Source organism: Typopeltis vanoorti, chromosome 1 (genome assembly GCF_054136105.1).
Source record: "Typopeltis vanoorti isolate ZY-2024b chromosome 1, IOZ_Tvanoo_1.0, whole genome shotgun sequence".
Taxonomy (NCBI): Eukaryota; Metazoa; Arthropoda; class Arachnida; order Uropygi; family Thelyphonidae; genus Typopeltis; species Typopeltis vanoorti.
In genome coordinates, this window is record NC_143549.1 from 75,777,355 (window position 1) to 76,354,070 (window position 576,716).

Consider the following 576,716-nt stretch of genomic DNA (forward strand, 5'->3'; position numbering starts at 1 on the left):
TCATTAATCCCTGACATCGGCACACTCAAAAAGGAAAAAAAAAAAAAAAACTAGGGTTCATTCATCAGAGTACTGCCGGTGACACAATGACTTTGGGGTTTATTTTGTCATGTTACATGTCTATATACATATCTTCTTAAAAAACAATATGCTCAGTTTCTTTATAATAATAATTGTTGCAGAATTTTTTGAACAGACTTCATGTGTCTGTGTGTATCACTTTGGTGCCCCATTGCTTGAAACAACTCTTTCTTCATTCCCCCCCCCCCCCCCCACACACACAATGTTCCCAGCATTTAATCTACCTTTAGTATCAGTGTATTATAGGTTCTACAATCTTTTATTTGTGGGATTGCTGCTTAAAGAAAGAAAGCCACAAATATACACTCTTCTCAAGGACTACTAAAAAAAAGGAAAGATGTAATTATAAATCCTATAAATTATAAAAAAAGTTAGATGAAGGCTATAAATTCAAGTTATTATGAAGTTAAGTGTAGTAGTTTATAATGTTTAATGCAAAAGATGACAATTTTAATGCCATTGGATGGTACTTGAAAGATTTTTTATTTTTTAATCATAATTCTCAAAAGTTACAGAATGCTGTGAATAATATCTGTGGTGTTTGCATTTGTGCTTGTACCTTCAGAGAGCATTTGTTGAGAAATGCATGATGTTTTGAATTACAGACTTTAATAATTCTTTGTTTTTAGTGGTTTAAAGCCTGTTTTGCTGACCTTTCCCGATTTGACTTAGAATGGGAAAGGAAAGGTTAGCAAAACAGGTGTTTGATGCTAGGGAAAAGAGCTGGAGGAAAATAAATAAGATCTAGGCAGATTGATGCAGTTAGAAGACTGCAATATAAGATCTAGGCAGATTGATGCAGTTAGAAGACTGCAATATAAGATCTGACAGATAACAGTAATTTGGAGGAATACAGTCAATAGTATTATATGAAAGTTTACATTATTACTATCACAGTATCCCATATGTCACTTGAAGATACATATATCAGGAATTTGTCCCATATGTCCCTTGAAGATATATATCAGGAATTTGATAATGAATTACTTGCTTTCAAATGAAGAAAAAACAAACATTTTAACTAAGTAAACATGGGTAAAATTTCACTTTATTTCACCTTTCCATATTATTTTTGGTTTATGTAGTTTACAGCATTCTTATCAAAGAAAGATAAGTTTTTTAAGTTACAAATGGAGAAAAAGTAGTTACTATTGTTAAATTTAAAAAAAAATTATAAATTTTATTTTGTCTTAAACAGATGCTTGACAAAACAACAATGAACAATTAAAAGAATACTGTATAAAATTTCAAGAAAAACAAAATTAATTTGGATGTCTTTTGAAGTGACAAAATGAAACAGAGTAAAAAGAACAAAAAATGCTCTTGATGATAAACTGCATACACATTGTATCATATGCATAAGTACAAATAGTTAAAAAAATAATAATAATAAAGGAATGTTAAGGAAGAACTACAGTATTCAGTAATGAATAGTATAGCGACATAACTGCATCACAAAATAAATGTAATCTTCCAGATGTGGCACAGTCTGATGAACACAAATATGGAGGATTTGCACATTTTTGATATATAAGATAACTATCATATGCAATAGTGAAATTACAGATCTGTTATATCACTCATGGGGAAGAATTATGAATGACAATAGGCTTCACTAAACTTTTCTCATTTTTATCCCCTAAATAAAAGTTTCTTGGCACAGGCTGAGCTACTGGGGATCAGTACTCGAAATATCTTTACAAACTGTACATAAAGTCATTGTTTTATAAATTTACCATACTAATAATGGTAGAGATAATGATGGTTTTGTGTGTATGTATACATATATATAACAAATTACCATGTCTTCTAAATGCAGTTCTTGGCCGTTGGTTATAAAACATTTGAAGAAACAAAGCTTTTCATGTCTTAATTGCTCAACACAGATGTAATGACTGTTCACTTTTGTCACAAAAACAGCTGCACTGCTACAGTCATTACCATTATAAATAAATTTGTTCTGGTAATATAATGTTGATGTTATTTCATATGGCTGGACAAGTTTGTAACATTATCACAGTTAACTTCATCAATTCAATATAGAACAACAGGAATTTTATATATGCCACTTTTCTAGACAAGCATTTCCACATTTACGCCATTCATCAAGTGTTACACATACTTCATCAAAACCATCAGTAGAAGCAAGCTGACATGCACCAAGATAGGCCATGTGGTATCGATATGGAGATGCATGAACCTATGTAGAAAATAAAATGAAACTGTGTTAGAAGAAAAGCTTGCAGTTAACATAACATATATATAAGATAATATTAAAGAATATGCAATTAATAATATACCATGAGATAATTGTTGTCACAACATTGCTAAATGCAACATATATTAAAAAAATAATCCAAGTTTAACAACCAAGTAAAACTTGGATTATTGATTTTTGAACAGATCTTTGCACTAACGAATGAAGCTGAATTCATGCCACTTTCTCATGCTACACAGTTAACCATAGATTACTGTAATAATTTAATTTACACTTAATAAATACTGATCAAATAGCTTTTTTTTCACAGTTATTTTGTACAGGCAACTCTCACTATAGCAAACTCATAAGGAATACACAACTAGTTTGCCATAGTGAAATTCTTTTAGTAGAACATTGTACCCATGAGTCTCTGGTAGGGACTTTTCAGTAGTTGGTTATTGTGCACAAGTTTGTTGTAGTGGTATTGGCTATAATGAAAATAAACTGTATTTCTACACATAATCATGGTAATGATTCATGATTATGAAATAATTCCTTGAATAAAGTGAGCTATGAATTTTCCCTCACTCTAGTTTCTTTTCTTTAAGAAAGCCCCTTAATTCTGCCACTTTCAAATCACTTTTTTTTGTTGCTGTTAGGTATGTTTTATGACAATGTTTAAGCAATTGTGATTTGTGTTCTGGCTGGATAAGATTTAATGAAATTTGAAATTTTCACTCATAACTAAACTTTGTAGATGCATTGCAATCTTGGTTTAAATGGAGTCATTATTGAAAGTTTATTGAAAATAATTCATTATTAGTATCCAAACAGTTCAAAATAGGTTACAAATTGATGAATGAAATGAACTCTCATTTCTGTAATCTCTAGCTTTTAACAATGTTATTTCTAACTCAACTCTCAAATTCATGAGTCAAAATTGGAACACTATATTATATACTGCTAGTTTAGTGTTTTGATTACTTTCTTTCTTACTTCACACAAATTTGTTTGACTGGTTCTCCATCATATCATCTTTGCTCATTCTGTTGTGCATTTCCATAAATTATTTGCCACCCTCACTAAAAATTTTGTATATAACTAATTATTTTTTACTTGTTCTACAGACTTCTGCCAAATTTCTTTAAGAGTATAACATCTGAATAAAATAAAGAACTGAGTTTAATGTTTTCAACTTTAATATTAGGTTTAATGTCACTTTCCTTCATAATGAAATTTATGCAGATGATGAATGAGAGAGTGAAGATAGTGTGCACCCTTGTCCAATATCTGATTTGACATCATACCATCTTCCTATACCTTCATTTCTAAACTGCTGATCTGCAACTTAAGTATAGATTATAATTTCCCATTTACACAACACATTGTATGTAAATTATTATATTCTTATGAATACGTGTATCTAATAAACTTTAATATGCCATAAGTGTCATTAAAAACTCATGAGATGAATGTTCAGGACTACTATTTTATATAATAGCAGTCTTTTGAATGACATTTCTCTTGGTATATTGTCACATGCTTTGTCTTATTATAGCCCTTGATTCCTCAACTGTATATCTTAAAGTAAAAATCTGATCCTGATAACCTCTATAGGCCTGAATCATGTGTTCTTCCACAATTTTTCACAGCATCTTTTCAGGTATGGTTGCATAATGTTATCTGGAACACACACACTAGAAGAATTCCTCTTAATTCTCACATTTGTTTCCTTTTTATAAATTGAAATTATAAGGCATGTTTCCATGGTGTCTGGAAAGGTGCCTTTCCAGACACCTTGGTAACAGGCCTACCCAACAGTAATGAGAAAGTTTGGCATTATCCAAACTTTCTCATCACCCTCCTGTCTCTCAACAATATGGTATCATTAAAACAATAACCAACAGAGTCTATAACTTTTGTTCCAGTGAATCCTCTCTTACATCAAAACTTAATCATATACACCTCACCTTCTTATCTGATGGCTACAGTTTCCAAAGTATCAAAAAAATAACCAATCCTTCCCCTTTCCCTGATCTTCTCTTCAGAAAGATTTTAATAATGCTATCATCATTCCATATGTCCGAGGCACTTCAGAAAAAATAGCCACAATCTTAAAGAAATACATGCTCTGTATGGCTTTCAAGCCTGACTGAAGGCATCCTCCTCTCTCTCTCTCTGTGCCTGGAGTATATAAAGTGCCCTGTTCCTGCAAGTTGACCTACTATGGATAGACAGGGAGATCAGCCAACATCCACTTGGAAGAACACAAAAAAATACATCTACAGTCATGACTATGGTCAATTGCACATCATGCTCCATTGCAGTAAATTTAGAAAGAAAGACTATTTTTGGAATCTGCAGCTGCTCTCACAAATCAGTCTAATCTAAATAAATATGATTGCATTAAACTTACTAAAATATGGGAAACACTAATACTTCGAGATCCCAGGTGCCCAAAGAAGATGCCCCACCTAGTTAGGACTCTTGTCTTTCGTTCATGTGTTTCGCTTAGTTTTTGTTGCCTTTGCCTTTGTGTGTGTTACAAGTCTCATGTTGTAATTCCCAACAATGTCTCGGTGACTGAGATGAAATATTAGAAGAATTAAATAACATTTTTAATCCTTATTACTGTCTCACTCCATTAAGCTTCTTACATGAATATATATACTAGTTAGTTGGAAATGGGTGCCCAGACCTGGCATTATCCAATTCTTTCTCTGATCAGTAGTTATACTTCTCAAGCAGAAAAATACTTTGCCAATGATGAGGAAATTAAGATTGGATGCAATGCTGCAAATGTTTTGCCTCCAAAATCGAATCTGAGCTTGTTAAGAAGTTGTACAAAAATATGACATATGTTGTTGAATATACAGTTGAACTTCATTATAATGAGACTAGGGAACCAACAAAAGTTCCTTGTTATAACCATTACTTCACTATATCAGTGATGAATTAAATCCAACTCCTATTTTTTTTTTAATTTTCAATAAGTCGATAAAAAATAGATAAAAACAAAAGTAGTATTAGAGAGGAATAAATAATAATATAATTACATACCTAGATATTATATGTACAAATATGCATGTATAAACTATAGTAGACTTAATATTAAACAATTTATTTGTCCATAATTTTAAAACCATATGCTTAATACTAAACATGGTTTACTTCTCTCTAATTAAAAATGATACTAATTAATTCATATTTAAGAATTTAGGGACACAAAACACACGTGTTGCAATGATTATTTTACTAATTATTAATAAAATAACACTTTATTATTTGTGATTAAAATAACAAAATAAAATAAGTGTTATTTTATTAATAATTAGTAAAATAATCATTTCAACATGTGTGTTTTGTGTCCCTAAATTCTTAAATATGAATGCTGATCACCATGTAACCTTAAAAGAAAGAGATACTAATTAATAATAAACACAATTTCAATTATCCAGCCAACTGTTATTACATACAAAATCATCATGAGCAAATTTTTCTGTTTGAGCCTTCAAGATCATGACTGTCTATTGAAACCATACTTCATTGATGTTTATAAGCTCACACTTTCTAAATTTTGTTTCAGTTATGTTGTTTTTGAGTGCCAATATGTAAACATTTTCATTCTTTCACAATGTCTAAACACTGTTGAAGATAAAGAAAACTTTTTACACACTTCAACATTTTTTGGTGCACCACATTTTAATTCATGAATAATTTTACCTTTTTTTGCGAACCAAGAGAGACTTTTTTTTTTTAGTAGGTTTCCAATAGAAGAGTTCATTTTTAAATGATTTTAGTTATCTGTGTGGTACACTTGTTATAAAAGTGAGAAATTGTATGGGAATATATAAATTAAAATCATGTTTTTTTTGCTCATTACAGCTGTGATCTCATTATTTCTATGCTCGTTACAACAGTCTGACTATGTATACTTTTGAAAAAAATAGGTAGCAGAGGAATTATCATGTTGATATAGCTGGTGTTACTGAGACAAAGAAGATAGATTACATACTTGTAAATAATAGTGATATGATTTGTTCATGCAATAGTGATCATGGAAAGGAAGGCAGGACTAGTATTCAACAAAAAAACATGAAGGTAAAATTGTTGAATGACAGGTAATGAATTCCAGTAGAGTGATGTACACAAATTTCAAAATGGGATATTAAAAAATGCAACTTCTTTGTCAATTAGAAAAGACAGTTGAAAAAAAAAAAGCTGGCTCTTGTTGGAAACCTAAAAGGTAGAATAGGAAATGAATTGCAAACTGTATAGTTTCTAGAAAGATTATGGAAAATTTGGAGAAAACAATTAGGAATAATAATAAAGGTAGTTCAGTACATGGATTATTGATTACTAACACAATGTTTTAACATAAAGATATGATAAATTAACATGGAAAGAACACACAAGAATAAGTCTAATCTTGTTCATAATAACAACATTTTATAACGTTATGGTTGAGTTGCATGCTTCTGGGCTTTGCTAAGGCTTTTGACAGGATACAGCATGGATGGCTGCTACATCACTTGTAGGATGTGGAATCAAATTATAAACTCTCTTGGATGTTGAAAAGCACGCTAACAGAGATATGGAAGTTATTATCCCTCTTTGTAAGGCCATGATTTGACTACTGTGCACAGATTTGGTCACTTTGGTTTCTTGGGGGACAATCAGGTTGTTGAGAATTCAGAGATGAGTGACCAAGATGGTGATAGGTCTGTGGAATACTCCCCTGCAAGGATAGGTTGAAAATTTGTGGGTTACAAAGTTTGGTTGATAGTTGGTGGAGAGGACATGATAGGAGTTTTATAAAATTGATACAAGGGAAATTTTTCAATACATGACAAGTAGAGAACCAGGGGCCATCCATGGAAGTTGTGTAAGAGAGTGGTTAGTAGGTGTGTGCAGACCAGATTTTTTGCATGGTGAGTGAATGGAATGGATTCAAGAAGAGGTATGATAGGATTTGTGTGTATGATGGTTGATTTAGGTCTCCTGCGATGAGTCTCCAGACTCCATGGAGATAATGTAAAATAATAATAATATTAGCTTAGATAAGACAATGGCTAACTGACATATCAAAAAGTGGATTTGACAGGAGACATCTAGCTATTTACTGATGATGCTGAGACAGGTAATCAGGAATGCAACTGACATACAACATACATTTGCAGAACGATTTGAATAAGCTGGAACTGTATGCAAACTTAAGTTTCTGTGGTTTATCAGTTCTGTGGGAAGTTTTCAGTATTGGATCCACATTATGATGTAAACGAGTTCAATAAAAATATTCAATTAAAACCCAACAACAAGTTTCATAAGTCATAAGACTTGCATCATCGGGGGGGGGGGGGGGAGGTACTGGTGCAGAAAAGTTTAATACAACAAAAGCCTATTAACAATTAATTACACAGATGTTTTGATAACTTCACAACTGTTAATATAATTGATAAACCAGAACACAAATGGTAAATTCCTTATAGAAAGTTTTTTAACTTGGGTATATTATGTATTCAAGATACCAAGTAATTTTATATAAACTTGGTTTTAATCCTATTTCCCAAGTAAGCAAACAGACAAGAAAGTTAAGTTTGCACCTGCAAGTAGTGCAAGTCCAAGGCAACTCATGGTAGTGCCAGTCAAGGCAACTTGTGGTAAAGGTGGATAAAGATCTGATCACTTTTCTTAGTATTTCTCCTTAATGTAAAGCACATCCCCTTGCGGAGATGTATGATGCTAAACATTAAAGGCAATGATCACTACCCATACTGGTTTCGACCAGAAGTAAATTCATTACTATATGCATGTTGGAACACTACTATTTGTTGCTATCATGTTCTGGTATCATGCATGTTATATCCAAGGTCCGCGGCAGTTAAATGTTTGATGAAAGCAGACCATACTTGATGTAAAATTAAGCCTTGATATTTATTGTATTGTGTAGGGGATCCTAAACATTTGCAGGGCTTCTTTAAACTTTCTTGTAAAAGTTATGATCAATATATGACATTTTTGTTTGTTGCCAAAGTACCTGTTGGCCAGTAGTGGTTGTGTGGAATGCCAGGCCTGATTTATGCCCTCTTCTTTTTTTTGACGTGTTCAGACATACAGATCTCTTCCTGTCTGGCCAACATAACAAATGCCACAAGAGCAATGAATCTCATAAACACTGGTTTTTTTCATGGGGTTATGTGGAGGAGGAGGCTTTGGCAGATGTAAAAATCTTGAGATTTTTTGTAAAGGTAAAAAAGCCACTTTTACATTGTATTTGCAGAGTAATGTAAAAGTTGCTTATTTTTATTAAACTTGTTGTTGACATCAATAATAGAAAAAATTAGAAAACAACAACTGAGATGGTTTGGACACACTGTACGCATGGACGCAGACAGACTTCCTAATGTCCTAATTAACACTTTTCCAACTGAAAAAAGAAGACCTGGAAGACCAAGAATTACCTGGCTGAAATTAATAAAGAACATCTCGGGATGCAGAACATATAAGGAACTTTTTCGAGCAGCAAGGAATAGAGAAGACTGGAAGATCCTGCTCAAGAGAAGACTCAACCCGTCTTAGACAGAAGAGAAGAAGAAGTTGACATCATAATGTGGTCTCGATACTGAAAACTTCCCACAAGCTGGAACTGTGCACATGAAAATGATTGGCGGTGTAAAGTTATGATGCATCTAATGGTGTATTATATTAGCAGGATTATTATGATATAAGAAACTGATCGGGACAGGGATCTTGAAGTTGTTTTAGTAAGTAGGAAGTTGAAGTTTAAGGGTCACATAGTAGTAGTACTCTGAGAATAATTCCAATACTTAAACAAATACTGTAATCAAAGTTGAATAGCTTTCCGATGTGAAGTATATGTTCAAAATATCCAAATTTTTTGGAGAAAAAAAATAATAAAAGTGAACCAGTTCTAAAACAAGAACCGGCAAAATATGAAATCATGTCAAATGTTCTCAAGACTATTGAAAAAGATTAAAAATGGAGGACAATTACCACAAAAGAAATCAGAGATGATGAAAATGACTGCAGATAAGGATATTTTAAATGTTAGGAGTAATTACTGTGAAAAATTATGAAATGAAATAAGCAGCAAGAACAGTGATAATAAATATCCAGGAAGAATGGTAATATCAACACTGTTATTAGAAAAATTGGAAATGTTCCATACATTTACATAAAAAATAAAATTAAAAAAATTTTTTTATGTCACCTCCAACCTTCAAAAGGTTGTAAACTTATAGTACATTAGTGCTGTGAGTAGGTCAAGAATATTTTATTTTTGATTTCCAATATTTTAAATGTTTATTTATTTACAGTCTAAAAACTCCATTCTAGAGACCAAGTTTGGAAACTTTTTCAAGTCACTTCAGGGATTCATTAAATGGGATGACAGTGGTCTCTCACTGGGTGGTGATTTAATCCAGTATGTCAAAGACTACATCCTGTCACTCATAATTCTGATATCTACTCATGACTAACCAATCCGATATACAATAACTAAAAGACTAAGTACATAGGTACATCAAATACAGTAATGTGTTGGTCCTTTATGCTCAGCAGAGCAGAAAAGACCAAAAAGGACCAACACATTACTGTATTTGATGTACCTATGTTACCATTTTCTTTATGAAATTAACAAACAAATAGGATTATGATCGTTATGGTTGAATTTTTTTTAAATCTGATCACTTTGTTGAAAAAAATGCTTGTTTCTTAAACTACATACTTTCAATTTATGTAAAACTAATATATTCAAACAGGATACCTTAGGAGTGACCTTTGAAGGGGTAAGTTTGTCAAGTTCTTTCTCCAGCCTTTCTTGAAGACCAGGCAATAGGGTTACACCACCACTCAGATAGATACTGTGAGTCATTTCTTTTCTAATGTCAATACTGCACTCCTGAATGGCACAGTAGACTAATTTATGTAATCCAGGGTTGTCCAGACCCCAAAGATCTGGGGAGAAGAGTCCTTCAGGAACCTGAAACCTACTACAGTCCAGTATGACTTCTCTGTAAACAGAAAGAAATTGAAATGTTTGATGTAAAACAATTTTTCTGATGCTTAAAAATTAATCTATTTTTGTGTTTTGTATTATGTATTACCTATATACCTCATGTTTTTTTTTCTGTATTATGTCAGAGAGAGAGGAATTACAGAAATATCATGAAGACATACATAGTGTGTCTCCATGTTATTTCTGCAATTTAACACTGACATTTACATATCCAAGATCACCATGGAATATATATTTTTTATAGTGGTAATGTTGAAAAACACATTAATAAGTAAAGACAGGGAGGTTATTATGTTATTATCTCTCTTAAAGGAATGCTATGATTCAGTCACATATTGACTAGTGTGCACAGATCTGGTCATGTGGGTTTCTTGGGGATGCAGGAAGTTGTGAAAGGATCCAGAGACAAGTGACCAAACTAGTGACAGGACTTTGAAACGGAATGTCTTCTATGAAGACAGACTGAAGGTGTGGATTGCAAAGTTTAGTTGATAGCCAGAAAAGAGGTGGATATGATAGAAACGTATAAGTTACTAAACCAGGGGTGAATTCTCTATGCTTGCTGCACAAGCTCATTAATTGAGAAAGAAGTAATATTTATTTGTTAATAAATGCATGCATTTATAAGCATTCCATTTAGGCTTTTATTTTTGTAGACAGAAGATGTAAGCTTGCTTGACAATAATTGAGCTTTGCGTTGTGTATCGAAGTCTGATGCTTGCTCGTCTAGTCAAAGCTGCCTTGGCTTGCTCGGTTGTAGGAGCTTCCAGGTCCTCGCTGCAGCACTGTGATTTCATGCACGCATGCACGCATAGCCATTTCCGCTCCTTTCACGTCGTCTTAAACACAAGGCCATATGTAGTCAAAGTAGCTCCAGCCAGTGAGCTTCAGCCAGCCTTTACAAGTGTGTGTGTTGCTTGGGAAAATTAAGTTACAACCAACTTTTTATGACGATGTTATTGACCAGTTCATAAAGAAGAACCGTAGGGTAGAATTTGTATTCAAGTAGGTAAATTGAAAAAGATAGAATATCATTTGTAAACTAAATATTGTATTTGTATGATTAAATGTACATAAATTTCTAAATATATAGTTTTAAATGGTCATAATTCATTATTCCGCTAATCAGACTTCAATCACACCTCTCACTGAATGATAACAAGAGCAAGCGTGAATTTCAAGACAAGCATTCGCCCCTGTACTAAACAGTTCTATAATATTGACACAAAAGGTATTTTTCAATACATAACAAATAGTGGGTTGCCTCTGGAAGTTGTCTAAGAGTGTGGTTAGGGAGGGTGTGCAGACTATATTTCTTGCTTGGAGAGTGGTGAATGAGTGGGATGAATTGCCAGAAGTAGTGAATATCCTGACAGTGAATAAGTTTAAGGAGAAGTATAATAGGCGTTATGTATATAAAGGTTAATGTGGGTCTCTTCTGCAATGAATCTTCTGACTCCATGCAGATACCTCTATAATAATAATAATAATAATTAATCAATCACACACACAAGAGGTTATTCAATTATAGTTTGAGGACAGGAAGAATATGAGAAGAAAGAAAAAACTTATTAACACTGGATTTAAAGATTCACAGTTGCATTTGTTAGATACATAAAAAATGCATGTAGCAGAAATCAAATGTCTGTAAGAAAGAGAGAGAGAGAGAGTGATTCTAATCATAGGCTGGTTATTAATGTGTAACTGATTAATTATGTTAATTGGACAACACAGTTTCTTCCTAAGAATCAAAGAATTTTAGGGAATTCTTATGGATACCACGGTAAATGTGAGAACAATATTCAATGAATGATTGAAAAAATTTATATCATCACCTTCAATTTCCTGATATGTACCCTCAAGGAGCACACAGAATACTATGACAGCACTACATGATTAACTTTATGTTATTACTAATCTAATTTTCCTCCAAATAAGTATTACTTATAAGCACTCCAATAGTGTGATGTCTAACAGGGTTGACACTGGGGAGTTCTTTCGCTTGGTTGAAGCAGGAAGGAGTGATGACAAGAGGTCATCCCTGGAAGTTATGAAAGGAAACTGTTTGCAAGAGGGTGAGGAGTGGTTTCTTTGCATGGAGGGTGGTTGAAAACCATGGAATGCATTGTCTGATGGAGTGGTGAGAGTGGTCAATGAGTTTAGGGAGTGGTGTGATAGACTTTGTGTTACTCGGGGGGGGGCGACCTCTCCTTGATGAGTCTTGATAGGCTTTGTGTTTCTTAGGAAGGACCTCCCATGATGAGTCTTTTGACTCCATGGGGGCCTGAATAATAATAATAATATTTCCATCTTCTACAGCACTTCTGACTAAATCAATCTACCTAAATCTTGGACTTTGTTTCCCATCAGCTTAGCATCCCTGTTTTTCTAACCTTTCCTGTCCCTCCTATTCTTTTTAAGTGACATATATTAGCTCTGCTCACATATTCTTGAATCCTAATATCTTTATTTATATAATATGATTCTAACACTGGTGTCATCTGTTTCCTGTCCTAATTTTCTTGGAACTGTATGTCTATAATCAAGTGCATTATTTCTACTCCAACTCTTAGGTCCATAACTTAAAACGGTTTGAACACCGTCTTGTATATTCTTATTGTAGTTTAGTGTTTTGGCTTATTTCTCTCTCATTCTATATAAATTTATTCAACTAGCAACCAGTGTCAGTTATTCTGTTGTCTATTTCCATATTTAATTTGCCATCTTCACTAAAACCTGTGCCTAAATAGCTGAATATTTTACTTGTTCAATAGATTCTCCATTAAAAATGCAGACTGAAGTTTTCTATATTCCTGCCTATTTTCGTAGTTTTGATCTTTTTTATTGTTGATTTTCATGCCAAATTTGTTACAGCTGTCATTCGGTATAGCTAGTGAATCCTGGAGAACTGTACTGAATTTGTTTAGGAGTAAAGCATCTGCACAAAGCAAAGAGCTAAGGTTGAGATCTCCGATTCTAATATCAGGTTTAGTCCCACTTTCTTCCTTAATGCAATCCATATAGATGATAAATAAGAGCAGATAAAGTACATCCTATCATCTTCCTGTATTTCTTTCAATTCTAACTGCTGACTTATAACTATGTATTGTTCTGTATAATGTGCCATTTATCCCATATAATAGTAGCATCTTGAAAAGATTTCTCTGGGCATCTACAAAAATATAAGCACAGATTCTTGTTATATTCCCACAATTTCTCAACTATTCATCATAAAGTGAAAATCTGATCTTAATGACTTATATTTGACCTGAACTCAACTTCTTCTTCTCCAAGTTTCTCTTCCACAATTTTTCTTAACCTCTTCTCAACTATGCTTACATAAATCTTATGTGGAATACTTAGTAGGAAATTCCTCTTTAATTTTCACATTCAGTTTTATTCCCCCTCATTTTATAGGTACCTATGAGAGCTGTACTCCAATCACATGGAATTTGACCTTCTAACCAGGCTTTCTGAATTATGTAGTAAAGCCACTGCAAAACTTTGATACTTCCATATTTGGGCATTTCTGGTCAAAAATATCACATACTCCAGCTGCCTTTCCATATTTCAGGCTTTTAATAGATTTTTCAAGCAGAAGAGTAATGTAGGCAAGTTTACAAATGGAAGAAGAAAATGAGAAAGAAGGAACACAGGGTGGACAGGGAGACAGTGTGTGAGAAGTGTATATGATGGTTTCAGGAGTAGATGTATGAGCATGCAACAAAGGATTAAAATAGTGTAAGGTGTGCAATGGCATTTAGGTCTGGGGGAGGAATGTAATATCAGTGATGATAAAGAGGAATGGATGTGTGTTGGGGGGGGGGGGGGGTTAAGGAGTTATATCCAAGAAGCAGGATCAGTGAGACTTGTTATAGAAACAGATATGAGCTAGAGTGTGGTGTCTTTACAAATGCTAGAGAATTCAAAACAAGGGGAAGGAAACTAGCATTGATAGAGTTCGTTCGTCCAAAAATTGTTAAAATAAGTGAGACATAGTTAAACGAGGATGAAAATCTGACAGAAATATTGAGATATAACAGTTTTGCAGTAGCTGCACTGTATAATTCAGAAGATCGAATTCCAGATGATTGGTGTAGAGCTTTCATAGGTACCATCTATAAAAAGGGAATAAAATTGAATGTGAAAATTACTGAGGAATTTCTCTACTAAGTGTTCAACATAAGTATGCAAGCATACTTGAGAAGAAACTAAAAAAATTCTGGAAGAGAGACATAGAAAAGAACAGGCTACTATGCCAAAGAGAGGTTATTAGGATCAAATTTTCACTTTACAATATATATACAGGGTGTTCGGGATAAATTTGACATATTTATAATTAATTATATTTTTCCGTAAGTTACATGTATTAACACACACTTCTCTTCATTTAAAAGTTTGGACCCTTCTTCATTCATATAGAAGATGTCAGAAAGGATGGATAGCTGGAACCCACCTGAATCATGGAAGAGAATAACTTGTATCATGATGATTCGTGCCCGCCATCAAAATAAGGATATTACGACTGCTGCCCAATGCTCCCTGAATACAGTAAAAACAATCAGGCATGAACTAGAGACTTGCAATGGTGACTACGAGGATGTAGCAAGAAGAAAGATCCCTAGCAGACGATCTGATTGCGTTCGTACAGCAGAATTCCTCGCAAATCTGTAGGAACAGGTGTTGAAGAACCCTGGCATTGGAATTCGGGCTTTGTTCGTGGAGTTGCTAACTGTAGTCAAGCCCTGGATAACAAGGGTAGCCAATGGTAGGCCGTATGTATGGCAGCAGGATTCGACCCCTTGCCACACCTCTGGGAAAAGTCAAAAATGGTTGTCTGAAAATTTCTACGACTTCACCAGTCCAAATGTTTGGCCTCCAAACTCCCCAGACCTTAACCCCATGGATTATTTTGTATGGGGCGCAGTTGAAAAAGACACCAATCGCACTTCCAGTAATACAAAAGCCCAGTTAATGGATAAAATTAAAACAGTTTTTGCGGCCCTTCCCAGGGAGACTGTAGCATCAGCTTGTTCGAGGTTCCGAAGCAGAATTGAAGCTGTGATCGATGCTAATGGTGGTTATTTTGAGTAAATCTTGTTGATAGTATTGTAATTAACTCTGCCTGTAATGTTTTTTTGTCAATTCATTAAATTTAATAGATACAAAGAAGATTTTCTTTTTCCTTACGAAACTGTCAAATTTATCCCGAACACCCTGTAGTTGAGAAATCCTGGGAATATAACATACTTGAGTTTTGTAGATCTGGAGAAAAAAGCATAGGACAATATACCAAGGGAATAGCTGTTCAGAAAGCTTCATTTATATGAAGTAAGTGGATCATTATACACATCAATACATAAGCTATATTTACATTGTAAATCAGCAGTAAGAATTGAAAGAAATATAGGAAGGTGTTTCTGGTGTAAAATCAGGAGAAAGACAAGAGTGCAATCTATCTTCTCTTATTCAGTCTATAGGGATTACATCATCATAATCATCAAATTCCTGACATGTACCCTCAAGGGGTGTACAGGATATGATAGTACTACATGAAAAATTTACATCATTACTAACTTCCTATCTACAAATTTCCTATCCAAATCAGTCTGTTACTTGTCAAGACTCCAATATTATCATTATCAGATCTTATATTTCTATCGTCTAAAGTACAAAGTGCTTTAGACGATAGAAATATGTATCAAAGAGAATAGACTCTGTATCAATCCACCTATATCTTGGTCTTCCTCTGGGTCGTTTTCCTGCCAACCTGGCAGAGAACACTTGTTTTGCTAATCTTTCCTTGCCCATTCTGTTTAAGTGACCATACCACCTGAGATTAACTCTGCTAACGCATTCCTGAATGCCGACAATGTCAAGTTCTTTCCTAATATCCTCATTTTTAATATGATATTGATATTTTAATATGATATTATTTAATATGACATCTGTTCACGCCACTAATCTTTCTCAGGACTCTCATATCTGTGGTCTCAAGTCTTTGGTCAAGTGTTTAATTTCTGACCCAGCTCTCAGATCTATAAGTTAAAACTGGTTTGAACACTATCTTGTATACAGCTAATTTAGTGTTCTGGCTAATTTCTCTCATATTCCATATGAATTTATTCAATTGACTTCCCACCATACCAGCTTTGTTGATTCTGTTGTCTATTTCCATATTTAATTTACCATCTTCAGTAAAAATCGTACCTAAGCAGCTGAAATGTTTTACTTGTTCCACAGGTTCCCCGTTCACAACACAGTTGACATTTTCAACAATTCTGCCTATTTTTATTGTCTTTGTCTTTTTAATGCTGACCTTCAAATGTATCTCAATTTAGTCAGGGAATCGTGCAAACTTGTAGCGGATTTATTTAAAAGTATAACATCGTCTGCATAAAGCAAAAGCTGACATTAACATCTCCAATTTTAATATCATGTTTAATACCACTTTCCTTCATAATGTGATCCATATAGATAATGAATAACAGAGGGGATAATGTACATCCTTGTCTCACACCAGATTTAACATTAAACCATCTTTCTGTACTTCTTTCAATTCTAACTGCCGACTTACAACTCAAATACAGACTAAGTATTGCTTGATATAATGCCCCATTGACACCATATGACTGTAGCATATTGAATAGCTTCTCTCTTGGCACCTTATCATATGCCTTTTCCAGATCGACAAAACTTAAATAGATCTCTTTGTTATATTCCCATGCTTTCTCAACTATTTGTCGTAAAGTGAAGATCTGATCCTGACAGCCTCTATTTGGCCTGAATCCAGCTTGTTCTTCACCAAGCTTTTCTTCCACAATTCTTCTCAACCATTTCTCAAGTATGCTTGCATAGATCTTGCCAGGAACACTCAGTAGGGAAATACCTCTGTAATTCTCACATTCAGTTTTATTTCCCTTTTTATATATGGGCACTATTAGAGCTCTACTCCAATCATTGGGAATTCATCCCTCTGTCCAGGCTTTCTGAACTATGCAGTGCAGCCACTGTAAGACTTTTATACCACCATACTTCAGCATTTCTGGTCGAATATCATCTAGTCCTGCTGCCTTTCCACATTTCAAGCCTTTGATGGCCTTTTCTACTTCAAGTATGGATATGTATTCCTGACTGTATGCCTGTTGAGTGTTTTATACCACTGTGCTATCACTGCTTGTTTCATTTAGCAATTTTTTGAAGTAATTACTCCATAATTCAAGGAAATCTTTTTTCTCCTGTTTTCATGTCACCTTGATCATCTCTAACTCCTTTTACAGCACTCTTTCGTCCATTTGTAAGCTTCTTCAACAACCACCAGAATATCTTACCACCTTCTTGATATTTATTTTCTATGTTCTTGCCAAAATCCTCCCATGGCTTTTGTTTAGCTAGTTTTACACAGTGTTTTGCTTTCTTACATTTGTCTCTGTATTCTCTAAGAGCAAAAGCTGACTTATTTGCCAGGAACTTTTGATATGCTTTCTTCTTTTCCTTCACTGCCTCTTTAACTTCCTGTGTCCATGGAGTTCTGATTTTTCTATCCTTGCAGACAACCTCACCACATGTCTCTCTGGCTGAATCAATCAGGGTTTTCTTCAAGGCTTGCCCATGAATCTCCAAGGTTTGGTTCCTGTTCTCAAACTCTTTCATTTTTTCTTCATAATCTTTGTGTATTTTAGTGTGCAGTTCACATCTGAGAACTGCTCAACTTTTATTCGCTTTAAAACTTTCTTGCATGTTATTCTTTTCAGTATGAAATTCAATTTTATCCTGCTCAAGACTAAATAGTGATCGCTTCCAATTTCAAATCCTCTGTACACTCTGGTGTCCTGCACCAGGGAGAAAACATCACTATCAACAATAACATAGTCAATGAGACTTTTCTTATTCCTTGCCTCTTCTCTCCATGTGAATTTGTGCACATTTTTATGTTGGAACATGGTGTTAGTAATAACCAGTCCATGTCCTGAGTAGAAATCCAACAGGTATTTGCCATTATTATTTAGCTTTGCTCTTTTCTCCAAATTTTCCCAAAATATTTTTCTATGTGTCTGACAATCATTTCCTACTCTGCTATTTAGATCCCCAACAAGGACCAACTTTTCCTTTTTCATTCTGTCAGTTGCTTTTTCTGAAGCATCAAAAAATTCCTCCACTTCTACCTTAGTAGAACCTAGTAGTAGGGATTACATTATGAAAAAAAATACATTAAACCTCAGAATTAGAGATAATGAAACCCAGCTCTATGCTTTATGAGATGATGTTGTACTCCAAAACAAATCCAGTGCAGGTCTCTAGCATTCTTCAACTAAACTGAATATTAGCTGTAACAAAGTTGAAATGAAAATTAACAATAAAAAGTTACAATTTCAATGGCATTTCAATGGAAAACCCACAGAACAAATAATACATTTCCGCTATTTAGGCACATTTTTTAGTGGAGATGGCAAATTAAATATGGAAATAGACAATGGAATAAGCAGAGCCAGTGTGGTGAGGAGACAGTCGAATACATTTATATGGAATAAGAAAGAAATTAACTGAAACATTAAACTAGCAGTATAGAAGACAATGTTAAATCCAGTTCTAAATTACAGATCTGAGAGTTGGGTTAGAAATTAAACTGTTGATCAAAGAATAGAAACCACTGATATGAGAGTATGGTGGAATGAACAAATGGCTTCGATGGCAGAATTATATTAAAAATGAAGGTATTAGGAGGGAATTTGACACAGCATTCAAGAATGTGTGAGCAGTGTTAATCTAAGATGGTATGTATGGTCTGGGAAAGGAAAAGTTTGCAAAATAGGTGTTTGGTGCCCGATGATTAGATGGTAGGGAAAAGACTAGAGGAAGACCAACATCTAGGCAGACTGATATAGTCAGAAATTCCCTAGAAGACAGAAATATAAGATATGACCATATTGGAGTGCTGAAAGACTAATTTGGAGGACCATGATTGACAAGAGAGTAGTAATAATGTAAAGTTAATCATGTGGTAGTGTCTCAAAGCACCCTTATAGGTATCAGCCAATTAATGATGTATATTAAAAGAGAGAGAGAGATGAGCATTTCATTCCACATTCCTATATTTCTTTCAATTCTAACTGCTGATTTACAATGTAAATATAGCTTATGTATTGCTGTGTATATAATGATCCACTTACTTCATATAAATGAAGCTTTCTGAACAGCTATTCCCTTGGTACATTGTCATATGCTTTTTTCTCCAGATCTGCAAAACTTATGTTATATTCCCAGGATTTCTCAACTATATATATTGTAAAGTGAAAATCTGATCCTAATAACTTCTCTTTGGCATAGTAGCCTGTTCTTTTCTATGTCTCTCTTCCACAATTTTTTTTAGTTTCTTCTCAAGTATGCGTGCATACTTATGTTGAACACTTAGTAGAGAAATTCCTCAGTAATTTTCACATTCAGTTTTATTCCCTTTTTATAGATGGTACCTATAAAAGCTCTACACCAATCATCTGGAATTCGATCTTCTGAATTATACAGTGCAGCCACTGCAAAACTGTTATATCTCAATATCTCAATAAAGAGCACAATAAATGCTCTTTGTACCTATAAGAACTGTAATGGTAATGCATTTGGTACAAATGCTTGCATCAAAAGACTGGAAACGATATTCAAGCTGATGATCATCCATCCAAGAATGCAGAAATATTACAAAGATAAATCTATTTGGCATTCTTATACTGAGAGACATCTGAAGATGAGAGTCGCTGTATGAATGCTGCTCCGTGAGAAATGTGATCAACTCTACATTGATCTGAATTACTTAGCACAAGAAATGCCTAAAAAATATTTAGCAGTGTTGAACTGCATGAGACTGTTAGAGAAAGTAAAATACCTTGTTAGTGCTACTTGCTGAATCAGTGCAGTTAGATAACAAAATAATACAACCTTTGAAATGTAAATGTATAGCACATTAATATCATACCCTGCAGTAGAATTTAAATCCACAGGCAAGCAGCTGGGAAGGGCGAAATGAGTGGTGATTGAAAAAGCTGAAAGCTGTTTAAAATTAGAAAAAGTAAGTGTGGCTTTAAATTGGGAGATGGAAATGGCCATCATTAAGGTTGTGATTAATACACATATATTTATGAAACAGATCTGTCAAGTTTTGGGAGATTTGCCTTTTCTACATGTAATCTGTTTACTTGTCTTTCATGGTTGCTTTTTAAAGTAAGTTAAGATTGGGAGGAACATGAAATATATATGTAGTAATGATTTCTTTACTAAGTTATATACTTGAAGAATATCACCCAATTCCTTTACAAACTGTGGATTCAGCAGTGTCTTCCCCCATATCAATTGCCTTTAGGTGGGAGATGAATTTCATCACTCTATGTAAGACCACCACCACCCCACTTATTGGAAGCCCAAAGTGTCTTGGAAAAGTTGTATGTTTGGTCTCTAAAGCAGGGTTTCTAGATCAGGTAAAAAATAATAAAAAATACAAAATAAAAAGAAAAATTAATTTTAAAAAATACAGAAAAAAAATCTTTAGCCTTCTCACTGTATTATAGGTTAAAAACCTTTTGTCGGATACTCATAAAAATAAAACAAAAATATGCCACTGCTTGGACTCCTTTGGCACACCTAGCAGAATTTAAAGCTGTATGCTTGAGGTAAACATGACTCATACTGAGGAAATGGAAGAAAGGTAAACAAGGATTTTCCTCTGGAATTTAAACATGACTTCTGGCCACTTCAAACAACATTTTTTTATTACACTAAATAATAAAACTCATCTACTATCCATTAGTGGCCAGTGCTATAAAAGCCTGGAGGGTATGGATGCTGCATCTTGCCCACTACCTGTATTGATTCACTTCTAGATAGCTTCCTCCAGACTGATGGCTTAATGCCAATTGGGTGTGTGTGTGTGGGGGGGGGAATGGTCCTATTACCCCTATCAACATGAAGGTACATGCAGAAGATTTGTTTACTGCAGGCTCACCAGACTTCATTGAAGTTAACATATGCCATGATTTTGGTATGCTCACATTGATTTTATCAGCATTTTAGACTTCTAAGGTTTAGCACAGTTAGCTAAGATAGAATGCACAATTCAATCATGATATAAAGTACCTATATCATGCTCCCTTTTATGCTTTGTTGATTTGTATAATATGAGCACTGGTTGATTTCAATGTATCTTAAGTTTTAGTAACAGCAGAGAGAGAGAGAGAGAGAGATAACAGTGGCATAACTAGTGAGGGAGGTAAGTTGATGAATTTAATTTAAGATAGTGTGACTAGAGATGTAACAGTTTCGATGAATGACACTGGTGAATACTGAATGAAGGCAGAATGTTTGGAGAGAAGGTGTGAGCAGTGAAGATTGATTTAAGAAGGGTTAAAAAAAGAGAGCAGGAGATTCATGAGGTTAAGTGGTGTGAGGCAAACAAGAATAGAAGGGAAAGAAAGTTATAAAACTAAGAGAAGAAGACAAAAGAATGGGAAAACAAGAAGAGAGGAAGCTAAGAGAAATGCAGGATAACAAGAACAAAGCAAAAAATGTTTCAGAAGAGAGGGAGAGGGAGGAATGCCAGAAAAAAACAGAACCATAAGGAGTGTGATATATGGATAGTCAATCTGCAGTGAGGAGATAGAATATTTGCCTGAATGAACAATGGAGAGTGAGACTATGGCAAAGGAGAGGTGAAGGTGAAGATTCTTGTCCAGAGAGCACATGTGATGTGAAGATTCTCTAGGATAAGAATTACAGTGTATTAGTGGATTAAAGATAACACTGTACTTAATGATTGTTTATCCTTCCAAAATACAACAGATCTTGGACAATAAATCTTCTGCTAACAGCACTTCAGAGATCAAGAGAATACCCACTTTGATGCCTTATATCAAAGGCATCTTAGAATATCTCTCTAGGGTTCTAAAAATAATTGATTTCCAGATTACCCTACAAGCCAGTGATCAAGACCTCTTTTATTCTTCCTTTCATTAAAGATAAATTCCTCTTAAATTATCCCAGAGTACATCAGATTCCTTGTTTCTGCATTCTTTATTATTTTAGCCAGACCAGTGTCTGTGCTTTACAGACATCCAATGATCTGAACATAAGGATTACAACCTTTTTTGCTATCTGCTGTAACTTGTTTGTAAATGATATATCGTGCAGACTGACTGGGCATCTTCAGTTATTTGTGAATGATATAAAGTTGGGTAGCACTGCTGATGTTAATTCCTTTCAGGGAGATTTGAATAGACTTTTTTTTCTTTCGGACAAAAGAGTGTGGTTGTACTGTTAATATTAATAAGTGCAAGGTGTTGTGCATTTTGGAGTGCAGAAATATAAACCTGTGTACTATACTGATGGTGCTGTACTGCAGGAAGTGGATGAGATTCAAGATCTGGGAATGATGGTCGACAGCAGAACTGAGACGATGATTCTTATTTTTCGAGGTACCTGTGGCATAGTATAATTATTAAAGAACACGTAGGTCCACAGTAATAACTTTTTATTAATAAAAAGATCTGGGAGACTTTTATTTTATGTAATCATTAAAAAAAACAATTATCTTAAATATTAATTATTTATTAATTTCTTTCATTTCCTAGCTAGCGACAACAATGTATTTTAATAGGTGATCCACCAAATGTTCGTTACTTTTCCATTCCTATCTGTTTGTAACACTGAAGATGTGCTATTAGTTTTAGTATGAAATATCTGTACCTTATTTATTAATTAAAAGTTATTACTGTGGACCTACGTGTTCTTTAATAACAGAACTGAGGTTTAGAGGGAATATTGCAAGGGTTGCAAAGACTGCACATCATAGCGCTTCTATGATAAGTACACTAACATGTAGGGATAAGGAGGTGGCTGTATAAAGCATGGTCAGACCACAGTTGGACTAATATGCTCAGATTTGGTCACCTGGTTTTCATTGATGCAGAAACACTGGTGAGGGTCCAAAGACAAGTGACTAAAACTTTGGGGATCTGAAATGTTGGCTATGAAGAGAGAGAGGTTAAAGAAATGTGGATTGCAGAGTTTGATGGATAGGAGAAAAAAAGAGGTGATGCGATACAGATTTTTAAGTTTAGTGAGGAGATTTTATCTGATTAATCCAGAGGGAATTATAAAAAGAGTAGAAAGCAACAGGGGAGGAACCAGAAATCATCTCTGGAAGTTATGCAAGAATGAATGTGATGTAGAGGGGTGTGGAGAGTAGATTTTTTACATGGAAAATTGTGGATGAATGGAATGCATTACCAGAATATGTTGTTACTGCATGGAGTGTTAAAGATTTTAAGATTCAGTATGATAAATATGTTGTCAGTTCAATGAACCTCCTATGATAAGTTTGCTGACTTCGTGGAAGGAATAATAATAATAATAAGTATTATTATTATTATTATTATACTACTAATAATAAAATATATAATATAATAATAATTATTATTATACTGCTGGCCTCACAGTGGTAAAAAGGATGCATTTATAATTTTTTTTTGTTTTTGTTTTCAGTTCCGTTCTCTCTCTCTCTCTCTCATCATGTAACAGTCCAATTGTTGTATGTTCAGGCTGAAGATACTCATCCCAAAACATAACTATTTTCATATTTCTTCTTCTTCTTCACTTCAAGTATTAGGCCTAGTGGCCTGTTACAGAGCTATCCTTAGATCTTCTAAGCCATATCCGTTCCCGTCTCGAGGATAAGGTGGCTAGCCCTATGCCTCCTGGTATGTCCTATGTCTGTAGAGGCGTGTGTTCATGGGGCTGGTTTGCCTGCTTGCGGGAGGAAAAACCCCCAGATAAACTGAGGAGAAAAATCCTGCTATCCACCCCCAAGACCAGTTAACTTGGTTGTCTGAGAAAGATCCTTAAGCTCCTCACATTGGCGACGGGAATCGAATCCAGGACACTCCTTTCCCAGGCATATGGTTGCAAAGCGCATAGCCACTCGGCTAACTGCATGGACTATTTTCATATTAAATACTTTATTTTCCATTACATAATTGCCCATGTCTACTATTCATTGTTTTTAATTACATTAATTTCATGTTGGAGGCTTAATGGATTGTATACAGCACTCAGAACGGATTAAAACAGAATGTAATACTTCCTATATTTCGTCTCAGTCACTGAGACATCTTCAGGGATTACAAAAAAACCAATGTAACATATATACAAATAATACACAATACTAAGCCCAACCACGTGGGTGACACTAAAGTCCTATCTAGGGGGGGAGAGCCCTCTAAGGGTGTTTGTAGGTGGCCTGGAATATAAAGGGGGACCTCTGGTGATAACAGTTTCCCAAATCTTAGGAAGCTTAATGCAATCATATTTGTTAAGATTTCGTTGATTCCTGAGAGCTGCTGCTGATTCTAAGAATAGTCTCTCTTTTTTTGAATTTGCTGTGGTGGAGCATGGTGGTTTTTTTCCATGAGATCCTGTGGGTTGTATCAGGCCTGACCATAGCATGACTATGGTCAGGCCTGACTGACCATAGTCGTGGTCGCAGATGCATGACTTGTGTTCCTCCAGATGGATGGTTGCTGATCTGCCCAAAGAACGCCAGTTTACAGGAACAGGGTACTTTATAGACTCCAGGCACTGAGAGAAGAGGGTGCTGATCTTTTGTAGAGCGGATAAGGGTAGCAAGCTTGCGGTGTGCTTAAATGCTGTGTGTAAATTGTACTTTTTTAAATTCTTGGCTATTTTTTCGGATGTAGGGTATGGGGATGGCATTTCTAAACTCTTTCTAAAGAGAAGATCGGGGAATGGGGGAGGACCTGATTATTTTTTTAATACTGTGATCGTTGTTGCCATTGGAGAGGAAAGTGTTGTGTATGTGGTCAAACTCAGTTGTAAGGGCGGTTCCACTGGAACAAAGATTGTGGGCTCTCTTGGTAAGAGTTTTAATAATGCCATATTGTTGAGCGGGGTGGTGGTGGGAGAGTTTGTGAATGTATCTGCCTGTGTGCATGGGTTTTCTATGTACAGTGAAGGAAATGTACCGTTGGGAAGGCATGTAACTAAGGTGTCTAGGAAGGGTAAACAATTGTTCTTTTCCTTTTCCATCATAAACTGGATTCTTGGATGTAGGCTGTTGAGGTGACTGAGGAAGTCTAATGTGTCTGGGCCATGAGGCCAAACAGAGAACACATCATCTACATATCTTAGCCAGGTAGAAGGCTCTTTTTTCAAAATCTTCCATATAAAAAGTGGAATTACATTAATTAACTAATTAATTAATTACATTAATTAGCATTAACAAGCAAATAATATATAGCCTGACTATCCCTGTGGCCTTATCACATTCATGCTATTGATTTTTTTTTTCAAGTTTGTTTTCAATTAATTTTTAAAATACTATTAAATTCATGGTAATTGTGCAATAAATTATTACCAGTTTCATTTATGAATAATATCTCTACTTATGGATATTGGCATAGTAAAATGTTGCTGTTACTGAGATGAATGGGGAGGATGAATTGGTTTTTAACAATGCATATACAATAAAACTGGTGTATTAAAATAATTGTTTGTAAAAAATACTGATATCTTTACTTACTACTTAGTGGCTTAAAGCCTTGTTCAATCTAATTTTCTGCTTCTGAGATCCTTCTCTTCACAATACTACTACTATTTTTTCAGATCTTTCTCGCATTCACCATTCTGGTTGTTTTATCTTATACATATTTTTGGTTGTAAAATGTTAAAAAATAAAGACTTATTTATAAACTGACCATAGATATTTAATTCGTACGAATTAAATATCTATAGTCAGTTTATAAATAAGTCTTTATTTTTTTATTTTGGTTATTTATTAAGCATTTTCCATCTTTCTGGTGAAGCCACCTAATTCTTATCTCTTGACATCTGTAACCAAATTGGTTAAGATCTGCTAATGCTTGAAAAATCAAGAGTCAGCAGATATTTATTCTTTAGATCTCATATTTATTTATTTATTTATTTATTTATTTTTATCAACTTTTTTCAGACATTAAGTACTCCATCATCTCTCTCTTTCGTGAAATATGTTTCTGCTCATGAATTAGTATAGGATTGATAATTATTTGGTGTTTCAGTGTTCTGAGAAACTAAGTAGGTAAAAAATTATTATTTAGTATCTATGTATTACCTTTAGTATTTATTAGTATTTTGCTCATTGCTAGTGATAATCATATATTTATAGTGTTTCATCTACTTCCAATTGTCTAAATCTTCTTTCTAACATAGCTGCTGTCCTATTTGACCATGAGATTGGCATAAGCTAAATACAATGTATAGTCATATTCAGAATTGCATCTCTTCTGTTTAGTGCAATTTGGCAAGTGAATTTTTAGACTAACATTGAATAGTAATGTAGATAAAATATTTCTTTGCCAGAAGCTTCAACTGTAAATTACTGAGGTAAACATTCCTTAGATTTTTACCTCAGGATTTTGCCAGAATGTCAAACTCTCTCGCACAACTGTACAGTTTATCCTTGTGGATATTGTGAAATGACTTTTCAGAGAACAATACAGTGAACTTATATTCATAACATTTTTCGATTAGGTTTCAGATACTAAAAATTAGGGCTATAGATGATCTGTTCATTCAAAAAGTTGCATTGTAAATGAATTATCTCCTCTACATGTGAATGAATGATATCTTCTCTGCAGTGTAGAGAAAGTAATGCATAAGTTGTTCCTAATGTGTAATCAACAAAACATTAAGTTTTAAGCAACAATATATTTTAAAATTAAATATGTACAAAATTAATAAGCTCATTTTTTTCTTATGAGAAATATAAAACTTACTCCCATGGGCAGTCTTCTTGGAAAAACTGCTGAATGGAAAGAGAAGCTTCCAGACTATCAGGATCTTGTCTAAATCTGGAAAGTTCATCCTTGTAATCTTCTGCAATATAACACAGATGTTCAAGGATGTACCTCACCAAATATGATTCCACATCACTTAACAAGCTGGAAAAAAAATGAAATTTAATATTATTAATTTGAAAAAATGTTATTGCTGAAGACACTGTCATTCCAATATCTTTTAAAAAAATTTTTCAGTGTGTGTCTACCCACATTAGATCTCTTATTTTATATATCTCTAATATGTGTCTATTATACATTTTTAGTCAACCTTTAAGTCAATATTGATATGGCTTCTATCTCCATCTACTCAGACCAATTAATTATTCTCGTTGGAGTAAAGGCCTTCATTTCCACCCAAACTTCCAAACCATTATCCAAGCATTAGTCCTCCAACAAGTGTGACAAGCAGTCCAAGAAAAAAGTCAGCATGTCATGTGGTTTGAGACCAAAACTCCAACTTTGCACTCAACCTATACTGCAACTTGCAACAACTGTAAAAAAACAATTGACAAATCCAAATCTGATTTTGAAAGGACCAATTGCAGAAAATACACCTCTTGTTTAAATAATATTCAAGATTTCAGATCTTTCATGAAGGCCACTTTCATGGAACTTTTCCCCATCTATGTTTATACCCTCTTTCCCATCCAGATGATGCTATTGTAATGTCACCAAAAGAAAGGGCTGACCTACTGGCATCATTTTCTCCTCCAACTTCTGCATGGATAATTAAGGCTAGTATCTCTCACACACACATTTTACCAAGAAATTAGATTCATAAAAATCCTGAACAGCTTAAATACAAAAAAAAAAAAAAAAAAGTCATCTAGTCCTGATGACATCCCTCCTATCACTAAAAACTTAGGCTAAATAATTAACACCAGTTTTATACTGCCTTTTCAGTCTTTACTGAAACAAGCATAGGTTTAGCCCATTTCACACACACACACACACACACACAAACCCAAGTTGATACTTAGGTTTGTGTGTGTGTGAAATGGGCTAAACTTTAGTTTAGCCCATTTCTTCTTCTTACTTTAGTTCTCTCATTGAGATCAACTGCCAACTTCTTCACCAACTGGAGACCTATCAGCTAATTAGTAGCCAGCAATGCAGATTTTAATCAATCCAAAGCCACGGCACTGTTGATATTTCTAGAGCATTTGATTGGATCTGGTACAGTATCCAGAACTTGATAGAACATTAGTTCATTTTCAGTTGCAATCTGAATTGTTTTTGCTATAATCTGGTTGAATGTTTGCCCTCAGGATGCTGGTGAGAAATCCAACAAAATATCTGAGTCTCAATAAATTACTTATAGCATGTAGCATTGCTATGAACAATCACCAACACCTAAGCCCTTCATTATGTTCCCTGGCTGGTTTCTCTGTTTTGCAGGAGGAAAACACTCACCACCTCCATAACTTGCTTTCAGTTGAAAAACTTATGGATATTCTTTGCATCTTAAATGGGATTAAAAAGGCTTTTCCAACCAAAATATATCATTCTAATTATGGAAGTGTTATCATTTATATATATATATATATATATATATATATATATATACATATATATATATACAAGGGATGTCCAGAAAGCAAGTTCCGATGGGCTGTCAGAGAAACAAAAATATACTTACAAAAAAAATATTTATTGGAAATTAAAGTAGACATCTTTCACTACTTTTCTACATAATTTCTGCCATCGTTCTGGCACTTATCATAATGGGGTACCAAGAGTTGTATACCTTCATCATAGAAGGTTGCCGCCTGTGATGCAAACCACGTATTAGAACTTGCGCCTGTGATGCAAAATTAGAACTTGCTTCACTACGTTTCCAAAACTTCGCTCCATACTAAGTAAACCTAAAGTGAAACATCTCCCTACTCAGTATCCAGGAGTCTACAAGATTTTGTGTGAATGTGAAAAACCATATTATGGCCAGACAGCTAAATCCATCCTTTTGCATATGGAAGAACACCAGAGAGACATTTCCTACGATAGGACCAGTCAGTGCTCTCTCTCTCTCTCTCTCTCTCTCTAGCCACGTTCTCTTTTCTATTAACTCGGATGAAGGTTGCCACACCTCGTAGACTGGCCAAAAACTTCTAATATCCATGTGTGTTATGATGAACTCGAAAGAAAGATCATCGCATCTAGAGAAATTTCACTAGATTCATCCCATATTAACAACAGCCTTAGTTTCAATCTCTCTGATGCACACATTGCCTCTGTTCAGTATTGGCGCACTCATGGCAGCTCATGCACGTAGTCAACTTTAATTTAGAACTCAAGCTCGCATTCCTGTTTTTAAAATGTACTATTGTCTTTTATACTAGATCTGTTGATGTAATTTTATCATGTCTCTGTCATTTTTTATATAATTCTTTGCCTGTGATACCTGAAGAAGTTGAATCATTCAATGAAACTACTAGTTGTATCTTAATATTAAACCTTGTTGTTTTTTCATTGAAACTAATTTTTTATAATATTTTCTACCAAGTAAAGATGAACAATAATATATATATATATATATATATATATATATATATGTAGAAAGTATTTTACCTTGGGTATAATAAATGTTAAAGATACCAAGCTATTTTAAACCTGGTTTTACTCCATTTCCCAAGTAAGCAAACAGACAAACAAGTCAAGTTTGCAAGTCTAACTGACCCCCGCACGAAGTGCAAGACCAAGGCAACTCATAGTAAAAGTAGAATAAGCTCTGATCACTAATCTTAATATTTACCCTTAATGCAAAGCCCATCTCCTGGAGGAGATACCTTGGGTATAATAAATGTTAAAGATACCAAGCTATTTTAGCAAGTTATGGAGTAAAACCAGGGTTTAAAATAGCTTGGTATCTTTAACACACACACACACACACACACACACACACACACACACACACACACACACACACACATATATATATATATATCTGAATACACTGAAATCAACATACCTGATATGTTTTTGAGCTAAAGCATGTTTAAGATGATGGACTATCCTTTGACCTCCATAAGGTAGTCGAGTGACTCCGTTCTCCACAATGTACCCTAAAAAAAAAGAACCAAATTTATATATTAGTTTCTGGTGAAACTACTTAAGAATAATGCTGTCTTCGAACAAATTACTTTTGTCACAAAAAAGAATGGTAAACCCAACTAATTTTTCACAGTTGTGAACGAATCATGGATTTTCCATTGATTATAGTTTAGTCAAACATCTGAGCAATAATTCCTCAATACTTATCATCATTTCCTTATATGTTTCCTGTAGGAATACAGTATAATATGACAGAGCCATATAATTTAATATAACTTAGTTTTCTAGTATCACGTCATCCCAAAGATAATGTAATTTCTATAGAATTCAAGAGGTTTGGAGGCAAACAAGTTGTATAGGCTTGATTTCAGTGCCTCATGTTGTATCATATTGTTTTTCATTAACGAAATGTTGCAAACATTGAAATAAGTGGTGCAAGATCAGGAGAATATGGAGGATGTGGAAGTTTTTCCCAGCCAAGTTCCTCAATCTTGGTACAGGCGATTCTTGTACTATGAAGGCATGTGTTATCATGGTGAAAAATAATGCTCATTAGATTGACCAGAGAACACCTCTTTTCTTTCAGTTTTTCATTCAATCGATCGAGTTGTTCACAGTGTGCTTCAGCTATGATTGTTTGGTTTTGCGGCACGAGTTCAAAGCATATAATACCAGTCATATCCCACCAAATGCTTAAGGAAGCCTTCTGAGGGTGAAGGTCTTGTTTTGGTTCAGCTTTAGCCTGTTCCCCTGAATGAATCCACTGCCTTCAGCAATTAACATTCTTGTAAAGTATCCACTTTCCATCACCGGTGACTACATGACTCAAAACAGAGATTGAACCCCTCAATAATGTAAGCAGTGCAGATGTTGATGTGCAATTAACATTCTTGTAAAGTATTGTTATAGCTCTGATTTCTCTCAGTTTTTGTGTTTTTGTTTTTAAGTTTTGTTTTATCCTTTTATCCTTTATCTTTTAATTCTATCTTTTGTTTTATGTTATTATCAGTTATTTCGTTTGCAGACAAATTTATATTATTTTATGACTGTGCCAGCCGGCAACAGAATTCTGATATACTATCCTAGAATGCAGGGATCAAGAAGTTTGCAGTCGTGGTCCCGTTTCTTTAGTAACTAATGGATTTCCCTCTGATACACGGTTCGTGGTTTTTCAAGCGGTAATTCAATCCACAGAAACATGACAAACTCATTTGGTTTACATATAAGAAATACATTTATTTTGACACAAACATATAGATACATTTTAGTTAAAACTTTCAATTCTAAAAGAGTCTGAGTTCCCTCCCTTTTCTTAAATTAACACATCCAAAAAGGGTTCCACACTATAATTTCTTATACTGACAAAATCTTACACTTCCTTATATATCTATTCTTAGACTCTGTTAATTTATACTAAATTACCCATTACTATCACACATATAAAATACATATATATACAGGCTTATTCTACATTTCTGGCATAGATTTCATGAGATAACATTCTTTCTTATATTCAAACTTTCTCTCCCCCCCCCCCCCCCCAAGAATTTTAGCTAGCATTCAATTTAAATTTTAACATGATGACATTAAATTTCCTTCTCTCGACACAAACAGCCCGAAGCCTCAGTTTCCTATTAGGCTCAAGCCTAAGATGCCTCTTATTCCTTAGGTGTAGACAAAATGTCCAAATGCAGACAGTTCCTTAAACACAACACAGAAATTGGCTGTTTTCTCAACGCTCAGTTTCTCTTTCCTCTCTGGTTACTCTAACTTAATACAAAAAGGTTTCGGCTTACCATTCTTGCTTTATCTGGTAGATTTAGGACCTTCTTATCTAGATTCTCGGATCTCCTCACCGTGCTTTCTTTCAATGGCGTCTTCACTATTCTTTTATTCCACTCGAAAAGGAACACTCTTTCACTGACTTGTACACTGGTGTTAATTCACCAGCGGCCCTTTCTTCTAGAACTCTGGTTGCATTATAGCTGCAGCTTTGAACCACTTGGCACGTATAGCAAGGGGAAATTCTTGCTATGCATGGCGGCAAGTTTTCACAGCTACTCAGCTCTCTGCTCAGGAAACCAGGGACCGACGAAAAAAGAGGAGAAGAGAGTGATTCAAATCCCTACTGAAACTTATATACCACAAAACCACGCCCTCACTCGGTGTTGTCGTCATGCGTACGGTGGCAGCCGATTGGTTACTGTGGCTCCGAACTGTCTTTGACATGGCCTAAAACTTATATTAACTTATACACATCTTTTTAGCAATTTTACATGATTTTCTATCTCAATTAAATTCACAAACACTCTCTGTTCCGTTTATGGGCTTCTTTAACATTTCTTAAAATTTACAAACTGAATATATACATTTCCTACGTCATTAATAGGCACATTTTCTATCTGGAGGCATAAGTATGTCCTTATCCATCCCTTCTGAGGTTACCTTATGTTGGGTCGGAAAAAGGATGACTCATCAAAGGTGAATCAGCACTTTTTCCGACACAACAGTATCCACTTTTCATCACCAGTGACTACACCACTCAAAAATGGAGATTGAACCTCTTGATAATGAAGAGAGCAGTGCAGATGTTGATGTGCTCTCTTTGATTGTTGTTTGTCAGTTTGTGAGGAAACCACTTGCTGAGCTTAGACACTATTCCAAGTTCTTACAAATAGCGATGGATGGTCAATGACGATGAATTAAGATCTTTTGCTAAATCTTCAACAGTTACATTGGCATTTCTTGCAATAGTGGCTTCCAGCATATCATTATCGAGAGAGACAGGGTGCCCAGACTAAGGGGAGTCTTTAAGCTAAAGTCCCATTATCTAAAATTTTGGAACCATTGCTGATACTTTCTCACATTCAAAACATTATCTTCATACACTTCTTGAACATTTTTTACAGTGTTAGCAGCATTGTTGCCTTTTTTTTTTTTTTTTTTTGAACTCATAAAGCATGATGTGCCAAATGTGCTCTTCAGTGACCTCCATAGTAATAAAGACATATTTAAACAATAGCTTATGTATGATGTTCTTGCATCATGGAATTCCTTACAATGAGGCCGCCTCAGCTTGGCGATACTTATAAAGCTTTAAAAATTCATGTTTAGACAAGCTGAGACATGTTTGAACAAGTATAGTATAAAAAACGACATTACTTTTGGGATGATAGCACTTTTTACTTAACTAGATGATATCATTCAGCCAAATTTCAAAAGTTTCCATGCTTATGAGAAAACAACCTTATATGAGTACTGTCTTAGTAATGTGCTTTCATGCTGAAATCCCAGACAGTCCCATTGCTTTATTGACATCCAAGTTACTTAGTATTTGAAACACGCTCTCCTCTTGCACTTCAAAACCTCAAACACTCCCCATCCCTCTACTATTAAAACCTAATATTAAAATCTAGTGTTAGATTTTAGTAGTAGGATGAAATATCAGATTTAATATCAAACCATCTTCCTGTACTTCCTTTAATTCTAACCGCTGACTTGCAACTCAAATAAAGACTAAGTATTGGTTGATATAATGCTCCATTTGACACCATATAACTGTAGTGTTTTGAATATCTTTTCTCTTGGCACTTTGTCATACACCTTATGCAGATCCACAAAACTTAACTACAGATCTTTGTTATATTCCCATGATTTCTCAACTATTTGTTGTAAAGTAACAATCTGATACTGACACCCTGTATTTGGCATGAATCCAGCTTGTTCTTCACCAAGCTTCCCTTCCACAGTCCTTCTCAACCATTTCTCAAGTATACTTGCATAATCTTACCATTAACACTCAGTATGGAATAATAAATTTAGTTTAATCCTTTATCCAAGTGTAAGCAAATAAAATTTGTGCCTGAAAATATATTCAGGACTGAGGTAAGGTGGTACATCCCTTAGCAACTCGTAGCAAAGGTGGATCAAGTTCTCATCACTCCTTGTCTCAGCATCTCCCATAATGCAAAGCACATCTCCTTGCGGACATGTATACTGCTATGCATTAAGGAAAGTGCCACTACCCAGACCGGTTTTGACCTTTATTGAGGTCTTGTCAGTGGGAGGCAGACCCAGAGTGGTGATACTAAGCCAGAAGCAATGGAGAGGTCATATTTACCTATACGAGTTAACCATCCTTATTATTAAATTATTCTGGATTAAGAGAAAGATGTTGGAAGTTTATTTTGCACTTGGTTAGACTATAATACCACCTTACCTTCAGTCCTGAAGATATTTTCAGGCACAAATTTTGTTTGCTTACACTTGGATAAAGGATTAAACTAAATTTATTATAGTCTAACCGAGTGCAAAATAAACTTCCAACTCAGTAGGGAAATACCTTTGTAATTCTCACATTCAATTTTATTTCCCTTTTTGCAGATGGTACTACGAGGGCTCTACTTCAGTCATCTGGAATTTGTCCCTCTGTCCAGTATAAAAGTCCACTGCAAGACTTTTATACCTCCATACTTGAGGATTTCTGATCAAACATCAGCCTCCCACTGCCTTTTTTTGACTTCAAGAATGGATATGTATTCCTGATTGCATGCTTGTTGAGTGTTTTTTACCACTGTACGTACTGTCACTGTTTGTTTCATTTAGCAATTTTTCGAAGTAATTGCTCCATACATCAAGGATATCTTTTTCCTCCAGTTTTCATATCATCTCTAATTCCTTTTAGAGCACTTTTCCTTCATTTCTAAGCTTTTTCAAAACAGCCTTCAGAATATTTTGCCACCTTCCTCATATTTATTTTCAAATCCTCTGTTCACTATAGTGTCTTGCATAGTGAGAAAACATCATTATCAACAATAACATAGTCAATGAGACTTTCCTTATTCCTTGCCTCTTCTCTCCATGTGTTATGCACATTTTTATGTTGGAACATTGTGTTAGTACTAATCAGTCTATGTCCTGAGCAGAAATCCAACAGGTATTTGCCATTATTATTAGCTTTGCTCTTTTCTCCATATTTTCCCAAAATATTTCTGTCTGACAATCATTTCCTACTCTGCCATTTAGATCCCCAACAAGGACCAACTTTTTCTTTTTTCATTCTGTCAGTTGCTTTCTCTAAAGCCTAAAAAAATTCCTCCACTTCTACCTTAGTAGAACCTTCTGTGGGACCATAAGCACAAATAAGTCTCATTGTCAGTTCCCCATTCTGATATATTTCAACATCACTCTACTTGATATTGCCTGCCATTCAAGATTTGCCTCGTATTTAGTGTTGAATACTATAGCTACTCCTTCATTTCCCTGATTGTTATTGCCTTAATCTAACATTTTGTATTTATTGCTTAGAAAGATCTCACCAGTTTTTGTCTTTTTTGTTTCGGTCATCTCTATTATGTCAATCTGATACTTATTCAATTCTTCTGCTAGTTCCATTTCTTTGCCATTCAGGCTTCTTATGTTGATAGTACCAATCTTAAACACTGGTGATGTTGAGTTGGGATGTGTTTCAGGATTTGTTCCAGTATCTGACTTTTTGCTTTTCACTCTGGTTCCCTGGTGAAAACAACAGGGGCTTTGTTTAACTGGGAAACGCCCCAGCTGGCATGAAATTCTGTCATGTTGTACCTTCATTTTACATTATGGTTCAAGTCAATAAGAATACAATTTGGTCAGCTAAATTGCAATTACCAACCCAATCTTTGTTTGTTCAATATCCAGGTAGATACTTAACAAGGTGCAACATGAGAAAGTGAGGATTGGACATTAGGTCAGAAGTTCTGGTTGGTTCTTCACATTCCTTTAAAGGCTATGTGGAGATCTCCTCTTAGTTATACAACTCTGACTCTTAAGCACCCCTTTAGTCTCGTCAAAATATTCAAGAATAAATTCTGTTCGTAAAAATTATGAATACGGAAAGAGGAAACATAACCTCAGTATTATGATGCAGGAGTAGTGCCCAGTGTTAGCAATAAATTGAATGAGACTAAAGGTTATAGTTTTAGGAAAGCAAACAATTATTAGTGTAGCTAATGATAATTTCTGCAATTGCATAGAACTATAAGAGAAATAGTGAACTGCAAAATGAACAGGAATTGCCAGTATTAGATTGAAATTGGTTAATGGATAATAGATCATCTCCTAGAACAACACAGCCAATTGGAAACAATAATGTTATCAGTTATTTGAATGCTAATTATTGTTATGTTTCTCAGTGCCGGCCGGCTCAGACGTTGGTTTTTATAGCTCATATGGGCCCCGCACTTTCAAATTTCTAAGAAAATTTGATAATAGAATTTTTGATTTTTCATAGATGTATTGATATGAGAAATATTTCAGTATATAACTATATGTATTTAATGTTTGTAAATTATGTTTAATAAAACTATATGATTTTTTGATAAAAAAATTCTTTTTTGCAAATAGTTTGGGACACCACTAATAACTGTTTCCTGAAATCCTCCAGCCAGCCCTGATGTTTCTATTAACAATGAATACAATTTTCTACACAAATCATTCTATAGTTTAAATATAGGAATATTAGTGTCTTTCAATGTGTTCTGTGACTCTAGTCAGGCAGACCTGAAAATAATACTGATGCTACAATGATTTTACTATGTTGTGTTTTAACATTCTGAAATTACAGAGAAGATGGAAGAACACTATAGTTATAAAAAATGTAACAATATCATTGAAAGAATATGTAATAAATACATTACTTTTTTATAGCCAAGTAGTAAAACAGTTTGCCTTTGAAATTTAAACATTTCTGAAAGTGACTAAGAGATTTATGATAATACTTACTTACGATCTGGCTGTCCGATAGGTATTAGAGAGTTGTGTATGGTGGGGCAGTTTCAAGGAGGCAGAGGGTTACAAGTGGGGTCCCACAGGGCTCAGTACTGGGACCTATATTGTTTAACCTTTATATCAATGACGTTGTCACTGGATTGCAGGGGATATTCAGTTGTTTGTGGAAGATGTGAAGCTGGGAAGGGTTATTAGTAATAGTGTAGATGTGGTAGTCATGCAAGAGGATTTTAATAAGCTAGACAGATGGGCAAATGAATGGAGGCATCTGTTTAATGCAGCAAAATGTAAGGTCTTGAGGTTTGGGACACATTGATGTTTTTGGGACACACTCTATTGGAGGAGATATACTGGAGGAAGTAGGGGAGACTAGAGATCTGGGGTTGATGATTGATAGAAACCTGAAATTCAATGGACATATTGCAAAGGTGGTGAAGGTAACACAGAGGATTGCTGCAATAATGAGAAGGACGCTAACCTGCAGAGATAAAAGAGTTATCATTCCATTGTATAAGACCCTGATCGGACCGCACCTAGACTATTGTTCTCAGATTTGGTCACCAGGATTTGTAGCGGATAAATTAACAGTGGAATAGGGTACAAAGGCTGATAACAAAGACAGTTTCAGGACTGCACAATGTTTGTTATGAGGATCGGCTGAGGGAATGTGGACCGCAGAGTTTGGTGGATAGAAGAAGGAGAGGTGATATGATTGAGACTTTTAAACTGTTGAGAGGTGGTTACAGGGTTGACACTGGGGAGTTCTTTCACTTGGTTGAACAGCGGGAAGGAGTGATGACAAGGGGCCATTCCTGAAAGTAAGCAAGAGGGTGAGGAGTGGTTTCTTTGCATGGAATGTGGTTGAACCATGGAATGCATTGCCTGATAGAGTGGGAAGAGTGAGAACGGTCAATGAGTTTAAGGAGTGATATGATAGACTTTGTGTTTCCTAGGAGGGACCTCCCTCGATGAGTCTTGATAGACTTTGTGTTTCTTAGGAAGGACCTCCTCGATGAGTCTTTTGACTCCTTGGAGGCCTGAATAATAATAATAATAATAATAATAATAATAATACAATTTTCAGATAGTTGCCTTGATACTGCACTGCATAAAACCAAGGCAAACTGAAGCAAATATTATTTTGTTACTTAATTATTAAAAATAATAATAGATATTTATTATCTTTTCTTTTTATCTGGTTTTGATTATCTGACAGTATTTTGTTGTAGATTTACATGCAACTGATAATGAAGTAAAAAAAAAAAACTAATTCCCAAAACAAACAAACTGCTATGTTATATTTAAGAAGATGCCTTACAACCAGTCTAATATAGTGGACTCAAATAAAAAATAAATCAGTGCCCTTTCAATTATCAGTTATATTTATATATATTTTATATATTTACATAGTTAAGCAATATGCTACACAAATTAATTTCTTTAAAAAAGATCTGTATTTTAGCACTTACCACCAGTAATTGGCAAGATATCTAGTCTATCACCAATATCTACTACAATACCAGAGGAAGCATTGTATGCATAAAGGGAAAGAATAGCTTGGTGAGTTAAATTGATAGCTTTAACTCCAAAATCTTTTAAGAGTACCCTTGCCACTTTTATTTGGGTTTGTAAGCTGAAACTTCGAGGAACACACATCTGTACCTATCAGTTTAAAAAGAAAATCTTTAAGAATTGTATATTACTGTATTTGGTTGATATGGTAATATTATAGAAATCTTAATATCATCATCATTCTTAAATGAATATAATATAATGGCAAATCCATATTCTTAAGGATCCACTCAATAAATTAGTGATTTTTTTTTTTTAATATGTAGCATGGAAAAGAAGAATGTCAGCAATAGTTAATTCCAAATTAAAATATCAAAACATGAAATGGAATTTTAAAAAAAATCACATTGTAGTACATACTTCTTTGTTCTGTGGTTATTCAAATAATGGTGGGCAAAAATGTGTTTTTGAAATTATCATTGTTACCATTATTATTTTTTTTTTATTACATGAAAATTCCATGGCATACAGAACTCATTGTAGGACTGCTCAACCCTACATGATCTACAATCTACATTACACTATGCTACCCTGTGTAGCATCTGGGGAAGTATCTGCACTATATCCTCTACTTACAAATATTTTTCTGTGTTAACTCTTCTCTGATCAGTTTGTCTGTTCCAAGAGAGGATAAAGAATTCTACTGCCACCTTCGTTGGAGGGGAATTAACTCATCTTCTACTGAAAAAGCTCATGTAAAGATTATTCTGACAAGAATCTAACATTTGTCTTTTCCCAATTAATGTGCATGTCTTGTCATTTTTATTTCTACATTACAATGCTTCTGTAGAAGAGTTAGAATTAAAAAAATAAAAGAAGTTGCATATTACGAACAAATCCCAAAAATCAAAAGAAAGAAAGAATAAAAAAAGACAGAAGGTGATGGTTAGCATATTCAGATTTAATAAAATATTAATGAACAGAAGCCTTTACAGAATTCACAAACTTAGAACAACTGTATGGAGATTTTTCACTTAGTCAGAAAATAAATTATAGTAGACAAATTAAATTATTGTTTTTTATCATTCACAAGCATAAAAGTCTACAGGTGAGGTATGTTCACAACTAAGCTATTTCTGTATAGAAAGTGTTGAGACTTCAGATCCCTTCGTAAGCAATCGAGTTTGTTTCCTTACGTTTGGATAAAGGACAAAAACAAGAATGTAATTTATTGTCAAGTATGAAAAATAATCACTGCTAATTCATACAGAAATAAAATAATTCAATAGGCACATTATCTGTGATAAGTTTAGTCATAATAGCAAAAGAATTTATGAGGTACATGCAGCTGTTTTTTTTTTTTTTTAAATGTACAAAACCATTTTTTCAGATGAAAAATACACTTGACAAATAAATTAATATATTTTAGAATTTCAGATACAGTCTAACTTCATTATTTTCCATTATTCTGCTACATTCTACTATGAAAAAAAAAAAATATATATATAATATATATATATATATTTTTATATATATAATAAATATATATATATACACTCAACAAAAATATTGAGTGTTGTATGGTGACTCGTTATTAAGAGGAGTGATAGATGAGAGTTTAACTAAATCGTACTTACTGGGAGCGAAATTTAAGGATGTAAGTGAGAGTATTAGAGCACAAAAACAGAGGGTGAAAGAATTGATAGTTGTGGCAGGTACGAATGAATTGAAAGGAGATAAATTTTTTATGAGAGAGGACTTTAAAGTATTGTTAAAGGTAGCAAAAAGAAAAGAGTGACAGAGTTAAGATGGAGTTTAGAAGGAGGGCCATAATCGCAAATGACTTTATGTGCAGGTTATGCAGACGGTGTGCTGTGGAATTCGTGGACGTGTGGAATGAGTTTGATGGGCGAAAGGATTTATACAAGATAGATTGCCTGCATTTGAATGGATTTGGTGTGCGGAGACTGGAAAAAATGTTGATGAATGAAGTGAAAATGGATGTGCAGAACCAGGGAAACTAGAACTACCAAGGAGGGGGGGGAGTAGATATGCGAACATCAGTGAGACAGTTGAGTGTAAGAATGTATATAATGTACCCGAGCCAGTACTAAGGACAAGAAATCGAAATGGGATAGTTAGAATAAAGCATCAAGATGGGGGTGGGACAAAGGGACCTCTGCATTTCATGTATACTAATGCCAGGAGTATTAGGAACAAGAAGGAAGAATTTTTGGCCTTGATTGGTTCTTCCTGGCCACAGGTTATTGGCATTAGTGAAACATGGCTGACAGAAGATGATATAGTTAGTGGGATAGAATGTGTAGGTTATAGTGTGTTTAGGAGGGACAGAGAGAATAAAATGGGGGGGGGGGGGGAGTGTTGTTATTGATGATGAACTGCAGCCAAGAAGAATTGAAGTTGAATTGCAGGATAGTGAAAAGAGCTCATTTGAGGCTATTTGGTGTGAGATTGAGACTGGCAGAACAAAATATACAGTTGAGTGCTGCTATAGACCAGGTGACGGAATAGATGGTGGAGATAGTATGCATAAACAAATTGATGAAATGAGTGGAAGGAGGGTAATTATTATGGGGGGATTTCAACTATCGTAACATTGATTGGAAGGAGGAGAGGACACAAGTGAGGAAGGAAATGGATTTTATTCAATTATTAAGGGATAACTATCTGAGACAGCATGTAAGTGAAAATACTAAGGGTTTGAGAGTGCTTGACCTGGTAATAGCATCTGAGAATTTGACTGTAATGAATATGACCATGTTGTCACCTATTGGTGAGAGAGTGATCATAAGGTCTTGACCTGGGAGGTGGCTAAAGGTGTGGAATTTTCGATTAAGACAGGTATAGGTGGAATTACCATTCTGGCAAGTATGACAAGCTTAGGAGATTGCTTGGATCAGTGCCATGGCATGTACAACTGCAAGGGCTGGACGTCGATAGAGCATGGGAAGTGGTCAAGGAGAATTTACAGAAGGTTATGGCTGATTATATATGGCTGACCTAGGGTCCGAATAGTAAAACAAGAAGGGGTTAAATGGATGAATAATACCATTAAGTTTGAGCTGCAAAAAAAAGAAACAACTGTGAAGTGAATTTAAAGAGAAAGGTGACCTGCAGGCACATGAACAGTATAAAATGCAGGCCAGAAGGGTAATGAGTGTGGTCAAAAAAGCAAAATTATTATGAAAGGAAACTAGCTATGCAAGCTAAAGAGAATCCCAAACAGTTCTTTCAATATGCTGCAAGCAAAAAAAAAACTGTACACGGCAGAAGGATTTTAAGGAATGAGGATGTTAAGGAGGTCACGGAATCAGTCGATATAGTGGAATTACTGAGTGAGCACTTTACAAGAGTATATCATCCAGGTGGTGACATTGAAAAAATGAAGGAACCATTAGTTTATATGGGAATTGTAATGAATGAAGTGGAGGTGAATAGTCTATTACAGAACCTTAATGTGAATGCATCTGTGGGATTAGATGGTATACTGGCACGGGTCTTATGTGAAGCAGCTAAAGAATTATCAGTGCCCTTGACAATGTTGTTTAATCTGAGTCTTGGGTCTTGTTTAGTCCCGAAGGTGTGGAAAGAGGGGAAAATAGTTCCACACCATAAAGGAGGATCCAAGACTACTGTTGCAAATTACTGACCGATCAGCATATCAGGAGTCGTTGTCAAGGTCTTGGAGAAAGTAGTCAAGGGAAAAATACAGGAATGGATTGTTGATAATGAGATACTGTACGGGGGACAGCATGACTTTGTGACGGATACATCATGCCTCAGTAACTTGCTCAAGTTTAATAACACAGTGATGGCTGAACTGGATAAGATTAATGGGTTTAGAGTGATACTGCTGGACCTGGCTAAGGCATTTGACAGGATATCACATGGAATTCTAATCCATAAACTACAACATATTGGAATGGATATAGGGTTGGTGAGATGGATAGGTGGGTGGTTGATGGAGAGATATCAGAGAGTAGAGTCCAAAAGACGGCCTGTGACTAGTGGTGTGCCGCAGGGTTCTGTTCTTGGACCACTGCTGTTTAATTTGTTCATTAACGACATAGGGAGAGATCTAAGAGGAACAGTTCATTTGTTCACTAATGATGCAAAGTTAGGTAGGGCAATAGTAAATGCAGAATACATCAAAATCTTGCAGGAAGACTTGGATAGATTGGAGTTCTCGGCTAAGGAGAATGGATGTCAATTTTATGTGACAAAATGTAAGGTTATGCATTTTGGGGTGAAAAGATTAGCAGCAGTATACCACATTGGTGGAACTGTGCTCCAGGAGATTGATGAGGCCAGGGACTTGGGAGTGTTGGTGGACAGGGAGATGAAGTTTAGGGGGCATATTGCAAAAGTGGCTAAATCAGCTCATCAAATAACTTGGATGTTGAAGAATACTTTGACGAGCAGAGACAAGCTAGTTATTGTTCCTCTGTATTGAGCCTTGATAAGACCCCCATCTCGACTAATGTGCCCAGATTTGGTCACCGAGGTTTCTTCTTGATGGGGAGGAGGTGGAGAGGATCCAGAGGCGAGTGACCAAGATGATAGCAGATCTATGGAATGAACCTTATGAGAACAGGTTGAAGAATTGTGGGTTGCAGAAATTAGTTGATAGACACAAAAGGGGAGATATGATTGAGACATTCAAATTGTTAAAGGGTTTCTATAGGATTAATTCAGAGGATATTTTTGAGATCAGGACTGGTGGTGGGAGAACTAGGGGACATCTATGGAAGCTGGGCAAGAGTGTGGTTAGCAGGGGTGTTAGAGCTGGGTTCTTTACTTTTAGAGTGGTAAATGAATGGAATAAGCTGCCAGAGTCTGTTGTGGGTGCTATGACAGTGAATGAGTTCAAGGCAAGGTATGATAGATAGTGTGAGAATGTCGAATAGTTGTGTGGACATGATGTTTAGGGCCTCCCTCGATGAGTCTAAGGACTCCCTGGAGTCGCCTGCAATAATAATAATAATAATATAATACCCACTCCCTATACTTTCTATGCCTTTGGTAATGCACATGACTGTCAGATTGGGTCCTTGAAGTTTTGCCATGCTGGTACTGGATTAAGTGGCATTGCAAATAAAATAAAACAATAATGATGTAACAAGTTTTTTCACTTGGTTATAAATTAAACTTGCCAAGAAATTATATTCTTGTTTAATCCTTGATCCAAATGTAAGCAAACAAAGTTTACATGGGAAGCATCTTCACAACTAGGCTACAGATGTTCATCAGTGAGTAGGTAGACCTAGTTAATACCAAGTTTGTAGCGAGTATAACTTAGATCCCTTCTATGAGAATTGCCAAGAGGTGTCCTATTAAATTATTAATAATAATGAAGAGCCAAAGGCTTCAATTTGGCGACATGAACTTATTTAAGTTAAGGGATATTATATCCCATATTGTTTCTTAGTCGAATAAGAAACTCAAAGAGTTTCATGCCGAATATAGAAACTATATAAAGAGCCTTTGGCTCTTCATTATTATTAATAATTTAATAGGACACCTCTTGGCAATTCTCATAGAAGGGATCTAAGTTCTGTTTGCTACAAACTTGGTATTAACTAGGTCTGATGAGACCTCAAAAAAGGTCGAAACCGGTCTGGGTAGTGACCTTCTCTCATAATATTGAACAAAATACAGCTCCTAGGAGTTAAGTTCACATTATGGGTAAATATCAAGAATAGTGATCGGAGCTTGCTCCACCTTTTACACGAGTTGCCTCAGCTTGCACTACCTTCAAGGTTCAGTTGCTGCACTATCCAGGTATTTGCTTACACTTGGAATCGCCGAACTTTATTTATATTTATATAGTTTCTATATTTGGCATGAAACTCTTTGAGTTTCTTATTCGGCTAAGAAACAATATGGGATATAATATCCCTTAACTTAAAAAAAAAAATTGTTATAAAATATGAGCAAACTGCTAAAACAGCATTCCTTCGGTAAACCCATTCCTTACAGAATATAGCTTCTCTCTACCCATCATGTATGTTCTAAACAGGAGTGGCACTGCGGAACTGCAGCATCCCCAATTTTTCTCGATATATAAATATATTTATTAATTTATTTATTTGCTTGTAATATTTAATTTTATCATCAACAATCCTATACAATTTTCTGCTTTTGTATAAAAAATAATAAAAATCCATCTTGTAACACTTAGGAGGGCGAAGGATGCTAGCAACATTTTGTTTACCACAGTGTCATATCACTACGCGGGCAAGCATATGCACAGTATAGTGAGATGCGAGCTATTAGAGTAATGCAGCACTGTCCATCGTGCAGTTCCACTGTTGTTTATATGCAGTTTACACCAGTAGTAGAGTGTTTGTAGTGCTTATCGTGTTTACTCCGTCTCTTTAAATATTTGGACATTACAATTAAAGACATAACATTTGTTATAGTTTTTATTTTAGAACATTATTGGGGTTATGATAATGGATTTTATTTTAAAGTAATTTTGAATTATACTAAACTGTATAATTTTATTGATAATAAACAATATTTTTTCATGTTTAATGTTTTTTTAAATTTTTACCATAATTTTGATATTTTATCCAAATATGTATACACTGTACTTACAGTGTGTATGTATATTTCGAAAGTTGCAGCAGCCCCATGATTTCAAGCTACGAGCCACCACTGGTTCTAAACCAACTTCTCTAAAATCTTTTAGCATGCTAAATGTATATTTAATATACTTTAAATTGGACATACTAGGAGAAATAAAAATTTAGAAAATCAAAACTACATCAGAGATCCTGATAGGTCAGTAATTAGACACATCAGTTTTTGCACCACCCTTGTACAATAGAACTATCATACATTCCTTCCATTCCTGTGGTATCTTTTCTGAGCTGAGAATCAAGTTGTACAAACTGTCAAAGTCCTAGCCAATTTGGCTATACATGCATTTAGCATATTTGCCAATGTCCCATCTAACCCTATTCAGCAATAGAGTAGATGGAATATTGGCACATAACTGTTCATCCAATGTAGTAGCACTGTGCACCATGTTACATACACCAGCTTGATATATCTTAGCAAAGTGAACACTCATTAATTGAACATTGTCATTAGCTTTTGACACTAGAGTACCACTGCATTCAGTAAAGTTATTCTTCCACATTCATTCTTTCTTTTGCTTGCAGTAATTTTGAATTATACTAAACTTTTGACACTAGAGTACCATCTGCATTCAGTAAAGTTATTCTTCCACATTCATTCTTTCTTTTACTTGCAGTAGAATAATAAATTCTTTTGTATTGCTACGAGCCAATTTCTTTTCATATCCTAATTTAGCTTTCACACAATGCTTGTTACTTTTCTGGCCTGAACTTTATATATTTCATACCTCCTCTCTTTCTCTCTCTCTCTCTCTTATTCTCATTATATTCCTTCCACATAATCTTCTTATGGATCTCTTGCTTAATAATATTGACAGCCATTTCACTCCCATGCTATTTATTCCTCAAACTCTAGGGACACATTCAGATAATACCTCATTTAAGCACTTTTTCAAAGATTTCCATATTGCTGATATCTTTCCCATGGGACCAAAGATAGTACTTTCCTAAATTGATCATAATTTCCATCTTTGTAGTTCAGCATTTAATGTCTTAATTGGAACATCAATATAATTAGCTACTTCCCAAGAAAGCATGGCGTGATCACCATCACCAACTGGTGGTAAAATAGTCATATTCTTAACAGAAACCCTTTCTGATGCTATGAACAAATCTAACACACTTTGACCTTGAGTTCCTTCTTTCACATGCTGCTTGAGAAAAATGTCTCACAACAACAACTCAATAAATTCTTCTTCATTATTATCATGAGATTTCTCTTCTACCCAATCAATGTTTAGATAATTAAAATCACCCATAATGATCACTCGTTTTGCACCTATCAGGATAAATTGTCAATGAACTTCATCATCCCCTGCAGCTGATCCGCCTGGTCTGTAGCAACACCCATCCATATATTTCATCCCATTAGCCTCCACTTACACCAGATAGCCTCAAACTCACTGCTAGATTGGATATTATTGCCATTACTATTTTCATGCATTTCTACCCTAATTGGAATTAAGTCTTCTGATATCATTAGTAGTACTGTCTCTCCCGTTTACTATATCTTCTGTCATTCCTAAAAATACTATACCCTTAACACTCGATCTCAGTTACAATATCAAATTCTGATAGCAGGTTTCACTAATAGCAACAATCGTATGCCAAAGCATGAATAAAGCTATGAACTCAACCCCCTTTGTTTCTGATGCTCCTGGCATTTGTATATATATAGATATAACAAATTACCACCTAGCCTTTTCTTATAATTAGATATGTGATCTGTTTGGCTTTGTAGACCTTTCTCTTTCTCCTCCCCAGACACACTCAACAGGTCCAAATCCAAAGCATACATTTCTATCCATTCACCAGATGCATTATGTTCAAAACTATTCCTATCTTTATGGACAAACTGGAAGATCTGCCAACATCCATCTTGAAGAACACAAGAAATATATCCACTGCCACAGTTATGGTCAGTCAAGTCTAAGTGACCATGCTGTATGCGGGAATCTATATTAGATCTGCTGCATTTGTTTTTATCATTTTGTTTCAGAGGCAGATTTTATAGCTTCGTTTTTCTCTACCAAACTAGGATTCGGTCTCTGAAGATTTATAGGCTCAATAATGCTGAAGATATTCAATCCATATCTTGATTATTCATGGTTTTATGAGGAGGTTTTAGCATTTCTCCCACAGAGTTAAGTTTGCTTGATAGACAGTTGGCTACAGCATGCCATTGTTGATATTATTACATTTGCCATCCAAATGATAGGTAACCCTGTGGGAAGTTTTTGGTATTGAGACTACATTATTATGTAATTAAAGAGTTTAATAAAAATAAGCAATTAAAAACGAAACAAGTTTCGTAAGTCGTAAGACTAACATCATCAGGAGTACTGGTACATCAAAAACATCTAATATGTGTAATTAATTGTTAATAGGCTTTTGTTGTGTAAAACTTTTATGTACCAATACCCCTGATGATGTAAGTGTTACAACTTATGTAATTTAATAAAAATAAGCAATTAAAAACGAAACAACTTTCGTAAGTCGTAAGACTAACATCATCAGGAGTACTGGTACATCAAAAACATCTAATATGTGTAATTAATTGTTAATAGGCTTTTGTTGTGTAAAACTTTTATGTACCAATACCCCCTGATGATGTAAGTGTTACAACTTATGTAACTTGTCAGGCTTTAATTACTTATTTGTATTAAACTCTTTAATTACATAATAATGTAGTCTCAATACCGAAAACTTCCCACAGAACTGCTAAACCCCAGAACCTTTTGCATGATAGGTAATCCTGCCTCTGTTCCTATTTAGCCTGTGTTCCACTACCTTGGAATGTCTAATCAACCAAGTAATCAGCTGTCTCTACCATGGGAGTAGGGAATACAGATGCCAATGAAAAATTGCTTTAGAATGTGCTACTACCATCATATTTCAATACATTTTGAAACATGCAAGCCCCTTCTCCATGTCAAGATGATGAATCCTGCAAAAGATCTGTATGATGATCATCACCATCATCCTTTCAGGGATTTAGGCCCAGTGGCCTGTTCCAGTCTCTTTCCATGTTTTTCCTTGGTCATCCCTGACTTCTATATCGTTCAAATGAGTGGTGTCAGAGTATTTTTTGGGGTAGTCTTGAGCTGTCCATTCTTTCGATATCTTCAATCCACTTCTTTCGGTATTCATATACCTTGTCCAATACCGAATCTATTTTTAGTTCTTTACGTATTTCCTTGCTTCTTCTTTTGTCCTGGAGAGTATAGCCTTTTCTCCAGTTTTTATTCTTTTTTCTTAAGCAGTTTTTATGGTCCATAATTCATAAGGTCCATATGATAACAAATTATTATTTCATAATATTTTTAAACTAATATCTACTATATAATATTATATAAGTAGTGAGCTGCCTGTCTAATATTTATCTTAGCTAGGAAAAATTTAATGTGGCATAAAATTTTTGGAAAAGAAAACGAATTCCTAGTGTTCCCAAATATATGCTAAAAATAAATAAAAATAGACAAGTGGCAATGATAGCAAAATAAAATAATGCTAAAAAAGATAACTTACTTTGTAATGCATTGGGTTGACGTTTAATTCCTGGAACACTTTCTTTAGCAGTTCTGGCAGTGCATCAACATCCATGGTATACTAAACATGAAACAAAAAGTCACTGAATGCTGTTATTTAATTCAATAATAATAAGTAAAATGTCATACACGAGACAGAAAAATATATCCTGTACCATGTACCATAGTTCAAGAATTGTTCTGCTTTTGAATAAAAGCAAGACCATAATAGATTTAGTTTAATCCTTTATCCCAGTGAGAGCAAACAAAGTTTGCGCCTGAAAATATAAAGGATTAAACTAAATCTATTATAGTCTAACCTAGTGATAAATAAATTTTCAACATCTTTCTCTAAATCCAGAGTAATTTTTAAAAAAGGTGATAAACCTTTTGGCAACTCCCATAGGCACAGATGACTTGCTACTGCTTCTGCCTGGTATCTCCAGCTCTGGGCCTGGCTCCCACTGAAGAGACCTCAATAAAGGTCGAAACTAGTCTGGGTAGATGGCCAATCCCTTTAATGCATAACAGTATACATATCCACATAGGAAATGTGTTTTGCATTATGGGAGATACTGGGTTAGAAGTGCCTGGTAGCTTGCTCCACCTTTGACACGAGTTGCCTTGGTGTTGCACTACTTACTGGATAAGATAGCACAACACTATATTTAGTCCTGAAGATATTTTCAGGTGCAAACTTTGTTTGCTCTCACTGGGATAAAGGATTAAACTAAATCTATTATAGTCTAACCTAGTGATAAATAAATTTTCAACAAAAGCAAGACCTAGTAAAGCAGAATATTCTGTTTTGATATGATGATTCAATCTCATCCCACAAACCTAATTTCATGAGATACACAAAAAAGTAAAGTACCATCCTTCTTAAAGGATGAATCTAATTCCTAGGATGATGAATGCTGATGTAAACCAGAAAGGCGTTAACCAATTCTTTTGTCATATGGTCAAATGTAAAGATGACATCCACACCAAATTCTCTGATGATTCAATTTAGCAGGAGAGAAATAAGAAACTCATAGTAGTCTATTTGTTTGCAAAATATTCTTTGTCAAATGAAATATATAGAAATAGAATAAAGAATTATGCCAGCCTGGCTAGCTAAGTGGTTATATTTGCTCTCTAACCAGCAGGCTTTGGCTTCAAATCCTACCATAGACATAGATGTTTGTGATTGTCTTTAGGTGAGACTTTCATCACCTGGTGCAAAACCACTGTTCCCACTTATTAGAGGCTTGAAGTGGCCTTGAAAAAGTTCCATATTTGGTCTCTAGTGCAGGACTTCTGAACTATGTAAAATTTTTATTTTATTTTTTATTTTTTCCTGTTGAACCTAATATAATCTCAATACACAAGTTTTCATAATCTCAATACACATGAGGTTGGTTAATCAACCTACACTACATTAGTACCATGTATAGGTAGTAAGAAGGTGGGAAAGTAGAAACTTGTTTAAATTTGATTTAAAAGTCTGTATAATGTATTCCTTGGGGAAACACATAAGGAGGAAGACTGTTTCCACAATACAACAGTAGCAGGAATGAAAAAATAAAATTACATAAAAATATATAAAATTAATAAAAATAGTATAGAAAAAAACCTTAGCCCACTCATCTTACTAAAGAACTTCAGGTTTACAAAAAACCTTTTGCTAATGGGAGTTGCATTAAAAAAAAAAGAATGCAACAAACAATGAGATTAAATAACTCAAGTGATGTCTTAAAAAAAGTCTTCGACTTTGTTTTTTAATATTGAAGGCTACTAACTTGAATATGTGTTCCCTAAATATCCACCACAACAAAAATTATAGGAAGCATACATTTTCCATTATGATGTATTCAAGAATCTTCCTCAGTATGTGAATAAACCTTCAATGGCTGGTATCTTTAAATGTTTACCTACTTATAAGGGAAGAACATATGCAGTGACAGAAACAAAAGACTAAGAAATAGCAATTAATCGCAATGTGATAAAGGATAAAATATACAGCTGGTTGTTGCTATAGGGGCAGGTGGAAGTACAGGTCAAGTAATAATTATGAATTTCAACTATGGGGGACATTGACTGAAAGGAGGTAAGATCAAATATCTGGAATGAAATTAAATTAATTAATTTAATAAATTTACTTTAAACAGCATGTGAATGGAATAGATTCAGGGTTCAAGAGTGCTGGACCTGATCAGAGCATCTTGAGATCTGTCCACAACCAAGGTAGAAACACATAAGGAGGAAGACTGGTATACCAGGTCCCTTGCAGCTGCAAATTGTCCTACTTTGGCCAAACAGGCAGAACAACAAATATCAGGATTTCAGAACACCAAGACTACATCCGGTTTCACCAGTACAGCTGCTCTGGGCTGGCAGGCCATGCCTTAGATACCCACCATAAAATTCGTTGGAAGAAAACAAAAATAATTTATCGCAGCAAGCTTAAATACGAAAGATTATTTAAAGAATCTTCAGCAGCTCTAAAAAACGTTCCTAACCTCAACAAATTTGGGTGCATGAAACTACCCCAAATTTGGGAGACTTACATTATGAGAACTTCAGCCCAACTGCCAAGACTACCAAATCAGCCGCAAGAGGGCACCATTAGGACTTTAGGAACAATATTAATTTCTTGCTTTCTTCCTCATTTGCTTTGTATTAGTGCCTGCGTGCACATACCATATCTTTATGTTCCTGAAGATGGCAATGTGACGTTGCCGAAATATAGAAGTTATTCATTAAAGTTAACTTTAATTAATATAATTTATATGCGTTGGTAATTCCGTAAACTAATTACCAGTTATGTCTGACCAACGTATAAGCCTTGCTACTAGAATCGTGATCATCCACGGAGATGCTATCGCACGAAAGGCCCTTCAATACGGCAAATTGAGGTTGAAGATATCGAGGCAAATAAATCGTCTGACGTTCCTAAAACGCTGCCGGGATAACAAAGTAATCCCTAATTGTGTTAAATTGAAGCACCGTTTTACTTCCGAGAAAGCTCTGCGCATTTATAATCGCACTAGCTTCGCCCTCTTAAGAGAACAAATCACCACGACGCGCGTTCTCCTTGCCGACAAAAACAAAACCTTACGGGCGCTAGAGGAAGAGCTTTCGGATACACTCGGCCGTAATCTTATGATGTCTCATGCGCATCGGCAAAAAAAGAATTCAAAAAAATACGAAGTCGGCACTTGAAAAAATACGAAAACCTGACAAAGAATTCTACTTCCTTACCACAGCCACCGCTCAACACTGTAGTCAACCTCTCGTCAGCAGTTTTAAAGCCTGAAGCACTCACCTCCAAAAAGAATACCTGCCGAAGAAATCATGATCCAGATAGAACGTGGGATTTGCAACCTGCCTAACCATATCGCCAACAACGTTAGACTGGATGTAGTCAGTGTTCTCACTAAAGCCAAACCTCCAAAAACCAACTTATCCAAAAACGAATATGCAGCCCTACAAGAATTGAAAAACAACGAAAAAATAGTAATCACCAAGGCGGATAAGGGAAACGCCACTGTGGTGCTCAATCAAAAAGACTACAAAGGTAAGCTAACTGCTTTAGTACTAGACCGTACGACTTACCTCCCCATTGAATATAATCCGACCAGCTCTCAGATTAGAACTCTCCACAGACTCCTTAAGAAGGTCACTTCTTGGCCTGTGGAAGTCACCCAAACTAAAACCTTATAACTCTAGATCCCCCCAATTATATGGACTCCCAAAAATACATAAACAAAATGTGCCATTGTGTCCCATAGTGGATGGCATTGATTCCCCCACATATAAATTAGCCAAACATTCAGCTAAAACGCTCGCACACTATACTGGCAACACACCATCACACATAAAAAACTCAGCCCACTTTAAAGCCAGTATAGAAAACCTCACACTCCAACACACTGACATAATGGTCAGTTTTGACATCTCCTCCCTATTCACTAATGTCCCACTCAAAGAAACCCTAGAGCTCATCCAAGCCAAGTTTCTTCCCGATATCTCAGCCCTATTTCAGTTCACAATGAACTCAGGCTATTGCGTTTGGCAAGGAAAGTTCTACAAACAGATAGAGGGGACAGCCATGGGTTCACTGCTTTCCCCACCCTTGGCCAATTTCTTTATGGAGCAGTTTGAAGAGAAAGCCTTAAACTCCGCCCCACAAAAACCCACTATTTGGCTTCGTTATGTGGATGATGTGTTTGCTATTTGGCCACATGGCTCAGACACACTCCACGCCTTCCTAACACACTTAAACAACCAACACCCCAGAGTCCAGTTCACCTTAGAAAAAGAGGAAAACAACACCCTCCCCTTCCTAGACACTTTAATCACCCGCCAGCTTGATGGATCTTTGGTTTTCTCTGTTCACAGAAAACCCACCCATACTGGTAGATACATTCACCAGCAGTCCCCCCCCCCCCACAACAATATGAGGTTATAAAAACACTATATAACAGGGCAAAATTAATCTGCTCAGATGACAAGGCCCTAACTGCTGAACTAAACCACATCCTCAACACTTTCTTAGCCAATGGCTATGACCCCAAAAAAATCCAAAAAATACTAAAACTAGTAAACCACAACCCCCCTCCCCCCCTCCACAATAAAGATTACACCAAGTCTATCACCATCCCCTACATCCAGGGCACCTCTGAGAAAATAACTAATATCCTCAAAAAATATGACCTTACTTCCTGTTACAAACCATATAAAAAGTTGGCATCCCTTATCTGCTCTACCAAAGACCAACCACTTCCCCTAGACCTACCTGGTGTATACCATGTCCCTTGCAGCTGCAAATTGTCCTACTCTGGCCAAACAGGCAGAACAACAAATATCAGGATTTCAGAACACCAAGACTACATCCGGTTTCACCAGTACAGCCGCTCTGGGCTGGCAGACCATGCCTTAGATACCCACCATAAAATTCGTTGGAAGAAAGCAAAAATAATTCATCGCAGCAAGTTTAAATACGAAAGATTATTCAAAGAATCTTCAGCAGCTCTAAAAAACGTTCCTAACCTCAACAAATTTGGGTGCATGAAACTACCCCAAATTTGGGAGACTTACATTATGAGAACTTCAGCCCAACTGCCAAGACTACCAAATTAGCCTGTAAGAGGGCACCATTAGGACTTTAGGAACAATATTAATTTCTTGCTTTCTTCCTCATTTGCTTTGTATTAGTGCCTGCATGCACATACCATATCTTTATGTTCCTGAAGATGGCAATGTGACATTGCCAAAATATAGAAGTTATTCATTAAAGTTACCTTTAATTAATATACTTTATATGCATTGTTAATTCCGTAAACTAATTACCAGTTAAGGAGGAAGACTGTTTCTACAATACAACAGTAGCAGGAATGAAAAAATAAAATTACATAAAAATATATAAAATTAATAAAAATAGTATAGAAAAAACCTTAGCCCACTCATCTTGCCTCAATTGGGAAGAGTGATCATGCAGTTCGGACTTGGGAGATTGCCATACATATCAATCTTATGAAGGGGTGTATGGAACTACAGGAAATTATGACAAACTTAAAACGCTCACACACTATACAGAGGCAACTTGAAGCAGTACCATAGTATCAGAATCTGTAATGGAAGGATGTTAGTGGTGCATGGGAGATGACCAAAAGGTATCTGAAGGAAGAAATATCAAACTGTATACTGAAGGTCATGTGGATAAATAAAGTAGAAGTTACATGGATGAGTAGTAACATTAAGCTGGAGCTTTAAGCAAGCTTTAACATTAAGCAATAGCTTCATTTGCTACTTGTCAAATAAGGAAGAAGACTGACAGTGAAGGGAAAACTTTAATGAGTGCTGATCATAGCAAGGTGATGAAAGCAGACAAAATAGTTGTGTTACTGAATGACTACTTTGCAATGGTCTATCATCCAAGTGAGGATATTTCTGTGACAAATGCAACAAGGAACTGATCTGAGAAGAGAGGCTGATGAACTGGAAGTACATAGGATATTACATAATCTCAATTCAAATATGCATTGAGATTAGACAAATAGACAATCAAATTTAAATCTACTATAGTGTAACATCTTCGTCTGATTCCAATGAACTCTATGTCTAGTGTCGATGGTATAAGAAGCAAGATCTGAAACCCTCTGATTCTAGAAATCTATAACAGCCAGTCTGCCCTAAAATAGCAAAGTCAACATGAACATGGTACTTGATAGACATTAGATAAAGATAGTGGAGAAAATTTATCTTTAGTAGATGGCAGGAAAGAAGATAACTTCCATGCTGGTTTGAAAGCACCATACAAATTGTATTTGCAGAGAATCCTTGCTATCTGTTCAGAAGTCCCTTTAAGATAGGATATGGAAATCTTCTTAACATCAGATTGTAGTCTGGCAGAAGGATGATAATTATTAATTACTTTCTGGTTGTGGTTTCTTTATATCCATTAGACGACAACGTGATTATTTTATTTAATTCTTGTAATAGAGGGAGTCTGTGTGACAAATTCTGCATACTCTGTGCACAAGACTTTGATAATACCTATCTTTTATGAAGAATGATGGAATAAAGCTGGTTAGATATACCTATCAGTGAAGGAAGGCTTGCAGTAGATGGAAAATTCAATATTGCATGTAGAATTATGGATTATTAAGGTATCTAGAACTTGATGCAGGAGTTTACTGTGTCCAAAAAATGAAATAATTCTCATTCAAAGTGAGACCTGAAATATCCTGCATTGGTGGTAAATTTAAACAATTTAGCAATGTCCTCAGGGAAATCATCCTGTAAAAACAGAAGTTTCTTGGAGTGGTATGTTTGTAAATAGAGAAATCACATAAAAAAAAAAACCATAATTTCAGAGTCCAGAAAATGAATATTTTTGATTTTTTCCTGGAAGTCAAAACTATTTTTGATAGAACTGGTTTGGCCAGTGAGGTTTTGAAGAGGATTGGAAAGATATTTGGCTAAATATTCATGACTTATTTTTCACGGTATTAACAATACCACAAACACTTTTATCAACAAATATGTTTTATTAACGCTCATGTTTCGCTGATTTTCAACTCGGCATCATCAGAGCACAACGCAAATGTAGAGCATAAGCGTTAATAAAACATCTTTGTTGATAAAAGTGTTTGTGGTGTTGTTAATACTGTGAAAAATAAGTCATGAATAACCATCAACACCTAAGCTTATCTGTTAGATTTGGCTAAATAATAAGTAAGAGAGCTGATGCAACTGACTACTGGATGTAATGGATAACCAGAAAAACCATTTTGGACAGACTAGCTGTTTTGCTAAGATTAGAATTGAAGAACACCAAGATTATACGATTTTTAGATCAAAGGTTTCAGGCTTTGCTTCTCATGTCATCAATGCATAGAAGTCAGCAGATTTAAATTCGATTGTCTATTCCTTGAAACATGTGAAACATTACACCACCACCTTTTCCAAATCTTAATCAAACAGGCCACATGCCTATCTTCAAGTGCTGGGAAGTGATAGCAATAAATTGTACTTTTTTTTTCTTCATTTATTATTTATTCTCATTATTATTATTGTTGTTGCACACTCCATGGAGTCAGCAGACTCATCATGGGAGGCTCATTCAACTGACAACATATTTATCATATTGAATATTAAAATCCTTAATACTCCTTGCATTAACAACACATTCTGGTAATGCATCCCATTCACTGACAATTCTCCATGTAAAATATCTACTCCTCACATTCTTGTTTACCACATTCTTACAAAACTCCCAGGGATGGCCTCTGGTTCTTCCCCCTCTCTCTTTCTACTCTTTTTATAATCCCATCTGGATTAATTCAATAAATTCCTCTCACTAACTTATATGTCTCTATCATATCACCTCTTTTTCTCTTCTCCACCAAACTCTGCAATCCACATTTCTTCAACCTCTCTCTCTCCACAAATAAGACAAAATTTGATATATGAAGAGCCAAAGGCTTGAATTCGGCAACATATGACTTGTCATATGTCGCCGAATTGAAGCCTTTGGCTCTTCATATATCTAATAATTTATTAGGACACCTCTCGGCAATACTCATAGAAAGGTTGTAAGTTCTGTTCGCTACAAACTTGGTATTAACTTGGTCTACCTACTCACTGATGAGACCTCAATAAAGGTTGAAACCGGTCTGGGTAGTGACCTTCTCTCATAATGTAGAACGGTAATACAGCTCCTAGGAGCTAAGTTCACATTATGGGTAAATATCAAGAATAGTGATCAGAGCTTGCTCCACCTTTGACATGAGTTGCCTCAGCTTGCACTACCTTAAGGGTCAGTTGCTGCAGTATCCAGGTATTTGCTTATGCTTGGAATCGCCGAACTTTATATAGTTTCTACTATATTCGGCATGAAACTCTTTGAGTTTCTTATTCAGCTAAGAAACGATATGGGATGTAATATCCCTTAACTTAAACAAAATTTGATATTGTCTTAATCAATCCTCTCCAATGTTTCCACATCACACTGAAAACCAGGTGACCAAATTTGAGCACAGTAGTCCAAGTGTAGTCTGACCAGTTCTTTATACAGTGGCACAACCATTTCCTTATCCCTACATGTTAGAGTACTTCTTATTATAGCAGCACTACGACGTGCAGTCTTTGTAACACTTGCAATATGCCCTCTAAACTTCAGTCTACTGTCAACCATCACTCCCAAATCTAGAATCTGATCCACTACCTGCAGTATGGTACTGTCAATATAGTACACAGCTTTATACATATTTCTGCACTCCAAAATGCAACACTTGCACTTATTAATATTAAAACTACAACCCCACTCCTTTGTCTAAGTCAAAAGTCTATTCAGATCTTCCTGAAGGGAAATGACATCAGCAGTGCTACTTATTGCTACTTAAACTAGTTAAAAGAGACAAGAATAACTGGTTAGAAGAAAATGCAAAATGGCAGAAAAGCTATCAAAAGAAAATAACCTTCATGGATTATATAAACAAATAGATCAAATTAGTAAGACATGGACAACAAAAATTATAATGATCAAAAACAAAGAGGGACAACTAATTGAAAGTAAAACAAAAAGAATGGCCAGATGAGAAGAATACTTCAAAGATTTATATAATAAAAACAGCTCCCAGGATATTATGATTCCAGCCACTGAAATGGAAGAGGAAACAAATATCTTTACCAAAGAAATAATAGCATAGAAAAACTCAAAACTAAGAAAGCACCTGGCACTGATCAAATATATGCAGAATTCTTAAAAGCAAGAAAGGAACAATTAAAACATTATTTGAAAGGATCTACAAAAACGAAGCAGTGCCTACTGATTGGACCAAATCATTCATAACTCCCATATACAAAAAATGAGATAAAACAGAATGCAATAATTACAGAGGCATTAGCCTCCTCAGTATTCCAAGTAAGGTTTTTACAAAAGTACTCCAAAAACAAATTCAGCCATATATAGAACTGGCACTAGAAGAAGAACAAGCAGGTTTCAGACCAGGGCGAAGCACAATTGATCAACTATTCACCTTAAGACAGCTAATAGAAAAGACATAAAGTACAACCAAAGTTGCTACATAAATTTCATAGACTTTCGTCAGGCATTTGATTCAATCCGTAGAAGAGAACTATAGAAAACTATAGAAGAATATGGAATTCCCAACAAAATCATAAGAATAATAAAGAATCTGTATGAGAAATCTGAAAGTGCAGTATGAATGGAGGACACCTTAACCAACTGGTTCCACACAGAGAGCGGAGTAAGACAGGGTGCAATCTGTCACCAGACCTGTTCGATCTAACACTGGAAGAAGCAACCAATAAGGCCTTAAACAATGAAGACTCCGGAATCAAAATATATGAGAAAATTGTGACAAATTTAAAATTCGCAGACGACATTGCATTACTTGCAAGCACAGAAGAAAATCTACAGCGAATTTCTGATAAAATAAAGGAGGAGTGTATAAAATCTGGATTAAACATAAATATAGACAAAACAAAAATTATGTCAATAGGAAAAAGAAGCACCAATCTGAAAATTGAAATTGATAGTAAGAATCTAGAGCAGGTAGAAAACTTCACCCACCTTGGAGGAGTTATTGAGTACAATGGTGAAATTATAAAAGATATAAACAGACAAATCAGTCAAGCATCCCAAACTTTTGGACGACTTAATAAAATATGGAAGTCAAGAGACATCAAACAAATAACAAAAGTAAGAATCTATGAAACAATGGTCCTCCCAATACTCCTCTATGGAAGTGAATGCTGGAATCTCAAAAAGGCTGAAGAGAAAACTTTATTAGTTACTGAAATGGGTTGGCTATGAAGATTACTTGGAGTATCTCTGCTGAATCGACTAAGAAACAAAGACATAAGGAAATGACTAAAACAAGAAATAACAATAATAGACAAAATCCAAGAAAGAAGACTGCAATGGTTTGGCCATGTGACCAGAATGGGAACAGAAAGACTACCATCTAAAGCCCTGAATAGAATGATGGAAGGTAAAAGATCCAAAATGATCTACGGCAACATATATTGGAAAATACCAGGGGGCAGAGAGTGCTGGACCTAGTAATTGCAACCGAGAATGTGGCTGTAACGAACATGACCATGTTGCCACCAATTGGTGAGAGTGACCATAAGGTCATGACTTGGGAGGTGGCTAAAGGAGTCGAATTTACAATTAAGACAGGGTACATGTGGAATTACCGAGCTGGTAAGTATGACAAGCTTAGGTATGTGCTTGGCTCAATGCCATGGCATGTAAAACTGCAAGGGCTGGATGTTGATAGTGCATGGGAGGTGGTTAAGAACTGTTTGCAGGAGGCAATGGTTGACTGTATACCAAGACTTCGAATAATAAATCAAGTACGGGTTAAATGGATGAATAACACTATTAAGCTTGAGCTGCAAAAAAAGAAACAATTGTGGAGGGAATTTAAGGAGAAGGATGACCATCAGGTGCAGGAACAGTATAAAGCTCAGGCCAGGATGGTAACAAGGGTGGTAAGAAAAGCAAAAGCAGATTACGAAACGAAATTGGCCACGCAGGCTAAAGAGAATCCCAAACAGTTTTTTCAATATGTTGCAAGTAAAAGAAAAAATGCTCATGGTAGATTGATCTTAAAAAAAGCTGAGGGTAGGGAGGTAACCGAATCAGTCGATATTGTGGAATTACTGAGCGAGCATTTTACAAGAGTATATCATCCAGGTGGTGACTTTGCAGGAATGGAAGAACCAACAGCTTATACTGGAATTGTGATGAATGAAGTAGAGGTAACTAGTCTATTACAGAACCTCAATGTCAATACATCTGTGGGATTGGATGGTATACCAGCTCGTGTTGTAAGTGAAGCGGCCAAAGAATTGTCAGTGCCCTTGACCATTTTGTTTAATTTGAGCCTCAGGAATGGGTCAGTCCCAAGGGGGTGGAAAGAGGGGAAAATAGTTCCACTGCACAAAGGTGGTTCCAAGGCTGCTGTTGAAAATTACCGGCCAATCAGCATAACAGGAATCATTATCAAGGTCTTAGAGAAAATAGTCAAGAGGAAAATACAAGATTGGATAGAAGAAAATGGGATACTGTATCGGGGACAGCATGGTTTTGTGAAGGGTAGGTCATGCCTCAGTAACTTGCTCACGTATTATAACACAGTGACGGCTGAACTGGATAAGGGTAATGGGTTTACAGTGATTCTACTGGACCTTGCTAAGGCCTTTGACAGGATACCACATGGAATTCTAATCAGTAAATTGCAGCATATGGGAATGGACATAGGGTTGGTGAGATGGATAGGAGGGTGGTTGATGGAGAGATATCAGAGAGTGGTTCATTCAGGAGTAGAGTCCAAAAGATGGCCTGTGACTAGTGGTGTGCCGCAGGATTCTGTTCTTGGACTACTGCTGTTTAATTTGTTCATAAATGATATAGGAAAGGATCTGAGAGGAACAGTTCATTTGTTTGTGGATGATGCGAAGTTGGGTAGGGCAATAGTGAATGCAGATGAAGTCAAAATTTTGCAGGATGATTTGGATAGATTGGAGGTCTGGGCTAAGGAGAATGGATGTCAATTTAATGTGGCAAAATGTAAGGTTATGCATTTTGGGGTGAAAAGATGGGAGACAGTTTACTGCATTGGTGGAACCGTGCTCCAGGAAATTGATGAGGCACGAGATTTAGGAGTGTTGGTGGATAAGGAATTGAAATTTAGGGGACACATTGCAAAAGTGGCCAAATCAGCTCATCAAATCACTTGGTTGCTGAAGAATACGTTGACAAGCAGAGACAAGCAGGTTATTGTTCCTCTGTATCGAGCCTTGATAAGACCCCATCTAGACTACTGTGCTCAGATTTGGTCACCTAGGTTTCTTCTTGATGGGGAGGAGGTGGAGAGGATCCAGAGGCAAGTGACCAAGATGATAGCAGGTTTGTGGAATGAACCGTATGAGAACAGGTTGAGGATTTGTGGGTTGCAAAAATTGGTTGATAGGCAGAGGAGGGGAGATATGATTGAGACATTCAAATTACTGAAGGGTTTCTATAAAATTAATTCAGAAGATATTTTTGAGAACAGGGCTGGTTGTGGGAGGACTAGGGGACATCCATGGAAACTGGGCAAAAGTGTGGTTAGTAAAGGTGTTAGAGCTGGGTTCTTTACTTTTAGAGTAGTGAATGAGTGGAATGCGCTCTCTCAGTCTGTGGTGGATGCTGTGACAGTGAATGAGTTTAAGGCGAGGTATGATAGATACTGTATGAATGTCAAATAGTTGTGATGAATATGATTTGGGGCCTCCCTCGATGAGTCTAATGACTCCCTGGAGTTGCCCGTAATAATAGTAATAGTAATAAATGACGGCCCAGAATTAGATGGATAGATAAAATAAAAGAGGACCTGAAAACCAAATCACAACAAGCAACACCAAACTGGACAGAATTGTTCGGACTCTCCCGGGATAGACAGAAGTGGAAAGAGTTCATTTGGCCTCATCATCATCCACATAGATGATGGAAGAGAGAAGAAAAAGGAGAAGAAGAAGTGCTACTTATAATTTTCCCCAACTTTGCATCATCAGCAAACTTCTGAAGATCTCCAGTCAGTCCACATGATATGTCATTTACAAACAATTTAAATAACAGGGGCCCAAGAACAGAACCCTGGGGAATGCCACTGGTTACTACTATTATTATTATTATTGATTTTTAGTTAATTTTAAATTACACAACTATACCTGCTTCCTTGAAACTTTAATAGTGTTTTCTCCTATTCACTCAGCCACAACTGAGACATGTGGAAGTATACTTGTGCTGTTTGACTCAGTTGCATTAATATTTTAATGTTTGTCAATATTTTGAATGTTATAACCAGGACTGTGGAGTCGGTACATAAAACCCTCAACTCCGACTCCTAAATTTATGATACGTTCCAAGTTTTGTAGCCAATTCTCCATTTAAGCCTTAAAAAGGCATTGTGAAAAAAAGGATAGAGGTACACACTATTCTTCACTGCCATTTCAATTATGTAGTTTTTAAACTTTTTGGGCATCACTGGTACAATAACTTTGCCACATGTAAAGAATCTTGGTAATTGTGTTTGGCAATCAGTAGATTTCTGATCTTTCTTTAGCTAAAGTAGAGGGAATGTTTTTATTGCTGTCAATAAAGCTGTCAATCACAGCTTCTAACACTTTAGGATGAAAATGCTGCAAGTGTCTGAAAAATACAAATTTTTGCATCACATGCTTTTTCACAATCACCATCTTCTATAGCACACTGACATACATTATATTTCCCATCTGTTGTTATTGTAAAGTGTTTACAAACAGCAAACTTTGTTGATACTTTTTTCCATTGTGAATTTTTTCATGGGATGCCACTTTCACTAATATATAAATTATCATAAAAAATAGATTATTTTGAAATTTGAAAACAACCTTGAAATTAAAATATATCCTGAAAATATGATCTGAAAAAAAAAAAAGGTTAATCAAAGTATTATCTAAAATAGGAAATTTTAACATATAATTTATATCATCATCAAATTCCTGACATGTACCCTCAAGAGGTGTACAGGATATGACAGCACTACATGAAAAAAAATACATCATTACTAACTTCCTATCTACAATTTTCCTCCAATCAATCTGTTTCCTGTCAAGACTAAAACATTATGATCTTATATTTCTCTCTTCTAAGACACTTTTTTACTCTATCAATCCACCTACATCTTGGTCTGGTTCTTTTTCATGGCAACCTGACAGAGAATGCTTATTTTGCTAATCTCTCCTCTCTCATTCTGTTTAAGTGATCATTCCACCTGAGATTAACTCTGTTAACAATGTCAAGTTATTTCCTAATATCCTCATTTTTTAATGCGATAATGCCATCTGTTCACTCCACTAACCTTTCTCAGAACTCTCATGCCAGAGGTCTTCAGTCTTTGATAAAGCATTTTATTTTTAACCAAGCTCTCAGATCCATAAGTTAAAATTGGTTTGAACACTGTCTTGTATACAGCTAATTTAGTCTTTTTGACTAATTTCTCTCTTATTCCATATAAATTTATTCAGTTCACTTCCTACCATACCAGCTTTGTTGATTCAGTTGTCTATTTCCATATTTAATTTGCCATCTTCACTAAAAATTGTGCCAAAGTAGCTGAAATGTTTTACTTGTTCTATAGGTTCTCCATTCACGATGCAGTTGATATTTTCAATGTTTCTGCCTATTTTCATTGACTTTGTCTTGTTATTGCTGATTTTCATACCAAATTATTATAACAGTTATTCAATTTAGTCAGGCAATCTTGCAAACTTGTACTGGATTTATTTAAAAGTATAACATCATCTTTGTAAAGTAAAGAGCTGATATTAACATCTGCAATTTTGATATCAGTTTAATACCACTTTCCTTCATAATGCGATCCATATAGATAATGTACATCCTTGTCTCATACCAGATTTAATATCAAACCATCTTCACTTCTAACTACTGACTTACAACTCAAATAGAGACTAAGTATTGCTTGATATAATGCCCCATTGACACCATATAACTGTAGCATTTTGAATAGCTTTTCTCTTGGCACTTTATCATATACCTTTTCCAGATCTACAAAACTTAAATACAGATCTTTGTTATGTTCCCATGATTTCTCACCTATTTGTCATAAAGTGAAAATCTGATCCTGAAACCTCTATTTGCCCAGAATCCAGCTTGTTCCTCACCAAGCTTCCCTTCCACAATCCTTTTCAACCGTTTCTCAAGCATACTTGCATAAATCTTACCAAGAACACTCAGTTGGGAAATATCTCTGTAATTCTCAGATTCATTTTTTTTCTCTTTTATATATATGGATACTTATGAGAGCTCTACTTCAACATCTGGAATTCGTCCCTCTGTCCAAGCCTTCTGAACTATGCAGTGAAGCCACTGTAAATTTTATACCCATAGTTGTGCATTTCTGTCCAAATATCATCTACTCCAGCTACCTTTTCACATTTCAGGCTTTTGATCGCTTTTTCTACTTCAAAAATGGATATATATATATATATATTCCTGATTGCATGCTTGTTGAATGTTTTTTACCACTATTTGTTTCATTTAACAATTTTTCGAAGTAATTACTCCATACATCAAGGATACCTTTTACTTCAGTTTTCATGTTACCTTTATCATCTCTAATTCCTTTTACAACACTCTTTCCTCCATTTTTGAGCTTTTCCACAGTGTCCAGAATATCTTGCCACCATCCAGATATTTATTTTATATGTTGTTACCAAAGTCTTCCCATGACTTTTGTTTAGTTAATTTTACACAGTGTTTAGCTTTTTTTACATTTGTTCCTGTATTCTCTAAGAGCACAAGCTGACTTATTCATCAAGAACTTTATATATGCTTTCTTCTTTTCCTTCACTGCCTCTTTAACTTCCTGTGTCCACCATGGAGTTCTGATGTTTCTATCCTTGCAGACAACCCCACCACATGCCTCTCTGGCTGAATCAATCAATGAATGTTTTCTTCAGGGCTTGAAACTTAATCTCCAACGTTTGGTTCCTGTTTTCAAACTTTTGTTTTTTTCTTGAATAACGTTTGTGTATTTTAGTCTACAGTTCACATCTGGAGCTGCTCAACTTTTATTGACTTTAAAACTTTCTTACATGTTCTTCTTTTCAATTTGAAATTCAATTTTGTCCTGCTCAAGACTAAATGGTGATCACTTCCAATTTCAAATCCTCTGTACACTCTAGTGTCCTGCACCAGCGAGAAAACATCAGTTATTCAACATGGTCAATGAGACTCTTCTTATTCCTTGCCTTCTCTCTCGATGTGAATTTATGCTCATTTTTATGTTGGAACATTTTGTTAGTAATAGCCAGTCCATGTCATGAGCAGAAATCCAACAGGTATTTGCCATTATTATTAGCTTTACTCTTTTCTCCAAATGTTCCCAAAATATTTTTGCATGTCTGACAATCATTTCCTACACTGCTATTTAGATCCCCAAAATGTTATATCATTTATATTACAATTTAAATTGATTAGAAGTCAGAGTCGGTACATTTTTCCCATGCAACTCCAACTCTGACTCCAGTAAACCAAGAATTGCTTCTAACTCTTACTCCATGACTGTCACTCGCCAGCTCTGGTTATAATCAATTCATTTATTGGCACATGTAATCCAAAACATGTGTCTTGTACAGAGCTTTGCACTGAGTGTGGCACAGAAGTATTATGGTTGCCCACACACGGCACATTTATTTGCTGCAGGTCCCTCTATCTCTCATGTGTGAGAACAATATAAAAATAAAATAAAAATTCTTTTGCTTTCTCCCTGAATGATGCTAACATTACAGTGAGTAAGATATACAGGCGATTTTAATAAATTCAAATTTCTCTTGCATGTGTTAAATCATTTTTTCAGGCAGTATTACAGTAGCAAAGGTATTGGAAAAGTTGGTCAGAGACAGAATTCAGAATGGGTGTATAAGAATATGATACTCTATGGGGGATTAGCATGGCTTTGGTGGTCATGTCTTAGCAATTAGCTAACTTTTTATAATAAAGGCTGAGCTGAAATGGAATGATATATGGAACTAGGTTCACAAATTGGAACAGATGTGATATGAAGCTGGTGATATGGATATAAAGCTGGCTAATGGACAGATACCAAAGAGTAGTACATAGAGGATCAGAATCAAGGAGAAAGAATCATGGTGACTAGTAGAGCAACACAAGGCTTTGTGTTGGACTGCTGCTACTGTTTAATTTATATATAAATGATTTGAAGGGAAATATTTAGTTGTTTGGTGCTGATGATGATGAAAATTGGGTAGCATAATAGTTAATCAAGGCAATGTACAGAGTTTACAGGATGATTTAAATAGGCTGACAGTATATGCAAAAAATAATAGATGCCCATTTCATGTGGAAAAGTGTCAAGTTATACATTTTGGGATGAAAAGATTATAAACTGTATACCACAAACTATACTCCAGGAAGTTAGGCATGTTGGTGGAGATGGAGTTGAAGCTCAGAAGACATATTGCTAAGGTGGCAGAATAGCTCATAAGATTATTTGGCTATTTAAGAACACAGTAACAAATAATCTTTTTAGCTATTCTGGCCATTTAAGAACACAGTAACAAACAGAGATAAGGAAGTTATCATTCCTCTTATAAGACTTTGATATGGCTACATATGGATTACTGTGCACAGGTCTAGTTACCTGGGAGTCTGAGGGATGATGTAGAGTGAATCCAGAGCTAAGTGACCAAGATGTGAGTGGCCTGTGGAATGCTCCCAACGATGATAAATTGAGGGAGTGTGCAGAATGCTTCCTATGATGATAGAATCAGGTTTGTGGTTGTAAAAGTTGACTGATAGGTGGAAAAGAGGGAATATGATAGGGACATTTAAATTAATTAAAAAGGTTTGCAGAGGAAATTTTTCAGCACTTGGCTAGAGGGAGCAAAACAAGTAGTCATCTCTCTGGAAATTGTGTAAGAGAGTGGTTAGTAAAGGTATGGAAAGTAAATTTTTCACTTTGAGGGTCGTGAATGAATGAAATGGTTTGCAAAGTCTGTTGTATTTTATCAGTTGATGCATTCAATGAGAGATATGATAGATATTGTGTAGATAGTGTGGTTCTCTTACAATGGGGTCTTTGGACTCCATGTAGGCTCCTGTGCAATAACAGTAATAATAAAAATAACGATTACACTGTACAGCACCGAAATTTGTTTTTTGACAAAAGTAGGTGATTCTATTATAAAAATGGCATCCACATTGTTTCATCAATTGCAGTTTTTTCAGAAAACAACTTTCGTTCAGCAAAAGTAAGCAGTGTTGAATTACAGTGAATTAGTTCATGATGGACATTTACATTCTCCAGTGCATGTAGATGTTCAAGTATTACGTCACCACATCATGCATTATGTGCATGCCATGTCACTGTAAATGAAAACGACATTCATATTGGCAGATCATACCCATAAAGAGTAAAAGCAGGTAGATGTTTAGCTACAGGGCACCATATCTGGTTTTGTGCTAATGTGATTTAGTATTTGCATTCTCTTCATTGGTGTTATTATGCACTTAAAACGAGTGCATTTGTCTAGTGCAATTTGGCATAGCTGCTCAATTCATTTCTTCAAATATGCACAAACTGCATATTGAAGTTACAGATGCATGATGTTTCCTTCTCTGTGGAGAAGTTTCATTAAAATCTGCAAAACTTCTATTTGCTCTTCAGATCAAGAGAATATATGAATCCTTCTCTCCATTGGTGTTATTATGCACTTAAAACGAGTGCATTTGTCTAGTGCAATTTGGCATAGCTGCTCAATTCATTTCTTCAAATATGCACAAACTGCATATTGAAGTTACAGATGCATGATGTTTCCTTCTCTGTGGAGAAGTTTCATTAAAATCTGCAAAACTTCTATTTGCTCTTCAGATCAAGAGAATATATGAATCCTTCTGATGTAAAATAGAAGATCAGAACTGGCCCTGAGCTTCTTCATATGTTTCAGCAGGCATGTATAGTACTTAAAAAGATAGTTAAAGGATTAGACATTAATCAATGCCATTTGCTATCCCAGTGGTATAGAAGGAACACTGATGTTAAACTAAAGTAGCAATGGCTGCTACTTCAGTTTAACAAACATCTTCAGCTTTTCTGCAAAGTTGAAGCATGTAATAAATTATCCAAATTTGATGAAATGTACAGATGAAGACAACTCTATGAAGGAGTTTTCAGCAAGAAAAATCCTATCAATTCTGTATGAGACCAGCTAATTCGGCTTAGTTAAAAGGCCCTTATAAAGGCTCCACAGATGGGATTCAAACCCAGTATTTTCTATCCAAAATGCAAATATTATCATGACTGCATTATAGAGGCACTCATGAATAAGAGATTGTGACAATACTCTGCAATTCCTCTTTCTCGTTCCAGAAACCTTCAGATACACAAACAGGTTCTCAAGAATATCTACAACCAAGTATTTTCATTCCTCTTTCTTGCTGCAGAAATTCTCAACTGTATAAACAGACAAGTTCTCAAAAATATCTACAAACAAAATCTCAAATACTAAATCTTCATACTATTTTTCAGTGGGAAAACTTAGTTGACTTATATCCCTTAAAATTCAATATTTTCTTATTTCTTGCAAAAATTATTTCAAGCAGTATTACAGTGGCAAAGGTATTGGAAAAGTTAGTCAGAGACAGAATTCAGAATGGGTGTATAAGAATATGATACTCTATTGGGGGTTAGCATGGCTTTGGTGGTCATGTCTTAGTAATTAGCTAACTTTTTATAATAAAGGCTGAGCTGAAATGGAATGATATATGGAACTAGGTTCACAAATTGGAACAGATGGGATATGAAGCTGGTGATAAGGATATAAGGCTGGCTAATGGACAGATACCACTTGATCTTACTTTTGATATCACTCAAGTACTCAATTAAAAAAAAAAAAAAAAAAGAGAAGAGAGAGAGATTTCCACTCTTTAAACAACAATAATCTTAGTCTTCTCTTTGCATAAGAAACATCAATAATTTTATATATATTTATTAGGACTTAATGGATAAGAAAAACACACAGATAAGAAAAAAGGAAAATAATTAAAATGTATTTCAAAACTTTACAGTTAATATTTCCCTGGCATCACTAGCATTGTCACAACAGAGACTAAAGGTAAACAATTAATAACAAACTGAATCAGCTAAAATATTATCTTCAAATTGAAAATGATCTCTGTTTTTTTTTAAGTAATAACAATGAGAAGAATATTAAATTATTCTTATCGATTTTAAATATTGATAATACTGAAAGTAATCTGTGAGATGTTTTAAATAAAGAACTTTTTAATACTGTTTACACTGTCCAATAATTCAGCTATTTTGTGTGCCTTATAAATTAAAAAAATTATAAAGTGGGGGTTGATTAAGAGTCGACGCTATATAACTGGAAGGAGACAATAACACTGCACTTCTCTTTCTTATTTGGCAGGCCTTGCACCATACAAATCACTAAAACTTCCAGAATATCAATTACTACAATCATAAAATCTAATCTCTGAAAAATTCATCAGTAAGATTCTGATAAGTATGTTAATTTCTATGCTAGTAAAACTGAATAGTCTAGTTTTATTTCTTGCAAAACATAGACGATTTCTTATAGTTTTACTTTTGACAACACCCAAATCTCTAGATAAGATGAAATTTTTTTTCTTCGAATTAATTTGACCTCATATTTCTCTTGGCATAAACATATTTATAAATATTGCTTATTCAGTAATCCACGAATTGTTTCTTTTTTTTTCTTTTTTTTTTCCCAATGTGTTACTTTACCTCAGCAACATACAAATTACAAATCCATCTAACAATCAGTACTGTTTCCCATTTGGGATGTCCTTAAGAGCTCCATAAAAATACTTGATATAGTAAAGAGTGCAATTAGGTTGATTAAAGACCCACTTCTTATGAGTTTAATTCGGTCCACTCTCATGCAGACAGTTTCTGCTATTTACATTTTCTACAAATATTTCTGCAAGCATGTTCATCAGAACTGGCATCAGTAATTCCTACCCACTCTCACTATTAAATCTGTTAAATCACATACAGCAGCCCTTCACCACCACATCACAGTTTGACTTCAAACTCACAGAACAAGGAAATTATTTCATACATTATCTGATCAAAAGTATACAGACACCTACTCGAAACTGTAATCAGACTTTACCTGTGACACATTCTCCATTAGTGGACATTAATATGGGGTGGGCCCACCCTTTGCTTCTATGACAGCTCTAATTCTGCCTGGGAGACTTTCTACTAGGTGTTGGAACGTCTCTGGAGGAATGACAGCCCATTCTTCCTGAAGAGCTGTAGCCAGAGCAGTTTGTGATGTGGGTGGTTGGGGTCTGGAGCAAAGTCGGCGTTCTAATTCATCCCAAAGATGTTCTATGGGATTCAGGTCGGGGCTCTCAAATCGTGTAAGAGGCCTCTGAACTTTTTTTGAAAGCATATCCATATTTAAAACTGTTTCTATAGAGAAGGATCATTGTTTTAGAGTCATTTCAATACTGTGTTGTGCAAGACCTGATTTGAGGTTTAAGCTTCATTGTAGCACTGATGTTCACTAATCCTTTTTTTTTTGGGTTTTTTCCCACAGGATGGCCTGTCTGTCCAAATATGTTAGCTTACACTTATAAAGAATTTTGTTCAGCTAGAAATAGAAGCAAAGTTTGTTTTTTTGCAGTTGAGAAGGGGTTACAAATTTTGTTGACTAGAAGGTATGTGGGCACCAGGCAAAACTTCAAGATTCAGCCAATAAGTTTAGAAACACCTTAAATATACATGGGATTAAAACACTGCATCAAAACATTGCTGTATCCTTGAACGTAGAATATTAATGCTTGCCTTTGAGAAGCTTTCATTGTAAAGATGAAGGAGATGAACAAATATTATGTGTTCTGTTAACTAAAGATTTGACAACTCTTGATTTTTTTGGAGGCAACGGCTACAATTCTCACCAAAAAAAAAAAAAAATCACTCTCTCCCCCTCTCCAATCCATGACCTTCAGAAGGATTTTAGTAATGCTATCACTATTTGCCACATCCAATTACATCAGAAAAAAATACCCAGAATCTTTAAGAAATAAAACCTCTGTACAGCTTTCAAGCTCCAGTTGAAACTAGCAACCCTAATCCACTTCCCTAAGGACCAACTCCCTCCTCTCTCAGTTCTTGGAGTGTACAGAGTCTCCTGTTCCTGCAGGCTAGCTAACTACAGACAGACAGGAAGATCAACCACCATCTGCATAGAAGAACATAAAAAGTTCATATGCAGTCATGACTATGGTCAATCAGGTCTTGCAGACCATGCTTTGGATACAGCTCATAGAATCAAGTGGAAAAATACCACCATGCTCTATTGCAGTGAATTTAGAGGAGAAAGACTGTTTTTAGAATCTACAGCTGCTCTCAAAAATCAACCTAACTTGAATAAATATGGCTGCATAAAACTTCTCAAAAGATGGGAAACACTAATACTTCAAGATCCTAATTTACATCCTGGGCTGGCAGTTGATGCTCCATCTAGTTAGGACTCTAGTCTTCCATCCACATGTTTCATGTTGTGTGCGTGTGTTATTATTATTATTGACATTTGACCTCCATAGAGTCAAAGACTCATCGTAGGAGGTACACACACTACTGTACACAATGTTCATCCAACTGTGCCTTAAACTCATTCAATGTGTCTACACTCACAACACACTAAGGTAACGCATTCCACTCACCAACCACTCTCCATGCAAAGAACCTACTCCTCTGCTCACATCCTCTTTATACAGTTTCCAGCAATGACTTCTTGTCCTAGCCCCTCTCCCATTCTATCAAAAATCTCCTCCATGTCAACACGATAACAACCCCAGACTATGTCTCAATCAGTGGCAGCTTATCCATAAAGGCTGCATTGAATGCAGCTCCAGTGTTGAATATACTAGCGAGTAGTACTGGCTAGTATACTCAATGCAGCCCTGCAGCCCTTATGGACAAGTCACCACTGGTCTCAATCATACCCCCACCCTCCTCTCTTCATTAGATTACTTAATTAAACATTATTCTAATTAATATATAGTATACATTGTAACTTTCTTAAGTAATATTATTATGAATAATCAATTATAAGCCTTGCTACCTGAACCTTACATTTGCCCTTGGATACAAATGGGATTGGCACAGGCCACTCTGAAAGCATTAACATTGTTATTGAGATTAAAAAAATGATTTATTAACTCTAAAAAATGTAAACATTTAAAATATTAAATAAAGTAAATACTGCAAAGAACTCTTACTTTAGTAACTTTGGCAGAAGGAAGAACTGGAAACGAGAGTGATGAATTCCATCGAACTTCAGGTTGCAGTGCTTCAACACCAAATGTTTGCTTATTACTGAAATACAAAGGCATTGTCACCCTTATCTCTAATGAAAATATTAGACATTAAAAAGAAATTGCATATACTTATAAATGCACCCAGGTATTATTCACAATTGTTTGTCTAAAGTAGTGAGATAAAAGAATTTGAATGTTAGTCACTCTCATCGTTGCCTGTGTAGTTTCTCAACTAAAGTCCAATTAATGAAAGAACTAAAATACTTGAAAATAATAAAAGATGGCCAAAGGGGGAAAAAAACTTTCCTTTTTCCCCTACTCTTTCACAAATACCTCTACAGGACATATCATTCAACCAGTTTCAACCAAATTTGGAACGAGTTGTTTCTTACACTGTTTAAGATCCCCTAAGCTCACAGCATGGATTCTCAGCAATCTGATTGAAAATAAATAAATAATTAAAAGGAGTGTGGTATTGGGTAGGAGTCACTTTCTCTGCAGATGACTCTACACAACACATCATTCAACTGATTTTGACCAAATTTGGAAAATACGGTATTCAATATTACAGCCAGAAAAAAAGTACCAGAATTCTGCAATGTGGAAATACAGCTTAAGTAGGTGATATTAAATCAAAAATACTCAAGTATGATGTAAAATTTTACAGTGGCAACATTGCATAATGCAGAAGGTAGAATTTCAGATGATAGAGTACCCAAAAAGGGAAATAAAACTGAATATGAGAATCTCATCTCATCTCATCCCATCTTCCTTTTTCCCTCTTTTAACTTGCGGTGTCAAGGATTAATTAATCATCGGACCTCAAACCATTCACAGGATAAGGTGGTCAGCCCTACGCCCTGGTATATCCTATGTCCGTAATGTTGAGTTCTCAAGGCTGGTTTGCGGAATGAAAAACCCCAGGATGAACTGGGGGAAAAAACCTACCATCCATGCCCAAGACCGGATAACTTGGCTATGGCTGAGGAAGATCCTTCAGCTCCTCATGTCACCGACGGGAATCGAACCTAGGACACTCCTTCCCCAGGCATATGGTTGCGAAGCACACAGCCACTAGGCTAACTGTGCAGACGAATATGAGAATTACAGAGGAATTTTCCTATTTTAACAGATTTTCTGGGTAAGATTTAAGATTTATGTAAGTACACAAAGAAAATTAGCAAAACATACTTGGGAAGGAACAAGCTGGATTCAGGCAACCAAACAGGAGTTGTCAGGACAACATTTTTATTTTAAGACAAACAGTCAAGAAATCACAAGAATATATATAATAAAGATCTGAATTTAAGTTTTGAAGATTTGGAAGAGACATATAGGTGTGAAGAGAAAAATTCCACAAACTGCTACAATTTATATGGTTCAAATGAGACATTATGCAGAGCATTATTATCATCATCTGACCTCCATGGAATCAGAGATTCATTGTGGGAGGTACACGCTATTGCACACAATGCTCATCCAACCACATCTTAAACTGATTCAATGCATCTACATTCACAACACATTCAGGAAATGCATTCCACTCATCAACCACTCTCCATGCAAATAACCTTCTGCTCATACCCTCCTTATACAGTTTCAGCGATGGCCTCTTGTTCTATCTCTTCCTCCCCCCTCCCATTCTATGAAAAATCTCTTCCATGTCAACCTGATAACAACCACCGACCAGCTTATATATCTCAATTATATTCTTCCTCTTCCTCCTATTCATGAGACTTTGCAACTTACATTCTCACAATTTGTCCTTGTACTCTACATTTCAAAGACTGCAGACCAACTTTGTGAATTTCTCTGGACCCTTTCCAACATATCCTCATCACCATGAAAACCTGGCGACCAAATCTGTGCACAATAATCCATATGAGGCCTGATCAAGGCCTTATACAATACAATAGAGGTTATTACATCATAACCCCTCTATTTCTGCAAGTCAGGGTCCTCTGCATCATTGCCATTATCTGATGTGACGTCTTCACAGCTTGTGTGATGTGGCCCTTGTCCACCATCACTCCTAGATCTCCTTTAAACTTTCTCCACCAAGTGTATACTTTGCATCCCATCATTGCTCACCAAATCTCAAAACCTTACACTTTGCAATAATGAACTGATGGTTTCACTTACCTGCCCATTTTTGCATTCTATTCAAGTCCTCTGGTAAGGCATTAATATCAGCCTGACTGTGCATTGCTTTTCCCAGTTTTTCATTATCTGCAAACAGCTGCATATCCCTAGTTAAACCCATCCCAATATCATTAACATACAAATTGAACAACAATGGTGCCCCAAAATTGACTCCTGCAGTACACCACTAGTGACCTTCCTATTTTGAGATACTGCGCCTCCATATACAACTTTCTGATAGATATCTGACAGCCAGTCACTGATCCAACTCAGAAATCTGTTATCCAATCCCATCTGTTTCAATTTATTTAAGAGCTTGTCATGTGGCAGTCTATCAAAAGCTTTTGCAAAATCCAAGTACACAACTGCATATGCATCTCCCATGTTCAATGTATTTGTCACCTTGTTATAGTACATAAGTAAGTTAGTAGAACATGATCTCCCTTTAACAAACCCATGCTGATAACCACAGAGAATTCTGTTGTTATCAACCCATTACTATATCCCACTTCTCCCCAATCTCTCCAGTACCTTCACCACAACTCCAGATATACAGATTGGCCTATAATTTGAAGCTACAGCCTTATCACCACCTTTATGCAGTTTAACAGTATTACCCCTCCTTCCACTCCCTTGGAACCTGTGCTGTTGTAAGACTCTTTTTAAACAGGCATGCCGATGCTACTGCCATTTCCCTGGAACATTCCCTTAAGATGTATGGTGATATGTCCTTGAATCCTACCGTCTTATTGACATCAAGATTATTTATTTCCCCAAATACCTCCTGCTCACTCTAAGCCATTCTCTCCTATGTCCTCTACACTTAAGTTCCTCATGATTCCACTCTGATCAGGTTGAAACACCCTTATAAATTGATCACTGAATATCTCAACAATGTCTTCTGCAGCAGTTACCATTCTACCATTTTCATCCATTAACATCATTTTACCATGATCATTCTTCCTTCTAGTTGCCACATATCTAAAAAATTCTCTGGGGTTTTTCTTTGCCTGATTTGTCAATTTCTGCTAATAGAGCACTTTTGTTTTTTGTACTAACTGAGTCACTCTCCTGTCTTGTTCTTTATACTCTTCATGTAACTAATTATCATCATTATTCATCTTGTACTACCTTGAAAGTACCTTCTTGTTCCAGATTTCGTGCTTAAGCTCCTCATTCATCTATTTTATACCTACCTTATTCAGCCTTTTGGTCTTTGGAATATATCACACACTGATGCTGTCATGTATTTCTCTATCAGTTCCCAAGCAGCATTTATTTCCTTACTGCTCAACTCCTCATTCCATGCTATAGCTCCAAGTTATCTAATAAGCTTGTCATGATCACCAGCCTTATAATTCCACATATATCCTTTCTCACAAAAGTCTGCTTATGGCTAGCCACAACCCAGGTCATCACTTCATGATCACTCTCATCAAATGGTTTCAATCAGTGAAACCCCACTCGTAATTACATCATCTGATGAAATGATCAGATCTAAAACTCTCAATCTTCACGTACCATCCTTTATGTGATACCTGAGATAGTTATCTCTCAAGAACTCGAGAAATTCCTTTTCCTTATTCCCAAATGCTATCTCTTCATTACAATCTGTATTGCCATAATTAAAATCACCCATAATAATTATCCTTCCTTTATTTATACATTTCCAGGCATATAGCAACATCCACCTATATATGTGTTCCTGTCAACCTCCACGTCACACCACACTGCCTCATAACCATTGCCACTATTTCCCTCTTTCATGTCTACCTTATGTGGACATAATAGCCGACATAGCCGGCCTGGTTAGCGTATCCACTCTCCAGCCAAAAGGCTGTGGGTTCGAATCCCACCAGGGTCAAGAATGTTTGTGAAAATAGTGGTGGTGATGGTCGGCAGTAGATGCCATTGGTGTAGATGATGAAGGTAGTAGCGGTTGGTGGAGACAGAGAGTTGTAGAATAGGTGCCCTCCCTTGATGAGTCTTTGGACTCCCTGGAAGTGCTATGTAATAATAATAATCATAATAATAATTCCCCTGCTATCATCAGCAGCACTCTCCCCTCCCTTCTTGTCCTTTCTGTCCTTGCAAAAAATACTGTATCCTTCCTTTATCCAAGTGTAAGCAAACAAAGTTTGCTTACACTTTGTCTGAAGTATTTTCAGGACCGGGGCAACTTGTGGTATGACTTTACATCACTTGCCTTAGTATCCCATAATGCAAAGCACATCTCCTTGCAGACATCTATAGTGCTATGCATTATAGGAAGGGTCACTACCCAGACTGGTTTCCCTTTTCAAGTGCCGGGTTACCAAAAACTCGTGTGATCACTCAGATTATCCAACAATGAGCAACCCAAGTGATCATTTAACTCAGCGTTGGCTCCCCCAACCACTGAGCAGAGCCATAATTTCGGCAGTGGACCCACTCAGCGACAAGCAAAGACGTACCCCCAAGCAGAGCCACTCATATCTCAGGGAAAGCACCGCCCTTTCTGCACAAAAGCACATCCATGAGAGCCAGAATTGGAAACAGCAATAGCCGAGCCTCAGTTAAAACTTCATTGGTTACAGCCTTGCCACAACCACTTCTGCACAAAAGCACATGTGAGAGCCAGACCCGGAAACAGCAAAGCCGAGCCTCAGTTAAAACTTCATTGGTTACAGCCTTGCCACAACTACTTCTGCACAAAAGCACATCAGTGGGAGCCAGACCCGGAGGTGATACTAAACCATTTTTTTTTACCATTAACATTACTGACAGAATGGGTGAAGCATTAGTGCTTTTCATATTCCCCTTTATCTGTAATGAGAGTTGTTTGGGAATGGGAGATTTGTGAGCAATTAAGCTTGCCCTCTGAGGGCAGTTGTGTCAGTTATGATCAGTTGAGAGAAGAATAGCCTTCGGTCTTTTGTGTTTGTAGTAATCAGTCTCATTGTAATTGACAGCTTGTACAATTAGTGGTTTTGAATGTGAACTTGACTTCACGAAGAATTTTTCTGCGAGATTACGAAGAAAGGAGGAGATGTATGGAATGCCGGTTTCTCGGTGAATCTGTGAATTTCTGATGAACCACGGTGCATCCAGGATCATCCTAAGGCATTTGTTTTGGATTCTCTGTAATTTCGAAATGTTTGATCTTGAAGTGTGACTCCATGCTGGTGAGGTGTAGGTTATGACTGGACGTATTACCATCCGGTAAAGAAGCAATTTATTGCTTAGGTGCAATTTGCTCTTGCGGTTGATCAATGGGTAGAGCTGTGCTATTACTTTGGAAGATTTGGAGCCAATGAGATTGATGTGCTTGTTAAAAAAGGTGATACTAAAGTTGAAGTAATGCAGAACTCATGTTTTCCTATACCAGTTGCCAAAAGGTGTCACACCTTATTATTAAATTACTCTGGATTAGAGAAAGGTTGTTGGAAGTTTTTTTCACTTGGTAACACTATAAATTAAAGATATCAAGCAATTATATACTTGGTTTAATCCTTTATCCTTAAGTATTTTCAGGACTGGCACAACTCGTGGTGAAGATGGTATGACTTCGCATCACTTGGATAAAGGACTAAACCAAGTATATAATCTTGGTATCTTTAATTTATAGTATAATCAAGTGAAAAAACTTCCAACAACTTTTCTCTAATCCAGAGTAATTTAATAATAAGGTGTGACACCTTTTGGCAACTGTATAGGAAAATATGACTTCTGCATTACTTCATCCTTAGTATCACATCTGGGTCTGGCTTCCAGTGAAGAGACCTCGATAAAGGTCAAAACCAGTCTGGGTAGTGACCCTTTCCCATAATGCATAGCATTATACATGTCTGCAAGAAGCTGTGCTATACTAAAGCAAGTGCTGTGAAGTCATACTACCTTTACCATGAGTTGCCCCGGTCCTGAAAATACTTTGGGTGCAAACTTTGTTTGCTTACACTTGGATAAAAGATTAAACCAAGTATATATAATTGCTTGGTATCTTTAATTTATAGTATAACCAAGTGAAAAAACTTCCAACAACTGTATCCTTCCATTTCTATTTCCATTAGAATATCATTTTCATTCAACCATGTTTCACTTATTCCAATGATTTCAGGGTGAATATACTCAATTAGTGAAACCATTTCATCTCCCTTATTTCTGATACTTCTGGCTTTGTAAACAAACACAGTAATTCATTTTTAGGTCTAAAATCAGTCCTATCCAAGCTACTTGTTGGTTGTGATTTCCCACCACACTTGTCCAATCACCTTTATCACCACTTATTACATATATCTGCTCAGTCTCAACTTCCCCACCCATATCGTAATATACTCCATCTTTACACACATTCACTGCCACTTTCAACATCCACTCTCCCTGGGCACCCCCCCTCCATTTCCCAGTTCCTCTTGAATTCCATTCTCCTTCATCTCTCACACTACTACTGTTTTCACCACCAAGCACTTCTGTCTTTTCAATATCCCCTTTTCTGATTTTCCATTTCATCTCTTGCTTCTGATCTGTTGCATGTGACAAAGATTGTGAGAGCTCTATAGAATACTCCCAATGAGAATAGACTGAGTGTGATTTTGAGGCAGTATTGTGTGAGATAGAGGTGAATAGAATAAAATATTTGGCTAGATGTTGCTATAGACCTGGTAATGAGGAGGGTAGTGATCAGGGAATGTATAAGCAAACTGGCCAAGCAAATGGGAAAAGGTGATCATTATGAGTAATTTTAATTATGACAATATAGACTGGGATGACGAGATAGTAAACAGAAGTAAAGAGAATGATTTTATTGAGTTTTTGAGGGACAACTACTTTAGGCATTATGTAACAGGGTACATCAGGATTGAGGGTCTTGGATTTGATCATCTGATCAGAGGATGTTATTATACCAGAAGATGTCATCCTCTGGTGTCAAATCTCCCTCCAGTTGGTAAGAGTGACCATGAAACTATTAGCTGGGTGTTTGTCAGCCATGTAAGGACTTCTGTGAGGAAATTCTGTGGGTATCTATGGAATCACAAGGCTGGTGATTATGAGAAGCTCAGCACACAGCTTGGAGCTGTAACATGGAATGAGGAGTCGGGTGGTAAGGAGATCAATGCTGCTTGGGTAATATTTTTTGAAAGCAATGTATCACAAAGATCAAAAGGATAAATAAGGTAGGTGTGAAATGGATGAATGAAGAGATTAAGAATACAATACAATACAAAGAAAAAAGGTATTATGGAGGCAACATAAGAGGAATGGTAATAATCAATTCCATGAAGAATACAAAGAACTGGCAACGAGGATGACTAAGTTGGTAAGGGTAAGGAAAATGCAGTATGAGCAGCAGTTGCTGGCCTGGTTGGGTGAGTGGTTAGCATACCACTCTCCAACCAACAGGCTGCAGGTTCAAATCCTGCCGTGGGCATGGATGTTTATGATTGTCTTTAGGTGGGAGATTAATGTCATCACCCAGTTTCAGCACATCCCTGCTTATTGGAGGCCTGAAGTGGCTTGAAAAAGTTCCATATTTGGTCTCTAGAGCAGGATTTCCATATTATGTAAAAAAATAAATGAAAAATACAAAAAAAAAGGAAAAAATCCCTAGCCACGGTACAAAATGTACTATAAGTTTACAAAGAACCTTCCATAGGTGGGAGCAACATAAAAAAAAAAAGTTATCTAATGAAGCCAAAAAAAAAGTCTCAGGGAGTTTTTTTGATATGTAGCCAGCAAAAATAAGAACTATGAGATTAGGATGACACTGATTGGAGAAAATAGCATAAGGACAACTGGTGCAGAGGATATAGTTAAAATATTCAATGAGCAGTTAGTCTTTCATCCTTGTAAATGTGACATCATGGGAGAGTTTGAGAGCAGTGGATGAGGGCAGACTGACTGTGAGTGAACAAATGCTATATGGGGAATTAAGCAAACTCGGTGTTAATAAGACTTGATTATATATCACTATGTATTTTAAAGGAATGTTCCAGAGAGTTGACATCTTTTAGCCATGACATATTTGTTTAATATGAGTCTTACTTTGGATCAAGTTCCAAAGGAATGGAAGGAAGGCAAGATGGTACCACTCGATAAAAGAGGTGACAGACTTCAAGCATCAAATTATAGGCTAATCTGTGTCAGGTGTTGTGGTTAAAGTATTGGAACTGCTGAGAATAAGGATCCAGAATTGAATTGATAACAATGGTATTATCTTTGATGGACAGCACGGATTTGCTAAAAGGAAGTCATGTTTTAGTAATCTACTTACTTATTACAATAAAGTAACAGCAGAAGCATTGGATGTGGGAGATGGATACACAGCAGTATACTTAGACTTTGCAAAGCTTTTGATAGATTAGCACATAGGGTTGGATATTAACTAGTGCATTGGATTAGAGGTTGGCTGGCTGAGAGGTATTAACAAGTTGTGTATGGGGGGAGCAATATCCCAGAAGAGAAAAGTCATTAGTGGTGTGCCTCAGGGACACACTACTAGTGTTTTAGGGCCATTGCTGTTTAACCTGTATGTAAATGATATTGGGGAAGATATTGTTATGTGAATATACAGCTGTTTGCAGATGATGCAAAGTTGGGACAAACTATGATGAGTAGAGCAGATGTTGTAGCCCTACAAGAAGACTTGAATAGACTGAGTGAATGGGTATGGGAGTGAGAATAACAGTTCGATGCTGCAAAATGTAAGGTTTTAAGATTTGGTAAACAAGAGAGTCTATGGCCCTCCTTCTATACGCTCCACTCTCATATACCGCGGCAACAAACTCACTCCCATCATCCCTGGAAGCTTTTTAAGGAGGATGTGAGCAAGGGAGTAAGAACCAGGATTTTTGCATGGAGAGTTGTGAATAATTGATTGGAATGCATTGCCTGAGAGCATGGTGTCTACAGAGAATTTGAATGGATATAGAATTTACTGTTGGTGTGGGTTATTGTTGGAGGCGGAGAAAAAACGAGATCTTGGGGTAATGCCAGATAAGAATCTAAAATTTAGAGGACACACTGCCAAAATTGTGAAGACAATACAATGAAATGGTAATGATGCAGAGGAAACTGACATGTAGAAGTAATGGGATTCTGGTTCCATTGTATAAGGCCTTGTTTAAGCCACATATGGACTAATGTGCACAGATTTGAGCACCCTGGTTTTCAAATGGATGAAGAGATGTCAGAATGGCCTAGAGGTGATTGACTAAAGTAGTTTTTGATTTGCACAGATTTGAGCACCCTGGTTTTCAAATGGATGAAGAGATGTCAGAATGGCCTAGAGGTGATTGACTAAAGTAGCATCTTCTCAACCTGTCTTCATTTTCAGGTTGAAAATGAAGACAGGTTGAGAAGATGCAATTTGCAGAGTCTAGTGAATAGGAGGAAGAAGAAGGAGTACTAAGATAGAGACATATAAGTTAGTAAGGGATTGTTATAGGATTAACATTGAAGAGGTTTTTCAAAGAATGATGGGAAATTGGGGGAGAACAAGAGGTCATCCCTGGAAGTTTTATAAGGAGGATGTGTGAGCAAGAGAATAAGAACCAGGATTTCTGCATGGAGAGTTCTGAATACTCAATTGGAATGCAGTGCCTGAGCGCATGGTGTCTGCAGAGAATTTGAAAGTGTTTAAGGTGCAGTATAATTGGTAAATTTGCTTGAATCTTACATAGTATTATTTACTTTTCTTATCTTAGTGTGTCTGGGTGATTTTTGTGTGTTTTCTGAGTATTTTAATTTTTTCTGAGTATTTTTAGTTAATTGATAGATACGATTATTTGTGCACATGGCCCCCCATGAAGAGAAATACAAAGATGGCATCCAGGTCATCATCTTTGTCGAAAAAGTTTAATTTAAAGGATTTGATTCAGTGTACCGTTTCCGAAATGTAGCATTGAGGCGAGCGGTTGGAGTCTCGTTAAACAACAAAAGTGGAGTAAATGTGTACAGAAAGTGTAAGGAACGTGAGGATTTAAAGAGTGTTTCAGGTTGTGAGGGTGATATCGTTGTTGAAAGTGAGAATGTAGAAAATAGTGATATGCTGGTATGAATGCGAGTCATATTTGCGAGGTAGTACCAGATAGTTGTGAGAGTAGCGTCGAAAGTGAGAATGAAGGTAAACATACAGAACGAATGAATGAATTAACGGAAAATAAAAATGATGACACTGATGCAACGAGTGAGATCGCACGGTTATGCAGAGCGATACACAGGGCAAATCAGCAGCTGGAGCGTTGGCAAAAATGTTTACTGAGCGTACCAACTAATAAACGGTATTAGTACGATAAGAAAAACGGTAAAAGTATGATAGGAAAAATAAGAGTATGATAGTGAGTGTAAACAAAATGAAAGAGCGAGTGTTGTACGGAGATTCTTTAGTAAGAGGTGTGATAGTTGAGAGTTTAACAAAATCGTACCAACCTGGTGTGGAAGTTAAGGATGCAAGCGAGTCAATTAGAATGCAAAAGCAAGTGAAAGAACTGATAGTAGTAGCAGGTACAAATGATTTGAAAGGAGACAAAATGGCTCTGAGAGAGGATTTGAAGGAATTGCTTAAGGTAGCAAAAGAGAAGAGTGAGAGAGTTAGGATGGTGAGTCTGCTGGTGCGGTATGACAGTGAAGAGTATAGAAGGAGGGCCATAATTGCAAATGACATTATGAGTGAATTATGCAGGAGGAGTGGTGTGGAATTTGTGGATGTGTGGAGTGAGTTTGATGGGCGAAAGAATTTATATAAGATGGGTGGTTTACATTCGAATGGATTTGGTGTACGGAGACTTGAAAAGGTGTTGAATGTAGTGGAAGTGGATGTGCAGAATCAGGGAAACTAGAGTTATTAGGGGGGGGAGTAGATATGGAGACTTTAGGGAGACAGTTGAGTGTAGGAATGTGTGTAATATGCCTGAGCGAATACGAAGGACAACAAATCAGAATGGGATAGTTAGTATAAGGCATCAAAATAGGGATGGGACAAATGGGCTTCTGCAATTCATGTATACTAATGACAGAAGTATTAGGAACAAGAAGGAAGAATTTTTGGCCTTGGTTGGCACTTCCAGGCCACAGGTTATTGGCATTAGTGAAACATGGCTGACAGAAGATGATATAGCTAGTGGGATTGAATGTGAGGGGTATGGTGTGTTCAGGAGTGACAGGAAGAATAAAATGGGGGGAGGAGTGTTATTGATGATAGCTGATGAGCTACAGCCAAGGAGGCTAGATGGTGGAGATAGTATGCATAAGAAAATAGAAGAAATGAGTGGAAGCAGGGTAATTATTATGGGAGATTTCAACTATGGTAACATTGATTGCAAGGAGGAGAGGACACACGGGAAGAAGGAATTGGATTTTATGCGGTTATTAAGGGATAACTATCTGCGACAGCATGTAATGGAAAATACTAGGGGTCAGAGAGTGCTTGACCTAATAATTGCATCTGAGAATTTGGCTGTAACAAATATGACCACGTTGCTACCAATTGGTGAGAGTGACTTGGGAGGTGGCTAAAGGTGTGGAATTTACAATTAAGACAGGGTACATGTCGAATTATCAGGCTAGTAAGTATGACAAGCTTAAGAGTTTGATTGGTTCAGTGCCATGGCATGTAAAACTGCAAGGACTAGATGTTGATAGTGCATGGGAGGCAGTTAAGAAGTGTTTGCATGAGGCAATGGCTGTTTGATTGGTTCAGTGCCATGGTATGTAAAACTGCAAGGACTAGCTGTTGATAGTGCATGGGAGGCAGTTAAGAAGTATTTGCATGAGGCAATGGCTGACTGTATACCTATGCAGGTATACAGTCAGCCATTGAAGGGTAATGAGTGTGGTAAGAAAAGCAAAAAAGGATTATGAAAGAACATTAGCCATGCAGGCTAAAGAGAATCCCAAACAGTTTTTTCGATATGTTGCAAGTAAAAGAAAAAATGTATATGGCAGAATGATTTTAAAGAATGCTGATGGTAGGGAGGTAACTGAATCAGTTGATATAGTTGAATTACTGAGCTAGCACTTTGCAAGAGTATATCATCCAGGTGGTGAATTGCAGGAATGAATGAACTAATAGATTATACGGGAATTGTGGTGAATGAAGTGGAGGTGAATAGTCTATTACAAAACCTCAATGTCAATACATCTGTGGGATTGGATGGTATACCAGCTCATGTCTTATGTGAAGCGGCTAAAGAATTGTCAGTGCCCTTGACCATTTTGTTTAATTCGAGTCTCGGGTCTGGGTTAGTCCCGAGGGGGGGGGGGGAAGAGGCGAAAATAGTTCCACTGCATAAAGGTTCCAAGACTGCAGTTGTAAATTACCGACCGATTAGCATTTCAGGAATCGTTGTCAAGGTCTTGGAGAAATTAGTCAAGAGAAAAATACGAGATTGGATAGATGAAAAGGGGATACTGTATGGGGGACAACATGGTTTTGTGAAGGATAGATCATGCCTCAGTAACTTGATCACATTTCATAACACAGTGACGGCTGAACTGGATAAGGGTAATGGGTTTACAGTGATTCTACTGGACCTTGCTAAGGCCTTTGACAGGATACCACATGGAATTCTAATCAGTAAATTGCAGCATATGAGGATGGATATAGGGTTGGTGAGATGCAGTGGCAGCCGGTAAAAATTTTAAGTGCAGGTGCTGCATATACAAAATAAAAAAAAATTATTTTTTTCCTAATCAGTAGCCAATTTATTAATAAATAAATTTACAAATTAAAAAAAATTGCTTTATTAAAAATATTTCACCCTCACCACGAACAAAAATCAATAATAAAAGTTTCGTACCTCACAGAAATAATGCTCGCATGCATACAATTTATCTGTAAGTGACACTGCCCAAACGAGCAGTGTTGGAATCACTTGTAAAATGCAATGACAAGCGCAAATGAAAATCGGCGAGTATAGCTGCAATTGGCAGAATGTGATAATTCCGACACTGCATTAGATAGCAGTGCATTTGTTTCGTACTTTAAAGCATTAATCGAACAATTCCAATTATTAACTATTCAATCAATGTCAAAACATAAGCTGTAACCTTTATCATGTTGTATTGCATTTATATAATGTCGTAAGCATTTGTTATTATTTATAAACACAAACAATTTTTTTTTCATTTCTTATTTGGGGGTGCTGCAGTGCTCATGTACGAGCCGCCACTGATGAGATGGATATGAGGGGGTGGTTGATGGAGAGATATCAGAGAGTGGTTTATTCAGGAGGTAGAGTCCAAAATACAGCCCTGTGACTAGTGGTGTGCCGCAGGGTTCTGTTCTTGAACCACTACTTTTCAATTTGTTCATTAATGATATAAGAAAGGATCTGAGAGGAAGTGTTCACTTGTTTGCTGATGATGCAAAGTTGGGTAGAGCAATAGTGAGTGCACAGAATGTCAAAATTTTGCAAGATGATTTGGATAGTTTGGAGGACTGGGCTAAGGAAAATGGATGTCAATTTAATGTGGCAAAGTGTAAGGTTATGCATTTTGGGGTGAAAAGATTATCAGCAGTATATCACATTGGTGAAACCGTACTCCAGGAGATTGATGAGGCCAGGGATTGGGGAGTGTTGGTGGATAGAGAGTTGAAGCTTAGGGGGGCACATTGCAAAAGTGGCTAAATCAGCTCATCAAATCACTTGGATGTTGAAAAATACTTTGACGAGCAGAGACAAACAGGTTATTGTTCCTTTGTATCAAGTCTTGATAAGACCCCATCTAGACTACTGTGCCCAGATTTGGTCAGCAAGGTTTCTTCTTGATGGGGAGGAGGTTGAGAGGATCCAGAGATGAGTGACGAAGATGATAGCAGGTCTGTGGAATGAACCTTATGAGAACAGGTTGAAGATTTGTGGGTTGCAGAAATTGGTTGATAGGCGGAAAAGGGGTGATATGATTGAGACATTCAAATTACTGAAGGATTTCTATAAGATTAATTCAGAAAATATTTTTGAGAATAGGACTGCTGGTGGGAGGACTAGGGGACATACATGGAAGCTGGGCAAGAATGTGGTTAGCAAGGGTGTTAGAGCTAGGGTTTTTTACTTGGAGAGTGGTGAATGAGTGGAATAAGCTGCCAGAGTCTGTTGTGGGTGCATGACTGTGAATGAGTTCAAGGCGAGGTATGATAGATACTGTGTGAATGTCGAATAGTTGTTCTTGACATGATGTTAAGGCCTCCCTCGATTAGTCTGTCGACTCCCTGGAGTTGCCCGTAATAATAATAATAATAATGAGCTATGTGCATGACAAAAGGGAACTCATAGATAAGTTTGTGACTACATGGGATCTTAGGATAATAATAATAATAACAAGACAAAGCTTAATGGGCATTTTTCAACTGTGTGTGATTAAGTCAATTTCATATAGAAGAAGCAGAACTTTTTTTCCTGGAAATTTAAAGTTTTCAACCTGCATGCAGGTAATTTGCCAATGAATCCAACAGACAATAAGACTATTAGTGGAGGTGACAGATTGGCATAGTGTGTAAATAGTGGACAATGGTGTAGTGTTTAAATTGAGGATGAAATTGTGTGAATAGCGAACTGTGTTGTGTAGTTTAGATGGTCTTTCATTAAGTCTGTGAATTAATTCCTTGGAGATGTCACAAAATAACAATAATAACTTAACATATATTAAACTTGTCATTGCTTTGATGTTTAGATTATTAGTGAAAGAATCATACCTTTCTCTGTCTCTTGCACACACAGTAGGAAAAAACACTTGTGGAAGAGAAGCTGCAAAAAAAAAAAAAAACTTTTAGAATGTAGTGCATAAATAAGAAAACTAAACACTTTTCTTTTTATCTAAGATAAACTACATAAGTTGTCATAATTGCATTAAATTAGAAATTGAAAAAAAAAAAAAAACTTATGTGAAAATTCCTCTAGAAGGTTGCTAGGCACCAGGCTGTTGGAAACAGGTGTGGAAAAGCTAAGTATTATTTTGTATGATAATTCATGATATGGACTGCATTTTAGTAAAATTTTGTTTATTTTTAATAGTTTAGCTTAACTGTGTGGTTGTGGAGCTTTGTTAAGGTTTTAAAACTGATGTTTACTCAATTTTTGTAGCTTGTGTTGGAAAATGAAATGATATCATGTGAATGAGATCTATACTTTGTGTGGCATAAAGATTAAATGTATTTAATGGCATGTGTAGATTTTTTTTAGAATGGTTTGTTGTGAGTGCAGAAGGTATGCATTGCAAAATGTGGAAGATGTGTTTGTAGAGAGAGAGACCGAACAGGACAAAAGAGAAGGTATGGATCTGTACAACGTACAATCTTTTGTTGGACTACAAGTTATCAATGAATATTGAAACAAACTGATGGAATGAAAGGTAATTTAATTGTGAGCGCAAAAAAGCTGTGTGAATTACAGAACAAAAGTGAGTAAGGCTGTGGAAGTGAAAAACAGGATGAATGAGGAACTAAACACAAGCAAGAATGTGGGAACAAAAGGAAACAATTACAAAATGAGAGGAGTGAGACTGAAGGAGTGACAGAGAGAGAGAGAGAGAGAGAGAGAGAGTGTGGGTGTAACTGCTGGAATGCAAGATATAAAGAATGAGTTAATCAGAATAAGAAATGAAATGAGGAATATGCACAGTGAGATTAGACATTTGATGGATTGGAATGAAAGGGTAAAAAAGGACAGAATGAAAGAAAGTAGAGAAAGAGAAGTGATGAATCACTTTAAAGTAGCGATGTATAGATATTTCATTATTAAAAGTGTAATAATGAGAGGACCCACAAGGTCTGTTTTCCAGAATTGAGGATGAGCAAGATAACTGATGCTTTGGATATCAGAAGGAAATGAGCAAAGAGAATTAATGGCGGTTGTGGGAATAAATGTTTTGGATGAACATAAGGAGAATGTGAGGATGGATATCAAGTGGTTATTGAGGAGGGTGAAAACTGTGATTAGATAATGTCAGTGTGTTGCCAAGGTATAACACTGATAAGTTGACATGGAGAGCAATAATCATGAATGATATGTTGGCAGAACTGTGAGAGGAGAAGAGAGTGTAGTTTTTAAATGCATGGGATGTATTTAAGGGTGGGAGGAAGGATAAAAGTGCCAGACTGCATTTAAATGGACTTGGTGTGAGTCAACTGTTTCTAGAAGGAAGTGAAATAAGATGTGAGCAAGGATCAGAGAAAGCAATATGTGAAGCAAAAAGATCAAGAGAGTGTAACAGGTGAGAAAGTACTGTAGTAGTAATAGTGTGAGAGATGATGAGAATACAAGTGCAAAATGGACAAGGAAACGGGGGGGGGGGGGCAGGGTGGACAGGGAGACATAGCATAAGGAGAATGGATGTTAGAAGCAGTTGTGCTTCTAACATCTATTATGCAGTTGTGACTGTGTAATAGTGATGTTCAATGTATGAATGGGATGACCTGGGATATAAAGGGAGTAGATTAGTCTAAAGAGATATATGGGATAAATGGTGATAAACATAATTGGGCATGGGCAGATGTAGGAAATCACAATCAACAGGTGGCATGGGTAGGACTAGTTATGAGATAAAAGTGAACTTGTGTGTTTACTTCTGAATTCCAGAAGCATCAGAAATAAGGGAGATGAAAATGTTTCACTGGTTGAGTTTATTTGCCCAAAAAAGGGACAAGAAGGAGGAGTGCTATGATAATAGCAGGCAAATTTCTCTCTTTCAACTCCACCTTTCATAGTGGAGATGCAAGAGAGAAATAGTGGCAATGGTTTTGAAACAGTATGGTGTGGTTGAAAGGAATAGATATTTAGCTGGATGATGTTATAGATGTCAGGGAATATGGAGAGTAGTGATGAAGAAGAAATGTATAAGCAACTTGGAAACAAGGGAATGATGATCGTTATGGATATGATCATTTTAATTATGGTAATATCAAATGAAATGAAGAGACAGCATATGGGAATGAAGAAAATGAATTTCTTGAGTTGTTAAGAAACAACAATCTTAGGAATGTAAAGGAGGAGATGTGAGGATTGAAAGTTTTTAGATCTGATCACTTCATCAGATGATGTGACTGTGAATGCAGTGTCACATTTTTCTCCAGTTTGTGAGAGTGATCATGAAGTGATCACCTGAGTTGTGGCAGCCATATGAAAACTCCTGTAAGGAAAGGATGTACAGTATGTCAAACTACAAGATTGGTGATTATGTAAAGCGTAGGAAACAGCTTGAAGCTTCTCATTCCGTAGAATGAGGAGTTAAGCAGGAAGGAGATAAATGCTGCTTCAACACTGTCCAAGAGCTATTTTTCAGCATCCTTTTATCAGATCCTCTAACAGCATCATTGTGTGAATATATTCTGAATATCAAAATGCTGAATACGGTAGGTGTCAAGTGGATGAATGAAGAGATTAAGCATGAAATCTTGAAGAAGAAGAAGGCAACACAGGAAGAATAATGGTCAAATTTAGTTGTATAAAGAGCAGGCAAGGAAGGTGACTCAGTTGGTATGGATAGCAAAAGTGCAGTTTGAGCAAATCAGGACAAGAAAAATCCTAGGTAGGTTTTTCGAAATGTGGGAAGTAGATGGAAGAGTGATCATGTTAAGATGATATTAATGGATGAAAATGTAGATTGGTAGCTGCATCAGAGGACCTGGTTGAAGTATTCAGTGAGCAATTCATCAGGATGTTTCATCATCAGTGTGGAATCATGAGAAGTGCAAGTGCAGAGAGAGTGAGAGAAGATGGCTTACTGGTGCATGGTCAACAGATATACAAGGGATTAACAAAGCTTGATGCCAATAAGGCCATAGGGCATTGACATAACACTGTGTCTTAAGGAAATGTTCCCTTAAGTATATTAATTCTTAATATTAATATACATCATCATCATCATCATCAAATTCCTGCCATGTACCCTCAAGGGGGTATACAGGATATGATAAGTACTACATGAAAAATTTACATCATTACTAACTTCCTATCTACAATTTTCCTCTAAATCAGCCTGTTACTTGTCAAAACTCCAACATTATCAGATCTTATATTTCTATCGTCTAAGGCACTTTGTACTGTATCAATCCACCTATATCTTGGTCTTCCTCTGGGTCATTTTCCTGCCAACCTGGCAGAGAACACTTGTTTGGCTAATCTTTCCTCACCCATTCTGTTTAAGTGACCATACCACCTGAGGTTAGCTCTGCTAACACATTCCTGGATGCTGACAATGTCAAGCTCATTCCTAATATCCTCGTTTTTAATATGATATTTCCATTGATTCAATCTGTTCACGCCTCTAATCTTTCTCAGCACTCTCATATCTGTGGTCTCTAGTCTTTGGTCAAGTGTTTTACGTCTGACCCAGCTCTCAGATCCATAAGTTAAAATTGGTTTGAACACTGCCTTGTATACAGCTAATTTAGTGTTCCGACTAATTTCTCTCTTATTCCATATGAATTTATTCAATTGACTTCCTACTATACCAGCTTTGTTGATTCTGTTGTCTATTTCCCTATTTAATTTACCATCTTCACTAAAAATCGTGCCCAATTAATGAAATGTTTTACTTGTTCCACAGGTTCCCGTTCACAACACTGTTGACATTTTCAACAATTCTGCCTATTGCCATTGTCTTTTTAATGCTGACCTTCATACCATATTACAACAGTTATTCAATTTAGTCAAGGAATCTTGCAAACTTGTAGCAGATTCATTTAGAAGTATAACATCATCAGCATAAGAGCTGACATTAACATATCAATTTTGATATCAGGTTTAATACCCTTTCCTTCATTATGTGATCCATATAGATAATGAATAACACAGGAGATAATGTACATCCTTGTCTGACACCAGATTTAACATCAAACCACCTTCCTGTACTTCCTTCAATTCTAACTGCTGACTTACAACTCAAATAAAGACTAAGTATTGCTTGATATAATGCTCCATTGACACCGTATAACTGTAACGTATTGAATAGCTTCTGCTCTGGCACCTTATCATATGCCTTTTCTAAATCGACAAAAGTTGAATACAAATCTTTGTAATATTCCCATGATTTTTCAACTATTTGTCATAAAGTGAAGATCTGATCCTGACAGTCTCTATTTGACCTGAATCCAGCTTGTTCTTCACCAAGCTTTTCTTCCACAATTCTTCTCAACCGTTTCTCAAGTATGCTTGCATAAATCTTACCAGGCACACTCAGTAGGGAAATACTCCTGTAATTCTCACATTCAGTTTTATTTCCCTTTTTACATATGGGTACTATTAGAGTTCTACTCCAATCATTGGGAATTCGTCCCTCTGCCCAGACTTTCAGAACTATGCAGTGCAGCCACTGTAAGACTTTTATACCACCATACTTCAGCATTTCTGGTTGAAAATCATCTACTCCTGCTGCCTTTCCACATTTCAAGGCTTTGATGGTTTTTTCTACTTCAAGTATGGATATGTATTCCTGACTGTATGCCTCTTGAATGTTTTTACCATTGTGCTATCACTGCTTGTTTCATTTAGCAATTTTTCGAAGTAATTACTCCATACTTCAAGGACATCTTTTTTTCTCCCGTTTTCATGTCACCTTCATCATCTCTAAGTCCTTTTACAGCACTCTTTCCTCCATGTCTAAGCTCCTTCAACAACCTCCAGAATATTTTGCCAACTTCTTGATATTTATTTTCTATGTTCTTGCCAAAATCCTCCCATGACTTTTGTTTAGCCAGTTTTACACAGTGTTTAGCTTTCTTACATTTGTCTCTGTATTCTCTAAGAGCACAAGCTGACTTATTTGTCAGGAACTTTTGATATGCTTTCTTCTTTTCCCTTCACTGCCTCTTTGACTTCCTGTATCCACCATGGAGTTCTGATTTTTCTATCCTTGCAGACAACCTCACCACATGCCTCTCTGGCTGAATCAATCAGGGTTTTCTTGAAGGCTTGCCACTGAATCTCCAAGGTTTGGTTCCTGTTCTAAAACTCTTTCATTTTTTTTTCAATAATATTTCCGTATTTCAGTCTACAGTTCACATCTGAGAGCTGCTCAACTTTTATTCACTTTTAAACTTTCTTACACGTTATTCTTTTCAATATGAAATTCAATTTTATCCTGCTCAAGACTAAATAGTGATCACTTCCAATTTCAAATCCTCTGTACGCTCTGGTGACCTGCACCAGGGAGAAAACATCACTATCAACAATAACATAGTCAATGAGACTTTTATTATTCCTTGCCTCCTCTCTCCATGTGAATTTGTGCACATTTTTATGTTGGAACATGGTGTTAGCAATAACTAGTGCAAGTTCTGAGCAGAAATCCAACAAGTATTTGCCATTATTATTAGCTTTGCTCTTTTCTACAAATTTTTCCAAAATATTTTTGTATGTCTGACAATCATTTCCTACTCTGCTATTTAGATCCCCAACAAGGACCAACTTTTCCTTTTTCATTGTGTCAGGTGTCAGTTGTTTTCTAAAAGTCTCAAAAAATTCCTCCACGTCTACCTTAGTAGACCCTTCTGTGGGACCATAGGCACAAATAAGTCTCATTGTCCAGTTCCCCATTCTGATGAAAATTTATTTTTCACTTGGTCAGACTATAATAAATTTAGTTTAATCCTTTATCCTAATGTGTGCAAACAACGTTTGCGCCTGAAAGTATCTTCAGGACTGGGATAAAGTGGTACAACACCGGGCGACTCCTTGCAAAGGTGGAGCAAGATACCAACACTCCTATCTCAGTATCTCCCATAATGCAAAACACATCTCCTTGCGGATATGTATAATGTTATGCATTAAGGGAGGGGCCACTACCTAGACTGGTTTCGACCTTTATTAAGGTCTCTTCAGTGGGAGCCAGGCCCAAGTGGAGATACCAAGGCAGAAGTATTAGCAAGGTCATCTCCTCCTATAGTAGCTGCCAAACGGTGTGCCACCTTTTTATTAAATTACTCTTGCTTGCTCCACCTTTGCAAGCAGTCGCCCGGTGTTGTACCACTTTACCCAAGTCCTGAAGATACTTTCAGGCGCAAACTTTGTTTGCACACACTTGGATAAAGGATTAAACTAAATTTATTATAGTCTGACCAAGTGAAAAATAAACTTTCAATATCTTTCTCTAAATCCAGAGTAATTTAAAAAAAAGGTGGCACACCGTTTGGCAGCTCCTATAGGAGGAGATGACCTTGCTAATGCTTCTGCCTTGGTATCTCCATTTGGGCCTGGCTCCCACTGAAGAGACCTCAATAAAGGTCAAAACTAGTCTGAGTAGTGTCTCCTCCCTTAAAGCATGACATTATACATATCCGCAAGGAGATGTGTTTTGCATTATGGGAGATACTGAGATAGGAGTGTTGGTAGCTTGCTCCACCTTTGCAAGGAGTCGCCCAGTGTTGTACCACTTTACCCCAGTCCTGAAGATACTTTGAGGTGTAAACTTTGTTTGCACACACTTGGATAAAGGATTAAACTAAATTTAGTATATCCCCATTCTGATATTTGCCCACATCACTCTACTTGAGACTGCATGCCATTCAAGAAGATTAGCCTCGTATTTAGTGTTGAATACTATGGCTACTCCTTCTTTTCCTTGATTGTCATTGCCTGAATATAACATTTTGTATTTATTGCTCAGAAAGATCTCACCAATTTTTGTCTTTTTTGTTTCAGTCACCCCTATTATGTCGATCTGGTACTTATCTAATTCCTCAGCTAGCTCCATGTCTTTGCCATTCAGGCTTCTTATGTTGATAGTCAGCTACCAGAACAAATCAGCTACCAGAACAGATTTGTTCTGGTAGCTGACTTTTTGCTGTTTGCCCTGGTTCCCTGGCAAAAACAACGGAGGGCTTGTTTAACCAGGCGACACCCCACCAAGCATGAAATTTTGTCATGTTTACTAATATTTATATATTAAGTATATATCTAGAGTTGTAGTTAAGGTGTTATCACTATTACATGACACCTCCAAGGAGTCTGACTCATTGTAGAAGGGCACTCCACTCATTTCACCATTCTCACACCAAATAGCCTCAAATGAGCTCTTTTCACTATCCTGCAATACAACTTCAATTCTCCTTGGCTGCAGTTCATCAGCTGTCATCAATAACACTCCTCCTCCCATTTTATTCTCTCTGTCCCTCCTAAAAACTATAACCTACACATTCTATCCCACTTACTATATCATCTTCTGTCAGCCATGTTTCACTAATGCCAATAGCCTGTCACCAGGAAGAGCCAATCAAGGCAAAAAATTCTTCCTTCTTGTTCCTAATACTCCTGGCTTTAGTATACATGAAATGCAGAGGTCCCTTTGTCCCACCCCTATCTTGATGCTTTATTCTAACTATCCCATTCCAATTTCTTCTCCTTAGTACTGGCTCGGGTACAGTATACACAATCTTACACTCAACTGTCTCACTGATGTCCGCATATCCACTTCGCACCCTCCTTGGTAGTTCTAGTTTCCCTGGTTCTGCACATCCATTTTGACTTCATTCAGCAACACTTTTTCCGGTCTCCGCACACCAAATCAATTCAAATGCAGGCCATCCATCTTGTATAAATCCTTTCGCCCATCAAACTCATTCCACACGTCCATGATTCCACACCACACCGTCTGCATAACCTGTGAATATAGTCATTTGCGATTATGGCCCTCCTAAACTCCTCTCTGTCGTACCGCGGCAACAGACTCACCATCCGAACTCTGTCACTCTTTTCTTTTGCTACCTTTAACAATACTTTCAAGTCCTTGTATAGTCCAAGATTTGTATATATATTATAACCTGTATATTATTGATATTGGGATGGGTTTAACAGGAGATGTGGAACTTAGTAGGCGATACAAAACTAGGAGAATGATGAGAGTCAAGCAAACGGCCATATAGGAGGACTTGAATAGATTGTATGAGTGGGTAAATGAAAGGTACTCAGTTCAACATTGCAAAGTGTAAGGTTCTTAAATTTGGTAAGCAATGATGGGATGTGAAGTACACACTTTGTGGGGAAATTTTGAAGGAGGTATAGGAGATGAGAGATTTGGCAGTGGAGGTAGACAAGGACCTGAAGCTCAAGGGTCATATTGGACAAGCTGTGAAATCATCATATCAGTTTATGGCAATGATGAAGAGATCCGTGACATGAAGAAATAAGGAGATTATAGTTCCTTCCTTTGTATAAGATCTTGACCATGTCCCGTATGGATTATTATTATTATGATGATGATGATGATTCAGGCTTCCATGGAATCACAAGCCTCGTCGTGGGAGGTCTATACTAGAAAACATAGTCTATCATACCACTCCATGAACTCATTGACCGCTCGTGCTCCCACCACTCTATCAGGCAATGTATTCTATGGTTCAACCATCCTCCATATAAAGAAACCACTCCCCATCCTCTTGCTCACAGCCTCTTTTCATAACTTCCAGGGATGGCCCCTTGTCCTTGCTCCTTCCCTCTGTTCCACCAAGCGAAAGAACTCCCCCCCCCCCAATGTCAATCCTATAGCTACTTCTCAACAGTTTAAGAATCTTGATCATATCACCTCTCCTTCTTCTATCCACCAAACTGCAGTCTACATTCCCTCAGCCTGTCTTCATAACTAACATTGTACAGTCCTGATACCATTTTTGTTATCTGCCTTTGCACCGTTTCTACAGTTAATTTATCCCCTTCAAATCCTACGGACAAAATCTGAGAACAATAGTCCAAGTGTTGTCTGATCAGGACTTTATACAATGGAATGACAACTCTTATATCTCTGCAGATCAGCATCCTTTCTCAGTACTGCAGCAATCCTCTGGGTTACCTTCACTGCCTTTGCAACATGTTCCCTGAATTTCAGGTTTCTATCAATCATCACCTCCCAGATCTCTTGCCTCCCCTACTTCTTCCAGTAGAGTTCCTCCAACAGAGTATGCAGTTTCTCATCAGTGTATCTCAAACTTCAAGACTTGACATTTAGTTGCATTAAACTGAAATCCCAATACATTTGCCCATCTCCAGTTTATTCAAATCCTCTTGCAATGCTGCCACATCTGCACTATTACTAATATCCCTTCTTAGCTTCACATCATCTGCAAACAACTGAATATCCCCTTGCAATCTACTGACAATGTCACTGATATAAAGGTTAAACAATACAGGTCCCAGTACTGAGCCCTGTGGGACCCCACTTGTAACCTTCTGCCTCCTTGATATTGCCCCACCATACACAACTCTCTCTCTCTCTGATACCTATCAGATAGTCAATCCTAAATCAAGTTGACTAACCTGACATCTAAATCCATGTGATGCAACTTAAATATCAGCTTTATATGCCTTTCTCTCATTAACCACTCTTGTCATGTTATTATAAAATGCAATCATATTACTAAAGCAAGAGCATTCCCTTAACAAATCCATGTTGACTCTCATGGATAATATTACCCTCATCTGCACATCACTGTGTATGGGCCCTCATTAATTTCTCCAAGATCTTAACAACTACTGACGAAACACCAACTGGTCTATAATTTGACGGTTCCAGTCTGCTACTGCCTTTATGCAATGGCAATATCTTGCCTTCCTTCCATTCGTTGGATACCTTTCCCATAGCAAGACTTTCATTGAAAAGCCAGGTCAATGGAGCTGTTAGCACTTTAGCACATTCTCTCAAAACCCATGGCGAAATTCCATCCAGTCCCACAGCTTTATTGACATCCAGAGTACTCAGTATTTGAAACACACACACTCTCCTCTTGCACCTCTAAACCTCAAACCTGACTTATCCGTCTAGTATTAAAACCTACTTCTCCAGAATGAAATACTCCAATAAAGTGTTCATTGAACAACTCCATTATATCCTCTGCATCAGTCATTCTATTCCCTTTTTATCCAACAATTCTTCCACAATCATTTCTCCTCCTACTGGCCATATAGCTAAAAAATTCCCTAGGATTTTCTTTGGATCTTAGGGCTAATCTCTTCTCATATTCCAGTTTTGCCTTCCTTATCATACTAGTCACTCTCCTGGCCTAAGTATTATATTTTTCATGCATCTTCCCCCCCCCCTTCTTATATCTCTTCCATAACCTCTTTTTCACCTGCAGTTCCTGTTTGATATTGTTTCTCATCCACTTTACACCAAACTGTGTCCTATTCTTCACTCGTGGAATACAGCTTACTATTGCTGCTAAAAATATTCTTTCATCATTTCCAAAGCAATAATGATATCTCGCCCTTCCAATTCCTCCCTCCATGGAGCTGCCCCAAGTTGATATCTAAGATTATTACAATCATCTGCCTTATAATTCCACATATATTCTCTTCTCTTTGATGCTCCTGCATGTCTATTCATCTTCCAAATCAAAACCACATGGTCACTCTCTCTATCTCTCCAACTGGGAGAAGAGATGCCATCTCAGTTATAATCAGCTCTTCAGATGCTATGACTAAATCCAAAACTCTTGAACCTCGTGTACCAAATCCAAAACTCTTGAACCTCATGTACCAAATCCAAAACTCCTGAACCTTGTGTACCAAATCCAAAACTCTTGAACCTCATGTACCAAATCCAAAACTCCTGAACTTTGTGTACCAAATCCAAAACTCTTGAACCTTGTGTTCCTTCTATTACATGTTGCCTAAAACATTTGTCCCTCAAGAATTCTATAAAGTCCATTCCCTTATTACTGCATGCATTTCCTCTTCCCAATTTATACTGCCGCAGTTAAAATCTCCCATAATAATCATTCTTCTTGCACTTGTCAAGCTCAACTATCTAAACATCTCCTGGTTCCTACCCTCTGTGCTCCTTGGTTTGTAGCAACACCCCACTAAATATCCTGTCTTTCCCACCTCTACTTCACACCATATGCTTCCAAAATCATTAGTGTCACTGCTCTCCAAAGCCTCCACTCTGAGAGGACATAAGTCATCACTGATCATAAGCAGTTCTCCACCACTGCATTTTCCCTTCCTATTCTTTCAAAAAATGCTGTACCCTGCTACTTCTATTCCTATTATTATATCATCTTCCGTCAACCAACCACGTCCCAATAATCTTCAGATAGGCTGATGCTATCAGCACCACTAATTCATCTCCTTTATTCCAGATACTCCTGGCATTAGTACAAAGCATAAAAATGGCACTGTTTCTATATCTGTCCTTATCCCCCTCCTGACTCCATTGGACTCAGCATTACCCGATGTATTTCCCCTTCTCCCAAGCACCTATTCCCACAAGAGGTTGCCCCTGCTAACATCCATCCTAGTACTTTTAGTTTCCCTGCATTGACACACTGACTCATTCAGAGAACAGCAATCTCTCCAGATGCCTACATCCTTCTCATTCAAATGCAAATGGTCTCTTGCATACAGTTCCTTTCTGTCCTCAAATGCCCTCCAAGCACCACGAATTCCAAGCCACTCTCTTCTGACATATTCTGGTTATCATACTATTCATTATTAATGCTCTTCTACTCAGCTCATCATTACTGTGCATAGATTTAGACATCTGGTTTTCATGGTGATGAGGGTACATCAGGAAGGGTCCAGAGAAGACTGAAAAGGTAGTAAGTGATCTTTGGAATCTGGGATATGAAGACAGACTGAGGGAATGCAATTTTCAGACTCATGATTAGAAAGAGGAGGAGAGAGGATATGATTCCAATTCAGACATATAAGTTGATAAGGGATTGTTACCAGTTTAATGCAGAGGAGATTTTTCATAGAATAGAAGAAGGGATAGAACAAGAGGCCATCCCTGGAAAGTGATAAGGAAGGTGTGATGCTGAGCAATGGATTGAGAAACAATATGGGGCATGGTCAGAGTGGCTGGCAAGTGGAATGCATTGCCTGACAGTTTGGTGAATGCAGACATGTTGAATGAGTTTGAAGCACAGTTTGATGAGCTTTGTACGTGTGACAGTGAATGTCTTTTGTGATGAGTCTTAACTTCACGGAGGTCCGTGTTAATAATAATAATAATAACCATTTTAATTATGCAAAATGTTCACCATAGTATCAAAAGGCATCTTCAGTACAATGACAATGGGAAATAAAACAGGGTTAAAATACAAAAGAACAGAAGCATTTCAAAAAGTGCCTCTTGTAGAAAGGCTTATACACTGGTTAAACATGATAATTAACACTTAAGGAATTGACAGCGTACAATAGAAATATAAATTAAATCAACTTTAATATATACTTTCCGATATTTTGGCAACGTCACGTTGCCATCTTCATAGGAACTTAAGATAAAGACATGTGCACGCAAGTAATACATAACAGCAAATGAGAAACGAAACGAGGAAGCTACTGTTTTCCTAAAGTCCTGATGGTATCCCCCTGGTGGGCTATATTAGGTGTTCTTGGCCTTTGGGATGAAGTTCTTTTGATGTATGTTTCCCAAATTTGGGCTTAAGACACTATTCAACAGGGCTAAACTAATCTGTTCAAATGACCAAGCCCTAACCACTGAACTAAATCACATCCTTAACACTTTCTCAGCCAATGGCTACTCTCCCCCCAAAAAAATTCAAAAAATACTAAAACAAGATATCTACAACCCACCTCCTCCCCCTTCACAAAAAAAGATTACTCTAAATCCATCACCATTCACTACATCCAAGGCACCTTGCAAAAAATCAACAAAATCCTAAAAAAACATGACTTGACCACTTGTTACAGACCATACAGAAAATTGGCATCCCCTACCTGCTCCACTAAAGACCAACCACTTCCCCTAGACCTACCTGGTGTATACCAGGTCCCTTGCAGCTGTAAACTGTTCTACTTTGGCCAAACAGGTAGGACAGCAAATATCAGAATATCAGAACACAAGGACCACATCTGATTTCACCAGTACAGCCACTCTGGAAACTTGAACTTCAGCCCAAAGGCCAAGAACACCTAATATAGCCCACCAGGGGTCAACATCAGGACTTTAGGAAAATGGCAGCTTCCTCACTTCGTTTCTCATTTGCTCGATGGCAACATGATGTTGCCGAAATATCGGAAAGTATACATTAAAGTTGATTTAATTTATATTTCTATTGTACGCTGTCAATTCCTTAAGTATTAATTTTCAAAAAGTGCCATCAGAGTATAAGACAAAAAATCAGTCAATAAAATTAATTTAAAAATAGTGTATATATTATTATTATTATTCAAGACCTCCATGGAGTCACAAGACTCATCATGGGAGGTCCATGATGAGTCTTGCGACAACAGTCTAGAAACACAAAATGTTTCTAGACTGTTGTCGCAAGTCGTCATTTAGTTCAGTTTGGTTAAACCCATGTGCAGTAACTTAAATATCATTTTATCGTGTGATGTCCTGTTATTTGTCTTTGTAAAATCCAAAAAAAAAAGGGGGGGGCAGAATATGCCTTTCCCTCATTGACTGCTCTTGTCACTTTATTATAAAAGGCAATCAAATTACTAAAACAAGAGCACCCCTTAACAAATCCATACAAACTCTCACCAGTAGCATTACCCTCATCTGTCCAATGCTGTAAATGATCCCTCACTAATTTCTCCAAAATCTTAAAAATTACTGTTGAAATACAAACTGGTCTATAGCTTGCGACTTCCAGTCTACTACCACCCTTATGCAATGACATTTGTTCAATGAACATTATCTTACCCTCCTTGGACACCTTTCCTGTGGCCAGACTTTCATTGAAAAGCCAGGTCAATGGAGCTGTCAGTTCTTTAGCACATTCTTTCAAAACCTGTGACAAAATCCCATCCAGTCCCATTGCTTTATTGACATCCAGAGTACTGAGTATTTGAAACACACTCTCTTCTTGCACTTCTAAACCTTCAACTCACTCCATCCCTTTAGTATTAAAACCTACTTCTCCAGGATAAAATATCCCAATAAAGTGTTCATTGAACAACTCCACCATGTCCTTTACCAGCAATCTAAAGAAATATAGCTGTGGGCATTCTTTTTCTCTCAATTCAAAATTATGTCTTGTCTGACCTATGCAGGTTAAACCATGGGATGTTATAAACCCCTGGAAAAGAGAACACTGTCCTTCAGAAATCTGAGGAGGCTACAAATTGTCTGTATCATCTTGAATGCTACTCATATGTTATGATCCTTAAGTCAGGCAGCAATCTTGATGGACAAATTATGAATATATGGAATGAAAATCAAATCCCTACTGGATATTCAATGTCATTACTTGAAACAGCACATAACTGAAGGGACACGTGGTGTGAAAGTGTTGGACCTGGTTATTGGTTCAGAGGATATATGCATAAGTAAGGTGTCCTCGTTATCTCCAATTGGTGAAAGTGATCATGTGGTATTGACTTGGGAGGTTGCAAAATCTATGGATTTTTCTGTTAAGAAGGGGGTATATAGCTTCACATCATCTGCAAACAACTGAATATCCCCTTGCAATCTACTGACAATGTCACTGATATAAAGGTTAAACAATACAGGTCCCAGTACTGAGCCCTGTGGGACCCCACTTGTAACCTTCTGCCTCCTTGATATTGCCCCACCATACACAACTCTCTCTCTCTCTGATACCTATCAGATAGTCAATCCTAAATCAAGTTGACTAACCTGACATCTAAATCCATGTGATGCAACTTAAATATCAGCTTTATATGCCTTTCTCTCATTAACCACTCTTGTCATGTTATTATAAAATGCAATCATATTACTAAAGCAAGAGCATTCCCTTAACAAATCCATGTTGACTCTCATGGATAATATTACCCTCATCTGCACATCACTGTGTATGGGCCCTCATTAATTTCTCCAAGATCTTAACAACTACTGACGAAACACCAACTGGTCTATAATTTGACGGTTCCAGTCTGCTACTGCCTTTATGCAATGGCAATATCTTGCCTTAAATAAATAAATAAAAATTCTTTTTTTTCTAATCAGTAACCAATTTATTAATAAATAAATTTACATATTAAAAATTGCTTTATTACAAATATTTCACCCTCACCACTAACAAACACCAATAATAAAAGTTTCGTATCTCACAGAAATAACGCCGCAAGCATACGATACACTTTTTTACGATACCATTTTTTACGACACAGTGTCGTAAAAAATATAGTAAAAAATTGCTTTATTAAAAATATTTCACCCTCGCCACGAACAAACATCAATAATAAAAGTTTTGTACCTCACAGAAATAACGCTCGCATGCATACAATTTATCTGTAAGCGACACTGCCCAAATGAGCAGTGTTGGAATCACTTGTAACGTGCAAGACTGGCTGCAATTGGTCGAACGTGATAAATCGACACTGCGTTAGATCGCAGTGTATTTGTTTCGTAATCTAAAGCATTAATCAAACAATTCCAATTAACATGTTGTATTGCATTCATATAATGCTGTAAGTATTGTTATTATTTATAAACACACACAAAATTAAAATTTTTCATTTTTTTCTTGGGGGTGCTGCAGTGCCGCAGTGCTTATGTACGGGCCGCCACTGTTGCTAAGGCTTTTGACAGGATACCCCATGGAACACTGTTAAGCAAATTGGAGCAGATGGGAATGGATACTAAATTGGTGATATGGATAGGAGAATGGCTCAGGGAGAGATACCAGAAGGTGGTGTATGGAGGAGCCGAGTCCAGGATGAGGCAGGTGACCAGTGGTGTGCCTTAGGGCTCTGTGCTTGGGCCATTGTTGTTTAATTTGTATATAAATGATATAGGAAATGGCTTAAAGGGAGATATACAGTTGTTCGATGCAAATTTGGGTAGAGCAATAAAAAAATCAAGCTGATGTTGAAAGATTTGCAGGATGATTTAAATAAGCTGGTAGAATGGGCAAAAGGTAATGGATGTCAGTTCAATGTGGAAAAGTGTAAAGTCATGCATTTTGGGATTAAAAGATTACCAGCTGTGTACTACATTCATGGAACAGTATTCCAAGAGATCGATGAGGCTAGTGAATTAGGGGTGTTGGTAGATAGGGAGATGAAGTTCAGGGGGACACATTGCTAAGGTGTCCAAGATTGCACATAGGATTACTTGGTTGTTGAGGAACACACTGATATCCAGAGATAAAGAGGTTATTATTCCCCTTTATAAAGCATTGATACTTCCAAATTTGGATTACTGTGCTCAGGTCTGGTCACCTGGATTGGATTCCTTGGAGATGAAGAGGCTGTGGAGAGGGTTCAGAGAAGAGTGACCAAGTTGGTGAGTGATGTAAAAAATGCTCCATACATTGACAGATTGAGAGCTTGTGGATTGCAGAGGTTGGTTGATAGGCGGAGAAGAGGGGATATGATAGAGACATTTAAATTACTGAAAGGTTTTTATAGGATTGATGCAGGGGAAATGTTTCAGCTGTGTGATAGTGATGGAAGAACAATCAACTGTGTGATAGTGATGGAAGAGGTCATCCCTGGAAATTAAAGAAAAGTGTGGTTAACAAGGGTGTGAGAACAAGGTTTTTTGCTTGGAGGGTGGTGAATGAGTGGAATTCATTGTCTGACTCAGTTGTAAGCTCTTCATCTGTAAATGAATTCAAGAAGAGATATGACAGATATTGTTTTGCTAGTTTGGGTCTCCCGCAATGAGTCTACTGACTCCATGGAGATACCTGTAATAATAATAATATTCCAATTTTAGTGAGGAGGATTATCCAAAAATATCTGTCTGGCTGTGTTTTTAGAGTATCCATCAAAAACAAAAACAAAAAAATGGATAAGAGTTTGAAGTTCTATAAGTTTTCATTATTGTCTTCATATATGTTATATATGTCTTCATTATTTAGAGATCTCTCACCTCTTAAGAGTATGGATTATGCATGGTTTTGGGGGAGGATGGTGAAGGGACAAAGCATAAAAATAGCATCCTGTGTGGGAGTAAGTTTGCAGATTTGCAGAAATCTCTGTGAAATACCCAGAAAAATCTGATTTTTCATGACTAAAACATCCATAAAAGATAGTTTACCTTCATTCTCCAACTCTAATCCAAAATGAAATGTATATTAGGTGGTAGGAATGAAGGAAATGCTGCAAAGTAGATAAGTTATGCTTCCAAATGATTAATATGTCATCAATATACCTCCAACATATAGTAAACTTTGGTGTATATTGAGCTAGAAAACTTTTCTCAAAATATTACATGAAGAGATCAGTGGAAGGGAGATAAGAGATTATGCATTGTTAATCCAAACTGTTGTCCATAAATATCATTGTTCTATCAAAAGAAATTAGACCGAAGATAATGTCTGAAAACAGTGTTAATATATATTGAATGGAGAACTTCTTGACAAGTTATTCATTCAGGATCTAACATTTCATGTTAGATCCTGAATGAATAAATGGAGCTCCTTTCCAACACTACACATCTTATGGCCCTCTAGAGGCCCCTAGATAGTGGAAACTCAGGACCCTCCCTCGCAAATTATCTCCTAATACGTTTTTAATTTTACTAACCAACAATTTTAATAACCCAATTTTATTACACAAAACATATTTTTTATACATAAATACAGTTTAATAACATTAAAAATTATTAATGTTATTAAACAAATAAACTTATTGTTATTAAACAATAATTATTTTTTATCTTTTGGAAACAATTTAAGAAAGCTTGATTGTAATTTTTTTTCAAAATCAAATCAATATTATTTTGATCCGGTGTCTCGGAGCCCATAGGCCAGTGCCTACTCTGCCTATTTGGTAATCTGACATTGCCTCTAGCGGTTGTACCACATAAAAATGAAAAAAAAAAAAAAATGCAAACATTTTGTAAAATAATCCTTAGCTCACCCATGGTATGAATGTACTATAGGTTTATAGAAACCTTTTGTGGTGGGAACCACATAAAAAAAAAATTATTTTTAAATATATATATATATATATATATATTATATATAGTTATATATATATATATATATATATATATATATATAGTTATATATATATATTATATAACTAAGATATAAAAGTATGTGTGAGAATTAGAAAGTTAAAAGGATACCTTTTGGAAAAATAATAAAATAAAAATATGTGCAATTTTGAATATGAACTGGCTGATTGATATGAAAGTAATCATGATATCAGTTGAAAAAGTAATCATGATATCTCACCATTGAAAGCCATTTGAAATTCAGATAGAAGTGCTCCCTGTGTAGTTTGCATAAACGGACATGGACTATTCTGGTTGGTTGTGAGTTTTGCATTCATTTTCATGTGATGAAGTTGCCAAACCTCTGAAATGATGTAGAGGCAGTGAATGTTAACGGCCTAACAATTTGTCTTGAAAGCTACCTATTCAAATATTCACAATTTAGTTTTCATTGTTTTGGAAGATTCAGTGTTCAGTGGCATGAGCAGCATCAGGGTGCTCCAGAAAATACAAAGCTTGCTTATATATTCTTGCTTGTTAAGATTTAAAAAAAAAAAAAATCTTACCCATACTATAAATAACTTATGCTTTCAAGAAATAACTACTCGCTGCAACTTCAGTGATAATATGGTACAAAATATGCTTGAATTATATGACTTAGAATTTAGAGATATAGTGGTTATTCTGATTATATTCTGTTTCCCCAATTATGTTATTCCAGCATTATTTGCTAGCCTTGTTAATCTTGCAGAAAGCATCTCTAGTCCCTAAGTAGGCTGTAGATTTGATTCTTCTTTCTGATATGGATATTTGTGAATATATTTCAATGGTAGGTGAATTTCACTGCCTAGCTTGAGACCATGATGCCTCTGTAAGCAGCATCATGGTTTCAAGCTATAAATTGGCTTGAGAAGTATCATATCTTGTTTCTAGAGCAATCTTTCTAGCTTATCTAAACACTTAACTCACCCACAACAGTACTAATGTATTCTGAGTTTACAGTCTTTCATCAGTAGGATTATAATAGAAAAATGTTTGTATGATACATTATCATTATGGTAAGAGAGAGAGAGAGTATTTATTTTCTCTTAATAAACCAAATAAATATGGGAACATATTTATTTGGTTTATTAAGTCCTTTATTAAGTTAATTGTCCTTCCTATTGCTGACAGGACAGCAATGGGAAGGACAAATAATTGTGAATCATATTTGTGAAGCATGTGTAGGCAGGAAAGGAATGGGATGACCAGGAATCAAGAGGAAACAGTTGGAATTGAAAAGGGTTCTAAAATGAAGAAGCAGAAAGGGAAATGGCCCCAGTCTAGCATGGAGAGATCACATCGAGTGAGTGGTATCAGTGGAACTAGCTGTAGATTCAGAAATGAGCTGTTGTATTTGTATACCAATGCTAGAAGTATAAAAAACAAGGCAGATGAAATGGTTGCACTAATTGCGTCTGTTCACCCAAAGATTATTGGAAGAGGATGACATCCTGACAGGAATAGAGATGGAAGGGTATGATGTGTTTCATGAGGATAGAAGGGTTAAAAAGGGAGGGGGGGTGAGAGTTATGTCCATACAAAGTATGGATGCAAGAAGGAAATAGTGCCAGTGGTTTTGAGGCAGTATGGTGTGAGATAGAGGTGAATGGAATCAAATACTTGGTGGGATTTTGTTATAGACCAGGTAATGTGGATGGTGGTGATAGCGAAATGTATAGTCAAATTAGCCAAGCAAATAAGAAAAGGGTGATCATTATGGGTGATTTTAATTATGGCAATATAGACTGGAATGATGAGATAGCAACTGGAAGTAAAGAAAATGAGTTTCTTGAGTTTTTGAGGGATGATTATGGGGGGGGGGGGTGATTATGAAGAGCTCAGGAGACAGCTTGTGGGTGTAGCATGGAATGAAGTGTTAGCTGGAAAAGAGATCAATGCAGCTTGGGGGATTTTCAAAAACTATTTAGTAGATGCAATGTCTAAATGTATTCCAAAGGTGAGAAGGTTAAATAAGGTGGGTGTAAGATGGATGAATAAAGAGATCAAGCATGTGATACAAAGGGCTAGTCTCTCCAAAGGTTTATTAGCTGCCACGTGTTGTTCGGGTCATCCTTCATCTTGTGGCACACAAATCAAGTAATGTCTGTTGCTACGAGCTTTCTCCGCTCGCTCGGGTGGGTTGTTCAATGTTTGGCACCATTCTGCATGAGCTGTTGATTCTCGTACAGATCTGTGTGGAATATCTCTCAGCGCAGGTCATCAATACGGCCGGCTGTCGTCGACATAACACCCTCGGCTTGTCCTATCTTCACTCACTCTTTGAGAGTCCTCGATCTCCAAAATCCCCGAAGAAAACAGGAAAAAAAAGGCCTTGAGCTTGGCATGTATTGCCTTAAATACTTTTTCTCAGCGCCCTCTTTTCTGTATTGTTTTTTCGCACAATCGATAGCTTACATCACCCTTAGGTTGATACCCCTTGCTTTCCCTCCTTGCTATTAGGTGTTGTTTTCTAGAAAAGCGCTTACGTCAGCCTTCCCTGTAAGCTACAGCCTTCGGCGTTACGACAGGTAGTTGAGGCTTAGACGTGACCATTGATCCTATTAGTCATTTCTTACCTAGCGACTTACGATTTTATGCATATAATAATACATAAATTAAGCTATTATTCCTTTATATGAAATGCTAATCTGACATTATTCTTGATTTTTAGCTTTCCGTTTTACAATAAATAAAGTCCAATATATTACTCATACTGATACATACTTTCATATACAACAACTTAGGTGTTTCTCACCTTCCTCTGGTAAGCAGGTATTATACAAAATTTCTTTGTAATTTTGTAAAGCTTACATGGATTCCTTGATCAGACCTCGTATGGATTACTGTACACAGATCTGGCTGCCAGGTTTACGTGGTGATGAGGATATGTTCAAAAGGCTCCAGAGAAGATTCACAAAGGTGGTCAGTGGTGTTTGGAATGTGGATTATGAGGAGAGATTGAGAGAATGTAAATTGCAAAGCCTCATGAATAGGAGGAAGGGGGGGGGGAGATATGATTGAGACATATAAGCTAGTCAGGGGTTGTTATCAGGTTGATGTGGAAGAGTATTTTCATGAAATGGGAGGGGGGGGGGTGTAGAACAAGAAGCCATTGCTGGAAACTGTATAAACAGGGTGTAAGAGCAGGTTCTTTGCATGGAGAGTGGTTAGTGAGTGGAATGCCTGCCTGAATGTGTTGTGCATGCAGACACACTGAATCATTCTAAGGCACAGTTGGATGAGCATTATGTGCAATAGTGTGTACCTCCCACAATGAGTCTCTGACTCCATGGAGGTCAGATGTTAATAATAATAATAATAATATTTTACATAGTTCAGAGACCCTGCTCTATAGATCAAACATGGAACTTTTTAAAGTGACTTCAGGCTTCCAATAAACAGACAGGCCTCACACCAAGCAATGAAATTCATCTCCCACCTAAAGACAATCACAAACATTCATGCCCACAGTGGAATTCAAATCCACAGCCTGTTGGTTGGAAAGTGGATATGCTAACCACTTGGCCAACCAGGCCAGCTTTAATATAAAATATTGGATTTATACATTACTTTATATATTGGAATTTATTCATCACTTTTCATATCTTGGGTTTTATTCTTGACTGTTTTATATCTCAAATTTTATTTATTACTTTCATAATTTGATTTTTAATTCACTACTTTTACATCTTGAATTTTATTAATTAATTTTCTATACCTCTGGGTTTTTAATTCAGTACTTCTATATCTCAATTTTTATGCATCACTCTTTCGTCTTATTTTATATCATGGGTTTTATTCATTACTGTTTCATATTTCTAGTTTGAATTCTCAACACATTTATCATTAATTTTTAAAGCTAATTTGTATTACACAGTTAATCTAGTTTTCACATGTTTCTGTATACCTAGAGCTTTACACTACCAAGGTAGGTCTTAGATATCAGCATTTTCACTAATCATTGAAACAGATGCCTTCTTTTCAGTAATATAGTTCCAATCACATTTCATGGCATAAAACAACCATAGCCAAAAATAGTTAAAGTAGGATGCTTCATAAAATAAAAATCTTGCTTATATATATATTCTTATATTTAAACTTCTAGTAGTAATCTGAACCTAAGGTTTAGAATATTACTCAATAACCTCAAGTGATTTTCTATTAATTGTATTTTAAAAATCTTACTTACGACTGTCCATAAGAATGCCTGCACGGACTGAACAGCTCCCAAGGTCTATGACAATTACATCCTAGGAAAAGAAAATTTTTAAAATATGTAATGCTGTGATTAATTTTGCTATTTTTATTGATTATTAGGTAGTACTGCTAATTAAAGATGTGTTTTCATTATTAGTATAAACTCATCAACGATTATTTTTGCTCTGTACATCAAAAAGGTGGTCTCTTTAAGTATTCTTTTTAAAATGTTTTCCATAATACCAAACATAAATTTGGATTTTTTTTAAGTTAAATTTTGCTTTTGTTTTCTTATTCAGTTTACATTTTCATCTGAAAATTTGCATGGGAAGGTTCCCGAGTACTGATTTTCAAATAAAATCTCAAACACCTCCATTGGAAGAAAAATAGGACACTATGCCCTATGACTGGAAAAGACCTGAGTATAGTTCTCATTGTGATGAGAGGAATATTTAAATGGCTTTTTGAATTGAATATGAGTTAGCTGACCTAATATGTTGATACAGGGGTTTTTCTCCTGGAAATTTGGGTTTTTCTTCCTGCATACATGTAATTTACAGACAAAAAACACTATTAATGGCATTGTATATAAATGGTGAATAGTATCACTGTGTATATTATTATTATTATTCAGGCCTCCATGGAGTCAAAAGAAGTTTAAATCGTGGGAGGTCCTTCCTAGGAAATACAAAGTCTATCCAGACTCATCGTAGGAGGTCCCTCCTAGGAAACACAAAGTCTATCATACCACTCCTTAAACTCGTTGACCGTTCTCGCTCTCTCACCACTCTATCAGGCAATGCACTCCACGGTTCAACCATCCTCCATGCAAAGAAACCACTTCTCACCCCCTTGCTCACAGCTTCCTTACGTAACTTCCAGGGATGGCCCCTTGTCATCACTTCTTCCCGCTGTTCAACCAAGCGAAAGAACTCCCCAGTGTGAACCCTGTAACCACCTCTCGACAGTTTAAAAGTCTCAATCATATCACCTCTTCTTCTATCTACCAAACTCTGCAGTCTACATTCCCTCAGCCGATCCTCATAACTAACATTGTACAGTCCTGAAACTGTCTTTGTTATCAGCCTCTGTACCCTATTCCACTGTTAATTTATCTGCTACAAATCCTGGTGACCAAATCTGAGAACAATAGTCTAAGTGTGGTCCAATCAGGGTCTTATACAACGGAATGATAACTCTTTTATCTCTGCAGGTCAGCGTCCTTCTCATTATTGCAGTAATCCTCTGTGTTACCTTCACTACCTTTGCAATATGTCCCCTGAATTTCAGGTTTCTATCAATCATCAATCCCAGATCTATTGTCTCCCCTACTTCCTCCAGTATAACTCCTCGAATAGAGTATGAAGTGTCCCAAACCTCAAGAACTAGCATTTTGCTGCATTAAACAGAAATCCCCCATTCATTTGCCCATCTGTCCAGCCCATTCAAATCCTCTTGCAGGGCTACCACATCTGCACTATTACTAATAACCCGAGTTTCCAGAGAAAAACTCTGCTACCTCCATATGAGATTGGCTAACTCAACTTCAACTGAAAAAACCCATATAAGGATTCCCCTCATCAGGACAAGAATTCATATGACCTTTGTACGGTTTCCAAGGATGACCTTGTGTTCTCCCATCACCTATTATCCTGTACAATAATTCCCTTGTATATATCTGATAGACTCATCTCATCAAGTTATGTCTTAATTGTAACACCTCTCCTCCTCCTCCTATTTATCGAGCTTTACAGACCACATTCCTTTAATCTGTCCATATTCCCTTATACTCAACATTCCAGAGTCCTGATGTAGTCTTAGTTATTTGCCTCTTTTCTCTCTCTCTCTCGCTCGCTCTTATGCTTTCTTGTCATCGATATAACCAGACGATGTGATCTATGCACAGAAATCCAGGTTCTTTGTAATACAGAAGTAGCAATTTTCTGGGTAACCTTTACAACTTTTACAATGTGTCTGGAACTTCAGTTCCACATCCACCAAGCTCTCCAGATCCTTCACCACCTGGAGCAAAGTTTCCCTAATATGATAAACTTATTCCCTCTTCTATGGCCAAAAAGTCCATGACTTTGCACTTAGTAAAGAAGCTATATCTCCATTCTTCATCCCAAAACATGAGCCTATTCAAATCATCTTGCAACAACAACATCATGTTAAAATTTCCTGACATTCTCTTTCGAATTTAGCATCGTTAGCAAAAAGTGATGGTCCCAGAACACTGTGTTGCTTCATGCCTTCTTTTTTCAGGATACTTCACACCATATGCATCTTACTGGCTCTTATCAGTCAATCATCTCAACCAACAAGCTACCAACTGACTATCAGTCTCGATCTGCTCAATTTCAACAGTAGTTTATGATGCAGTACTCTATCAAATGCTTTAGCAAAATCCAGAAAAATCACTGTGTAAGCATTTCCTCTGTCCAATATAGTAATCACCCCATTATAAAATGTAACCAAGTTTCTGAAGCAAGACCTCCCTTTAACAAACTCATTTAGCTCTCTTTTTCAAATGATCTCCATCTTCATCAATCCAAGTTTGCATACTCTGTCTAGCCAGTGTCTTTAACACCATCACCACTGGAAGTTGTTACTACACCTGATATGCACACTAGCCTATCATTCACTTCTCTCCACTTTCCTGGGACTGTTTCTGTTGCCAGACTCTCATTAAACAACTAAGTCAAGGGCACTTAATATTATTATTATTATTATTATTACGGGCGACTCCAAGGAATCCTTAGACTCATCGAGGGAGGCCCTAAACATTATGTCCATCACAACTATTCGACATTCACATAGTATCTATCATACTTTGTCTTGAACTCATTCACTGTCATAGCACCCACAACAGACTCTGGCAGCTTATTCCACTCATTCACCACTCTAAAAGTAAAAAAACCCAGCTCTAACACCCTTACTAACCACACTCTTGCCCAGCTTCCATGGATATCCCCTAGTCCTCCCACCACCAGTCCTGTTCCCAAAAATATCCTCTGAATTAATCCTATAGAAACCCTTCAGCAATTTGAATGTCTCAATCATATCTCCCCTGTTCCACCTATCAACCAATTTCTGCAACCCACAAATCTTCAACCTGTTTTCATAAGGTTCATTCCATAGACCTGCTACCATCTTGGTCACTCGTCTCTGGATCCTCTCAACCTCCTCCCCATCAAGAAGAAACGTCCAAGATAGTGGTACTGTATCCTTATAATTTTCATCTGTTGGACAGCTATATTTTTCACAAGTGGTCTTGGATTATGGACTGCAATTTGCAATCAACTCTTATTATAACAAAAGTACTACAGTAAACTTACTTATCATATTTCCATATTTAAATTTCTATAGTTGTTGAAATCACTCACATTGAAGTTTTCTGGAAAAATATCTATGCAGAACGCCAATGAAATAAATAATTTAATGACTAAATATTTATTCAATGTTTTGCTAGCACAAGCTGGCATCTAAAGACTTGAAAGACACATATGCAACAAAGACAGAAAATGAAATGGTGTAGAGAAAGAGGAGAAATATAAATTTGACTAAAGATCTCAGTATTGTTTTATTTGATTTGATTACTTCGTGACACCTCCAAGGAGTCCAAAGACTCATCGAGGGAGGACACATACTCTACAACTCTTCATCTCTATCATCTACACCAACCATCTACTACTCACCACCACAACTAGTATTTTTTCTCTATAAATTGTGTTTGTCCTAAAGGCCGATTTGTCTGTATGCAGGATGAAAAACCCAAGTTTCTGGGAGGAAAAAATCCTGCTACCTCACATCACCTTCAATTGAAAAAACCCATATAAAGATTCCTCCTGTCACAACGAGAATCGAACTTATGCCTTTTCCAATCAAAGGTCGCAACATACCGTCATTCTTGGAATTGCGGTATGGAGGCACTGTTCTTATTAAGAAATAAGAGAAATAAAACTGCTGAGAGGTACCCCTCAGTAGTATGAGGAGTATAACATGCTGGCTAGAAAAGGTGACAAGTGTAGTGAGGAAAGAGAAATTTGCATATGAGAGGAGATTGGCTGAAGCAGTAAAGCAAAACCCAGGAGAATTCTACAATTATGGTGATAGTTGAAGAAAGGGTGAATATGGAAGACTAACTTTAGTTACCAAAGATGGAGTACAAATCACATTTGCTTAAGATAAAGTGGAAATGTTCAATGAGTATTTTGTTATTAGTGTATTGCATGTAGGAGTGTTAGGATTAGGGTTAAATATCAATAGGAAGAAGGACAGATGACTGAAAGTACAAGAATGGGAAGTGTTTAGAATACTAAGCAACCTTGGTGTTTAATAAGACTGGATGGGATATAACCATGCATATTATGGGAATGTGCAAAAGAGCTAGAAGAAGTCTTAACTTGCTTGCTTAAAATAAATATAGCAACAAGAAAAGTCCCAGAAGATTGGAAAAAAGGGAAAATAGTGCCTCTGCACAAGGGAAAATCCAAGTCAGTAGTGTCAAACTGTAGACTAGTGTATATCTAGTGATAAAGGTGTTAGAAAGACTGGTTAAAGGCAGATTGTAAACCCAGATTGATGAGAATGGAAATCTTTTGAGAAAGCAGCACAAGCTTTTTAAGGAGAGGTCATGCATTAATAACTTGGTTAAATTTTATAATAGAGTGACTAGTGTATTAGAAAGAGGAGATGCATATATATATATATATATATACAGTGATTTATCTGAATTTTAATAATGGAACACGTATAGACCACAGTAATAACTTTAATTAAATAAAGGTACAAATATTTCGTACTGAAAGTAACAGTACATCCTCAGTGTAGAACAAACAGTTAAAGGAATGGAATACAAAGTACAGAACAGTATTTTATTTGGTGGATCACCAAATAAAATTGTTGCTGCATGCCAGAAGATTAATTACTAAAATATTATTAAATAATTCCTTAAAGATAATTATTTCATTGATGGTTGCATAAAATAATAATAGTCTCCCAAACTTGGAGAGAGAGAGAGTCATTTTGATTTAAATTTGGCCGATGTAAGATGGCTACGCAACTTTCTTTAAAAAAGGCGCTCATATTTAAACCTGCATCTGTGGAGAAGACAAGCTTTATCCCACTGGATATTATCATTAGTGTCAATGCTATGTTGTGCTAGACCAGACTTATGAGGTTTCATGTATTCGATATAATATTGATGTTCCTTCATTCTTTTTTCCACAGAACGCGGCCTGTTTGTCCAAAATATGACAAATTGCATTCACATGGTATCTGGTAAACACCAGCCAATGATAGAGGTCTTTTGTAGATGGCAACAAGCTAGAAATTTTGTTGATAGGAAAATATGTGGGAATAAGATGATACTTCTTCAAAATTCTGCCTACAGGTTCTGAGATGCCTGAAATGTAAGGGATTGGAACTCTGCAGTCTGTTGAAGAATCCTGATGTGTTGGAAAATAGGAGTCAATTATCTGTTGGATTTGATTAGGGTTGTAACCATTAGATTCTATTAACTTTTTTATAGTGAAAAGTTCTTGTTGTAAGCTTGATGGAGAGGTGCATACTTTATGTGCTCTATTAATTAAAGATTTGATAATGCCAATTTTTTGAGAGGTGTGATGAGCAGACTTTTGATGAATGTATCTGCCAGTAAAAGTAGGTTTTCGATAGACACTTGTAGACAAAGTACCAGAGGATGTGCATGTAAGGAGGATGTCCAAGAATGGTAAACTACCAGACTTTTCTTTTTCCATGATGAACTGAATACGTGGGTGAAGGCTATTTATCTGTTGTAGAAATGTGGTAAGTTCCTCTTAGCATATGGCCAAATAGCAAAAACATCATCGACATAACAAAACCAAAGAGAGGATTGGGGATGAATGGATGAGAACAAGGTGTCTTCCAGATGTTTCAAAAAATAGTTTGCCAAAGGTGGAGACAGAGGGCTACCCATGTAGATCTTGTTTTTCCAGCTGAAATAACCTGATGTATAACGAATTCAAAAATCTTTGCAATATTCGGAGGGTAATCATCATATAGTAAATTGACTGTGTCAGCTAATAGAATATTGGTAAAAAGGGAAACAATATCAAAACTGATTAGTAAGTCAGACTCTTTGATTTGAACATACTTGATTTTTTCAAGAAAATGTGTCGAATTTTTGATGAAAGATCTAGAATGTCCAGTGAGGGCAGATCATCATCGCAGCAACAATTTTATTTGGTGATCCACCAAATAAAATACTGTTCTGTACTTTGTATTCCATTCCTTTAACTGTTTGTTCTACACTGAGGATGTACTGTTACTTTCAGTATGAAATATTTGTACCTTTATTTAATTAAAGTTATTACTGTGGTCTATATGTGTTCCATTATTAATTTATTATGCCACAGGTACCTCTAAAGATCAGACTTATCTGAATTTTGCTAAAGCATTTGATCAAGGACCACGTGATAAACCACTGTTGAAAATTAGCATAATGGAGACGGACAGTCATTTGGTAGCTTGGTTACAGGGATGATTGACTGATAGGAGCCACCAGAGAATTGTGTATAGGAGTGAAGCATCAAAAAAAAAAAAGGAAGGTGACAAGTGGGATACCACAGAATTAGGTTCTAAGACCACTGGTGTTTAATTTATATACTGTAGATTCAGTTATTTGTTGATGATGTTAAATTAAAAAGAGCAATGTCAGGAAGTTCTGATGTGATGTTGTTACAAGAAGATTTGAATAGGTCTTGGGCTGAAGAATAGAGATATATCATTTCATGTTGCTATTCTTCAACCCAAGACACCAACCTATTCAAATCCTCACATCACATCAGAACTTCCTTACATTGCTCTTCCTAATTGCCAGAGATGGAAGAGTTTGTAAAGTTATTCAATTTGACCAGAGAAGATGGAATTCAGTTTTTCATATTGAAGGAACTTTGCTTCAGGAGGTGGAGGAAACAAGGGATCTGAGGATCATTGTTGATAGATAATTGAAGTTCAGAGGACATATCACAAAAGATGTAAGAGTTACCAAGAAAATTGCTGCTATAATGCAAAAAACACTGATATGTATGGATAAGGAGGCAATAGTTCTGCTGTATAAGGGGCACCAAATGTAATGTAGAAGTTGATGAGAGGTGCCTATCAGTAAATATAGGGGAATAATTGCATAGGATAATGGGTGGTGTAAGGATGAAAGATCATTTCTGGAAATGGTACAAAGGTCATGTGGATAAGGAAATGAAAAGGAGCTTTTTTGTTTGGCAGATGGGAAATGGGGGGAATGCACTGCGAGAGTGGGTGATGAGTGCTTCAATACTGACTGTATACAGGGCCGGTCCGAGAGTATCTGATGCCCCTAGGCGAAGAAAATATATATATATATTTTGCCATACTCACACAAGCACACGTACACCTACACATGTGGATATTTATAAAAATAATATCATTATGAACATTAAAAAAATGTATTAATCAAAACCAACACATTTGTATACACATATGATTACTCCTAATATCTGTATAGGAAGAAAATTATTACATCTTAAATACAAAAATTATGAAAAATTAATCTTTGTGGCTTTTGCTTTGGCAAAGTTTTGAATTAATTCATCTATATTGATTGTAAATGCAATCTATAGATATTATTGATATTATAGATATTATTGCTCTATAGATATTATTGCTAGACCAGTGAGTCGTTCCTGAGCCATCGTAGAGCGAGTGTGATTTTTGTAAGTTTTAATTTCGAGAAACTCCTTTCTGAACTTGCTACCGATACTGGCAATGTCGAACAAATTCTCAGAGCAATAAACACATTTGGAAAACACTATTTTCTAAATTATTTTTGCTTATGTATGACAGGACACCTAATACTATTACTTACATAAATACTGCTCTATGGAAAACACTGGCTATTTTGGCCACAAACATTCTACAGCCGCTGCAAGAATGTTAGATACACAAGTACCAAAACTATTAGCCATCAGACTCAACTGTCACCTACGAAAAAGCTTGACTGAACTAATCTGAAATCAGTAGAAGAATGCCAGAGTTGGGATGGTGACAAATAAAGGGAACGAAGAGAAAGACCAATCAGAGGTCTTATTTCACGAATACTACCAATCAGAATCCCTGCCACTGCAATTCTATGAAAATTCCCACGGCATTCTTATACTGATTTAGAATAAACTGAACTGAATTAATAAGACGATTCTGTGAGAAAATGAATGACGTAATTTCAACTTCTCAGAGAGCTTGCAAAAACAGGGCTTAATCTAAAAATCAACATAATTAAGTCTATAGGGAATGAAGATAAGAAGTGAGAACAGTCGGTTAGTCGCGACCACTGATTGTTAGTTTGAGGGATATCCTGGAACTTCCCCGCTCATCTTGGGACAGATGCCAGAAGGAGGAAAAATCTCTGCACTTGAGGTTAAGTATACAAAGAGCAGGGGAATGGAAGAAATAGAGAAAGGCGAAAATAATGTAGGATCATCAGCGAGCACCAGGATGGCTTGACTTATTTCAGTTTTTTATTATTAATCAATGTTTTACTAATTTTTTTCGAAGGTTGTAATTTTTATTAATATTGTTATTATTCGTGACACCTCCAAGGAGTCCGAAGACTCATTGCAGGAGGACACCTATTGTACAACTCTCCCTCCACCACTACACCGAATCTCTACTACCAATCATCATCATCATCAGCGCCATCTACTGCCCACCACCACAGCTAGAATTTTTTTTTGTCTGTAAATTGCATGTGTTCTGAAGGGCCGATTTGTCTGTATGCAGGATGAAAAACCCGAGTTTCCGGGAAAAAAAAACCTGCTACCTCTGTATGAGATCAGCTAACTCACCTTCAATTGAAAAAGTCCATATAACGATTCCTCCCATCACGACGAGAATTGAACTTAGGTCTTTTCCAATCGAAGGACGCAACGTACCGTTGTTCTTCCAATTGAGCTACGAAGGTGCTCAAAAAGTACTGAATAACTACCACGATATATATATATATATATATATATGTGTGTGTGTGTGTGTGTGTGTGTGTGTTATGGAGTAAATGGGTGTCAAAGTTCAATCACAAACATCCATGCCCTAGGCGGGCTGCGAACCCGCAGCCTTTTGGCTGGAGAGCGGATACACTAACTACTTAGTCAACCAGGCCAGGCCTTTTTCCCCCAACTATGTAGCAAAATCTGGCACCCCGAAGTCTTAGTGTCCCTAGACAATTGCCTAGGTTCGCCTAATGATAAAACTGGCCCTGACTGTATTCAATGCAAGGTATGGACATTGACCATTCAACAATGAGTCTTCAGACTCCATGGAGGAGGAAGTAACAATAATACTCATATTTGTTAAAATAGTTGTGAAATCACTATAAGATTTGCAACTGAAAGAAAGTGCTCTTTCTTTCAGTTGCAAAACTGTAGAAAGCATATTGATTTAACAAGAGACATAATTATTTATATTAATTTTAAAGAGACAATTAAGTCCACACGGTTAGCCTAGTGGCTGTGTGCTTCACAACCATATGCCTGGGGAAGGAGTGCTCTAGATGCAATTCCCGTTGGCGACATGAGGAGCTGAAGGATCTTCCTCAGCCACAGCTAAGTTAGCCAGTCTTGGGCATGGACAGTGGGTTTTTCCCATTTATCCTGGGGGGGAAACCCTACTGTGGTTTTTCATCCCGCAAAGCAGGCAAACCGGCCTTGAGAACTCAACACTACAGGACATAGGATACACCGGGACGTGAGGTTGACCACCTTATCCTGAGAACGGTTTGAGGTCTGATGATTAATAAACTCTCGACACCGCAAGGTAAAAGAGGGTAAAAGGAAGATGAGATGAGAAGAGACAATTATTTATATTAATTTTACAAGAGATAATTATTTATATTAATTTTATAAGAGATAATTATTTATATTAATTTTAAAGACAATTATTTATATGTAAAACATATATCACACATATGGGTATATGCTTGCTGATATTTCAGCATAGTCAATGATGTCAATTTATTATTGAATTTGACTTCCACTACAATGTAGGCACTGACATCATAGTGATGGAGGTATATCACAGTTCAAATAACCGTTTTAATAAGCATGTTCATATAACACTAGACTTAATTGCCATTTTAAGTTCACTCCAACTGATTTCCTGAAAATTATTATAGTCCACAACTTTAGTTTTAATTCTAACTATAAAGTTAAATAACAAAGAATAATCACCTTATTACTCTTTAATGGAAAATGTACTGGATGGATGTATGTCATAGTAAAATTTTCATGGCAATGTGACTGCAAAGCTTCAGTCCACAAATTAGCTTCTTGAGTATCTGCACATTTCACAACTACATAATGTCCTTTCTGGAAACAAAAACATAAGATAATTGGCAGGTACCATTAGAAAAATTATACTAAATTCTGAAATTTTTTAATATACAAAATTTGATCAAAAATTCATAGCCGAATTCTAATTTTTCTAAGAACAACTTCTAATTTGAAGCTGAAATGCATTTCATATCAGTCCTTCAAAACTGTAATTACATAAATTACAAAGAATTTTTTTTTTGCTTTATTAAATTATTTTCTACAGTTTATTATCATCATTACCAACACCAGCCCTCTACAGAGTCAAAAGATTCATTATGGCAAGTCCTCATTATGAAAAAAAAAATTCTCATCAAATCATGCCTTAAATTTGCTCACTGCTACAATGATCATATTCTCAGGTAAACAATGCATTCTGCTCACCTTTCATTCTCTAAGTAAAAATATGTGCTCTCAATCCCCCTACTCATGCCTTCCTATCGTCTAAGGTTCACTCCCTGTTCTATTTGTTCTATTCTTGTCTCCCTCAACTATGAATATTCTCTTCTGCATTAATCTGTTGAAAGCCTTGTATCAAATTATGTATCTAAATCATAGCCCCAATCATATCAACCAGGCTCTGCAGATGGCATTCCTTCAATATGTCTTCATATACCAAAAATTGCAGAAACCTGACACTATCTTAGTTGCTTTTTTTTACGAATCTTTTATAAAAACTTCATAATCTCTTTGAAAATCAGCTAACCAAATCAGCAGACAGATTCCATATATAGCCTGATCAGTCTCTTTATATGTCAATGTATTCCCTTCATTACTGCATAATCCATTGCACTAATATCACAATTATAGATATTGAATTTTCTCAATTCTAGTAACATGTAATTTCACCTTGCTCCAATACATTCCCACCAACTGTATGCATTCCATCCTTGCTTTCCATATGTCAGATCTTACACTCTGCAACATTGAAACAACAGTTCTACTCATGTGCCCACACAGCCAGTTAGTTCAAATCTTCCTAGAGAAACACAATAACCCTTTCACTCCTCATAGCTATCCCAAACTTTGCATCATCTACAAACAACTACATATCTCCATTTAAACCACTTTTAATATCATTAATATATAAGTTAAACAACAATGGTCCTTAGACCCATGTGGCACACTTCTAGTGACTTTCTTCTATGATACTTCTCCCTCATACACAGCTTGTGAGTAGTATTGCTAATACTATCAGACTGCCAATTTCCTATCTCTCTCTCACTAATTTATTATATAACTTCATCCATGCAAATTTAAATAACTTATCATATGACAGTACATTAAAAACCTTAAGTCGAAATCATAATATATGTGCTGCTCAACCTACTCAACCCTTACCCAATATATCTGTCATCCTGTTGCAATATGTAAATAAACTGCTAAAACATAACCACTCCCTAACAAACCCCAATGCTGATCTCTACAGAAAAGTACACTGTTAATTAACTCAATCCTGAATCCTAGCCCTCACCAACTTCTATTAATATCTTAACCACAACTTCAAAAACACACAGATTTGGCTTGTATTTGAAGTCTTGACATCACCATTTGTGTAGTGGAACAATTTTACTCTTTTATGACTCTTCTCAGACCTACCTAGTTTAAAGGTGTTAGTTACACAAGGAGAAAGTTCCCAGCCATTAACTTTTGTTAACTTCTTGGACCATTCACCTAAAACATGCAGTGAAAACCTGCTGTGAATCACTTGGAGAGACTGCTGCTGGAAGGTAGAGAAGGAGAAAGGGGGGGGGGGGGGGAGATGACCTTCAAATCCAGCTGCTTTACCTTGAAAGCAGTTAAGCATGGAGAAGTCACATCAAATAAGTGGTATCAGTGGAACTAGCTATAGATCCAGGAATGAGTTCTATGTTTGGATACAAATGCTAGAAGTATAAGAAACAAGACAAATGAAATGATTGCATTAATTGAGTCTGTTCAACCAAGAATTGTAGGAATAAGTGAGACATGGTTGGATGAGGATGACATCCTGCCAGGAATACAGATGGAAGGTACGATGTGTTTCGTGAAGATAGAAAGGGTAAAAAAGGGAAGGGGGGGGTGTTCAACCAAGAATTGTTGGAATAAGTGAGACATGGTTGAATGAGGATGACATCCTGCCAGGAATACAGATGGAAGGTATGATGTGTTTCGTGAAGATAGAAAGGGTAAAAAAGGGAAGGGGCGGGGGTGTTGCTATTGATGATAGAGAAAGAGTTATGTCCATACAAAGCAGAGATGAAAGTGAGAAATAGTGCCAGTAGTTTTGAGGCAGTATGGTGTGAGATAGAAGTAAATAGAATGAAATGCTTAGTCAGATGTTGTTATAGACCTGGTAACGTAGATGGTAGTGACTGAAATGTATAATCAAATTAGCCAAGCAAATAAGAAACAGGTGATCATTATGGACAATTTTAATTATGGCAATATAGACTGGGATGATGAGATAGCAACTGGAAATAAATAAAATGAGTTTTTGAGGGACTACTACCTCAAGCAGTATGTAACAGAAGGCACACGAGGATTGAGGGTCTTGGATTTGATCATCTCATCAGAGGATATAATTATAAATGAGATGTCAAATCACCCTCCAGTTGGTGAGAGTGACCATGAAGTGATTACCTGGGTGGTTGCCAGCAGTGCAAGGACCTCTGTGAAAAAAAGAGTATATGTGGAACTACAAGTTCCACAAGTACTGGTGATTATGAGGAGCTCAGGAGACAGCTTGCAGGTGTAGCGTGGAATGAGGAGTTAGCTGGAAAAGAGATCAATGCAGCTTGGGGGATTTTCAAAACTATCTAGTAGATGCAATGTCTAAATGTATTCCAAGGGTGAGAAGGTTAAATAAGGTAGGTGTCAGATGGATGAATAAAGAGATTAAGCATGCGATACAGAGGGGAAAAGGCATTATGGAGGCAGCATAAGAGAAGTGGTAATAATCAATTCCATGAAGATTACAAAGAGGTTGACTTGGTTGGTAAGGATAGCAAAAGTAATTAATGAAGCCAAAAAGAATCCTAAGGAGTTCTTTTGATATGTAGCAAGCAAAAGAAAGAATGATTATGGGAGGATGACAGTGATTGGAGAAAATGGTATAAAGACAGTTGTTGCAGAAGATATAGTGGAAATACTTAATGAGCAGTTCATAAAGGTCTTTCATTCTTGTGAATGTGATATCATGGAGAGTTTGAGAGCAGTTGATGATAAGGAGGAGAGACTGAATGTAAGTGAACAAGAGGTATATGGAGAATTGAGCAAGCTTGATGTTAATAAGGCTTTGGGACTTGACCACATATCATCACATATTTTGAAGGAATATGCCAAGGAGTTGGCATCTGCCTTGATATATTTTTTTAATATAAGTCTTCCACTGGGTTTAGTTCCAAAGGAGTGGAAGGAGGGCAAGATTGTGCCACTTCATAAGGGAGGTGATAGAACTCAAGCATCATATTATAGGCCTATCTGTGTATCACATGTTGTGGTTAAGATGTTGGAGAAGCTAGTGAGAACTAGGATCCAGAATTGGGTTGACAACAATGGTATATCATCTTTGATGAACAGCATGGATTTGCTAAAGGGAGGTAATGTTTTAGTAATCTACTTATTTATTACAATAAGGTGACGGCTTCTTTGGACTGAGGAGAGGGATACACAGTAGTATACTTTGAATTTGCATTGGCTTTTGATAGATTACCACATAAGTTGATAGTCAAACTAAAGCAGATGGGGCTGTATATTAGATTAGTGCATTTAATCGGAGACTGAGTATCTGACAGGTATCAGCAATTTGTGTATGGGAGAGCAATATCCCAGAAGAGGAAAGTCACTGGTGGTATGCCTCAGTGGTCTGTTTTAGGGCAATTGCTGTTTAACCTGTATGTTAATGATATTGGCGAAGATTTGGATGGGAATATTCAGTTGTTTGCCAATGATGCAAAGTTGGGACGAACGATGAAGAGTAGAGAAGATGTGGCCTTACAAGACTTGAATAGAATGAGTGAATGGCATGGGAATGGGGCTACCAGTTCAATGTTGCAAAATGTAAGGTTTTAAAATTTGGGAAACAAAGATGGGGGTGCAGAATTTATGCTTGGTAGGGATATATTGGTGGAGAAGTATGTGCAGTTAGCCTAGTGGCTGTGTGCTTTGCAACCATATGACTGGAGAAGGAGTGTCCCAGGTTCAATTCCCGTCAAAGACGTGAGGAATTTGAGGATCTTCCTCAGCCATAGCCAAGTTAGCCAGTCTTGGGCATGGACAGTAGCATTTTTTCTGCCAGTTTATCTGGCATTTTTCATCCCGCAAGCAGGCAAACCGGCTCCGTGAACACACACGGATCTACAGCCATAAATACTTAACCCCCCCTCTCCCCCCCATGAGGGGGCTCAACTCACCCCAATAGGGACAGGAGAGAAAAAGGGAGGGAACTCCATACAAATAAATAAATAAATTGGTGGAGAAAATAAAAGATCTTGGGGTGATAATGGATAAGGATCTGAAATTTAGGGGACACATTGCCAAAATTGTGAGGACAACACAACGAATTCTTGTGTTGATGAGGAGGTCACTGACTTGTAGAAGTAAGGAGATACTTGTTCCATTGTATAAGGTTCTGGTTAGGCCACACATGGACTATGGTGCACAGATTTGGTCACGTGGTTCTCAAAAGGACGAAGATATATTGGAAAGGGTCCAGAGGCAATTGACTAATGGTTTCTGATATCTGGAATATTTAATATGAGGAAAGGTTGAGAAGATACAATTTACAGAGTCTAGTGGATAGGAGGAAGAGGGGGGGGGGTGTATGATAGAAGCCTATAAGTTAGTAAAGGGTTGTTATAGGATCAATATTGAAGAGGTTTTACAGAAAACAGTGGGAGAACCAGAGGTCATCTCTGGAAGCTGTATAAGGAGGGTGTGAGCAGGGGAGTGAGAAGCAGGGTTTTTTTTGCATGTAGAGTTGTGAATGCCTTGCCTGAGAGGGTGGTGTCTGCAGAGAATCTGAGTGTGTTTAAGGTGCCATATGATGATGTGTGTATAACAATAAGACCTCATAGATGAATCTTTGACTCTATGGGATCTTAGGATAATAATAATATGACATAATTCATAAGACATATCACCGCAGTTTATTCAGTTTACTTAAATTCTCATATATCTCCTGCTCACTCACTACCAGCTAGTACCCCTTCATCATTCTCTCCTCACTGAAGTCATGTGATATACTGCACTCTATATGTGATATACATACTGGGATGAAATGGATGAATGAATTGGCTGATAAATTGCTCATTAAATACGAGGTGTGATAATTTAATTCCTGAATTCGTAGTGTCGCCTGTGTGGTGATTTGGTTGGAGTCACATAAGTAATCGTCTTTGTACATTTTTTAAGTAATGCATGAGTAAACCTCAAACTGATAGAGCCATTTACTAGTTGAATATTGCAAAAACAATAGAAATCTGCATGTAAACTGCAGCATAAAATTTTTTGATCAAAATTTGGAGCAGCGTGTTAACATCAAATTTTGTGTGAAAATTGGCAAAACTGATACCTAAATGTTAAAGCTGATCAAAGTGGCATATTGTGTGGATGCTCTGAAAAAGTCAAGTGTCTTTGAGTGGCATAAGAGATTCAAAGGTAGGCAAGGAGATGTGAACAATCACCCCAGAAGTGGGCAGCAAAAAACAAAAATGAAAATGTGAACAGAGGGCGAAATTTGGTATGGTCTGACAAACAATTAAGTATGCAATTAATGGATGAATTGCAAATGAATCGAGAAAGTTAGGGTAATTTTAACTGAAGAACTGGGTATGCAAAAGATTGCTGTGAAGTTTGTGCCTCGGATCTTCACAAATGAACAGAAGCAGCAGCAGCTTCAAGTTGCGACCGATCTGATCGTTCTGCAAATAAGCACATGTTTCCGTGAGTAATTACAGGTGATGAAACCTGGTGCTTCCAGTATGATCCCCGAAACAAAGCAAAGCGCAGGAGCATGCAGTAGAAAACCCTGAGTTCGCCACGACCAAAAAAAGCATGCATATCACGGTCGCAGTTCAAGCCCATGCTGGTGTGTTTCTTTGATCACAAGCGGATAATCCACTATAAATTCATTGAACCAGGACAAATGGTCAACCAACAATGCTATTTAGAGGTTCTGTAAAGATTATGAGATTCTGTTCAGAGAAAAAGGCCTGAATTGTGGCCTGACAAGTGGATTATCCATCACGACAATGCGGCAAGCAATAGGGCACTCATTGTGAGAGAGAGTTTCTGACCAAAAAAAATTGATTACCAAATTAGATCATCCTGCTTATTCAGCTGACATAGCTCCCTGTGATTTCTGGCTGGTTCCAAAATTAAATACTGCGCTAAAAGGACAAAGATTTTCTGAAATCGCTGATATCCAACATAATGTGATAAAGGAACTCAAGAGTATTCTGGATAAAGAGTTCCAGGCCTGTTTCCAAAAATGAGAACACTGTCGAAACCAGTGTATAAATGCACAAGGGGACTCCACTCCTTTGAAGGCGACAGTAGCCACTAATGTATAGTTTCGAACATAGGTTTTTTTTTTTTTCAGGTACATTCCGGGAATTAAATTGTCACACCCCCTTACATTAGATATTATACATTCTACATCATCCACAGTGGTTATATGTTTACCATTTCCATCAACCAATTCTCCCATAAAACAGTTCAAAGACTACAGATATGAGAGTTCTTACAAAAATTAAAGGAGTGAACAGATACCATCAGTGGCAGAATATTTAAAATAAACATTATTATTATCGATGGGCAAAAGGATTTATATAAGATGGATGGTTTACATTTAAAAAGATTTGGGGTAAGGAGACTTGAAAAGATGTTGTTGAATGAAGTGGAAGTGGATGTGCAGAATCAGGTAAACTACAGTTACTGAGGGGGGGGGGAGTAGATATGCAGACTTAAGGGAGACAGTAGAGTGTGTGAATGTGTGTAATATGCCCGAGCGAGTACGAAGGACAACAAATCAGAATGGAATAGTTAGTATAAGGCATCAAAATAGGGATGGGACAAATGGGCTTCTGCAATTCATGTATACTAATGCCAGAAGTATTAGGAACAAGAAGGAAGAATTTTTGGCCTTGGTTGGAACTTCCAGACCACAGGTTATTGGCATTAGTAAAACATGGCTGACAGAAGATGATATAGCTAGTGGGATTGAATGTGAGGGGTATGGTGTGTTCAGGAGTGACAGAGAGAATAAAATGGGGGGGGGGGGGAGTGTTATTGATGATAGCTGATGAGCTGCAGCCAAGGAGAATAGAAGTGGAACTGCAGGATAGGGAAAAGAGCATATTTGAAGCTATTTGGTGTGAGATTGAGACTAGCAGAACAAAATATACAGTTGGGTGCTGCTATAGACCAGGTGATGGAATAGATGGTGGAGATAGTATGCATAAGCAAATAGAAGAAATGAGTGGAAGGAGGGTAATTATTATGGGAGATTTCAACTATGGTAACACTGATTGGAAGGAGGAGAGGACACGTGGGAGGAAGGAACTGGATTTTATGCTCTGCGATAGCATGTAATGGAAAATACTAGGGATCAGAGAGTGCTTGAACTAGTAATTGCATCTGAGAATTTGGCTGTAACGAATATGACCACGTTGCAACCAATTGGTGAGAGTGATCATAGGGTCTTGACTTGGGAGGTGGCTAAAGGTGTGGAATTTACAATTAAAACAGGGTACATGTGGAATTATCAGGCTGGAAGGTATGACAAGCTTAGGAGTTTAATTGGTTCAGTTCCATGGCATGTAAAACTGCAAGGGCTGGATGTTGATAGTGCATGGGAAACGGTTAAGAAGTGTTTGCAGGAGGCAATGGCTGACTGTATACCTAGAGTCCGAATAATAAATCAAGTAGGGGTTAAATGGATGAATAACACCATTAAGCTTGAACTGCAAAAAAAGAAACAACTGTGGAGGGAATTTAAGGAGAAATGTGACCGTCAGGCACATGAACGGTATAAAGCACAGGCCAGAAGGGTAACGAGTGTGGTAAGAAAAGCAAAAGCGGATTATGAAAGAACATTAGCCATGCAGGCTAAAGAGAATCCCAAACAGTTTTTTCGATATGTTGCAAGTAAAAGAAAAAATGTATATGGCAGAATGATTTTAAAGAATGCTGATGGTAGGGAGGTAACCAAATCAGTTGATATAGTGGAATAACTGAGCGAGCACTTTGCAAGAGTATATCATCCAGGTGGTGACATTGCAGGAATGAATGAACCAATAGCTTATACGGGAATTGTGGTGAATGAAGTAAAGGTGAATAGTCTATTACAAAACCTCAATGTCAATACATCTGTGGGATTGGATGGTATACCAACTCGTGTCATACGCAAAGTGGCTAAAGAATTGTCAATGCCCTTGACAATTTTGTTTAATTTGAGTCTTGGGTCTGGGTTAGTCCCGAGGGGGTGGAAAGAGGGGAAATTAGTTCCACTGCATAAAGGAGGTTCCAAGACTGCTGTTGTAAATTAATGACATCAGCATATCAGGAATTGTTATCAAAGTCTTGGAAAAAATAGTCAAGAGCAAAATAAAGGATTGGATAGATGAAAATGGGATACTGTATGGGGGAACAGCATGGTTTTATGAAGGGGTGGATCATGCCTCAGTAACTTGCTCATGTTTTATAACACAGTGACGGCTGAACTGGATAAGGGTGATGGGTTTACAGTGATTCTACTGGACTATGCTATGGCCTTTGACAGGATACCACATGGAATTCTAATCAGTAAACTGCAGCATATGGGGATGGATATAGGGTTGGTGAGATGGATAGGAGGGTGGCTGATGGAAAGATATCAGAGAGTGGTTTATTCAGGAGTAGAGTCCAAAAGACGGCCTGTGACTAGTGGTGTGCCACAGGGTTCTGTTCTTGGACGACTACTGTTCAATTTGTTCATTAACAATATAGGAAAGGATCTGAGAGGAAGTGTTCGTTTGTTTGCTGATGATGCAAAGTTGGGTAGAGCAATAGTGAGTGCACAGGATGTCAATATTTTGCAGGATGATTTGGACAGTTTGGAGGACTGGGCTAAGGAGAATGGATGTCAATTTAATGTGGCAAAGTGTAAGGTTATGCATTTTGGAGTAAAAAGATTAGCCACAGTATATCACATTGGTGGAACTGTACTTCAGGAGACTGACGAGGCCAGGGATTGGGGAGTGTTGGTGGATAGGGAGTTGAGGTTTAGGGGGCACATCGCAAAAGTGGCTAAATCAGCTCATCAAATCACTTGGTTGCTGAAAAATACTTTAACAAGCAGAGACAAACAGGTTATTGTTCCTCTGTATCTGCTTGTATCAGACTACTGTGTCCAGATATGGGCATGATGGGGAGGAGGTAGAGAGGATCCAGAGATGAGTGACCAAGATGATAGCAGGTCTATGGAATGAACCTTATGAGAACAGGTTGAAGATTTGTGGGTTGCAGAAATTGGTTGATAGGCAGAAAAGGGGTGATATGATTGAGACATTCAAATTACTGAAGGGTTTCTATAAGATTACTTCAGAAGATATTTTTGAGAATAGGACTGCTGGTGGGAGAACTAGGGGGCCATACATGGAAGCTGGGCAAGAGTGTGGTTAGCAAGGGTGTTAGAGCTAGGTTTTTTAACTGGAGAGTGGTGAATGAGTGGAATAAGCTGCCAGAGTCTGTGCCATGACTGTGAATGAGTTCAAGGCGAGGTATGATAGATACTGTGTGAATTTCGAATAGTTGTTCTTGACATGATGTTAGGGCCTCCCTCGACGAGTCTGACTACTTGGAGTTGCTGTAATAATAATAATAATAATAATTATTATTATTTTCTTGACCTGCATGGAGTTACAATACTCATCATGTGAAGTCAACACTATTAGGAAGAAACCTGACATTGTTAGCATGCATGAATGTATGAATAAATTGGCAGTGTGGGCAAAGAACAATGGTTGTCAATTTAATGTTGTAAAATGTAAGGTAATGCACTTTGGGATGAAATAGTGAGTGCACTTTGTAATCTAGTACCATTAATATCATACTTTGTATCATATTAATGGTGCTGGATTACAGGAAATTGATGAGGCTGGGGATCTGGGAGTGATGGTGGATACAGATTTGATATTCAGAGGACATATTGCAAGCGTTGACAGAATAGCTCAGATGATTACTTTGGTGTTGAAGAACACATTTAGTCACATGCATTTCTAGGGGACCATGAGGTGGTGGAGAAGATTCAGAGACGAGTGACCAAGCTTGTGACAGATCATAGGAACATTCTGTATGATGACAGAATCACGATATGTGGATTACAGAGTTTAGCTGACAGATAGAGGAGAGGGGATATGATATGATTTTTCAATACATGTTGAGTAGGGGGAAAACAAGGGTCAACTGGAAGTTGCTTAGGAATGTGGTTATTAAGTGTGTGCACACTAAGTTCTTTACTTGGAGAGTGGTAAATGAGTGGGATAATTGTCAGAGGTGGTTGTGAGCATCAAAAGTGAATAAATTTAAGAAGATGTATGATAGATAATGTGTTAATAGATTGTGGGCATCCTACGTCTTTTGACTCCATAGAGTATCCATATAAATTAATAATAATAATAATAATGGCTACTAAGCAGAATGGGAGAGTAACGATTAGTAAACCTGGTGTTTGATGGTAGGAAAAAAAAAACAAAGGTAAACTAAGGTGCAGGTGGACTGATGCAATTAAAAGTGCATTAGAAGACCAAAATATAAGATCTGGCAATATTAGAGTCCTAAGATTGGAAAAAATTTACCAATACAGCTTAACAAATTTACTAACAAATATATATATATATATATATATATATATATATATATATACAGGGTGTTCGGGATAAATTTGACAGTTTCGTAAGGAAAAAGAAAATCTTCTTTGTATCTATTAAATTTAATGAATTGACAAAAAAACATTACAGGCAGAGTTAATTACAATACTATCAACAAGATTTACTCAAAATAACCACCATTAGCATCGATCACAGCTTCAATTCTGCTTCGGAACCTCGAACAAGCTGATGCTACAGTCTCCCTGGGAAGGGCCGCAAAAACTGTTTTAATTTTATCCATTAACTGGGCTTTTGTATTACTGGAAGTGCGATTGGTGTCTTTTTCAACTGTGCCCCATACAAAATAATCCATGGGGTTAAGGTCTGGGGAGTTTGGAGGCCAAACATTTGGACTGGTGAAGTCGTAGAAATTTTCAGACAACCATTTTTGACTTTTCCCAGAGGTGTGGCAAGGGGCCGAATCCTGCTGCCATACATACGGCCTACCATTGCCTACCCTTGTTATCCAGGGCTTGACTACAGTTAGCAACTCCACGAACAAAGCCCGAATTCCAATGCCAGGGTTCTTCAACACCTGTTCCTGCAGATTTGCGAGGAATTCTGCTGTACGAACGCAATCAGATCGTCTGCTAGGGATCTTTCTTCTTGCTACATCCTCGTAGTCACCATTGCAAGTCTCTAGTTCATGCCTGATTGTTTTTACTGTATTCAGGGAGCATTGGGCAGCAGTCGTAATATCCTTATTTTGATGGCAGGCACGAATCATCATGATACAAGTTATTCTCTTCCATGATTCAGGTGGGTTCCAGCTATCCATCCTTTCTGACATCTTGTATGTGAATGAAGAAGGGTCCAAACTTTTAAATGAAGAGAAGTGTGTGTTAATACATGTAACTTACGGAAAAATATAATTAATTATAAATATGTCAAATTTATCCCGAACACCCTGTATATATATATATATATATATACAACACACACACAGTCGGGTCTCTTTTTATGTAGTAGATACGTTCCACAGTAAACCGCATATAAAAAATCACACAAAAAAGACCTACCTTACGTTGAAAAATTATGGATACATTCCGTGCTTTTCTAAAACCGCATAAAACCGAAGCACTGAATTAAAATAAACCTAAAATCACATAAAAAAGTTTATAAAAATTCAAGAAAATAAGAATGCCTAAATTTGTTTTAAAGCTTTATTCATTTAATTTTATTGAAAAGTAACAATTTTTTTTTTCTTTTTTACATTTTGTCATTAGAATTATCGTCGCTATTAGACAATATTCGGCAACGTTTCAGAACTGGTGCAAAATCACTTTCATCACCAGAAGAGATAGTTAGCGCATCAGATTTGTATGGTAAAAAGCAATGGTTCTTCACAAACAGAATAAGCTTCACCCTCGTTCTGTGCTGATTTTTTTCTTCTGACAATGTAATCAGTAATTTTCTAATTTTTTATACAGCTCAAGATATCCAGATATACAGTTCTTCAGCTCACGTTGAAATTTAAAGGCTCGTTCAGAATTTGTGTCATTAACAAGAAAACGATTTTCCAATTTATTACACAGTTCAAGACCTTCTAGAATTATATTTGCAGTGAGAGGGGACAGGTTTTTCTTCCGCTTCACTACCATTTTCTGGATCTTCGACGATATCTAAAATCGATATCCAATAATATCACATCACTTAAGGCATTATCCACAAGCAATTCGCCTACATCATTCTGGCTAAATGTATCAAAACTTTCTCCATCAATTTCCTGTGCCAAAGTAATGATTTCCGCTGATAATGTAGATGTTTGCATGGTGCAATATTTGCAACACATCCAGGCCAAGCTGCTTTCCAGCAGGCATTTAAAGTTTGTGTTCTTATTTCAGTGATGTTGGACCGAAAGTACGGAAACAAAGAAGGATGAATGAGAGTGAAAGTGAGAAGAGAGGTTCGAGAGTTAGAAAGATTGAATGATAGAGAGAATGTGTCGCGAGATTCGGAAGTTGAATTGGATTGGATGATGCAAGAAATGAAATGGATGCGGAATGAAATTAAGAGAATTCAGGTCAAAACTATTAAAATAAATCATGATGGCATGAAAGAGTTAACAAAAGATGAGTGAGTGGCATTGTATGGCAACTCCATTATTAAAGGTATGCTAGAGGATAGAATGCACAAGGTATGTTTTCCAGGCGGTAAAATGAGTAGAGTGATTGAGGCATTGGATATGATGTGGGAGCGAGCAAAAGAGTTAATAGTATTAATTGATACAAATGATTTGAGAGAGGACAAAGAGCATGTCAGAATGGATATCAGGAGGCTGCTTAGAAGGATAAAAGAGAATAGTGTGACACGAAGGGTATAGTCAGTGTGTTGCCTAGGTATGACTGTGGTGAAATGAGGTGGAGAGCAAGGATTATGAATGATATGCTGGCTGAAATGTGTGAGGAGATGGGAGTACAGTTTGTTAATGTGTGGAATGAGAGTTTGAGGGACGAAGTGAGCTGTATGGGAGTGATGGACTGCATTTGAGTGGTTATGGTGTGAGTCGCTTGGAGAGACTGCTGCTGGAAGGTAGAGAAGTGATAGAGAGAATAAATCAGATCGAGAGGGGAGTGATGTGGAAGAGCAGGAGAGTAAGACAGGAGAGATTGAAGAAGTGGGTATGAATGGGGAAGTGAGTGGTATGAGTATAGAAAATGAGACAATGAGTGTGCAATATGCAATATGATGCTCCAAGAGGAGGTGAGAGCATGTGTAGATAGGAAAGGAAGGGGATGACCAGAGATCAAGAGGAAACAGTTGGAATTGAAAAGGGTTCTAAAATGAAGAAGCAGAAAGGGAAATGGCCCCAGTCTAGCATGGAAAGATCACATCGGGTGAGTGGTATCAGTGGAACTAGCTGTAGATCCAGAAATGAGCTGTTGTGTTTGTATACCAATGCTAGAAGTATAAGAAACAAGGCAGATGAAATGGTTGGACTAATTGCGTCTGTTCACCCAAAGATTGTCGGAATAAGTGAGACATGGTTGGAAGAGGATGACATCCTGACAGGAATAGAGATGGAAGGGTATGATGTGTTTCATGAGGATAGAAGGAGTAAAAAGGGAGGTGGAGTGTTATTGATGATATAGAAAGAGTTATGTCCATACAAAGTACAGATGCAAGACAGAAATAGTGCCAGTGGTTTTGAGGGAGTATGGTGTGAGATAGAGGTGAATGGAACCAAATACTTGGTGGGATTTGTTATAGACCAGGTAATGTGGATGGTGGTGATAGTGAAATGTACAATCAAATTAGCCAAGCAAATAAGAAAAAAGGTGATCATTATGGGTGATTTTAATTATGGCAATATAGACTAGAATGATGAGATAGCAACAGGAAGTAAAGAAAATGCGTTTCTTGAGTTTTTGAGGGATAACTACCTCAGAAAGTATGTAACAGAGGGCACACGAGAATTAAGAGTCTTGGATTTGGACATCTCATTAGAGGATGTAATTATAAGCTTGAGCTGCAATAAAAGAAACAACTGTGGAGGAAATTTAAAGAAAGAGGTGACCTTCAGGCACACGAACGGTATAAAGTGAAGGCCAGAAGGGTAATAACGAGTGTGGTAAAAACAGCAAAAGCCGATTATGAAAGGAAACTAGCTATGCAAGCAAAAGAGAATCCCAAACAGTTCTTTCAATATGCTGCAAGCAGGAAAAAAAACTGTACATGGCAAAATGATTTTAAGGAATGACGATGGTAAGGAGGTCACTGAACCAGTCAATATAGTGGAGTTACTGAGCGCGCACTTTGCAAAAGTATATCATCCAGGTGGTGACATTGAAAAAATGAAGGAACCATTAGTTTATACGGGAATTGTGATGAATGAAGTGGAGGTGAATAGTCTATTACAGAACCTTAATGTGAATACATCTGTGGGATTGGATGGTATACCGCCACGGGTCTTGCGTTAAGCGGCTAAGGAATTATCAGTGCCCTTGACCATGTTGTTTAATCTGAGTCTCAGGTCTGGTTTAGTCCCGAAGGCATTGAAAGAGGGGAAAACAGTTTCATTGCATAAAGGAGGATCCAAGACTATGGTGGCAAATTACCGACCGATCAGCATATCAGGAGTTGTTGTCAAGGTCTTGGAGAAAGTAGTCAAGGGAAAAATACAGGAATCGATTGATGAAAATGAGATACAGTACAGGGGACAGCATGGCTTTGTGAAGGGTAGATCATTAATAACTTGCTCAAGATAGTAACTTGCTCAAGTTTTATAACAAGGTGACGGCAGAACTGGATAAGGGAAATGGGTTTACAGTGATACTGCTGGACCTGGCAAAAGCGTTTGACAGGATACCACATGAATTCTAATCCGTAAACTACAACATATGGGAATGGATATAGGGTTGGTGAGATGGATAGGTGGGTGGTTGATGGAGAGATATCAAAGAGTAGTTTATTCAGGAGTAGAGTCCAAAAGACGGCCTGTGACTAGTGGTGTGCCGCAGAGTTCTGTTCTTGGACCACTGCTGTTTAATCTGTTCATTAATGATATAGGGAAGGATCTAAGTGGAACAGTTCATTTGTTCGCTGATGATGCAAAGTGAATGCAGAAGATGTCAAAGTCTTGTTGGAGTTCTGGGTTAAAGAGAATGGATGTCAATTTAATGTGACAAAATGTAAGGTTATGCATTTTGGGGTGAAAAGATTAGCAGCAGTATACCACATTGGTGGAACTGTACTCCAAGAGATTGATGAGGCCAGGGACTTGGGAGTGTTGGTGGATAGGGAGATGAAGTTTAGGGGGCACATTGCAAAAGTAGCTAAATCAGCTCATCAACTCACTTGGCTGTTGAAAAATACCTTGACAAGCAGAGACAAGCAAGTTATTGTACTTCTGTACCCAGCCCTGATAAGACCTCATCTCGACTACTGTGCCCAGATTTGGTCACCTCGGTTCCTTCTTGATGGGGAGGAGGTGGAGAGGATCCAGAGGCAAGTGACTAAGATGATAACAGGTCTATGGAATGAACCATATGAGAACAGGTTGAAGATTTGTGGATTGCAGAAACTAGTTGATAGGCGGAAAAGGGGAGATATGATTGAGACATTCAAATTGCTAAAAGGATTCTATAGAATTAATTCAGAGGATATTTTTGAGATCAGGACTGGTGGTGGGAGAACTAGGGGATACGTATGGAAGCTGGGCAAGAGTGTGGTTAGCAGGGGTGTTAGAGCTAAGTTCTTTACTTTTAGAGTGGTAAATGAGTGGAATAAGCTGCCGGAGTCTGTTGTAGGTGCTATGACAATGAGCAAGTTCAAGGCAAGGAATGATAGATACTGTGAGAATATCGAATAGTTTTGTAAACATGATGTTTAGGGCCTCCCTCGATGAGTCTAAGGACTTCCTGGAGTAGGCCGAAATAATAATAATAATAATAATAATAATAAATGAGGTGTCAAATCATCCACCAATTGGTGAGAGAGTGACCATGAGGTGATTACCTGGGTGGTTGCCAGCAGTGCGAAGACCCCTGTGAGAAAAGAGTATATGGTGAACTACAAAGGGGAGGGTGATTATGAAGAGCTCAGGAGACAGCTTGCGGGTGTAGCGTGGAATGAGGATTTAGTTGGAAAAGAGATCAATGCAGCTTGGGGGATTTTCAAAAACTATTTAGTAGATGCAATGTCTAAATGTATTCCAAGGGTGAGAAGGTTAAATAAGGTAGGTGTGAGATGGATGAATAAAGAGATTAAGCATGCGATACAGAGAAAAAGGGCATTGTGAAGGCAGCATAAGAGAAGTGGAAAGAACCAATTTCATGAGGTCTACAAAAACCAGGCAAGGAGGGTGACTTGGTTGGTCAGAGTAGCTAAAGAGAGGTATGAACAACAGGTAGCTAATGAAGCCAAAAAAAATCCTAGGGAGTTCTTTTGATATGCAGCCAGCAAAAGAAAGAATGATTATGGAAGGATGACATTGACTGGAGAAAATGGTATAAAGACAGCTGATGCAGAATGCATGGTGGAGATACTTAATGAGCAGTTCATAAAGATCTTTCAATCTTGTGAATGTGACTTCATGGAGAGATTGAGAGCAGTTGATGATGGGGAGGAGAGACTGACTGTAAGTGAGCAAGAGGTATTTGGGGAGTTGAGTAAACTAGATGTAAATAAGGCTGTGGGACTTGATAATAAATCACCACATATGCTGAAGGAATGTGCCAGGGAGTTGACACCTGCTTTGACATATTTTTTAATACGAGTCTTACACTTGGTCAAGTTCCTAAGGAGTGGAAGGAGGGCAAGATTGTGCCACTTCATAAAAGAGGTGATCAAACTCAAGCATCAAACTATAGGCCTATCTGTGCATCAGGTGTTGTGGTTAAGTTGTTGAAGAAGCTTGTGAGAACTAGAATCCAGAGTTGGGTTGACAACAATGGTATTATCTTTGATGAACAGAATGGATTTGCTAAAGGCAGGTCATGTTTTAGTAATCTACTTACTTATTACAATAAAGTGGCTGCTTCCTTGGACAGAGGAGAGGAATACACAGTGATATACTTGGATTTCGCAAAGGCTTTTGATAGAGTACCTCATGATAAGTTGACAGTCAAACTAGAGCAGATGGGGTTGGATATTAGATTAGTGCATTGGATTGGAGACTGGCTATCTGATAGGTGTCAACAAGTTGTGTATGGGGGTGCGATATCCAGGAAAAGGAAAGTCACTAGCGGAGTGCCTCAGGGGTCTGTTTTAAGTCCATTACTGTTTAACTTGTATATTAATGATATTGGTGAAGATTTGGATGGAGATATTCAGTTGTTTGCAGATGATGCAAAGTTAGGACGAACCATAAAGAGTAGTGAAGATGTTGTGGTCTTGCAAGAAGACTTGAATAAATTGAGTGATTGGGCACGGAAATGGAGATGTGAGTTCAATGTTGCAAAATGTAAGGTTTTAAAATTTGGAAAACAAAGATGAGATACAGAATTTATGCTTGGTGAGAATATATTGTTGGAGGTAGAGGAAATAAGAGATCTGAAGGTGATAGTGGATAAGGATCTAAAATTTAGGGGACACATCACCAAAATTGTGAAGACAACACAAAGGCTTCTGGAAATGATGCCGAGGACACTGACGTGTAGAAGTAGGGAGATTCTTGTTCCGTTGTATGAGGCTTTGATTAGGCCACACATGGATTATTGTGCCCAGATTTGGTCACCGGGTTTTCAGAAGGATGAAGAGATGTTGGAAAGGGTCCAAAGGCGACTGACTAAGGTAGTTTCTGACCTCTGGAATGTTGAGTATGAGGAAAGATTGAGAAGATGTAATCTGCAGAGTCTGGTGGACAGGAGGAAGAGGGGAGATATGATAGAGACCTACAAGTTGGTAAGGGGTTGTTATAAGATCAATAGTGGAGAAGTTGTACAGAGAATAGTGGGAGATCAGGGGAGACCAGTCATCCCTGGAAACTGTATAAAGAGGGTGTGAGTAGGGGAGTGAGAGGCAGGTGATTTTCATGCAGAGTTGTGAATGATTGGAATTCCTTGCCTGAGAGTGTGGTGTCTGCAAGGAGTTTGAGTATGTTTAAGACACGGTACGTTGAGATGTGTGTGTGTGTGATAAAAGGACCTCCCAGATGAGTCTTTGACTCCATGAGGTCTTGGGGTAATAATAATAATAATAGCAGATGCAACATGATTTAAGCAGTCCAAAATAGAAATTTTTTTCCAAACGTCAGTTACTGTTAATGATTCATTTTCTAGTTTATCCAATATAAATTGAAAAGTGCGCTTAACGTAACATTTTTTAAAAGTAGCAATTATGCCTTGATCTAATGGCTAAATAATGCTTGTCATATTGGGTGGAAAAAACACTACCTGCACATTTGAATGTTCTAAATGTGGATGAATTGGTGCATTGTCAACAATTAATAAAACTTTAAAATCGAGAGCTTTTTGCTTCATATATGTTTCCACTTCTGGTACAAAGCAGTTATTGAACCATTCAGTAAATACAGCAGTTGTTACCCAGGCCTTTGTATTAGCCTTCCAATGTACTGGTAGCTGTTTTAGATCTTTGCCCTTTTAGAGCACGTGGTCTTAGAGATTGATTTACTGGGGTGGTGGTGGGGGGGGTTCAACGTTCGATTTCCTGATGCATTGTTGCAAAGTAACAATGTTACTCGATCTTTGCTTGATTTAAGCCCACTTGCTCTTTTCTCAGATTTTGCGATGTAAATGCATTTCTTCCAAAACAATCCTGTTTCGTCAGTGTTAAACACTTGATCAGGACAATATCCACCATCTTCAATAATTTTGGCTAACTTCTCTTGAAAATTTTTGGCTGCTTCTTCATTTGCTGCTGCAACCTCGCCTGTAATCTTCACATTATGAAGTGCATTCCTTTTCAAAAACCAGGTTAACCATCCTTTGCTAGCCGAAAATTCTTTATCAGCCTGGGAAGCGGAAGTAGGCAGCTCCAAGTGCTTCATCTGTTCATAAAACCGAAGAGCTTTTTGTCTAATTAAATAACCACTAATAGGAATTCTTCTTTGAGTTAATTCTTCAACCCAAATTACGAGCGCTCATTCCGTTTTTTCTAATAAAGCATTTCTTGAGTACAATGATAATTTTGAACTTAGTTTTGTCCCAGAAATGACAGATTTTCTTATTGCGACTTCATTCTTTTTAATTGCTCTTATAGTAGATTCGCCTAAATTAAAATGTTTACCAATCGCCGTAGATCCCTCTCCTTTCGCTAAGCGATCTAAAATTGCAATTTTCATTTCCAAAGAAATTGCTTTTCTTTGGTGCTTTTTTTTCATCCATTGGGCCAAATTAAATCTTTAAAATAAAAATTAGCAAAATAGACTTTTGATAATGAAAAAACAAACACTTACACACATGCAAAATTAAACTTCACAGACACTCACTGCTTACACATTATGCCAGAATGTGCTGCAACACGCTGTTCATTATATACGATGGTACATAAGTTTTGAAGTTATGCGGTGCATAACTTCAAATCCACATAAAAAGAGACCTGTGTGTGTGTGTGTGTGTGTGTGTGTGTGTGTGTGTGTGTGTGTGTGTGTGTGTGTGTGTGTGTGTGTGTAAAATATACGAGGGGGGGGTCTGAAAAGTTCTCATAAATACCTAGAAGAAAAATGATATTAAAGCAACTGATATAACTGACATGGCATCTCTTCCCCAGTTGGAAAGAGTGACCATGTGGCTTGGAAGATGTTTAGATGTGCAGGAGTATCAAAGAGAAAGGAATGTGTGTGCAGGTCATTATAATACTCTTAGGTATCCACATGGGGCAGTTCCATGGAGGGAGAAATTTGAAGGGCAAGATATCATTAGTGCTTGGGAATTTGTGAAAGAATATTTATTAGCAGCAATAGCAAGCTGTATACTGCAAGTGAAGAAGACAACACAATGAAAGAGATATAAGTATAAGGAGAGGGGTGGAGAGCAGATGCATAGAGAATATAAGACTCGGGCTAGGAGAGTGACTAGTACAGTAAGGAAGGCAAAACTGGAATATGAGAAGAGATTGCTCCTGAGATCCAAAGAAAATCCTAAGGAATTTTTTGCTACGTGGCCAGTAGGAGGAGAAATGATTATGGAAGAATTAGATAAAAGAATTGAATAGAATTGGATAGCTGTTGGATAAAAATGGGAATAGAGTGACTGATGCAAAGGACATAGTGGAGTTGCTCAGTGAACACTTTATTGAGGTGTTTCATCCTGGAGAAGTAGGTTTTAATACTAGAGGGATAGGGCAGGTTTGAGATTTAGAAATGTAAGAGGAGAGTGTGTTTCAAATACTGAGTACTCTGGGTGTCAATAAAACAGAGACTAGATGGAATTTTGCCATGAGTTTTGAGAGGTGCTAAAGAACTGACAGCTCTGGGGCATATCCTTTAGTAATATGATTGCCTTTTATAATAAAGTGACAAGAGTGGTCGATGAGGGAAAGGCATATTCTGCTTTTTTTTTTCTTTTTTTTTTTGGATTTTACAGAGGCATTTGAAGGATACCACATGATAAGGTATTTAAGTTGCAGCACATGGATTTAGATGTCAGGTTAATGAACTGGATTCAGGACCATTATCTGACAGGTATCAGAGAGCTGTGTATGGGGGGAGCAATGTCAAAGAGGCAGAAGGTTACAAGTGGGGGGCGAAGAAAGTGGAAATCAAAGGAAAACTGAAAAACTACTTTACTGAAACAAAGCATTTAATGAAACTATTTTTTGACACAAAAACAATATAAAAACAAAAACATAAAATACACTCTGAAAATAAACTACTGTATTGAATAAACTAATTACGCTTATGGAACATATCAATATTGCAAAATATATCAAGAAACTAATTAAAACTAAACAATAACAATGAATCTAAAAATTAATAGCTTCCTTGGGCCTGCATTGTAGAGCAAAGCTTTTCATATGATGGTGATACATTGGAAATTGACACTTAGTTCTCTTTCTTCTTCTCATGGAAAGGCTTAGACATTGGTTATGCATTTTTTACTAAATAATTTAAGGAAATTACAATGTAAACTAGGATATACATTAAAATAAATTTTAATATACTTCAATATTTCGGCAACTTCACGTTGCCATTTTCAAGGAACTTAAGAACAAGACACGTGCACGCAGGCACAACAAACAGTAAGTGAAGAAGAAGCAGGAAGCTATTATTTCTCCTAGAATCAAATTCACCCTGAAAGAGGAAAAAAACAACTGTCTTCCTTTCTTAGGCACACTAGTCACCCGCCAGCCTGATGGAACCTTGGTTTTCTCGGTCTATAGAAAACCCACCCATACAGGCAGATACATTCACCAACAATCCCATCACCCCTCCTCGCAACAATGTGGAGTCATTAAGACACTACACAACAGGGCTAAACTTATCTGTTCAAATGACAATGCCCTAACCACAGAACTAAACCACATTCTCAACACTTTCTCAGCCAATGGCTACCCCCCCCCCAAAAAAATCCAAAAAATATTGAAAACAGTAACCCCCCCCCTCACAACAAGGATTACTCTAAATCCATCACCATACCCTATATTCGAGGCACCTTGGAAAAAATTACAAAGAACCTAAAAAACATAACTTAACTTCTTGTTACAGACCATATAAAAAATTGGCATCCCTTATCCGCTCTACTAAAGATCAACCTCCCCCCCCCCCTAGACCTAACGTGTATACCAGGTCCCTTGCAGCTGTAAGCTGTTCTACTCTGGCCAAACAGGCAGGACAGCAAATATCAGAATTTCAGAACACAAGGACTACGTCCAGTTTCACCAATACAGCCACTCTGGTCTTGCTGACCATGCGGTGGATACCTGCCATAGAATACGGTAGAAGAAAGCCACGATAATACACCGCAGTAAATACAAATATGAAAGGCTTTTCATGGAATCAGCTTCAGCCCTAAGAAACAATCCAAATCTCAACAAATTTAGCTGCATGAGACTGCCTCAAATATGGGAAACCTACATCAGAAGACGTTCAGCCCAATCACCCAAGTGATTGGGCTGAACGCCAATTTTCAACATTGCCCACTAAGGGGCACCATCAGGACTTTAGGAGAAATAATAGCTTCCTGCTTCTTCCTCACTTACTGTTTGTTGTGCCTGCATGCACGTGTTTTGTTCTTAAGTTCCTTGAAAATGGCAACATGAGGTTGCCGAAATATTGAAGTATATTAAAATTTATTTTAATGTATATCCTAGTTTACATTGTAATTTCCTTAAATTATTTAGTAAAAAAGTTCTCTTTCTATATTTAACTGAGATCTATATTTTGTTTTTAAGGCAGCCACTGCAGAAAACCCAATTTCACAAAGATAAGATGTTCAAAATGGCAAAAGTGCATGAAAAGCTCTTGACTTCAGTGCAGAAAATTCATCATCAACACCAGGTCAAAATTCAAACAGTGATTTAGATGCAAATTGCTTTTGATTTCACCACTTCAGTAAAACTTTCTCAAAGCATAGTTTCCACAATATCAATCATAGCTGGCAGAATCAGGTCTTCTCCGATAGTGTGGGGCTTTTTGCACTTAGCTATTTTATATGCAACTTTGTAAGAAGCTAGTCAAGCTTTTTTATTTACAAACAAAGCTTTTTTAATGCTATATTTCTGCTTTTGAAAACATTACAGTTTGACAGCAAAGACCTCTCGAGGTTTGTTAACATACTACTTATGAAGTGTTTCCAAATATCTTTTAAGTTTATTCAGTTTCATGCTAACAGTCGCCAAAATTTCTGAACAATAACAAACAGTGGTCTTTCTTCATCGTTTGCTTCAGCCTTTGCAAAACCGAAATCTAAATATTCTGCTGCATACTTTCTTGATTTTACTTTCGGAGTGATATTCTGTGAACCTGAATTTGTTGACATCAATGCTCCACAGTCGTCAGATGCCTGCTTATGTCCAATTAAAAATTTATCCATTTTTCTACACTAGAAAATACGATTTTTATACCATGTATCACAGTCGTTGGGAATAGGAGTAAAATAACGCCGACCATCGACTTCTCACTGTTGATCACTGTTGCAGTATTACTGTTGTGTAGCCATTTCAATCCTTATTTATACTTGCAAAAAACATTTCCAAAACATTTCCAGAACATTCGAGACTTCCCATGATGAAATCACGAATGTTTCTGAAAGGCAAATACGATTCAATGGTCTGTGTAGTGATTTTTCTTTTAAATGTTGGGCACATATACGAGAGGTTGGCTGATCAACCTATAGCACTTTAGTACTGTATATGGGTAACCATATACGTGATGCCAGCTCTATACAATTTTTGAAAGATTTGATGATGTATTTAAATTTGTATGAATATTTAAAAATTTTAATTAATTCCTAGTTTTTTTTTGTTTTTTGTTTTGCTAACTTTTATGGGTTTTGTCAGTGTCTCAACACAAGAATTGCAAGGGGGAGGTGGTGGGACACAAAAACTAATATTAAAAAATGGGGCACACATGAAAGAAGGTTGAGAAACACTGTATTAAGGACAGACTGATGGAATGCCATCTGCAATCAGGCAGATAGGAAGTAAAGTAGTGATATGGCAGAAGCATATAAGTTGGTGAAATGTTTTTATAAGTTTAACATGGAGATTATTCATAGAATAGATGGAAAATAAACAGAAGAAAACAAAGGTTATTCCAGGAATTTGTGAGCAAAAGAATGATGGGTACATTTTAACTGAAAAGCAGTGGGTGAGCAGAATATAGTGAGTCTCATAACTCCATGGAGGAGGATTAATTATATACTAGGCACATTTATTTAGGAATATACTGCAATTCTGAATATTGAAAACTTACCATATCATCAATTCCAATCATGCTATTATCTAAAGTTGAAATACTTCCTCCCATAAGTAAAACTGATATCATTGGTTTGTCTGAATGACTATTCTAAAACAAAAAAATAAGAAGAAATAAATAAATATACAATAAGAATGGAAAAAAATATGTAATTACTTTAATGATATTTCTAAAGCTTTTGTAACATTTTGTGTTTTATATATATATATATATATAAAACAGAAAGAAATCCAATATTAATAGCTTTAATGGAACATGTGTACTAGGCATATTAAAGCTCTTCGCTCCCTACACCAGAACACCAAATTGTCATCATGAAGGCTGATAAAGGTAATGCCACTGGTGTCATGAATAATGCCAATATAATCATAAAATTAATATCTTATTAAGAGATAGATTGACCCCTACAGTGTTATCAGCAGGATCCAACAAAAAGTCATATGAATAAATTAAATAAATAATTAGACAATGTACAATTGTGGAATGCCACTACTGTTGAGAAGTTACGAATTCATCATGCCCATCTGCCTCATCTCTATGATCTTCCTAAAATACATAAGGAAGGCAATCCACTATGCCCAATAGTGGACTGTATTGACTCTCCAACTTAGTATCTTAAAAAACATGTCTCTTGTCATCTTTAGAATCTCATTGGTCATACTAGCTCTTATACCAAAAACAGTTCTTCATTTCAATGAGAAAATAAAGGATCTACATTTGTCTAATAATGAGATTATGGTTTCTTTTGATGTAGTCTCCCTATTCACCACATAGCATTACAAGAGCCTTATCAGTGTTTACAATCTGATTTCCCAGAAGACATTGTCAACCTTTTTAAATTTACCATCAATGTAGGCTATTTTACTATTTTTATTATATTATATAATTATTATGTAATATTTATATAATAATTATATAATATTATATATTATATTTATTATTTTTACTATTGTATTTTATTATAATGGTATATAATAAGTTGTTTAAACAAATGAAAGGAACAGCAATGGGCAGTCCTATCTCACCAGCCTTAGATGATTATTTCATGCAGCATCTAGAAAAATAACTTTTTGACACTATATTCCCTCAGCCTTGTATATGGTAATTGTGTTTTGTTGATGATATATTTGCAATCTAGTCCCATGCTAATTCAGAATTGTTTCAATTCCTAGAGAAAATAAACTCCTTGCACTCCTGTATCAAGTTCACTACTGAACGTGAATCCAATAACCAACTACCCTTTTTTGGATACCATAATAATTATTATTATTATTATCAGACACCTCCACGGAGTCCAAAGACTCATTGAGGGAGGGTACCTACTTTGCAACTCTCTGTCTCCACCATTCAACCTCATCCACCAATAGCATCATCTACACTAACGCCATCTACTGTCCATCACTACCACTAGTATTTTCACAGACAATCACAAACATCCATGCCCATGGTGGGATTTGAACCCGCAGCCTTTTGGCTGGAGAGCAGATACACTAACCACTCAAACAACTAGACCGGCATAATAATTCATAATCCCACAGGTCATGTTGAATTTTCAGTTTATTGGAAGTCATCCTTTACTGGTAGATACATTCACTCATCCTCCCACCTCATTCATCACAAAAAATGAGTATTATCAAGAGTCTTGTACACAGAGCTCACATGATTTGCTCTTCTTTGATCCCCCTTTAGTTAGATGAACTGAATAAAATTAAAAGTAATCTGATATGTAATGGATACAACAAAACGTTTCAAAAAATTATTGATAATAATTATCATCCTACTACCAGACTACAATCCGATGTGAAAAGAATTTCGATACTCTACCTTAAAGGAACCTCAGAACAAATAGCAAGGATCCTTTAAATTCATCTATACGTTTCCTTCAAACCAGCTCAGAGACGGTCTTCCTTCCTTCCTACCATCAACAAAGGATACATTACCACCTCTTTTTTTACCAGGTGTTGATCAACTACCCTGCTCATTTCATCTTTCCTGTTTTGGACAGACTGGCCATTCTGTGTTGATTAGAATTGAAGAACATCAAGAGTATATTAACATTTTATTATATTAGACTATATTATTCATTTACAGAATCTGAAGTCTGGCCTTACTTCTCATACTAATTGACACTAGGCACCAGAGGCGAATTCTCCATGCTTGCTATGCTTGGATAAATATTACTTCTTTCTCATTAAATGAGAAAGAAGTAATATTTATTTGTTAATAAATGCATGCATTTATAAGCATTCCATTTAAGCTTTTATTCTTGTAAACAGAAGACATCTTAAGCTTGTGCGGCAATAATTGAGCATTGCATTGTGTATCGAAGGCCAATGCTTGCTCGTCTAATCAAAGCTACCTTGGCTTGCTCAGTTGTAGGAGCTTCCAGGTCCTCACAGCAGCACTGTGATTTCATGCGTGCGTATAGCCATTTCACGTCGTCTCACTCTGTTGCTTAAACACAAGCCATATGCAGTAAACGTAGCTCTAGCCAGCCTTTATAAGTGTCCGTGTTGCGCGGGAAAATTAAGTTACAACCAACTTTTTATGACGATGTTATTGACCAGTTCATAAAGAAGAACCGTAGGGTAGAATTTGTATTCAGGTAGCTAAATTGAAAAAGATAGAATATCATGTGTAAAATAAACATTGTATTTATATGATTAAATGTACATAAATTTCTAAATATATAGTTTTAAATGGTCAGTAATTCATTATTCTGCTAATCAGACTTCAATCACACCTCTCACTCCCTGAATGATAACAAGAGCAAGCGTGAATTTCAAGACCAGCATTCGCCCCTGCTAGGCACAGAGTTCTTTGAAACCAGATAAAACTTCTGCACTCCAGCAGTTTCAAATTCAATCATCTTTTCCTTGAAACATGCGAAACAATGAAAAATCGTTCGAACCTGAACCAATCAGACTGTATGCCAATATCCAAGTTTTAAGAAATGATCACTATTAATTGTTCATAAAATTGTTTTTTCAATTAATAATTATTATTCTTTTTTTATTTTATATATATATATATATATATTTTTTTTTTTTTTTTTTTTTTAATTTTTTTTTTTAACCAATGCAACTTACTACACTCATTCCTTTGAACTCTAATAGGATAGAAAGAAAAGAATTGGGGGAGAGGAGTGTTATTGATGATAGCTGATGCAACTAAAGAGAGTAGAAGTTCAACTGCAGGAAAGTGAAAATAGCACATCTGAGGCTATCTGGTGTGAGATAAAGGCTAGCAGAACAAAATACATAGTTGGATGCTGCTATAGTTGGAGATAGTATGCATCGGTAAATAGACTCAATGAGTAGAGGATAGGTAATTATTATGGGGAATTTCAACTATGGGAACATAGATTGGAAGGAGGAGAGGCCACACGGGAGGAAGGAAATGGAATTTAGCAGTTATTAAGGAATAATTATTTGAGACAGCATGCGATGGAATATACTAGGGGTTTGAGAGGGTGCTCAATCTACTAGTAACTGCATCTGAGAATTTGTCTATAACGAATATGAATACGTTGCCACCAAATGGTAAGGTCTTGACCTGGGAGTTGGCTAAATGTGTGTAATTTTCAGTTACGATCAGGTATATATGTGAAATTATGGGGCTGATAAGTATGACAAGCTTAGGAGATTGCTTGGATCGGTACCATGGCATGTAAAACTGATAGTGCATGGGAAGTGGTAAAGGAGTGTTTTGAGGAAGGTAATGCAGACTGCATACCTAGAGTCAGGAGAGTAAATCAAGTGGGAGTTAAATGGATGAATATCATCATCATTATTAGGCTAGAGCTGCAAAAAAAAAAAAGAAACAACTGTGGAGGGAATTTAAGGAGAAAGGTGACCAGCAGGAACATGAGCAGTACAAGGCACAGGCCAGAAGGGTAACTAGTGTGATAAGAGGCAAAAGCAGAGTATGAAAGGAAATTAGCAATGCAGGCTAAAGAGAATTCCAAACAGTTCTTTCAATATGCTACAAGTAAAAGAAAGAATGTATATGGCAGAACGATTTTAATGAATGCCGATGGTAGGGAGCAATAACAATAATCATATATTATTTCTAACTGAATCAGTAGAAATAATATAATTACTTAGTGAATACATTGCAAGAGTATATCATCCATGTGGTGATATTACAGGAACAAGAGAGCCAAAGGCTTATATGGAAATTGAGGTAAATGAAATGGAGGTGCATAGCATATTACAGGACCTTGATGTGAATACAACTGTGGGATTGGATGGTATACCAGCTTGAGTTTTACGTGAAATGGCAAGAGAATTGTCAGTGCCCTTGACCATATTGTTTAATCTAAGTCTCAGCTCTGGGTTAGTCCCGAGGGGGGTGGAAAGAGGAGAAAATAGTTCCATTGCATAAAGGAGGCTCCAAGACTGATGTAGCAAATGGAGAAGTTGGTCAAGAGCAAAATATAGGAATGGTTAGACAAAAATGGGATACTATATGGAAGGAAGGTATGGTTTTGTGAAGGGTAGGTCATGCCTCAGTAACTTGCTCACATTTTATAATACAGTGACAGATGAGTTGAATAAAGGTAATGGGTTTACAGTGATATGTTACTGCAGGACTTCGCAAAGGCCTTTGACAGGATACGACATGGGATTCTAATCAGTAAACTGCAGCACATGGGGGATGGATATAGGACTGGCAAGATGGACAAGAGGGTGGTTGATGGAGATATATATATATATATATATATATATATATATATAAGAGTAGTTTATTCATAGTGACTAGTGCATGCCACAAGGTTCTGTCCTAGGATCGCTACTGTTTAATTTGTACATTAACAATATAGGAAAAGATCTGAGAGGAACTGTTCAGTTATTTGCTGATGATGCAAAGCTGGGTAGAGCAATAGTTAATACAGATGATGTCAAAATTTTGCAGGATGATTTGGATAGATTGGAAGATTGGACAAAGGAGAAGGGATATCAGTTTAATGTGGCAAATTGTAAGGTTATGCATTTTGGGGTGTAAAGATTACAGTTGTATACTACATTGGTGGAACTGTACTCCAGAAAATTAATGAAGCCAGAGACTTGGGAGTGTTAATGGATATGAGTTCAAGTTTAGGGGGGCACATAGCAAAAGTGGCTAAAGCAGCTCACCAGCTTACTTGATTACTGAAGAATAATTTGACGAGCAGAGACAAGCAGGTTATTGTTCCTCTTTATTGAGCCTTGATAAGACCCCCATCTTTACTACTGAGTGCTAGGATTTTTTTTGTTGATGAGGAGGAGGTTTAGAGGATCCAGAAGTGAGTGACCAAGATGGTAGCAGGTCTATGGAATGAACCTTATGAGAACAGGTTGAAGATTTATGGGTTACAGAAACTGACTGATAGGTGAAAAAGGGGTGATATGATTTAGGCATACAAATTGCTGAAGGGTTTTTATAACATTAGTACAGAGGAAATTGTTCAGAACAGGTCTGGTGGTGGTGTGAGAACTAGGGGCCATCCATGGAAACTGAGTAAGAGTGTAGTTAGCAAGGGTGTTAGAACTAGGGTTTTTACTCAGAGAGTAATGAATGAGTGGAATAGGTTGCAGAGTCTGTCACGGATGACGCGACTGTGAATGAGTTCAAAGCAAAGTATGATAGATACTGTGTAAATGTTGGAGAGTTCTTGGCATGATGTTTAGGACCTCCTTCGATGAGTCTAAGGACTCCTTGGAGTAGCCTGTAATAATAATATATAATTCAGCTGCGACTGAGACATGAGTTAATATATGCATGATTTATGACTCATTATTTTGATTCATCTTTTGAATGTAGTTTAACGGTCTATCTCCCTGACAATATCCACATTTGGATGAAATATACTGGAGTTTGGGAATAAATTCTATATAATTTTTGTTACATGTGTAAGCCATGAAAAATAAGAAATTCAATATCTGATCTCAATAAATTCCTAATAATTATTATTAATGCATTAATCCATGAATAATGCAATAACAATAATCATTTATTATTATTATTATTATTATTATTATTATTAAGAGAGACCTCCAGGAAGTCTCTCATAAGACTGAGACTCATTGAGGAAGGCCACATGTTACACACACCAGCTATCATACTTATTCTTGAATTCATTTACACTACTTGCACTCATAACATCCAATGTAATCCATTCCAATCATGCACCACTCTCTGAGAGAAAAATCTAGCCCTCACACCCTTCTTGATGGCCTTCATTCTCAGCTTCCAAGGATGCCCTCTCGTCCTTTTCCCCACCCTCCATAAATTGAAAAATTCCATCAATTGAAATTCTGTATGACCCTTTCAGAAGTTTGTAAGTCTCAATCATATCATTCCATATCAATCTGTCTTCATAATCAGTATTCCACAATTCTGATATCATTTTTAATACTCTCCTTTGTACTCTCTCCTATATTAGAATCACAACAGAAAAAAAGAGACCAGATCTGCACACTGTCCAAGTGAAGTCTTATCAAGGCCTTGTAAAGAGGTAAAATAACATCCTTATCTTTACATGTGAACATTTGTTTCAGCATTGCAATTATCTTTTGAGTTGTATTTGCAATCTTTGCCACATGGCCCCTGAACTTCAACTTCCTATTTATTAACACTCCAAGATCCCTAGCCTCATCGGTTTCTTCTAGCCTAATCCCACCAATATAATATGACATTGGATATCTAATCATGCTGAAGTGAATGACTTTACATTTATTGACATTGAACTGATACCCATTTTCCCATGCCCACAATTCCAGCCTATTCAAATCATTCTGCAAGTACTGCATACAGCATTCCTGATGACCCTAATCTTTGCATTATCAGCAAATAGCTGTATGTCACTTGTCAAATCCTTCCCAATAACATTAATGTACAGACTGAATAACAATAAACCAAGCATTGATCCTTGTGGTACACCACTCGTTACCTTAAACCTTGCAGACTCAGATCCTCCATATATACCACTTTTTGATATCTGTCAGTCAGCCATCCTCTTATCCATCCTAATATTGTATAACCCAAACCCATTTTCTCCAATTTATGCAAACAGTCTATCATGCTGTATTCTGTCAAAAGCCTTAGCAAAATCCAAAAATATCATGGTGTATCCATTCCCCTTGTCTAGTTCAATGGTAATTGTTAGAGATTGTGAGCAAGTCTAAAACATGACCTTCTCTTAGTAAACCCATGTTGTTCATTGAAAAGTAGAGATTCACTGTCAACCCATTTCTGAATGCGAGCCCTAAACAATTTTTCCAAAATCTTCACCACCACTCCCAAGATACTAATTGGTCGATAGTTGGATACATCAGTCTTTACACCACCCTTGTGCAATGGAATTACCATACATTCCTTCCATTCCTGCGGAATCTTCCCTGTTCTGAGACTCATATTAAACATCCTGTTTAATATTTATAATAAGTTCAGCTGAACACTCTTTTAGCACATGTGCTGATATTCCATCAATCCCTATTGCTGAATTCTTATTCAATTTATGCAACAGCTCTAATACCTCATCCTCACACACCTGTGTTTCTTCATCTAGTGAAGAAGTAACAGTGAGTGAATGCAACCTGGTGAATGAAATGTTGCATTCACTGGGTTGATAGCTTTTACCAGTTAATGGGCACTCATTAACTGAACAACCTCTTCTGCATCTGTAACCCTCACGCCATCTGTATTTAGAAGACTTCTTTCATATTCATTCTTTCTTTCGCTTGCAGCATATCAATAAAATTCTTGTGGGTTGTCTTTAGCATGCAGAGCCAGTTTCTTTTCATACTCAGACTTTGCTTTCCCTATAACAATTGTGAATATTCTAGCTTGCTGCTTATAACGTTCATAACGGTCATCATCTTTATGCAAACAGTATTCCTTCCACATTGTCCTTTTCTTACGAATCTCTTGCTTAATAAGATTACATATCCATTTGACTCCTACTCTATTTATTCTTGGAACTCCAGAGAGTTCCAAGAATAAATAGAGTAGGACTTAAACGATGCGATATCATTCTGATATCGCATCGTTTAAGTATTGTTTAAATGCTTCCCAAGCACGGTTAATATTCTTTCCATCCAGCAACCTATCCCATTCCACTGAACTCAGTATACTCCTCAGTTGGTCATAATTTCCTGCTTTGTAGTTCAGCATGTAACCTTTTCTGAATGGAAGATTCATAAACTTAGTCACTTCCTAAGTGAGTACGGCATGATCACTGTCACCAACCGGATGCAGAATAGTTAAGTCTTTAACTGAAATGCCCTCGACACTATAATCAAATCTAACACTCTTTGCCCTTGACTTCCTTCCATCACATGCTGTTTGAGGAAGTTGTCCCGCAACAGCTCAATAAATGCATTTTCATTCTTCTCATGAGATTCTACTGCTACCCAATCAATATTTGGATAATTAAAGTCTCCCATTATGATTACTCTTTTCGTGCACATCTTTTCTATTTGGTGATGCATTTCTTCATCACTAGCAACCAATCCACCAGGTCTGTAACAACACCCCACTACGTAATTGATCTTGTTAGATCCCACCTCACACCAGATGGCTTCAAACTCAGTGCCACATTAAATATTGCTATCCTTCCTAAAAATACTGTACCCTTGACACTCAATACCAGTTAGTAGGTCTTATTCTGATAGCCAGGTCTCACTAATTCCTACAATCTGAGGTCACAATATATTGACTAAAGCAACAAACTCGTCCCTTTGTTTCTGATATTCCTAGCATTCATGTACAGACATAATAATCTACCTGTTTGTTCTTTTGTATTGTCTTGTCTGCAGTCTGCCCGACACAGTTGGACAACTTGCAGATCTTTATTCTCTAATGCCTTACACATGTAGACATATTTGCACACATTTGAAGGGTCCAAACCAGATGAACACAAACCCGAAATCATTCTCTCCTCATCAACATTTGCATGACAACACCATTCGTGTCATTAACACAGTTATATAACAATGTCGCTCTTACACTCACATTCACATCATTCCTCCCTTTATAATTTAGTTTTTCCAGACTCCTGATACCAAATGCACTGAGGTGTAGGCAGTCCCTCTTATACAAATCCAGTCTTCCCTCAAACTCACTTCATACATCCAAAAACTGGCATCCATTCCTTCTACACAACCTACACATCGAATTGTTTGCCATCCTAGCCCTTCTTCTTAATTCATTTTTATCATAGCGGGGTAAAATACTGACAATTTTCACTTTCTCACTCTTCACTCGCACTTCTTCCAACAACCCTTTCATGTCCTCTCTCATACTGAACTTATTGCCAGTTAAGTCGTTAGTACCTACTACAACCACGATTTCATTTACTTTTTTTTTCTGCTTTTGAACTGCTTGCATTTTACGAGGGTAGTCTGAAAAGTTCTCGACCATAGATGGCAACACTATCAGCAAGGTTTTTTTTTCTAAGTTGTCATAAGCATCCATGTGAAATTGCAAAGTCATTCTATCAAGTAGTTTGTTTTATAAAGCTGACTGAAGCAAAAGGTTGTATCCCTTGAAATGGATAAAATTGAGTATCATGCGGTTATAAATTTCTTTGTAAAAGAAGATTTAACGCCAAAAAATTTCATTCGAAGTTCATAAAAGTTTATGGGCACTCTTCTCTTTCATTTTCGACAATTAAGAACAGGGCTGCCGAGTATAAATATGGCCGTACCAGCCTTGAAGATGATCCACGTGAAGGATGTCCAAAAAGTGGGACAACACCAGAAACTATTGATCAAGTGCACGTTATGGTATTGGATGACCAGCAAGTCAAAAGTGCATGAAATTGCTGAGACTATAGGCATTTCAAAAGAACATGCAGGATATATTTTGCATGAAGAATTACATATGAAAAAGCTTTGTGCAAGATGGGTGCTGTGTTTGCTCAAGAATAACTGATTTTGTGTGTCGATTTATTACTATGGATGAGACTTGGATTCACCATTACACACCAGAATCCAAACAGCAGTCAAAACAGTGTACAGAAGCTAGTTATTCAGCACCAAAGATGACAAAGTTGTTTCATCAGCAAGAAAGGTCATGGCATCGATGTTTTGGGATGCTAAAGGTATTTTATTTATTAATTATCTTGAAAAGGGTAAAACAATAACCAGGGAATATTATTCAGATCTTTCCAGACTAGATGGAAAAATTTGTGAGAAAAGACCCAGTTTGCAGAAGAAAAAAAAATCATCTTTCATCAGGATAATGCACCTGCCCACAAAGGTGTTTTGGCAATGGGAAAATTAAGGGATCTGCACTATGAATTGTTGGAACATCCACCCTATTCCCCAAATTTGGCTCCCTCTGACTTCTATCTCTTCCTCGCTGGTCAGCGTTTTTCTTCCAATCAAGAGGTAATTGAAGCTGTAGAGGGGTATTTTGCAGATCTTACTGAGAACCACTACCCAGACGGGATAATGGTGCTGGAGCATCGCTGGAATAAATGTATTAGTCTTAAGGGAGATTATGTTGAAAAATAAAAATAATTTTGAAATTATAAATTCGTTTTTTTCATTGTTAGGCCGAGAACTTTTCAGAACATCCTCGTATTTTTAATTTTCGCTCCAGGAAAACTCAATCTTATAAGTCGCTCATCTATAGCATATTTTATTATAGAGTCACTATACCAAATAACTTCTTTCTTTTTAACTAACAATGTCATTTATCTGATTTCCATTATTTCCTGATTTAGAAAAAAAAAAGATGAAAAGGAAAATATCAGAAATTATTATTATTATTATTATTATTACTATGGGTATCTCCATGGAGTTAGTAGACTCATTGCGGGAGACCCAAACTATTAAAACAATATCTATCATACCTCTTCTTGAATTCATTTACAGACGAAGAACTCATAACTAAGTCAGGCAATGCATTCCACTTATTCACCACCCTCTAGGCAAAAAATCTAGTTCTCACGCCCTTGTTAACCACACTTTTCTTTAATTTCCAGGGATTAACACTTATTCTTCCATCACTATCACACAGCTGAAATATTTCCCCTGCATCGATCTATAAAAATCTTTTAGTAATTTAAATGTTTTTATAATATCCCCCTTTTCTCCGCCTATCAACTAACCTCTGCAATCCACAAGCTCTCAATCTATAAATGTAGGGAGCATTTTTTACATCACTCACCAACTTAGTCACTCTCCTCTGAACCCTCTCCACAACCTCCTCATCTCCAAGGAATCCAGGTGACCAGACTTTAGCACAGTAATCCAAATGTGGAAGTATCAATGCCTTATAAGGGGAATAATAACCTCTTCATCTCTGGATGTTAGTGTGTTCTTCAATAACCAAATAATACTATGTGCAATCTTGGACACCTTAACAACGTGTCCTCTGAACCTCATCTGCCTATCCACCAACACCCCCCAAGTCCCTAGCCTCATCAATCTCTTGGAGTATCGTTTCATCAATGTGGTACACAGCTGGTAATCTTTTAATCCCAAAATGCATAACTTTACACTTTTCCACATTGAACTGACATCAATTACCTTTTGCCCATTTTGCCAGCATGATTAAATCATCCTGCAAACTCTCAACATCAGCTTGATTTTTTATTGCACTACCCAACTTTGCATCATCAGCAAACAACTGAATATCTCCCTTCAAGCCATTTCCTATATCATTTATGTACAAATTAAACAATAACGGCCCAAGCACAGATCCCTGAGGCACACCACTGGTCACCTGCCTCATCCTGGACTCTGCTCCTCCATACACTACTTTCTGGTATCTCTCCATGAGCCATTATCTTACCCATATCACCAGTTTAGTATCAATCCCCATCTCCTCTAATTTGCATAACAGTATTCCATGGGGAATCCTGTCAAAAGCCTTAGCAAAATCCAGAAGTATCACTGTGTAGACATTCCTCTTATCCAATTCAGATGTCATTCTACTGTAAAAAGTTAATAAATTGCTAAGGCAGGATCGACCTTTAACAAAACCATGTTGGCCCCTATAGAGTATCATATTCTGATCCACCCATTCTTGAATTCTGTCCTTAACCAACTTTTCCAATACTTTTACCACCACTCCCGAGATGGTGATTGGTCTGTAATTAATACTGCAGTCTTAGAGCCACCTTTATGCAAAGGAACATCCTTCCACTCCCTAGGAACCATACCAGAGTTCCTACCAAGTAAGGTGTTGACAATTCCTTTGCACCTTCATGCAATACCTGAGCTGATATTCCATCTAGACCTACAGCAGTTGCATTTAAATTCTGCAATATACTAAGTACCTCTGATTTATTAACTTCAATTCTCGCATTAGTTATTGCAAGAAATCCACAAATAGAGAGAAATCCACAAATTTTGCAACCTCCAAAGTTAATACCACATGATCGCTCTCGCCAATTGGAAGTAACGAGGACACCTTACTTATGCATATTTCCTCTGAACCTATGACTAGATCCAACACTTTCACACCAAGAGTCCCTTCAGTTATGTACTGTTTCAAATAATTATCTCTTAGAAGGTGTATGAATTCCATTTCCTTTTTGTCACATGATATTTCCTCCTTCCAACTGATATCGCCATAATTAAAATCCCTCATGATAATAATCACTAACCCTACACTCATTGCACTAATTTGCTGATGCATGAATTCAATATCACCCCCTTTGTTTCTGAAAACATGTTTCTGACTCCTTTGCTCACACCCTCCTTATACAGCCTTCCAGAGATTACCTATTGTTCTCCCACCACCCAATTCTCACCGTTCTATGAAAAACCTTGTCAACATTAATCTGATAAAAACTACCTTACCAACATATGTGTCTCTATCATATCCACTCCTATCTGCTAAATTCTGCAATTTGCATTTTCTCAACTTTCTTCATACTTAACATTCCAGAGACCAGACCACCACTATAATCAATTGCCTGTGGACCCTTTCCAATATCTCTTCCTTCTCAGGAAAACCAGATGATGAATTCTGTGTACAGTAGTCCATATGTGACCTAATCAAGGTTTTATACAATGGAACAATAACCTCCTTACTTCTGCAAGTCAATGCCTCATCATTGCCAGAATATGTTGTACTGTCCTCACAATTTTAGTAATGTGTTTGCTAAATTTTAGGTCCCTATCTATCATCAATTCCAGATCTCTTATTTCTTTCACCTCTTCCGATATATCCCTATGAGTTTTATACTCAACATCCATCTTTGTGTTTTTAATTTTAAAATGTTATACTTTGCAACACTGAACTGGCAATCTCATGGCCATGCCCATTCACTTAGTCTATTCAAGTTGTCTTGAAGCAACATTTGCTCTACTCTTCATAATTCTTCCCAACTTTGCATTATCTACAAACAATTGGTTAACTCCATTCAAACCTTCTATCATTAACATACAATTTAAACAGAAATTGTGCTAAAACAGACCCTTGAGGCCCAGCACTAGTGACTTCCCTTTTTTTGGGATACTGCTTCCCAGAAGAGGAAGTGATATCGCAGATACCTATCAGATAGCCAGTCTCCAATCCAACACATTAATCTCTTATCCAAGTCCATCTGTTCTAGCTCAACAACAACTTATCATGTAGCAATCTATCAAAAAGCCTTTGCAAAATCTAAATATGCCACTATGTATGCATCTTCCTTGTCCATACATCTGTTACATTATTGTAATAAATAAACTGATCCTCCTTTAGCAAATCCACACTGTCCATCAAAAAGAATGCTACTATTGTCAATCAGATTCTGGATCTTGGTTCTCACTAACCTCTCCAATCATAATTTTAACCATAACACCTGATGCACAGATTGGCCTATAATTTGAAGCTTGAGTATTATCACTTCCCTCATGAAATCGTATAATTTTGTCTACCTTCCACTTTTTTAGAACTTCACCCAGTATAAGACTCATATTAAACAAGTGTGTCAAGGTAGATGTTAACTCTCTGACACATTTCCTCAACGTATGAGGTAATATATCATCAACTCCCATAGCCTTATTTACATCAAGTTAATATCAAGTTTACCTATATATACCTCCTGCTCACTCACAGTCAGTCTTTCCTTCTCCCTTTCACTGCACTCAAATTCTGCATGATGTCATATTATTTACAAGGATGAAATACCATTTTATGAACTACTCATTTAATATCTCAATTATATCTTATTCATAAAAGAGAAGTCAAGTTTAACTATGTGTGTGTGTGTCATATCTGTGAATTGCATCATGGACTGGAAAGCAACAACTGCATCATGTTTGAAAGATAATAAGAAATCTAGTTCGGTAATTTGCTCATGTGAAGTTCTTAATAGGAACAAAGGCCTTGATTATGCAAGATGTATATCAGGTCAATTATTATTATATTATTATTATTATTGTTCCGGGAAACTCCAAGGAGTCGACAGACTCATCGAGGGAGGCCCTAACATCATGTCAAGAACAACTATTCAACATTCACACAGTATCTATCATATCTTGCCTTGAACTCATTCACGGTCGTAGCACCCACAACAGACTATGTATTATGCAATACATCAGACTCAAACTATCACTAGAAGGATGGAAATGCAAGAAAGGTAAGAGCAAGCATAACATCTGCAAAAACAAGACTTTTTTTATAGTTTATATTGTTAATTCTTTTAATCTGTTACAGAGAATATTAGTCTTCTTCATACTGTCAACCTCCATAAATAACATTATCTTCATTTACCCAGTTCTGTATATTATTGTTATTATTATTCCTAAGACCCCATGCAGTCACAGACTCATCTAGGAGATCCCTTCTATCATAAACACAGCTCATCATACCATGCCTTAAACACATTCAAATTCTCTGCAGACAATGCATTCCAATCATTCACAACTCTCCATGCAAAAAACCTGCTTCTCACACCCTTCTTACACATCTTCCAGAGATGTGTTCTCTTCTGATCTCCCACCATTTTATAAAAAATCTCATCATCATCAAATTCCTGACATGTACCCTCAAGGGGTGTACAGGACAGTGCCGCACCCAGGGAGGGGGCCAAGGGGCTCTGCCCCCCCCCCCCAAAAGGAAATAAACACAAGAAAATTTTCCAAAAATCTTTTCCTAATTAAAATTCATTTTTTTTATTTATGTTGTGTCTTCTATTTCTATACTACTTGTCATGTATTGGCAATCACTGCAGATGCTCAGTCATAGGTTGTATGCGATGCATAGTGTGTATTCTCAAATCGTCTACTCAACTGCCCCCCCCCCCAAGATTAAATCTTGAGTGCTCACTCCCCCCCCCAAGATTAAATCCTGAGTGTGCTACTGGTACAGGATATGATAGTACTACATGAAAAATTTACATCATTACTAACTTCCTATCTACAATTTTCCTCCAAATCAGTCTGTTACTTGTCAAGACTCCAACAATATTAGATCTTATATTTCTATTGTCTAACACTTTGTACCGTATCAATCCACCTATATCTTGGTCTTCCTCTGGGTCGTTTCCCTGCCAAACTAGCAGAGAACACGTGTTTTGCTAATCTTTCCTAGCCCATTCTGTTTAAGTGATTACCACCTGAGATTAGCTCTGCTAATGCATTCCTGGATGCTGACAATGTCAAGTTCTTTCCTAATATACTTGTTTTTAAAATATGATATTGCCATTGATGCCATCTGTTCACACCTCTAATCTTTCTCAGGACTCTCATATCTGTGGTCTCTAGTCTTTGGTCAAGTGTTTTACTTCTGACCCAGCTCTCAGATCCATAAGTTAAAACTGGTTGAAACACTGTCTTGTATAAAGTTAATTTAGTGTTCTGACTAATTTCTCTCTTATTCCATATGAATTTATTCAATTGACTTCCTACCATACCAGCATTGTTGATTCTGTTATCTATTTCCATATTTAATTTACCATCTTCACTAAAAATCGTGCATAAGTAGCTGAAATGTTTTACTTGTTCCACAGGTTCTCTGTTCACAATGCAGATGACATTTTCAATGATTCTGCCTATTTTCATTGTCTTTGTCTTTTTATTGCTGAGCTTCATACCACATATCTATTACAACAGTTATTTAATTTAGTCAGAGAGTCTTGCAGACTTGTAGCAGATTTATTTAGAAGTATAACATCTTCTGCATAAAGCACAGAGCTGACATTAACATCTCCAATTCTGATATCATGTTTAATACCTTTCCTTCATAATGTGATTCATATAGATAAAGAATAACAGAGGGGATAATGTACATCCTTGTCTGAAATCAGATTTAACATTAAACCATGTTCCTGTACTTCCTTCAATTCTAACTGCTGACTTACAACTCAAATAAAGACTAAGTATTGCTTGATATAATGCCCCATTGACACCATATAACTGTAACGTATTGAATAGCTTCTCTCTTGGCACCTTGTCATATGCCTTTTCCAGATCCACAAAACTTAAAAACAGATCTTTGTTATATTCCCATGCTTTCTCAACTATTTGTCGTAAAGTGAAGATCTGATCCTGACAGCCTCTATTTGGCCTGAATCCAGCTTGTTCTTCACCAAGCTTTTCTTCCACAATTCTTCTCAACCGTTTCTCAAGTATATTTGCATAGATCTTGCCAGAAACACTCAGTAGGGAAATATCTCTGTAATTCTCACATTCAGTTTTATTTCCCTTTTTATATATGGGTACTATTAGAGCTCTACTCCAATCATCAGGAATTCGTCCCTCTGTATAGGCTTTCTGAACGATGCAGTGCAGCCACTGTAACACTTTTATACCACCATACTTCAGCATTTCTGGTCGAAAATCATCTACTCCTGCTGCCTTTCCACATTTCAAGGCTTTGATGGCTTTTTCTACTTCAAGTATGGATATGTATTCCTGGCTGTACCACTGTGCTATCACTGCTTGTTTCATTTAGCAATTTTTTGAAGTAATTACTCCATAATTCAAGGAAATCTTTTTTCTCCTGTTTTCATGTCACCTTGATCATCTCTAACTCCTTTTACAGCACTATTTCCTCCATTTCTAAGCTTCTTCAACAACCTCCAGAATATCTTACCACCTTCTTGATATTTATTTTCTATATTCTTGCCAAAGTCCTCCCATGACTTTTGTTTAGCTAGTTTTACACAGTGTTTCGCTTTCTTACATTTGTCTCTGTATTCTCTATAAGCACAAGCTGACTTATTTGCCAGGAACTTTTGATATGCTTTCTTCTTTTCCTTCACTGCCTCTTTAACTTCCTGTATCCACCATGGAGTTCTGATTTTTCTATCCTTGCAAACAACCTCACCACATGTCTCTCTGGCTGAATCAATCAGTGTTTTCTTCAAGGCTTGCCACTGAATCTCCAAGGTTTGGTTCCTGTTCTCAAACTCTTTCATTTTTTTTTAATAATCTTTGTGTATTTTAGTCTACAGTTCACATCTGAGAGCTGCTCAACTTTATTCGCTTTAAAACATTCTTACATGTTATTCTTTTCAATATGAAATTCAGTTTTATCCTGCTCAAGACTAAATAGTGATAACTTCCAATTTCAAATCCTCTGGTGTCCTGCACCAGAGGATTTGAAAACATCACTATCAACAATAACATAGTCAATGAGACTTTTCTTATTCCTTGCCTCTTCTCTTCATGTGAATTTGTGCACATTTTTATGTTGGAACATGGTGTTAGTAATAACCACTCCATGTCCTGAGCAGAAATCCAACAAGTATTTGCCATTATTATTAGTTTTGCTCTTTTCTCCAAATTTTCCCAAAATACTTTTGGGAAAATTTGGAGAAATTTTCCCCAAAACATATTTTTTGGGAAAATTTAGATCCCCAACAAGGACCAACTTTTCCTTTTTCATTGTGTCAGTTGCTTTGTCTAAAGCATCAAAAAATTGCTCCATTTCTACCTTAGTAGAACTTCTGTGGGACCATAGGCACAAATAAGTCTCATCATCCAATTCCCCATTCTGATATTTGCCCACATCACTCTACTTGAGACTGCCTGCCATTCAAGAAGATTAGCCTCATATTTTATGTTGAATATTATGGCTACTCCTTCTTTTCCTTGATTGTCATTGCCTGAATATAACATTTTGTATTTATTGCTCAGAAAGATCTCACCAGTTTTTGTCTTTTTTGTTTCAGTCACTCCTATAATGTCGATCTGGTACTTATCTAATTCCTCAGCTAGCTCCATTTCTTTGTTTATAAAAAATCCATCTAGCTAGCTCCATCTCTCCATTTATAAAAAATCTCTTCAATGTTAATTCTATAACAACCTATTACTAACTTGTACATCTTTATCATATCACCCCTCTTCTTCCTATCCACTAGACCCTGCAAATTGCATCTTTTCAACCTTTCTTCATATTCAACATTCCAGAGATCAAAAACTACCTTAGTCAATCACCTCTAGATCTGTTCCAACATCTCTTCATCCTTTTGAAAACCAGGTGCCCAAATCTGTGTACAGTAGTCCATATGTAGCCTAATCAAGCTTTATACAATGGAACCAGAATCTCCTTACATATACAAGTCAGTATCCTCTGCATCATTGCCAGAATTCGTTGTATTGTCTTCACAATTTTGGCAATGCAGCCTCTAAATTTTAGATCCTTATCCGCCATTACCCCAAGATCTCTTATTTCCTCCAACAATAACCCACACTAAGAGTAAATTCTATATCTCATCTTTGTTTACCAAATTTTAAAACCTTACATTTTGCAATACTGAACTGTTATCCCCACTCCCATGCCCATTCACTCAGCTTATTCATGTCTTCTTGTAAGGCATGTTTGCTCTACATAGTTCGTCCCAACTTTCCATCATCTGCAAACAAATGAATATCCCAATTCAAATCTTCCCCAGTATCATTAACACACAGGTAAAATAGCAATCACACCTTACTAATTTTTTAAAAACCTTAGTCACCATATAAGAAACACAAATTGGACTATAAATTCATGCCTCCTTATTTTACCCTGCATTTACACTACATTTTATCATCATCCTTATGCAATAGCACTATCTTACCCAAAGCGTCCCCTTGGATGCAGTGCCAGTTTCTTCTCTTAATGACTATTCTGGTCACTTTTCTAGCTTGAACCTTATATTCTTCATGCAATTACACTTCACCCTCTCCCCTGTTCCATAATCTCTTTTCATCTGAAATTTTGATTTCATTTCCTAGTTATCCATTTCACCCCAAATCTATTTAACTTTCTCATTGGAAGAAACTACAGTACATTGCGCCCTTTGATTGGAATAGGCCTAAGTTTGATTCTCGTCGCAACAGGAGGAATCTTTATCTGGACGATTTCAATCAAAGGTGAGTTAGCCAATCTCATATGGAGGTAGCAGGGTTTTTTCTCCCGGAAACTCAGATTTTTCATCCTGCATACAGACAAATCGGACCTTCAGAACACACGCAATTCACAGACAAAAATACTAGTTGTGGTGGTAGGCAGTAGATGGCGTTGATGGAATGATTTGTAGGAGAGGTTCAGTGTAGTGGTTGAGACAGTTGTAGGTGTCCTCCCACGATGTCTTTGGACTCCTTGGAGGTATCAGGAATAATAATAAGAATAATAAGTTACACACAATTTACCACTGATGTCAACAAATATTTCATGCTATGTCCATCAATCACTCTGATGATTCTTACAAGTGGCAAGTATAGTTACTTTTTTGGGAACTTATGCAACTGATTCTAATTGTCCCAAAAAAGAAACATTGTTAGAATTTATATTTTTCACTTTTATGTAATGTATAATGTTTGTTAATAAATATTTTGTGCAATTTAAATAATATTTTTTTTTTTCAAATCTATTTATTTCAGTATTTTATCCTTCTTGTTATTATTGCTAGAATTTATCATTCTTTTGATGCTTATCTTATTCACAAGTTCCACTGGGAGGGTACTGCTACTGTTGATTGTAAATGCCCAGATGACAGACATTTTATTCCAGTTTGTCCTAATGACAAACTGGAATTAAATGGTAAGCATGGAGAATATGTCAAACAGGTCATCAGACGTTTCAGAGTGACAAAATGAGCATGAGGCTTACAACAGGAGACTCCACAGCTTAGTCAGTAATAATAACGTCATTTGGCTGGAAAGACCTGGATTCAAATTCTATCCTTGATGTGAAAAATCTTTATAAGGACTTTTTTTCAGGATTTTTCTTCCCAAAAACTCATGTTTCCACCCTGCAAACTAGCCAACACGACATCGCACAACAGACATCTAAGGCCTCATAATAACCTCAGATGTTTCTGCCATAAAACTAAATAACCCAACCCAGCCTATAACAGGAAGTTGTCTTTTCATGTACATGCACACATAAATGTATAACACATAAACACATAAATGCAGCCCTCTGGCAAACAGAGTTTGTAGATTTTGATACCATGCTTGTACATTTTGCTAGAAATACAGTTAAACAGAATTCTATATCAAGGAATTAAATTCTTGTCATCAGTATATTTACTTTTCAAAACTTTATCTGAAATCCAGAGATTAGTTCTCAAACAATCCATAGATTTTTCTGATCAGCAGCTTCTATATTTGTTACAGAAACACCAATTATTCAGTAACTGAATAACAGCAGAAAGTCATAATTAACTGCCAAAAAGAAAACTTCTAAAATGCCACATCTTAAGTGGCATTTAGAAATAAATCTATAAAATACTTGAAGAAAATAAATAAATGCAGTAAGCCAGGAGAATACGCTGCAAAGAATAATATATCATTACCTCATAACAATACAAAAATCCATCTTGTAACCTGAAGTAATGTCTCTTCCATGGATTCCAATAGGTAGCTTTTTTTTTTCCTGGTGGCAATTTATCTAAATAGCCTTCAAGATTAATAAAGCCTGCAGATGTTGTCTTAGGTCCCTAAAAATTTATAATTTTTAGATAATAAATAAATAAATTTTACTCATTCATTTTAAAATTTAAAAAAGTGAAATAAATAAATAAATCTAAAGATTTTGAAACAGATAAATAGAATAAATAATAGAAAAAATAAAAGAAACACAACAGTTTAAAATTTTCCTGCTAACTGTAGCAAAAGTTATAAGAGACACTTTCAGTCCAGTACAGTTTCTCAGTTTTTTTCTTTGTATCCAAGGTTATTTTAATAAATATTTCATCAAAAACATAAACATGACAAGAATAGATGCCTTCATATACCCACCCACCCACACACACACACAAAATCAAAATAGAATCCATAATAATGCCTAATTTTGCCACCCTCTCTTGCTCTCTCTCTCTCTCACACACACACCCCCATGTATTTCCTATCCTCCTAGAAAATACCACAATATTTAATTTCTGTTCTCATCATCATCCATCAATTAAACAAGTGAATTTATTATTATTTGCAAGGAGAAAGAAGTGATGTGAGCAAGAGTGCATAAGAAGTAAGAGATGAAGCAAGATATCAGGAGAGAAAACTGGTGAGGATGAAGTTATTGTAAATGAGAATAGCAGTACTGTGACTGATAATGATAGAAAGAGAATGCAAGGTGGACAGAGAAACAGGGGGAGTTAGGGTGGACAGGGCAGAGTATAAGTAGAGCAAATGTGTTTGGGGATGGTCAATATGGGAATGGAGATGACCTAGCATATACAGGATGCTGTTTAGTCTGAAGGAATAGATAGGATAAGTGGTGATAAAGGCAATTGGGAAAGGTTAGTATGGAGAAATCACAACCTACAAGTGGCATGGGCAGGACAGGTTATACACTTAAAAATGAATTTCTGTGTTTATTTACAAATGCCAGGAGCATCAGAAATAAGAGAGATGAAATGGTTTCATTGATGTAGTTTACTCGCCCCAAAAAATTGTTGGAATAAGCGAAATATTTTTGGATAAGGATGATAGCATGACAGAAATTAATTTTTCTTTTCATTAAGTTAGAAAGGACAAGAGGGAAGGGGGGGGGTACTGTTGATGATAGAAGGCAGACTATGTCCACACAAAGTGGAGATGAGAAATGTTAATAGTGGCAATGGTTTTGAATCAGTATGATGTGAAGTGGAGGTTGACAGGAAGAGATATTTAGTTGGATGCTGCTATAGGCCAAGAAATGTGGATGGTGGTGATTAAATGTTCACTAACCAAAGTTGTTGTTGTTATTATTATTATTATTATTATTATTCGTGACACCTCCAAGGAGTCTGAAGACTCATCGCGGGAGGACACCTACAACTGTCTCAACTACTACACCGAACCTCTACTACGAATCATCTCCATCAACACCAACTACCGCCCACCTCCACCACTATCACAACTAGTATTTTTTGTCTGTAAATTGCGTGTGTTCTGAAGGGCCAATTTGTCTGTATGCGGGATGAAAACCCGAGTTTCCAGGAGGGCACACAAGGATTGTGAGTTAGATCTGATCGTTTCATGAGAGGATATGACTATGAGTTGAGTTTTGCACTTCAAAACTGAGTTGCTTCAAAACTCAGAGGTCAGTTGGTGAGAGTGATCATAAAGTGATCACATGGGTTGTGACTAGCCATATGAAGACTTCTGTGAGGAAAAGATGTGTGAAATTACAAGGCTGGTGATTATGAAAAGCTTAGGAGATAGCTTGGAGTTATAGCATGGAATGAAGTGTTAAGTGGGCAGGAGATAAACTGGAATTATATATAGGAATTATATAAGGCAGACTATATAAGAGGATACTGCAGAGGAAGCACAAGATGAATAATGGTGCCAATCAATTGCATGAGGAGTATAAAAAGCAGGCCAGGAAGGTGACTCAGTTGGAAAACTACAGCATGAGCAAATCAGGCTGAGAAAAACCCTAGAGAGTTTTTTACATATGTGGCAAGTAGAAGGAAAAATAATTATGGGAAGATGATGTTAATGGATGAAAGTGGTAGAATGGTAACTGCTGCAGAAGACATTGATGAGGTATTCAGTGAACAATTTATGAGAGTATGTAGCTTGGTTCCCTATACACATGTATCCTTCTGATGATGACCTCAATACAGGGGTCGAAACGTCAAGTGTTATTTTATTAATAATTAGTAAGCTAATCATTTCAACACATGTGTTTTGTGTCCCTAAATTCATAAATATGAATTTATGAGAGTGTTTCATCCTCATCAGGGTGAAATAATGAAAAACTCAAATGTAGAGGACATAGGAGAGAATGGCTTAATTATGTGTGTGAGCAGGAGATATATGAGAAAATAAATAAGCTTGATGTCAATAAGGCAATAGGATTTGATGAAATATCATCACATGTCTTAAGGGAATGAATGTTCCAGGGAATTGGCAGTAGCATTTTCATGCCTGTTTAATAAGTCTTACAACAGTACAGGTTTAAGAGAGTGGAAAGAAGGTAAAATTGTTCTACTGCATAAAGGTCGTGATAAGGCTGTGGCTACAAATTATAGCCAATCTGTATATCTGGAATTGTGGTTAAGGTACTGGTGATATTGGTGAGAACTAGGATACAGAAATAGGTTGATAACAGCAATAATCTCTGTGGCAGTCAGCACAAGTTTGTTTAAAGGGAGATTATGTTTTTCTAACTTACTTATGTACTATTGTTGGATCGTACATCCTGGTTTTGAATCCGCCATCTTGTTGGAACGTTGTTCTTATTTAAATTAATTAATTGTTGGTTGATTACTAATCAAAATATAGAGAACTTTATATTTATACTGCACCACTCTATATTCAGATTAGTCTATGCAATATAGTGGAATCAATCATCAACTAACTTTTAGCAATCTCACTTTTTGTACATGCCGAGTTTGATATTAACATTTATGGCTTCTGCAAGGTCCGATAATTTTATGAACGGTGCAGTAAAAAGAATCAGGCAAACATCATATTGAAATCAATAAAACAAAACATTTAACGCAGGGTTATATAACATGCACGTAAGTATAACTTTGAGAATAAGATAATACAAATTAACTTAGTTCAACTACTCACAACATTCACATAAATTTAGGCATTAGACATTCAGCTATTAAATCTATATTCTTCCTAATAATTAAAATTGGTTCACACAGTTCAATATTACAGAATCTCACACTGAATATTCTTGAAGTAGAATTCTCTAATTCTCTCTCAGTTAACAAACACTTAAATCAGTTATGAGGCAGTTATCACTTCAAGGGGGGGGAACACTTTTAGGCTCCGTGCTTCGGAAATTTTAAGTAGAATATCACAGTTAATGTTAGGATATATTAGGCGGAGCTAACTCTTATATCTTCACTCTGAATTATAACAAAATTAGACTGTTCTTACCGGATTAAATCCTTTGCATATCAGTTTCACTATAGGCACTTTTAAAACTCAATTTAACTATCACTCTGAAGCAACACTATTCAAGAGAAATCTTCTTTATAATAACTGAATTATTAATCATAGCGTTTCACAAGTTTTGACACACTTGTATTAGGTAATATACTTCTATATAATAAATTCAGTCTTGCACTGTTCTTCTTTAAAACTATTGGAATTCGTTGTAACTTTAGAATTCCATATCAATATTCCGGATTGCCTATTAACTTCCCGGTCCCTTTTTAATCTAATTACCGCACTACAAATTCTGACAGTGCCGCCCCTTACTTTTACTCCGTGTTGCTTCTAAGTTTTCTCCTTGTCTACTCCGTACTGTCCTGAGTGCTTCTTGTTTACTTTCGCTTTTCGCTTATATACCTTCACTCTCCTTCCCGCCAAAATCCGTTCTCATACTTTAGCTCATATCAATTCCTTCTCTACTTGAATACCATAGCTCACGCGCCACCACGCTCTCGCTATCTAATTCTAATTCCGTCTCCATGACAACAACCAAAACAAAACATAAACAGAAGCATTACATAAAATTATACCTTTGCATACAGTAATGAAAAATAAAAATAATATTATAGTTTACATAAGGCACATCACGTATATACAATTTCTTATAGGATTATATTTTCAATTAGTAATAAACAAAATTCAAAGCAATTACATGAATAACAGATTTCAAGCAAGAGACAAACAATAAATAATATTTACAAGTCTTGCTCATGATATGGAGGATTATGTTAAATGTGAATGAAGAATAAAAACATACAAAACAATTTCATTCACAATTTAACACTATAACAAGGTGACAAATACCTTGGACAAGGGAGATGCATACACAGTGGTGTACTTGGATTTTGCAAAGGCTTTTGATAGACTGCCACATGACAAGCTGCTAAATAAATTGAAAGAAATGGGATTGGATAACAGACTAGTGAGTAGAATTGCTGACTGGCTATGAGATAGGTATCAGACAGTTGTATATATAGGGGTACTGTGTCCCAAAAGAGGAGGAGGATCACTAGTGGTATGCTGCGGGGGGGGTCTGTATTGGGGGCCATTGTTATTCAATTTGTATAATAATGATATCGGGATGGGGTTAACTGGTGATTTGCAGATGATGCAAAATTAGGGAGAGCAATGCAGAGTCAAATAGATGTTATTGCTTTACAGAAAGACTTGAATAGATTGTATGAATGGGCAGGTAAGTGGAACTGTCAATTCAATGTTGCAAAGTGTAAGGTTTTGAAATTTAGTAAGCAACGATGGAATGCAAAGTTACATACTTGGTGGGGAAACTTTAAAGGAGGGAGATGAGAGATCTGGGAGTAGTAGTAGTGGACAAGGACCTGAAATATAGAGTCCACATTGCACAAGTCCACATTACACAAATGAAGCTGTCGTTGGATAACAGCAATGATGCAAAGGATCCTGACATGCAGAAATAAAGAGGTCATGATTCCATGTAAGGCCTTGATGAGGCCTCATGCACAGATTTGGTCACGGGTTTTCATGGTGACAAGGATATGTTAGAAAGGGTCCAGAGAGTATTCACAAAGGTGGTCAGTGGTCTTTGGAATGTGGAGTATGAAGACAGATTGAAAGAATGTAAATTGAAAAACTTGTGAGTATGAAAAGGACAGGGGGGGATATGATTGAGACATATAAGTTAGTCAAGGGTTGTTATCAGGTTGACATGGAAGAAATTTTTCAGAGAATGGGAGAGGTGGGGATATAACAAGAGGCCATGCCTGGAAAGTGTAAAAGGAGGATGTGAGGAGAGGAGTGAGGAGTAGGTTCTTTGCATGGAGAGTTGTTGATGGGTAGAATGTGTTGCCTGAGTGTGTTGTGAATGTAGACACATTACTGAATCAGTTTAAGGAACAGTTGGATGAGCATGGTGTGTGTGATAGTGTTTGTGTACCTCCCATGATGAGTCTCTGACTCCATGGAGATCAGATGTTAATAATAATAATAATTTTTTTTTTTTAAATATAAGAGTAGCATTGTATTAGTGAATTATTTCTGGAAATGCAGTAGCAGATGAAGGAATGTATAAGATGGCATGATGAAAAAACAATCAAGGTTTAGAACAAAGATAAAAATCCAATTTTTACTTGGAGAAAAAATTTGCTACCTCTGTGAGACCAGCTAACTCATATGTAATTGAAAGTTCTTATAATTTTCCTCACATTCTGGATAGGATTTGAAACTAAGTCTTTCCAACCAAAAAAAAAAAGGGTTGTTCTTCCAAACAAGTACAGAGATACACACATAATTAGTGGTGATAGTGAGTATGAATTACTTGACAGAAGTAAGAAAGGGGAATGTAAGAAGAAATCTGAGGGAAATGTTATTAGAGGTAAGGATAAGAGTGATTTTTGAAAAAAGATGTTCAATTATATATGCATTATACCTTGACCAGACATGATGCATATAGTTGACTGGACATTCTGGTGGGCCATTTGGAAATGTCTCTGTTTCACAACCAACAGAGTTCAAATTCTGCTCTTTTTTTTTTTTTTTTTTGTGTGTGACTTCCACTTACAAATGGTTGTGAATCTATAGTACATTAGTACCATGAGTGGGCTAAATTTTTTTTTTTATTATTATTAATTTTATATATGTTTTGTATTTTTATTTATGTTTTACATAGCCCAGAAACCCTGCTCTACATACCAAACATGGAACTTTTTTTAAGCCACTTCAGGCTGCCAATAAGTGAGCCAGTGATCTCACACACCATGCAAAGAAATTCATCTCCCACCTAAAAGCAATCACAAACATCCATGCTTATAATGGGATTCGAACCTCAGTCTGATTGGAGAGCAGATATGCTAATCAGCCAACCTAAATTATATGAATGTTACAAATGCTTGTGAATGCCTTTAGGTGGCAGATGATTTCATCAGCCAATTTGTGTGTTTGTGTGTGTGTGTGTGTGTATATGTGTGTGAGACCACCTTGCTTATTGCACACTAGTAGTAGACTTGAAACAACGTCTTTGGTCTGTAAAACAGGGGTACCAGACCAGGAAAAAGAAAGCTGTATATAATGCTATTTTCTATCTAATGCATAATCAAGAGAGAGAGGGGGGGGATCGCATTGCACCAAACACCAAACCATCTATTGCACTTGAGGTATTAACCATTTGGAGAAGCTTTCATTAGGATCTGGAGAGCTAACCAATGGTCTTGGTCTGTTCTCCACATAGAAATAACTACAGTTTCTGAAGGAAAGTTTAATGTACCATGAAATCACCTTTTCATGGTACATCTTTAAAATTTCAAATTTGTGTTTTATCTTATGTTTTAAAATTTATCTTTCTTTTTAATATGACTCCATTTTTTGCCTCAAAACTAAAACATGATAATTTCTTATTTCAAATTCTCTGTATACTCTTGCATCTGAATCAGTGTTACAATGTCACTGTCAAACAACATAGTCAATGATACTTTTCTTATGATGTCTTTCCATGTGAATTTGTGCATATCTTTATGTTAGAACAGTATTAGTAATGACTAGTCCACGTCCTGAACTGAAATCTAAATTTCCCAAATCATTTCTATATTCTGGTTATGTTGAAGTGGTGTGTCTTTAATTCTATTACCAGTTCTACTCCTTTTCAATTGACACTTCTTACAACATGATACCCATCTGCAATTCTGTTGACAATGGGTCTGAAAATGGACCCGTTGGGGGTGGGGGGGGGGGGGGGGGTAAACACATGTGAAATAATAATTTTACATAGAAGACAAAATGCATAATTACCTCTTCTGGAAATTCTACTTTATAAATTTCCATTAACAGATCAGTCTAAAAAATAATGTAAGAGGATGAAATTAAATTCTTATTTTCTGTATTATACAGGTTAGCTTAAAAGAAATAGACAGTTTAAACGCTTTATAAATTGAAATTTGTTTGTTACATCACAAAGCATTTAGTACTGTTTTATAGAAAAAGTCCTCATGTTTACGACCTCCACTTTTCGTTTGTCTTCGTGACGTCAGCAGCACGTGAGCGTCCTTGACGTAAGTCAAGCAGTATGGCCACTAGCCAGGTGGAGAAGGCTTTCTGCATGATTGAATTTGCAATAACAAATTCTGTTACTGTCGTGCAGCGTCGTTTTAGAACACAGTATGGTAAACACCCACAAGGCAGTCAATCTACGATTGCAGCAAGAAATTTAAGGAAACTGGTTGTCTGTGCAAGAGGAAAAGTCCTGGGAGACCACCTGTATCCGAGGAAACAGAGACTCATGTTCGTGAGACTTACACGCGCAGCCCGAAGAAGTCGACAATACATGCAAGTTTAAAACTTCAAGTTCCACAAAACTGTGTGGAATATCTTGCATAAAAGTTTACGAATGTTCCCTTACTGGTTGCAATTATTGCAGAACTTCAATGAAAACGACAAAATCTTCTGTCACTCATTCTGTATGGACATGCAGCAACGGAATGAAGAAAGTGATGATTTCTTTGACAGGCTAATTTTTGGTGACGAATCAACTTTCCACATTAGTGGTACAGTGAACAAACACAACGTTCGTATATGAAGAACTGAAAACCCGAGAGCCGTAGTGGAGCATGTGAGGGATTCACCCAAAGTGAATGTTTTTTGTGTATCCCGTAAAAAGGCATATGGACCATTCTTTTTCCACGAAAAAACAGTGAGTGGAATAACTTACCTAGACATGTTACGTGAGTGGATGATGCCTCAACTACAAGAAGACAATGACAATTTCATATTTGTCCAAGATGGCGCTCTGCCACACTGGCACCTTGAAGTTAGAAATTACCTGGATGAAAATTTGCCTTGTCGTTGGACTGGACGTTCAACCACCCAAAACATGGCTCTTACATGTTGGTCACCAAGAAGTCCGGATTTAACACCCTGTGACTACTTCGTATGGGGGTACATAAAGGACAGAGTTTTTTTGTTCCTCCATTCAAGTGTGGACGATCGTAAACAATGCATCACAGTAGCTGCTGCGACTGTTGACATAGACATGCTGAGTGTTTGGGAAGAACTGGACTATTGCATTGATATTTGTTGTGTTACAAAAGCAGTGGCGTAGCTAGAGCTGTAGCTGCCCAGGGCAGTCCCTGAGTTTTCCACCCCTCTCAATACACACCAAAAATACTACAAAAAGTCAAAACAACGTACAGGGAAATAAATTAAAACACTATGTTTATTTTTGAAGTAAAACTTTAATTTCAACATTCTAAAATGTTATTTTTCTTGCTTTTCTGTTAGCAAAATCGTCGATGACATTGGCAAAGTCTATTTCATAGTAATGTAGATAATTCTTAATCAATTTTATTTAGAAAAACTCCTCTCACAACTAGCAACACTTACAACAATTGTGAGAATTCACAGTAGTATTACAATATTTGGAAATGAGTTTTCGAGACTGTATTTTAGAATTAACTGCAAAAGTTCAAAAAGGTTCAAAGTGCCGCCCAGAACAGACCGTCCCCTTTGCACCCCCCCCTTAGCTACGCCACTGTACAAAAGGTCACACATAGAACACTTGTAACTTACCCATGCAAATTTCAGGATGTACTCTTCAAACCATGTAAGTATTTCAGCCATGCTATTAAAACTCTTCTTTCTTTCTGTAAAACTTTGAAAGTGTCTATTTCTTTTAGGCTAACCCTGTATATCAGTTAAATTGTAGAGAAATGTTTTCTCTGCCCTTTATTACTGATTATATGAGTAAGGATCACAATATCAAATTATATCAAATCCATCCTGCCAAAAAATCTTTGTTATATGCATATGGTTGATGTTACAAATACTAAGAAATGCTAATGAATGTTCTTTAACACCCCTATCAGCCATGGTGGATAAATAGTGAGACTTTCACTTCTTATCCATGTTATTCAATAGGTGTTACAGAATCGTATCTAGATTTAGCTGGACATCTTAAGACGTCCTGGCCCGTTGGGGGGGGGGGGGTAAACACATGTGAAATAATAATTTTACATAGAAGACAAAATGCATAATTACCTCTTCTGGAAATTCTACTTTATAAAGTTCCATTAACAGATCAGCCTAAAAAATAATGTAAGAGGATGCAATTAAATTCTTATTTTCTGTATTACATATCAGTTAAATTGTAGATTTAATTAAAATGTATTTATTAAAATCTGTATTATTTTAACAGATCTAGCCCTCTTTAAAGATTATGAAAACATAGACATCTCTTGTACTAAAAAGTATACATATATTTAATGCTAATGTGATTGCATTCAATGAAATTCATGCTATTCAAGCATTTTTGTTTTTAATAAACATTTTTAATTAAATGAAAGTAAAACTTCAATTTTTAATTCTGTTTAATGCAAGGGACCATACAAATCTTGCAGTCCCAGAATATTAGACATTCATCTATAATATTTTAATACCAATAGCTTGTTGTGATATAACCAAACATCAGTTTGGATTCAATGCTTTTGGTTTCACCAAAAGTCTGAGTCCAGGTGGAGATAATGAACTATAAGAGAATATTGCAATACATATCAATTTCTTTCAACATGACAATTCATCATTTCATACTGCAAATGTTACTGTGAGTGACAAGATTTGAGGAAAATATTGATTTGCTTGCACAAAGTCCCAAATGGCAAAAAAATACTTGAATCATATTATGTACAGGGTGTTTCGGGATAAATTTGACAGTTTCGTAAGGAAAAAGAAAATCTTCTTTGTATCTATTAAATTTAATGAATTGACAAAAAAACATTACAGGCAGAGTTAATTACAATACTATCAACAAGATTTACTCAAAATAACCACCATTAGCATCGATCACAGCTTCAATTCTGCTTCGGAACCTCGAACAAGCTGATGCTACAGTCTCCCTGGGAAGGGCCGCAAAAACTGTTTTAATTTTATCCATTAACTGGGCTTTTGTATTACTGGAAGTGCGATTGGTGTCTTTTTCAACTGCGCCCCATACAAAATAATCCATGGGGTTAAGGTCTGGGGAGTTTGGAGGCCAAACATTTGGACTGGTGAAGTCGTAGAAATTTTCAGACAACCATTTTTGACTTTTCCCAGAGGTGTGGCAAGGGGCCGAATCCTGCTGCCATACATACGGCCTACCATTGGCTACCCTTGTTATCCAGGGCTTGACTACAGTTAGCAACTCCACGAACAAAGCCCGAATTCCAAAGCCAGGGTTCTTCAACACCTGTTCCTGCAGATTTGCGAGGAATTCTGCTGTACGAAAGCAATCAGATCGTCTGCTAGGGATCTTTCTTCTTGCTACATCCTCGTAGTCACCATTGCAAGTCTCTAGTTCATGCCTGATTGTTTTTACTGTATTCAGGGAGCATTGGGCAGCAGTCGTAATATCCTTATTTTGATGGCGGGCACGAATCATCATGATACAAGTTATTCTCTTCCATGATTCAGGTGGGTTCCAGCTATCCATCCTTTCTGACATCTTGTATATGAATGAAGAAGGGTCCAAACTTTTAAATGAAGAGAAGTGTGTGTTAATACATGTAACTTACGGAAAAATATAATTAATTATAAATATGTCAAATTTATCCCGAACACCCTGTATATATACGAGGTGTGGCTATTAAATAATGAGACTGGTTGCAAAAATGTGGTTTATTATTACAATTGCACAACTTAATTGTTATCCCCTTCAACATACTCCTCTCCTCTATTTATACATTGTTGCATACAAATTTTCCAAAGTAATCTGATGTTGGACGTTGGACGATGGTCCAACACTGGGGTCTTCTTATCAGCCAGATACTGCTTTATAGACAGTGCGCTGTGGGCTGGAGAGTTGTCCTGATGGAGAATCCAAGCGTTGTTCTTTCACAGATCGGGTCTCTTCTTCCTCCCTCATTCTCTCAGCTTGGCCAGAACCTCAAGGTAATAATGTTGGTTAACTGTCTGACCTTCTGGTACCCATTCAACAATTACCACATGCCATTGATATAATAAAAAAAAAAAAACGATCAGCATTGCCTTCAGTTTTGACTGTGCTCATTTTTGCTTTTTTCATTCTCGGTCACGTGGGAGTTTTCCAGTACATCCACCTTACTCGCCGGACTTAGCTCCATGCGACTTTTACCATTTTCCAAAGTTGAAATCCGTATTGACGGGTACCCATTTTCAGTCAGTGGATGAGGTAAAGGAGAAAACGGCAGCACTACTGAAGCAGATAACACCTGATGACTTGCAGCACTGCTTCCAACATTGGAAAATTGATATGCAAGGGTGTATAGATAGAGGAGGGAAGTATGATGAAGAGTAATAACAATTAAGTTCTTCAATTGTAATAATAAACCACATTTTTGCAACCAGTCTTGTTATTTAATAGCCACACCTCATATTGTGAAGAGCATGCTCAAAAGGATGGAATCAGAGTCAAAGGAAGGCCCAAACACTAGGGAATTGTGCACAGATTTGGTTTCTATGAAATATAATGCTGTCCCAACTAATTATTTCAGCACAGTAAGGTGAATGAAGCATTAAAGTGAAGTGAAAATGTACAAGAGATGACAGTAATGGTTGGTACAAATGACCTAAAAAAGTAGCATGAATTGTGTAGCATGAGATTTGAAGTTGATGTTAGGGTTGATGCAGCAGAAATGTGTCCAAGGAAAGATAGTGAGTATGTTGTCCCATTATAATAATGCAGAATGGAGAAGAAGAACAGTAATAACAAATGAGATGATAGCAAGAATGTGTAGAAAGAGAAGGCTGGAATATGTGAATGTATGGAGGATAGAAGAGAGTTTCATGCAAGAGATGGCTTCCATTTGAACACAGAAAGATGTAGGCTTTTGGAGAGATTGTTGTTTTCTAGGAATGTGAGTCTGTTATGGCAGAGAAAGTAGAGTTGCAAGGATGGAATATAGCAGGGATAGCCTCATATAGTAAGAGTAGCATGAGAAACAACAGGAGGGTATACCACATTCCAGAGCCAAGTGAAGTATGTGGATAGTAATAATAACTATATGAATACTCACAATGCTCTAGTTTTTCTACAAATGCCAGGAGTGTTAGGAATAAAGGGAATGAGTTGGTGACATGGAATAACCAGGTCTCTACAAAGATTGTTGGTATCAGTGAAACTTGGTTAACTGAGGAGGATATTTTGACAGGAATAGAAATCAAAGAGTATAATATATTTCGGCAGATAGGGAAGGTAAATGCAGTGGGGGAGTGTTACTCATTATAAGAGATGAATTGTGCTCTCAAGGTAGAGAATATAAGCTTTGAGAGTATATGGTGTGATATAGAAATTTACAGAACAAGATATTTGGTGGGATGTTACTACAGACTCGGAAATAGAGATAGTGAGTGGTAGGAAATGTTTAGGAAAGTGCAAAGCAAGTGATCACTATGGGGGAACTTCAAACTATAGCAATATAAACCTGGTAGAGGAAGCAGCATACGTGCTAAGAGAACTAAATTTTGGACTTCTTGAGAAACAACTGTTTTAGGCGGCATGTGGTGGATAGAACATGAGGATCAAGAGTTTCAGACTTAGTCATAGCATTAATGGATCTGATTATGACTGAGATGTCATACTTGCCTCCAGTTGGTGAGAGAGAGAGAGAGAGAGAGAGTGGCCATATAATCCTGACTTGGAGGATGAATAAGCATATAGAAGTATCAAAGCAGAAGGAGTTTATGTGGAGTTATAAGGCAAGCAACTCTCATATACTTATAAACCAGCTTGGAGCAGTACAGTGGATGAAAGAATTTGAAGGAAGAGAGATCAGTGCATGGGAGATACTTAAGAAAAAATTGCTATCAGCAATGACAGATTGTACAACCAGGGCCAGCGGAAGCGGGCATGCAGGCGCCGCTACGAAGGGGTTCATAAGTTCATTTTTAAGAAACAAAATTTTTATCATAAAAACAAAAAATTCTTAGAATGATCAATATTAAAATAAATAAGGCCAGATACACTGAATAAAAATTTTAAAAAAATTGTATATTGCTGCCTCTTTGATCAGCCGGCTGTTTACAATTTTGCAGCGAGAGCAGGCTAAATGCTTGCCTGCAGATTGTTGTGTCTACTGCAGTCTATCTAAAGTGAAATGTTGAACCTTTTTTTATGCGCAGAAACGAATTTTCGTACAAAACATTTATTGCTAGTTAACCAGTCGTGGTATGCATCTCAGTAGGCTACTGACAGTAGCGCAGTGCGGACTATTATTTCGTCTCTATGTCATGTTGTGTAATAATTTCTTGTGGGTATAAAATAGAAATGGAATCAAAAATTTTAAAAAAGTTACCGGTGCATAAAATCATAAGCATCATGCTGCAAAAGAAGCAGATATTAAGAAACAAACTGGGGCTCTTAATAAATTTGTTAAAATATTAAAATATTCTGATGCAGATTGTAACCAACGCGATACATCAGAAATCAGAGTTGACAAACCGTGCACATCATCCAGTTTGCATGAAAGTACTATTGCAACTATTGAACAAGATAACAAGATGCATGATTTAAGTGAAAAACAATTAGGAGAAGATTTAGTTGTAGTTGACCACGAAACCAACACATTGTTATTCTCTGTAAATTTCGAAGATCCAGGTGAATGGGGAAATATTGATGAAAAATTATGAGTTGTTTTAATTGAAATGGGGCCTGTTCAAAAGAAAAATATAATATATCCCAGAGGTACATATGGTCGTAAATTTGGCAACACGGATTATAATAGAAAAATGGAAAACGGGGAGCTCGTGCCAAGAACATGGCTCATTTATTCCGAAACTTTAAATTCTGTTTTTTGCTTTTGTTGTAAACTTTTTGCACTTACTGAATCAAGTAGTCTTGTAGAAGGTTATAACGATTGGAGAATGTAAGTACAACTTTGCATAGACATGAGACTAGTATAACTCACATGAAAAATTTCTTAAAATGGAAGGAACTGGATAAAAATTTAAAAAACAAAACTACTATTGATTGCCAGACTCAACGCATGTATGAAATGGAAAAGAAACATTGGACGACTGTTTTAGAACAGTTGATTGAAATTATAAAATTCCTTAGTAGCCAAAATTTAGTTTTTCGCAGATCATCTGATAAATTATATGAAAGGAATAAGGGCATGTTTTAAAATTAGTCGAACTGTTTGCGAAGTCTGATCCCGTTATGGAAAATCATGTTGAAAGGGCCCTACGATGAAACACTATTTGAGTAAAGACAGTCAAAATGAAATATTGGAAACTTTAAGTAATGCAATCAGGTATACAATTTTATTATCAATTCGAAAATCTAAATATTATTCCATAATTTTAGACAGTACACCTGATGCAAGTAAAACAGAACAAATGACCATTATTATTTGCTTTGTTTCCTGTGACAATAACAAAGCGAATTATAATGGTCATTTGTTCTGTTTTAGGTTTTGCAGATATATCAGATTCCACAGGACGTGGTTTATGTGCAACAATAATAGAACAACTGGAAAAATGAAACATTCCTATTGAAGACATGCGAGGTCAAGGGTATGACAATGGGGCAAATATGAAAGGGAAAAATATGGGCTCCAAAATTTGCTTTCGAACAAACATCTTCAAACTTTTTACGTGCCATGTGCTGCTCATACTCTAAATTTAATCATTAACGATGCAGCCAAAGTGAATGCAGATACAATTAGTTTCTTTGCAATTATTCAAGAAATATACAATTTCTTTTCATTCTCTTACAAACGTTGGGCAATCCTTTTAAAGTTTGTAAAAAATTTAACATTGAAACAGCCATCAGAAACGCGAGGGGAAAGTAAAATTAATACAATCCGCCCTCTACGATATCAGTTAGGAGAAATTTACGATGCACATTTTTGAAATTTTAAATAATGAAAATTTTAATAAAAAAACTCAGCATGGAGCATAAACATTATGTGCTAAAATAAAGGACTACAAATTTATTTGCTCTCTTATAACTTGGCATGATTTACTTAACAGAATAAACCCTGTGAGTAAAACTCGAGTGAAGAAGATTATTATTATTATTACGGGCGATTCCAAGGAGTACTTAGACTTATCGAGGGAAGCCCTAAACATCATCACAACTATTCGACATTCACACAGTATTTATATAACTTTGCCTTAAACTCATTCACTGTCATAGCACCCACAACAGACTCTAGCAGCTTATTCCACTCATTCACCACTCTAAAAGTCAAAAACCTAGCATTCTTACTAACCACACTCTTGCCCAGCTTCCATTAATGTCCCCTAGTCCTCCCACCACCACCAGTCCTGTTTTCAAAAATACTCTCTGAATTAATCCTATAAAAACCCTTTAACAATTTGAATGTCTCAATCATATCTCCCCTTTTGTGTCTATCAACTAATTTCTGCAACCCACAATTCTTCAACCTGTTCTCATAAGGTTCATTCCATAGATCTGCTATCATCTTGGTCACTCGCCTCTGGATCCTCTCCACCTCCTCCCCATCAAGAAGAAACCTCGGTGACCAAATCTGGGCACATAAGTCGAGATGGGGTCTTATCAAGGCTTGATACAGAGGAACAATAACTTGCTTGTCTCTGCTCGTCAAAGTATTCTTCAACATCCAAGTGATTTGATGACCTGATTTAGCCACTTTTGCAATGTGCCCCCCTAAACTTCAACTCCCTGTCCACCAACACTCCCAAGTCCCTGGCCTCATCAATCTCCTGGAGTACAGTTCCACCAATGTGATATACTGCTGCTAATCTTTTCACCACAAAATGCATAACCTCACATTTTGCAACATTAAATTGACATCCATTCTCCTTAGCCCAGACCTCCAATCTATCCAAATCATCCTGCAAAAGTTTGACATCTTCTGCATTCACTATTGCCCTACCCAACTTTGCATCATCAACGAACAAATGAACCGTTCCTTTCAGATCCTTTCCTATATCGTTAATGAACAAATTGAAAAGTAGGGGTCCAAGAACAGAACCCTGCGGCACACCACTAGTCACAGGCTGTCTTTTGGACTCTACTCCTGAGTAAACTACTCTCTGACAGTTTAAAATGTATAAAATTTAATAGATAAAATGATTTGGAGTCACATGGATGACTAGAAAAATTAAACAGGAATTGCAGATGAAAAAAAGATTATAGAAGGCATATAAAGGGGAAGAGAGAGAGAGAGAGAGAGAGAGGGGTGGAGAATAAGGGGATAAAAATTAAAATATGAGAGGAGACTAGTGCTGCAATTCAAGGAGAATCCTACAGAGTTTTCTCTTTATGTGGCAAGTACGAGGAAAAATGATTGTGGACAGATTACCTTACTTAATTGAGACAATGCAGGTGAGCATTGCAGATAACATAGTTAAGTATTGAATGATCACTTTATTAGAGTGGAGTGTTCCATTGTGGTACAGCATGCTTTATTGCTAGATGGATAAGGAGTGGTGAAGTGTTAGAATTGAATGAAGAGGATTTATTCTAAATACCGAGTATGTGAATGTCAGTAAGGTGGGGGGGGGGGGGACTAGATGGAATTTTGTTACATGTTTTAAGGGAATGTGCTGTGGAACTAACTGCCATTAACCTGGCTGTTTGACAAGTCTTGCAATGAAACAAGTTCGTGTAGAGTGGAAGGAAAGATAGTGTCATTGCATAAAGGTGGTGGTGGTGGCAGAATGGAGGTATCAAACTATAGGCAGTTTGTATTTCTTCTGTGGTTGTTAAGATTCTGGAGAAATTGGTCAGAACTCACATACAGAATTGGGCAGATGAGGCAATATTATTTATACAGGCCTACATAGATTTGTTAAGGGACACTTATTTAAGTAATCTGGTTGCTTTTTACAACATGCAACAAAAGCAGTTGACGAGAGTAAAGCATACACTGTCAATTTTTTTGGATTTTGCAAAGGTATTTGACATGATAAAACATAATAAGTTGGTATTCAAGTTGCAATATATGGGTTTGGACATCAGGTAAGCTGAATGGTAAACAGTTTCTGATGCATACCAGATAGTTGTATATAAGGAGCAATATCAGGGAGTAGGAAGTTAAGGGAGTAGGAAGTTACAAGTGGAGTTTCACGGGATTTAGTACTGAACTACTGCTATTCAATTTTTATGCCAAAGACACTGTTACTGGACTACAGGGAGATATTCAGTTTTCTGCAGTTGATGTGAACCTTGGGAGGATTATTAGAAATAGTGCTGATGTTAAGCTGGAATGATTAGCAAATGAATGGGGGATATCAGTTTAATATGTAAGGTTTTGATATTTGGGATTCACAGATTGGGATGCTTTGTACTCACTTGGTGGAGTTATACTACAAGAAGTAGAGGGATCTTGGAGTGATTGTAAACAGAAATGTGAAGGTCAAAGGACATATTACAAAGGTTGTAAAGACATATCAGAGAACTGCTGCTCCTAGGGAGTTTTTTTTTCGATATGTGGCTAGCAGAAGGAAGAATGATTATGGGAGAATGATACTCAGTGATAATAGGAGAATGATAAACACAAAGGACGATATAGCAGAGGCATTTAATGAGCAGTTCATTAAAATATTTCATCTTTTAGTATATTCTTTTGGCTGTTGCAGATTGGATATGTCCTTTTACTACTAAGAACTTCGGGATGACAGCAAAATCTCTACATCTCTTCAGAAATGTAAGGTGATTTAGTAACTTAGCTTTTTTGCATTTGTTCTTTTCTAAGCACTGAACAAAAAAAAGTTCGGTCCTTAAAGGACAAATGCAAAAAAGCTAAGTTACTAAATCACCTTACATTTCTGAAGAGATGTAGAGATTTTGTCATCCCGAAGTTCTTAGTAGCAAAAGGACATATCCAATCTGCAACAGCCAAAAGAATATACTACAAGACTTCATTAGCGTTAATCAGAGAAAGGATACAATATTTCATCTTTGCGATTATAACATAATGCAGAACTTGAGAGCAGTGGGAATAAGGGAAGAATCACGGATGGTGAGTGAGCAGGAGGCATATAAGGAAATGAGTAAACTTGATGTCAACAAGGCCACTGAACTTGATATTATATCACCATGTGTGTTTTGAGGGAATGTTCCAGGGAGCTAACAGAAGCTTTGACTTACCTTTTTAACATGAGTCTTAGGTTGGCTCAAGTTTCAAAGGAGTGGAAAGAGGGCAAAATTGTTCTGTTCATAAAGGGATGATGAGACTAAGGCTTCAAATTATAGGCCAATCAGCTTGTCTGGAGTTGTAGTCAAAGTGTTGGAGAGGTTAGTGAGGACAAGGATCCAGAACTGGGCTGACAGCAACAGAATTCTTTCTAATGGATAGCATGAGTTTGCTAAATGACGATCATGTTTTAACAATCTGTTCACTTATTATAACAAGGTGAAAAATACACTGTACAAGGGGGGGGGGTGCATATAGATTTTGCAAAGGCTTTTAAGAGATTGCTACATGACAAACTAGTAGTTAAATTGTAACAGATGGGGTTGGATAGTAGATTAGTGCACTGGATTAGAGAGACTGGCTGTCTGATAGGTATCAGCAGGTATCATGTGTATGATGAGTGATATCTCAGAAGAGGAAAGTCACTGGTAGTGTGCCCCATGGATCTGTTTTGGGGGCCATTATTATTTAATTTATATGTAATGTCTAACACCACATGTTTGAAGATGATGCAAAGTTGGGGAGAGTTATGAGAAGTAGAGCAGATGTTGTGGCCTTGCAAGAGGACCTGAAGAGATGCCTGAATGGGCAAATGTGTTGGGATATCATTGTAATGTAGCAAAATGGAAGGTTTTAAAATTTTGGAAACAAAGATGGGATGCAGAGTATAGGATAGGTGGGGATATTTTAGAGGAGGTGGAAGAGATGAAAGATCTTAGGGTGATGGTGGATAGGACTTGAAATTTCATAGACATTTTTCTAAAGCTGTGAGGATAATGCAGTGGATTATGGGAATAATGTGGAGAACACAGACATGTAGAAGTAAGGATGTTATAATTCCATTGTACAAGGCTTTGATCAGGCTGCAAATGGATTATTGTGCACAAATTTGGTCACCTGGTTTTCAAAAGGATGATGAATTGTTGGACAGGGTTCAGATATGATTGACTAAGTCTATTTCTGGTCTCTGAAATGTGGAATATGAGGACAAATTGAGAGAATGCAAATTGCAAAGCCTAGTGGATAGAAGGAAGAGAAGAGACATATAAGCCTGGCAAGGGGTAATTACCAGATTGACATGGATGAGATTTTTCACAGAATATCTGGAGAAAGGGAGAAAACAAGAGACCATCCCTGAAAGTTGTAAAAAGGGGTGAGGAGTAGTTTTTTTGGATGAAGAGTGGGTGACATAATAATATTATTATTATCATGATGATAATAATAATAATATTGACAAGGACACTGACCACAAGTAGTGGTCCCATTGTATAAAGCTTTGATCAGACCACATCTGGATTTCTGTGCTCAGATCTGGTCACAGGATTTGAAGGAGATGAAGTAACTTTGGAGAGGATACAGAAAATGATAAAAAAATGATATCAGGACTTTACAATGTGGTTATGAGGAGAGATTGAAGATATGAAAACTGAAAGTTTGGTGAACAGAAGACAAAGGGGGGGGGGGTGCAAGGGTATGGTGGAGACATATAAGCTATTGAAAGGTTATTATTGGATTGACACAGGAGAGTTTCATGTTTTACAAGTAGTCATCCCTGTACCTATAAGTTGCAAAAGGAAGTATGAATAAGACAGTAAGAGAATAAGATGCGGGTTTTTTACACAGAGTGATAGAAACATAGAATGCACTGCCTGAGAGAACAGTAAAAGTGCAAACAGTGGATGAATTTAAGGAGTGGTACAACAGGCTTTATGTTGACATTCTGCAACAAGTCTTATGACTTCATGGAGGTCAGGATAAAAAATAAAAAAATAATAATAGTGTACATCCTGCATTGTTCCTGAATCTCAGGGTGTTAACTCTAACATTCTGGGTTATTGTAAATATAATAAGGGACCTAATAAATATTCAAGTAATATTCAAATTTTTATTTTGTGTGTTAGTATGCTGTTTTAGATGACTTGAAAATTAATGTAAATTATCCAATAAATATGGGTCAAGAATGAAATTAAACTAATAATTTCAGCAGTAAAGCAACACACACACACACACACACACACACACACACACACACACACACACACAATCACCACATGTCTACTCCAAAAACAGTATCCACTTATGTATACATTCAAATTTTAACTATATAAAGATGTAAATTTGCATCACTTTTTGAGTCTTTGCAGGGAGATGCTGCAATCTCCTAGCAACATTCCTAATTTTTTCCCTATTCATATACAATACAAGCTGAGATATCTATTATTATTAATGAACAATAAAGTAATATACATGTAATCATAACTGAAGATCCATTTGTAGACTGAAAGCTGTTACTGTTTATATATTTATTAGAAAATACAAATGCTAAATATAGATTTCAAAAGAATGATAGAAAACGTTTTTTTGTATTATATGACATGTTCTTAGACCACCTTCCTCTTCCTACTGTCAGACACTTTCACAAAACCAGAAGCTCCATTATGTAATTTACAGACAAGCCCTTATTCATAATTTTAGTCCCACATTCTAACAAGCTTTCAAAAAGAATATTTAGCTGGGTGACTTGGAGAATAAATATTCAAGTAATATTCAAATTTTTATTTTGTGTGTTAGTATGCTGTTTTAGATGACTTGAAAATTAATGTAAATTATCCAATAAATATGGGTCAAGAATGAAATTAAACTAATAATTTCAGCAGTAAAGCAACACACACACACACACACACACACACACACACACACACACACACACACACACACACACACACACACACACACACACACAATCACCACATGTCTACTCCAAAAACAGTATCCACTTATGTATACATTCAAATTTTAACTATATAAAGATGTAAATTTGCATCACTTTTTGAGTCTTTGCAGGGAGATGCTGCAATCTCCTAGCAACATTCCTAATTTTTTCCCTATTCATATACAATACAAGCTGAGATATCTATTATTATTAATGAACAATAAAGTAATATACATGTAATCATAACTGAAGATCCATTTGTAGACTGAAAGCTGTTACTGTTTATATATTTATTAGAAAATACAAATGCTAAATATAGATTTCAAAAGAATGATAGAAAACGTTTTTTTGTATTATATGACATGTTCTTAGACCACCTTCCTCTTCCTACTGTCAGACACTTTCACAAAACCAGAAGCTCCATTATGTAATTTACAGACAAGCCCTTATTCATAATTTTAGTCCCACATTCTAACAAGCTTTCAAAAAGAATATTTAGCTGGGTGACTTGGAGAACAAAACAGAGAGAGAAGTAATTTATTGCTAAAAAACTCAGAATGCAAGCTTATCCATCCATCTATTCATTGGACTGCATCAGATGCTATATGGTCACTCAATTCCTCAGGGATGTGCCACTGAGAAATGGACTACAACAGGACTACCTGGTCCTCACCAGGTGATTCTGTTGTATTCCCTTCTGGAGGCTTCGACGCTCTGAAGATCGGTCCCTTCAGACATACACCATTCATCTCATTGAGGGCCAGCCCCTTCCTCTTTTTCCCAGGAACTTTACCTTCTATTACTATTTTGAGAAGTCCTCCTTCCTTTCTTTCAATGTGTCCAAAGTATTTCAGCTTTCTTCTGTCAATATCTTTAAGGAGTCTTAAAGTTCTTCCGAGCCTTTCTTTCACATCCATAAGTTGATGTTGGAAAAGCAGCTGCCTCCAGAATCCTCAACTTTGTTCCTATGGAGACAGATCCATCCTTCAAGATTTTACACAAGTATCTGACTGTTGTTTTAGCTATTCCTATTCTTCTGATGTCTTCTGAACAGCAATTCTTCACATTAATAATGGATCCCAGGAACTCAAACTTACTGACTTCTTCAATTCTTTCTCTGTTAAGGTACACTTTGTTTCTCAGGCACTACCCTGTCTATATTTCATTTGAGAACAATAATCTTTGTCTTGCTAGGATTGAGTTAAAGTCCTCTGTTCTTTCTGATCTCATTAACTTTATCAAGGATTTGTCCTAGTTCTTCCTAGTCATTACAAAGATGTACTGTATTAGCAGCATACTTCAGATTACTGATCGATCTGTCACCTATCCTAATTCCTGTGCTATGCTCATCCAATGCTACACACATGATGTCCTCTGCATAGACACTAAACAGGTGAGGAGAAATTAAGCAAGCTTGCCTAACTCCCTTGCCAACCTGAAGCCAATCAGTTAATCCAACACCTGTTCTTACCATACCTACTTATTCACTGTATAAGTCAGCTATCAACCTGATAATGTGTTGAGGAAAACCCTTTATTTTCATTACCTCTCACAATTTCATATGCTGAACACAGTCAAAAGCTTTGGAGTAGTCTATGAAACATTACTACAGGGAGTCCAAAGCAAGCTTTTTATTTTCTATTCTTTCTTTTTTGGTCTTTCTTTCTGGAAATAAGATGAGTTCAAACAACATTAAAATTCAGTAGATTATCTTCACCCCACTTAAAATGGCAAGACGAAGAAAATGTGCACTGCACAGATTTGGTTGCCGAGTTTTCATAGTGACAAGGATATGTTGGAAAGGGTCCAGAGAAGATTCACATAGTCAGTGATCTTTGGAATGTGGAGTATGAGGACAGATTGAGAGAATGTAAGTTGCAGAGCCTCGTGAATAGGAGGGAGGGGGGGAGTAGGAAATATGATTGAGACACATAAGCTAGTCAGGAGTTGTTATCGGGTCGACATGGACGAGATTTTTCATGGAATGGGAGAGGGGAGTAGAACAAGAGGCCATTGCTGGAAACTGTATAAGGAGGGTGTGAACAGAGGAGTGAGGAGTAGGTTCTTTGCATGGAAAGTGGTTAAAGAGTTATGAAGCCTACAGATTATCAATCTGTAGGCTTCATAAATTAGCTGATAGGCAAAAGAGTGAAGACATGATAAAAACATTTAAATTATTAAAGGAGTGTTATACAATTGACACTGAAGACTTTCTTCAATACATGGCAAGAAGGGAGAGAATAAGGGATCACCGGAAGTTATGTAAGAAGTTAGCAAGAGTCTAGATTTTTTGCATGGAGGTTGGTGAATGGGTGGGTGCATCATCAGTAAATGTGTTTAAGGAGAGGTATAAATAGGTATTGTATGAGTGATTGGAATCATTCACAAAATACCTTGGAATGATTCTTCTGACTCCACAGAGATACCTATATAATGATAATAATAATAATAATGTCCTAATTCACAAACATCAAAATCTGCTTACTGTCCCACTGCCTGTATAAAACAACTGAATATAGATTATGAATATGTGACTCAACTGCACATGCCTATCATGGCATAACTACAATTTTTCTTCTGCACCCCCACCCACTGAGCTTAAATGGACCTCTTCTTCTAGGCTTGAGACCTTCATTAGTCAAACTATTAAGTACATCCCTCATCCCTACATTGGGATATTTCACAATATGGTAGTTTGCTGCTGCATGTCATATAAGAACTTTCGAAATAATCTTGGATGATATAAGTACAATGGGGAAACTCAAATAAAAGTATAGAGGGCATATATAACTTCCCAATACAGCATAAATTTGATGAATTGCATTTTCCATTAAACATTCAGTGAAAACAAATATCACAAATTTAATCGCATTTAAGGTCAGTTATGCATGTTGCTTCAACAAAAGCAGAAAGAAACATAATGGCATGAGGAAATAACAAGGAATGTTAAAGTCTTATTTTATGAAGCAGAATTATTAAACAACCTAAAACAGATGATTTCATTTGCCAACCTGTTATCCAGAATGTTACTTTATACCCTCTAAAACATTGACAATAAATAACACTGTCTATGCTGAAGTTCCAACAGAAATCATTTCAGATTAAATAGACTAATTAAATTGGAGATGATTGGTACAGAAATGAAGTCTGCACAAAATACAGAATGAAGTAATCAAAAAATCTGGATTTTTTTTTTTTAAAGACTATTCTATAACTGGACTTTTTTATAATACGATACAAACATAAAAGAAGAGAACAGGAGAAAAAGAAATACACAAAACGATATCAGAATGAGAACCAAAAGGAAGAAAGAGAAGAAGATCCAGTTCAACTTGGAATGAAAGCTAATGCTGAATTATTATTATTATTATTGTTGTTGTTGTTGCATGGGCACCTCCATGGAGTCCTGGGACTCATTGTGGGAGACCAAAACTATCAACACAATATCTATTGTACCTCTCTTTAAAACCATTAACAGACAAAGCACTCACAACTGACTCAGGTAATCCATTCCATTCATTCATTCATTCGCCAAGCACAAAATCTAGTCTTCACACCCTTGCTAGCCACACTCTTACTCAACTTCTAGGGATGACCTCTTCTTCTGCTCCCTCTAGCCAAGTACTGAAACATTCCCCCCCCCCTGCATTAATTCCAAAAAATCCTTCAAGGAACTTAAATGTTTCTATCATATCCCCTCCCCTGTTTTGCCTATCGACCAACTTTTGCAATTCACAAATCCTCAGTCTATCTTCATAGGGAGCATTCCACAGATCCCTCACCATCTTGGTCACTTGCCTCTGGATATTCTCCACCACATCCTCATCCCAAAGAAACCCAGGTGACCAAACTAGACCAGACCTGAGCACAGAAATCCAGATGTGGTCATATCAAGGCTTTATAAAGAGGAATGATAACTTCCTTATCTCTGTTTGTTAGTGTTCTTCAACAACCAAATAATTCTGCAAGCTACCCTGGCTACTTTAGCAATATGCCCCCTAAACTTCAACTCTCTATCCTGGCTTCATCAGTTTCCTGGAGTACAGTTCCCCTCAATGTGGTACACAGCTTGTAATCTTTGTATCCCAACATGCATTAATTTACACTTTTCCACATTAAATCAACATCCATTATGTTTTGCCCATACTGTCAGCATATTCAAATCATCTTGCAAGCTTGCTACATAACCTTGATTAACTATTACTCTACCCAACTTGGCATCATCAGTAAACAACTGAATATCTCCCTTCAAATTATTTCCTATATCATTTATGTATATAAATGATTTTTGAATAAATAATGAATAAATGATTTAAATTGAAGCCTTTGGCTCTTCATATAATTAGTAACTCTTTGAGATTTCCTTTTGCCTCTTTGGCTAACTTCTTCTCATAATCTGATTTTGCCTTCCTTACCATACTGGTCACTTTTCTTGCCTGATCCTTGTACTATTCCTGAGTTAGCTGGTTACCTTTCTTCTTATATATTCTCCACAACATTTTCTTTTTTTCAGTTCATGCTTAACGATACTACCCATCCAACTAATTCCTACCCAATTTAGCCTCCTGGCCTTCAGTATACAGTGTGATATTGCTTCCTCCAGATATTCCTTGATTATCCCCCTCCCCCTGCTGTGAAAATCCTTCCCTTGTAGATCTTTATGCCATGGTACTGCTTCAAGCTGCTCCCAAAGTGTATCATAGTTGCCTGCCTTATAGTTCCACATATACCCCTTCTATACTGGAAGTTCCATGTTTTGCTATCTCCCAAATCAAGACCACATGATCACTTTCCCCAATTGGAGACAATGTAGCCACCTTAGTTATGGACAGGTCTTCTGACCCTATAACAAGATCCAACACTCTCATATCCCCAAGTCCTAAACATCACATTCTGCTTCAGGTAATTATCTCTCAATAAATTTCATTTCCTTCCTGCCATGTGATCTATCCTTCTTCCAATGTATGTCTCTGAAGTTGAAGTCCCCCATAATAATTACTTGATTTGCACTCATTGTACTAATCTGATGATGCACACTTCTACATCATCCCTGGCACATCCCCCCCATCTGGACTACAACAGCAACCTTTTATTATAGTTTGTCCTATTGACCTCAATCTTACACCAGATTGACTCAAAAGAACTGCCATCTGTCAAAATGACTCCTAATCTTGTTGGCTGCAATTCATCTGCTATCACTAGCAGTACTCCAACTCCTGACCTGTCCACACTATCCTCCCTGAAAATACTAAATCCATCACATTCTGTCCCTGTAACTATGTCATCTGCTGTTAGCCAAGTTTCACTAATGCTTATAACTTTTGGAAAGGTAGCACTAACCAATGCCAAAAACTCTTCCCTCTTATTCCTGATGTTTCTAGCATTTGTATATAGAAACTGTAGCATCCCTCTTCCATGGATCCCCCAACCACCTTTGCATTATGAATTGACTATCCCATTTGATATTATTGCCTGAGAAACTTCATGGTTGCCTTCACACGTACTCATCTAACTCATCTACATCTGCCCTATTTATTTAGTTCCATTAACTAAAATCAGGAAGAAATCAACAGGAAAACTTCAAGAAATAAAAGAGGAGTTAAGAATCATAAAGAAAAGAACTTAGGGACAGAAAATAGATCCTATCCTATCCTAATTTACACTCATGCGTAGACCTACACATTTTACTGTGTAGGTATTCAGAATCGAAATCCTATGGAATAGGTTGGTTATTCCCTATTCCTGGAGATGTCCTATGTTTGTAGTGACGTGTGTTCATGGGGCCAGTTTGCCTGTGCTGGGGGGAGGGGGGGGGGGTACGAAAAACCTGAGTTTCCAGGTGAAAAAAACCCCTACCTCCATATGAGACCGGCTAACTCACCTTTAGTTGAAAGAGACCAGATAAAGGTTCCTCATGTCACTGACAGGAATCAAACCCAGGTCTTTCCGACCAAAGGGCTTCATCTATACTGACTGAGCTACGGAGGTTCTTAGAAAATAGATGAATTATATTATCGTTATTATTATCACATCACCCATGGAGTCAGAGGAATCATTGTGGAGTTAAACATTAAAATCCTTAACACTCCCTGAATTCAGAATTCACAACAAGTTCTGATAATATGTTCCATTCACTCACAATTCTCTACGTAAAAAATTTACTCCTTACACTCTTCTCTCACCTTCTACTCTTATTTATAATTCTCTTTTTATTAATCTGATAAAATCAAGTCATTAACTTAAATGTCTCTATCAAGTTACCTCTTTTTCTCCTATCTGCCAAACTCTGCAATTTATATTCCTTAACCACTCTCTAGAGTCCTGATATTGTCTTAGTCACTCGTCTCTGGACCTTCTCCAATGTTTCCACATCAAAATGAAAATTAGGTGACAAATGTGAGCACAATAAGTGGTCTGATGATGCTTTAAACAGTGGCACAACCACTCACTCCTTATCATAGCAGCAATACGATGTGCAGTCTATGCAATACTTGCAATATACCCTCTAAACTTTGGTCACTCCCAGATCTCAAATCTCATATACTTCCTGCAGTATAGTTTTTTCAGATCTATGCACTCCAAAACCATGAAAATATTAATATTAAAATTACAGCCCATTCATCTGTCCAAGCTAAAAGTCTGTTGAAATGTTCCTGAAGGGAATTAACATCAGCATTCCCTTCGCATCATCAGCAAACAACTGAGGATCCCAGTCAATCCACATGAAATATTATTAACAAATAAGTTAAACAGCAAGGGTGCAAAAATGGCATGCAGTTTATTATTATTATTATTATTATTATTATGTGACACCTCCTGGGAGTCCAAAAACTCATCAAGGGAGAGTGTGCCAACAGCATCAAACAATTCCCCTTCCAACTACTAACTGGGCTCAAACTTGCTTAAGCTTTTGTGAGCTATTAGTAGCAGAGGCGCTACCAAACGAGCAACCTTTGCTGACGATATATGTATATATGTATAAATTGAAATTGATGGACGAAAGAACATATTTGGAGAGTGTTGTTCAGAGAAAATTTGGAAGTGCAACATCAGGGAAATTAGAGATATTAGGTGGATGCAATCAAGCATGTGTATGGCCAACCCCCCCACGGGATAAACAAGTGCATCTACAAATATTATTATGCAATGCAGAATGAGATTTCACAGGTTTCCAATTCGAATGGGTTGGTAATGACATTACACAAGGGTAATTTTGGGTTCAAGGGAATGTTGAAACACATGTGCACAAATGCCTGAAGTATCAGGTATAAGGGAGAGGGGTTTTTGCCACCCCCCCTCATTGCAGCAATTACAACTTGCCCAAAAATTATAAGCATCTGAGATAGAATTTACATTCAGAATTACAGTTTGCAATTCAAAATTACAGTTTGAAGAATGTAAATTCTATTTCTGCAAACAGAGAGAATTAATACATAGAATTAATAAATTATAGGGATAGAATGTAAAGGTATTATATTTTCAGGGAGGATAGAGAGAATAGGACAGGAGGTAGGGTATTGCTGATAATAATAAATAGTGCCAGTGGTTTTGGGGCAGTATGGTGTGAGATAGAGGTGAATGGAATCAAATACTTGTGAGATGTTGTTATACACCAGGTAATGTGGATGGTGGTGATAATGAAATGTACAATCAAATTAGCCAAGTAAATAAGAAAAAGGTGATCATTACGGGTGATTTTAATTATGGCAATATAGACTGGAATGATGAGATAGCCACTGGAAGTAAAGAAAATGAGTTTCTTGAGTTTTTGAAGGATAACTACCTCAGACAGTATGTAACAGAGGACACACAAGGATTGAGGGTCTTGGATTTGGTCATCTCATCAGAGGATGTAATTATAAATGAGATGTCAAATCACCCTCAAGTTGGTGAGAGTGACAATGAAGTGATTACCTGAGTGCTTGCCAGCAGTGAGAGAACCTCTGTGAGAAAAGGATATATGTGGAACTACAAGGGGGATGATTATGAAGAGCTCAGGAGACATCTTGCATGTGTAGCATGGAATGAGGAGTTAGATGGAAAAGAGAGCAATGCAGCTTGGGGGATTTTCAAAAACTATTTAGTAGATGCAATGTCTAAATGTATTCCAAAGGTGAGAAGGTTAAATAAGGTGGGTGTGAGATGGATGAATAAAGAGATTAAGTATGCGATACAGAGAAAAAGGGCATTGTGGAGGCAGCATAAGAGAAGTGGAAAGAACCAATTCCATGAGGTCTACAAAGACCAAGCAAGGAGGGTGACTTGGTTGGTGAGGGTAGCTAAAGAGAGGTATGAACAGCAGTTGGCTAATGAAGCCAAAAAAAAAATCCTAAGGAATTCGTTTGATATGTAGCCAGCAAAAGAAAGAATAATTATGGAAGGATGACATTGATTGGAGAAAATGGTATAAAGACAGCTGATGCAGAATGTGTGGTGGAGATACTTAATGAACAGTTCATAAAGATCTTTCAATTTTGTGGAGGGATTGAGAGCAGTTGATGATGGGGAGGAGAGACTGACTGTAGGTGAGCAAGAGGTGTATGGGGAGTTGAGTAAACTAGATGTTAATAAGGCTGTGGGACTTGATAATATATCACCACATATTCTGAAAGAATGTGCCAGGGAGTTGACACCTGCCTTGACATATTTTTTTTAATATGATTCTTGCACTCGGTCAATTTCCTAAGGAGTGGAAGGAGGGCAAGATTATGCCACTTCATAAAGGAGGTGATCGAACTCAAGCATCAAAATATAGGCCTATCTGTGTGTCAGGTTGTGGTTAAGTTGTTAGAGAAGCTTGTGAGAACTAGGATCCAGAGTTGGGTTGATAACAATGGTATTATCTTTGATGGACAGCATGGATTTGCTAAAGGGAGGTCATGTTTTAGTAATCTACTTACTTATTACAATAAAGTGACTGCTTCTTCCTTGGACAGAGGAAACGAATACACAGTAATATACTTGGATTTCGCAAAGGCTTTTGATAGAGTACCTCATGATAGGTTGACAGTCAAACTAGAGCAGATGGGGTTGGATATTAGATTGGTGCATTGGATTGGAGACTGGCTATCTGATAGGTATCAACAAGTTGTGTATGGGGGTGCGATATCCAGGAAAAGGAAAGTCACTAGCAAGTGTCTCAGGGGTTTGTTTTAAGTCCATTACTGTTTAACTTGTATATTAATGATATAGGTGAAGATTTGGATGGGGATATTCAGTTGTTTGCAGATGATGCAAAGTTGGGACGAACCATGAAGTGTAGTGAAGATGTTGTGGCCTTACAGGAAGACTTGAATAGATTGAGTGATTGGGCAAGGAAATTGGGATGTGAATTCAATGTTGCAAAATGTAAGGTTTTAAAATTTGGAAAACAAAGATGGGACACAGAATTTATGCTTGGTGAGAATATATTGTTGGAGGTAGAGGAAATAAGAGATCTGGGGGTGATAGTGGATAAGGATCTAAAATTTAGGGGACACATCACCAAAATTGTGAAGACAACACAAAGGCTTCTGGGAATGATGTGTAGGACATTGACGTGTAGAAGTAGGGAGATTCTTGTTCCATTGTATAAGGCTTTGATTAGGCCACACATGGGACTATTGTGCCCAGATTTGGTCACCGAGTTTTCAGAAGGATAAAGAGATGTTGGAAAGGGTCCAAAGGAGACTGACTAAGGTAGTTTCTGACCTCTAGAATGTCGAGTATGAGGAAAGATTGAGAAGATGTAATTTGTAGTCTGGTTGACAGGAGGAAGATGGGAGATATGATACAGACCTACAAGTTGGTAAGGGGTTGTTATAGGATCAATGCTGGAGAAGTTTTACAGAGAATAGTGGGAGATCAGGGGAGAACCAGAGGTCATCCCTGGAAACTGTATAAAGAGGTTGTGAGTAGGGGAGTGAGAGGCAGGTTTTTTTCATGCAGAGTTGTGAATGATTGGAATGCCTTGCCTGAGAGTGTGGTGTCTGCAAGGAGTTTGAGTGTGTTTAAGACACGGTATGATGAGATGTGTGTGTGATAAAAGGACCTCCCAGATGAGTCTTTGACTGCATGAGGTCTTGGGGTAATAATAATAATAATAATAATAACTAAAGAACTAAGATAAACAAAATTAGAAGTTAAAGAGGATTTTAAATCTGGGGAGATCATTCATTTGAGGATATCTGGTGTGAGATAGAGAACAACAGGACAAAATATATTGTTGGTTGCTCCTATAGACCAAGGTGTCCACAGGAAGATGTAGATGCCATGCATCAGCAGAATAGCACACTAAGTGAAAGACGAGCAGTTATTATGGGAGACTTCAACTATGGGAACAAAGACTGGAGGAAGGAAAGGGACCATGCAGGATGAAAGTGGAATTTATACAGTTGTTAAGGGATTACCTGTAACAGATACTCTGCCTCCAATTGGGAAGAGTGACAAGGCAGTCTTTTTCCAGTCTGGCAGGTTGTAAACATGTGGAATTCTCTGTCAAAAAAAGGTTAATGAAGCTGGTAATTAGGACAGACTTAGAAGGCATCTAACTTGGATCACTGCCATGACTTGAGAAGCTACAAGGAAAGAATGCCAAGTAGTGCATGGGAAGTAGTCAGAGAGATTGCTTGAGAGAAGCAGTATCAAAGTGCATACCTAAGGGTCAGGAGGATAAACCAAGTTGGGATTAAGTGAATGAGTAGAGATATAAAGCAAGATTTGCAAAAAAAGAAAACACTATGTAGGGAATATAAAGAAAAAAAAGGTGATCAGCATACTCATGAGCAGTACAAAGTGCAAATAAGAAGGGTAAGTAGTATGGCCTAAGGGTGATTAGTAAAAAAGATCAAATCAGATTATGAGAGAAAATTAGCTAAGCAGGGGCCAAAGTAAATCAAAAGTTGTTTTTTTTTGTTTTGTTATGTAGCAAGTAAGAGGAAAAATGACTATGGTAGGATGACTTTAATCATTGCTGGTAGTAGGAAGGTGACAGAGGCAAAAGAAATTGTTCAGTTGCTGAGTGATCATTTTGTAAAGGTGTATCATATAGAGGAAGATTTTGCAGTTGATGATGTGACAGAGATGCATATCAAAATTGAGATTTCAATATGCTGACAGGAGGTGTTCAGCATATTAAAAAATATCAATGTGAATAAAGCAAGGGGACTGGATGCAATGTCAACCTGTGTATTACATGAATGTGAAATATAATTTATATCAATCGCCTCTTAGATTGATATCAATCTAAGTCTCAGCTCTGGCAGGATTCTAGTGGGGGGGGAGTGGAAAGAGAGTAAGATAGTTCCATTAAAGGTGGCTCCAAGACAGGAGTAGCAAACTACAGATCAATTAATATATCAAGAGTGGTTGTGAAAGTATTAGAAAAGTTGATTAAAGGTAAAATCCAACTGGGTAGGGATTCGATACTCTATAGTGGGCAGCATGGCTTTTGTAAAGGGTAGTTCCTAGTAATTTATTCACATTTTATAATAAAGTAACAGCAGAATTGGATAAAAGAAATAGCTGCACTATGATACTACTGGACTTTGCAAAGATAGAATACTACATGGAAAACTATTACAAAAATTGGAGCAATGGGAACAGATATGAAGCTAGCAGCATGAATAGGAAGGTGGATGACAGACATGATAGAGAGTAGTATATGGTCAAGTGGAATCCATGAGAATGAGGGTGACTAATAGAGTACCCAAGGGTCTGTACTGTACTGTACTAGGGCCACTACTCTTTAATTTGCATATTAATGATATAGAGAAGCATTTAAGGGGGAATATTCAGTTGTTTGCTGATAATCCAAACTTGAGAGAGCAATAGGATATAAAAGTGATGTCGATATCCTGCAGGATGACTTAAATAAATTGGCACTGTGGATAAAAGATAATAATTATCAGTTTAATGTTGCAAAATGTAAGGTTAAGCACTTGGGTTGAAAAAAGTTACATGAAATGTGTCATACTGATTGCAATGGATTGCAGGAAATGATGAAGCTAGGGAGTTGGGTATAATGGTGAATGAGAGTTGAAGTTCAGAGGGCATATTGCAAAAGTTGGTAAAAACAGCTCAAAGGATTACTTGGATGTTGAAAAATACACTATCAAGTAAAGGTAGGGAAGTTACAGTAATCTTACAAGATGCAACAAAAACAGCTATGTTTTGGCTGTATCTTGACTATTGTGCAGAAATTTGTCACTGGTTTTTTTGGAGATTAGTAGAGTGACTAATCTCCAAAAGAGGTGGTAGAGAGGATTCAGAGAAAAGTGACCAAGCTGGTGGCAGGTCTGTGAAATGCTCCCTATGAGGATAGGTTGAAGGTGTGTGGTTTACAAAGTTTGGTTGATAGGCCGAAAGGAGGAGAGATGATAGAAACTTATAAAATATTAAAGAGTTTTATAAAATTGATGCAAAGTAAATTTTTGAATTTTATTATTATTATTTATGTGGATACTCCATGGAGTCAAAAGACTGATCACTAGAAATGTAGGTGACCAAATCTGTGCACAGGCCACATGTTGACAGTGGTCAACATGTGGCCTAATCAAAGAGTGATAATAACCTCCTTATCTTTACTTGTCAATGTAAAGATAAGGCAAAATAGCTCCTCTTGCAATATGTTCTCTGAATTTCAAATCTCTATCTACCATCACCCCAGATTCCTATCCTTGTCAATTTCCTGTAATCTAGTACCATCAATATGATACAAAGTATATAATCTTTTCATCCCAAAGTGCATTATCTTACATTTTTCAACAATAAATTAATAACCATTATCCTCTGTCCACCCTGCCAATTTATTTAAATCATCCTGAAGGATATCTATATTACCATTATCAACTATTGCCCTTCCCAGTTTTGCATCATCAGTAAATAACTGAATATCCCTTCCCCTCAAATCTTCTGCTATATCATTAATGTATAAATTAAAGAGTAGTGGTCCTAGTACAGAGTCTTGGGACACTCCACTAGTCATCCTCATTTGTCTTGCTTCCACTCCAACATACACCACCCCCAGATGTCTGACATTATAATTCCATAATGTTAGAATCAAACTCTAAAATAGGCTTCTGGAAGTTTGTTGTAGGATTCAATTCTAGTCAATGACCAGAGCAACTTCTTCAAGGCCTTTTTCAACCTGTTTCTGACTTAGTTGTTCTTTATCTTGAATGAGTACGGTTTTCCCTTCCAGATACTTTGGTTTTTCATTCCACAAAATAGGCTGGTCATAAGAACACGTTACATTTGCAGTTTACAAATGTAACAGACAAAAAGCAGATAGAATTAACTGTAGGTTAACTGAGTTTCCAAGTTAACTAAGTTTTCAATTGAGTTACTTGGTTCCATTAAACCTAACATCAAAGAGAAGATGATGGGATACCACTAAACTACTTTAAACCAATAAACTTTTTTAGGCCTTTATTCAGAGATTCCCAATTAGTCAATCTCTGAAACAAGCATGTAGAATTTTTTATGGAAGAAAAAAATCCCTCCCACTCAAAACCTCAACCACAGAACTTATACTACTTCATACAATAACGTTAAGTAGTGTTTAGAAAAATGGGATGGCATGGTGACCATAAAGCAGCTGCTTAGCCTTACTCTCCTACCCTGAAAAGACATTGGGCCACGAAACTGACATATCAGTTATGACTAAGGGCAAAGACCAGCGGATCACTGATTTCCATCAAACTAGTAATTATTATTACATGACACCTCCAGGCAGTCCAAAGACTCATCAAGGGAAGCACCTACTCTACAACTCTCTACCACTCAATCCAATAACTACTATTACTTTCATCATCTACACCAACGCCATCTGCCGCCAATCACCGCCACTAGTATTTTCACAGAAAGCACAAACATCCATGGCCACAGCAGGATTCGAACCCGCAGCCTTTTGACTGGAGAGCAGATATGCTAACCACTCGGCCAACCAGGCAGGCATTTAATTCATTAATAAAATAAATAATTCATCTACTCTTGCAATTTTTAGAAACTGAGGTTATATTAAAATATTACCGGATATAACTTTTTGATGTTAAAAAAATTCTCAAAATTAAAAACAAGTAATGCAATTTAACATCGACTGATGCTCATAAAAATGAAATAACTTCTATCTAAAAACTATAAGCATGATGATTCATGTAAGGTAATTTTGTAAAGGGAGGAAAGGTTCAAATCATATTTATTTCAATAAATATTTTTTTGCAAACATCATGTTATTTATAAGTATTTAACATAATTTTTAACATAGGCATTTGAAAATATCACAGAACTAGTTTCTACAAAACTGTCATTAAAATAAAATAGCAAATTATCCAATGCAGTGATTAGAAAAATAAAAGGCAGTTAGCATTAGTAAATAAATTCACCGTAAGAATGATATCTTGTCAAATTTCAAAATAATTTTATTTTCACACATGTGAAATTTTTTATCTGTCATAAACAAACAAAATAAACTGTAAAGAAAAAAAAGTTAAAATATTAAAGGACACTTCCTGAAAAAATAAATTCCAAGTCCAAATTTTAACTTATGGATCTGAGAGCTGGGTTAGAAATAAAACACTTGACCAAAGACTATAGACCGCAGATATGAGACTCCTGAGAAGGACCAGGGGCATGGACAGATGACATCAGCGGCAATATCATATTAAAAACGAGGAGATTATTAAATAACTTGACATTGTTAGCATCCAGGAATGTGTGAGCAGAGCTAATCTCAGGCGACATGGTCACTTAAAGAATGGGAAAGATTAGCAAAACAAGTGTTCTCTGCCAGGTTGGCAGGAAAAAGAGACCCAGAGGAAGACCAAGATATAGGTGGATTGATACAGTAAAAAGTGCCTTAGAAGATAGAAATATAAGATCTGACAATGTTCGAGTTTTGACAGGTAACGGATTGATTTGGAGGAAAATTGTAAATAGGACGTAAGTAATGATGTAAGTTTTTCATGTAGTACTTTCATATCCTGTTACACTCCTTGAGGGTACATGTCAGGAATTTGATGTTGATGATGAGAAACTCCAAGTATATCTTAAGTAGACTCAAAGGTCACTCTTTAATGGCCCTCAACAACTGCTGTTAATCCCTTAATTGAAAAATCCTAAGGTGATTTGTGTATTTCACCCACTTTGGCTGGTAGGAAGATTAAGATCACCAAACATGGTTCACAACTGCTTCTTATCATAACTTAATGTAGCATAAAAATTAGTTTACACCAATCAAACTTCTGTGAATTCTATCTGTGCAATATAATTAGGATGCTTGATTCAAATATCAAGCAAACTCTTTTGGGTAATTCATTTTAGAAATTATGAACCTTACAACCGTGTTACAAATAACTCCTTTAATTACTGCTAGAGAAGTTCCACCTACAATGGTACTACTGATCAACATCAGTAGTACCATTGTACTACTGATGTTGATCTGTTCATCTGTTCCTGTACTTTATGATATGTACTATTAAGTTTTTCATTATATATGCATGCATTAATCCTGCACATGAAAGGCTGCAGGATGCAGGGACGAATGCTGGTCTTGAAATTCATGCTTGCTCTTGTTATCATTCAGGGAGCGTGAGGTGTGATTGAAGTTGATTAGCAGAATAATGGATTACTGATGGTTCTAGTTCATAAAGAAGTACTACGGTTCTTCTTTATGAACTGGTCAATAATATCGTCATAAAAAGTTGGTTGTAACTTAATTTTCCCAAGCAACACACACACACACTTGCAAAGGCTGCCTGAAGCTCACTGGCTAAAGCTACGTTGACTGCATATCGCCTGTGTTTAAGCAACAGAGTGAGACGACATGAAATCACAGTGCTGCTGCGAGAACCTGGAAGCTCCTACAACCGAGCAAGCCAAGGTAGTTTTGACTAGACAAGCAAGCATTGGCCTTCGATACACAGCTCAAAGTTCAATTATTGCCGCACAAGCTTAAGACGTCTTCTGTCTACAAAAATAAAAGCCTAAATGGAATGCTTATAAATGCATGCATTTATTAACAAATAAATATTACTTCTTTCTCAATTAATGAGCTTGTGCAGCAAGCATAGCAAGCATGGAGAATTTGCCCCTGGCAGGATGTATATCACATCAGTGACACATGCAGACAGAGGGCTAAGAAAAGAATACTTACCTATTCATGTTTACATGTCTATTACCTATGTACCTATTCATGAGAAAACCCTCTATCAGAGGACAGGGATTGACTAAATTAAAATGGAAGACAAAACGTTACTCCTGTTACAATGAGGTTTAACAATCAATCTCTTTCCTCTTTTTTTTTTTTTTTAATGTGACTCTCACAAAAGTTTGAAAACTTATAGTACATAAGTACCATGTAGGTAGGCTTAAGATTTCTGTATTTTTATTTTATTTATTTTCTCAATTTTTTTTAATTTAATTTTCGCATAATCAGGAAATCTTATTCCAGAAAACACACATGGAACTTTTTTCGGCTTACTCCAGACTTCCGATAATCATGCCAATGGTTTCACACTAGGATTCAATAGAATAATAAGCATTATTTACGAAATAAAATGAAGCTGCTTCATGTCTGGATTATCTCTGCATATTTCACTCAATCCATAATGACGTTTAGATTTGCTTCTTTTTTTTTAACACACATTAATTTATGTGATAATGATCACTAACTGCTGAGTGATATAAAAAAATAAAAAATACGAATAATGTATGTAAAAAATATTTACATACATTATATAACAAGTATACATTATATTAATACTATAGTAATAATAATTATTATTAATTACGTTACAATCTGAAATAATGTAAGTATGAACGATATTACAAAGGTTTTCGTTTGAAGGTGAGTTAGCCGGAAACTAGGGTTTTTTTCATCCCGCATACAGGCAAATCGGCCTTCAGAACACACGTAATTTACAGATAAAAAATAGTTGATGGTGGTGATGGGCAGTAGATGGCGCTGATAGTAGTTGTATGCAGTAGAATAATTAAGTAGTAAATTGAGGAGACGGTTAGATGTGTAGCGGAGTGCTCTTTCGCGATGAGTCCTTGGAGGTGTCACATAATAATAATAATTTGCCATTTGAATACGTGATTAATTTCCAAAAACATGACAACGATTTACTACATTAATTAAAAATATCATTTTTTTTAATAGGACTCTCGCAAAAGTTTTAAAACTTATAGTACATAAGTACCATGTAGATTCAAAACGTAATTTGATTGATTTGACCGTCAGATAATGAGGCCCGTTCTGCCATAAAATTGTAATATTCTTTATTTAACCGACAATTAAATGTATTTTTTTTTGCGTACCTTATTTGCCGCGATTATCGTATTATCTTTTACAGTAATAAAAATATTCCGGTGATTTCATTTCTAATTCAAAGCGTTTCGCTTTTGTGATTTTCAATGCTACACCACATTTGAAATAGTTACTTTACTTTTTTACCTTTCCCAGCTTTGCAAACCTTTGTGATATCGTAGTCCTCAAAAAGACATATTTATATAAAATAAAAAAATGAATATAAACTTACTGGATTCCAGTTCATGGTGGAATTTCTTGGCTGCCTTGTGTCTTCTTCGTCATTACAGTTCCTACTAAGGTAATACTCCAACTTATTTCTGTGAAATGGTGATTCGGTTGGATCCGTTGAAGAATTAATATCTAAATGCTTTAAATCATTTTCGCAGGATAGCAATGATGGAGATTCAGTAAACTGAGATGAAGGAAGCGGTTTGCTATTCGAGGTATACCTTTCAATTTCACTTGGAAAATCTATCACATCGTGATTTTCAGAATAATTAATCGAAGGAAACAAATCAGGGTCTAAAATGGAACGATGGTTTTGTTTTTCCAAATATGTTGGCGACTCACTGCATGAGTCATGCTGCAACGAGCCTTTTGCGCTATCTGTGTCTCCCATGCTACTGCTGTGCTTATCAAAATCTTCGTCCTCCTCTATATCGCATTCTTCCGCTGTGCTACTGCGTTGATCATCTGTAACTCCAGAGTCACACTCTGTCGGACTAGTCTTGATTACATCATCTTCGCTGCCACCATCAGTGGGCAGAGGTATCCCAAGGTCTTTAAAAAAAAATTTTAAAAAAATCGAAATAAGGGTGTATTACGACAATGATTAATTGTGCTCACAGAACGATAATTAAAGATTATAAACACAAACCAAATTGAAAGCATAATTAAACTTAACACAAAACACAAAAATAACAATAATCATTACTTGGGTTATGCACTAAACCATTTAGTAAACACGTCATTTGCAAGCATTACTTGACTGCGTAACTGTACTATTTACATAATCAAAATTAACTAGGGGAAAAAAATATTATTTACAGATGTTATCCATCATCGAACACTTTCGTAGTCACCATTTTGTTGAAGTTAATAATAAAGTATTAAATTTCAATAAATGTGCATGCAATCGCCTGTTTAGCAGTAGCAGTGTGTTAAGAAAGAAATAAGCTTCTTTCAAAAAAAAAAAAAAAAGATTATGAAAAGATCGGCACTATTTGAGCACCCCAGCTTAACAGCAGGATCGGGGGGGGGGGGGGATATTTCTTTACATTGCTATACTTCACAGTATAAACCAATTGTCTAATTATTTCATGCATCTTGAGGAAATGGTCTCATTAAATTTGACACAAAAATGGTCATATTCAATATAATATTCCAAATTCTGTTCGAAAAAAAGCACATAATTTGAGGAAACCACTTAATACAGTATTTAATGTGTGTGTGTGTGTGTGTGTGTGTGTGTGTGTGTTTGGTGATGCAGTTACAAATTACGCTCTCGAAATTATTAAATCTGTTACCCAGGGATATTTCACACTTGAGCTACCAAGTGTTTGTCTATAAGAAAATGTTTAATAGAAATGTATATCAAATCACTCCGATACCACTGTCTAAAAAAATAATAAACAAACATACAAATTTCTACGATACCCACTTAAAAATATATTCCTCAAACGACTTTACAAAATTCCATCGTGCCATTTAAAGGCTACGTCGCCTACACAAAACCACACCTATTAAAATTGTACGAAAGAATTCTGATTGTGTGGGCATCTCAACGTTGGTATGCAACCTTTTCTAGATGTGACATAAACGAGACTTCAGTGTTAACAACTAGTAAACAAGCTCGGCTGTTTTTAACTCTATAAATTCGAAGAACGATATAAAATGAAAAATAGATACATATACACATATTTACTACTACTAATAATAATAATAATATACTTTTTAGTTTTTTGATTAATGAAATGTGATAAAAAAATAATACCATACCTCAAGCAACTAATTTAATTATATTAATTTGTTAATGTTTCAACTATAACCATATCTACGACACCTGCAAGTTAGGAACGGCACCACGTACAACGATATACAATTATATTATAGATAAATAAATTGTAAACAGCATACAATTTTTAAAACAATATACGATTTTTAAGATATATAATTATATTACATTATTATTATTATTATTATTATTATTTCAATATTTGGTTAACAGAGTTGACAGTAAAAAAAAAAAAAAAAAGTAACAACATAGAGCATAAAGAAATCTTTGACTGGCAAATGAGTCCAATTCGGTCCTTATCCAAAGGCCAAGGAATCGACCAGATATCGTCGTAAAATGTGCGATGTCCTTAAGAGTGCCGTTTTCTGGAATTCAGATGGTGTTACATTTATGAGGATCAGCTTTCTGGATGTTTCATAAATGCTCTTCGTATTGCTCCTATGACAGTTGGAACTGTTGTTGCTATTTTGTTTCCAAATCGTTGAATTTCAATCTCCAGATTTCTTTCATGAATTTTTTTCTTTGACTGCGCTGTACCCTGGTATTATTACATCAATAAACTACACATGTTATTGTTGTTCGATTACAGTGATGTCTAGCATATTATTATTATTATTATTATTCCTGATACCTCCAAGGAGTCCGAAGACTCATCGCGGGAGGACACCTACAGCTGTCTCAACCACTACACTGAACCTCTACTACGAATCATCTCCATCAACGCCATCTGCCGTCCACCTCCACCACCAGTATTTTTTGTCTGTAAATTGCGTGTGTTCTGAAGGGCCTATTTGTCTGTATGCGGGATGAAAAACCCGAGTTTCCGGGAGAAAAACCCTGCTACCTCCGTATCAGATCGGCTAACTCACCTTCGATTAAAATCGTCCAGATAAAGATCCCTCCCGTCGCGTCGAGAATCGAACTTAGGCCTATTCCAATCGAAGGGCGCAATGTACCGTAGTTCTTCCGATTGTGCTACGGAGGCATCGTGCCATGTAATGAGTCACGTGTCTGTAGTCGATATAAATTGGAGAAATATGATGCTCCCAACTCAATGCAGCTGTGTCCGGGTGAAATAGCTGTAAGAAGGGAAGTGACGGAGTTTGAAAGAGGCATTGTGATAGGATGCCATGTTGCAGGCCTATCTGTTCGGCAAATTGTTGACAAATTGGATCATCCCAGATCAACAATCAGCGATACCATGCTGAGATGGAAGCGCAGACAGTCAACTGCAAATGCTACCTGCAGTGGACGACACACCACACTCACCGAGCTTGACCATAGGGTGCTATAAAAAGTAATATGTAAAAACCGCAATTCGTTGGCCGAAACGTCGAATGCAGAGTTCCGGGCATTGACTGGAACACGAATCTGCACAAAAACATTCAGAACCAAGGCTCACATCATGGATTTCCATGGTAGGACCGTAATATTCAAGTCCCACATTATCCGTACCAACATGCATCGTTGTCTTCAATGGTGCAAAAAGCGTGTACAATGGGATGTGGAAGTTTGGAAAGCTGTGGTATGGAGCGACGAATTAGGCTATGCTCTCTACCGAGAAGATGGAGAGGTGTAGGTGTGGCGGTTGCCCGGTGAAAGACTGCATAACCCCAACTATGAAATTCGGAGACGGCGGCGTGATGGTATGGTCCTGTTTTTCCTGGTTTGGCCTCGGCCCTCTGTTTGTAGTGCCACGAGCACTGAACATCGAGAAATATTTGAACATTCTGAAAAATCAATGATGCATCCTACTTTATTGCGTTTCTAGGGAAATCATCATCATCATTGTCTCTTTCAGGAAGACAAGGCACCATGTCATAAGGCTGCTGCTGTAAATGCGTCGTTTGTGGACATGAACGTCACTACACTTGACTGGTCTCCACAGAGCGCTAATCTCAACCCTATTGAACATCTATGGGATGAGCTGGAGCGTCGGGCGAGGTCAAGGGACGTCTTCCCCACAACAGTCTAGGACTTTTACATGCCTACAGGAAGAATGATCCAAAATTCCCATTGATCTTTATCGTAGGTTTTCGGGAAGTATACCCCGTAGGATTGTTGCCATCATCACAGTGAAATGAGGTTCTAGACCTTATTGAGGTGGGCGCCATGGCTGTTTGTTCCTCACGCTATAGTGTCCGTGACTTCTTTTCAAGCAGTGTATACTTTCTATACAAGCACCGATGTACAGATTTTGCTATTCGATCATGCCTTTGTTTATAGCCTGTATAAGCTATCTTGAAAACCTGATCCAGATAATAATCAAAAGGAAACTACGTCTATTTGGCCATATATGTAGAATGAATGATGAGAGGAAATTAAAAAACGCAGCTGTTTGGAATGATTGAAGGAACGAACAAATGGGGAAGACCAAACAGAGAACGAGACGATGACATCATCAAATGGTGTGGAAATTCTGTACACAAACTGAGTAATCTTGCACAAAATAGAATGCAATGGAAGAATCATATCAAGATGATATGAGACACCTACAGTGTTGAACTCATGATTGTTGATGAGCTATCTTGCTGCAAAAACTAATTAAATGATCCACTCTCGTTCTCTATCTCTGCACACTCGGCATTTGTAACAGTTAAGCACTTTTCAATCTTCGCTTTGATTGCATTCGTTTGTTGTGGTTATTCTTAAGCAGAAAGTATCAGACCTTCTGTCACTTTTCTGATGTTGCCCTGCTTGAAGCAATTACCAAGTAAAGCGGCTGTTAAATTTACCTTCCATTTCCTTCAAAGATTGATCATGGAATGTTTTAATTTCCAACCTTCTGATCTCTTTGTTATTTTTTCCTAAATGTACTGCTATTTTTTTTTAATCTGTTACATTTACTACTTTCTCTTTGTGAGCTTCAATTAGCATAATTTCTGTGCTTAACTTGATATAATCAATCAATGCTCGCTTTTCTTTTTCAACTGTATACTTGAATTGTAAACGATCACGTCCTTCATTCTTCCTATGTATAACCGATCCACATCACTTCCTTGGTGATTCGCTGTCATTAATTTTAGTATTTTACGATCAAGTGCATCCAAATTGGCTTGTGACCAGTCAATTATTCGTGCTGTGTATTTGATTACAAGGATGGCCCATTTATTGATTGCTGTAACAGTATTGCCTCTATTCATATTGGACTTTAGAACTTTTCTGACTTTTTTCAGATATTCAGATTCTGTTTTCTTTTGTCTTGACTTCTGAACTCAAACTGTTGTCTGAGTCAAGAATTCCTGGGTATTAGTAGATTCATTCTGGGATAAGTTTCCATCTACAAATACGATTCCTTTGCTTGCTGTTATTTTCCCTCCAACTATGGAAGCTGTTACGCATTTGTCAAGTGCAAATTCCATACAAATGCCTTCACTGCAGGTTCGGATGTTGCAGAGGGATATAATAATAATAATAATTATTATCATTATCATTATTATTATTATTATTATATGGACATCTCCATGGAGTTCATAGACTCATCGCAAAAGATCCATTAACATGTCACTAACACTGACTATCATTTACGTAAAATAAATAAATAAATGAAATATAAATAGAATAAAATATGCTAATGCCTTTTATCCCCTATAGGAAACGGCGAGGCTGTTTTAGCCCTATCTAACTTTTGAAGACTGAGAAGGCAGTTCAATCTACACCGGTAGCCGATCACAGATAGCTGGAACCCTGACGCCTCCAATATATATGACACTTCCTGTGTGTGCATATATAAAAAAAATATTATATAAATAAAGAAATACAAACGAATTTTTATAGATTAACTAACAGTGTTTCTATATGATTAGATGCTTTTTATGGAATAGAAAGTAAGAAGGGATTGAGAATGATACATTATTAAGTAACAGATGAAGTGAGCATGTGTGTGTGTGTGTGTGTGTGTGTGGAGTGAGAAGTACGGCAACAATTATTAGAAATCGCTGAATGATATACCAAATTAATACAGAAGAGGAATAGAAACATGAACAAAAACAAGCAGCAGTGAAAGGGAATGAGGAATAAAAGATGAATGTAGTGCTGTATGGAGATTCCATAATTAGGCATTTAAAAGGTTTTAAAGTTTTGGAATATAACCGAAAACGAGGGTATGAAGGTGCAGAAGATATAGAATAAAGAGATTATTGTAACAGTGGGAATGAATGATCTAGATAACGGAAGATTTTATGTAAGACAGAATATGAAAGATTATGTGATAGCAGTGAATCCAAAGAGTGAGAGTTGAAAGATCACGATCACGAAGATTTTACAATATATATATATATATATATATATATATATAAGGTGCCTCCATGGAGTCAAAAGACTCATTGCGGGAGACCCAACATTGACATACTAACCATTATTCACACAATACCTGTCATACTTCCCCTAAAACTCAGAACCGAATACTGGTCTTGAAATTCACGCTTGCTCTTGTTATCATTCAGGGAGTGAGAGGTGTGATTGAAGTCTGATTACGGAATAATGAATTACTGACCATTTAAAACTATCAATATTTAGAAATTTATGTACATTTAATTATACAAATACAACATTTATTTTACAAATGATATTCTAGGGTAAACGGCCCCGCCTACTCCCTATACGCGAACAAATAGGCGTTAGCTGATTTTTTTATTTTATTTTATTTTATCTTTTTTCAATTTAGCTACTTGAATATAAATTCTACCCTATGGTTCTTCTTCTTTATGAACTAGTCAATAACATCGTCATAAAAAGTTGGTTATAACTTAATTTTCTCGAGCAACACGCAAACTTGTAAAGGCTGGCTGAAGCTCATGTTAGCTAGAGCTATGTTGACTGCGTATGGCCTGTGTTTAAGACGACGTGAAGGGAGTGGCTATACGTGCGCGCACGAAATCAGTGCTGCAGCGAGGACCTGGAAATTCCCACAACCGAGCAAGCAGAGGTCGCTTTGACTAGAAGAGCAAGCATCGGCCTTCGATACACAACGCAAATTATTGCCGCGCAAGCTTAAGACGTCTTCTGTGTACAAAACTAAAAGCCTAAGTGGAATGCTTATAAATGCATGCATTTATTAACAAATAAATATTACTTCTTTCTCAAGTAATGAGCTTGCACAGCAAACATGGAGAATTCGCCCCTGTTAAACTCATTCATAGATGAAGCATTCACAACCACCTCTGGCAACACATTCCACCCATTTACACGTACAACCATCCAAGCCAAAAATCTAGTCCTAACACCCTTTTTAACCACACTCTTACACAATCTCCAGGGATGGCCCCCCCCCTCGTTCTCTCCCTTCCTACACTGGTCTTAAAAAATCAACTAGTTTTTGAAGCCCACAGACCTTCAATTTATCCTCATAGAAGACATCCCACAGGCATGCAACAATTTTCGTAACTCGCCTCTGAATCCTCTCCACCATTTCCAAATCACCAAGAAATTCAGGTGACCAGATCTGTGCACATTAGTCCAAATGAAGTCTTGTTATTGCCTTATAAAGTGGGACAATCACTTCCTTATCCGTGTGTGTATTCTTCAATAACCATGTAATCTAATGTGAAGTTTTGGCAACCTTTGCAATATGCCCTCAAAACTTAAGTTCTCTGTCCACAATAACTCCAAGTCCCTAGCCTCATCAACTTCTTGCAGTTCAGTTCCATTAATATAGTAAACAGCATGTGATCTCTTCCTTCCGAAGTGCATCACCTTACACTTGGCCACATTAAACTGGCAGCCATTTAATTTAGCCCAAACCGACAGCCTATTTAAGTCATCCTGCAAGATGTCCACATCATCTGAATTAACTATTGCTCTTCCCAGTTTGGCATCATCAACAAACAAGTGGATATCTCCTTTCAAAGTATTCCCAATATCATTGATGTACAAATTAAATAATAGAGGACCAAGCACTGAGCCCTGAGGCACACCACTAGTCATCTGCCTTCTACTGGACTCCGCTCCACCATAAACCACTCTCTGATATCTATCCACTAGCCACCCTCTAATCCAAATCACTAGCCTCAGATCCATACCCATTTGCTCCAATTTATGCAACAGAGTTCCATGCGGAATCTTGTCAAATGCCTTTCCAAAATCCAGCAGAATCACTGAAAAAGGATTTCCTTTATCCAACTCCATTGAATTAAACAGAAGAGCAATTATAGCAAATGGCATGATGTCAAGATTGTCGCAAGAACTATTGCAAATAAAGGAAATTGAATATTCATTTTATGTATGTTTGGGATAAGGTTCGATAAATGATGAATTTTTTTAAGAATGATGGTTTGCACGTAAATGAATTTGGCGTTTAGCATTTAGAGTATATATTGATAAAAGAACAGAGTTAATGGGCAAAAACGCGGAAATTGGAGTTGCTATTTAGGCATATGATTGGGTCTGCAGTTAATAGTAGTCAAGTCAATTACCTCTGTGCATGTGAGATTAAATGTTCTCAGAATGGATATTGTGCAAGGGGTGTTGGCCAGAAACGGATAAGAATAGAATTCTCTCGTGTTCTTAACTCGAATGGACTAATTGATAGACATCGAGGTGTGGAATGAAGGGGTCAAAGGTTATAGGTACTAGTGACACTTGTTTACAGAAGAATTGAAGACAAAAAAAAAGAGAGAGAGAGAGAGTACAAGTGCATTAAGAGGACAGGAAATGCAAAGGGAGCTTCACATGATGCTATTTGGTGTGAGATAGAGATAAACAGGATGAAAAGGCGGGTATAAGGGAGAATGTAGATGACACACTGGGAAATTAGCACGACGAGTGCAGATTGGGTATTTATTATGGGGGATTTTAATTATGATAACATAAATCGAGAGAATGAACGTTCACAGGGAAGGAAGGAAATGAAATTTATACAACTGCTAAGAAATAATTACCTGAGACGGCATGTAATGGAGGAAACACGAGGTTCGAGATTGCTGGATTTGGTCATAAATTAAGAGAACTTAGCATTAACCAATCGAGATAAACTGCCTCTACTTGGAGAAAGCGATAATGCAGTCTTAACCCAGGCGATTGCCAGGCATGCAGAAATTTTTGTTAAGAAAGAATATATGTGAAATTATAAAACCGATTATTATGACAAGCTGGAGGAGTCAGCTTCAGCAGCGCTGTGGCGTGAGAATTTGGAAAGACGAGATGGTGGTGCATGGAAAGTAGTCAAGGGATATTTAAATAAAGCAGTATCAGACTATGTATCTAGAGTCAGGAAGATAAATCAGGTACGATTTAGTCGGATGAAAAGCATCATTAAGCAGAAAAATTACAGATAAAGAAAAATTTGTGGCGGAATATAAATTAAAAGGTGCATACGAGCAGTACGAGGCATAGGCAAGAAGGATAACCTGTATAGTTAAGGAAGGCTAGCTGATGAGGCCAAAAGAAATCTTAAGGAGTTCTTTCGCTTTGTCGAAGTAAAAGGAGGAATGACCATAGAAGGATGAATTTTAAAAGTGTTGATGATGGGGAAGTAACAGAAGTAAATCAAATAGTTGAGTTACTAAGTGATCATTTTGTAACGGTGTGCCATCTTGGTTGTGATACTGCGATGAGATGTGACAGTGAGTGATGAGAGATTGGGACTTAAAGAATTTGGCATGCTTAGGATATTGCAGAATCTTTAGGCGAACACGGTCATGGGGTTATTATATGATATATCATCAATGCATTGCATGAATGTACAAAAATATTAGCACTTCCTCTGACCAAGCTGTTTAATTTAGGCCTCAGTCCTGGAAAGATTCCAGTAGTGTGGAAAATTCAAAATAGCTCCATGCAAAAAGGAGGCTCCAAGACATAAGTAGCAAATTATAGGGCAATCAGTATCTCAAGAGTCGTGGTTACGTTATTGGAGAAGTTGGAAAAAGATGGATTTCAGGACTGATTGGGAGAACTTGATAATTTATAAAGGGAAACTTGGTTTTGTGGAGGTTGGTCTTATCTTAGTAATTTGCTAACTTTTTATAATAAAGTGATAATGGAGCTAAGGGAAGTGGCTACTCAGCGATACTGATGGATTTTGCAAAACGCACCTGGCAGGATTCTACATGGAACTCTACTGCAGAAATTAGAGCAAATGGGAATATAGGAAATAATTTGACTGGAAATGTCCAATTGTGCCGATGATGCAAAACTGGAGAGAGTTTAAGTTACCAGTTTAATGAGGCCAAAGTGTAACGTGATGCACTTTGGAAGGAACAGATTAGATGATGTGTATTATGATGGAACTGAACCGCAGGAAGTTGATGAGGCCAGAGACTTGAGGGATGATTGTCGACAGAGAGTTGAAGTTTAGAGGGCATATTACAAAGATGGCCAAAACGGCACATCAAATTGCATGGTTTGAACACACTGAGTAGCAAGGATAGGAAGGTTACTGTTCCCCTTTATGAGGCATTAATAAAGTCCACGTCTGGACTACTGCACATTGATTAGATCTCGTCGCTTGGATTCGCTGACGAAGTTGTGAAGTGACAAAGATATAGCAGGTTTATGAAATGATTCCTATGAGAATATATCGAAGTCTGCAGGCTCCAAAAATCTAGCTGATAGGCGCAAAAAAGCAGATAAGATAGAAATATGTAAGTTATTGAAAGAGTTTTATAGGATTAACACTAACGATACTTTTTTCGATAAGCTGTAGTAGGGGAGGAAAGAAAACAAGAAAACAAATCTAACCCTAACACCATTGTTAACCACACAAGGGTGTGGTTAACAATGGTGTTAGGGTTAGTTTTTTTGCTTGGATGGTGTTGAATGAGTTGCCAGTGATAGTTATGAATGCTTCGTCAGTGGATGAGTTTAAGGAGATGTATAATAGATATTGCGTGGATGTTGACTACTGTGTGAATCTCCCGCGACGAGTTTGCCAACTCAAAATGGAGATACCAGTACAATAATAATAATAATAATAATAATAATAATAATAATAATAATAATAATAATAATAATAATAATAATAATAATAAAAATAAAATAGTCTCTTTTAGCTATAGCGTCTTGATATTTTTGCGAGCTCTTAGTTAATGTAATGGTTGCATGAGATTTTTTTTTTTTTGACTATAGAGCATATTTTTATATTTTTCTTAACTATATTTGTGAAGTATGGCATTTAGCATCATAATAACAAAGTCGGTTTGGGAACGCATCTTCGTATTTTTAAAAGGATGTTTTTTTTTTTAAGATTTAAAAAATACAGCTACTTTTTAGCAAAACTCTCGTTCAATAGTCTCACTTCAATATCTTAAAACATAGAAATACTAGCAGTAAATGGGTTTGTGAGTAACTCTCTATAGCAATAATTAATTTTCCCAGTCACGGCTATATCAAAATTCTCTCCAGAATTTTGATATATTTGATCATTTACTTTATTTTTCGCAATGTCACAAAAGCATTTACATCAATCTATAACCAGGATATTTTATGACAAATTATTTGTAATTAAAAGTAGCGCTTTTCACTACCATAAGGAACTGAAACGTAAGTGATTGAATTTTCGAGAGACTGATTACTGCTGATATAAGTTGCAGAGAATGCTGGTCTCACTGTATATCAAAATAGTTTCATTTGCTGTACAGATATAACGTAATGTTCTCCTTTTCAGTACAGTAACGAGGATATGAAGCGGCTGTGACAAGTGTCTCACTTGCGCCCCCCCAACCCAAAAATGACAAAAAGTTTGAAAAATTTAAATGTAACAAGTTAAATTTTACTAAATACAATATGTTAAATACTTACTATTAACCCTATCAAAATGAGTTGCAGTGTGTTGCAGAGTTTGTGTGTGTCTAAAGCGGCGTATTGCCGAAATTTAAAAATACAATATAAAATAGCGGACTTTTATATCTATTTATTTATTTTTATTTTTTACATTTTGCGCCCTAAACCTAGTTGCGCCCGTGGCGGGCGTCTCTTTCGCCACGCCCTCGTTACGGCACTGCTCCTTTTAGTTAGCCAGCCTCTTAACAAGGTGGTAAGATTTATCTGTGAACTACTGTTGTGTTTTCATCCCACAAAAGCAGGCAAATCTCTTTTAAGAAATTACACAATGAACAGACATTATACTAGCCTCATAGGCTTAGTGACTCCAGCAACGACAACATCACTTTTAGTAGATCAGTGGTATGATACATCTGATTTGAATTTTTTTAAGAGCACACCAAGAGAACAGTGAGCCTCCCTAAAAGTTATTGTTTAACAATAATTTCAAGGCAGGTTCACCCTTTTGGGCAGTTTCTATATGGCATTAGTATTAATTTATAATTTAATAATATCGATATTTGTAGAGAAAAACCTAAGATGTTTGTAGAGAAATACAAATATCTATGGATAATATTTGTAGAGGTTCTTTTATACAGGGTGTCCCAAAATTCATGCAAGATTTAAATTTAGTGCCATTTGTGCGGTAAAGTGTTGCCAACGAGTAAAAAAAGACACCGTGACAGCTGACAGTTCAGGGTTATTAAAAATGACCACACACAGCGAAGAGAGTTCGTTGAATGGATTATGGAACAACAACAAGTGGATGCTTATTTTTCGAACAAAATCATTTTCATCTTGATGGCTTCGTTAATCAACAAAATTGTCGCATTTGGAGTTCAGAAAATCCACGAGTGATTGTTGAGAAACAAATGCATCCACAACGTGTCACTGTTTGGTGCGGATTTTGGGCTGGAGACATCATCGGTCATTCTTCTTCGAAAATGCGGCTGGTAAGGCAATAACAGTTAATGGTGCTCGCTATCGCGACATGATAATCCAGTTTTTTGTGCCTAAACTGCAAGATATGGATGTGGACGACATGTGGTTTCAACAAGACGGTGCCACATGCCATACAGCCCGAGAAACAATTCAATTACTGCATGAGTCATTTCCTGGTCGTGTAATTTCGCGTTTTGGTGATCAGAATTGGCCGCCCAGATCATGTGACTTAACGCCGTTGGACTTTTTTCTTTGGAGTTTTTTGAAGTCTAAGGTTTTGAAGCCAACAAGCCCACGACCACCCACGTCTTGAATGAGGAAATTGAGCGCTGTATCAACGAAATTCAGCCACATTTATGCAAAACGGTTATGGAAAATTTCGACAAAAGAGTGCGTATGTGCCAGCAAAGCCGTGGAGGCCATTTACCCGATATGCTATTCCATGCATAACCCTATACTGTATACTTTATGAATCAATAAGAAATTACAATTTTTAATTAAAAACCTGTGTTTTCTATCAAAATTACTTCTTGCGTGAATTTTGGGACAACCTGTACAATATAGAAGAACCTCCTACAATTCATTAACCCGAATTGTACCTAAACTGAAGTCGAGCATTTCGAGATCAGAATGAATTCTTGGATTGGGCTGTTCAGGACCGACTTTAAACCATTGGGTCCAATCGGCTCCCGAAGCAAAACATTTAAAATTTGAGAAAATTTTAAGATTTTACCAAAAAAAAAAGCGAAAAAGAAACAAAATATTTACAATTAGATTTTTTTTGTTAAAATATGATCAAAATATATTATTTATTTTAATCGTATTTAATAGCATATATTCCTGATACCTAATTATCTTAAATTAGGGGTTCCACAAAAATTATCAAGATTGGAGCCCCGTATTTGCTACTTCCAGGACTGGAGTTGTTTTGAATTATGGCAGAAACCATTCAGACTGTTTAGGCCAGTGGGGTGTGTGTATTAATTACGCATATTCTTCTAGTCAGTTAGCCTGTTTTTGCCTGGTGAAAAATTTGAATTTTTCTGGGAGGAAAAAGAAAAACAAAACCTTTTCATCTCCGTACAAGATGGGCTTCTCGCTCTCTCAGATAAAGAGTCCTTATAAAGGCTCTTCGCGTCCCAGATGGGATTCGAACCTACCTCTTTTCTAACCAAAAGGGCGTTGTCGTGACCGAATGGCCTATGAAAGTGCACTTGTAAAATAATATTCAAAATTTTATAAATTTTGAATTTTTTTTCAAAGCTGATTTTTTAATGATTTACTGGCGGTATACAAATTAGTCCTCGTTGACTTCGACCTGACTCGGCTTGAAGCTCGAGGCCAAACTTAACGATTTCTCAACCTTTGGATGACGCTCCATTTATGAAACAAGTAAAAGATGCAAGACTTGACTTTTTTCCCCGTATCCTTTTTCCTCTACTCGTTTCACAGAAGCGACTATGGAAAATATCTTAAACATGTATAATTACGTTTAGCATACGGAAAAAGGAATCCGAGTAAAGAGCGGAATCTGGTAATCATGTGATTTTTGCCTTAAGTATCGTCAGATGTTCTGATTACTGGGGATAAGTTATTACTTTAATGTGTGTAGTAATTTTTTAAAAAATCAAAATGTTTTTGCCGTATTCAAAATGTTGTGAAACATTCCTTATTGTCTCCTTACTGTCCGTCCGATGTGTTACTGTGTGTAATAATACATTGCGACATCTTCACGATAGAGATGTTTGCTTTTTTTTTTTTTTTTTTTTAATTATGAGTGGGCAATACTCCAAAACACCAGCAAGCTGTTTGTCACTGTACTTTCTTTCTCTCATTGTTTGCCTTCCTACTTGCTAATGATAATTTGGTATTCTTACGTAATACGATTCTTACGTAATTTGTTTCGTTTATGGACAAAGATAATAAAGAGCGAAATAATGAGTCTTCAGGGACGATCTTTATCGAATACCTCAAGTAATCCCACGCGCGTTAAATCCTCTGTTTTAATCCTTTTGCACGGCTTTTTTTTTAATTAATTCTTGTTTATAGCCACTGTCATTTAAACAAAAGGATATTTTAAATAAACACTTCTCCACGTGAATTACTGTACTAGGAAATTGTGAACTTTATCTTAAGAGTGTTTCATTTATGTAATCTCTTAAGTGTCAGTTGTCTCAGTTGAAGGTTGAATTGTTAAAGCAGATTTAAAATAATAATAATAATAATAATAATAATACTTAGAACTATCTCATTTAAATGCTATCAAAGGGACGCTTTCAATTTAAACAATAAAAAGCAAAATTCCATTGCTTTTTGGTCACTTATTATCATTAACCAACATTAATAATATAATAAATATACATTAATCAACAATATTTAATATAAAATATATAAAATTAATATAAAATATAATATAAAATTAATATAAAAGTGCGTTTCACTGATAAATCCCAAATAAATTCATCGGCTTATAACATTAATATACAATAATAATAATTAATAATTTTAATTAAGCCAATAATAATAATAATAATAATTTTTCGAAGTAAACAAGCTACCCATGAATACAATGCAACATGATCAAAAGAACTGGAGAATTTGCTAAGAATTTTCTACTATTTCTCAAAAATATTCTCGCTTCTCAACAAGTCTGACCACTGACTTGTCAAGGAAGACAATTAAGTACTTTATGTTTCAATGCCTAAGTTCCTACAGGAGTAACGTCGTCTTGGAGAAGAACCTGATCATCAAGAAACGAAGCAACATTAATACGAATGATGATTCATAACACCTGAGAATGTTATGTAGGCAACTTCTAACAGTGTCGAAGTGGCAGCACATACTAGGATATTTCGTAACATTTTTATATTCCACTCACCTGGAAATAAATTGGTTTCTCTGTATTGTGTACAAAAAAAAAAAAAAAAAACGCCATCTTCATATAAGACCGACTATCTCACTTTCCAGTGAGGAAACCCTCACAAAGCGTATCATATCATGAGTGAGATTCAAATCCAGATCTTCCGTATCAAACAAGTCCAGGTGAATGGAAAGACAATGCTAATGCATTCATAACATGGGGCATTTGATGCACAAGTAATTTCTTTCCAAGACTAGACCACACCATGAATCAGCTTGTCTGCGGAATCATTGACACCTTCGAGATGCAGTTTATCAGAAACGGTCTCAAGAATGGTCTTCCAATGCTTGGTTTCTGCATCAGGAAATCGTTAAGTGTCCAGGAATTCTTAGCCAGTTAAAATAGCATTCAATGGTTTCCTTCCCCTGTCTGTCCAACTCATGAAACTAAGACTCAGACTTCTTGCATCTCTAGGATGTTAGTAAATGGTGCTGTAGACAAGCTGATTCAAGGTCTGGTGTCTGGTCGTAGAAAGAAATTACTTAATGCACGAAATCCCCATGTTATGAAAGTAATTAGCATTGTCTTTCCTCTTGCTCAGGCTGATAAACACCCTAAAAGAGAAACTATGCCAACGCTTCGAAGATATTAATAATATTATCACGTAACACCTCGAGGGAGTCCAAGGACTCATAGTGCGCGAGCACACTACTCCACTATACACAACTCACCGCCTCCCTTACTTAGTCTTCCAACAAGACATAACGACATTACTACCATCAACTGCCCGCCACCACCACCATCACCACCACAGTATTTTGCCTGTAAATTTAGTTTTTTTTTTTTTTTTTTAATGTAACTCTCACCCACGAAAGGTTATTTTGTAAACATACAGCATTAATACCGTGAGAGGACTAGGGATTTTTTTCTATTTTATTAATTAAGTATTTTGAATTCATTTTTACTAGTCTGGAATCCCCTGCTCTAGAGACGAAACATGGAACTTTTTCAACCACTTCAGGCCTCCAATAAGCGGAACGGTGATCTCACACCAGGCGATGAAGTCTATCTTCCATCTAAAGATAATCACAAACATCACGGCAAGATTCGAATTCGCAGCCTGTTGGTAGGAAAGCGATTATGCAAACAACTTGACCGATGAACCAAGCAAACGAGTATGTTCTCATGACCGAAGTACAGTATATGCAGTATGAATAACCCGCGTTTCCGGGAAGAAAATCGTTATTACTTCCGTATGAGATCAGCTAGCTCATCTTCAATTGAAGAAGAAAAAACAAACAAACAAAAAAAAAAACATAAGGATTCCTTTGTTCATGATGAAAATCGAAGTCGGGTCTTTTCCAATCGAAGGTCTCGTTGTTCTTCCAATTGCACTACGGAGTCCCTTTATGATATTGTATCTTCAGGCTGTTCCCAAATAGGCTTACCAGAAATGCATTGAACAACAGATGGGAAGTTGAAGGGTGGAAAATAATTCAAATTAACTTGTTTGTGCTTTGATTTCCTGCCTTAGATCTAGTAGATGCGTACTACGTGTAGATGCGTGATCATCTTTTAATCCCACCCTCTCAAAAAAAAAAAAAAAAAAAAAAAAAAAAAAAAAGTTAGAAGTTTGATAAAGTTTACTACCTACAGAAACACTCTTTGCTGCGAAATAAGAATAACCCATTAAAATGTAACATAGTTTCCTGTTAATATTTTAGTCATTTCAATAATTCAGTATTTTATGCCTCTTAAAGAAATGAAAGCTATAAAAAAAGAAACAAAATCCACTTATTTAGTCGAAATCTTTTGACTCACCTCTCAAGTCTTTTCATCAAATATTCAAACAAGAACTGTAGTTCTTGATAAGCATGAAAACTAACTCACTACTGAAAATTAACTAATCAATCCAACAAGGAAAATACTAAATCGTTGTCCTTTTTTTCTCTTCGCTTATAATCACAAAAGCAAAAGAAATGCGACAGATAGACTTTTCGAAATCTTTATAATAAAGTATATAATCATTTAATAACAGTAAACGAAAAATTTACTACACGCTCCTCTGAGCAACATCTGATCTACGTCGTTATTAAGGAAACAGCGGCATGGCTATCGCTGGACATTCTTCCTCAAACATTTACACAGGCAAGCATGCAGAGTCAGTAAAACCTTATAAGTGCAGCGTCATAAAGTTAATAGAACGGCGTTCGTGTTTCCTAATATGTTCATTTCATTTCAAGTACTTCTAATGCGCGAAAAAATATTCAAAATAAATATTTTATTACAAGGTGAGTGCAAATAAATGTCAGAATAACAATTAGATAACACGATAGAAAGAAACGATAAAAATATGTATTGTGAAATGGAAGTAAATTATTCTAGTTAATTTGAACATGCTAAATCCGAATACGAGCTTAAAATTACCTTATTAATTTTCAGTTTTTCAGAAATAACACTTACATGTTAAATCTTAGTAAATTTTAAATGATAGCATCATTTAAAACGCAATCAAAGGAATTATCTTTCATAATTGCAGAATTCTGTGGTCCAATAAAAATGCCTTCCTGAATTTTAGCGTCATCACTTATCTTGAGAGCTTGTCGTTTAAATAGCGAAAATAATCTTCATTCTTATTTAAATACCTTAATGAAAATTTTCACCAAACGTAGTTTAATGTGAAAAGAGTGAGTGTTGATAAAACTCTCTCAGGCTTCATTGTCAATTTTATTTTCCCCAGTGACACTAAACTTTGTTGACCAAGTCATTTTTAAGTTCATAATTGCGATCTTTAGCTCGACTCTTCCACACTCGGAAAATAATATTTCTTGAAGCATATCTGCATGCCTATTTAAAACGCTATCATTTTAAACTACACCAACTACTGAAGTTGAAGAAATAAATCTATTCTCGTAGGATTCCATCATAAACATTCCAATAGCATATCGGAATGTTTATTTGTGGAATGTAAAACTATTACTTCAAACTAAAATTTGATACGTCTGTAAACACATAATTCACTGGAATTATGTTTTCTCCCATTACTAGAATTCCAGTAATTAGCTTCTTTACAAAACACAAAGACTCATAGAAAAAAAAAATTATTTAAATTTTGGTGATTCTTTCAAAACAAGGTCATTTTCATTCCCTTTCCGAGGAGATTCCAACCTTGCAGGTGTAGATCCTAAGATCTCAGTTTGTGTCTTCATAACATTCAGATCATTGCGTACCCACCTCTGCTTAGGTTATCAAAAGTGGCACTCGCATTTCCAGATACCACCTTATTTGAGATAGTGACTGGAAGATGGGAGCCAGTTCATGAGAACTTGATGCTGCGCCTTCAAATCAATCTTCAGATCAGAAGGCGCAAGTTGAGACGCATTCATTCTGTTTGCATATCTCATGTAGTTTAGAAACTGGCAACGAACCATCATAAGGTACTAGTCTGATGACAGATGTGGTATAGATGGAGCCCGATGGACGTCGCATTAACACCTATGCCCGTTAATCGTCCTGTTATATACCCTACACATATACCGTAATATATATATATATGGTGAATCCAAATCAATTTCTAATCTCCCACTTTACATCCATCCAAAATACAACGCATACAACTTTCTCAATCAGAAAAGCGAATGGTTTTTTTCCACAGATTTAATGTAGCTTCGCCGCACACAGAAACGAGTATGCGTACCTTTAGAAATCATGTGACTACATCCTCGGATGGTAATCAAAATCACACGATCATTACTTTGCGCTACAACACGTGAACAACTATACTAAAATGCATTCCATCACGTCATTATACACAATAGTGGTTAAGAGCAAAGCAACCCTAATTCACATGGGTTTAAAACCAGATGTGACCTCCAGAATGGTAGCCGTATATCTTGCCTGTTCTTGCTCTTCATGATAACATCGTGCTTATAAACAAAGCTACATCACTGGATAGTAACTGCGGCAACACTGTACATGTGTCACACGATGGGATAACGTAATTCTTGCACATCCTCATGCCTAGAAGAATGTTGGCTTTGAAATGACTCAATATCATTTTTGTATAGCGGACGAGTGCCGGCATAGTTGGTCGAGTGGGTAGCATTGGAGTATTTCGTCTAACCGGCTGTGGGCGATTGCGAATGTCTTAGATTCCAGATGAATTTCATTGCTCTATGATATTGAATGTACGATAGGTTTACTTTAATAAAAAAAATAAATAAATAAAATAAAATCACATATTGCCTGAATCTTAGATTGTACAATATGCAGTAATTATAAGCATTTTCTCATTATTCATGCCTGTTATTTAAATATATATTGAAATAACATGAAGTCCAAATATTAAATGTTAATAGATTTTAAAATATTGTTAATGACAACTTGATTAATTTTACACATAGTGATTGTTTTAGTTTAATCAGAGAATCATAAAAACGTATTGGACATGATATTTTTGTTTGTTTCAATCTGAGTCGAAAAATGAACACTATTTACTTTATTATTATTATTTTGTTGTTTTATACCCGGTACTAACTAAACAGGAATAGTGCCGGATCTTTCGATAAACGAAGTTCAAGAGACGGTTTGAACTAAATTGCAGGTTCATGTTTATAAAATAATGTTTCGACACATAATCATGAATATTCTACTGTTTCAAATATGCGATAGATTTATGCCTAAAGATAAATTTTCTTTGTATATTAATACTTTGTCCTAAAGTGTATTATAGTAATACACCTCACGATAATTATTTATAAAAAAATTTGTGAATGAAAATAAAGGGAACACCAAGAAAATATTCAAAAAAAAAAAAAAAGAGGAGTTCGGGGGGGGGGGGGGGGGTAGAAGTGTTACATAAAATTTGGAAACTACTATCTAAACTTTTAAATGGAATTGACAAGTCTCACTTGGTTGTTAGGAGGATATCAGCCGGCCAGTGTTATGCTGAGGGCATTATTTAGGACTAGACAGCATACCTCCCTTCCCTCCCCCCCCCATATCAGTATTGCCATCGTTCACTATTACGGTGACGACGCGTTTGACACATCTAATATGTCATCTATAAGTAATGTTCGATCGTTTTGTCTCTCCGAGTCTGCAGATGACAGCAAAATTACAGGACGCAATACACAGAAATCGAACTCGTGCGACACCTAACGGAAATTACAAGATCAGTCATCAGGCAACTTGTCATATAGGCTGCGTGTATGAATTTAACTCGACGTTTAACAGTCGCTTGAACATAATATCTGACATTTTAGTAAGTATCCTAAGCCAGCAAAAGGCATAGGATACTTATTAAAGCACTTTGAACCACTCGGCTATTATGTTTCCAAATATTCCTTTTAATTCAACCCTTTTCTTGGTTTTATCAAAAGACTTCAACTGTTCCTCTTTAGTCAGTACCATGTGGATGTCTCTTTCTCTGCAATAATAATGAAAGTAAATTTTTCGAAACAAAAACAAAAACGTCACCGCCATCTTTGAGTCAGGCTTTGAACTATCATACATTTTACAACTCAGTTAAAAAAAAAAAAAAAAAAAAGTTACGTTCTGACGGTTACATATGTTCTCGGGAAGTTTGTCTAATTAACGAGATAAAAACCAGAAAAGTAAAAAAAAAAAAAAAATCCTCTATCTCCATATGAGAATGATTAACTGAAATTTAGCTAAAACAATTCTTAAAAAATCCTTGCGTCTTTTAAGTTAATTTAAATTTAAAATGATAAAGTAGAGTAGGCGAGGCCTTTAAACAATATCTAGCGTTTGAAGATTGAGTGGGCAGTTCAATCTAGACTAGACTTGAACCATAAGTCTATCTTCGTGCGGCCTAGCGCAGAGGATGCAAGAGATTCCCCTGAGCTACACAGGCCTTAATTTAAATTTATGTATTTATAAATTTCTTATAAATAAAATTAATAAATTTTATATTAATGAATTGACAAATATCATTTTATCAATTAATTTATAAATAACATTTTATTTTTGATAAATAAATTTTATTTATAAATTTAAAAGTTTATAATTTTAAGTTAATTTATAAAACTTTAAAAATTTTAAATATTCAAGTGCTTTGCTTCAGAGAGCAGGAAAAAATGTTTGCATTGCGTAGGAGAAATCCTGAATCGGTTGATGTTAGAAACACCACAGCTAATGGGTGTCAACAGTTGCTATTTCAATTTTTTATTTCTTACTCATAATTAGCCCCATCATTTCTACACCATAATTCAGTTCAGTGATATTTATATTAAACTACTTACTATTGTCACATCATTAATTCATATCTGATTAATCCGACTGTTTCAAATAATATTTACACTTTAAAACATAGGTGGCCAACAGCAGGCCCGCGGGCCTCATGCGGCCAGTAACGTGATTTTGTGCCGCCCGCGGCAGGATAAAAACTATTTTAAATTATATGTATTATCAATTTAGCTATTAGTTTCGATCGCAGATTTTCTGATTGATATATCAGTTATATTCATTATTTCTGATGACGGAAACGATTTATATTCTCAACACGGAATCAAAATTGCTTTAAAAAGATTACTCAATTTATAAAATCTACTGCTTCTCTGTGCGAGTTTAGTAGTGGGAGTGGTAGATTTTTATGCACTCCAGAGTAACGCATCACTGAAAGTCACTTGCTCTGCTCTTGTTACAGTGATCAGTTTCAGAGACTCAGTTTCACAGTGTTATTGTTGCAGTTTGTGTTCCCTAATCAGTTACTTCAGCCTTTGTGTACTATGAGTAAGAAACATAAGATCCGTGAAGAAAATTTCAGGAGAAATGGGAAAATGAATTTCTATTTATAAACAATAACGACAACAAACCACAGTGGCTTGTATATTTTGCAAGTATTGTCTGTGCACAAGGAATATAACCTCAAACACCACTACATATAGCACCATGCCGCTAAATACCAAGAATGCGTTGGACACGTACTAAAATTGTACGTAATTTGAAGAGAAAGGTTAGTGCTTTGAAGAAAAAAAAAAAAAAAAAATCGAAAAACTTCGTTTGTCGGTAGAATCCTTGGGAAAAAAAAAGCAGGCAAAATTTTCATTATTATTCTCTCAAACTTTTTTAATAATATTAAACAAATTAAATCTTCCCATGAAACCTCTGAGAGTTTCGAAGTTTCCGGTGCCTCATAAAAAATGAAATAAAGCGTGTGGTGGAATCACACATCGGCTTGCAGCGATTTTCCCAAAAGTGTTCTTCCAAACCAGACTTCCAAAAGAAAAAAAAGAAAAAAAAAATTTTCTGTATGAGCTTATTTCAGAGTCATATCTTCATATATTAATAATCAAATGGTGTGGGAAATTATAAATATAAAAAAAAATAAGTTAGAAATCTCATTTTCCTAAAGAGGCTATGGTTAAAAAGTAGATAACATATCCGTTATTATTCATGTATATTAGATAAAGTGTCCCATTTTTTTATGAGAATTTCGATGTTTTCAGTATTCGTAATTATTCATTTTAGTTCGACAGTTTTGAATGTCCATTTATGTTTACGTATGGAATGGCAATCGCGGGTTCATGCTACTGGGCATCTATCATGACACGTACAAATATTGATTCCATAATTCGGAGTAAAAAGCATTGCCAAAAAAAAAAAAAAAAAAAGCAGATTGTTATACTGTACTTGGATATGTTGCGTATCACTCTTGAAGAGTTGGCAAGCAACACGCTTTTCTGTTCTATGATGTGGCTCTCACCCACGGAACCTTGCAAACCAAAAAGCACATTATTAGTGCCATGGTGGACCAACGATTTTTTCATTATATATATATATTTGATTTGAATCAAATTATATAAAAATATAAAACGTTTCTGAGTAATTACTTGTGCACTAGTAAGTAATTCGTCTTACACGTAATTAAACGAATAAGAATATACAAGTCTCATTTCTCTGCCAAACTCCTATGGCCAAGGCAGACAAATAGGACAAGTTGACACACATAATCTAGTTAGACATTTTGTCAACTATGACACAAATTAGTGCAGTCGGAATACACAAGCGAATTAACTTAAAACTGAAATGTAAAAACAAATTTAAAGATGCTTTCCTTTAGCAGATCTGACAGTATTTGAGAAGGTATACTTAAATTGATATCTTGAACCATTATTCACATACGCATCGTAAATAAAAACTAATAATATATATACGTATGTTACAACGCCACCTGCCGTCACTATTATCCCTATTTCATGGAAGATGAATCCATCTCTCGTAGGTTGTCATCATCAGTCAATGTCAGTTCACTGTGAAATGTCTTCCACTCATTTTTGTCTTATCTACTTTAACTAAGAGCTTCTTTCCTCCCTTCTTCCGTTTTGTTTTGTCTTCCTTTTATTGCCTATTACAGATTAGCTACCCAATCTGTAACCAGTTTGTTAGCTCGTCATTCCACTATTGTTTCGACCTTTTAGCCTCCATCGGCGCACAGCTAAGAAGATTGTTGCCTAGAAATTCCAATGGATGGGGGGGGGGGGTTGACACTGTAACATGTATAGAAAATATTTTCGACAGGTGCAAATCCTCTAGGAAACAAATCAAGTATAAAAATAAATAAACTTGTCAGAATATCTTGAAAATATGTAACGAAACATCTAGTCGTGAGATGCACTAAAAATAGAGATCTGAAAGGGAAACAAAATCCTATTTGAGTTATTCAAAGGTCATTATAAACAAGGTATCACATAATGCCTAATGGTGTAGTCAACGGTAGAGTTAACTCTGGGTTAATCCCTGTTCCAGATCGCTATTTTGTTTATTTATTTTCAATGGCTTATCCAAAGCTGTTACATCCATTCTCTTACGAGTATCATCCTCTAGCTGGGTATTCAAAGACTGCATGCAATCAAGTCACGCATGTTGACTTTGTGCTTTTAGCTTTTGGTTCGTCAAACTCTGTTCTGACTAGTTGGCTATCGTTCTTCTGATAAGAGAGTTCAGATTAAAACAACGAACTCTTTTAACATTTACTATAGGTATAAAAAAAAACCTAGATTTCTGTAAATGTTATTGCGGGTGTACATCGTTGAACCTAGATTCTTTCGGTTTTATTATTAATTCTGTGAATTTATGTATCATGGTAAGCTGTATAAATCAAATGGATTTACCAATTACTTGTTTGTTGGATGGTGCATAATTTCGATGATTAAGTTAACTTTATTAACTTAGATGGTCTCTGTAGATCACCTAAAAAGGTTCGAAGAAGATATGATGAAATAACTCTTTTAATATCTAGGAAAATTGTGGTAAAGGTGGCACAAGTTCTGGATGCGAGCAGTGAGTAATAATATCACCATCAACAACTTCGGCTCTATTTAGCACATTTTTGCTTGCCTAAAAATATGGATTGGCATATATTTTTATGCTTTAATTTTTTAATGTGAATCATGCCCACGAAAGATTGTAAATCTATTTCACACTGGTGTAGTGGTGGGCTAAGGATAGATACTCCAAAAACGTCCTGTTCTAGAGACCAAACATGGAACTTTTTCGAGCCGCTTCAGGCCTCCAATAAGGGGAAAGATGGTCCCGCTTATTGGAGGCCAAGGTCTCACACCGTTTTTATTTATTTATTTATTTTTAAATCTACGTATTGCTGAACACTAAAGCTCAAAACAAAAGTAGTAAATGTAGAAAATACCTCCATAGCACAGTGAGTCAAGACTGGTTGGCCGAGGAGGTTAGCGTACTCGGTCTCCATTCATCCAACAGGTATGCATTGTTTGTGATTGTCTTTAGGTGGGAGATGAATTTCATCGCCCGGTATGAAAACCACCTCATCGCTTACTAGAGTCCTGAAAGGACGTGAAAAAAGTTCCATGTTTAGTCACTGAAACAGGCTTCCGAATTATGTAAAAATAAAAATGCAAAACAATTATATAAACTTGATAAAAAAAAAAAGGAGAAAAAGCTTTAACATCGCGGTACTAATATACTATAGATTTGCAGTATTTCATGGGAGTTACATAAAAAACTATTTTTAAAAAAAGCGGTTTTGCTCTTGGAGAAACTCGGATTCGAATTCTATTTAGGGTTAGACTGGTTGGAATTACGAAGAGATAAGTAGGCAGACTAGTATGTCATATCTGTTAACTGCTTGTGTTTTGTCGGTTTTGCAGTAGGAAAAAAAAGTTTTTCTGGTGAAAAATAAAAAAAAAACTCCCATTCATATGATTCTAGTGATCATATTGAGTAAAGAGTTATAAACAGAATTTTTTGTGGCTGATATAACCGCCTTATCATTATTATGATTAGGTTTATAAGAAGCTAAGTTATTTGTCCATAACAGGCTAATGAACCTTAAATAAAAAAAATATAAATGAAATCGATACAATAACAAGAGAATCTTGGAACAATAAATCTAACAACAACAGATAAATGTTAGAGAAAACAAAAGATTCTCACTACAGTTAAAATGTTGGAACAATAAATACACAAACAATGGATAAATCCTAAATATCCATCCATCTCACATCTTGTATAGTCACAAACGAAGGGGAAAAAAAAAAAACTAATGCACAAAAATAATTTCTTCCCCGAGTTAAGGCAAATAATTTGACACGATATATTCTAGAATTTTGAAGGAGCACATGTCTGTCGATCTTTATTTTAACTAAAATTTTCAATGCGAATTTGACATTTCCAAATAGCTAATTATAATTGCTAATTATTCTGAATTCTTCAAGGAGGAAATTTTAGACGAGATAATTAATTCTGCTTCAGTAATATTTACATAAATTCGAAACAGCAATTACTCTATTATAGCATCCTGACTTACGTCTTTAAGTGTGATGTTGTTATTGTTACTACCTTACAGCTAAATGTCACAACACATTACCGACAAGTAATACGTACTCTTGAGATTCCACAGATCTTCAAGCCACACCATGGAATCAACTGTCTCCGACACCACCGCTAAAGTACTTAGCGTTTCGTTCATGACGCACGTGCCATAAACACACACACACACACACACACACACAAAAGAACAGATGTTGTACACCGAGTCGATCGCAGAATTCGTGTTACTTTAAACTGCCACCCTATGGTTGTGGAGGTCCGATAGTGAGTAACGGATGTGACGGTGTCTATTTCCCTAGCATCCCGTCACAACAAACAGGTGATTGCAGAAGAGCGCTTTTTCGAGCATCTGCTTTTTTGCTCATGCGCAGTTGATCCTGCAAAGTCGTCTGCTGACAGATCTGCAGTCTCTTCCACACCTACGCCAAATTTCTTTATTCTTTCTTGTAATACGATGTTTATTTACAAAAATGCGAAACGTTTTTTAGACAAAAACATTCAAGTGTTTATTTAAGATTAGTGTTTATGAAAGGATATAATTATCCATATTTCATTCAAATAGGAAAAAGTAATATTGGTGCAAGCATGAGCCTTTTAAGACTAGTGCTAACGAAATCTATGAATATATATATATTGTCGTAACAATTCCAGAAGTACTGAAAAAAGTAAAATAAATAAATAAATTATTGAAATATAAGATTAAATGACATTGATTCGATTACAGTAGATAATATTACAGATCCGGTTATATTTTATAGCCCAGGTATAAAAAGAAACTTAAAAAGTTTCGAAAAATTACCAGAGAGCTTTTGTGAACATGGCCTTAGTTCTTAGTTGACTTGGCTTGTACCAACAATGAAAAATGGTTTGATTTTTTTTTTTAAAAAAAAAAAAAAGTGGCAATTATTTTAACAATAAATAAAGTTGATATTTTGAAACTCACGTTTATTTAGTCTTACTTTCACGAGTGTAAAAGATAAAAAAAAAAAAAAAGTTTCATTTGAATATTTGCAACTCCTGCTACATTATATCAAGTATAATTAATTTTCGTTTTTTAAATACAGATTTCTGCCATTAGTATTATCGAAATGAGCTGTATTTTAACAAATACAACACGAAGGCACTGCCCGCTGCTATATATTCTGTCATGTGTATATATTCTAATGTTTAGAATAGAAAGAGTCAAGTAATCCACATAATTCCTCTGCGGGATTTGTTTAAAACTGAGCATCAATTAGTTTTCGCATAGAATAATTTATTGACAATTTTAAGGTTAACGAAAACTCACCCGTTCATTCTTCTTCGTATATGAGCACTGTGTCATATGCAATACAGGAAGTTATCCTAGAAAATCATATGTTTGCTTCCTCTTTTTGCATCTTTATCCACTGGCATGCACCCTGCACGTCGGATTCATATACCAAAAGATAACTAACGTGAGAGGAGTGACTTGTAAGTGTAAAATTTTGATTTAAATGGGTATTCCCTTATTCCTACGGTACTTCTATGCCTAACGTAATATACAGCAATATCTCAGTGCAGTTAAGTTGCAGTAGTGGTTGCCACAGCAACGGTTGCTCATTCTTCCCTTACAGCCTCGACAGCAGCAAGAAGAAAAGTAAGAAAAACCGAATAAGAATGTAATTATCTTTCGAATGCTTTGCATAGAGTCACGACACAAACCACAGATTCGTCTGACATGGCACACACACATACACGTGAATCACAAACATGCTTCCCGGATTTCATCGGTGCTGTGCGGAAAGAGCAATACGACCTTGACCTTCGCCCATACTCCGCGGCCGGGTATTGTTATCTCTGAACGACTGTTTATTTTTAATCTATCGATTTCGCTGGAATACGCAAAAATTCGCGTTATTCCGAATTATATGAAGACAAGAAAAAAAGTCCAGATTAAATAAATTTTTAAAAAATAACCATACCTGCATTCTTGTCACCGCTCTCCTCTTCCTCCTCATCATCATCCTCATCTTCATGTTCCGAGTAAGTGTCCTCAAAGTCTTCATCCTCTTCAGGAATCACTTCTAATTCTTTGTCTTCCGGATAATACACGTACCGTCTCGGGTCGGCAATGTAGGCGGCGCTGTTGTCGACGAAATCGTCATCCTGTTCGACCACGTAGTTTTGCTCACTTCTATGGTGAACTTGAAACTCTTCATCTTCTCCCTCTTCGGAGCTCTCGTAATCCGGCGACGGTATATCGGGAGCGATGGTTCCCTCTTCGGTGGTGTCGCAATCGTCGGTAACCGAGCTGTACGCGTCTTCCGAGAGTGCATCGTCCGCGAAGGTGTTCTGGTGAACCACGAAGTCTCTGGAGTCGTAGTCGGATTCGTCGTTGGCGAAATCTTCGCCGTCGCTGCATTTTCTGTCCGCTTGAAAGTCGGAGGATTGCGAACAGATCGAAGGGGTCCGAGAGGAAGAAGGAGAGTCCCTCAGAGATGACGGTTGCACTTTCGTAACCGGCGATTCCTTGTTTTCTGAACGATCTGAGGAAGTGTCCTGAGAGGCGCGAACAAGTTTCACACTGTTTAGAATGTTGTCCACCGATGGACCACTGTTACCTGTCCTTGAGTCCGAAAAGGACTTTTGATTGTGTAGTCCATTTGGTACGTGCACATTCGCTACTGAAGGTGATGGCTTGGTCGGAACGGCTTTCAAGTTGTTCTGAAAGAATCGAAGACTCTCCCTGAAGCCATTGCTGGAATGGTGGCCATTTTCGATGACGGGGGGAGCGGCCATGGCTTGGACGGTGACAAGAGGAGGATCCGAGTTAGTCCTCTCCATACTTTTAGACCGAGTGATCATCCACTGGTCTTTCTTGGCACGAATAGCTTGCTGCAAGATAAAGAATTTATTTCTTAGTAATGTCTACAACAAACTTCAATTATAAAAAATAAAAATATAAATAAAAAATCTTCTGAATGGGCTTTTAATCAATCAGCGGAGTTAAGGGTGACTTTTATGTGACTCCCACCCATAAAAGGCTGTAAAGCTACTGTACATTAATAACGTGAGTAGGCTACCGAGGTAGGCATTTTTAGTGCTATTGATGTAATGTCTAATGTAATGCCTGTTTATTTTAGTTGTTACTATCAGACAGTGCATAATGTTTTCAAATACGGGAATATCTAAGGAAATTCCCTTTACTTGTACCAGAAAAAAAAAAAAAAAAAAATCACACAGTATCAGAGGTACTGTGCGATTTTTTTTTCATGGCAATCGCATGGTACTCACATAATTTCGAAATTTATTTAAATTGTTTTGCTCAGATTTCCATAAAAACTTTTGTCTCGCCAAACAGGTATTCCCAGGTGTGTTTGAAAACAATGTGAACAGAGTCGATAATTATTACATTTGAACCAAATGATAACACTGCTCCAAACCTCTTTATCTGCAAGTGTTCTTAAATGCTTGGCTAATTCATACAAATTGAAGTTCTCTAAGCCTATGGAAAACCTGAATGAAGTAAAAACAAATGTCAGTCCTTGAGCTGAATGACACAGGGGAATAAATCATGTTTATTTTTGTCGTGAAAAATAAATAAATAAAAATAAAAATCGATCTACTTATCAATAGTAATGGCAATATACTGTATAATAACCGAAAATTGCTGTTTTTTTCCGAGAAAACTTATATGAAAAAAAGAAAAGGGGGGGGGCGGGAAATAAAGGAAGAAGAAAGGAACAGATTGCCACACGATTTTATGTTTTTCCTGGATCAATATTACCAGAAACTTGAGAAAATTAACAAACTTGGCCAGTGAACTGGAACTCTCCTGTGGAAAAACCAGTCAAACAGGAAGCCCCGTCCTGTACTTGGACTTCTATAAAAGTTTTCTGCAGATTTCAGGTCACTCAAACATCTCCCTCAACAACCGGTTCTCAAATTTTTCTACATTACACTCCAAACCGTGTATGTGTTTAATGGTTGCACAATTAAGACGATTCTCTCCTTCTAGGTAACACATTTAGAGCAAATGAGACATAACTGAAGTTGCGTAGAATACATTCATATGCAGCGAACATATATAACAAATAATATATAATATAATAATAAATAATATAATAAATATAACATAACAAATAATAAACATGAAATCATAAATATAGCAGTTATTGGTGCCCTAATTCCAAACACCATCTCAATTTGCCCTTATATAGTCCTTATAAGGACTGGCTTAAAGGGGCGATGTAGGGATAAGGTGTTATTGATCTATTAAAGCTCTGATCATGGCAGGAGGGTAACAGCAATAGCCGAGCCTCAGAACTTCATTGGCTACAGCATTGCCATCCATTACCCTCCAAGGGTATTAATCACCGCATCTCACGGTCGATCAAGGTCATCTCCCTGACCATCTCAATTTGTTCTAACTTCTAACTTCTATGGCTGGATGGACATCACCCGTTGGGTTTTTATCCCGTAATCGGTATTTTGTTTTTTTAATTGTTTACAGAAAGAAAGTTTTGAGCACTTGGCTCGCCCGAATTAGGGCTGTGTTGAAAGATTTCAATCTGTGATCAGGGCCGCCTTTGGGCGTTTATGTTTCCATCTTTCTTTTTCATTGTAATCTGATAACTCACGAATGAGAAGGTTGGGGGTGGAGTGATGCTTGAACAAAGTACTTGGTTGCTATCTGGAGTAGAAACGTGGGTATATCTGACAGGTATCCGTCTTGGTGGAGGATAGTGTTCCTCACAAACCACGGGACATCGAAGATCATTCGGAGGCATTTGGTTTGGATTATTTGTAATCTTTGATGTTGCTAGGGGAGGTGTGACTCCACGCTGGTGAAACATAGGTTAGTATAGGTCTGATGATTGTTTTGTATATTCTTAGTTTATTTTCTGGACTGACTTTGCTTCTACGGTTTAGAAGGTAGAATTGAGCTATTGCTGAGTTTGCTTTGTTGCAGGCATGAGAGATGTGGGAGTTGAAGCTGAGATGATTATCTAGTTTGATTCCCAGGTATTTTACTTCTTTTTGCCATGGGATATCAGTGTCGAACATCGTGACTGCTCCGTGGTGGGTTGCGTTCCTTCTTGTAAAGAGTATGGCCGTGCTCTTGTCGGCGTTGACATCTGTCCTCCATTTCCATAACCATTCTTTAAGATTCGTTGCTGCGTTTTGAAGTCTTTGTGTGGCTAGGTATGGTCTCAGTGATCTGGTCAGAATCGCCATACCATCTGCATGGAAAGCCATGGTGGTTGATGCTGTGCTTGGGACGTCAGAGATAAAAATGTTGAAGAGTAGCGGTGATAATAGGGAGCCTTGCGGGACACCTGCTGTTATACGTCTTGTAGTGGATCTGAGCCCACGAAGTTTCACTTGAAATTTTCGATCTTTCAGGTAAGAATCTATGATTTGGATGAGGTTTATTGAGTATTTTACAGTTATTAGTTTGTGGATGAGGCCTTTGTGCCACACTTTATCGAAGGCTTTCGCCACATCGAAGAAAATTGCACCTGTATCTTGTCTCCAATTAAATCCTATAGTTATGTATTCTATAAGTCTGTGGATTTGTTGAGTTTTGCAGTGACCGGTTCGAAAACCAAATTGTTCTTCTGGGATTAGGTCTAGATTGTCCGTTTCGTTTTAAAGGCGTTTTAGTATTACTTTTTCAGCAATTTTCCCAAAGCCTGACAAAAGGTTGATAGGTCTGTAATTCTGGGGGAACTGAGGTGCTTACCCGGTTTGTGTATGAGGATTATATCAGCCTGTTTCCAGCGAGCGGGGAAGTAGTTGAGTCTTAGCATCGCATTAATGATAGCCACCAAATGCATTATTGTTTTGTAAGGGAGTGCTTTTATAATTTTGTTTGAAATCTGATCAGGACCTGGTGCTTTTCTGTTATTGAGGTTCTTGATGATTTCGTATATTTCCTTTGGCGTAATTTAGTTTGTGTTGTCACGGCGGCTGGTGGTATGATGAAGTGCATAACGTACTTGCCTGTAGATTTTTTCAATGAAGCGCAAGTCCGTATGAGTGTAGTTTGGTTGAAATTGCAGTTCCAGGGTGTCTGCAAAGGCTTCTGCTTTTTCATCGTCTCGGTAGACTATGCCTCTTTCTCCATGGATTGGTTGTATGTTGGGGTGATCGCTGCGAAGGGCTTTGGTCATTTTCCAGAATGAGTTATCTACATTGTCTAAGGAGCTTAGTTTCCTCTCCCATAGTTGATTCTTATGGTCTTTGATTTCATATCGGACTAGGTTTGTTACCCTGTTTAGCTCTTGTTTATCCTATGATAGTATTGTATGGTATCGACGTCTGATCCTGTTTTTGTTGCGGATAAGCTTTAGAATCTCGTCTGGGAGTTGGTTAGTTTGTGTTGGAGCAGTAACGGTGGAGGCTGTTGCAAGGCCAGTTTGGATTGTGTTTTCCAGTTTATTGATTGCTGCGTCTACTTCTTTGGGTGAGGAAATGGTTGGGACAGGGCCTGTGATGTTGCAGAGAGTTGCGTTGAGCTTCTTGAGATTTGTATAGGATTGTCCGGGGATGATTTCTGCTTCCCCACCAAGGCTAAGCAGAACTGGATTGTGGTCAGAGCTAAGATCATTAATAACCTGTAACTGGAATTGATGTGGAGTGTTCCTGAAAATGGCTATATCTAGCATGTCAGGTTTGCCCAATGGTCTGTAGTGTGTTGGTTCAACAGGATCTGCTATGGTGATGTTTCTTGTCATAGCAAATTTGTGTAGCTCTTCCCATTATTATTGGTGTTTCTACTGTTCCACGCAGGATGTTTTGCGTTAAGGTCTCCCGCCACTATTGTTGCTTCGTTTGTGTCAACGAGCTGGAGAGGTCTGAAGTTAGGAGTGGTTTGCCTGGAGGGTTGTAGACTGAATATAATTTTAGATTACCTGTGTTGCTGGTATGTATTTCAATTCCAGTTTCTTCCAGGTTTATAGTTGATGTTTTCTTGATCTCCTTTTTGTATCTTATGCTTTTTTTAACAAATATAGTCGTTCCGCCCCCTTTGGCATTGAGTCTATCTATCCTAAGTAGTGTGTAGTACCTTATTTTGGGGTTGTCACAAGGCCGAAGATGCGTTTCGTTGACTAAAATGATATCTATCTTATATCTTTCAGCAAATTCTTTTAGTTCTAGAAGGTTGTTTAGTCCGTTAGCATTCCAATATGCATTGTGATCGGACGTATTCCTTTAGACTCTGCCTAGTTGAATTTTATATAAGATTTTTCGGGAAGCTCGCATTGCACTGGAACTAACACAGTTCGAGACCTACTATCTCCCCCTCTGTATGAAATATGCAGAGGTCTGATGGCCGGCAGGCCCCACCCACAATGAGGACCAGTGGTGGACAAATGGTATTTTAGGGAGGTAGGTCATTGCACTGTCCAAGTAAGTTCCCGAAACTCCTTTTTCCTCGTTTTTAAAATAGTCACCTATAATAAACTAACTTTTTGCTGGTAGAAGCTTACTCTAAGCTGTCTACGGGATTTGCTGGTGGACTCTCAAAGTCTACAGGATCACTTACAAACCACTCGGGAAACCAGAGCAACTACTATTTTCTCTGAAGCCAGATAATGGACTCTCCATAAGACAAGCTCGACTTCAAGCAGCTATTGGCAATTTTTAAACATGTAGGAGGCCTGCTGCAAAGAAAATGGCTGGGAAAGGTAGCAATCCACCAAATAGAGGAGATTGAAACAGAGGACTATCAATCCCCTGACCACCTCCCCAGCACTTCTCAAGATAACACCAGAGAGATTATGTCGCCGGTTAACGACCAGTCCCTAGTGGACTCAGATAACTCATTAGATTATCAGGTTGTCAGCAGGAAAAAACGTAAGAAGGGGTCGCCAGCTGCAGAACCCGAAATAATACCCCAACCATTGGAAAGAACAACTCCAATGGACTTAACAGCACAACCTAATGAAAGATTAGAGACCGACTCCAGGGCACAACCCAAAGAAAGGATTCCATCAGTAATTTTCAGAACAAAAGAAAAATGGTCTTTAACAATGGAAATGATGAAGAACGCAAACATCAAATTTACATCAGCCAAAAGTACAGTTGAAGGAATCCGGATTCAACCAGAAAAAATTTCGGACTACCGCCAGCTCACCAAACTTATGGATGAATTGAAAATCGCATATCACACATTTCAGCAATTTCATTTTAGGAGTGACAAAAACTTAAAAGTTAGAGGTCTGGCTGAAACCATCTCAATATCTCAATCTCAATTTGTCCTTATAAGGACTGGCTTAAAGGAGTGAAGCAAGGATGCTTTTCGTCTTCCCCGTTATCTGTAGAGGACAGTGTAGGGATAAGGTGTTATTGAGCTATTAAAGCTCTGATCATGGCAGGAGGGTAACAGCAATATAGCCGAGCCTCAGTTAGAATTTCATTGGCTACAGCATTGCCATATGTAAAGGTAAAGCCGTCTCTAAAAATTCGGACGATCCCTAGGCCACTCATTCGTGGGCGAAAGACCGTCCATCTCAGCGTTGGCTCCACTCAGTGATGACCCACACGCCATCACCGAACAGAACCGCTCAAATTCCGAAGAAAATCATTCACCGACAAAGCCCCTCAGCGGGCCGTGCCGGAGAACACTTTCCCTGGAGACTCAAATTGCTCCCTTAAGGCAAAAACCTTAAGAGAGCGTACTCATAACTCTCGAATCTCAGCGCCCATGGGGATAACAGCAACAGCCGAACTTCAGTTAAACTTCATTGGTACAGCATTGCCATCCATTACCCTCCAAGGGTTAAGAGAAGGCCCATCTCAATTTGACCATTGACGTTACTGACAGGATGGGTGAAGCACAAGTGCTTTTCATATTCCCCTTTATCTATAATGAGAGTTATTTGGGAATGGGAGATTTGTGAGCAATTAAGCTCGCCCTCTGAGGGCAGTAGTATTAGCTATGATCAGTTGAGAGAAGAATAGCCTTCGGTCTTTTGTGTTTGTAGTAATCAGTCTCATTGTAATTGACAGCTTGCACGATTAGTGGGTTTGAATGTGAACTTGACTTCACTAAGAATTTTTCTGCAAGATCACGAAGAAGAGAGGAGATGTATGAAGTGCCGGTTTCTCGGTGAATTTGTGAATTTCTGATGAACCACGGTGCATCCAGGATCATCCTAAGGCATTTGTTTCGGATTCTCTGTAATTTTGAAATGTTTGATCTTGAAGTGTGACTCCATGCTGGTGAGGCGTAGGTAATGACTGGACGTATTACCATCCGGTAAAGAAGCAATTTATTATGTAGGTTCAATTTGCTCTTGCGGTTGATCAATGGGTAGAGCTGAGCTATGACTTTGGAAGATTTGGAGCAAACGAGATTGATGTGTTTGTTGAAAAGGAGATTCTTATCCATCCATACCCCAAGATATTTGGTCTCTGAATGCCATGGGATCTTTTGACCAGAGAGCAGGATGTCTTCTTTGTTGCAGATCTTTCTTCTTGAAAACATCATGGCTGAGCTTTTGAGGGTGTTTACTTGAATTCTCCAGTTGGTGAACCAGTTTGCTAGCTCATTGATACTTCCTTGGAGTCTAGTGATTGCTAGGTGAGGGCTGAGCGATCTAGCTAGAATAGCTGTGTCGTCGGCATAAAGAGCCGTAGTAGTTGTTTTTGGGTTGAGAGGAATATCTGCAATGTAAGTTGTGAAAAGTATTGGGGCAAGAAGAGAACCTTGAGGTACTCCCGCCAGGATTTTACGCCTTGAAGAGACAATTCCGTTGAGTTTTACTTGCATGTATCTTTCATTGATATATGAATTTCACTAGTTTAATTGGGATATTGTTTTCAATTAGTTTGAAGATAAGGCCTTGATGCCATTATTTGATTTGACCTTATCAAAGGCCTTGGCAACATCCAAAAATACAGCAGCAGTATGAAGGTGCCAGTTAAAGCCATGAGTGATATGTTCTGTTAGTCGGTGAATTTGTTGCACCATGTTGTGAGCTTTGCGAAACCCAAATTGCTCATTTGGGATTATTTTCTGTTGGTCCACTGCTGATTGTAGTCTTGATAGGATGACCTTTTCTGTTACTTTGCCAAGACAGGAAAGAAGACTGATGGGCCTGTAGCTTTGGGGAAAGTTGTGGGTTATTACCAGGTTTTTTCAGAGGTATAATGTCCGCGATTTTCCAATCAGAGGGAAAGTATTGGAATCTTAAAATGGAATTGGTAATATTAACTAGATGAATTATGGCTTTCCGTGGGAGTAGCTATATTATTCTATTGGTAATGCCGTCAGGACCGGGGACCTTTTTATTCTTGAGATGGGAAATGATATTTATTATTTCTGTTGGAGATGTGGGGGTGATGGTTTCTGAATCATCCTTAGGCTGACTTAGTGCATTTCTAACTTTACGATGAACTTTGTAAATAAGATTGATATTTAAGTTTGCATAAGATGGGCTGCATTGATTTTCCAGATTGTCAATTAGGGCTTCTGCTTTTTCCTCATCTGTGTGTGCAACTCCAAGATTGGTCTTTAAAGGGGGAAGTGGTTGTCTTTTGGTACGAAGAGATTTTACAAACTTCCACATGGAGTTATCTTCTGGGTTGATTTCCTTCAGTTTGGTTTCCCATTTGGAGTTCCTGTGGACCTGGAGGGCTTCTCGAACCTGTCTGTTCAAAGTGTTTAAGGTTGCTTTGTCCTGCGGGGCTCTGGTGTTGTGATATCGCTTTCTGGCCTTGTTTTTGGCTCTAATCAGGTGTCCATTATCTCTTCTGGGATCCAGTTAGGAGCGTGGAAGACAGTGGTTTGAGTGACTGATGCTATTGCTGTGTTGATTTGCCTAGTTAAATTGTTTACAGCTTGATCTATTTCTTCTTTTTTACGAATGACAGGGGGAGGACCGATGTGGATTGGAAGAACCTTAGAGAGCTTGTCCCATGGTATGAAAGAATGATGGGGAGAGAGCTGGTCTTGAAGTCCTAACCTGAGTAGGATGGGATTATGATCTGAGTTAAGCTCTTCTACTGTCTCCAGCTGGTATTGATAATTGATGTTTCTGAGGATAACTATGTCTAATACATCAGAACTTCCTGATGGGCTGTAGTGGGTGGGCTCAGTGGGTCCAGCTACTATTGATGAGTTGAGTAATGTGTAGTTGTATAAGGTACGGCCTTTGGTGTTGGTTGACGAACTGAACCAGGCCGTATGTTTGGAGTTAAGGTCTCCAGCTATAATTATGGAATCCGTGGAGCCGAGGATGGAGTCTAAGTCTGCTGTCAATAGTGGAATACTGGGAGGATTGTACGCTGCGTAGATTTTGAGTTTGCCAGCGTTATTAGTGTGCACCTCCACACCCGTCACCTCAAGGTTTAGAGTTTGGGGGTTGGTCAGCGAGTTGTGGCTTAAATAATTTTTGATAAAAATAGCTGTTCCGCCTCCACTAGAGTTAAGTCTGTCTGTCCTGTATAAAATATAACCTCTTAGTTTTGGACTGTTTGATGGTCTGAGGTGGGATTCACTGATCAAGATTATGTCTGGATTGTATCTTTTTGCAAATTCTTGCAGCTCGAGAATTTTGTTTGTTAAGCCATTGAAACATTATAGAGAGCTGTTAATATGGATTGGGTTTTCTAGGTAGAATCTTTTTCTGGAGGATGGTGAGGTGCTTGCTTTGCTGAATTCATGCAGCATTGTTGCAAGTGACGAGGTTAAAGCTGATGTGAGATTAGAGCTTGTTCGCTCTTGCGATGAAGAAGTCTGGGTTCTTACCGCTTCCGCATATGATTTGGACATGGTTGAGGGTCGAGTGCCTTCCTGTGTTGTCGAATGTGAGGTAATATGATCTGGAGGGCAAACTGCTTGGATGTGCATTGTGTCATTTCTTGGAGGAGCGTGGTTACTTCTTAATGATCCACGGTTTTTTGGATGGAAAAGGCAACCCTTGTAATTAGAGGGGTGTGGTCCTCTACAGTTGGCACAACAGGCAGGTGTCGACCTGGATTTGGTGCAGGAGTTGGTTTGATGACCCTCACCGCATTTTAGGCATCTATATGCAGCTCTGCACAGTTTTTGGGCATGCCCGAACCTCTGGCATCTGTGGCACTGCCCTGCCGATGCCTTCTTCCTTAGAGGTTCGGTTGTGATATTAAGCTTACAGATGTCTGTTACTTCATAGATACTTTTTTGTGTGTTCGAGATTTCGACCAACACCAGTGGCATTGGTGTTTTATCTGACCTCAACATTCTACTGACTTTGGTTGGAGTCAGTCCTTGATTGATGAGGTCAGCTGTGATCTCATCAGTTGTGATGCCTTCAGCCACTCCTCTTAGAACTACCTTTAAGTTCTTCTCGCTTGCTAGCGCAAAGGTGTGGAAGGGCAGTTTTGAGTTGTCAAACATTTTCGTCATCAAGCGATAATCAGTGACAGTGGTAGGGTGGATCTTTACACCACCTTCAGTATTTCTTGCCCAGGAAAAATTGATATTATGTTCTCCTAGGGATCTGGCGACTGAGGTCCATTTGTCTTTATCTCGAAGGATAACTGGAGGGACCTTTTCTTTTCTGTCTTGGGAGATCTGATTTTGTTAAGTTGTTACATTATCTTCCAATTCACCTCCCGATGTTCTTCGTCTTTTATTAGATTGTTCCTCATGAGATCAATCGAACTGTCGGGGAATCTTTGTGGGTAGAACAGGCGTAATGTCCTCTTCTATGTCTAAATCATCATCTTCAGTGTCATTTACTTGAGTGAAGAGATTCAAGCAACCAGGATAGTCTGTATCAAATTTCTTAAGGATGAATTTGAGAATGTCAAGTAACATATCTTTGTTTAGCTGTTGAATGGCGTCCTTGATATCGTTTACATTCTCCATTCTTGTGTACGAAATATTAAGATATATTTCGGATAGGTATGATGGCGAATAGAACGGGCTAGGGTCAGAAAATTGTATCAAAAGTTAAATTCTTACCTTCTATTCCGCAAACAAAGCAGATTCACAATATCTAAAACTCACTAATCACCACTAAAATCAAAAAACATTCTTCGCAACAACAACCATCATGCGAGACTCCTATGCGAGCCGCCATCTTTTTTAACATCTCAATTATATAGTCCTTATAAGGACTGGCTTAAAGGGGCGAAGCAAGAATGCTTTTCATATTCCCCGTTATCTGTAGAGGACAGTGTAGGGATAAGGTGTTATTGAGCTATTAATTAAAGCTCTGATCATGGCAGGAGGGTAACAGCAATAGCCGAGCCTCAGTTAGAACTTCATTGGCTACAGCATTGCCATCCATTACACTCCAAGGGTATTGGATTGAATGAATCAATCACCGCATCTCACGGTCGATTGATTCGATTCCCTGATCAACATCTCAATTAGTAATTTGTAATTTAATTTTCAAGTTTTAAGATTTAAAACAATTAAAGGTGTATTATTTTCTTTATAATTTTTAAAGAATTCTTAAAAATATAAAATAGTATTTCCGAAAATATGAAGTAAAATATAAGTTACAACATTATTTCCAAGAGAAATAAAATTATTTATTAAAGTGTCATAAACTTAAGGAGATACAGAAAATGTTCTCAACTTTTCACGAAATCTATGTATGACGAATTTGAAACATGTGATATATTTATTGTGGCACAAGCGATTAAAATATAATAATAATAAGTTAAAACACGAATAGAAAGTTGTCATGTGATGGTAGCTTACACGAGATCTAGATATATTCTATGAATACTTGGAAAAAGTTGCATGAACTTCAAATGAATCTCCCACCTTCATTTCATCGCCTGTTGGAATGCACACAATTACTGTATTCTGTTGAAAATAGGATAAACAGAGGCGAAAATCCTTAATGTGGAAGGTTGTGTGTAAACAATTTGTATAATGTAAATATGAGTTCTATGGGGAACTCGCCTTTCTACTATCAGTATGGCACCAAGAAAATAGAAGTAAAAACAAACGTTTTAAAGATTCTCCTTCTAACGTTTACATTTAAATGATAGAAATTATTTATATTAAATCTCTACACATAAATTAGCATTATTAGTTTGGATGAGAAAGATTTGATAATCTACCACCTGGTATGCTTGTGTATACCAGGTGGTAAAGCAGTCAGTATGTGGTTCTGTTGACAACACAGTGTCATTTGTAAATGATATTAGCAATATATCAGCACAGTACGCACGTAGAAGGGTTAGTAAAATTGTACAATTATAATAATAGAGTGCAGTAATTTTTGCTTAAAAAATATTGTTTCAGATATGGTTCTTATTATCGTTCAGCAAACTATCTGATATTTTGTCATTATCATGAAATATAGTATCGCAGTTTTATTGACATATGAGAATAATACACGAAATAGTTATCATAAAGTTTGCGTTTCTTACATATTTAATAATCTTTATTATTAAATATATTAAGTGAGAATCACATAAACATTCACGGATCAAACATTCGTAGCGTGTACTACGCGCTAAAATTTCAACGTCTAAATTTAATAATAATAATATATGCTATATTTTTAAAGGTGTATTTACTCTATTTTTATAAATTTAGAAAATAATTCTAAAAAAAAATTAAATATATTTAAAATTTATAAATAATAGTATAAGTTATAGTATTATTTTTTTTAAAAATTAATACAATTGAAATCTTTACATGATAAATGATGTAAATGTATAAAAGTGATTTGTAGGAAATCAGGTGCGTGTCACTATCAAACATTAATATGGATATAAAATATGCATGAGGGAAGTAGGATTTTAGGTGTTGTTCATGTATCGTACACAAGCATGTTTGAGCAACAGCGACAGATGAATATTCTACATCCTGCAACAACAAAATTCCAACACTCGATTTTAAAAATAATAATTATTATTATTATTATCGTCGGGAATATATATCATAAATATTTAGAGAAGTTGTTCAAAAGGGTAGAAATATTGAAAATATAGAGAATGGAAAATCTTCACAACTGAGACCTTGACAATATGGTAAATGGAAGAGGAAACATATATTTCATATTGAAGAAAAAGAACAACTATGGCCCAATATGAAGCGATAAAAGGTAGTATTGATACAGAATTACTTACAAACCTTAAGACGTTTGCAATCAGTTTCATTGAGAAAGTACATGTAACGAAGAAAGTGGCGTAAAGAAAGATAGCACAATAATGAAACCACTTTAAAAGAGCAATACATTACCAGTATACACCATAACAAAGACATCACGCTACTGCATGTAAGAATAAGAAACTCGGTAAGAACCATTGGCACACCGCATACAGAGTTTAAAGTCCTAGCAATGCACTTGATTCGAACCCTCCAGTTCGACCAACTCCAGACAGTGTAGTCAAGAACTGTGAAGGGCAGCTAACAGAATATTCTTTCACTTGCAGATTACAACGAGGAATGTCAACAATGCTCACGACCGCGCTTCACCTGACAGGCTTTTACAACAGTTCATTGAGTTGGAACATCAACAATTACCGTGACGTCACAATCACTGCAAACAAAAGATCACGTGTTTCACTGAAAGTGCACGCAAATATTTTACAAGCTTTGGGGCAAACGTCTGCATGATATAAGCTTCAGAATCGTGTTCTGGCTTATTACTGTTACCACCGATCATGCGAACAGCAACAAGAAATGTTTTTTGTTTTGTTTTGTTTAGCAAGCCACAATCTATGATGGTTATACATCACTTCCGAAATGTACAGATGTGTTTTGTCAATAAAAAAGGTTGCGGTTCCGGGTTTGACGTTGGTAAGAAGAGGTGAGGGATTTGGTGAAGGAGAGAGAGGAACGAATAATTGCCGCCATTAAATTTGCTCAGTGATGCGCGTCTCAGTCATTCTATTGGAATATTCTGTTTTAAGGAAGCTGGAGATTTCTTTATCTTGGAGGGTAAAAAAATCAATTAATTCTAAGCATCTGATTATTACTGCTAAGGAAAAGAAGAATGCAAATTTCAAATTTGCATTTTTTTTTTTTTTTTTTTTTTTTGCATTCAAATTTGCCTACACCGGGCGATGAAATTCATCTCCCACCTAAGGCAAACAACGAAAACATAGCCTTTAAAATCAAGCAAATTATGATAATAATGAAAAATTATTTGTCATACAAATATTAAAAGAATGTTAATTTCTTCATCAAATGTACACTGGTTGATGGTTCGTCTTCGCCGTTTCTTATATCACTCTTGGTAGTATTAATTCCTTTTGGTTTACTGTGCAGTATCCGTAAAGATTGATAAATGTGAAACAAGATAAGACAGCGAAAACTACAAGCAATACAACTACTCTTTCTTACGTCAGCGAGGCACTCTCGTCTGCGTGAACGAATGCGAAGTATTGTATTGCTACGAGCATGGTTTGAAATGCCGTATTTATGAATGTTTAACGCTGATTTATTGCAATTAATGTTCATATTATCTTATCGATTTTTTGATGATAATTGAAAAAAAAGAACTCTTTACCCTCCCTATGAATCGCCTGTACATTCCCGTTAATTTTACACACCCTGACAATCCCATGAAAGAAAACCTTATTCGCATTAACAACTGACATTTATGTCTTTAGGGGGTGAAGCAAGATGCTTTTCATATTCCCCGCTATCTGTTGTGGTTACAGTGAGGGTAAAATTTATGAGCAGTTTGTTCGCCCTGAGTGGGCATGGAGATTATACATCGCTATAGGAGGCTAATATATAGCATTTGGTCTTCTATATTTTTGAAATCGGTTGCCTCGTATGCTGCAGCTTGCTGAACCAAATCGTTGGGGTGTGGGGACGTCTTTAGTTACAATAACTTCCTTCGATAGCGAAAGTCACCATGATTTATACAAAAAGTAAAATGGGTTTTAAACATATTTTAATTCTATTCTGAAAATCAGAAAAAGCTTGAAATAATTCTCTCACTGTTTTATACTATATTATATTTGACATGATATTATATTTGTTTCTATTTGATTAATCGTAAAATATATACCTATTTATTTACTGAACCTTCGAAACTATATTTACTGGCACAACTGAAATAAATGAAGAAATCGTAAATTTCGTATTTACATAAGGAGACTGCCTACAGCAAAGCAGTTTTACATTTCAATGTTATATGATTAAAAATTTATTATAACTTAGTATGAATTTTAAATGATATAAATAATTTTAAATTAATAAAAATAATGTAATAAATATAATTTTATAAATAATTTTATCTAATCTCTAAATACCAAAATTAATTGTTAAATTTATAAGTTCTAAAGCATTGCACCAAAAAATTATATATATACTTAACTATTTATATTGGCTGGAATATGGACATTCTGAATTGCCATTCATTACCCTCCAAGGGCTCGGCTGTTTCCCCCTGGGGCGCAGGGATTCGAGAGTTTTGAGTTCGCTATCTTAAGGTTTTTGCCTTAATGGAGCAATTTGAGTCTCCGGAGAAAGTGTTCTCCGGCACGGCCCGCTGAGAGGCTTTGTCGGTGAATGCTTTTCTTCGGAATATGAGCGGTTCTGCTCGGTGGTGGTGTGTGGGTGGAAGACCATCACTGAGTGAAGCCAACGCTGAGATGGACGGTCTTTCGGCCACTATATTGAGTGGTCTACGGTTCGTCAGAAATAATCAACGCCATCGAGACACAAATATATCTTCTCTTTCCTGCAATCTTTAGCAACAAAATTCTTCCTAAAGAGGTCCACACATCCCAATAATCTAGTTCAGAAAGCTGTCCGATACGGCTGATGTATTCAAGCATAGAAGAACAAAAGCTATTTTAACTTCCTGTAGCGATGCATAATCTCCATGCCCATTCAGGGCGAGCAAACTGCTCATAAAATTCTACCCTCATTGTAGCCGTAACAGATAGCGGGGAATATGAAAAGCTTTTCGCTTCACATCCTAAAGACATTAATGTCAATTGTCAAATATTCTTATAATAACTTATTTATCATAATAAGTAATGTTCTTTCTTCCCTTTAAGAAATAAGATAGCACTCTTAAAAAAGGATAAAAGATGCATTTGTTGTCAAACGTTTGTGAAAATGTCAAAATTGTATATCAGACACTACCTGCAAATTATTCTTCGTTATTTCTTCTAACTTCACCAACTCTTCTGCTGACTAGTCACCAGTAGATCACATAACAGACCCCCCCCCCCCCTGCTTTACAGCGTACTGCATAAAAATCTAGTCTTAATTTATTCCAGTTGCACAAATTTCTAAGAAAAGATATCACTTTGCATGACTGAATGTTGACGTAACGGAATATGTTGGACGATATTCTACATGGCACACCACTAGCAGTATTATTCAGTAACGCTCGATAGATATTAGACCTTTATAGCTGTAGGAAGTTTTAAATTGATGAATGATATCATCTGGGGTCTTATAAAAGGTAAATAATCCTTCCGTGGGTTGCTACTGTATGTGACCAAGGCCATCAGTTCATTCGATGTCAAAGAGCTTTTACTGACAGGAACCATAGGCGATAAAACTGAGTTCATACTCACTATCAGTGGTGGTTATAAAAAATTGATATATTTCTACCAAAGCTGACTATGATAGTGATTTATAATAATTTCAAACGTATTTTCAAATTATTAAGTCATCTGTTGTCAAAAACCTCCGGGGACATTGACAGACGTAGCCCGTTGTTATGGTTACCAACAGTCGTCAGCAGTATCCTGTTTCATAGACAACAGTCACATATGATTGGTCAACCGAGAATGAACCGTATTTTTAGACTTAAGCTAACATTCGTACGTCCTTGGTTGAAGGGGACAGTTGAGTGCATCCCACTTACCATGACAACAATGTTCAAAGAATGATAATCACCATACAGGCCAAACACTTGGCCTAAAGATAACGTCCGTACGTTATTCTAACTGTTATCGTGACGCTATAGAATTAATCTCATTGTAAAGAAGAAATTCTAGCGGTTATCATGATATGCTATGGGTTAATCCTACTGCGAAGGTGACTGACAGAGTCCATAAATCGTTGAAGAATTTAGTGGAGAGAGAGAGAACTTCGTTCGCATTGACAAAGGAATTATAAAGATTTCGGTGGATGATAATGATGAATAGGATGAAAAGATGATGAAAACGATGAGGAATGATAAAATGACGATGGCGAAAATGTTGAAATGGTAATGAAACGATGGGAATGATGAAGTGCATGACGATGAAGCTGATGATGGAAAATGATGACGAGATAATGATCATGCGAAAGAAGATGAAACTGGTGATGAACAGATGATGATGATGAAGAAGAAATAATGTGAAAAATGAAAATGGTGATGGAAAGATGATGAAGAAATAATGTGAAAGATGAACATGGTGATGAAGAGATGATAGACATGAAAGGATGATGAAACGATTATGAAAGATACGATGTAAAACGATGCTAAAACAACAGTGAAGAATGAATGAATGATGAAAATATTTAGGAACAAATGCATTCCTGATAATTAACGCTTCCAAATTCCACCCTAAAGATATGAAAAGGCCTCATTTTTTTATCGCAATTAGCCCATCCTATTTCTGTCTGTTGGAAGTGGTTAAACAAGTCCATTGTTGCGTCATTTTGTTTAAAAAAAAATCTAGAGCATGCGGGTCTGATAATATTAACTTAAAATTGTTTCCGAAGTAATAGTGCTTTCGAATGTCTCACCAGGTTGCTATTAATCTTAGCTGTTCTAGATACGACACGTGCGGGTAGCACACTGCACAAGAGGGTCACGTGTTGTAAGTGAGTTTGTTCTCCATTAATTAAACTAACTCTTGAGTTATTGCTCGCTAAGAAGTCCTTAATAGTTATTTGATGTGAGGATCGAGCTAAAAACCGTAATAATACCGTTATCTGGCTCGTTTTGAGTACCTTTGCATCTAATGAAGCAAAAGCACTTAAAAATTAAAGAGGAAGCACTTAAAAAAAAGCTCTTTAAAATTTTTTCTGAAATAACAGAGGACTACTAAACAGTTGATGATTCAAAGAATTCCAGTAGATGGAGCTGTTATTCTAAAATTATGAAATCAACCTTTTCACGTGCGTCCTTCAACCGTCAGACAAGTGTTTCACCCAATAATAGTACGGTAGTTGAATTCTAGACGTATTACAACAATGGAACGTATGCCATTGTTTAACAGCACGCGAAACCATACCATTTCACAAGAAACAAAAGATAATAAATCGGATATATTAGAAGCTGCGAAAGCTATAATTAAATAGCAGTTTTCCTATTAAAAAAGAAGTGTCACAATCAAAAGAAATAAAGCGATATCCTTGAAGTACATGGATTTGTGCATTTAAATGAAACGAGATTCGACCTCGGCCATTTCTATTTCCCTTCTCGATAGTCTAACCTTGGATGTGGATATTCCTTGATAAGATTATGATTTCTATCTTAACTAAGGAGCTTTATTGTTAGTTTTTTTTTTTTATCTGATACATCAAAGATGGGAGATGATTTAAAAAAAAAAAGTATAAACTACATACTTCCTCATTCGGAAAATTTCCTGACTAACGAAATACAACAACGATAATGTATCAATGGATAAGGGTAAAGATACAGTGGAGATTCACTCCCACTCCGGAACAAATATAAACTCCGTTTCATTTTACCAAAAAAATTAAAAAAAAAAAAAAAAAAAAAACTTACATGTTCTACATAATATCAAAACAACCTGAGGTGACTGGCCGGCAGTGACTGTCATGCATTTAAAAATGAGAAAGAAAGAAAAGTTATGTCGTGCCTCGTGTCCTGTGACATCCGAAAACGCATTGACATACCATTCCCTCCGTCACAGCACGATTACCACGAAACAGCAAAAATTATTCGACGCTTTCAAGTCAGGGGTTCGTAATAAATATAGATATGGCACGTTCCGCTCAACCAGGAGGGAAAGGGGGGGGGGAGGAGGAAAGCCCCGAGTTTGATGGTATGAGCTGTTTGCCTACAGGTGATACGGGGTCCGGTTTGTACCCTTATGGGCATTTTTTTTTTTTTTTAATACTCCGTAAATAGCATTCGCGGAATTGTCCGGAGGTTTGAAAGGAAGCGGATGCGACATACATGTCATAAAAATTAGTGAGGGAATATTTAGACGCAGGGGGGGGGGGCATCCTTTTGAAGTGCCAACTACTGTACACTGTAGTAATTATCTGAAAAGCAGAATTATAACTGCGATAATTACTATATTGTAGGGAAGTTTGTATTCCCCCCCCCCCTCTCTTTTCCTGTGTGTTTTTATGTAGGATAAATAAGAGGCCTACAAAATTTAGGGGATCTGAAAATGTTTAGCTATTAGTTAGTAACTCAAGTACGTTGAACACGAAAATAACTATTTTTCCTTATCATAAACAGATTCTTCGAATCGCACTCTTTTATGTATTCGAATATAATCTTTAAAATAATATTTTATTTATTTATTTTTGTATTATGGCAGAAGTATTTTTAGTAACCATAATAACTATGGCTCTTGGGTACTCACTGTATATTCCTTTGACTATTTTTCGTAATCCTATCAGTCCTTATGTTACTTATAGTACTTTTGACAAGAAGGTTTCACCAACATAGTGGGCAGCGATATTCCAGGACTTGTAACTAGTTCTGAATGTAAAAGAATGACCCAAAAGAAGGGGATTACGTATGGACACTAAAAGAAACATCAAAAGGTGTTCTGTTGTGAATGTAGCAATTTTTCGCTTCTATACCACTTGCTAATGAGTTTTAGTAGCTCATTCGGTATCAACGATATCTCTCTGGTTGGAAAGACCTGGTTTCGGATCTTATCTAAAATGCGAGGGATCTTTGTAAAGGACTTTCAGCTTAAAGTGAATTAGCCGATCTCGTACGGAGGCGGCAGAATTTTCCTCCCCAGAAATGGAGTTTTTCATACCACAAAACAGGAAACCGGCCAGAAGAACACACGCAATTAACAACCACGTGACACTGGTCTTACAGTGTTAATATTTGGCTGTAATTCCAAATAACCCATTCACCCATTATTGCATTCGGTTATGAATATTTATGGAAATTGAATTTTTTCTTGATAAAGTGAAACATAAAGAACATAAGTAGTTAATTGTGTGGGGATTTTAAAATTCTCTACATGTGCTGAAATCGCAATTCAGTTACTGTTTGAATTTATGGATGAAGATTGTGTATGTCAGTAAATCCGGTTTTTTTTTTTTTTTTTTTTTTTTTTTTTTATGGCTGGTTTGCCTGTTTAGCAGAAAACCCTGCCACCCCATATGAGATCGGCTAACTCACCTTCAGATGAACAGCCTTTATTAAGGTTTTTCGCGTCCTGGACAGGTTACAGATTATTACCCAGATTTTTCCAACTAAAATGCATGGTCGATAATGATCCGGCTACGGAGGTTCGCTACGCATTTCAGTTACACGAGCATGTTTTTCTTGATGAGTAGCGGAATTCATATTTAAAAAAAAAAAAAAAAAAAAAAGGCCAAGGAAAGAAATCTTCATCACAAGATTATAGTCTCGGAGAATATATATATATATATATATATATATATACAAAAAAAACAGACAAGTAAGTCAAGTTTGCGCCTGCACGTAGTGCAAGTCTGGGAAACTCATGGTAGTGCCACTCTAGGCAACTCACACACACACACACACAAATTTTGCATAAGAGTTTAGAGGATCCAAATGAATTTTTCTTTCCACCTTTTCAGGTGACATAAACGTTATCGTTAATTTAGAATTTCCAAAGCATACTTTGGAAATTCTAAAGATAAAAGATGTGGAAAAAGAGGCACCCAGGGATGGTGAAACGTCAACACAGTGACAAATTCCTGTTGGTGTTTAAAAAAGAGAAAGAACTCCTTGCACAAAGTGGAACATACTTATGTAAACATGCTTTTTTCATTTTCTTCTATTTTCAGTTCATTTTTCGTTCGTTATTTTATAAACGAATGTATATTGGGATAGTCATTAAGTTAAAATAAACATACACACACACACACACACACACACACACATTTTTCCACTTTGTAAAACCCATAAAACGCATTCCAAAATAAAAAAAAAATGATTGTTAAATGAACGAAACAGGCACAGAAAACTATTCAAATGATCCCCCCCCCTCCTTCCCCCCCATCCCTAAGTAACGAGCTTCGATTTGTAGACCGGTCTAATCCTCGAGGTTAAATCGTAAGGATGTTCTTTGATTGCATTTCTTAATTCGCTTCGGAGTACTTAAAGGAAACTTATAAACCTAATAAGGAATTCAATGAATAAGAAACTATTTAATGTTCTTTTTTTTTTGTAATGAGTCAAGGTCGGTAAAACTTGTTTAATGCCACGAGGCCTTAAAGGACACGAAAAATTTAAATACTGGTATAATTAGTTGCATCTACGGACATTCATTAATAGTTACATAGACGCAGCTGTGAATCTCTGTTTGGGGAAAAGAAAAAAAAAAAAAAATTGGATAATTTAAGTTATTCGTGTTGGTAATTTGAAATTTCTGTTTCTACATTTTTATCGAAGCAAAATTTCAACATGACTTAAATTCAACAACTTCGAGGTCATCTTTCTGTATGCAAACATAAAATTGCAGTTACAGATAATTTCACTTTTCCTCGTGGACTTCAATAAAGTTTTATGCGCATCTAATAAAATATAATTGGGTGTGTACAGTATTTTTAAAAGCTATGTTAGAACTTTTTAATAAAAAAACGGGAAAATTGCGCCTTCATTCTCCTTACCTAGTTTCAGAAAAGTAATGGGAAATATCTTTATTCGCATCAGTAGGAGGTCTGAAGAAAGAAACATCGTTCTAAGTTCGATTCTAGTCACAGATCAGAGGAAACTTTTTCGATGCTTTTCTGCGACCTATTCCCAAACCCCCATGCCTACAGTGGGATTCGAACCCGCAGCCTATGGGTTGGAGAGTGGGTACACTAATATTTATGAAATATTTTAGAAGTTCGATGCAAAGATTCAGCAGGTAATTCCTTATCCTTTTGCGTGACTAGGAACACTAAAATGGCCAAATTTAAGTCAAAAAATTAAATCAAAATGGCGAGATATTTTAGTAACAATTCCCAATTTTACTAAGACCAGTCTAACTATAGTCACGTGTTATAAATGACTCGCAGGCAAATCAACGAATGCATAAAATGATTCGAATAAATGCTTAAGTATTTTTAACAAACCCGTCTAAAGAAGATTAAAGGTCATTCATAACCAGGATTGAATTGGACGCAAGACTGCAAAAATGGCCTTGATTGATTAAATGATTAGAATATAAAAGAAATATACGAGAAAGGACCTTTTAAATATACTTTAAAAATTCAATGCATTTAGAATCGTGTCTTATTATAGCAATATCACGGTCTAAATTGGTCAAATTATCTTGACTCGCGTGGATTCGCAGTAAGACAACGGGGAGAATACAAATGACGCAGTATGATAAAATTGCCTTCCTCTGTACACGAACTAAATGGCCTTTGTCAACTTAAAGTCGAAAAGTCTTTCCTTGTCTCTATTGGTTCTGTCACAAACACAATAAGGAAGAAAATAAAGAAAAACCGAAGAACAAATATAACTTAGTATTTATTTTACGGATCTATTTTGACTTTTATAACCTTAACTATACGAGATGTAATCAAAGAATAGCGGTGAAAGAGCAGGAGGAAAAGAAAAGATGGAGTCTTTCTGATAAATTTGTTTAAATTACACTTTAGTTCGACTGATATCTGCTTAAAATTTAGAGTAAAGCCTTTTCTATATGGTTTCAAGAGTCGGTATTAATAGTGTCATAACGATGTAAAAGGTAGCTGATTTACCCAACTGACATATTTATTACATTAAATAAAGAGAAACAGGGTCAAAAATAAATAACAACATAGAAATAGTAACATTCACTATAAAATAAACAACCCAGAGAATGAAATAAATACATACATGCATACACCACATTGTGCAAAAAAAAAAAAACTACAGATGACCTGCTGTGGTATGGGAAAAACTTGATCGTACTGAATTTTACAGAAATTAAAAACAAGTTCAGCATCCTGAAAGTGGATATAACTTGTTTGCGAATTATCCTCTCCCAGGTCTTTCCTAATAGTTAACTGTTCCACTGTCATTTCATCATAAGTCTGGACCAATCATAAAATGTAGTCCTCGCTAGAATTTTAGGCCATGTGGCTTCTAGGTGTATGCTTAATTTCCTGGTGTTTGAGTATCTTGACTATTAATATATAAATAGTTGCACCATTCCTTTGGGCAGTGCAAATAACCTGATTTTTCTATAATCTTGTTTGCTTTCAGGATAAACAACTTTATTCGGATATCTAGACTGACAAAGATTGATATAAACGCATTATATACATTTTATATGTTACGCACAATCGATGCAGATATTTCCTCCTACCAAGAGCAAATAGATAAAATATATTACTCCGACAACCATTTTATGTTTATATACACCCATACATATAAAATGCTTATAAAAATAAACTAATTATTTAACTACATTTCTTATAATCAGTTTTTGGTATTATATTATATTATAAAAACCAATCCCACAACATGAGAACAAAATAAAACAGCACAACAAAACATACATAATGTGACAAAATAAGCCTTATCCTTATAAGGACTGGCTTAAAGGGGCGAAGCAAGAATGCTTTTCATCTTCCCCGTTATCTGTAGAGGACAGTGTAGGGATAAGGTGTTATTGAGCTATTAAATTAAAGCTCTGATCATGGCAGGAGGGTAACAGCAATAGCCAAGCCTCAGTTAGAACTTCATTGGCTACAGCATTGCCATCCATTACCTTTCAAGGGCATTAATCACCGCATCTCCTCGTTGAAAATAAGCCTTAATTTTTAAATTAATTTTTAAATTAAGGTTTAAAATTAAAATTTAAATATGATAATAGATTATATTTATTTTTATATACAATAAATGATAAAATTTAAACACACAATACTTAAAATGCATTTAAAGAGATCTCAAAATAATATAAACATTAGCATATTTTTTTCAAAACATATCAGTAAATAAACTAATATTAAATTTTGTTAGATCGTATCCATGTATATTTTCTCCGTTTTTAGCTTACTTTGTTAAATAAGAGTTAAATAAATTTGTTAAACAAAAACAAATAATAGTCAGTGATTATTTAATTATACTTATTTAACTTAATATACGATTAAGAAGCATATTTTGTATTTTTTTTCAGTATTTATAGATCTAAATAAAAACATCGTGAACAATTTTCAAAATATCTGATTCTATTCACTTACAACTACTTTTCACTCTTCATGTTATTTTGTTCAAAAAATTAACCAAGGAAATGGAATGTTGTAGTAAAGAGTGGGAAAAACGAAAAATTTTGGGATCACTGAACATTAAAACAAGCCTTAATTACACGTCATGCGTAGATAAACATCTTCCGTTCGTTATTGAGTTCATGGGGCTTCTTCTTCCACTTTCAAATCCATCGTGTGTGTGTGTGTGTCTCTCTATTAGTTTTATGATTGGTTCTCGGTTTAGTCCCATTAACGTTTTTATCTCGTTTACATCGAATATAATCACCCGGAACGAAAACATCAAATAAAAACCAATTTGTGGAAGGAAATTGTTAACTTTTATCTCCGAAAGTCTCACCAACTCCCATAAGGGAATAAAAGGCGTTAGTTGATTTATTTTATAATAAATATATACCTATACATATCTAAATAATACCAACAGCGCCTCAGTGCTGAGAAAGAGGAGGGGGGGAAGAAACTGGCTAACAAGTGATACACAAATTTACATAATCATTGCTCAGACATTATACGAGCTCGTCTAATTTTTTAAATTATTCTTAAGAAGTGTGTGACTGGATCATGGACACTGTCTAGGAATTATATTATAGGACGTTTCCTGGGGGTATTTTTCTCATCCACCCTCATTTCCACGGCCTTTTTGACCGGTTGTTTTCCTTATTACCCTCAACAGATGCCATACTATTTTAATTTATTTCCTCTCTTATTTTTCAACGATATTCTACGCCTGTCTTCTTTCTTATGTGTTCGTTTCTGTGATATTTCTTGATACACTCTCCTCCACCTCAACATTTTATCCTCGCTTTCTGACTAGAAATTTTCTGAGTCAGAAAATAGTTCATCCTTACTTAAAGCAGTGTTTTTGACGGTTTCTCATGGTCATGAAAAATCATTAGACGAATAGCAAAACAATTTATCACAGATCAGTAATTTACACACCTCTCAAATTAACTAATAATTTTATCAGTTAAATCAATACAATAGTTTTTATTAAATAGATTTATCGTGGGCATTGTTTGTTTTACGTGAGCAGCATTGCTTTTAATCATTCAAAGTATTTCTGAAATGTTTAATATTTCAATTGTTTGAGGTCAATTCTAAATTAAACCAACTAAATTGGTCTTTGTGTCTGATATTATGCAGCATTGTTAAGCTGATGCACGAGAGAGAGATGAGTCGAATTAGATACTCGTGAAAAGCTTTACTATAAACCAAAGTTAATTAAGTGGGTCTATGCATTTCAATTTCCATTGGTGTGTTCAGGCCTAATTAGAAAGAGCACACCGAAGAGAGTGTAAATCGTCCAAGTGTGAATGATATTTATCTCCTTGTTGTTAATAATAACGCTAAGCCAGTTATGATTCAAGGCACTAATAAACTTAGAATTTATTTATACTTTAATTTAAAAAATTCAGTAAAAATAATAAAAAAATAATTTTTTACTTTATATTTCTAGTAATTTTAAGTATACGAAAGAATTTGTTAAATTAGCATTCAAACCAAAAATATATTTAAATAAACTTTTTATAAGAAAGTTAGAAAAATGTATGATAAAGTATTTATTTTTTTTCTAACATTCTTATAAAAAGTTTATTTAAATATATTTTTGGTTTGAATGCTAATTTAACAAATTCTTTCGTATACTTAAAATTACTAGAAATATAAAGTAAAAAATTATTTTTTTATTATTTTTACTGAATTTTTTAAATTAAAGTATAAATAAATTCTGAGTTTGTAGAGGGAATCCAATACCCTTGGGGGGTAATGGATAGCAATGCTGTAGCTAATGAAGCTCTAACTGAGGCTCGGCTACTGCTGTTACCCTCCTGCCATGATCAGAGCTTTAATAATAGCTCAATAACCTTATCCTTACACTGTCCGCTACAGATAACGGGGAATATGAAAAGCATTCTTGCTTCGCCCCTTTAAGCCAGTCCTTATAAGGATGATAAAGTAAGTCCTCTTATATATATATATATAAGGATTATAATGACCAGGTAAATAAGGACTAGGTAAAGTACAAATTCTGCTTTCAGTATTTCTGGACAAGACAGTGACTTATATAAAGATAAAGACCCCCAAGTTTATTTGTTTTTTGTGAGTACCCAATAATGAAAGGTTTTTGCAAACCTAGAGTACATTCGTATCGTTGGTGAGTTAAGGATTTTTATTAATTTTTGCACTTTTTATAGTCCAGAAAATCGTTGGTGAGTTAAGGAATTTGTGTATGATATCACACATACACAAATGAAAACTCAAACTCATTCAAAGTATTTCTGAAATGTTTAATCATTTCAATTGTTTGAGGTCGATTCTAAATTAAACCAACTAAATTGGTTTACATCGTTCTTTGAAATGTTTATTTTATTTTTTTCCAGGACTAGTGTCAGATTTTTCAATTCCGAGAAGGTAAAAAAAAAAAAAGTAAACATTTCAAAGAAATGAATTTAAAAGAACAGAAAAGAGACAGGGGAAAATTACTCCTGAGATCGTACCTATTGGAAATTAATTATTTATCCAGAGTTCCTTCAGTAAGTTAAAAAAACGTCAACCACGAAGATGTCCATTGACTGACATATATGCACACTTTTCAATAACAAGCCCAACAAGTTCTAACCCTTACAAGGAAGCTTAAGAAGAACAGCCATTTTTTTTTAAATTTATTTATTAATCACAACACAGTCCTTACCTGAGAGGTGTTCGCCGAGTCATTCATTCCTCTCTAGCAATCATTCTTCGCTTCACGCTCACTCGAGATAGTAACACGAAATACAACCGCCCGTAAGTCTTTGTAAAGAACGCAACTCTACTCCGAAAGGTACCGTTCGTCTACGGCAAAACTCATTATAGCTGCCAAACATTCCGTACAAGAGACCTGACACCCAACCCTGTCTACACTGGCCAAAGGAACTCGCAGAACCACTCTCTCTTCTGACTTCCCCTTTTTTTCTCCGCCTCCCTACTACTCCTTGGTCGTATCTTATAAGCCTCGGTTGCGAACGAGGTCACAGGACACTCAGAAACACGCAAAGGCATGCTGTGAGAAGGGGGGGGGAGGAAGAGGGGGAAGTAAATGGTTAAACACGTTCCCTGACTATTGATGCTGTAACTATGGTTGCTATGGTAACTGATAGGTGTCTACAGTTGGGATATTCTGGTCGCTAGGAGTTAATACGAGTTAAGAATTGGTGTGAATGAAGCTTAAAGGCTCGCGCATCCAGGACACGGTGGGTATGTAGGTCAACCAAGGTTATTGGCGCCTGTTATATTGTCTATTGGTAGTAATAATGTCATTGCTGCTAACATCCGTGGACATTTGATACGAAAATATGTCTCTCGGGAGAGTTCTCCGGGCTGCTGGTACCTCAGCCAGAAGTTGGCCAAATCACTAATAATAAGGGTTATCGTTAAATTGTGTCATGCTTATAAGGAAGAAGGTTGGAAAAGTGAAAATGGGGAGTATATCGATACATCAAAAAAAAAAAAAATTGTTCTTAGAATATTCTGCAGTTTTGCTCATCTATAAAAGTGAAAAACATTATTTTTTTAATATTTTTAGACGAAAAAAAATCGAAACATTAGTATTAAATATCACAGTCCTACTCGAGGCATCACAATAAATGCTTACTCATTTTCATTTTATCGAATTAGTAATAAAAGTTACTGCTTAATTTAAGAGTAGCATAGTAATGAAAAAAAATTGGGTGTGTGGGGGGGGGTGGACTGTGTCCTTGACTCTTTATCCCTTCATCTGATTGAAGAAAATGTGTGGATGGGGTGTTTTTGAGCTAAAAGCTCTAGTCATGGCTGAGTAACAGCAATAGCCGAGCCTCAGTTAAAGCTTCATTGGCATTGCCATCCATTACCCTGAGTTCTAGTAATGAAAATTTTATCCTTATAAGGACTGGCTTGAAGGGTCGAAGCAAATATGCTTTTTATCTTCCACGTTATCTGTAGAGGACAATGTAGGGATAAGGGGTTATTGGGCTATTAAAGCTCTGATCATGGCAGGAGGGTAACAGCAATAGCCGAGCTCAGTTAGAACTTCATTGGCTACAGCATTGCCATCCATTACTCTCTAATGAAAATTTGATTACATTTTACCATTATATAAAAGATTTGTCTGGAAATTTTAAAGGTAGAAATTTCTTGATTCGTCTCTGTAACAATAACTTTCTATTACATAATAAATAAACATTGCATTTCTCTATTTATTATCATTTGTATTTTTTGATATACTGTATACATTCGCCCAAGCCCCTACCTCAATTTTTTATGGAATATTTTTATCCAATAATACTCAATTTTATATTGCATATTCCGATACATAAAAAGAGTTCCATAAATTGCTAGTGGTTCTGCATCTTTGTTTTCTAAAAGTTAAAAAGATTATGTTTAGAAAGTTTTTCTTTTTATTAATTTAAAATATTCTGATTTTTTTTTTTTTTTTTTTTTTTTTTTTCCAATTCTGTAGCTATTCGTCAGCTGGCCAAATCCACTCGCCACTAGTGCTGTCATGTACGTATGTATATATTATGTATAGGATTACTGAAAAATTAAAAACAACAATTGTGGAATAACAAACGTCGACGAGCAGTTAATAAAGCCAATTGTCTCTCTATATACATATAAGTAGTTTCGTTGTTTGTTGCCTAAATCACTAATAATTAATAAGGCGAATGTGACGTCATACCTCTACGTTTTCATGGCAACAGTTAAGTTCTGGTTCTGTATCCGTGAAATTATAATTATCACTGTATAGATGTAATATTTACTAAAATCATATTTTCTTGAAAGGAAAACACACACACAAAAAAAAAACGTGACCCCTTTGAGGCATGGAAAGGTGGGAGATTAGAAGCGCCTTATGGGACACCTTTACGATGAAACCTGGGCGGGTCTGATCATTTCCCTTTCACTGCATTCAGAGGAAGTACATCATGAGCATAAAGAATGATGGGAGAACTCTGGAGAGGATGAATTTATGCACCATTTGGAGTTTCCGAAAGCAAATGAATCTATATCCACCCCTTAACCTTTATCAGCCGGAAGTCAAGTCCTTAAGATTTTTTTCAATGAAATGAGGGTTTGGCAGTTCCACTGAATACGACAGAGCACTTCATTCACGGTAATTGTGTTTCAATACTCTTCCCTCCCCCCCCCCCCCCGCCTTCCGCCTCGATTAAATCGCAGAGTGTAGCACGGCGAAGTCTGGGATTTCCCACGCAAACGAAACACTCGATCCAGACGAGATTTTTCCAAACAATAGCATATAAAGCAACTTTAGATAACAGAAATTAAGGGCACGAGATGTCTTTTTTTATCTGTTTGACCCACAAAGTGCGTTGATTAACCAACCAAGAGCGTATTTAAAATACGCAAATAAAAAAGAGAACAATAAATTTACTTATTCAAGTCTCGCTCTATCTTCAAGAGAAATGAAAAACAGAACAGCGTGTTAAGGCCGTGTTATTATAGGTCAGTAAAACACAATTCATGTCAAAATATCCATTTAAACCTGTTTATTTATAAATATGTGCGAGCAACCAACTTTTATAAGTATTACGATAAATGCTTAGGTGATGGGTTGTAATGGCACCTGAGCATTTGGGAATGCCTTGAGTTTCTATTATCCTGTGTGAGATCATCATATCAGTTGCTGGAGGCCTGAAGTGGTTAAAAAAAAAAAACAGTTCCATATTTGGTCTTTAGAGCAGTATTTCAGATTATTTAACCATTAGCCTACCCACCGTATTAACGCGAGAGGTTTACAATTTTGGATTAGTGGGATTAAAACAAACTATAAAGAAGTACACATATTATTCTAGTTATTAATAAATGCATTTTTATATCTAAATGGTGTTTATCTGGTTGCAACGATTAGCTAATTGTTGTAGAAGAAAAAAAGTATTAGTTCTGGTAGTTCAAAGAGCAGTGTTGAGACACGGGCATCGTGTTGCAAAAGAACGGACAACTGATTTATTGTTGTAGTAAAGTGACGCAACTATTGCTGAATCATTGTGGTATTTGCTAATTTATTAGTGTCTAGCGAAGAAGTATTCTTGCGGAAAGAGTAAATTAATAAAGTTTAATTCTAAGCAATCACAACAAAATAAATATTAAAAAAAAAATACGGTAACAGCTACTCAACTGTTTATTTTTTGTTCACTAGTCATGTTGCTTTGAGATGATTTCTTTGGAGAGAATGGATTGATTTTTATTGACATTGCGTTTGATACATTCGCGAATGATATGGCTGAATGGCCAAGTTTAGATGTTAAATTATTAAGGAAAAATAATATTTTTTTTTATTATTATTATTCATCGTGATCAGTAACTAGTAGTTCGGAAGACGTTAAAGTTTGGTATTCATTTTGTAAAAAATAAAAATAAAAATAAATAAAAATAAACACTCAACCATTGATGTTGATTACATTATATAAATAAAACAAAAGCGTGCTTTATTTTTTAATAATTGCACGTTTCTCCACGTTAATACCATCAAACAACAAAAAGAAATACAGAACATGCACAGAAACGTCGAATGCAGAATCTCGTTACACTCGACATAGTGGCCTGTGAAATGCGTTCATATGAAAAATCTCCCCCCCCCCACACACACACACACACACACACACACACACACACACACACACACACACACATCAAATCTTCGAATACGTACTCGCCATGAACGTACAGTAATACTACTTTGGGTTAGGTTGTTTTGGAATTACGGCCGATGCAAGTAAAGCTTGAGGCCAGGGTATTATATCCATAAATTGTGTGCATTCTGCTTGTTTGTCTATTTTGTGAGAATAAAAATTACTAGAAGAACATAATGGATTCCGAAAAGGCTGATCTTGCATTGCATAGACTCAGTTTTCATTCTAAAATTATTAATAGAAAATAGAAGAGAATTTTTCTTCTCTAGTACTAGAATATAAACCGACAGGAAGAAGACACCGTGGACGTCCAAGAGTAATCTTGGACGTCCATGGTCTTCTTAACGGTCTCTTCAGCCTATACCTAAATTGTTCAGACGAAGATCTGAAGAAGAAAAAAAAAAACATGACCTTCATTGATTATGAAAAAGCTTTTGATAAAATTAATAGACAAAAATTATTTAAAATATTCAATTTAAATACTTAGAGCATATTCAAGAAATATAGCGATCAAATTAGAACAAATATCAGAATGGAAAGAGATATCAAGAGAAGTATGGCAAGGAATACCCTATCACCTCTGCTTTTTTAAATGTGGAAACCGCATAACCCCCATTTGGTACACAAATAAACTCACAAATAAAGATAGATACGGTATTATTTGCAAATGATCAAATTGTAATAGCTACATCAGAGGATGATCGACAGAGATCACTGAAATCATTAAATGAAATTTCATAACAATATAATATGAGAATATCAAAAGTGAAGACAAGAATAATATCACAGCTTGTCTTTACGTTTGATAAATAGTAAAAAATAGTGATAGATGATAAAGTATTAGAAGTAATATTTGGGATGCGACTTATCATCACATGAAGACCAAAAAAATACAGACATTAAAATATCAAATTTTGTTGAAGTAAACGGCATAATAAATCATATATTTAAACCATTCCTAGTACAAAACCCACTAGAATCAGACTATATAACGTCCCGCGTGTAAACCAACTTTATTATATGGAAGAGGAACGTGGACCATAAAAAAAAATAAAAATAAGAAGCGGATTCTAACAGCAGAAAATGAAACATTTCATACCAAGATTCCCATCTTGGTATGAAACCATAAAACAAAGAAATTTTACAATCCCTGAATGTAAAACCAGTTGACTACTATATAAGTAAAAATAAACCAAAATGAATAGAACATCTAAATAGAATGGACAATAGTAGACTACCAAAAAAATACTATACGGATATAAAATAAATGGAAAAAGAAGAATTTGAAGTTCTAGAAAGCGATGAAATGAGATTGGAATAGGCCACTTGGCCTAAAATCCGAATTTCCTAGTGTCAAAGGAAACTTTGTCGCCTCCTTCGATCGAAGGAGCCGACGACCCCCCCCCCCACAAAAAAAAGAGACAAACCGACCATAAGAACAAACGAGCTAACACAGACATGGTATACTCACTAGTTTGAGTTGCTTCGGCTGTAGATCTAATCCTGCTACTTCTGTATTTTTTATTTTTTTTTTATTTTTATTTTTATTTTTTTTTGAATGTGAATCCAACTCACGAAAAGCTTAATATTGGTATCATGAGTGAACTAAGGGTTAAATACTCCAGTTCCCTTGCCCTCGAAATGATTGGAGTGTGGATACGCTTTCTAGACAAACTAGACCGGTATGAGACCTCTAACTCACCTGTAGATGATAAGCTGCTATAGGGAATATTTCATTGCCCTCCTTATTAGGGTAGTCGTGTTTGTTCTGAAAAATTTTATGAGTTCAACCTTTGTTCTGAGGATTTTATTTCTCTTAGTGCATTTTGTCACAGAACCACTTATTAAAAATCATTACATTGTCTCCGAGGTAAAGGAAAAACCCAATTCACACTCAAGGGTCACTTAAACAAATTAGGAATGGTTTTAAAAAAAAAAAAATTTTTTTTTTTCAAAAGTTAAAGAAAAATAATTGAACAGTTAGTAAAATAAAATATTTAGGAATAGAAGTAAATAATTATGGCCTCAGACATAATTGAAGTGCAAGAATAAGCAGTAAAAGCAAGTAGAATATCTGGATGTCCCAACAGCCTCATCTGGAAGAATATGAATAAAATAAAATAAAATATTAAAAAAAAAAGAGTAAGATCAATATTCATATATGCAACCAAAACAGCAAATCCAAAAATTGGGCAGGCAAATAAAGCCATTGAAACAAAAACATTAAGAAAAATTTAAGATGCAACAATATTAAAAAAAAAAAAAAAAAAAAAAATCAGGAACTTGCAAAGCAGAGAAAATTATAAAATACAGCTAATAAATGATTGGAACCAAAAACGAAAAAAAAATCATACAAAAAGAATGGAAGATAGCATAAAAAGTAAAGAACTGGATAACAAAGGGAAAGAGAGAGAAGCAGAGGAAGATGGATAAGAAGAAAAATGTCTGAAAAACAGCAATACTACCAGCAGTTACGCCTAATAGTGAAAGGGGAAAAAAAGAATTTTGTGTGTGTGTGTGTGTACGTGAATCTGCATATTTTGAAAGATATAAAATATAATAATTTGTGACTCGCAAATTTCTTTATATTATGGGCTCTTTCTTTATGTTATTAAGATAAGTCCATGACAGAAAAAATAAAGAAAGAATATTTTCAGAGTCAAATTATTAAAAACAAAATCGGCTAGTCGGCTTCGAATGATGAATCAGTAATAAACTAGCTTCAAAAAAAAACAATCGTTACGGGCCAGATTTTGACTGAAGTTTTTTCTTTGCAAGAACTAAAATCTCTGGTTAAAACGGATTTTCGACTTTTCGTAGATTTTTCGTCACTTGCTTATATCAGAATGCTGATGTAGGTTGTTAAAAGTGTGAGAAAAATTTAACTCTAACTGTCAAGAAAAAAAAAAAAAATCTGGAAACCAACCTCAGCTTTTTACTTCCTTGCTCTTTAAACGAATCCACTGGAATATGTAACCTGTACAAACACCACCCCTATATTCTTTCGAGCATGAGGGTATCCGTTTACAGGTTAACAACCCCTAATTGTATGGAACTCGTGTCACCTAAGGAATGTCATGTGCCGGACGTAAAAAATTGGATTATACGGAGTTCCAACGTTATTCTCTAGCGCACGGTTTCTCTGCCTAAAGGTGAACTTCATATTAATATTCTTAAGAGTCGCGTGGCTCTGAACGGTACTGAGTTTTGCTGACGTGGGCGGAGGAGTGGGTAGAGCGAATACGGCAAATCGCATCCTTCGCTAAACAAGTGTTATTGCATAAGCGTCTCTTCCGACGGCTTTAAATCGCTTGGAAACCCAGAGCAACCTAGGAATAACCGTAAGTGACATTGGATGACCTTTAAGAACAAAGCTGGAGAAAACAGTGCAATGCTTTATTTTGTCGTTTAGTTCTCCAACATCATAATGGAACTCCCTCTGCTCAATACGAGGTAGTAGATAAGTAAAATATACTGCGCATGACTCAACAGGATATAGTATGTACTTGAAACTAAACAAATATAGAAAGGATTGCATGTGAGTTGTATTTTATTATAGCATGATTGCGTATTGACGTTATTTTTCATCCAAATTAAATCCGTTTGGAACGTATCGACACAGTAGACAAGTTAATTTTTTTTTTTTTATAGTGATCCGATTTAAATCAAGATCAAGAAGTTTAGCAAAGATTTATATCAGATAACCGCCATGGCGACCTGATTTCGATTCTCGTCGTTACGAGAGGAATCTTTATATGGACTTCAACTGAAGGGGAGGTAGCCAATCTCATGCGAAGGTAGCAGGGTTTTTTCCTCAGGGGAAACTCGGGGTTTTCATCCCGCATACAGGCAAATCAGCCCTATTACACACGCAGTTTACAGACAAAATGTACTATTAGCGGCGGTAAATGGAGTTGTAGAGGTGTAGATTATGGCGTCAAGTGTAGACAGTGGCGCATGCGTAGATAGAAGATTAAGTAGCACAGATGGTAGGTTGAGTGCGATTCCTACCAGCGATGGATCCTTGGGGGGTATCAGGTAGAATAATAATAAACATGACTATTATTGTCGTTATTTAGAATTAGACGAAATGCTAACTATGTGGGCAAAATATTTAAGTCTGTTTAAGAATTAAGAAGATTTTTCCAGCCGGTATTCCCGTTTGGGGGATGAAAACTCCAATTCTCTGGGAGAAAAAAACTCTCCTATCTCCGTATGAGAATGGCTAACTCACCTTTACTCGAAAATCTCTTAAAGGTTCTTCGAGTCCAATAAGTTCTTAGTTCTTAAAAGAACTGGGAGATGGATTGAGTCCTTGACTCTTTATCCCGTCATCTGAATGATGAAAATCTGTGTGGATGGGATGTTATTGAGCTAAAAGCTCTAGTCATGGCTGGGTAACGGCAATAGCCGAGCCTCAGTTAAAACTTCATTGACTGCAGCATTGCCATTCGTTACCCTGGAAGTCCTAAAAAGGACTCTTCTACTCAACCCGAGTCCAATAAGAACCTTTAGAAGGGCTTTTATAACGACTGAAATACTTCGCATTTCGCCAAACACTTGAAAAAGAAATATCTCCATTTTCCTAGCCAGAATCGTTATCCCTCGGCTTTTATTCCGTCATTATGACCTCCGTGACATATTTTTTAGAGACCCAATTTCTTTATAACTGCATTCGACTCAATAGTAGCAAAACCCATTAGAAATTTAGTTCCATAAAACAGCGATGCAAATTGAGTTCACCTACATTAGCTTTCATTGGTTCACTTCGAGATCACTTTTATTTCCATTTTATAGTTGTTGTTATTTTATTAACCTGTTGTAAGTAGTAGTGGTAATAACACAAGTATAAACATAAGATGGAGGTCACTTTCCCACACGCAGTATTGTTCATTATAACAATTTCGTTCTTTATTAGAATTCTTTACTGGGCCTTTATCGTATTGATTAGTCTCAACAACCGCGAAAAATACTGAAAAAAAAAAATCATGATTGCTTCTGTATGCACAAAGTAGCCCTCAATTAATTCCATTCTGAATTCTAAAATGGCAGTAAAAATCTAAAATTTATTTAATACCACTTGTTTTGTTTCAAGTCTATCACTTCTCCTCAGTATCCACATAATTGCAAGCCCAATGGCGATCACCATAAATAAAATAAATTAAAATCGAAAATTTTAGATAAAAAAACAACAACATGGAAAACAGAAAAAAAAATTTTTTTTCTGTTTTCCATTTCAACTTTCTCCTTAATCATATGATTATTAAAACCATATATAAAAAATTAAAAGGTTTATTTGATTATTATGTAATTTTAAAAAAATATTTTAACATATCACATTTTAATGCACAAAATTATTACTATTTTAAAACTTACTTTTTATTATTATATAAAGATAATAAAAATCGAAATATTACATTTTATATTGAATATTATATCTAAAAACTATCATTATTATATACGTAATTAAAATAAAGGGCAAGCCATTTATAGCGACTAATATTGGCTACCAAAATTGTAGTCCAACCCTAGAGAGAAAGAGCAAATAAATCCTGAATTCTGAATGAATATTTGCTTGCTAAAAATAAATAAAAAAAGTTATCACAGTTCAGTTATTGTATAGTGATTTTTATCGCTGCTATGTCCAGAAATCGCAATGTAAATACTCTTATAACGATACTCCGTTATTAATTAATTAATTATTATTATATTTGCTATGACTATCAGTTTTGTTGTTCTTTGATAACTTTGTTATATGGTTTGCTAAAAGAGAAGGAAATTCCTTCGTTTCTATCCAAGACAAGATTGTGCTTACACAACTATTGGACCACCGACACATCGCAATTGTTAAAAAAAAAAAAAGATAGAATTAGAAATATTGATGGACAAAATAAATTATTCCTGATACTAAAATTCCGACCAGTACAAGCCTTATTAGCGAAGTCAATTCTTCCAGCAGCAGGAGGTGAGATTAAAGGCTATAAAGACCAGTATAATACTGGCAACTATAAAACCAGTTTTCTACTTCACAAGCATGTCATCTGATGGGAAAAAAAAAAAACAACTTTGGATTTATTATGAGCAGTTGAATCCTCATCTTCCTTTTAATACTATCATTATTTCCCGTCCTACAGTATTCGATCCATGCACGACTGTAGCCATTGTCGTAAGTACTTTTAAGCCACCCCCCCCCTCCCTTTTAAAACACTATCTACCCAAAGAAAACATGCAACATACCTTCGGATCACACACTCGTAGAGGAATCTGGTTCGTAGTACAAGGTACACTTAGTTTTCATCCTTGACCCAAATAGAAGTCCAGTTACGGTAAGCCACCAATTATTGCCAATTGGAGAAAAGATCAGTCCATTTCTCTTCGAAGAAAGGAAAAAAAAAAAAAAGAGCTAGATGATCAACAGTTACCTACAACTAGTGCGTGACTTGAGACAAACACCAACGACCAAAGTTGGTCCAACAAGCAACTCGCCGTCGACTCTCCTTTTTCACGAGCTAAAAACCCGGACTATCGCTATCTCGGTGTGTACACAGATTTTAAAACTACGCCATGTGGTGGTGGTTGGATTCGCTGCAACGAGTCTGCTTGTCGGAGACTCGCAAACACAATCGGTCTAGTGACGTCACGTGCATCCGGAACGCGGAAAGCTTTCTTTGTTAAAGGTCGATTATTTAAAAAAAAAAAAAAAAAATCCCCCCCTCGAGGAGAAGGGGGGAAGACACGCGTCACGCACTTTTGGACACCCTGATAGGGCTGTGAATGGCTGGTTTTTGATGGGCATCTGCTCTCTATTTCCGTCCAGAGTATAGCGGACTCTCCAAGTCGGGTATCTTAACCCATGAGCTGTTTAAATAAAAATTTTGTTGATAACATTAACTATCGAGGCTTATTTGAAGTCATTACATCTAAAGTCAATAGAAAGAATCATTACTTTAAAAGCTACCGCATGTATCATGTGTATTAAGTACGATTAGATAGTAAAATATAATTACCGTTCCTTAAGATTAGATCTGTGTAAAGGGAAAGAAACTCTCTTAGTTTTAAATGGGAGACTTACTTACATGTACTGTAGACCATATTTCTTCCTCCATTTCATTCGGTGTTTTCCTTAACAATACTACAAAGCTGTCTTACAGTTGTTTGTGACGTCAGCAAGCTTATCGCTATGGTGACTAGCTGAAATGTCGTAAAATATCCTTGTCATTGTGGATTTGCAAAAAAACGTACAGGCATAACCATAATAAATATGGGACAGGTTCCTTTACGCAATAACATTCGTTTTATTTTATAAAAGAACGAATGTTTGAAGTAAATAATGATCACTCTCACGTTATGTTCGGAGTGGCTATGGCTATTTCGATTATTAAGTAAACAAGTTAATAAATAAACAGCGTATTATAATATCGACCGACAGGCGGCGCACTTCGCTACTTATTAATTACGTATTTCTGCAATTAAAGAGGAAAACATTATTGTAATGGGTTTTTTTTGTTTTTTGTTAAATATTGTTTATTATTATTGTAATACGTAGAAAACTTATTTGCTTAGTACATATGTATTATGTATTGTATTACGCAGAGATATAAACTGTATAATGCACATTTTTATGACTTCATCGCCTACCAATTTTAACTCGAAAGAAGTTTAGATATTCAAAAAATAATAATTTAGTTTATATAAATGCTGAAATTATCTATAGAGGACATATACTCGTATATCATATCCACTTATTTTTATAGTTGTGTCTTTTTCAGGATTGAATTTATGTTCATACTACCAATAAGGATTGTTTATCGCGTTTGTTTTTTTATCATCTGAGCTTCTTTTGACTTTATTATATGTTATGACAGTTACATGAATTTCAAATAATAAAAACAAATAAAATCCTCTAATGCCTTTTATTCTCCAGAAGTCGGCAAAGCATTTTAGTCCAACATTCATTTTTGAAAATAGCGAGAAGCCAGTCTCCATTCTTCCACCACCTTTACTGATAGTGAGCCAAATCTATCAAGGAACCAAGGCTTTTAGTTTGTGTGTGTGTGTGTGTGAGAGAGAGAGAGAGAGAGAGAGAGAGAGAGAGAGAGAGAGAGAGAGAGAGAGAGAGAAGGCAAACAACTTGCCACCATTTCGCGTTCCTAAACCCTAACACTCGTATTATCTGCAACAGTGTAATTGCTATCATTTTTGAGATGCAGGGTTTAAACCCAAGTTTTGAAGAGGAAAAAGACTACTTTACCATGCCACAGATGGAGTAATTCGACTGCGTGTTACATCGTTCATTGTCCTAACAGTTGATATGTGAATCCCACCCATGCAAGGATTAGTATTAGTACTGTGTATGGGCTAAGAATTTAGATAATTGGGCTCCTCTGCTCTAGAGGTAAAATATGGATCTTTTGCAAGCCACTTCAGACCTTCAATAAGCAGGATGGTAGTCACACCGGGAGATGAAATCATCCACCATTTTAAATTAAATGAATGTTATGTTAATGTTAAAAATCTCAAATACTAGATTATTATGCTTTAATATCAGAAAATTCAATAAAAATCAAACTTGGAAACTTCTGCTATTTGAGAAGCAGTATTATGTAATTATTGCCTGATTTAAGGCTGTTGTGGTCCCTAACCTAAACTTTTAAGACTCCCTTCTGTAGAAGAAAGTTTAGATAATATATACTGAGAAAAAGGCACTTGAGCCTACGTAGCTCAGTCAGTGTAGACGATCTGAACAAAAAGCATAATCCCAGACAAAGGTGCTGTTAACGTAGGCCTATTCGCTACAATGAGAGGAATAATGACAACAAAATATCAAATCTAATAAAAAAATAAAATAAAAATAAATAAATTTTTAAAAAAGTATATATATATAAAATAATAATTAAAATAAATAAATAAATAAAAGTTTAAAAAATAATAAAAATATTAATAATAATATATAGGTACGGCTATATATAAGGGAGTTATATATATATATATATATATATAATTGTGTAAGAAAAAAAATGAAAAGTAAATAGCAAATTACTCCTTAAGATAAGTCAATACTACTCTAGTAATAAATATGTAGATTAAGATATATTACCACAAATATGTATATGTTCTTGTATATACAGACACAAGGACGGTAGAAATGTCAATTGTAAGAAATGCAGATAACATAAGTTCATAACATGAAAATAACCCAAAATGTTAATAGGATATATTATCCATTTATAGACCTGTAACTAATTCTGCAATTCAGAAAACTTTGTATATAAGAAATTACAGATTTACCTCTTAAGTTAAGCAAACAATATAATGTTAAAGCAAGATGGAATTCTTTTTTGTAAAAATAAGAGTGCCTACAAAAAAATAAAATCTGCATGAGATATAGAGATACTACCAAAATATATGCATATATAAATGTAAATAAAAACATGAGCAATGTATGTATTTTAAGAATAAGATGTGCATTTAAATTAAGTTAATAAAATAGTCATCCGAAATATGTGAACAAAGATATAAAATGAAGATATATGTAAAACGAATTGTACATATGGAAAATGTCAATGCTAACATATATATGTATGTATATGTGTATATATATATATATATATATATATATATATATATATATATATATATATATATATATATATATATATATATATATAAACGAGAATAGACTGATCTGATAATGGAACTTATAAATAGACTGAAATCACTATGTAACATATACCAACAAAAATAACAGCTCAAGCAATTCAACAGGACAATAAGGAAAATAGAAATTGAGCATGTGATGTTGTATCTTATTTAAACAGTGATTGTAAAACAGGTGTCATAAGTATATTGTAACGAGTAAATGAAAATGCCTAATAGAATTAGCAGCCTATGTACAAATTGTAAATAGCTGTATATATATTTATTTTTAAATGTACACAGCTGCTGTGGTCGATACAAATAAACTCAGTCAGTGTAGACGAAGCCCTTTGGTCGGAAAGACCTGGGTTCGATTCCCATCAGTGAATGAGGAACCTTTATTTGGTCTCTTTCGACTAAAGGTGAGTTAGCCGGTCTCCTAGGGAGGTAGGGTTTTTTTCACTCGGAAACTCGGGTTTTTCGTCTCCCAGAAGAGGCAAACCGGCACAGGGCCGGTTTGCCTCTTCTGGGAGACGACAAAAAAATGCCGAAAAAAAAAAAAATGAAAGAAAGAAAGAAAAAGAAAGGCACCATTATTGTAGGGAAAATATTCTTAGAGCCACCTCTTTGTGATTTTTTCCAAACGAGTATGTGCTACATGTTATGGGCGGTTTTATTTAAAAAAATAAAAATAAAAATAAAAGAACACAAATTTTCTCCTTCAAATAAGCGAACGAAATTATTAAGTTTGTCTTCCTTAAGATCTTCGCCGATTTCCAACCCCTCCCCTTCAGGTCGTTGCACTGCAACACGCATGGTTAGCCTTACATGATACCGCTGAAAATTAAGTCGCATCTTGAAGCGACAACACAGTTAAGAAAATCTGGGATCCATGCAGAGAAATATGGAAATCAGAGGGTTCCCGTAACGGGTGGATGAAGACCAAATATCGATCTTTACTTCGAAAGCCCGGAAATGAAAGTAAATTGGCAGGAGAAAGGCGCAGAGATGGATCTACCCAGTTAATAAGCTCTTAAAGGTGATGGAAACTCAGCTGCAAATTACAGGAAGTATACAAGGAAGAATGGCAAAAGTGATGGGCCGGTAGCGTGAATACCGAAGCTGTTATGAATTCTGAAAAGAGACGTCTTATTACCGAAGTTTTATTAGTCATTTAATCGGGGTACTTGCCTTCTTAGTCGTGTGTTAATTGAGCAAATACACTTCCAGGGGGGTGCTGGGTGTGATACACCGTGAACAATTCTCATGACTATCGACTGACTTTCATTACTCGTATCCTTTTTACATTCTTTTAACTTTTGGAGATAATTGTAAACCATTGTTGAGTCAATGGGTCACGTGAGTAATATGAACGAGCTTTTATTTATTTTTTTATTATATTAAAAATCAGTGGCATATCAACCTAGTTTGGTCATGCGCATATTGGACACGCGCTTGTACATTTCAGTTTCATTGAAGCTGATCATGTGACATGATTATCTATTTCGATTGCTCTGTTGAAACAAAACAAAATGAATAGTAATAGGGGGCGTTGTCTAAGGGAGGCACAATTGGCTTGAAATTTAATGTTCGAGGACATACGGCCAAAAAATTCCATAAAACGGCTTAGCATGAATACACACCACCCACATCATATTGGAAGTCGTCCGGAGAGCACAAGGCATTTTATTATTTTTTTTTTTTTCTTTTCTTCGAGCTTTCTGACCACGCCAGACCTAACCATCGGTTTGGTATGTGATGAATCGACTTACATTAAATCTACACGATACGGAGGATCCCCCCCCACCCCCCCCCCCCCCCACCCCCCCCCCCCCCCACCCCCCCCCCCCCCCACCCCCCCCCCCCCCCACCCCCCCCCCCCCCCACCCCCCCCCCCCCCCACCCCCCCCCCCCCCCACCCCCCCCCCCCCCCACCCCCCCCCCCCCCCACCCCCCCCCCCCCCCACCCCCCCCCCCCCCCACCCCCCCCCCCCCCCACCCCCCCCCCCCCCCACCCCCCCCCCCCCCCACCCCCCCCCCCCCCCACCCCCCCCCCCCCCCACCCCCCCCCCCCCCCACCCCCCCCCCCCCCCACCCCCCCCCCCCCCCACCCCCCCCCCCCCCCACCCCCCCCCCCCCCCACCCCCCCCCCCCCCCACCCCCCCCCCCCCCCACCCCCCCCCCCCCCCACCCCCCCCCCCCCCCACCCCCCCCCCCCCCCACCCCCCCCCCCCCCCACCCCCCCCCCCCCCCACCCCCCCCCCCCCCCACCCCCCCCCCCCCCCACCCCCCCCCCAAAGAAATGATGCTACCGGATTGCTTCGCTAGTAGTAAATTCGGATCTCTTAGTATCTTTCGTTTCCCCCCAGCCTATTTCTTCTCATTGTGGAATACTAGTACCAGGGTACCGACCTAATGGCTGCAGGAAATCTAGTTAACTCACCGAACGGATGTTAAAATTAAAAAAAAAAAAAATGCTGCTGGGCTTTATTTAATGATTCAAGTTATACTCCACAGATGGTGCCATATATCATGCCAAATACCGTGATTTGTAATTTTAAAAAATATCAAATATTCGATTATATATTATAAGCAGTTTCGGACCCAGATGGGGGGGTCAAGGAGGGGCTCTGACCCCCCCCCCCCATCACAAAGAAAAAGGGAAAAAAACACTAGAAAAATTTCCAGAAATCTTTTCCTAATTAATAAAATTCATTTTTTTATTTATGTTGGGTCGTGTTTCTATTTCTATACCACTTATGAATTAGCGATCACTGCAGATGCTCAGTCATAGGTCGTATGCGATGCGTAGTTTTTATTCTCACGTCTACTCAACTCTGCCCCCCCCCACCCGAAGATTATCTCCTGAGTGCGCTACTGTCTGAATAGAGTTCTGAAGTGGATATTTGTTATCATGAAAATAGATCACTGTTACTGGTTTTCGTGACTATGTACCTGGACGAAGTTCTCAAATAGAAATGTTCTTTTGCAAGTCCACTCCGTCATACACTATCTACCAATAATTGTCAATTATTGGTAGATAGGCGAACCCTACTATCGGGTACGTCCACCTTTGTCTTTAATCACCGCCCCCCTGCACCCTTTGAGTGAGGCTTTCCACCAATGTGCAGCAGACATCAGGTGGAATTTGTCTCCATTCTTCCATCAAAGCTGCACTGAGTTCAGCGACAGATCGAGAACCTCCTGTTCTGGGCTTCAATCGCCATTCCAATTCGTCCCACAGGTGTTCATGGGAATGAGATCAGGGCTCTGCACAGGCCAGGACATTCGTTTAACACCCATCTCTTCATACCATTCCATAACAGCTTTCCTGTCTTGATAGTAACAAGGTTCAGTTCCATAAAAACTCCACAGTGTAGGCAGCACCCGATTATCCATAATATCAAGGTACTGAGCTGCCTTCATAGAACCATGGACAACGACCACGGGTCTCACTCCAAACTAGCTGAATGCACCCCACACCATTACTCCTCCACCACCAAACTTTACTGTGGGTACAACACACTATGGCAACAAACCTTTACAAGTCTGCCTCCACACCCCGCCATCAGACTGGAAACAGTTGAACCTTGATTCATCGCTCCAGAGTACAGTTTTCCACTGGTCAATTGTCCAGTTCACACGCTCTTTGCAGTAGGCCAGACGAATCGCCTTGTTTGTTGTTGTTGTGACGTCCGGCTTATGTGCCGCTGCTTTTCCGTGGAAACCCACTAAGTGGAGTTATTTTCGTACAGTATTAGTGCTCACCATGATGCTATTCGCGCTCTGGAACTCATCACGGATGGTCTGTAATCTTGGAGAAAGTTTCCTCGGATTTTCCTATTAATGCAGGCTTCTTCCATGGAGCTGTTAATTTACTCATACCCTTCCTCATATGTATAACTTCATAGTTTTACTGTGATAGGCGCTCTCTAATCATCCATAACTTTGACAACACTCCAGTGAAGATCAGATCGCTTTTCTAGGACTGATTCTTACTCCAAACCTTTCCTCGCAAAATCACATCCCTTCTATAGCACCCTCAGTTTCCAGAAAACTTCGCATCCTCTTTCGCTTAAGACACTGCTTTTCATCTGTTCAATTACTTACTCTGTGCAAATCCCAAATACACACACATTAGAAAAATAGGCAAAAAAAGGGATTATTATACAATATGCATGGATGAAAATTAAATTTAGCAATGCAGTAGAAACAGAATTTAGAATACATATAAAACAGAATTACTAGAAAGTACACAAATAGACAAGGTGTCCTACAGCAATACATGATTAGTCAAAAAATAAACTATAAATAAAATGCATATACAGAATTTAAGTTAAACAATGCGGTATCTGCATATAAACAAAATTATTGCAAAAGTTTCAGCAGTACATAAATACAAAACAGTATAGGTTAACATATGCGTATACAAAACAAGTCAAGGAAAGCAGTATCTACATATACTAAGATTACAACAAATGTTATTATACTAATACATAAAGAGTCTGAAAGGAATTATTATACAGCATATATGCATAAAAAGTACGTTTAGCATTGCGGTGTTTACATATTAACAAAATTACAACAGGGTAACACAAATATACAAGATTAAGGCCTACAGTAATACATAATTGGTCAAAATTTAAACTAATGAATAATATATATGTATAAGAGTTAAGCAATACAGTATTTACATATAAACAAATTTACTAGTAGAACTGACATCTATCATATCCCATACTTCTGCTAAACCTATAGTAACACGAGAAACAAACTGCTCAAATATCCTTCACAGTTTTATTGCTTTGAACGAGTATAGTTCGACCACAGATGAGAGAACTCTCGTCTGCACATGGCAAAAGAAGGCGAATCCATTCCGATAATAGGGTTATCAATCCATTTCGTGGGATGAGTGTTTATTATTACACGTCGAAAAATTAGCTTTTTCTTTTATGAACATTCCAGTTTTTAAAGTGGTAACTATTTTGACTTGTACAACAATTGGAAAAAATTTACGTATAAAGCACGTGATTTCGCGTGTTGATGACAAATTCGTACATCGCCTTATTCCTTTCTACCCTTCGACATGAATTGACTCTTCTTGGCACATTGCCAACTGCGGTTCTCTGAACTGTGGGCAGACTATAACTGCCACTCATCTTTCGTTCCATCTATCTCGGTTCTGCTGGACAGCCTCCTCCTCCCAAGAAATATTCTCCAAAAGATTACAACCACAGCTCTTCAAAAAGAATAACAACAGATTACCTTTCGGTTGAACCCTGCCCACACACGACATGATTTGCTGTAGGCATTGTGACATCTCGTTTGTGAGTGGGATTAAAAAAAAAAAAAAAAAAAAAGTCACTTGAGTTTCATCTTCCGTTAAAGAAAACCGGTAAGCAAGACCACCGGATGGGTATTTCTGCGTGACCAGTACCAGAATCACTGAAGAAAAAAATAACAAAAAAATAAAAATAAAATAAAACACTTCGAAAGAAAAGGGGAAATCTTGACATCACACCTCTGATCAAAGTGAACTAGACTCAAGTACGGTTTAATATTTTATTATTATTATTATTTTTTTCAATTTATTCTGGTGCTCACTAATAAACTTCATCCCTTCTAGTACTGAAGTTACGTACGAATATAAATGTTTTCAAATTTCTAAACTGTGTATATATATATAGATCTGAAGGCAAGTTATCATAAATTTCTTTTTCAATAAATCGCCTGGTATACGATATTATTATTCTAGTTTGATTAATGCAGTCGTGTCATCTCACAGATGTCCCGTTGTGTGTGTGTCTAAAGCAAGAATGAGATATACACACTCACATTCGCATCTTGACAGGTTCCATACTGAATGCGTTTAAGTGCTATATTTAGACCGATTTACTAGTGGAGTCCGTGTGTTGGAGTTACAGCGAATGAAAATAATGTATCGTTGCCGTATTGTAAGTGTTTACGAGGTTACCGCACACTCAAGAATAAGACCTTGAATTATCCCCCCCCCCTGTTTTCGACGAACGAATCAGATATCTTTTGATAACGTGCGCTCATGGTTGTCTTTTAAGAAAATACCTTGAAAGGGAAGATTTTGCAATGAGGAAAACGATTCTCCTTCCAGGAGTACACAACGAATATGAAACTAGTGTACATAATTTTTAAAATTGAAAACAAACCAAAAACTTAAAATGATTGAGAAGAAAAAATTGAGTAAATATATTACACGATGAAATAAAGGAAAAACCCTATTGCGTTTTTTTCTCCTCCTTTCCATTTCAAAAATATAACGTTCGAAAGTAGACACCAGTATTAACAAAGAAGCTGAAAAACTACACACACACACACATGCACACACACACAAAAAAAGTATATATATATATACTTTTTTTTTGGCCAGATGGGTGAAGCAAGAATGCTTTTTATATTCCCCGTTATCTGTAGAATAAAATGTATGGATAGGGTGTTATTGAGCTATAAGCTCTGGTCATGGTGGGGTAACGGCAATAACCGAGCCTCAGTTAAAACTTCATTGGCTACAGCATTGTCATCCATTACCCTGGGTACCGTTCTTCCATTCAGGCTTACGTAGCTTATTTTTTTGTTCCATTTTTTTCTTTTTTGGCTAGATGGGCGAAGAAAGAATGCTTTCATATTCCCCGTGATCGTAGAGGACAATGTAAGGATAGGGTGTTATTAAGCGATGAGCTCTGATCATGGCAGGAGGGTAACAGCAATAGCCTCAGTTAGAACTTCATTGGCTACAGCATTGCTATCCGTTACCCTGCGTTTCATCCTTCTGCCTATCATATATCATACATCTACATCTACGATGACCAAAATTATAATATTACCATACGATAAAATTAAAAGGTATATACAGTTATTTTATAATTTTATAATTTAAAAAAACATTAGTAATGCGTTTTAAGTTTTTTTTTAAATTTTGATAAATTAAAAATGAAATATAAGTTACATTATTATTTCTAACAAATATATACTCTATCAGTAAACTTCGATAATTTGGTGTAATATTATGCATGATGTCACGTTCATATCAATTTTTTAAAAAGATATATGAATAAAATAAAAGTTAAAAAATTGCTCTAAATATTTCTCGACCCATTTCTCCCTAACATTAATCAATCTCTCCTGACCTGAAGACTTATTCATTCCATTTGGACAATTAAAAAGAATAATAATAATAATAATAAGTATACAGATAAAGGTTTCCAGTTCACGCACGTGTGCTTTGTTAAACTTGAAATAATAATAATAATAATAATAATAAAAAAATGACAAGGGTTAACTAGTTTCGTGAAACCATACACATTCGCTGGTTACTCATCGTTGATAGGACGTAAACATGCTTTGACAACCGTATCAGGTAATCACTAGACGTTAAAAAGCAGACCCCAATACATACCCGCATATTTAATCCGCTTACAGCATCCTCGAAGTCATCATCCTCGCTCCACATCAACTGCTGGATTGTATTCCAGTCGAGGTGTGGTCCTGCCATCTGGTGAGAAAATAATTATTAATATTAAAAGAAATAGCGCTGTGATTTATATGTTTTTATCATACATTTATTGCAATTTAAGTTTAATCAACTTGGAATATTTACTCAACAAAACCGAAAGTTGGCTTAATAATAATAAATAATCCTTAAGTCTAATAATAACGAATAATTCTTAGATCTAGTTTAAATCAGACAGTTTATCATTTTTACACTTAAAAAAAGTTTTCAGAAGGTAAGAAATAAAATACTACAAATGTATTTACTGAATTTAAGTAGAATAATAAAAATATGCAAATATAGTATGTGTTCATATTTTTAAAAAAAGTTTGTATGGTGTCGCCATCTAGCGTTACAATAAATAAATGAAATCATATAATATTAATATATGTGCATAAGTGTAATTATTATCTGTCTTGGGAGCTTGCATGAAATGACAAATATTTGGAAATCTTTTCCCTCTTCTTTCTATCACGGACTTAGGGCCAGTGCTGGAATAAATGTTGTTGTGACTCCTAAACTAGAACTTTGAAGAGGCTCCTCTACTGGATAAATTTTACTAAGAAAGCGCCCTTGTAACGCGAGGCACTACGTTGTGGTTTGTGTAGCTTATGCGTAAACCCGTCCCCAGGTAGAGCAACTTGTTCTCATCTCATGCCATCACTTGCTCGGTCTCCTAACTTTTATTTTCTTCCCTTTATATTATACAATAATTTGAATAGAATCGAAAAATAAAGATTATAAAATACATCCTTGCCATGCTCCTAATTATTTATTATTGTGATCTTTCTTCTAATTTAATTTCTATTTTATTTTGCTTTTTTCCCTTTTTTTGTGAACTGTTTATAAAAGTTAATTCGGTATATTTAAGTCAGCTAATATTTTAAAGATTTTTTGCCTGTTAACTTCATCATGGCTTATTTTGGTAATAAAATAAAAGCCTACAAATGTTTCTTTTTGAAATTCTCTTCTCTTTTTAAGAATGTTAATCTAAGATTTGATTTTTTTTTCTTTCATTCTGTTCTTTTGTTTTTCTAGTAGTTTATCCTCTACAGTTATAACTTCTGCATATTGTCTTGTAACTTGCATTGAGTAGGCGTATTCTCCCATGGTTGTAGTCATCTTTATTTCTGTTTAACAAACGGGTAGAACTAGTGCTTGGATTCCTAATCTAGGGTTTTTCCAGTAGTATTCAAAATCTTATAAACAATTCAAGTATTTTTCTTTAAAATTTTTCACGGGTGTTTTGTATTGTTCCATATTTACACTGTATTCTCTTCTTTTTTTTTTTCGTATTTTTCATTTTATTCATTGTATTTTTTTTTTAAATAAAAAAACTAACATTGTACTATTTTTGCAAGGTAATTGCTTACTGTATACATTGTCATAGTTTTATTTATTCATTAAAAAAAATCAAAAAAATCTTCAATCTCCAATAAGCAGGGAATATATAGTCGGTTAATAAAAATCCTTCTGTTATTCTGAGTCAGTCATTAGTGTGCTCTGTATCTCCGTCTCTTCCTGAGATCACGTCATGCTTACATCCAAATTCGACTTAGTAATGAGATTAATGAGCTTAAATCCAAAAGCAACTTAATGAGTTTTTTTTTAATAAATAATAATCTTTCATTGCCTAGTGTGAGGCCACCTTCTTGCTTAGTGGAGGCCTCAAGTGGTTTGAAAAAAATTCCATGTTTGGTCTATAGAAGGGGATTTCCATAGTATCTAAACTTAATCACGGGACTAATATTTCTTGGGGTATGAATGTAGTTTTTTTTTTCTTTTTTTCTAAAATTTGTTCTAACCAAACCATCTATAACACGAAACCTTTAGTTTTGATACAAAATAGCTGAATAAAGATAAGTACTCTTTTGGTGGTCAGTTATCTATCATTATTTTGCCGCACTGTCCTCCCTCAAAGCCAGCTTCAGCTAAAAGTCGTTTACATCTCATAAAAAACAATTTTATATGAGAAATATGTCAAGTAATGAGGAAGCAGTTGGTTTTGTTGTAATTAAGAAGCGGATTTGACACTCATTATTTTTCATAAATAGCGATACTGTTGTTATTCCTGTTTTTATAGCGCTGCTCAAATTTTACAAGGTAATTTTTATTTTGAACAACGATATTAACCACGTAGTTGTTTCCAAATTGCAACCAACTTTCTCCTTATTCAGTACTTTCGCTTTTTTATTTATTTATTTTATTTATTTATTGTTTTGACATATGAGATGAATAAGTCCAGTCTTTAGGTGAAGTTGGTAAAACAATTAAGGAAAAAAAATCGAAATTAAGACTTGTATAAGTGTTTGCGTAGGACACGCTCTCTTCGAGTTCTCTTTTGACGTTCGGGTTTGACTGATATTCTCAAGGAGGCATTAACGACCAAAAAAGTATAGCACCCACATACCAATGTCGTCTAAATGGAGGATGTATTTATTTATATATTTTATTTATAATACAGCTGAAAGATGCAATCTACAGAGGTGTCTGAGAGGGGAAAAGAGTGTGCAGGATTGTTGAAGAATATAATTTTTTTTTTTTCTTGGAAAGAACAGACTCTCTCTACTTTCTTTATGACTTGATTATTTATTAATCATTAAAAAAAAATTTTTTTAAATACAAGAAATATATAAAATTAATAAAAAAGAAAAAATCCTTACGCCATCCACAGTACTAATGTACAACATGTATACAAAAACCTTTCGATGTTAAGAGCCACATAAAAAAAAAATGATTTAACGTTTTGAATTTGACATGTTGAAAATAGGAATATAATATTCATCTTAGAAGCAAAGATACTAGCAGGTGGAATTTTATCCCTAACGATTCTTATAATAAGAGTGATCCGTGACTAGCTAAAATATTGATTTACTAAGTCCTAACCATGCTACCGTCAAGTTCCTGAGTGCAACTTATTACCCCCCTCCTATGTTAGAATGAGCCTCAGTCTTGTCTCAGTGGGATTCATCGTCATCAGGTCCCGGATATGTAACAATTTTTCTCCAAATTAGTCGATTATTAGTAAGTACTTCAATGTTATCATATCTAACATTTCGTGCTTCTAAGCCACTTCTGACTGAAATCAATCCATCTAGACCTTGGTCTTCCTCTGGGTCGCTTTCCTGCCATCTTGACATCAAACACCTCTTTCGCTAGCCTTTCTTCACACCCATTCTATTTAAGTGGCCACATCCACTTAGATCTGCTGACACATTCTTGAATGCTAACACAATGCCAAGGTCCTTATCTAATATTTTCATTTTTAATGTTTTCTAATTAATTTTATTGTCCAGTATGAAAGTGGAAGGCTTTTCTTTCATGAAAACACTTGCTTTTCCATTTCACAAGACAGACAAACTAGCCAAAGAACACATGTAATTGACGAACATAACCGACAGCATTTACCGCGCTATCAGAGTATTAATTAGGTTTCTATAAAAGTAGGTTACTTAGCCCTGAGAGTACACTAACCCTTAACACGTAAGTGCAACATTGGATGAAGAGGAATCTTGCTTAACCGATTTTGTCTCCTCTTTTTTATGTCGGTTATTAAAGTTTCTGGTGATCGACAAGAGATGCTAAATTCTCAACGCATTTAAGGCGATGGTTTTCAACTAGCTACACTGAAATACTTCTTTGCATCGTAATACGGTTTGTAACCCAAATACAGTGGGCACGATCACAATCCATGATACTGTGCTTTGCATGCAAGTGAAAAACTTGTAGGCGGACTACGTTTCGAAAGAAAAGGGTCAAGAGCATTCTAAGCATGATAAATGCCTCTTTTATCGGGAGTGGGAAACGTAGGGGACATGGTGGGGGGGGATAAAATCGGGTATAAATAAAATACTGTCAAACTCATTTGAGAATGATAACGATGAAAAATCATGATTTTCCATCGCTATCATGAACCCATTTTAAAACGGAACAGTTTACGATTAAGTACTCTTTAGTAGAACGAGAACTTCGGCTCTTTATCGATTAACGATATTCTTCCAGGGATTAGTAAAACTCCCATGGAAACGCTTAAGTTGGATTTATACGAATGTTCCGGAATCTAATTAATAAATCTTGCGAATTTGAGCTAATGACTACCTAGGATGTCTAACAGTTTGGATGGGGTGTTATAGAACTAAAAGCTCTAGTGGCTCCACTGGGTAACGGCAATAGCCGAGCCTCAGTTAAAACTTCATTGGCTACTGAATAAGTAAAGCCATCTCTAAAAATTACGACGATCCCTAGACCACTCCATACCAACCGAAAGACCGCCCAACTCAGCGTTGGCTCCCCCACCACCAAGCGAGCAGAACCACTCGTATTACAAGGAAAAGCATCCACCGAAACAGCCCCTCACCGGGCCATGCCGGATAACACCCTCCCCGGAGACTCAAAAATGCTCTCTCAGGGCAAACCCCCTCGAAATCTAAGCCCCCCCCCTCACCTGGAGCAAAATTTCGGAAGAAACCTAAGAGATCGAAACTCAACGTCCCAGGGTAACGGCAATGCCGAGCCGCAGTTAAAACTTCATTGGCTCCAGCATTGTCGATGTTTAGGTAAAGGCAACTCTAAAAATTCGAACGATCCCTAGACCACTCCAAAATGGCCGAAAGACCGTCCAACTCACCGTTGGCTCCCCCACCACAGAGCAGAACCGCTCATATTCCAGGGAAACGCATCCACCGACAAAGCCCCTCACCGGGCCGGGCCGTGCCGGAGAACACCCTCCCCACAGACTCAGATTTGCTCCCTCAAGGCAAAAACCTTAAGAGAGCGAAACTCAAACTCTCGAAACTCAGCGTCCTAGGGGGTAACAGCAACAGCCGAGCCTCACTTAGAACTTCATTTGCTACCGCATTGTCATCCGTTATCGTGGGTACTGTTCTTCCATTCAGGCTTACGTAGATTAGGACGCAGGACATATATGGCGCAGAGGGTGCTTTTTATATTCCCTTTTGTCTGTTTCGGGAGCAGTGATGGGAGAGATTTGTGAGCTATTTTAGCTCGCCCTGAGTGGGCAGAAGTGGTTATACGTCGTTGGGTGTTAGGATGACTTTCGGTCTTTTATGTTTCCAGTGGTCCTTACCGTCATAGTTTCTGGCTTGTTGTATTAGATGATTTGGATGCGTAGATGTCTTCATAAAGAATTCTTCTGCTAGGGAGCGTAGTAGTGGAAAGATGTAGGGGATATTTATGTCCCGGTGGATCTAGGCGTTCCTGATGAACAACGGGGCGTCCAGTATCATTCGCAGGGGCTTGTTCTGTAGTCTTTGTAGCTTGAGGATGTTTGTCTTGGAAGTATGGCTCCAGGCTGGGGAGGCGTATATAATTGTGGGACGGATCACTGTCTTGTTGAGTAAAATTTTGTTTCTTGTGCTTAGTTTGCTGTGTCTGTTGATCAAGGGGTATAGCTGGGCGATAACGTTTGAAGCTTTGGTGCATGTGCTCTTGATGTGGCTGTTGAAGCATAAACGTTTATCGAGAAGTATTCCGAGGTATTTTGCTTCAGTTTTCCAGGAAACTTTAGAGTTGAACAGGGCGATGTCTCCTTTGAGGGATGCTCGTCTTCTTGTGAAGAGTATCGTTGTACTTTTCTGGGGGTTTAATTGTAGTCGCCAGTCTTTAAACCATTTTTCTAGATTCAGGATGGTGTCTTGTAGTTTTTTGGTAACGAGATGTGGTTGGCGGGATCTGGCTAGTATAGCCGTGTCATCTGCATAAAGGGCGATGGTGGATGTGAGAGGATTTTGAGGGATGTCTGCCATACAGATGTTGAACAGGATCGGGGCTAGCAGTGATCCTTGAGGAACTCCAGCGAGGATTTTCCGTTGGGTTGAGACTGTTTCATTGATTTTGACTTGCGTCCTCCTGTTTGAGAGGTATGATTTAATCAGGTGTATCATGCTTAGTGGAAGGTTTGCGATGATTAGTTTGTAGAGGAGGCCTTGGTGCCAGATCTTATCGAAGGCCTTTGAGATGTCTAGGAAGACGGCTCCGGTGTGCTGATTCCAATTAAATCCTGTGGTGATGTATTTTACCAGTCTATGGATCTGTTGGGTGGTGCTGTGATTTTGACGGAAGACAAATTGTTCTTGTGGAATGATATTTAGTTGGTTGACATGATTTTAGTCTGATTCTCTCTGCTATTTTCCCTAAGTTGGATAGTAGGCTGATGGGACGGTAATTTTCAGGTAGGTGTGGGTCTTTGCCTGGTTTTTGAATTGGGATGATGTCAGCTATTTTCCATGACTGGGGGAAAGTGCTGCCATTTGAGGATGGAGTTTATGATGTTTGCCAGATGTGCTATGGCTTTGCGTGGTAGTGCCTTGATGACTTGGTTAGTAATGCCGTCAGGACCTGGGGCTTTTTTGATCTTGAGATGGTTGATGATGCCGATTATTTCGGTAGGTGAGGTAGGCATTATAGGACTTGGATTGACATCGGGACGATTTACTGTGAACCTGACTTTACGATGGATCTTGTATACGTGGCTGATGTTTAGGTTCTCATATGCAGGGCCGCATTGTTTCTCTAGGTTTCTTGCTATGGCTTCAGCTTTATCAGCATCTGTGTATGCAAGGTACTGTTCTGCTTGGAAGGGGGGGGGAGTGTTTGCGGGAAGGGATCTTACATAGCTTATAATAGTCCTTATAAGGACTGGCTTAAAGGAGGCGAAGCAAGAATGCTTTTCATATTTCCCGTTATCTGTAGAGGACAGTGTAGGGATAAGGTGTTATTGAGCTATTAAAGCTCTGATCATGGCCGGAGGGTAACAGCAATAGCCGAGCCTCAGTTAGAACTTCATTGGCTACAGCATTGGCATCCATTACCCTCCAAGGGTATTGGATTGAATAAATCCATCCATCTCCAATTCAAATGTCAATGGTTACGTGTATTAGAAATTTTTACTTATAAAAGTCTTATTATTGAATTTGTTTGGTGTATTAGCAAACAATAATTTTCTCTTAAAAATTTGGTATTATGGAAAAATATGGACTTTATTATTTCTCAATTTTTCTTTCTTTTTTTTATTTTTAGTGACATCATAAAAGAATGAAAATTCTGAATCTGTTACTGAATAAGAAATCTTTTGGTGTGATCTTTAGGTTACTGAACGATTCTCTCTTATTTCAGAGCCCAACACGTGATCGCAATATTCTACTCCGGAATACTGTTTTGAACTTATTTGATTAAACGGCGAAGGATTTAATTTTTTCCAAGCAACTTAAGGAGATAAAAAAATAAAATAATAAAAATTGAGATTTGTTCAAAGAAACTGCACTTTCTGTAGTCAATGGTCTTATACCGGTTGAAACGTAATGCTTTTTTTTTAAATCCCGTTCCGAGTAGTTCGACCTTTAGAACAGGCACAAACCGTTTCTTTTTTTCTTACGAAAATGCTGGTTTTTAACAAAGCATTTCAGAAAACAGACCACAGAACTGACACGATTTCAATACGAGTGTAAAAGTTTAGGATGACGAGATGAAAGAAAGTCTTCCTCTCTTCTTCTGAAGTCTTCATAACATAATCATCGGTATCCACAAATTCATAAATAAATAAAGTTATTTATTTATGATATGTTATAATTCGCATAGCGAAATGAATCACCCTGAAGTCTATAGCAGTCCAAAGCCCTTTTCTTCTCCCTTTATCTGGCTCATGAAGTCGGTTGTCATTTATTTTTCTTTGTGCCATTAAGTATGAATGTCACAAAGAAAAAAAAAAAGGGGGGGGGGGAGCCAGAAACCTTACCTTGTTTTTTTGACAACCAACAAAACAAAATGACTAATCAATTATTCTTTCATTAACTGCTTGTTAATGAAACTACACACGCTGAATTCGGAACTTTTACGTTACATATGATATGCGAACATATACGGCATACGAATATGTTCCCGACCCACATATCTCACCAATCCTCTTCAGTTCCCTGCGTATAGTTCGGTGGGGTCGGAAACAGCCTTCATTGAATGCTTCGGTCAGTTTCTGCGCGCGCGCGCACACACACACACACAGACACACACACACACACACACACACAGGAAGTTCTGTTTGTCCGTACAAGCCTTCTCACACGACAGCGATCTCGTGTGGGAAGGCTCGCACGAGTTCCTGACAGACTGTCTTAGGATCACAGTTACGCCTCTTAGACAAGCAATGTGGGTTATTTTTCCATTGATTAAACACTCGGAAGATCTCACCTTTTGAGAAACCAGTCAGCTCTGCTCTTTATCGAACTCCGAAAGATCCTTTGTTTTTCCCATTGTGATCAACACCGTTGCTGACGATTACAGATCAGCGGCATTCTTAATTAGTTACCTACAACACGTGACCAAGTATTTTGCATATATGCTACATTATGCATGAAGGTTTTTTCAAATTCAGCGGCCGGTATGTGTAGTTATCCACTTTACATAGACAGCAAAAAAAAAAAAAAAAAAAAATATATATATATATATATATAGATGGAATGTATCCATCACACTATGAATCAATATTCTATACTTTGGAAATCATTCAAATCAGGAAGTACACACAACCGTAGTAAAAATATTTTGATATTCTGTTAAAGTAAATTTCGGTTGGTATATCGCAAGCCATCTTCAGTGCAAAAGTATTTTAAAAAACGTAAAAGAATAAAATCGCGATGGTGACAAGTTGCAAACTATCACACAGTTAAGATTCTTTAAAAAAAAAAAAAAAAAAAAAAAGGAATACAATCCTAACTGCCCTTCTTTTAATATTTGGGATAGAAATTCTGCGAAGGCCAAAGATCATCTCGTCTCGCAGAATTTAGATGTTTGTGATGCGCAGATGATGCACGGGATTTGAAAACAGGGTTTTCATTATACCATATTTTTTTTTTTAGAGTGAAGTTGGTTCTAAGATGTGAGTTATCAATTTTTTTTTTTTTTAGAGTGAAGTTGGTTCTAAGATGTGAGTTATCAATTTTTTTTTTTTTTAGAGTGAAGTTGGTTCTAAGATGTGAGTTATCAATTTTTTTTTTTTTTCAGATCTCTCTCTCTCTCTCTACCATTGTATACATCACGTATTTGTTTGTTAAAGACAGCATGCACGGGATAAAACCCATAAGCGAATGTTGCCTGGGTAGTAAAAATCTAAGAGCAGCTCCCACTAATGGTACTGGGAGTTTTTCAACATTTTTTTTTGTTTGTTTTATGTTGAAAGATAGTAAGGACTGTAAACCAGATACTTTCCTTAATTCGGTGGAGGTTTGCTAGCAGACACAGAAATGTCATTATTCTCCTATGTAAGAAAGAAAGAATGTTAATATTGGTTATGCTGGAGAAAATGCATTGGCGAGTTTCCACATCGATATCTGAAATGGGAGGGTACGTTGGAAGATCTCCTTTGGAGCCTTCAATTTTGTGTGCTGCAAACCCTAGTTATTAGATGAATAAGTCTAAAGTCTATACAACTGAATGAGAGAATTATAAGAATATTTTTGTATTTTTCTAGTAATCGTATACTACGGGACATAGTTTTTAAAATAAGTGTTTTAGTGAAACACTAGATAGTCATTGAAATAAACTTCGGGAAAGTTTTGTTTCACCAATCCTAAAAAAAAAAAAAAAAAAAAAAAAAAAAAAAAAAAAAAAAAAAAAAATTGAGTTGCCAGATATTTGGGGGTGGGGAGGTCTTTATTTACTGATTATAACAATTTTCTGATCCTTGTTATTGTTAATAACAAGGATCAGTAAATTGTTGACTTTATTATTAGTTATTATGGTTAATTACATTTTAAATATATTGAGCCAAGTGGGTTTCATGTTCGAATTACTCAGCGTATATGCAAAATACTTCGTCACGTGTTCTAGGCAACTATTAAAGAATGCAGATAGTCAGTAATAGTCAACAGTATTGATTACAATAGGGAAAAAAAGATTTTTTTGGAATTCGATAAAACGCTTATTGCGGGTGCCCGATGTCTGGAGTCATGATTTTGAAAACAGCAGAGCTGACTGGTTTCTCAAAAGGTGAGATATCACCGGTGTTCAATCAGTGGGAAAATAACCCCCATTGCTTTATTAAGAAGCGTAACTGTGGTCCTAAAAGACAGTCTGTGAGAAACGAGATCGCAGTCATCTGAGAAGGTTTGTACAGACAAAGAGAACTTCGCTCGATTGTGCAGCAATTGACCGAAGAATTTAATGAAGGCTGTTCCCGATCCATATCTCACCGAACTATGCGTTCGGGAGTTGAGATGGATCGCTCTTGACAGTCGCTAAAGAAGGTCCAACACGGTATTAAATAAAAAATTTCTAAATCAGTGGCCGTTATGTGTATGAAATGCGATTATGTACAAAGAGAGACATTCCACATACTTTTACTGATGTATTCCAAGGGATTACTGAATAGTCCCATATTGTGCATCGTCAGTGATATCTTTCCTGCCCTTAAACGTTTTTTGTATCAGTCAAGAACACTCGTCCGACATGATTACTTAATTATCAAAGATCTATGTTAAACACCATTTGCCAACTTCTCCCAATTTACTACAAAATTCATTGTTATTTTAAATTTTTGCTGGTTACATTTGTTTGCAAAATTACTTCAAGTGCAAGTAGAAACTTTTCAGAACAGGCAATACTGTGTTATTCGCTCACGCCTTCTTCTTTTCATCAAGAATTGGCTTGTTGCGGCTTCTTCGCTCTTTCCATCTCGTAATTGATCTTCTACTGTGTCCTTTGACCTTCTGTGTATTCATCAATTTCTCTTGGAACTCTGTGGACTCTTTTTTTTTTTCCTGCATTTTTTCCGTTTAAAATGTAACCAAGTTAAATATTTATAAAATATTTAACTGTCTTCTAATAATTTCATTTTTTTATATCATCCAATATTTTTACATCCTTTAACTATTCTTAAATATCTCATTTCGGTTGTCTATACTTCTCTGGTTTTTAATTTTATTTCTTAATCATATAACAAAGTGGGAGTGGCCATCTAACTTCTCAATGTCTTTATAACTGTTTCGCTGATTTTCTGAAATTCATTTATTTACTTTTCATCTGTACGTTTGCCTTTCGATAGATTATACCATTCATTAGCCGAAACATTATGACCACTTGCCGTGATCATAACGTTTCGACGAGTTGGACCTCCTTTGGACAAGTAAATAATCACCAGTCATGGAATTGACTTCACCAGACCACCGAAAATGTCCTGAGGGATTCTGGACCAAATGGACGGAATAACCTCCCAGAAATCAGCGACCGAGAAAGACACTGAGTGGCCAATGTTGCATTCCACATGATCCGACAAATGTCCGACGGAATTCAAATCAGGAGAATTAGGCGGCCAAGAGAGCACACGAATTGTTTGCACAACGGGACGTTGTCGTGTTGGACGAGTTCAAATTCATCGCACCATATGGGCAATACCCGTTCAGAAACCATCTCTAGTTAAGAATTGGTGGTCAAGATGCATTCAGTGGGGATGAAAGGGCTAGTGATGCCCGCGTGGGAACAATCCCTATACCATCGGCCTGTTTCCGATCAACAAAGCAGTTCTGATTAACAAATCGCTTTGGCTTAGGAGTGTCTATTCACACAACTAAACAAACTGTCTCGTTATTCTATAACTACTTGTTAAAGTTAAAACTCTTCGTTTTTCTCAGTATGCAATTCCTAGGACTAAATGAATCGATCCTATGGAGAGAGAGAGAGAGGGAAGCATATTCCGCCATTTTATTAGTACGATATACTGTAGAGCACGCCCACAAATTTTCCCATTCTGAATTAGTAGTGATCGATAATTAGTAACATGAAATATAAAATCAAGCCACAGTACTAGCTAATGGAGACAAAACAGACAGTTTTCCAAGCACCACAGGAGTCCTACAGGGAGATACTCTGGCCCCCATATCTATTCATCATAGTGATTGACTATATTTTTTAATTGATTCAAGGTTAAATCTGGAATCCTCATCAAAGACCCATATATGTACAAATGCACCTTGAAGACCTGAGCTTTGCAGACGATATAGTACTCATTGACTCCAACATTACAGACGTCCAAAACCACTTCAACAGCCTTAGAAAGTGAAGAAAACTGAAGAAATATTTGGACTAAAAATAAACTTCCAAAACAATAAAGATATTAAAAAATCAGATAGATGGGCACATCTATATAAATCAAAATGATCACCTTGACGAAGCAGAGGACTTTGTATAACCTAGATTCACACATCTCAGACTCCTTAACAGACATTAAAACAAGAAAACAGAAAGCACTGCAGTTCCACAGAAGTCTTAATAATGTATGGACGTCGAGCCTCATCTCAAAGGAGACGAAGATTCGTCTTCACAAGTGCACTAGCCAGTCTATCTTTCTGTACGGCTCCCAGACCTGGAACATCTCAACAAAAGCAGCAACCGATATTATAAATAGCATTGGAACTACTTGTCTAAGAAATATCCTGGATTACTCCTGGGAAGACCACATTCCCAACTCTACTATAATAGATGAAACCCAGCAAGATCCTCTAGTCGGCACGGTTCGAAGAAACCAAATAAAATGGCTTGGCCACCAACTCAAACATCCACCCTCTGAACCTTTTGATGCTATGGTCCTCTACGCCCCTACAGATAAAAAAAAAAAAAAAGGAGGCAGACCGAACTCAATATTGGAAATACATCAGCAATATTCTCCACGTTTCCCCCCCCCCAACTCTTCACATCAGAGATCCGTCAATTAAGGTATGACAGAGAAGGTTTTCCTTCATGTCATAAGAACATCCAAGTCCTATCTTAGTGTAAGCACACTACTTTTTGATTGGTTCCCCTATTTATATAATTGTAAAATTATAAATAAACGATGATAATGATAAAATATGAATATATTTTAAGGTTTCACGATTGTGCTTTTTTTTTTTTTTTTTTTAAATCCAGGCTCTTATGGAAAGTGAAACTGCAAAATATGAATTTCAATTAGAAAAATTATAGCGGGATTAAAAATATAGATAAATTAATAATTTTTCTCGCGCTTGTTTCCCCAGTGGGAATAAGATAAGCAGAGATCCATTAGTCCTAAGTTTTTTATAGATCGATGGGCCGCCGGTCTCCATCCTTAGCTATAACAAATTGTTGAGCCTATGACTATCGATGATTTTAAAAGCGTCAAGGCGAGAGAATACAACGAATAACTGCCGCTATCCACTAAACCTCAGTCCTGACTCATATCGCTGCCTCACAGTGTATATTTTACAGTCTATTCTTCTGAAATGTTAGGTTTCAAAACCGATGTTCAGAAGAGAACTATTTGTATGCATCAAAAATCTACTAACCACTGGATGAAAAAAAGGCACAGAAAACGTTTTCATGACATCATCAAAGACATAGGTAAAAATGTATTTTTACCTGATTACCTAATGATACTAAAATGATTAGACCGATTTAATTCCAAGGCCTAATAATAATAATAAAATGATCCTTATAGTCCTTATAAGGACTGGCTTAAAGGGGCGAAGCAAGAATGCTTTTCATATTCCCCGTTATCTGTAGAGGACAGTGTAGGGATAAGGTGTTAATGAGCTATTAAAGCTCTGATCATGGCAGGTGGGTAACAGCAACAGCCGAACCTCAGTTAAAACTTCATTGGTACAGCATTGCCATCCATTACCCTCCAAGGGTATAGCGTGATCTTACCACATCTCCAACCAATAAAATGATTTACTTTCTTTTGCTTTATTATAATAGTAAGATCCAAAATTATTAAAGGTGCATGAAGTTTTTTTTTAAAAAAATAAAAATATTTTCAAAATTAAAAAATTCAATTTAAAAACTGCAGTTAAAATATAAGTTACATTATTATTTCAGAAAAAAAATAGCAAATTATTTAAAATTATTATACATAACGTCAGTATAAAATAAATAAAGAGACAGCCTATTTTTTGTTAATTTAAAACAATTTCGTCTGCAAACCATTTAGTATGAAGAAAGCAAGTAAAAAAAAAAAATCTCAAACTCGAACAACAAAAAGCACAAATGCACGAGATCGTTTAGTCCTTTGATACAAAATATCCCAAAATAATCTTATTTATTAGCGAAGCAATTCAACACTAAAAAAAAAAAAAAAAAAAAAAAAAAAAAAAAAAAAAAAAAAATCCGACACTTGAACTTTTTTTTGAAGAGTGGTTTCCTGGAACTGCTTATCTTGTTTACAAATGCAAACAGCTCTAAAATACAGAAAGGACAATGCCACAAGAGATCTGCGCTTAAATTCATCTCTGACTTTCCTGCTGTATCCAAAACGGATGATGATGGATGGTTACAGGGACCGAGGCAACTCTCGTAAGATTGTCTGTTAAATTCCGACGTAAGTTATCATTATATCTCATGTTTATACATGAGATATTTCAAAATTACAAATGAAATAAAACGTAAGAATTCTTGTAACCGTTTTATTATGTCGCTGCCAACTTATTTCACACAAAGGAGTATGTAAACAACTAAATGTATCTCTGACACGCGGGATTGTCACAAAAACATGACAGTAATCCGTTTTTAGCTTTCATTTCTATCAGGGAACAATGTAAGAGTAGATATTTTTATGCTAACCTATCAAGTACAAAATTGAGAATAGAATGATTGTCGCATGCCACACTCCAGAAACAGTTCATTCACATTGGCAAGTGGAAAGTAATGTTCGGAGCTGCCAGGCGAGTTTTGTATGGGACAACAATAGTCTGCCAAGCAGCGCAATGGGATCAGTTAATAACAATGACAGTAACAGACAGCTTTTTAAACAATACAATTTTCAGCCGTTTTTTTTATCTTTTTTTTTTATTACAGAAACTGAAATTTACACGCTTGATTGAGGTATCATGTGCAAATATCTATACAAATAAACATTAATTATGACGTCGACTAACAATATATATACTAGTGGAGCAAGATATCGGTAGATTCATAACAATAGAACGTCCTTGGATGACCTTGGTGTACTAGATAAGAATGTGAATTGAGACCACGCTTTCTGTAAAATTGATAACAATGATCCACATATTGTCTGTGAAAAAATAAATAAACTATAAATCAATATCAGAAGCCACTGCAACGTGCAAAGAAACATGAAAATAAGTTGATTTCGAATTAAGACATTAATCTCGTAACAGGTGAGCAATCTCGCACATTTATCACAATTTTCAGGAGGTGAATGGATTAACTAGTGAACTCATGTCCATTCGAAACATCTCAACTCTGTTTCCATGGGAACCGCATCTAATTTATGATAGGGAAGTTTACGAGCAACTAACTTTCAAGTCACTTTCAGTATAAAGTCAAGACAGTGACTCTCTCTCTCTCTCTCTCTCTCTCTGTCTGTGTGTGTGTGTGTGTGTGTGTGTGTGTGTGTGTGTGTGTGTGTGTGTGTGTGTGTGTGTGTGTGTGTGTGTGTGTGTAAAGTTCCTTTTCTCTATTATAGAGTCTCTGGGAAATTTGACTAGTATGGGATTAGGCATTTTATAGTGAATACAGACCGATGGAAGAAGCTGAAAAGAGAACCAGACAGAGGCAGCCGGAATGTTATCCCAATGGAATGTGGTTAACAAGGGTGTTAAGTCCACCAGCAACTGCTTCTTACCTCTGTTGTAAAGCTTCTGCGAATAAGGACATTCCACCTAGTGCTATTTTCTCGATGCAGACAACGTTGGCCAGAACATTGGCTTATGAACAATGTGTGTGTGTGTGTGTTTCATTATCCGGCAGATAAAAGGGGAGGATATATCCCAATAGCTTTTATTTTTTGAGCAGATGTCAGAATGGTATCTATCACATATATTTCTTATTTATATACGACCCTGTAATCCTCGTCCTCCTTCCCCCTATTATTATCTGTGTTTTATGATTCTGCGGGTTTTAATACAAACACAAATGCAAGTTGCGGAAGTTGAAAAGGTAATAAAGGGGCCAACTAATTCAACCAGGTGAAAGACATAGGAATGAACTAAGTTCTAGCAGCAAAACTTTGCATCTTCATTCTGTAAGAAAAAAAAAAATTACCTCCAAAAACGAAACAAAACTGATCTTCTAAAATAAATGAAACAAAAATATCTTCTAAAAAAAGGGGAGCTATTCTCTCTAAAAACAAGTGTTTTTTTTTTCTTTGTTAAAAACCTGAACAAAAAAATTCTCTCCAAAATCTTCTAAAAAGATAGTAATCTTTTGATCTTAAAATGCATAACCTTACACTTTGCCACATGAAACTCATGGCCGTTCTTTCCCTCTCCCCATAAGTCGTCCATGATCTTCACATCATCCTTTCAACTATTGCCTACCCAGTTTTTAAATCATCATCATCATCAGATAACTGAAAATTCCCCTTCAGATCATTTCCTATATCATTAATATACAAGTTAAGTAGCAGTGAGTCGAGCACAGAGCTCTAGGTTAAAGTTCAGAGGCCATATTACAAAAGTGACTAAAATATCGCATAGGGTAACCAGGTTATTGAAGAACACACTAACCAGCCAGGATAAGAAGGTTATATATAAAGCCTTGATATAAGGTTACGACTACTGTACACTCATTTGAGGGTTTCCTTGGAGATGTAGAAGAGGCGGAAAGGATCCAGAGGCAATTGACCAAGATGGTGGCCCGTCTGTGGGATTCTCCTTATGATTTGTGGGTTACAGAAATTGGTGGATGGGAGGGGAGGTTATTAGAGGATTGATATAGAAGAAAATTTTCAATATATGAGAAGCGTGGGAAGAACTGGGGGGGGGGTCATTGTATTGTGCGAAGGATGGTTAATATTTGGTTTTCAGAATTAGTTGACCTCTCGTTTTGTTGCCAAAGGGGGTGTCAACAACAACAATAATAATAATAATAAATAAATAAAAGAAATTTTTCTTATCGTAAACGGTTAATATATTAAAAAATAAAACAAGACTGTCATCTAAAGAATCGTGCCCTTGTCCTACGAAGGACGTTTCCAAGATATTTCGATCTCAGTACTGAGTCAGTGGTCACGGTTCATTGACGATGAAAATCTCATTGTCGGATTTCCTAAGAGAAAACAAAATATTCAAGTGTGTGTGTGTGAACAATGACAACACTTGACGTACAGGGTGTGGGAAAATGTAACGGCACGATGGTTGTCAAGGTAAATTACCGAACTTTTGAAGAGCCGATCGCTTTGGTTGACCTACACACTAAACCTGTGAATATCGTTAACCGTCATGCACTACTTGATCGTTCTCAGAAACAGACGCTAATTGTGTAATTATTCAGGATCCATAAGCTATCCGTGGAGAAGTTAGTTTAATTTTTCTATATATATGTAATACGCATACCTTCGGCCCCTAAGCAAACTGCCATTACGTTAAACGAATTGCACACCCTCTTTAATGGCCATAAAAGCCAACAATGCTGGCAAATCGGTAATTATGACGTCACACTCTGTTAGGCAACGAATCTCGCGTTCAACTAGGGTAATACAAAATGTACCGAATAAGGATACTTTTTTTTAATGAAAATATTTAGGTTGATATATCCAATAAAATACCATTATCTCAGTAAATGCTTCGGAAATATTTGCAGCAAGCAGAAGTGGCCCATTTTCAATCAACTCCTTTTCCCATTAGTTTTCAGAGTTGATTGCATCTGCTGTGACATTAACCTCTCTCTTTGTGGTCTTTACAAGAGTGACTGCGAATTAATGAGACACCTATAAATATAAAGTCCTTCTTACAATGCCGTAAATAAATTAAAATATTTATCCTCTTAACTGATAGCCTTTAAGACCGTCTTAAGCGAATGGGTTCAATAATTTCGAAACTACTTGAAAAAATCTTACTTCCCATTCTAGTGTCTTCGACCTCCTTTATATATATATATATTATAATCCTTCCAGTTATCCACAAGTAACATGTGGGTGTATCGTACCCTTTATTTACACGAAGATTGTAAAGGCTAAAGGGGGGTGTAAGTTGAGACGAAGGCAGTAAACTCGAGTAACCATTTCCTTATTTGCTTTGGTCAATCTAATTTATCTTATCTTACAGCAACATGACATGATCGCTCTAGTAACCCATTAATTGTGATACATGAGCTACGATACCGATTCCTTCTACTACGCTCCCCTAAATGATGTATACAAAACAAATTCTCAGTGAGTCTTCTTTTATTAGCCTTTATTTTATAGGCGAACGTAAATAACAATCTATTCAGAATCCATAATTTACGTATTATTGGTGCTCAGTTGCATTAATCATATATTGGTTTGTCCTTTTTTTTTTTTTTTTTTTTTACTTGGCAAGTTTACTTGTTTCATCATGCACTGTTGCACGGGCTGTTTATTATTGCGATTACTGTTGCACAAATTACTGTTTTGATTTGTATCACTCGAACCTCACGTGATGTTGCACAAATCACACAGTAGACATAAGCATTTTAATCGTTATTGTGTTAGCTATTTAACTCATTGTTGCATAACTCCTTTTGCATATTGTTAGAAGTTTAATTGTTTTGAAAAAATATTATGATTGCATAAAGTAAATAATTATAAAACTTATCATCTCAGATTTTATAGGCCGTCTGGAAAAGTTGCGAAAGACAAAACTTCCCACCGCTGTCTCAATATAATCCGTGTGAAAATAAAAACAAAACACGAAGAACCAGATTGGAGGATCCTTATATCCTTGAACAAGCAATTAGTGTTGTTTTTGTCATTACCTCAAGTTTCCGCAGGCTAAACACAGTCTGAGATATATATAAATAGGATCAAGCGCAGACGGTCAGTCTGGAATTTCTCTCAGGTATACCTTCATGGTATTTCGCTGTTTTCCCATTTATACAGTTGACAAGTTTCGATTAATTTTGGTCTTGTGGAAAACCGTTAACAGCTATCATTTGTGGCCATCTTTTTATGTTTTATTATGCAGCACACGGTCTGGAGAAAAGCTACACTTCATATTAGGAAATTGTGATTCTTTACTGTTGCTAATAACAGCAAAATGTTGTTATATTTATTTAGCGTAATCTTCCTATTTGGTAAGGGAGAAGACGATAGGTTTTGTTTGGACCCAAAATTTTATCATCTGGATAATTAAGTGTGTCATTCTAGTAACGTGTTACCATAATTTTGTTATAACAAAATCAATTTTTTAATAGTGGATGAGCGCTACATTCTCTTTTGATTTGATAGTATTATATAATATAGTACTAACTACTACATCATATAATTATTTTATAAATCATTTATATAAAAAAAAGAAAGGTGTCTGAACTACTCTTTCTAATTTTGCTGGTAACATCCTTTTATATAGGTATATTTATAGATAAAAAGTAAATGTCAATCTATCCAACTGTTTGCTATAGTTTTTTTTTCTCTTGCATTTGTCTCTTTCTCTCTCTCTTCTTTCTTTGTCTATTCTTGAGCTCCAAGTAAGCAATAATCTAATATGTTATTATTGTTACTATTCAAGTAGTCTCCTAGATTCAAAAACGTGTTATAAATTATAAAAAAACAATAGATGCTTCATAAAAAGTTGCATAATAATAACAAATAGTAAAGTAGTTAAAAGTGCAAAACAGTAAAATAGTTAAACAGTAAAAATATTAAAAAAGAGATTCTAAAAGCATAAGGAACAGTAGAATAATGAAAAAAATCGTAAAATAATGATGAAGAATAGTAAAAATGGTAATGAATAATAAACTATTTACAAATAGTTAAACAGAAAAAATACTAAAATATTTTTTTTAAATGTTTCATTTAGAAGGTATGCTGTTTAGAATCTGAAAAGAAAGGACTTGAGAAATGGCTGATTATTTTACTAAGTAATCAATAAATCTTAGTATAAATATATTTAAAACTAAGAAAAAGAAGAACGCCTATTTGATCCTCTCTCTCTCTCTCTCTCTATGAATGTAATATAATATGACACTAACACGCGTAACACGTCTCTACTTTAACAAGCAGACATAATCAAGTTATTGTTCCTCTGTATCGAGCCTTGATAAGACCCCATCTAAACTACTCTGGCCAGATATGGGCGCCAGGGTTTTTTCTTGATGGGGAGGAGGTGGAGAGAAGCCAGAGGCGAGTGACCAAGATGATAGCAGGTCTATGGAATGAACCCTATGAGAACAGGTTGAAGATTTGTGGGTTGCAAAAATTGGTTGATAGGTAGAAAAGCGGAGATATGATTGAGACATTCAAATTACTGAAAGGTTTCTATAGGATTAATTCAGAGGATATTTTTGAGGATAAAGCTGGGCAAGAATGTGGTTAACAAGGGTGTTAGAGCTAGGTTTTTTACTTGAAGAGTGGTGAATGAGTGGAATAAGCTGCCAGAGTCTGTTGTGGGTGCTACGACCGTGAATAAGTTCAAGGCAAAGTATGATAGATACACAGATACTGTGTGAATGTTGAATAGTTGTTCTTGACATGATGTTAGGGCCTCCCTCGACGAGTCTGTCAACTCCTTGGAGTTTCCCGAAATAATAATAATACGAATTTGCTGACTAGAATGGAGAAGTTATCTTTCGCCAACCCCTCCATATTAGTAAAGCTAGTCTTTTCAACCATGTCTTTCCACTGACCACTTGTTTGGGTCACGTGCCAGTAAAATTTCCCTCTACTTAGTGGATATTTTCCGAACCAAAACATCCTTCATATAAATCACCCTTTTTTTTCTTTTTCTTTTTTCTTTTTTTTGTCACGAAGCTTTTCTAACAAGTGATTGTCATAGTTACATGATGCATATGAAAGAAAAGGCATAGTAATAAGAACTTAATTATAGTTTGCTCTATTCGCATGTTCCAGTTTCTTCTAAAAAGGTAAGTGAATCGAGTATTACTCGCTCATCCCACCTACTCAGTCACTTGTTCTCTCTCTCTTTCTCCGTTTTAGTGTTCAACCTGGTAGTGCTGCGAATCCTTGACACAGTCTAGGCAGACGGAAAATATAAAGAAACTGGCGAAACGGCTCGTCTGCTAAAAAGGTCATGGAAAGGTTGGTCCGTAAGTTGTTTCCTGGAATAAATAACACGATTTTATCGTCGTATATAGTTTGCAACGATTGTTAATATCCATTCAATTTTTATTTGTTTAATCTTTTTGTGTGTAAAATGTCTTAAGGAAATCGGAGTACTAATAATAACCTCGCGCGAACAGCCTTGAAAAGAATAGACGACATTGAATGAAATCTCTCATCCATGCTCGGATGTAATTTATGTGAAATGCTGTTGCAGAATTCACGGAGTTTTTCTACTGTTTGTGTTCGTATACCGAAATGTGTTTGCCTGTGAAATGAGGCACTTTAAAGCTAAGGTTTAAATAAGATTTTTAGGCCTAAAACTTTAAGCGTTACATTATTAAAATTAGGCACGCTTAGCACGCCCTCTAACGGTAAACTGAAGAAACGTTTTCGCATCCAAGAACATTAACAAAAAAGGAATTTGCAAATTAATGAAAACAGGGAAAGAATAATGGATTGGGATTATGCTCAGACGCTAAAGTCCATGAGATCGGCATATTATGTCTATGAATTGCGTGTGTTCTCTGGCTGGATTGTCCCGTTTTGAAAAACAAAGAAAATTTCCACTGATTCGCCTTCACTTCCAAGGTCCTTATAAAGTTTCTGACGTCCTACACTGGATTGGAACTCAGATCTTTCTTACCGACCGGCAAAATGTGACGTCATTTTTGTGACTACCTGGAGGAATTAGTCAAATGGAGTCTAAGAGATACACAAAACTTTTCCCTAATTATAGCGGAAAGGTTTTTTTTTGTTTTTTTTTTGGCTCCCAATCACGAAAGGTTTTATGTAAACTTACAGCACATTCCTGGGTAGACTTTGAATTCTTTCTTTCTCTCTCTTTTCTTAAATTAATTTTTATTTATTTTATCTTGTCCGGAAACCCCTGTTCTAGAGACCGAACATGGAATTTTATCAAGCCACTTCAGACCTCCAATTAGGTGCGGTGATCTCACACCGTGCAATAAATTTTATCATGTAAAGACATTCACAAACATTTATGCACACGGCTGGATTCGAACCCACAGCCTGTTGGTTGGAGAGCGGATATACACAAACCGGTCTCTCCGCCAACCACGCCCAAGATGTTAGTCCGAGATGTTACAGGAATGCGGCTTTGTAGAGATCTTCAGGCAAAGCTATCTAGTAATGAACAGTTCCCATTTTCCTGAAAAAAATTCTTAAACTCGACTAAAAATGTCATTTCTCAAGTGACACATTTAGCAGAGCACTAATGAGATTATACTCACTTCCCCCCAGAAAAGGAATAATTTTTCTTCTTGTGCATAAATATTTATTTATTAGCTGTCAAGTCATGTTTTAGAGCACGGCACATGCGCAGTATTTGATTTTCTTCTTGTCTCAAAGCGAGAAGGGAAGTTATGCAGGTATGGATGGAGAATTGACAATTTTATAAATCAGACTGACACAAAAATCGAAATAAAAGATATATCACGCAATTTTTTATGTCGAAAATTATGTATTTCATCAGAGCGCCCATTGCAGCGGGGATGGGGAGGGATTCAAACGTTTAAATAGGCTAAAATTTTCCCAGGAGTATCCTCATAAACAATTGTTGAAAACTTGCTGAGGATCCACTTACTAGCGTTTGAGTGATGAGCCAAATCTCTTTTATTCATCAAGTATATGGATAAGAGGTTATCTTTTAAGTTCATCAAGCATCCGGGAACTTGTCTTTCAGCTACAGTATCTATTAAATTAGTCAGTTGTAACATTACCTCACAGTCAGCCAACTGTATGCGAAATTTCGATTTGCGAACAGCTGGTATGCGTCATTACCCGATACACATCTTTATTTCATTTTATTTTAATATTTTTCATGAAGTTCTCTTATCATTTGAACACCTGGCGTCTACTAATGAGCACAATAATTGGTTAAAAAAAAAAAGAGCAAATTAGGATTAGGACACTTGTTTGCATGACAAGAATAAACCAAGTTTCAGACTATTTAAACTACCGATACCGATTCTATTTTTAAAGACAATTCTATTTTACAAACTTTCATGAAAGACAACTATTCGAAGAATGATTAGGAGCCTAAACATCAAAAGGAAGAACTTAAAATACCAAAATGCAAAAATAAAAAGACAAATTCTTAGTACTGAAAGAATTGAGGAAGACCAGAAAGTGAGTAAAATGAAATTTTTTTTTCTTTTAAAAGCGAATACAAAACACTGCCACAGGAGGTACTAATGCTATAATAATAACTTTAGAATCAACAATAAACGGAAGAACAAAAAAAGTGTCAAAGGATAAAACGAGGCTTTTTTTTTTCTTTCTCCTTTCAAACTTCATGTTTTTAATCTGAACATGAAATAATTATCACTATTTGTTTAGTTTTGGTCTCTATACAACTATTGAAGTGTTCCAAGTATAGTTTGTTACGTTTACAGAATATGTCGCAAAAATATCGTCCTTTTTTTAAAAAAAAATATACGTACTCAGTTGATAGGAGGTTCATAAACTGGTAAGCCTCACTTCCGGCAATGTCCGAGTTCATAAAGGAGACTTTCATTACTTTTTTTTTTTTTTTTTTGGAAATTTGCCGAACAATGCCCTCACTTTCAGTTGCTATGGCAACTCTCTTCAAGAAAGGCCTCCTCCCTTTCCGAAGCTGCACGAAGATGTGAATAATTTATTAGTCTTTCACATCCATGCTATATTTAGTGTTAAAGTCATCTGCCATAATTCGGATAAAGCCTTATTTCTAAGTCCACACCCTGTTTCTGATGATCCTTGGCTCCACCCCAAATACGACCAAAAGTGATACGAATCATCTGTCCAACGCCCTTTAAGATTTCAGCTTGTTCATTTATGAAACATTTAGCAAGCTAAATTATCTTTAGAAACTGCACAGAGAGAGAGAGAGAGAGAGAGAGAGAGAGAGAGACGTGTTTCCCATCCTCCCGACAAAATAAAGAATTATGTATCTTCACCCCACCCACAACTCCACACACGCATTTAAAAATGCAAGTATATAAAGCCCGTCTTTCCCTACAAGAGATGAATACGTTTCAAAATTATCAGTCCTCATCAGTAACGTAACCTACCATTCAGTTATGATGAAAAACTGTTACTTGTCTATTAAGGATTCGCAAATGACCTGACCACCACCCTGTTAGGTCAATCATGACGACATGTCGCCGAAGGGTGGGTCCCCGTTAGCTCGTAACATATAAGACCGGATCGATATAACGTTCTCACTATAAACCCAGTTGTTAGTTGCACAGCTAGTGTTTATCGCCAATGTAGGCTATAATTCCCTTTGCCGACAGAGCTTAGACATTTTAATGAGTTCGGTAGACAGTTAAATTGTCGTCATATGAAGAACAGCTGTATGCTTAATAAGGTAGCAACTTGGCTGGTTTGAACGGGGTTATTGTATGGGATACTTGGACAAGATACGAAAGTTAGGCTTAACGCAAGGAAAGGTAAAATTGGGTGATAAATCTCATAAAATGATTTTTTGTGGCAAGAGATCGAGCATACCCACTGTGCTTAAACGATGAGAAGTCTGTGCTGGTCAGACAGAAAAATTATCTGGACGAACGGAAGGGACTAAGTTGCAGATAAGGGATCGTGTGTCTATATGCTATTACCGGTTCTTACATGCCAATACATTGATCAGAGTGACTTCGTGTGTTCACAGTACCAACTGGCACGCAAATCCATTTATCAAGCAATTTCTCGAATAAGAGAAATATCTGCCCTTTTCAGAGGTCTCCCCCATCATTGTCCACAAAGAGGTGTAACCTCATTCTCACGTTCTTAATACAGAATAATAAAAAAATAAAAATAAAAAATAAATTCAAGATTATATAAAAATTGACTTTGAAAATCAAGAATCAATTGACCGTTGCATGTAGGTTAGGAAAATTCATTCTGATTTGGTGGTGAATGAACTAGTCAAGACATTAAATTTTCAGCTGTCATTGTATATTAACACAAACAATCTAAAAAAAAAAAAAAAATCAAAATAATTGCACTTAGCGATGTACTCTGTCAACCAACTGTGGAAAATACATTGTCCATTTTATGCAATCAGCCTCGTCTCTTTTTTTCGGTAGATCCTCAACCCTCTCCCTCCCCCCAATCATTAAAAGACAGACGTAGTGAATTTCTATCGGTTTTAAATTTACAACAAAGAAGTTCTAAACGCATACTAACAATATTAAATGATTCCAATCTTACTTACGAGCTGATTAGGTTGCCATGACAACCAATTAGTTTCATTATTACCAACAAATCAGTTTTTATTGAACAGTTGGACGTTTTGATAGATCTCTGTATAATAAGACGAAGCTAAAACTTATCCTTGACAGCATTCTGTTGAAATTTGACTAATAATGATGAGATGAGCAACCCAATGGTTCCAGTGTCACATTCGGTGTCATGAGTCATATACCCATAATGGTCAGGTTACGCCCATTCCCACCTTAGCCCACAATATGTCGTTAATACTAAATATTGTCTATTGTCACGCCATGTGTGTGTGGAACCTTGAGAAAGATGAGGGTGGGTTTATTGCGGTTTGATCGCTATTTCTTGTCAGCTAAATGACCACGTTTGGCTGCCTCGTATCACACATACTGACCAATAAAGAGGACATTCAACTCCCTCGTGCCAGCAACTTCTCAAGGGAACAAGAAAATGGAGAGTAATGAGATTTTATTGCTTACTGTATTTCACCTTTGTTTACTTCCGCACTGGAAGACGAAGAGGAACCAGTTTCGATCCCTGAATAGCCAACTCATTAACTTTTCTGATGCTTCTCTGTTTTACCAGATACTGTTAAAACAGTATCTGGGAAACGACATAGTAGTGCGCATGCGCTAGACTTGGTTGTCATAAGAACGGCTTGTTAATCTCGTTTAAGTTTTCTTTCACATAAATACTTAACCTGATGATAACAACGTATAAATACCACCTGTATGATAAAATGCATTTTGATTTGAATGATATAGTGATATTGCAATATTTTGTTTTATTTCTTTTACAATCTTCATGAATTAGGCGAAAAACTCTAAGAGCCAAATGCAAATGTTGCTATTTATCACTGGTATAACGTTTTCTAAAAAAGTTAATTACCAGGTTATCATTTATGTACTAAGCAAAACGGCACTGCCTTTCATTTTACGTGTTTAAAGGGAAATTCCCTCCTTTTAAACATGCAAAACTATCTCAGACATGTTTTGCAGTAATTATTACACTAGCATGGATAGCATCGTACACTATTTGCATAACAAGAACTGTTTTTTTTTTCCCCTTATTGTTGCTTTTCAACACACATTTTTTTTCTGTATATAGCAACACAGTTTTTGTTTGTTTGTTGTTGTTGACTAAGATATATTAGATACAATTGTTCCATGTTGCTATGATAATAATAAAATCTGCTTGCATCTCCACATATCAAGTCGTCAAAAATGAAACAAAGTGTCGTAGCTTATGATAAGAGGCTCTCCATTACTGCCGAGCATTCTGTGTTCAGGTCTAAACTCATGTCATAACTATTGAAACCCCCGCTATCCACTGGTGGTGAAGATGTAAAATTGAGATGAAATGGAAAATGGAAATAGAAACAAACAAAAGAATGAATCAAAACAGCCGGTAATTTTAGCATGCTACGCTTGAAGAAGCGCTTGTATATTTATAAATTCATTTTAAAATGAAATCTCATAAATAAAGAATTCATTTTTATTCTCCAAGGGATGTAGGAGAAGACGTTTAGCTCCACCTAATTTTTGACGATTAGTTGGCAGACAGTCTCCGCAATTAGTCATGACATATAGCTGGCGAAAGCCTATCATCAATGGTTTTAATACGAATCTGGGCAGAAGAGTACAACAGACAGTTGACGCCCTCTTGTGATCTCTAACCCTGTGTAATGAAATCTTAACATTTTAAAAATTCGTTTAAATAATTTAAAAAGTTTAATATTAAAACAAAATATAATATTGAAAAGGGATTGATCGAAATTACAGATGAGGCAACTAAGGTATGAGGCTAGTGTATTACGCATGTGTTCTTTGGCAAATTCGCCTATTTTTTTTGGCATGAAGAACTCTTTTACTTTCATATGAGATGGTTTAAATTTAGTTGAAAAAAATTTTTATAAAGGTTACTGGCGTCTTGGACCGGATTCGAACCCAGATCTTTCCATTGTCGCGATCCTCGCAACTGCACTGTCGTCAAGGTATTATGTAAATATCGTGTTGCTAAGATGACATGCCTTAGCAACATAATGGAATGATATAATTTCAAGGCTATAAGGAAATAGTTTCGTTGTAGCCTTCTTTTAGGTAAAAATAAATAAATAAAATGGAAATGAAAACATGTCTCGGTGTATTTGATCAGTTGGATTCGCATGACACATTTGTAATTAATCGATGCACAAACACAATAAAAACACAGCGAGCTATTTTAGAACTGGAAGTACCTGTCCAGACAGATGAAAACTCCTATTTCACATTTTTTCCTGGTATGTAAAGGCACGTCATGAACGTCTAGAACTACAGTGAACTTAGGTGGGCGAAATTAGGTCACACACTAAAAAATCTAACTAGAGATTAACAACTTCGTGCTTGTGAGATTGTGACCTGTGTCATCGCTCAATATCGGAAAGGTACTTTCTATATTTGCGTTCCGATTTCGGTTTAAAGTCAATGTCCCTTTATTGAAGGTGTCCTTAACACATTTCCACTATCAATCCAGAAGGATCCAATTTAAAAAAGAAGGAAAGAAAGAAGAAGCCATTTATTTATTTATTCCTGTTTTTAATTCTTATATAATAACAGTCTGGAGGATCGTTGAAGAAAATCCACTATTAAAAATTTAAAAAAAAAAAAAAAATTACAACGTCCTTATTTCAATGAATAAAGTCCGCTGGAAATAATTATTTCTCTCAAGGTCATATGAAGGTTATCAGAAGATTTTTTTTTATGTTAATCCATCTAGTAAAAGTTGTAAACTTATAGGACAATTAATCCTATGGGTGATAAGGGTTCGATAATCCGAAAATCCTGTTCTAGAGACTAAACACGGGATTGTTATTTTTTTTTTTTTTTCAGGCTATGCCAAGCTTCTAATTAGCATATCAGCGGTCTCACAGCGGGTGGTTAAATTCATCTTCCATTTAATGACATGTACAAATATCGATATCTCCAGTGGGATACGAATCAGTGACCTATTGTGTAAAAAGTGGACACGTATCCACTCGGCCACTGAGGCCAACAATACTGAGTATTGTTGTTTGCAAAATACATACACATAGCTAAATAAAGGACTGCATTACATTTTTCGGTGTAATAAATAGTAATAGGATGATTAGCTATTCTAAACATTAATCCATTTGTTATCATGCATATCACGTCTATATTTGTATGCTAATGATAATAAACATTTTTCGCTCTAATTATTCTACGACCTTGTATTTATCATCCACTTGGGTAATGTATAAGAGCCACTCATCCGGTTATTTATTAGGGTTGTAGCATACATCGGCTATATCGATCATGCGAAGTTATCGTAAAAATTATCAGCACACGATGTCATTAAAAATGGCTTAAAAACGCAACGCTTTTATTAGTATTTCGTAAGTATTGTGTTCTTACCTTGCTCTTAGAAATATTGTAATTCGTGAGAACTTGAGTCACCGTCACACATGGCATTTTCCCAATCATCCACACCCCCACCATTTCCTTTCTTTCAAATTGATGATTTCGATTTTTCAAAGGCGTTCTCAAGAGACTGTTCTTTCTGGATGACAGCAACATTCCCACGTCTTCGGTTCAACCGAAAGAAAGAAAGAAGGAAAAAAAAAAAACGAGACGATAGAAAAGATAAATAACCCGAATTTGATGGTTCTGTGTGATTTATTCTAATGTGGAAGGACCTGTTGAACCAGCTAAGCACTAGTTGAATAGTCAGCTATTCAACATGCCACTGATGCGATTGTTTGTAGCGGAAAAGCAAGTTCTCCATTTAGAATTTAAAAAAAAAAAAAAATCATATTATGGCACTAACAGGAACATAAAGTGGTCACGTGTTAGATCGATCCTCCTTCCTTCCCTGTATCGATACTTATAATAGTATGAAGTGATGGATCCACTTTTAATGAGTGGGAAAGCCATTTTAGGAGCTAAATAAATAAGATCCAGGAAATGCTGAAGAACGAATAAGAGAGACAGAAGATGACATCAACATAAAAAAAGACTAGTCAGGAAGTCGCAATTTTATAAATACGACGAATTAAAATAGAGAAAAAAACAGATCAGTTATTTGAATGGAAATCGAACCCAAGACTGTAATAACACATCAGCGGAATTTGCTTTTGTCCACACACACACACAGCAGCAGCACGGATCCTGTGCACAGATTCATCTTTCCATAGGAAGTGCAGAAAGTGGAAATCAACCAATAGGAATTGAACGAGATGTAGAGTAAATTAAGGAGTCCATTTTATCATTGACAAATAGCGAATTGCACATAAAATATTTCAATACGAGAAAGAAAACTTGGTAAATAATTATACTCTAATATCAGAATCAATCCAAGTGATTAAAGGATTGGGTTATACCCTCTGTTACTTTACGCTTAATTTCCTTGAGTGAAATTTAACCCTTTTTGAAATTCTGGTGCTGAAATAACATTCAAATCCAAAATATCGAAAAATGAAAACTGCATCAAAAACTGTCCTTAAATGTCTTTCTTTCTTTCTTTTTTAATGTATAATCGCAAAGAGTCTTTAAGTCTGACATGATTTTGGAATCCCATGAGGACGTAAAGTTCATTATCATTGTTCCGTGCAGCTACAGACGAAGCGAACTCCACCCATCGACGAGAGAGAGAGAATGTTATATAATCGTTTTTCCCCATTTTTTCTCCTGTGTGTGTGTGTGTCCAGGGGAAAACTACGACGCATCTGTTTAAACTATCTTCTTCAAGAAAAGAATGTAGGAACGTCATACAAATAAAAAATTAATACTGAATGACAATATCTAAAGGTACTATTATAGTGAAAAAATAGAGATCCCAGTGTTTGTTCTTTGTTTTATCATTTTTTCAAGAAAATATCAATTTTAAACTAAAGAATTAATTAAAACATATAAATAAATAACGATATTCTCCTTTTTCTGTTTTTTTAAGGATTTGTTACGTAATATAAATAAACAACTCTAATACACCTTTTTAAGTTTTTAATGAAAATAACCTTAGTGAGAAACGTGATAAAACCCGTGTTCAAGTTGGGCAGGTAAACAACAGATTTTTTATTTTTTTTTTTAATTACAGATCATTCTAATCCTGTGATATTGCAGACGGATGTTGACTGGAAAATCTCACACAAATATAGCTGAATTGTATGGATCGTTCGCTACTTCTTTGAACTCTATGACTGGCCAATGATTTTGTCCTTCCATAGATAATTCTTCTCCATCTCTCTGCTGTAAACAGAAATGAAACAAGTCATTTTTGAACAACTTTCCGGACTTCCTCGTATCTTGAATACCCCCCCCCCCCACCAAAAAAATAATAATGCCATTAGCGTAACCTTCCCTCAAATCCGCTTCCCAGTAGCATTGCACAGTCGGTACCAACAAAGCCTTTAAAGTGCATCGTCCGTCCACGAAGCCTTTCGGTGTGTTGAACCCGTGTGTGTGTGTGACGTCACAGACGTGAATTTATTTACTGTTTTTTTTTTTTTTTTTTTCAGTCTCGATCCCACACGAGGCTAATGGTGAGCCATCACGTGGTTGGATTTTCCGCTTCAAGGCTAATGAATCAACTGGACAAAGGGAATTTACCTTTTTCTGTGTGTTCATGTATCTTGTCAGTTCTTCGTTTATTCATATATTTGCTCTCTCTCTCTGCTCGAACATTTCTCATTTAGTGTACACAAACACTTTTTCTCTGTTTGTTCCTACGCATTCATTCGTTCTCTGTTTCTTTTTTTAATAAAGAAAGGAGCAGGTGGTCGTACTGATGAGTAACATCTAGGAAAATAAAAGGCTCAATGTGGATTTGTAAGCTCTCCTGTAATGCCAACAAAATCGTTGTGGCATGTGTCCTGTTGTTTGTTTACAAAAAATAAGAAAAAAAAAACAATATTGTTCTGTTTGATCTGTGTGTTTTAATACAGTCTTACAACTCAAAACGAATATTTGATCAAAATCCGCTTTCTTTATCTCGCTATAACTTCTTATTCCCCACCCCACCTGTTATTAAAATTGCAGGTGTTATAGAAATAACATCTGCGTTACTTTAGCAACCCCATTTGTTTCTTATGCTGAAATACTCAGTCCTCTACATATACACCCAATGTACAGCCTGCGGACACTTGCATACGGATCAGCTAATTTGTATTAAAATTCAAACTTTTTCACCATAAATTTTATTTTAAACGTAAATATATTTTTAAAAACAAAATATAACGAATAATGTTTCTGACGAGTTGGGTGAAGCAAAAATGCTTTTCATATTCCCCTTTGTCTGTAATGAAAGAACTTTGAATGAAGTGTTTATGAGCTATAAGCTCACCCAGCGAAATTAGCTATGTTCAACTGGACGTAAGACTGACTTGGGCCTTTTAAATTTGTAGCTTTCCGCTTCATTATACTCCGAAGCTTCCTTGATCAACGGGTTTGGGTGGTTGCTTGTCTTGGTAAAGAATTTCTCAGCTAGATCTAGATTATGTAAAGAATGTTGACTTCTCTATGGATCTGGGAGTTTCTAATTAACCAAGGGGCATCTAGAATCATCCTCAGGCACTTGTTCTGTAATCTCTGTAGTTTTTGAATATTTGTATTAGCGGTGTGGCTCCATGCGGGGGATGCGTAAGTGATGATCGGTCTTATTACCATCTTGTAAATTAATAACTTTGTTTGTGTATCCAGTTTGCTTTTTCTGTGGATCACAGGGTACAGCTGTGCAATTACTTTGGATGTCTTCGAGGCTATGTGTCTTATATGATTGCTGAATAGGAGTTTTTTTTTTTTTTTTATCAAGTATCACTCCAAAATATTTGACTTCAGTCTGCCATGGTATCTTAACTCCCAAAAGATGAATGTCCTCTATACTATGGATTTTCTTTCTGGAAAACAGTATGGCTGAGCTCTTTGGGGGGTTGGGATCCTTCAGTCTGCTAGCCATTTTTCTAGTATATGTAAACTGCTCTGAAGTGTTCCGGTTGCCAGTTTTGGGCTCAGAGATCTTGCCATTAATGCAATATCATCTTCATATAATACAGTGAATGTTGTTCTCGGGTTCAGAGAGATGTCTGCTACGTAGATTGAGAACAGGAGAGGGGGGGGCCAGAAGAGAGCCCTGAGGTACGCCTGCCAAGAATCTGCGTCTGGACGAAATCGTTTCGCCGACCCTGACCTGCATATATCTGTCTTTCAGGTATAAGTGAATTATTTTTGTTGACTTGATTGGCAAGTTAAATTTTATGAGTTTATAAAGAAGGCCTTGATGCCATACTATGTCAAACGCCTTCTCAGCATCGATGAAGATGGCAGCTGTATGGAGTTTCCAATTGTAGCCTTTTGTGATAACCTCCACTAGCCGGTGTATTTGTTGGACTGTGCTAATATATAACCTTGAATCACAGTGCAATCCATCTTAACATTAACCTTGTATACAAGATTCACGTCATGTTAGGACAACTTTACGACAGAATATTGATAATTCAGAACATATCACTTCCACTACTCCTCCAGAAATAATAAATATCTTAACTCATCTAAACAGTAAAAAGGCTCCAGGTCCAGATGGCATAACCAACTGAATAATAAAACTACTTCCAAGAAAGGCCATAATCCATCTCGTCAACATTACCAATGCCATTTTTAGATACCAACATTTTCCCACTGCTTGGAAGACAGCCATCATCATGCCATTGAAGAAGCCGGGGAAAAACCCTCAACTCCCCGAAAACTAGAGACCTATCAGCCTGTTGTCCAGCCTCGGAAAGGTGACGAGAAAGTGATCCTCACAAGACTTCAAGCAGAAACAGATAAGTTAGGAATTTTACCCAAAGAGAAGTTTGGCTTCCGCAAGGGCCATAGCACAGTCCAAAAACAAAATTCTTATACTTATAAGGACTGGTTGAAGGGGCGAAGCAAGAATGCTTTTCATCTTCCCCGTTATCTGTAGAGGACAGTGTAGGGATAAGGTGTTATTGAGCTATGAAAGCTCTGATCATGGCAGGAGGGTAACAGCAATGGCCGAACCTCAGTTAGAACTTCATTGGCTACAGCATTGCCATCCATTACCCTCCAAGGGTGTTGGATTGAATGAATCGATCACCGCATCTCACAGTCGATTGATTCCAAAATCAAAATGTTACTCAATTTCCTATTAATATTTTCTTTATCTAAATATTAAAGTGGTGTGTTAAAAGTAAATTTCTTGCCAGCTTTATTTTATAAGTTTACAGTACTATAAATACGAGTATATAAATGTATAATAATTATAAACATATATAATTGGAATAGAATAGACAGTACTTTCTAAACGTTCTGTGTATTCTAAGCAGGTTTCAGAACTATATCTTTTCAATCAAAGGCTCGTTTTGTTCTTTCGACTGCGTTCCTAGAAATGTGCATTGTACTGGGAGTGGAAGAGCATGCTGCTCTTTTACGTGTATTTACATGTACCTACACATATACATGTCAATTTTTCGGTGTAACGGAGAGCAGGGTGTGTGAGTTTGGAGTAGGAGAAAAGAACTGTCCGTTTCCTAGAAGTCAATAAAGTTGAAAGGCGTGGACAAACAGAACATTTTTTACTATTAGCTTATAATTTAGTATGTCTACAAAGCAAACCTACGAATCATGAAAACAATACTATAACAGGAAACGTACAGATTAATTGTTTCAGCAGATGATTTTTATATTTTTCCAATTTCCGGCTGTGTTCCATGCTTTACGTTGGTTTGTTTCTTTTTCTTTTCTCTCTTTTAAATTTTCTTCTATTCTTTTCTCTCCTTTATCAATGAATGAAAAAAAAAAAAAGGCACCAGCCACTTCAGTCGATGGTTTTACACTCGATTATGAAATTCATCTCTCACTAGGGACAATCAAAACAATTCATATCCACTGCGGAATTAAAATCCACAACTTGTTAGTTGAAGGACTGGATACACGTGCTACTATTCTAATCTACATCATACTGTTTTACAAGTTAATCAATATCTTACTAATCAGAGAGAGAGAGCATGTATATTAATTGTGTATGTAGTTTTCTTACCGATTTGTCGGTTTTTAGCGGAGAGAGGAGAACAGCTTCCATGTTCTGTTAGACCAGCTAACTCACACCTTCAATTGGAAAAGCCAACGTAAAGGATTCCTAGACAGGATTCAAACCCTGATCCTTCCAACCTAAAAAATCAGGTAAGGGCACTATTGTCCGGAGGTTCCAGAGATGGCAATAGAAACTAATAACCTCAATTAATACAAGATTCATAATAAAAGCATCAGAGTATAGTAGGTTGTCTGAAGGACGCTGGATTAGTAGACTATAAGACGTCCGTGTGAGTGGACTACAAAATCGATCACATTTAAGTGAAGCATGTCTTCTTTATACTTTCCAATAATTTCTACATTTAGTTTTCCTCTTTTAGTTAAGTTTCTTACAGTAGTTTGCTATTCGAGACTTGCGTGATATTCTGGTATTTTTCCAATAGAATATTTCAATGTTTCCACTGCCTTGCACGTTATTGCTTTTACCCAGCGGGTATTCGTCTGACCTTTCCAATTTCAACTCTAAATGCTATACACGTTTGTATGTTTAAACTAAAAACGTATTTCCAGTTGAAATGCAAATTTCAACTGGAAATACGTTTTTAGTTTAAACATATCATCACAGCCATGCGCAATTTTCCAGCAGACAATAATTTCATTTCGATTTTTAATTACTTAAAATTCTGGTGATTATTATTTTTTATATATAATCAAAGATGAAATTCTGAACGTTGGTTCAGAATTCCATCTTTGATTGTTTTTGATTTTTGATTTGATTGTGAACGTCAAATTTTATTATAATTTAATTATATTAATTATTTAAAGGTGTATACTATATTTTTTAGAATTTTAAAATAAAATTTAATTTTTTTAAAAAATAGGAAAAATGTAATTAAACTAAGATTATTATATTTAAGAAAATAGATAAATTAATTTGATAAGTTTCATAAACTCTGTAAAAGTAGTTCGCAAATCGTCACAAACTGTGAAACAAATTTATCGAATATACACGTTTTTATGACAAAGTTAAGAAGCCTATATGTAGTTACTTGCATCACACTTGGAATGGAATAGAATTTTCAAATGATGCGTTAAGAAACTGGATGAGAAACGAAAGAAAGAGACATGAGAATCTATCCTTCACATATTGACTATGAAGACACAGTCAAAAGCCTTCGATCATGTTCAGATAGCTCTGACAACTCTTCATGATAATCCTGAAAGATAATCTCTCAAGTGACAACCCTGCTTAATGATGTCATATGCTCCTATCGTTACCTCGGCAAGAAGAATCCTAGAATTCCAACAAGGGCTCTGTTTGATAGGTTTAATCAGACCGCATATTTGAGATAAGTCATTTCAGTATCAGCTACAGGAGGGACACACCTTTCATTACTCATCACCTTTAATTAATAGTAATAAACATTTTGTTACATTATTTTAATTTTAAAAATGTTTTTGCTGTATGATTTCTATTCATTTCGTTGTTCTTTCACACATCTACAAGAGTAGAGTAGTGCATTTAAAAAATATTGCGTAGGAGTTGCAATATTTTAAATATTCAGAAAGTATGATTAAAAGACACACAGACATTATACCATAATAAAATACCAGCGTTGCATTTAATCATTTCTTTAAGAGGGAGAGGAGTGATGTTCGTTTAACGCGTTTTCTCTTTACGCGATTTTCGTTTGTGTTTCAAAATCTTAATTATAATTAAAAAATAAATAAAACAAAGGAAATATTGAAAAGCAACACGTACATTTTTAGCATAATTTCCAATGCAATAATTCCTTTCTAATCACATGATTGTGTAAGCATAGTAGTGTGTATATCAAGTCCGATATGTGTGCTGCATATTTCACCGTTTATGTTAATGCAACCGATCCTTTTTGGATGGGTCGCATTAAGCAAGGAGTGGTTATGTTTGGTTTTAGGAGAATCTCTCTGATCTGTACTAATCATTCAGTTATTAATGTCGAAGTACTGTGTTATGTCTGTTAACTGCGTGTTCATCTAGCCTTTTGCAGGATTTTATACCCGAGTTTCCGGAAGGAAAAAAAACTCTTTCTACCCCCTATATTAGACAGGCTAACGCTAACTCATCTTCACTTGTAAAACCCTGAAAAAGGTGTAAGTCCTAGACGAGATTCGGACTTCAGACTGTGAAGGACATCACTGGGATGTTTAGAACATCGTCACCACACTGACAGTTTTTTTTTTATTGTTTTTTTTTATGACCTGTCATACAATGACTGCGATTCATTAGAAGTTGATCCAGGATAGAATTTCTTGAAAAGACGGGAAAATGTTGATTAAAATCACCAATTATAGCGAATGTAAATAACATTTGTTAACATGAAAGCTTTTCCGAAGCATTTTAAACGTTTTCTTCACTTAATCACCAGACTCCAAACAGCATTGTTCGTTGTTCTGCCTCGCCCATCTAATAAGTCCTGATCCGCCACTTACAGAGAATAAACAGAGTATATCGGAGGCTTGAAATGATATGAAAAACTCTGCTTGACCTAGTTTGATCGAACAAGAGTCTCGACTTATCTAAAGTGTGCTCTACTGAATGCTAATGTGTTACTGATTTTGGACTATGAATGAAAACTATTTATATAAAGAGATCGGTGCAATTTTTATTTATCCTAATTTGCCCTGGAGGGTTAGGTTTAATGGCCCATCAAAGCCGACTAACTTCTCTTCGTTGAAACCTAATGAATGTTTTCACAGGGCAGTTAATCCTATTCTGCATAGTCTGTATACAGTTTCTGTCAAATGTATGTGTGATGCCCGTTTATCTGTTCTGAGGGAGAGAAAACCCTTTCACCTTCGTATGAGACCAGATTCTTTGCGTCCTAGACAGGATTCGAACCTAGGTCTTTCTAGCCAAAGGGCAATGTCGAAAAACCGACTGAGGTATGGAGGCTCCTCTTTATTTATTTAATTCAAAAAAAAGGTTAAAATTGAGCTTAATTAGCACTTGGTCTCTACGATCTAACTTTGACCAAACAGATCTGCAAACATGTGCTGTAGATTCACAATCTTTCTTGGTTGAGAATAATATTAAAAAAAAAAAAAAACTCATATTTTCGCATAAACGGTCGCGTGATGATTGTTGCACAAAAGTCCATTATAATGGAACATCTTGATGCAATTGGAAATCTGATTTTGCTCCCATATTAGTGTGCCTACTAAGGTGGTCGAATGAACACCGTATCTGCTATCCGACTAACAGGCTATAAGACTGAATCCCCGGTGGACATGGATGTGGGTGAAAGCCTTTAGGTGGTAGACACATCTTTGTTGCGTAAGTGTAAGACCGCCACCATGTTTAATGGAAACAGTAACGGTTAGAAAAGGTTTCATGTCTGGTTTCAACAGCAGGGTTTTCGGATTATCTCCTACATTAGATAATCTGAAATTCCACGTACAGTAATAATATAAGGATAAATGCTCTGTAGTAATATGTGTAGAAACATTCAGAAACTCTTAAATTCTTTATGAGGAGTTAAGAATTTCTCAAAACTCAATTCCACTCATGTTTATTTGCATTTAATAACAAAACTCTGTATTGAAGAAATCTTTACAATTATATTTATCTCTATATAACAAATCAGTTTTGTTTGTTTGTTACATGACTAAGACGGTCATGTAACAAACAAATGTTACGCTTCAGTGTCTCTATAGCAACACCAGATTCTGATTATGTCTACCAGGTAGTCATGATAGTTTTCGTTCTCAAGAACAAAATAGGCGAATCGTCTAGTTCGGTGTAGGAAGCCTGCCTTTTGAAAGCTTTCTGCGTTATAGTCTGACTTATCTATGTTAACTGTTATTAATTATCTATATTATATATTTTAAAAAACTGCACAGAGGACTATGTACATAAGTTAACCAAAAATAATTCTAAAAACATAGAACACACCTTTCAAGATCACATATGATAATATTACAATAGAAAACGCCCATGAGATGCGGTGATTGATTCATTCAATCCAATACTCTCGGAGGGTAATGGATGGCAATGCTGTAGCCAATGAAGTTCTAACTGAGGCTCGGCTATTGCTGTTACCCTCCTGCCATGATCAGAGCTTTAATAGCCCAATAACACCTTATCCCTACACTGTCCTCTACAGATAACGGGGAATATGAAAAGCATTCTTGCTTCGCCCCTTTAAGCCAGTCCTTATAAGAATGTTAAGAAGAGTCCTTTTCGGGACTTCCAGGGTAATGGATGCAATACTGTAGCCAATGAAGTTTTAACTGAGGCTGGGCTATTGCCGTTACCCAGCCATGATTAGAGCTTTTAGCTCAATAACACTCCATCCACACAGATTTTCTTCATTCAGATGACGGGATAAAGAGTCAAGGACTCAGTCCATCGCCCAGTTCTTTTAAGAATGTTAAGACGGGAAAATAATCAATCGACCGTGAGATGCGGTGATTGATTCATTCAATCCAATATCCTTGGAGGGTAATGGATGGCAATGCTGTAGCCAATGAAGTTCTAACTGAGGCCATTCCTGTTACCCTCCTGCATTATCAGAGCTTTAATAGCTCAATAACACCTTATCCCTACACTGCCCTCTACAGATAACGGGGAAGATGAAAAGCATTCTTGCTTCGCCCCTTTAAGCCAGTCCTTATAAGGACTATAAGAATGTTAAGACCATAGCTCAGATCTATCCGCTAATTAATAGAAATAGCAAGCTCAGCAACAGAATCAAATTGCAACTATACCAGATGACGATTCGTCCTATAATCACCTATGCCTCTCCGGCCTGGAGCCACACCTCTAATACTGACATTATCAAGATACAACGAGTGCAGAACAAGTGCTTGAGAATGATTCTGAACGCCCCGTGGTATGTTAGAAACAATCAACTTCATAGAGACACAAATATTCCCTATAGTTTCTCTTTTCTACAATCCTTAGCATCCAAGTTTTTCCTAAAGACGTCCACATATCCCAACGATTTGGTTCAGCAAGCTGCAGCATACGAGCCAACGGACATATTCAAATATAGAAGACCAAATGCTATATTAGCCTCCTATAGCGATGCTTAATCTCCATGCCCATTCAGGGCGAGCAAATTGCTCATAAATTTTACCCTCACTGTAACCACAACAGATAGCGGGGAATATGAAATGCATCTTGCTTCACCCCTAAAGACATAAATGTCAATTGTCAGAATGTTAAGTGGTGAGATGCGGTGATTACTACCCTTGGAGGGTAATTGATGGCAATGCTGTAGCCAATGAAGTCTTAAATGAGGCTCGGCTATTGCTGTTACCCTCCTGCCATGATCAGAGCTTTATATAGCTCAATAACACCTTATACCTACACTGTCCTCTACAGATAACGGAGAAGATGAAAAGCATTCTTGCTTTCCCTTTAAGCCAGTCATTTTAAGAACTTTAAGAATGTAAAGTTGATTACTTATAATCTACTTATTATAATTACTTATAATTAACTACTCATAAAATGATATGCGTCAGACCAACTAAACATAAGTCAGAGGAAACCAATTAGTAATTAATTCACCAAACTGGAAAATTTATATAGAATATAAAAAAAAAGAAAACTGTCAACTAGGTAGGTTTTTTTTTTTTTTTTATTTTATTTTATTTTTTTTATAGCAAACTACAGTACTTATCTAGCTTTCGCCGTGTGGTACTTATTCCAATGTGCAGTGAACAGTTCACTTTCAAGAGCTATTTGTGTCGCCAGTGATAGCTTTCACCTTTTTCAAGGTCACAGACAAGATAATTAGAGCCGGAATCATTTCAGTTCTGCCGTTGATAAAAAGTAAACTTAAAAAGTTTAATTCATGAAGTAAGAAAGTTATACGCAATGAATTAATTACTACTAATAGTTGTGCTGTAAGCTAAACATTAACTTAAATTCTCCGGACTTTTTTTATTTATTTTTTTTTTTTTTATTACCTGTTTGATGACAAATTTGTTTTAGACAAACGACTTTTATAACGAGCATTTTGGGTCTCTAAGAAAAGAGCAAACTCCTTTAAATCTGTGTATTCATGCGTCGTAGCACAACTAATGGTTTCAATACAGATACACCGGAAACCGTTACGCCATAGGAAGGAGTACACAATCGACACGTGTCAAGAGCTTCACGAAATGTAGTCAGTAGTCTACGCATTGAACCTATTTTCATCCTGGACAGAAAAAATAATAATATCAATAAATAAATAATAAGCGGTTTAAATATCGGTTGAGCAATATATTTGTTAATAACACTGGTTTTCATAGCTCAACACATGCTCACTAATGAGCATGCGTAGTCGTATGTTAGCGGATGTTCTTTGCGTGTCTGTCTATACGTGGCTTTATTTCCAAAGCAATGTTCTAAGGAATGTCATTTGTGACCCGAATCGCAATGCTAATTTCGAAACTCATTTAGTTACTGCTGTTGCTATAGCAACCATGCAAACGATAGCTCAGTAACAAAATAAAAATAAAGAATGCCACTAGCTAATTTTCAGATACTTTAAACATGAGCTTTTGGCTTTGAATTCTTAAGATATAAACAGAATTATCGTTTTTCGTTTTCTTTTTTCTTTCCCTGTCGTAAGAGCGCATACATACACAAGTAAAGCCGTCCGTTACTAAGATGTTTATTACTAAGGGCATTGTCACGAGTAAGAAATGTGGTTTAAGTACTTTCTCGAATTCTTTTCCGGGTTCTTTATAACAAAAGTGAAGGTTTAGCCTTAAGGAACAAAATCTATTATTTATTACTATCTTTTGAAAGGCTTTTTTTTTTTTTTTTTTTATTTTACAATTTGCCTTCCCTCAAAGTACTACTTATATAGATAAGCATCAAAAATGTAGGAAAACACTAGTGTAATATTTACAGATATTACGTACAGTCCGGAACATAAATGCAGTTTATTAAAGCAGAACAAAACTATTTGAAAAAAAAATCGAATGCTCTGTTACTTCAAGCCGTTTCTTGAAGAATCTTCAAGTAAAATATTCTATCGTGTTAAAAGATTTTTTTTTTTTTAATGGCTACTTCAGTTTTCCTGTCTAAAATCGATTCAACGTGTTTAAATGTTAATAATATGACTCACGAATAAAATATATTTTAAGCGAAGGTTATTTGTTTATGACGAACTGGAAACGATAAATTCGACTACAGTCAAATATTTTGGATTGCTGGGATTCTTCGCAGTTTCGAAAATAGCCTTTAGCCTAGTGTTTATTTGCATTCACAGAGGAGGTATGTAGTTGTACTGTTGCGCTCATAAGAAATAGTACCTTTTCTGAATATGAAGTGTTCCTTCAGCTAGAGAATAAGTTGCATTCCCCTTTGTAACAAAATAGTACGTTCAACGATTTGAATAGTAGTGGTGTTTTGATCTTGGCTAATGAATTGGAAATCATTTATATTATTTATCTGTTTATTTTTTTTTATTTAGTTTTATTTAAATATTTATATTAAAAATAATTTTATTATTTTTTAAATATTTATTTATTTTAAATGTATTATTTATTATTTTAATTTTATTTTTAATTTTAATTTTTTATTTATGTTTAAAAAATATTTATTTTTTTAATAATTTTTATTTTATTTTTATTTTTTAAAAGTTTATTTTTTAATTAATTTTTATTAATTTTATTTTTATTTATTTTAATTATTTATCATTTACTTTTAATTTTTTCGTTGAGTGATTTGTCATCTTTAAAATCATGTTTTCATATTTTATTTTGGGACCAGGTAAATTAAATAGCACAATAATGCGAAACCATTATTTTATTATTAGAACATTATTTTCTAGGTTTAACTTTATATGCTGATACGAAAAATATTTGTATCACTTACCTCAAAATGTGCATTTTTAAACGAATACGAATCTAAGTTATTGAAAACGAGTTGTTACTTCTATATTAAGATTATCAACAGAATTCAACTGTTCCGCTTTAGGCTCTAATTATGTTCGACACTATTTCTGACTTGCACACCCCATCGACTAAAAAAAAAAAAAAAACCCTCTTTACTCCAGTTTATGGATCTTAAAGTAAAACTTCGGAATCATTTCTTATCACAAGACAACAAAATATGAAGTAGCAGGTGAAAAAATACTGCTGGTTTGAGAAAGACGTCATATGCATTTAAACAAATAAAAAATAACGTCAGTAACGTTTCCAGCAACAACACATATCAGGTGTTTATGTGTGTGATGCTTTTCGCCATCGTTAGGTGGCGCTTCGATTAAAATATTACGTGAAGGAAAGAAAAAATACAGGCGCAGAAATAGTATACCGTGCTTTGCTATGTAGTTTCAGGGAGAGAAAAAAGGGAAAAAAAAAAAAAAACTTTCTCAATCTTTCTTTTTTTTTTGTTTTTTAACAAGAAAAATGAAAAGAAAATCTATAAGGAAGCGATTTTAAACCAGTGTAGTTCCAGCCTAGCAACTCGTAAAGTAGGAAACAAATGTCACTTTAAAAGGCTTATCACACTCCGCTGATTTTTGCCACATAACACGTTTTTCGTATTACACTCTATTCGGGAGATTCTGTAAAAACTGAAATTCTTTCGCACATAGTTGCGATGTGTACGTTTCAGTACTTAGTGAATTATATAAGGGGTTATGTGCGATTTGCTGCACACCACAAGCGCTATGCACCATACTTTTTTACGAAAACAAACAAAAGAATAAAATCGTCGAATTGATTTCATAAATACCAATAAATGATAAACTTTGAATCAAACATATTGATCACTTATTTTGACGCCAAATGCATCAAAAACTACCTAAATAAATAAATAAAAACAAGTTTTCCTGACAAACGCCGTCATAACAGCATACAATTAGGTAGAAATATATATCAACCACCGCTAGCGATCCATTCTTGCAGCAGGCCTTGAAAATACTTTTATGGGTTTGCAATTAATGGAATTAATGCAACAACTAGTGATCATGTAGAAAAATAGAAAAGGAATGGCTAAACCACGACTAGCACTAATATAACTGCTCTTTCTCTCTCTCTCTCACTAGAGACACACACAAAGAGAATACAGTTGCGATAAATGCCAGAACTGTGTGTACTCTTGTCCATGTATCGCATTCATCATAGTTATACGATGTGATAATTATAACACATGGACAAAAGTACAGTCGGGCGATTACGTACCCACATTCCTAGCTTAAAGGCTATCAGGTGACATTAACTGGAGCTGAACATTGTTGTAAATGCCAAGGAATGAACATTTTAGAATATAATAATAAAATAATGGATTTTTAACACGAGATTAAGCAACAGGAAGGCTAGCTATAATAGCCTTCCTCTTCCTTAATCTCATAATAGTGGTCTAACGGTACACTATTAGCTGGCCAGCATTTTGTCTGAGTGTAGTATTCAAAAGACTTTAAGACGAATGCATAAATCAGCACAAATTATAATTACATTTATATATAAAGCTCTTATCTTTTGATGCAAATCGAATGAATAGGCGGAAGTCTATAAGATGCCATACAGCTGATTATTAAGTATAAGCAAATCACACTGAATCGGTACATAATTCTACTACCCCATAAGCCAAGTTAATTAAATCCTGTAATATCGAAGTCCCTTCTCTGAGGCTCGGGAAAGTGCCCGTGCATTATCCGAAGGTAAAGCAGACACGCAAAATACATCTACATGACATACTATAACAGCTGCCACCATACCCAATCGTTCGCGGTTAGTCAAATAGCACGCTAAAGGTTTCAGGTGAAAAGAGACAGAAGAGAGAACTCATCAACTTTCTTTTACGCTAAGATAACTTATCTTGTTCGCGTTTATCAAGACCGTTGCGCTCAACCATAACCACAGTTTTTATCGGCAATGCTATCGTGGAAAACATTGTTTAATGTTTTAGGAGTCAGTACACCCTCAAAGGACCAAAGCGAGCATTTTGTAAATAGATATGATTTTTTTTTTTTTTTTTAGACAGAAGGTTATCATGCAGCTTCCATACATGTTTGCACAATGAAATATATTAAATTAAAAAAATTATATCAAATTATGCAACGCTACTTTAACAAATTTAGTCGACAATGTCTTAAGGAGACGACCATTTGTCTCCGAAATAATAATGAAACTTATTTCCTCATAAATTTATCATTTTAAATGGTTTTTATTTCTAAAAATATAGAATATGTATTAAATCGTTTGCTACTGTATTATAATAATGATATAACAAGAAGTAGTCAGAAAAACGGAACGTTCTCTTAGAGTACAGGAAGTTCCTGCTGGCTAAGGCCAAGGTCTGGCACGATGGTGAATCTCTAGCAGCCCCTGAACAAAACCGAGGATGGTCATCGTAAGCGGAATCAATGCTAAGTGTCCTGGATTCAAGCTTAGAGCGATGAATTTCAAATAGGTGTTTTAAGATTACTCAGATTTTGTGAGACAGACTCCTTACATTTTCTGAGGTCTTCCTGGTCACTGGTTAGAGCCAAGATTTGTCACGGTCGTGGGTGCTTTGCCTGCCGTTGAGTAGAATTGTAGTGCGGTACAGTAATATGTGACAGAATGTAAGTTGTGTATCCTAGAGTTATCCAGGCTTAGAGTAACCTTTTCATGTCACTCACAGATTTCGAGACCATCCCCTATACCTTTTTTCACTCTTTTAGAATCGAGTAAACAAACCAAATAAAATAATGAACATCAGAACGAACGATTTATTAAGGCTATGTTATATATTTCATCGCATGGAATTTTTATATGATGCTCCCATGCTTAGATTAATTTTATTTTCGGGGAGGGTAAAAGTTGGATTCCATGAGAAAATCAGAGCGCAGGTATCTACAAGTTCACATTGACTTTCCCCTATTCTAAGTGACATGGTTTATAGACAATGCCTACATTTAGATTTTCATCTGAGCTTAGGAATTGTTTAACACCTTCAAAGTTAACAGGAACTGTAACGGTATCTAAATAGAAACTAAAATGACAAGTAATCTTTAAAAAATAATTATTTATTTTTTCAAAAATAGTTAGCATGAACTATAGGATGTTTAAATAAATTATTTTAAAAAAATTAAATAATTTTAATAAATCACGTTAGATAGAAAATTTTTGGAAAAATGTTCCTACACCATTTATTTGATTGTATTTAATTAATATACATTAAAATGCTTTTTTTAATTTATTTGACTTTATAAGCAATTAGTCATCTTAGTATCGAATCCTATGTCACTTATTAATTAGTCGATGAGGTTTAATTAGAAACAATTTAATGATTTTAATATATATTTTATATCATATATGATTAAATATCGTTTCCAAGTTTTAGCATCGCTCTATTCAAATCATGCATTATTCGACCCCCGCATCATTAGCAGTCTAGTAAATCGGGACTAATATTTATAGATACAATTAGGAGTTTAATCGTTTTTATAGAAAAAAACTATTCCTACCTTATGACTGACGTGCAGTTCTTCACAACGAATATTCCATGTTTAGTATCGTCTTCATGCACAGCTACATGTTGTTCCAGATGTCCACAGTTCTACGCACTAATTTCTCCACATGCACATATCTCCAGAAGAATCTGCTTATCTACGTAAACAACCCACCACCACAAACACACACCAAAGAAGACATGCACACAACGAGTCTCCGACGTCCTTACTTTCCCGCTTGTCAGTTAAAACCTGGCGCAACGTTCTGTCAGACTCCGATGGTGCTCTGATGTTCAACCGTCACTCGCGCCGTAACAATAGTCTCACGCAGCTCTCTCTCCGTAGAGTGGTTTTCCAGATGCAGTGCCGCACACACATACACTCGCAGCCGGTCTTCTGATTCAGCCTCACAGCTGGTCGACTCTCGTAGAGTGTTGGGCAACAGAAAATGCAGGTCACGTGCTAACAGTTAAGCCTTCTCCAGATATGGTACAGTAACGAATGTGTGTTAGGGGTATGCCGGACCCTTTCATGCATGACAGCCCTGCGTTCCATTTAATAATGGCCACGAGAAAAACAATAAACAATACAAATAGTGGTGGTCACTTTATAAACCTCTTTAATTAGCTTTCGTTCATGCTAATTTCATTTGTGTTTTTTTTTTTTTTTTTTTAGATCGCTAATTTGTATCTACAGATCCTTCATAAGCTCCGATGCTGACTTCTAAGTCTGTTTTATCACTTTGTTCTAATTAAGTAATAAATAATTGGACGACTAACGATCAATCATCTCCTCTACTACCAAATAATTGACATTATGAATTAGATGTAGAGGGCGCTAGTGGTAACTCTATATAAATAATGTATTAGGGACTTGACTGGTACTACTTTTTTAAATATGTTTGTGTGAGTGTGCATTTGTCCTTGATTTAACAGTTGTGCATGCCTACGGGTTCGACTTATAACAATCAGATGTGCTTAATCTCATTAATAGAATGGCAATCGTTATAAACTGAAGTGCGGATATAAATAGCGTGTTAACTGGGCGACACTGACATACATACGGAGCTGTACTGGCAATAAAAAAAATATATTGACCAAGTCTCACCATCCACCCTCCCTCCCCCCCTTAGTGTGCACACATCCCTTAAATTAGTAGTAATATCACGTACACTATGTAGAAATTCTATTTAACTGCTCAGTGGGGTTCTGGGGAAGGAGGAGACAATCTATTAAAGGAAACTTTGGGGGGGGGGGAACTAGGCGAGTCATGAAAATATTCATCTTTCAGTCAATCCGAAATTTCAACACTATATGTCCATGGGAGATTATATAAAGATTATAAATCTCAAGTGCTTACTTATTTACTCACACAGATTTCAATTAAGGATTAAACAAGAATATAAGTTCTTGCCAAGTTAAATTTATGATACTTGACACTTAATCGGTAGAATCGGCTTACTGGTTCAATTCTTGTCACAGATTTAGAACTTTCTTTGAGTTTTTTTTTTTTTTTTTTTTTTTTCAGCCCATTCCAGAATTATTAGTAGATGTTTGACGCGCATATATAAAAAGATTTTAATTTTAAAAAAAAATCGATTTTTTTTTTTAAATTCCGTAACTCAATATAATCGAGCGTATATACGTGTGTGTGTGGTGGGGGGGTGCGAATAGATCAAATCTCATACCCCCCCCCCAAAATGCACTCAATTGCGATGATGATAAAAGGTGCTGTTTGGCTGCTAGCCGATTTCGAAGAAATAAATATTATGTATTTATTTTTATTTATAAATAATAAAATAAAATAAAATTAGGAATAAAAGAGTTTAGTAATTATTTATTACTTCCTATAATAAACCTATAATTACCACCTTCCATATTAACGAAAAATTTTATCAGTTGAAATCCTATAACACCCATTCAAAAGTTTATAGACCTCTATCATATCACCCCTCTTTCTCCTGTTAACCAGAGTCTATAATCAACATACTAGCCATCTGTCCTCATAATCTAAATCCCATAATCCGGATATAATCTTTGTAACTCTTCTTTGAACCTTTTCCACAGCTTCTTTATATATAATAAGAAAAATAATATTTAACCCTCTTCTTGACTTTTGGGCCACCTGTATATATCATTGTGTGTGTTCTCCTGGCCGCCGATTTGTCTGCTTTGGGGATATTCCTCCCCAAACGTTAGGATGAAAATCCTAACGTTTGGGGAGGAATATCCCCAACACCTCCTGGCTAACACTTTCGTTCAGCCGAAAAGCTCTGATAAAAGTCCTTTGTGTCCTAATGGAATTCAAACTGACGTTTTTTCAACCAAAGATCTCGAGAGGCTCTCAATTTGCATATTAGCTAATTGATTAAAAAAAAAAAACTCCGCAGTTTAACTGTAAGGTATTTCTCAATAACTACAGTCAACTCGGTGATGACACCTGGATGATACCATCCTAATGAGGGTTCGACGTGCTATTGTGCAACTTCCGGTCGCACACATGCGAGACTGAATCGAGGGGTCAACAACGAGTTTAATAACAAAAATGTAAATTATACGAACAAAAAATTATTCAACTGAAGAAAAGTATTAGGTTATCTTGTTTTGCATTTTTTAAATGAATTTTCAAAAAAAAAAAAAAAAAAAACCTCATCAATCCATATTTGTCAACGTGGAAAATTAATCCAAACGGATTAAACTTCGTTATTCACCAAATAGGAAGATTAGTCAGGAGATTAAATATTTCACTTTTATCTCAAAACAAAATATATGGTGAAAAATAAAAGAGGGTTTTCAATTATTTGACAAAAGTACTCGTGTATATAGATATTGCATTATAGCAAATTTGCTATAATGCAATAATGATTGCTAAAACATTATTGCTAAATAGCAGATCATGACAATATGTCATGATTTGCTATTTAGACTGAGGGAATCTAACTCATATTATACACGTATAGTGTAATTAAGTAGAAGAAATGAATTCGGGTAAGTCAGTACCCAACAATCTCTTTAATTTCATTACATCTACTCCCTCTCTAAGGCTGTTATGCGTTACTTCTGCTCTTCCTCTTTTCACCTTTCTGATAGCATCCCTAAAAGATAAGACATTAGTTTTTTCCTCCCGCTGTCGTATAGTGAACTAAGGTCAACCACTAATACTATTGCAGAAACCACTCTTAATATATCCACTCTGATATTTCATCAGAGTGGATATTTCATACGAGTCTGGAAGGTCAGAGAGGAATAAGTGATATTTCATACAAGTCTGGAGGACTCGTATCAAAAGAGATGAAGATCAACAGCTTCTTTGCTACCTTGAGACTCATCATTTAGTTAGTGATCACCAATATGGATTCCGCCACTGTCATTCTACAGCAGACCTTCTCGTTAACCTCACCCACCTCTGGACACAGGTCATAGAAAATCTCATGGAGTAGCTCATAATATTTCCAAAGCATCTGATCGAGTCTGACATTGTGTGGCCTTTTCAACAAGCCAACATCTTATGGTCTCTCTCTCCTTTGTGACTAGAGCAGCAGTTTCTTCTTCTTTGGTGGTTCACTGTTTGCCATGCTGGACAGCCTCCTCTCATCAGATTTCTTTATCAATGCTGAAGTACACAAGGTTCAGCATTGATAAATGCTGAACCTTGTGTACTTCAAGTTTCTTCCATGCATCTTATTCCTCTCTGACCTTAAATCTTATTCACAGTTCTACGATGGCAAATACTTTCAGTTCCTCTTCTTCATTCGAGAAACTTTGTAGTACTCAAATGATTCGAGTTTCAAGATCTTTCATAACGGAGATCAGTGCGGAGATCAATGTCTTAAACGCTGATCTCCGCATCATTCTCAAGTAGTTGAACATATTCTAGTGAACTTCAATGCTATCAAAACAAACTATTATCTTATTGTCTTGAAGAAAGCTCCTACTTAACCTCTTACTATTGATACTGTTTTAAGTTCCAGACAAGATCAGTTTCTCCTTCTTGGGCAGGCTTAGACGTTTAAATTAACTTGACATAAACATATCACACCCGTGGCTTCCTCAACCTCTAAAAAACTTGGTATTATTTTTTTCCATTTCTAATGAAATACTACAGAAATACCAAATACGACCAACCATAGAACATGATTCTCACATTTGGGATGGTGCACCCAAAAATAAGAATTCTTGATTTTCTTGTATAGAGAAGAGGGTAATCTCTCTCTCTCTCTCAGACTCCCTCCAGTCACTTTTTTCATAGGCACTCAGTTTGTGCATGTGTATATGCGTGTGTATATATTTAGATTATTATTTCAAAAGTTACATTTACATCTTTTCAATATAATCTGCCTTATTATAGCACTCAAAGTTTGGGTAAGTCAATGGAAGTGAAGAATCTTCAAAGGATGGTTCTTTCAACTTAGGGTACAGATGGAAGTCTGGAGGACTCGTATCAGTATGGGATAGGGGAAGGGGTGAGGAAGCACTTACTATCCACACTTTTCCATATGTTACTCACAACTAACGCTAGTCATTATGCAATATCTCACCTGAGTCAGATTTGTTTCTCCATTTGAAGCCTTATTGCATTGAACAGGAACAAGAAGCAAGAAACGAAACAAGGACAGAAAGAGAAAATAATGGATGTTGCGATTTCTTAATAATGAATGTTGATTTACTATTGTCGATTTACTATTGCTTTCATGTTTAAAAATCTTTAGTTTTTTTGTTTTTTTTTTTTGTGGGGGCGAGGAAACAAGAATGGGTATAAAAATATCAAGAAGATTGTATATTGATCTAGAAAAATAGAAGTATTATGAAAAAAAATACAAACATTATAAGTTTCAATTTTCCATTACGTTTTCAAATGAATTTATTCCAACTGTTTGTTGGAATAAATTCATAAATAGGCGGTAATGGTCTTCGAAACTTATACGTCTTTCCTGCACCATGAACTGATTTTCTATTTACCAGCATCTTGCGAGGCAATACTTTTGGAGAATTATAACCATTACGAAGAATTATAAATATTACGAAACTAAACTGAGGCATTAGAAATATTGCATTATTTCACTGCAACAATACACTGAGAATCAAAGATGTTATTCTTGGTAGGCAGGAATGAATGAGTCAAATGCTCGCTTTTACTTGTTTCATCGTTTGCGTGCAAAAAAAATTACTTCGTTCGACCAGCACAATCACTGCTTCGTTGCATTGAATCAGTGATAAATGACTCATGCCGCATTTCCTTGACAAACCCCCCATTTATATATCAATTCACTATTATCATTGATCACAGAAGGTACAGTAGACGAATCTGCGTGTGAATTTTATAATTTTCAATACTTTTTCCATTTTTATAGTTCTTTATACGGACAATGCAACAAAGGAAAATTTACGTTATATAGATGGCGCTGTAAGGACAGAATCAATACCTTTTGTGTAACAGCTGTAGGCCAAGGTTAGCACTTCGCTTCCCAATAAGGTTTCTCCTGTTTTTATTAATTTCGCAATTATATTTATGACATCATGAATTATGCAACTTACCCACATTGTGGGCAGAAGCCCTTAAGTATATATAGTGTACGACAAATGCTTCCAGCCAATCGATATATGAGAACCGTTAGCTCTAGAGACCTCCAGCTGGGCGGGGGACTTAATCTCCCCCGCAATCTCCCTGGTACGGGGTAACCACAACAGAAGCGGAGTAAATACCCAAGCGGCGATATACTTTTGTTTGAAGAAGTGGGCTCATCCGACAATTTAGCTTGTGGAGGGGGGGGGGGGGAGGGAATGCTCAGATCTGCGTGTGTTTATGTGTAACCTATGGAATGTACAGAGTACCGCCCAAGAATGTACTGTACATAAAAGGGAGGGATGAGTTGCTTTTATGTGGACCACCCCGGAAATTCTTAACTAATAATAATAATAATAGAAGCAGAAGAAGCTATTAGAATTCTGAAGTATGGAAAAACAGCTGAGGTATTTGATATCCGATTTGAGATGCTTAAATTGGGAGGTATAAAAGGTTTGTAATGGCTATAATACATCAATTTGGAAGGCTGAATAAAAGGTGGAATTTTAAAAAATTGCAAAGGAATTTCTTTAATGAGTTTTCCGGAAGGATTTATTGAGAATATTTCGACAATTCACTGAATGCGAAATTAGTGAAAATTATGTAGGTTTAAAGACAAATAGTTAAAGACCACATCTTTATGCTATATACAGATGACGTTACCTTTTGAATAAAGACGTTGAAGATGTCTTTATTCAAACCAAATAACTGTCAACTTCATATGCCAAAAAGTGTGAAAAAAAAATCTGAAAGTCTAAGGGAATAGATGATTTTCATCACCCGGTGTGACATCATCACCACCATGCTTATTGCAGGTTTAAAGTGTCCTGGAAAAGGTTCCATTTTTGGTTTCTATAGCTGATTATGTAATTCTTAGTCATGTACAGTACTAAATGTGCTATACTTTTACAAATTATTGCCGTGGTATACTGGGAATAATGTTATATTATCTATAGTGAACCTGTAAAATGGTGAAATATTCTGCCTATTTTAGGCACAGTTTTAGTGAGAAAAGCAATTGGATATGGAAATACACAACCAAATGAACATAGCCAGTTTTTCTCTGTGTGTGTGTGTGTGTGTGTGTGTGTGTGTGTGTGTGTGTGTGTGTGTGTGTGTGTGTGTGTGTGTGTGTGTGTGTGTGTGTGTGTGTGTGGAGTTGAATAATAAATATATATGTAATAAGAGAGAAATTAACCAAAACACTAAATCAGCAGCAGTATACAAGACAATCTTCAAATCAATTTTAACCTATAGAACGGAATGTTGAATTAAAAGCAAAACTTCATCAAAGAGTGGAACCCACAGAAATAAGAGTTCTTAGAAAAACTGTAGATTTCATATTTAAGGTAGAATTTTAAAAAATCTTTTTAAGTATGGATAAATTATCCTCAAGTATGTGTAGGCCTAAAGTCCCAAATGGCAGCTTAGATATGAAACGCTATTTACATAAACAGAGTGACTGTGCCAGTATCCGAATGGACCTTATAACCCAGGAACCTTGTCCCACAGTTTTAAGTCAATTCAGGAACTGAAAAATAAAAAAACAAATATAGGAAATAAATATTTCCCTTTGTTTATTCATTGACATTCTGTTTATATTTCTTTGTCTTGTAGATAATGTTATTGAACTGAAGAATATATATAAATCCATCTCCTTATGCGCTAGTTTATTCCAACATTTTGACTTCATGGTCAAGGCTTGTTTATGGTAATCTTTTACGCTATTATTTTGTGATGTGTTTCCATGTATATATCTCCTCCTCCGGAAGAGGAGGAGTAAAAAACCTATGGTGATCATTTGAAGGCTTATTGTTCATATCTGTAAAGTTAGTGAATTACAAAAAAAAAAAAAAAAAAAAAAAATCGAACAGCCAAGGCTGCTGGAATGAATGCAAGCGGTGCCAAATTACCCAATAGGGAAACAGATAATTGTCAAAAGGAGACTCCTTCAGATCTTTTTATTTTTACTGATATGAAGCAGTAAATTTTTGCTGATTCATAAGTTCAGAAGGGAAACTTGTGAAATTTATTTTCGTATTTTGTGAAAAAGAAAAAGAAAAGAAAAGATAAAATATTTTGTCGATAAAACCTTTATTATTAATATTTTTCTTTCAGTTTTCCTTGTACAATTCCAAACCTGGAGAAAGGATTCAAAATACTTGTGCCTGAAGACTTTACAGGATTTAACTGAATGACCTACGGAAAATAACTGCATCAGACAGAAGAAGAATTTAATCTGGGAAAGATTGAGGGAAACAGTGGGATCGAGAGAAATGGAGACGCGCCTCCTCAGAGAAATAAGACAAAAAAAAAATACAAAATTTTAGGTAAGTAGCTAAAATACCTATCCGGTATATGTTGTTTAAATTATGATACAAATTAAAATGGTTCAATAAATATTATTAACTAAAAATTATAGAAAATTATATTAATAAAATAGTAGTAAATAATATAATTATTATTAAAATAAGAAAAAATGAAAAAGAAACTAAGTTTTTTTTGCCAATCTTTCATTTAAATCGCACACACCTATTCTTAATATTCATCAATTAACTTCTTAAAATTGAAGTTTTGGACTGCTTGTAGATCCCCATTTCAGATCCCTCTGTTTCCCACAATGAAAAGGTGCCACCGATTATCCTAAGGGAAAAGCAGAGATGGACAACACTCAGAACCATCATGGCAAATTCACAAATTCATTACACGTCTGCTAAAAATGCAGACGAGGGAATACGAATTCAGCCCACCACGGTGGCTGACTATAGAAACCTTACAAAGGAACTGGATACTAGAGGAACCCAATATCACACATTTTCACTTGCCTCTGAAAAAAATCTGAAAGTAGTCTTACGAGGAGTCTCTGAGGATATTGACACAGATGAAATAGTTACTGACCTTAACCTACAGGAACTACCCCCCATAAAGGTCACTAGAATGTTTAGATCAAATAAGACACCTATGCCTTTAGTCTTAGTAGAAATTCATAACATCTACAAAGACATTTATAATTTAAAATCAATCTGTGGACTCAAAATCACCACAGAACCATTGAGAAAGAAATCATCTTCTGGGCAGTGCCACCGGTGCCAAAAATTTGGCCATGCCCAGAAGCTATGCAAAGCTCAGTTCAGATGCGTAAAATGTGGCGAGAATCACCCCACAAACACCTGCGCCAAGCCAAAAACCACCCCGGCTAAGTGCGCTAATTGTGGGGGTCCCCACCCTGCTAATTATAGAGGGTGTATGCATCATCCCAAAAACAGATGGAATGATCCCAGTCATCAATCTACCTCGTCATCTAATGCGAGAGTTCCTGAAGCTCAGGCTACTCAGTTCTCCAAGAGTGAGAACATGACAACTGGTGCTCGCCCATCATTAACTGAGCCCCTTAAGAAAACGAATCTTCAACATCAAGTAAGAACATATGCTGATGTGGCCCGCTCCAAACAGATAGTACAAACCCAGAACCGGAATACTCCACACTCAAATCTATCAGCTGTTATCACCTCTTCTCTTGCAAACATGCTCCAGGATTTCAGCAACTCAAATCCATCCTTAAGTGTCACAAAAAGATTCCTACAGCAAACCCAATCCATATTATCTGCACTCTCTGATGCATAGGAAAAAAATCGTCCCAAACTCTCTTAGGATTATCGGTTGGAATGCCAACGGTATAAAAAACAAACTATTAGAAATCCAGGAATTTAATAATAGATACAACCCAGATATACTGCTAATTAATGAAACTCACCTGAGGCCTGCTGACACCCTGAAAATCAGAGGGTATCAGATTTACAGAAACGACAGGCTTGGGTATAGAGGTGGAGGTACAGCCACTCTTATCAAAAGCTATATCAATCATCACTCAATAACCAACCCTACTACCACCAACCTCGAAATCACAGGAATCAATGTTCTCACAAACTCAATTGGGAACCTCAAAATTTTTTCTGCTTACAACCCTCCATTAAAGACATTATTGACCTCAGATCTGGATGCCATCCTTGGAGTAAAAGGACCGATCATCATCGCTGGAGACCTCAATGCAAAGCATCCTGCTTGGAACAGTAAATCCACTAACAAAAATGGTCGTATCCTTTCTAGCTACACAGGATTAAACCATGCTGTTGTGGCTGGACCTACCGAACCAACTCATCTCAGTACATCTGGCACTGCTGACATCTTGGATATAGCCATCCTGCAAGACATTAAACTACAGTACAGCCTTACATCACTAAACGAGCTGTCGTCGGATCACAACCCAATTCTACTGCAATTGGGAGAACAAGAATGCCTGTCTCCTCCTCATTCAGGCATATCGTGGGAGAGATTGTCTAAAGCACTTCGGGATCAAATAGGACCCGTCCCACACATATGCACACCAGAAGATGTGGATTCTGCAGTGACTAGCCTCACCCAACAGATTAAGTCCGCTATAATGGTTGCAACCTTCCAGAAACCTGTTCCCAAGCCTGATCGTTTGCCTGAGGACATTATGGACCTGATCAGAGAGAAGAACAGAGCTAGGAAGAGATTTCGTAACACTCGCGCTCCTCAGGATAAGACAGTGCTTAATAGATTGAATGGAGCAGTAAGAGATGCACTTAAAACGCATAGAAACGAAGTTTGGGATAAAAAGTTAGCCTCTATCTCACCTATTGATCACTCTATCTGGGGCCTACTGAGAAACATCAAAAACAAAAACAGATCCCTCCCCCCTATAATCTCAAACCAGGGCCTAATCCACACAGATGCAGATAAGGCAGAAGCCATACTTAAAAATCTTGAGGATCAGTGCAAACCATCTTATAACAACATTGATTTCAATCATCTGTATAAAATCCACAGACAGGTTAGACATGCACTAAACCTCCCGGATACCAGTGCTGATCATATTGCACCCGCATCACCTGTTGAATTATATGATATTATTAAAAAACTTAAGAACAATAAAGCTCCTGGACCAGACAGCATCTCAAACAGGGTGATCAAGCTGCTGCCTCGAAAAGCTATAGTGCATCTGACCAGTATAATAAATGCAATCTTAAGACTTCACTATTTTCCTTCCACCTGGAAACTGGCTGATGTGATTCCTATACATAAGCCAGGCAAAGACCCACACTTACCGCAGAATTATCGTCCAATCAGTCTCATCTCCAACCTGGGTAAGATTGCAGAGAAGGTCATCCTCTCACGACTCCAAACCTCAATAAATGACCTAAACATCCTCCCTAAAGAACAGTTTGGTTTTCGGCAACACCATAGTACTACCCAGCAAATCCATAGAATTGTGGAATATATCATCACCAGCTACAACTGGCGCCAGTACACAGGAGCTGTTTTCCTAGACCTATCTAAAGCATTTGATAAAATCTGGCATTTTGGACTCCTGCACAAACTTATCTCAGCCGGCATCTCACTAAAAATGGTTCATCTAATCCGTTCATATCTTCAGAATAGATCAATGCAAGTTAAAATTAACGGTTCTATATCGTCCCAGCGCCATATCTTTGCTGGAGTGCCACAGGGATCTCTACTGGCTCCATTGCTGTTTTCTGTATACATGTCAGACATCCCTCACAATCCGATGACTTCCATTTTAGCGCTGTATGCGGACGATACGGCAATACTAACCAGATCCCTCAGACCCCACTTCGTTACTAGAAAGCTTCAAGAAAACATTCTAAAGCTGGAGGGTTGGTTCTCTAGGTGGAGATTGGAAGTCAACCCCCTGAAAAGCTCAGCGGTTCTTTTCTCAAAAAGGCCAATGTCTCCTGCAGGAGATGTGTTACTATTCAATACTAAAATTCCCTGGCAGACAGAAACAAATTACCTGGGTGTAATTCTCGACAAAAAGCTATCTTTCAACCAACATATCAAGTCTGCATGTGCAAAAGCATCTAAAGCCATAGCTCAGATTTACCCGCTAATTAATAGAAATAGCAAGCTCAGCAACAGAATCAAATTGCAACTTTACCAGATGACGATTCGTCCCATAATCACCTATGCCTCTCCAGCCTGGAGCCACACCTCTAACGCTAACATTATCAAGATTCAGCGTGTGCAGAACAAGTGCTTGAGAATGATTCTGAACGCCCCGTGGTATGTTAGAAACAGCCAGCTCCATAGAGACACAAATATTCCATATATTCTCTCTTATCTACAATCCTTAGCTTCCAAATTTTTTCTAAAGACGTCCACACACCCCAATGATTTGATTCAACAAGCTGCAGCATATGAGCCAACGGACATATTCAAATATAGAAGACCAAAAACTATATTAGCCTCCTATAACGATGCATAATCTCCATGCCCATTCAGGGCGAGCAAACTGCTCGTAAATTTTACCCTCACTGTAACCACGACAGATAGCGGGGAATATGAAAAGCATCTTGCTTCACCCTTAAAGACATAAATGTCAATTGTCAATTGCTTGTAGATCTGATGTCTGATGGACAATATGATTATGTTCTGTATGTATGTCTAGTTTTCAGAAATAGAAGTATATCGGTACAAATTAATATTTAACAGCTATAAAATACACATAATGGCCAGTGCGAATTTCCCTTGTAAAAATCATTTGCCCTCACGAAGAGCTATATTAACAGAATCGATATCGGAGAAAGGAGGAGGATATTGTGTCTAATTCACTGCGCATGTGTACTAACCTTCATCATCCTATAGCGAACGTACCTTAAAGTGTGCAAAGGTTAATAGAGGAATATAATAACTCTATAATGAAAATAACAGACTGACATTTCACTTTCCGGTCTCTACGATCAACCTATACAACACTGACTTCCGGAATTGTACAAGAGGTGCACGGGTTTGTTGCGAAAAGTACTGATGTGTGCGTCATATTCCTGTCGGAAATCACAATCTGTATTTTTCACTACGGGGTCGTGTGTCGCAAATGAACATCCTGTTGCGAGAAAAGGGTGGAAGAGATCCAGCTGACACGTAAACATGCGCAGAACCAGTTCAACAGATTTATGGATTGTCATTTCGATTTATACGAAGTCTATAAGGCAATCGATAAATCTGGATTGCCTAGAAGATTTTGTATTATGAAATGAATTTCAATAAATCCTATATGAATAATTTAGTCATCTTTTGAGTATCACTTAAATTTGTTTTTTTTAAAAAAAGCTGAGAATTACATTGTAGGTAGTTGCATGAGAACTTGCAATGATTGGATGCAGATTTGTACATTTGCTTGTTGCGACTACAGTACTGTATTTTGTTTAACTTGTATAATGAATGAAAACAAACTGAACAAGACTCTTTTCACTGCGAATAGCTAGCAGATAGTCAGGGCTATGGAATATAACACGACGAAGCGGAGGATGTTTACAAAAAACAAGATCGCGACCCTAAATAAGTTCATGACTCCTCTCTTTATTGTCAGCACTATTTAGAAGAGCAAATATTCCATCCGATGCGTTATCATTTTCATAAACGTTTCATTAAATGGACGAGTTTACTGTTAATCTGAGGGGCGGGAGTTTGATTATTTGATTCTGGAATTGAAAGCAGGAAATTTTGCGATGTACGTACAACGCAAAATTTTTGCGATATTAAAACATCTGACCGACCAATATGTAATTTAAAAAAGCAAGATGATTAATATTCTGATAGAGCAATGAAATTCATTGGCTCCCAAAGGTAACTCCACTGAGTACTTCACTGACGCAGTGAAAACTGCATTTTGATCAACATGTAAAGTGGAATTTATTATTATATGGTTTAAAATAATAATAATAATAATCTTTCATGCTGATACTTCTGAACAATCCTAAAAACGAATACGTTTATGTTAAAGAAATTATTATTGAATCACATGGTCAGGGTCGGAAACAGGTTAAAATAAACAAACAACAACAATAAATAAATAAAAACTGGCCAATATGATACCGTAAATATCATATTTCGTCTGTTTAGACGGGGGGGGGGGGGATATGAGAGATAGTGATAAGTACTTGGGCAATGCTATGCTTAAGCCGAACCGACCTGGCCTAACTAGGATCCTTAGCAAGAAATTTAACGTATGAAAAAGCAAGAAAATTTTCTTCATAATTAGTTTCTTTTTCTATAAAAGTATGATCAATGAATATATTATTTGATATTTAGTCCTGTTTATTATCATATTTTTATGTGACTCCCACCCACAAAAGATTGTAAGCTATAGTACATTAGTACCGTTCGTGGACAATGGATTTTTTGTTTATTTTTAGTGGAATACATAGTATGGAAACCCTGCTTTTGAAAAAAAAAAAAAATTACCTTTTTTCACACCACAAGTAGGGCGGTGGTCTCACACCTGACGATGAAATTCATTTCCCATCTAAAAACAATCTCGTGCATCCATGTCCACAGTGGGATTTGAACGCGTAGCTTGAAGAGCAGATAAGCTAACCACTCGGCCAATCATATCTTAAATTAGAGGCCCCATGAAAAACACATTCCCATGATCCCAATTTGGCCCTGCATTTGCAACGATCGGAATCACACTTGCCACAGCGGATATTTTTGAATGGGAATGCAATTCTTGCAAATAATCTATAATGGGATGTATTTTATATTTACTTTACAATCGTTCGTGTATTCAACTTCTGTTGTTCATATTCGTAAATATCATTTAGATATTTCCATTCTGTGTCGTATTTAATCAACCAATTTATTGTTATTTTCGCTTCGAATGGTAATCAGCATGCTACTCTGGATGTAGCTTTTTCATCTTAAGGAAGTTGTTTGGAAAGATATGAGTTCGAATTCCATCTAAGATGCGAAAAATTTTTATAACGGACTTTTCAACTGAAGGTAAGTTAGGCGGTCTCATACGCAGGTGGAGTCCTTCTCCCAAAAGCAAACCGGTTCGCGCCAATAAAACACGCGCAATTAACACAGTAATACATTACCCTTAGAGTCTTAGTTGATTTGGCAGTAATTCAAAAACAGAGCAACCAAAAAAAGTTCTACACTTTCCGGTATCTGGTGTCATGTCTCAAGATAAATTCATGTCTTAATTTACCTGATCAATTTTGCCGTTTCTTGCAGTAGAATTGGATAGAACCCTAATAGTCATCCATCAACATGTACCCTTTAAATATAGATTTAAAAGCTCTAAGCATATTAGATTTTCTAAAAAAAAAAACACAGTAATAAATAACAAACAGTTTTCTTCAATATTATAAACAGGGAGCCTAAATCACTTCCTCTGACTGAGCCACAATTGCTCAGAGAACGCATTCAATCATTTAGCATCAAAGTATACCAGCAAAACTTTTTGTTAATATTATACAGAGCAATAGTGGCGATGACCTTGTGTCGTGTCATTTTTTTTTCTTCTTCTTCTTCCACTAAGAGCGGAGCGTTTCACGATGTAGATTACCAGTAGTCTTAACGATCCTGCTCCATCCTAGCAACATGCAGTTCTTTGTCACTGGCGCTTCCCCCCTATCTTTTTCATAATCCGCTTGTAACGAATGTGATTCAAGACAGAGAAGGTCTTCATAGATCACCCCTATCGCGACATAATACGACAAAACCAGGAGGAGCTGAAAAACTCCCTTGAATTTGGTGATAAGTTAGTCATTAAAAGTATATTTCACCCTTGAAATTTATGCTCCATCGCAAATCGTTGTAAGGTCATCATTCTTCTTGTTCTATCCGACGTTCTTAATACTAAATAAGATGGCCTTAACGTCACGCTCTACCCAGGGTCATTTTAGAAAACTTCCTTATTATCAATGCTCAGGTAATCCTTAAGGAAATAGCCATCTACTTCTAATAGACAAGTAAAGCCCGAGGTCATTGAGAAGATAGTTCTGTATTGTGTGTGTGTTTTTTTTTTTTTCTTTCTTTTCTGTGAGCCTAGTTCAACATTCAGAGACGTCTATTGGTGCTAAAAGAAATCTTTCAATGTAAACTGCTGTCAACATACACTCATTCATCGAATTATTAATGTCACCAAGCACATTACATTTGTGTAAGACCCTTCAGAACGAATTAAGTTCTAGGAAGTTGCGTTCTTTTTTAAAATAAGCTAGGATCTAAAGGATAAAGACCTTGATGGCAGATCACTGAACTCAAGAAAACACCAAGGCATTGAATCATCCGAAGAAATAATGCGAAAAATCGAATTGAAAAGTAATTTTTCGTGTTGCTGGCATTTTCCTGTTTCTTAGTTAGACAGTGGAAATTTAATCGGAGACTTGGGTTTGATACGGGTCCATAAACATGAGTTGGTATGTTTATTTCGCAAGCGATAAGTCCCTACTTTGAAAAAAAGAAAACAAAAAAGAAACACGGATTGTTGAGCATAACGGGCATTTGATGGTCCTTGAAACAGCGGATGACAGGAATTGTTGCTTGCACTAAACCTGAAAATAGAATTTGATGTGTGTTCACTCAAATTTAAATTATGGGAAATTTATCCTGAAAAACCAGACGCCTGATTATTCAAGGGAATACTAAACCATTGAGTTATTAATATTTTGTTTCGCTCAGTTTTTTATTTTTATTTTTATTTCAGCATCTTGAGTAGTAATATATGTTATATGGGATGTACAATGGGGGTAGGGATGACTGCATCAGCTCTTCCGAATTCCATTAGCCACGACAAATACTTCAGCTGTCGTTTCCCCTCAGGGTATAGAAATACTTGGGCACTTAAAATTTTAAGCGCGAGCAGTTTGGTCTTTTTTTTTTATTATTATTTCTTGCAGGCATATCTGTATGTGTTAGGGAAAAAAAAAATCACGCACGATAGAGAAGAGGTTCATCAACCCTTTTAGAGCTGTATTCAGTGTAGGGTGACGTTTGCACAAATACGGGTGACCTCTGACTTCAATATAGCCCGCGCGACCTGAGAAAGTTATCAAGGACATTCCAGTAGCACTCTTTTATTTCCTACGACCGCTTTAATCTTCCCTACTAACAGTATAGCCTTTATTAGCTAAGAATTTGGAATAGTGAAAGGACACTTCTCTATACGTACAGTATATATAGAGTTTTTTTTTTTTTTTTCAAATTTGTGTACTAATGCACTCTTGTTGGAAACATTTTCATTTTCTGCCTTTAGTTTTGTTATTCATAAAAAATAATAATTCTAATAAGTATTTTATTAGAATTAAAATGCTTTAATAAACTAAACATTTTATGTTTATAATTAAAGAAATATAAAAATATTAATGCGTAAAAATTAATACACCATATATTTCAAATAATATAAATACTATATTAAGAAATTTTCAATGTCCTTTTTCAATTTGGCTAAGGCTCAGACAGAAGATTCCTACTGGGATCTTGGAGTCATTCCGCCCATACTCTTGGAGGGTAATGGATGGCAATTCTGCAGCCAATGAAGTTCTAACTGAGGCTTGGCTATTGCTGTTATCCTCCTGCCATGATCAGAGCTTTAATAGTCCAATAACACCTTATCCCTACACTGTCCTCTACAGATAACGGGGAAGATGAAAACCATTCTTGCTTCGCCCCTTTAAGCCAGTCCTTATAAGGACTTTTTCAATTTAGTATTTGTTCACCGGAAAAAATGGCGGCTCGCGCACGCGTATCAGTCTCACGTTTTGATTAGTGGGATATTTTTGGATTTCCGAATGATATATAGAGGTAAGCGTTCTTCATTTTGTGAAATATTTGCTACCTATGCTGGTAGATCGATTTGATCTACGGGATATTTACATTTTACATTGGGCTCTAGGACCCATTTCTCAAACTTTATTCTAACAGGGTTGTTGCCTCTTATCAGACGTGTCAAAACCTCTCAATGAAAGCATATTCGAAGAAGTTTACAGAGAATTCCTAAGATTTGGAAAACTATTGAGCTACAACAGGCTAGGGAAAGTAAAGCTGTTAGATATATTCCCCCCTACAGCAGTCACAGAGGATAGGATGGATGATTTAAATGATGGAAGTATGTTGACTGAACCAGAATTAAGATACTCCACGAATATAGAGGATGCTGCATCCCTGGATAATACTCCGCAGTTTTTGGAAACCAACACAGAATTCCAAACAGTCAAAAAGAAAAGGAAAATCTCCTCTACTGCAGATACCCCCAAAACAGCGGAGATAGAACCAGATAATGAAATTAAAGGATACCCCCCCAGTCGTCCTAACGGCCAAGGAGCACTGGACGTCCGTTGCATCCGCACTGAAATCTTCAGATATCACCTTCATTAAAGTCACAAACACAGAAGAAGGGATTCGCATACAACCTAAAACGTCATCAGACTACAGAAAAATAACCAAACTTCTAGACAACAACAACCTGCCATACCACACTTTTGCACTCAACAGTGAGAAAAATTTAAAAGTAGTATTAAGGGGAGTAACTGAAACATTACAAATAGAAGACCACCTCACTGCAGACCTTCAATTTAAGGGATTTAGCCCAATTAAAGTCAGCCGAATGCGGAGAGCTGATAAAACACCCTTTCCCTAAGTCTGGTGGAAATAAGTAAAGACCAAAAACATATATACAATCTCCAAACCATCTGTGATCTAGTCATAAAAGTTGAGGCATTGAAACATAAATCAACTACAACCCAGTGCTATAGATGCCAGAAGATTAGGCACGCACAACGATGCTGCAAGGCTGAATTTCGTTGCGTGAAATGTGATGGCAAACACGCACCAAATGAATGCCATAAACGCCGCACACTTCCAGCAAAGTGTGCAAACTGCGGAGGACCCTGCAAACTATGGGGGCTGTATAGCATTTCCCCAAAACCAAAAGATACAACTCAAAACCAGTAAACCTCTTCAAGAACACACGTCCTCCCATCAAACCATAGTCTCCACAACGGATGGAAGATCGTATGCTGAAGTTACAAGATCAACCTTCCAAAAAGACACAAAACCAAATCAGTCACAGCAAACCAACAAACCTATCCTACTGAACATAACAAGCCACTTAGGTGAAATGCTTGCTGAACTCCGACAAACCAACCCAACTCAAGAAGCCAAGGATATCATCTTAAGGCATACACAATCACTCTATAAAAATTCTTAATGGATAAGTCTAAAAGAAAACCGAAATCATTACAGATTGTTTCATGGAACGCAAATGGTTTATCTATCAAATTACAGGAGCTGCAGGAGATTGCAGCAGAAACCCAAACAGACATCATCCTCATAAATGAAACACATCTTCGTCCAAGTGAGAAAATCAGAATCAACGGTTATAGCACTTACCGTACAGACAGATGCTTTACTAGAGGTGGAGGCACTGCCATCTTTGTGAAAAGAAATATAAAACATAATTCAATAGCCGAACCCCAAACAGAACACATGGAAACTACAGGAATAGAAATACATATGGAAAACACAAGCAGCATTACGATATATGCAGCCTGCAACCCCCCCCAAATAAAAAACTCCTTGAATCTGACTTAGATGTGATACTAAATACAGGCAGAGCAGTGATTATAGCCGGAGATTTTAATGGCAAACATTCAGTCTGGAACAGCAGAAACTCAAATATTAACGAAAGAATACTCAATTCTTACACCACTTCAAGAAATATAACAGTAATAGGACCCACTGAATCCACACATTACGGAGCAACCGGACGTCCTGATGTACTAGATATAGCTATATTAAAAAACATAGCGCACAGCTATCAGATACAAGCAATCAAAGACTTAAGTTCTGATCATAACTTCATCATATTAGAACTAGGCACCATACAAGATTTAACTGAAAACACCACTACATTTATAAATTGGAAACAACTTCCCTCAGCCTTCCAGGAAAACCTTGGTCCAATACCGCATATAACATCTGCCGAGGATGTAGAAAAAGCAGTGAAGACTCTTGAAAAACAACTGCTGACAGTTATAACACAGGTAACAAATATAACCAAATGTACACTATCAAATAAACTTCCAGAGGACATAAAACGTCTTATCCAAGAGAAAAACAGATTAAGAAGACAATATCAGAGAACAATGGACCCAGCGGATAAACAAGCAGTGAATAGAGCAACAAACCAGGTTCGATATGCCCTAAAGGACCACCGTAACCAACTCTGGAATAACAAAATTCACCAATTAAACACAGAGGATCAATCAATATGGAAAATGATGAAATCACTCCGTTCAAAGCGTTTTACATTTCCTCCAATCCAAGGCGAATCTAATGTTGTCTACAACGACGAGGAAAAAGCTGAAGCATTTGCTGACAGTTTAGAAAAACAATGCAGCCCCAATTATATCAATACAGATATAAATTTCATAAGTAAAATTCACACCCAAGTACGTAAAATAACTCAAAATGCCTCACTCCAATCCAATAACAAATCCGTGTCACCAACAGAAATATATGAGATTTTAAGAAAACTAAATAACAAAAAGGCTCCGTGTCCAGATGGAATAACAAACAAAGTACTCAAGTTACTTCCCCGCAAGGGGATTATGCATCTGGTAGTCATCATTAATGCCATCCTCCGGCTAAATTATTTCCCAGAGGGATGGAAAATTGCTGACGTTTTCCTAATTCCCAAACCTGGAAAAAATACAGTTTCCTGAAAATTACAGATCAATCAGCCTTCTTTCATGCATAGGTAAGGTAGCCGAACGTGCTATTCTCACACGGGTTCAAGAGGCAACAGATATCAACCATGTCATTCAAGATGAACAATTCGGCTTTAGGAAATATCACTCCACAACGCTACAAATTTACATGGTTATCGAACGTATGAATGGCACCAACACTCTGGCGCAGTTTTCCTGGACATCACTCAGGCATTTTATAGAGTGTGGCATCACGGACTAATTTTTAAACTACACGAAGTTGGTATTCCATTACCACTAGTTCTACTTATCAAATCATATATAAATAACAGAAAATTTAAAATAAAACTCAACGGTATCAGATCCACAGAGAGGAAAATCATGGCCGGAGTCCCTCAAGGCTCTCTGCTATCTCCCCTACTCTTCTCCATATACATGGCAGATCTTCCCAAACTGTCACCCAACTATCACCGCTCTATATGCCGATGACACAATCATTATAGCCAGATCCCTCCGTCCACACCTGGTCACAATCAAGCTGCAGAGAGCAGTCAATGAATTGGAGGATTGGCATCAAGTGGCGTATCGCAATTAATCCAAACAAAAGCTCTGCAATACTTTTCACCAGACGTAAAGCAGAACCGCATACAAATGTTTGGTAAAATCATCCCTTGGCGCAATTCTACCAAATATCTGGGAGTTCATCTTGATAGATGTCTAAACTTCAAGTCATATATGGATAGTGTCGCCACTAAGGCAAGCCAGACCATAGCACAGGTATATCCACTTTTCAATAGGAACAGCTTCCTAAGCATAAGCAACAAAATCCTCCTTTTCAAATCGGTAATCAGACCGCAACTAACTTATGCCCCTCCAACCTGGGGTCACACGACTAAAAGCAACATCAACAGACTTCAGATAATACAGAATAAATGCCTAAGAATGGCATTTAATCCCCCATGGTTCATCAGAAACATCCAGTTACATCAAGAAGCCAATCTTCCAGATATTAAGACCTACATGACAAGCATTGCAGAGAAATTCTTCACAATCACGGATAATCACCCAAATCAGCTAGTTCGACAGGCAGCGGACTACAAGCCCTCAGATCGTTTCAAACATAAAAAACCGAAATCTTCCATCGCAAGAGAAAGCTGATACAGCCTCAATGCTCACAATGAGCGGGTAAATTACCCACAATAATCTCATCACCCACAATCTAAAATCCAGATGAAGGGATAAAGAGTCAAGGACTCAGTCCATCAACCAATTAAGTTCAAAGTTCCTTTTTCAATTTAGAAATCAGTCCTTTTTAGGACTTCCAGGGTAACAAATGGCAATGCTGTAGCCAATGAAGTTTTAACTGAGGCTCGGCTACTGCCGTTACTCAGTCATGACTACAGCTTTAACTCAATGACACGCCATCCACACAGATTTTCTCCATTCAGATGACGGGATAAAGAGTCAAGGACTCAGTTCTTTTAAGAACTTTTTCAATTTAATATTTATTTTTATTAAGAAATTTCATCATGGATTATTAAAAATAAATAATTCGAGACATCATGTACGGTGATGAGTATTTCATTGATCTGAAATCCTTTATAAATGCAAACATTTGTGTAAAATATTTATTTTGTAATTAAATATTCATCTTAAGATATATTATTTCTTTCTTTCTATCCAGATATGATGGTTGAAAAAATAGGTTTTTTAAACACTCTGTTAAACAAATAGGTTTTAAAGGGAAATTCAAAATACGGGAAAGTACGAAATATTTATTCAAGAATTTTGATCAGGGATAAAAATTATTTTATTTGGAATTTGTTTTTTTAAGTGTCTTTTAAGCAATGATGCGTTGACCACTTCGGTCTAGCTACACATATAATAGATGCACAGTGCGTGAAGGAATTTTGATGATAGTCGAGTACTTTCGCTAGAAGTGAAAGTTTTTATTAATATGCAAAAGTATGAAACACGCCTACTTGAGCTTCGAGGTCGGTATTTTCCTAATATCTTTTCCCCCCCCTCACCCATCTGATTTTTATATGATCATATTATAATCTTACGATGTGATGACTCATGCACCGTGGGTAAGTAGGGTGCATGAGTCATCACATAGAATTATATTATATTATTGAGAATTTTGCTCTTACTCCATCTGTATTATATTACAGATGGAGTAAGCAAAATCAGATTATGAGAGAAAACTGTTGTTCTTAAAGGAAATCCTAGGGACTTCTTTCCTTATGTAGTTAAAAAAAAAATAAAATTATGGAAACGATAAGAATGGAGGAGTGAGAACTAGAGGTCGTAACGATATTGCGAAATCTCGATGTAAAAATAACAGCAAATATTAGTGGTAAAGAAGTGGACGAAGAATTGGTAGCATCTGTAACGTTTACGCTTGGTCTCATGGTTCAATTGCACCGAGTTATAATGAAAGCAACCAGCTGGAAATTATTTATGCGTGGTTGTTCGAGAGTAGTGGTGGAGAAGTTTAGTACCAGAATTCACTAGTAGGTAGGTAGTGATGTGAAACTTTGTGCTGTCGTCACCAAGACAACACACTATTACTTATATTTTAATAATAAGTGGATGAAAACAGTGATAACACGGGAATATTACGGGACTTGACGTTTGGCCGCATTGTGGATGATCACATAAATAAAATGGCTAGGGATAGATAAAAACAGATAGGAAAGCTGCCCTTGTTAGGGTTGTTTTGAATCATTACAGAGCCAATTCAAAGAGTATGAGAATATTTGTTAAGGCAAATCACCCACTTAGTGAATGCGAATTTGTTAAGAAGTGTGCTTTAAAAGTAACTGAGAGCATCAATTTGCTCCAAACTTAACAGAAATAATTAATTCACGTGAACTCCCCACTCACGAAAGGTTAATTAATAGTACATAAATTACCGTGGGCTGCATAAAAGTTAAGAGTTAATCCATTTCCCTTTCTCTAGAGACCAAACATGGAACATTTTCAAGTGTTAGATTGGGACTCAAATAGGTAATGTGGTGAAATTCATCTCCCCACCTAAAAATTTACAAAATATGCATGCCCACCGTAGGATTCAAACTCACAGACTTGTTGGCTGGTGAACAAATCAATAAGGGTCACGGTCTACTTTACTGCAAAAAACTACAACTATAAATGAAGCAATCAGGAATCTGTATAAAGGTCTGTTATAGCATAGGTGAATTGTATGACTGGAAAACATAATAGATTGGAACAGCAAGAAAAATGATACTAGAGCGCCCAAAATGCACCCTACGTTCTTCTAATAAGAGACATGCGAAAAATCCAATAAATGAACGAATATCTTTCAGCAAAGTTGAGAATAATGTTATCTTTTCAGATAGCAATCGATCATTAACAGCAGCCGCACTCTCATAATAAAATGATCAGAATATCTGTTATTAATTCAAATTCCATTAGTTCGCTATTTTAAAGATGTTTTAAAGATTAAAACTAGAACTGGCTACCGAGAGAGAGAGAGAGAAAAAATTCGAGTGGGGTGGTAGTTGGGTGTCACATCAGTGGTCTTTTTATCCGTGATATCACGTTTGCTTATATCATTCATAGATGGAAAGTTGATGGCTCTACCACAGCAGGAAACATCGCCCCCCCCCCCCCCCCTGGAAGATCACAGACACTGACCGAGATCGACGAGCTCTGTCTCGGAATATTCGAGCATTATGTACGTCATCAGCAGTGGACCTGGCAGTCAACCTGGAAAATGCTGCAAGGACATCTGCCAGCATGGCAACAGTGCATGCCTTAGATTACCACGGCAGACCCGCTGCAAACAAGCCACATATCACCCCTGTCAACGCCAAACGACATTTGGACTAGAGTGTCTTTCCTTCCTGGATTGTAGATGATTGAAAAAAGGGTTTCTGTGGAGCTACGAAATCATGCTTCCAAATGTTTTACTCTGATGGTCGTGTTTGGATCTGGAGATTAATGGCATGGGAGGGGGGGGGCAGTTGAATGGGCTTGATCGATTGGTGGATGTGCCTAACCCATGACGTCTGATGTTATAGCAATACAATTGATCTGTGTTGCTATAACAGATTCTGGACAACTTCATGCTTCCGACACTGTGAAAGTACTTTGGCAGTGACCCTTTTGAGTGTTTCAACACGACAATAATCCATGCCATACTGCACTGCGTGTCCGAGACTAATTTCCAGAAAACGACGCTGAAATGTTGGACTGACCGTCTCAGAGTCCAGACCTCAATCAAACATCTAATCTTCGGGACATGCTTTTAACCAATTTCTGATACGTCACAACAGGAATGGAAGGGCATTCCTGTTATGACGTATCAGAAATTGGTTGAAAGCATGTCCCGAAGATTAGTTGCTGTCCTTCAGACCAAAGTTGGTCCCACTGAGTACCAGAAATGTAATTAAAAAAACAACTAGGTGTCCAGATATTTTTGTCAACGTAGTGTACTTCCTGCTTCTTGAATAGTACGACTGTTGTAAAATTTATATGATTTTGTGATTAGTTTAATTTCCAAAATGGCCGGTTACAATTAGTTCGATTAGTACAGAGGAAAATGAGGTTATTTTTTTTATTTTTATTATTTTTTTCATTTCCTCTGTTCTGCAGAGGAGAAGGAATCATAGTTTTTGTTGTCTTTTATAGGTTGAAATATTCATATAAATCATGGTAAAATTTTAATTGATCTGTTCTTTCCAATCGCGAGATTTCTTCCCTTGTGAGTTGTGTGAATAGTTAAAATGTAAATTTAGGGACTAAGTAAACCATCCGGGAGAGACACGAGGGGAGGGGGGGGGAATCTTGAAAGTTCTGATAAACACCCAGACTCCCCTCGTATATTAGAACGTAGTGTACGTTGATTGCCATATGTGAGCAATTATGGGTGATAGCGTCGACCAGAGTATTACGTCTATTGATCTACTCTCTGGTATCGAAGTTCCTTATGAAACAAAATGCCAGGTTGGTTATGTGAAGATTTCTGAGAAACAATTTTTCTCAAAAAACAATTTTTTTGCAATAACTGTATTTAATTGCCTGAATTCTTTTCTGAGATAATAAAAACATAGCTTTTGCAATCTCCCTCTCTCTCTCTTTCTCTTCCTGTGTGCGTGTGTGTGCTTATATATAAACACACACACACAAAGAGAAAGTGAGCACGCCTCCTAATCAAGGAACTACTAGCCGAATCGCACTGAAAACGAGTACCTCCGCATTCATCTATGTTTACTCCTTGCTAAGGTTATAAACCTAATCACAAAGGAGACTCTCTCACAAGTCAAACAGAACAACTACACCCCTCCAAATAGTCCTTAACTGTGTGAAAGAACATCTTACCTTTGAACCGTAGTCATGCCGCACATTAACAGTCTATCTGTGCTCATTTAGCGAAGAGAAAAAAGATCACATAGTCTTATACGATTGAAAATAGACAAGACGGACTTCAATCACCTATTTACCTCTAGCAGTCATGCATTGCTCGTGCTAACCTCGTTCTTTAAGAGAAAAGGTCGTGGGCATATGAAAAAGGACAAGCTTTCTCTCGAACAACAGGAGATACGGTTCACTGCAACTAAACGATCGAAGCCTCCCAAAGTTTTCTCTGCCTTCTCCCTCGCAATGATATCCTGAACTAGTTTAACAGTCCTAATGTGGTTGCTCTTGGTCAGGGATATGCCATTATTGATGGCATATCCCTTCCCCAACCTAATTTATCCATGAGTATCCTTTTCATCTTTCCTCCGCAAGATCGAACTGTGTGCTTCAGTTCTTAAGTTTCATGACTTCCTCCATTCTTGATGCTTAGGGTTCAAAATCCTTCAATAATTTATTCGGCAATTTTTAGTCAAGTGAAGGGTCGACAATTTTTTTCCCTCAGTGACAAAACTTCTATATTATCATGAAAAACAAATGACAAATTACTGCCTAAGTGGCGTTGACAATAACCTAATTAGCTAACAACTAAAATGTTACATATAACTATCAAAGCAATTACGATACAATCGACCATCTTGGCTACAAATGTACAAATTGAGAGAGTCAGAAATCCGATTATTATAGAATAACTATGAGACTGACGGTACGTCCAACCTACATACTGTTGTGCACTCCAAACATGTCAGAGAGTGAGTGAATCACCATTTATTGTATATATAATCTTTTATCGTGGGATGGGTGATAATTGGACGCAGATGGCCTATATAAGCCACTTCCAGATAAATCATAAGAAAGGGATATTCCAGTAAACAGAAGAAATTAAATTTTAATATTTAATTCAAATATTACAGTTTTATTTTTAGAAACCAGAAACAAACAAACAAACACACAAGATTATCCTAAAAGGTTTCTTTTTTATTTTAAAATAATTTTCACCATAAAACCAAACCCCTTGTTTAAGAAGCAATGTTCATGCACATTCTGGATCACGTTAATTCAGATAACTCTTTACTCTTCTTCTTCCTTTTTACGTATTAGGCATAGTGGTCTGTTGCAGAGCTGTCCTTGGCCCTTCCAAACCATACCCGTCTCGAGAATAAGGTGGTTGGCCCTATGTCTCCGGGTGTGTCCTATGTCTGTAGATGCGTGTGTTCACGAGGCCGGTTTGTCTGTTCTGAGGGGAGGCGAAAAACCCGAGTTTCTGGGGGAAAAAACCCAGAAACTGGAATATATATATATCATTAGTATGATATATAGCACTAATATCATTAGAATGATGAATGTTTATACTCCTGCAATATACATCCAGTAAAATATGCAGCGATTAACTAATACTTAGCACTTCACAGTTAAAACTCGTTGGCTATCTATTACAATCTCGAATTACGTCCTCCAAAACAGTCAGTGATAGTATTTCAGGTTATATTCAATGGTTTCAATAACATCGTTATTGAACCGAAGTCCGTTTACTCCACAGACCAACCAAAAAACTTTCTTAAGTAAGAGTTCTCTCAAGCGAGACAAGCGACTCGCTTCTTCCAAAAATAAACTCCAGATAACGCCCCCATCAGACTCTCTATTACACCAAGAATCTGGCACGACAGTGCGTGCCACCAATTCAATTGTATTCTTCCCAACTCAACTTCTACAAAGGTAGAGAGGGGGGGAGGGGGAAGGGATGCTGGCAAAGATCTTATCACACTCACTGTTTAAGCGTGACAGGTGGACATTCGTTCATTTATTAAGGATCAAATGGACTCTCCGATAACTGCCATTGCTCCTTAAGGGTCCGTATATAATAACTGTGTGGGAAGATAAAGAAGGATGAGGTGTTGTAATTGCCTGTCAAACGTGTCCCAAAGACGGCTGGGATCAAACAATGACCCCTAAGGGTTCGTCATTTTACTTTTTTTTTTTTTTTTTGGTACGAACCCATTACTATTGCTGCCGTATGTGGGTAATGGAGTACCGTGACCTCGTATTAGAGATGTAAGGGCAGTTAGCCAATCAGACAAAAATTAGACCCAATTGGGGAAAATCATTTTTACATTTGCTCATTTTTAGAGGGCGAATTATAGGGACACGTTTATTCTAAGAAAGAAACATAATTATTCTAATTATCAAAGAATTCACTGACAATATTGGAACCTAAGTTATTGTTTTGTATTTTTACACCACAGACATGGGGGTTAAACGTACCTATAATTCAATAGTATGCTTTTAAATAGAGCAACTAGATAAAGCTAAAAACATCTGGTGGTTAGAAACGTGTTTTGTTTAAAGTAGCTTCCAGCACATAAGGCAGCTGGATTCAAAATCATTTCATGTTTGGCAATGCCCCATTTTGAAATCTTCCCATCTCCAAGCCAGATCTACATGAAACCTGGTTGCACACTTTGTAATGGTATCAATGTCGTCATTTCTCCTTCTGCATCATAAAATAATGTTGCTTTTTTATTTTCGCTTTGAGTACCAAATATTCTTTGGTGCACTGTTCATAATAGCAGAAGAGTATAAACTTACCACATAAAAGAAAACTAAGCATATATAAAAAAATAAGAGAAAAACCACATAAACATATTGAGGAAAAAATTGCCGATTTTTTAAATGAATTTTCTCAATTATTAGTGGTCTTGGACTCGATGGCATTTCGAATTAGCAGCACGCATGGCTATTAAAACGTACAAGTGAAACTTACCGTTGTCTTGGCAACCTTACGTCACGCGACACAATAATTATCATCACAGTGAGCAACGCTGTTCAATACATTATAAGCCAAAAGGCTAATTTGTCCTTTTGTAAGTTGATGGCGGCCAAAATTATCGCTCGCAGCTATATAAACTACCAAACATAGATTTTTTTTTTTGAACTGCGAAATCTTACGTTATGAATGCTATTCTACATCCAATGTATGCATCTGCCTAGAGATCAAATAATTCCAATTTTTATTATTTTTATTTATTTTTTTTTTTTGTCATTTTTAATTCCTTTCTTTTCCTCTACAGTCATCCTGTACGAGTTACATCGTTTACCGATTCTGACCAAATTTGGAATTTAGTTGTTTCTTATGTCAGTAGGAATAATAATAAATATAATAATACAATGGAGAATATATTCGTCTAAACGTAAACTGTTTAGAGAAACTTCAAAATATCAGTCTCTTCATCGCTATGTGTGCTAAGGGGGTGTATAACGTACAAGGAAACTATTACACCATGCTTACCCTTTAAAAATGTTTTATAAATTTCACGCCTCATCCCCTTCCAGAATAAGTGTAAATGAACTGATTAGTTCATTTACTCTTATTCTGGAAGTTACGACTATACGTTTATATAAAGCTAAATGTAAGCTTTTCAAATATAAAATATTGCTGAGAGTTGGTTCCTTTTATTTTATCCTGTAGGAGAATTTCGAATTTAAAAATACATTTGAAGTGTTGATAAGAATGCATATTGTCATGTACTTTCTAAAACAGACGACGCTTTTAAGTTTAAATTCTATATTTCTGTATAGTAACTAAACTACTACATCCAATCAAAGGATTTTAAAAATATTTCTCCATATGCCGTTAATAAAAAAAAAAAAAAAAAGTGCTTCATATTGACAATACGATTCCTTCAAAAAAAAAAAAAAAAAAAAAAAACCGCTTTCTTTTCCCACATGTGGATACCCCAAACTCGAAAACCTCTAGTCTCCAGTATAAGTATAATTAGGGTAACTGCAACACTGGATAGCGAGGCATCGAATCCGTCAATTAACAAACTCAACTCAGCAATTTGTTTCAGAGGTGCCATGCCTAGCGGCATGTACACATTCTCCCATACTGTCACGAAAATTCTTTGGTTGTAAACATGCTGATGAATTTCGTATTCACAACTGGCCAGACGCCTATCTCAGAAATATTACCTTATATTTTTATTGTATATTTTTAATAAAAAAAAAAGAGGCGTTACATTTCAAACAATACATTAAAAAAACAACCAGATAATTTATTTCTAAATATAATAGCTATACCAAGTGGACTTTGAACTTGACGATGATCAATATAGTTCAATTTGGTCAATCGGGAGGATCTTTACTGCAGGGTAGAGAAAAGCATCAGTTCTCAGGAACTGGCGCTGTTGATTCCGTGAGAACAGGATATCAACAGTAACGATAGGAATATCAAAAGAAACGGCTCATGCAAATACGGCATAAGAAATTTACCCTAACCGTACCGCTATCTAAGTACACAAACACATGAATCACAAAGCAAACAGGAATCTGTTAGGGACCAAAAGAGCACGAGTAAGGAAGTGACGTTCAATATACATAGGATAGATATTGATAAGGTTGCTATGGAAGGCAGCACAATCGATCAACTATTCAACACCTGTTCAATGCCACGCTTCGAACATTCCTGTTGCATATAAAAGTGTGAGAACTTCCCCGTAATGCGTTTCGATATGTTTTTATATGCAACAGGGATATGTTCGAAGGTTAACGAGTTATTCCGTCTTCGTATTACAGCTGGAATAATACTTAACGTGTAGGTCATTTAATACGATGATAACGTTAGCGAAGGTCAACGTTCGGGTGCTATCTCAGATGTGTTCTGACTTAACCTACGAATGCATATGAGAGAGAGATTTTGGCTACTTGAATTCATGACTGATACAAGCACTGATAAGCATTTAACGTGGAAAAGTGGAGATATATATATATATATATATTGCTTGTTTTGTTTTCTTGTAGCATTTACTACATTGGTTCTACGAAGGTGGAAAACATTCTGGTCACATGACGTCTCTTATGTGTGTAGTATTGTCGGAAATATGTCCAACCGAATATATCATCATTGAAAAATTAGCGAAAAAAATAGTTTCAGATTCGCTTATGGACATTTTATTCCTTGTGTGGAAAATTAAAAAAAACTGCAAATAAACAAAATATCTATAAGGTATAAGAGAGATTAGTTACCTCTCTCTTAAAATGTTATTGTTTATTATCAGTATGGTTTCTTTTCAACTTTCAACTTTATTGGCTTAAAGGGTGAAGCAGATGCTTTTCATATTCCTTGCTATCTGATGAGGAAAGCTGTGAGAGGTAAAATATTAATGAGCCTGTTGCTCGCCCTAAGTGGGCCCCTAAGGATTAATCATTGAGGTTGCAGTTTAAAATAGTTTTTGGTCTTTTGTACTTAGTGTAATCTGTTGCTTCGTAATTTGCAGCTAGTTGAATTAGATTATTAGGATGCACAGATGCTATTGAAAAGAACTTAGTTGCTATAGACTGCATGAAGGTATAAATATAGGGGACTTCTGTGTCCCGGTGACGTTGCACAGTGCGTATGAACCATGGTGCGTTCAGGATTATTCTGAGACATTTATTCTGCACACGTTGTAGTTTGAGGATATCAGTATTAGACTCCAAGCCGGAGAAGCGTAGATGAGTATAGGACGAATCATCAATTTATATATAAGTAGCTTGATTCCAGTGCTCAATTTGCTGTTTCTGTTTATTAGAGGATGGAGCTGTGCAATGATTTTTGATGTCTTTAGACATTGAGACTTGATATAGGAGCTGAAAGTCAATTTTCTGTCCAACAATATGCCAAGATATTTGATCTCAGACTGCCAAGGGATTTCTGTGTTAAACAGGAGAACGTGTCCAGTAGGAAGCATTGATCTTCTGGCGAACAGTACGGCTACGCTTTTCTGAGGATTTATTTTGAGTTGCCATTTGGTGAAATATTGTTCAATTATCAGTAGATTTTCTTGCAGTTTTTTTATTGCTAGGTGCGGTTTTAAAGATCTGGCTATCTGCATATAAGGTTTTGATAGATGACAGTGGGTTGTGCGGAATATCACATAAATAAATGGAGAAAAGAGTCGGTACCAGTAGCGATCCTTGTGGGACACCAACCAAGATGCGTTTTTGTATGGAGAGTGTGCCATTTAACTTAACTTTCATGCGCCTATCATAGAGGTATGATCTTATCAGATGAACCACTTCCAATGGTATTCCAGATGTTATCATTTTATATAGCAAGCCGTAGTGCCAGACTTTGTCGAATGCACTGGCTATGTCAATGGAAACAGTCCCAGTGCATTGACTCCAGTTAAATTCCGTGGTGACATATTCTACTAATCTGATACTTGTTGTGTAGCACTGTGAAATTGTCGGAATCCAAATTGCTCCTCAGGACGAATGTTTAGTTTGTGCACTAGTTCTTGGAGTCTAGTGAGAATGACTTTCTCGGCAATTTTGCCTAGGTTGGAGATGAGGCTAATTGGTCTGTAGTTTGAGGTGATTGATTTATGGATTGGGATTACATCTGCTAGTTTCCAGTGGGAAAGAAAATATTTGTAGTGTAAGATGGAGTTTATAATGTTAGTCAGATGCACAATAGCTGTGCGGGGTAGTAGTTTTATCACCCTGTTTGTGATTCCATCAGGTCCAGGAGCCTTTTTGTTTTTAAGGTTCTTGATTATGTCGTATAATTCTACAAGTGATGTGGGTGGAATTTGACTAGGGCATGTGACAGAAAGTTTGAGCGAAGATCTGACATGTCGATGGACCTTGTATACGCGATTGAAGTCGAGATGGTCATATGAGGATTTGCATTGCTTTTCTAGAGATGTTACTATTGCCTCAGCTTTATCTGCGTCGGTATGGATAAGGCCAGTATCTGTTCGGAGAGGAGGAAGAGGTTTGTTTTTATTCTTGATGTTTTTGATAACATTCCATATGGAGTGATTGTCAGGAGAGATAGAATTCAATTTTCCTTCCCAAATTTGATTTCTGTGCGCTGTAAGGGCATCTCTAACTGCAGAGTTGAATCTATTCAAGATTCTTTTATCTTGAGGTGCTCGCGTGTTGTGATATCTTTTTCTTATGGTTTCTTAGTTCTTACAAGAACTGGGAGATGGACTGAGTCCTTGACTCTTTATCCCGTCATCTGAATGAAGAAAATCTGTATGGATGGGGTGTTACTGAGCTGAAAGCTCTATGTCATGGCTGGGTAACGTCAATATTGAGCTAAAAGCTGTAGTCATGGCTGGGTAACGTCAATAGCCGAGCTACAGTTAAAACTTCATTGGCTACTGCACTGCCATTCGTTACCCTGGAAGTCCTAAAAAGGAGTTTTTTCGCACTGATTATTGGTTTCATTATATATGCAAAAATTAAAGGTGTCTTATATTAATAAACAGAAAGAAATTTGAAATAAATCATAAGCTTTTATTTTATTTAAATTAAAATAATAGTTAAAAGACGAAAATAGTTTAATTGTAAAGATATCTTAAGATTTTAAAATAAGGAAGATGCAAAATAACAGGAAGTGAATAAGGTTATGCGAAGGACAGATAAATATGAGTTGAATGACCGATGACTTAAAAGTGAGCAGACTAATTATGACAATTTTATATTTAAAAAAAAAGCTACACAAAGCAGGTTATGCGAATAAATAAAGTAAATATATAAAGAGGAATTGAAATCAATTTTGAGAGTAATATCACACACTTACCCATTAAAAATCGACAGATTAATGAAACAACAATAATATCGAAAAACTTTGTTAATCGGATTTAGAAAAACTTTAAAAAAAAAAAGAAGATTACAGTTGAGACAGAATGAAGTAAACAAACTGAAAGAAAAAAAAGTTAAATGGAATAAACAGGTTTAAATGCGCAAATACAATAATTGCATAATAGAGTGAATTTAAACCATTTTTTTTTTCAGAACATTCGTTGATTGTAGTCAAGACTAAGGATAAGAAATAAAAAAAAAGTGTTTGAGAATGATTTCCATGATTTTTATAAATAACAATTCCTTAGTAAGAGAGAAGAAAAAAAATTGTTGTCTGTTAACTGGTGTGTGGCAATTGGCTTTCGTTCAGTGTCGCTTGCGCTAAGTTTTTATCAGTGTAGGAAGTCTGATTATAAAGGAAGTCGGTGGATAATTTTAGCATTCAGAATGCTCTGTTTATGATATCGTACGATAACAGCGACTTCGGTTAAGTGAATCTTTTCTGGGGAGTGCAAAAGATATTTCACTTTTTTTCTGTTCGCTTTTCATAAACATAGCACACATTTGGATTGTAACACGCGTCGTAAACATTTGCAAGAGAAATCTTACTGTCTAGTTCTTAATATCATAAGAATAGATTTCCTGTTATCAAATTGAAAGAAGGGGTGAAAAATGTATTTGTATGTAGTTTAAGAAATACACCTGACATCGAAGAATTTATTAATTGAAAGATAACTTCATTTTATAAAATTACGTAATCCAAATAAATATTGGATTACGTAATGCACTATACTCCGTTACCAAAATATAAGAGACGTCCTCGTGCTAATTGGAATCCAGAAGTACCAGACAACTAACGGCACGTGGCTATTTATAATCGATATCGGCTATAAATAGCGGCAGATTGTCTTCAGAGATCATACCAGCATTCATATATGTCTCTCTGTGTGTGTGTGTGTAGTGATGATGGCAATGTACAAAGACAAAGTTCACTAAAAAAAAAAAAAAGAACGGAAGACGAATAGGAATCAGTAGAACAATTGGCCTGCTAGGATAGCCACTGCAAGTGTTTCAAATATACTAAAATGTGGGGGGAAAAAATCGAGTCGACTGCTCTAATGTAACCGGAAATATTTAATCAATGCGAGAAAAATGATAATTGTACAACAAATGACTGCACGGTATAGCCGAGGACTGTGTAGAGGTGAACGTGTATTTGAATGGTCAGATACCATCCCGAATAGATATGACAACACACGACCATTGAGGATAGCAGTAGGCTTGCCAACCCAAAACAAATACCTAAGGTGAAGCCATCAACATTGGATACCAAAAGATTGAAACAGAAAAAGGTATATGCAGTGATGAATCCCAGTTCCTGTTATTGCATGGACAGAAGGACAAGAGAATGGAGATGCAACAATGAAGTCATGGATTCATTCGTTAAGGCAGTGCAAGGCAATGGGGTTTGTGCGATGGTCTTAGATCTCTCTCTGGTATTCATGGCATTTTTAACATTGCCATGAATTAATTTTTAATTGATTTAATATTTCACAATTGATTTGCTATCAACATTTTTTTCCAAAATTTCTTATTGTTTGTAAGTTGTCTGATTAATCAGCTCTGACAATTCGATCTCCTAAAACGTCTAATTTCTATTTCTAGCTTGTTTCTTTCTCTGAGCCATTTCTGTTGTTACAAACACTTGTTTTTAATAATCTTGCGTTCCGTTTAAGTGATCAAAGATCTCAGATCACTAATGATTATACATTCTGGAATGTTAAGAATGTCGTATTCTTTCCTAACAGTCCATTTTTAATATGATTCTGCCATTGATGGCATCTGTTCACTTTCCTAATTTTGTCCATAACTCTCATATCTGTGGTATCTAGTCTTTGTCTGATTCACTGTTTTATTTGTAATCCAGTTTTCAAATCAATACGGGGAATGTTTTCTACTTTGATGTTTTCTATTTTTCAAATTAAATTTTGATTTCAAATTTTAAAAGTTTAATTTCAAATTAAACAATTACATTGGAAATTGTTTAATTTGGCTAAAGACGCTTAAAAGGTTTGTCACACATTTAAGAGGATAACATCATTCGCAGAGAATTAAAATAATAATAATAACAACAACAACATCTGCTGACTGTGTATTTACTGAACTTATCAGAAACATATGAAAATAATGTTAAATAAACATGCCAATGTAGTCAAAAAGATAATAATTAACAACGATTTTTTTCTCAAGTGCTATCAGCTATACTCAGCATTTTGTGTAAAATTATCTTTATTAATAATATTTTCATTAATAAAAATCTCATCGTATTTTTTATTATTTGTTTCTGAACTAATTATGTCCACTAAAAAAGAATAGAAAACTTATTTTATACATTAAAATCGGCGGATATCAAAATTTTAATCCTGTGGTTTTTATTACTTCTAATACGAGGGTAGTCTGAAAAGTTCTCGGCCTCGACCATAGACCATTTTTTCTAAGTTGGTACATCTGTCATAAGCATCCATGTGAAATTGCAAGTCATTCTATCAAGTAGTTTGTTTTATACAGCTGTCTGAAGCAAAAGTGTTGTCTGTATCCCTTGAAATGGATAAAATTGAGTATCGTGCGGTTATAAATTTCTTCATAACCGCACGTTAAAAGAAGGTTTAATGCCAAAAGAAATTCATTCGAAGTTCATAAAAGTTTATGGGCACTCTTCTCCTTCGTTTTCGACAATTAAGAAATGGGCTGCCGAGTTTAAACGTGGCCGTACCAGCCTTGAAGATGATCCATGTGAAGGACGTCCAAAAAGTGTAACAACACCAGAAATCATTGATTCAAGTGTACGATATGGTATTGGATGACCGGCGAGTCAAAGTGCGTGAAATTGCTAAGACTATAGGCATTTCAAAAGAACGTGTAGGATATATTTTGCATGAAGAATTGCAAATGAAAAAACTATGCGCAAGATGGGTGCTGCGCTTGCTCACAGCAGATCAAAAACGCACTCGCATGAAAATCTCAGAACAGTGCTTGGAGCGGTTTAACAAGAATAAGACTGATTTTGTGCGTCGATTTATTACTATGGATGAGACTCGGATTCACCATTACACACCAGAATCCAAACAGCAGTCAAAACAGCGGAGCAAAAGAAACCAGTTGTTTAGCGCCAAAGAAGACAAAGTCGATTCCATCAGCAGAAAATGTCATGGCATCGGCGTTTTTGGATGCTAAGGGCATTTTGTTTATTAATTATCTTGAAAAGAGTAAAACAATAATGGGAATATTATTCCGATCTTTTAACCAGACTAGTACGAAAAAATTCGTGAGAAAAGACCCGGTTTGCAGAAGAAAAAAAATCATCTTTCATCAGGACAATGCACCTGCCCACAAAAGTGTTTTGGCAATGGGAAAATTAAGGGATCTAACTATGAATTGTTGGAACATCCACCCTATTCCCAAGATTTTGCTCCCTCTGACTTCTATCTCTTCCCAAAACTAAAACTCTTCCTCGCTGGTCAGCGTTTTTCTTCCCATCAAGAGGTGATTGCAACTGTAGAAGGGTATTTGGCAGATCTTACTGAGAACCACTGCCTGACGGGTAATGGCACTGGAGGATCGCTGGAATAATGTGTCTTAAGGGGATTATGTTGAAAAATAAAAATAATTTTGAAATTATAAATTCGTTTTTTCATTGTTAGGCTAAGAACTTTTCAAACCACCCTCGTATATTTGTATATATATTTGTGTATATATATTTGTGTATATATATATATATATATATATATATATATATATATATATATATATAGAGAGAGAGAGAGAGAGAGAGAGAGAGAGAGAGAGAGAGAGAAGATTAAATAAATTCAGATATAAAATACTAATCATGAATATTCTTCGATTTCAAAATATGATGGTAAAACAGAACAGCACAGTCCTGCAAATAGCATTGCCATCCGTTACCCTGGGTAAGACTTCCTTATAATTTTGCAAATATCATCCTTAAAAGGACTTGCTAGATGGGCGAAGCAAGAATGCTTTTCATATTCCCCGTCATCTGAAGAGGACAGCGAAGGATAGGGTGTTATTGAGCTATATAAAGCTCTGATCATGGCAGGAGGGTAACAGCAATAGGCGAGCCTCAGTTAGAACTTCATTGGCTACAGCATTGCCATCCATTACCCTCCAAGGGTATTGGATTGAATGAATCAATCCCCTTCACAACAAAATATTATTTCGAAAGTAATAAATAAACAGTCACTATTGCATCTTTGAAAGGGTGTCATTTATTAGCAAAACCAAAAATGCCTTTTACTGATGGAGAGTTAATAAAAGAATCGTTTCTTGCAGCAGTAGAATCTTTATTTTCTGATTTTAAAAATAAAAATGAAATCATTTCGAATATTAAAGATATAAAACTTTCCAGAACAGCGGTTATGAGAAGAGTTGAAATTTTAAGTGCCCATCTGAATACTCAGTTAATGTCAGACATTCACCGGTGTGTTGCGTTTTCATTACAATTTGATGAATCAAAAGACTTCACTGATATTGCTCAGTTAATGGTATTTATTCGCATGGGATTTCAAGATTATTCAAGTAAAGAAGAACTTCTGAAAATTATACCATTATTGGGAAGGACGAGGGGAGAAGATATTTTTTCGGCATTTGATGAATTAGTGAAACAACACAAACTTCCGCTTTTTAAACTTGTGTCTATTACTACTGATGGTGCTTGCTCCTGTAATGATAGGTAATAAATCAGGCTTCATTTCATTATGTAAAAGTATGACAAATATCCAGATATTTTAACGTACCACTGTATTATCCACCAACAAGTACTGCGTAGTAAAAGATTAAACACAAAAGATGTTTTGGATATTACATTTAAAATTGTAAATTCTGTTTACAATTTTAAAAGGTCAACCAGGCGGGCAATTTTATATCAGTAATGCATGTGACAACTAGTTATTATTGGATTGCAAGCCAAATAAACAAAGCATGTAAGTATTCATTAAAAACTGTTCAATCCTTGTAGAGTTGTGAAAACTATTGCTAGATGGTAATCAAAATAAAAAAAAGGAGGGGGGGGATAACATATACTTTAAAAGATCGCTCAGATCATGACAATCAAATTTCACAACTGATAAAAATTATTTTAAAAATATATATAAATGGATTCATGAAAGTGATACATGTATTAGTTTAAATGAAAAACAAAATGACAAAACAATCATTTTATAATTTTAAGATTTACGTAACTTAATAATACCCAATAAATATGTATAACTGTACATTAAAATTTCAAATGCATCTATTGTCGCTTTTTGTTCGTTTATTTGTTTGCTATTTATACTGTTTTAATTATGGATAGTTTTATGTATTGCTTACCCCATCTTCGTCATCGTCTAACTCATCCCCGTATAACTGATCCGGTGCTATAACAGGATTTACAATCATCGTACGTGATTTGGCCATCCTGTAAGGAAGTAGAGCATCTGTAATGAAAAGAAGAAAAGATAAAGACATTTTTATTATAATTTCTTTGCCATTATCATAAAATGAAATAAATTGCGTTTAATACGCACAAACAACACAAAAGCAAAGTACATAAAAAATGGTGTGCCCGAAATAACTAAATGATTTCGTTAATTCTTATCATTATTTATAATAGCAATATATTATATAAAAATGCATTATTTTATTTATTAAAAATAATTTTATACTTTTATTATTTAAGAAAGAAATATAAAAATATATTAAAACACCTTTTTTATTTTTCAATTAGTTTTCTTAAAGAAAAGGCAGAAATTTTATCGCTTAAATTAATTTTTTTTTTTTTTTTTTTTTTTGTGAAGAACGAGACAAAAAAAAAACATTTAAATTTAATATGATGTCTCTAATATTCTTATAGTAATTCCTATAGAAAATAATACATCTTACATCACAAAACCAAAAATTTTCTCACCAAGTAACAATGCGATCTGTCTTAATTCTTAAATAGCCTGTGAATTTGGACTTAGTTTGCACTTGTCATCAAGGAAGAAGTAAATTCTCAGGATTGATCCCTTGTTGCTCTTAAGGACTCATATTTTCCTATGCCGTTCTAAATACCCTCCCATTAAAAAAAAAAATTAAAAAAAGCTGTGAACAGTGAACAAAACTCCTACACAGAGGGCGGAGAGCTGATCTAGCGGCTTCATAGGATTGGAGGAAATGTTTAAGATTCCAACTAGAAGTAACATAGGGTGGTATCATTTTTACGGACGGTGAACTTCAACATGTAACTAACCAAATAAACGACACCCTGATACTCCTACAGCATTTTAAGAGTTGGAAAACTGCTGACAATGTTTCCTATTTAAATTCGATAAATATTCATCTCTCACTTTCTTCTCTAGGATAATTCCAATCTGATTTTCATTGGGTTTATAAACTCTAATACTTCAAAAAGAACTCTTCCATAAAATGCATGCCTTTTTTTTTTTCAATTTTAATCCATCTCTTTGAAAGTGTTATAATTAAAAAGTTATACGAGGTTTGGCACTTAAATTAAACTGAGTATCTAGTTCCAGATTAGTTTTCGACATTTTTAATGGCGTAGCTTAGCAACATTACAAGAAAATTTTCTAACAGTCACCCTACATAATTATATGTTGCATCACTTGTGAAGAAAATAAATCAATAAAACATCTTATAGATCTTTGTAGACAGAGACAGATTTACTTTTCAAGAGCCGGGGATAAATCCATTAAAAATAAATAAATAAATAAAAAATAAAAAAAAAGCCCTACTTTATTTATTTTTAATCTGTTGAATTAGTTCGACTGGAATTAGCATTATGACACCAGAATATTATGCATTTTATAGGATAAAAAATCTTTTGCTTCTTCCTCATAAAACTATTGGTTTGATACAAGCTGGAACTCCTTCAAGACTGAACTCACGATTAACCATTAAAACGCATTATAGTTGTCCAACAGGGAGTCCGCCACTGGCAGTTGAGGCTTTATTATTATTATTATTATTATGTTTTTATCAATAATTGAACACACGAGATGGTAGATAACTTTCATCCTGGTGCGAAACCAACTCCTTAGAGAGGTTTGAAAGTGATGTGTGAGGACCATGTGTGATAATTGGTGTAGATTCTTGACTTGTCTAACCCACAACCACTTAAGATGCTAAAGTGCTATAGATGTCTAACCTTTTGTGGATTATCATTAAAATCTTATTTTTTAATTAATAAAGTTCTCTACATACCATACTACCGTTTATTTACTATCTGAATTTGTTATTTAGGGATTTATTTACGTAACAAATGCCTTCGTAACGCAGCGAACGACACCCTTTGAGTGGAAAGACCAAGATCAAAGTGCGTTTCAACTGCACCTGACTTCTCTAAAATACGGAGGTGAATAAGTTTTATCCCTGAATCCTGCATTTTTCATCTATATTTGCAAACCGGATTCGGAACACACTCACAGAATGAAGAAACGTTGCTTGTACTAAAGATGGTGCCGCATCTTCCATCACGGATTTCATAACCTGTGTGTGTGTGTGTGTGTGTGTGTGTGTGTAACGCAACACTCAAGTTAGTTTCAAACACATGAGCATGAGAAAGCCATATGAAATATTTAGTTACCTAACATCGATACACACACACATACACACACACTGGTGTCCAAAACCTAAGAATGTGCACTATTTCTGAAGATGATTTCGAGAAGAAAGCGGGTATACGCATTCCCATTTTCGAATCATGCGGAAAAAGGGTCACGTGGTAGCACTCAACACGGGATAAAAAGACAAAAGGCTGTGCTAAGCGAACTGTGTTTGAAGGAAGCTCTTTTCACATGTAGAAGTCATGAAACAATAAAGTTGCAAACCTGGGCGTCTTGTAATGTCTTAAAGACATCATCGACATGGGGGAAGAATTATTGGAAAGCTTAAAGAAGGTCGTAGAATTACTGATATCGCCAGAGAGTTTGGAATCGCACATAGCGTTGTATTCAGGCTCTGGTCTGGGGTAGCATTTCAAACTAATGGAATGCGTTCCAGACGTTTGCTAAGAGGTCGCCCTCGTCTGCCACGTAGCACGAAGACAGATTTTTGGTTATAACAGGCAAAACGTAATCGACGCACCACGGCAGGTCAGCTCCATTCAAGCACAGGTAATGCGGATATCTCGACAAACTGTGGCAAGACGTCTACGACAAGTAGTCTATATGCTCGAAAGCCAGTAGTCTGCATCCCTTTATCCACAGCTCATCATAGAGCACATTTCAGTGTATCCAAAAAAATTGAACAAGACACCAATGGGCTAATGCTCTTGACACGTGAGAGTCGTTTCGGTCTTTCCTCCGATTCTAGACGACACTTAATCTGGCGTGAAAGTGGTACTGCTTACCATCACGAGAACGTTCTTGGTTCTGGGGTCATGGTGTAGGGAGGCATTATGCTGACTGAACGCACCGAACTACAAGAGCTGGTAAAATGGACTATGACTGGTGAACGACAATGTAACAAAGGTCTTCAACATCATATTCGATTGTTCTGCGGTGCTAAGCGAAGAATTCATTTTTATGTGACAATGAATACACCACATCGTACACGAGCAGTGATCTGAAGACCGAGGATATTAATATATTAATCGAATCGAGTGTCCAGCAAGCTCCCCAGATCTCGACCTCAAAGAACACGTTTGGGACGCAATAGGTCGACACATCGCTGCTCGAAATTCCCCTCCAGAAAACAAACAGGGCCTTATCCTTACTCTGAAGGAGGAGTGGGCTGGTGCTTCAAGAAATCCTGAATCACTTGGGGCTAAGCATGTTACGACGTTGTGAGAGCTGCAGCGCAGTTCGGAGTGGTCATATTCTATAGCGAAATGTCTCTCTGCTTAATTTTTCTATAAGCACTGTATATTAATTTCTTAACTACGTCATTAGAAAACTTTTGACAAAAACGTATCGCAATTTATTTTGTACGAAATTTGTAACACATTTTTTGTGTAATATAATTTATTAGTATAATGGCAATAAACTTATGTCCACATTTGACTGTCGTCATGAAAAACTTTTTCATATACAAGAAAAAATGTAGTTCGTCCTTAACTTTTGGACATATTACGCAATTTTAAAACATATAGGATATACTATACCACACTAAGGATAACTTGCAACGAATTTTATATATTCCTTATAAATATAAATAAAGACTGGGCTTAAAGGGGCGAAGCAAGGATGCTTTTTCATCTTCCCCGTTATCTGTAGAGAGCAGTGTGGGATAAGGTGTTATTGAGCTATTAAAGCTCTGATCATGGCAGGAGGGTAACAGCAATAGCCGAGCCTCAGTCAGAACTTCATCGGCTACAGCATTGCTATCCATTACCCTCCAACGTTATTAATTACCGCATCTCACGGTCGATTTTCATTTCTTCTCACATTGGATTCATTTTCCATTTTATATGTCAATTATATACTCCATTTATTGGTGTCCCAAAAAAAAGTAACGACTCGAGTAAAATTCCCTATAACCTTAGAAATTTTTATTAACCTGCTTATTTATTTTATTTTATTTTAAAATTTTATTAGAAAAATTTGAATTACAAATATTAAAATCCCATTAAGCTTGTTATTGTCCAATTGAAACATGATAGTTCACAAAATACACACAAATGTTGTATAAATTATAAACATATTTTCGGACAACAAAGAACATTGCAGATGGTTATATATATAACCCATTCTAGGGAGTTGGTATCACGTAACAAAAGTTCTAGTATAGCTTCTAACGGAGCCCCCTCCCCCTTTATCTTGTGCTACACAAAAGTTTGCATTGCACAGTTGTCTGCATGTTCAATAGAAACATAAAAGCAATGTACTTTCCGTACGGGAATAGTGGTAGTTGTATTCCCTGGGGCAAGGCTGAAAAATGTCACTTCCTAGCAAAAATAAAGCTTTTTTACTTTGTAATTACCAGTTACTACTTGTTGCATGGGTTGTTACGAGCATTTAGTCAAGAGAATAGCAGAAAAGAAAACAGTAAAATAAAATAATACCAGATTTTAATTCTTCTTTTTTATCGATTAAATCAAATATGCTTATTTAAACTGGAAACTAATATTTAAGAATACTGAAAACCCGGTAAATATAAGTACAGATAATAGTTAAATAAACTGAAAATGTGATTTTAGATGTCCCCGTGTGGTGACCGGGATAAGAATAGCCCCAATGTAGCCTATGCACGTCGTAAGAGGGGACTAAAATGGACGCTGAATTTCGAGAGTTCACTCTCTCAGGTTTCTTCCAGAATTTTGCTCCCGGTGAGAGGGGGGGGGGGGGCTTAATTTCGGGAGGTTTGCCCTGGGAGAGCATTTTGAGTCTCTGGGTATTTTGAGTTCTCCGGCATGGCCCGTGAGGAGCCTTGTCGGTGGATGCTTTTCCCTGGAATATGAGCGGTTCTGCTCAGTGGTGGGGGAGGGCCGTCACTGAGTGAAGCCAACGCTGAGGTGGACGGTCTTTCGGTTACTATGGAGTGGTCTAGGGAGGATCGTCCTAGTTTTTAGAGACGGCTTTACTTACATATAAGCCCCAATGTAGCCCATGCATGGCGTACGAGGCGACTAAAATGGGCACCCAGGGAGGGTAATGGATGGCAATGCTGTCGCCAATTAAGTTTTAACCGAGGGAATATGAAAAGCATTCTTTCTTCACCAGTCTAGCCAAAAAAAAAAAAAAATAAAATAAAATAAATAAATAAAATTATTTTAGTTGTACGTTATTATATAATATGATTGTATTACGTACGATTTAAACTGTGCGTTATATATATATATATATATATATTTCATTAGATGCAAAAAAGCATTCACTTACCTATATATGAGGTACTACAATTGGAAGAAAAACAATTAGAGAAAAATAACTGAAATATTTTTCCAACGAGAAGCAGATCGTTCTTCGAAACCAGGTAGGTGTATTATCACATGAACAAGTGGTATGGAGTGTCTCAAGTAGCCGTCAGCACCCTCAGCAGGCGTTTGTAAGGAATTCTGTAGGTAGAGAAAATTCGCCCACTGTTCGTGTGGATGGATGTGATAAGAATTTTGAAAGTGATTTTTTTTCTTCTTCTTTTTTTTTTTTTTTTTTTCTCCTGTTGGCATCGATCGCATTAAACGCCACTGCTAGATTATATGGCAATGCTGAATTGGCTTTGAGAAGAAAAATGATCAAGTTCCTTTAATCCTATTTCTGATACCGGAAAAAAAAAAGTGTGCAAGTATATATATATATATATATATACACACACACACACACACACACACACACACCTTTTTTTATTCAGGATAAAGAAAACTACTTTTATGTTTTGAATTGTCGAAAAATTGTTTCTTTTTAACCGGCATAAAAAAAGTAATTAATTATGGAGAGGTTCTGAGAAAAAAAAAAAATCCTTTTATTGCAAGGAAAATTAAATTAAATTAAAAAAAAAACGGGAAATACTTTGATTTAAAAACATATCGAATGTAAATATCAAGAAAGTAGGAAAGAAGAAGAAAATAATATCATAGAAAGATTCAAAATTGACAAAGTTAATTTAAAAAAAGAAACGAAAGATAAGCGTTTCTTTTTGAATATTTCGACTAATCCTTTTAAAAATTAGTAAACAATCTATCCTATAATAAAATCAAGAAAGAAAACATCAGGAAGAATGCAGCGATGAGCGTATTTCATTACTGGAGGTAGGAAAAGCCATTAGAAGCCTGAAATGCGGAAAGACAGCTTGAGGAGATCGTATCTGACCTGAAGTGCTCCACTGTGGAGCTCTAGCAGTTTTACAGTGGCTAACACTATCTAAGACAAGTGCGACGGCTACTGCAAAACTTTATCTCACCCATTGAGAGAGAGAAATCTGAATTTAAGAATTTTGGTCACTTAAAGAGAGATGAAAATAGGGGGGGGGGCATATGTTGGAAGGAAAAATGCAGGAAAAGAGATTCTAGCTGAAATTAAAATATGGATGGATTGATGCAATTAGTATCACCTTCTTAAAAAACTGCATCAACTGTCCTATTTGAATAAATTACTATTCAGATACCTTTTGTTTGTTTATTTACTTGCATGCAGATGTATTCAGCTTGTGCAAATGCTAAAACGTGCCAATTATTACGAACAATGTGGATCATGTATTCATCACTGGCGTAAGCGCAACAGGTTAATACACGCGGTATAACAATACCTGTTGCGAGTAATATTATAAGGTCAAAATTCCTAGTTAATAATCTCTTGCCCGCAGGACAAGTCATACGCGAATTACAGTGTTTATTGGACACCATTTGTGTGTTATATTGCGTTTTCGTGAGTGGTTATCGTCTGGTACATCAATAACCTAAATTCAAGTCTGACTGCTTATGAAATACAACAAAGCATAATTAAATTTCAGGATATTAAGATAGACATGCAAAACAAAAATAGTACTCGTGTTTTTTATGAATATTTCGATTATTGTAAGCCAAAACATTATTAATTTAATAATAAAAAAAAAAACAGTGTTGATAAAGTGGCAATAATATACCGAGATTTCATTTGCAATATTTCCTACTAGAGTGCGCTGTAAACTTTCGAGTTGTTATTGTTGTTGATTTTAGTAAACTACGGAAACCTAATGAAACTTCTATAGTTTGTTGCAGTAATTATAGGCAATCAGAAATAATTTTTACTTTCTTTATATGTGTATATTTGTGTTTGCGTATGCGTTTTGTAAGTGGATAATGCAAGATATAAGACCAGATAAAAGTTTCGCATATAACGACAGTAATGACTACTAACTCATTTGCATGTAATCTGAAACATGCGAAACGATACATGTGAAAACTTTGAACCGGAAGTGTACTTTTAAGCATGTCGTATTTCACTACTTCTCCAGATATGTAGCCGGTTCTTAACATTATTTCATGCTCGTTTACTGTTTAGCTTCTTCAACTTTTTATTTATTTATTTATTTATTTAATGTAATTTTATAACTAAATTTTGGTTCGTTTTGTGAAATTTGAATTATCAAAAATTTATTTGTAACCATAGTAAATACTTTCATAGTATTTTCTAGTTTTTCATGTTTATTTACTATATTAGGGATGTATTCAACATTACGGGAGTTGCGTTACTTGAAATAAAGAGGGGGGGGGGGAGGTAGAGTAATATGAATCAAGGATTTCTCCCTAACAGTTTGAGATAAGACATTTCTAAGTAACCAACTCTTTCGTATATTACAATAACAAATATTCAAAATGCTTCGTTGGTTTTCCAACAGTTTATTGCGGGGGGGGTATACTATCGGTTGATTATTTACATTCGTCCCCCACACATAAATAAATAAAATGAAACCATTAGAAATAGAAGCCGGTTAAGTCCATTAAAACGCCACTATTTTCTAATTTTATCAGGATATGGAATTCTATACCATTATAATTAGATATGCCTAAAAAAACATCCTACCTTATAGTCAGTGGTTAGGTATTCTCTTCCGAGAGCTCATGTGTCTCTTTGAATGGCCACACACTCCTAAACATTCACCACACACTCTGCAGTCCGCCAACACAAAAGCTAAACAAGCGGCAGATCCCCGTGCCAACTTCTAATACTAGTTATCTTGCTGTCTACAGTCACTAGCGGAAAGTTTAAGAGGTGGAAAAAAAAAAAAGAAAAAAAAAAAGGAAATTTAAAATAATAATAATAAAAAAAAAATCCTACTTCCGTGCTGAAGCCGGCCTGCCGCAGGGCCCAAAGGTCAATGAACACTATAAGCCTAACCTACCGAGGCGTGTGTGTGTGTGTGTGGTATGGAGACCGAAGCAGTCCGGCAAGTCTGTGGGTAGGGAGGCTCATCATCGTGTGGCGATAAACTGAAAGGTTGTATGTAGTTGGTTCCTAGTCGGTCAGCACCCGCGGGGTTAGAGCAGGTCTGCGATGATGGGACATCGTGGGGAAATAGAGCAGGCTTAATTAAGCCTAAATGTCAAGTATGTAATGCGGTGTGATCCATTAGGCTTAACGATTGCATTTAGGCCTAATGAATATTTCAGCTAGGCTGGCTTCGTTTCGGGGCTTACTCTGACTGCTCAGCCATTCATGAGCGGGGAGGGGAGGAGAAAGAAGGTACGTAATCATAGGTCGAATAGCTTCATGTTATCATACAAGTGCAGTTCCATATCTTAGGAACTTCCAAATTTCTTGCTAGGAAAAGAAAATTCCGCACTGCTTACATTGTATTTGCTTTGAGAACAAACACGAAACGGTTTGGCCACGTGTAATGACGCGTTCCTGCACCTGTAGCACCTCAGGTAAGGGTAGCTGGGTATTACGAACTCGGCAGTTGGCTTGGTTGTCTTGTTAGAACGCCTTTTTTGAAGTCCAAGGTCATCCAAGGCTCCGGCCAAACAGGTTTTGAGTTTCAGGTATTGTGTGTACTTGGCAAATACGGAGTGAAGAAGATTGGAAGGTTAATTTGTGTTACGTAAGGAATGTTTGCGGTGTCGGCATGCAACTTCGGGTGCAGGATTATTAGATTATTATATAGCTCTTTTTTTTAAAAAAAACTGTTTAATTCCTGTGATGAATATTAATGTCATTCTTTGGTTTCAGTAGACGAATGACACTAGACATTTCCAGGGTAAGAAAAACAGGATAATAAAAAAAAAAAAAAAAAAAAAATAGTTTCTAATTATTAGAAAGAATTCTTATAATTAGAATTTCTTCCTGCTTCCAAAAAAAAAGTAGTTCAGGAAGTACTTAAAGTATCATTTTTGTCGATTTTTCGATACCAGACTGAATTTAGAGGGAGTGGTCAGTAAGTAGGTCTTCCGACCTAGTAAACGTTGGAATTTTAAGTTGACACACTTGTTTCTTCTTTTCCAAGTTTCATGAAATAATTATACACGTTATATCCCCCCCCCCCCACTAAACGATGCGCAGCCCTCTGGATACTTAGAAAGATTACTTTGAAATAATTGTCCTTGGGGAGGATGAATAAGAAGAGTAATCAAATGAGTGTCTCATGATGTAACTGTCCGTTACCAGCACTAACGATTAAAATACCGAAAATATAAGTTAAAGGATATCAGTCTTGCAAATATCCACCAAGATAAAACACAATGTTGTCATCACACATGTCCACCAAATTCTTCAGGATTGGGTGGACATGTGTGATGACCAATGACCACCATCAATGCCGTTAGGGGGATTCGAACCCGCAGCCTCTTGGCTGAAGAACTAATACGCTAACCACTCGGCCAACCCAGGCCGGCCTCACTTTATGAGATAAAAATCTAGCTCTCATTCCTCTCTTAACCAGACAGAAATTTAATTACCACGGATGCCCCCTTGTCCTCTCCCACTTTCCATATAATGAAAAAATTTATTAACCGATATCTTATAATGCCCTCTCAAAAGTTTATAGACCTGTATTATATCACCCCCTCTTTCTTCAGTCTACCAGTGCCTGCAGTCCACTTATTCTCGATGTGTCCTCATAATGTACATTCCATTGTTCCGATATCATCTTTGTAACTTAACTCTTCTTTGCAGTCTTCCACAGCTTCTTTATCCCTTCGGAAGCCAGTAGACCAAATCTGTCCACAGTAGTCCTGGTCATATCGAGGCCTCGTAAAGAAGCGAATGATTTCCTTATCCTTATGACATTGGTGCTCGTTTTCCACCATTCATATATCCACCGTTACGTCAGGATCCTTAGCCTCATCAATTTCTTGTAGCATAACCCCACCAATATAATATACGCTGGAAATCTCATCACACCAAAATGCATTACTCTACACTCATTATCATTGAATTATATCATTTGTCGAATATATATTACACGATAATAGCAAACTCTTCAATAATTAGCAGTTCAGCTTTGGTTACCCGCATTATTTTCGAAGTCAAAATTCCCATCTAGGATGAGAAAAAATGTGGAATTTCAGTTCAGGTCTCATCTTAGATATTAAATAGACTTCAATCGAACTATTATCACGAAACATTCATATATAAGAGATTTTCCCATAGATCTTTTCACCAATAATCTAAGTTTTTTTTTTTTTTTTTTTAAATGTTGGGCCCATATACAGGAGGTTGGCTGGTCAACCTATAGTACGTTAGTACCGTATATGTGAAAGGTGGGGAGAGCGAGTTGGTGAGGGATGGGTCATTTATTAGTCTAATTGCTCTCCTCTGTATTGAGTCAAGCATTTTGAGGGAGCTTTTTGGAGTCCCATTCCAGATGTGAGAGCAGTATTCGAGAGCTGGGCGGATTTGTGAATTGTATAATGTTAACAGCTGTTTAGAGGTGGAGTAGCGTCTTGAGCGAAAGAGAAAAACTTAGTTTTTTGGAGACTGAGGATGCAATGGCTGTGATGTGTTTATGCCAGGAGAGGCCTGATGTCAGGGTAATTCCGAGAAGAGAGATTTCATCTTGTCTGTGAATTTGAGTGTTATCGAAAACAATGCTGGGAGAAAATGGTTCTTTTTTGTGAGAAATAAGACAGAACTCGGTTTTACTAGCGTTGAAGCTGACAAGGTTATCTGAGCCCCATTGGCGGATGGCTTGGAGGTCGAAATTAAGGGCAGTGGTGGTTGATATCTGTGGGTTGAAGTGAGTTGTGTAGGGTAGGGTTTGTCAAATGAAAGAGAGGAATGCAATGTGCTGTCATCTGCAAAACTGTGTATTGGGTTGGAGGTCAACTGCAGTAGGTCATTGATATACAGAAGGAAGAGGGTCGGTGAGAGAACTGAGCCTTGAGGGACCCCGACATTAGTTGGATGGTGAGAGGATAGGGAGCCGTCTACCATCACACATAGTGTGCGTCCAGACAGGAAGCTGGCAATCCATATGCAGAAGTCCTGAGGCAGTCCACCAAATGATGGGAGTTTGCTTAGTAAGGCTTTGTGCCAGACTCGGTCAAAGGCTTTGGAGATATCAAGTGTAACCACTTGGGATTCGCCAAATTTCTCCATGGCATTTGTCCAGTGATGGGTGATGTATGAGAGTAGATCTCCTGTTGAACAGCTTTGGCGGAATCTGTACTGGTGGTCGCTTAATAGTCGGGTACCTTCAAGGTAGATTAGGAGTTGAGAGTTGATGATTTTCTCCATTACTTTAGATAGGACTGAAGTGAGTGAGATTGGGCGGTAGTTAAATGGCTGTGATTTGTCACCTTTATTAGAAATGGGTTGAATATAGGCCAGTTTCCAGGTTTTGGGATTATATACCAGTGGAGTAAGAGAGTGTGTACAGGTGACTTAGGATAGGAGTCAGTTCAGATGCACAGACCTTCAGAATAATTGGACGAATTCCGTCTGGGCCAGGAGACTCTATGGGTGATGTTGCAAATGAGCCATCTGGGTATGATAGAGGTAGGAATAGTGTAGGGAAAAAGTTACGGTCAGTTGCCTTGGCAGGGGACCAAAAGGCACGGCTTCCGTTTGGACAGGCTGCAAGCTTCCTGCTTTTTGCCCGTTCAAAATCTGTTTTGGAAGTATTGATAGTTTTCTTGCATTTGTTTCGGGCTTCAGTGTAGGCATTGAATGAGGATGGGAGTTCTTGATTTGAGCCAGTTGTGGTATGCCTGATTTTTCGTTTGTACTACCTTGGCACATTTTTTGGAGAACCAGGGTTTAGTTAGGGGATGGCAGATCTGAGTAGTGTAGGGAATGTATGCTTTCATGCCAGCGAGGATCACTTTGGGGATGCGTTCGGTGCACATGTCTGGACTGGAAGACCGGAAACAATAGTCTAACCATGGGAATGAAGCATAGTAGGCTCGGAGACTGTCCCATTTGGCACTATCATAATGCCAAACTACTCTTGTGTGGGAGTGACTGTGTAGGCGTTGTTGCATGGGGGAGGAGATAAGCACTGTTGTGGTCAGAATTACCCAGGGGGCTTACTACATTCACTGCATATTTGGAGGGGTCAGTAAGGAAGAGATCTAGGGTATTTGGGGAGTGGTTTGGGTTATCTGGTATTCTGGCCGGTTTTTGAACAATTTGCGTTGGGTCATTAGTGACTGCAAATGTTTCAGCATCTCTGCCTGTAGGATCCGTATGACTGGAAGAGGAAAGCCAATTGGTGTTATGGACGTTGAAATCACCCAGGAGGATGAATTCGCTGTTTGCGGAGCGGGACTGGAGAAAATCAACTTTTAAGGAGAGGAAATGAAAGGCCTCTGCGTGATTGGTGGTGTTAGGAGAGCGATAGAAACAGCAGATGAATTTGACTGAGTGGGGGGGGAGGGATATCTTCAGCCAAAAAAGGTCGAAGTCGGGCGATTCCAAGCTAGTTGTTCTCTGACAGGGTATGTCAGAGCGGATATATGCACAGCAGTCTTCTTCTTAAGTTTTTCACGAACCATTGAGGTTCTTAGCTGTGGACGTCACAACCGCTATCGTCTCGCCGGTTTGCTTGTTGGGGGACGTTTCGTCTGGGGGACGAAAAACCCGAGTTTCCTGGTGCAAAAAAAAAAAAAAAACCCTACCTCCGTATAAGACCGGCTAGCTCACCTTTCGTCGAAAGAGACCAGATAAAATTTCCTCACGTCACTGACGGGAATCGAACCCAGGTCTTTCCGACTAAAGGGCTTCGTCTATATCGACTACGAAGGCTCAATCTAAGTGGTCGATTAAAAATGAACTTGGACATAATGTGGAATGCTACCTTCCTCTTGTTACGCCTTATGATCTTAAAAGATCAAAAAAAAAAAAATACGCGATATGTCTGAAATTATTATATAGGTTAAATATCATATTTATTCTTTTCTCTGTTTCCATTTTTCTTTCCATGTTCGTTTGTTGTGTCCGTCCTCTTTCTATTCTCTCTCTCTTTTTCTATGTTCTTGCAACCGTGCGTGTCTGAGAATTTTTTTGGCATCACCACCCTTGCATTCACCTGGAATGCAGCGATGAATGACTCGTACAAAACGCCTGCCACCCATCATTTCTCTTAGACACAAATAGGGAAGAGAAAATGGGTGGACTCATGCTAAGGGTTAAAGAGATCATGAAATGGTAGCATCTCAGAGCAGAACGAAAATGACTGCCAGTTCCTTTTATTCCCTTCTGAACAACATCCTTCACACTTGGTGGACTTCCGGCAATTGGAAAATCTAGCGTCTTTCATCCGTAAGAATGATAAGCATTATTAGGCTTCACACATAAAGAAAACTTATTCACTTCATATGAAAGAGAAATCGTTGAAGGGTTGACTCCACTCATTACTTTGCTTTATATTGACAGCAGATAATAAAATAATAGGATGCAGACTTATCTGCTGACAATATAAAAATAGATAAAAAAATATTCTTGCTCTAGATACCACTAGATGTCGCTAACAACCAATGCCATCTTTAGGATATTATGGGAGAATCCGAGGCCCAATATTATTTTGGACATTTTTTAAAAGTTGCACACGGGCTCTTGTCACGGCATCTTGTCAACAATTATTGTTGACAAGATGACTTGTGCGACTTGTAAAAAAAATCCATTTATCCGATGGATGTCAGTAGTTTTTAACCTGCTCGGAAATCCCGAGTTCAGTTTTTATTAAAAATATGTCGAAGATGTTGTTTGTAGTATTCTGTTTCTGCTTATTTGTTTGCCCTCATTTCTGTATTATTTGAAAGGAGGAAATGCGGGTCAAGATGGTCACTTGAATTTCCATTACAACAGTACTTCCTCTTGTACAAACCTGTTCGTCTTGTGTACTCACAGCCTTTCCAACAGTGTATTTGCTGTTATAAAAATAACAAATGGATGCAGATTTAGTCAATGCGTTAAAAAAAAAAAAAAAAAAAAAACACTCGATGGGTTCATGACAGGAAGTTCACCTCCTTAAAGAGATGCTCTCACGGCACTTACGTGAGAGAGAGAGAGAGAGAGAGAGAGAGATCGGTGTCATCTTGCATCTGATTATGAAGATGGGATTCGAGGATATTTATAATTAACAATTTCTCAGGGAAAAACAAACTGGCTAAATTAGGGCATAGCACTGAAAAGGAAATATATCTGTGAGAATGCGATTGAGTATATAGGAAAACCGAAGAAAGAAATGTTTTGCCTTTTTCTTTCTATTTTAAGGTTGTTTCGGATTAATGATGATGAACGTTCTGAATTCATTTTGGTACTCATATTAAGCTTCTGTCTGTCTGTCTGTCTGTCTTTTTCTCACTATACTCTCCTGTCTTGCTTTAATCTTTCTTTCTTTGCTTCTCTCTCTATTCTCACTTTACGTTCATTTTATCAATTTCTTTTTATGTTTTTGCTCTTCTCTCGTTCACCCTTTCTAACGAAATGTGATAAAAAAATTACGGTTTAAAATATTTATTGGTTGAATTCTCGGCCTTAAAATAAGGACATTTACGTACCATACTGTCTGCTTACTTCAGCTAATTTTTCTTCCCTAATTGATACAAACGCTTAAAAACACTTATAGAAGGGTTGTTTGTTCGGCAGTTACAGCCGAATCCTAATCGTGGCATTAAATTATCTTTCCTTCATCCCCGTGTTAAGTTTTGACAGAGAGAGGCGATTGCGAGTCACAGATACGAGAGCCTCAGTTGGAAATGGGCCAAGAAGAGTTAATTCATGTTGACAGGGAGAAAGAAATAAGACGATATACGAATTTGTCATCAACACGCGAAATCACGTACTTCATACGTAAAATTTTCCAACTGTTATACAAGCAAAATAGTTACTACTTTAAAAACTACAATGTCCATAATTTTCCGACGTGTAATAATAAACAACTCATTCCACAATACGGATTGATTACCCTATTAGCAGAATGGATTCTTCTTCTTCTGACATGCGCAGAAGTGTCGAAGGGTCTCGCATCTGTAGGCGTACGATGCAGAACACGAGATGTGCCGGTATTGAAGAAAATATTTTGACATAATCCAGATTTTTTTTTCTTTTAAGAATATTTCATACTTTTTGTTATAGATATTTTCTTTTTCTTTTTAATATTCATTTTTTATGATTCTGCCATTGATGCTATATGTTTTTACTCTTTTTGTAAAAAAAAAAAAAAAAATTCTCGTATCTGTGGTCTCTAATCAAGTAATTAACCAACTTTTTTTTTATTGTTTTATTCGACTGATCCTCCATCATAGCAACTTTGTTTTGTTGGCTATTTCCATATTTAATGTTCTATCTCTGCCAGAAGTTGTTCCTAAATAGCTGAAATAGTGTACGTGTTCTATAAGTTCTTCATACATCTATTTTCGTAGTCTTTTGTCTTTTTCATTGCTGATTTTCAATTTGTTAAAATAGTATTCAATTTATTAAAGGAATTCTGCAAACCAATACTGATATAGACTATACAGTGCTCTGTATCATATCTCATTTCTACCATACAACTGTAGCATTTTGAATAGTTTTTCTCATATATTGTCATTCACTTTCAAAAACAGATCTGAGATGGAGTTCTTCAGATGTCTAACAACTGAACTAACTTAACCAAGCACACTTTTAAGAACGTTTCTCCATATGCAGTGTTTCACATCAACCCCCAATTCCGAGAAAACCACTTCCGCCCTCATTTTGGGAACCCCTACCCTAACTACTTTTTACTCTCTTCATTCATTCCTATAACTTCTGTTCTTTGGACACACAAGCACGTCACCAAAGTTTCAAATTTATAATATGAAACTGTGTCTGAAACTTGTAAACTAAATTTTATGTAAAATTCAAGAAAAAAAAATAATATTTCTATGTTTGGTCTCTTAAAGCATGGTTTGCGGATTATGTAATCCTTAGCCTACCCTCTTCACTAATGCTAACGTACTATAGGTCAACAGCTTTTCCTGGTGGGAACTTGTATAAATAAATACTTAACACACATTTCTTTGGCTCATCACCTTATCCATTAAAGATATCACACTTTTCCCCCTCCCTCTCTTTTCAATCAACTTCCACACTTGTCACTATTAAATAATAAGCAATTTTTGTCGATATTTCACTAACTTTGCGCTACCGAGTTTTGTCATTCAGAATTATGCGCAGTATCGTATTATAAAGTTGAATACCAGTTAATCGTACAATGTCGTACTCTCGTCAGCCATTTACCGTCTTATGTAAATAAGTGCATTTCCTTATCTGTCATATCGGTAACATCCTTCCACAGATGGGGTATTTTCTGCTTGACGTGTATGCCTATCAAGGACGTGCCCAACTGTCTTTAATCTGCCGATGACCTTCGAAAGAGTCTGGCATGAATCATCGCAGTTAACTACTTCCATTCGATCGTGACTGCAGTTGATTGATACCTCACAGATGGCGAGTACAAGGACGCTTGTGTATTTTGAAAGAAAACTGGAAAGTCCTAAATAACAGACTAGAGCAGGATTATATAATGACTAATGCAAATCTGTAAAGCGCAAGTTTTCCTCCTGTCACGTGACTCGTTCATCAGTTACATTTTAATAACTGAATTATCGTAATTATATCTCTTTTGTTTTGGTCATAACTAAATTATCGTTAGATTGATTTTTTTTCCTCTTTCCTTCCTTCTCTATTTATTATCTCACTTCTCTCCCCCCCTTGTCGGAGGGGAAAAGTAGGATAAGTACTATGTACGTGTGTGTGACTCATTTTCATTTGTTTAATGTCCTTGTCTGCGTACTCCTGTCAATAGCAATTGTCATATTTGTTGGTTTTTACGCTTGCTTAAGGAAGGTACTATTTTACGTGCATTTCTATATAATTCTTTCATCTTTCTACTTCCTACTATTCTGAACAGTAAAAGTACTGTTCTAACATTTCCACTATCCAAATACGATACGACAAATGGTTGGAATACGAGCAAATTTATCTTCGTCTCAGTGTCGTAAGATAAATTAAGCACAATAATGTATTTATTGAGTGTGAAGGGTACCTACGGCGCCACTTGTGCATAGTGACAAATATATATTTTGTAAGTGAAGATTTCTGTGGTTTAAAACTTCAAATGGCATATTACGGTAATTGACCACATTTTTTTTAATAAGCTATATAAAACACAATGAATTCTAAAATCAAATGTTTATGAGATATGTCTAATCACTTATAATTATCGTTTTTTTAAATGAGCAAATGGAGCACCGAAAAATAACGTTTAGGAGCCTCCAAGAAATCAAGTCGACCGTAGATAAATATTCCTTTAAATTTTATTCCTCAGAATATTCATAATTATAATTTTTTTTCTTTTATTTAATGACGATTTCTGAGTTTTTAATTTTTAGTTTATTAAAACAACAGAACAGGAAATTAAGATAATTACAATTGCGTGTTTAAGTTTTTTTTTATGATAATTATAAGGATTTTGTTTTTGAACCTCGTTTTATGAATGCTTCGTAACTAGTTCCACTGAATGTTTGTCTAATTATTTTTCACTGTTGACTATGCTCTGTTGAACTCATTAATAGGGTAGAGAACTGTCACAATTTTCAGCGTAATGCATTACGTTTAAAATGACATGTTCTCTTTATGGGTTAGCTTTTCACGCGATTGGTCATGCAAGACTTTGCTCTCTCCAACTGAAAAGTTACCTTTCCAAAATAATTACACATCATTATTAGTTCAACCGTCAAAGTCAACGAGCGAATATTTTTTTGTAATAAAAAGAATATTAAATAAAAGAAGTTAGTAAGTAAAGAGATAATGAAACATCTTTAGACGCTCAATGTATTTAGTAATGTTTACTTTTCATGGTAAGTTGAAATAATACAAATAAAGCACTAACGATGTAAGTTCCTATAGTGTAGAGGTTATCACATCCGCCTAACACGCGGAAGGTCCTAGGTTAGATCCCTGGTAGGCACAGTGGTTTTATTTTCCTATTCTCTTGCCATAAGTTTGAATTAAAAACATTCCGTATATCCGTATGTATTCAAACCTTTCATTTGAATGCATGTTTTTTATTTTCGCTTTGGACTTGCGATATTTTCATATGTCCATCTAATCAATTCCTTACGTTGTGGTCCAGAAGTATCCCCCTGAAAGAACACATCGGTCAATGTGCAACAGGAAATCTAATTCTAAAGAGCATGTTATATCTCATACTGCCTTCAACACTCTGGATTATGTCAACATCCGAGGTTCTACCATGCTCTTGCTGTTCATTCTATAGCTGTCCATATCGTGCATGGGGTGGTAGGAATCGAGTCTCGTCGTACAATTCTATTTCCCGATCATCAAACAGCTGTTGCTGTCAAACGGGTGTATTACAGCATACGTTTTTGAAAATGATCTTCAGTGAGGAGAGAATGTCTTGTGGGTCTTCGGTACCGGCACTCCGATACGAGCTAGTGTGGGATATCACCAGAAGGAATATTGTTCTTGCGCTCTCTGTATCGTATTGCGGATGTTCACTGTAGCAACCTTCCTTATCGATCAACAAGCATACGGTGTCATCTTCGGTGGACGAATTCGTCTGTTCGATACTATTCTGCGTACACTTGAGCAAACAAGGCTGCTGTTTGGACTGAAGACATCTGACAATCGTGTTTCTCTTCTTTGAAGTACTTGATATCGTTTCTTTTTCTCATCACTGTTGCAAGTGAACACTTTCGTTTGCACAACATATACTACACTGTGGTAGCGTATGGTGGTGATGGTGGGATGCTACAGGTACTTTACATCGCTTAGACTGGGCAGGTTCTACTCTTAAGTGGTCATGGTCACAATTTAATGTTTTGTAACCGTTAGTAAAGATAATGGTTTTGAAGATAGCGAACACGTAGAAATCTTAATGACAAGCACTTGTATTAACACTGGATTAACACTCGTAAAAAATTTTAGAGTTAGCTGGCTGGTCTCATATGGAGGTGGAGGGTTTTTCCTAACGAAAACTCAGGGTTTTCATCCTTCAAAACAGCAAATCGGCCATAACAACAACAGCAACAACAACAACACACACAAATACAAATTTTACAAATAAAAATTCATTACAGAAGAAAATATGAAAAAGGTAACTCATTAAACCATCTTCCAACACAAACTCCACACCATCTTGGATGATAATGCAGAGTTCTTCGCGAAATGTTATTGATTGTGTTTTATGGCACAAAGACATCAAAGGTCATACTGCCCCAGGGCACAAGTTACAGCAGTGCATGTGGTAGACCATCAGTAGGATGATCACAGACATCCATGCCCACGGCGGGATTTGAACCCGCAGCCTTTTGGCTGGAGAGCGGACACGCTAACCACTCGGCCAACCAGGCCAGCTCGCGAAATGTAAACATCATCGTCAATGCTCTTGATTTTCATACGTTTAATACTTTCAATGATAGCATTCGCTCAGTAATGTGTTGTCCGTAGTGGTTGAAGTTCTACACCGAGAAAAAAAACCTTTCTGCATTGTCGACATCGATTTGTTTTTCTTCTTTGAGTTGTTCTCAAAACTCATTTAAATGCCGATGAATGCTATTTCATGTGACATTCTGGGAACCACAGAAAGTCGCACATTTCGTTGTTCTTCAGTGTGGACATGGACATACACATGCTATTTGGTATGCCGTAAGATCCAATTCAGTGTCGCCACCTACCTTCAAAGCAACAAAATTTGGGAAATGCATTAAGGGCTCAGCTTTCATTTCTATTTCATGACATGACGACCCTATAGTATATCTAATGAGAAGTGTTGGCGAAAACCGTTTCAGATTCACCCTCAGTTTTGTATCGCGTTGATTCCAACGTGCAAAATCATTTTTCTGAAATGGACTGGATTCCACTTGGGTATCCTGTTAAGTTTAAATTAATTCTTTAATGTTGTTTTGGGGCACTGCAATATTCCAAGTAGAGGAAACAAACCATTCGTTATATTTTACTAAAGAAAATGTTCGCATTTGAAGGTCTGTAAATTTTCGAGTTGACTACGAGTACTGTTCAAGGAAAAAGAAAGAAAGAAAGATCATTTGTTGGAATGTGGAGTTTGTTGAAAGCTCCTCATCCTTGTATGACGCTGTCTTTTGATATTTTTGCCATTCTTTGCTTTCGCTCAATGCATTTCAAAGAGTTTTGCTTGTGTTATATCGTCTTCTGAATATTTTAAAAGCCTAAATAGCTCAAGACGTTATTTAGAGTTTTCTAAACATGAACTTTGCTACTAAAAATGCTTCTTAATAAAAGTATTTCATTAAACTGAGCTATAATTTATGCTTAATCATATATATTCAAAGGAAGTTTTAAGAAACAGTGTTTAACGATGTTCCATTAAATATTGAACTTGTATGGTAAAAATGCTAACTATTTTTTGTCTATTTATTTATCTTCCGTTTGCTTTTCTCCAACTCTTTACGTAGTCATCTTGAATAATTGTTTTTCTGTTTCACAAACAGCGCAACACGCTGATGTTCACAACATGTGTTCAAAGTTTGTTTTTCGCCGAGAACTTCCTTTCTGACTAAAGTTGGGGGAAGTAACAATTCTAAAGGTCTTTGCAATATTTGTCGAACGCTTGTGACCCCTTTTACGTACCAATTCCCGATCATAGCTTAAGCAATCCTGGGCACATCGCTGCAGTTGGATAAATTTTAAGGAAATGGATTAGTATTTGGAATGTTTGCATTCGGTTTAAATTGGATAACTTCTTAGTGTCCAATATATCCAAGACGGTGAATACAATCAAAAGTGAGTTGTTGCTATGGTAACGTCACTGTATAATAAGTATTACCTCATAGTTGATCACTTAACTGAGGACCACAGTGGTTGCTAATTAGAGCTACTGTGGAACCATATGTCGCTGAATCCCTCAGACTTTCTTCGATAGAAAAAGGATAACTCAGATAGGAAATACAGAGGTAGAGGGTTTTTTCTTCCGGAAACTAGGGTTTTTCGTCCAAGTTATTTGTTTTTGTTAATTTTGTCATTTGTATTGCATTCCAGTTGAAATAGTGCAACAGTTTCGATTTAAAAAATAAATCATCTGACTCCTTTTATTTCAGAGAATAATATATGCCTGTTAGGGTTTAGAGCCTCGAGATAGTGGTAATTGTCCGCTGTACTATTTTCCCCTGATGCCGTTGTAATTACTGATAGCCTTGAGCTCAGCTACCAGAGATGGTTAAGGATGGAATCCAGCTGTCCACGGATTTTCCAAAAAAAAAAAAAAACGTTTTCATCCATAGCGCTAAGCTACCCGAAGAAAGACTGTTCTAAGTTCGATTCTCACCCTACAACAACGTATGGAAATTGAATGAATTTAGATCTCACAGTATTCAGTATTTCTGACAGTACTACAAATGTTAGGATATCTCTCCTGAAAAAGTGCTTCTAGGATGAAGATTGATTGGCTTTTAGTCTTCAAAAGTTAGTTAAGACTAAAGGAGCCCCCACCTACCCTCATTGTAAAACAGAAATTGTTAGAATAGCCTATAATTATAGTCCGTTTTAAGGGGAGAGAGAGAGAGAGAGAGAGAGAGAGAGAGAGAGAGAGAGAGAGAGAGAGAGACTTTGATCAGTCAGTTTGCATATCCTAAGAATCTTTGAAGAACTAAAACTTACTTCAATGTATCCACGCAACCAAATAAACACAAATTCTTTCAATTTTTTTAACATTTATTTTAATTCTTTACATAGATCAGAGCTTTATTTTCGACTGTTGATATTTTCATTAATTTTGCGAGAATTATTCTGTGACAGATTTACTTTATTCAAACGACTCTATCTACTGATAATGGTATGTTTATTAATGAGATATCGGCTTTTTGGCTCCTGCACTCCAGACATTCAAATTTCGTTATATTTTCACCAACTTAGGAGTTATTACGATATAATAAATACTTGGGACAAAGATTTCTCTTTTGTGCGTCAGCAAATGTTTGAATTAAAAAAGAAAAAAAATTGAGCTGCCTCGACAAAATTTTCTGATAATTCCTCACTGAATTTCAATAAAATATGCTGAATAAGAATCCCGTAATCACTTTCCCACGGACGAAAATAAAATGAATATATGGGGTGCTTATGACTTTTTGCGAAACAGAAAACTTTCCTAGGTTTAATTACCGTGATGAACAAATCATCTGATAAACACATTTGCTTATTACCCGCGTTTTATAGAATAACGTGATCAGAAATTGCATAAAAAAATATTGCAGACATGATTTGAGAAATGTAACCTTTGCTTAGAGCGATACTATAGCCTATTATGGATTGCGCTGAATTTTTCGCGACGATCGTAAATCAGTAAACATTGGTAACATAAAAGTATGCAAACAGGCACAAAAGACTGAGATCGAACCATAAAAGATGGAAAATCACAGCGAAATCATTGAAACGTGCCCATATATTACCACAGTCTATAGCTGCGTGCTTGCATGAGGTAGCGACAATATTTCTCGGGCCATTCCCATAGTCGTGGGGTCATTTTAAACTCCACAGAATGAGATTCTTACAGATTTTCCTTAGTATATACTTACAGCAATTCGCAAAGACTCAAACCTTCTTTTGATCTCTAATGAGGTAGTCACCATCCACCACGTAAAAGTGTGCATGGAACAATCCACGACGGGATAATTCACCTCTTACAAATCGGTTCCAGACTGTTTCATGTACTCGAATCAGAAGACCTTCGTAGATGATTTCAAGTGTGAAACCGGTTCACATTTCCTGTGTTACTGCATGATAGATTACAAATGAAAACAAATGTAATGGACATGAAATATATTGAGAACTTGATGAAATTTTTTCGGGTAAATAATAGTTGTTCTGTTTTTTCTTTATAGGCTTATAATCATCGTCTTTCCTCTGAGATAGAGTGTCACGATGATGTCCTCCTTTTTCTCTGGAATTCATCTACTCCAAGACTGATTATCTGTAGAAGAAAGTTCTAAGAAAACATATGCATTATTAGACAAGCTTTCTTCTCTTTCGGATTTTCCGGATGTCGTATCTGAGATGATGAAGGGAAGGGGTCTGCGTTGACATCTGTGCAGTTGCACTCCACAATTCAGGCGATTACTTGTTCATTGATGAGAGATGAGAGAAGAAGGATTTCTGCCACGTTGCGGATAGATTCGACAGAGAGGAGGAGGGGATCGGGATACGTACCAAACTAGTTTCTGTTTTAATACAGAAGAGACTCGTTTCCTCTGATTGTTTCTTTTCTTCGCTCTTATTTTAGGTTAGTTGTTGTTTCGGAATTAGGGCCGAAGCAACTTGGGCTATTCCTAGTTTCCAGAAAGGGAAAATTCTGCTACCTTCCTCTGAGACTGGGCTAATTCACCTTCAGTTGAAAATCCCTCGGTTCGAATCCCGTATAAGATTCGAACCCGTCGAAGCAGAGTGAGCTGCGGAGGCTTCTTAATTTTAGGTTAAGAAATTCATGAAGGATACGTCAATTGAGGTGTGAAGTTTTCTAGACTTTGGCGTATTTATGTGTTTCAGGCATATCGTGTTAACAGAGACTAAGCCTCTGTATTATCACCGTCCCTTTCCACTAAGCCCTTTGAGTGGAAAGAAGCGAATTAGGTTCGAATCAGATCTAGGAGGCGAAAAATCCTTATCACGCTTTATCAAACGAAGGTGAGTTACCCATCTCATAGTGAAGTAGCAGGGATTTTCTGTCCTGCATCAAAGCAAATCAGCCATAGAACACACGCAATTTACCAGGGGGGGGGGTTGAAAGTTCTGATAAACACCTAGAACAAAAATGTTTTTTTTCATATAAAAATTGTTCATAAAATGTTTATTTCGTATAAAACATGTTTTTCAGAAAATATATTTTCTTTTAAGATATATAAAAAGACAAAATTAATTAATTTTTTTGTTCTAGGTGTTTATCAGAATCTTCCAGTTTCCCACACCCACCCACCCATCCTCGTACACACAAGGACATTATATAATTAGACACAAGCCTAATCATCTTGTCCTAAAATGACGGTTACGAAAATCAATGTGAGTAGGTCATGGGCCTGAAAAGCCTGTAATTACTTCAGTTTATTCTTAGTATTATTTTAAATGGAGAGAAAAGTGACAGTAAGTCCTCTAGTTGATATACAATACAACATGCAACCTGTAGAATCCGGAAGATGTCAATGAGCCTTGATCTTGTGATGTAGTTGATTCAAATAGGCTAGTGTTTCAATATTTGGAAAAGCTTACGGCATTGGTAAGTAGATGCTAAATATTTTAGACTTTTTTTTCGCCCACATTCTTGACTTCGGTGCTTCTCCCCATATACTTTGTCATTTTATTATTCCAGAAGAATGTGGTGCAGACCAAACTCTATTTGTGATAGATTTCAACTGATGCAGTATTATTACTCTAAAGTAAATAACTTTTTAGATTATATTGACGTTTTTATGTTTCTTCTTCGCGGAAAAGTAGAGCACGTCGAATCCCCATTCTTTCGATGTTTGTTTATTTTTGTTACAATACAGTGGCAGCTCTTTGAATTTATTTCCGAAAGGAATCCTAAAGAAGGTGAAATTTTCCAGATGCTGTTTTTTAAAGTTTTATTTTCGAGATACACATGCGAAGGCTTTTGTATAGAACTGTTTATACAATACGAACTTTAGCTGAATGGATAAAGTCTCCACTTTCCAGCCGACATGTGGTGGATTCGAACCCATTGTAGCAAACGGGTTTGTGAATATTGTCATGTGGATATTTTATTTGAAGGTGATTTTTGTGGAGGATATGATTGTACTACATGAAAAATTTACATCATTACTAACTTTCTATCTACAATTTTCCTCCAAATGGATGGAACTGGAAAAAAATCGCTTCCGTAGTAAGCGAGAGAGAGAGAGAGAGAGAGAGAGAGAAAGGTTTAATCCTAGTAGAAAAAAGAAAGCTCTAATGACCGCCTTCCAATGTCTATTCGACAATGTGACTGAGCCAAATGAACCAAATGAATGGATGCAGCCTTCCTTCCAGGAAGCCTCTTAAGAGGCTTCCTGGAAGGAAGGCTGCATCCATTCCCACTTCATTCTGTGAATGTCACAGAGCTGGGAAACCATCGTAGATTTCAACAACTCAAAGCAAACCTTTGAGTAATGGTTGAACATCATCTACACCTGTACAGCACAACAGAGGTAGGCAAGTCTACCTCTGGATGAGGATATCTCCTGTGGATATCAACGGCAAGAAAGAAAGAAAGATAGAGAGCTAACAGCTGAATAATGAACTACCTCCTGTGCCATTCGTTCGTTTTCAAAGGTTTCTTCTTATGTATTGCCCATACAAAGAAGAACAAAACTCTTCTAAATGACTAGAGAAGGAAACTAGAAAAAAAGGAAACTATTTCAGGTTCTGTACGCTTCATGATGCCAGTCGCTCTCCATTCTAACTCTGTATGCCAAGCATACGTATATTTCTGAACATTGTTTGGATTCTATTTCTGAAATTGTTTCATGTTTTTTCGTCTCTAGTTCTCAATGGAGTGTTCTTTGCAATTCTGAAAAGACGCCATCCTAACGTCTCTCTCTCTCTCTCTCTCTCACACACACACACACACACACACACACACACACACACCGCACCGTGATTTATGCAACATCATTATTCATTCATCCTTTCTGAGGTCTCATTATTTCTCTATGTTGTTTGTTCTTTATTCTGGTATTTTCCTCATCGCTAGTGTATTTTAATCTTCATTTCTAATCCTTTACAGTTATCGTGTCTAATTCTTTATTGTACTTTATTCTTTTATGGTCGTTCGGTTTCTTATACTTTCAAACAATTTATCGATCATACTATTATTTCAGTTAAGTTCTAAGTTTATAAATTTCAAGTTTATGAAGATAGAAACGTGAAAGTGCCCCTGTTCTACGTCAAAGTATGTGTTTCAAAATGCATCATCTACGTCATCACCATAGTTTTACTCATAAAATCACAGGTCAAAGCCAGCGCTTTCAAAACAAAAGGGCGCTCCTTGGCAAAGACTTTGATCCTATTTCAAAGACCGTTCGGAATCCTAATTCAGTTAAATATTATGACAATAAGTAAGGAGGCACAAATATACCTTAGAAATATGGTCAGTGCTTAGGATTTGCAGTAGCATTCCATTGGAATATAATGCGAGTAATCACATAATCCAACTCTTTTGTAGGACACGCATGATTGAGGATGAGCAAAAGCAAAGCCACCTTTGGTTTAATGTTACAATCTTGGTTTTCAGTGATAACGAAACAACTATTGAGAACATCACTGAAATTTATTCCGAGGATCTGAGTTGATCCTTCAAGTGAAAACTACCAGAATAGATAATGAACTAGCGCATCGTAGATCTGCTAAAGGTTTCTTGAGAAATGCGATGACGTAATCTGTAAAGGCAACTCACTTATATTGCCTATTATGGGACTGGAAGGAGAATTCCCTGTAATATTCGACGAGGGGGGGGGGTGTAATTTTGAACCTCAATGAACAGGGATGGCTTCATTGCTACTAAAGAAAACTAAACCTAGTGGACAACCTTGTCGCACTCTTTTGTATATGTTCCAAGAAGTTCAAAACTTATTCGTTCAAGACACAACGAAACGTGTTCTCCAGATCAGTAGAAAGAAAGCTGATCCTCCCTGTGTTATATAAATGGAGAGAATTCTTAAACCACAGAAGATGCGTCGTTCATCTCTTAGGCTGAGACCTTTTGCTTCTGTGATCCAAGTGATGGTTTAGCCAGCTGTTCAGCAATTTAGTGAACAGCTTGATATCGAAACTGGGGGGGGGGGGAACCAATGACATATCAAAAAAAGCTATACCCAAGTTATATTTGTCTTTCCTAATGTGTGTGTGTGTGTGTGTGTGTGTGTGTGTGTGTGTGTGTGTGTGTGTGTGTGTGTGTGTGTCTTTATATATATGTATTTCTCCTGTGATAACTTAGTCTATCTTCTTTACACTAGAATAAATAAATGATATTTATGGGATATATAAATAATTGTACATTAGAAAAGATGACATTGGATGAAATATTTGATAAAAAAAAATTTTTTTAAAAAAGCCAATGCATCCGGTTCTCGTCCTACCTTGGACGATTGATACAGCTCTCTTGCTGTTCCTCGGTTGCATCCCCACTAAAGGAAAGTATTTTATGTTGTCTGTAGATATGAATGCGTTCTAAAGGCAGGTTTGCCTCTTTTTTGAAGGATAAAAAACCCTAGTTTCCAGGAGGGAGAACTCCGCAGCTTCATTTGAGACCGAGCTAACTCACCTTCATATGAAGAGCCCTGAGAAAGGTCCTTCGCGTCCTAGACAAGATTACAACCGAAGTCTTTGCACCTAAAGAGAGCTTCGTCTATACTGATTGAGCTACGGATAGTCTCTTATAAATTGTAAGTCCTCTCAATCTGAAATGCTTTTTATTCCTCTAAAAGGGAGTAGGCGGAATTCCTTTGCCGCTGACTTTTGAATGCTAGTGGACACTCACTCTCCATTTTTCCAGCGTATATCGAGGGTCAGCCCAAACTATTTAATAAATCAAAGGTTTTCAGCAGAAAGAGAACGACAGACATCTGCTGCCATCTCGTGACTTTAAATCCTAACACTCACACTATTACAGAACTCAGCATAAATGATACACTTTATTATAAAAGATAATATATTTGTATATTTAATATAATTATTACAAAATAAAATTATTGCAAATGCAACGAGAGAAAAATTAAGTGTTGTCCAGTTTGAAGGCGTTTTCTAGCCAAGAGGATGTGCATACTTGCGTTACGCAATGGGCTAAGATCATGTTTCATGTGTTTATGCACGTTATTAAACTTAAATGAACAGCACGTACTCATTTTTGTCATTTAATTTTTTTTTTAAATCCGTTTTAACTTGATTTGCTTTTTCGATAGCTGACGTCAGGGGCGAATGCTGGTCCTGAAATTCACGCTTGCTCTTGTCATCATTCAGGGAGTGAGAGGTGTGATTAGCGGAATAATGAATTACTGACCATTTAAAACTATATATTTAGAAATTTATGTACATTTAATCATACAAATACAACATTTATTTTACAAATGATATTCTATCTTTTTCAATTTAACTGCTTGAATACGAATTCTACCCTACAGTTCTTCTTTATGAACTGGTCAATAACATCGTCATAAAAAGTTGGTTGTAACTTAATTTTCCCAAGCAACACGCACACTTGTAAAGGCTGGCTGAAGCTCACTGACTAGAGCTACTTTGACTGCGTATGGCCTGTGTTTAAGACGACGTGAAGGGAGCTGAAATGGCTATGCGCGCGCATGAAATCACAGTGCTGCAGCGAGGACCTGGAAACTCTTACAACCGAGCAAGCATCGGCCTTCGATACACAACGCAAAATTCAAAATCTCAATTATTGCCGCGCAAGCTTAAGACTCCTCTGTCTGCAAAAATAAAAGCCTAAATGGGATGCTTATAAATGCATGCATTTATTAACAAATAAATATTACTTCTTTCTCAATTAATGAGCTTGCGCAGCAAGAATGAAGAATTCGTTCCTGGTTGACATGGAATATCTTTTTTCAGATTTTATATTTTTTATTAAATTAAATTTAATTTGTTTCAAACTGAACTGCGTACCACACTTTGGGAAGCCGTGATCCTAGTAAAAGGCGAATCATGAAAAGTAGACTGGATCTCGAATTCTTTCAATATGCAATGCTCCTCCTTACATACTCGGATAAGACAGAAAGCTTCTAATTGGTGCCGATAAAAAACTATATCCAACTGTCGAGTTTACTTTTCTTTTTAGTTTTTCATCTTTACATTACACTTCTCACCACAACCCTATTTTATGTTAAGTGGCTCATCATAGCCAAATTATAAGATCAATATTAACAAAAACGAATAAAGGTGTACTTGTAAAACTTATTTTATTAATCAAATTTTAGTGAAGTAATAAATAAAAGGTATTTATTATATAACTTTATTTAACTTTAAACTTTATTTTATACAATATACCTTATTTCATTTTGTAATTAATGTTATTTTATATTTTGATGTATGCTAATACAGCCACTAAAAAAATGAGGTAACATTTCATGTCTAATTTTTGTTTCGAAAAATGCGAAAAAAAAGTAAATTTACCAGACTTCCTCCTCGTAAATCTGTTTAGGTTCACTGGATTATCATGCTAATATCTTTTTTTTTTTTTTTCCCTTTGATGAGGCTTATTTTACAACTGTTTGTCTGGTGGTATTTCATCTCTACTGTTAAAATGTTTGCTCTAGTGCACTGCTGTGTCGCACGATTTCCGAAATCTATCCTAGATTCTCTTGTTACGTCACGTATATCTGAAACAGTTTCTTTCTCTGTATCATGGATATCATATCCTGACATAAGTGTAGTTCGTAATAATCAATGATCTCTGAGATGACTAAGTTATTTATTTATTTATAAACATGTTAGTTAGTTTACCCATACGAAAAATATCGATTTTACAAAACTACTGTATAAATTTCAGATATTAACATTTAGTTTTGGATGGGATCAAAATTTTTGTTACCTGATACTGCTGGCGCCATCTGTTGGATCATTCTGTTTCTTCCTTATATGTGGGGGAATCTATATCTCTATCTCTATATTATAAAAAGATAAGTCGAAATTTGAAACGTTTTTATGTCACGTCTTCGTTGTTTTGAAACGTCCAACAATGTGTTTGCCTTCATGAGACAACAATTTTATCGTTTCAGGATTACAACAATCAAACACATTCTCGACCATTAGAACAGTACGTGTTAGTAATCATTACCGAAATTAGCATAACGCGCATGTCATGACTGATTATATAGGAAATATTTTATTTTCATTTCGTCATTTTGAATAATTAAAGTGAGGTTCATAAAGAACCGGCCTACCAGCACGGAACTCGGAGGGTTGGGCGCCGTAGGCGCCAGGGGGGGGGGGAGACAGAGTCCCCTAGTACTATATATATATATTCTCTCTCTCTCTCTCTCTCTCTCTCTCTCTTTATATATATATATATATATACACCCGATATCACAGTGGTTGAAAAAAGTGAAAACAAGGGTCTTAAGTTTATCGAAGTATCAGTACCAGGAGATAGTCGGATTGACGACAAAGAAAATTAAAAAATTACAAAGTATCGCGATTTGCAAATCGAAGTTGAACGAATCTGGCAAAAGAAAACGAAAGTTGTTCCCATAATAATTAGTGCTTTAGGCGCCATCCCTAAAACATTGATAAAACATCTAGAAGCACTCGAGTTAGATGGATCAAAGATTGGGCAGCTGCAAAAGGCCGCTTTGTTCGGCACAGCTTTCATTTTCAGAAAGTATCTCCACAACTCATAGGCCCTTGGGTAGGGTCGAATTAGTGGAATATAACCAGCCTTTTCTTAAGACTGAGGAAGCAAATCAAGCTTTGATGAATATTATATATATATATATATATATATATATATATATATATATATATATATATATATATATATATATATATATATATATATATATATATATATATATATATATATATATATATTTATTTATTTATTTATTTATTATTTTAAATGACTGATACCGAGAGATAAAGATGTGACATGGTTTATTTAAAAAGATACTACTAGTTTACTAGTTTCGTTGAATGGATCAACTTCTTCAGGTATCACAATCAACGAAATATACAAAAAATAACAGAGACTTAAAAATTGCATTAACAGTATTAGTAGAAAAAAAAAAAAGTAGCACATTTTGAAAACAGTAATGCGAGCTTGAGAACTTAAACTGAGTTTTTTTTCTGTTAACTCAGACGAAGGTCGCCAACACATTGTGGACTGGACACAAACTTCTAATATCCATGTGTATGATGAACTTGAAAGAAAGATTGTCGAATCCAGAGAAATTGCCTTGGATTCTTCCCATATCAATAACAGCCTAAGTTTCAATCTCTCTGACGCACACATTCTCTGTTCAATACTGGCGCACCCGTGACAGCACGTAGTCAACTTTTATTTGGAACTCAAGGTCGCATTACTGTTTTCAAAATGTACTACTGTCTTTTGTACTAGTACTGTTAATGCAATTTTTAAGTTTCTGTTATTTTTTGTATATTTCTTTGATTGTGATACCTGAAGAAGTTGATCCATTCAACGAAACTAGTAAACTAGTAGTAGTAGTAGTAGTAGTAGAGAGAGAGAGAGAGAGAGAGAGAGAGAGAGAGAGAGAGAGAGAGAGAGAGAGAGAGAGAGAGAGAGGAATATAGAGGAATTTTTGAGCTCTTAGCTGAGATTTCTGTTTTTATTAAAATTAATTTCGCGTGCCACCAGTTTGTTTGTGTGGTTCAATTCATTTACCATCCGCATCAGTCCGGTCAGGTCTTCTGAGACGATAGCAATGTTGTCAGCAAATCGAAGAATCCTTAATTAGTTTCTTAATCTATTACTATCCCTCTTGGTCCAGTCAGTTTTACTGTTCAGTTGTAGATGCAAAAATCTATGGATTAGAGGATCATCTTATTTATGTTAATTAGGATATAATGTCAATTTCTCTCTGTGTAAATAGCTGATCTGCTGAGACATCTGCTACAAATAGCGTATCGTATTTACCACCTCGGTTCACTAACAGAGCATCTAAAAGTGCGACATGAGCTGCGGAATCAAGTGCTCTGGTATAGTCGATCAAAGCGATGTTCAGGGAATTTGTTATATTCATTATATTTTTTTAATAATTTGATTTATTACATGCAAGTAATTTATCATTCAAAAGTTTTCCCTAAATCTTGCTTGCTCATTTTGCTGGTTTCTTCTAGTTGGACAACGAATCTGTTTTGAATACATCTAATGGAAAATTTTTATTTATGGGAAATGAGACTGATTGGTATGTAGTTGTTCATATCTGATTTACAATTTTTCTTGTGTAAAAGGATTAGCTTTGAATATAATCCATCTCAGACCAGCCGCTGCTCTGAGATAGATTTCTTGATAATAACCCTGCGTAGAATATGACCAATGTAGGTAGCCATTCTCCAAGTTAGTCTAAATTTTAACAATTTAACATTTATCTGGTCTTCGCCAAGATGTCTTCTCCTGGCAAAGACAGATTTCTATGATGGGACAAAGAAATTGGTTGAATTCGTGTAGGATATAATTTCTCGTAGAAATTACTTTGTACTTTTAAGCTTTTTTCTCTGTTGTTTATGAGATGGTTTTCATTTTTTAGTTGGATGATCCATTTCTTGCCGGTAGACATCCTCACTTTGGTTATGTTTATATTAGCGTACTTTTCTAAAGAATCCGTTACTAATGTAGTGTTTACAATCCACATTTCAATCTCCCTCCCCCTTCTTGTGGCACTATTAGCATAATGAAAATATGGTTTAAAAATTCTTGCCTGCGGAAAAATTGCCTACTTTTTTTTATTTTTCTATACATTTACTGCTCCGCTCCCCACTTAAACACGGTCTTAGTGAAAATTATATTGTGCTGCCATCTCTTGGATAATCTCATCACTATGGGAATTTGTTAATTAAATCGCTGATCATACAATTCTCTTTGATAAAACGATTAAAAGCTGAGTTCAAGAGTGTGAGTGGAAAATATTATTCCAGATATCTACAAAAAACCTGTAATTTATGTACAAATATCCATATAGAAAGATAATGCATTCATCTTTTTATAAAGATAAAAATCGAAAAATCAACGAACACCACAAAGAAGTACATATCTTGATTAAATTTTAACAAAATATTAATAATAGCATGACCGTGAGATGCGATGATTGATTCATTCAATCCAATACCCTTGGAGGGTAATGGATGGCAATGCTGTAGCCAATGAAGTTTTAACTGAGGCTCGGCTATTGCTGTTACCCTCCTGCCATGATCAGAGCTTTAATTGCTCAATAACACCTTATTCCTACATTGTCCTCTACAGATAACGGGGAAGATGAAAAGCATTCTTGCTTCGCCCCTTTAAGCCAGTCCTTATAAGGACTAAGCATAGTTGGTTGGGCGGTGATTAATACCCTTGGAGGGTAATGGATGGCAATGCTGTTGCCAATGAAGTTCTAACTTAGGCTCGGCTATTGCTGTTACTCTCCTGCCATGATCAGAGCTTTAATTTAATAGCTCAATAACATCTTATCCCTACACTGTCCTCTATAGATAACGGGGAAGATGAAAAGCATTCTTGCTTCGCCCCTTTAAGCCAGTCCTTATAAGGGCTATAAGCATAGTTGGTTGAATTGACCGTGAGATGCGGTGATTAATACCCTTGGAGGTTAATGGATGGCAATGCTGTAGCCAATGAAGTTCTAATTGCGGCTCGGCTATTGTTGTTACCCTCCTGCCATGATCAGAGCTTTAATAGCTCAATAACACCTTATCCCTACACTGTCCTCTACAGATAACGGGGAAAATGAAAAGCATTCTTGCTTCGCCCCTTTAAGCCAGTCCTTATAAGGGCTATAAGCATAGTTGGTTGGTATATATATAACAGCGTTTCCCAAACTGTGGGCAGCGGTCCCCTTGGGGGGGTCGTGAAATAATGAAAACAAATTGAAAATTTTTTATTATTTCTTTTTTGTTATTTTTTATATTTTAATGGAAAAAATCACACATTTGTTCACAAACTTTGCTTCCTGCGTATTTCCGCGTTTAATGAATATTAGTAAATATTTGCTTATTCATATAAGTTTCATTTCAAAGCAGAAATCTAAGAATTGCAGTTTCAAATATTTCACCTGACATTGACTTTTTGTGTAGCAGTATTGAAACACATCCATCACATTAAATTGTTATTAAACTCTTTTATGATTTTAATTCTTTCTTTATTACTAATTGATTTACGTTTCATGTGCTTTACTGCAAATGTACAATCAAGATATCTATCGATATAAAAATATGAGACGATGTCCCATGTTAAATGTGTATGTAAGATGCTAAAAATAATATATTTGCATTTGATTTTTGCAATATTCGCTGTGTATGTTTTGTATTGAATAGAAATACAATAAATATTATAATAATATATGTCTATATTACGATTTTTTTTCGAGGGGGGGCCGTGAAATATTTTAATTTTTCCAAAGGGGACCCTGGCATCTTTGGGAAGCACTGGTGTATATAATATGGCACAGGTGAAGCCATGTTCCCTTCCGCATCTCATACGGATATGGCAGGATTTTCCCTTCCATGGACTCGCTTTATTATTATTATTATTATTATTATTATTATTATTATTATTATTATTATTATTATTATTATTATTATTATTATTTTATGATTGATTAAAAACTGCTAAACAGTTTTTAATCAGTCATAATACCACCAATTGAATCACGTCAACTACCTGACTAGCACTTTTGTTTTTTATTTTTTTACATCTTTTCTACCAGCTTTTCAAATGATCAAGTGGATAAAATATCGGCTTTTTCAGTGTGTAGAATGTAGTTCTGAATCTCATGTTGGTTCGCAAAAATGTTTGGTGGTAGATGGATTTCAACGTCACGTCTTGCTTTTTGGAGATTTCCCCGTTTGGTCTCGGCAATGGGGTTCTCGTCTAAAGCTTGAAGTTTCCAAATTATCAACTGGCGATCACACGTAGTGAACAGATACACGTGACCTCAGTTGCCTCGACATTAATTCTAAACGCTCTCAGCCGCTAGAACGGCAAAAAGTTTCCTTCCAGCAAGGAAAAAAAAAAAAACCTTTTTGTTAATTTTGTAAAACGATTCCTGTTATTTACATTTGAACTATTTTATATATTCTGAGTGGCGTAATTGCAAGGAAAAAATTAACAAAAAATAGGAAACTTCAGGAAACTCGACGTAAGATTTACAACTTCTAAGACAACAATAGGAATTAATTATTCAAAATTAAGTGGATATTGAAACCCACATTATTTCTTAGCCGAATAAGAAACTCAAAGATAGAAAATCTAATCTAAGAGTTTCATGCCGAATTACTCCACCTTTACTACGAGTTACCCCAGCATTGCACTACCAGGTGTTGGCTTACGCTTGGTCTCGCCGAACTTTATAGTTTTCTATATTCGGCATGAAACTCTTAGATTAGATTTCCTATCTTTGCGTTTCTTATTCGGCTAAGAAATAATGTGGGTTTCAATATCCACTTAATTTTGAATAATTTTACTTCGCCGAAGTGAAGCCTGTTGGCTCTTATTTCAGTAATAAAAATTAAGATTTAGGTTCACGAGATGGCAGGGTTTTTTCTGTCCCCCCCCCCTTCAATGCCTTCAGAATCATCGATAGCCATGACCTCAGCATCAGTGACGGATATGGCTGGAATCTGGAATCTGTCCACTGATATCAAAATAAATATCAGTGGACTGATAAGAAATAAAATAATAAATAATTAAATAAGAACTTCTTGTATTGTCTTTGGAAATAAAATACATATGAATAAGATTTATTTATTTATAAGCTTAACATAAATCTCCACGTATTTGCATTCATAGTTGGGTATTGTCAGCAATAAACATGCAAATAAAGCGGTTTTTTTTTTTTTTAATTCTCTCCTTCCGAATTTATAAGACAAACTACTAGAAAAACTTCTTTTTTACTTCCCCTGTGCGTGATGATCAGACCTACTGAATCTGTTTTGTAATGAGAGATATGGAGTGGGATCCAGAAGAATATCTTGTCATTAAAAAGTCACTAACGATCATTTTCTCATTAAAAATGCATAAACGTAAAATATTCAAGTTTAATTACAGACATGACAATATATTCAGACATAATCTTTCATTGATTGATTTGAAATGACTTTACTTAAGATGATCCCAAATATATACTCCGAATGTATTCTCATCTCATCGTATTATGAATATATTAATTTTAATAATAATATTATTATTATTGCTTTTATAATTTCAATTTAGAAAATTTCACTGTTATTTTGAATACGGGAAGTTAGAAATTTTTTTTAAAATACATAATTATATTAATCTGAAATGAATCACGTTGGTGGTGATGTTGTATTAACAAGAGGTGGAGGAAGCAAAGCATTTTTGGATATTGGTTGAGAGAGAGTTGAAGTTCAAAGGTCATGGCAAAAGTGATGAAAACAGAACAAAAAAAAAATGCTACTATAGGAATAAGAAGAATGTTGACAAATAAATATGAAGAGGCTGTTATTGTATTGTACGTGGCTTTGATCGAATTGCATCTGCACTACCACGCACAGATTTAGTTGCTATGAGAGAGCCGAGCCCTGTTAAAGGTTCACAAGTGAATCACAAGAGAGAGAGAGAGATGTTTTTTTGTTTGCATGGTGAGTGAAATGCGTTGCCCGATGAAGTAATAAGTGTATAGACATTGAATCAATTTAAGAAGATGAGAGGTATCATTTCTGCTACATTAATTGGTATTGTTCTATCTCCTTTGATGAATCTTGACTCTAGAAAATGCTTATATGCACCAACAAAATGCCATCCAGTCATTTCTTGCATTTTAGTATAGTAAGAAGGAGATTAAACACTCAAGTGGTGCCTGTGGTGTAGTGGTTATCACATCCGCCTAACACGCGGAAGGTCCCAGGTTCGAGCCCTGGCAGGCACAATGTTTTTTTTTTTTTTCTTTTAAATTTTTTGTTTATACTAATAAAAAAATTTGTATGCAATTCTTTTGTAATTTCGCATTTCTCATTGTTAAGAAATAGTCTCGATTGCACATGCATTTTCAACTGCTAAATCACGAACTCTAATACAGTATCATAATTTTTTTATTATGATTTCCTATCTTTCTCTCCACCGTCGTATTTAAATTATCATTATTTAATGATAGTTTTTTTTCGGAAATTTCCCAGAATAAACATAAGTAAAATTTCTCATTATCATCAAACTGACAAATATAAATTTCACACTGTTTCTCGTTTGGATACAGTTATACAGTTCAAATAGTTATTAACAGACGGCGCCACTGAACAACCATAAGCGTCAAATCATTTGTTTAAGACAGTGGTCGCCAAAGTGGTCGATATCGACCCCCAGGGGTCGATATACTATTGTTAGGGGTCGATTCGGACTCAGGGGTCGATAGAAAAATATAAGACATCATTGTACGGGTAATATTTAATTCGGTTAACTTGGATTACCTCCATCCTGAATGACAACGCAATAAGAGTGAAACGTGGGAACAGTGACATGAATAGGACCTGTGAGATGGAGCAAGGTCATGGAAATAGTTACGGAGGCCAATCATGTAGGCCAAAATGACGTATTTACCAATAAATGGATGTCCGTGGTACATCCTATATATACCTATAGGAAGATTGTATTATTATCATTTTGTTATCTAAATTAAATTTTATATTTTGTATATTATTTATCCCTCCTATCAAATATGTAATGTTAATAAGGACGTCAAAAACAAAAACGTATCCCTTTGACGTTAAGCCAACTTTTTTTTGTTTGTCCTGTCATAATTACGTAATAGTAAAATAGATGGGGTCGATAAAAAGCAAAGAAAACTCTTGAAGAGGTCGATGGTCAAAGAAGTTTGGTGACCCCTGGTCTAAGATAAACAAAGCATTAACCATATCAATGATAATGACGGCCATGAAAAGCATTAGTTTAATTTTTTTCTTTTATTATTATTGTTATTATTATTATTATTACGTGACATCTCCAAGGACACATCGCGGGAGGATACTCTGCTCCACTTCGCTACACAATCTAATCGTCTCCCCTACTGCTTAATTCTCCCACTACACACAATTACTATCAGCGCCACCTACCGTCGATCACGACCACCAACATTACTTTTTTTGTCTGTAAATTGAGTATTTTCTAACTATAGAATTCGAACTGTTTAAGAATGATGTCATCATTCTCAAAATAACGGAAATAAAAAAAAATGTATATTAAATTAAAAGTTACCTTAACATATGTTTGAAGGGGAACCAATAGTTATTAGGACTTTTGGCCCCCTGCAGAAACAAAATGTCACGGAATTGTAGATAACTCTCCCTGATGTCACGTCCCAATATTTATTATTATTGATTATTATTTGTTATTATCTGTCGGCCTTGTTGGCCGAGTGATTAGCGTATCCGCTCTCCATCCAAAAGGCTGCGGGTTCGAATCCCGACGTGGGCATGGATGTTTGTGATTGTGAAAATACTAGTGGTGGTGGTGATGGGCGATAGATGACGTTGGTGTTACAGACTCTGTAGCGCAATTGGAAGAACGACGTACGTTGTGCCCTTCGATTAAAAAAGGCCTAAGTTCAATTCTCGTGGTGAGGGGAGGAATCTTTATGTGGACTTTCTCAATCGAAGGTGAGTTAGCTGATCTCATACGGTGGTAGCAAGTTTTTTCTCCCGCGTACAGACAAATCGACCCTTCAGAACACATACAATTTACAGACAAAAAATATTAACTGTGGTGGTGGTGGTAGGCTGTAGATGGCGTTGATGTAGATGATTGGTAGTAGAGGTTCGGTGTAGTGGCGGTGAAGGAGAGTTGTACAGTGGGTGTTCTCCGGCAATGAGTCCTCGGGCTTCTTGGAGGTGTTACGAATAATATTATTATCATTACCACATATTTATACTTCTACTACAACTACTACCTCTTCTTCTCCAGCTTTACCCACTTAAGTAGGGTCGCTGTTTGTGTTGGGTCTCCTCCACAACTTCCTGTTTTGGGCTGTAGCCACATCCAAGTTCTTCATCCTCAAGTCCTCCACCATCTCCCTGCTTCTCTTCTTTGGTCCTCCGCGCTTCCTCTTCTTCTGCACATCCATCTGCATGACATTTCTTCCCACATACTCTTCCTCCCTCCTCGTCACATGACCAAAGCATCTCAACCTTGCCTCCTGTATCTTTGCTCCTAAGTTCGTAACTTTCACCGTTCCCCTTACATAATGATTTCTCAGATGATCCTTTCTGGTCACGCTGCACATCCACCTAAGCATTCTCATCTCTGCTACTTCCATCCTCCTGATGTTATTTTTCCTCAGGGCCACAGTTTCCAAAGCATACATCATAGTTGGTCTCACTACTGTCCTGTAAATTTTGCCTTTTAGATTGATCGGCACCGTCTTATCACATAGCACTCCAGCCATCTCTCTCTCTCCAGTTCCTCCATCTTGCATCCCACTTCCTTCTCAGCCTCACCATCCTCTTTCATTGTTAAACCTAAGTATCTAAAATCACTGACCTTCCTGATGACATTTCCTCCCAGTTCCAGATCTGTCTCCTGGCTGCCATTCACTTTGCAACACATATACTCGGTCTTATTTCTGCTCAATCTCATACCTCTCTCTTCCAGTACTTTCTTCCAACTTTCCAGTTTGGCTGCCACTTCTTCTCTTGATTCTGCACAGCAAGATGTCATCTGCATACAACATAGTCCAAGGCGCGTCTTCTCTCACTCCCTCCATCGCCACCTCCATCACAATATTAAACAGGAACGAACTTAATGCAGACTCTTGATGCAAGCCAACTGTCACTGGAAAACTTTCTGTCATTCCCAGGCAGGTTCGAACACTTGTCTTCACATTGCTGTACATCTCCTGCACCAACCTGACATATTTCTCCGGAACCTTCTTCTCCCTCAGACACCTCCAGACTTCTAGTCTTTGCACTCTATCATACGCTTTCTCCAGATCAATAAATACCAGATGTAGCTCCCGTTGCTTCTTTCGAAATTTTTCCATCATCTGCCGTAACCCAAAGATAGCATCTGTGGCCGATCGACCAGGCATGAAGCCAAATTGCTCCTTTGCAATCTCCACCTCCTTCCTCAGTCCTCCATCAAGAACCCTTTCTAGGATTTTCATTGTGTGGGACATCAACTTTATTCCTCTGTAATTCTTACAGTCTTGTGCATCCACTTTACCCTTGTAGATGGGGACAAGGGTACTTTCCCTCCATTCCTCGGGGTATATTTTCCTGTTGGCAAACTTTCACGAACAGGTGCCACAGCAGGTCAATTCCCTGGCTAAACATGGCAAAAAAAGTTAGACAATTGTTTAGATTAATTGAAACAACAGTGTTCATATTAAAGTTTGTATTATCACTAATTAAAAAAAAAACACAAATAAGAACAATTCTTGCAGTAATTTATATTTTAATCAAGTCTTTAAAAAACACTTGTGTGGGCCTTATTAAACCATAGTAGTTTAATAAAGCCCTTGAACAAAATTAAATATTTAAAAAAGAATATAACAATTATTTTTAATTATTATTAATTGTAATCATAATTATTAGCTTAAGAACAGTCATAAGGGCATACAAATACGCCACATTCTTCTTTGGTGAGACCAACACACTCTTCATGGTACCATTTAAGACACCGTGTGCATTGCCTCATATCAGCAACCTTTTCTTCTCTGCATCCATGGCAATACCACCCCTCTTTTGACACTCTGTTTGTTCCTTTAATTTATTTAATTTATTTAATTTTTTTTTTTTGGTTCTTCCTGTTTTTAGTGGCAGCCTTCTCTTTCTTACTATCATTTTCTTTGAAAAGATCTTTCGTCACTCTCTGGCCCTTATAATTTAAAAGCTTTTCTTCGTGGTGTTGCCTTTACAACTGCATAATTTGGCGTTGGCATTAACTCCTGAAACGATGACTTCAAAGAGTTCTTTGTTTTTAGATTTGCCAATGGAATGTCATCATCGGAGTTATCTGAATCACAAGATGGAGGATTAGGACATGTTCTTACAGCTCGAGCAGGATTCAAAAATTGAGCTTTACGTTTAGAAATTGTTGGGTTTCTCTTTAAAAATAACTTCAACCAATCTTTTCCTACGAGGCCACTTTCTTTATTAAGTTATTCCTAATTTCATTTTGTTCACAAAATATAAAAGTTTGCCTGCGTATAGATTTTGGAGTTAAAGGGACGCCAATTGAAGCAAACTTTACTATTCTTTCTACCAAGTTCTCTTAATTTTTTGTTAGCGCAGTATTTCTTCCTAATCTTTTCGTCGTCTTCTCTGTCTTTAAATGGTTCCTCAATGTTCTTTTAGGTACTCCATAGCGTTCTGATGCTGCACGTTGTGATAGTGGTCCTCTTTGCACAGTTTCATAGATGCTTCTAGTCTTTCATCAGTCCAAAGATCACCAAAAAATAAACTCATAAATTATAGCAGTTTAATAAGGCCCATCAACAAATTTACTGGGCCTTATTAACTGCCACGAACTAGATTAGATCACATCTATTTTCATGATATGAATTCCATAAAAAATGTTTTCATCAATGAAAACATTTTTTATCATAAAACTACTGATTGCTGAAAGAACAATTTAAATATAGAAGCAATGCAAAAAGGACAATATTTTTAATTAAAACTTATGGATTATTGCGGCTTAATATTATTAAACGGGAAGACAGGTCAAACTGACAAATACAGTCACTATATTTGTTGACAATAACGTTGACTATGAAGATTTCAATTAAGGAACATTTCAACATCAACAAAAAAATTCAAAACATACACAAACAAAAGCATAAACGATTTGAGTAAAAAGTCAATGCTATTATAAAAGGGGCACTCCTAAACAAAAATAGCTAAATAGCCATAAGAATAATAAACGATTGTCTTTTGTTTTTTATTCTGTAGCATTGAAGGTCAAGTTTACAACATGGTTGGTTTACATTTTGGTTTCACCGTGAACGAAGTTCTAAGCATCGTTAAAAAGTGAAAATTTTACTAATATTAGCATTTAAACAATAGATTAAAAATATCATCTAGTAGAGCCCCCAAGTGTCAAGAACATCTTGCGTGAAGTAATGGAAAAATTATTAGTGCTGTGGATTGGCGATATGTATCAAATCAACATTCCTGTCACTCAAGCAGTAATCATGGACAAGGCAAAGCTGATGGGAAAGAGTGATTTGTGGGAGTCATTCGTACTGAGGGGAACCAATCTTATATTAAATACATTATAATTTGACCTCAGTTTACGAGGAATCACTTTACGAACAGTGGATTGAGAACCTAACCCCCCTTCGTAAAATGAGGCCTTCCTGTATATGTTTTTGATTCATTTTACACCGTGGCTACCTATAATAACAGATAACTGAGTTTAGTCGATTTTTCTTAGTTAGTTTCTCTTAGTTGATTTTTTTTTTTTTCCACACGATATTGGTTTGCTATATTTTGCAACCGCTTGTGGGTCGGAGTTGATATACGTACATATACGAGGGTGTGCTTAAAAATCTCTCGTAAGAATATGAAGCATTTACAGTACGGTCTACAGGTAGCGTAACTCCATAGGAAAACATCTCCCATACTTTGACACTAAAGTGATCAAGATTACCAAACCAACTAATTCTTTGATAGCGAGTGTATTATGATTTTAACTTTCTGCGTATGTAATGAATTTTTTTTATTATTAATTTTGCGTCTTTGCAGAAAACTTTACCGTATATGTTTGACCAAAAGTAATTCAATACTGTCGTTGGTTTTTCAGTCAGTCTTTAAAGTTTTATTCCTTCTTTCAAATATCTTCATTCCCCCCCCCCCCCACACACACACATACACACCCTAGTAATACTAATTTATGACATATAGGCTTTCATATCAGATGAAAATTTAAACATTTGGTATGGATAAATTTTTTATTTAAAGCAAAAAATGTCGCAATTTTTTATTTTTATTTATTTATTTATTTTTTTTTTAGGACTTCTGGATTTTCATCACTGCTACAAAATTTTACTGAGCTTCAGACCTCTATTGATTCCAACATGTGCGTAGCAATTTTGATTTAAAAATTTTCAAATAAAATTACTTGGATTTTTCTTTAATTGGAGATAATTCAACGCTATCAACTCACTCACTCATATGGGAATTTAATAATTTTACTTTTAAATATCCTTTTTTTTTTTTTAAGTTATAAACAGAAAACAGTGAAACAAATAAAATATCTATAATATGAAACGTTTACATCAGATGGCGCTACCTTTCAAAATAATCAACAACTCATCCAAAGAACGAAAATAAATAAACATAATGTAACTCTCTGGACACAAGAATCCACAGCATGTTCAGAGCACCATATAAGAGAGATTCTGATCCTTATTTTTTGCTGTAAAAAAAAAAACAGCGTTATTTATCAATAAATAAATGATATTTCTGTATCACGATGAGTCTTAGAACGCCATGGAGGTGCACGTGCAATATTTGTTGTTACCCATTGAAACCTTGGAAACGTAGAATGACGCTTAACCAGAACTGTGTTAACAATATTTTTCAAACATTTCCAAAAACAGAATGTCACATTTAGTCATCCATGCAAGCTTCCAAATGTCAATTGACTTTTCGTTTGTAAATACATCGCTTTCCTCGAAATGTAAATAGTAGCTCGTGCCAATCAAAATCACTCGGCGACGCACGTTTTGAATTTTGGTGTCGCAAGCGTTTGGTGTGTAATATTCCGTGAAATCGTTACGATAAACAAGTCGAAATCTGCGATTTGTGGAAATCACGTATGTTAATAGTAACTACCTATCTGCCGACCAGTTTTATACGTCAATAAAGAAAGGATTGCTGATTAAACTAACAGACCTCATGAAGATTCCACGGAAATGCATTATAATGTGTTCGAAGGTTTGTTTGACATAATGATCACCGGGGATGGCTAATGAACACTCCTTAAGTTATTTCTTGTGGCAGATATGAGTACTGATTTCGTTCCGTTTTTAATGTATCTCCCTGCTAATTAAAGATCACGTGACCTCCTTCAAAATACGATTTCCTCTGCTATTTGGAATTATGAACGAAACAATTCAGGCTATTATTTCGACAGAATTCAAACCTGATGTCTTTCCAACTAAAAATTCTATGAGTGCGGTGATTGAATCTTACTTGTTCCCCTGAAGGTCTCGAGATGATCGTTCCCCAGATTTTGGATAAGGTGAGAAGGCCATATTTATTAAAATTTGATGAATGTTTGGAGTATTGTGATCTACCGCCTCAAAATGGCTGTAGTGTAGATAATGGACATCTTCCTTATGTTGATTCAGTCGGACGTTAGCTGTTCTTCCTGTTTGTCCGTTTGCAAGGACAAAGGGATACTGTAGACACATGGATGATCAAGATGGCAAAATGGATCTTTTGTTGATTTCAAAGAGATGGATGCCATTCGCTAAAAAATGTATCCTGTATGCGATTGATTTCAGTGGATAGGCCAGTATGGTCCTGGCAGATAGCTTAAGTTCTATTTACAAACGTTTTGATAACACCAGACTGCTGGGAGGGATGATGATGGATGTGCCTACCAGTGTGAGCAGGTTTCCTGTAGACGGAAAAGGATAAAGAACGGCTGATCACCATACTGTCTCCCCTTTTCCTCCCCTCAAGTTTTATTTTCTGATATCTCCTTCATAAAAATGAAGATATTTACTTGTGTATACTCTGCATTTATATGCAACAAACAAAGAGTTGTTTATATACAAGTAAAAATAAAAAAGCGATTTTTTTTCTGTTTAAATGCCTGATAAGTTCTTTAAATAAAAAGTATTGCAAAAAGAAAATATTTTTAATAGTTTATTGAAAGGGAAAAATCTCAATGAGACGAAGAAAGAGGTGAATTGGGAATCACACACCGTAAAATCAACCATGAACAGAATCCATTTTCCCCCATTTGTTTACTAGCGAATAAATAGCGTTTTTATGCTTTTAAAACTGTAGTTATTTAAAATTTTTTAAATAACGAAACCTGTGGTGCGTTCATAATTAGAAGAAACACACGTATTAACCACAGTGAAAATTATTTAATTGTAAATATTTCATCCTAAGTATCTTAGGACATCATCAGTACAGTATTTAAACAAAAATTAGGAATAACATACAGTTAGGGCGCATGATTACAATAGAATCTCATGAAAACGTGCATAACGTGCTAAAGTAGTACAAAAAAAAAAAAAAAAAAAAAAAAAAAAACGTTAATTATTTAACACAGTTTTGTATGATAATTTCCCATACTTTAAGAATAGCAAGAACGTCGCTGCGGTTTAAGTTTGGTCTGTGTAGTAGGGCTTCAGAACTTTCTTTGTATAAACGTTCATGTTTAAATAAAGATCTATGTAAAAGTTTAGCATTTTCCCAATGGATCCTGTGGTTTGGATTTATTCGGAATAAATTAGGAATAACTTATGTTATTCCTAATTTTTGTTTAAATACTGTACTGATGATGTCCTAAGATACTTAGGATGAAATATTTACAATTAAATAATTTTCATTGTGGTTTATACGTGTGTTTCTTCTAATTATAGTTATTTAAACATTACAATAGCTATTATTTCGGACATAAAAATACTTTTCTCTTTTGGTTTCACTGTTCGACTGAAACTTGGACTATTCAATCGCTGGAAGAATGCTGGTGAGAGCCAGTTTTACAATTTTTTAAAAATGCTCACCAGATGGCTGTAGTGGCTCCATTATTATTGTGATAGATCAAACGTTCCTTGATGAGGAGGATGTGTTTGTGGTGTTCCACATTGGAGCCACTTATTACTTAAGAGGCAGTTAAAATTATGTATGATCAGACTGGTCTGATCATACATCATTGCCGGCCCGGTTGGTCGAGTGGTTAGCATAACCGCTCTCCAACCAACATGTCACGGGTTCGAATCCCGTTATGGACATGGATGTTTGTGAGTGCCTTGTGTATTACTATAACCCTTGATATAGTACAGTATGACCTTTGCTATCCTTTAAACCATAAAATCATTCTCATCATTATGCATAATTTTATATTCTACTGTTTGCTTTTGAGGATCCCACAGAGGAAAGCTTCGTCTTTATTACGGATCTAAATATTTAGCAGAGTAGGAAATGAATCCTAGACTATAGAGAAGAAGAAAAAAAAAAAAAAAAAAAAAAAAAACGGAAAGCACCTGCTGGATTTCTGTTCAGGATACGGACTAGTCATCGCTAACCATGTCCCAGCACAAAAATGTACCCCAATTTACATGGAGAGAAGATGAAAAATCTCCTTGGCTATGCTATTGTTAAGAGCGATGTTTTGATACTGGTTGAGGACACAAGAGTATACAGAAAATTTGAAACTGGAAGTGATCACCTTTTTTTTTTTTTTTTTAGCTTGATAGAAATGAATATCGCATTGAAAAGAAGAATATGTAAGAAAGAATTTTTAAAAATAATTAAAACTTTGAAAAACAAGAGCCAAACTTTGGATATTCAGACGCAGACTCCGACAATGCATTGACCGATTCAACCAAAAAGGAATGCAGTGAAGTTAAAAGCAAGGATAAACCAGAATCAGAATTCCATGGTGGAATCAGGAAGTTAAAAAAATAGTCATGGAAAAGAAGAAAGCGGACTGAACATTAGTGGCGGTATCGTATTAAAAACGAGGATATTAGGAAAGAACTTGACATTATTAGCATCCAGAAATGCGTTAGCAGAGCTAATCTCAGGTGGTATGGTCACTTAAACAGAATGGGCGAGGAAAGATTAGCAAAACAAGTGTTCTCTGCCAGTTTGGCAGCAAAACGACCCAGAGGAAGACCAAGATATAGGTGGATTGATACAGTAAAAAGTGCTTTAGAAGACAGAAATATAAGAGCTAGTAATCAGAAACGGGTCTTTGGCGTTCGCATGCAATTTCTATCTAAGCGCCCCTGTAACGATTCGGGCGTGTGTGGTTCTGCAAGCACGAAGGTTAAGTATACGAATGGGGTGCCCCCTTCGTAGCAGCGCCCGCATGCTCTGAATGCCCGCTTCCGCCGGCTCTGCTGGTAATATTAGAGTGCTCAGCAAGTACAGTATCTGGCTATTACTTTTTTTTTTCATATTGATGATTACCAGGTTAATGATGAGAGTTTAAGGCCGGCTTCGTCGACCGAGCGAAAGAGTATCTACTCTCCAACCAATGGGTTTTGAGTTCAAATTACTCCGTGATGTTTGTCGATATCATTGGGTGGGAGATAAATTAATCGCGTAGTGTTAAGACCACCGCTATCCATCTTAATTACCGGCTACTTCAGATCTTGATATTATGAAAAAATTAATGCGATAAAGCAAATTTCATGAGTGGGAATGGCTTAACTGATTATTGAGAATTTGAATGAATGTTAAGGGCCATCTTTTATACCATTTCTCCATGGATTACGTGAGATTAATGTTTCTCTTGTTTTTTTATAAGGTCTACAGACACTGTGATTTATTTATTTATTTATGTCGCAACTTCGTTGCGACATAAATAAATATATGGTAATATGTGATTTTCCATAAATCATATATTATAGCGAACATAAAAACGAAAACAAAGGGCGTTCTAGCACTTCTCGAATTTATAAAGTCTACTTTCTGTCTAGCTTGAAATTGAAAATATCTCGAAGTCAGTTCTTTATCTTTAAGAGCAATTTTAAGATCCATATTTTGCCTAACAAAACAAAATCTTTGCTATTACCTGGCTTAAGACTTCGAAGGATATCCATGGGGAGGGACTTAATTCGCGTTGCTAATGGCAACCGAGCAATTAATGCCAAGGATAAGAACACTTTATTTAGCTTAATAAACACTGATAAGTGAACTATTCAAAGATAAACGCGAGGAGGGAAAATACGTACTCAACTGCGTATTTGGTGTAAATTAGGTGCAAAAATAGTCAGGTGCTTAGAGCCAAAATAAGGCTTTCCATCTCATAAAACAGGATGGCAAAGCTTATTCTAAATGAAACATAAGCAGTTTTCAAAAATGCTTTGTTCTCTCTCTCTCTCTCTCTCTCTCTCGTGTGTGTGTGTGTGTGTGTGTGTGTGCGCGTCTGTGAGAGAGAAAGAAGAACGTTTACAGTTATTCATTCTTCAGAAGCTTGTGTGATCTCATTAATCGTCATGCCATAAACAAACGCTTCACCATATTAATCACTATACTAGGAAATTGTGTCATTTCTTAAATAGCTTATTTTTAGCTGTAATTCTTCGAAGTAACAGTAGTGATATTATAGCGTGAAATAAACTTATATATCAAAAATAAGATTTGTTTGAAGTTTAAATGCTAAAAGTGAATATTTATTATTTAGTCCCACTGTCCTGCTATACATAATATCCACTGCGCTGCAAAAATTATTCGGATAGCTACTATTTCATTGGAATGCTGCATACCGGCGAAAAATCAGGTAGCACAGGATGACACAAAGAATATACTCTTAATAACTGCACCACATACATTAGAAGAAATGGACATGGTTTAGAGTTAAGTGACCTGTACGTGTTATTATCATAGGTGATATATTAGTCATCATTCAGCAAAAACAGAACACCAATTAAGATCAATTGTGGCTGGCGTTATTAACAGATGGAAATGTGGTGGAGAAAACCAAGAAATGTCCAAACAACACAAACTAACAGGAAGAGATTGAGTCTCTCAATTATGGTATCCGCACAGCTTCAGTCTTCATGGAGCATATCGAATATTTTTCCGAGTTGAGTTGTGTTGCAGAGTTAGCCGTAATTGTACAGTAGAGCGTTGGCAGCTTCCAGGAAAAATACTTAACAAAATGATATGTTAAGTGTGATTGAGATGTTATTATTCTGGTTCGTGCTAGGATCCCTTATTATAATGTCCAGAAAAACATAGCTGGACATCCTGTTAACATTCCGGATAATTCTGCATTGCCTAAGACATGGCAGTTCTAATGAAACGATCCAGTCGAGTGCAAACATTATAATACGCCATCTTATAATTCTAGTCTATTATGGCAAATATGCTTTGAAAATTGTAAAAGTTAGAATACGCAGCAGAATCGCCATCTGAATACTGTAATGTACCTTTGCAGGCAGAATATAGGTTGTTGAGGATGTGATCAACACGTGCGGCTTCAGTACATAAACTGACTGCCATTTCGGTGAAGTTATAGAACAAAATTTCGTGTCGACTGATCACCATTGAGTGGACATTCTTCCCAAAGAGCACGGCATTTGTACATTGCTATAGATGGACTGATGATGTACTGAAGTTTGGAAAAGTAGAAATCTAGACGAAATTCACCTGACGTTGGAGAACAACATAAGATTTAAAAATTGGACTTCGCTCCTAGATCAGTTGATTCGGAGAACCCCTAATCTGAATGAGGGGAGATGCAGTGATCCAAAGTGGGAATAGAAATAGTAATAGAAATGCGGTACCACAAATCAAGGAATCTGTGTAGTCTTATGGCATCCTACCATAATGCTAGTTATAGCAGAAGAAAGAACATTATAGGTTCGATTTAGTCGCTACCTAGACGAACTTTTTCTAGATCTTTCTAGATTCTACTTAGCTGATCTTTAGCACAGGCGTACGAAGTTCTCTTTCTATGAAACTCGGGATTTTAGTCCTAGATCTCAAGAAAAAACAACCATGAACTCACTATTTCAGACAATATTACACGTGTTCGGATTTAAGATCATGAGATAACGGGAGTTGGTTGCCTCACTTCTGCCTCTAAAATCATCGATAGTTGGGGGGGGGGGGGAGGCTGCTATCATTGATGGTTAAAGAGTATAGACTGGATGTATACCCATTTCCTAAAGTTAGGACTAAAATAGTCCTAACTATTTTAGGACTAAAATAGTCCTAAAATAGCTCCCTTTGTGGAATAAAAAGGCATTCGAATTGTTTTTATTTGCATACCAGAATTTATGTAGTAGATAATATTGTGCGCAATTCAAAGGATGAGATGCCTTTCAGATAAAGCTCTGTATTAGCACACAATAACTTGGCATGTGAAAAATGATTGCAGAAACCTAAACCTATGAAGAAAGAGGAAGCCTCTCAATTTACCGACATCAACGACGTACGTTTCCCTCAACAAACATGCCTATGTGAGGTTTCTCTTTCTATTTTGTCATGAAAAGGTCCTGAATCGACAAAAAGTATACCTGGAGATTATGTTGTATTAGACCGCTCACAGCCTTGAGAACTTCCGTTTTTCGCTATCACGTGGACAGCAAGAAATAAAATTATTGTCAGGAAATGAATTACGTAATTCAATAATCATTTCGGATCGTCGTGTGAAGTTATTAGTTTGCAGAAGGAAACGGTATTTTGAAAAACAAAACTAAGAGACATGTCAATGTTACAACCAGAGTTTGTTCTTCTTTTTTGAAACTGTAAGCTTAATCTCTACAGTAGAATTGTTTGATATCTTTCTTAGTTTTTTTTTTTTTATTTTTTTTTAAATACCGTTTCCTTTCCAGTTTTCGATGGTATGTTGCAGTTTGCCAGACTTGCATAGTTCTGCCATTCAATATTGGCACACTCGTGAATTCACACGCACGCATGTGCGTGACGTTTCAACTAGATCTCAGCCTCAGGGCCGAGCCGTGCGGTTGTGCAGATTGTGCGCCGCACAAGGGCGCTTGAAGATAGGGGCGCCATTTCACCACGGGAAATAATAAAAAATATATATAACTTTTCTTATTCTTGAATTATATCGTACTATATAAATTACACAATTACAAATTATAGTTAATGCAATAAAAATGAAATTTTAAATCAGTCAAATTATTATGAATTCTTAATAATCTAACAACATTTTTAACTTGAAAAACATCACCAGTTTTTTATAATTTGTTTGAAGAGAAACGTTATCAAGATTACCACAGATTTTATTTCACAGAGTAAGCATCGACTCAGCGAAAATTGTATAAATATTCTCGATTGTTTATTATATTTTTAGTGGAAATTGTTAGTTTAAGACAGACCGTGAATTCATTCTTACGCTGTGCTTTGCCCAGTACCGTCGACAGGATGTAGCATAGAGGCAGCCTGCCTCACGGCGCTGCTTAATTAAGGGTGCTCGTTCAGCCGTATTACGGCAACAAGATATTTTACAAAAATACAGCGTTTAATTTAGCAAATAAAAAGGCGCCAGTTCCCATTGACAGTGAAACATGTGCTTATTTTATTTTATTAATAAAAAAATTATAGTCATACATACTAAAACTAAACATTTTCGAACCCACTTATTAGATACTTAAGGAAACAACCCATAAAGTATCATATGATGCGAATTTCATAAACTTTTATAGTCTATATATAAATATATATCTATTAAATTATATTATGTATGAATTCTCCTACTCAAATTGCGAGTCTCTATCGCCCCGAATTTCACATTGGAGCGATAACTCGTTCCCTGCAGTAAACAATACGCCATCCCCAACAGCCATTATACTGCAGAAACACGCAAACCAATTAGTTTTATCATGTCACTGGATAAGGTTCACAGACGTTTGCAGACTGTATATCCATTTCTCAACAAATAGTGCAATTAGAGACAACTGAGAATATAAACACTAACTAACGAATCACATCTCTCCTCTAACAGAAACTGCTGTATAGACTCAAGCAAACCACATGTTGCAGGTGCAACATATGGTTTTGCTTGAGACCCCCCCACCCGTCATGAACGTGTTAAAACTGATAAATATATAGTGAATGCAGTTCAGATATTATGAAAATCAGTTTAAGAGAATTAGCATTTCAATTCAATTGTCAGCTTGTTTTGTTTGGGTCACGCGATCTGTTGTTGATACCGCACCAATCATATGCACTTCTTAATAGTTGCTTTTTCCTCTACTTGCCTACAATCGCGCACTTCATTTGTCAAGGATTGTTCATTACGTATCTCAAGTCTTAAATTACTGGTCATTTTTGCTTGATATAATGGGAAAGAAGATGACTCTATTTGGGTAGATAACTTTGATTGCACACAAGGAAACCGCTCTCGAGGACAGAAGAAGTGATGGAGAATAGAAGCTTCTTGGTAAGTCATACCCATTTTCAGTTTTTTTTTCCTGAAAACTTTAGTTTTCGAAAATCCCCGCATGTATCTCGCAGCACGATTTTTTAGCATTAATTTTGCGAAAAAAATGCGAGTTATATTCGAGTAAATACGGTAATTTTTTTAGCTTTCAAATTGTTAAGTATGGATCACTCGTTAAATACTGGATTTATAAAACGCACAAAAGAGAGCAATATAGCAGATATAGAAATAAGCAATTCCACTCCTCTCATTGATGATAAATTATTTATATTAAGTAAAAATGAATAGTATCTTTATAAATTTTGTTCTATTAAAAATAAATAATGTTTTTTTTTGTTTAAATGTACATCTAAATTCAAATAAAACAGACATTCACAATGAAATATATTTTTATTTATTATTATTATTATTATTTTGATAAGGGTATTTTGATAAGGTACTTGGAAATAATGAAAATTAAAGAAGGGGTACACGGATATCTGAAGTTTCAGAAGCACTGATTATCTAAATATTTAGTCTGAAACATAGATGTACATTACGATGTTCGTTTTCTTAAATTTCGCTTCGAATTTGGATAGACGAAATAGCGTCTATCCAAATATGCACTTCTTACATTTTTTTCCAGCGTCATTTCAATTTTGAATGTGAAACGTATTGAGTGTATTGTGTATTCTGTGTTTAAGTGACTTTGATTTTAATTGTGTACTTATTTTTGGACTTTTGATAGACAAATAAAATTTTAAAGATAATAGTTTATAAATTATAGACGTATTAATCAGCTGAGGGACCATAGCTAATAATCCCGTGCATATGTGAGGTAGACTATCAGCGCATCAGGCTGACGCGGCTCGAATTAAATTAATAAACATAGGTTATTTATGAGCTATAAAACTCTTTAGATGATCTAAGTTTGTTTACACATACTGCAATTGGCCCTTTCTTGATACTTTTTTAGTGTATTTTTGCATCATTTCATTTTGTGCGTTACAGTAACAGTGTTAGTGTGCAATTGCCTTTTGTTTTATAAACTATATTTATTGTTGCAGGCGTAGACTTCTGTGGCTAATTTGTTCAAAAGACATATTTTGAACTCAGATTGAGGTAGATTTTTTATTAGAGCTGACCACACTTGATGGAGAATTAAACCTTGATTTTTATTGCATTGGGTTGGGTTTTTCAGCATATTAGCAGCTTCTTTAAATTTTCTTATATAACTGTTGTTTTCCATGTATGACATCGTCATTTTTTGCCAGAGTATATCGTGTCCAGTGGAAGTGGTATGGAAAGCAAGACCCGTTTTTCTCTTTTGTATTGTACGTCTTTTTGGTGTTCAGCCATGCGTATTTCTCCAGATCTTCCTGTCTGTCCTACGTAGCAAATCCCGCAAGAGCAATGGATTTTGTAGACTCCTGGTTTTTTAAGAGAATGATGAGGTGGTTTTGTTGGATGTAGGAATCTTGAGATTTTTTCCATAGGAAGGAAGGCTACTTTTATGTTGTGTTTGTTCATTAATTTGGCTAGCTTATCTGTAACATTTTTGATATAAGGAAGCGAGATTGCGTTTTTGTAATCCTGTTTTATTGTGTTGTTAGTTGGAGGCATTTTAAGGATTCTCTTGATGGTTTTTGTTTCATACCCATTCTGTTGGAGGATTTGGGTTAAGTATTTTAGTTCTTCATTACATCTTTCTTGTGTGCTGGAGATATTGTATGTTCTGTCTCGAAGAGTTTTAATTGAGCTTATTTTTTGTGAAGGATGGTGGTGTGAGGCTGCATTTAGAAATCTTCCTGTGTTGGTCGGTTTCCTATATACTGAGAAGGAGAGTTTATTTTCTTCATTAACTTCTAATAGAATATCTAGAAAAGGGAGTTTTCTATTTTTTTCTTGTTCTAAAGTGAATTTTATGGTGCTGTGCAAATTGTTGAGATAATCTTTGAAACTGATAAGTTCATCTGTTGTTCCATTGAATATGATGAAAATATCGTCCCCAAAGCGTAGCCATATTTTTGGTTTTTTATGGCAATTCTTTAGAGCATTGTTTTCAAATTTTTCCATAAATAGGTTTGCTAATACCAGTGATAAGCATGAGCCCATGGTCAGTCCTTCTTTTTGTTCTCAGATTCTGTCTTGATAAGTGAAAAAAGTATTATTTATACAATGTCTAAAAAGTTCTAAGATGTCCGGAGGGAAGAGGTCTTCTAGGAGATTCAAAATTTCTTGTCTCGGGACGTTTGTAAACAAGCTGATAATGTCTAGACTTGCTAAGATGTCTGATGGACAAATATGTATATCTTTCACTTTTTTTATGAAATGTGTACTATTTTTTATGAAGGAAGATGTTTTTCCTATATGATGTGAAATCATGTTGGTGAGGTATTTCGCCAATATTTATTGTTGTTTAGTGAACGTTTTGTGAATTTGGATTATTATTTACGTAAAGTAAGTACATCTATTATATTTTTGCTAAGTTTGAAAATCAGTTAGCAAAAATCAGTTAAATTGTTTCATTTTAGTTAATTATCCTATTTTGAAAACAAAAGATTTTTGTTATTTTGGGTAGATGTCTAGAAAATAAATAATTTTCAATAAGAGATTTATTTATATATTTGTTCTTGTTCGGGTTGGAAGACATTGGGGTAGGGGGTCCTATTACTAATTTCTTTAAAAAATAATTTTAATATTCTAGAAATTTCTTAATTATTAAACAATTACCAGAATATAAAAAATATTAAATAAATATCACTGAGAAATCAATCAGTGCCTAATATCTCTACATGTTAATTTTCAAAAAATACCTAAAATGTAAGCATATTTATTATTCAAAGCCTCTGAAAAATCAAATTCTATAATAATAAAAAAAAAATAGTCAGTCTTGAGCCATTCATCTTAAAAATAATAGTCGGTTAAGGGGTTAAAAAATAAGTTTAAGGGAAAATTTCAGAAATCATTATTTATTTTAGTGGACAACTTTTAACGCTCTTCTTATTTTAAGGTCTAACCAAGTGTGTTAACTCCTAGATGGCGGGGGAAAAAGCCAAAGAGGTTATCTGGTACACAAAACAGGAAAAGACAATTGTAACGAGTACAACTGGAACATAAACTGGCTGGATCGCTGAATAAATTTTTAACTTCAGGACCACATAAAAAACGAAGAACAGAAAGTTCTGACGAAGCAAGTACTCCGTGTAGCTCTACTACAGAAAAAGAGAGGACACAAGATAACTATGAAGAAACAAATGTTACATGCGGAAATGAAACTGGACTGTCTACAGAAGTTGCAGCAGAAGAAATATTGGATTCCGATTCAGCGAAACACGAAACTTCAAATTTTAATGTTAATGATCCAGGTACTTGGCAGAATCATATAACTACCAAAGTTAGTGTTTGTTTAGTTGAGCATTGCCCGCGTCAAGTAGTTAATAAATAATTTCCCACAGATGAATCTGGCCGCAAATTTTCCGATTCATACTATTATCGAACTTTAGCAAATGGAGAAAAACTTTTACGAAGTTATTTAGTTTATTCAGAATCGCGAAATTCGGTTTTCTGTTATTATTGTAAAATATTTGGTAGTCAAAATTATCAACTTACTAACGAATACGGTTGTAACGATTGGCAACATTTGAATTCATATGCTAAAAATACACGAGACAAGTTCCGCGCACATTAAAAACTGTTCAAAATACAGCGAACTTAAAATGCCATTGATTAAGAAATGCATTATCGATTGCACACAAAAAAGATTATACGAAACTGAGAAAAAATATTGGCAATCTGTTATAGCACGGTTAATTTACATAATACAATATTTATCAAGACAGTGTATAGCTTTTAGAGGTTCTTCACAAAAACTTTTTGAAAATGATAACGCCAATTTTTTAAAGTTAGTAGAAACTGTCGCTAAATTTGATTCGATAATGGCAGAACACTTGCATCGCATTCAAACATCACAAAAAAGGAACATTGCTCATTATTTAGGTGATAAAATACAAAATGAAATCATCCGAATAATTTCTGAAGCTATAAAACAAAAAATTTTAGAATTGGTTAAAGAGACGAAATATTATTCATTAATTCTTGACACTACTCCGGATATGTCACACAGAACAATTATCTATTGTTATTAGATTTGTTAATCAAAATAAAGATACAAATATAGCAGAAATTCGTGAACATTTTTTGGGTTTTCAATCTGTAGAAGATACACTGGGCAAGGACTATTTCAATTTATAAAAAAGTATTGAATATTAACATTTCGGATTTACGAGGCCAAGCTTATGATAACGGTTCAAATATGCGAGGCAAACATAATGGACTGCAGAAAAAAATCCTTGAAATAAATTCAAGGGCTTTTTTTTTATTCAGTGTGCTGCTCATTCATCAAATTTGGTAGTTAATGATGCAGCTAAGCTATCCTGTGAAACTGTAAATTTTTTGGGATAATAGAGGAATTATATAAATATTATTCAATATCTGTGAAGCGTTGGGCTATATTAAAAAAAAAAAAACATATTCGTGTTTTAAATTTGAAACCACTTTCTGCTACTAGGTGGGAAAGTAGAGTAGAAGCAATAAAGCCACTTAAAAATAATATCAAGGAAATTTACCAGGCTCTTTAATATCAAAAAGAGCCTGGTAAATTTCCTTGATATTATGGAAGATGAAACTAAAAATATCGATTCTAGAGTTCAGGCAGACAACTTAATTTCAAAGATTTATTCGTTCAAATTTATTTGCTGTGTTCATGTTTGGTACGAAATCTTAAGTCTCGTAAATGTTGCAAGCAAAATAATGCAGAATCCGACATTTGATATTGGAAAAATTACAGAAAATCTTGATTATGTTATACAAGAATTAAATACTCGCCGAAAACAGACCAATATTTTGAAAATATTATTAGAACTGCAAAAGGAGTAGCAAGCGAGCTTAATATTGATCCTATTTTTCCAGACATTCGCAAAAGAACAAAAACAAAAATGTTTGCTTACGAAGCATCAGATGAGACAACGCATCATCCTAAACAAAATTTTAAAATAATTTTTCTTCGCGATTTTAGACACGACAATAATTTCAGTCACGGAAAGATTCATACTCTTAAAACAACATAGCGAGGACTTTAAAGTTATAAGAGACATTAGAAAATTAAAAGATTGGAGCGATGAAGATTTAATGAAACATTGTAAAGATTTGCGCTTAAACCTGAGCGACAATCAAGATTCCGACAAACGCGATATTGATGGTGTGACTTTATTTGAGGAATTAAAAACTTTGCAATGTTTTATTAAAAAAGAGTCGGCTCCTCAGGATGTTTTAAATTATATATACGAAAATAAATTAATCGATACGTTTCCGAATACTGCGATGCGTTATTTATTTAACATTACCAATATCCGTAGCATTAGGAGAAAGAAGTTTTTCAAAACTGAAATTAATAAAAAAATATTTGCGGTCAACAATGTCTGGAGAGCGTCTAACGGATTTATCAATTATATCGATTGAAAATAACATTATGGATTCATTAGACATTAAACATATTATTAAACATTTTGTGGCGGCTAAAGCAAGACGGATAAATATGTAAAATAAATCTACATTTATCCTAATTGTTATATAGATAAAAGCTTATCTCCAAATTATCTTTGTTATGTAATATTTCTTTTTATATTAAAATAAAAGTAATTTTTGTTTATATATACAGGGTGTTCGGGATAAATTTGACAGTTTCGTAAGGAAAAAGAAAATCTTCTTTGTATCTATTAAATTTAATGAATTGACAAAAAAACATTACAGGCAGAGTTAATTACAATACTATCAACAAGATTTACTCAAAATAACCACCATTAGCATCGATCACAGCTTCAATTCTGCTTCGGAACCTCGAACAAGCTGATGCTACAGTCTCCCTGGGAAGGGCCGCAAAAACTGTTTTAATTTTATCCATTAACTGGGCTTTTGTATTACTGGAAGTGCGATTGGTGTCTTTTTCAACTGCGCCCCATACAAAATAATCCATGGGGTTAAGGTCTGGGGAGTTTGGAGGCCAAACATTTGGACTGGTGAAGTCGTAGAAATTTTCAGACAACCATTTTTGACTTTTCCCAGAGGTGTGGCAAGGGGCCGAATCCTGCTGCCATACATACGGCCTACCATTGGCTACCCTTGTTATCCAGGGCTTGACTACAGTTAGCAACTCCACGAACAAAGCCCGAATTCCAATGCCAGGGTTCTTCAACACCTGTTCCTGCAGATTTGCGAGGAATTCTGCTGTACGAACGCAATCAGATCGTCTGCTAGGGATCTTTCTTCTTGCTACATCCTCGTAGTCACCATTGCAAGTCTCTAGTTCATGCCTGATTGTTTTTACTGTATTCAGGGAGCATTGGACAGCAGTCGTAATATCCTTATTTTGATGGCGGGCACGAATCATCATGATACAAGTTATTCTCTTCCATGATTCAGGTGGGTTCCAGCTATCCATCCTTTCTGACATCTTGTATATGAATGAAGAAGGGTCCAAACTTTTAAATGAAGAGAAGTGTGTGTTAATACATGTAACTTACGGAAAAATATAATTAATTATAAATATGTCAAATTTATCCCGAACACCCTGTATATCCGCGTTTTTGTTTATATATATATATATATATATATATATATATATATATATATATATATATATATATATATATATATATATATACTTCTTCGTAGCGCAATTGGAAGAACGACGGTAAAGTTCAATTTTCGTAGCGACGGAAGGAATCTTTATCTGGACAATTTCAATCGAAGGTGAGTTAGCAGATCTCATACGGAGGTAGCAGGGTTTTTTCTCCCGGAAACTCGGGTTTTTCATCCCGCATACAGACAAATCGGCCCTTCAGAACACACGCAATTTACAGACAAAAAACACTAGTTGTGGTGGAGGTGGGCGGTAGATGGCGTTGATGGAGATGATTCGTAGTAGAGGTTCGGTGTAGTGGTTTAGACAGTGGATGATGTCCTCCCGCGATGAGTCTTCGGACTCCTTGGAGGTATTAGAAATAATAATAAGAATAATATATATATATATATATTCTGTTGTATTTATATATTAAGGAATAAACATTTTTGAAAATGTTTATTATTAAAAATTCCTTATTAATGAATTTTAAGTGATTACAATGTTCTACTATTGTTAAATAAAATTTATTTTTATGTATGCGTATAAACTGTTTTGTACTTTTAACAAAGTGAAATTTTTCATGGAAACTTATTTTATGGGGGCGCTGAAAAACGTTTTGCACAAGGGCGCCTCCTACCCACGGCGCAGCACTGCTCAGCCTCCCAGTTAAAGTTTAATTATAGTTAATTGTCATGTTCCGTGGTATTAGAAATTTTTTTATATATTTTTTTATATATTTTAGAAGTTTTTTTTATATATTTTTATGTTGTTACACCTGACGAAGTCGGCTGGACGAAACTAGTCGTGTTCTATTAAAGTTCTGATTTTAAATTCTCGGCCTTTAGTCATTAAAAATTAACAAATATGATAACAAACCGAGTAAACCAGCATTCTAATAATAGTAATATACAATATAATATAATCTGGATTTTATGTCAAACCACCTCTCAATTCTAACTGCTGATTTACAACTTAAATACCGATTATATACGGGGGTGGTCTGAAAAGTTCTCGTCCTCGACCATAGATGGCAACATTATCGAGAAAGAGATCTTTTTTCCTAAGTTAGTACATCTATCATAAGCATCGGCGTGAAATTGCAAGTAGTTTGTTTTATACAGCTGCCGGAAGCCGAAGTGTCTGTATCGCTTGGAATGGATAAAATTGAGTATCGTGAAGTTATAAAATTCTTAGTAAAAGAAGGTTTAACGGCAAAAATATTCATTCGAAGTTCATAAAAGTTTATGGGCACTCTTCTCCTTCGTTTTCCACAATTAAGAAATGGGCTGCCGAGTTTAAACACAGCCGTACCACCCTTGATCCACGTGAAGGACGTTTAAAAAAGTGTAACAACATCAGAAATCATTGATCAGTGCACGATATGGTATTGGATGACCGGCGAATCAAAGTGCTTGAAATTGCTGAGACTATAGGCATTTCGAAAGAACGTGTAAGATGCATTTTGCATGAAGAATTACAAATGAAAAAGCTTTGCACAAAATGGATGCCGCACAGATCAAAAACGCACTTGCATGAAAATCTCTGAACAGTGCTTGGAGCGTTTTAACAAGAATAAAACTGATTTTGTGCATCGATTTATTATTATGGATGAGACTTGGATTCACCATTACACACCAGAATGCAAACAACAGTCAAAACAGTGGACAGAAGCCGGTTGTTCAGCGCCAAAGAAGACAAAGTCGGTTCCATCAGCAGGAAAGGTCATCGCATCGGTGTTTTGGGATGCTAAAGGCATTTTGTTTATTAATTATCTTGAAAAGGGTAAAAAATAACCGGGGAATATTATTCCGATCTGTTAACCAGAGTATAGGAAAAAATTCGTGAGAAAAGACCGGTTTGCAGAATTAAAATATCATCTTTCATCAGGACAATGCACCTGCCCACAAAAGTGTTTTGGCAATGGGAAAATTAAGGGATCTGCACTATGAATTGTTGGAACATTCACCCTATTCCCCAGATTTGGCTCCCTCTGACTTCTGTCTCTTCCGAAAAGTAAACCTCTTCTTCACTGGTCAGCGTTTTTTTTTCGAATCAAGAGGTGATTTCAGCTGTAGAGGGGTATTTTGCAGATCTTACTGCGAATTACTACAGGGACGGGATAATGACGCTGGATCATCGGTGGAATAAATGCATTAGTCTTAAGGGAGATTATGTTGAAAAATAAAAATAATTTTGAGATTATAAATTCGTTTTTTCATTGTTAGGCCGAGGACTTTCCAGACCACTTTCGTAGTTATTCACGAACCTTACTATAATATTCTCACCAATTATAACAAACAACTGAAGAGTTCCGACTATATTTTCATTGTACTCTATAGACAAGATGCTGGCTAAAAGAAATTTGCTATAGAAACTATTCACCACGACAAACTGATACCTTTGATTCTAGAATTTATTACAGAGAGATAGTCAACTGTATTTGTATACTGTTTCTGCAACACTACATCAGATCACAGATGATAAAGCGATGTAACTCAGTGTTTCAAAATGTTTTTAATAGCTGCTATGGCTTTTTTTTTCTTTTTTCTTTTTTTGAAATTGGAAATATCACACTTATACATCCATAAACAGGAAAGCTATTTCTAAAGATGTAATATTACAACACCAGTTCCTCTAAGAAAACTATGAGTGAGTATGTCTGTGCTAGAAAATATACATCACAGAAATGAATGTAACTTGCAAAAGTACGCTCTGTAGTAACATTTTTCTTTAGATTTTAACTGTTAGCTGAGCTTGCTTTAAATTAAGCAAGAAATACGTTAATTGATAATATTTTTCTGTTTTATTTTATATTTTCTGTAATATTTTCTGTTTATAATTCTATAAATAATTCTGTAAATGCGTCTATTATTCTTGATTTTATAACTCAACAATATAATTTTGACACGTGTGTAGATGGCGCTTTCTTACTTGGCACGGTTTACAGAATCAGTATTTGTAAATTTTTCTGCATGTCATTTGGCGTTATTTAAGTAATACTTTTCAAATCAAAATAAATCAGCATTGAGTATTTCCCTGGTGTAGCGCGAAAATATAGAAAATGTATTAAAATAAATGTATTTTGCTAATTTCAAGATCAAGAAAGAAACATAAACTTCGTCCACCCTTTCATTTAGTGAATATATTATAACAAAGAACCCCTGGTGTTCGTTTTATGAAGAATAGCTAAGCCTATAAGTCGTTAGTGCTACAACTGACTATATTTGTCTTTCTTCTTCAGATTATTTCTTTCAAATGAGGAAAAACAACATCCTCAAATGTCCGAATCGTTGATTATATAATGTGGATGTTTCTCTCTTTGAATATCATTCAAAAATAATCACTGCACACGTGAATGCTTGTTTATTGTAGAATAAAGATATAAAAGTATCATTGATCTCGTTTCTCTTTCGCTCTCGCATCTGTAACATTAATTGGCTTTTTATAAATACACGACAGTGAACCGCTTTTTAAAGAGAATAAGATGAAGAAGAGAGATAGCCATTATTTGCAGACATCTTTTTATTGTGAAAATAAGTACTGTCAACAATCTTTGCAGATGAAAGGAATTATCTACTCTATGGATTCCATCATTCGAAATCTGTTTGTTTTGAAATGATTGATCTGAAAAGGACGACAGGAAAGGAAGGCTAAAATAATCTTTTTCATACTTTTTTATTTTTATTTTTTGACATTCACCATAACAATATTATCATAAAATGGAATTGCTCTGACGTATATTTATGCTTATAACCATTTTTTCTATTTCCAAGTTAGTGTTGGATATTTTCAAAAATTCTTTCACCTTTGTAATAAATTACAAAGGTTAAAAGGACTTAAAACATAATTGAACAAGTTCGTTGGCATGAATTTCAACAATCTATTTTTTTTTTTTTATGGGAGTACTTTTATCCAAGAGTAAGTACTGCTTTCGATGATTTTTTTTTTTCGTGCTTATCCTCTCCCCTCTTTTTTTTTAATCCCCTGTGGGCATTTCGTCACCGATTTCTAGTATCTGCTTCCCCCACTGCAAATCGCCTCTCAGTACCAGTTGCCGGAAAAGTCTCATTTTAAGTTTCCGTCATTTTGTTAACCTCACATGTGTCTCCCCTCCCAGGAAGGACATTTTCTCTGTGGGGATAAAAAGAGAGGATATTTCCTGTTTCCGCTGTTTTTCTAACGGTCATACAACTTCAGTTATTATTCTCAATACTGTTTTCCGGTTGTCAACTCCTTTAAAACCGTTTCTCTACTGTCCGTTAATAAAAATTTGAACCGACCGTTCACAGTGAGGCCCAACAAAGCCAAAATGCTTTTTTTTTCTTGTTCTTCCTTCCTTCTTCTTCCTCCTTTTTTAATTTTCTCACATAACGAACGTTATTTCAAAGCACGACTCTGAGAAACAGGAAGACCAACTCTAGTGAGATTATCACATCCAATATACCCACCGTTATCTATTGAAAAATCTTTCTATGTATTCATCACGAATATAGATATTCCATATTTAAATTCAAACTACTTAACGGTATAAAAATGTCGTTAAAAGAAAAAATAATAATTTAATTATAAAGATAATTTTATGTCGATCTAGAAAGCGATTCTCATGGATTATCCCTCAGGAATATCTCAAGCAATTCTCAAGGAATATCCCTTGCGATCCTCAGCAAGTTAACTGAAATTATTTTTTTTTGTGTGTCAAGAACTATGTACTTTTTCCCATTCTTTCTCTCTTAGGAGAGAAAAAAGTTTCAGTAAAGGATTTTAAGGTAAATACAAAAGGTATTAAATCACAACTTATAAGTAAGTTTATTTTCTATAATAAAGTACATCATTATATTATTATCTGTATGCTTCGAATACTTGATCAATCCTGTAAAATATAGCAATAAATTGGGGAAGAAAGAAAGAGAGAGAGAGAGATTTTCAAAGACATCGTTTTAACTGTCACTATAGTGCTTTTGTTTTATGAGAGTTGTGCTTCAGGAATAACAAACGTGAAGCAAACACACCCATTCGGTAACGTACTTAACGTGCAGATATCAATCACTGTTCAGTCTATAAAATGGTGGTCTTTGGTTTTAACTAGCAGTCAATTCCGATGAACAAATGTAAAACCAAATTGCACGCAGCTTTAGGAACGTTTTGCAAAATGTGTAAGCGTCTTATTAGTTTTATTTATCATCATCATCATCATCATGCGTATCAAGGATTTAGGCCTAGCATGGCCTGTTCCGGCCTTAGAAGTCATCGTAGAATCGTTTAAGAGGACGTCTTGGTTTTCTTTTTCCTAATGGCTTGTACTTTAAGGCTTGTTTTGGTAATCTTTCTGTTTTCATTCTTTGAACGTGTTCCATCCATCTATGTTTATATTTTTTAATTTTTTTCTGTTACTGATTCCTGGTTTAATTCTTTCATAATTTCTTCGTTTCTTTTGTGATCAAATAGGGTATACTTTGCAGTTTTTCTCATAAACTCATTTCTGCTGTTGTTAATCTTTGTTTGTCTTTTTTTTATTGTCCGGATTTCGCTTCCATACATTAAGACTGGTAGGGCTAATGCTATTGTATACTTTTAGTCTGGTTTGCTTTAAATATAGAGTTAATTACACCTGTTATTTTTAAATATTTTGCAATTTTTACGTTTATATCTTTTTCATTTTCATATGTGATCATACATCCTAGGTAGATAAATGAATTCACCTGTTCTAAAATCTTGTTATCTATTACTATTTTAGTTCTTATTGGATCTTGTCCTTTAAAGGCCACAGGTTTTGATTTTTCTGTTGATATTATCATTCCATAATCTTTGGCTCTCATTTAGATCTAAAATAGCTTTCTGTAGATTATCTTCAGAATTTGTAATTATTGTTTGGTCTCCGGCAAAAAGGAGAGTGTTTAAGTTCGCAGTACGACAAAGTTTAATACCTTGATGTAAATTTTTATTCCATTTTATTATTATTTCATTTAGGTAAATATTAAAAAGGGTTGCTGAGAGGGGACATCCCTGTCGGACTCTTTGGTTTATCTCTCTCGTATATGATAGCTGATGATTTAATCTTATTTGTATTTGATTATTTTCAGATATACTTGTGATAGCTTTTAGGATATTATTTGGTATTCGTCTTTCTTTTAATATGTTAAATAAAATATTTCTTTTAACTTTGTCGAATGCTTTTTCCAATGAATTTTATTCAACAAATGTAATATGTTTTTCTAAATTTCATTCTCTTATTTTCTCTATTATTCATTTTAAGCAAAAGTCTGGGTCTATACACGATCGTCCTTTTCTAAATCCATTCTGTACTTCTAAAATAAAGTTTTTAGAATATTTTATTAGTGTTATTTAAACTTCTGCTATATATTTTGTAACAGGAATTTAGTATACTTATACCTCTATAGTTTTTAGGGTCATCTCTACTAGTTTTATTTATTGTTATTATTTTTATTACATTCAGAAAAGTATTAGTTGATATTTTAAGTATATCTATGATCATTTCCTTACTTGTTTATGTTGATACAGTTCTTTTCTTCTTGGTTTTTTTTAAGATAGTCGCAATTGTAGCCGAGAAATCGAGAATTATAAGGATAGCTTCTCGTATGCATTATATTATCCCTTAAATGAATGTGTTCTTCACTTGGTTTATTATTTTCTTAGATTAAAACCCAGTTTCCGTAACGAAAGACGGTGATGGTGGTCGGTAGGAGGCTTTAAAAGAAAATGCATTAAATTACTGGTGAAGCATATTTTGTATTAATATGATTCTTAATTACGTCAACGACTCCTAATGTCAAAATAGACGTGAATGCGAAAAAGCAACAAATTCTTACGTTGCTTTTTCACAAAATGTTCGGTAGAATCAAATCCATAAGGTTTCAGTTTATGATTTTTTTTCTTTATTTTGAGGGTCTATTTCGCAGAAAAAGAACAGAAACAAAACAAAACCTTTTTATTTAGTCTTCTGCAACTGATGCGAATGTCAAAATTATTGCATCATCTCACTGGCTGTGCATGCGCAGTTTACATAACTTTTGAAATGATCGTCGTAGTTGAAAAACATCGAAATGTAATACTCTGGTAACGTGATATGGCAAGACATTATACACAACGACGTATCGCCTATACTTAAGTTATATAAGCGGGTTGGAAACAAAAGCCGTATATGAATATGATTTGATGTCAATTCAGACGTACTTGTTTTTCCCATTGGTATTTATTATGTACATGGATTACATTATGCCGGAAACTGGCATTGAACTTTCTTTTCCAATAGCAGATATTAAGTCAAACTGTGAGTGATTTTGTATGAAAAGCTAAGTTTCGAGCGTATAGAATACGTTATATATTTTAACTAGTTAGAAAAATGTTTTAAAATAACAAACGAAATGTAGAGATATAATAGAGTAATTTTTCTAAATCCTCTACGTTCACGGTTTTTTTTTTTTTTTTTTTTTTTGTAATTCCCAAAGGAAGTTAGCGGAGAGGTCCTTATCCTTACTTCGAAGATTGGTGAGAAGCTGATCCCTTCATTTATCACTTACAGCCGAGTCAAAAGCTATCAACGAATGAAGACTTTCAAATGGAAAGACCATGCCAGATAATTCCGTCATCTTGTGGTCCTAAATCCTAGTAGGTATATATTACGTTTGAAAAGGCGTAAATCCACGTTTTTTTAGGCTGCAGGATTGAAAACCTAAGTATCCGTGTATGTTTGTGCCAAAGATGGACTGACTCGGGAGCACTCTAGTCAACAACTATCGTCTTTCTCCAGAATTGTAGCGCTACGGAAACAAATGCCTTACATAAGGTTATACTGTTCCCTAATAGCTGGTAGTATTCATGACAGTGTTCACACCAGTATCAATATATGGATGTGAAAGTTTGATTAGAAGCAAAACAAATGATATAAAAAACTGAAACCACGGGTATGAGCAGTTCCGATAAAATTAGAGATGTGAACATATGGTTCACATCTCTAATTTTATCGGAACTGGTAAAATCTCATTAAAGATATCAACCAAAACAATGTGACATTATTAATAATAAATAATGTTTTAGCAGAATTAATCTAATATGGTAGAATGGACAAGAAGAGAGTAGATAAACTGTTGTTCGAAGCAAAATTTCAGAAAAATACATCCACACGAGGATCGAGAGATTTAAGAGGATATTGGAAACTTAGTAATAATAGCTTTATAAATAATTTATTGATAGGAAAGTAGCACTGGTTAATTGGTTTAGAATTTATTAGCGCACGGGCAAACTCGGACCAAATTGCTTCGAGTCCCAAGTTTAAGCAGTATAGAAGGTTAAAAGAAAGTGTGGTTTAGACTGTCATTGAATGCCAACAAATGATTATGTTGATCTAAATGCACCAAATGAATCATCAGATTTTTTTGCAATTCATATTTTAAAATTAATTTAAGTATGTTTTTCAATTCATTCGTATCAATTACAAAATTGGAGAGGTAACTACATTCAAGGGATGACATTTAGTATATTTGACTGTAATCGGACTTATGGACAGGAAAACTGGGAAATGAAACTCGAACTAGGATAGGGGCTTCATCGTTTCCTGTTTTCATTCTTAAAAGGAAATGCAATGAATATTGTCAACAGGAAAAATAAAAAACAACGACAGTGGAAAAAAAATAGAACGTCCAAAATGTCAAAACCTTTAGACTCGAATAGTAAAAAGCTTTTAGACGGCTTCCTAGTATTTGACTGGCGATGAGGAATGAGTTGTCCAAGGAAAAAACAAATTAAATCTGGCTCATGTGGCAAAACATGTTTTTATACATTAATTCATTATTATTCGTTGTTGTGTGAATGGTTCAAAAATAGTTCTTAGAGATTGCCGAAACCTGCAAATTGACTTCATCTTCAATGGATTTTCATCGCTGTTCGTACCACGCACGATGAAAGAGCTTTCCCAGCGCATTGCAAAAGAATTGTGCATTCCTTTATAGTGTCTGACCTTGAAGAATTTTTCGATTCGGTATTATTAGCTTCTCACCCAAAATCACATTAAAGCCCAAAGAATGTCGGATAGAACAGAATAAATGCTCAGAATAAATAAAAAGAATAAATGTCTCCTAACTTCCTCTTTGGAAGTTTTAATTCGTCTTTTTTGCTAACTATTTAACGCATTCACAGAAGAGGAAAGTAAATAGAAATGCAAAAAGTCATATCTAAATTAATTTCACAAGGGTTTCCGGAATCCATCAAGAAATATTTTCAAATATAATGTGGATGTAATTATTCTTCATCTCCTACGCTTCAAATTTAATTATACATCTTACTATTCAGGACATAAAAAGTCCAAGAAAATTTCTGTCTTTATGCATATATCTGATCTTTAGTTTTAATAATTGAAATCTTTGACAGATATTTCAGAAGATATGAAGGCATTTAGAAAATAGAAAATATCACCTTCTGAGCATAGCACACCAAATCTATTGTCGTTATTAAATGTTCACCAGATATGGAATTTCATATTAAAAGGACTCTGAACGTTCTTAAATCATTAATCTTGAATATTGTAAAAAATATCATCATTCGATATAACACAGGATGGCCCACAAAAAAATTTTATATATATATATATATATAGATTTAAAAAAATAAAAAATAAAATATATATATACTGAAATGAAAAGTATGTGCTTCTTGGTAGTATTTTTAATTCATGAAATATATAGTACTTGAGGCTTAGTTAGCCAAGTGGATAACGTTTGCTGCCAGTAGGCCTTGGGTTAGATTTCCACTAGGAATGAATGTTTCTAAATGCCTTCAAGTGGAAGATGAATTTTATCGCTTCGTGTGAACCCTGCTTATTGGAAGCCAAGGTTTTATGTTTATCTCTGGAAAACAGGTTTCTGAATTTTAAAACGAATAATTAATAATAATCCAACGCCTTTTCCAACCAATGGGTGACGCCATTTTACTTCTATATAACTTTTGGAGACTGAAGGAGAAATGAATCTCTCCGCCCACAGCCAACAGGGGATAGCTTGCCCAAAGTATAAAAGATATTAAATGGCATACGGTAAGGACAGCACTTTCCGCTATCTAGCGGTTCCTAGTACAATATATTATTGTACGAAATAGTATGGATTCTATGGTCGATGATTTTGAGTTGATTGGATAAAAAAAAAAAAAAAAAAAAAACACTAGCTTCTGTGAAGGGGGAGACTTCCTTCCGTGTCGGAGATCTACTAACTCATTAGCCCGTGGAAGAAATGCTTAAAAAATGTTCCTCTAGTTGGCGACTAGCATCGAACTTAGACCGATCTTTCTTCGAACGGCCTAGAGCTGTGGATGCATACCATTTCCACAGGGCTACACAGGTCTATTTTGTAAGAAATAAAATAAAATAAAATAAAAAAATAATAAATAGAGAACGAGAAAAATTCCTTAGCTCATTTGTACTAGTGTATTAAAGGTTACAACCTCTTGTGATATAGAAGGAAACAAAAAAAAAAAACTATAAAAAACAGTCATGATTATGTACCAAAAATAAAAAGGCATTTTTCATATGAACATCTGAGATAATTAAGTGTTACCTAGATGGAATGTGTGCTGTTGAGTAAACACAAGCCAGATATATTGTCTATCATCTGAACAATGTCATAAGGATATTGGGTTGCTTGGTGACGTGAGGTCTAAAATGTTTGAAAGAAATGGATAATCTGTCAGTTCCCCTTGAGATAACGCCTCACTACCGCAGACTTCACACGGACTAAAATCATAATCAACAACGATTGCATTCTCACAAATGCCTACAGTTATTGTGGTTGAATTGAACAACCGTATTATTGGACATCCAAGGTCACAGCACAGCCATTAGAACAGTCTGTCTTTCTAACTGCTGAGTATAATGCTGCCCGACTTCGATATCCCCCCCACACACACACACACTGTATACGTTGAAGAGTTTCAACAGAGTTAATCAATCACACAGAATGGGGTAACTAAACAAGATGTAGAATTTATGCTCATTTTCATAATGTATTGAGTCTAACCACCAGGCTTTCTGTTTTAAAGAGTTATTGGATATTGATAATACAAACATAAAGCCAGCCTTAATATTTTTATCAATAAGTAGTAAAGAGCAAGTTCCTCTTGGTTTTGCAATTCTAATATCTGCAAACGCGACAGCAGATGGAACGTCATTTTTAACATATAAGCATCTCAAGGCAAGGTTAGTTTTGTTTCCATCTGACGTACATTGCGAATTGTTTTTTTTTTTTTTAGTCACATTGTAACTCAGCATAAAAATGCGATGCAAAAACAGTAAGTGCATTATTCACCAGAGAGCCACTGTAATAATCAAATGAATAAATTAATATCAATTTTACATGACAGGCAAGTATCGAAACTGCATTTGTAGACTTTCCATTTATAGAAATTTTCTTCGCTGATATCATTAGTTGATAAAAAAAAATATATAATAAAATAAGGAAGAAAGTTATCGATGTGATTCTGAAAAATGACAGCACACCTTACTGTTAGCCTTTACACGAGATTTTAAATCGATGGAAACCAATGACGTTCAATGAAGAATGATTCTGTGCGAGTATTTTATCTTTTACTATTCTTTATTGATTGCTTCTATGACCTTGGCGGTCATAAGTCATCTTGTACAATCTGCCAATGATGCACATGTCGGTTGGCAGTTGTTTGAAGTCGAACAAGTTTCCAAAGAATATCGTGAAAAGTTCGTTATCGTACGAGGGAATAAATCCCCCTAAGGGATATTTTTCAATTTAAAAACCCAAGCTTTTTCTTTATATGATAAATTCATTAATAATAATAATAAAAAAGTATGTCAAAGTTCGCATGCGTTTTAGATTTGTAGTTTGTTATTTATTTATTTAGTTTTTTTACAGAATTATAGCATTAGGTTTCCAAATGATTGAATTGGCATCATAAATTCTGTTGGGAATTGAATACTCTGGCTCTACCAAGAAACATACAAAGAATATCAAAATTAGATTACTATTGCCATTTTTATAGTGTATTTGTCCTAAATATGGTATAAAGATTTTTTTTTTCTTAGTTTCTTTAACCTAAATTTGGTGTAGCATATTTTTTCGCACTGTACTTTTTCTCAATTTTATTTAAACTTAGTCCATTTAGTACCACGGGTACTAAATGGGCTTAGTTTAATTGCTAGATTGTAAAATAACAATTTATTACTAGCATTAGTGTTTGAGGTGAGCTGTTAAATAATGTGTAGCTAACCGTTTATTCATTCTTCTTTTTCAGTCATTTTCTGTCCACTGCTGGATCAAGGCCTGTCCCAAAGTCTTCCATTCAGTCTTATCTTGAGATTTTCTACCCCATCGCTTTAATCTCATCCTCCCGCCGTCGCATTGGTAGAAAAGCTCAATTCTCTTTCCATGTCGGGAATACCATCCAGATATCAACTTAGTCCATTTTTCAGTGTTGCATCTTGCAATGATCTACCCATTGCCATTTCGATCTTTTAAAGGATGTTACAACGTCTCCCACCCTAGTTTGAGCTCTGGCCCAAGTGGCACTTTCTATCTAGAATGGTAATACGAGTAATGATCATTCCATTTTCCTCTGAGTAGTTCTCAGCTTGTTGGCATATTTTTATTATTCAAAGTCCACATTTCACTTCCATGTCATGACCAAAAGTTATGCAACTATCGAATATTTTTGTTTTAAGGAAGGTGAGGATATTGCCTTTGAGTGCTTCACAGTGTTTTTCAAAATTTATTCGACCGAATTAAATTCTACTTCCTTTAATTTATTATTTAATTTAATATTTAATTATTTATAGAAATTAATTATAGAAATTATTTAATTTCTTCTTTAGCCTCCTTCTGCTATGATCTTTTGTTTCTAAGTAGACACAGAGTTTATTATATTAATTTCCCGGTATTTCGAATGTACTTTCTTTTTTTTTTTTTGTGTGTGTGTGTGTGTGTGTGTGTGTGTGTGTGTATGTAATGTTCATGTCAATATATCATCAGTATGAAAATAAAACAGCCAGCATCATTCTTAGCAAGAAAAACCAAACTTTTCTTAACATGTAATATATTGATTATAAACGAAAACCAAGAACGACAAAGCAGTGCATAAGTCCTGCTCGAATAAGCGATTTATTAAAATAGCTTCCATTTCAAAAATAATTAGTTTTCTCAGCTGTTGAGAGTAAAATAAAATAAATTTTAAAAAATGGCCATTCATATTATTGATGAATTCCTCTATAAGTTTCCGCAGATTTCTCAGCCTGTTGTCATATGATCTATAATAGCATTTATTAAAAGACCAGAAAATAAATTAAGAAAAAAATTTCAGTAATAATATGTGAGATAATATGGTTCTTAATGCGAACTGTTATCTTATTGGTCATTCAAAACAAAAGTCGGAATTTCTGAATAGTGACCTGAAAAGTATGCAATCACCCCACCACCACCACCCTTTTATGTGATATCAGCACCAGGGTGAATCATGATGTGAACATTTTTCTCAAACAAATAGTAAATTTATAGTTTTAAGGTCATATTATCTATTTCAGAAATATATGCATTTATGAAGTATTTCTGCATGGAATGCAAATAAAGAGTATTGAAAATACTCTTTCTGCTAATGATATCCCATGGAGTCATTTAGTAACACATTCCGCCATATTTACCATACTTTTGTAGGTTTTCGAGATTTCAAAATGTCGTCATTCTGTTGTCTTTAAGCGTCCAATCTCTTAGAAGGCAATCAGTTGTTACTGATTAGGCATTACACTTCTGGTTATTTAATTTATAAAAATGTAGTTCGTTTCAGTTAGCTTATCTATTTGTGTACTTATTTAGAACTAATTTAGCAGCTTGGTTATTTATTGTTTCTAACCTAAGTACATTGAAAGAAATTGAGCTTTTCTTTCATGTCTAAAACTTTCTCTCATTTTTGATGAATTTTTCACATCTTCATAGACTTTTTTGTGGACGTCTCGTTGCATGTTTTCAAAACTGTGAATCGCCTTTCCTATTTGTGCCTCTGCATCCGTGCCGATCGGTGATTCGCTGTTACAGCTAGGTTGTCATCTCAACTAAATATAAATTATCTCCCTTTTACCAGAATGAAGCCATAATAGTGAAAATAGACAAACATCATGAAATTATTTTATTTATTTATTTATTTCTGTATTTTTTGTTTATTTTTATCCCATGAGCCTTAATACAAATATACTCACACATGGCATACTGAGTATTGCAGAGAATAATTTATGCTTTTTTCAATTAAAAATTCGAATTTCCGGTGGGAAAACAAAGTAGTAACCTTAGCTTGTGACCTGTTAATTCGATGAAGGTGAAAAACCTTAGGAAAGGTTCTTCGCTAGTCACCAACAAGACACTAACCCTAGACCTTTCTGCTCATTAGTACACGAATCATTGGTGACTGTCACGGTTCCTGAACAAACTTAAGTATGAATGTTAATTAACGTAAAAAGAGAAAATGAACGCTTAAAAAAAAAGCATTTGTTATAACGGAAGTCATTAATTTGTAGTGAAGAAGATCTTATGCTTCTTAGGTAGCCATCCTATAAAACTAGCATGAAATAAATGTCCACTACCTGCAAGTATTTATTTTATTTCATATTTCTTTTCGTTTTCTGTTATATATTTTAATTCTTTTGTGTTTTATTTTACTGTTACACATTTACGGTACGAAAAAATAATTTTCATACATTTAAGAAACCTAATCATTGTTTTGAATACACCTCTAAGTGGTAGTACTAAATTGATGGCGTATTTATACGCCTTATTATGTTCTTGTAATAAGTGCCATTTTAACTATATTTAAGTTCATTATATGTACAGTATATTATATGGAAGTAGGAGTCTTATATGTTAAAATTACTCATAAATATTAAATATTCTATAGGAACACTTTTTATTAATTATTTTTTAATTAATAATTAATTTAAAAATATTTTAATTAACACTTTTTATTTTTATTAATTTAATAAATGAAACTTTAGTTGTATTTCATTGATATATTATTAGCAGATATATATCATATATATATCATAGACTGTTTTGCGATGTTTTAATGACAAATAAATCACCTTCAGAGGGCGCTACAAAATTCAGTATTTATTGTAGGTTTTATTTAGTAATACACTATATTTTTCAATGTTGTTATTCAAATGACAAGTAAATCGCCTTCAGAGGGCACTTCGAAACATTGTGAGATTTATTTATTAATATTTTCGTAAAACGTCGCAGTAAAGTCGTCTGCAGGTTGGTAATGTTATAATTTTAACCTTGTCATTTATACACAGTTTTATCATTCCATTAGATAACGTATTCATAAAATATTATAAATATTAACTATGTAAACATGTTATTGTCGGTTGTTTCTATTTTCTTTGGACAACGCTAATTAACGAATTCCAACCTCGAGGCCTACGTAGCCGAGAAATATTCAAGTCGGATATGGACGTTTGGTAGCGCTTATTATAATTTTACTGATTACAGTTCTACTGCTGCTGACATGCGCTGTACAGGAAATGTTCAATTCTCTTTTTAGAGAATCATATGAGCTTGTTCATGCCATCCGTTGAATACCGGATGTCACGAGAAAGCGTGCAAGGAACGTGGGAAGTAACGAAGTCAAAGATTATAAGGAAATGACGTCGAGAAGGTTCACGCTTTAGAAATCATGATGGGGACACGTAAATCACCACTTTTATCTATAGAATATGCATTCGTATGCGAAATTAGCTGAACAAACATTTATATATTTATATTAAGTGAAACTTAGGTAATCCTTCCCTGCTAGTTTCTGAGAACCCTGACGTCATATGAGCCCACGCCTCTTACGTCACGTAACATTCATAAAAATAAAAATAAAAAAACTTTTTTTTTTTTTTTTTTTTTTTTTTAATCTGCACTTAAGCGTACCTAAGAGGATGTAGTTATTTTGGTATTTTTGAGCGTAGAGTGTTAACATTTTATTCATTCGGTTGTTCCCAAAAACACGATAAATTTACCGTTGCACACGCCAACATTGTACATGCGCTTACGGCAGAGAACAAACATCGACTGATCGAGTTTTCTTTTCTTTTTTTTTTTTTCCTGCTTTCGTTAGAAGTCATTTGCACGTTTACACAATTTTCTTTGATCAGTTCAGCATGACATTTCAATTATTGTCTTAAAATTGCTCGCTTTGAATGAAGCATACTCTATTATCAATAATTGTCTGGACCCTAGTTATTTGAAGTTATGAAACATTCCAGGTTTCTTAATAACTTAAAAACCGGTGTACAGATAGTAGGAAGCAATATTTCGTTAGCAGTTGAATACTGGTGGTATGGTAACACGATTCGAGAGACGTGTCATCGTGGGCTGTCACATTGGTGGCATGTCCAACCGGAGCATGACTGACAGGGACAGGTGTGTGTTAAAACTGATGGCACGCAAAAATCGGCAACGATCGGCACAGACCATCCGTAATGAGTTCCAGAGTGCGAGTAGCACCATGGTGAGCGCTAATACTGTACGAAAAGAATTCCAATTACTGGGTTTCCACGGAAGCGCAGCGGCACACAAGCCGAACATCACAACGAACAATGCGGCTCGTCTGGCCTGGTGCAAAGAGCGTGTGAAAACTGGACAATTGACCAGTGGAAAACAGTACTCTGGAGCGATGAATCAAGGTTCACCTGTTTCCAGTATGATGGCAGGGTGTGGATGTGGAGGCAGCCTGGTGAACATTTGTTGCCACTGTGTGTGTGTGTGGTACCCACAGTAAAGTTTGGTGGTGGAGGAGTAATGGTGTGCATATCTTGATATTCTGGATAATCGGGTGCTGCCTACACTGTGGAGTTTTTATGGAACTGACCCGTGTTACTATCAAGACGACAATGCCCCATGCCACAAAGCTGCAGCTGTTATGGAATGGTATGAAGAAATGAGTGTCAAACGACTCCCTTGGCCTGCGCAGAGTCCTGACCTCAACCCCATCGAACACCTGTGGGACAAATTGAAGCGGCCATTGAGATCCAGAGCAGCATGTCCTCGATCTGTCGCTGAAATCAGTGCTGCTTTGATGGAGGAATGGGGACAAATTCCATTCCAAATTCCAAATGTGCGGCATTTGGAATTTGATCACCTTCTTCACCCTTTGAAGGGCGCAGGAGTGGATCAAAGCCAAAGGTTCCACCTTTGGCTTTGGAAGATATATATATATATATATATATATATATATATATATATATATATATATATATATATATATATATATATATATATATATATATGCATGGTGGTTCATTTACTCGGTTGTTATACATTTTTTTAAAAAGAATTGAATGACATATATAGTGACTTCCTGTGCTGTTCACAGTTTTTATCTTCAATATTTAATGTTTTTTCTTTTCTTTTATAAAAACAGCTGAAGAAGGCTGTAAAAAGCCGAAACTAGTCGTGTGATACTATTAAACCTTTTTCCTTTTCTCTTGTTTTCCTTATTCTCTTGTTAAACCTTTTTCCTTTTCAATTCTTTAAAAAAAAAATAAATATATATATATATATATTATTATTATTATTATTATTATCATCATCATCATTATCATCATCATCATCATCATCAAGGGAGGAATGGAAAAATGTGTGTATAAAGATATGAATGGCTTTGAATATGGTCATGTATATGGCGAAGGAATAGAAAAATATCGCTTTGCATTCGAATGTTTTGAGTATATCTGGAGAGGGAAAAGAGAAAGCTCTACAGTAAGACCAAATACATTGCATATCTAATTACAAGAATAGGCAAGGTGGTAATTTATTATGTCCATACACAAATGCCAGGAGCATCAGAAACAAAGGAGTTGAGTTCGTTGCTTTATCGAATACGATGTGGCCTAAGATTGTTGGCTTTAGTGAGACCTGGTTATCAGAATCAGATATGGTAAGTGAGATCGAGTATAATGGGTAGACTATTTTTAGCAAAGAAAGAAGAGATAGGAGAGTAGGAGGAGTGCTACTAATGACATCAGATGACTTAAGTCCTGTTAGGGTAAAAACGCAAGAAAATAATGATGGTAACAATGTCCCATGCAGCGGTGAGTTTGAGGCCATCTGATGTGAAGTGGAGGCAAACTAGTGGGGGTGTTGCAACAAACCTGGCGGCTTAGTTTGCAGGGGACGAAGAAATGCATCGCCAATTTAGCCTTATGGGTACCAAACGAATGATCATTATGGGTGACTTTAATTTTCCAAACATTGATTGGGTAGAAGAGAAATCTCATGATAAGAAAGAAGAGAAATTTATTGAATTGTTGCGAGACAACTTTCTCAAGCAGCATGCGAAAGAAGGAACTACAGGTCAAAGAGTGTTGGATTTGTTCATAGCGTCAGAAGGGGTCTCTGTTAAGAATATGACAATTTTACCGCCAGTTGTTGACAGTGATCATGCTGTAATTTCTTGGGAAGTATCTCATTGTATTGATGCTCCAATTAAAACAGGTTACATGCTGAACTACAAAACTGGAAATTATGATCAACTTAGGAGAATACTATCTTTGGTCCCATGCTATCAGTTACTGAATGGGAAAAATGTCAGTAATGCATGGGAATCTGAAAAAGTGCTTAAATGAAGCGGTATCTGAATGTATCCCTAGTTTTCGAAGAATAAATAAGTTGAGAGTGAAATGGATATGCAACCTTATTAAGCAAGCGATCCACAAGAAGAAGATGATGTGGAAAGAATATCGTGAGAATAAGAGTGAGAGGAGTGATGAAATATACAAAGCTCAGGCCCAAAGAGTAACGAGTATTGCGAGGAAAGCTAAATCGGAGTATAAAAAGAAATTGGCAATGCAAGCTAACGAAGAAAACTTTATCGTTGTGCTGCAAACAAAAGAAAGAATTCATGTGGGAGAATAACTTGGCTGAATGCAGATGGTACACGAGTGTCAGAAGCTGATGAGATTGTTCAATTAATGAGTGCTCACTTTGCTAAGAACATGGTGCACAGTGCTACTGCTATATTGGTCGAACAGTTAGAGGTGCATTAAATCGAGAATGAACAGCTGTTGCATAATCTGAGTAAGAATTTGTCAATAGAGACAGATGAAATATCAGCATGTTTGCTGGCTAGGCCTTTTTCACGTTTGTATAACTTGAGTTTCAGCTCAGGAATGGAAGGAATGGATGATAGTTACATTGTAAAAGGATGGATCAAAAACTGATATGTCTAACTACCGACTTATCAGTATCTCTGGTGTGGTAGTGAAGATTTTAGAAAAGTTAGTAAGAACTCGCATTCAGAAGTGGGTAGACAAACATGCTATACTCTGAAAGGAAAAGCATGGGTTTACTAAAAGAAGGTCGTGTTTTTAGCAATTTGCTCATATTTTATAACAATGTTACGGCCGAGTTGGATAAAGGGAATGGATACACTATGATAATGTTGGATTTTATAAGGCATTTGATGAGATACCACACAATAGGCTGTTGCCTAAACTGGAGAATATGGGATTGGAATATAAACTCTTGACTTGGATCAGTGGATGGTTCACAAGCAGATATCAAAAAGTGATAAACAGTGGGTGTGAATCTTCCAGATTGAAGGTGACCAGTGGTGTATACGTCAAGGTTCAATCCTTAGGCCATTATTTTGTTCAATCTATACATTATACATTAGGAAGTATCTAACACAGTGTTTCCCAACGTGGGACGTACGCCCCACAGGGGAGCCATTTGAATATTTTGGGGTGCAATTAGAAAATGATGTTGCATTCGTCACCTCATCACCAATATACTCAAAAAACTCACCATTGTCGATGTTGCAACCGTGACTTTCCGAGAAAAAAAAGCTGACATCACTAGTACAGCAGTCAACATAAATACAGTATCAAGAAGAACTCTCAAAAAAGCAAAATGATGAGTCTATTATAACTTTATTCAACATAAAAGGAACAATGGCGTGGCTTTCTGACGAGACAGAAACGAAATACCGAAATTCAACTAGTTTTGCAAAAAAAAAAAAAAAAAAATTGTTGCCCTTCCCGTCGTCATATTTAGTCGAATGTGGCTTGAGTGCTGTAAATGACTTGCTACTGAAAAAAAAAAACATCTCAAAGCAGCATGCTTTTTGCTGCGATGTTTTTTTTTGTTTGTTTTTATCACTTATATTTTTTAGATGAAGTAGGTAAAAGTCGAGAAATAAATTCAAAATTAGTGTCCGATTCGACTTGTACGGTGTCTGCAGCGTTTTGCTTTCCTCCACTTCCTTCGTAATCTGCTACCATCTTGATCCACGTGTGCAGAAGTTGCCAGGAAACGTTTGAACGTAAGATAAAACTCTATTCCAAATTTGATGGGAAAAAATATATATATATATATAATGAACAACTCTTCATTTGAATCTATTCAGGCTGAACTTTTCACGACCGAATTTCTTACCAACTTAAGAAACAGCAAGTATTAAATTTTTTTTTTTTCTCGCAAAATCCGTTGAACAATGTGTGCGTGTGTCCCTCCCTTCTTCAGTTACCCGTTTGCTTTAGTCTGATCGAGCTGAATTTTGCAAACAACCTTAAGCAATGTTAGAAACAACTACGAATATTCCAAATTTAGTTGAATGGTGCGACTGACAGAGATTTGTGTGAAGGAGAGCTCCCCCCCCCCCATACGTATTTTTTTTTATCTAGTTAAGCACCCCATGAGAATTTATATAAATTCCCATGGGTGCATAATTTATTATTATTATTATTAAACTATATCAGTTTGGCAGACCCTCAGACCCTATCATGTTAAAAGTGAGCCTAATCGAATTTTGACCCTAATGATTTTTGTACTGAGAGTGTCAGTAAATTACTCAATGCACTACTTGACTTGGAATTACTGCCATGAATCTTGATACATAGTTTGAACTAAAATGCAAAAACTGTGTAGTACTATCATAATAACCTTCACTCTCCCCTTTACTATTACTATCATAATATCCTACACATATCAGGAAATTATGGTAATAATGAATGCTAAAATATGGTCTTCTGATAGCTTTAGCACAAATGAAAAAAAAAGAAAAAAAAGATATTGTTTGTAAAGTTAATCCCTAATCATATTTAAGTGTGGTATTAAACATTGGAATTTTCCCAGAAATTATACCTATATTTAAGTGTTTTTTCTTTTTATGTGAAGTTGCATCCATTCATTGTTTGAACTGCTAAATAAATATTTATATATTTGTCCCCAGCACATCAGTTATACCAGCAATGCATGATAACCGTTATGACACAGCATTTGCGTCCCCCAGTGTGTCGGGCAAAGGTAGCAGCTATCTGATTGGCGTCTTCGAACAGGAAATGGTGATGTGAATCAAACGAGCAATAAGTGAAAGCCGGAAACGGTTATCCTGATAGGATGGTCACGTGCAAATGTTTTGGGTACGCTCAGAATGGTGTAATAATAAACAGAAATCATCGATTCAAGCGTGTGGCCGGAAACAGCTGATCGATGCGAGAGGCGGACGAAGGATCAATAGGATCGTCAAGTCTAATAGACTTGCTGCAATCGATTGATCAGGTGACTGTGATTGCATGGGAATGTATATGAGCCCACCGCACGGAACTGTGTTCTGAATGGAAGGTTTAGCAGCAGACAACCATTGAAAATACTAAGATTGCAACAGAAATGAATGGGGGTTATCGGTAAGTTGGCATCGGCACGCGGACTTGGGAAAGTTCCACTCCATGGAATGATGCAGCCCAGCTGAACGTATAAGCGTCTGAACTCTAGCACGAACTCCTGACCGTTATGCTTGCTTAATGCAAGCAGTGGCTATGGAGAAATAGTCTGCAGTATGTTTTTTTTTTTTCTCTCCCTTGGGCCCTTGATACTAATAGAGCAAGGACTAGATGATATGGTTCGGACAGGACACAAGTTTTGCAATATATCATGTCTGTCGACCTTTAATCTTCTTGCATTGGTCAGTTGTTTCCATCTACGTGACCGATGTTGAATTGATGTTTTTTTTTTCTTCTTCTATTACCATCCTGGGTATATCCGAGACACTTGTCATCCTATAACAGTTTTGGCCTCACTGTCCATCTCGTATCATCATCATTCCACGTTCAGATTCAGCTCCCGACCTTCGCCCATTATTACGCACTTGGACGTAGATGCTGTCTTCCACAGACTATCCACCACCTTTTTATAGCATGTGTTTCTGTGAGGTGTCATTGGTTACTCTTACTAGTAGAATCCATTTAACACGGGAATATCTGTAATATTTTACAGCCACCGAACGCATTGAATATTTTAGAGGTCCTGTTGATAGACACGCACAATAATAACTGATAAAAAGAGCTGGTAATCAATGGATGATATGATGCCTTCCCATGCACAGAGCGAGTCAGAAGAAATACCCATAACTTCAGATTATAGCTGAGGTGCTTTTCGTTAAAAATAAATAAAAATCTTCAGTTATCATTGGTCTGATGTTGAACTGCTACATAATTGTTTGAATTTTGAAAAAAAAAAAGGCTGTATTTTTTTACTCACCGTAAGTGGCTAATGCAAGTTCTTGTTGTCTGACAGTGTTCAACTAATGTTCTCATGGTGAATAAGCATGCCTCTGCGTGTTCCAGTGAAAAACAGTTTGGTGTTATACAAAGGATAGTATGAAGAACGGTATATATTTATCCATGCTATGCACACAAAACCATAATCCTTTGGATCGATAAATAAAATAAAATAAATGAATAGCATTGCACAATCTTATTTTGGATGCTACCGTATAATCCTCATCAACTGATGGAAGCAACACAGAACAGCTTCATTGTGTCAGGACAACGAATAGCACTTCTGAGGAACTCTTCCAACGTGAGTTTTAAATTCTTGAATGAACACTTTACAAAGTGTGTGTCCATATTTTTAATTTTTACCACTGCGTACTCCTTGATTTTTAATAACTTCAAACAGTTGATCGTTCATTATTAGGTCCATATTCATATGTAATTTTTTTTTTCCTTTAAATCTTTGAAAGACTTCCGCTATAAGCTGACCTCCGCTATAAATTGAAAGTTGCATCCCATATGTGCACCTCTATTGATAGGACAAATCCCCAGCTTAGATTCAACTTGACGAATCCTGCCCAACTTATCTGTCTTCACTAACGTCTTTGCAAATGCATTCTTTCAATTTCATTATGGGTTTTGGTTACAAAATTAACTTTTGTTAACGTATGTTAAAATTACACACACACACACACACACACACACACACGTAATTCGAATGGGTAACCCAAATAATTTTCGCTAATCACTCGAATTCGTTAACAGTCAATCAAGTGTTACCTCCTCCCCTACTTCATACATCAAAATATTTCGGTGCTTGTCGGTGTATGAAGTAAAAGCGAACTTGTTCAAGAGAGGGCTCTAAAAGCCATAGATTGGGATTAATAAATACCAAGTCGAGAAAATTATCGAGGAATTATATTTACGCATTCCATTGCTCATTATAATCTTGCTGCGATTGCAAAACTTGTTAGGAAACTCATGACTAACAAGGGATTAATCCCTTTCCGAAATTCAGTTACGACTACGTTAATCCGATCCAAAGTTGACTGAGCAACACGAACGTCGTAACTGATTATCAACACGAGTTCCACACTCTCCATCAAGGCATTGGCCACTGCACGTCTTTATAATTCCGTATTAAATTGTACAAATGGAATTTCATGTCTAAGCATTAAAAGTTAAGCAATTTACATTAAAATTGAATTGTCCTGATGAGATTATTAAATCCTATCGAAATCCCTACTGTCAGAGCAGGATGGGCCAAATGATGTTAACAGATAGTGATTTTGAATCATAGTAATATTTTTAAGATATTTAATTAAAATTATGGCTTCATTTAGGAATAATTTATTTAAATGGCCATTTGAACAACGTGATATTGTCATTTTTTTTTTCCTATTTGTTTTTGAGCAATATTTTCTAAATATAAAATTGTTGAAATGTCTTAGAACCCTGTGTATGTTTTGCATAAGATATACTGATATGTTCGTATATATATGATCCAAACATCCATGACCGTGCATTGATCCAGAGGTGGCGTATACGTTATTCCATAGTATTAGTTTCTGAATGCGTGTTCACGTTTGATAGAAAATTAAAAACAAACAAACAAAAAAAAATCACACATCGAAATCTGTATAAATCAAACAATTTAATTTGTAATCAAGAATATAATCTTTAACTCAAAAACCTTAAGGCCCTTTGTAAAAGCTTCTTCATACACATCTTAAACTTTCTATTTTACAAAAATTTAAATGGTAATAGAATCGATTTTTTTTTTATTGTTTTATTTTTACACACAATAATGTGGCTGTTAGCCTGAATCAGTGACGATAGATCACTACATATGAAAAACTACCAAAACAAAAAATGTATAAAACTGGGGAAGGACAAAGCAATTCATCCGTATAACAGACGATAAAGTATCCATAAAAAGTAATTGTTTTTTTTTTTGTTTCATTCTTTTAGTTAAATTCATTTAATGGAGGTTGAGGAATTAGTGTGACTGGATATAATTCGAGGCTATAACATTCAAGTTATATATTATCTGGCAGTTACATTAACAGGAAAAAAAAAAATGCTTGGATAACAGTTCCTCTACTTGAAATATTAATATACAGTTATATTTTGCAGGAACAAGGTATGTGTTGCAAAACTAACGTTCAACAAAATCAAATACTGTATTAAATATATAATTACACTTAAAGAAACAAAATTATATCTAAATACGATAATTTATATTTTTCATGCTTTGGACAATTCTGCATGCGCTGTTTTTTTTTCTCACAAGATGGCAGCACAGTATCTCATATACAGTATATATTTCAATTAGGTTTATCTGACAATTACAGTACATGAATTTTTTTACCTATACAAAACATTTTCACGGTGATGCTGAGGTATATTTTGTAACCAAAAATATTTTTAAACTGTTAACTTGTTTTTAATTTTCGACTGTATATATATAGCGCATCATTTTGCTTGCGTTTTAGTAAAACATTAATCCAACTATTTTTTTTTAGTTTTAAATCCTCCTTAATTCGAAGTACTGTATATTGATTCACATTAGACTACTACCTACATGGCATTTGGCAAACTTTTGCTTGGTATGGCGAAGCGATTGTTGTTCGTACAGTATAACAGAACCTATCTAAACAGTTCAATTAATTCATCAGTCATTAGTTTGAATGTATAATCAATTTTCATTGTAAAAATCTGTTAACTGTCCTCAAAACAATCCTAGTAACAAAACGGAAGATATTAATTTCTAACAAATAGGAATGTTTATTAGGAAATATGAGGTGTATTTCTGTCCTCTTTCTCTCAAACACACCCTTGTTCCTGCAGTACATAACCACATTCTCTCCAAGTTAATTATTATTATTTTTTTTTCAAATATGAATTTGCAAGTTTTAGTTGAAACTAACATGGAATGAGGGCCAAACAAATTGGCGTATAACTCTAAATTTGGCATATAACCTCTCCACTTTTTTTTTCTCCCCCTCTCATTTCTACACAACAAATTTCAATCTGATTGACTTTAACATTGGATTTAAACTTCATCAAAATATAACTTTTTTTTTTTTTCTTGTTACCCGCTCCTTGGCAAACGATTGTTCCCATAACATGACCTATACAGACCTTGGCAAGGTCAAGAACCACATACATATAAACGCAACATTGACGCATATAACATTTATAAAAATCGAATACAGTAATATACAGCAGATGGAGGGTGGGAGGGGGGGGATCGACTAGATGGTTAGATATTCTTTATGTTACAGTAAAAGACGTGATATATGGTTGGTAACATTGGGCACCGCCCATTAACAGTTATGGCAATTCTACATGTTGGGTTTTGAGGATGGGAATGGTGTGCCAGCACAAAACTCCCTCCAACATTCGGCGATCCACAGAACATTATACATAATATATCACTAGTCGCTAAGTTTTTTTTTTTTTTATCCTTTGATTAAAAATAAGTAATATACACTTTTATTTCCCTCCGAAGGTTGACAATCACGTGCTTTCGTAGTTATGTTTCTTCTCGCTAGATGGCGCCTCCTCACTTATGATTATTATTTATTTTTTTTTAAAAAAAAAGTCTTTTCAATATCTCTTTCGTTATTATGTCCATCGATCAATATCTATACCCGAGTCTGGAGTGGTTCGAGTTGGTGATGTAAAATGAAGAGCCTGGCACTTACAGGGGTTTTCATGACAGGTACAACTTATAGGCGTCAAGTTCAGCTGTCGCTCGAAGTCCATAAGCTGGCCCATGAAGTTAATATTGGGAGATATATTGGCCTTCCGCTGTCGGACGAAGTCATAAGCGTCATTCAAGGTCATGCTCAATTTATGCATGAGGTAGGCGAGGGTGATGGTGACAGATCGGCTGATACCAGCTAGGCAGTGGACCAGTATTCCTAACCTCTTTTGGCGGGCTTCCTCTGGAAAAAATTAAATAAATATAAATAAACATTGACATTAAAATCACAATCAAATGCATTTCAGTCTATATAACTTGCATATTATCAGCAAAATGCATTAAAAAATTATAAGTACATCTGAGGAGAGCGTAGTTTTATTTTCTTAAACTAGATGGCGCAATGTACACCGGATGAAGTTTTTCTTGTCAGTTAAGTGTGTAATAATTTGGTTCAACACATCCGATGTTTGTTCGTGTAATTAACTCAAGCTAAAAGCATCCAAAAATACAATATAATACTTATTGGTGGCGCAACTTGTAAATGAAGCCTATAAATAAAAAAAATTATTTCCCATTTTTTTTTAAATAAATTGTTCATCATCTGGATCATCATCAGCATACGAATATGTTATTCGTTATTCGCTGGGACGTTTGGGAATAACACCTAAAACATTAACCACAGGCGAGTGTGTTATGTCTGTCAATTGTTTTCAGAGTCCTTTTTTGTACGAAAAATTCTCCGTGTCTTCTGTATTCCAACTTAGGTGATTACAAACTATTATGTCGATTATGAAAGTCCGAACACTGGTATTTTCTTCATAAGGTTTTTAATATGCGTAAAAAAAAGACATCTCGTGAAAAACAACAACCAAAAACTCCGATTCACTTGAAGATAATCGGGTAGTACGTGTATGGAAAGGTTGGTGGATTCGTGGGAAAGGGTTATGACAAAAGCTTGTACTGCGAACATTCGTTGTCACGCAACTAAATTCTCTCACGTTCATATGTGTGTGTGTGTGTGTGTGTGTGTGTGTGTGACGCTTACAGTAATCACGAAGTGTAACTGGGAAGACAAACAATACTGTTGATGACCAAACATAATGTTTTGTCAATATCTACTGAACCGTGTCTTAAAATGAATAAAACAAAACTAATAATGAATAAATCGTAAAAAGCAACATTTAATGATCCTTCGTTTATCTGCATCAGTTATTCATCATTCATTCTACCAGAGGAATACTAAACACACACACACACAAACGTAATCTTGTTGATTTATTCCATTTCGCTAATATGATTAAATTACGCCTTCTTTTTTCACGTCTAATAATTCTTTTTTGGTAAATGAAAACAATTATTTTTATCTACGTGCGAGCTTCGATATTAACAGAACGTGCGAGGTTCAATGTGGTGGTATCAAAGAGCTTATTGGCTGACCCGCCCACGCGACATTTTGAATAGCTGTACTAACCATGAAAGGAGCAAGTCACTTGGCTACCTGCCAAGAACAAGCCAGTTTTCGCATTTTGAGGCATGCGCATTAGTGACCAACAATGGAAAAATCAGCTGAGTTGGTACATATCCTTTTTCTTATGAATGGACGTACTTGACCCACGACTTTATTCGTGTGGAGCGTTAAAAGGAAATAACGGAAGAAATGTTGAGCTGTAAAAAAAAAAAAAAATAGATAAAAAAACAAACAAAACGAAAAAATAGATAAAGTTGCCTTTTGCAGATTAGACTAAAATGAATGATAAGTCGAATTGATTACAAGGTGACACGAACATGGACAAAAAAGGATCAATGGACACGCTGTTCAACATACGTGTAAACTGTAGATTGGCTGATAAATCGAGAACCATTGTATGCGAAAGAAGGGTTATTTCTTCTTAGTCTCATTTTACAGGATAGCATGACGGGAACATGTTAAAGAGAGTGACGAGTCAGTTTAGTGTTTTCAATGTTTCCTAATATCTCTTCGTCATCGCTAATCAGTGTAAGAAAATTACATATTCTGTTCCTCTACCACGTTAATCACCGTATGAGATCGGCACAAATTACAACACCTGTATCCTCCTTTACCATGCAAGTCCAAACAGGCTTTCCAGTTATACTTCTCAGAAGCAGTCAGGAGGTATAAATACGAGAGGGTTATAATTGTCACCGGTGAGGTCAGGCCTGAAAGGAAAAAGAAAGTAGAGGGGGGGGGAGGGCAGCAAGGGGTTGTGGTGTAGCATTTAAACCATAATTACACAACTGCCGCGAGGCATTATGGGGCCGTACAAAGGAGAAAAACAGCAAATGCCTCGAGCGACGTAGTTAAAAATGAACGGAACACGAAATGAATGAATAGGAAAGGCTTTATTGCAACGAGAAACCTCCAGTTACACTAGAGGGAGCTGTAGTAGGCTGTAATGGAATGAAGTCATTCAATGGCTCGGAAAATAGCATGAAAGTTAGGCTGACATTTAACACACAAGATATTTAAAATTAATACCGTGTTCTTTCCCGGAACTGGAGAGACAGAAAGATTTAAAAGTCATAAAGTACTCCTTCATCTGTCAACAGGGGATTCATTTCCCACTGCTCCGGCCTCTGATGCATCAAAATGAATGAACAGTGCGCGGATGTTGAGGGATCGTGTTACAGGTTGACTGACCCCTATGTTCTTATGAAGCGTCTCGAAAAAAAAAACTTTCTCTTAAAAGCTATACGACAGCAAACAGTGGTCTGGGCTGCGATCCTACTTTTGAGTGTTTTACTTAGCGTGCGAACCTAAGCCTCTCCATTTCAATAGGAGGTTGGCTTTCCGATTGACATAATAAATCGGAAATTGTCTGTCATACGATTGTTGAGATGTGTGATAGTGCTGGGAAGTTGGTGCTGTTGTAAGGGTTTTGTAATAAGATCAGGGATCTGTTGCTGTGGGACTTGTAGTATTTTTGTCATGCACCAAAGTTCTTACTTAAACATATACCTAGGTAGTTTTCTTAAAGACAACACTTAATTTTTTTCCCCCTGTTTTGAAGGCAAAGACAGATGGAATTTCGGTAAAAGGTTATATTCTAAATAAAAATATTAATGGGATAGGTTTCAGTAATTTATATCTCCAGGTGGTTAACTCAAAGCTTCGGTCGGTATGAGTTATTGAACGAATATATATATACTGTATATCTTCTTCTTCTTCTCCCTCCTAGTCTTAGGCCTACTGGCCTGTTACAGCAGGGTTTTTCTTGAATCCTTAAGACTTAGAAGGGCTTAATATCTTAAGCTTTTCTAAGTCGTTCCCGTCCTAAGGATAAGGTGATTAGCCCTATTCCTCCCGGTATATTCTATGGCTGTAGTTGCGTGTGTTCACTGGACCGGTTTGCCTGCTTGCAGGAGGAAAACCCCCCAGATAAACTGGGGGAGGGGCCTGCTTTCCACGACCATGACTGATTAACTTGGCTATGGCTGAGAAAGATCCTTAAGCTCCTCACGTCGATGACGGGAATCGAACCCGGGATACTCCTTTCCAGAAATCCTTCTTGAGACCAATTTCCAGCTACTTCAGCACTCCAATAAGCAGTGGATTGGGCGATGAACTGTTGACTGTAGGGTTGATTACGATAACCACTTGACCAATCGGAATAGCAGTTTTCATGATTATTGCCAGAAACCGTTGGACGTAGGAAAATGCAACTCACAGAGTTATGCAAGAATCCATACGCTATTGATTGCATTAGAACTTGAACCCTCTTATCTCGAGAGAGCACCAAAACCGAGTCATCCACGTTCTGTTATCCACAATGTAATTTCATCTTTGCGACAACAGTAGTAAGATCATTATCTAGTTAGGATATGGTTCTTTTTCTTGACAGTGCTTTCAAGATCTACTGTAAGAAGTTTCTGTTAACTGGCTAACATCTGGAGATACTGGATGACTCGTTTCGGTTTGTAAATTGTGTATAGTAACTTCAGTGCTGCCGCCTTGTGACCACATCTGGAAACTCAAGCATTCTTGAAATCTTTTTTATGAATTTGTATACTAACTCTGTAATTGCCTGTTTATTGAAAGGTTAAAAACAAACGCAAGTACTGTGGCCGAATATGGAAATTAAATGCTATAGTGAAGGCATAACGGAAGAGATCGGAAGGGGGGGAGGAGGAAGAAACCAAGAATAGATAAAATGCACGCGGGTGGAAGAACTAAACCGCGATATGTCACGGGGGCTTGCACAGAACGGGGTGGACAGCGGAATGCCACATCTGCCTGAATAGGGTTGGGTCGAAGCACGTGTGACACTAACAAAACGGTAGGGCGGAACAGGCCGACGTGGGGGGGGGGGAAGAACGACCAACGATAATAGAACGGAGCGCTCTTTACATAAAATAAGGTTTTCTTTCTAACCCTCGCTTTCCTTCGCTTCAAAAGCTTTCGGCTGGAGCAGACTTCGTTTCCCACGGTTCGGGTGGTCGTTCAATGCAGCGTCGTGAATGGCGAGCCAGCCTACAAACCCGAGAGATCTGCGCTGGAGAAAAAAAAAAGCACCTCGTTTCAATAGGTGTTGCATCGATATTCCTGACACGCACAGAATGAGAAACGAATCCAGCCAATTAGAATGCGGCAGACATGACGTCATCCAAAGATCAGGCAGGTGTGGCTGGAGGCGGTTTCTGACCGATCCGAAGAGAATCTCAGACGGTCTTTCGCTGAATCGTCGCTAGGGGATGTTGGCGTACTATCAAGCAGCTTCATAAAAAAAAATTAAATAATTTAATTGAAATACAAATAAGCCAACACGTTTGTTTGCTAGTTTTTTTTGTTTTTTTTTAAGAGATGATTCTGTTCCCATAAGCGTCTTTCCATTTTCCCAGTAAACACTCCCCCCCCAACAAGATTGATTCTGTGGTCCGTCAGCAACAGTGTAATTGCTGCTTTGCTTACTCCTCAGCGTTTCGCTTCGTTTGGCAAACTACCGTAACGCTCTAGCGCCGTGCCCCAGTTGTGCCCTGGTGGCGAGAGTGTGCAGTTAGACCTTGAACCCACGCCACTCGGAGTTCAAAGTACATGAGGATGTTTACAGAGACGGTTGAGGGTTGCACAGTGAAGAAAGGGGGACTTGAAAAAGGGTGAGAGACAGAGAGAGAGGGAAGGGGGGGGGGGGAGGATCGAACTCATTTATTTCCACACTCGAACTCAAGTTACTTGGTGGTTGGCTGTTAGAAGATGCCGTACTGACACGCTCTATTCCGTTCACCCTCATGAAGGGTCATGTTTCAGAATAATGCCTACGTGTGGAAGAAACTAGTTGCAATGCTAATTTCAGAAATTCGTGAAAAAAGAAAAAAAAAAAATACACGTGATTATTAAAGGCGAAGCAAATTTATTATTCTCTTTGTATTACCGACTACATGCTCGGTTAATGTTAAAATTCAGCTAAAAGGTAATTATAAAAACGGTGTAGTGAAACTCATGACTAGAGAGGGCGCTGTAGTATAATCTATTACGAAATACAGAAACAAGCGTTAATGCTACCGATAGGAAATTATATTAGACTTCAGTATTGTAACACAAGTCTGTAAAATTCATTTCCTCAGGCAGGCTCAGTAGAAAGTGGATGGAATCTCGGCGCGGTACATCAAACACAGTTTAGATCTTTAAACAGCTTTCAGAGACACTGGGGGAAGGTGTGGGCAGGGAGAAGGGTGGTTGGTATCCGCATTTCATCACTGTACAAGGATGGCTGCCAGATGAGCACACTTCCAAGTTGGCGTAATGCCAAAGAAGCTCGTCCGCATCACATGAGGATGGCAGTGCACGTGCGAAGATGACGTTCAACACGTGCACTTGATTTCCAAGAGCCATGACGAAGGATGGGGTGAGAGACAGAGAACGGGAATGGGGGGGGGAGGAAGGACGGGGAAATGGCATTAAGACGGATGAATGTTTACATTGCAGGCTCTATCAGATGTCCTTCCTGAAGTTACCCCGCAACATGGAAAGACCGCCGATGGAGAGAACAGAATAGCTCGAAAAAGAGAGAAAAGCAAAACAGATGGTACGCACAGTAAAAAGAGAGAGAGAATGTAATCGAAGATACAGATAAAACACATGGGTGAATATAGAGAGAGATTTTTGATTTAAAAATGAATAGACAGATGGGAAGAGCTGAGGGAGATTGAAACCTAAACAAACAGATGGACACTTGGGTGAAAATGATAGGCGAGAGAGTATATTATTGTAAATAGAGCTATTGAAATACACGGACGTATATTATTGCCTATCGAAATTATTATCTCTAACAGTCTTCTTCTTCCTCTTGTGCCTTATCCCATCTATTTGCGGTCGGTCTTTTTTACATGATGCGACCTTACGCGCGCGATCCAAACCGACTTGTCGCAGTGCCTGACGTTGTGGGGGTGGTAGTGGTATTTTTTCTCTATAGAAGTGTGTGTGTGTGTTCACGGGGTCGGTTCGCCTGTTCTGGGGGACGAAAAACCTGAGTTTCCAGGAGAAAAAAAAACAGCTCTACCTTCGTATGAGACTGGCCAAACTCACCCTTCGTCGAAAGAGACCAGATAAAGATTCCTCACGTTACGGAGGGGATTCGAACCCAGTTCTTTCCCACCAAAGGGCTTTTACCGACTGAGCTACGAAGGCTTGTAAATTGTTATCTCTAACCAGGTACTGTTTATTGCAATGACAGCATACACTGTCGTGCAGAATGAGCTCATTAGAGGGAAATGTTTGCTGTCGCATGGTTTTGCTAAAACAAGCACAAAATGTAACTTTTGAATGTGGTTCAGATTAGTGTTAATGTATTACAATACATGCCCAAGTAGAAGTTCAACTTACATTTCGATAAGCCTGCTATTGCATATCGGAAGTAATACCTCTGATAAAATGTCATAATATTTGACTTCCGTGTCACTTTAATTTTTACAATAAATCACGTCCATCTCTCGATAAGATCACTACGGGAATGGAATCCAGTTGAATCTTGCATCATATTACGGCAGCGCTCTCAAGTAGGTGAACAGCTACCAAGAATTGAGGTCTGGATCATATGCGTTTCACTAACATTAGTCCGATACTATCCAATTCGTTTTCCGCATCTTCGATAAGATGAGACAAGCGCATTTTGCCTCAGAAGACCATTTGAAAGAACTGAAAATAAATTTTGTAATAACGCAACCGAATCTTAAGTTTCTTTCTACATTCTTTAGTGCACTGCGGACTAAATTCTTATGAGGATTAGTCTGCATCAATGACAACTGATAGGAGGGTCTAGAAATGTTTTGGCTTCACCCTCAAGGGAGAAAAAAAGTGAGCTTCCACTGATTTTATTCCCCCCCCCATCGAAACAGCACAACCGATGCATGCGTTTCTTAAAATAGTTGTGCAAAAACACTACCCGACATTAGAAACCCACCCATCGGCCAAAGAAATAAAAGATGGCCTTCTTCTCTTAAATCTTTTTTTTTTTTTTTAAAAAAAAAAAAAAGGTCACACATTCTGGGAGTGTTCCAAATCAATTGTAAACACACGATTTCCGGAAACACCAGACATTAACTCCCGTTGAGAAAAAGGTTGGGTCTATCTGTGTGTGAGGGGGGGGGGGGGAAGAGCAATCGTTTCAAAAAGACGACGGGGTGGTTTTGAAACTCAGGTCATCACCCTCGCTCTGTAAGTGGCCATCAATTCACTCAACTCCGCCACCTGTGTTCAACCTTGCCTTATATTAAGTGACTTTCTGGGATGGGGGAAGAAAGGGAAGCGCCACTACGTCGCCAGTCATCAGGTTAACCACTGCTGGCAGAACCGTGACATACAGAGTAAGGCAAGGTCAGCTAGCGTATTCCCTTACGAATCCATGACCCATAAACGGCAGTCACGATTCGAGAAGGAGACATGGACCAGAAATAGGAATGCGACACACCGTAGCTTGGATGAGCAGCGTTCAGCACGAACAGGAAAAGAGGAGGGGGGGAGGGGGTGGTGAACATAAGCCTAATAAACAATTTCAAAACGTCTCTGTCGTTTAAAACCTAAGGAACCCACGGTGACAGAAATGAACAGCAGGTTCCACCCACATGCTCTTGGTCAGAAATCAATCTAATTCTGTCTGTAGCTGCTTGCAAAATAACAATCTACGGTCACTGAAGTGCATTCTCAGATTCGTCGTAAATGAATGTGGGATTCAGTAATGTTAAATTCCGGTAGCAACAATAATGGTTTCTATAGTAACCGATGTGTTTTAAGAGTGGAATTAGATAGAGTTACAATAATAGTTTGGATCTAAATAATGGATGTTTAGTTCCTGGGGTAACAGTAGTGTCCACAGTAACCGGTGTGCGTGTTTCCCAGGTGGAATTTAATACAGTCGTAATAATGAATTGTAAGAGCGAATGCTACGTTTCTATAGTAACAGAGACTTTTAAGCTGAGGGATGGAGTTAATCGATCTCATGCAGAGGTAGTTTTTTTTTTTTCAACCTGTAACTCGGAAGTTTCCTCCCATCTAAGGACAAATGTATCGCAGCAGAGAAATGAGAAGCTGGTTGCATTAAATGCCAGAAAACTCAAACGAAAGGACAACCCCCCCCCTCTCTCTCTCTCTCTTCATGGATGAGTCTCCTTATTCGACTGAATACAAAATATTACGACGACGTAAATAGATCAAAAACAAAACGTTTGAGAATAATGCAAGCCTTTTTTTGAGAGGACACAAGCTCAGCTAGATGAGATCATCTCCATCACTATTTCTTGAAGGAATATCAACTAGGTTGTAACTAGCCTACAACAAAAACTGGACTCAAGTCAGTAGTTGTAATATTGAGACTACTCCTTCCCGATATTATAAATAGCAGCACACTTTGGAGCTGATCACCAGCCTCAAAATGAACCTTTGAAGTTCATGTCTGTTTGTGATCGTTTTCTCCATTGCAGAGGACTCTCCATATACTAAAAGTAATGGTTTCTATATTAATTCTCTTAAGTAGCAACAGAAATTTATATAAGTAGCAAGCAATTTCGAAATACCATTGATAACAAGTTTTTTTAAGCGAGTATATATACAACGCAGTTCCAACTTTTCATCGAGTACAAGTCCGCGCGGTTACCCTAGTGGCTTTGCGCTTCGCAACCATATGCCTGGGGAAGGAGTATCCTGGGTTCGATTCCCGTCGCCGACGTGAGGAGCTTAAGGATCTGTCATAGCCAAATTAGCCGGTCTTGGGCGTGGACAGCAGGGTTTTTTTCCCCCAGTTTATCTCGGGTTTTTCATCCCGCAAGCCGGCCCCGTGAACATACGGATCTACAGCCATAAATACTTAGCCCCCCCCATTAATGGGGCTCAACTCTCCCCAATAGGGACGGGGGAGAAAAGGGAGGAAACTCCTTATGAATAAATAAATAAAAAATCGGGTACAAAGACCGAATCATTCGATCTTATTTATAGCCTAATTTAGTGTGTAAAACAACCCTCCCTCTTCCGGATGAAAGCGATGACAAATCTGTTTACCTGGAAATCAGTGAAGAAATGAATGGGGAAACTAGCCGAACAAATGACTGCTGATTTAGCAACGACTTCCAGCTACGCGGAAAGCAACTTATGCGGTTGGTCGCTGGAATTACTAGAATGAATCATTTTCAAGGATCGTTTAGTTGTTCAAGGTGAATAATTTTCAGACTGGTACATTCCATTGAGAGCGAGTGGTATGAAGGGGGTGGGTGGGTGGGTGGGGAGAGGAACCCCCGCGTCTGTGTTATTAATGGGTAGAAAATATGCAAGTTCAATAGCCGAGTTAAACGGAAAGAGTTTGGTGGTAGTTGCTCCTAATGCACTCAATATACTCTTAATTATGGTTGTAATACGATCATTAAATTAATCTAATTTGAACGACGTTTCGACTCAACTTCGCGACTTCATCAGGTTGTGCGACGTCACTCTCATCGTTCTAAATATACGATAATACAATATATTCATGTTATGTACAATGAAATGAATGTGAAATCACATTAAAATCATACACGAAATGTCAACTGCTTTTATTTTTGGTTGAAAAAGGAAGTAGAAGAAGTAATTATAAACATCGATTGACGTATGATACATTTTTACATGACATCACGTGGGTTATGGCAATGGAAAAACTGTTGCGTCGAGCAAGTATTAGATTTACGACCAACTTAGCGACAGGAAATGGGATTATAATTAATGCATGCCTCTTTCGAACGCTGTATTGATTATTCTATGGTCAGGTGGCGTTTAATGTATGCAACAGACGAAGGAAGAATAAAAGTAGAGACGCATCAAAGATGATTTCTAAAACGGATGTTTCGCGTTGACATTATTAAAGCAAATGCATCTCATAAAAGTGTAATCACTTGATAATGCATATCTCATTTGCTATTCGGTTTCAAAATCGATACGATCACGGGCAAATGTACGGAATTGGACTTTTGTCTGCAGGTATTAGAACTGTGTTGCCATTTACAATGTAAATTATTTTTTTTTTCCCACGAAATCCTCCAAAAACGAATGTGATTTTCAGTCATTTAACATCACGGGTAAAAACAGTATTGGATCTCGACTTCGGATCTACAGCTCTTGATTGAAGCACGGACTTTTGCTTCAGCTCAGGAATGAGCGACATTTGGTGCGTTTCAAGTCACACACAGGTTCCGAATCGACTTTGCTTGTGTTCATGATCTCCTCTTAATGATAATTTTCGATCTGGTTCTCTTAAATTATAGCAGAAACAACTAGATGTATAGTAGCAGTATATTACGTTTGTTAATTGCACGCAAAATTCTACCACCTCCGCACGAGACTGGTTAACTCAGGCCTCAAGTAAGCAACCTTTATAAAGGTTCTTCTGAATGAGTACCAGATATTACAAAAGCGGAAACAAGAGCGTTACGGAGACATTAATAAAATAAAAAAAAAAGCACTTTGTCTTGTCTGCTTACAAAGTTAAACGATTTAAATAATAATAATAATAATGAACTGGATTGGAATCGTACATTTATGCATTCCACACGAATGAGGTGAAGTCCTACACTTTCCATTCTCCCCACAACAAGAAAAGAATTGCTTTAACTATGCTACAGTTGCATATACTTGTGTTTAAGACATCCATATGGATCAACAAAGCGTCAGCAAAGATTATTTTTGTATCGGTGCAAAAACACATAATTATTTGACAGACGACAAATGACTTGCCAAATCGGATTACATACACTGGTTAGCGATCACACCGCAAAAGAAGCATCTTAGCGGAAAACAAAAGCTTTGTTTTTTTACGTCAAAAATAACCATGAATGGGCAGCAACAAGAAAATTCATTTGAATTTATTTCTTTCAAAGAATCTTTTAAGAATACAAAAGGCAAGAAAGTTTTATTTGCATTTAATATACATAAGAAAAGCTTAACATTTAAGCCTAATAAATTAGTCTTAACTAAAGTTGCCATATGTTCACGAATCGAGCCGCTCGTGTGAAATCAAAATCGAATCACATGATGCATGACGTCATCAGTAGTAGACAAATAAGAAAACAGAGTGTGTAATATTGGAATTTTTTTTTTTTTTTTAGCGACGCAAGAGATGTAGTAGGTGAGGTACCGATTTTTGTTTGAATTAGAGTGGGAGCACGAAGAAAAAATCGAGTTTACCGGGGGGGGGGGACCTTTACCACCTTCGTAATGAAACTGGCTAACTCACCTTCAATTGAAAAGACTTTCTTCTAGACGGGATTCGAATTCGGGTCTTTTCTACTAAAGGGCATCGTCAGTACCGACTGAGCTAGGAAGGATCACTCAGCAGTTTAGTTAGCTATACATATGGTGGTCGTAATCAGTTTGCTTTCGCCTTTACATTTATTACCTTTAGGGGGGGGGGGGGGAATCGTCATAGTGTGACTTATTTCGTTGAAGTAACCAAAAATTCGTGATTTTGGCTGTTATTTTATATCAATAATGATTTCAAAATACGTTGAACATCGTTATGACCAGTGTGTGTAGGGGGGGGGGGGAGTATGCATGTATATTTTTAAATGTGCGTTTTTTTAGTCTCGTGATAAAATTCCTAGTAAAGAATTCAATATAGTGGCTAGTAGTAAATGAGAAAAATAGTGTATCTTAATTTGACAGCGGAGGAAAACCACAGCGAATAACTTGAAAAAAATCAGTGTTAAAAGAAATTAAATGAATAAAATATTCATCCGCTGAAAAGTATTATTTTAAAACTACTTGTTTAATAATTCACACGAAAAAGGAGTATTTAGATCGCAGAGGTTTATATATATAGAAATCGGAATTTTAGCATTTCTATATTTGGGGGGGGGGGGGGCAAAAAAATTTGTATTTTTTCAAGTACAAAAAATGCAGATTCTCATAATTTTCTGAACCTAAGACAACCTTAACTCTTTCTTTTTTTAAATATCAAACCTACACACGAAAAAACCTACAGCATATTAAGTACTGTGTGTGGGGCAACTATTTGTTTCAGGCATAAATTTACTGGCATTTTAGGTGTCGGTGCCAAGGTCAAATAAAAAACTCTAATGAAAAAAAAAAAAAATTAAAGAAAGCAACGTGACACAAGAAAGGATAGTAGTTTGCAATATACACCCAATAACAATAAAAATAAAAATAAATCCATTCCTTAAATGATTTTCCGTTCCAAGTGGGGATATAATTGTGCACTTCTCAGAAAGCAATTTTCCTTTGGCTGATAGGAGGACACTGGGAGGTGATGAGGAGGTTATTTAATGTGTCCACCCCGTCCGTATCCTGTTCAGTCGTTTCCTGCCTGCTTTTAAACCACCCTTTACTTGGCCCCTTCAGTACGGGAAGTCGACTGTCTTGTGTGTCATCGGCTCGCTTCGCTTCCTGCGAGGGGGGAAGACCGGGAAAGAAAAGAAAGAGTAAAAAAAAAAAAAAAAAAACAGGGGTGTCAGCGAGATAGCGAACGCAGCATAGCCACCCCGCCACGAATAGGCGGTAGCGGGGAAATTATAAAGAGAAGGGGTTTAAAAACTAGGGTGGAAGAACGTATCAATAGAATGCAGGGGGTAAAGGAATGTCAGGGGGTAGAGGGCGAGATAGATGTAGAAGTCACGGCATAATAGCCGCTTCAAACTGTACACTTAAAGTTGTTCTATAAGAAATATGTAACCTCTTGAGGCACTTCGGAAAGAGGACAACATTGGTGCCAGGTGGCGCTACTGTTCGCGTATTAGTACGATGAATAGTTATGTTCAGACAGTACAGTGTGTGTGTGTGTGGTCCAACTATTCATTTCGGCTCGATAATCTTTATTTTCGTTTTTACTGTATTCACGTGAAAGAAGAAGGTAACAGACTTTGAATGCTATCATTAACATAAAATCCCAAATACACGACGCAACTAAAAATCGAAGTAACAATAACATGGTTGTCTTTGGCTGCGTTTTTTTTTTCACGTCTTCTGATTTTTTTTATATCGTCTGCTTTATTTTTTATTTAATTTTTTTTCCCTTCGGCTTCATTTTTATTTCCATTTTCGATTTTTTTTTCGCCTTTGCTCTATTTCACGTTTACATGGACGAAATAAAATGTTCATAAACCACCATCTTCGTATTACGTACGTGATTTTAAATAGTTCAATATTACACTTGAATGCTTCCTTTGGTATTAATAAATAATCTGCAATTAATGTTGCTTTATAACACAGATGACTGTTGCAGAACGGATGTAAACATTGCCAACTTGTCGAACGTGCTAACGAAAACGAGGCTTATTAGTTAGTGTGTCAGAGCTCCAAGTAGATCTGTAGTTCCTATTTCATCAAGAGTTGGCACCATTTCCCGGAAATGACGTCATGTTGCAAATAAAACAAAAATTCTCAATTTCGGAAGAGAAAAAAAAAATGTAATGACAAAACACACGTCTGTTCTATTTCCCTTTTTAAGTAAAAAAAAAAAAAAAGGGAAGATAGAGCGATGAAAGTTTAGTGTACTCCCTTTTCTTCACACAAATCTGTTAATTATTGCAGTCTCTCTCTCTCTCTCTCTCTCTCTTTCTCTCACACACAATAGCTGCAAGGCCCCACGGGTGTTCCTGAACAAAACTATCTGAATTAAAACGTCTCTGCTTTTCGCCAAACACCCCACCCATGTGGCAGCCTTCCAACTCACAAATGTTGGCCTTGGCTAGTTGCTAAGCGACTAAGCGAGCAAGGAGTCACTGTTGACACAGAATACTAAGGCGCTCCTAAATGGGTGGAACAATGCAAAAGTAGGGAGGAGTTAGGTCAGGTGCAGGAAAAGTAGAAGGTGTTCCCTTTGGTTTTGTTTTGCGAGGTGAACAACACAGCCCTTAGCGAAAACTAAACCGTTTACCTGAATGACAAAAAAATATTCAAAAAAAGTCCGAGTTTTCCAAGAACACAAATACACCACACACATTTTATCCCGTACAGAGGGTATGTCGATTGACATCACAGCGCATTACGAATAAGATCTTCCGGAACAGATTTATTTGGTGGTAATTTCAAATTCCCCACATAAAAAAAAATAAGTGTTCGCATGGTCCTTATCGCACAGTATTCGTTTAATGATAATTTATTCGAAAGAGAGAGAGATGTTCGTTTAATTGAAATTTATCATTTTATTCTCATTACTTGAGAATGAATTTCAGTTGAGGACTTTATTTGACTGCTTGGTTGTAATAACGGAGATTGTTTCGGAATTACGGCTGAGCAACAGAGGCTATGAAGCCGATGTATTTATCTGTAAATTGCGTAGTACTTTTGTCTGGTCTGTGTGTTTGGGGGGGGGGGGGAGATCACTCCCCTCCATCTAGGACCAGACAGTTTCGTCTTCAGTTGAAACAAAAGTCCTTAAAAGGATTTTCGAACTCGGGTCTTTCAAAACCAAAGGACATCGTCGATGCCGATTAAGCTACTGTCGGAAGAACCTAAGGCATAGAGTCGCAAAAAAAAAAAAAAAAAAAAAAAAAAAAAAAAAAAAGTCGCTGCATTGTGTGTTCGACTGATTGATTCTATTCCGGAAATAAAAACCTTTCCACTTCTAAGTTAGTTGGCCTCACCTTCATCTGAAAAGTCCTTATAAAGGTTATTTATATTTGTAGACGGGATTCGAACCTAGGTCCGTCCACATGAAAGGCAAATGTTGCGTCGTTCTTTTCCGACTGATTTTGTAGTTCAAATCTATTTTCTGGTACGTTTCGCAGCGAGAACAACACAGATCCTAATACTTAAGACAGGAATTTGTTCAATCATCAATTTTTGTGTAATGTTCGGGACGGATTTAATGGGAAAAATCAGCAGAAACTAATAAATACCAGCTCAAGAATATTTAACATCCCGCTATGGAATTTTTTTTTTTTCACCTTGAAAAAAAAACCAAACGCAGTCGGTTGGTATTTACTTCATGTTATCCTACGATTTATAAAAGTATTATGAAATCTTCCCACAAATCAAAAAGAAAAAAGATAAGCTAGACATTTACAACTGCAAACCCATATAGTGTTAAGTTCCAAACAAATAAAATTTAAAGAAAAAAAAAAAAAAAGCCCACACATGTGCGATTGATTACTTAGAAACACGTGTGACCTTTCCTCAAATACTGAATGACTCGTACGGTAGCGAAATAATCCTTAACCTCTGCAGTATTAGTGTTTTATGACACTACTAGAATTCCGTCATAAATATTATTGCGTAGATATGAGATAATACAAAAAACAGAACCGCATTTCTTATTACTTCAATATGGTTTTTGATTTAAGTTTTAAGTCTCATGTTTCATATAAACGACGGACATTAAAAAAAAAAAAAAAGGCTGTTTGCCGATATGTGATTTCTTACGATACCTTTGACGCAATATCTCAATGCAGAGAATAAAGAGCTGCCTCTGTTCGGAGAGTAAAGTGGTTGTGTGTGTCTTTGCGCCTACGCGTTTTCCCTCTTAAGATATGAATGATTTACTGTGACAAGGAAAAAAGTTCTCGAGTATCTTGAGCACGTAATACATAATTAATCTTGTGTACTACAAGTACTCTATATTTAGATAGTTACGTGCAAGTGGGAGGAGGGAGGTAGAGAAACAACAGAAAGAAAATATCGAAAATATCTTTAAAAGAATTGAGTTTTTAAAAGAAACTCACAACACAGTTTTAGTTGAAGCCACTACTCAAATAGTCTACCTACGCAATTGTACTTTTCGAGGTTCGTTTAGAAAGAAACAGGAATTACTTGATTTTTGGGTAAACAATTATGTTAACGATTGTGAGTGAAATGTCCAATAAAAAAAAAAAAAACGAGATTGTCGAACGAAAAAAAAAAAAAAACATGAAGAAAGGAAAATAATAAAAATAACCTTTGACGTAACTCGGAACATTTCATTTGAGTTGAAAAACATGAATATGTGGAAATCTGATCACGTTAGGAAGAAGAAGACTCCTCGATCGAGCAACTGAAGAAGGTTCTGATAATGATTATTTGAGAAGAAACAACGCAATCAGTTGATAAAGAAGGGATAAAGGACCTTCATCATTTGAAGAAGAAATACGAACAACGTAAGCAGTTGACGACGAAGAAAATAAAACTCTAATCAGTTGAAAAAGGCAAAAAAAAAAAGAGCCTGAGTTCGATCATTTATAGAATAATCCGAACTGCTTTTATAAGTAAACCGAATAAATAACCGATGTATACTCGTGAAATAAAATAAACGCAAGCCATATGGTTCGGTTATCATTTCCAAGTAAGGCGACGTCATCTTAAAACGGATTCGCTGAGCTCAGTAGTCGTGTGCAAAACGGTTGTGGCGTGCAACACATCTCACAAAGGGGTGTTACACTTATCAGGTGATACGGGAGAGACGTTCATTCATGGCGTCCGCTATCGCAAATAAGACCAAAAAGATAAGAAAAAAAAAAGCTATTTGGGATCAGTCCATTCGAACGAATACATGGAGAAATGTCTTTTTTTGTGTGTCATAATTGTTTGTCGAAAGAAATCTCATCTTATCATGGCGTATGTGTATGTGTGTGTGTGTGGTAGCACGGGCATTAAGAATGGGGGCAATCGATAGTCTACTACCTCACCCACGCATTAGGAATACGCTGCGAGCCGTAGAATGCTATCGATTTACTCTGCAAAGAGGAGTGCCTGTTCGTTGTCCCGCATGCTACCAGAGATCCGCAGTGTGCAGCACCGGGTATGAAATGAAGTTATCTGCTAGCATATGGAAAGGCAATGAATGAAATTGACTTTTTTATTATTATTATCATTATTATTCTCCCTTATCATAATTTTTCCGTTACCTAGGAGACGGGGCTGTAGTCCGTTACACACAGTCGTTGCTTCAATACACGAAAAATTCAATTTTTTTTTTTTTTTTTTTTTTTTTGCACTCTGATCTTTCCGTCGAATAATTTCCTTATGTAAAATAAAACTCGAGGAAACAAACAAAAAAATGCATGCAGTTGGCAAAGATCCGAGGTCACCATTCGAGTCAATACAGGATAAATGCATTTATTTAGTACTGAAACGCTAGATGGCGCCTGTTGTCAAGGGTATTTTAGGCACGATTTTATTAACGAATTCGAAGTTCACTTACCAATGAAGGCTATGGCCTCCGGAAAGAAACTGGCTAGGTTCTGGGACCAATGATCCTGGATTGGTATCTGCATGTACTTGATGCCTAAATTCTCCTGCTCAAACCTATTCGGTAGATTCGGAGTAACGTTGAGGATGTACCGAATTTTGTGCTTTTCCAAAGCTTCCAAATCACACGAGTTCTCTGCATTGCCAAGAAACAGATAGGGAAGGATCTCCACGGGAAACGGTGGGTCGTTTGGACTGGCATCGCCGGCAACTCCACTATCACACCTATCTATTTCGGCATCGCTGTCGGATAGAGGTGTGATCCGTAGATTTTCCAGACTGAGGAGGGAAGATTCGGATGAATCGGAAAATGTCCTGATTCACACCACTCCGGACACCTGAGATTTGAAGTTATTAAAACCTCCTGTAAAAAGAAAAATAAATTATATATATATATATATAGATGGGTGTATTTAAAGTATCACAGACTATAAGGAACAAACTTTTATGATCAGTAGTGTACATAAAATAATAAAAAATAACTTTGAGTTGATGTAATAAATTCACTGTCTCGAATATCGAAGTACAGGTATATCCCTGACGCATTTTTATGTAATCTTCCCAACTTATCTTAACCACTGGGCAACCACTTTATCGACTGGTATAAATATTAGTCCATCTGCTCTGCAAGCTTTTTTTTTTTTTTTTTTTTTTTTTAATTTTGTGTTCCTTTTTCATTTTGCCATATGCTTTAGAAGCTTATCGGATATTTTCAGTGCGTTTTACCTAGCGTTATCTGTATTGATTACACAGTTATAAACAGTTCGCAGTTTCGTACGGTATACACCCTATCACGGTGATGTCATTTCCGCTGATAGAATTAATTGAAAGAGCCCTCCATGGAAAGATGATGAATTGAGAGTGTTTAGATATCGCACATAAACTGAACTCACGCAAAAAGAAAAAAAAGTGTAAAACCTGAAAAATGCTTAAAATTAGGAGAAATATATATACTGACGCTAGATCAGCATCCTAATCAAATTACTCCATTAAGGAAAAAAAATAACAACAACAAAAAAAAAAGACAACACACTATTGTGACTGTGTGTTTATCGCCTATTCGTTCTTGAGGACGTATTTTTTTTCTGAACTTCATTTGTTGTTTCATGACGTCATATTCATCTTAGAAGACAACAAACAAAACGGTTTTACTCGAAACATTGGATAGAACAACCAAAGAAAGGAAATACAAAGCAAAAAGGAAACGATGAAAAGAAAAAAGAAAAGAGACAAAAATAGCAAGGAAAAAAACATGACGACAGTGCCAAGTTGACATGGCTTCCAATGAGGCCCTCTTACGCCATCTATTCACTTGACAGAGTTACACAAATTACCTCCCCTCCCTTCTTACGGTTAATGACACGCCAAAACACTTCGCTGTCTACCGCCATAGGCAGTGTACACGAAGCCGAGGTCACTAACACCTGTCCAATTTAGTCACCACTATGACAAGTGTGTTTCGCTTTGACGTTCCCACCCACCAACAAGTGGTTATGATAATGACCTGAACTTAAAGCCTACTAATTATGCGTAATCAGGAACTACATTACACTGTTTATCACCGAAAAGTCCATAAAGTTGTTATGTTTCTTAAAACCGCATAAAAAATCAATCCTTTAATATTGTGGCTGTAGATAAACAATGTACAAGATGTTAAAAAAAAACAAAAAAAAAACAGCAGTTGAAAATGAAGTGATCACATGACTTCGCGTTCATTTCATACTTTCCATTGTTGAAAACTTGAAACGAACAAGTATGAAACTGAAATGTAATAAACAAGTAGATGCGAGCAACAATGATTATCTTGTTTGCTAGGTTACAGAATAGCAATTCTTTCATTGTTGGAGGGCCCTTGTATTATCACACTGCCAGGTTCGTGGTCAGACCACTAACCCAGACACTTTGGCACCAAGGAAAGGCCCGTTTGGTTCTTATTGAGCGAATATACTAACCCACCGGATACGCGCCCCGAAGGAAAGTTTTTCACAAAGGTGAAATTGCGCCGTACGTATCCCCCCACATTTCCCCCTCGTTTCCTCTCGTAAAGAAAAGACCGTAAAAAAAATAATAATAAAAAGAGGACAAGTTTTCCGCGCAGTTTAGCCAGGTTTCCGTTTTAGACTAGCATCCTGGCATGCGTCTGCTTACGCTTAGAGAGTGAGGAATGATGACGCCATTATGATGTCATCCGGCTCGCGCATTTCGTGTTAGTAGGAACGGTTCCAAGGACTATATCTCATTGTCAAATGTTTCACACTGCGAATACAGAAGTTCTCTCCACGAAAAAAAAAAAAAAAAAAGAAAAAAAAAGGGGGGGGAAAGACAGTGTCCTGTAGATGGCACCACTGTCGCGTCTTTGTTGTGTAAGACACCGGAAATTTAATAAAATTATCATTATTAGGACTTGTCTTGACTTCCGCAGAAACTGAAGAAAGAGAATCTAATTTAAAAAAGAAAAATAACTTGTAGAAAAAACATCCATATAAGATGACTTAGGTCTGATTCTATAAAATATAAAATTACTTCGTAGTAAAATAAAAGTGTAAGAACTTAGAATGTGATAGTTAGGAAGTGTATCGTCACTTCCTAGTGACAATGGCTAATCTATGTAACTTAATGTAAAAGCAACTTTGGTTCCAAATAATAATTCTTTGAGTGTATCCAGTTTTGACATAATGGTTTCTGATAAAGCGAATGAATTGAGTTTCCAAATGCTACGCAAATTTCACGGACCAATCAGAAGTTGTTATTCTGTCAATCGTATATGTTGAATCTCTGTATTTCCGGCAAATAATAATATAGACAACATAGTCACCTGACATTTGAGTAACTTAATTTAAATTTCACTTTTAAAACGCTAATATGACTTAATAGTATCAGCCGGATATAAAAACGTGATTAAAATGTTGAAACTTTAAAAGTTTCTATATTTGTCTATAAAATACAGTTGGATCTATAATATCCTTTATTTCCATATCTTATGTATGTCCATTTAAAGCCTATCGGCTCTATACTTTAGTAGTTAACTTTCCCTTTTGTTCCACCGGAGTCCCCGGCGGAAAATCTGCTCCAATCCACTTCTTATTTTCCTCAACCGCTTTCACTGAATAAATAAAACCTCTTGATCGATTCAATAACGCCTCCACACCCACAATACTTTTAAAACGTCGAGTATTATTCCGTTTTGCGTGGAGCCGACCGACCTCATTTTCCTTTTCGCCCATCACGCTAGTCCGAAGTTAACGGCTACAAGTCCCCGAGGAGACGTCCTTGAGAAGTTTTCCGTCAGGCTATGAATGAACGAGCGACCGCAAGCAGCGGTGGTCTCATAACACCTACGCAGCAGCAAATTTAAGGTACCCAACACTCCCTGTCCAATAATGGAGGTTGTCTGGCAGGGAACGAAGTGCGACGCATGCCTCTCCGTAGGCTCGCCACTCCCTACACTTGCCCTCTAGTTTGACCTTTCACATGGGTCAATGTTGTCCCACCTACAGTAACAGGTTTGGGGGAAGCTTTTCGTGGGTTAAGTTTTCGTTTCGCTGAAGGCTACTTAAGGGGAGTCGAGAAGGGGAAAACCCTAATCGTACAGGGAACTTCTTAGTGAACAGCTGAAACTGTTTTAATCGGAGAATCCGCTTAAAATAACTGCAAGGGGGAAATATAGACTTGAAAGAAGAAGCTGTTAAAGAGAAATCATTAGCAGCTGTTTCTCTCGTATGGAGAGCGTGTATTTTTACTTATTTTTTAATCATAATATATGGATATCAGTAAATTTTTTGTGGCCCTGCTTATTTCAGTGAACTTATACTTACACTAATTGGCACTTATATTAAAAAAAACCACTCGAAATTTACAATACTTTTTACTTATATTGTAACAATATAGTGTTATTTTCCCATTGTTTCATTCTTATCTTTTGTATTTGTTAATTGTCATTTTTAATTTATACATTATTTGCTTTTTCATTGTTTCTTTGTTACTTTTAATATTGTTATTATTATTATTATTATTATTATCGGCCTTCAACCAGGAGATATATCTATCTATGGTGGTAACTCCACGAAATATCCAAATTCCTGTTTATACTACGATATACACTTAACTAAAACGAAAATGTGTTCAAAAGAGCTGTTTTATGTTTGTAACAGCGAAACCAAAGCGCCCGGAGGCAAACTGATCCTCACAGCCATAACTGAGAGATCAAGTAACTCAACTGCTGAAAAAAAAAAAAAAGGAAAAAAAAAGAATAACAGGTGAACAATAAAGTGCGTAATCATTACTGTGGCCTAAGTCGATACGTGTAACAAGAATTTTACCATCGGTGTATTTAAGGCTGGTTTGTGCTTCACTCCGCTTATTATCTTCTACTCAATCCTTTTGGATTTGTTAAAATATCGTTTGATCTTCTGTTCGTTTAATAGTTAGACGTTTCCTTATGTATTCAAATGCAGTACTTCTTAATTTTTTCCCCGAGTCATATATGAAAAGACCGCGTAGTTTTCGACACAAGAAAGAAAGTTTTGAAAAACTCAAAAGAAATGTATCCACAATAATTGTGAGCTTGAAGATAAATTTTATAAGTTTTTAACACTAAAAAAACCCCATGATTTATAATATAATATCGTCAAACGCGGTATTACAACAAAGATATATTAGGTATTATTTAAAGACGTCAATTAGAACGTTTATTGACAATCTCGGAACATATCATTTTTCCTTTAGTCAAAAATAATGAAATAAATAAGATTGTGAATAAAATGAAATACTGACTGACGTATACGTTTCTCTGTTTTATTCAAGTATCAGCCCCCCCCCCCCCCCACGTACAACGTAGTTGGCTGATAGTGGCTCACAAAGTTGTCACTTTCATGTGATGTGTGACGTATGCTCTGCTCTTGCCAACAATGAAAACAGAGAGAAAAAGAAGCGCATGCCTTGGTGTCGATTTCTACAAACAAGAATGTACAAGAGAGGGAGGGGGGGGGGGAAAGCAACAGTTTTCCGAGTGAGTAATGAAGGTGGATCGGGATGAGATCGACGTAGCGTTCGCTAGTTTAACGAAATGACGAACGTTCGGTGGCATCTTTTAATGACGCACCGATGTGATGCAAAACGGGGGGGGGGGGGTTACGGAGTGGGAAACAGATGACGAGGCAAAGTACATTTTATAAGCTGTTCAGAAAGGTCGTAAAAAGGGTAAACCTGTAATCGAAGGAGTGTCGGCTTTGAATGTATCGATGTCGTATTTGCTAACCGACAATTAGCTTTGATGACACATGCGTTGACAGTTAGTTTTTCGCACAGGTGAACGTCCGTTGCGATGTAATCGATAGATTTGAAATGTGTTGTCAGCGTGCATCAAATATTCTTCCACCTGCGAACACTTTCAGTTCAGTCGAGCACTTTTATCGTCACCGACAAAGCAACAGTCGACTCGATTAATCACAGCGAAAGCCTTCGGTTCAGCCGAATGCTTCACAATGAAACTTCGCGCTCCTCATCAAAATACTTTCCGTTCTTTTCTTCATCCATCTGTCTTCAGCTGTCCATTCAAAGTTACTATCAGGACTCTCTGTATCACTTCTTCTCACTGTTTCTTGTATTTTTTTTCTTTTCCGGACACACATCTTTTCCGATTTAATTCAAAACTTTGGAGCCAATGACGAATCTTCATTTTTTAGAAATTGGTAGAAATATTATTCGTAGCATATACTCTCTCTTTTTTCTTTCTTTCTTTCTTTTTGCTAATTTTTCTCTCTCTCACTCTTTCTTTTTCGTTTTTTTTTTCCTCTCTCTCTTTTTCTGTATGTGCTTTTTAACATTTAATCTATTATTAATCTGACGTCTCTCTCTCTCTCTCTCTCTCTCTCTCCAACATGTCTCGTGTATTAATCTTGGCCCGCTGTGTCTCTCCGGATGACTTATTTCTTCATTTCCTTCCTATCGCCCACTTGGTTGACAGTGGAATGCCGAACGCTTTCCCCACCAACGCCTACACTCAAACGCAAAGGATGAGCTCTCACTTCGCTCTTGTGTGCGTATGTGCGCGCGCTGAAAAGAGCATGGGAAGGAAACGATTGGAGGAGTGAAAGGGGAAAAAAAAGAAGAAGAAGAAGAAAGAACCGGCTAACTGACTGTTGATGTAAGAGTGTGGGGACGAAAACGTCGAAATGACAGAAATCGGTGTGCGTGACAGAAACTTCTACATCGGAGTCGCACAAAGCGGTCAGCCTGAGCAAAGCAACGTTGTTCCAGGTGACTGGATACATGCGCGCGCATACGGAGAGAGAGTCAAACGGATAGTAGCTACTCTAAAAGCCTCATACACTATTCCCTCCCCCCCCCTCCACATCCTCTTTATTATTTAACCAAGAAAGAAAAAAAAAAAACGCAATTCAGGTGTGGACGACCCCCCCTCTCCTTTTTTCCATGTAAAGCGAATCACAAGCTCTTGTTAGCATATCCGTCCTTTGTTACCCTAACTTCCACTTTTTTGTGTGTGATAATTACGTCGAAACCCAAGTGGGTGTAATTCATAACTAAACCGAACATGTTTGTTAGTATTTTTTTCTCTTCCATGCATACTTTATTCTTTTGAGAAAAACAAACAAACAACAACAACAAAAAAAAAACATTAATTTATATCTGTCTCTGCTTATTATGAATACATAGAGGATGATTTTTTTTCGCTATATAAAGAAAACGGTCAGATTTTGTTTTAAATGTCGCCTGAATTATGACAATGCATCAAACAATCTACCAACAGTGATAATTTTCCTAAGATCTTTGTTTCCTAAAATGTGGATCGCGATCTACGTGGGAGTCGCGAAGTTGCCTACACAAAACGATGTCGTATCGTTAATAATTAATAACCACACACATGTATGCTAATAGTATATTTCAACACTGAGACAACAAATCATTCTTATCACACCGCGTCATTTTAGCTAGTTTATAACAATTACCACGAATCCCAAGTAAGTGGGAAGACTAGCGAGAGCTAACACCGTTCCACTTTCTTGGTAACCGTGAACCAGTACACCTTCAGGGCATGGCGAGATTTTTTTTTTTTTTTTTTTTTTACTTGTTGTTGAAGCCACTTTCGGCGGAAATATACGTCGAAGCAGCACGTCAGCGAAAAGTAAACTCTCCCTCTCAACCCCCCAGCTCCCCCCATCCCACCTAAACACACACAAAGATCAGTGTTAGCACATCATACAGTCTTGTGTTATTCCACACACCTGGATTTTGTAGCCAAGTGATTATTCAATACGGTGCACTCTACAAGTTATTCCTATTGATATAAAATTATAATTATTGTGCTTAGTAGGACTAAAAAAATTATATATATATATATATATATATTTTTTTTTTTTTTTTTTTTTTAGTCCTACTAACCTTAAGATGTTTCAGGACATCGGCGAAGTTAATCATGTTTGTTACTGAAATTGTACAGTCTTACATTTTTTTTTTTTTTAAATCAGTTTCGTTACAAGCTTAGGAAACTATCTATGATCCTTGACAGCTTACTGTTGGAAAAGTCTAGAAACACATTCAGACTTTCCACTTATCTTACAAAGCAAACAAGCCCTTCTTAAACAAACAACTACATTTACTATAAAACTCTCTACTAGCAAAAACACGGTGTAAGTATAGTTTTAAAACAGCCTTTTGATCCTTTCTTTTACTTGTAAGTTATTTATTATTGATTTTAAGTGAGTTGTTTTTCCTTTAATGTAGAATGTTCTTTTTTAACTAATGGAAGTTATTGTTAATTGTTTAATGAAATAAGAGATAGTTTCAATTTCGTTGACTTTTAAATCTTAAATGAAATTATTATTTTTTTTTTTTTGCCAAAACACTTCATGAAAAAATTTTAAACAAATATTTACATAGCAACTGATTGCGTATAGTAGACAGTTTATTTTTGTCTATCTTTCATAACGATTTCAAAATTAATTATAAATTTTATTCTAAGTAAAGAAGAAAATTGAATCCAAACTAAACATGACTTGGATTCAAACTGCGTTGGCTTCAGTCTAAAATAAAATCTAAACATACCTGCCACATGGTAATATAAAGAAGGTAGAAAGAGAATAAATAAATGCCAATCTTTAATATAGACATTTTCCATAAAAATTAATCTTAATATATTCATGTTAATAATACAGACGAAATAAATTTTTATTGTATTTTGTCAACTTTAAAATAATAAACATTGTCAACAAAGAAACAGTTTGTGAAGAGTTTTTTACCTTGGGGATAATATATTTTAAGGATACCAAGTAATTTTATAAACTTGGTTTTTTTTTTTACTCCTTCTCCCAAGTAAGCAAAACAGTTAAGTTTGCGCCTGAACGTAATAAAAAGACAGTTTTTTTTTTTAAAAAAAGAACAGCAAACATTTTAGAAATTAACACAAATATATAAAAATAATAAGATTTTTCACACCTGGTGGTCATTACTGTAAACTATGGAAGATCATCGTTCAAAGACATGTAAATTAAAACACATGCTCAGGTCATAAAAAAAGAAGAAAAAAATGAACTTAGCTTTTACCTTGTAAACAAATCACATGGCAGCCATCTTGCTCAAGTCGCCGTAGTAGCGTACTGAAAACAGTCGCACCAGCAGACAAGCTATCATCACTCTCGGCATCATAGAGAACAAGGCTGTGCGCTTTCCAATGTTTTATGAACTTTTCGCGACTCGCCTGGTCCTTGATAATGCTTGGAATACAGAGCTTTCCGTTAGCTAGTCGACGCAACATAATCACTGATGCCGGGAGTGTAATGTTGATCGCTCCGCGTATATGGGAAGAGTGGAAATCGGTCGGAGATCGCGTATCGAGCACTAACATCTCACTATTTGCATCGCGTATTTTTTCTACAAGCCACTCGGCAGCGACAACAGGGTCATCACTCATGGCCTGATGTTCAATATGCTCCCTAGATGGCATAATTTTGAAAGACAGTTTTGTCCAGTTGTGCGTTTCACGTTAGGCCTAACTAGGCCTAGCATCCCGTCCACCGCTAGCTAGCATGGCAAGCGGCCGCTACTAAAATGTGTTGCTCCTGCTTCCTCGGTTCCGATCATCGTTGGTTGTTCTGGTGCCGGTACGGCAGACGGGGGAGGACGGGGGTTCCTAATCCACCACTGGGTTAAAATACGCAGGTAACCTTCGGATGGAAAAGCCATGGAAATTACAAACCCATCGCGAGTGCACTTGTTGCAGTTTGGCCCAGCTCAGCTTGACAACTGGAACTGTGATTTTAGATGAGAAGAGTCCACAGCAAAGGCAAACGCCAACGACAGTAGCGTCTGCGTCACGTGACCCGTCTGTTCCAGTAGGATGTGGGAGAGAGCTAGTCGTTCTCCCATTGGTGCGCTGCCCCCAACACAAGACGCGTGTATACGAGAGGTACTGACGATCGCAACCCGATAGAAAAGGATGCGATGACGGAATCAGAAGTAAAGCGAAGAGGGAGAAACTACATGAGGGCTGTATCGTTTGCGTATGGGCTTCTTTTGTTTGTTTTCCTTTCCTTTTCATGCAATCGAGATTTCAGTAGCGTTTCTTTTAAAAAAGCAGATTTGTTTATACCGAGACCTCCCGAAGACACTCCAATAGATGGTGAATGGAAACACTGTTTCACAGTTGCTGCGATCAGACACTCCACAGGATGTGCGATACATCCACGTACGCCACGGGAGAGCATGAATCAAGTGCATTTTGTCGATGCATTCAGTCCATGCGCTTAACAGAAAAACTTCAATGAGAATGAAGAAAAAAAAAAACAGAATAAAAAAGCTATGTAAACAAATAAGTGTGTGTGTGTGTGTGTGTGTGTGTGTGTGTGTGTGTGTGTGTGTGTGTGTGTGTGTGTGTGTGTGTGTGTGTGTGTGTGTGTGTGCATTATTGTATGAGAGAAAGAGAGAACGGATAAAAAATTTGCCAAATGGAATGAGTGAGTGAAGGATTTGACAAATGGACAGACCGAGAAAGAAAGGCAGTCAAAAGAGGAAAAAAAAATTGTGACGTCATAAGAGGAAAAAAAGAAAGTGAAATGGAAAAACAATGAACAGGTAAACGGAGAGTGAGATAGACAGATAACGAAAGAAATAAAACTGTTTGGAAGGAGAACGTCTCAGTCAGTAACTTCGATCTCCTTTGGTTGGAAACACCCGGATTTGAATTGCATCTAGGACGCGAGGAACTTTTTTTATAAGGACTTTTCAGTTGAAGGTGAAGCCAGTCCTGTCGGAAGGTGAGGGATTACCTCCAGGTGCTGAAGTTCCTCCTCGGAAACATAAAAATGTACTCGAAGACATTTTTATAGCGTAATCCGTATACTTTCAGTCTGTTAATTCGTAAAATTCAGACCATTCCGTCCTTCGTCCCAGATGGACAAATGTCTCCTGAATAAAAGGGTAAAATTAATAGACTTTTGGGTTCTGTTCTTGAGCCAACAGAAGCCTCGATTCTGTCGAACGAATTATTAACATTTTTATCTGCTTTAAAAGTCACCGTTACAGTATATGGCTTACAAATGGTTGTGTGCTTAACTGCACGGATCACCTCATAATATGTGTCCCCCTCCCCCATTAGATCTAGTGCTTTGATCGGATAACAAAAAAAGTGTGCTGTTCTGTGCTTGTTCGCTGGTTTATGTTATAACTCTTAGAGGTTCTTTATCAATCATAATTCCGGAATTCTTCTGTTTATTATACAGAGAGCTTGCGTCTCAAAATATCGATGAGCGATGCTCCATAGTGTAGAATGCTACACGTAGTCTAGATGCTATTTCCGGTTTTTTTTTTCCTTTTTTTTTTTCGCATTTATATACGCATGGGATAGGGATGTGCTAAATGCATGTGTGCTAAACAAAATATATAACGAACATGTTCTTAGTATTATATCATTTTCAAATTACCAACGCAACCTATACGAGAATAAACAGAGTCGGTCAAATATAAACCGGATAAATAGTATTAAAGAGAAAAGTCACATTCTTATTTTCTTAATATATCCATTATTTAAATCAGAGAGTTAGAAATCTTCATTGGGTCGAGAGGAATAGTGAGCGAGTACTCACACACACATATACACATGCAAAAAAAAAAAAAAAAAAAAACATATATTCCAACGTATGCCATACAATTTCTTTTTTTTTTTTCCCGAGTCTTGTCTCGGCTATTTCGGATTTTTCTTTCTCCACAATCTTCCATGGCTCTTCTCATCACCTCTAACGAAATCTTTCTCGGTCCTCCCCCTCTACGTGCTCCATTCACTTCTCGACTTGTTATTCTACTAATCAGTCTGTCTGCGGTCTTCAGCTCACATGACCAAAAACCATTTTAGTTGGTTTTCTTACGCCTTAGATTCTCTCTTATAATGTTGTTTCTAATCCTGTCCTTCCCCTTGTGATCCCAACCTATCAGTCCTCAGCATCCTCATCTCGACTACTTCTAATCTTTGATTGTTTTTTCTTCAACCTCGTAGCATCGTGTTCCGTACATCATAGCTTGCCTGGACACTACATTCTTAATTAAAAAAAAAAAAAAAGGAGATTAAAAACTCCTGTTTTTAATATCTGCGACAAAGCTACGTTATTCAAAGAACTCGATCGAGTGGCAGCATTTAGTTAAAAATGAGATGAGCAGGTTTAAAATCATTGTGCTTAAACTATGGCACTATCTGCTGGGTTTAATAGCTTTGCCACTGCAAATTGGTCCGATGGGAACCAAAACGGAAACAATTTTCACGAATTTCACGGATTTTGCATCCTGCCGTGTGGAATTTTTCTTCATTTTTTTCCAATAAAAATATATGGATTGAAACCAAAATTTCATTGACATCAACTTCTATACATCTTTTTAATCCCAAATTATATTAAATTCCATGCAGCCAGATCGACGTTATTGTTGAATATAATCTCAACAGGTTCTGCGTTTGCAAACAGTCCGATTGAAACAAAAGACTGCGATGGTTTGATCCATTTGTGTGAGTATTCCAAATACTAAATTGAAAACCGTTAGTTAGCCAGAGATATCTCGAATATATGGACGAACAGACAAAACGAATCTCATAGGTGCTTAATCTTATTTATTTATTTATAAATAAACATTTTATATTACAATATAAAACGAATTTATTCAATTCATTACAGCCTCCGTAGCTCAGTCAGTATAGGCGAAGGGTCTTTCTGATCCGTCAGTGACGTGAGGAATCTTTATCTGGTCTCTTTCGACTAAAGACGAGTTTTCTGGTCTCATACGGATGTAGGGTTTTTTCACCCGGAAACTCGGGTTTTTCGTTCCCCAGAACAGGCAAACCGACCCCATGAACACACATGGGTTACAGCCATGAATACGTCCCAGCCATATACCGGTCCCGAGCCCGGATAAAATTGGGGGGTTGGGGAAAGCAATGGTGAACAATCCTGTAAAAATCTCACCAGGAATACTCTGTAGGCAATGCCTACAAAGTCACCTACGGTCGGAAGCGACTGAAATGGAAAAATCAGATCAGATCAATTCATTGTCCTTGGGCTGAATCTCATTCAGGAGAACATCTTAGAAATACTCTAAGATGTTCTGGTTAATTCGTTCTAGTTTGTAAAAACACCAAAAAGGGGATTGCGGGAAAAAAACCTTCTCTCATCTTAGATCGAAAATGACAATTGGCGAGCAGCGCTGCAGTATTTTAAACATGCCATCATTAATTACGACTAGGAAGATCTTACCCGTGCTTGCCAACTCTCAGCCAAAATTGCTTCTTCCCTCTTATACTTCCTTCCGTTGCAGTAACGCTATGGTACTTGATCCTTAACATGGCCATCCAACTGATCTAGATTAAGGGTGGAATTTATTTCTTTTCTGCTACATTAGCCACCCCATAACTATCTCGATACGGTGCCATGGAAGGAGGGGAACACGATCAAATACATCACAATGTCATTTTGACATGCTTATTTCATTTGCTTGCATCTTCCATGGACGCATGAGTTTACTCATGGATTTCTTGGAACCATTACGTCACATCCGTCTAAAAATTGCACGTCTTGAATGAAGACCCCCCCCCCACACACACACACAGAAGAAGGTATGAGACTGTGGAGATTCTGGTTCATTATAGATTCGTATAGGAAAGTTGTGCAATTGGTTGAGTATTACAACTTTTCATTCCAATAAACTGATTGCAAATGAAAGGAATGGAAGTAGTGTGACTAGAGATTATTTATTATCTATTCCTTAAGGAGCCATTTTTGTATAGAAGCTAAGGATAACATATTTTGATATTGCACAACTGAAAAAAACAACACAATCTGTATTTATACCTCCGTCTTCTTCTTCATCCTAGGATGGATTTTAGGCCAAGTGGCCCGTTACGATCTCATCTTTGTCTTCCAATTACCATTCATTTTATAACTATCAGTCATTTTGGAAGTCTACCAATTTCTTTAATTTTTATTACACTGGATATATTTTATTACAATTTGAACATTGTAAAATTGATTTTTATGCTTCACTTATCATTCAAAGTTTTGGTACTCAAATGAACATAACAGGTTTGTATTTAGTCGAGTCTCTGCAGTCATCATTTTGAAGAATGTGTACGATACTTCGCATCAAATCGAGACGGGGATTTTTCTCAACGGAGCTCAGAGGAAGAATAGACAGACAAACGTACTTAATCCAACATATTAATATTGTGATCAAAAGATGTTGCACAATAATCATATTAAAAGTCATTCACCCCTAATTGTAGACTAAACAATCTCTTTGTATTTAATCCGACTACAAATATTTACTTGCATTATGCAATAATGTAAGTGAATTTTAAGCAGACAAAAAATTTACCTAGAGCCGCTAATGAAATAGTTGGGTGAACCGCTCTTAAATTTCATTCTTAGCGATGCCAATTAAATAATGAAAACAATGAAAGAAATTTACTAAACAAAAGGCTTAAGCAATGGGTTTGAAATCCAGTTACTGTAGCCTAATTCATAACATACTAAAGAATCTTGCGTATAAATATAAAAAGGTTAAAAAAATCTGAATGATAAACTTAATTTTAAATATAGATTGTTAGACTATTGTGGTCCTACCATCTACATTTAAAATTAAGTTATCATTCGAGGATTTTTTAACCTTTTTATATTTATTCATAACTGACAAAGTCTTTGTTAACGAGTTTCCTTTTGAGCCTGCAAATGTTAATTTAAATTTATAAATGCGAGTGCTTCTGTATAGTACTTAATTACGTTTCCTGTGCATCGCACGTTACTGTAGTGCATTCATAGATCTGTCCATCTATTTTTAACCTATTTTAGAGTACTTTAGTGGAAGAATAGGATTAACATGTTAGATGAGGATTTCTCTTTAATCGGAAACACTTCTTGGATCGTCATTATCTGTCTATAGTTTCCATCACTTTCCTCAAGGAGCTCCATGCTATGAATATTTCGCCTTTCAAGGAGGCGAAATATTTGACCTTGGGGTTTTTGAAGTCTTTTGATGTTATGGAGCTCATTCTGAGGCTAAACGGATGATAAAACACCTAACGATGGAACTGCAGTGGTTTGAACGAATCCCCACTTCATCAAGGGCAGTGTGAAGGAATCAAGGGCAGTGTGAAGGAATGAGATTGGCCTTACAAAAAAAAAAAAAGGCATAATTAAATATAATACAGCGCGCTTCGCTAATGGGGGGGGAGACTATTTTTTGTGATTATTTCCTGTTTTGTATATATGCCAACAGATTAGGTTAGGGTGACTTTTGCCCTTTTTTTCCCCGGGGTGAATACCATTCCTGTTATGCTACTCACATATCATAATACCGAGTATTTGGCAGAATTGTAACCAGAATTGAGACAAAATCTTTTGGCCAGTTTATCTATCTTCAAGAAGAAAAACGCTGCTCCTTCCTTACGAGCCCGACTAACGCACCTTCAGTTGAAAAGTCCTCATAAAAAGTTCTTCATTTCAATTAAAAGGCAACAATATTAACGACTGAATAGTGACGACTCCGTAAGTAGAATTTTACTGACACAAACAAATTGTTTCTAGAAAATGACGTCTACTGAATGTGTAAAGAATCGAAACAGAAATTAAACTTAAACTCAGTGGAATAATAAGTTCCACTGAGAGTAATGCAAAGTAATGAGGTACTACATTAATAAATGCATTTATGTCTAAAGATCAATGATAGTGCTTAGTAGTAGGGGTGACGGTTTGAACCAGATCAAGATCAAAATAAGATATGGAATCGTGACGTCATTGGTTGATAAGAAGATGACGTCATTGTGGGCGTGACGTCATGAGATTGGAATGTTAGGATTTCCCTGATGGCATATGTGTCAGTGACGTGAGTTCTTGTATTTTAGTTCGCGTATGGAATTATGGGTGATGATAGAGATGAGGATTCGTGTTGTGATTGGTGGGACACTTTGAACCAGATCAAGATCGAGATAAGATAAGGGATCGCGACGTGAAAGTTTATTGTTATCAGATGAAGATAAGTGATGTCATTTGTTAGTTGTAAATAAGTGACGTTGTTGTTTTGAATGGAAAGGGATATATATTAGTGCATAAGGAATGGTGTCGTGATTGGTGGGACACTTCTGACGAGATCAAGATCAAGATAAGATAAGGAATCGTGACGTGAATGTTTGTTGTTATAGATTTTGGAATGTTTGGAATTTTGCTGGCGCCCTTGTCTGTCCGGGACATTCGCATGGTGTATTTGGTTCTTTTATTGCCTCGTGGGTGATATTTAGAGATAAGAATCGTGACGTTATGTGTTTGGAAATTTCTGGGGAACATATATCTCTCTGTGATATCACATGCGTATTTTGGTTTGGCTATGGAATTGTGGGCGATGTTTTTGAGATAGGATATCTTGGAATTTTCCCACGGTGACACACATTCGTCATTGTCATCAAGTTTTGTGTTTGGTTGTCTATAGATGGCTGTACTAATTTTCCAATACCTTTTGAGGTATTTCTTTCCTGTTAAAGGGCGGGAATTCTTAGAGAAATTCGTGATGGCGGCAGTATTTCGAGCTTTTCTGAATAATTTAATTATATACTGGTGTCCCTTAAACACACACTTTTTTCCCCATAGCTCATCCGTATTTTCTTCTATATTCATATTCTAATTCAAGTTCATGTTTTTTTCATAATTCATCCGAATATTTTGATTTCTCTAAAATTAAGATCTTAAAGTTCAATAAACAAATAAACAAATTGAGTGTGAATTCACTGCGATTTCCAAAGTGATCTTACTTAAACATACATACACTTTTTTTTTCTTCTATAGATGGCTGTACTAATTTTCCAATACCTTTTGGGGTATTTCTTTCCTGTTAAAGGGTGGGAATTTTTAGAGAAAGTGGTGATGGCGGAAGTGTTTCGAGCTTTTCTGAATAATTAATTATATACTGTTGTCACTTAAACACACACTTTTTTTTTTCCATAGCTCATCCGTATTTTCTTCCATATTCATATTCTAATTCAAGTTCATATTTTATTCATAATTCATCCGAATATTTTGATTCGTCTAAATTAAGATCTTAAAGTTCAATAAATAAATAAATAAATAAATAAACAAATCTTGTGTGAATTCACGGCGATTTCAAAAGTGATCTTACTTAAACATACATAACACATAAACGACACTGTTCTTTTAAGTTTACACGGCGACAGTATTTCGAGCTTTTCTGAATAATTAATTATATGCTGGTGTCTCTACAGCATTTAAAAATAAATAAATTAAAATAAACGGACAGTTAAATGGATTACAAAACCTTTTGTATGTATTCTAAAAAGTTTAATGATAATTTAAAATTACTTACAGCTTTCCAGAATGGCTCTTCTAAATACGAATATTCCAAAATAGTTGAATTGTATATCCACACCACAACACAAACACAAAAGCCACAAAGAACGAAATTTCTGTAAATACTGTAACCTGACATAGTTGAGTACTTCTTCCTTTAGATTTCTGCCCGAAGATGCTATGTTATCGTCCTGAGCAATATCCCGCCAGCGAACGGTTACTACAAATCGCGATTTCTTCAAAGGGGGGGGGGGATCTTTCATGAAGATGACACGAGTCACATCCTAAATTGCGGTATTGTTCAAAAGGTATCATTTTCCCAAGTTTGGATGTTTCTCAAATACTTACATATGATTAAGTGATTAGCATTCACATGATTGTGATGACCCATATCCTAAAATAATTCATTCTTCGGTCCCATGGGAAATTATTGCTGTAGTAAATTAATGCTTACATTTATTTTTTAAAACCAATATTCACTATTAATTTTACTTGCGATTCCTTGTGCTCTTAACCTATTTCTGTAACTGAAATTTATTTATTTTATTTATTTTTTCTTTAGCATTAGTAATTTTAAGTAATGGATATGCCACAAACAAGGTTTTGAACTCTTTTAGAAATTTCTTTTGCCAGCACAACAAATAAATAGTTATTTCTTATTATTTCAAATGAATATTAGCTCTGTAATATATACTTTGTTAATTTCAATGTTACCTTTTATTTGACTGTAATATTATTAACAAATGTTAACAAATGGCCCTGTAAAATGGCCAAATTCTTACAGTATTGTAACTTTTCAGGTGAAATCTTGTCCACTAAAATTCTGGCTATTAATTTAATACCCAATTATTCCTTTTGGTTCCAAGAGTTGACAGTTTCATGAAATATTTGAGGGCTTGCATGAACAAATAAGACTTTTAATTCACTGAGTCAAAAAAAAGTCTCTGGTTACTTTGTGGCATAAAATTTCACAAGGAAAAAAAATGTTATGGTCTTACTTAAATTTGTATAACACATCAACGACACCCAATTTGTTCATTTAAATTTACACATTTTATTTGAATGAAATATTATTTAAAAATTGTATTTACTGAATCTAACACACAGAAAATAAATACATTGAAAAATGCATCAAAAGCTCTTCCCATACTTGTGGAATTGCCATCATGTGGTTTTTGACAATGTGACTCTCATCTAAAAGTTAATTTTTCATTTGATGTTCGTTGGGAATTTATTACTGTAGTAAAATTAAGGGTTGCATATTTATTTTTTTGAAACCAATACATATACTTCTGAGAATTATTAAAAGCACAAAATCTTTCGTTATGTTTCCAAAAGCATTTAAAAGTACACGTTATGTTTTCACGTTTTGGGCATCCAATTTCATTTAAATCAAGAACAGGCCTCCCTATTAACTTCGTTAATGTTTTTGATTTTTCTCTTCCTTTGGCAAGTAATATATGTTGCATGTTGATTCTATCATCCAATCTCTTAGTTTGTCCAAAGATAGTGAACCAATTTCCCACTTCAGCTGATGGTTATATTTTATTAACCAAGAATTCTGTTTTTTAACTCTTTCAGGTAATTCTTTCCAACTACAAGGTGATTTTGTCATTGCATATCTTACAATAATTCCATCAGAAATACAAATTTCTTTAGGAAATAAATTTGAAGTCTTATTCAAAAGAAATTGGCAATCAATTATCCCAAGGATAACTTAAAATTCGTATTTTTCACACACTGTCGATTTTTCATAAGCGTTTTCCTTCATTCTTCTTAGATTACTTCATATGGCACCACAAATAAATAGTTATTTATTTATTATTATTATTATTTCACTGATTATTAGCTCTGATCATATATTTTATGTTAACTTTCTGTTACAAAATTCTAAACAATTAGAACATTTCACAAAGAAACTTTCAAAGAATTTGTGGCTCACCCATTATTTTTGCATTACCAAACACAAATCACAAAACAGCAGCTGCAGTGGATGAACGATTACCTTAAGTCCAAAGTCACTCGACTCTATGGTATTTTCTTATAGTACTGTTTACACTTACCATGCCCTACCCTGACCGTTCCTTAAAAAATGAACCTTTTGCGCAGATGACTTAACGACATGTTTTCACATGCTGTTGGATATACTGTTGGTGTGTTTTTAACTTACTTTGTGTGAGGAATGGTAAAATTTGTATATGTGTTATCTGGAGAGTACAAACATTTTTTCTATACCAAACTTTAAGAGTTTAATTCACGTTTTTGGGTTAATTATCTACTACATCTCTGTAAAACAACCAAATTTTAACAGTTCGGATTTTCGATTATGTGATCGAATTGTTTTCAGATAACTCAAACAATGTCAATAGGTAACATTAGACAATTTCTAAAATAATCAATACATGGATATTAGTTTTCAACACTTTTTTCCCCCATTCCTGGCATTAATTTCACAGTAGTTATTTTTTTAAAAAACTTATTAAACAGAATTGCATTAAGGTATAAAGTTGTGGATTAAATATCAAGTTCTAATCAGAATAACTGAGTAAAAAATTCACTGTCGAAAAATACACAACAAAATCACACATCTTTGTTCATTTAAGTTTACAAATGCATATTTTATTTTGCTGAAATGCTATTTACAAGTCAATTCACTGAGAAAAATTCGAAACATGTAATTACCTAAAATATTTCACAATATTTAGTTTAGACTCTTAACACTTTCCAAAGAGTTCAGTGAATAAAATTTTTGTTACTCACTGTTTCTTGGTTACGTTACATCAAAATAGCTGGTCACGCAAAAGAGTTTTTAAATTAGATACCTGGTAACCACACTTCCATACATTTCATATTGTGTCAGTCTGGAAATGACACCATGCCTCCCTAAACATTCTGTGCATTCTCTTGTCAGCAAATATACACAAACAGGTTTTGTAAAATGTTCGTAGAGTCCCAAAATAAAGAATCTTTATCGAATTGGATAAAATCTTCAAATTCTAATTTTACCATTGATGAATTTAAATGATTAGCAATAATTTTCCCCATTATACGAACAGATGGTAATTCAGTTTCCAAAAATAGTAAATGATTATCAATGTCATACATTTTTGGTGAAAATCTCTCAGCTTCTTCACAACTAATAGAAAAAACTTTACTTCCATCAGCTCCTGTATCATCAAGTATTAGTTCCCCATCTTGGCATTTCAGAATATAACACTCACCGAGGTCCATTTCGTAGTCAACTCTTCTTTGCCAGTAGCCGAGGATATCAGGCCACTTCCTGTGTAATTTTTCCCAAGAGGTTCTCAATAAATACATCACAATGTACGTGTCTTCTAAAATAATAATCGGTTTCCATCCTTTTAAAGCTAAGTGAAGAGTTTTGTTTCGTGCTATTTTCCTGAAGAAAGAAAATTTCAATTACTTTTGTGGCTCACTCATTATTTAACTTTACTTTCCTGGATACCAATCACCACAACACAAATACGATAGCTGCATGGGATGAACGAATTGCCGTAACTGCAAAGGCACTTGACTCGTTTGTTTTTTCTTATAGTACTGTTTACCTGACCCTTAACCCTGACCGTTCCTTCCAAAATGAAACTTTCTCACAGATGATTCACTCACATGTTTCTACATGCTGGTGGATATGATGTTGATGCAAGATTATCTTAGTTTGAGACATTATAGGGCAGATCTTAAAAGTAACCAGAGACTTTTTTTTGACTCAGTGAATTAAAAGTCTTATTTGTTCATGCAAGCCCTCAAATATTTCATGAAACTGTCAACTGTTGGAACCAAAAGGAATAATCGGATATTAAATTAATAGCTAGAATTTTAGTGGAGAAGATTTCACCTGAAAAGTTACAATACTGTAAGAATTTGGCCATTTTACAGAGCCATTTGTAAATAATATTACAGTCAAATAAAAAGGTAACATAGAAATTAACAAAGTATATATTACGGAGCTAATATTCATTTGAAATAATAAGAAATAACTGTTTATTTGTTGTGCTGGCAAAAGAAATTTCTAAAAGAAAATGCAACGGTGAGTTCAAAGCCTTGTTTGTCGCAAATATCCGTTACTTAAAATTACTAATGCTAAAGAAAAAAATAAATAAATTTCAGTTACAGAAATAGGTTAAGAGCACAAGGAATCGCAGGTAAAATTAATAGTCAATATTGTTTTAAAAAAATTAATGTAAGCATTAATTTACTACAGCAATAATTTCCCATGGGAACGAAGAATGAATAATTTTAGGATATGTGTCATCACAATCATGTGAATGCTAATCACTTAGTCATACGTAAGTATTTGAGAAACATCCAAATTTGGGAAAATGATACCTTTTGAACAATACCGCAATTTAGGATGTGACTGTGTCATCTTCATGAAAGACCCCCCCCCCCTTTGAAGAAATCGCGATTTGTAGTAACCTTTCGCTGGGGGGATATTGCTCAGGACGATAACATAGCATCTTTGGGCGGAAATCTAAAGGAAGAAGTACTCAACTATGTAAGGTTACAGTATTTACAGAAATTTCGTTCTTTGTGGCTTTTGTGTTTGTGTTGTGGTGTGGATATACAATTCAACTATTTTGGAATATTCGTATTTAGAAGAGCCATTCTGGAAAGCTGTAAGTAATTTTTAATTATAATTAGAATTTCTAGAATACATACAAAAGGTTTTGTAATCCATTTAACTGTTCGTTTATTTTAATTTATTTATTTTTAAATGCTGTAGAGACACGAGCATATAATTAAATTATTCAGAAAAGCTCGAAATACTGTCACCGCATAAACTTAAAAGAACAGTGTCGTTTATGTGTTATGTATGTTTAAGTAAAATCACTTTTGAAATCACTGTGAATTCACACAAGATTTGTTTATTTATTTATTTATTGAACTTTAAGATCTTAATTTAGACAAATCAAAATATTCGGGTGAATTATGAATAAAATATGAACTTGAATTAGAATATGAATATAGAAGAAAATACGGATGAGCTATGGAAAAACAAAAGTGTGTGTTTAAGTGACAACAGTATATAATTAATTATTTGTTACTATTCATAAATGAATAGTAACAAACTCATTCCAGCATCTCTTCAGATAGTTGCGTGGAACGCAAATGGCCTTAAAAACAAAATTCTGGAACTCCAAGATTTCACATATAGGTATCAACCAGATGTTATTTTAATCAGTGAAACTCATTTAAGACCCTTAGACAATCCTACAATAAGGGGCTATCACCTATACAGAAATGATAGACTATTCTACAGAGGCGGCGGCACTGCCATCTTCATTAAAAACTACATTAAGCACCACTCTGTGAGCAACCTTTCAACCACTAACCTTAAGATCACAGGCATGGAAGTAGTTACCAGTTCTGCTGGCAGATTGATAATCTACTCAGCTTACAATCCTCCCCAAAAATGTCTACTACACTCTGACCTAAATGCCATCTTATGCGTCAGAGAGCCGACCATTATAGCCGGGGGATCTGAACTCCAAGCACCCTGCGTGTAATTGCTCAACCACCAACAAGAATGATTGCATGCTTTCCAATTACTTAGGATCAAGCAACGCTGTTGTGGCAGGCCCCACCGAACCAACTCATCTCAGTACGTTTGGCACTGCTGACATCCTGGATATAGCTATCCTGCAGGATATCAAACTTCAATACAGCATTATATCCATGGATGAACTATCATCCGATCACAACCCAATTCTACTACAGCTGGGATAACAAGAATACCTGTCTCCTCCTACATAGCATGGGAAAGACTGTCAACAGCACTGAAGGATTATATTGGACCTGTTCCTCACATACGCACAAAAGAAGAAGTAGAAACTGTAGTTACAAATCTCACACAAATTAATTCTGCTATAAAGGTAGCTTCCTCCTACAAATCTGCCCGCAAGCCAGATCGTTTGCCTGAAGACATCATGAACATGATCAGAGACAAACACAGAGCTAGGAAAAGATTCCGTAACACGTGTGCACCACAAGATAAAACAAATCTAAACAGATTAAATGGGGCAGTAAGAGATGCGCTCAAAGCTTATAGAGACCAAGTATGGGAAAAAAGTTAGCCTCCATTTCACCTACTGATCACTCCATCTGGGGACTACTGAAAAATATCAAAAACAAAGTCAGATCCCTCCCCCCCTCCCAATATTCTCTGACCAGGGCCTTGCTCACACAGATGTAGACAAAGCAAAAGTTATAGCATTCAATTTAGAGGAGCAATGCAGGCCTTCGTATGAAAATCTTGACTTTGACCACATATATAAGATTCACAGGAAGGTCAGACACTCACTCAAACTTCCTATCACCAGCACTGACCATATTGCACCAACATCACCTGCTGAGATATATGACATTATTAAAAAATTAAAGAACAAAAAAGTTCCTGGGCCAGACGGCATTACTAATCCGGTGATCAAACTTCTACCCTGAAAAGCAGTAGTGCACCTGACCAGTATAATAAATGCAATTTTAAGATTTCACTATTTTCCTTCCACCTGGAAACTGGCTGATGTAATTCCTATACATAAACCAGGCAAAGACCCACACCTACCGCAAAATTATCGTCCAATCGGTCTCATCTCCAATCTGGGTAAGGTTGCGGAGAAGGTCATCCTCTCACGACTCCACACCTCAGTAAATGACCTAAACATCCTCCCAGAAGAACAGTTTGGTTTTCGGCAACACCATAGTAACTACTCAGCAAATCCACAGAATTGTCAAATACATCACCACCAGCTACAACTGGCGCCAGTGTACGGGAGCTGTTTTCCTAGACCTATCCAAAGCATTTGACAAAATCTGGCATTTTGGCCTCCTGCACAAACTTATCTCAGCCGGTACTTCACTAAAAATGGTTCATCTAATCCACTCATATCTTCAGAATAGATCAATGCAAGTTAAAATCAACGGTTCTACATCGTCCCAGCGCCATATTTTTGCTGGAGTGCAGCAGGGATCTCTACTGGCTCCATTGCTGTTTTCCGTATACATGTCAGACATCCCGCACAATCCGATGACTTCCATTTTGGCCTTGTATGCGGACGATACGGCAATACTGACCAGATCTCTCAGACCCCATTTCATTACCAGAAAGCTTCAAGAAAACCTTCTAAAGCTGGAGAGTTGGTTCTCCAAGTGGAGATTAGAAGTCAACCCCCAGAAAAGCTCAGCCGTTCTTTTCTCAAAAAGGCCAATGTTTCCTGCAGGAGATGTGTTACTATTCAATACTAAAATTCCCTGGCAGACAGAAACAAATTACCTGGGTGTAATTCTTTACAAAAAACTATCTTTCAACCAACACATCAAGTCTGCCTGCGCAAAGGCATCTAAAGCCATAGCTCAGATCTATCCGCTAATTAATAGAAATAGCAAGCTCAGCAACAGAATCAAATTGCAACTATACGAGATGAAGATTCGTCCTATAATCACCTATGCCTCTCCAGCCTGGTGCCACACCTCTAATACTAACATTATCAAGATACAACGAGTGCAGAACAAGTGCTTGAGAATGATTTTGAACGCCCCGTGGTATGTTAGAAACAGCCAACTCCACAGAGACACAAATATTCCCTATATTCTCTCTTATCTACAATCCTTAGCTTCCAAATTTTTTCTAAAGACGTCCACACATCCCAACGATTTGGTTCAACAAGCTGCAGCATACGAGCCAACGGACATATTTAAATATAGAAGACCAAAAACTATATTAGCCTCCTATAGCGTTACATAATCTCCATGCCCATTCAGGGCGAGCAAACTGCTCGTAAATTTTACCCTCACTGTAACCAGGACAGATAGCGGGGAATATGAAAAGCATCTTGCTTCACCCTAAAGACATAATTGTCAATTGTCAACTTTTGTATTTATGGTCTAGCTACTCACTGAGGAGACCTTAAAAAAGTTGAAACCGGTCTGGGTAGTGACCCCACCCATAATAATGTATTGCAGTGTACATCTCTTAGTGAGATGTGCTTTACATTATGGAAAATACTAAGAATAGTGATCAGAGCTTTATCCACCTTTACAATGAGTTGCCTTGGTGTTGTACCACCTTTAGATTTGAACTACGTTCAGGCGCAAACTTAACTGTTTGCGTACTTGGGATTAGGAGTAAAATAACCAAGTTTATAAAATTACTTGGTAACCCTAATATATATGTATATATATATATATATATATTATTATAAATTATTATAAATATATATTTAATTAAACTCTCTAGTTAAATCTTATAATTAAGAATCTTTCTGAGCGAAACAAACATTCTTTACCCTTTCGCTCTTTCCAAGATACTGGTAACGATGAGTGATGGCCATCCATTAAGAGAAGACTCCCTTCGCTCATCATTTCCGATGTCTTTCCAAGGTCTTCAAACTTTTCGTACCAGTTGGAAAAATCTGTATTTGAATACGAAACACGAACACTTTTTAGGCTTTCAAGTAACGCTGATTTAGCCACCCTCAGACTTACAAATTAAGAAATTGGTCGATAAAAAAGACAGTAACTCACTCCAAATACTTCACTTGTTTCGATGACCTGTCGTTAAACCCTTTCACTATGGCTCTAGCCTTTGATACAATTAATACTTCCCTGTTTCTGGTGTAATTCCAAACATGTCTCGGTACCTTCTACTTTTCTACCGCGTATAGGCTGCTCAGTTAAACTGCTGATTACTTTATACCTACACCTTGCACAAGACAGTAGATCCACCAACCATTCTGCTTTGTTTGTCCTAGCGATTAGGGCTGATTATAGAGTATAATCAAGAAGAACGTCTCTGGCATATTCTTACAAAAATACTCAGTATTTGTCCCAATAATTTCTATTGAGCTCCGCATTTCCACGTGATTAGCTTTGACTATTCGGGAACATTTTTTTATTTTCATGGAAGAACAAACAGCAAAATTCTTCAGAACTTTTTCTATTTGTTCTTTAGAAAAATTATCTTCAGAAAAAAAAAAAATTATTGTCAGACATACGTGAATCATTGAAACAGGATATGAACTTTGCAAGTCTGTTGCTGTCATTTTCATCATTTTCTTAATTCATTTCTTAAATAACTCTTATTCTAAATATGTATACATTACCCTGCTACTATCATAAAGATATTGTGGCTACATGAGTATTTTATTTCTCGAATAAAGATCTTTCGGTGCCTTGGGTGGATGCGGTGCATCTTTTCTTCGAAATCAAAAATCACACAGTGGTGCAACACCTTTAAAGGGACTCTGGCAGATCTTAGAAATCCTAGCAGGAACGAATGATGATATGGTAGGTCAAATTTTTTTAGCAATCTCCCTAGACTCGTGACAGAATTCCACATTCTCTGTGGTAATATTCTGTGACGAATCCCGTTTACAGAAGTTTAGCTGCAGCCATTGCACTTGGACAGCCCAAATAATCCATCTTGTTCACATAGCATAAGCAAGTACAGGTGACGTTTAAGGGACTGCGATTTGATTAAGAGATATTGTTTTCATGGATGGTAGTTTAAGTGACAACCATGACGGAATCAGAATAACTTCAAAGGAGATTATAGGCAAGTGTTTGCAGCTGGATATCATTATCTTTTGAAAATCATGATTTAGAATCGTTTGGACAAACTTGTCCTTGTACTGTTTTGCGTTTTACTCTCCCTTTTTCTTATCTTAACAACATTTGGTTAGGTTATAACTTCAGTTCTCGGATAAATGCACCTTGTCACACAGACATAAAGTGTATAGGAATTTTTATTTAAGTGAGAAACTGTTTTTTCAAGACATCTCTGCATAAACTGAATAGGTTGCGTTATGTCAATAGTAGTCCATTTAGAATCAAGTCTTCTAGAGACAAGTTGGACAATGGAAAGATTGCACTTTGAAGGAAATTACTTAAAGTAATTTCTTTGTACTTTAATTTCCCTAAAAAACGGATATTTCAAGGAGTTTAGTTATTCTTGTTTCAATCCTTGTTTACTAATGTGCGAAGATATGCAAGCCTTTCTCTTTATTGGCATATCCCACGTTTCTCATAAAAATTGCATCTTCCTTCCCCAAAAGCGTCTAAAAAAAGTGAACAACGATTACCCACCGATTTCCAAAAGTCATTTAGAGATACAAGAACTCTACGTACTCCCTATAAGGAACATAAATGCATTAGGCTATTTAGTTATTTACTTTTTAGAAAGTAAATAAAAATAAAAACAGTAATTAAAATTAAAAAAAATATATAATTAAATCGTTTAATGCATTCATGTTCCATATAGGGAATACGCAGTTCTTTTTATTCCTGAATTTTGGGAATCGGTGGGTAGCCTGTCTTCACACCCTTAACCATTACCAGCGGCCGTGTTCATAGCTATCGGTGATTTCTTAGGCTTCAGGGGAGAAAGTATGACAGATAAAGCATTCGGGTAACTCACTATGTTCATTACTCTTGTTGCAAAAAAGAATATAGTTTTTTTTTGGTGGGGGGGTCACATAAGAAGTTTTCATAAATCAGGAAAATATATAGGAAGTTTCTTGATATTTTCTCAAGTTTATTTATTTAAACATATTAACCAAATAAATTGTGATGTACGTGTGTGTATGTAATGCACTAGTAGTTTCCCTTTGTAAAAACCAACAGTAACTTGTCGTCATGCCGACATTTCAGCGTCCTTGATATTTCCTTTCCATCTCTTTTATATCCTGATGACATCCGCCAACCAGCCCTTCGATTTCAACATCCTCAGGAAAATGCTCCAAATGAAAGTGAAAAATCTGAAGCTCCAAATTAATATTTTATCTTTTTTTTTCTTCAAATTTCCTTGTGGAAAATATCTTCAAGAAATCAGTGTATCCTTTCTTACCCTTCGGAAGAGTCCCTTGTACCCCTTATATTGACCTGACATTCTTTCGATGAAACAAATGTATTGAGCGATTCTGGTTTCGAATGCACGTAGATGACTCATGAGCTACAAATGCTTGCCTTTGATATTCTACTAGTTTGGCTTTCTTTGTTATTAACATTTGTGTATCAAAGGCCTTCTTGTTACCTTGAGTTTATTTATTCAGTTGTTCCGTTATGTATAGCCAACTTTAAGTCGTGCAGCTTACTTCTCGTTCTTCAAGTTTCGTCTCATTCTGAAGTAAATTTTTGGCAAGTTTTGTAATGTTCTGCTCCCCCCCCCTCTTTTTCACTACAAAAAGAAGATATAACAAAATGTGTCCGAAATAATTACTAATATCCTTGACGACATAATGCGTAAACTAAAACTTTAATTTGCCTATCCACGATACTAGCGTACTATAGATTAACCAACCTCTTGTGGATGGGTTTTCCATAAATAAATCAAATAAAAAGGTCCTTCAGACTTCAATCTTGTATTTCTCTGGTCGGTTTTTCTTTGTTTTATGGGAATAAAAGCGTAATTTGTAATAGAAAATTGACAATTTCTTTTAATTGGCGCATTTTAAATAAGTATATCGCTGTGAAAAATACCCCGTTATTCTTACGGCCAACTGTTTGTCCAGCAGCGAGAGATTTTATGCCGTCGATGTTGGAATGAAGCAGTCCTTAAACACCGAAGTTAGGAATTCAGCAGTACCTTCCATAACATCAGCATTTATAGTTATTCATTCTCATCATGCAAGACGGATTCATAGTCCCAAGTTGTTTCGACCAAATATGGATTCTACTATAAACAGAAGAAAAAAAAAAAATAATCGTTCCCAACCAGACAACCATCTTTTTAATCCAACATTAAAGTTTCAAATATTTCGCTAACGATAAGACTAGCTTCTTAAGTGTTGCAATAAAAATTTTCCATTTCAAAAAAATTAAAGAAAAAAAAACGCTCTGATAGTTGTATGCATTCATCTATCACTCTATGGAGAGTTAAAGCCTTAAGCAGGAAAATTCTCAAAATATTATTTTCCTGTAAGGAAAATGCTAATTTAGAAGAAAAACTTCACATCTGATCTCGAGAGGAAAAACAGAAACTAACCAAAGCACTGAAAAAAAAAAAAATAATAATAATAGTAAACAGCTATGAATGTTATTAAATTTTTTTTTTATTCATTAATATATTATTATTATTATTTCGGGTGACTCCAGGGAGTCCTTAGACCCATCGAGGGAGGCCCTAAACATCATGTCCACACAACTATACGACATTCTCACAGTATCTATCATACCTTGCCTTGAACTCGCTCACCGTCATAGCACCCACAACAGACTCTGGCAGCTTATTCCACTCATTCACCACTCTCCAAGTAAAAAACCTAGTTCTAACACCCTTCCTAACTACACTCTCTCTCAGTTTCCATGGATGGCCCCTAGTTCTCTCATCACTAGACCTGTTCTGAAAAATTTCCTCTGAATTAATCTTGTAAAAACCCTTCAGTAATTTGAATATCTCAATCATATCACCCCTTTTCCGCCTATCAACCAATTTCTGTAACCCACAGATCTTCAACCTGTTCTCGTTTCATTCCATAGGCCAGTATCATCTTGGTCTCTGGATCCTCTCTACCTCCTCCCCATCAAGAAGAAACCCTGGCACCCAGCTCATTGGCACTATAGTCAAGATGGGGTCTTATCAAGGCTCGATAAAGAGGAACAATAACTTGCTTATCTCTGCTCGTCAAAGTATTCTTCAGTAGCCAAGTGATCTGATGAGCTAATTTAGCCACTTTTGATATGTGCTCCCCTAAACTTCAACTCCCTATCCACCAACACTCCCAAATCTCTGGCTTCGTCAATTTCCTGGAGTACTGTTCCACCAATGTGGAACTGCTGCTAATCTTTTCACCCGAAAATGCATAACCTTACACTTTGCTACATTAAATTGACATAATATACGCCTAATACATTAAAGAAACACAACCCATATAAAAGACTTTTTCTTAAAAAAAAAATTTTTCTTTTAGTGTATTAGGTGTTTTTAATGTATAAACCCAGGTAACTTATCCTGAATAAACTAAGTTTTATTATAAAAAATTGATCATATTACGTTAGTCTCATTTACGTGTGTGTTTGCCTCTTTTGAGAATCGAAGATGGTGTTGAACCCCAGCTTCGAGAGGGGGGGGGAGGGAGTTTCTACCTCTGTATGACACCAAGAAACTCGTCTTCAATTTAATTCATCTTAAACCAAAGGGAATAAATGCGTCAAATGATTTAGACGGAAGTGTTTAATCTTAATTCTTTTGAAGAGTAATTACTAGCCAGTATATTTATAGAAAAAAATAATAATAATAAACCTAATTTGCGAACAGTTTTCCTTCCGATTGGGACAGCAGGATACTGAGAATGTTAAATGCTTTTATATACATCAATAGGTTTAAGAATTTTATTATTACGATGATTTCTTTTGCAATAAACGTGATTCTCAAAACCTGGGAAACACCATTCTCGAGATTTCAAGCATCCCGCATCGATATAAGATGTTTTCCAACACTTATTCCCTAAGGTACACCTCATAAGTGTGTCTACATCTTGAAATGGAGTGTGTGTGTGTGTGTGTGTTGCTCGCTGCTTGAGCTGGACAGGATATCACCGTACTCACGCAATCTCCAAAGCACACTTATAACCTTCCCGAATGGCGTGGCTGTCCTTGGTCACTTCCTGCTATTTTACCACACACCGGAAGTTCCTGGTTTACCTGATCTGTGTGTTAAAATCGCACGCGAAATCTGTGCAGATGGCCGACAAACTTATTTCGGTGCAGCGAAGCGAGTGCCGAAGAAGCTGGATAAATAAATAAGCGATAATGAATCTCTTCCGTTTCCGCTATTCTTCGTTTCGACATTTTGCTTTTCCAGATGGCTTCTTTCATTCATTTACACACACACACACACACACACACACACTCCTCGAGAACCCCGTAGGTGACACCGGAGTGGACTACTTCCTTCTAATTAAAAATTTCACGATGTTTTTACGGCCTTCAAACGCCGACTTTCATCATCATACGAAAAACAAAACAAAACAAAACAAAACTTCGCCACTAGAGGGCGTTTCAGTAGAGATAAATCCCCGATTTCTTGATGTAAGATCTCCCTTCATAATTCGCAGACATTGATAATTGACAAGCCAGCTCATTGTATAGAACGAACGAATGCCTGACTGTATTGTCGTATAATCAGCCAACTATGACAGTCATCAGACATGATTTTAATTATCTTCGCTTAGCTTTAATGAAGGCACTTAAATAGGCACTAAACTTTATTGCATCTAGAACGGCATTTAATTCACTATTTTGCCGCATTTATATTCCCTATTTTTAGTTAACTGAAATTACATTTTTGTTATGATACTGTTTATGAGTTAAAATATACATAAAAAGTGGCAATGAGCTCACAGACGTATTCTGCTAATGATTTTCTACATTTTTAATGGATAAAGCAGATGTTTCAAAATTGTGATTAGTTTATATTACTGCCACCAGGGGAAGGGTAGCTTAATAGTCTGGATTTTTTTTTAACTCTCTAAAAATGGATGATTCTTTTAAATGTGTGATTGGCATTGAATTTTTTTTTTTTTATAACTTGATTTATTAATGTATAAATGAGAAAGACATTTACTTTAACCCATCCTTCGTTTTGTTAATTTTATGTGCTATAGGTATAAGTGACTGCAATATATTTCTAACGTCTTGTACCCAATATGCTTTAGGTTGGAGATTAAATGTAAAGCTGTAAAAATGAATTAAAAAACTGTAGAAGAGCAAGTGGCGTCCTGATACTTTTTACAAGGTAGTGTACAATTGATGAAGGTAAATGACATCGCAAAGAATCACAACATATCAAAATAATTAAAATGCTAAAAATCGAAGTCGTGTTTATAAAATGAGAATTGGAGAATTACTAAGCAGACTTCATTATTATTCTATAAATACTCGAACGCCATCACACACAAAAGAAAAATGTACAGGAAATGTAACTGAACAATTGCTCGAAGAGTCTGCCTCTCACGTGGCCACGCTCTTCACCATAGCAACTGTTTAAACAGTTCGCCATTCCTTCAATAGTAATCATCTTCGCATTTTTCCTGCAATTGCGCAAAGACAGAATTCGTGGTGCGTGCCTCGCGCAGGCAGACGATAGAAATCCACAGCGCGAACAGCTGCGAACGCTCACGTAACTTTCTATATTTGTACACGAACTGTTGGTATAAAACACGTGACCTTCTAACGTGGCCATAGAGGGGAATTTTTTTTTTATTTTATTTCCCCCTGCTGGTTTATTTATTAGTTATTTACTCTCTCTCTCCTTACCAATCTTTTTTTTTTTCTTTCGCTGAGGATCGCGCGTGATGCGTGAGCTATTCTGGGAGCGTGGATTAACAGGTGCACACAATACTGGATACTTTTTTATTTTCCCTTTCGTTCTTTTGTCTTTTGTTTTGACGCAGTGAGATCGACGTGTGCTGGCAATTAAATCCAAATTAAGTAACACAAGAATCTATTGTTGGCTCGACTTGGTAACCTTCAGAAAATGAAGGAAATTAAACAAACGCATTCAGCTTCCTGTACAGTCGGAATTTTATTTCTTGGGATTTAATTAACAAAAACATTCTCAGAGGAAGTCAACTCGGGCACACTTTCTTTAATTGAATTCGATGCTTCTCCCACCAGACGCTTACGTACCACAGTTGAATCTTTCTATCAAGGAGAAAAAAAAAAAAAAAGGTTTAAATCTTTATGTAATCATTTTTGTTTTCCATGTTTGCGGTGGTGTCGCCATTAGACATCTTTGTCTATTACAGGGGTCGGCAACCTTCAAAGGAAGAAGAGTCAGTTTTAGGCTTCACACTACGTAAACATCTCTTAGGATTTCTTCTCTTTTTTTTATGTGAATTCCGCCCACAAAAGGTTGTGAACCTATCGCATATTAACACCGTGGGTGGGCTAAAGGTTAAGCAATCGGGAACTCCTGCTTTACGGACTAAATATGGAAGTTATTCCAAGAAAGGATATTAAATATCCGTTTCTCTTTCATAACCAAATGGCATCCCCTCCCATCCACTTCCATCCTGTTCTTCGTTTTCGTTTTAGACTCAAGGTCTGTCCCAGCCAAGTAATTTGGCTTCTTTGAAATCTGATGACTTCTTATGATAGGACCATTAATAGTATTTGCATTGTCTGCTATGGCTATCAATTGCATGCGTTCTTGTAGCAAGTTTGTGGTATTAGAAACTCAAGTTTTCTTCCAAGAAGGAACAAAAAAAAAAAAAAAAAAAAAAAAAAAACCTTTTCAAACTCCGTGTGTGACTAGGTAAGTCATCGTCGACTGAAATGTCTTGAGGAAGTTTCTTCGCTCTGCTTGACCTGTTTAGCAGCCGGAGAGTTTGAGAATACAATTGTAGGCTTCGGAGCTGACTTGATATTACATTACTTAAAAGACAACAAACTTTGCTTAAAGTCCGAACGAAAGAATAAAATATTGAATCTTTTATCTTTAATGAGCTTATTATACCAAGCTGAAGGCCTTCTGCACACCGCACCAACCAAGATTTAACTTATTTTCATATATTTTGGGATTTCTACGTTATTGAGGACTTGTAAGGTTTCCGCTTGGTGTCTGAAAAGATTCAGAAGTTTCGAAACACCTTTCACGATACCTTACCTGGCTGATTAGCGTATCCGCTCCCCCAACCAAAAAGCTGCTGTCATAGTGGACTGTTTGTTCCCCTCAGATCCCCTCCCCCACCAATGCAGGAGTACATCAGGGTTCTGTTCTTTCACCCACACTCCATTCCTCCATTTCATTTGACAAACCTGTTAGTGCTTAAGTATTAGAATCCTCAAGATCTCCCACAGCCAGTGACTTGAACTCAGATCTCCTAGCTATATCCCAGTGGTGCAAGGTCAACTTTGTAAACTTCAATGCCACCAAAAGGACTCGACTGATTTCGAGACATTCCTCCAGTCGTAGCGGTGGAATTTTAACTAAGCTAGTAGTTTTTATCCGCACTATACTAAACTGCATAATCTTGGTTGGAAAAAAATCAAGGATCCTAAGTTCTGTTCAGGAATTTTAGGTGACCCTCGATATGTTTACCCCTTATCAGGAAAATGAACAGGACTCCGAGAGGAATCTGCCATCTTTAGGAGGTTAGTGTATAAGGTAATCTTCATTATGATCTCCTAGACGCAGTTGTTTAAATGGTCACGATGCAATCCGGAAGTTTATCGCAAAAAATACGACAGGATTTCATCATGATGGGGGGAAAAAAATGTACCATTGCAACAATAGGGACGTTCTTCTAAAGGTCCAGCATTAAAAAAAATAATAAAATAAATTAAACCAAAAAAGTCTACTTTCTGCTCATAATCTGCCTTTTAAAGATGCATTTTATGTCTCGCAGTTTTGAAGGAAGTAAATTCTCTTTACTCAGCGCAGTTTCAGAATTGCGTACTGTTCGAAACATGTCATTTTGAACTGTGAATGACTTAAGGTTAAGGTATACAATACCAATATTTCCTGCACACGTTAGTGCACATCAATAAAAACTTCGCGGTTATGATAATGAGGTTGAAAATGGGTGGTCTTCTTCTTCACCAACAGTTTTCAACTTGCTCTTAAAGAAGCCATAAATTATAGTGAATGTTAACGTACTCCTTTTCGATAAACTTAGTAACTTTTCACTAAAACCAGCAATCAGCTGCACCTGACTGCACTTATCATGGTCCAATTACGTAATCACAAGAATTCCAGCTTCTGAACACTTAATGTGATCGAATCTCCACAATCGTCTGGAATCGAACCCATGTTGATGTATTATTTATTTATTATTTTTGCTAAAATTACTGAAGCAATCAACCCCTGAAATTTTGAAGGTTCCTGCTAGGGAACTTTTTTATTTTATTTATTTATTTTTATCCTGTTTATGCGATCAATGAGAAATCTTCCATATCATTTACAGAGTGGGACTGTAATCTCTTTCATGCAGTGACTTTTCAGTGGAAAAGGGGGTATATGGATGGAGGATTATAGCCCTTCCAATGGACATGCAATTTTACAATAACTTTAAACTGCACGCAGCAACGCCATCTGTACTTCACGCATGAAAACTCCATTGATCATTTCAATTTTTTTTAAAGATTTTTTTTTTCTTTCAGAAAAACTTAAACTGGACTCTTCATTCACCATTGAAAATCCCTCTGCTAAACTCTCTTCATTTGATGTGCGATATTAACCACAAATTATCTTCTTTTGCCATACAAAAAAACAGCTACGTTTGTCAGATCAAGGATACTCCTAAGTGTGTGTGTGTGTGTGTGTCTTAGAGATTACCGTAATCCTTCTGCAGGCAGTGAGAATAATTACCTGCATAAATATCTTTCAATAACTACACTATAAACACGCCGATCGTACACTTCACCCATGAGTGTCCATCTTCCCGCACATCTGCACCATTGATAGATCTCAGATAATTGGTTTGCCAACTGTAAACAGGATTATCTGACGATATCAATGCACACAGCCTCGTAACCTGAAGACAATCAGGAACTCTACACCACTGAAGAATCACTGCTTATGTATTTGCGTTAAAAGACTTACAAACACATGATATATATGGAAATATAAGGTCCAATAGTTACGGAGAAGCAAAATATGATTTCAGGACAGTCTAGTCTAGTCTGGAAGTTGTTCACAATTGTAGAAAAGAAATCTCCTCTTCATTTTGCCATTTTCTGATTTATTTTATATATATATATATATATATATATTTTTTTTTTTCATATTTGAATCGACTTTTAGTTTCTTTGTACAAACCATACGGTACTGAAGCAGTGGAGGTAAAAAAGGTCAGGGAAGAGGTCGTGATAAACAGCTGGTCTTGACATATCGGAAATTTCTGAATCTTCCACGTTCAGTAACGTTTGTGTGAAAAGAAGGAAAAAAAAAAGTGGCTGAAGGCCGACTTACTTTCTTCTTTGGTAAATAAATAACTGCTGGTTCAACTAGATGGTCACCAGGTGGCGGTGTCGTCTATTATGGTAAGAATAGATACCTCGAAGATACCACTTCTCAACGACTATTCCTTATGTATGACGAATGTTTATTTTTGATTTTGGTTTAACCGGAGCACCAGATGGTGCTAGTGGAAATGCAATTACGATCACGTTATGATCAGGCTTTGTCCTATCAGTTGTAGTTTATTCATCAGCTTTACGAAATCGGAGATTTGAGTGGGAGTTTTAAGCGGGGAAAGTCGTAAACATCTGTCATGGTCGTTTGCTTTGGCAAATAAGAATTTGTAATACCTGATTTTCACTCTCTTAAAAAGAAAAAAAAAAAGGAATAAACAAAGTATTATTTTGGATGTCTTTAAAGCAGTAAATTTTATTTTTTGACTTGAGACAGGATTTTATTAGTTTAACGTGATGATATATTTTTTTTCTTCCTAGACGTCTTAGACAACAAAGACAACTGCATGTTATTAAGACTTAACACTTGGATGAAACTGTTTCGCTATACAGCAGGGAATTTAAGTATCCTATGGGATTAAGTTCTCATTTCCATATCCGTTCAGAATGAAGCGATAAAATTGGACGCACACGAAAGGCTTTAATCAAGTATATATGGCTGAGACAAGGTAGTAATCAAATTACAGGTAAAATTAATTATCTTCAGTTTAGTAGCTTTTTTATAGTAATCTACAAAGAAACAATTATAAAAAAATCTACAAGGCAACAATATCGTAAATTAGTTAGATATTGGAAGGATTAGGTTATTATTAAAGGATCAGGATTATTATTATTATTATTATTATTATTATTATTATTATTATTATTATTATTATTATTATTGACCTTCTACCAGAAGACTTAAAAGGCCATCTTGATTGGAAATGACATAAACTCGTCGAGTATTCATATTTGTACTTTGTACTATAGCGCATGTTATGTAATTACTATCCACTGCGTGTGTTCTTCGGTTGATTTTGCTGTATAGATGTTTTACACAGTGCTCACGGGAATGACTAACTTTTCCCACACACCGCACTATCCTGTTATAGGTCTTGAGACCACTCGTGTATGAGATTGATAAAAAAAAAAAAAAAAAACTGAAAGAGAACATTTCTGACATTGCCTGGAAGATTAGCTTTTTTTTTTTTTTTTTAAACAGACCAAGACGTTTTAAGTATACTATCTCACATATGAAAGCAGGTAGTGTAAAATATTTCGGATATTTGGGATTAGGAATAGGAATGAAAGATTTATATTTGTATGAAGAAGACATCTGTGCGAATATTTAAGTCTTATCGTAACTGAACATAGGTGAAGGATATTTGCGTGTGAAAAACGAGATGACACAGCTATCATATCAGTTTCATTGAGATTGTAATATCTTGCATTAATATCTTGAAATTAGCATTCAAGATATTAATTAAATGCTTATGATCGTTTAAGAACTTCAACATTCAGTATATATATATTTTTTTAATTGAGAAAAGAAATGGAGCGTACTGTCATCAGCTACAACGATTTGAGAATAATCAGAGATGCACACGTGATTACAGAACTCTTGAGCAATCCTGAATTAGTAAGGATGTTTGAAAACAAAACACCACACTCCCATAGTAAGCAAACAAAAAAGACGTAATCCATATTACAGGATGGGAGTGTATTTCTAAAATTCAGGAGGCCTCCAGTACGCTAACTCGAAATGTTCTGAATTTATCAGTGGCAAAGGCGAATTCACTTCATAGCACTTGTCCTGGAGTGCAAGCAAAGCACGGAAGGAGCTGTGATGCAGTCAGAACTAGCCTTAGAACAAATCTTGATATTTGCTCTGGCTCGAGTGACCTTGCCCTTTCTCCCACGTCCTGATTAACAAAAATCAGTTATTATAGATAAAAGAATCTCCCGCAAACCTAGTTCTCCAATTTTTCGACTGCAAGAAAGAAAAATCCGCCAACTGAGAATCTTAATGGGAACCTTTTCTTCTTATTATTATTAAATAAATAAATTCTACTTTCTGTTTCCTGCCTCCTGACGAAACCTCACCTAATTTATTTGTGTTCGGTATTTGAGCAGAAAGAAGAAACCACACCCTCTAGTGATCTTTTTGTCAACTAAACGCCACTTATATAATGGAATAAGAAGCTACTGCCTCGCACTCCCTACCACCCATCCTGTCGTTTTTGTTCAATGTAGTTCCTGTCAGGATGTGACGAAATATTTCTTAGATCATCATCAGAGTGTAACTAACGCAACAGTTCGTTTCTCTAAATGGAATCCAAATGTTTTGTTTTGAACGTCCAAATCTCGTGCGAGTGAGGACCGCCCCCAACCCCCCTTTTTTTTTTTTTTATTCAAACACCACCAGAGAGCATGCTGAGGTCAGCATCAAGGTCACCACGGAACAACGCGTAGTAAAAGGAGCGGGTTAATTGTGTGTCGCTTGCCACTTGAAGAAAGGAAACTACAGAGACGCCCACATAAGGCGTCGCTTCCTGGCAAAAGCCCTGAATCGCCGGGAACCATTACATGTTTATCAAGCTACTTGACGGGAAACGTCACTAAGTGATAATGTAATCTTTCATATGTAGGGGAAGTGGGGGGGGGGTGAGAGGAGTGGTCAATGGTTTAGTCCGTGACACTGGTCAGGTCGTCACGGACAAATCATCTTGTATGCGTGCCCACCGGAGACACAGTCAACAATAGTAGTTAATGAAATATAATCAGACTTCCGGGAAGTGCGCACACACACGCACTCACACAGCAAGAATATTAGGATAAAAACGGAAGCTAATAAATGACACTGACTTTTATTTAATCTCCAAAAATAAAGAACTACAGTAGTAGAACAAAAATTTGTCCAATATACGGTAAAATTACACGAGGTTTTCCTAGAATTTTTTAGCAAACGTCGAGTGGTTGGTCCTGTTAACATGCACTCGGAAAATGATTGGTTTTTTGTCGAATAAGACATCATTGTTGCCGCAATAGACGAGGGGGATGGCGTAACTGAGATCAGTGTTCGTTTCTTGTAAACAAAATAAGGTGTTTATGACATTGCACAAAACAAAGGAGGCTCTGAAAGCGCCCATCTTTGTAACTTTGTAACTTGCAACATACCTTAAATTATTATTTACAGATTACCGTCTGGACAGCTAAAACCATAAACCAAGTCCGTGTTAACTTGATATGCGCTTTCCCGTCTCTTTGTCTGATCACCAACGCTGACGTTGAATGTATTTTAACCGTTTGCTAGATAGTATTTATTTGTGTGTACAGTACTTTTGTATTCAAATTGGTTTTGCAGAGTTGTGGGATTATAAATATGAGTTTCTGGGAGTGAAGGAAACGTTGCTCGTGTGCGCAATGATCGACTAATTCTGGAATGGGAAAGCATGCTAGAAAAAGTTCCACTAGCACTTACTACAGTTGAACTTATTAGTCTGTCTTCAGAAGATCTTTCTGTTGTTGAATTCATTTCGATGTGTAATTTTACTTTGGTATAACGGCTTATACATCAAAAATCGGTATGACCTATAAAATGTTTTGGAAAGAAGAAAGAGATAATGAAAAAGGTGGCGAGAAAAGTAGCTGGTGAAAGAAAGATAAAAAGAAAGAGTGAAAGTAGAGTCAAAATTAAAAAGAAAAACAGAAAGAAGAAAGTGTATAATAAGATGAAAGTGAACCGAAAGAGGAGAAAGACCAAGTCTCGAGTGTATCGACGCACAGAATAACAACCATACGAGAAACATGGAAATCAGTGAACGCGCACTTTTTCAACACCCCTCACAGCTTCTCTCGACCACCTGCTCGACACCGTCACGTGACCACGTCAAAGAAACACGGTTTCACGCCTGGACGCTCTCATTCATAAACATACCCGACTCTCCCGCGTATGCAACCGGTGGCTTATGGGGCCGCACCTCACCAACACGTGTGGGAATGCTATTAGCTTGCCCGCATACTCATCGAAGCTCTGATGTTAAGCTGGCCGCATTTGACTACTTTACTTACTGTTCATTTGCATGACTCATGCAGCCTCTTAACCGACACCACCCAGAGAACCCCCCGGGCGGTGTTGCAGGTGTATTTCTCTTCCCCCCCCCCACGCGCTCACTCCCATCCGCATTTGAGGTGTGGTCTGTTGATGTCGGCTTCACATCGTGTAATAGAGAATTTCCCAACCGGATGGTCACAAATCACCTCTGGAGATACGGCCTCTGACGTCACTTCCTGTTGGCTAAGGTCGTCTGGTGGTGTTGTTGCTTTTTTTTTTTTTTTTCCTTATTTGCATCGACTTCCCTTTACGTTCGCAGCCCGTGCGTGTCTAAATGCGTCTTCGTTTATTCCTCGTCTGATGATTTTTCACGGTGTAAAGGTAGAACTCGTAGTTCCCGATGTTCGCCTTTGAAAATCATGGAAACAGAACGTAGATACCCATCATACGAGTATGTGTTCATCAGGGTCATCTGATAACTCTTCTCATTCATGTTTTCATTTCGTGGTTTTTTTCACGGCTGTTAGTATCCAGACGAGCTGGTGTTAGCCAATGGAACTAATCACATACCCGATGATGCATGTGTTAGAATATGAACTCTGTTTCTCTGTAATATACAAAAAAAAAAAAAAAAAAAAGCGCTGCTTTCTTAACCAAAAACTTCCTTTTATTTATAAAACGAAATAATATAATTTAATTTTATAGCTAAAATTTAATGTTTAGTTTAATTTCGTTTTCCCCATTATATTAGCAAAAATACTTTTTTCCCCTCTCTTTTGCCCAAGGAATTGCGCACGGACAAAAAAAAAAAAAAAAAAAAAAAAAACGCTGCATTTCATATTAATAACAGCAAAAAGCAAACAGAATTTAAAAACAGTTGTTATGTGTTTCGAATTAGGAGATCATTCATAATCAAAATCGAAACGTGATTAGTAAAATGATGGATGGTGTGGAGAAAAAGAAAAAAAAAAATTGTGAAAAAATACAAAATCTACCTGTGATTCAACAACCCTCCTTCAAAAATCTAAAATCCAAGCTTGGGTAGTTATACAGCGAGCTCTGAAATATTTCATGGCTTTGCTAATGTTTTATGTTTAATTTTTATTTTATATTCAGTAAAATTTCATACGATTATATTTTAAGATATTTCGGATTTCATTTATGTTTTACATATTTCTCTATTGTGTCCATGTTTACATTTTTATCAGTTAAAAACTATTTATTTGATTTTCTTGAATGTATGGCTCAGTCGGTATCATATTTTAGTAAACGTGGAATTGCGAGGTATGCATCCTTTTTTATTTAAGAATCCACGCCCCCCCTCCCACTCTCCTTTATCTCATGGATTGGATTTCCTCTTTAGATAACTCAGCCCATTTTTGTTGTTGTCCTTGAATTTTATTTATTCGTTTGTTTTTACAATACTAGTCTTTTTGCTTTTGGTTCCCTAAAATATCTCTTCTTCTTCTTCTTAATTATTATGTTTTTCCACTTCAAGAAAGATATTTATGAGGTAAGTTGTATTTGAATGAACAGGGAAAGATTACGTCACACCTTATCTTATTATTAAATAAGGTGTAATCTTTTCGTGTATAAGAAATCTTTTCTTAAATAAGGAAAAGTGTCTTATTATATACAGAGAAAATGATGCTGTACTGCAATTGACTATCTCTTACTTTATGTGAAACTGGGAGAAAATAAAAGTCTTCGAAAGCGTTATTATGGGATTTATTATTTATATTTATTTTATTTATTCATTTCTAACCAGAGACAGTGGCAGAACACCCGATAAACACATGTCTGTCAGTCTTACGTCTCTTTAACTGCTGGACAAATTTTGATGAAATTTGGTAGCTTTATTACATTTACAAACGAATGTCGTTTGGGTTTAAACTGAACAATGTAAACTAGATTAGGTGAAAGCCTCTGATGACATGCGATATGAGAGAAAGAAAGAGAGAGTAATAAAAATTCATTACGCTAAGATTTTTTTCTGCTTTAATTTTTTAAATTATTTCAATTTTGATTTTTTAAGCATATTAAAGCGAGAAGCTTTTGTGTATTAAAAATTAAATTCATTTCTATTCTTAATAATGTACTAGTTGATATAACAACTCGATATTTCTACACCTTATCTTGTACATCCACTCGTCTATCTTTTCATTTAACTCTTTAATGTTTGCCTTGACCTTAAAAGGATAAGCCTTTTCCTTGGTCATTAGTGCACAATTCAGAGGAAAGGGAGAGAGAGAGAGAGAGAGAGAGAAAGATTATTTGTGGATTGAATTCCGAGGAAAATGTGTATTAACGACCATCCACTTGAGATAAGAATATGAACAAAAATATAAAAAGTTTTAAAGTTAAAAGTGACGCTAAAACAAGTGCTGACCTTGTTAGAATCATTAATAGGGAGGCAGGAAGAATAGAAATCGATGTTGTAATGTGTGCAGGTAGCTGCTTCGTACCTGCTAATGGAGGTAATTATCCTGATAAATGGTTGTAATGCCACAAACATTCGAGTACTGGGATCGACACAAAGAAAGAAAGAGCGGCTAAGAATGATTGATTGCAATTGGCGCTAATACCATCCATGGAAATTTCAAATCTCTTTTGGTTCTTGAAAGTATTATCAATAAATGACAGAAGAGCCATAAACTGAACTTTCTTTTGAACATTTTGGCAAAATCTCTCCTGTAAGGCTCGATTTCCCAAATGCTCTTAACCATAATTGCCACGATACCTTAATTTGCATATCTCACTGTGTTTTTGTTATCAGAGCTCACAAAACCAATCACCCATTATTATTTGGTCCTGATGATATTATCGTCACTTAAATAGTTATTATTCTTATTATTATTATGGACGACCAATATCTCAAAGCCTCATAGCTTAGTCGGTTTCGAAAATGCCTTTGGTTGGAAAGAACTGGATTCGATTCCTGTCTAACACGCGAATAATCTTTATCAGGGGTTTGCAACTGAAGTTGAGTTAGTAGATATCATTCAGCGGGGCATTGATTTTTCTAACCGAAAACTCAGGTTTTTATTCCACAAAATAGACAAACCAGCCCACACGCAATTGACACTCACAATGCACTACACAGACAGGATTAATTGCCCTTCAGAGCATCAATAAGGTTTCGAAGAAGCCAAGTACAGTGGTACCTTGAGATACGAGTGGTACCTTGAGATACTAATTTTTTTTTCGTATAACCATGAGTCCAAAGAAGGTGAGTGTAAAGAACAGTGGTGAGAAAAGGAAAAAGGTGATATCCATGGAATTAAAGCGTGAGATAATAGACAAACATGAGTAACGCGTAAGAGTAATAGACTTGGCAACGCAGTACGATCGCACTGCTTCTACGATATGTACTATTCTGAAGCAAAAGGACTCGATAAAGGCTATAACTCCAGCTAAGGGCGTTAAAATTATTTCAAAGCTACGCAACTCTGTCCATGAAAAGATGGAGAACCTGCTGATTTTTTGGTTGACAGGGAAATAGCTCTCAGGAGACACTGTGACAGAGACTATAATTTGGGAGAAGGCACAAGCCATTTACGCCGATTTGCTGTAGCAGACCCCAGATACTTCAGCACAGGTGGCTTCACAAGAGCAGTTCAAAACCAGTCGTGGATGGTTCGAAAATTACCGAAAAAGGACCGGCATTCACTCAGCATGGTGAGGCAGCGAGCTTTGATTCTAAGGCAACTGAGGAATTTGTAAAAACCTTTGCTGAATTGATCGAAGCCAAAGGATACATCCCCCAACAAGTTTTCAACTGTGACGAGACAGGGCTCTTCTGGAAGAAGATGCCAAGCCAAACTTACATAACGGCAGAAGAAAACAAGATGCCAGGTCACAAGACCATGAAGGATAGGTTGATCCTCGCACTGTGTGCAAATGTGAGTGGCAACTGCAAGATCAAGCAGCGGCTTGATCTTACAGGCTGGTACGAATTAATCTCATTTTAATTAATTTCAGTGAGTGAAAATTGATTTGAGATACGAGCATTTTGACTTACGAGCTCGGTCATGGAATGAATTAAACTCGTATCTCAAGGTACCACTGTACTTGGTCATTATATAAAAGTGTACTCTTATACACAGGACTTTTCTCATCGATCAGCTCTTTCCGATCTCTTTTGCATTGACTTTGATGTTTTCTGTTTATTACACATTTTTGACATATCGATGATCTTGTGGTACGTGGCCATCCTAGCAAGGCAACTGTTTCGGAGACAATCCAAGCTGTTTGTCAGGCTCCCACTTTCATTTCTCGTTCGAACCTCACTCGAATCGATCGCTACTGCTTCATTGCAGATATCGTTTCCAAATTATAAACAAGCGGTAGATTTCTTCCACTTGTTTACAGCCAGAGTTTTCCTCATCGTAGTATAATTACTGTTCTAATTCCTGCCATGTACCTCAAGGGGTGTACAGGATATGATAGTGCTACGAAAAATTTACATCATTACTAACTTCCTATCTACAATTTTCCTCCAAATCAGTCTGTTACTTGTCAAGACTCCAACATTATCAGATCTTATATTTCTATCGTCTAAAGCACTTTGTACCATATCAATCCACCTATATCTTGGTCTTCCTCTGGGTCGTTTTCTTGCCAACCTGGCAGAGAACACTTGTTTTGCTAATCTTAACTCTTCCATTCTGTTTAAGTTACCATACCACATTGAGATTAGCTCTGCTAACGCATTCAAGTTCTTTCCTAATACGATGTTTACGATCTTTCCTAATACGTTTTTAATACGATGCTGCCATTGATGCCATCTGTTGATGCTCCTAATTTTTCTCGGAACTATATTTGGTATTCTTCATTTTAAACTCGTACTTCTTTCTTCATATTATTCCTTCCCTCCTTGTGGTGTGTCGAGGGTTTTTCTACATTTAACCGCTGCCGTATCGAGGATAAGGCGGTTGGCCGTATGCCTTCCGGTGTGCCCTATGTCTGTAGATGCGTGTGTTCACGGGCCGGTTTGCCTGTTCTGGGAGACAAAAATCCCCCCCCCCCTACTTCCGTATGAGACCGGCCAACTCACCTTTAGTCGTAAGAGATCAGATAAAGGTTCCTCACGTCAAATGACGGGAATCGAACCCACGTCTTTTCGACCAAAGTCAGTATAGACGGGCTTCGTCTATACTGACTGAGCTACGGAGGCTTGTTCATATTCTTTTGTATTTTATAATTCGTATAACCTTGACATATTTTTCGTATCCCCCCCACTCCCCGCCGCCGCATGTTACATTTCTTGTACAGTTAAAATAACGGTTAAAAACAACCACACAGGCCCTTGATGTCAATTAATACAGCTTGAGAAACTAGGAGCATGAGAATCGTTACGCATGCTCAGAGAATAAGTGACGTACTTCCAGCGTGTCAGTTAACTTAGTGAATTATCCAATCATAACTTCATTTGAAAGTGCGTCAATCTGGAAGTGCATTCCTATAGAGAGATACAAGACAGAAGCGAAGTTTCAACTCTGTTGCAACTCTCTTTCTAACGTAAACATGCTTAAACATATTTACGTCGGTCAACAACAAACAAACCCAGTTGGTAATCGCTTCGGCTCAACGCACGGATTATCGATTGCTGATGTTTCGAGTAATCTTAATATCTAATTTCTCCTTTTGATCGCCTCACACCAGTCATTCCACGTAAAACCCTCGAGTACCACTATTTACACTAAATTAATGCCCTCCAAGTACACTGCTCGGAAAGAAGTCAACGGACGCCCCCCATGAACAAGATGCATCGTGCCGTGTAATGAGTCATGCGTTTGTAGAAATTGGAGGAATACGATGTTCCCAAATCAGTGAAACTGTGTCCAGGTGAAATGGCTGCGAGAAGAGACCTGACGGAGTTTGAAAGGCGTTGTGATAGGATGCCATGTTGTAGGTCTATCTGTTCCTCAAATGATTGACAAATTGGGCATCCCATTAAACAATCAGTCATACTATACTGGGATGGAAGAGCAGAGAGTCAACTGCAAGTGCTATCCGCAGCAGTGACGAATTCTCCATGCTTACTGCGCAAGCTCATTAATTGAGAAAGAAGTACTATTTATTTGTTAATAAATGCATGCATTTATGAGCATTCCATTTAGGCTTTTATTTTTGTAGACAGAAGACGTCTTAAGCTAGCTTGCGCGGCAATAATTGAGCTTTGCGATGTGTATCGAAGGCCGATGCTTGCTCGTCTAGTCAAAGCTACCTTGATTTGCTCAGTTGTAGGAGCGTCCAGGTCCTCGCAGCAGCACTGTGATTTCATGCGCGCGCATAGCCATTTCACGTCGTCTCACTCTGTTGCCTTAAACATAGGCCATATACGCAGTCAACGTAGCTCTAGCCAGTGAGCTTCAGCCAGCCTTTACAAGTGTGCGTGTTACTTGGGAAAATTAAGTTACAACCAACTTTTTATGAGGATGTTATTGACCAGTTCATAAAGAAGAACCGTAGGGTAGAATTTGTATTCAAGTAGCTAAATTGAAAGAGATAGAATATCATTTGTAAAATAAATGTTGTATTTGTGTGATTAAATGTACATAAATTTCTAAATATATAGTTTTAAATGGTCAGTAATTCATTATTCCACTAATCAGACTTCAATCACACCTCTCACTCTCTGAATGATAACAAGAGCAAGCGTGAATTTCAAGACCAACATTCGCTCCTGATCCGCAGTGGATGACTCACCACACTTACCGAAAATGACCGTAAGGTGCTACAAAATATAATACGTAAAAACTGCCATTCTTCAGCCGACACGATAAATGCGAAGTTTCGGGCACAAAAACATTCAGAAACGAGGGTCACAACATGGGTTTCCATATTAGGACTTACGCAATAAGCAAATCCCACATTACCCGAACCAACATGCAGCGTTGTCTTCGGTGGTGCAAAGAGCGTGCATAGTGGGACTTGGAAGCTGTGTTATGGAGCGATGATATAATACGCCCTCTACCAAGCAGATGGACGGGTGTTGGTATGGCGGATGCCCGGTGATCGTCTCTTACTAGAGATCGTAACCCAACTATGAAATTCGGAGGTAGGGATGTGATGGTACTGTATTGTTTTTCCTGCCCACCCCACAACAGCTCTGTTAGCGGTGCCATGAATATTGAACTCCGAGAAGTATCTGAACATTCTGGACAATGAATGCAGCGCTTCTTACTTTGTGGCGTCTCTACGGAACTAACCTCTCTCTCTCTCTCTCTCTCTCTCTCTCTCTCTCTCTCTCTCAGAAAGACAGTGCACCCTGTCATAAGGCTGCTGCTGCTCTAACTGCATGGTTTGTGGACATGAACGTTATCACAATCATCTCAAACATCTGTGGGATGAACTTGAGCGTCGGGTGAGGTGAGGGAACATCCACCCCACAACAGTTCAGGATCTCATTGCATGCCTACAGGAAGAGTGGTCCAAAATTCCCATTGATCGCAATCGTACGGTTGTGGAAAGTATGCCTCGGAAGATTGCTTCAGTCATCGCATCGAAAGGAGGACCTACATCTTATTAAGGTGGGACCATGGCTGTTTGTTCTTCGCACTGTGGTGTCCTTTGACTCCTTTCCAAGCAGCGTACGCATGCTTCCTTGAATTTCCTTAAGTATCTAATCCTACAATAGTTTCATAGATTGACTTTTCTGTTACTGAAATATTTTCTATCGTTTCCTACTTGTAAGTTGAGAATGATTATGAAAGATCCATGTAAGGAAGGTGAATTTCCAGAACCTATCTGTGCTAGGGGAGAAACAGTTCCCTTCCAAACCCTTATTGTTAAATCATGTCGCTTCTTAGGGTCTGTTTATAGTTTTCTGAGAGTAATTTTTTTTCAATAGAAATCACACCCACAAAAATGTTGTTAGCTAATTATTATTAGAAGTACGGTGGGTTAAAGGTTTGAAGCCCAACCATAGAACATTTTAAATCCACTTCAGGCCTCCAGTGAGCGGGTCTGTGATCACACACCGGGTGATGAAATTCCTCTTACACCTAAACATAATCCCAAACATCCATGCCCACGGTGGGATTCGAACCCATAGTCTATTGGTAGGAGAATGAATACGCTCGGCTAACCAGACGGGCAATGCAATCATTTGTGATTAGGGGTATTTCCCAGGCGGTCGCCCTCCCAAGTACTAACTGCCCTCACCTTCAGTGATGAGACATAAACGGGTGCCTTTCAAACAGAGAAGACCGAATATTTCTTCCCAAACCAATCCATAGAGCAAACAAGTGCCATACTTGACATTCCATATTCCCCCCCCCCCCCATGCATGATAATTTTGTTACTCTCACCCACGAAATGTTGTAAACCTTTGTATTGCATTGGTACCGTGGGTAGACTAAGGATATTGTTCTTTTATTTATGTTTTGTATGTTTATTTTTTTTTATATTATTTTTTTTACACGATATGGCTTGATTTTCGACATAACTTGACAACGTCAGTTATTTACTGGATAGTAAAATTGTTAGGCAAACTTCCCCTCCCCCCTACTTTCTTATATCTTATTTATACCACAAACTATTGTGGAAGGAGTTGTTTCATCTTCTGACCTTTTCTACATTTTTATTGGGCCTCAGCAAACGGACCTTTCTGAAGGTCAAATGTCGTCAACAAATTTGTTACATCTTGAATTGATACGACATGTGTTTTTCTTGCTTATTCGGGCTGCATGTTACCTATCAGTAATGTGTGAAATCTTAGATGATCCCTAATTTGTGAGCATTTCATTTGAAATAATCTTATGACCGCGCCCGTGATACAAATTAACTCGATGATTGGTTGACTATTTAAGTTACGCTAAAGTAACGAGCTTATCACGTCTGTGAATTGTATGTGCGCTTTATCGTCAGTCCTTACCTCAAAGCAACGAGGTTATGAGGGTCTCTCATTTTAAATATTGAGTCTCTCACTCTAAAGATTATAAATACATATCAGCAGCGGTGATATTAATCGAGAATGGGACAATGTGAATTTTATGATCTTACGCACGACGTTCTGAAATGAAATACATCGATTAGAAAACGCAGTTTAGAAAATTTGGAACGAAGTACTAAACCAAGAAACACACACACACACACACACACACACACACACACACACACACACACACACACACACACACACACAAAGCTTGCGGATAATATATCTAAAAACAACAGAAGATACGAAAGAATAACATACGTGTTATTCTTTCGTAAACAAATTGTTGACAGAGTTTTAAAATGTTTGAAAATAAAACAGTGATGATTTCTCTCGGAGATGCTTCTCCTCCTCCCATCCAGAAGATAAACTCATCTCGTGGTTGGTTACTGAATCCACTTTCAATTCCCGTCATATTACAGACAGACAGTTTCTTTCGCAGCAGCGTGTCATCAAAGAACGAAGGACCATTAATTTTTTCCATAGAAACGAGGCGTTCAAATCGAATACTTCTCTTTCGTAGATCCCCTTTGCTGTTGTTTTGTTTCCGTGTTCTGTTTATCGAGTGGAGTGAACGAAAAAATAAATCTTTTTCAATTATTCCGAGGATTTGAGTGTCCACATGAGACTTGTTTCGTGTAATCCATTGAGCACGTCTTACCTAAAAAGCTTTTTTTTTTTTTTTTTTTTAAGTGCTTACTTCGACAAGGTCACACACAAAAACATCAAAGATGTTTGGTAATACTTTTCAACCTGCTTGCAGGTATTGGAAGATCGCACTCCACAGGTAACATTGCATTAAGCTTTGGCAATCTGTTGCTTCTGAAAAACGTGAGAGAAAAAAAAAATTGCTAGCAATTGGAAACCAGCAATCTAATCAAACGAGAAGAATAATGGGCGAAGTCGAAATGAATTCTCATTCTGTTTTCATCTTTCTTCTTCTCTCTCTTTTCTTCCTTCCTCTCTCCGATCCTTCTTTTAATCTTCCCTCGTGTTTTTGCTCCTTTTTCTTAGTCGTGTTTTTCTTACATTTATTTATTTAATAAAAACAGCAACCCTTTCCTCAAAAACTACCACTAGTTATACTTTTCGCTCTAAGGTTGGACGTTCAGCTGAAAGAAAGAATCAAAGGAGGTACAGAATATATGTTATAGTGTTTTATGTAGTAACATAAGTACTGTCCGACCACAGATGCAAGACCTGCGGCTGGCAATGTGCCAAGAAGAAAGGAATAAGACGATGCACGAATTCGTTATCAACATGCGAAATCACGTGCTTTATACGTAAATCTTTCCGATTGTTGTACAAGGGAAAAAAAGAGTGTGTGTGTGTGTGTGTGTGTGTGTGTGTGTGTGTGTGTGTGTGTGTATACACACACACACACACACACACACACACTGTTACGAGGTAGCTCGTGAAATGCTAATCAAAATCGCTATGATTGCAAATTTTGTTGAAACTAAGAGCGAAGATCTGTAGAAAGTCGTAAAAACGCCACATCCAAATTAAAAAAAAAAAACTTTTGCTTCTGAAACTTGAAATTCCCCCCCCTTCCCCAAAAAAACACCACTAGTATTTTTTTTATTAAAATAATAACGTTATCCTCTCTTTAACAAACAAGAAAAAATGGAATTTAACAAACAAGAAAAAATGGAATATTAGCAAAGTGTACAAACTAAAACAAAGAAATAATAATAATTAATTAATTAACAAGAATCAGAAGCAGAAGAGAAACAAACAAAATTAACTGTGAAGCGAGGGCTGCGGTCCAACCCCTGCGAATGAAAAATGACCTTTAATTGCGTGATATCTTTGAAGCGTTTTGCATTATTCTCGGAATTCCAGATTTCGAAAGAAAGAAAAAAAATAATAAAAAATTGAGAAACCCATTTTTCGGTCACGCACTTAAAAGAGAAAGAGCCTTTTTTCTTTTCTTTCTTTTTTTTTTTTTGATATTTTCAAAAGAACGAGATTTCTTTTTAACTTTCTTTGCACAAACTTTCATACTTCCTCTGGAACTCATTCACTATTTTCAATATCTTCATGCCACTTCAAAATTCAAACTCAGTCATTATTAACATCTCTTCCTTGCAAAAAAAAAAAAAAAAAAGAAAAGAAAAGAAAAAAGTTACATCTCCGTTACTAGAACCCATTGCCCTCTTCTCCACACGCACACACAACTACCCTAAGTCAAACGGTCGACGTTTTAAAATAAATCGCATTATAAATTTTGACGTACTTTTCAAATTTTTAAAAACGCCTCACCATAAGTTTCGTTCCCCGTGAGATTGCCGCTATACCAAAGTCATACCACATTAGAAAACAGAAAAAGCTTATAAATACACCAAATTGAACTTCGCCATGTATTTGTCTAACGTATTCTGAATACATTCTTTGTGTTAATGAGCGATGAATGTCCTTCTCCCAATTCATTGTTGGATTTTCTTTGTTACGTCAATGTTCGCTAGAATTATAATAAAAACCGCTTTTAAATGTCTAATAATAGGCATGAAATTTGACGTAATAATAATAACAATAATAATAATAAACGCTATAGCACCCTGACACTTAGAGAAATAATCCTTGCAGAATGTAGTTAAGTTCAATTAGAGAAAAAAAAAAAAAAAAAACAGCCACAAAGGACGTCAGGGATGAGCATAATTCAATTTCGTTTTCTCTAATGGTGGAAAATAAATGACATGTTAGCAAGCTTCAAAGCGACACTTGATTGCTTTAATAATTGTTGCATTGGTAGTTAGGCTTAACCTTTCTAACAGGCTTTTTTCTTTTTTTTTCTTTTTTATTTTTTTCAAGTAAGATACTCTATTCTGCTTGTTTTAAATCGATAGTTTCAGTAAATCGGATTCATATCGATCGGTTATAACGAACGTTCCTTTTTAGACTCTCAAATTCCCGCATTAAATGGTTGAAATTGAATCTGTCTCAGGTGTGTGTGTGTGTGTGTGTGCAGCGAAACGAAGATGTCTTTCGAGTATCTTATTTTCAAGACACTCCGTACGCAAGAGAAACGCTACGAAGATCGAATGTCCAATTTCAGCGAGTTGAGGTCATTACCTCTATTTGACTTTCTGGAGTTTCTCGGTAACAAGAAATCGAATTTGGAGGAGATTCTTTAGTTGCAATTGCCTCCGAACTGTAATTTTAAAAATGTCATTAATTCGAAAACGCTTCGTAACATAACCTTTGCTTTCTTGTTATATGAATTATATTTTACTAGCGAATATGCAACTAAACGTATTAGCCTGCTTAATGACCAGCATTCTGTACAGAGTATTTGCCATGTACGTTAATTATTGGAATATAGCAGCAGATAAATGGGTGTCATACTTTATTCTAAATAATCAGTGAATCAAAACGACCTTGGAACATATTTGGTTTTAGTTACGTGTACATCATTGTTTGAATTTCAATAATTCGTGGAGTTCGTCCCATTTACTACTCTAGCTAGACTTCTTTCAAGAAGCAATTTATGGTTAAGATTTTGTAAAGAAAACAACACATATTTGACACATAAATGGGATGAGCATCACTTCCAAATAGGGTGAATTGATCTGAGGTCCAAATATAGCCATGTGGATTTAAAAGAAAAAAAAAAAAGCTAAGTATTCATCTGGTATTTAAGAGTTTTCCTCTTTAAAAAAAAAAAAAAACGGATTTCTAGATGAACCAAGGAAAGAAAGACAGTTGAAACAGTGGCGCATCCAAAGGGGAGGATGGCCCTTCCCCCACAAAGAAAAAGGAAAAAAACACTAGAAAATTTTCCAAAAATCTTTTCCTAATTAAAATTCGTTTTTTTATTTATGTTGTGTTGTGTCTTCTATTTCTATATTACTTATGAATTAGCGATCATTGCAGATGCTAGGCCATAGGTCGTATGCGACGCGTATTCTCAAATCGTCTACTTAACTCTCCCCCCCCCCCCCCCAAAAAAAAAAAATTCTGAGTGCGCTACCGAGTTGAAGAATAGCCAAATTGCTACCTGCAATCGTATCTTGGGCTGTTTATAATGGTTAATCCAAGAATTCATTTAATCTAAGAAAAATATGAAAAAAATTAGGATTGAATGCCGCATAAATATTTATTTTGTCTTATATTCTCTTTCGGGTTTGAATTCCGCTGTTGGTATTAGATGTTTGTAATTGTCCTTAGTTGAGAGACGAATTTCATCGCTTGGTGTGAGACTACGTCCCCACTTATTGGAGGCCCCGAAGTGGCTTGAAAAGTTCCACGTTTAGTCTCTAGATTAAGCTTAATACTAGGTAAAAAATACAAACAAAAGTAATAAAAATAGAAAAATATTCTTAGTCCACCCACTATACTAATGTGTGATGATTTAGATATGTTTACAACCATTCCCGGGTAGGAGTTACTTAAAATAGAGCAAAAAATCTTATAAATTTCTTCGTTCGTTTATCGACTAAGATGGATGTGATATCAGCTTTTCCATGGATTATACAATACCATCGCCAGGAAACAAAAGAGGCGACACACTGTGACTTCTTCGGGATGACTGATTGCATATTAGCTGGCCGAAGGTCTAGTTAGCTCACAATCCCAATTCAGCGAAGACATCGGCCTATATGGGTCAGAGTTTTCGTGTGTTAGGACAATGGTGGCGAACCTTTTTATGTCCGCGTGCCAAAAGTTTACAAATCAACTTTTAATTAATACAACACTAATTAATTAATTAACATTAATTAATACAAAATTAATTACAGAATTTTATTGAGACAAGTTTAAAAATTAACATAGAATTTCATAAAAATTAACTCATAATTTGGCATACACATTGTCGTATACAAATCAATATCAACCTATCGTCAATTTATTAATTTATTAATATATCAATTTATTAATGAGATTTTTGCTGTTGTACATTAGATGCCAAATGCTTTATATCCGGTTCATATTTTGTCACTGTTAGTAATACACACGCCGATTGAGATTCATCAGTCATTCTATTTCTTATCTTTTATAAAATTCATTTCGAAAAATAATGACTCACAAGCATATGTAGAGGAGAAAATTGATAATATAGCCATCGCTAGTTTTTGTAAACAACGAAAGGTTTCAGGAATGGCATTCCAGGTTTTCAATATTTCCTCTTCTGCATTCTTTTTAATTGCCCCAATAATAAACGATCATTTTCCATTATTTCCAAGGCATTTCTCAAATCGACAAACTTTTGTTTCCATATAGAACTAGATTGAAAATCGATTGATTGCATTTCTATCTTCTTCCAAATTCAGCCACTCGAAAATCTCCAAATTGAGTTCATCTGTTGATGTTGTGTCTGGATGCAAAATAAATTTTGATGTCTCTGCAAATTGCCTGAACTGCGTAAATCTTGAACAAAATTCGCTGATTATCGACTGAATAACTGTAGAAAACTCTTTTGTCAATTTAACTTGATCTGTGTTTTCATGGGATTCTAGATCTGCGAAGAATTTTTTTTGTATTTGGAAAATATCGGAAGGTATTGGAAATGACGTCACGATTAAAAATTGGTAATTTAGCTTCGAATGCTTTGATTAAATCAAACATGAAAATAATTGTCTTGTTAACACTTTGCAGTTTAACATTTAATTCATTTAAATGTAAACATAAATCAGTAAAAAACATTAATTTCGAAAGCCATTCGACGTTCATTAATTGATATTTTTCGATGATTTTCTCATTACGTAAAAAAAGTCTGACTTCATCTAAACCCTCAACAAATCTTTGAAGAACTTTCCCACGACTTAACCGTCGGACGTTGCTGTACATAAGTAAACCACTGTACACCGAGTTTACCTCGCTTAATAATTCTATAAATTTTCGTTTATTTAAAGCGCGTGCCGATATAAAATTGACCAATTTTGTTACAATGCTCATAATATCTTCCAGTGGGTTGAAACCAGCCTTTGCGCATAAAACCTGCCGATGTATAATGCAATGAAAACCCAGAACTGAATGTCCAATATGTTTGGTAAATAAACTGACGAACCAATTTCCTCTCCAGTCATACTGCGAGCACCATCAGTAGTTACTGATACAATTTTGGAGAGAGAGAGAGAGAGATCTGTATCTTTTTCAGCAAGTGCAACTGCAACTAGATATTTACAATTGCGTTGCAAATGTTTCCTTTTGTTGTTGTTGCTAATGATGTTAAACTTATCAATTCTTCTTTGATGTTATTCCCAACACAATAACAAATAAAAATTGCTAAACGAGCTGATCCAGTTATGTCAGTACTCTCATCAAGACAAAGAGAAATTAAACAAGATTTCATATATCTGGTTTTTTTTTTTTTTTTTTTGCTGATGAGTTATATTTTTAGCCATTTCTATGATTCTATCTTTCACCGTGTTTCTAGCCAAAGGCATATCTTTTATTCTTTGAATAATTTTTTCCTTGTTTTCAAAATCTTCAAAAAGAACTGGTGCGCATTTTAACCATGCTTCTTTTACATATTCCCCATCACTAAAAGGTTTCCCGTGTTCAGCAATTACATTTGAGGCAAAAAAAAAAAAAAAAACTAGCAGCAGTTATATTTGAACGACTGCCGATAAATTTCATTAGGGTTGTTGACTGGATATTCCTATTTTTAATTGCCCGAGCAATAAATTCTTTCTGTTCGTCCTTGTTTTTCTCAAGAAACGATTTATGGTTTGTCTTATAATGCCGTTTTACTGACGACGTTCTACACACAACTGTCCCGGAACATAAAACGCATATTGCTTTATTGTCTTTATTAATCATGCCATACTCTTCAGTCCACCAGCTTTGGAGCTCTCTGCTGCTTGACTGTGATCATTTTCGTTTTTTATTTTCGCCAGCCATGTTCGGTAGAACTGTAACAAAATAATTCACAACTTAAAATCAAATGCATTTTTTATAGTTTCAAAAAAATCAACATTTTATTATATGCCTAAATTAAATTATCTTTATAATTCCCATTTACAGTAGCAAAAACAAAACAGTGCACGTACGCAATAATAATGCACTTGCCGCTGCTTATTTCTGCCTACTGGCGGATGCACAGTGTAAAATGCATAATGAATGCACGTGCGATTAAAAAAGGGAAAAGTCAGGGAATCCTAAGGATCAGCGGTTCTCAATTCTTTTTCTGTAGACTGTATTTTTATTTATTCTTACTGTATTAGAGGGCTCAGTCCCAACAAACTTACTCGTAACCGTTCCCATTTTTTTTTTAAAGTTCATACATTAAACTAACATAAGTATTAATATTATATAAATTAAGTGGATATTAAATCCAGCATTATTTCCAAGCCGACTACAGTAACTATAGAATTTTCGTGGGAAATTTGACCAGTGAACTTACGGGAATACACTCGCCGCCATACTACCAGGTGCTCTAGCGGCTAAGGCAACTCGCAGTATGGCGGCGAGTGTATTCCTGTAAGATCTCTGGTCAAATTTCGGAAGAAACGTCTATAGTTTCTGTAGTCGGCTTTGAAATAATGTTGGATTTAATATCCACTTAATTTATATAATTTTGTATCGCCGATGTGAAATCTTTTGGCTATTTATTTTAGTAAATAAGTATTAATAATTAATTATGGAATAATCATAAAGAGTATTAGTACACTTATGTATATGGTGTAGTATATTGACAAATATAAAAGTACGCATTTAAATTAGTTATCAATCACAGGACTAATGCTACAATATTGTAGTTTCCTCAGGCCAACATCATTAAATTACCTTCTGGTGAGTTTCATTGACATATCGCATTCTGATCACCAAAAATGTATAATATTATTCAGTATTAAAATTGATTATTGCATTATTAAATTGATTTTAATGATGTTGGTTTCAAAAAAAGAAATATTATGGATTGTAACTCACCATAGAAGTCAGCGGAGCAGGGGAAGCAGCAGAAGAATGTCGACTTGTCGGCAAACGATTACCGTCGAATATAACTTGCCCTCGCGTATACCTGGCACCCCGGATTTCACTTTACGAAAAAAGACATTTTGGAGGAAAATTGTAGATAGGAAGTTAGTAAGTTAGAAGTTAGTAATGAAGTTAGTAATGATGTAATTTTTTCATGTAGTACTGTCATATCCTGTACACCCCTTGAGGGTACATGGCAGGAATTTGATGATGATGATGATGATGAAAAAAGACATTAAAAGGTTTTGCATATATACCTCCCACACAAAAAACAACACACCCTCCCCAACAGCCATTATATACTGTAGATGCAAGGGAAAAAAAAAGTTTTATTGTATCCCTGAATAAGGTACAGAGGCTTTTGCAGTCTGTGTAATATATTTCTCAACAAATAGTGCAATTAGAGACAGCTGGAATAAAAAGGTGCTAACTAATGAATCACATGTACTCCTCTCACGGAAACTAGGCTGTATAGATGCAAGCAAAACCATATATTGCACCGGAAACACAGTTTTTATTGCATTTGAAATTCTCGATGTCATTATGACAGATCGCAAAGGCTAACTTCAAATAAAATTCTACCACGAATTGAAACATGCCATATAATGCTTTGTGTGAGTTCCCCATCCAGCTCAAATGCAAACAAGGCAATAAAAACCAATCATGGGTTGAAACATTGTGTGAGGTGAGCCTGCCGGTAATGAGAAGTTCTGTCGGAATGATAAACGACACCCCGTCGTAAATGTCTTAAAACTAAGAAATATATAGTGAATGTTGTTATAACAGATGCAGATATTATGGAATTGGTTGGAGAGAATTAGCATTTCAACTCAAAAATTGTCGGTTTCATTTGTCTTTGGATAGCGCGATCTTTTGTTAATACCGCACCAATCAAATTCATGTCTTCGTAGCTGCTCTTTCCTGTAAAACAAAATTGAACTTGTACCTATTGTAACAATTAAAAAAAAAGGCTGAATAATTTATAAGCGTATAAAAGGATATCACATGTAAATCGTTGATTTGCCAGCAAAATTCTCGGGCGTGCCATAGGTTCGCCACCACTGTGTTAAGAAGTCTAAAACGCCATGGACGGAGCCGTAACTTCAAGATAATGAACATTAGGGGGAAATATATCGTCACAGTGCCCCTAACAGCACCACCTTCAAGTTATGATCAGAAAAGGCTTCTTCATCACAGGGTTTTTATTATTATTATTATTTATTATTTTTTTTTTAAATCAAAAATTGTCATCAGCTTTCGGATAATAAAACTACGACCATTTCACATAATGAGATCGGATTGAAACATTCTTCTCTTCCAGTTCAAAACTGTTTTCTTCTCCGGCGCAGCTTCTTACTCACGAACACGTGAGAATTACAATAATGATAAATGGGAGGATTGCAACGGCTTTAAAATTTCTTCGGGATTTGCTTGCTGATCTTGAAACCTGCGAATTAGAGTGTTTTTCCTTTCTCTCTTTTATGCCAACAAGCTAGTCCATATTCAACTTGTTTATAAACCGTGAACAGATAAATCTTTAAACCTCTTTAAATTGACTGAAAATTTTCATTAACAGTTCCCTTTTGCAATACTGTTAGACTCCACCGTGATTAATAATCCAAACTCTACAGGGACCTTGTTGACGTCATCACCTTTCTTCAGACAAATTCAGATAAAAGCTGCGTAGTTTCTTTTGATAGTTTTGATCGGAAAGACCTGGGTTCGATTCTTGTCGGTGATGTGAGGAACCTTTATCTGGTCGATGAAAGGTGAGTTAACTAGTCTCAGAGAAAAAAAACCTATACCAGGAATATTAGAGGATTTTTTCTCCAGGAAACCTCGAAATAGTCAAACCAGCCTCGTGAACACACGCTGCTAGTCAAAAAGACCCCCCCCCCTTCAAGAAGCAGGCCTGTTGGGGGGTTGTTACTTACAAAGGTCGCATAAAAGTGTAACATGCCGGCACTCATTTCTGCTAATGTCTGGAATAATCTCTAACAAACTCATTTGGTACTACCTTACGAATGAAACAGATATTATTAATATATCAAAGTGCAACGAATTCAAAATTAAACAGTACATCACTCTAATCGTAGCATCCTCTTCCTTCTAATTCCGTCTTGTCCAATCCTGGATAATAATAATCGATTTACTTGAGGAGTTCACTCTGAATTGCACTTTATGAGCAGTTTGTTGCGTCCAATCAGTTGGTGATTCTTAACAGGATTTTCGAGATCTCAAGGGAGTAGGATTACAAGAGGAGGAAGCAAATTTTCAATGTAATCTTAAGTGTCCTGCGTCTGTAGAACGTAATTAGTCGTGGCATTTAATGCTAGCGAGTCGTTCTGATAATGAAATTGACTCAAGTCTGTCTTATTGTCCTGTCGTCTTTCTTCTCTATCTGCATTCTAGCCGTTTGAAGGATATACATCTAATACTAAAAATATTAATTGTGTACGAGAGTTTGTCTTCCTATACTAAGTATGCAAAATATTGAGAGCAGTTTTGTAATCAACAATACTTAAAAGGTAGTTATGGAAGTTTGCTCAGTAGTGTGGGTCGTATATGGCGTATACTTGGGAGTAGCGGGAGACACAACAACAAATCGATTAAGTTAATTGTCTACGTTCATAAAATATGCAAACGTTGATGACGTAATTTTTGTTCATCTGAAGGAATTCAGGAAACATACCAGACAGGTACAGATCGATCGAGTTAGCTCTAGGAAATTCATGTAATATGCAAATAGTGTTGACGTAAACCCTAATATGTTTCTGTCGATCTTATCTTACTTATGTGGAATGGTGGATTACAAAATCCCTGCGCTTTGTCTAAAAAACTAAGATTACAATTTGCGGCTACATTCTAAAACTTTCGCATTAGTAGCGATTGCAACAAAAGTATCGACTTAATATTTTCGTCCATCATGGAAGCGAAGAAGCATTATAAGGATTTTTGTAGAAGCCAATATGATAACATCTATTTTGAAATCCTGTCCTTCTATACATGTTTGACGATATAGTAAAACTGTATGTGTTTCCCTATACTTATTTTCGATAGTGTATGTATCACTATATAAACATCCAGAAAACTTGCAATTAAGCAGAATAAATATTATCTTGAATACTAAATATTAGCATACTTTAAAAAAAAGGAATCATAGTTAGACACAGCAAAGGTCAAGTTTGTGCGCGGGACGTATTTATTATTATTCCCCCCCCCCTCTTTTATCCACGTATTTTTGCGCATGTGCATTCCTTATACGGGTGTCTGCACTTTCATTCCACTCTTCGCTCTATTTATCTTTGGCGTTTTGTCCTTCACCTACTTTACATTACGTTGGCTGAAGGGAGTGGTCGTCTTTGTGCTTTGGCCACACATCGTATTGCCCTTTCACTTCCAACATAACACGTGAAAGTAAACTTAACGTGTTCCTCTGCTATTATAACGTCTTTGCTTCTTTAATTTCATTCTTTTGGTGATGAGAAATGCAAACATTCGTATTCAACGAAAATCACACTTGTCTGCAGAAATTTCCATTGAGAGTTTAGAAAGACTTATCATTATGTGAAATAATCCTAGAAACTTTGCTTGCTATAGGAAAATCCAGGATAAACTGGAGATATCTATTTAGAGAAAACTGGAAAATACAGGAGACTCTTAGATAAAATTAGTTCCCTTTAAGATAAAAATAAGTGACTAAAAATGTGTCATAAAAAATAGAGAGTTCTGAAAAAATTTCTGCCATTCTCTTTAGATCGACAGAACAAAAAAAAAACCTTTATAATGGCTTGATTCTAGTTACTGATGACAAAAACTCTTTCAAGGTTTTTTGAGCCTTCTCCAAGTTAATTTATCTTTGGCTCCGAGAAGAAAATTTTTTAAATCACTCGTTTTAAATATTGGCCCACACAACACACGATTTACTACAAAAACAACAACTTGAGATTAAAACCACTAGATGGCAGCAGATATCTGTCATATCTCGTTCACTCTCGTCGCTGGAGATCGCACTAATCTTCCTTCTTATGACAAAGGTGGAGACGGACTAACTAAACCAATTTACAAAGAAGTTAGGGCAAGAGATTGCAGCCTACTTTCTTTAATTTTAAAAAAGAGAATTTATTTACTTATTTCGTTTTTAAATTCATGCTTTTCACTTTTTTTTTTTCTTCTTTTGGTCGCAACAGAAACGTAGTTTTAATTCTGGTCAGGAGAACAACAAAAGAAAAGTTTGAGAACCGTGCCAGAATATTGTTATTCATTAAAAGCACCAACTAAAAGTCAATTTATATTTCACCTCACGCGCGTAACATGGGTGTGTTACCTGGTAGGAGTGGAAAACATTGGGAAACTTCTTTAAATTAATGAAATGGTTGCGAATGGCACCTTTCTTAGTTGATCGGATCACACCGTGATGGAATCCACATTTTTCAACTGAAGTTTCACCAAAATTCAGTTCTATGGAAACATTTGTTCATAGTGTAATGAATCCTGAAGAAGTTTAGAAGTTAATAGAAAGAAAAAAGATCCCACACGAGAAAAGCAAAAATGATAAATTACTTTAAATAAATTGGAGTTATTGTCCGCGGTGTGCAAATAATTATATCAAAGATGCTCGGCGCAGTTTAATTCTAAGAAATGTTGTGGTGGTCTGCAGAAATGCTTACAGTTCAGTCTAAAATCAAAGTCTTTTGCATAAAGCACCCACTACGCTACACTCTGGAAAAAAGCCTGACCAGCAGTGACAGACTGGTTTCATTGGTGATGTTGACAAAGGATTCTCGTGTTTAATGATCCAGCTTTCATCTTTCAAAGCAGAACTTCAGGTTTTTTCCTCCCACAAAATTAACCGACATAATACATTGGCCTTTAGACTTAGTTGCTTTGGCCGTAATGACAAATAGCAAGCCATCCTACAAGGATGAGTATGCAACTCTTTTCACTCACTCCTGAAAACTCTCTCTCTCTCTCTCTAAGTCATTCCGAAATTTTTATTTTCTAACCATCCCAGAATTTTAAATCATATTTTATCATAAACCCAGAATTTTAAATCATAAATCAAAAAGATAGCTGTCAGGACCAATTTACTGTGGGTTTAAATTTTATTTATTTTATTTTAATTTGTTTCACCAAAAATTATTTCGGCCATAAATTTAGTAACTAAGTTAGGATCAGAATCCAAACTTAGTTACTAAATTGTTACTTAGTTACGTGTTAGGCCTAATGGTCTGTTATGAACAAATAACTTCACTTTCCTTAAATCTAATTCTAACAGCACGGTTAATCCTGTCTCTATAGTCTTCCATGTTTATCAGTTATGCGTATATTGGTACAGGAAAAAAACCTCATCGCTTTATCAGACTATCTAACTCACCTTCAGTCGAAAAGACCTTTGTAAATGTTCCTCTCGTTCCAAGTGGGATTTGAATGGAGTTTTTTTTCAACGAAAGAACTGCATCGTGGTGGCACTTTAAATAATCATTAACGTAGTTTCTTTATGTTATCTGATTATTGTGCATCAGTTTATATTATACTAAATGGCATAGAGAGCCTCCGTAGCTCAATCAGCATAGACGAAGCCCTTTGGTCGGAAAGACCTGGATTCGATGTCCGTCAGTGACGTGAGGAACATTTATCTGGGTTTAAAGGTGAACGGTTAATTCAACTTTCGACCAAAAGTGAGTTAACCGGTCTCATACGGAGGTAGAGGGGGGAGTTTCACTCGGAAACTCGGGTTTTTCGTCCCTTAGAACAGACAAACCGGCCCCGTGAACACACACACACACACACACACACACACACACACACACACACACACACACACACACACACACACACACACACACACACACACACACACACACACACACACACACACGCGCGCGCGCGCGGATCTACAGCCATGAATACTTACAATACTGTATGTGGAAGAGATAGGATTCTCACCACAAGTCATTACCCCCGTAGTTAACCATGGGTCACATCATCGTAGTCAACTTCGTAGATAGGAGATGCTATTTGAATGGGATGGGAAATGGCATAGAGCACACCTTTTGCATGTTAGGTTCTGGTAAGATTGGTGACTAATCAGGAGATTTATTTATTTATTATTTTTTTTTATTTAGCAGAGATTAGTTCACTTGTGAAGTAATCTGCGACGAGTTCCATTCTTCCCATTGCAGATTAATTGACAAATGCAGTGATCGCAGACCGTGGGTAGTCAGAAGAATGAAGGAAAAAGTTTGGATTCCTACTCATCCACTATCTTCGTATCTTTCGGCTTTTTTCTCCAAACACAAACAAACATTTAAAAAAAAATAAAAGATATCAGTGAATATGACGTAGACAGTCGTGAACCATCTTTGTTTACGAAATTTTCAGTTTCTATAAATTGCAAATTCCTTCTTGCAAGCAATCCCAAATGAAAGCGTAGGCCTAAAAGAAGTGTTTTTCACGGATTTCCTCTGACAGCGAAAAAAAAAACGGAGGTGGGGGGGGAGGAAAGCCGTTGTTACTGATTAAGGGCGAGCCATCTGCATGGTGCACGAACTTTTTTTTCCAGGAATCACGATCCCTCCCCACCTATGCTTCCCCCCTTCGTATTCACGTGATAAAGTGCCAACAAACCTTTCGTTCATAATGCGTTTCACCTGTCTACAGAGAGAGAATCATGACTCAACCCTCACGACGTATCTGCTTGTTCATCTACAGGTGCCACAATCCACACACAGGTGGACTTCCGTAATGTCTTTATCAGGCATTACACCGCCTTGGGAAAAAGGCCGACTGACCAATAGATACAGTTGTAAACTTTATACCTTATAACCTCCCTTTTGTTGGAATTCCCCCGTTGGTTTTCACCCTCCCTCTCTTTGCCCAATATTACACCACTAAATGGCGCAAGAATAAATGAAAGAACAAAATATAAGTGGAACTCACAATTTTGTACTTTTTATGATCCATACACTTCGTATTTGGAGAAATTTTTAATTGACTTGAAATTGCCCGAAATCGTATTCGGTGACGAATTTGTACGAGGGTTAAAGGTTATATGTGGTTTCTCCTCTGTTTTTGTGTTTGGATAGATAGTTTGACGATGATATCACCCCATTTTTCTTTGCTTATTTAATAAACTTTTGCACAAAACAATTGAGCCTTGAGCAACATCTACAGCTGCCTTAAATGCTAACTTTATTGGGGGGGGGATGACACCACAAAGACACTGAAATCAGATAAGAGCATCTGGGAATATAAATGGGGCCCCTATGAATGGATTGAGTGCAAAGGATCAGTTAGGATAGTCTAAATGATAGAGGATCTAATCTGTTCTGGATTTGCAAGTAGGATTAGGTCTACAATATTGGTAAACCTAATTTAGGGAAAGAAAAAAAAAATCGAAAACCTGGATTAGGTTTTCTTTTAAAATAAGAACTTGAGACTGGAAAGTGAAGGATTACTTCGGGAATTTGAAGACTGTTCTCCATGTTTCTTCATATTTAACGTATGGCATAAGTGCCATACGTTAAATCATGTAGTATTTTAAGCACATTATTGTTATAAATTCTATATATTACAACTTCCGAAGTGTAGTCGGTATTCTACTGTGCCTTATCAATTGGGTTCGAATCCTGTCCTAAACCGAAACTTTTCTGTAGGCGAGTTAGCTGAAGGAGGTGAAAGGATTTTTTATTTTTTTTTCATCCTGCAAGCAGGCAAACCGCCTTACGTACAGCAAAGAATTAGTCCTCCCCCTATCAATAGGTGTTCACGTGGTAAAAAGAACCCCCCCCCCCTAAAAATTACAAGCTTTTCGTATTCCTTCTTATATCATTCAATACCACCTGGGGGAGTATTTTTTAATTGTTGCAAGATAGCTGTAATTGTGATTTCCACGGTGTGGTTTGCACTAGTTCACCACCACTCCGTTGATAGGATACAATGCAGACTGTGTAGTTCGTATCATATCAATTAGCTCACCGTTGAAACAAGCAGAAATTTCGAGGTTCCTGTTGGCATACGAATCATGACAACATCTGTTTTACTGAAAGCCAGCAGTGTAGGCTAAGAACAAAACTTTCAACCGATGTTTAACGTAGTTAGAACGAAACATAATGACTACTTAAAAAAAAAAAAAAAATTGAGGAATAGTCATAGTTCAACGAATTGTCGTAAGGGGGCGTGTTAGTTCATGCTATCCAAGTATTGAACACTTCGTTCAGCTTTTGTTTGAATGGAAGAGAAACAGGAAAAAGTGGGAGGTACAAAATGTGCTCGGTCAAGGTACCCGAATCTCATTATTGCACTGGTCTACATTGAAGACGGAAGCGGAGAAATTTTTACCAAGAATTAAACTGTTGCACACACGAAGTCAATGGCCTTTATTACGAAGAAATTAGCCGAGACCAGAGAGTGACTATCTCGTAATCTTTGCAGGCCATCTGGTGTCAGAAAACTGGACTATATTGCAATTAATTTTTGTTCGGTGTGTGTGTGTGTGCCATGCGCAACTGTTATTAATGTCATAAAGTTTTAGATACGAGATAACTCACGAAAACCTGATCTGAAATGGAAAACATCTGTTTGGTTTCTGCACATTTTCTCATTTAATTGGCAAGCGGGGGTTTAGAAAGTAAATACTCGTTTATGGAGGTCGTCAATACTTGGAACAGTCCTTATAGGGGAAGGAGGTAGTAAATTACATAACAGTTAATAAATAATAATAATCTTTAATAGTGTATGCAATATAGGATTTACTTTCTCTACGCCCTTGAAACTCGTCATCATAATAATAATAGCCGGTAACTTCCGTGCTATTGTTGATTTCGTTAGGGGCGCATGCGCCATTTTGATTTTTTCCTATTTGATTGTTGGCTTTAATTCAAAGCTTATTCATTTGAATTTTGGCTTTAATTCATTTTTCTTCTGTCTGCTAATCGCAATACTTTTGGGTGCAACGTGTAATATAGAAAGATTCATATATCACTAATTGGACATATCTCGTTTTTATTCATAGAATACTTGGAATTGGGTTCAAATAGTCCCATTGATGTGAGATGCGTTTCTAGTGATAACAAATATTGCAGATACCACCCCCCCTCTAAATCCTTATCCTCATTAATTTCTCGCAGTCCAGTTCCCTGAATGTAGTACACAGCTGAGAATCTTTTCATCTGAAAAAGAACTTACACTTTGCCCCATTAAACTGACAGTCGTTCTTTTTAGCACATACTGGCAGTCTCTATAAATCGTTCTGCAAGATCTCTGCATCATTCTTATTAACTGTTGGTCTACTCAGTTTTACACCATCATCAGATAACTGAATATTTCCCCTCAGATCATTACCTGTATCACTAAAGCACAAGTCAAATAGCAGTGTCTCGAGTACAGAGCCGTGTATCACACCCACCCACGTTCTCCTGGACTCTACTCTTCCGTAAACTACTATTTGATGTCTGTTCATTACACACCTTGTTATCCACGTCACTAATTTCATATCCAAACCCATTTGCCAACAGGATTACGTTTACTATCCTCTCAACTGCTTTTGCAAAGTCCAGTAGTATTATCGCGTTGCTGCTCCCCTTATCCAACCCAGCTATCGCTTTATTATAATAAGCGAGTATATTACTAAGATCCCTTCACAAAACCGTGCTTTCCCTATACGGTCTCAAATTCCTGTCCACCATTTCTGAATTTTGCTTTTAAGCGACTTCTCCAATACCTTGACCACCATCACTTTTGGAATGCTGATCGGATGATAATTTGCTTCTTCTGTGTTGCGGCCTCCTTTCACAAGTAATGTTTTCCCTTCTCTTCCCCCCCCCCCCCCGAAACTCTTTATATATTTATTTTGAGTTTTTTTTTTTTTTTTTTTAGTGTTGCATTTCAAAATAAAATATTTTCCCTCTTGCATCGTGTTCTTTACTGTAAATGGATAGAGTGAATCGATTAGCGGCATTGTATAGACCTTAGAAATCTTATATACGAACTATTTTCTGATACATGCAGATACAATGTCCTAACTAATTCTTGAAATCGTCTCACAAAGAATGAATTCTGAGGCTTTAAAAAAAAAAAATACTAATTATAGGAGATCCGACGCATTGTTACAAATGGTAATCAACAGTTCGTTTGTCGTAGAACAAAACATGCATAAAATAATCCCAGAAGCATAAAAAAGGTGTTTCACAATACCATTCTTGTATAGTGACGTCATTTATTGTTACAGCGATTTAACCTCGAGCCCTTTAGGTACGTTTTAGCAAAATTCTTCAGGCTTTATTCGTGTTGTCCGTTCCTGTATTATTGTCAATACTTGTGAAGTCGTTGTTACTATAGTTTCGACCTTTGTTTTTAGAAAGAATAAAAAAAAAAAAAAAAGATTTTCAACATTTTGTGTATTTATTGTTCTTTTTTATCCATGCCATTTCCCCCCCCCCCCACATCATTCATTTATACGCTAATATTGTCCCTTGTGCAATACTGTCGCAATGCAAATCTTCGCACGATCGAAGATCCTCAGTAATGGGAAAAAAAGAAAAAAAAAACATACAAAAAGCATACTATGGTACTTAACGCCTATTATAATTCTAGTCTGGTTGTATGGATTTTTATTAAAATTTGGTATTTGTAATTGCCACTAAATTGTATTGAGTTATTTTAATTTTGGCTTTAATGGGATCATTTTTGGTAACAAAATGTATACCAAAATTGACTTTGGGTTCATTTGTGATAATGAATTATAAAACCATCGATTTTTTTTTTCAATTAGTGTATGTGATTATTTTTTTCATTATTTTTTAATGCTATTAGAAGATAAAATATTTTATTTTTAGCTCCATCAATAGTTGATTTACTGTTTCAGTTTTTCTAAAATGTAATATGTACAAATAAGTACTGGTCTCTGCAATAAAAAAAAAAGTCTGGAAAGTAATATAGATGATAGAAGATACAATCCGATGTATTTTTAGGAAGAGTCAGGGCTTTGTTTATTAACTTTTTTTTTTTTTTTTCAATTACTCAGGATCTTCGATTGTGCAAAGATTTGCATTGCGACAGTATCGCACAAGGTATTAGCGTATAAACGAACGATGTGGTGGGGGGTTGTGGAAATGTCATGGATAAAAAAGAAGAATAAATACACAAAACAATGAATCTTTTTTTTTTTTTTTTTCTAAAAACAAAGGTCGAAACTATGGTAACAGCGACTTCACAAGTATCGACAATAATCTTTATGGAAGAAAGCAATTGGAACCCACGCACGAAGTAGTTGCTGTGCTACAGATATTCAGCCTTTCACATAGAAAAGTCTCCAGCGAAAAATTGAAGAAAATGCAAAGTCGCTGGTAGATCAAGGCAAATGTCTCGACGAATTTCCTGGGAAGATTTGAATCCAGACAATTTAATGTGACTAGAATTTTTTTTTTTTATTTGTTCCTTCAATTTTATGGGAAGATGCACTTCACGAGATCATGAAACACCCACAGACATGGGCATCCACAGAGGGGATAGCAAACGGGGAAGTTCCCTCCCCTGGGATCTACTTGTGAAAAAAAAAAACAAAAAAAAATTAAAGAATTAAACAAAAATTTATTGACGTAATTATTTGTCTCCATTCCCCCCCCCCCACACACACACAGAGAAAATTTTCGGCGGACACCCATGCCCAGAGATCTATATTATTATTATTATTATTACAGAATACATTGCCATGCTATAGTTATAGAAAAGTTCTCTGAAAATAATAAGAATTTCGCAAGAACAGCAGTCTGAGCACTCTATGCGATCTCCTACACGCCTTGAGATCTTTTCCCTACAATAACTATCTTCATTACAATCAACATAATTCCTTCATTCAGAACAAATAATATTCTTTTATTCTTTGGAATTTAAAAAACCAATCCTTTTTACGATGCCATTTGTTGCACTGCAGAATTTGCAAACTCAACACTTAAAAAAGCTTGACTTAACACTTAATTTCTAGGCTAACCTTCAACGGAACAAAACCAGTTTTAAAGCTATTGATATATGCAAGACCAACATCGCCATCTGTTGGCTTTAGTGAGAACTAAGCACTCAAAGAAGACTGTCTTTTCCGAAAGTGATTTGTAAGTGTCTTTGTTCACTGTTAAGTTTCCATGACGTCATATACACACCATTATTGACTCGGACAAATGGAGTGCTTAATTTTAATTCACTGCGCAATCATACGAATTGATAATTCAGTTAATGGCGAAAAATAACTAAACGAAACTTAAGAAGATTCAGTACGCATCATTTCACTCCCGGTCTTCTCCATTTATTCCAGAAATGGGGAAGCAAACAATTCGATCCTAATCAACGCATTTTTCATTGGAGCGAGTGCAACCATTTATCACAATGGAGACTTCCAATGCAACAGCAAATTTCTTTGGAAATAACCTTGCGAAGTATTTTTCGTCTGGACGGAAGTAGGCTGATAAAACGCAAGCAAAGCACTTAACGACTGGATTTTGTTTACTTTCACTCTCCCCCCCCCCGTTACCCGTTCCTATGTAGTTGCCACCTGTGTCTTTGCTCGTTTCTTTATCTTTCTCTTTCCGAAGGTCGTCTAGTCGAGTAGCAAACTGCTATTTTCATCATTTTTTGCCCTCTCCTCATCGTAACGGGAGCAATCAGAGATTCTAAGACTTGAAACATTAACGTGTTAGATTTTTTAGTAGCGTTATTGTTGGATTTTTTATTTTTTTATTTTACCTCCAGTCGATAAAAGACATACAATAAATCAATCTGTAAATTTATTATGAATCTTGGCTAACAATTGAAACCATTGATTAATCATTTAACAAAGCATTAGGAGATACTTTGACGTTTTCCCCCTAATGCTCTAATAATAATGACAGATTTTTTCGACGATTCTCTAACTGTTTGAACGACAATTATGAAATAATTTTGATAGTTAATTTTGGAAATAGCTTTTAACGTATATTCAGTGATTATTTGACAATCATTTAACTAATTTTAAACAATTATTTTTCTTATTCCGCAAACAACTTAGTAATGATTTATACATGCATATTTTAAAAATTCATATTTCGTCAACAATTTTAATCTGATGGTCTTAAACCTTCAACACGGAAGCATGAGCAAAACATTTGTCTTCAGCAGTTCTACAAATTGTAAGACCCAAATCAATTAAAATGTTCTGGGCTTTCTCAGTGATATTTCCTTCCACATTTTCGCCAATATTCGTGGTTTGCGACTGTAAATTTCATTTTCCAGGTATTTCCCCCATCAATGGTCCTTTTAAGCTGAGTGACTGCGCAATAACTGAAATGTTCCTGCGCACACTGAATTGTTACCGCGCATCTGTCGGTGAACTTGGTCATTTGTTAAGCTATGTAGAAGTTGCATTATACGTAAAGGAGCCGCGCAGTCGTTAGGTGATGTAAAATGAGGACCGGAGACCCCAGAGGTTATTCGAAAGCGCTCCGTCTGCGAACAATCCATCGTTCAAGAAATTTTGGATGAAAAAAAGACTGAGGGTTTATCTATCGAAAAAGTGTCTGACACGTAGAGAAAGAAATTAAAATAATAATAATAATAATAATAATAACCGTGGGGCGGGGGGGGTAGTATTTGAAATTGTGGATAATATCCATTTCTTTGTATACTTCTTAGTCAGTTATGGATGAAAAAAAACCAAAAAACTCCAGTTTTTCTATTTTACAGTTTAATTTGAAGAGATTAAACTTTATATGACACATTGTTGCTCATTGACATATTTAGAATAAACAAAAAGATTATTCTAAGTTAATTATTTTTTTAAGATATTTGTAATTGTAACAAATATCTTTTGCGATCAGTTACAGTACGAGATGGTGAAGATCACGTAGATGGTGGAGAGATTCGCATTATAATAGTCAAACCTTTCCGATCGCCTGTAAATCTTCAATAGTGTTTGTACTGAAATGTATTTAAAAAGAAAAAAAAAAAGTGAGAAATAAAGTGTGCCCGTGTAGTCTTGTGATAATGCTTCCATAATAATTTGGAATGCCAGAAGAAAGACCGTTCTAGGTCCAGTTGTACTCCCCGAGTTAAGCGATCTTTGATATACATGCAAGTAGCTATTTATTTATTTATTTTCCTACCGGAAACTTTAGTTTTTAATCAGCAACCGTAGAATATTTCAGACATTAAAGTTAGGGTTTAGGAAAACGAGAAGATCTCAACTAATTGTCGCTGAAGAAGACTTGAAGTGAAGAGTAACTCTGAACTCAACCACCGGTGACGATTGGAAGCTCGTAAACTCACTGTCAACCGATTTCCAAAAAACGTTCTGAATTTGAATATTCCATCTTAATTCCTTTGGTGAATGAAAGGCATTATCAGGGGGATGTTTTGGAACCATATAATATACATGCAGAGTACTTTAAGAAAAACACCATTAACAGAATAAAATACGTTTGTGACCTTCAACAATGAATCCAATAACGTCTTAAAAACGTTTTTAGATTTAATGATTAAAAATCCGGGAATTTTCTTAAATTTGCGTGTTAGTTACATTCACAGCAGAACACATTCTCAGGTGGCAATGAGAAGTTAGCGACTGGCGCTACTACAATCGCTATCACTGGCAAAAATAATGAAAAAACTGGAACCAGATTCAGACTCCGCAACCATTTAACGACCGGAACTTGGAATATTAGGACTCTACTACAATCAGGTCAACTCAAATTACTACAGCACGAACTAAAAAGATATGAATGGACTGTTATGGGACTTTGTGAAATTTGATGGCTCAAAACAGGACAGTTAACAACTGATGAAGGACATTTGTTTCTTTACTCTGGATGTGACTGCAGCAGAAAAGAAGGTGTCGGGTTTTTGATACACAAATCATCAGGAAATTCTGTCATGGAATTCAATCCTATCAATAGCAGAATTGCTCTAGTCCGCCTAAGAGGAAAACCACTCAATATCACCATCATACAGGTCTATGCCCCGACCACAGTCCATGAGGACTCCAAGTAGAGGAGTTTTATGGTCAAATTAATGCAACAATCCCCAGAGCGAATAGAAAGACCTTTTGATTGTACAAGACGATTGGAATGCCAAAAATTAGAACAGACATCGGTAAGGATTTTCTCCCATTTGTCGGACCGTATGGTTATGGGGAGACAAACGAAAGAGGTTTTGAATTGATCAATTTTGCCTCACAAAATTAACTCATCATTACTAACACTCTATTTCCCCATAAATCTTCCAGAAGATGGACATGGACTTCCCCTGATGGTAAAACACACAACCAAATCGACTTTATCCTTGTAAGCACAAAATTTAAAAACTCCATCAACCTCACAAGAACCAGATCATTTCCTGGAACAGACATCGGCAGCGACCACAATATGGGCATCACAACTGTGAATATGAAATTTGAGGGAAATATTACCTACAAAATCAATTCGCAAAAGATATAATATAGAAAAATTAAAATACCCCAAATAAATACATCATATGAATACAAATTAAAACAAATTTTTGACACAAGCTTCAAAAAATATAACAATATCGAATCTAAAACCAAATACTTCTCGCAAAAGATAACTGAGACAGCTGAAGAAATCCTTGGATACAAAAGGAAAATAAATAAACCATAGATAACCAAAAATATTTTGGACCAATGCGACGAAAGAAGGAATTTGAAATTTTATATTAATAGCGGTGATAATAGAGAACAATATAAAATATTATGAAGATTATTAAAAAAGAAATCAAACATGCTAGAAACTTATGGATACCAGATGAATGCAAAAATATAGAAGAGGACTTAAATAAAAATAATCCTAAAAATGCTTTTCAAATTATCAATAAGTTAACCAAACCTTTTACTACAATCAATTGGAGTATAGAATATGAAGATGGAACTCTTATCACGGATAACCAAGAAAATAGTTGATAGATGGAAATGTTACGCAACCAATCTTTTTCAAAAGAACTCTCAACTGACTGACGATATTTTGGATGGAATTTTGCCAGAAGGTTCGGAGGAAGGAGATTAGCCGATATTAAAATAAGAAGTCATTGCAGCAGTTAGCTCCTCAAAAATAGGAAATCACCGGGAATTGATGGTGTCACAGTGGAACTGATTCGTGAAGGAGGTGACATCATCATAGACCCCTTGCTAAATTTATTCCAGGACGTATGGAACACAGAGACTTGGCCTTCTGATTGGCGGACTTCTGTCCTTGTACCTATTCCTAAAAAGGGAAACAGCAATAATTGTAGCAACTACAGAACATTAAGCCTTATTAGTCATCCAAGCAAAATCCTGTTAAAAATATTATTGTCAAGAATTGAAAAGAAAATAGAAAGCAGGCTATCAGATGAACAAGCGGGTTTCCGGAAGTCCAGAAGTACAATCGACCATATTTTTACAATGCACATGCTAGGTGAAAAATACATAGAACATAACAAAATAATCTGTCACAACTTTTTAGACCTTCAAAAAGCTTTTGGCTCAATATGGCACGAGGCATTACGGAAAATTTTAGAACATTATGGTATCGACAACAAAATCATTAGGATTATTAAATCTCTTTATTCCTCATCTGATATGAGAATTGAAATTAAAAATTACAGCAGTGAACCGTTTCCGGCAGAACGGGGGATAAGACAGGGATGCATCTTGTCCCCTCTTCTTTTTAATTGTTTTCTGGAATATGTCATAGATGAAGCTCTTCATGAATATGACACTGGAATAGTAGTTGGCGGACTAAGAATAAATAACTTACGTTTTGCAGGCGATATCTATCTTCTGGAAGAAAGTGAAGAAGAATTACAAGAGATAACCAGCCGCGTTTTCGGAACATTAAAAAAAATATGGATTATACATAAACCTACAAAAAACAAAAACAATGATAACCTCAAAATCAGACATTGAACTCTTAAAGATACAAATTGGCAATAACCAAACTGAGAACCAAACTAAACAAGTTCACTTATCTAGGAAGCACGTTGAGTCAAGATGGTCATTCAAAAACCGACATGAAATACCGAATTGCTAAGGCAACCGTGGCCTTACAGAAGTTAAAACCATTGTGGGCAGAGAACAGAATAGCAATCGCAATCAGACTAAGACTAATTGACACCTTGGTTAATTCTATCCTCTTGTATGGTTGTGAGGCCTGGACTTTATTGAGGGAAGATGAGAGGAGACTCCTGTCTTTTGAAATGAAAACTTACAGAAGACTTTTGAGAATTCCCTACACCGCTCACGAAACCAATGAAAATGTCCGAACACTGATTGATTCAATAGACGGGAGAAAAGGGAAACATATTCTGACAGTCATCAGAAGAAGACAGATGAAGTGGTTCGAACATGTGGAGAGGGTTAATGGCATTGCAAAGCAAGCACTAGAAGGAATCATTCCGGGACCAAGGGTTAGGGACCGACCTCGATTAAAATGGACTGATAACATCAAAATATGGACAAATTTCTCCCTTTCTCAACTAACATCAAGAACAAGAGATTCAGATGATTGGAGGAAGCTAACAAAGAATATAACCTACCAGCCATGAGTGACCCAATGCTTCATTTAGGACTACGGGAGAGAAAGAATTGTGAATGGAATACCTTAGAACAAGTAAAACATTTCAGCTACTTAGGCGATTTTTAGTGAAGATGGTAAATTAAATATGGAAATATACAATAGAATCAACAAAGCTGGTATGGTGGGAAGTCAACTGAATAAATTCCTATGGAATAAGAGAGGAATTAGTCGGAACACTAAATTAGCTGTATACAAGTTAATTTATGTGTTCAAACCAGTTTTAACTTATGGATCTGAGAGCCGGGTCAGAAGTTAAACACTTGACCAAAGACTAGAGACTGCAGATATGAGAGTCCTGAAAAAGATTAGTGGTGTGAACAGGACTACGGCAGTATCATATTAAAAAAACGAGGATATTAGGAAAGAACTTGACATTGTCAGCATCCAGGAATGCGTTAGCAGAGCTAATCTCAGGTGGTATGGTCACTTAAACAGAATGGGCGAGGAAAGATTAGCAAAACAAGTGTTCTCTGCCAGGTTGGCAGGAAAAAGACCCAGAGGAAGACCAAGATATAGGTGGATTGATACGGTACAAAGTGCCTTAGACGATAGAAATATAAGATCTGATAATGTAGGAGTCTTGACAAGTAACAGACTGATTTGGAGGAAAATTGTAGATAGGAAGTTAGTAATGATGTAATTTTTTCATGTAGTACTATCATATCCTGTACACCCCTTGAGGGTACATATCAGGAATTTGATGATGATGATGATGATGATGATAAATATAACTCATGATGTCCTGTTCTCGATCTTATCAAATGGGAGGAGCATCCTGCCTTCAAGCGTCATACCAATCATATTCTTTTCCATTCTCGTCTGTGCAATTTGCGAATCATATTTTGATTTAAGTTGAAGGTTTCACTGCCATGCATAATTACAAGTAAGACAAAGTGATCTGAAGATTTTCTCTTCAACGAACGAGAATATCACATTTGAAGTTATCGTTCATCCTCAGAAAAGCCATCCACCCCTATATCCTTCTTTTTAGGCATTCTACTTGTGCATCTTGAATTATATTTTTAATAATACATCCCAGATCTTCCAGTATAATTCTTTTTGGTGTTAAACTGTCGTTCATCATTACTTTCGTTTTGTTGAAATTCATCTTCAATCCAATTTGACTGAGCTAATTTTCTTATTTCTTGGTCATCATAATCATCTGCCAAGAGAACTACATCTTCAGCAAAATGCAGACGAGTTAGAATCTTTCGGTTAGTTTTAATTCCACCATTTATCTAGTTTAATTCATGAAAAACTTTATCTAAGGCAGAATAAAGAGTTTGTGAGATTTATTGGAAAAATTTCACTTTCCTTGTGCAGTTTAATAACGGAGGGTAGCGTGAATATTTATCTAGGATAGCGAGGTTTCGGTGGAGTCGAATGCTTTTTTAAAGTACACAAAAAGGCTTAATAGAGAGAGAAATGTCTAAAATAATTTTTTATGCTAAGAATAATTACAGAAATGAAATTTAATAAATACAAGAATCAAATTCCCCTTTTATTGTTATTGTTATTCCCGTATTTAAAATCCACTGTCAGATTTTTTTCTTAGTGCAGCTGCAAAATGATGTAAACATTCATTTATGGGTATTATGCAGTGGAAATAACTTGACTGCCTTTTTACGCATTTGCATTGTTTGACACATACGGCTCATAACTCATTTGTTAAACCTTGACAACAAATAAATATGGGAATGATCAGAGACAAAATCGTGAAAAAAAAAAAGCGTCTTTGATTGTTGTATTGTTGTAGAGTCTTTGTATTGTTGTTAAGCAACTTCATAATTCTAACAATTGAGCGTAAAGGCATTTTTTGTTTGCCTGTGTACAGTAAAAAACAATTTTCTCTTGCCTAATTTTGCCACTAAAAATAGTTCGAATTAAACCAAACTCGTATCACTCGATGAAAATCACTGCAAAGTAGGGTTTCTCTCCTTGGATCTCTCGAATTTTTCTGGTCTGCAGTCCCGAAGAAAGGCTCGAGATTGGAGCCATTTCCTAAATTTACATTTACCAATCAGATATCTAAATGTGTGACTTCTATGAACATAAAAAAAAGTGCAATTACCAAAAATTAAAGAATTGATAAAATCCGATCATCGTTTTAATCTGCCATCGGATTGAAGTGGACCAGCATTGACAATAAAAGATATTTCCAGCATTGTCATTCATTCAGATGACCCAACAACTTTAACTAAAGATTAGTTCATCAACTGATATTCAAAAATATTGTAGGCTTACGAATCCAAGAATTTGGAATAATATTATGACTATGACGACAGATGGAACGTAGGTGATGCTGAAATTTGGATGCGAAAGCTCAGATGAAAATTTATTCTGTCTTAATCACGGTATTCATTCAGCTGTTATTGGTGCATTTTGAAAAATATAATAAATACACTTAAAAATAATTTTCACGTGAAAGGGTATAAGCATACCCCAACTATACGACACGTCAGGTTCCAGGCCACCAATGTATTGATTTCGGCGCTTTTTTTTTTTTTTTCTTTTTCACTTGTAGATGGATGTAATGATTTAACATTTGAAGCAGTCACATACGTGCCCACTAACGTCAATAAAACATTTATTCACGTCACAAACGAAACATTTTGAATAATTTTCGCAATACTTAGAAACCCAAAAATATTGAAAGAAAGTAACACACCGACCGGTTTCGTCATCCTAACCACACCATTAAAAGCTTTTCCATTTCGGCAATAAGATTGTCACGTTTACCGATAACTGTAGTATGACCTGGTGTAGCACTTCTCACTTTCCTAAGAACTTTATCTTTGTTTTTTTATAACTATAACAAGAGTAAAGGAGCGTGGTAAGTTTAGCCTCCAGCTTATCTCGGAGTTCGATACACCATCGTCACTAAATTTAATAATTTTAATCTTAGAATGCAACGTCATAGGTTTATGCGTCTTCTTTTCACTGGCGCAACAGCGCCCCCTCCCCTTTTTCGAATTTTATATGCCATTATTAACAACAATAAAATAAACAATAAAATTTTCTTTAATTTAACACGGAGAAGAATTACCCGAAAATAACTCCAGATAACCTAACAGAATCATCCACGCATTCTGTTTTCGTGCGCATGCTCAACAGCCATACTACGTTGTTCAATAATTAATATCGAGTCCCATGATCCATGGAAGATTCATTACCTCATTTCACTTTCCCGAAGTGTCATCGCGCCTTATTCAGAATATTCAATGAAATCCCTTTAGCATATCCGCAGTCATCGCCATCTATCAATCTCATCTGCATCCTCATCATTGGCACCTTTTAACGAGATGCGAGCCCAAACTGCACCAAAATCTAGCAGCCACGTGATCAGCTGTTATTCAGTTTCCACTTCTGGATGCGCGAGATTAACGATGGGCTCAGCTAACCAAATTAGATCGTAAATGTCACGTGATGACAAAGAGCATCTGGACAAAAGGAACGAAATACCTGAATGGGCTCATGAATTATGCCTTTTATATTAATACTCCTTTTAATCGGAGTATTCAAAAAGGAAGTCCTGCTTTTCAAAGCGCCACACACACATTCCAATTAAAATCACGCATGCGCAGAAAAAAGGCAGAGCTCATTCGGATTTCTGCATCGAAGATTATGTCGAAAACACTCAGACTCATGGATTTTTTTTTTTTTCTTTTAGCAGTGCGCTTTTTTTTTCTTTTTTTTTGCGTGAAATAAATCCACTGAGAGCTCTCTCGATGGTCTAGTATAAAACGATACCACCATTAAAGGTGGTATACCTGTTTGTTTTTGCTTGCGGTGTTACGGTTGGTGCAAAAGTTTATCAAATATGGATGACAAAAGAAACCCAAGGAACGTATGAGAATTATGTATAACCTTGTGGCACACGTAGCGAAGACGAAGAGATAAAAAGATTGAATGGGATTGGACGAGAGCTCGAAGGAGAACCAAACAACAGAACGAAAAGAAAAGTCAAAATTTTAGCAAGGTGAAGACCTACGCTTGCCTTGATCGGGTATTTCAGTAGAAGGATGTGAATAATGCAAACACTTCGGGCTCCTGATGAATATTGCATAGACTATATGATCGTGGTTTATCAGTGTTCAAATACTTTTTCTGTCTCTCTCTTTTCCCTTGTTTTTTTTTCTTATTCTTCCTCTTCGAGTAGAGTAGACACACACATACAGTACGAAGTGAGATTGCTGCCTCAGGAATTTGTATTTCGGCAGGTGGCGCTCGCACCGAAGCTCATTAAGAAGCTCCGAGGATGAAAGTCATGGTGATTGATTCCCAGTTCGATAAACGTCGTCTTTTGTTCTACACAGGAAATGGATGATCAACTGCCATTGCTAATTACTGCATTAACCTTTTACTAAGTGTCGTAAACAGCCGAAGAGAATGAGGGAAGATGAGACTCGGTTTGTTGGATTTGGTCTCTGCAGGTATGTTACTGCATTCGCTACTGGGTTTATTCCGTCCTTTAAATTCACGCAACAGTAGATTATTGATCGTGCTTCTCTTTCTCCCCCTCGATAGTCTTTTGGTCCGCAGTGAATTTTGCATTTTTTAGTACTCATAAAAATTTTTTTTTTTTCAATGTTTCCAGTTGAATCGTTAACGGGTTTTCAGTGTTTCTCTTTGCTTTTTTTCCCCTGTCAAATTGAAATACGAAGTAGTTGCAGCTATATTTTTTGCTAACAAAACTAATGCCTATCACACAACTCACTAAATTCAAATATACCTTTTTTTTTTTTTTTTTTTTTTTTTTTTTTTTTTTTTTGTGCCGTGAGTGAGTTAAGGTTGGAATCATCGAGTTGCACTTTCTGAAGACCACACGTTTCAAGCTATTTTAGGCAACCCATAAATAAGTAGTTTAAACCACCACGTGATTAAAATCATCTATCATCTTGGTCAGCAGAAATATGCCCAATAAGACTTGTAGAAATTCGTGTTATGTGCTACGAAGATCAAACTTGTGAAGAAAAAAAATTTTAAATATCAAATTAAGGCGATGTTCTTGGAGTCTCGTGATAATATGCAGGTAGGATGAGCTATGGAAGGCGCAGATTTGAGTCTGCATTGTGCGAGTGCAGACTGCGAGTGTGCTCTAAAAGTGATTGATCTATTAGGGCTGCAGATGGCTTATTTGATAAGCGGCTGATACTATAGTTCGTAGCCGATTAGTTCAAAAGAACCAATTTCACACTGAACGGATTCAGTGTGAAAGAAACTGTTAGAAAAGGATAAAGTGTGCTAATAAGGTTGTGAAATTGTCCCACGTGATACGTCAGTGGGTTTCCTTAATGAGAGTTCACAATTTGAGAACGTTGTGTAAGGATACATATGCCAAACCAAAGTAACGAAAGAAGGTCCTACTTGCATGGAGAAGAAGTAGCTATCACAGGATCGAGGATTGTTGAAAGCTGTGGTATCGAGTGACGAATCACAACCGTACGAACGTGCTTGGGTATGGTGCTGGTCGTAGAACATTCTTTTATCAGAATGTGATGTCCAGTGTGTGCTAACGATGGTGTTATAGGCTGGATATATTCTTTTACTAGTTTAAATTAGGACTGCTTATTGTAATATTGGGAAAATGAACACCAAGGCTTAATTCTATGGAAGCAATCCACTTGAGTATCAGCATGATTCAATGCATCATCTCATAATACGAGTTGTGGAGACATCGTTTGGGGAAATGGGAGTGCAAACGTTAGCTTGGTCAGCTCGATCGGAACCATGTAGAGCTCCTTTATGAAGACAAAGATTAACATATCCAACTTCGCTTCGAGAATTGAACTGCCGTTTTTCTGGAAGAATGGGTCCCAAATTCTTGTGAGATGTTCATGAACAAGAATGGATGAAGAAGATACCATATATTTTGTCTGGTATGAGAGGACCGCCTCTTGCTCTGGGAAAATCAATTAACAACGAAACTTTTTTTAAAAAAAATATTAAATTATGAAACTAAAAGCAATTTAGAAATTAAATAAATACCGCATGTAAAGAGTGCTTTTTTTCATGAATACTTTAATTTAAATATTCATCTGATTTAAAAGTCTGGTCAAACCATTTTTAACATTTCAATAAACCATATTTTAGAAGCCATTTCGCTTTATTTTTATGTCGTGATTTATTGTTATTATTATTACAGCCTTAGTGTTCGATATCTAACATACAACTTATTTTTAAGTCAACATGTCTTTTAAGCTACCCTTCCCACATCAACACATAAAACTGTCTTCAGATTCTTCATTTAATTGGTAAGCTCTTCTTATGTGAGACTTGTTTTTGTCGGGTGCATATATTAAATTGGTATACAGCATTTGATTTCATGCTTTTTTTGTATTTTCGAGAGCTGTAAATAATGTACAGTAATCGGCATGAATACTCCAAGGGAGATGGCGGAACTGGAGTTAATGACAGTTCTTGCATATACAGACATCTAAGCAACTAACAAGCACAGAAGAACAGAGAATTATCAAATTCGAATAAGAGCCTGAAACACACACACACACACACACACACACACACACACACGAAGAAACGACGAACGGGCTTTCTGAAAAAAAAAACAAAAAAAACAGCATGATATTCATCAAACTCTGGCTGTTATAGACTTCCAAGAAGTCACCAGTTGAGGCTACTCGATAATGATTTTTCTGTGATATTTACCCGCTTAGATTCTTGGTAGTACTTTGTTGCATTCATAGACATGTCTCTGTTGTTGATATGCTCTCATAACCACATTTTTTTGCTTGGTTTATTTGTTCGGTGCTATTGGAATCGGGCCAAATGAATCACAGATATCGAGTGTGTTGCTGTTTGTTTATACTTGGAAGTGTATTGTGCTGTCTTCGAAATTTGGCAATTATGCATTCCCCCCCCCCGCATTTAAAGAAGTCTTCCGACTTCTTTCACATCACTATCAATCGTGTAGCTTTTTTAAAAAAAATAATTGTTTTAAAATAAAAAAATAAAATGTGTGTGTTCTTTTACTTCTATTGTTTTTTGCAAATTCTGTGTCAAGGTCAATGGTGTTTTGCTTGTCCCTTTCGATCTAGTTGACTTCAATAACCCTCGCTCTTTTTTTTTTTTTTTTTTTTCTTTTTTTATCACTGCTAGTAATTTCTTAGCCATCCTGGTGTAGCTGTCTTTACCATTACGATAAACTAATCTCACAATGTACTTTTCTTGTTTTTCTTTTCTGTGCAAAGTACATCATTCGACTTCCTAGATCTAAATTGCTACATCAATAACAGAATAACCAGACACTGGAAGATTTAGGTCATCTATCGACCTTCAGCGCGATCAGTATGTTTGGCAAAATCCATCAACACTGTTGTAACGTTCTCTGAAAAGAGCATCTAAGTCTGTGACATTACATTAACACATCTAATTAATGAAAACACCGAAATCTAACCAGGATTATAACCATTATTAAATATTCAGTTACGTTTCGATTTCCATTTTTTATCGTTTATTTTTCTTCCAATATAAACCGTAACAAATATCAGATAATAAACCTAATTGCACCTTTTATTTTAATTTCATTTATTTATATTTTCCTTCCAGATATTATCTTCTTACGACAGATGCGCCATCTGGTTGATGTTCAGAATTTAGTTAGAAAATATCGCCAAAGAATACTCAACGAAAAGTTTTTTCTTCTTCTTTGTTTTATCCCTTTCTTATAATTTGATTAGACCAGATATATGGGCTTGTGTTTAAGTACATTTTGATGTGGGCTCTGGCTGCGATGGAAGCATCATCTAAACAGAGCGCTTTATCGACTTCTGCCATGTGGCTTCTGGCGCCAGAGACTTGTTTCTGTTATTGAAACTGGGACAAAATAATCTCCATTGTTTAATAAATGCAGTTTTTAGGAATAACATTGGAAAGATGGGAACGAAATCAGCAATACTTTTCCACTGTTCCTTCAATGCCTTTTGTCAGTTCAAATAAACATATATAAACATATTTTCTTGCTATATTTGTAGTCTAAATTAGTCACATGACATGATTACAGCTCTTAAAAATAATCAATAATATTACGGCACTCTATCGTCTGCTTTGTAATGTACAGAATTCGCATTTTTAATGTCTGCTTTTTCGCATGCAATACAGTAACGGAAATGTTGTAAGTCAGAAAAATTTCGTTAATACGCTCATTCCCAATGCAATATCTTTCCCTTTTGATCATATTTTATGTTATTATTTTTAAATTGTATTACGTATCCAAAAGGAATCTAGCCAATGAAATTATTTATTACTTACTATGGTAACAATATGCAACAGTTCAGAGCGTGCTGCAGCCTCAATCAAATGTGTGTTATTGTTCACTACTGGCATCTCATTAATTAGAATAACGAGGCATGCGCAACTCTCATAACGTGGTGGTTTTCTCATTCTACTTTGACATCACACACTCGACAAGCTGCATTCATAATTTTTCCCCCTCTTGAATATAGGGTTTATTCAAGAGAGGAAAAAATTACTCCATATTTATGAATGACCATATCTCCTAAACGAAAGCATTTTTAGACTTGTAGTCCCTTAAATTTTATTTGGAGGGAAAGATGCTGGAAAAAGCTCGTGTATTATTTATTTCGTGTGTTAAATGATATTTTAACCAATCATACATGAATTAACAGACATAAAAATGACTGGATGAAGGAAAACAAGACTGCACAGAATAACACGTACACAATCCCTGAAGCGTACCCCCTCCTCTTTTTTTTTATTATTAGTTATTGAGCCACCATAGCTTAGTTAGTTTAGACCAGTATTTCCCAGCATTTTTTGGATCATGGCCCATCTCAACGCCTCAAAGATTTTGATGTCTCCCACCCCCCTCGCCGACAATGGTGAGTGTTTTGAGTATATCAGTGATGAGGTGACGAATGCAACATCATTTTCTAATTGTTCCCCCAAAATATTCAAATTTCCCCCCTGTGCGGCGTACGCCCCACGTTGCGAAACCCTGGTTTAGACGACCTTTTTGGATTGAAAGACCCTAGTCGAATACCGTTCTACGACCTATACTACAGTGTTTTCTAACCAGTAATTTCTTTGTCGAATTGTGATGTAGCTTGTTCAAGCTATCACCTCCCTTCAACATATTAACAGAGGAAACGGATTTTAGGAATTGGACATACAAAAAGCATTCGTATGTCCAATTAAAGAAAGGGCTACCCTACCCAATCATGTAATTTCTTGTGAGTTGTTTAACAGTCTTCAAGAACCAAACTTGTCTTCAAGAACCAAAATGCTTCAAATCTGTGCCCACTTATTCCTAATAAGGCCACAACAGGCCCTTTCGATCAGTCACATCTGTTGAGGAGATGTTTGAAATGTTTTCCATCGAAAAGCAAGCAGACCTACCTAGAAGAACACGTGCAGTTAACAAGGCATCATACACTGACCACAGAGCCTCAAATACTTTGGCCATAATTCCAAACAGTCAAATGAAACCTAAAAAAATAAGTTTTTTTTTTGTCGTGCCAAGCGGAGTTTAACATTGTCGTATGGAAACACAATTCTTTCGAACAGAAGTCGCGATTCATTTCCTCTCCTTTTTATCATCATCATTCTCCTTGCCCGTTTACTGATTGCAGAAAACCAATTCAAATCGCAGTTCTGTTTTCATCATTGCGTATCAGCGATGAAAGAAAAATGAAAGATACATTCATTTATTTTTCTTTCAGTAAATTGGAATTCGCATTTCCACATAACAAGCGTTCATGTCTTTACAGCTAATTTCGATATTTGACATATCAGTTGCGCACAACTATTCAGTCTCTCATGAAGAAAAAATTCCAACATTTCGTCATGAAGGAGCTTCTACTTTCCACAAAGTCCTTCCACTTCATTCGTGAATGTTCTGGCTTTACCATTGGACAAGCACTTTCTTTAAATGAAGACATTCTTAATTGGTCTGTTTCGATGCCTTGTTATTTACATTTGCACGATCTGATTTTTTAGTTTTGAAAGGAATAACCACGCAGAATACACTTCCTTTAATGACACTTATCCTATTTGGCCTTATATTATTATCTTAAAAGGATTTCTGTGGCTGATTTAGTGGTCTTTTATTGGATTATCTTCAGATGCCTTTCATGTTCCATTTTTAAGGATATTCCTGGTTCTTGATACTGGAAAAATTACTTAAACATTCTTAAATACCGCATATCGCACAGAATCATATTACGTTTGTCAGATAAGTATTGATCATAGCATTAGCTAACCACAACTAGCCTCTAAGCGATGTCTTAATTCAAATATCATAACTGAAATGTGGCTTGTGATCTCTCTCTCAGAGCGGAGATTAAGGCCCTCATCAAAGATTACGTTACATTATTTACAATGGCATATTAATTAAATGTAGCATGTAAGTTATCATAATACGTAATAACTGCTAACAAAAATGGGTATGTTTGATGCCGTGAAATACCCAAATGACAAAATCAGCATTTGCAAGGAAACTTCTGTTAATACTAGAGTGCCGATGCGTAACGGGTAAGAAAAAGGATTGTAGTGCGCAGTTTTTATCCGCTAAGGAAAAAAAAAAAAAAAGAAACTGTGCACATGGAAAACAAAAATTCGAATGAGTAATGGTCTTAAGGTCAAGCCATTCAATTTCAACAGTTTTTTTCTCTCTTTTTTTTTTTCGTTCTTGATAGTTCATAAAAATAACTAAAAGATTTTTTTTTTCAGGCTTTTAACGCAAACGTGAACTGTGCACACCAAACCGATTCTCTCGGGTATTAAAGCTTAACTCTAACAAATTCTCAGAGTTCTTCATGAATGACTCGTCGCATAAAATTTTCAAATCGTAACTCGTCTATTCATAGCCAACATGTTTGCTGTAATTGAAGCACTCGCGTGCACTTTAGCAGCGCGAGGTATGCATAATTGAAACAGAGAGAAGGGAATTTAAGATGACATCAAGGGGGAGGAGCGAAAAACAGCCGGAAGATGAGAAATTAGGAAAGTCGGGGAAAAAAAAAAAGATTGCGAACAAAAGCGAGAAGGAAAAACGACTGAAAGAAGAAATAGCGAAGAATAGAGCGAGAAAAAAATGAAGAAATGAGAGAGAGAGAGAGAGCGATGAAAAGAAATAGCTGAAAAAGGAATGAAAAATAGAAGGAAAGAAAGGAGAAGGAAGATAACAGAAGAAAAATGAAAGCGAGAGAGAGAAATATAGATAGAAGGAAAGAAAGAGAATGCACAAATAAGGAGAGAGAGAGAGAGAGAGAGAGAGAGGGGGGGGATTTAGATAGAACGAAAGAGACGAAAGAAAGAAAGAGAATGCGTGCAGAGGGAGAATAAACGTTGGAAGAAAGAAAGAGCGAATACATAGAATAAGGGGGAGAGAGAAATAATATATAAAAAGCATAAAACCCATAGTATGAAATGAGCAAAGAGAACGTGAACGGTCGAGTTCTGTTTGCCAAGAAGACGACGCAGTTCACAATGTATAATCGGGGTCATAAAATCTGTCATCGTTCCCTCCGACCGATTCCCTGTCGGGTTTTACTGCTTATAGCGGAAGAATTGCCAGTTCCGTCAGTGTGTAATGATGTCCTCCAGACTTCTCTCTGAATGGTAATTGAAGAGTGCTTATACCCCATTGCCTAGCAACAGGTGTGGCGTAGACCCACCGTTTCTCATCGCCGACCGACAGTGTTTGACGATGCACAAAAATGCGTTTAAGTGAGTGACGCGGAAAAAGATGAGTTCCTCGCACTTGTTACTTTTTTTTCCGATTTCTTCTTCGTTTTTATTCTCCGAGGCAGTAATTATGTTCTCTGTGGAGAAGCGATTTCGGCACTTGAAATACTTTGGGGAAGTTGGTGGCGGGGGGGGGAGATGGAGAACAACTCAAACATCGATCTGTTTGTGTGTGTGTGTGCACGGAGGGAAAGGCCGTGATCGTTATCCTATTCCGTCCTTGTGCAAAGGATACAAAATCCATTTGATGGCATCGATCGACACTCGAAATATCTGCTGGCAAATTATGGGAGTGTCACCTTTCACCTTTTCTGCAAAAGAATGCATGTTTATTTCTGGCCATTTGGCACCGCGCTGGCTTCAAGAGAAGACGGAATACCGGCAGCAAGCAAGCGAACAGAATAGTTCAAAGGGCCATGTCAATGCCGTAGAAATATACGCTTCGTTAGTAGCAACTAATTGAACACTGAAAAATACAACGATGCGCTTTCTGCAAGCAATTCGCTGCAGAGTTTTCTTTGCATTCTTCAAAACTCACACTTGACGGACGATTGACCAGCATTCAAGCAATGGTTTCACAGAAGGGAGTGCTTATTGGGTTAATGCATTGCGCCGTGATCAGCATTCAACATCCCTAAGTTAGTAATCCATCATTTAAATAAATTTCAACTTTTTTTTTTTTAATGTTCTGTCATTTCGTCTCTTTGTCTATAATGATGACGTCATCAAACTTCACACTGCTCACTCATGCGCAGTACGAAATATAATGTCACCAATGACTGAACAATATATCTCTTTAAGTGAGTCTCGAAGTAATGAATGACCGCTAATTAACAACGCATTAATAAAACGTGTTTGTTTTGCTTTCGTAAAGTGATTGCAAAAGGCCAAACGAAGAAACATGCAATAAAGTCAAAATATTCCACTAGGTTTTCTTTATACTCTTTCCTGCTGCGTAAATTCCATTCGAGTTAAATAATTTCCTTTAAAACGTCGTGATCGTTTTTTATTTACTAAATTCCAGCTAAAATTAAAATCGCATCTTTCTGGAAATAACAACGGGAGAAAAAATTTCCAGCCACATTAAGCAGAAGAAACTGTTTTATTATTATTATTATTATTATTATTATTATTATTATTATTATTTAGTGAACTGCCCACTCAGTCTCCAAAAGTTAGATAGGGCTAAATGGCCTCGCCTACTCCCGTATATACGGGAATAAAAAGGCGTTAGCTGATTTTTTTTTTTTTTTTTATTATTTAGTAGAGTTTAAAAACTATAATAATGCATAATTCTAAATACTGTTTAAACTTAATACTCTGTGTTTGTTTAGTACAAAGTATTATTACGCTCTCATTCATAACACACCTATTGTTGTTATAAATACTCCTAGTTATAAAATGCATTATGACTCATTCGGGTGTTGGGTATACGCAAAGAAAGAAACAGATTCTCTGAGGTTTAAAACGCTCTTTAAGCTTTTAAGGAATGCTGCAGATAAATTAAAAATGAAAAATAAACGGTTGAATTAGTAAAAGATTTTACTTTGCAGGAAACTAAATAAAACATGAACAAATAAATGAGTTTGGACTTCTCAACAAGTTTAATACAGGAAGGAACTAAGTCAAATCATATAATTTCAAACTTCAATCCTGGCTTGGACATTTGTGATTACTATAGTGATTATACTAACATATCTTTAAGGTCTTTTCAAATACGAAATGACAGATTCTTTCACTTTTCTTCATTTCTTTACTTTCAAAATTTAGCTGTTTATTGTTGGGATTATTGTTCGACGTTGAACTTTGAGGATCATTTATGCTTTTCGTTTTTTTCTTTGCAAATAGCAGTAATGGGTGGATTTTGGATACTAAGGGAAAAAAAGCTAGCCTCAGATGTGGTTTTTTTTTTTTTTTAGATGGAACTCTTTGAAGCCACTTCAGGTCTCAAATAAACGAGGTGGTTGCCTCGCATCAAACCATGAAATTAATCTTCCACATAAGGACAATTACAAACACACAAGTCCACAGCGGGATTCGAACTCCAGGAGTTGTTTATGATAGCAAATGTGCTAACCACTCGCTCTGAAGGCCGGCAAGCAACAACGGACTATTCCTACTTGACATCTCGTCGAACAGTGTTCACAATTTTCTATTGCTTTAACACTTTCATGGAAACCAACAATTACCCATCTGGTGAATTCACTAATATTACTATTTCTTTCTTTCTTTCTATCCCCATCGTTCATACCCCAATATCATCAATTTGCTGCATAGTAGTTGTTACATAGGCTTAAGGCGTATAATAGCATGTTTCATCTCGCTATAAATGCAGGTTATTTGAATCTGGAGGCCTCTGAGGTGGCTCGAAAAAGTTCCACGTTCTGTCTCTAGAGGTTCCTGGACTACGTAAAAAATAAAAATACAGAAATATATAAAATTGATAAAAATAGGAGAATAAATCCTTAGCCTACCAACGGTACAAAGGTATAGACTAGCTGCACCTGCTACTTTTAACAGTTCAGAGGAGAGTGAGGGATTCACTGAACACTGACTATTTGCAGATAATACAAGCAGCAACAGAAACTGAACGAAAGTGGAGTGAACTGGTGAAAGATTGGTCCTTATTGCTCTCTTTTGAACTGGGTTAAAGATTCGTAGGCAACAGTGAAAACATTATGAATAAAAAGTTTGATAGATTCGTGATTTGAATAAGTTGAAAAACAAAAGGTTGAGAGGCAAAATACGTTTTGAGTGAAAGACAAATCCTAATATCTCGGATGCTGAGGGGGTTCACATTTCTAATATATTTATACCAAGGTAGATTGGAGGTTAGAGTTAACTGACACGATTACAGAAAATTATATGAGTACTGTATTAGGTACAACTGTAATAATGTAAGTTAACTCTACACGATACGGCCACAGTTGTGTGCCCTGTTCTCTCTTTCCTGAAAAGCTGAGGAGCTCCCCCTACTCCCTTCGGGATATATAAAGCGTTTGAGGGGGGGGGGGAAGGTTAATTTTTTATTTTTAAGAACTATCCGAGTGCGATAGAGGTGGAAACAGCATTGGACAAAAGTTACGGCTAAGCGATTTTTCACAAGGAATCAAAAGAAAATATTGTTGTCATTTGGACATGATGCACGTTTCTTATTTTCAGTGCTTTCGAAATCTTTTTTGGACGCTTGTATACTGGACAACCCTGTTTCGAATGATTTGATTTCCTCAGGTAAAAAGCTGGTGCTCTCAACAACTTGTAAGTTGAGAGTTATACGACAGGAAGAGAACAACAGTTTTTGAACAGTTTAACAAAGTTTATTCGGCGTTCTTCTTCTTGGTACGTGAGCAATTTGCAGGACATCATTATTATGTCACAAGAGCCAACCCAGGAAAAACAGCATCGTACCATCCAACTGCCATCTCCGAATTTCATAGTTGGGGTTACGCACTCTGGTAAGAGACATTCACCGGGCATCCGCCACTCTCACACCCGGCCATCTGCTCAGTAGAGGGTGTAGCGCGGTTCCTCGTTCCATAACAGAGCCCTCCAAGCAGCTACGTTCCACTGTACACGCCGTTGGTACCACTGCCCGTTAGTTCGGGTAATGCGGGGCTTTCATATTGCATTCCTACTATGGAAACCAATGTTGTGAGCCTCGGTTCTGAATGTTTTTGTGATATTCTTGTTCCAGTCGATGCCGAGAACTCCACATTCAATGTCCCTGCCGACGAATGATGGTTTTTACATATTATCCTTCGTCGCACTCCCTACGGTCACGTTCGATGAGTGCGGTGAGTCGTCCACTACGGGTTGCACTTGCGGTTGACTCCTTGCGCTTCCATCTCTGCATGGTATCACTTAATTAATTGCTGACCTGAAATGGTTCAATTTGGGAACAATCTGCCTAACATATAAGTCTGCAACATATTATCCGATCCCAACGCCTCTTTCAAACTCCGTCAGTTCACTTCCTGCAGCTTATACCGGCTACAAACACGCGACTCATTACATTTCACAATGCACCTTACCTACTGGGTGTCTACTGACTTCTTTCCAATCAGTGTATATACGTAATTTCACCTATCTCCTTAACAAATTGTGACTTCGGCAGTGCTTCCTTCTCAGATGCCTATCACTGCTCTTTCTGAAGGTCCACCGCAGAACAGCCGTAGCAACAAGATTATTCGTCAACTGACCTGGATGTCTTCTAAAGCGTTGCCATTAGTTTTGGTCCAACATGTCATTTAGAGCAGCCGGTCTGCGGAATAATTGTTTTGAAGCTGTACCCTAGAAAATGAATGAAAAAAAAAAAGTCGGTCTTCTGTACCATGTCCTCTCTGCGTGGAAACGAGTTTTTTTTCCTTTTTTCTGCTGCATTCCACAGCCTGTCACTGCCAGGTAACTTGGCCTCTTCTTTGAAACATGATTATTGCTCCGATACAGCAATTAATCCTATCTGGACAGTGTATTATGACTGTGAATTACTTGTGTTTCATCTGGCCGGTTTGTCTGTTTAGTGGGATGGAAAAAAACCTTTCCATGCCCGTATGAGACCAGTAACTCACTTTCAGTTGAAAAGTCTTTAATAAAGATTCTTCGCTTCCATGTCCTTCTAACTAGAGGGCAACTTCAAAACCAACTGGGTTACCGAGGCTCTATGAAAGCAAGCATATATCTAACTTATTCCAAAAAATAAAATAAATAAATAAATAAAAGAAGAAAATAAAAGCCTGCCGTTCAACTATCGACTGATTATCATCAACTCGATCTTCAAAATAATCGAAAAAAAGTTATCAACAGTCAATTTTTTTATTACCTAGAGACTTACTAGTTAATCAGTAACTGCAAATATGAATTCTCCCGCTCTAGATTTATGGCTGACCTGTTCGCCCACATCGCCCATCACTTGACATGGAGAAACGTGCTGCTGTCGCTCTCGACATTTCTAGAGCAACTGATGATGTCTAGTATCGAGAAAATCACTCAGTAAATTGCCATCCTGCCGTCTGTTTGTCATCATCTGCAATTAGGTAGCAAGCTTTCTCGGGTCATTCAATGAATTTCCTACGGGCTCTGTCAGAAAGAGGGTAGAGCGAAAGAACACTTTCGCCTATCCTCTTATTCCCATGCATAAACGACCTACTGCTAATACTCACTAATCTCATTCACAGGTCAAGCCGTGCCCAACCTCGAAGCTCTTCTGCAATCAATGAGACACTAATCTCCATACCCTTCCTCAGTGGAGCGAAAATAACTCGATCCCCTTCAGTACTATCAGAACCTAGTCTTACTTTTCTCTCTCGCAAAAGAGATCTCAGCTCACTTACCTGTACCCTCAGTAATGCACATATTACCAGACAGGATCAGACTCCCTCTGCTTGGAGTGACTTTTTTCCTCCAGCCTCACGTGGAATAAATACATTACATCAATAGCTTCCTAGTTTCTAAAAAACTAGGTATTCTTTTCCACTCAAGACGCTACTTTTCACCCGTCCAGCTATTAACTCTATAAATCCAAAATCTGCTCATCCTTAGAATACTGATCGCATGTTTGAAGTGGCGCATCTAAAACCTTTCACGTTTCATTACATCTGAAAATACAATGAACCTGTTTTCAAGTCCTATTCTCAACAGTCTCCCTCATGAAGAGTTTTCCACGAATTCAAGCTCCAGCTGTTCAAGAAAAATGCGAACAGATTTCTTCCTTCTCAAACTTTACTTGCATCCCTCATATGAGGTGCAAGTAAATACCACACATCGACTCCTGCCTACGTTGGCTCACTCCTAGATAGTTTCCTCCTGTCTGATGGTTCTTGGCTTGGGATGAGATAAATTCGTCTGAGAAGAGTTCTTTCGAAGACATGGCATGCGCAGAGGATTGCTATAGACTGGATTGCTACAGATGGTTGCTACAGTCCTGACCGAATTCACCAAGTTTAGCATATATCTACAATATGGTGCAACGAATTTTGGGGATGACTTTCTCTGGACTCCTCTCCATATTATTGGTGTTCTCCCACCACGCCCGCTGATACAGGCACTACAAGACTCCAGGCTATCGCTTAAACTTAAGATTGTTCACAATCTAAGATTACACGAACAGTGTGCTTTATTAAAATATTTTTAACTTTCCTGAAACTCCAAACCGAAGTTTTCGATTCTTCTTCTATTATTCTTAACTTAAAGAATTATCATCGTGATGCTTTTTTAAAAAAATGTTTGAGGCCTCCAGGCTCACAAAACTTTGAGAATATACGGCATTAGTACCTTGGACGAGTTAATTTATTATTTTAGAATTGCGACCGCGTTAAAAACAGTTGCAGTGCGCAGGACATGCTTTTCGTATGGAAAATCACAGTATTTTAAAGAAGACAATAAATAGTAAAATTATTTTTAAACCAAAAGGGAAAACTTAGAACAAGATGGATAGACTCCATTAGTCAAGACATCATATTATTTCTTGTTCAAACTGGAGAAGTAAAGCTAAAAATTAAGAAACTAAGGTTATGGGGCCAGTATATTATGTCTGTTAACCGAGTGTGTTCTCTGATCTGTTTGTTTGTTTTGTAGGATGAAAAAACTCCGGGAGAAAAATATCCTGTCATTTCCGTATGAGACCATTGGCTAACTCACTTTCAGTTGAAAAAAAAAGCCCTTATAAAGGTTATTGGTGATAGATTCGAGCTATACGATGATAATGGCAAAGTGGAATCTTTATTCACTCAGCTACCTCTCAACATGAAACATGTATTAGAATAACAATACCCGGACAAAGGGGAAAGATTAGCAGTCTCGTAGGATAACTGCATACTGCAGGAATTCAGTGTGGCGTAAGAAGATGATTTGCATAATAACATCCCAATTCTGGTTTTCTAAGACTTTTATAAACATCTGCTTAAGGCATTCCATCTTTCAAGAAAACTATAGAAGAAAAAGAAACTATTAGCGACCTCCAGACAGATCCAGGATCACATGAAGGTATTAAGTGGAGATGTTTCTCAAACAGTCTTTCTTACATGAAAACGGGAAATAAAATCCATTGCAATAGCAATAATGATGCTTGCTGAAAGGGAAGGAGACGCTCGACATTCTTGGGTCATTTCCCTTATCCCCTATCCTCTGTGCATTTAAAACGAACTGCTGGTCACTCTCCAGCTTCATACGTCGCAAACTAACTTCTCTTTTCCGTCTTTTATTCCACCTTCCTCTCTCCTCTCGAAGACTCTTCTTCACAACTTCCCCCAAGAGCGGAAAATTCAGCTGTTCAAACGAAACATCAACAAGTTCCCTTTTTCCTTCCTTAGCTACTTGCTCATACAGTGAACTGTTTATGTACACACGAGAAGTTTTGCAATCTGTGTGTGTGTGTGTGTGTGTGTGTGTGTGTGTGTGTGTGTGTGTGTGTGTGTGTGTACGATTGACTTACGAATTAGGCGCTTCTTTGACCTATTTCATAGCGACGGCTTTTCTTTTTGTTGGTTAACTGGTCTCATACGGAGGTGGCCAAGATTTTTCCTTCCGGAAATTTGGTTTTCATCCCCCAAACAGGCGAACCGGCCAAAAGAATACACGCTTGCAGACATATTACACATTTGTCCCCATAGCCTTAGCTGTACTGCGCCGTAATACCAACCGACGAAATGTTATGTTGAAAAGAACCGAGGTACAATTCCCGTCCCAATACGAGAAGCATATTTTTCAGTTAAAAATCCCGTTTTCACATAAAAGTGGAAGAATTTTGCCTTCTTATGACATGTAAATCGACCCGAGAACATGGGCAGTTTGCTGACATAATATGCTTACCCTCATACATATAGTTGAGTTACTTTTGCATAAGCTTAACAGCACAGCGTTTTATTCAAATTGAAGATTTCTCCTCGCAAGTATTCTTTTCGAAGGAGACAAAAATTACAGGATTTTTCTCAAGAAAGTACTTTACTTTTTTCCTGTTTTTAACCTTGAAAGACACACACACACACACACACACACACACACACACACACACACACACACACACACACACACACACACACACACACACACACACACACACACACACACACACACACACGCGCGCGCGCGCGCGCGCGCGCGCAACAAACATAAGAACGCTGGTCAACGTTTTATGGAGTCTTACACTAAATAATCATGCCAACCCCGATACCGTATGATGTAAAGCTACTATAATGGCTATTAAGAATTATAGACACGTAAACACAAGAATATTTTAATATTTGCCAAATATTTCAGTCTGAAAATAACAGCCTATGTTCAGTGGCTACATAGGAACAGTTTTTAGCAAGGTGGAATACCAACAATTGATCATTCAAAAGTAGAACGAGACGCATGATGTTACATTGCTAAGCACTAAAGAGAGGTAGTTTATGGGTATCAATTCACAATTTCATATGATAATCTTAATTTATAAATTCAATTAAAGATAATATTAGACTAATGTAGGAATTAGGTCTCAATTTAAAAAAAAAACCTAGTGTGTTATCCTGATTAAACTTTCCCATATTTTTGACAAGGATGGGCAATCATTTCGATTCAAGTTAGGACGTTGAAATAAGGCTTCAGCACTCTCTTTGAACAGGCGCTCGAATTTACAGCGACATCTGTGTAGAAGGCGAGTCTTGGACCAGAGGATGTTGTGGCTTTTACTCTATCCCGTGCTGCGCCATAAGCTTAACAGGATAAATCCGATAAGTCTGGATTGGCTCAGCACGGGATAGAGTAAAAGCCACAACATTCTCTGGTCCAGGACTCGCCTTCTACCCAGATGTCGCTGTAGCACTCTCTTTGAACGCCTGTTCAAAGAGAGTGCTGAAGCCTTATTTCCACGTCCCAACTTGAATCGAAATGATTGCCTATCTTTGTCAAAAAGATGGGAAAGTTTAATCAGGATAACACATTATTTATTTATTATTATTTTTAATTGAGACCATTAATTCTTACATTAGCCTAATGTTATCTTTAATTTAATTTATAAATTAAGATTATTATATGAAATTGTCAATTAATGCCCATAATTTATTCGTCACTCTGATGAAATTTACTTCTCTTTAGGGCTTAGCAATGTAACATCACGCGGCTCGTTCTACATTTGAATGATTAATTGTTGGTATTCCTCCTTGTAAAAACTGTTCCTGTCAAGCCACTGAGGATAGTCTGTTAATTTCAGACAAATATTTGGCAAATATTAAAATATTCTTGTGTTTACGTGTTTATAATTCTTAATCATAATGTCACAAGTGTCTCTAAAGAGTATAATGGCTATTGCTGTACATTATACGCAAGAAAAATTCGCCAACACCATTTTAGTTTTAAATCCGCAGGCGAAGATGAATAACTGAAATTCTATTTGAAAAGCATTGACAGTTATCAATGGAAAACCGAAATCTTATAGGATAAGGTTATTTTTATATTTTTCTTTTCATGCAGAAGATGACCTTGCTATCGTACTCTGGAATGATCAAACGAATCAAAGTTTGAACCAGAAAAAAGAAAAACCCTTTTCCGTACACGCTGCTCCGTCCTTCAAATACTTTACGAGAGATTTACTGTTCCTCCATTTCTGAGAATTCAATTCAGCTCGGCGTCGCCACTTTAAGAAGATTACGTGGAAAACACACACACACACACACACACACACACACACACACACACACACTGACGCTTTGATGTGTGGTGAGATCCAAGGTTTACTACAATTCACTGGCAAGTGTAATTTACTGTTTTGTTGTGCAATTTTAACTAAAAGTCGTGATTTACAATCTTGAATTCTAATTCTAAATCGGACCTCAAGACATAACAGAACGGGAAAAAAAAAAAAAAGCGAGTGAAAGACAAACATCGAATTGACAAGGAGAAAAAAACAATTAATGAAAGAGGCAAAAGAAAAAAAAAAATCAGAAGCGAGCTGTTTGTTGTTATGAGAAGAAGCAAACAGTACGAAGAGGTAAACAATGACGTCACCGTGTTGTGACTGTAATTCGGTGCACAGAGGACCCCTCCCATAACGCAGGACAATAAACAGCTACTAAGTACTCCTCTGCCACCCCCGCAAGACGTATGACGTTCCTGATGCCTTTGGACGTGTTCATTGATCGGCTGTGTTTGTGAATGAAGCACCTCAACCACCCACGCAAAACTGAAAACGCCTTCAAACTGCTCTGACCTTCCTCCTCCATATCGGCAGTTTCGCCAGTCATCATCGTCTCACTGTACCGCTGCCTTTTATCGATTGTTTCTCCATTCACACACTGCCGGCACGCTCCTCTCTCTCTTGTTCCAAACCTGTGGAAGGTCGATGGAGGGCGAGGTTAGCTTCCCTGCGAATGGTTGAGTAATTGGTACATTCATTAACGAGTTAATGGCAAATGCATTAAAGGTAGAACTTTCGTTCCATTCAAGTGCACCAGCAAAACTGATACCCAAACATTCGGCGTATAGACAGAAAAAAAAAAAAAACAAGCACTAGTGAAATATTTATTTATCTTGTTTTAGTTGTACCATGTCTACTTCACAATACGGAAACTACGTTTTAATTTTTTCTGTACATCTGTTTCCTCCTCCCTCCCCCGAACTTTTTAAGATCATTTTTCGATCCTCCCACCTCCATAAACAGTTCTTTAAACGTATTATCATTTATCGAATAAAATTTTTCATGAAACTCTTAGCCCAAATCGGTCGGTTTTATTTCACGATTACGTTTATTGTTATGTTCTTTAGTTATCGATATGGCCACCCTTACTCTGTGGCGCTACTGTATTGTTTATTAAAAATACTGTATATTTTATTCTTTATTTATGATTCTTTAAATATAGTGTTGTTGTTGTATATGTACAGTATGTGCTAAATATAGTTGTTTGATCTTCAGAATGGGAGTGCTCGTTTTATTTAAACCCTGGCTCGCCCACTTACTAATACACTATAGGTTTTTTTTCTCCTATCTTTCATTAGGAGTTGGGGGAAAAAATACAAAACAATGTGTGGAAATCAAAAGATATATCGTGAAATACTTGGCTAAGCAGATACTTATATAAGATTATATATAAGATCTTATATAAGAAACTTATATATAATCTTATATAAGATTCTTATATAAGAAACTTATATAAGATTTCAATATGTGATCTACTACTGTTTTCTGAAACCTAGATTTTTGCAAATCAGTGTTTGCTAATTTTCAAAGATATTCAAGGTTAGGGGTTACACTATTTTTAGAAAAAGAGGGGGGGGGTGATAAAGGATCGTTCTCCCATAGCAATTCTACCCATACACTCTACCCATACATACATAGCTTGAGTGGACTAATTAATTCAAGGATTAAAAAAAAAAACGTTTTTCGAGCCACTTCAGTCCTCCCCTTAAGTAGAGTATTGATGTCACACCTTGCGATGAACATCATCTGTTACCTAAAGATTTGCAAACATCTACAGTAAGATTAGTTAACCGAGATCATGTCGATTCTTTACTCACGCGACCAAAAAAAAAAAAAAAAAGGTAAGTTTTGTTTCGGTATTTGTTATGGCGATAATGTAACAGATGTTGGACTTTGGATTACACTAAAGCAACTATTGTTACTCGGCCAGTATTTTATACGTGTAAAGTGCGTGTGTTCTTCGGTCGCGTTCACGGTATGTGTGTATATCCAAACCTGGAGATTCTAGGAGATAAAACTTTGTCACTTCTATATGAGACCTACTAACTCACCTTTAGGTCAAAAGTCCTTATAAGCGCTCCTGCCATACTAGCAGGAGGGGGGGGGGATAGAACCCGGGTCTTTTCAAAATCCTTCGAGTTTCTTCTTTCGCCTGCCAAATAGCAAATCGACACAAAGCTTTCTAGTGTTCGGCACAAACAAATCAAAGATGTAACGATTCGTCATCCGTTATTTATTCTGTCTTCTTCATAATTAATTTTAATACATTTTAATATCTTTATTTATTTATTGCGAGTCCTTCGCTTTTATTTGTCACCTTGTCCGCGCGGTTATCCTAGTGGCTTTGCGCTTCGCAACCATATGCCTGGGAAAGGAGTGTCCTGGGTTCGATTCCCGTCGCCGACGTGAGGAGCTTAAGGCTCTTCCTCAGCCATAGCCAAGTTAGCCGGTCTTGGGCGTGGACAGCAGGGTTTTTCCCCTCCAGTTTATCTGGGGTTTTTCATCCCGAAGCAAGCAAACCGGCCCCGTGAACACATGGATCTACAGCTATAAATACTTAACCCCCCAATGAGGGGGCTCAACTCACCCCCAATAGGGACGGGGGAGAAAAGGGAGGAAATTCCATATGAATAAATAAAAAAATAAATTTTTCACCTGTTTACGTAATTACCAATTTCATGTAGTTCAGTTGACCATGTCTAACTGATCGTAAATTCAGAATGTACTCATTATTATGATAAGCATTTTCGGTGCAAAACATTGCAAGGTTCTCAAATTTACCAACAGAATTTTAATATAAGGGCGTGTCTTATGTGTTCAAGTAGAACTAGTTTCTTTGCCTTCAAAGATATCTTCTCTCATTACAAACGAAAGAAAAAAGAAATCTCCAATCGTCCGAAGTAATGACTAATGGCAAATCTTATCAGTTTCTCTTTCTGAATTCAGGCCACGGTGCAAACAGGTGGCCTTATTTCTTCTCCACCTCTGATTTCCTCTCCAGTGTGTTCTATATTCTGTCCTGTAGCTATTTACGGATAATTATTTACTCCTCAAGATAACTGGCTAGATTTCACTTGAGTACAAAGCTCGATTTGCAGAGAGCGAGAGCGAGAGCGAGAGAGAGAGAGAGAGAGAGAGGAATTAAAAAAAGAAAGAAAATAAAAGAAAAGAAATTAACTGGGTGATTTTAACTCATTTCAAATTTCCCAGTTAATAAAATAAAGTACTAGAAGTAGCAGATATTCATTATTAATTCCGATATCACAAAAAACTTGTAAATCAATCAAAATGTACAAATCCTTCATTCCATACACAGCATTGTTGTTTTGAGCAGACGAAAATAAACCATAAGTGAATGAAACGTTTTGCGCATGCTCATGCTTGTTTATTTAACGCCTAGCTTAATGGCGGCCAAAAGATGGACAAAAATGTTCGTGTTAACTAAATAATTCATTACATGGTTCGAATCAAAACAAGTATTTTATCATAAGGGATCGCAGATCATCTTTTAAATATTAAACAGATTTTCAGTTTTTAATCAATGAGTATTGTTTCAAGTTATTTTTATGTAAAAAAAAAAAAAAAAAACTTGAAGCAGCAGTCATGAATTAACAATCAAAATTTGCTTGAGTATCTTATCTTCTTTTTTGAACAAACTGCCTACGCATAGAGAGACAAAAATAATTTAATTATATACAAATAAACATGGGTTTTATATTGACTGGAATTTCGATAGAATTATTTCATTTTGTACTTTTTTTTTTGGTGTTTTTGTTTTTATTAAAACAAGAAATTACAAGTAAAATGAAAACATTACTAAAAATAACCACTTTTACATTTATTATAACGAGCGTATGTTTACTAGTATTCATTTGGTAATGTTGGCAAATATTTTATTCTCGTCAGGCAGGCTTATTCAAGCGAAATACTGAATGAATTGATGAAAGACTCAAAGAAAGCAGTAGAAATTGTAATCAAAACCTGTTTAACAATGTAGCGTAGTGAGCATTAACGTGGTGTTGGCACTGTGCCAACACCACGCTAATGCTTACGCTGACTGCCGCTTACGTCCAGATCAATAATACTAAAACAGAAATTTTCTGGTAATCCCACTTCATTAAACTGTTCATAAATCGACATTTTAAACAGAGTTTCGGTGTTAATAATTCCATTCATTGATGCGAAGCGTTTTTTATATATATATATATTTTTTTTTTTTTTCTTTTGCTTCTCTAGAAATTACCGAGAAGATAAACAAACCAGTTCGTTTAGTGCGCAGTCTCCGGCACCCACACATCAATACCGATAGTTGATCGTAATACCCTTCGCTTGCTACCCACGTTGTGTGCGAGTGCGTTTTAGTACATTGGCAGCGTGATGAACAGCTGGTAGCCATGGAGACAACAGACCTTGGCACACTCTGCTAGCGTCGGTCGTTGTTCTGTGGGTGTGCGAAAGAGCTGACCAATTCAGCTGCTTAGAAAAGGAGACAAGATTTCGGACGGAACAGTTAATCTTTTCCGAGAAATCACGATGGCATGTCTTTTGATGTCTTTCGAGCAAAATAAAATCTAATCAAAGAATGCAACTACATGAAGAGAAAATTGATGAGACTCAGATTTCAAAAATGATGACGTCCTTGAAGATTAAAAAAAAAAAAGAAAATTGACTTTTATTCTTTTTTTTTTTTTTAATATACATATTTACGTATGTACAGTATTATATTGTACTGATCAAATAGTTTGCCTGCGTCTGTGTATGTGTGTGTGGTTACCGTAGCTCAAACAAAATAAATAAATAAATAAATAAATAAACTATAGAACGACTGTCGCACAGTAGCATATTCAGAAGAGCTATTTTAGGGTGTTTTTATAGTATCTTATATTTAAATTAAAATATGTTAACATTCCAGTAAAGGAATCGTGTGATTATTTAATACACATCATCATCATCATATCTATCAAGGATTTAGGCCTAGAGTGGTCTGTTCCGGCCTTAGAAGTCACCGTTGAATCTTTTAAGAGGACGTCCTGATTTTCTGATTCCTAATGGCTTGTACTTTAAGGCTTGTTTTGGTACTCTTTCTGTTTTCATTCTTTGAACGTGTTCCATCCATTTGTGTTTTTATTTATTTATTTTTTTTAATACACTTTAACCTTTTCCTATTACGATTGTACATCAAAAGGTTAAACTGTATTTAAAAGCCATGAGGGACACTCCACTATTCTACATTCACACAACAGTCATACTATAGCAAGTGCATATGATGTTGTTTGGAATTACAGCCGAAATAACTAAATCTATGGGGACAGTGTATCGTTTCAGTTAATTGCGTGTGTTCTTCTGTCCGATTTGCCTGTTTTGTGGGATTAAAAACGCTCCTCCTTCAGATGATGAAAAATCATTTTAAAGGCTCTTTTTGCATCCTACGACACCTTCGATCCAGGTTTTTCTACCAAATGGATATGGTTAATACCGATTGAGCTAAATGGGCCCCTCCTAGTATTGATGAAACGACACTACAATACAATTGTTTATAACACTCGCTACAATACTAATATTATAATTACAATATTTTAGAATTGGGAACTTCTTCATCTTCTCGCCTTATAAAAAAAAGAAAAAAAAGATGAAATGAATCCAATTACCGGCAACGAAGAAGAGTAGAAAAATCCCTAATATGAGAGGATTTTATTTATTTATTTATTTTGAGAGGAAGCAACTCCATGTCACATACGTTGCTTGATATTTGGAGTTCCACTGACCGGGTCTTAGTCCGATTTCAATATCTTTGAAATGAAACGAGATGGTTGTCACAATTGACACAACAAATTTAGCGGGACGGTAGGAGATTTGTTTATTTTATTTATCATATAAGATAAATAAAAAGACAGGTTGCACGTATATCACTGGAATGGATAACCTCTTGGATTCGATGCTCCAGCTTATTATTGGATGTTTCATTTGACAGAATAAAAAATATACCGAAAAGCAGCAGGGTTGATGTAATGGGACAAAGAAACCATTCAGGAAACATCATGAAGATATTTATGATCTGTTTTACAGGTTTGGATGAGGAACCACCATTGTTAGGTGACATGCTTTCATATATATTAGCAGCTGACAGTATGACCCTTAACAATGCCGGTTTCATTCTAAACATTTGGAATTTAAAAGCAGAGAAGTTTTTTTTTGTTGTTTTTGAGAGAGAAAACTGCAAGAAAGTTGTGCTCAGCAGAATACTCAAATTCAGAAATCTTCATCATCAAATTCCTGATATGTACCCCTCAAGGGGTGTACAGGATATGATAATACTACATGAAAAACTTACATCATTACTAACTTTCTATCGCTACAATTTTCTTACAAATAAAGTCTGTTACTTGTCAAGACTCCAACATTATCAGATCTTATATTTCTTTCTTCTAAGGCACGTTTTACTGTATCAATCCACCTACATCTCGGTTTTCCTCTGGGTCTTTTTCGTGCCAACCTGGCAGAGAACACTTGTTTTGCTAATCTTTCCTCTCCCATTCTGTTTAAGTGACCATACCACCTGAGATTACCTCTGCTAACGCATTCCTGGATGCTGACAATATCAAATTGTTTCCTAATATCCTCGTTTTTAATGTGATATTGCCATTGATGCCATCTGTTCACTCCACTAATCTTTCTCAGGACTCTCATATCTGCGGTCTCTAGTCTTTGGTCAAGTGTTTTACTTCTGACCCAGCTCTCAGATCCATAAGTTAAAACTGGTTTGAACACTGTCTTGTATACAGCTAATTTAGTGTTCCGACTAATTTCTCTCTTATTCCATAGGAATTGATTCAATTGACTTCCTACCATACCAGCTTTGTTGATTCTGTTGTCTATTTCCATATTTAATTTACCATCTTCACTAAAAATCGTGCCTAAGTAGCTGAAATGTTTTACTTGTTCCACAGGTTCTCCATTCACAATGCAGTTGATATTTTCAATGATTCTGCCTATTTTCATTGTCTTTTCTTTTCTTTTTATTGCTGACCTTCATACCATATCTATTACAACAGTTATTCAATTTAGTCAGAGAATCTTGCAGACTTGTAGTGGATTTATTTATTATAAATCCAGTACAAGTCTGTAGTGGATTTATAATCTATTATAATTTTAATTATAGTAGATTATAATAAAAATTGCTTTCGTTTTGCAATGAAACTATTTTCATTCTGGGGTGGTTGTTTGTGAGATGACTTTAAATTGATGAGATGAGTAATCCCCGTCAGTGGTTCTGTTAGTCTGAAGATTGGAACAACTCTGCAAAGGAAACCAAAAACAAATAATCTTTCAACTAAATATTTCAGCGTAATGACGAGTCTAAATTCCTCATTTCGAGTATAATTCGAAACAAATATTGGATGAAAAATAGAGCTGAACTTTGGGGTATTCCTGTCAAACACTCGGCCATAGTGTGTACAGATTTATAGTAAGTCATAGTGTATACTGTCCAAAAACGATGGTCTGCGTAATTGTTTTTACAAATAAAGCGCGTTTACGTGCTTGTGCGTGCGTGCACGTGTGTGTGTGTGTGTGTGTGTGTGTGTGTGTGTAGATGAATGTCAGAAAGAAGAACGCGAATGTTTGTGTTCGTTATCGTCAGTATTGTGTTTAGCTCTGAACGACATGAAATCAACAAATTGTCATACAATAGTCTCCCAGTAAAGTCCTTTGCTTCTTCAGCATATGAAGGAACTGGGCTGAAGACTACACACACATTGACACCGTCCTTATGCTATCTGTCAGCACTAAGCCAAATGAACTTTATTTCCATGTACGACTCTCTCTCTCTCTCTCTCTCTCTCTCTCTCTCTCTGCCTTCGATAAATTATGGAAGTAGAGAGACTTGCAGATATGTGAACAGAACGTTGAAAACATGTTAGAAATATGATCAGATTTTTTTATTTTTTTAAATTTCTTACTCGAACTCGCATATCCTTATATATCACCAACATTTCCGTTTAATGAGTTTTGGTTTCCAGTGATGTTCAGTGATCAGATTTATTTAGAAAAAAATAAAGAACTAATTCATCATTATAAGAAGCCAAATTCTTAGTAGCTTCATATTTCCACACAAGTAAATTAAAAAGTTTTAAGAAAGAATTTTCTCTTTGGATGAATAACTTTTCACAGGCGAACCGAAATGGCCATGATGAGAAATATGCGTTTTAGCGATTATTTTAAGAAATAAACGATCAAATCCGTTGGACAGAACTTCAAGATTTTCTTTTTTGTTCAAAAACAACTCTCATAGTAAAAATCTACTGCTGTAAAATCAGAACTCTTAGGAGAGGGGTGGGGGCATAAATCATATCCCATACTTATTTGCAATACGTTCGTTTGTCCAGTGGAGTGGAGGTAGAGGCAATGTCTGCAGTTGGCAAATGACTCATCTTCCAACCGAAAAATTAAAAAAAAATCGGATTTACTAATATCCAATAATAAAAGAAGAAGAAGCATTCTTTTTTTTTTTTTTTTTTTTTTTTTTACTTTGGGAGTGAAAAAATAATTCCATGGTTTTGAGTGGAAAACAAATGTACAAAACATTTGTACATTATCAGTAATGAAGACATAGAAAAATTCAAGATGAACATTAAATAAGCAGCGTATGAAACACTAAGACAAAACAAACTAAACAAAAATACAAAATAAGATGGACCTCCTGTTATACTGAAGAATTATAACCACTATCAGAAACCAAACAAATTCTTTCATTCGATTTCGTCCAAACAAAAGCACAATCGAGGATTTTTCCTGTGTGCTACTAACAATTAAAAAAAAAAAAAAAATGGCAACTCCATCACGTGACTTTAACAATAAGCATATTTCTGAGTTTAACAATGAACATATACCAGTACTGTATTTAAAAAGGAAACAAAATCTGAACTCCAAAACTATCGAAGGATAAACCTACTGTGCACACCCTAAAATATGTAGTAGAATTATCAAAGAAGAATTAGAATAAAGATTATTATTATAATGATGAAACAAGGATTCCGTAAAGAATGATTATGTACTGATGTTATATTTGCTATAAAGCAAATAACAGAAAATGAAGTTTAATAGAATTTACGAACCCAATCTTTGCGTGCTTCGTTGACTCAGAGATGAATCTCGACATAATCAGATTACAGGATGTCCTGAAAGTATTAGCATTAAGGAAGAAATCACTGCAACTCATTGAAATAATCAAAGATACACCCATGAATGTGTAATAAGATATCAGAACACATTCTTTATTACTTGAAGAAAATGGAGATGATCTCCTAAAACAATTATTCGAACTCCAACAGATAAACAGCAGTCTTCACATGCAAATATCAACAGAGAAATCAACGATTGTAATTGCAAAAGAAACCGATCGGATGTAAATTAGAACTAAATGGAAAAATGCTGGAACAAGTCATGAAATTTAAATACCTACGAATAACTGCGAAAGTATAGCACATGATGAAGTAAAAGAACAATCTCTGAATAAAACATCGGGAATAGGACTGTTTTCTTTGACGCTGAAGGAGTTGAGAAATAGTCGTTAATTTCTGTACATCGAACTTAGGTCTTAGGCAACATTCTTCCTCGTGTGATGCAACACTACATTTTCGAGTTTTTCAAACAATTATTGTAATAACCTTCTCTTGACGATGTAAGTACGATAATTTACGCAACAGTGACTTACGAAACTTGTAGAATTTGTTTGTTCTGAATAAAGCAGTTTGTTTTAATTCGAAAAACGAATAGAAAAGTCTGATTCATCACGACAATGCGGCATACACTACGTTGTCTGTGCCGCAGTTTTCAGCGAAGAACAATACCGTTGTAGTACAGCAGCAGGATCCGTCCTTACTAGAACCTGGATTTCTGTAAACTACCCTACGAAACGTACACCAGAGAACGTAGCGCCATTTGCATTTCTGTTCAAGAGACTTTTCCTTGGTTCGAACCTGTATTTACACGGAGGAACCTTTATCAGGGCTTCAAAGTTAAAGGTGAGTTAGCCGAATCTCATACAAAGGTAGAGGGATTTTACATCCCATAAAGCAGGCAAATGGGCCTGAGAACACACGCAACTAACAGACATTATATACTCTCCTCATATTCTGAATTTCCTCGGTCGCCATTTCAAACAAGCCTACTCTCTTTAACTTTTTGCTATTCTAATTGGGATCGAGATTGTTCTTAAATAAGAAGCTAATGAGTTCATATCGAATAATAATAATTTTTTATTTTTATTGTTCTTTCAAATATTTAGATATGTACAATGATCATCTATTCAGTATATTATTTTACAAGGTTCAGCACTTGGTGCTACATATAATGAGATTTAAATAGTAATGATGATAACAGTTTTTTTTATATATAACAATCACAATAATAATTTACAATTACATTGTTCAGAGTTATATAAGTTGTATAATATTACATGTTGTGGTTTACTATTTTTTTTTTTTTTTTCAAGTTTGAAAAGGTGTGATTATACAACAGTATTTACACATATGCAATCTGAATATTAAGTGTCCTTATTTTCACAAACATACGGTGTAAACTCATGATTTACTTTTAAAATATATTTTTTTTTTTACATTGCATACATTTGTTACAGTTATTATATACATTACATACATTTGTTTACATATGATACATTACTTACATTTGTTTACATGTGATATTTACATTACGTACATTGGTTTACATATAATACATACATTGGTTTTCTTGTGATACGTACATTACATGCATTTGGTTACATGATACATCTTGGATGAGAACTAATTTTTTTTTTTCCTTTCATCCTCGAAGCTTAAATGTAAGCTTATCTGAGGATGACACCAGTTGGTTATTATGTATTTTTTTTTTTTTTTTTTTTGCTGTGTTAGGATGCTACGGAATTTATGATTCAGAAATTCGCGCACGCGCACTCACACGCACACGCACGCACGCACACACACACACGCGCGCACCCCCCCCCCCCCACAATAAATTGGAATGTACTGATGCGTCGCTGAACTGGAAGCCTGAGCGAATATATTGTGTTTCATTAAGTTTGTATGGTATTTTGGGTGCGTGTTTCTTGTTCGTAGTATGTTCTTAGAGCTCTTTTCAGGCTATTGTAGTTTGTAAGGGTTCTGTATTCAAAAGGTAATTTGTTTATCATGTCTGGGATGTAAGAAGTTTCGCGTGGCCTTTCCGTAGTGATTATTGTATTTATATGTGATATAATTAGTAGTCTGAGGTCTCGTTATACGGTATGTATTTCTAACTGTCCTGTAGTTGGCATCGAAATAATGTTTTAGCAAGGCTGCATAGTGATATAAATGTTTCGCTGTCAGTATTTTGTGTTCTGCCATTGCAACGTTTATAAGGTCGTGATTTTCTCTTTGTTCCCAAAAGATCAGTTTTGTAATTTTGTACTGTAGCGACATTAGTCTATTTAATTTGTAGGGTGCACAGAAGGCATACGTTGTTATCGCATATCTTAGTATATTTTGGCTTAGTGCTTTGTATATTAGTGTTTTTAGGTGTATGGGAACTATGTCTTTTAATCTGTAGAGTTTGCCACTTATTGTTCGGAGTTTGTTGTGTAGATGTTGTATATGGCTATTCCAGTTCATATCTGCATCGAGGTAAATTCCAAGGTATCGTATTGTTTCAACCTGAGTGATTGTAGTGGTTTTGCTGTTCTGTGTGTTTTTTGTGTTGGAAAGTGGATGTTGGATGGTTATATATTTGTTATCAACTGGTCGAGTCAGTGGATTTCTGAATATCATTAATTTTGTCTTTTCTGAGTTTAGGTGTATGGAGTTTTTCGTGAGCCAGTCTATGATCAGATTTATATCATGTTGCATATTTGTTTGGGCTATGCTTGCGTTATTATGGATGGATATTATTGCTTTATCGTCTGCGTACTGGAATATCTTACCTTTGAGTGGTAACTGATTAATATCGTGCGTGTAAATGTTGAATAGAGTTGGGGAGGGTACAGCTCCCTGTGGCACTCCACAGGTTACTGGTAGCTCTCTGCTTCGGTTTGATCCGATACGTGTGATATGCTTTCCATTTTGAAGGTAGTTTGTAAACCACCTGTGAAGAGGCCCGTCTATTCCAACATGCCTCAGCTTTTCTAACAAGGTTTGATGTAAGTGTATCGAATGCTTTGGTTAGATCTATAAAGACTACCATGGCTATCTTGTTTTAGTCTAAGGCGGTATTAATTACGTCTGTAAAGTCTTCCAAGAGAGATGTTGTTCCCTTATTTTTCTGAAAACCATATTGTGTTTTGGGGATAATATGAAAGGTCTCTGTATATGCTGTGAGTTTCTTCAGTATGATCCGCTCCATAATTTGATTGATAATTGGTAATGTTGCTATGGGTCTGTAATTGCTGATTAAATTTCTTTTTCCTTGTTTGTATATGGGTGTAATTATGGCGGTCTTTAGCATACTTGGTATCTGTCCTGTTTTAAATATTTTATTTATTAGTTTTAGTAGGATAGGACTTAAACTAGTTGCATGTTGCTTTATATCTTTAGGTCTGATACCATCTATTCCTGGGCCTTTGTTTGGTTTAATTTGTTATATTGCTGAGAGGAGTTCTGCTTCTTTTATGGTTGGGAACCATAATGTCTGTTTTGATTGCGGTCCAAGTGGAGGGTCTCGTTTTGTGATTGGGGGAATATTTCTGTGAAATTCTTGGATGGAGTCTGCAAAGTATTGGTTTAAGTCATTTGCTAGTTGTTGGATAGGTTTTGAGTCTTTCATGAAGCTGTGTTTTATGGTTTCGGAGGCAGTGGCGTTGGGAACACAATCTAGCATCTCATTGATTAGATGCCAGGTTTGTTTCATGTTGTTTTGTGCGGAGGTTAATTTGTCTCTGTAGTAGCTTCTTTTTGCATTTCTGATTTGTGTTGTAAGGCGATTCCTTGTTATCTTATATTCAGTTTTTAAAGCTGTGTTATTTGGATATCGCTTTAATTCTTTCCATAAAGCGTCCTTTCTGTGTATTTCTAGGATTAAGTTTTGTGTTATCCAAGGATTTTGTGTTGTTTTTGATCGAATTCGGACTTTCTTTGTAGCTTTCTTATATATTTCCTCCAGTGTGAGTTTAATGTTGTTGTTGTATAAGATATCTAATAATAATAATAATAATAATAATAATAATAATAATAATAATAATAATAATAATAATAATAATACTGCATCTGTCTCGACTTTCGATCGTTTTCACTCAGAATGATATACGTATACCTATCGAAAACCCACACAGCTATAAAACAAGCCATTGAGAAACTGTCTGTGTTCTTTCACAAGAGATGTCCTTTTTAATTTAGCGTTTTGTGGCAATGTTTTTAAATAGCCAATAAAACACGAAAAATGGAGCAGACGTTTCAGTTGTAATTGGCATCACAAATAATACATTTGCACGAATTTCGAAATGAACTTCACGTGTTACGTGTGTTCGGTTGCCAGAGCTGTTTGATTGCGAAACATAAGAATGCTCTTAGTACGTAACTACCTACCAAAAGATTTAAAAACTACGTCGAATGAACTGATAAAAATAATTAAAAATGGAGTCTACGGTTCACAAAAAAAAAAAAAAGAAAGAAAGAAGAAACCTCTTCAAGAAAGCGTCAGAAACTTCTACTTTTTTTTTTTTTTGAAAGAGCGTTCAAGACTGTAGAATTCCACCTACCTTCATTTCGTATTCGAATATAAGAAAGTATTCAAGTCATCTGTTTGTATTGTGAAAGAATTCAAATAAAATTTTTCTTCCTTAACTTTAGATAACACATGTTCAATAGACCAAATTTCTTTTCGATTGCATAAGCGTACCTAGAAGCGAAGGAAATGGGCAGAAGAAAAACTTGAGATTTTACTAAATCAAAATGCTTTATTTATGGTACCGAAAAAAGTAGTATTAGGGATGAAACGACCTCACTCACTTCTTATGGGGAATAAAAGGCGTTAAGGAATTAATTTTTATTTTATTATTATTTATTTCAAAAACGACTACATTTATTTTAAGAAACATTATCATTATTATTATTATTAGTAGTAGTAGTAGTATCAAAAAAAATCAAAATCAGCTAACGCCTTTTATTCTCTTATAGGTAATAAGCAGGGCCTTTTAACCCTATCTAACTTTTTGGAGACTGAGTGGGCAGTTCAATCTCCACCGGTAGCCAATAAGGGATAGCTGGCCCAAGACTATCAGTAATTATAAGCAGCAGCCGATGAAGAGACAGGCAAACAAGTAAT

At 36.2% G+C, this 576,716-nt stretch overlaps 2 protein-coding genes and 2 non-coding genes across 5 annotated transcripts; 2 read left to right on the plus strand and 2 right to left on the minus strand.

The window, feature by feature from the left end:
* Positions 1-1,111: 1,111 nt before the first annotated feature.
* Positions 1,112-269,923, minus strand: LOC150110102 (uncharacterized). Of its 2 annotated transcripts, none has more exons than XM_090391413.1 (16): positions 269,707-269,923; positions 231,637-232,549; positions 203,521-204,071; positions 174,188-174,232; positions 164,599-164,742; positions 143,880-143,972; positions 119,532-119,669; positions 109,283-109,343; positions 86,936-86,987; positions 72,085-72,181; positions 48,718-48,798; positions 38,482-38,674; positions 30,162-30,255; positions 27,131-27,295; positions 10,068-10,314; positions 1,112-2,281 (listed from the first exon to the last, which is right to left on the minus strand). In XM_090391413.1, the coding sequence occupies exons 1-16, from the start codon at positions 269,734-269,736 to the stop codon at positions 2,138-2,140; spliced, it is 3,048 nt and encodes a 1,015-aa protein (XP_090247539.1). In that variant the 5' UTR covers positions 269,737-269,923; the 3' UTR covers positions 1,112-2,137. The 2 variants fall into 2 exon arrangements, with proteins under 2 accessions (XP_090247539.1, XP_090247545.1); XM_090391419.1 differs by having other exon boundaries at positions 269,703-269,923.
* Positions 269,924-382,309: 112,386 nt separating this feature from the next.
* Positions 382,310-382,382, plus strand: TRNAV-AAC (transfer RNA valine (anticodon AAC)). Its single transcript has one exon. It is a non-coding gene; the product is annotated as a tRNA-Val (tRNA).
* An 18,568-nt stretch (positions 382,383-400,950) lies between these two features.
* Positions 400,951-401,023, plus strand: TRNAV-AAC (transfer RNA valine (anticodon AAC)). The gene has a single exon. It is a non-coding gene; the product is annotated as a tRNA-Val (tRNA).
* Positions 401,024-447,045: 46,022 nt separating this feature from the next.
* Positions 447,046-476,021, minus strand: LOC150110105 (dual specificity protein phosphatase 7-like). Its single transcript, XM_090391432.1, is given in 5 exon segments — positions 447,046-449,359; positions 466,722-467,078; positions 467,081-467,108; positions 467,110-467,132; positions 475,331-476,021. Coding segments are annotated over 5 exon segments (1,131 nt in total). The 5' UTR covers positions 475,731-476,021; the 3' UTR covers positions 447,046-449,036.
* Between the last annotated feature and the right edge of the window lie 100,695 nt (positions 476,022-576,716).

Excerpts from the sequence above, each read along its gene's own strand:
- LOC150110102 (XM_090391413.1), bottom strand. The coding sequence starts at position 269,736 with ATGGAGGAAGAAATATGGTCTACAGTACAT. Across the intron at positions 119,670-143,879 it reads TGATTGGAATTGATGATATG|AAAGGACATTATGTAGTTGT; the intron begins GTAAGTTTTCAA and ends TTTTGTTTCCAG. Across the intron at positions 86,988-109,282 it reads AGGCATTCTTATGGACAGTC|CTTCTCTTCCACAAGTGTTT; the intron begins GTAAGTAAGATT and ends TTTTTTTTGCAG.